Raw genomic sequence first — 504,347 nt, 5'->3', positions numbered from 1 at the left:
TGCACTCTCCATTAAACAGTGTGACCTTGTGCCAGCCTCTGCCTTGTCAGTGCTGAGCATGAGCCAAGGATCTCCTCAGCAGTCTCCAAGGTCATCCCTGTGTGGTGAGCACAGCCTTTGTCTCCTGCAGCCATGCACACCCAGCTTGCCTGCCCTCACCCTCAGCCACTCCTTCCAGTTGCTGTCAACCATGCATTTTGAGTTTTGAGTGCTTTCTCAGAGCAAGAGCATTCTGTTACCATAAAAGATGACACAAGTGGTCTCACTCTGTATCTCTGCAGCATGCTTTGCATCCTGAGGTGAGGACCTGACAGATCCCCTCCCAGAATGCTCTCCTCCTCACCTGCAGTCCAGGTGAGCATGTCAGTGGAAGGTGACAAGTGCTCAGAGGTTATCTTGGCCTGCAGATTTCTGCCTAGAGGGAACCAGACCTGACAAGAAACCTGGGGAGTTTGCAACTGATTGATTGCAATTTTTTATATAAGATCAGATGCCTAAAAATTTTCCTAAGAATGTAAATTTTTCAGTCTAGAGGTGTCATTGGAAATTGTAGAAGTAGCAAGCAGTTTCAGGTCATGTCTGTGTCTCAAATATACAGTTAAATCAGGGATGCTAGATTCCCACAGTCAGCAAGATGTGGATTTTTAGACATATGCTGTTACTTTACAAGCAGCAGACAGGGCATAAGACACCCTTGCCCATTTATGTTATGTCATTTTTCATCAGCATCATCCTCAGGAATCCAGTTCACCAATATATAGATTCAGGTATACATTTCCCTGGAAACACTTTCTTGCCTGGAGCTGATGTGAAAAAGCTCTGGATCACAGTAAGCTGTTCCCTGACTTGCTAGGTGCCTTAGGAGTGAGGAGAGGTGAAGCATTCCTGCAGGATGCTGGGGTATCTGTGATGAGCATCATGAGTAATAAAGGATGTGCAAACACATATGCACAAAGCAAAGCCAAACTTTTCTCCCTTTCCTGCAGAACAGGAAATCGTGAGCAAGAAAGTAATGAAATCAGATGAACCCTTCACTGCAGAAGCAATGAAGTGCTCTGTGGAGGGTAGTCTTGCTGTCATCTATTCTAATGGTTTAGAACAGTCACCTTGTACTTTGGGAACTAAATGATGTATGGAGCTTTTATTTGCCTAGTCCCTGTCTTCTGTCCAACCACTGCCTGTTGCAGACTGGAAATCTGTCAGCTTTCCACTTCTAAGATAATGTATAAACAACCCAAGGTTTATAGACACAGTTGTTTTAGTAAAAGTTCTGTCGCCTCTCTCTACATTGAATAATGATGCATTGGCTTAGAGAAACTCTGAGCTCTGTGGTTTTGTTCCTTCTTTCTCCCTGCAGTGGATATTAATAGTTGAACAGCATGCACAGAGCTCAGCTGAAGTACTGCAAATGAATGTCAATCATTACATGTGATAATGGGAAAAGAATGAGTAAAACCATGCTTGGAAAATAAATATTCCTCATCTTCTCTACTAACACTCAAGTATTTTCACAAAAATTGTTATGGAATGACCCTGAGTATTAATTAGAGGGCAGTACATTTCATCTGAATAAAGGAGAAGTTTCCTTTCATTTTCCATGAAGCTATAATCATAGTCAGCAGCCCAAAATATGAACAAAAGGCAAAACTTTTTCATTAGGTTTCAATATATGAATGCCTACCTGGATTGATAGTATTAGTGTTCCCCTTGTTGACTGTATTTAGCATGCCACTCTGTTGTGCGTATATTTTTAGTAAAATAATTTAAAATATTTTGAAATTAATTTCCATATTTAATTAATTTAATCTTTGATATTAGCACAAAATCCACTGCTAAAGTTTCAAATATTTCAATCAAACATTTAGTAATGGCACATAAATACTAAAAAACCTATAGGTAAAAATCCCATATACAAGCATCTTTTTACAGTTATTACTAAGAAAATGTTCAAAGGGAGGAGGGGAAAAAACTTGAGTGATATTCAAATACACTACCAAGCATCTTCCTTCATTAATCATCCCACTGACTGCAATGGCTGAATGAAGGCAAAGGTTTAGCTCTCTTCTACTGGTATTAAATTGGGATATGCAAGCCATAAATAGTCATCACTTACTGAAGTGCCCAAAAACAGAGTGCTTGAGTTGAACAGCACCTCCTAGGGAGGCAAAGGGGTGCACACCTGGAGAGAAAGAGGAGAGGTTAATACGCAGTCACCTTATTGAAACTTGTGCATACCCAGATCATCTCAGACACTGTGCTGTTTGCTGCTTTCTTCCTTTAGAACAGATACATCAGCTATGGTAACCTGCAAGATGCCTTCCCCTCTGCCTCTGCACAGCAGCCAGTCTTGTTGAAGTCCACTGCTGCCAACAAAAACTCCAATCTAACAGAAAAAAAATAAAAAAGAAAGGAAAAAAAACACCAAGGCTCAGCTAATTCTGTGCAGCATCTGAAAGATTTCTGAAAAAATATTAAAAATATTTACCACAGTGATTAGCCAAAGGGCTGGGTAGATTTGAAATGAGAATTATTGGATGACATTTGCATGCTTTCTGGAAAATAAAGAACAGATTAAGCATTTGTACCAGAGAAGCATTATAGCCTAAGTGGAGCAAATACCATGAAAAACTGCTCATAAATATAAGTGCTGCTATAACAGTTGCTCTTTTATTTTTCTTTTAAGAGGTTATGTAATGCAATACAAAACTTTATTCAGGATGTAAGTTTCTGTCATGCTCATATATGACTTAAACAGAGACACAATTCCTTTCAGGAAAAGCTTGCCAGCAACCAGTGAAGTTCCCTGCATTGAAGCACATGTTATTGCTTTAAAAGGGAAAGCAGAGATCCAGCTTACAAAGAGCATTTCTGATCTGATGACTGTGGTCATCAGAAGGTGATGAGGGAGCATGTTGCTCTGAAAATGAGAATGTCCTCACAATGACTGCCAGTTGGTGAATTGTTCACAGGAATCTTTAACATGGGAGCAGCTGACTGCTGATCATCAGAGTGGGCAAAGGCAAGAGGCTGGGCTTCAGGAGGAGGGGCACATGCCACCAGGTCACCTCAAGGGTACAGCACAGCAGAGGCCATTAGCCATCTCTGCTCTTGTCACAACAGAGACAGAGACCCAGCAGGAATATGTTGTATTTGCAGGGTGCCCCATGGCAGGAAGGAATGATGCATCTGACTCCACGTTCTTAGAAGGCTAATTTATTATTTTATAATCTATATTATATTAAAGAATACTATACTAAACTATACTAAAGAATAGAGAAAGGATACAGACAGAAGGCTAAAAGATAATAATGAAAACTCATTACTATTTCCAGAGCCTCGACACAGCTTGGCCCTGATTGGCCATTAAGTTAAAACAATTCACATGAAACCAATGAAAAAATCACCCATTGGTAAACAATGTCCAAACACATTCCAAAGCAGCAAAACACAGGAGAAGCAAATCAGATAATTATTGTTTTCATTTTTCTTTGCAGCTTCTCAGGTTCCCAGGAGAAGAATCCTGGGCAAAGAGATTTTTCAGAAAATATGACAGTGATAGGTATAAAATGTGATCTTCTCATGCTCCACCATTTCTAGTGATGGTGATGGTGGTAGTGGTGGTGATGGTGGTGGTGGTGGTGGTGGTGGTGGTTTGACTGCTGGCAATGCAACACTCCTCACTTTGTTATTGGCCTCAGAAACCCATGGTAAATGGCTCTGCAAAATCCAGCTCCCATTTATATCAGTCAGGATTTACCTTGGTAAGATTTGGATCCCTGCTGCATTTTCAGTATCAACCTTATTTGGCATAGCAGTGGAAAAATAGCACAGGAACCAGAACAACCATACACAAAGCGAACACAAAAAAATGCGCTTGAAAGAGACTGAGGTGAATTTCCCACCTATTTGAAGTTTCTGTTCTCTTTTTTTTCAGTGATAACTGAAATGTTCAGTTTGATAAAATCTCCAGCATGAAAGTTCCCACACCCTTAGGACTCTTAATAGAGCTGAATAACAAAAGTAAAGAAAAAACTGTAAGCTGTTCTTGTACCTGAAGTGCTTTAAAACCTCAGGAAAATAATTAAAAATGCACACACACAAGAAACCATAGTAAGTAATTTTAAAATCCATATTCTTAAGTGAGCTCCTAGAATCAAGTCATCACAACCTCACCCTGGTAAGGTAACCTGCATCATGTACCCAGCTAAAGCATATCCATCTGACTTGAAGCATGGGCAAAGGAAGCTTCTATCTCCTCACCTGTGACCATGGAGCTGCTGTAACCAAGTCCTTTATAGCTCTAAGTTTTCTACTGCAAATCCAGAGATTTCCAGTATTCAAATTTTTCTTCTGTGCTTTTATGGGGAAAATACTACAAACTGCAAAACACAGCTTTATATCTGGAATACTAGAAAAAGCTCCCAGGATTTAGGAGAGTGAGCAAGCTTAGCTAGGTGAGCAAGTCTAAGACAGGCAGATAAATGAACACAAGAGAAATATGGGTGGAAACACCAGAAAAGAGCAGTGTCTGATTCCCTAAGAGGCTCAAAATCCAAGTGCAATTTGAACAGCAAAACCAGGCATTCTACATATTCATACTTGCAGCATTCTTCATATTCATACTTGCAGATGTGCCAGAAAGTAATGAGGTGTCTGTACAGGACAGCCCTGGGAGGAATCCTGAAGTACTGGCTACAGACACAACCAGACTTTCAAGACCCATTGGCAATGCATTCAGTTGTTAGTAACCCAAGCAATGCTGTTTCCCAGCATTGTAATCAACAGGCTAGTCTTTTATCTCAACATTAAAAATTTCAAAGAAGAAAGAGCTAATCTGTCATTGTAAGATTTCCCTAGTTTTGAGCAGCAAAAAGTCACTTTATTTCTACTGTTCTTAAATAAAACTCAAACTCAACATTGCCAATTTAATTTTGTTAAAATGGTAAATGAGCCCAAGATAGGCTAGTTAATACTTGAATGAAGATCCATATTGCAGCACTGGGTATTGCAGAAGTTGTTTCCAAACTGTAGGCAGGAATCAGAGTACTAAAAATAAATGGAGAGAGGGACTTCTAATTCTCTGGGACTGCTGCAGTGATGGCAAATGGGAATTAAAAAAAGTAATCCTCTTTCTCATTTCAATAGAACTGGAAGTGAGATAATGCATCTGGCCTGTAGATTAATAAGAAATGGGAAAAAAAAAAAGGCTGGTTTCATTTTGGGACTTACAGACAGCTAAATAAATTTCTAAATTAGTTAGTTTACCATAAAATGGATTCTCTCACTTTAGTGAAATGGCACACAGGGGAAGAAATTTATCTGGGAGGAATTCAGTGTAAGCTCTTGAACTCAGTAAAAGCTTCTGAAAAAAAAAAAAAACAGCTGAAACTAACTTATAAATCTACTAATTTAAAATATATTTTAAAAAATTATATATATATATATATATATACCCTTTGTTTCCCAAAAAGTGGAGAGCATACCAGGCCAAACTCATATTGGTAACTGGCCCACATCATGGACTAATATGGTTATGTTAAATTGATTATATTGCCAACTTAAATGAGATGATCCACACAGCCAAGGCCCTGAACCAGTAGCTCAACGAAAAAAAGAGAAAAAAATTATCTGAAAAATTATTTACCCTGAACTAATATAGAGTCATAATACAGATTTTTCTGCTAAGAGTGCTAGTACCCATATACTTTGTATGGTAATTTAAAAAAAAATTGTTTATGATACATCAACCAAATTGTATTTTTGATGAAGTATTAGCCCAGAAAAATCACTGCTGGACCTTGAAGGTCTGTGTGGTGGTTTTGCTCCCAATACATCAGCTCCAGTAATGCAGGTCACATAAGGCTGAATGCTGATGTCAGAGGTCTGGGCAGGAGTGTTGTTTTCCTTTTCAGCCTTGAGTAATACCTGTGCATTTTGATTGCCCTCGATGGATTTGCTCACATCTAGCACTCCTCCAGGAGCTGGGCTGCAGGAAACAATCTGCTGATGAGGTGTGAGCAGGGCTACATTCCAGCTTGCTCACTTTTATTGCCTTGACAAATTGTGCTGCCTGGAGCAAAGCGATAATTACAAACCCATCCTACTTAACCATATTTATTATTATATAGATGAGCTAAAATATGGAACCAAAGCCACTGAATAAGAAGGGGTCATTTTTATACAAGACCTTATTATGACCTAGCCCTACTTAAAACAATAAAAGAGACAGGACAAGCATCATACACTATTAATAAGATTTTCAGACAAGCAGAAGTAACTGGTATATCCTGATGATCTGATTCATGAGATGGACCACTAGGATCTATAAAGTCTAATAAATGTGTGGAACTATAACTTCTCCTCTTTTATCTGTTCACTTTTATTATAAGTGAACATTTCAGGCTGAGCATTTCAGGGTGATTCTGTATTGCAATTCTCAGGTGCTAAAGTCTAAAAATCTTTGGACATATTGTTTACATACATTATATATAAAGCTACAGCACCCAGAAAAAGGCAGTCTTGATTGTTACAAGCACTAATTTAAGTTGGGGCTTTTTTTGGAAAGCACTAATTTAAGTTGGGGCTTTTTTCCAGTTCACTAAATCTCAATAACAAAACAATATTCTGTATAACAGAACAGTGGTTTCCCTGTTATCTTACAAGGTTTTTAATATGTCTGCTTTATTTTTCTGCTTTCCTTCGTGCTGTTTTCAGAGTTCTACATAAACATCAGGGAAATGTAAAATACTGTATCATTCTTAACCTTCAATTTCAGAGGAAGATGGAGATTTCATGTCATGGCCACTATAAAATGATGATTCATTGAAATTCAGTCATATGTATGTTGTAATACTGATTTCTTTTATAGCTTTCTTCAGGCATCTGCTAGAAGATTTATAGCGTGTGCTATACTATTTTCCAGTCCTTCAATGTTCTAATGCTAAAAACTTTCTGACCTTTAAAAAGCCAAATTTGAGGGGCTTATCGACACTTTGTCATTTCAGCTCATCATGTTCCCATACTCATCACTATTCTTCTTCTGGAAATACCTACATGAGTGTGAAAATCATAGTCAAGGTTACTTTACTTCTGAATGTCCTTCACACACACATTTATAACTCTTCCAGAATGTCAGGGAATTTTCTTCTCACTATAGTATTGTTCCTTTCTTCTCCCTCAGGTGTTTCACACATTCATATATCTTGATGTAGGCTGAGAAGTCTGGAGGTGCAGTCTGTCCCTTATTGTACAGAAAGCAAAACCAGAAAGTGCAGATAACGATCTGAAATGTGCACACACCTCTCTCATGGAGCCTTGCTTATAGCTTGCCCTGATTAAACACTGCTACTGCACTCCAATTAATGTGATTGCTGATAGCACAGGTACAGCTTGGAAAAAATATCTGTTGCAGCCAAATGCTTGGTGATTTAACATGAAGTTAAGAAGTGAGCACATCTCAGAAGAAGAAAACAGCACAAATCATATCAGTGTGATGTTCAGGCTAGCCATTCCTCATCTTTAGTATCCCCTGAGCAGCAATCTACAGTAGACAGACAGATGTAGGCAACATCATATCATATTCTCCCTAACAAAATGTTCCATAACAAGGGAAGCTTCCTACAGCTGAATCACAGGGACAGATCTCATTGAGCTATAGATTATATATTACCTGAGATGTCTGATTAGGGCCAGTCATTTAGACATAAATAAACAACGTCTTTTCAGTTTTAGTTACACTTAAGGGCAGCTGCTTTCCTCAGGCTATTTCACTTGATAAGCAGACCCATTAAAATCAAACATATATATGCACACACACACAAGAACTCCTTTCTAGTTATTCTCTGATCTGTCTGATGATATTTGTTTAGTCAATTGATTTCTTTAAAATTGCTATGCTGTAAGTATCACTCATGTTAACTTACATGACTGCTTTAATGTCCATTTATAGTTTATTATTTACAAACTAAGATATAACAAAGCTGGCATCTTTAGTGAGGCTGCATGGTATTTAAGCAGCTGTCCTGCAGTCACTTGAAACTTGATAAACATAAGAAAATTTTGGCTTTTGTAGCTTTGAAGATGTGTTTTGGGGGCAACAGGGAAGCTCCCATACCTCCTGACAGGATGGAGCTCCCTAGCTCCATAAGCTGCTGTGTGAGTGATTTTGCAGCAGCCTTATGGGCATTTTATTACCACAGCAATTTTTTCACTTCACTCAACCTGCTGACTGCAGCATCCTGGCAGAAACAGTCCCAGGTAGCTTAAGGCATCTAAGTCATTCAAGAGCAGTAACACTTCTGTGTGCTATGGAGCAGAGCAGCTCTTGTCCTCATCCTCTGACACAGAACAAAGCTACAGCCAATTACAAAGGCCCCTCTACTCTTGTCCACTTATCTATGGCATCTCCAATGGCCAGGGAGGGGAAGAGAAGGACTGCAGGTCACGGGCACGCATGGTGGGGAAAGCCCAGCACTGAACTGCAGCTAAAACCCTCTATCACCCAGGAATCCTTAGACCACAGAATCACACAGGATATATCACACAGAGTATAGTGCAGCCTCAGAGGCCCAGAGTTTGGGACTCATCAGTGCCTTTTGCTTAAAACGTCATGGCAAAAGTGGCAACTTGCTAGAAGCATAGAGTTCACTCCAGTGCACAGATTTTGGTTTCTCATTTGCTGTTCTTTTCCTTCTAATTCAGTATTTCACATCACCTTACTGCATTAGTACCCAACTACTTCTCTTAATGTTATATAAGTTTGTAAGGCAAATTCTCAGATCATAAGTCATCTGCAACTGTGTTGAATTGTTTCTGTCATCCATTAGCTTTTAAATAATTCATGTCTTTCTCCATTTAGCTATATCCTTTCTCCACTTCATACAGCATCGTTTTCACCTTTTTTGTCTGACTTAGAATAATATAATGCAGGACATTTAAAATAATTTACATTGATTTATTTTCCTCAGCAATATATTCTTTCTGCTTCAACAGGCAGCAGAAGTGCTCCTTTTGTTATTAAAGCAGAACTTGCCATTGGCATTGTTAGGAGCCACTGAAGAAAAAGCTTTCTTTGTCCTTGTTCTTTTTTACTCCTTGCCCTCAACAGTTATATTAAACACTGCAGATAAATATCAGTTCAATGCCTACATGTTTCTGAATAAGCAGAGTGAAAGAGGACAAAAAGACATATTTATCAGCCTCTTTTTGCAGAAGGCAAAAAGGGAATTGTCTTTATTTCAGGAAGAATAAAGATTGTCTCAAAGGTTATCTTTTCCTTTTGTCACAGCTGATACCATGATGAACATGGTGGTTTCTACCCTGGAGAGTCACATATAGCTGATAAACACAGTCAGATGACAAGAAAAAGTACATTTAGTGGCCATTACGGATGTGGGAGATTTCCATGCAATTCCCTGATTACCCACCTGTTTCCTCATCTGTGATCCTGGGAAAATCATCATGCCCTGACCCCCAAGGGGGTTCTAGGACAAAGAAACGCTGTCCTTGCCATGCTGTGGATGTGGCAGCAACTTAACTCTAGGGGCTTGCTTTAGGAATGGGGGTTAAACAGCCCCTATTAAACATCCCAACTTGTCCACAGTGCCTTCCTGCGTAGATGGGGGCTCAGCACCTTGATCCATAAGAGTAGTGAAAGCAAGGCTTAAACCTCCCACTCAGGCAGCTGAGAAGAGAAGCCTGTCTGAAAGACTCCATTTTGGCAGCACTCCTAATACAGTTCTGGGCAGTCATCACAGAGCAAAAACAAACTTAGAGAGTTAAAGCCTCTCATCTTCCTGATGTACACAAAAACCTTTAACCTCTATATTCTTACCCCAGCACATAACTTTGCTAAATACTGTTTCTTCTTGCCAGCTCTGTCCAGTAATTAATTTGCCAATGCATTCCAACTGATATCAAAGTGAAAAATTCTTTTGTCTGAAAACAAGCCATTAAAATGCAGTAGATCTGTAATTTGTTAAGGCAAAATTCTCTTTAATGGCTAGAAGTCTTAAATGTGACCTACAAAGCAAAAGATCCATTTTCCATTCTTTAATGTTTGTGTATAAAGACCATTCAAGATTTTATTTTCCAAAGTAACAGGACTATTTTTTTAATGGATTGTCTCCCTTTTGGATCAGAAATGCTAGACAGTCACTTTGTTCTCAGGCTGCAGTAAACCTTGACATCTTTGAAGTCTGAATAAAGCCTTCCCAGCTCCACTGTTTACTTGCTGGCTGGCTCATCTAGGGACATGCCTGTATATCAAGGTATCAGTTCTTTAGTTAGTAATATCAATTACGATTCCTTTCAGGCAGAATTTGGATAAGAACCCAGAGCCACCACATGGGTAAAAGAGATTCAATTCATTAAAGTTGTAGAGAAGGTGTTGGACCCCTATTAAAGTCAAGCTCATTAAAGTCAGCTGACTGAATGAAAATTTACTGAAATGAGCCCAGGAGCTGCTTTTAAGAGTCACTGTTGTCAACTCTGTCCAAATTCTTCAATGTTCAAAAAGGTGTTATTTTTTGGTTGTGCCTTGGGTACAGTAATCAAACCTAAATAATGATTAGCTATTATTTTCTTGTGTTAGTGGGATTCACTCTATCTTATGCTGATTTCAAAACATGTACCCCTGTTAAATATATTAAATAATATATTAAAATAAATATTCATAAACAGACTGAAAATCATGAACATGTTTATGGTCTCAGTATGTTCTTAGTAAATAAGAATATTCAAAGATGAGACTTACCATCAAATAAATCCAGTCATCCTAACCAGCAAGGCGTGTTTTTATCTTAGTGATTTGTCTTCTATTGGAAATATAGAAATCACAAACATATAGATAAAGAGGGAGCAGTTTATGAAGATAAATCTCCCTAAACTAGGTGCTTCATAATAGCACTAAATACAACTAAAATTGTGAGCTGCATGGTTTTTTTCCAACACATTTGAATTCTCTGTGTACATGACAAATTTGAAGTGGACATTTAGATAACTTAAAGTGTTGGCAGCAAGGAAAATGAAATGTTCCTCCCAGGATTTTTACAGACAGTATAACACGCAGGCCCCAGCAGGAAGCTCAGAGGTGAAAGAGGTCCTCAAGGTCATATGCTGCAGTGAGATAAAGCACTGCTCCTTCTGGTGCTGCAAATGTAATCGCATAAAAGGTCAAACTAAATGTTTCATCCTTCTCATGATTTTTCAAATGACTAAAGACTGAACTTTAGTATTTTAGAATATTGCAAAAACATGAAGGTGCTTTAAATAAATTCTTTTCCCTGATGATGAAGAAAGGCTGGGACTGTACACCCCAAAGTACTACATCAGATTATTTTAAAACAGAAGAAAAAGTTCATTTGTGAGTGAAGACCCAGCTGCCTGCCCAGGAATTAAAAGATTCCACTATCTTAAGCTAATATTTAATGCTGGAGCTGTCAAAAGTTCATCATGTGCTTTGAAGCCAGTTTCAGCATCCAAATCAATCCCACCATTCAAACTACAAACTCCTGTGTCCTCTTGAGATAAAGCAGTCAGAGAAGTGCCTATGCTACTTGAGAGACAGAAGATACCCTTTGGAGAGGTGCTAACACTAATCCAACTCCCTCCTAGTAGGACAGTGCTTTTATATTCTTGATCTCAACCTGTAAATTTACCAAGCCTAGTAACAAGTTGCAATTCAAAGGCTGAGCTGCAAAAATTATATGATTTTCACCATAACATTTATGGAGCATGGAGTTTTATTGTTCTTGGGAGAGCTACTTTTTTTAACAAAAACTGATATATTTCATGAAGAGAGAAAATTGACAAACTCTGCCAGCAATATATAGATATGTTATATCCTTTGGTGGATTTCCTTCAAAAGGAAATCCATATGCCCAAATTAATGCAGTATTGAGAAGCAATTCACCAAGGAAATGGAAACACACCTGTTCCTTTGCATGGAATAACAGTGAGCTTCCTGTGTTGACTGTGTAGCATTAGAATTATGTTAATTACAAAAACTGCCTAATTTCATATGTATTCCTAATAATTTAAGAATTTATTCCTGTAGATTTTCAAAACCTTTCACATAAAATAAATCCTTAAGTTTATCATTCCCAATGTATGTATTTTCCTTTCCTTCACTGTGCTTATACAACTAGTATTTTATTAACCTAAATGTATTTTCTTGTTTTATTCTAAGAAGAAAAACATCAGGTATAAACACTTTTCTCTAAATGAAATTCTTCAGGATTTTAGCTCTGTTATGGTCATTTCTTATCAGGATGTTTACACATCTGATAATTTTTATTCTCTCAACTAAAACCAATGATAGCTGGAAGGTCAACACTAGCAGTTTGCTGGAAGTTCACTTTTTGTTTTTATTATTTAGCAATACATTAAAGCAATGGATCTGAAAATTTACTAACACTACATTAATCAAATAATGTAATTCCAAACGTTTTTTAATTCTTTCAGTTTTTACAAAAACAAACTCAAAGAGAGAACAAACTACATGTTCTGTATCAGTATCTCTCCATTTCATCTAAAGAATATTGGTAAATAGTGCAAAATTTAAAAAAAATATTTGTAATAATTTAGCAAACAGATTTAACACATTGATATCCTACTCGACAATATCCATCATTCCAAATATAGAAAATGCTAAATAAAATCTTTGGAAAAAAAGAAAAGAAAAAGAAAAAAAATGAGAGAAGTAGCTATCAAACCCAAGCTACTATGAAACCATGAGACTGGCAGTGTGTTTTTAGGTTTTAGACAATTGCAGCACCCTGGACTGTAGAAGGCATAAGGGGTGCAAGCCAAGGAGCTTCAACCACCTATGAAAAGCAGTAATCTCTCTGGAAGCCCAGTCTTGAATTTCTTGCCATTATAATAGAAATTTATATCCCCTGTTTTCTGCTTCTCTCACCTCGGGTACTGTCTATTGCTTGTAGAACAGAATCAGCTAAGAATCCAAGGCAAGGGTGGAGGAATGGAAGTCTCCCCCTCTCAGTACATTTACCCACTTTGTAAAGCAGGGAAAAAACTATTCCTTCCTCAGCATTTATCAACACCAAGGTTTGTTTATTTGGCTGTCATTTGAATTAGTTCAAATTATTCAGAAAGTGGTTGTTGTCAGTAAGTACATTTATTTTGCTTTTAAGCTGGTGAATTGATTTTTCTCTGTTTCATCAGCTCCACATTTGCTTCCTGTCCTTCTCCTGTCCCTGAGCATTTCACACAACTATGGTGTGCCAAATTTCTGCATTCTGATCGGGCTCATAGGCTGCCCAAGAAAGTCAGTGGGATCCAAGAAAGCATCAACACAGCAATTAAGTTGTTGTTTTATGGTCTTCAGCACAGGCTGTGTTTCAGTAACAAGCAAAAAAAATGTGCTGCACAGAAGGGGACATATAAAGAACAAGAACAGTAGCAGCAGATGTTTTTGGTTTAGATCACCGTCAATAAAAGGAATCTTTTACTAATGTGTGAGATTACTTTTGTAATTTCAGTATTTACCAAACTTAATGCTATAAAAACAATTTTAAAATAACCTAAAATAATGAAAAATAACTTAAACCATTAAATCAATTGAACAATTTGTTTACAGACAACTACATTTATCATTGCTACACTATATTTCTCAAATTAAATTATTAATACCTCCTGAAAAATCCTTTAGTCCCCTAACTGCTTCTCCAGAAGATGAGGTTGTTCCCAGTTGATATGGTCTGCTTTAGAAGTATAGATGGCTGGGGTGTTGTAACTGAGGATGAGGCAATTGAGTGGTGCTTGTTGGCTCCTTTCGATGTGCAGGTGTCACAAGGCAAAGACATCACAACAGGCAGTAGCCATCCACTGGCTGTCAGCCTTGGCAGAGGCTGTGCACTGACAGCTTGGTTTGCAGCCTTTCCCTGATGGAGCAGGACAGAATTGCTCAGGACAAAGTCAGTGGCAGCTGATGCATTATGAAGGTACACAAAAAGCAGATCTGTTTCTTTTTTGGGCAAATAAACTACATGACATTCCTGGAGAGAAGCAGTGATTTTCCAGTCCTAGCCAAGCCCTGGAGAGACAAGATTTACAGGAACATGGGGGTGCACAAGACAGCAACCCCATGTCAGCAGAGGATACACCCCGCCAAGGTAAGCTATAAACTGTTGCTTTCCATGAGCAAAGCAGCATTTTCTTCAAGAGAGGGAATACAGAAAGATGCCAGTCAAGGCTGCATAACCAAAGTTCTTAGGAACTTTGAAATGCACAATCCATGAGGCACTTTTGACTCTAATCATTCATTTGATCACATTGCTGGAAAGACGCACAAAAACATTTTGCATCTTTTGTCCCTTGCATTGTTGCTATTTCCTGATCCAGTGTTAGGGTCCATTACACTTAAGGATGACCTCAACTTTATGGATGATAATCCTGCATGAACACATCATTTAAAATTATAGATTTAATATAAACCAGTGTCACAAACCAAAATGTTTTTCAATAAAATCTGTTATAAATAAGATGCAATCGAACTCATATGACTTAAAAGATCCTATAGGAGAAAAAAAGTCAGTTAATTTGCAAGAATAACAATATGGAATATGATAGCAATGAGCTGAAAGACAGACATTAGCTTTCAGAAAAAGGTAGCCTTCTCATCAGTATGCGGTCCTGTGTCAGTAAAACAGCATGAGCTTTCTCTCTGAGCTGTGTTAATTCGCTGCGAACAAAAGTTTAGCCTCAACTAATATGCACAGACTTCAAACAGCTAGGTCAGTAGCAAGGCCAGACTTTCCAGCAGGTTTTAAAAATCCAAAGTTTGTGCTATCAAGCTGCAGGGCAGATTCCCAGCAGGACACTTCTCAGACCATAACACCATGAAAAAGAAAACTTCTAGCTTTTTTCTGTTAAATTAAAGGTGAAGGCAGAAAAGGTTTCTAGTCATTTTTCTCTAGTTCTCTGAGTGTCAATGAGTTCAATAAACTTTGAAAAAGACAAGACAGGAAATACATTACAGATCAGATTTTCAGTTGGAGAAGGCAGTATTATCCATTTCAACTAAGTGATTTTTGCTGGTTTACACCAGGATCACATCTGAGTTTGAGCAAAGGTAAAATCCCTTGAGATTCTCTATTAGAATAACCCATGACGCTCTTTCTTCACCACCTAGTCCCATCTGGTTTTCTTCATTTCACTGCAAAGCTAAATTTTAGATTTTAGGTCAGCCATGACTTTAAATCAGTCACTAAGGCAATGCTCTACCCTAAGGCATTACTCTGCTCTCTCTTTGCAGTGGAAGAGGAAGGGTTATTCAAACTTTTTCACTTCTGTTTGCTGAGGAGAGATGTGACATGTTCTTCAATCAAGGTAATAGAGAATATTAGGAGGAACATGGTTGTTTGTTTGAAATAAATGGGTTTAAGTCAACCTTGAGCCCTGGGGACAGTTCCATGTCCTGAGTCAACTGAGCACATAGTTACATGTCCAAATTGAAGATTATTTCTCTCATCAAGGACAAATATATAATTCCATTATATAGCTTATCATTTGAGAAGATGACTCAAACATACTGGAGCTTTCATTTAGACACAGAGGTTTATGTGCAAATAACTTGAAATTATGAATTGAACAGAAAATTTACATCATTTTAAATTCTAAAAAGTTGTGTTCTTTCTGCTACATGGTTCTATGCTCTGAAATAAACATAAAAGCTGCTACATAACTTTCTAAGTTTGAGAACATGTTTAAGATTTTCAATTTCTTTTATTCATGATCAAGTAGGCTTTGGTGTATAAAGTTTCACTTTCAGAGAAAGAAAATTTGATTCATTAAACAGCAGGCAAAGCTTTTCAATTACCCTCTTGAGATTTGTGATAATCACAGGTAAAATATCGAAGTAACTTCTGATAACCATATTTTTTTCTTATAATGGATGAACTAGATTTTTGAAATTTCTATATGTTTCAGTTCAGATATCATCTTTATCAGAATGTGAGATATATATATATGTGAATATATATATGTGAATATATACTTTAATAAGAAAAAGGATTGAGTAAATACACTCTCTCCAGTAGTCCAGATGCTTGTAGTAAAAATCTTCTCCAGTCTGTTTAAAGGAGTTGCAGTTTTACATGGAAAATAAGCATAAATGACAATTTCCTCAAGAAAAGAATGATATTTTCAAGAGGTTTGTACAGTTATAAATAAATTATTAACTTTGGCATGGCACACATTTAGATGGCTATGACATACGCATGGATTCCTCCAGCCTGCTTATCGTTTATCACGGATATACTGCTGAGCTTGGATCTGAGATCCTAGCACTTACTAAACAACAGATAGGAGCTAAAATTCATTTTCACATGTGCAGCTCTCTGGGAAATGCAATCAGGCATTCTGTAGTCAACATGTGACTTTTAAATAATTTAGTTAATTTTATCTGCATTGCATTGTATTTATTATTGCTGTCATGTTTCTGTTAACACAAAAGACACAACCAGCTATTTTGCATAAAAGTTACGCATAATTCTGTCTCTTAGACTGAGTTGTGGTGTTATGAATGAGGATTCAGAAACTGAATCCAATTCATTTAACCAAATCAACTGCTTTCAAAGTTTGCTAAGGATGTGCTACTGAGACAGTATGGGATGTGGCAAAGAAGAAAATAATGTTAAAGTGAAGGAATGCTTCATGACTTAAGTTTTTCAAAACATTTCTTACTTTTTTGGTGAAAACCAAAGGTCAACATAAAATAACATTTATCTTCTTCTGAAGTCATTAAGTACTGAGGGTTTCTTGCAAATATTGACAGAAGCTACATTTTTTCATCTGTTCTGTGGGATTAAAAATAGCATTACTTGGAAGATGTAAAACACTCTCTAAACCCATGATGAAAGTCAATGATGATAAACTCAGTGCTGCAATATTGACCCTTACTCCATAAACAGCCTCACTCTTTCAAATGCTTGTTTGCAAAGTGAGGTACAACTGAGCAAGAATGATGATTTCAGAACCTGTGCTGTTCAGATTGCTCATCAGTACCAATTTGGAGAGTCACTCTCAATTTGAAAATTTAAGTGATTCATTGTCTACCTATGAAGTGTTCGTTTTCATAGCAGTCAACAGCTGAAACTTCTGAACCAAAAGAATTTAAATGAGTAGATTTATGGTATGATTAATAAAAATAAAAAAAAAACCACAGAGAGGGAAAGGTCAATGTCACTCACATTTCTTTCATTCATTTTTTTTCTCAATTATCTTGAAAGAAATATCAGATGTTTAGAATTTCTCTCCAACCTACTGAATACTAGAAAGATAAGCAAAAAAAATGTACAAACACACATGCACTGGAAATCTTTAATTTTGATCTCTATCAGATCTCTGCCTATATAATGATTAGATAATTAGATGATGCTGATAAAATTGAATGTATCTTGTGTGCTTTAAAACACTGGAGAAGAAAGATTCACTTTATTACCAGAGGCATGCTCTGACTTGGGCGAAGGAGAGATAAAGTGACTGTGAATACCATGAAGATATTGTCCAAGAAAAAATGACAAGTGTAAATTACATCTATATGAAATGAACAGAATACATTCCAATCTACAATCTAGACCATCATGCCTTGTGTGAGCAGCAATATGGAAGTCTTCTGCTTTGGGAAGCAGGCAAGTGGATAGTTAGAACAAAACACAGCCTCTAACCAATAAACTAGTCTTAACAGAGTTATATTTGAAAATTTTTGGTTCATTTTGCAGGTTCAATTTGCCTGATAACTACATAGATTTTAGTCACATTATTGGCCTTTCAACCACTAGTTAACACATGGCAACATAACAGAAGAAACTACTGAGATGAGAGATTGGATGCCCATAAAAAGAAATGGCAGGACAGATGTCTGGGTTGTTTTTTTTTAAATTATCATAAGATTTTACTTCATTTTGATAAACAATAATGTCTAAAATCAGCACAGCAGGTCTTCCTAGATCAAACTATACTACAAAAACCAAAAGAAATTCCTAAATAGATCTCTAAGTAATATTATTAATCGTAAATTTTGTCAGAGAGCCTAAGTACAATGATCTGTTCCTGGATCTGAGATCTGACAGCCAGCACTGAATTCGCATCATTTTTAGAGTAGGCACAATCATGGACCTGTGATAAGCTCAAAGAGCAAATCCTGGGGAAAAGACAAGATACAGACAAAATACCAGAGAAGCAGCCACAGAGTATATTTCTTGGTTTGTGTGTTCCTGGAGTGTGTTTTTGTGGTTCCTGGAAGCACTGTTGTGAGGAATATTATTCCAGTAGCATAGTCAGAAAGTCTGTGTGGAAAAAGTGTTGAAGGGGAGAATGACAAAGGAGGAGGATGACCTTGAATGTTATAGCTGGAAGGGAATCTGAGGGAAAGTTATAGCTGCAAGGGAATCCATCTGAGGCCACAGATGGAATGGTTGTACTGAAAAGAGACAAGAATTAAGAGAGATTTTAAAGCAACTGATTAGCTAAAATTCTGGTATGTTCAACTTTCTTCAAACTTACCTTACTGAAGTTAACTGTGTCAAGATAAATTACTTAGATTTAACTTATTGTCTTTCTCAACATCATCATCTTATGGTTTGGACTTGCTTCTCCCTTCATCCTGCCATCAGAGATGGAAACTCATCCCAGCATTGGTTCTTGTCTGTGTCCATTATTATTCAAAGAGAGCAACTGGCTGTTTCAGTGGTTCTTAAAAATGCCTGTTGCAAAACCACATTCTTCCTTCCAGATTATATTTTACTTTATGTGCCAGAAATTGAATGGGACAGGGCACGCAGAGATCAGGGAAAAGTGTTTATCTCACTACTGATATTTTTAGGGCATTTTTCCCTTCTGTCTCAGAGTATGTGTACCTCTTAACCTCCCTAAGGTTACATAAGATGCTGTCAATGAAAATCCAAGCTTTGAAATGAGAATATTAATAAAAATGCAGCAGAATTCTAAGACCCCAGATATATTGTCTGAATATTTGCACGGGGAAATTATCTTGCTCTTTGAACTCTACTATACAAACTTAAGTATAGCTGTTTGATCTTTCCTCCTTTTCTCTTCACAGCCTTTCCGATGCAGACTAGAATTCACATATTACAGAAATATATTGATTATTAATTTAAACATAGCTTATTTAACAAACAAATGCAGATTACATTTTCCAAATCAAATAGGCAAGAAAATTTCAGTCAAATGTTGTAGATACTTAGTTTAATTCCAACCTTCTTCCCAGTACAATGACAATTTAAAATACATATGGTGTTAAAATAGCGACCCATCTTAAGGATAAATCCAGACAAAGGATTAAGAAAACTATTTAAAATGCAACACAAAGAATTTGCAGCAGCTGACAACATTGAATTTTGTTCTGTTTTTCACAATGTCCATAGTAACTATACTTTATTACAGAAAATAGGTGATGCATCATCCTTTTCCTGTAAAAAAAATTAGGCACATTGCTGAGTTAATGGGAAGAACCACTATTTGGGTCTGTTACCACAAGGCATTACAAGATTATGGTGCTAAATTCGTATCTGAAGTCACAGACCTGAAAATAATTAGGAAGAAATCAGAAAACTCACCATTCTCAGTATTTCCTATTGACTTGCACTGGATGCATCAGTTGGTCATTTTCAGTCCCATTCCGGTGTCTTTATCTTTTCTCCTAAACTGTAGGAGATGTCTTCCCACCTAACTCACATTTCTGGATTCTTCCCCAGGAACTGAATTGAAGAAATGCTCTCTGATGTAGACAGGTAAAAGATTTAAGAGAAGAGATAGGAGTGAGGTGTGGAGAGGAGCAGAACTATTTGGCTGCTGCTGACATTTGCTATTTGTTTTAGTACAAAAGTGAAGCCCGAGGAGACAAATATTAATGTTCATATTCTAGCAAATAGTACAGTGAAACATGTTTAAATGGTAGGTAACTAAACCAAAGAGAGGGATTATGAGCAAGGCATAACACTAAGTATAAAATAGAGGAAAATAGGTTTTTTCCACCTATTCCAATTTCTCACTTGAAATGGCCAAGAATTTAACTTGAGATCTAGAGAGAGAAAGGATACATAGTGGCATAAAAGTGCTTGTTGAAAGTCAAAGTTATTTAGAGGTCAAATTCCCAAGCAAAGAGTAAATCAACAGAGTTAAAGAAGAAATTACAACATTTCCATAGAGAGAGAGAGGAAAAGCAAATGAAATGGCTTTACCAGCTTGATAGACACACTAAGTGTGTAGGAAATAGCAAGAAATTCTATTGCAGGGCTTTTTAGTGACTTCAATGGATACCTTCCTGGGGCTTCAGGGACAGAAAAGGGTCAAGATATATTGATTTCTGTTATGCTGAAGGAGCAACTTTAAGTATTTCTTTTTCCTTTAGTTTAAGTAGTAGATGTGACCATATCCCAGAAGGGAGAAAGGAAACTTTTTCTTAAAGTGAAGTCTGAATTGTGCTACAATGATTATCATTAAAACACAGAATATGAATAAAGCCTGTGCTCAAACAATATTTGACAACTAAAATTCTGATTGAATTAGTCAAGGATCTTATTTGAAATGTTCTTCGACAGTAGTGGTTCAGGGCATTGCTGACCAAAGAATAATATTGCTCACCTCTTATAAGCCTCCCAATATTAACATTCACAATGAATGACAACAATAAGATACATATCTGATCAGGTGAACCTTTGCTGTGGCCTCCCTTTCACTCGTAGCTCATTTTGTAAAATTACTGATCTTTTTCTTGTTTGTCAAGATTAAGTAAAAGTTTCCAAAGAAAAACATTTGAAAAATAAATTTTTAGAGGTGCCACTTATAAAAATTCTTGGCAGGATATAATGCCTAGTGTCTGCTCCTCAGATTCTTCTAGAAACTTAGCGAAACACAGGAACAGACACCAGGAATGCTGCTTGCTTTTTTTTCTTTTTTTTTTTTTTAATTCATAGCTGACTTAGAGACTATTATCTTGTGTTTGTGTAAGGAGTTCACATTTTTCCCTTCCTCCACATGTTACTTGAACTAGTGGTAACAATACAGAAACTTTATTTTTTAAAGATGTTAAGAGGATTTCTAATCAATGAATCCTTCTGTTCAAGCTTCTTTTCCTGGCATATTTCAGTTTCAGCCATATTTGAAATCCACCAGAGGACATGTTTATGGAAGATGTACCAGGAGGGAGAGGTTTTGGCTGGGAGTTTCAGGGTTCTTGGTACATAGTCACTTGGCCAGAGCTGTGGAAAAGTAAAGGCACTACAAAGACATTCCTGGACCCCTTTCAAGAAGAGTTGCCATTAGTCATGTTGGACAAGCCGCCGAGGACGCATAGGGTAGGGTTTTGGTCAGACAGTTTGGGATTGTTAATAACTAACAAGCAGTCAGCAAATTCTGGGCCAGTTGCTACATTACTAAGAGGTTTTATGTTGTATTATGTGACCTTCACCACATGCTTTGGTCCCAAGCGCCATGAACTCTCACTCAGTTGCCAAAATCCCAATTCCTCTCTGTGTCACCAGTGGTCTCATTTTGCACACTGACACAGAAAGCCGAAGCGTGGTGCTGTCCAAGGCTGATTTCTCTATCGAGATGTGGCCGGGGGGGCAGGAGCCTCGTGGAGAAAATGGAAAGGCCCAGCAGATGGTGAATTATCCAGGGCTCCTCGCCAGACTTTCTGCAGCAAGCAAAGGCAGTCAGGCATGTGAGCAGGTCATGTAGGCTTTTTGTGTACCAACACAGTAGGATGCCAACACATCCTTTTCTTTGGCCGTTGTGAGATCAGCAGAGACCAAATTTTTCCAACACTCAGAGCCTGAAAGATTCTCAATACCTTTACTTAGAGAAAGAAATCCTTGAATTTTAAGCAGCACCAGTAGAAAAGATCACCTTTGACATGGATTTGCTATATTCACAAACAACATGGCAGAAGACATGTTCCATATAAACCTGAACATTTTAACCAATCTGAGGAGTCACTATCATCCCCAATTAAAAATCAATATATGGTTTTCTTGGCACAGAATTTCCATGTCAAAATTAAATTTAAAGCATGGAATTTATTTTGGAGAAGGACACATAAAGTCAATAATATTATTTTTATTGCTGCTAAATGTGGGACAACTTTCTGGATTGCTATTATCATTGTCTATACTCATAAGGCTTCTACTAAAATAAAAATGTTTTCAAATGAAAAGAGGAAATCGGACAGGTTACTGAAACAAAGGTAAGAAGAATACAATTGCTGAAGAAAAACAGTGTTTGGTTTCTTGACTGAAAGAAAACAAAGACTTCTTTGAGAAGTGGATATGAAACACAAAGGATGAATAACATGGTGTGGCTAATCAAAATAAAGTGCAAACCACAGATGAGGATGAAGAGAAAATTGTCTAGCTGGAAAGCAAATGGGAATGAAGAGAATCTGGAATTGTCAGTTAAGAGTTTTACAAACATAAATGTGCTTAGAAAATGTATGCAAAAATCAGCAAAAATATTCACTCACCCGAATGGTATCAAGAAAGGTTTGTTTAATGAAAAATACTGCTACATAGTAAAATGCTCTAGCTAAAATTGCAAGTGTATATTCTCTTTTCCCATGATTTGGGTAAAACTGAACTTCATTAATTGGAAAAAAAATTCAAACATTATTAAAGTATTGGTAGGATTCTTCAAGAACAAAAAGGATGCCAAAGTTTCAGGTTGTAAAGAGCCCTCAGATAGCAGACAATCACAACATGGAAAGGAAAACTTTGCCAATCAGCCTGCAGTTTAGTCAGGTAAGTCACAATGCAGAACACAACAGTATCCCCTTGACAGAAATCTGCAATATGTTTGAATCTTTTAAGGGCATCTGTTATTAGAAATTGAAATACGCTGCATGGAGAGAAGAATGCATTGATACAATAGAAAGGCAAGAGTTTAAGAAAGGCTTATTTTGCTCTTACTTTTCTCAATTGCTTTTCCTTTTTTTCAGTTGTAAATACTGAAATATTTTGGAAAAGTTATTAGAAAATTAAAATAAAAAATTCCACATTTTAGAGGGATTGAAAATATGCAGTTTTTCCTTGATATTAGTTCCTCACTGTAATTTTTCTGAGTTTGAGTAAGTATTTAGATTTAACAGTGCCTTGTGATACCAAAAGGAATTGCACAAATGCCACAGGAAATGGCGTGGGCTGTGCAAGAGTGCAGATGTTGGCAGCTTTATATAGAAGCTTAAGAGAGGGGAATTATGACAGGCAAACAAAGAAAACAAGGAATATTTTCAAGCAAATTTCAGTAATGCTTAGGGATATTTAAGGCTCTGTAACATACCACCCAATTAGATCATATGCCTGGGATTAGTGTCTTGATGAAAGGTAGATTTAAAGGAATCTGACAGGAGCAGCAGGAGGAAGTTAGCACTGTATGAACTCTGACCTGAAGTGACTTTATGTTAGCATGAAATGTACAGAAGAAAAGATGAGATCAGTGAAGGATGTCAGTGAGTACAATGAGTAATGGCAGGAAACTATGAGAGAAGGACTTACTGGACCAAATCCAAAACTATCTGAAGAATATACTACTTCTGTCAATAGGCCATTTGAAAACAGGAAGAGACACCCAAGCAGAAAGAGATGGAAAAATCCCACATGGAGTACCTTTTATGAAATGTCATTGAATACATTGGAAAATTACAAGTGACCTGACAAAGGAGGAAGGACAGAACAGCCTGAAGTTTTACTATGACTGCTCTAAGTAGGTGATTTGCATAAAATATGACAGTGCTAAGACAGAAGACAGATTACAGGGAAAATGTGAATTTAGACAATAAAATGTGTGGCCTGGCCTCATTAACTGTAAATCATATTTCAGTTGATGCATCTAACTGTCTGGAGAGAACTATAAATTACTACATTAGAAAGTTGGCAGTAATGTGCAGCAAGAGAGGAGCGTTATCTTCACAAGACACAAAGATAGAGAAAATAAAAAATTAAAAAGCATTACCAAATTTTTCAAATACTACTGCTAATGGAATTGGAATATATGTGAGAAGACCAGATGTGGTAATAGGAAAGAAAGGCAGAGATCTTTATCACACTGAAAGTATGAAAAATATTGAATAGTGTCAATCAGCACTGATAAGAATTGCAGAAAACTGGATTGCAGGGGAATGGAAAGCAGAAATGAAACACCAGTCATTTCTGGTGCACTGGGATTTTATCATAAGGAAAACACATTAGTACTATGTAAATTGGAAATCAGCTATACTGTAGAAATAGTTTTTGCAGTTGAGGCCAAAAAAAGTGCCAAATTTATCCTCAAGTCACAGTGTGTGTTAAAGCTTACCCAACTGGCAAATGATATCTAGTACTAAGGGTACAATCCATGTCTTGTCTGCTTCATAAATGCCTATGCTGCTCTGCAGGCAGGTTTTTGTTGTTGATTAAAAGAGAGCACGTACATATAAACACACACACATACACACATCTATTAGGTTCTGGGTTTTAATAGAAGAAAGCAAAGGGTCTGTATTATTTTACAAAATAAACCTTTAAAAATACATTTGAAAAAGCTAATAGAAATTACATAAAATAGTGTAATTTTGCAAGCATTAACTCTCACTAACTGTGACATTCCTTCTCTCTAGGGGAGGGAAAAGGAATGCTTTGTGTAAGCACTTAAATCTCTGTCTATTATTCTCTTATGAACATAAAAAGTGTTGGAGATTCTTTTGGCAAAAGCTGAGCTACTTTTAATGTATGTGATGCTCTGTGAAACAGCAAATTATGACTGAGAGCAGACCCAGTTTTTCAGAGGCACTGAGCTCAGGTTTTAAGAGTACTAGAAATTTTGATTTAGAGAGACCTAAGGAGCTACAGGCTTTTGAAGGAATCTGGGACTAGACTATCTGGGACTGATCCTATAATGAGTCCTACAGAAGTCAGCTCTGGTAAGGACACTAGCAACATATTGAACATGTTGATCTAAGGTATATTCACACTAGCAATTTTATTCATTCAAATATATCAAACCCTCAATCTTTCTATCCTTGCATACATCAGGGATCTGGTTCTGTGTTTTGTCTTTTAGAGCTGGGACTGTTCTACTGGATGAGTCAGAATAACAGGGAATTAGTGCAGGAGGTCATAGATTTCTTCACTAAGCCAAGGAAATTTAGCCTGTTACACATTTTTCTCTATAATTTTCCTCTATAATACTGTTAAATGAAATCACACATGACATCAGAGCTCATACAGGGCACTCCAGACTCTGACTCATTTCTTTCAGCAATTACAGCCAGATGTAAATTAACACCACCAGCTCTTTTAAAGTTTTGGTTATGGTTATTTATAGACTTTTTTTTTAAGTGGAAGAAAGCTGAAAAGTGGGAAAAGAAACAAAACTTAGAAAGAGTAAAATATGCCAAGTGAAGTAAAATAAGAGAAAGGCAGAGAAAGCAGAGATTAACTGGGCTGCAGGCAAGTGCCAGGGCTACTGGACTGAATTCCAGTGAGGCTAAGTTGAACAGGGCATGAAAACTCACTGGATGAACCCAGCCTGAGAAGTCCTTGGATGTGATAGACAACAGTGTGAGATGCTATCAAAAGCTACAGAGAGCACTGTAGAACAGGTCTGAATTTCACAGGCGGTTAAGGAGCAGGCATGTGCCCAACTTCACAGATAACTAGAGAGGAGCACTGGGGACCTCTGTGGGCAGTCAAGTCTTGCAAGGTCAACAGTGTCTACATGACCAGAGAAGAAAGAACACATAAGATTAAGATTACCTAAGGAATGGTAACAGAAATACAATTGTGGGTATCAATATCCCAAAACTGGCACAAATTGGGAGAAAGTAGTTAGAGATGGATTGTTTATCAATTAAAAGATTGGGGCAGAGAATGTAGGTGCTGGAGTGGAAAAAGGAAGGAAGAAACAAAAAATGTGGCAATAATGTGTACAAATTACACAGGCAGCGCTGTCCAAGACTATCTGTCAAGCAGCCCTTTACCTCATCACTACAGACACAGCAGAAAAATAATTCAAACCCACTATTCTGAACAACTGGCAGGATGCAAACATGTCTCTGCAGTCAGGAGGACAGGCTGGGAAGGAAAATGTGTTCCCTGGGCAAAAAGGAGAGTACCAGTATGCATGGTGCAAGCACCTGGCATCACCCTGTGGGTGCCCATCACAAGCCTGGTAGCATCAGCCTCTGCCCCACACTTTCTAGGAATGAGCTTCTGAGAGGCTGCATCTTATACCTGGCTGTTTGCAGTCATGCTGCAAATGTTTAATTGTGTGGTAAAAGTTTGTAATCCTGAGCTGGTAGGTAAAGCAAGGCAAGTGCACGCCAGTCCTGGTGAACATGTGTATCTTCCAGAATGATCTTGAATTATATTCACTCCATTGGCTCCTCTGGGGCACAGTTCTCAGAAGAACAAAGAGAAGAAGGGGTGCCTCAACACAGTAGAACTTTTTGCCTATTTCTTTTGCTTAGCTTTTCTAGTGTCTTTTGCATTATACATGCATCAAGAGGTAATGTGTTTTTTAAAAGTTAAAGATTTTGATTATTGTTGCAATTTAAAGTAAATAAACCTGATCAAATTTAGGTCTGTTCTTTCTCAGTCTAAAACTGCCATTGTGCATTTGCTTACATCTTTCCATTTCCCTACTATAGTCCCAAGAGAAAGGGATTTATTTCTTTTCAGAGAGTTCATCAAAATTGCCAGTCAGGTTTTTCTCTCAAAATTGAGAAATTTTTTTCTTGTTACTTTGATTGCATTTCTTCTTATTTTATTAAAGCAAATTTCTAGCAGCCAGGAAAAAAATACAAATTAAACCTAGGAAAACAATACACTGGCAGTGATTACTCCAATAGTATACCATCTCTTACATTTTCCCATTCCATAAGATTTACACTTTACTTTCATTATCCTGAAATGTTCTGTCACTTCTGTGTTAATACCCATTAAATATCCTAAGACCTCTGTCAGTCCCAGTAGCCATTAATCACTTGTCCAAGCTACTCTATGCCCATGTGGCTCTTCAGCTTCTCTAGGAAGCCAGTCTCTTTGGCTCTCTGGCTCTCATCATGGTAATGGCTTTTCTCAGATCTCCCACCCAATAACATGTACAGAATCACGGTGATCAGTAATGTATGTAGTGTTGCAGAACACAGAATGTTACCAACCTGTTCTCTCGTACAATGCCTTTTCTTATGATAAATAGATCCTCAAATCCTACTATTTATCCAGTGCAGGCAGCAGTGAATGACCTTTAAGTGAGCAAACATCCAAAGAGAATACGTTTCATCACATGTGGACAGAATATTTTTCAACTCTTTGATTGCAAAGATTTTACAAAACACAGGACAGAATCAACTGGTTATAAATCCATTTTTAAGTGAAGTGACAAAACCATCATTAGTTAAACTGGCAAATAGTGTCAGAATTGCAGACATATCTTGGAATCACTTCAGTTAGTCACAGTCTTTTTCTTTCTTATTATGTATTGTTTATGCATTTTATTCAAATGTATGTTCAGAGTCTGTACTGAACACCAACACAAGATTTTGGGAACAAAAGGAAGCTTTTTCGTGCACAGCTTGGTCAAAATATGCTAATCATTATTCTAATAGCTCCTCATTCTCCAGAGTGACATGAAATCTGGCACTTGCTTAGTAATGCTTAGATCTGTTCTAATCTCTGTGGAAGGTGAGCACCTACATGCCACACTTGGCTTGCAAAATTTTAACCACACTTTTGTTGAATAAAAGAATACTTGAAGATTCAAGTGATAATCCAATGGGGAGCCAGCCACAGCCCCTCCACATTCTCTGTGGCAGAGAGGTGATATAATGTGACAGACTCATTTTACACCCACAGCTGATCACTAATGGCTTCTTCAGTCTCAGAATGCCCCAGTCTGGATTTCCTACTGATTCTGTGGAAAGATGGAAATTAAACACAATGCAGAGCAAAGCTAAGAGTCTCAGGTAGAAAAGACAAGGCAACACTCAATCAGGACAGGAGTTTCTTTTATGCTTAAAGCTCCTCTACGTGACCATTTTCCACCCCCCAGATATCACCAGCAGCTATTGAACACAGCTGCTCCAGAGACCTTTTGGGAATTTTAGAGACTGGAAACCCTGTAAGAGACACAGATTTTATTGAGGAAAGATGGTAAAATCGTGTGGTGAACAGACTTGCTGCCTCTTCTAGATTTGGCAGGATATTTAGGGATTTCATCGCAATGAATTTAAATGTTATTAAAAATAAAATACTTGGCAAGATTTTTCTGGCATGTTATCACACCTTTGAAAGCATCAAAACAGAAAGACCAAGAACAGAAGAAAAAATGAACTTCACTGGGTGCATTTCTTTCCTTTAAATTCAGTTTGTAAAGGTATTTTTTTTCTTTCCACATTTATAAAATCTATGCATTTAGAAATTACTTATAGTGCTGTATCCTGCTATAGCATCACCTCTGATGATGCCAGGTTCGTGCAAAAGTAAAAATAAGCACTTTCTGCTTACAGCCACGCTAGAGATTTTCATTTAAAATGTGAACATGAATCAAGTATAGCCTCTAAAAGCAGGAATTATAGTTTAATCTGGTAACCTCTGTCATCCCTGGGGAGACATGTGCACCTCAGAGAAGTTCATTTCATCTGCTGACAGGAGTCCAGGGCAGGCAAGACTTAGGCTTCACTCCCTCTTAATTCTTGGGAGATCCTAGATTTCTGATGTTTTGGAAGACAATCACTGAGTGAGATGAATTCCACGTTTATTCATGAGTGTTAAACACTTAAAAGTTTTACTATCCTCTTTACAACATTAGGGACTGTGATTGACCTTGTGTATGTGTGTGTGCTTGCAGATAGATAGATAGATATGTGAACACACGATCAGAAAGCACTAGACATTTCATTTTACACTGGAACAACTGAGACAGGAAGAGTTTATGGCATTTCATAGAAGATTTAACAACTGATTTCATAGCCAAGACTAGTTCTAATAATTCAGCTTGGTATTTTGGGAACTCTTCATTCCGGGGCTTTGAAACCAGTGGGTACATACAGGGACCATAAAAAATTTAGCTAATTTCTATTAATTTATCTACACAGAAATCAGCAGGATGGTGATTAAAAAGCCTAAGAAGTTATTAAAGGGAATAACAAGGGGACTGCCAAAGTTTTCTTCATTGCTAGCAGCTGTGTAGTATTAAATCTAGCCTAGACATCACTAACGAAACTGCATTTATGCAGCAAAGATCCCTAGCAAGGGTTTTTAGAAAGCACACAAGAAAAAAAATGTTTAGGCATTCCATAGCTGTAATGGACAAGAATTCACAGGAGAAGCTTGTGCTGATCCTTCAAGATAAAAAATTACTGTGATGGGGATGTGCTTCTTTCCTGTGCTGCACTTTTTGGGTTGCATCAAGCAGAAGCCTTTAAACACACTCCTTGCTATGACTTTTGTATACTTCCATTTACAGAGCTAATGCAGAGAGCAAGGAAGCAGTGCAGAAGAATGGAAAATAAGTACATTAACAAGGTTTTCTTCCAAAGTATCAGCACTTTGTAGAAGTACTACTTTGTGGTATGACTTCTAACTAATTATGTGTTTCATAATATACACTTTCAAAAGAGCTGGCTAAGGTCTGCAGAAAGAAGAAGGAAAGCAAAACAAATGGCAAGGAACGAATCAAATCGTAAAGCAAGAATAAAATATTTCCGACCAAGTCAGTTTCAACATTCCAAAGTTTAAACAGAAGTGATGAGGATACGTGCAAGGATACCAACAACACAGAGATAAAATAATGGTTGATGTAGTTTTGATTCAGACTTCACTTGCCCTTTATCTGCAAAAGAACAGATGCTCTAGCTAGTTCCAAATTATGAAACTGTAGCTTCAAAACACATTCTTCTCTCCACTAAGCAGATTTAAAATTTAAATTAGTATCCCTACATTGTATGCAAGTCAGCTACTTTAGTTTCACAGAAATAACAGGTTTTTTATCAAGGCACAGGTCTCAGAAAATATATTTTACTTCAAATTAGTTTTTAGTGACCACTTAAAAGTAAAATAGGTCCTTTACTATCATACTAATGGGGTAATACTTATAAAAAAGCATAGAAACTCACAGTTTTAAAAGAATACACACAGATCACTCTCTAGCTAATTTACCAGAACTTAATACATTTAGTAACTGGTTCCCTGACATGTGTTGACAATCCTGACCTAAATCACATAGTCACTTGCTCTAACAGGTTCTAAATAATATTACCTAATTCAGAAACAAATCACAATGAAAATATTGATTTTTTTTTCAAATTTTAAAAAAAATCTGATATCCAGAAGAGAGGAAACCCAAGAACTACATCATTTATTCTTCAAATTTGAAAGCTTTCTTCTGACAGGATTACAATATTCACTCTGAAAAACCTCATCTTTCAGGTGACACCAAAGTTTTGAACAGAAAGCCATAGGAATTTTGCTGTGTTTCTTTCCTGTGTCATCCATTTAAACAGCAGGAGAGAGAAAAACAGAACCTACTGTAAAATTTTGTCTCTTAATTGCTCACTTAAGTGTGAAACATATCATTCTATATGCATTTATGCAATAAGCATTTCACCTGGTTAGGGGATGACAATTCCTGAGGGAAGTGCTAAAGAATAATGAAAAATACCAGTATTTTTCATAAATATAGTACAGGATTACTTTAAAATATGTAACTATAAGAAGCAGATCTAAAAAGGCATGATACTGCCCAGGTTACATTTGCATAACTTTTCAGTGTATTACACTGAAATTACACATCTTAGGTCTGGCTCCATTTCACATCCACCATGCACTTGTCCCACTATGTCTGCAGGAACATTGTGGTGACAGCAGCTTTACTTGGGGTGACATGAATAAGGGAAAATTGAAAAGTAGATCAATACTAATGCAATCACAGAAAAAAAGAGAAAACCTTAATCTCATATCAAAACGTTGCAGAAGTTGAAGGAGAACTTACTGATACAGACAAGAGAACTAAAGGAATACACATACTAATTACACCATTACCTGTGAAGTGGAGAGGACCAGAAGAAATCTTTCTAGCTGTCAGGCAGAAAGATGAGAAGAGTAGGAGACAAATGGACTAAGCATGATGACTTCTGGAAAGAAAAATAGGAATGGAGGGTATGATGTAACCCTCTGCCAAAGGAGGTTAAAAAACTGATGCGAATGGAATGATGTCCTTGATCAAAGTGAAGTGTAGATCATGGAAGAGGAAATTCAAAGACTGAGAAAATTACTTGATTGGAAAGCACCAGGAAAAGAACAGAATCACCAAACATCAGCTTAACCAAATAGTACTCTCAATTCAAAATACATATATGAGAAGCTAAGATAATTATTATACAATGGCAGAAGGTTCAATTAATTAGAAAAATTAAAAATTTGTTACACTAGAATAGTCTACCATGAGGTTTTGATGTTCTTAGAGAGCACACAAAATACAGGGATGTCATAGCATGTTGCCTTTCTCATTAGAATGGACTTGCATTAGCTCATGGAGAAAAAGGCTTTCTTGGCAGTTAAAAGGAGGTCAGACTATCCTAGTAATTACAGAAACTAGATAATTTCTAACAAAAAGTTCTTGTATCAGAGAAATAAAGTCCAAGAAAATAAGGCAGGTCTGCCAGCAGGGTAGAATAGCATTTTCCAGACAAAAAAAAGACACACATTATTCAATACCTCACCAGAGGGGATTTCTTCACATGTTTTGAAGGAGTCTTTAGATTAAATTTATCTGAGGCCAGAAAAATAGAAATAGCAGGATGAATCAGTTTGAACAGGAGAAAGCTGGGGGAAAGGAAAATTTTTTTTAAACTTTTAAGATCAGTCAAAGCTGAGCTCATAACCCATCTATGTCACAGTCAACTGTTACTCTATTATTTCATTCCTCCATTCCCCTTTTTGGCTCAGCTTTCCCTTTTTCTGTGTATTTCAGTTCATTTTCCTTTTCTGCTAAAAATGACTTGTCACCATGTGATTCAGAAAGAATGTTTTACTGGTACTGATTCAATAAACATCTATAAATTTGGATATTTGTGTCAGATATTTTATTGATATGACAATATGGATTTTTTATGAAGCTCTGAAAGTACTGCCAGCAGAATAAAAATTCTGTGGGATCAAAACATTTTCATGAAATGTAGAGATATAAGTTTTCTAAACCTCATGTACTTTCTTAGCCTTTTTAAGTCTTTCAGTTTATCTTTTGGATGTGCCTGCTCAGTTTGTTCTTCAACATTATCAAAAACATCTGGGATGTTCTAGTTATTTACAGCCAGGATACACAGTGTAGGTATGTCTGAAATGCAGCTATGTCTGAAAGTTGTGGATTTTGTTTTGAATTTGAAAATTTTGACCCAGCATTACTTTGTATCATTACAGTAGAATCAATTTGAATAGACTTCTGAAGCCATCTACAAAAGGAAATACATCAGATGATTAATGGTAATGCTGAAAGTACAGGGGGAAAATGATATGATTATTCGTGTTGTTTTAAGCAGATCATTTATCTTGTATTTTCAGCTGAACAAACTGGAGCTGCTTGGTGATTAGGGCTCTGTAGAAGACCCCAGGAGGGTCTGAAGTGCCAGAAGGACATAAGTATTAAGCATGTTTTTATATTATTGCTACCAGTTTACATAAGGAATTTGGCAACAAGTGAGAATGTGCATTGTTGTTCAATACCAATATAGAAATCTGACTGATTGGTCAACTGTCTGAGAAATTGTTCTGTTTGTATATAATCTAGTGGCAGAAGAGGAAAAAGAGGTAACAGTTCAGTCAACCTAGTAAATATGAATTCATTCAGTCAATTAGGTGTTCTGTAGATGAATGTATGCAAGGCCTGGACAGAAAATATTCTAAGCACATGCTCCTCACCACTTGCAAATCTGTAGAGCAGATTTGAATAAATTTAAGCCTTCAAAACAGTTCTGCTTTTTTTCTGACTAGTGAAGGATTAGCAAAAACAAAGCAAAGGATAATGAAAATAGCTTCCAGTACTTTTTTGTTAATACAGATTAGCAGTAGGCATAACTCTAATGCCTCTCCACTTCTCCTCTGCTCTGGAGCCAAGTACCACTGAAGTGGAGCAGCTTTGCTCTACACACGGATTTTGACAGCTTCATCCCTCTCTGTGCACACAGCAATGCGGAGGCACTGCCTCTCATGTTCACACACCAAAGGAAGGATGTGCATTAGCTTAGAAGATGTGTTGAATCAGAATAGCCCAATGCCCCCTCTTAACTCAGAACTGCTCAGTCCTAGAGCAGACCTTGCAGATCTCTTAGTAATGAGCTAGTTCTAGGCACCTGCAGCTTTACACTGCCAGTCCTTATGAATTAGGCAACAGGAACACTAATCCACATTTGAAGGGTGTTTGAGCACTCACATTCCACTTTCATCCCCAAAGCTCTACAAATCCTTGATACCTGTCTCTGCACAGACTTATTTTACATCAAGGTAACATCTGACACATTTGGCACTCAACTACTGCTCCTCTTCTGTGCCACTGGTGTTTTACCAGCTGTGTGTTTGGTGCATTCAAATGAGGAGACACTCCAGAGTGCTCCTCTGAACCAGTATGTTCAAATCCTTCAAGACTCACATGTACAGATGCTCATGAGGAAACTTCTGTCAGGCCTAAAAACTAGTTCTTAGAATGACAGATTCTGTCAGCCCTACACCTGTGCCCAGAGAAAGACCAGATACAGTTCAGTACTCCTGCCCTGCTCACAGGGAAAAAACCTGCCATAATTCTGGCACCTTGGGAGCAAAGGTTGAGGGAGGTATTGTCTTTCTTTTCTTTCCTGTTTACATGGAACAATACCACCTTCTTGTCCATCTCATTTTCGTTACCCTTAGTCTCCCCTTCTCCAGCTGCCAACTATCAATATTATAATCAGGCCCCCATTAAAAAGAAGCAACAAGATTTATTGCTATAGGAAATCAAGAAAAAAGGCTCACTTAGGATTGGATCTTCAAATAGAGTCTGGAGCATCAACTACAGCATCCTCTCAGATGAGGCCAGGATATTTTTCTTCTAATAGGATGCAGCACAGCTAAAATTTGACCAAAGCCTTCCAGCCAGACCTGAGCAGAGACCTAGGAGATATTGGCACAAACCTATTTCAGAACATGTCCAAAAGAATGTTTATTCCATTTTCTGGCCTCTTCAAGCTTGAGATTTTCTAATCAAAACATTTGCCACCATTTAATTATGACAATATTTATTGCAACTCACAAATTTAGAAAACATGTTTCTTTTCCACAAAATCTCTAGACTTCTTAAACTTCTATCTGAAATTATGTGCTGTTTTTAGTGATCTGAAAGCAGTCCTTTGATTTTCCTGTCTTCTGGGACTATTGAAAATAAAGTTTCTTTTCATAATGAATGTTCTGTAGATTTCAAAGCTACAATAGATTTACATCTGTGCACCTGAAAGCCAAATTTAGCTTTACATTTGTCATTACTTACTGAGTTCATGAGTGGCCCAGCTAATGTGATCCATGATTTATGACACAAAATACTGTTGTACCTAGCCAAATATTCAGAATGCTTTGAAGTTATTGCTGGGCTGAACAAAGGGCAGGAACATTTTATCCAAACCCAGATACCAAAATCAATCTCATTCTCTGCCAAAGGGAAGAAAATAAATGCTTTTTTTTTTTCCTCTTTCCTAATAATGGGTGCTTTTCCATCACCTTCAAGCCTGCAAGTTAGCTGTGGCTATGTGAATGAGTTCCTCTATGAAATAAACTTTTGCATTATTTACCACCCTCCACAATTACCCTTCTGAAAGAGCAGTGCTTGTGGATCAAATCAAAGATTGTTCTCACAATCTGCTCTGTTCAGCTACATTCCTCCATGGCCAGGGTAACTCCTCAGCATGCTTCTCCTTGCCCTGGATGCCCTGGCAGCTTGTAGCAGTGGGAAGTCGTGGAACAAGACATAAATGATCCCAGCAATTTTCGGTGCAGCATTGTCATCCCCCTAGGTACAGCACCCTGGAACAGACTCCATCATCTGAAGGAATGGAAATGGTCCTCTGGGAAATGCTTTAAAAGAAATCTGTGAGGTCTCTCATTCTGCATTTTTGATTCTCTGGAGGGGCAAATATATTATTAATTATTAATAATGAGGAAGATACACTATTACTGAGGCTCTCTGCCTTAATTTGATGTCTTCTTTCTGGTGTGAGTTCATCCCTATTTGTCTCACTCCAGTAACAAAAATTTTAGGAGAATAAATACAAAAGAGGTCAATAATTCTTTGTTCTCTGTTCAGTTCTGTACTGCACTTCCCTCTTGAAAAACAAGGAAGTCTTTACAAAGCTGATTCCATTCCCTGTTGCCACTTTGTGCTTTTAGGGGTCAATGATATGACTGATACAAACTGATACAGATGTTTCAGCAGAAATGTATGAAAATCCCTTCATTCCCATTCTGCTGGATCCTTTTCTGTGCTCTTTTGCATTAGGTGGTGTTTTTTCCTGCCAGTCTGACTGTTTGCTATGCAGAGCAGGGCTACATCTGCAGATTTAGCTTTGAAGTTGTTGTTCTGGGCAGCTAGAAACAATCAGGTTCTCTTGAGGTCCTGATGGCTTATATGTTATTTCAAGAAGTTTTGTGTCATTTTTGCTCCTAAAAAGGATTCGGTTTAAAAAGATGTGTTTGTAGGATGAAGTCACTATTCTTTTTTTTTTTTTATTACAAAGTAGAAAACAAGCCAAGCAACATTTTAAATTTAAAAAAAAAAATTCATTCTTATAAGTTTTTAATTTTTTTTAAATTTATAAGACATAAATTCTGTCAGTTTTCAAAGCTCAAAAAATAATCTTTCATATAAATATTATAAAGGAGCATAAATTACATCTTGTTTTGGCTGAGTACTTAGTATAAAGTACAGATGTTGTAAATCTATTTATTAGGGTGAACTAAACATGACATAAACTGAAAGACTGGATTCATATTATTAAAGTCCAACAAACGAGAATTCTTTCCTACCTCCATTTATGCTGTTTTCTAGGAAGCAGAAAGAAAATCCCTTTTCATACAGTTCTCATTCTTCACTCTCCCAATCTCTTCTTAAAAAGCTTATCAGTGTTTCAGAGAAACCATTGAAAAAAGGAGTCCTTGGAAATCTATGAGGAGATTTATTCCAGGAAAAGATAAGTTGCCTCCGGGTCTAGGCACCGCATTTCCACAGGTTTTAAGAAAACGCACAGGTAGTCTGACCATATCAGTAAACTTCCACATCCCTTAGACAGAACCATCCTTTTAAAGTTTACACTGTTGTTAACTTCTCAAAAGTGGGGAGGTATGTACTTTTTGATTTAGTGTGGTCCTTTTTAAATCTCCCTCTATTTCCCTGCCTTATGAACAATCTCAGGAGGGATGTCTGGTGTGAAGCTGAGGATCTACATACAGAGGACTTGCATAGTTTTTACAGATGACCTTTCATGTGCTCCTCAGTCTGTAGGATTTTATAGGGTTCATTGTTCTGTGCACCTGTAGCTGTCACCACCTCCCCAAATAGTATTCAAGTGAATAATCAAAAACTAGACCCATTATTTTCAGAGGCACTATGGTCTCAAATACTCAGGAGTCTCAGACCTCCATTGTAGTGGAGAAGCAGGTAGACTCAGAACCCTTCAGGGTAATCAGTCAAACAACTGCGAGCCGAGGGTGTTTTAAAGATGAAGGCTGGAAGCAGGACCAAAAGGTTCCTCCTCCTTCTCAGAATTTGACAAGTAGGACTGGAACCTTCTAGAAGAGGTGTGGGGTGCTGGAACAGCACAGTGATGTGAGGTGTGAGGTGCTAGCACTAGAAGGTCAGACAACAGTTGAGGTGGGCAAAGATCCTTCTGGGATAGTGGGGCCTCCTAAAACAGCACCACCTGTTCCATGCTCTACAACCTCCCCTGTTAAGAGGAACAGAAGGGTAGTTGTGATAGCAGACTCCCTTCTAGGGAAATGTAGGGCCTGATATGCAGACAAGACCCAACTCACAAGAAAGTCTGCTGTCTCTAGGGGCTCAGATAAGAGACAATTACTGAAAAACTCTCAGTTTAGTAAGGTCCTCTGATAACTGATCCACTATTGGTTGTTTAAACTGTTTAAACTGAGGCAGCGATTAAATAAAAAAGTCAGAGGGCTATCAAAAGAGAATTCAGGGCTCTGGGACAACTGGAAGAGGGGTCTGGAGCAAAGGTAGTGATTTCCTCACTTCTGGTAAGAAGGAATAATATTGACAGAAATAGGCAGATCCATCAGGTCAGTACATGGCTCCAAGGCTGGTGTTGGCAGAAAAATTTTGCATTTGTTGATCATAGGATGATCTACTCAACACCTGGTCTACTGACACCTGGCAGGATGCACCAATATCAGAGAGGAAAAAGAGCTCTAGCACAGGAACTGGCAGTGCTCATTGGCAGAGCTTTAAACCAGCCTGGAAGGGGGAAGGGGACAAAGCCAGGCTGGCCAGTGATGAGTGATGGGATGGGGTGTCAGTACTTGGGGAAAGGAGCACCAACAGGATCCCTCAATCTGCCTCAGGAGGTGTTGGCTACAATGCACCACACCTGAAATGTGTCCCCACTAAAGCACCCAGCAAGAGGGACAAACAAGGGAATCCAGGCTTTGGCCCAGTCCTGGAGATTCGACATCTCTGGCAGAAGTGAAACCTGGTGGGATGGATCCTGTGCCTGGAGTGCCCTGTTGGATGGTTCCAGGCTCTTCAGGAGGGACAGGCAGGGCAGGAGAGGTGCAGGGATGGCACTCTATGGAATTGAAGGGGCAGAATGTATGGAGCTCACGGCTGTCAATGGCACAGCTGAGAGCCTCTGGGTAAGAATCCAGGGACAAACAAATAATGCAGATGCCATCGTGGGAGTCCACTACAGACCTCCTGGACAGGACAAGGATGAATTATTCTTTGAGGAACTAAGAGACTCTTCCAAGTCAACTGCTCTTGTCTCTATGGGAGACTTCAACTTGCCAGAAATTAACTGGGAACATCACACAGCTGGTACAACCCAGGCTAGAAGATTCTTAAAATCCTGGATGACAACTTTATGGACCAGGTCCTAAGGGAGCCAGCTCAGACAGATGCCCTCCTTGATCTCCTGCTTGTCAAAAGTTTGGATCTCATCCGTGGAGATTGGCAGCTGTCTTGGCCACAGTGACCACAAAGAAATTGAGTTTAAATTGAGTTTAAAATCTTGTTAAGAGGAGGAGAAGTGCCAAAAACTGAACTTTGCATATGAGAGCAGACTTCAGGCTGCTCAGGGAACCAGTAAGCAAGGCCTCCTGGAAAAAAGTTCTTGCAGATGCTGGGGTCCATCAGTGCTGGTCACTTTTTAAACATCGCCTGCTCAGGGCACAGGGGCAGGCAATTCCCAATTGTTAGAAGTCATGCAGAGAAGAGGAGGGGAGACACTTTTCTCTATGGTGACAAGTGACAGAATCCAAGGGAATGGTCTCAAGTTGAGTCTGGGGAGGTTTAGGTTGGTTATAAGGAAAAGGTTTTTCACCCACTGGTGGTTGGGCACTGGAACAGCTTCCCTGGGAAGGGGTCACAGCACCAAGCCAGACAGAATTCAAAAAGTTTTTGGAAAATTCTCTCAGTCACATGATGTGACTCCTAGGCATGGCCCTGTGCAGGGCCAGGAGTTAGGCTCAATCAGGTCCCTTCCAACTCAGCATATTCTGCGTGATTCCGAGAAGGTTTCTGAAGGATTCACTGTAGCTCCACCATGGAAATCAGCACAGATTAGCTATTGGAGCCATTCACCTTAATAAACTATTTACTGCCTGAGAAAATTCTCTTGCCTCCCACCAAAGTGGTTCAGAAGTACATTTCACATGTTTGCAATCTGTCAAAGACACTTTTCGGAGCTTTAAGATGTGAAACACCCACTCCTATCCTACCCCACATTCCTTGTTCTCTAACAGGTCCTTGAAAACAATTGCAAGGATCTAGCAGGTCAACTTCCTTCTCATCCTGAGCTGAAATAACCTCTCCTTATCCTCTGGAGAAATAGGAAATACACACCTCTTCAGAAGACTTCATTTAGTATTTTCACTTGTTACAACTTTTAGAATAACTATCTGTGTGGACCTGCAACAGCCACCTGGTCTTCTAGAGAGAGAAGTTTTAGACACTTTAATTGTATTCATGTACCTTGGGACTTTTTCCCCTTCCCTGGTCAAAAAGAAGTAATTTTTCAGAGACCTCCCCATTTCAGCTCTACTTATAGCCAAGCCAGAATTCAGACAAATCAACACTTGCCTTTAGACGCAGTCCAATCTGGCAATAAAAAAAAATTTTTACTGTGATGCAGAAGCAAGGAAGAACTCTGACATTCCAACCTAAGTACATATACTGCTTTCTTTTTCAAGGAATAAAGACTTTGGTACAAAAGTCCATGAGGCCAAAAGATTTCAGAGGGAGGAGAAGGTTATAGCTTATTATATATTCTACATTATATCTACTATGTGTTCCTGCTTGGCATAGCCCTGACAAAATAAATTCCACTGAAAGATTACTGCACCTAGGAGAATTCACCTAGGCTTGGAACCACAGCAAACTGCTCCAGGGATGCACTTTAAATGTATTAGATTCCTCTTTGCAAAAAGATTATTTTCTTCTTTTATTATTAATTGCAGCATTATGTCCTTTCCCAAAGTGATATTTTTGCCATATGCTGTCCCTCTTTTATATCAATTTTGCTACCTCCTGTGACAGCAGTCAATGTGTCTTGCAGCAAATGTTAAATTTGTTATGCCAGAAGGCATGACAAATATGACACAATGAGTACTTACATGCTACCGAATAACAAAATTATTTTATTTAAAACATTATTTTACACTGTAACTCTTCTTTGCAAAGTGATTTTTTCACAAAATTTGCCAATGTTTTCTCCCACAAGGAACTTTCCTAAATTTTAACCACTCTGTCTTCAAAAGAAGCAGGACTAATTGGAGCAAATCATGAGCTAAACTTTCCTTTTCCTGCACACCACTAGAGCAGCACAAGCTCACTTCTTGTCCTGGCCATCCCCTTCTGCCTCCTTGCTGTTCACTCCCAGAGTGTCCCTGGCATGGCATGGCGCTCACAGAGGAGTGGCAGGGCCTGCAGAACTGTGGAGAGCATGGGCACTGGGGCTTCTCCTCTGGGTCCCAGCTCAGCTATTGCATTATTTAGCTTTAAAGGAAAATTAAAGCCTCCCTCACCCTTCTGAGAAATAAGACATATTTGATTCGAAGGAGGTATTGTGTTGAGAGCAGTGCTCCTGAAGCCTCAGACACCTGTGGATGTCAGGGAGGAGCTTGGCACTTCCCTTCCCAGGACAGCAAAGGGGAGTAGGGCACGGATCCAACCTAGAGCTTCCAGTCACTGACACAGATGTGGAGCTCTGGTGGACACTTGGGCATTGGGGGCACTCACTCAGAGAACTGCAGCTGTTTCCAACCAAAGTACCTTCTGGTGCAAGCACGCGGTAAATCATACCAAGATTATTGTGGAATCAGTAACAAGGAGAAAGGAGATAAATTAGAAGCATGGAAGATTATTTAAGTGTTAGAGATAATTAACTCAGCAGGGCCTGACAAAATGTCCCCCTGTGAGTACTCACAGCAGTAGCCAGAGCAGTCTCAGAAATTTTAGCACTGATTTCTTAATGTGTTTAGAAGACAATGAGATCCCAAAGGATGGTGAGAGGATAAAGAGAAAATCCTTTTCGAAGAGGAAAAAGGTCTATCTAAGAAATTAAATATTATTCAACCTAACTTCTGTACCTCAAAGAATACTGGAATAAATTATAAAGTAATCTATCTGTTTGTTAACACAAGAGGGCAATAAGAATAATTTATTTTCAAAAAAAATGAGCTCAACACAATTTCTTTCTTTGATAAAATTATTGGCTAAGTGGATGAGTAGGAAGCATGAAAATATCTTGTCTTTATTATGGCTTTTGACAGTGACCAACAAGACACCCTCATAATCAAACAGGAGAAATATGTTCTAGATAAAATTGCTGTACAGAAGGTTGAATAAAAAATAGTTCAAAGTCTGTTTTCAACCAAAAGGAGATTAACAGATTCTTAGAGAGATATGTCCTATATCTTAAAGTCTTCAATATTTCCATTAAAGTGAAATATTATACAGAGAATATATGAGGGGAAAAAAAAAGATAACACCAAATAGAAAGCTCTCTGGATAAAAGACATAAAATAAAAAATTATCTTAACAGCTTCAATAAATCATCTGAGAGAAAGAAGCTGATATCTGCTGTGTTACTTATGATGTAAATCACATGAGAAGGAAAAACACTGAATTAGTAAACACAAAATATGGAGTAAAATTTAAAAGATACATCAGGAAAGGAATATAAATATACTGCAAATCACACTGACACTTCAAAAGAACATATCTTTCTAGCCTATACAAAAGGTGTTTATAGCTTAATCATTTTAGTATGTCTGGGACTATATGTCTATTACATATATTGAGCAATGCCTCTCTTGTTAAACATTGCCCATGAACACAGAAAATTCATAGGCAACTTAAAACCATAAAATATTTCAGGCATTCTAGAAAAACTGAAGTAGAGGAGGTGGTTCATCAACAAGCGAAGAAATTCACTGTGGATTCCATTTTCACATCACAAAAATGTTGATGTGATACATTATTTGCTGGGATACATTATTTGCTATGGGACTGGAAAGAAGAAATTGCTACAGATTGAGAAACATCAGTGTTTGGGTATATTTGGAGAAGTTTATAGAATCCTTGAAATTATTTGAATCAGAGATTTTGGATCAAGGAGTATGGCTACCCTCATGTTGGAGATTACTTTGTAACCAAACCTCACTAAAAATTCATGTATGGTGAAGTGAAAAGGTGACATTGGCCACCACTGAGTTGTGTGGAGATCACATCACCACTGAAACTGCTCCACAAACTGATCTTCTCTAGCTCTGTGATTCTCCACCCTTCTATTCCTCACACTGAGACCTTTCTAGTAAAATTCAAAATAATCCAAGAGAAAAGTACTTCTTTACCTTCCTTCTAGAGATGAAGTGTCATGGAAGTTAACACTATTATTCCCAACAGTTCTTCTAGTGGAAAACTCAAATGATTGTTCTGAAAAAAAGAGAGAATTCAAAAAGAGTGAATTTCAATTTTCTCACTTGATTTTAAAGTAATAAGTATATTTAAAAAAAAAAATTGGAAGACGCTAAAAATGTCTTTTTTTATATTTGGAAAATCAGGGACAGTAGTTAAAAGGCAGCAAAGTTAAAGATATCGCTTCATAGGCACCTTGCTGCAGTTAAATAGTTTAAATAATTCTTTGGGATAATCTCCTGAGAGGGAAGATATGTCAAGACAATTTAACAGCACTCCATTGTAATTTGACATATTCCTTATTTTAAAAGCAAGTGTAGATTTAAGGATATATTTCAGGTTCCCTAGCTCCAGTGTAAGCAGAAGTCTTCCTCTGTTGACTTCTTAAATGCATTAAATTCTCTTCTAAACTGAAGGCTCTGCACATCTCTGCAGCCCTCTATAACCCAAAGCCTTTCATCAGGTACACATACCAAAACACTGAAACAGCTGCAACATTTCGATATGTTATAAGAAACTTAATTTCAAAAAGAGATTCAGGTACAGTTAAATTTGTAGTCCTTTAGGACTAGCACCACCAACACAGAAGTCCAAGAAGACCATTTGGCTTTACACCCCTTCTTGTCATAAAGAATGCTGCAAAACAAGGTAGGAAGGGAGGTAGAGGAGGGGAGAGGAAGAAAAAATAATAACTTTCATTTTCATTTATCTGTCCCATAGAGAGACACTAGACTCTATAAAGACTATGAGACAGATGTGTGCCATTCACAGTCAGCTCTCCTATCAGCTCAGAAGATCTGGATGGAATCTGGTCCAGACAGAGGCAAAACATTCCTATCTTTGGGACATTTTTGTGTATATGGTGACCAATGTTCTGGTTTCCTCAAACCAGCAGGAAGATCTTCTGATGAGAGGGACTCTAATGAGATGTAGCCACTGGCATTTACAGGCTGATGTTGCAAGGGAGAAATGATAGTTCTATAGTAAAATATTAAAGACCTTTTTGGGTCCTGACACATGAAGACACATAGGCAAAGGTGGGAAGGTACCTGTTGTAGCACTGGGCAGCTGCACAGAGAGCCTCTGAGCCCAGCTTTGTGCTGTGTCACTCATCTTGCACAGAGAAAAGGTCCCTACAGCCATCCTGGGCTTCACTCTGGAAGAAGCTGGCTGGTTTGACTCCAGAATAGGCTCCAGGAGGGACATCGTGTTTACAGAGATGATCAAGAAATTGGCTTTTAGGTCCACTATCCTATCTGGCAATGCTTAATGTCACACCCAGGATATCAATTGGTGATTTCTGAACAGCCCTAAGTAGAAGAAAATTGGGTTATATACAGAGCAAATAGGAGCAAAACTCAAGACTCAAGACTTACCTGCAACTTTTAATATGTTGCTTCAATACTCATTTAAACAATTAAATGTCACTACCAAAGGCCTTCTTCACAAAAAGGTTCAATGAAAATAGTATTTGAAGGAAGTACTGATGCAGTGTTTTGTTTTTCAAGTGAAATCTAGATGTGCCCAATATGTGGGGCATATCTTAGATTTTACAGTATTTCTTAAGGTCTGAATGATTCTGCTCCTATGAATCAAGACTATTTGAAAGTATTTAAATTAAATCCATTTGCAAATATTTTCTGACAACAAATAGTTTAATATATGTTTCTATACTCCTCAAAGTGCAAGGAAATAAAGCAGGAATAGTAATTATCAAGGAGAAACTTTGACTGTATTATTAAGGGAAAGATGCTAAAGTGCCAAGGTGTGTTAGACACCAAGGTGTGTGTTCTCATTAACACACAGGCCACATCCAGCCAAGTGGCAGTGCATTGGCTTCTCATGAAGGAAAGGGAATAATACTGACACTGAATTTCAAAATAATTCTATTACATCAGCATTAAATACACATGCAAATGATGAAATCAGACAACCATTCAGCATATGGGTGAATTCGTGGTTCCAGGAAGCTTAGATCAGGAGGAGCTTCCAGTTCCCAGACACTGATATTCCCTTAAAAAACAACACAATGGAAACTTTGCAAATACCACTGTGCTAAAAAACAGAAAAAACTTCAGCTATAACCATGTTAGTTGGGCATGTTGGTCACAGCAATATCTATAAATGGAGACATTTCCCAAAGCTTTATTAAATTTTGTATTGGATTGTTAAAACAAAACCCCTTTCCATTTAGGAAACAGGTTACTTTGAATTTACTTTTTTTTCAGAGCACCTCTACCAATAATACTGTCTAGCTCCCTCTTATAGACTTACTCCTGCTCCTTGCCAGCCCCTGGGGAAGAAAGTTTGCATTTATTTAAAGGATCTTCACCAGCCTTCTTTTTAAAAGGCATCTTTGATCAGAAGTCACCCTCGGGTATATATAGAAATTAAGTCCCGGGAGAGCTACAAACCTTTCCGGTATCCTTTCTTGCAGGAAATTGAAAGAAAGAATTCAAAGATCTCTTTGTAGACATTCATCTTTATGCTGTGCAGTAAAGATATGAGTGAGCAGTGAAATAAATCTCTCATAGATTTCCTGTGCTTAAGCTTGTAGAACAAGTATGAAATCAAATGATGAACACTATCTATTTGATTAGTTCCTTTCCTTGCATAACAATTACAGGTGACAGCTTTGAAACTATGTCCTTGGGAAAGGACACAACTTTGACTTTCAGATGGTTGTTATGTAAGGCTGAAAGAGTTATTCAGTAGAAAGTGTCATTCCTTTAGAACTTTGCAGCAATTTAAATCCATTTTAGTTCCAGTAAGCTTACATTTACCAAGTGAAATATCTTACGCAGAAAAGGGAGAGATTCAGGACCAAAGAAAGAATAATGTACAACACAAACCTTATGGTGCGAGAAAATGTACAGAGTCATGACCTGAAGGACAGATAAAAATGACACCTGCTTCACTTTTTCCATGTCCTGATGTCTTCTGCTTTGAATTTGGAACCCAGAGGCATTGAAAGAAAGAGTGCTTTTACAGAGCCAAGGTCTGTGATGCAGCCCAACCCCATACATTTTGCTGACATCCTGCAATTTCACTAATACTTACAGAAGTTTGTTCCCTCATAAGGCAAAAAGTGCTTGCTCTCTCGTATTCAAGTTTTGAAGACATTCAAGCTACATCTTGCCAAATCAGACTTCCCAGAATGAAACATTAAAGGTAATTTCAAACTTTTTTTTGAAAATAGAAAGGTCCATTCTAACTCTCATTTCTCTCTGAGAAGAAGACAAAACTTGTGTCTCCTATTGCAATTATTAACAAAACCTTTGCAGAATCAGTTAACAGACTTGTTAGGTAAGTCTTATTTGGTGTCTGTAGAAATGGAAATCCCCTTCTAGCACACCATAATCCCTAGTCAACCCACATTACTGTTTAGAGCAATGCAGTGTACAAAGTGATAAGACACACTTAAGAAATTGCTCTTTAAGGATGGCCAGCTCCAGCCAAATCAAATGTAGCACATGACATGTATTATATCATCAGAAGGCCTGCATAGAACACTTCTGATCTTTAAATTTCAGATGATCTGAGAAAAAATGTGAGTTACTTGCTCAAGCTGCTTTTTCTTTCCCAAATAGATTTATCAGATATAATAATTACCTGGTTTTAGACAAAATCCATTACATAACTGATTCCCAGTGCTAGATAAATTTTAGGTCCTTTTAAAGATCTGTCCTATTACTTTGTTTTGTATTTTTTGTCAATTACACATTTTCCTGTATTACTTAAATGCTAAGCCCATTGCTGCAATATTCAAGAAATGCCTCCTTTCCAGCAACTTGCTAGGTAAATTTTGCATATATAATTTTATCTGTGGCTTTTACACAGCAATACTTCCCTGCTTCATTTGAGCATGTTTTTGTGCTCAGTTCAGCTTGCAGACTTAATGCATCATCATCTGGCATCCATATGCAAATGCAGATCAGAAACACTTTCAAAACCATTAATATGAAAAAGTAAAAGCTTATGCAGATGTATTAAGAGGCCTACACAGAGTCATTGACCCTGTAAGCCTCAGGACACAACCGTGTGATTTCTTCCCATCTGTGGAGCATTCCCCTGCTACCAGCAAGTTTCTAGGCAGCCTGAAAACCCACAGAGCTACCTACTTCCACCCTTCCCTTTCTTCAAGTGTCAAACTCCCTGACAAGATGTTCCCACAAGATGTTATTGACTGCAAAGTGTCTTCTGAGTAGAAATAAGTGATTTGTAACACTTGGCTGAGAAAGGAAAAAAATAATTTGAAAATTTTAGTGAAATAAATGTGCCTGATCAAACAAACTTGCTTTAGTCATATTCTTTCAAGTTTAACCCTACCTCATACAGACTGTTGTCACCATTGTCTCTTCTTGCACTGAATATAAATCAGGCAAAGGCATTGCTTTCTTTTTAGTATTGCTATATTTTATTATAATGCCACTTCAACAATGTACAGTAGTACATGCAACTGCATGCTCTTTTTATATAAATCAGAGGATTTTTGACCAACTGTAAGGAATTACTCTAATAAAAATGGGCATACAGGTATGCATGTACCAACTTGTGACTTATCCCACTTTAAGTGCAACAAATAAGGAACAGTAAAATATAAAACAGACAACAAAATTTAGATATACAGAAATGCTCCCTTTTGGCATCACCGTGACTTTCTTGTTTGTAATTTATCCAAAATCTGAGAACGGTAACAAGAGTTTATCACTGTGGCGACTATAGGGGCACAATGTAAGTGTTTATTAGCCCTGTGTTCAGTCACTCAGATCTCACCTGCCATGGGAGCTAGAAGATTGTTCTTCAAGGGTTCAGGCCTTCAAGCACAGTCAAGGCTCCTTGGGCAGTCCATAGACCATGTCTGAATGAACAGTGTGCCTGTAACCCTAACACTGGATATTCTCTGTCCAGTACTATCATGACAAAAAGTGTTTGCAGTATTTCAGAATTCTCTGTGCCTCTCTGATGTTCATTGTCAGCACTCTCCTTCCAGTGTCTTTCAACGAGACCATGCCCCAGTCTTCATTTTATATGATCCTCTGAACAATAAAATGAGGATTTTTTTCCTTTGGATTTATAGTCCTTAAGAAGTAATATAAAAATTTAATTGTAATTTTGAACATAGCATGCTCACTTTCAGCCCATCTGTTCTTTCCCCTCCCAGACACAACTGTGGCTCTAGAGCCACACGCTGCCTGAGAACAGGAAAATCCCAATGAGCTTCACTGCTTGCACATGAAGGGCAAGTCTAAGCAGCATAAAACTGTGTCAGGGAGAGATACCAAAGCAAACTTGTAATGGATTAACATGAGTATTGAAAACAGCATTGCCTGCATATCCCCTGTTGTATTATTTATAGCCAACACTGTTGTACTGCTTTCAAGACTCAAGCCAGCATCCGAGAGCTACTATCTGCACATGCAACTGTGCTGAATTACCATGCCCAGCTCAGCTGCCTCGGTGGAGTCTAAAACTAATCCCACAGAGACAGCAACTTGAATGCCAGCTAATTATATGCAAAGATGGAGTTTCTCTGCATCACCCATTTTCACTGATTAATAGTCTGGTCATGAAGCCCTGAGCACTTTCAACTCTCTCTACTTCCACAGTAGCTGCAGAACAGGCAGGCTGCCCAGCATCCTGGTGAGCGGCTCAGCACATCCCCAGTTCTCTGCAGAGACAGTTTGTATGAACTGTGGTTTTCCAGATTTCATCAGCACAACCACAATTTTCTCCATTTTATCCCAATATCAGCATTATCTCATCCTTCAAGAAATTACTGTCCACCCTGTGTGCAGTGGCTTTCAGGCTGTAGAATTAAATAGCAGGGGTTTTGAGATCAGCCATAAGAACTCCAAAGACTTTCTACATCAAGGCAATCTGATTTTTTTTCCAAAACAGAGACAGTCATCTCTTGTAATATTTTTCCTATAATTGTGTTTGCAACAGGAAAAGGCACTGTGCATAATGGTAGTAAGCTCCTTTATTGTCAAAAAAACCCTACAGAACTAATTCTTCATAAATTTGCTGTCAAGACAGTGCCCGAAACCTTAAAACCAGATCACCAGTAACCAAATGAGATTTTCCCCTGAAGCACAGAAAATCTGCTCAGTTCCTTGGTAGATCTGGACACATGTAAAAAGCAACCCAGGATGTGGAATCACTCCAATCTGCTGTTGTCAATATACTATGTAGATATAATATCTGTAGAGTATATTGCTGTGTGTTCACCCAGAAAACACTCTGGCTTTCTGCTTCGTGGTATATTATAAACAAAAACTTAATTATCATACTCTTTTCTCTGGTATCTTTTGGGGCATTTTTTTACTAAGTAGTACCTTCATTAGTGCAGTACATTCTGGGAAAAGCCAGTAAATTAGATGCAAACTTACCAGAACTGAGTTAGGCAATGCTTGTGACAATCTTATTTTCTCAGTTCACTATCTTGTTTTGATTAGCAAGTTTTCAGTGTTCCTGTGGAATACTCTTTCTGGAAGAGCAAGAACAAAAGGTGACTGTGGCTTATTTCAAATGCATTATTTAAAGCTTATAACAATCTGTTAAGGAGAAAAAGCAAAATTAAAAGGGAAAATAGAATCTTTATATTGCAACAAAATTGGTCACAGCATTAAATTTCCTGCTGTATCAACATCTTTACTGTAAATGACTAAGGGTTTATAATTCAGTTGCCACATTTCTTTCTGCCCTAAGACAGCATCCAAGGAAAATGGCTTTTTGATTTATCCGAACATTTAAACAAAAAAACACATTTCATATATGTTTTTCACTCAGCTCACTGTGAAAGACATTGTAAAATAAAAACAACATTAAAAATGGATATACTTAAAGTCTACTCAACAGTTTAATCACACATGCTTTAGTCATTTGTACAAAAATAGAGGAAGTCCATTTTTTTATGTCACTTTGAAATGTAAGGTTTGCAGAAAAAATAGAATTGGTCAGAGATTTTGGTCTGGCTTTGTCACTGCAATATAAGAAAATATTAAGCTATTAGAGAGCATCCAAGGAGGGCCATGAGGCTGGTGAAGGGCCAAGAGGGGAAGCTGTGTGAGGAGTGGCTGAGGTCACTTGGTCTGCTCAGACTGGAGGAGACTGAGGGGAGACCTCATGGCAATCTACAACTTCCTCATGAGGGGAAGAGGAGGGTCAGGCACTGATCTCTTCTCTGTGGTGACCAGTGACAGAACCCAAGGGAATGGCCTGAGGTTGTGTCAGGGGAGGTTTAGGTTGGATATTAGGAAAAGGTTCTTCCCCCAGAGGGTGGCTGAGCACTGGAACAGCTCCCCAGGGAAGTGGTCACAGCACCAAGCCTGATGAAGCCCCCAGAGTTCAGGCACATGATGTGATTCTTGGGGCGTCCTGTGCAGGGCCAGGTTAGATTCAGTGATCTTTGCGGGTCCTTCTAACTCAGCATATTCTGTGATTCTCTGATTTGTCAGAACCATTTTACCGTAGCTGGGAAAATTATCATTAATTGTGAAAGTTAACAGCCAGGTTAGCTATGGGTTAGCAACAGCACATGGCAACTGTGCCAGCAGGTGCTTCACCTGTGCCAGGAGTGGTGCCTCTTGCAGCAGAGCCCATCACTGCCAGGCTGTGTTAAACCCACTTGTAATGTGGCTAGAGACAATCTGGGTTGTGGTGTTCTGAAATTAATTTTTTCATAGTTGCACTGGTTTCCAAAAACAAGGAAAATTCCAACTGTGGAATTCAAAAACTACATTTACACTCATTACCCCTTGCTATTTCAGTTAGGGAATAAAATAGAAATTGAGATTTGCACTTTGATTCAGAGAACAGCTGAATTTTTCACTTTTAGAAGCCAATCACTTTCAGACTGGTTGTTTCAAGATGCATATCCACCCTATGCTGGACAGCATTAAGCAATCCTCCTAAGGTTATTTTCAACCTTTTCATCTTGTCATAATGTACCAAATAAATATGAAAAATACATAATTTTAAACTATTACACTTCATAGAGAGAATAAATTTAAAAGGACCTAATTGAGTTGCATATTTAAATCTTTCTTCCACTGTCACTAAGACCTTCCTTATTCAGAGTCTTCATTTGGATACTAAGACCCAAGGCTAGAGTCAAAACTTTTTATAAAAGCTTAATGTAGCTTTTACACTCATTGATATGCACTCCAGGCAAATATCTCTCTGGTCATAGCCAGGGCCAGCCAAACACAAGGCAAACACTCTCAGCAGTGCTCCTCAGCTGAGTGCCAAAGCTCCACCCCAGCAGCACCCCTCTCACTGGCCTTTCCCCTGGCCCAGGTCCCACAGACACCCTGCACATGGAGCCCATGGAGCTGGGCCTCTGGAATGGCAGCTGGTTTCCCACCCCTGCCTGTGTTTGGGTGAATATTCCATCTGCTATGGAATGGTAAATTCAGGGTGGCAGGGAAATGCATGCATGTGCGGAAGGTATTTTTGCTCTGCTTTTAAGTTATTGTGCTTTGGCTCTGATTGAATCTGGCTGACTTCTCAGAGAAGCTCACCAGAAGAATTTGCTCAGCTCCCCCTGCCTGCCCTGCTGCAGGGACAATAGCTTCCAGGCAGCCACACAAAGCTTTCAAAATAACACAACAATTTTTGCTTTGGCCATCTGTCCATGGATTCAGATTAAAGTGCTTTTAGAGAAAATAATTCTTTGCCTTTTTTTTATTATTATTCATTCCACATTGCCTCTCCTGAGCCAGAGACAACATGATAGGTCAGAATTCTCGTACATCTCCTACAGTTTCAAAACCAAAAATACACTCTCTGTAAGCCATCAAAAAAAAAAGCTTTAATCCTTAAACTAACAGTGTAATTATAAATCCATATCCTACAAAAAATGTTCCCTACTAGCTATCAGTGTCAAAAGTAAATAATTTTCATGGAGAAGCTCTAATGGTAAGCACTTCACTTAAAAACCCTTCACAGCAGACAGCAGGATAACAGTGTTATTCAAACCAAGAAGTGAGAAATGTTTGACTCTTGTGCAATTTCCCCACTAACAAACTGCAAACAAAATTCCACAGGTCTTTCTGCAGGCAGAAATGTGCTATGTGGAGTAGAGGTGTAAGGTTCCAGGCAAGATATTTGAGTGCAAATATATTACAGGCTGCTGAAATGAGCTCTGTCTAGTGCTGTACTATAATAATGCTTCCTGGAACAAAGCTGGGAAAAGTTTCATGAACGAGAAGACCCTTTCTCTTACATTAGGGATTCCACATAAGTTACTGGCATGGTTTTTCTGGGGAGAAGTGCTGCAAGGAATTCATGCCCATTTCGTCACCCTCCACTTCCATAGAGCAAAGGGGGAGCCCTGTGTTGTCCCTGATGAAGACCTGGCAGGCACCAGCCCTGCATGTCTGACTGAACTTTGCCTCATTCTGCAGGGTACACCATTACAAGGAACGGGAGAAGGACTGAAAAAACAATGGAAATTGGCTGGAAAGACTTGGGTTTAAGGGGTAATAGAAAAAATAAATAAATTCAAAAGTAAAGTTGTTTGCAAATGTCTTAAATTTAGTGATGGTCAGTTGTCCAGTCTTGTCACAATGATGCCACCCTCCAGTTATGTCATTTCCAATGCTTATAATCAAACTGTCCTTCCAGTCCACCAGGTTAGGAAGATAGATTGTAATTTCAAAATATTCAAAATTTCAAAATTGTAATTCACAAAATTGTAATTTCCCTGTGGCAGAGGAAAAATTATCTGTGATTCCTATACCCTGAAATAAGCAGGAACCATTTGGTATTCAGTGCTGGAAAAAGTGAGGACCTGTCTGCCTTGGATTAAAACTTTGTTCCTAAACCCTCTTTTATTGTAAGCTTTGGCATCTTTACTACATTCTATTTGAAAGAACTCCTATTATAGGAGACACATGAGAAAAGTAAGTCAAATGTAAATAGAGCACATTGAACAAGCTTAAGGCAATAACAAACAAAAAATATTCTTTAAAAGGCACAAAATGTCACCTATAAAGTAATTTGTTACATTGCCTGAGTCTCACCAGACATATGTATCACATTGTTCCTTCATTAATGTTCTTCAGATGAAGTTGTACAATCAGCAGAAATCCATTAAGGAGACAAAGTACTCCTATGCTGAATAGCTTACTTGCTTTTCTTGCTTTTCTGTAAACTATAGCTTTTTATCTTTCTTTTCTCTCTTCCTAAACAACAATCCAACATGATCAAATTTGGTATCAGTAAAACATATTAAAATCAGAGGACATTTTTAATTTTCTAATTTCTTATTTCTACAAAAAAATGTCATCTCTGCACTAGGGAAATTGAGCTGTCTATATTATTTGCTTGATACCTGGAGTCATGAAATACAGATTATTTCCTGTTATTTAGTCCTTCCTGCCCAAACCTAATGTTATTAAATTCACTGTTATGCTGAGATATGTGTAAAGAACATTTAAAAAAATGCTTAACTGCTTTAATGTGTCTTATGAGTACATAATAAACCTACTCTGACAGGAAGAATATTTTAAAATTTACTAATTTCAAGCTGAGAAAAAAAATTAAAGAGGAGAATGAGTGGAGCAGAGTCATCTGTGCATGCACTATTAATGCACTAATGGAAAATTATATATGTAAAATGAGGTGGGAAATTGCCACTGTGCCTTATGCTGTATTTTCCAGAGGAATTCAACATACACCCCAAAAATGGATACTGAGTAGGGTGACAGACAATATGTAAGAACATACTTGGTTTTTACTAGCTCTTCAAGTTGCATATAATGAAGAAATCAAGAATTGAAATGCATGGCTTGTCACAGCACATTTGTGTTTGCACGCTATGATTCAGTCCTCAGATGCAATTCTTGATTTAAATACAAGCTTCCACCCTCTTCTTCTGAGGGATGCCTTGTTGTGTTCACAGGATTGGAAGCACCCTAAGAATAAATGCTGTGAATATTACTATTATCCAAAGGTTTTCAAGCTTGTATGATTGCTTGCTTTTTTTTTTTCTAATAACCAGAACCACACAACCATTCTGAAACAAAATCAAATCTGACCCACTGGTTTTTTTGGGGGGGGAGAAAAAAAACAAACAACAAGAAGGCACCTTACTAACACCGGACATCGTTTCATTTTTTTAATTTATTTTCTGGCTTTTGTGGCTGGATGAATTCATGTTGTAAAAGAAGGCTTGCAGTAAATTAATAACTAGCTTCCTGGTTGAGAGACCTCGATCTTCTTTTCTCACATGTGGCAAATGTTTCTACTGAAGCTTTTAAATTTAAATACTCAGATTTTGCCCATTTAAGCAGTTTCATCTGGCAACAAAAGAAAATCATGAGCCAGTCCTCCAGTTTCTACCTTGAAGGACACAAGTAAATGCCTCCCATTTAAATACCTTTACTACAAACAAACAGTATTTTCTGCCCATCTTTGTTTGTTTGTTTGTTTTCGAAAGTGATTCGTTTGGTTTTGATTAATTTTTCAACCTATAAAGCAAACCTGACTCTACAATATATGTAGACTTACAGAAGCATAACTGAAACTGAAAATAAAATCTTGCAATGGGAAGTGACACTGTGAATCTTAACTAAGGGCAGAACATGTATTATAAAATTACAGAATGATATGGGTTGGAAGGGGACCCTGAAGATCAACTAGTTCCAACCTACTCTCTCCAGGAACTCTGGAGTCTCACACAACCTGTAGAAGGCACAAAGACTAGAGTTGAGCACCAGGAATAAGAAAAAAAAATCATTTTAAAGCTATGGATGGCTGTGACACCTTATAAACAGCACAGAGGCCAACTCTCTTTCCCCATAGCTTTAAGCCTTAGTTACCTCTGCTTTAAATTACTAAGCAAGTTGCTCTGCCAGCCCATTATATGTAGAAAAACCAAAGTCTCATAGCTTGATTAAGACCAGTGGCTGGAAGACACAGCCAGCTGATTTTATGAGCATGGGGTAGCACAGCCTGTCCACTGGCTTGGGTTTTTCCCTCTCTACATGATCCTTCTTGCTGGTCTCTGTTCTGTGGGCAGGCATTCAAGTCCTGAACACGAGCAGTTGAGCATGTAGCTGATCTGCATCAACCTGAGTACCTGTTTTCCCAGTTCCAGGAAAAATCACCTCTCTAGGAGTAGATGACAACTTTCATGAGAAAAAATAAGTGTTGCAAGAAAAACTAATCTTTGATTTGCATCTGTTAAGATGTTCAAAGTATGTTTCTAAGGCTGGTATTAAAGAAGGAAAAGAGGCATAGTAGCTGAATACAATCATCATGAGCAACATATTCAAATAAGTTGAGATGAAAAACTTCACTTCTTCTTACTTTTTCCTAATGACCATTTTCTGGTGGAGAGAACTCCCATGCAGGTTTCCTCAGCTGCAGAGCAGCAGTGCCTGTTTGGGTAAAGCAGAAGATGGCTCTGAACCACAGTTTTCTGATCCATAACTTTGAAGCCTGTTAATACTTTTCCCACCATCATTCACTTCCATGCTAGCACTCAGCTCTAGCTCATGCAGAGCAGTTTTGAAGTAGAACTCATATGATCCTAATAATCATGAGGCAAATATCACCCACAGGCAGAGGTGGTGAGTGATGCTGTGATGGAAGGGAGAGCATCCTGAGTATTGATCTTCATTTGTTTTTTTCCCCACATTGCTTCTATGTGGAATAAAACTTCTAGTGAAATTCCACTAATGGTTCTTTCCTTTGGTCTCGATTAAATGGTGTGAGCTATTTCTTTGAGAAGCATGAAAGATAAAATTTATTACAGCATATATTTTGATGACATTGTTGGAAGTAAACCTATAGTTTTATATTCAGTTCTGAGGCTTCTGAATAATAAACAAAAAATATTTCCTTAAAATGAAAAATACACAGTCACAAGGGAAAAAAAGAAAGATGATGTTTAGGAAAACAAGTTGTTGGCAGTACAGCTGTTTCACAGCAAACAAAGCAGACCAATATGAGCCACTTTCATCCATCTTTAGTCAATATAAGATTGCACTGAGCATGTTGAGTAAACCTAAAATGCTCTGAGATGGAAAGGAGTTGTTGGTTTCTTCTTTTCTGCAGGCTGAAAGGCTCTGCATTTGGAATCATGCCAGTGTGGAGATGGATATTTTTCTGCCTGAGAAAACTTAATCAAGAAGATTTGTGATTTGGAGATGAAATAAAAAGATGTATCCTGATTTACCAAACTAAAATGAGATAGGAAAAGGATTGCCTACCTTGAAATACTAGTAGTTCAACATTTAAGATGAACTCCATGCTAAGATATGGCAAATGTTTTCAAGAAATAAGAACACAAAAATATTTACAAATATAAAAATCCATTATCTGTTCATCTCTTTTGCTCATGCCTTTTCCACACCGGAAATCTCCACAATCTGAAGATATTACGGATTTGTTTAAAATCATACCTCAAATACCTCCATTGTTCTTGTACAGGCTTGAAGCCAACCTGAGCTTCATCAGCCCTAGGATTCAATGAGAAAATGGTGATTTACATCCCTGGGGGCTCATATTTCTGTCTGGGATTTCTGAGACTGAAATATATGCATAAGAGCTGTACAGTGGCTAGACAGTGAGTTCATCATTGTGCAATGTCTCAGACTTACCATGCACATGCTGAAGCAAAGGTCATCATCACCCTCTGCAGAGCATATGAAATAGGGCTGGTGGGAGCCAGGCACCTAAACCCATTGTTCATGCATGAAAAGCTGGGTGTGGGGATGGCTATGGGTTTGTTTCACTCCTTCCCACCTTAATCCTCAAGGCACATGGGGTTGAGTTCAGCATCACAAATTACCTGGCCTATTCTGACAGATGGGTTTTGAAAAGAGGAGTCGTCAGCATATGTAGCGTCAGTTCATTTTCTTGATCTGCCACAATTGTTGACCTTTCAAAATTAAATCTGGATATTTTTTCCCTTGTGAAAATGTCTTTGTTACCATTTGAACTTCAGACAGACAACATCAGCCTTAGGTATTCCCCAAACCAGGTGAAAAGCATGTTAACCGAGTAGAGACACTCCAATCCTACACCCTCCATCACCTGCTTGAAACTGGAACAGGTCCCTTTTGCTGGATGAAAGACAATGGGGGAATACAAATGAGAAAATTCATTAAACAGCTTCCGATAGCAGTCTCTCAGCACCTTGCACACTAGGATGACGTTATGCATTTCTGTGTAAAATAATCTTTCATGCCCATATTCAACTTATTTCAGTGAGGAACACTTCATTCTGGACCCATCAACAATAGAAAAAAATAATTCCATTTATTGATTAATTCCAGTTTACAAAGAGAACTTATATGTCATCAGAACTCTTTTAGTTTTTAACTTACAGAAATTTACCAAAATATAAGATTATTTTCATAATGTATTGCCTTGGTTAGTAAATCTGGCTTAGGGAACCTCTAAGGGATTTTTGCTTTCCCACTTTTCTTCATTTACTTTGCTTCTCTGTTGACATTTATCACACCCCCACAGATGGACAAACAGAACAGTTTGCAGAGGGCACATAGTAAAGAGGCTCTTTAAATGATCTTGCTTAAAAATAATCCACAGGAAAAAAAAAGGCATCACTTACAAGTTCTCATTTCCAGCTTTCCAGACTTGAAAAGGCACATAAAACACAATCCTTGGCAAAAGAACAATTTTCTCATCAGACATATTTTTGCTGTATACAATGAGATTTCTCCCATCTCCAGGCTATGTCCAGTTCCTTTTATTTTCATCTAGGGCATTATTTTAAAAGGCTGCACACATGTGCATTGCTTTCTTAGGTGCCAGTGAGGACATCCCAGTCTGGAGCACCATCTCTGTCCATACTTCACATACTCAGGATCCTGCACAGGCAACCATGGACATCTATTTATCACATGAACAGGACACCCACAGGCATGACAGGCTCTTACCTTCTCATAATTGGGCATTCCTGTAATTTGCACCACTCCTTATCTGCAGCAGACTCAACCCATAATATCACAGAATTGGCAAGAACAGTATTCCTATGGCCTCATGGTAAATGCAGACCTATACTAACAAAGATTGCACCAGCTGGAATGACCAGCACAATTCCTGATCTGTGAGAAAATAAAACATGTGGGAAAAAAGTAAGGGGAAAATACATATGTATGTATTTACATCAAAGCTTTTCTCAATGGGTCTAGCAGGATTGTTATAACACATAAAGGGCAGTCATTCTTATAGCATTACAGAAATGACAATGATCTTCTATATCACAGATTTTTAAATAATCCACAAAATCAACACACCCTCTGTAACATATTTGACAGGCTGCTCTGCTATAAGCAGGCTCAGTGAAGATATCCCTTTCCCTCACTGCAAACTCGTAACTAGCCATGATATGAAATATTTGATCATTATAGCCATCATTCTTACCCTTTCACTTCTAAAACTAACATTGCCAAATGCAGCAGACTTTTATGTATAGCAGAGAGGACTATGACAGGGAAAGTTAAAGAATTAACTTTCAACCACAAAGTGTTCTTGTTAACCTTTTTCTACAGATGAAGTGGAATTTTTTTGTGAGCAAGTAGATTCAGCAGTGTCGTAACTCATACGAGCCATCGGGTACAATTAGCATTATTGAAGCTTCATCAGACTCTGATAGACTTAATTATGGACTATAGACAGTTTGGACTTGATATGGATCTCAAGATGGACATTCACAAATCAACATAAGCTGTCAAGAAATTTCTTTTCTCAGAGGAATTTTTAGTTGAGACACATTGTGAATTAACATAAAAGTATTTTTAATTCTAGCGAAGAAAAGCTGCATGAAATTCTCAGGCATTATTTATTTTAGTGAAACAACTGTTTAATACAGAAAGCAAACACTTATTATTAGAGGGGCACCAAGATTAAATATACCTGATTAGATCTCAAATCATCAAAAATATGAATTTCTAAAAAATATTTGATTTTCAGTTGTCGCTTCTCAAGCTGATTGTATGGTGTTTCTGTGGGTTTCCATATCAATGCAGAATAAAACCACAGCAATCTTCTTTTTGGGGGAAGTACGTAGACATTTTTGTAACACTGAGTTGAAATTTCTTGTACTTACTATATATAAAAAAGAAAAAAATATTAAGAAAAATAAAATAGAATTAATTTCCTCTTCTTTCATATCAGATTTACGTACTTTCCTTACCTATAAATGTAGTAAATAAACACATCAGACAATGTAAACTGTGAGCTGCAACAGCATAGCTCTTCCCAGGTCTGAGAAGAGATAGCCGCTTTTCCAAGTAGATCAGTTGGAATCAATTTACCCATTAATTGCTTCATTTTCTCTTCCCAATCCTCAGATTGATTTTCTATTCCAGACACTACAAGTTGGCAAAGTCTGCTGGTAGCAAATGCTGTCAATCTCAATTTCCTTATTTATCTCAGTCAGTGAGTCTTGGTAAAAGATAGCATGGTACATAATGAAGGGCTTTTTCTGCAAGAGTTTTCTCCAAATGGATCTCAAGACACGGACATACTCAGTACCTCAAACTCCCATTGTTGCCAGCATATTGGCAGTAGCCATCTCTGAACTACATTTCCAAAATGAAAAAATTCCTGCATGAGGAGAAATGCAACTTACTGGACAGAAACCCAACAGTTCAGGGAACGAGGTGCCACTGTCACATTGTTGTTTCTCAATTCCTTTGTGCTTCAAGGCTTTTTTCTGCCTACTTTTTACATACTAAAGACCTTCTTTTTCAATAAGTTAACAAATGAGAAGTTTGTTTTTCTACTGTACATAGCTCAGCAGGAGTCTGGCAGGCTTCTAATTGGCTCTGTAGCAAAGAACAGAATATGCACAAATGTGCAGTAGATCTTAATTCCATTAAAGAAGAAATAAAAAATACATCTGTCCCTCCACCACCCATTCCACCCTATTCCCCAAGAAGATACACAGAAAATTGCAGTTTTACCATGGCTTGAAGTATATTGTGGTTTTCTGCCTATTCATACTGAAATTTTGAGGGACTTTGCCTTTCATTCTCCTGGAGACACAACAACTTCACATTCTTTATTTCCTACTGAAATTCCCACTCCTCATACATATTTGGTGGTGATGGTTTATGAAGAAAATGGGAATTACTAAAGAAACTTTGCTAAAATCCAGGCCATTTAACAGCCAGTAAAAGCTTTGCCATTGACTTTCAGAAAACCAGCACTTTATCCTAAAGTATTTCTAGACTGAGGTACAGCTTTTACCATATGAGACTTCAGGAAAATTTCCTACAATACAAACCTGTTTAAAGAACTGGGATCCAGGGAACATCAGGCAAGCTTGTGGGTTTAAAGTTGCATGTCTCAATCTACCCAACAAATGCAAAGTTTTCCCAGAATATGTCTTTTTCTTTGGATGATTGTAAGCCTGCTATTTACCAAGTGTACAGTTCATCATTAGTTTGCAAAGGAACTTTTATATCTAGTTGCTTTGACACTCATCATTAACAACAATCCACAGAGGAAACTTATTTTGTACAAAGTATATTCAATTTCTTTTAAAAATTAATTTCCATAAAACTATATTCCTTCATTTTAATGATGAAAAAAATACATCTAGATCTGGCTAAGAATTAGTTTGAAAATAATCTGGGCACCTTATTTTTTAAATTATTTTTTTAAATGTATAAAACATTATCTTTTCCACTGTGACTAATGCTTTGCAAGTCTTTCTTCTAACAGATTCCATGCTTTCATTTGAACATTAACATACAGCATTTTATTTCATCTTCTAAACTGCATTTAGCAGGCTTGATAACTAATAAAACTAATTAAAAGTTTTTCTTAATTTCTCCTCAGTTAAAGCATTTTTCCCTCCAGTACTATTCTTTAGCTAAGTTTCTCATTCAACCATAAGTGGAGGTTTGAAACCCACCTATTCTATCTCCAGGTATATCTCTTAAGAGAGATGGAAAGTCAGAATAAAACCCAATTCAACATATCTCAGTCTTTCTAAAGTCAAGATCTTCTATTCATTGGAGAAGACAATTCAGAACTCATTTGAAAATTGTCATCAAAGACATGATTTGTTTCTTGTAATTACCTATAGCAAGATTTTAAAATGGCTGCTCCCTATGTCAAAAATATGCTAAACTTAACCAAGATGCAGTTCACCGAATCCTGTAAGAAATCCTGCTATGTTAGAAAAGGTTTATCTTTCTCAAGTGCTAGGAGAATGGAAGCAGAGGAGCAGGGAGGAAAACACACCCTGACCCAAGCAACACCAGGCAAGGTCCAGCCCCCCCCGTTCCGTGTGTGGGGTAGCACAGCTCACACCTGTCCCCTCACCTGGGGCTGCATCAGTCCTGGCACAGTGTGGGGATCTGGGCTGCACAGCAAGAACTGTCCTGCCAAGGGCTGTGCAGTGCATGGCAAACATGAGATACTACAGCTGCCTAAAAGAGAGTGTGCTGTCACTGGGCTGGCTAAACTGCAAGGCACTTTAGAAGCATTTAACTGCTGATTTATCATAATCTGTATCAATTTATCTTCTGCTATTGATTGGAAGTTCTGTGGTGAATGAGTGATTCAATAATTTTTATTTTTTTTTCAATTTGGATGGCACTTATCAAAATTGATACAACTTAATAATTCCTTGGCCTGTCATTTTTAAAATTGAGATCTGAAAAATAATAATTTCTTGTATTTAATAATAGCTAATTTCCACATAGCAAGGAAATAATCATCATTCTACTTATTTTAAAAGGCCACAGAAGTTCACAACTAATAATTACATCTATTTCAAGAAAATGTTATGATTTGATGACTAGAAAATATCTAAATATGTAAATGACATTATGTTTTCTATTTAGTATTAATTCTGGCTAATTGTAAGGCTCCGGGGTTTTTTCAGACTACGGCTAAAACTGTTATCAACTTAAGACGTATTCCTAGGCTGAGCAGCTGCAGAAAAAGGCTGTTTATGAAAAAGCTATGAAAATTACTTTCCCTGTCTCCAGCTCCTGAAGAAGTCAAATTCTAAAATGTCCTTCTGATATAATATGCACATAAATGCCAGAAAAGAGGTTATTGCAGTCACTCACAGGCAGAATAGGCTAGTAGTAAATGCATGAATGTTGATATTAATGATTCAATTCCTACTACATTATTATGTCCAGAAACAAAAAGTTCTTTCCTTCCACTAAATTGGGTTATCTGCCTTTGCCTTTTAAAATTATTAACAAAGATCTCCAAGAAGGAGTTTTTTTTATTTGCCACAACAAAAAGAAACCCCAAGCATCTGTTGAAGTGTTCACTAAACACATTACAATAGTCTTTGACAAGTCTACTTTTTAGCTGTTAATGAAAATATTTGTCCATATGAACATTCTTTCCCCACTATGAATAAATGTTACATTAACTATGGAAGAAAAATCAAATCACTTTCTTGAGAACTACCCCAGAAAAACTGTCTATGCACTAAGAAAACTTTCTTAGAATAAAGTAAGCACCCGATTATTCATTGCTTATAACAACTCTCATTGCTTATAACAACTTAAAAATATGCCACAAAATTCCTTAAGAATATTATTATTAACAGAACAAAAGTAGGGACTCTAGTTTATTACCACTTGTCTAGTTTGTGTGTATACCTTGAACTCTGAGCTGTTCAGAAGAGAAATTTCCACAAATAGTGCATCTTTAATGCTGCCAAGGGGAAGTATTAGCAGTAGTAAAATGATATAATTTGTTGTTGAAGTTTTATTTCTTACATCATTTGGTCATTTTGGAGGGGAAAAGCTGATCTCCATGGCCTCCAATGTTGCTGTTAGGTGTTTAATGTGGTTTTCTCCATTTATTTCTTCATCTGCCAGGTAGTGATATAGGATGAGCTAGGGGCAGTTTAAAAATCATCTCTTCTCTTTGTAGGTTTGTCTGGCAGAGCAAACAATACCTAGATTCAGTAAGGTCATATTCAGGATTGAAAAAATCTTGCATAAGAGGGTTGCAGATCCATTAGAAAAGGGTCAAGTGTTGCAGTCCTGCTCCTGGTACACTGTAATGCCACAGAGCAGCATTCCAGGGCCTGGGAGCATCATGTGTGCAGCAGGACACAGGCAGATTGGCTGAATCAGATCACCAGAAGGGCTTCTAGCTTCACATAAGAGAATCAGGTATTCTCTTCGACTGCCTCACCATGTGCAAATCCAGACAGTTCTGTCATCTTAACTCCGATCTGGTTTTAATGGCCTTGGCTGTTTAAGTATCTCTAAAAATGCTGGTCTGGAATTATCGTATTACATAGTCTATATGTGACATTAAAGTCATACCCTTGTTGTTTTTCTGTACTAATTCCATTGTAATCAGGAAGAATTTACTCCTTGAGAAGCACTTGCAAGTAATCATCTGTATTCCTTTATATTTGTTTCCCTTACATTCTTTAATTATAGGACATTGTGACTTGAATAATTATCTTTGTAGCTTAATGCATCCAACAAAGAGAATAAGAAAAAGAACAATTTATAAATAAAGTGAATGCAACACTTTTAAGAAATATTAAGCCATTTGTATCAGACCACCGATAAATATGCCAAGCACAAATATTATTTTTTGGAATAAGTCTAAAATTTCAGTGAAGTAGAATTTTTCTCACTTTCTACCTTCCTTTGTCAGCATACAACCTGCATTTCTGCTTTGAAAAGCAGCCACCTTCAATCAAATAAAAGTCTCATTAAATTTTTCACATTCTCCTTCAGGAAAATGCAGCTATATGGTTTTTCCCATTGTCTGTCTTTAGTGTTGTTTAGCAGAGCCATTGAAGTGATGCTAAAGCAGCAGCACAGGGTGGATGCAGAATGTATTAATAACAAAATAATTGGAATGTCAAAGCTCATGAATTATCCCTTCTCAAATCCAACTGCAATCAGCAGATTATGGGGTTTGTGCCTTGTACAAACTATAAACACTGTAATTCATTATATGCATATCCAATTTTTTTTTTCTCTAGACTTCTTTGCCTCTGAGTGCTAAATTAAGAAATTAATCCTTCAGAGGTCGATGAAAAAGGCCTTATTGCAATTCACAAAATCAAATACTTGGAACAACAAACAGTCTGGGCAGCTCCCCCAGCCCAGTGTACCACCACTCCATCTGTGCTTAGCATGCCATTGCTAGAGAGTTATTCACCAGAGCTTAAAATTCAGACAGTTCTCAGCTATTGCTTCTTTCTCCTGAAAACTCTAACTTCAATACATCAGACAAAAATATTAGCTCTGTAGGAGGAGAATGTGGACATGATTTAAGCTTAAATCCTTTCTTCCTGAGCCAGTCCCTCAGGACTGATCCTTTCTTCCTTTAAACACACAGATTTCTGCTGAACTCTCTTCCATGCCCACATGAAATAACACCTCCACCCTTTTCTTGCGTACACGTAAAAATACCAAACAGTGTTGTGGCAGTACAATAGACAATGACAGATAGACACAAGCCAACATTTCTTTAATTTGTAAATGGGGAAAATAAACTGGGGAGGAGGTGGGCAACAAAATTCTCTTTTACTGTCCACACAATTGCCAATACACAAAATAAAAATTAACCCCCATCTAGTCATTGTACATTTTTGACCTAGCATTCTGAGCTAGGTTTCTTTACCTCCTGACACAAAGAATAGTTCAAGAGTTCAGTTCAGGTGGAAACTCTTCTGGGTGGAAGCAGAGATCAATTTAAAATTTAAAATTTATCACATAGAAAATCTGATGGTCATTGATGAGCTACCCAGAGGGAAAAAAAAAAAACTTTTCAATAGTCCCTAACTCCTTTAGACATTATCCACACTTTGCAAGACTTCTCTTCAGTGACTCTAGGGAAAGCTGAATTCTATCTGGCATGCATCCCATGCACAGCTTTTTAATAAAATTGATGGACAAATATTTTTTTTAACCTGGTGATCCTCTGTGTCATTGATTCCCCTAGGCTGCAGAAATGCCTATGCCAAAAGGCCATAGCCTCTGGGAGTACATAACATGACATGTGCTTAGTTTGTTTCCTTGACTATATCAAAGATGACAGCTTTTTCTGCTCTTTAAAAATGCCAGTTTGCTATATACACATTGCATATATTGTTGCACAGGAAAAGGGCAGCTGTATTGTACAGTACAATTGTACCCTATGGAAGCTCAAATTTGTAGCTGCCATGAACATTAAAAATCAAAAACGCAAAAAAAATCTGCTTTTTTTCAATCTGTGGTTTACCTTCCCCCCTCCACCTTTAAACTTCTAACTAATCAAACTTATAATAAAAAAAAATTTCTTCTTCTTCCCCTCTCAGCTCCACCTGGGCTCTTCCTTTGTTGTGATATTCCCTTGGAGCATCTTACTCTATTGATACTAATCAGCATTTGTCTCAGTCTCTAGTTGAGTTCTGAGCAATTATTCTTCACTAGTGCAGAGTTTTGAAGGTTGATGCCTCATATTTCAAAGGCTGAAAGGTTTTCATGTACTAAAATTGTCTATTTTTTTCTAATTATATCAGTAAAAGGTTTTACATCTCCCCCATGAACCTTCTTTAACCCAGATTGCAAAGAACCACATTCATTTTTTCAGATTTTTAATGGATATTTTACTAAGACCTTTATGTTTTCAAATATCAAATACCTTGCCGAATGTTACAAAACTGATCTCCTACAGCTGTCAGTTAATTTATTTAAATACCAGAGGTAATGCATTTTATATTAAACAATTACTGAGGGAACAAAAGAGAAAGCACTTTTTTTGCTTTATTTCCCTAGCAGCATCCAAGCCTTGCCTGTGGTCCACTCAATTTAGGGACTCCATAATCTCTCTGTAAATTCCACAAGTGAGGGCTGCCTGGTTATTGTCACCACACAATGTCCCTAAGAGGAAGCAAAGCTTGCAGGGGGATAACAGGGTATTCACATAGCTTTGCATAAATATTGTATAATGGCTTCCCTCTAAAAGATTTGTAATGCTCACATTAAAAATAACTGGAGTGCATATCAGATTAGCCTCTCCACACTTCAGAATTATGTGGCTTGGAAGAGTGACAGTGTAACTCCCATTTCATACATTCAGTACCTCACATGGAACTGATTCTTTCAAAAAATAAAACATACCAAACCATGTATTAACAATTAAATTGTTCATCTCTTTATGAATGTAATATCAACTATTTGCTTATAAATAAAACCATATAAATAAGCAGTTTAATACTAAATCTGTATGAGCAATTTGCAGATCTTTGGATTTCTCAGTCAAAAGACACAAGTTCATACTAATCTGGGAATCTTTCTTTTATGCAAACAGCTGGATCAGGCCAAAGAACTCTGCCAAGTTTCATTTCTGTACTTTCCTTTTTATACAGTTTTCATACACTAATGTCTCTGACATGTCATTTTCCCAGCAAATAATATTTCATTCCTAGGAGAAATGGAAAAAGGTAAGAAACATTTGCTTTGTTGCAGGATTCTTGCTCTCAGGAAGGTCTTGCCCAGCTTTGTGCAAAATGGTTTAGCAATGGGACTGACTTTCTTCTGTAAAAACACAGTTCTCATCCTAGGAGTGCTCAGCATTGCTGAAATTTCCCTGACAAACAGGATACACTTTACCTGGTTCACTTCTAACCCGTTTACAGATATTAAACTACTGATCCTGCAAGACATTCAGTGCCTCCAGTTCCCACTAAAATGGAATTCAGTCTTACCACAGAACAACTTACACTGCCATTATTTCCTTCTTTCTACCTTAGAAGTAAATTTTGTGATAAATTAATGCCCCTTAAGGTACAGCTGACTTTGAAAGAGAAAATCATTGTGTAGAAGTTCTCTCTCTGGGAGTGACAGAACTCCTCTGCTCAAATGCAATCAGGACAAAGCCAGACAACCTCAGAAAAAGGGTAGTCCTTGAACTGGAAAGAAAAGATTCTCCATTCTCATATTTTCATCATCAACCTGCAGTTTTCTGGACAGCACTGTCCTCTGTCTCTACCACACTTGCCTCAGCTTGATGACCTCTGCAGAAAAAAGTTCTTCAGATACTGTTTTTCTGAATTTTTACTCTCTAGCCAATGCTAAAACTGGACTTAATCATAACAAAAATATCATTATCTGAAGTTAAACAGAATATTTCTGCTCACGTATTTCTGTAAGCATTGCATTTTAGTTATGTGGAATTTTCCAATCTCATCAGTACAGTGAGATCTTAATTTTCTGGCAGCAACAGCCCTTTTCCTGATGTCATCAGAGTCAAAGAATTTAGGAATTAATAAAGTTCTACAGTCCTTCTCATCAAACCCTTCCTCTACCTCTCATCTTTTACACAGCTATCCTGACTGATCATCAGTCTGCCTAGATTAAACAAACATTAAAGAGACAGGCAAGACTCTGATATTTTCTTATTACCACATTGCAAGATTAAGGTAACCCTAAATTTAAGCATTATACCATCACTGTGACTTCAGCCTAACTTAATATATGATTTTCACCTGTGGCATAACATGCTCCTTGAATCTGGACAGAAATCTCTTTATACTTCTTCAGACAGCAAGGTCTACAGGGCTTCATAACAAGCTCTCAAACAGGTTGATTAACTAAATTGGACTGGGAAATTTACACAACGCTAAGAATACTAATCAGAGAAAAGATATGGCCAGGATTAGGGTAATGCTATGGACAGAATTAGCTGTGGATTTCAGTATATTGCTAAATTCTGCAAGACACAGTGAGTTAATAGGACAGTGTTTGCAGCTGTAAATGCTGGAGGGTAAGACTGCAAATGGTCAAGGGTAGATAGAGCATTTGAGTGAGGGTGAAAATGTAGAGCTCCAGGCATTAAAGAACAGTTATTTTAGGAATTCAGCATTTAGGGCATACTCCTCCAAACCATTAAATGCTAAACAAGCACACTGACACAGGATTTGCTGAACTACAAGACAGTTCACTGCATAAACTGTTTAGAAATTTTCTTGCTGAGCAGAAAAGGAGGAGTTAAAAATTATACTAATCAGCCTGACCCACAAATTCTGTCTGCCTACTATTCTGCTGTAGGAATATATCATGGATCAGATTAGAATTTAGAGAAGTACAAAGAAACTTGCCTATGAGGTAGTGGTCAACTGAAGCTTTGGGTTTCTCTTCAATATCTTTAGGTTCTAAAGTAAAAAAACAACTGTGTCAAAGGAATCTTATAGACACTATCTTATCATCCTCACCATAATCCCCCTGTACTTTCAACTCCTGCCAATTAGCACTGTCTCAAAAAAGCTCCTAGACTGTCGCAGACATCTTTATGTGAAAATCTTTTCTTAGGATTTTCTCTCTTCTGAGAAGCTGAGGCCTCAGAAACAAAATGTAAACAATGGTTATCTGCTGCTGGGGAATGCATCAGGTGTGTCTGTGATTGGGCCATTTTGAATGTTTACAATTAATGGCCAATCACAGACCAGATAGCTTGGACTTTCTGTCCGAGCCAGCTGCCTTTGTTATCATTCTTTTCTATTCTATTCTTAGCTAGCCTTCTGAGAGATGAAACCTTTCCTTCTATTTGTTTTTAGTATAGTTATAATGTAATATATATATATCATAAAACAATAAATCAAGCCTTCTGAACATGGAGTCAACAGTCTTGGCTCTTGCCTCATCCAAGAACTCCTGTGAACACTGTCACACTAGACATAAACTTATAATACCAAAATTAGGGGCTAAAATAATTTAGTTCTATAGATTTGGGCTTCACCAATCAGTTAGCCTTTGGGATCAAATGGTCTCTGTTGTGTGGATGACTGCCCAAATGTCATTTGATTCACACAAAATCACTGATGAAATTTCCCTGATTCATAGACAAGTTACTGCTCAACTCAAAAAATAGAATGCATACAAGAAGTCTTGAAAATCATCTCTCACCTCTCTGTTGGATGCCTCAAGTTGAAGACACACTTGAAATGCTTCTGACACATGCTGTCTTTAAGAAAGTCTTCCGTGTCCCCTGCAAAAGGCAAGACTGTTTCTTTTCTGCCTAATTACAAATTGGTTCAGCTGAGGTCTTTGTCAATTGGCCCTACGCATCTAGATCAGCAACTTCAAAAACTGAGCAGTCAATTCACATAGGAAAATGGAAAAAAGGCTCTCTCGTAGAATCACAAATATCTTGAGCTGGAAGAGATCTACAAGGATCATCAAAGTCCAACTCCTGGCCCAGCATAGGACAGCCCAAAGCATCACACCATGTACCTGCAAGCATTTTATAAACTTCTTGCACTCTAGGTGGCTTGGGGTGTGACCACCTCATGGGGAGCCAACTCCCCTGCCTAACCACCCTCTGGTGATGAATATTTTCCTAATATCCTGTGATACCCCCTGGCACAGCTTCATACTGTCCTCTCGAGTCCAGGGAAGTTTTGCCATAAAGTCTGTTTTATGATCTGTTTTATGCAGACACCTTAATATGATTTGCAGAGGACAAGAATTTATATTATTTGGTTACCAAGAATTCTACTATTTTTTTCTAGGAGCTCTTCCTGATTTTTTTTTCCAAAGTTTCTGCTGTAGCACTTGAGGAACTTGAAGCGCAAGATTTTCAGTTCATATGCAGGAAAACAAAAGCAGAATAAAGGAAATCCATCACTATAATTTACAATACTATAAGGCTAGAAAACCAGAGAATATGAAATAGTTGAACATTCCAGACCACATAAAAATATTCAGTTAAAAATGACAGTTAGATAAATGCCACAACGCCCATGAAAGAGAGACTTCTTTTGCAGCTTCACTGTTGTGTTGTGCCAGGTCTCTTGTGTGTGAATTAATAATCATCAATATTATAAAGTGACCAAAAGCAATTATATAGAGCACTGATTTTGCACTTATTCCTATCTGTGCTTCATTTTCTGTGCATAAGCTGTTTTATTCATGGCAATGGGACAACACATTCATGTGAAGATAATTCTGAAGAAAATTATTTGGAGCATTAGGAACATTGAAATACAAAGAAGCAGAGATCAAAACTGCAGTGCTGTTTGTAGCAGATTTGAAAGACGCTTTCATACAGTTTCTTCTTATTTTTCCTTACATTTCATATTGTCAGTGCAGAAACTTGAAGAAAGCTATATATAGAAGACAGCGAATTAAGTGGACTGGCTTGTGTGTTCATACAGATTTGTGTACGAATAAATTGATAATTTGTGAAGACATAACATAAATTCTATACATGTCCACTTTACAGTCTAATCTAGTCCTTTTTTATAATCACATTTTGTATAATAACATTTTATTAATAAAATTGCTATAGTGTTATCTAGTATCAGAATCACCATGATCCAATCCCAAAGCTTACCAGTCTCTCTGTAATGAAAAAAAAGCATGAAAAATAGGAACTTTTAGGTTCAAAATGTTATTTTCTGAACTTAAACTAGCCATGTCTTCTATTCCATTGGAGGTGGTTCCCTACAGCTTGTAACTTGTTACTCTGTGCAGCTAATTAGTCATTATGGCACTCAGAGGAACTGGATGGTTCCTCGGTTTGCCTATGAAGATTCTGTCCTGCAAATATCCTCCCACCTGACAACACTCACGCCCCGACCTTTACAATGAGGGATTCATGCCAGAAAACAGCCTAAAAACCTCTACAGTATTGTCTGAGATGAGAGTGCTCCAACATTAGTCAACAGGTCTGAAGCTATTTTCTCCTTCTTTCTGTCTCCTAAAGAATGTTGAAGTGTCCTCACCTGCCAAAGGAGCCTGGGAGAGGACATCTGAGTTTGAATCTCCATAGCCTGAAGCACCAATGGATCAGCTGCTCTAAGATGCATAGCTAGAAGAAATACGCAGCTGTAGAAATAACTAATCCTCCCTCCTGTAAGGAAAATTACTCTTTTGGAAGAAAGACTATAGATACCTGTCTTCAAGTGGACATCGGGCTTTTCGATTCAAAGGGGCCAGACGCATCCATACTGCGGAAGAAGAAGGCCTTGCGGCAACATACCTGAAAGCAGTGTTGCCATTTCCTATGGAATGAAGCATAGGAATTCTTCTGCACAGATTTCAGCAGCTTCCCATCCAAACAGGATGATGGATTTGCATCTTCTTCTGAGGTACCTGTGTTCTCCTAAGTGTTGTAACAGAGAGCCTTGGAACAGCATGCAGTTTTTATTCACAGAGCTCTTTCCTAAAGAGTGGATTAAGAGGCTTCAGTCCTCTCACATCCCAGTCTCTGCAGATCCAGTTCATCAGATTTACTGGATCTGGTCCCTATTTCTTTCAGAAACTAAGCACTGTACTCTCACATTTAAATATCTATTTTCTTTAGCATGGAAACAGGCAGACTGCCATGTGCTTGATGAAGCCTGTTAATTTATATAATTTTAAATAAAAATAATTAAACTTACAGAACAATTCATTGCTATTCATTTTCATACTGAAAACAGCCATCAATGCCTTTCCATGAGAAATGAAAGCATCTAATGTTTTTATTATTAGTCTCCAAATACTTAAAAAATCATTTTCATACTTAGTTTTCATCTTTGCTTCATGGAAAATTAGAAATGTAACCCATTTAGATCTTCCATGGTAGCAGATTTATGCAGTAGAATTACTGAGGCAGCATACTCAGATTTCTCCTCTTCTTGTATGCAGAATATTCTGTATGAAAGTAATTAAGACCTGAATGTAAAACCTATGAAATTAATTAAAATATACATGAAACAGGATATGGATCAGTGTTTGCATCTCAGTAAGGATGGTTACCAAGGTGTAACAAAACAGAACTCTTCTGTAAAGTGAAAGGAAGAAATCTTGTGATACAAATAGAAAGAAAAATTTTGTCACATGGTCTATTCTACTAAGATAGAGCATCATTTTGTATACAGTATCAAAATTAAATTAAAGTGCCTATTCTTTTCTATTGCTCATTAGCATTTCAAATTTTCAAAGCCTTCACTTTTTGGGTTTCAGCATTGCTACTGAAGAATAACGTGGCTGCTTATTTCAGCCTTACTCTAATTTTCTTCTGATAGATTTTCAATGCAGCTGTGTTTTCCGCAAGTGAAAGCAAATTACTCCATACATTTCTCATCCTTTCTTCGTGCCACAACATCGATCATACTGAAGGCAATACATTTTCTTAATATTAATTTTGTGAAACCCATTCAGCAAAAATGGCACCAATTCATTCATTTTTTGTGGATCTAAAGGGTCTAAACCAGTAGATAACTTTCTGGTTAGTGCTAAGTAGGTTCTGCATACCAGAAGAGCATCCGAAGCGTCCTAAATAATTTTCAATATTTAAAGTTAATTCTATCCCCTTAAAAATAAATTGGTACTCCTCATGATTGCATCATATCAAATCCAACCTTCATACTGTAATTTCATATTCTAGAGCTAGTTCAATGAAAAAAATCCAAAAAATATTTTCCTTTAGAATTTGCTTTTTTGCTGTAAACAGAGTACTTTTTGGAGAAAAAAATTACTTTGGCCAGGATTTTTTTTTATAGCAATGCCTTAGGTTTTAGCTTTTATATTTTTCAGATTCTGTACTGCTTTAGTGTGTAGTTCTGAGCTTCATATTAAGGGATGGTAAGTTCTCTTCATAGAGTAGCTTGACAAAAATTTCCTTTTCAGGCCCAAGACATGGACTGAAGAGAGAAAAACAAGAATTATGGGACTTCATAAACAAAAGCTATAACTGGACAATTCACTTCAATAAGAAAATGAACCAGTACTTATAAAAGTGAGAGACCTCATGACCAGTCATCCATTTTGTGACTATTTTGGGTCCATCTTGGGTGTAGCCCTGGCTGGGCTCTTGTACTGCCCAAGCTGTATCCATTGAGGCCTTTTAATAAGTACCTACTTTATTCTTTACCTCTGTCTAGCCTCTGTTCTAGGTCAGCCTTCATAAGGCATCAGTAGGGCTGTTGCAAATATGTTTAACTTCCTACAAGCTCACAATCTCAGCTCACTGCAAACCTACTGAGCCAAAGTCCCTGAGCTATGGCAATGGTGCTACTGACATCCTGTCCCTTCTTTCTATTGTCACCCCCAGAGATAAAACCACATTGCACAGCCAACCTCACCAAGATAACTTGGTGACAAGATCAGTTACAATCATTGGAAAAAAAGTATCCACCTCTCAAATGCAGGATCTCTTCAATAAGTGGTCCATTTAGTAATTTTTATAGGCCCAAAATGGTTTTTCATTATTGTCGTTTATTTTAGTTTCTTTACATTTAAGAAATTATAGATTATTGATGAGAAAAAAAAGTTTAGGCAAGAAAAATCTTTTTCCTGTTCTAAAGGAATTCATGTATCTGTGAAGTACAGGACCATATTATCAGGACCATTATTACCACTAAATCTAGTGTTTATAAACTAAATCAAAATCAACATACTCTGCATTAGATTGGGGCTGTGGAGGAAAAGTGGACAACAGTAGCAGAAATTTAGTTCTCTTCTTACTTTCCTTATGATGCTATGGAAGTAATAACAAAAAATATATTTAAATTCCTGTTCATTTTTGACTATCCAGCTAGAGCCCTTCACAGGCAATGTGGAAAACAGTGTACTTTCTCAGCCCTGCTGCTTGACACAGAGTTGTTTTGGCTCACACAGATATCCGACATGAATAGATCAACCTAATTGCATAACGTTTTGGCAAAATTTCTAACCACTTGTTAACTGCCTCATGAAAGGGAATTGGAAAATGTCAGTTAAAGCAGAACTCCCATCCCTGCCATAAACACAGCAGAGTGCAAGGAAAGCTTCATCCCCGTGGCCAAATCCAAGGAAGGAACTTGGAAAGAATTTCTATTAATAGTAAAATTATTGTTCCTTACTACCACTTTTGATTATAAAAATTTCCTGTCCCGAACTTTTTTCAAAAAATTTAGGCAATTTGTATGCAGGGAGTGTTGTACAGCCTTGCTGCTTCTCCCATTTCTGCTCATGAAAGAGTTCCCATTAAATGTTCTGGGAGGAAACTCTTGTAAAAGACAGCATCCTTTCTTATTCAAATCAACAAATAGATGCTAAGACTGAAGAAATAGTGATCAGAAAGATCAGGTGTTTTATTTTCTGAATTTCTTTATGGAATAATTCCACTTTCTAACTGCAATTTCAATTGCACATTCTAATTGCAATTTCTAACAGTAGAATCATGGTGGGGAAGTGTGAAAAAAACCCACTGACTGTGTCAAGAATCCAAGCTGACTGCATTGCACTGTCATCTAAAAATAATGTTATTTGCATTTTTTAATTGTACGAGTTTGCTATAGACATCACAATACTGCCAGAGTCTTGCGAATGGTCAGACTGGGAAGTTTCCTTAACATATGCCTTTCAAATAAAAGCTTTCAAGTTGTATCATTCAAAATACAAAGTGAAGATGAATCAATGGGGGGAAAAATCATAGAAAGATGTCAGAGTACATATTTTAACAATAAGTGTCTTCTTTTAATTCAAATAAATTTAAAAGGTAGAAACATATATACCATTGTTTGAACGATATATTAATTAGGGGTAGAGAATTCCATTAATCTATGCAAAGATAACTATTATCAGTGCTAATTGAACAAGAAAAATTGCAAGCATGAAAAGGAAATTATATTTCCATGCTGTCAGATGAAGTGACAAATGGAGAAGTATTTACAGCACAAAAATATACACTTGCTCTTGTGGCAATGCTGGAAATTGGTTTACAGAAAAAAGGTTGTTAGGATGTTGTTTTGTTGGGGCTTTATTCAGGTAATCTGGGCAAGGGAACCAGATACAGATATTCAAAAATTACCAGGTGAAAGCACGTAAGAGATCATCCATGTTCATCAGTCACCCAGAAGACCTCAGACATAAAGGAAGAAAAAATGACCAACCACCACATTCGAACCTGCTGAATCCAAGAATGCTTCTGCAGTATGAACCTCAAATGCATTTCTCCCTACCAGGGAGACATGCTATATTTTTTCCACTCTCTCCTAGAAGCCCTGTAGGCCTCTGAACTGAAAGCTCATCACAATCACTGATCAAGAATTACAACTATGCAGAGAAAAGCAGATGGAGGGGTTTTACTAGACTAGAGATCCACTAGACCGTATACTCAGCTTAATAAAAATTCACCAAACGTACATTTTCTCTCTTGTTCCGTTATTTAATCAGTTTTTTATCAAAACAGATTAAACAGTTAACATAACCTTCAGACACTGCAATCTCCAAAGAAAAGAAGTCTCTCTTTCTCCAAGCAATGATTAACCAAGCAAAGGCTGTCTCTTTCTCCTGTACCTAATCCTCCATGCAATGCTCCCAAGAGCTGCTGGGATATGACCCATTTTGGCTGACATCTGTTTGTCAGAATAGACCATTTGATGGTTCCCTCGTGCCTTTGCCTGAAGAGATAGCTTTTACTGATAACATTATGTTATACACACCCTTAACACTGCCAGTGAGACATAATTGAGCCCATCACAAAACCACTAAGCATCGATAAGTTTTTCAAAGGCGACTTGCAAGGAAAACACATTGTGCATGGCCAGTTTCACAGAAAATGCACAGTCCTGCATAAACATTCAGGAAAGTGATTACAGAAACATACCAGAAATGTGAACCCAAAAAGACAAAGGTCAGGTACTCTCAGATGACATAACACTGTGAATGTTACTGAAAATGAAGCTTTTTTTCAGCCAACACTTTTCATATTCCTGTAGGGTAATTCATATCTTTGTGATATGTTTCTCTAAACAAAAGGTCGGAAACAACCAAAAATTGGTCGGAGGGAGACCAATTTTTTTAGTGTGCAACAGAAAACCAGGGAAATCAGTTCAAATGTATAGAACCAAACACAAAAAAAACCAAAAAACCACAGCACCTTATAAAGAGAACTTAATAACAAATGCATATTACATCCCCTATGAGACAATAAATTGCTAGTGTGTGTCAAGAACTGCTTTTTACCTATCTCATGAGCAATTTTTTCATTGAAAAATGTATGCTGAGAAAATAAAGTTGAACATTAAAAGGTGAGGTGATACTTCTTTAAGTTCTTTATAGTTTTATGGTTTAGATCTCTTGTTTTGGAAACTTGGAGTAAATCACTTTGTTGTTCTCTCTCTCTTACTGTCATGGTTTGACACTGGCACAATGCCAGTGCCTCCATGAAGATACATTCTCCCTGGTAGCTGCTGTGAGATGTGACCAGGAATAAGCAAAGCAGGCTCCTACTTAGGAAAGAAAAGAACCAGAACTTTATTAACTACTCTACAACTACAAATAAAAAGGAACACACACACAGGGAAAATGAAAACTTCACAAGTGCATTTCCTCCTCCCCCCACCAAATTTCCAACACAATACATTTGGTTCCTCAAATCACCAACTCTCGGTCCAGCACCACCTTTTAGACAATCAATCCTCAGTTCATCAAGAGGAGAGGAGTCCTTCTTGTACCATGGGCTTCCCCTGGAAACACAGCTGAAGCCTCGTGTGTTTCTGTGTCACTCGTGGCACCGCCCGGAGTGCATCTGCCGTTGTGACTTCTTCCTTTTCATGTCCAGTGCTCTCACCACTGAACACGGACCAGAGCTGCTTCTAGGGTTGTCTTTTTTAAGGATGCTCTGTCCCGTTCCAAAAAAGGCACAGTCTCTCCTTTGGGACACCTGTCCCCACAATCTCTCCTTTGGGACACCTGTCCCCCCCATATTTTCACCCCCTGGGACCGAGGGGCATCAACACTGAGCAGTCTCTGTATCACAAACAATCTCTCCTTTGGGACACCTGTCCCCCCCCATATTTTTTCACCCCCTGGGGCCGAGGGGCATCAACACTGAACCCTCTTGGTTCTGAGGCCATTGCCTCCCCCTAGAATGCAGTCTCTGTATCACAAGGAACATGGTTCTGTCCATGGTTATACAAAAAGAGTCCAGCAAAAGCCACTCCATCATCTCTTCCCACTAGGATTCTTCTCTATTCTTCTACTATCTCTCACTCGCCCAGACCTCTCTCACACTAGCCCATTTCTTCCTCATCTTCCACTCTATCTTCTAGAAAAGGTCAATGTTCTGTAAAGTTCTCATTCTCCAAAAAGGGGTTAAAAGCTCCGACAAGCGGCCGGCTGAACCCCCCCCTCTTCTCCGTCCCAGCCGTGCTGCTGGCGCAGGCCCATCAAGCTTCAAGGTTACAGTCCCAGGCAGCGGCTCTTTCTCTCTCTCTCTCTCTGTGTCTCTCAGGGGGGGCTGCCCAATGGCTCCCGGTCTCTCTCTCTTCCACCCTTCCACCCCCGGGCTCAGGCCTACCTCTCTCGGCCACATGGCTTTCCCCTCCCCCTGCCCAGCCAGCAGCTGGGCCGGGGGAGAGACCCGAACTCTTTCCCGCCGGAAACCCAAGAGGACCCTCCCAGGGGAGAGCTCTGCTTTTAACCCCGTGTTCTCAGAGGCGTGTCCATGTCTCAATGGTCAGGTTAAATGCCAATATTAAAGTCTGAATATCCATTGGCCAAAAACACAGCATCCCAAAAAACACATTTCCTGTCAAACCACCACACTTACTAATATGTGGAAGGCAGATTTATCCTCTGCACCTATTTTGAACTCTCCTAATTCCTTCAACAGTATTTTTTCATATCTTCTTTTTCTTCCATGAAGTCATTAGTCTTATAGTAAGATATATATGGACATTTTTTTAAAGTTCCAGAAGAATCTTCAGTAAAAATTCCTAGGACACTAAAATATTTTATTTGAATTATTACTCAATTCAGGGATGTCTCTGCATAAACAAACACTGCAACTAAAATATTTGCATTTTTCCCAAAGAAAAATAAGTCCTCATAAGTCTTCTGCTATATTCATCAAGGCTCTAGAAACTGTTTTAAATAAGTGTTCCTACAGCTGAAAAGTAATAAAAACAAAAAGGTCAAAAACTCCAATTTACAGAATGGACTCTATAGCAAAAATCTGTATTTACATTTATTTAGTATTTTATTTCTTATCCTTAGACAAGGATCCAAGTTGTTTTGAGTTGAAATTTTCACTTAAAATCAGTGTTACATTGAAGTTATCAGCTCCTGGGGAATTCCAGTCAAAGAAAAAACTCACAAGGATCATGTAATTTTTTTGAACCAAAGTCTGCTTCATGTTGCATGTACATTTGGGACCCAACAAACACAAAGTGCCACCAGTGTCATCTAGAATCTGAGCGTTATATCCTGAGAGGCAAGTTTCCTTTAAAATATTACTAGGGAAGTTTTCTACTGGGACAATTTCTTTCTTTCATTTGTACGGGAAAAAAAATACCAAAGCCAACATAAAGTGGCAGCAGATAATTAGAAAACTCCTAGATTCCTTTCATGTTCTTGATAGAACTTTTATCTGTCACACATGAACATTTTCAAGGAGACAGAGGAAATAGAACACAATTCTGTTCAGTAGTGGGATATAGACAATAGTAAAATATAATAATATAAAAGCTCACTGTAAAGATGGCATCTTTTTCCTATTTATTAAAGTTTGAACAAAAAAAAAATTCAATTATATGATAATTTCAACTCTCTCTAGAAAAAAAATTAGTGTCTTAACAGTCACATGATGACTTTTCCTGAATCTGCCTGAAAGATTATTCACATGAAAATGTACTTGAAATCCTATTTTCATAAGATCATCAGACAGTTCAAGCTGGAAGGGACCTCTGAAGGTCTCAAGTCTGACCTCCTCCTCAAAAGAGGATGAGCTACAAGGTCAGACCAGGTTGTTCAGCAGTTGCCTCCACAAACTGTGACTTCCTCCCAAGTCTCTCTCCCCAGCAGATCATTGAAGTCATAAGGTAACTTTATTTTGAGCATTTTCCATTTGGGAAAAAGAACAAGAAACTCCTGTGGCAATCCAGCTATGGGGAAATCATAGGATTTTGGACACAACAAGGGGTTCTGAGTCCCTGGAATTCAGGAATCCACTCCACTGTATATGGGAACGTGCAAAACAAGATTAAGGAAGAGTACACAGCTCACCAAGGTGAGCCTCATTTGTCCACAAGGCAGCAGAGAATCTTGAATAGAGAAAGCTTTTCTCCATTCAAGGGTCCTCATTCTTTCTCTCTGTCCTCTTATATGGAAGCTCCTTCCTGGCTCCTTAATGTTTCATGCATGCTCTAATGACAGGGGTGGACAGATACTCCTTTTGTTTATCATTCCCTGTAGGGTACCTGCAGGCAAAAGTGTTCTTCCCATAGATAACTTTTCCAAGATGTCTAATTCTTCCTCTATTGTGCAACAAATGCTGATGTCCCACTTCAGTTTCTGTCACAGGAATCAAAACTGTACCATCAGTCTCAAGACTTCTGGAGCATTGCAGTCAAAATATCAGGTTAGGACACCATTCCTGATGAAAAAAATTCTGCCTCTGGTATATCCATGAAAAGTACCTTATCATCATTTGGCCCATTAAATCAGTTTATTATTTTACAGGAGCCATTTATTCCTAATAGCAATACCTCATCACTGATACTATTATCTGCTTCAGGAACACAGTAGGGCTTGGTTTTTAGACTTGATTGCTCAATGTGGCTTGAAGGAAAATCTCTCCACATTTTTAATTTGATTGAACTACTCTTTATCTTTCAGAAGATGTCTGAAAATGAAATACACTATGTCTGCTCACAGCTGCTTGTGCTATTATCTTGTACTTACATTATCTACTTGGTTATTTTTTCTTCTTTCAGATTGAAGTTTTAATTTTTATAGACTGGGATCCTGAACTTTAGTAGCTTAATAAATCAATAAGAAAGGAAGTCATGAAAGGAAGCTAAAGACTGCTCAGAGAATGAAAGGAAACACAAGAATAACTTTCCTTACAGATGGCCTTTGAAGTGAATGAGCAGTTGAGATTGTCCCTGCTCAGAGGTGCCATAACACAAAAATATAGTGAGTGAAAACAAGCAGGAAGGGTCATACTGTGCCCTCAGATGCATACAGAGGACCCCCATTGACTCCAATCATAGCCAGATGCCAAAATCATATGGCAGAACTTAACCCCAAGCAACCTTTTCAAGCAGCAGACCAAGCTGTGGTTTCACATACACACCATTTCCAAGAGTGAGAGTTTGCAAATGCTTTTTGTTTTTCACTTGCTTTCCAGCCGTGTTTTTCTTCATCAGGGAGCTCTTCCTGGCTCCCTTACAGGCTGCATTAACAGGCTGTTTGTCACTGCTCAGTCCTCTATCGTACACACCACCCGCCCACAGAAATTGCATAAAAATATTTTTTATAATATAAAAAAAACCTCCCATACTGCTGAAATACCTGTCATGCCTTTCATAGATGTGTCAAAAGTAAGCAGGGTCAACATTAAAAAAAAAAAAAAACTATGCAGGTGTCACATAGCACATGAAAGTGATTTAAGTTGGTGAAATTCTTCTCACGACTAATTGTGACTGGTTTGGATTGTGTGATTTGGACATGAACAGAAATTCCTACAAGTACAGAGAGTCCATTTTTCTAAAGAGAGCTCAGATTCTTTTTTTTAAGTGAAATTATTTTCTGGTAAAATGTTTCTCATTTTTAGCCATACTACACATGCCTGAAAAACAAAAATCTTTCTACTCAAGACACTTTTTTTGCAAACATATTACCCTAAAATTCTTGAACATCCTCCCTGAAACTTTAAGGTGATTAAACCTGACAGTCTGTCCTGTGCCAAAACAACACAGAAAAAGGGTACAGATTGCTAAGTGAATAAAATGGTGTGCTGTGCAGGGTGCATGTTAAAGTATCCAGCCAGTTCATCTTGGTGCATAGAACTTACATTTCTAAAACCAAATTTATGTAGTTACCGACACTCCTTAAGAATACCGTGTACCATCATAGCAGTATGGCTGCAATATGGGTGAAATATTTAAGCTCAGCCCATGTGTGTTTGGCAGGGGGTTGTGGATGGGCTCTTGCTGTGCATGCCAAGCCACAGCAGGATTACAGGTGTCCCATGAAAGCAGGGAAAGGCAACCTCTGGTCACACCAGGCATATGCCTGGGACAGTCTCAGTGGCTGTGGGACACTTAAGCAAGATCTGCAGTGACAGCCGTAAGAGTCAAGCCAGACCCATGACAGGTAAAGTTTTAATAGGTTTTGGATTCCTATAAACAGAATAATTTCAAGATAACCAGCAGCAGGAGCAGGTGTGAGCCAATTAGTATTCTCCAGGTGCATCGATCACCTTACTGATGAGTTTCTCAAAAAAGTTAATAAATGTATTCATTTTCCCCCAAATTGTTACACTCGCAACAAATTATGCATGTTTTTTACAGCACTTTATGTGCAACTTTCCCATCTGTCTCAGTTGCTACTGACAGTGCACGTGTTTCTCTTTGTGCCTCATCTCACACCGAAACTAAGTTTAGGAGCTGGAAATCACTGAGTATGCAGATGGTGTGCAGTCCATGGCACCAGCAAACAGATGTGCGAGCTAAGAACTCAGGATTTTGTCATAATTCATTATCTGAAGATAGACTGATATTGCACAGCTTTATTGCTTTTATTGCAATATTTAAAGTAGTTAGCACCTCCCCATATTTTCTTTATTTAATAGCAAGCAAAAATAATTGTTGTATCGTAAAACTTTTTGTGCCCATAACAGAAATTATCCACTTCAAAATATTATTAAATATTTCACATGTAAATTCACCATTTGTTCATAGGAATAAATTCAGATGAGCCCCATAATCTTGTACATTTAGCTAATGAATTTATATTTAATATTTTTGAACACAAAACCAAACCCAGATAAACCAAGAAATCCAGTAGAAAAGTTTTGTCCTGTAAAGGTATAAAAAAGACTCCTGTTGTCATGCTTTCTATATTTTTTGCTGTTTAATAAGGTCTCTTTAAGCAGGGAGTAACAAGTAAAAAATGAGAGTTTACCTTAATCACAGAAGACAAATTTGATCAAACAAGGTAATTTGCCAATAATTCCTATTGAATTGTTTACAGACTTACACACTGTTTAAGATGTTGTATGTATGGCAAAAAAAAAAATATTATCTTTCTCAAATCTCAGATTACATGACTGTATCTTAATTTTACTCTTATCTTGCTCAGAACCGAAGTGACTTACTGTGAATCTTCCTTCTATAGAATTTTTTGGAAGAAACGAATACCATGTATTTTTAATCTTCAAGCTGGCATTTCATAAAACTCTGGAATTATAAAAATTCATCTTGTTTCTGCAATTGTACATTGTATTCAAGTAATATTTATTCCTATTAATCAGGCTGTCTTGATAGACTTCTATAGTGCTGATATAGCAGGGATTCTCCTCCCTCCACACAAAAATATAATTAAATCAGCAGCTCTTTGCAAAGTTTTGTTTTATCCCTTCCATCAATTCTTTTTAAACAAATGGATACTGTCATTGTGATTTACACCCATTGTAGCTCACAGTAATACTATATTTACTGTGTAACCACCTAAGAGTTTCATTATGCCATGCTAACAGTACGGGCAGTTTGAGTCAAGACATTCTGGACATTTCCAGGAGTTTGTAGAGCCCACAGTCTGTGCTCTTGACAGTGGGTTTGTTTTCTTGTTTGTTGGGTTTTTTGGAGTTTTTTGGGGGTTTTTTTGGTTTGGTTTGGGGTGTGGGTTTTTTTTTTTTTTGGGCGGTGGGGGGGGGGGTGTTGGTTTTTCAATATACTTGTGTTTTGAGGTGAGAAGCCAAAACCAAAAGCCAGGAAAGCCAGGAACTGATGTTTCTATAGATTCCCAGAAAAAATCTGGTACTAGACAAGGGATGCTCCAAACCCTGTCCTATCCAGCAGGACGTGGCTGAGCTCTGACTCCTCTTGGGAGCTCAGAAACCCAGCCCAGGGCTGGCTCAGGAAGTCACCATTACTTCTACTAGAATACCACTTACACTTTTCCCCTCGCCAAAGCCCTGAGGTGACACAGTTGTGGGACAAGCAAATTGTAAGAGGGACAAAAACTGTGATATGAGGGCCATGGCTCAGGCTGCAGACCAGACCTCCTGCCCTTGCCTCCTGGCACCATGTCTGCAGGATGCCTGGCTTGCCATGGTCCTCTTCTCCACCCCAGCTCACACCTCACTACCTAGGCTGCTCCCAAAGAAGCCCAGTTGCAGTTATTGCAAGAAATATTAAGGAGCTAATGTTGCCAGGTGCAACATGATCAGAGCTATTTTTTGCAGAGTTTGGTAGACAGAGGATTACCTAAACAATGGAGACAACTTTTTGGTTATTCCACCTTGAGCCAAGTACTGATCTTGGCCTGTGCTCTTCCTAACAGGACAGGAGGCAAACAGAAATCCAAAAGGGACATCAAAGATTCCCAGCTGTAGCCCTTACATAAACACCCATGAGACCCCAGCACCCTGCAGACTGCACTCCAGGACCTGAGGTGCATGGGGCACATGAAATTCAAAATCAACTGATAACTGTGATGGTCAAAAGTTATTTTCTCTGACCATAAGAGCCTTTGAAACAGAGACTTATTTTCAAGTAAAAAGAAACAAAACACGCAAAGAAAAATCTTTTTTAATTTATTCCTGCTCCTATCTCTTCTCTCCTGATCTGCCTTTTGCTTCCTTGCTGAATAACTGAGGTTTACTTATCTTGAGCACTTCTGCAATTGTGGTGCCTCGAACTCACCTCAATTCCTTCAGTTTAAATTGCAGACTTAAAATTGCACTACAAAGGGCATGGGAAGGTTTTTAACTCCTACAGTTTTTAAACACATATAATTCATATAAAGGAGCATTGAATGCTCTTTCAACTCTAGTTTTAAAAATAATCACAAAATTAGGTGCTTTATCTTTTTGGAGGCTTCCAAATATTTTGAAAATTTTCTGGAAAACTATAGTCCTAGAAAACAAAAGTTTTTCAAGTTATAAAAATAATTTCTAAATATTCAAATGGAATTTTCATGTAAATATTTTTCTTATTTTTAGAACAATAGATAACTTCGGTTTACCTGATGACATAGAAGTTTCATGTCCTGTCTTCCTTGATTTTAGGCTCCCACTCAGATCCAGGAGTGACTTTTCCAGACCATTTACAGCTTCTGCCTTCTCCTAAGACTTTTCAATCCACATCACCTAATTGATATGAATACAGGTGTTTTATTCCTGGTGATTGCTGCTGGCTGACACTAAACTTCAGATGTTTTTCAAAAGAGGACAGATACTTGGAGCAGGAACTACGGCTGAATTTAGCCATTTAAATGTGGTCATTTTGAAAGAATTTGTTTTTTCAGTGTTCGGTGACTACTAAAATAGGTCTAAAGCCATAATGTAAACTTATGCATTTAGAATCTGAATGGAAAACGGCAATTTCCCCCACAGAAATATGCACCAAACATTTTAGTCCATTATACTATAATTGAAGAAAAAAAATCAAACATTTTAACTTTTTTAGAGTGTGTTCTCACCTAATTATCTTTAAAAATCTGGCTGCTAGTAGTAAGTAAGGAGAAAGAATCCAGATTAAATTCCATATATTTATTTTTCAATGTTCAGACAGGAAAAATATCTGCAGCTTGCTCCAATTTAGGAGAAAGTTATTTTGTGAAATGTATCATTTTAGCAAATGGAAGTCACTTTCTCACTTCCATATTTTCTCAGCATATGAAAAGCTGAAATCAAGAAGTGTTCTCCCACTCTTGTATTTATTTGCATAAATACAAGAATGTATCCAGATTTTTCTGAATTCACTAACTTTTAAAATATTTAGGTGAGTTTTTAAAGAACACAGGATCATACTCCCTTTCTTCCGCTGAGAGAAGTTTATTCATAGGAGGAAAAAAACTCTGATCAGAACAGAGATTTCTAACAGTGTTCAAAAGCTCCTACCCAGTTTTTATTCACAGAATGGAGTCTGAAGGAGACAATATTTTTCTGTTTGACACCATATATTCTGCAATTCAGATCTACATTACAGCAGTATTTTTAGACTCCGAAGTCATATAGGCATTATGAGTAAATCATTCCTGTTGAAAGGTCAGGGAGAACAGACTTTAAATTAAAGAAAACAGTCACACCTTACACATGCCCAGAACCTCCTTCATTTTACATATTATCAGGGATAGATTCAATACCTTCATAAAGAGGCTGTACACACAAAAAAAAAAACCCAAACCCATAAAATGCCTAGAAAATATTTTTGTTGTCACTGAACATTAAATTTCTTACAAATACATTTGTAGAAAACTTTTTTAGTAACTATCAAGTAGAAGTCATTTCAATTCTTAACTCTTTTGGATACAATACATAAATCTGGGCAGTCTGAGCAATTTGTCACACTGTACTGCTAACAACATCCCCAGCTGAGCAATTGTTTGGAAATGGGGCCTCATTCAACCATTTCTCAGTCCCCAGGGTTTAGTAAGGGTGAAGGTATAATGAGTTTAATAAGAGACTGTGCATTAGAAAATCAATAATTCCATGGCAATCTAAAATAAAAGGCATTGATTCGTTTGGAGATGCAAAAGAAAGGCCCAGTTTTCTATGAATGATAGAAAAAAATTGTCTCAAAAGCCCATCGACCTATGAGACAAAATATTCATGTACTTGACTGAGAAACTCTATTGGAGGGCTAGAAAAAGTACAGTTAAATTCACATTTACAGACTGTGCAATTGTATTTTCTGGCATTAACTGGAATAAGAAGCAAAATTACTGGAATACAGGAAATTAGTTGAAGCAAAAAAAAGCACTGCTGACCTCAGGCTCTGTTTAGAATCAGATGTTATGATCTTAGAAATGTCTGGAAAGAAATCAACATTGGTTTTAAAATTCTTGAGGGTTGCATTGTTTTTTGTCTCCTGTATAATCCTGAGTACTCTAAAGAAGTTAAGCAAGGCAACATTTCAGCCTCATTTCTTTTCTGTTCTGTCACTTTTTGCTGTCTTGGTAAAAATCAGAAACACTGGTGCACAGAGAAGGAAAAGGAAAGAGGAGTTTTTTCAGATATGGTCCCAGGAGAAATCACAATACCAGACTCACTTGGTGGGGATTTTCAGGGGGATTTGCTATGCTCTTCTAATCTGTATTTATTTAATTATGACAAAGAATAAGTCGCATTTATACCCTGTGTCTTGAGAGATTGGAATTACCCCAGCCTGAAAAGGCAAGATTCAATTTTCTGTGTCTGTGTTTCTCCACCTGGTAAATTGACTGGTTTGCTCCAGATATTAGTTGGGCTATAAATCAATAAGCAAGCAGTGTGGACAATCAGACACATGGATGAAAGTGCAAACTGGAACCCTAATTTAACATGACAGTACAGACTGAAATATAATCTGTTCTGGAGTGGAGTTTCTTAACAACAAGCCTAGTCCCATGACTAACCCAATGGATTCCTACAATGAGTCTATCCATAAAGTGGCACTATGAATTGTTTTTACCAGTGAAGCTTTAAGCCTGCTGATACAATTTGTTAATCTGTAGTTTCTCTACTATCCCATTAAATTTTCTGGTTTTGTTGCAAATAAAGGCCTGTCACCCTTTGCTCACATTACCTATGGAAACAGCCAGATGAAACAATGTCCAGCTTCAGTTTTTTACTTTATGGCATTGACTTGAATTCCCAGCTATAAAAATGGAACATAAAGTAGTGTGATAAGCAAAAAAATGTAGTTGAAGAAATTTTCTTTTCCTTAGAGCAAGGATCAGATTAACCTTTATAAAGCCATGAAATGTAGAAATACACAGAAATTTTTGAGTTATTCAAGTTTCTTAGGTGAGACAATACCTGGTGTTGACAGTAAATTATCACCTCCAGGGGAAGCATGGATCATTACTGTGGGGCAGTGGCTGATGAGGAATGCCCGAGATAGGCTGTGAGAAGATCATAAGCACAGTTAGGACTGTGGAGTTCTCCACTTGCCCACTATAAATTACCAGCTTCAGGCTGCTGTCAGCATCCATTATCGCACAGCAGATTTCCAGAACACCTTGCATACAACTCTAACAAGAACTTCCAAACTTTGAGGGAAATCTCAGATCCAGGACTTCAGTTTATTTCCCTAATTCAAGGTAATTCTACAATATTTCCTTTTCAGTACTAGCAATCAGCAATTTTGATAACTCAGACCCTGATTTAATACATTGATAGACCCAAATGAAAACATTTATAATGTGTGTTAATACCACAATAATACATTGTGGAAAAAAAGGAAAAAAAGCTGCCTGTTTGCATACCGTCAGTCTTATCAACACCACACAAGACCTCTCTTGTTCCAGGTTGTGCCTCTTGTGTGAAAGGCCAAACAAGAGATTGGACACATGAAAATTTTGTTAAAGCACACTCCTCCAAGAGCCTTTGAAGACACAGTGCTCTCCATAGTAGTGGTTAGGGAAATGCTGTCTTGAAAATACCAAATCTGGGATCTGTCACGGACATGAAAGTTGCAGGCAGGAATCTAGTTCCACACCACTGATTTTTATACTACAGAAGCAAAAATCCTCTCAGGCTATACTTACCTTTGTTAAGGATGAAGTACTCATAGAAATAATTCTTTATCTATTTTTTTTTTTACTTACTCTCTGATCCAATTTTGATGTTGTCATACAAGAGAAAAAAGCATTTCTTTCTACTTCCAAGTTCCAGTTGTTGGTCTGAAAATTTTCTCTGCTTCTGAGAGTTGTGGCAATTAAAGCCTGCCAGTGTAGGTATCACAGAGCTCATCTGTAAGAAAAGTCCCTGCAAAGGCATCAGATGCTCCTGTTCTTGTGCTAGGGAGGATCTGTCCTGTGCACTCAGCAGGCAAGTAGATACCTGAAAAAGTGACAACCACCTACAAAACCTACTCCACTGAAGTAGCAAGTAAAAACATTTTCATTACAAGGCTATTTCTTCTTTCCTGATATCTCATAAATATTCATATTTACTTATTCAAATTTTAATTTGATCACACTGCTCATTTCCTTCATCTGGGTGCATCAAATGATTACCAAATCATATCTCTGTTACAAAGGGTCTCATACCCAGCAATCTGGAGTACAAAGCTGTAGTTTTCTTTATTCCTAACTCTCATCATTTTAAAACCCTTTTCCCTTGGTTTAGAAAATCTTACAAGTCACTCAATACAATACATTTTACCTAATTTTACCCAAAACATTACCATGTTTTAGAATAAATTAATATAGAGCTTTAAAATGCTTCTTAGATTCTTGTGCTTGTTGTGTAACAGATTTCAATGTTCGTTTACCAAAATTATTACATGTAATTTATGTTTGCCATAGCTTAATATTCAAGCAAGCTTCAAAAAAGCAGAATTTAAAAAACCAAACCATGTTCAGTAGTACACAGATCAGTCTTGGGGATGGATAAAAGATGTTATAGAAAATGAAAGGTGCCCCTAACACCAACAACATGCTACTTCTAGCATTCTACCTCACTCTTTTGCCTGCTGCAAGCTTGGGTTAGTCTTTGGAAGATATGATTCCTACCACTTTAAGGCAAAAAACAAAATAATTACTTTTAACTATTCCAGTTTAAGATATGCCTTTCTTTTCTTTTTAAATATCAAATATTGTCTGCTCGGCACTTTTTAAAATTGGATATGGCATACTGATGCCTCTGGTTTCCTTTGTCACTGGTCCTGAACAAAAAATGAAAACTCAGCTATTTCCAAAGCAGAGTCATTTTATAGGTTCTGTAAGTTCCCAAAAGTAAAGTGATGACTGGTTCACTTGTAAGATTGCCAATGGGATGGGCTACAGTTCATCTACAGAGGAAACGTCATATGCCATAATTCATGATAATACTCATTCTAGATGAGGTGGAGCAGCCAGGTAAGGAAGAACAAATGTCAGGTCCTTGGAGGCAGCAGGCAGCTTCTCCTCTGGTGTTCATTGTAACAGGGTGTCCTCACAGCAGAGTGGCTCCTTCTGCAACAGTGACAACATGCATGAAAATTAAAACCACTGAGGTTGTATGTTTCATGTCTACTGTATTTACCCTCTATGAAGCTATGAGCTACACATACTTTGTATAATTACATTAGAAAGCACTGAAGTAGCTATGTACAGCTAAGTTTTCCAAGTATTTGTATAACTGGACTTGTAAAACACTATATGGCATAATGACCATCAGTCCAGAAGTATCTTTACTCTGTTCCTGGTCAAAATGTGAATATTTGCCCCATGTTTCTACAGCAATATATGTACTCATTTTTCCCTTTCTAAAAGTTTCCTCAGTACTGGCAAATCTGTTCCCTTTCTGCAAGTTTCTGTGTTGAAGTACAGAGTCTTCCCAGTTCTTCAATACCTGTTGTTGTAATCCTGCTACAGAAAATACAGACTGCAACATTCTCCTAAAAATATCCTTCCCTGAACTGACTCTTGGTCAAGGCATGTCTACTCAGGCCTTGAAAATACATCTACTCTACTGTTTTCTTAGATGTTTTGCTAAAACACAATCCAATAAATCAAACCTAATTAATATCTGACATTTGAGAAATTACTTTGATGAAATTTTCTGTATGGCAGACTTTTGACTTACTTTTTTTTTTCCCTAGAGCACTTTGAAAGTGTTTGCAAAAGCATTCTGATAACCTGATACTGTTAGCTCATAAGCAATAGCTGGGGTGTGCTTTGCCTAATTTCTCCTTAGGAGTATTTGAAACTCTTCAGGAACAGAATGAGAATCTTTATCTGAAATAATCTGTTCAGGTAACTCATAAACAGCAAAAGGCTATGTCTCAGCTCACCTCTGCAGCTGAAGTACTTAAGTGGATTGTGCTTGGCCACCCCAAACTCAATTAGGCAATCTCAGGTGAGGACAAACAGGTTCTAATCTATTTGGTGTCTCCTAAATAATTCATTCGGGTATGGTGTTCAAGTATGGTCAAGATATCTCTGTAAATACAGGCAATTCACTATGGTCAATATACTGGGGAAAAAAATTAAATGGATATTATTGTTTGTTTGCAAAGTACAAAGTACTCTAACTCAACCAGCATCCCAATGTATTTAAATTCATATAACTACAGTGAAGAATCTCTTTTGCCACTCAATATGATAATGAGAACAAAGTATAATGGGCTCTTTTAAGACACTATTTAAATCTAAGGTACAATCTGTACAACTGTCATATCTGCCTCAGATGGAGAAAGGCTCTCTTAAAGTGCAATAAATAGTCCAATCTCCATGTTTGAAGCAGTGTTTTTTTCCTCAGCCTTACTGCATTGAACAGACCACTTTGTTATCACATTCAAACTGACACTCATTAAGGAGCATAAAAACCTAAAGTTCTTAAATAAACATTTAACTTTCACAATTTGTAAATTATTATCTCTTCTATACTGACAGATAGTCTTTCTTCCTGTATAATGAAAGGTAAATAAAACTTTTTCAAAATGTGAGAAGAGGGCTCTTATTTCAAATCAAATAGCGTGGCTTGTTCCTTAGTTGACCAGTTGTCTGCTCTCAGGCACTCATGATGATTAAGCACAACACTTTCTCACTTTCTCCACAGAAACCAACTCAACAGGGAAAGGAGCTCTTGGGATTTATTAAAGACGGCTAGTGTGTCTCACTTTTCTGTCAGTACTGTTATTAAATAAAATCAAACTTTTACCTATAAAGTTTTTGCTAAATCTGCATAGTGAAATTCACCCAGTATCTGAAGAAAATTTCAATCTCTTCATGGCATAAATGTCACTTTTTCAACTAGAATTCCGGGAAGGACTTTCACTTGCTACCGTCTTTTAAAACATATGTATAAAATACTACTGCACATCCTGAACTTGTGCTTCATATTCTTACCATTCTCATTAAATTGAAAATCTTCCAGGCTTTTATATGTCCTTTCCACTGTTGCTATTTTTGTTCTTTTTTAATAAGAAGAAACCTTTCACTACTTCATTTTCCCAGGCCATTTGTTTTTGCATGTCCTTGTCACCAAGTGTCTGAACATTTTCTAACTTACAAAAAATAGGCTCACACTTTTTCAAGTTACTTGTACTTTAGCTGCTACAAAACCCCCACAACCCTCTAGGCTAACTTTTACTCACTGATTTTGTTGTCATGGAAGGGGTAAGGACAGCACATGAGAACAGTAGGCTTCAGAGTCACCCTTTCACTCCTCTGGTTGCCCTCTGGTTCCTGGTTTGGCTGGGAAGCGAACTGCCCACCTCTCCTCTGCCAGGGTAGCACAGGCTTGGGAGCTCTACACCTTCATCCAGGAATCAGCATTCCCAAGGAGTTTGGAAAATTGCACTCCTACATGTTCCAGGAGATTGGTGGAGGTAGAATGTTTACTCCTTTGGTGTTTGGTTGATAAGAAACAGATGGAATTTATTTCTAGAGCCATGTTTAGGGTTTTAGACACACTGGACATAGTTTTTGCCTAAGTCAACACATCAGTCCAATATGTCAGACTTGCTCATCAAAACAAAATTATTTTACACTGTAAAATCAAGGAAACAGGATTCACTATGTTAGATGTACCCCTTTAAGTAGCATAAAGTGGATAGATGGGGAAATCCAGACCAACTGGCAGGGCATCCTTGTGCAGACACAGCCTGATGCACTTCAGAAGGCCTGCTCTAGCTGGAACACCAAGATCTGAGTTCTGTGGCACCAAGCCTTACAACTGAACTGGTGCTCCCCAGTGTCAATAATCCCATTTCTCTGGATTATTTTTTCATTCCCTCATGGGAAACTATTTCCACCCACGTCACAGAGTCTTCTTCAGCTGTGAACATAGGCAACTTGACACTCTTGGATAACAAAAAAAAAAAAAGTCTACAGCAGAAGAATCAGAAACCTGTACAGTAATTGCTCTTTAGCAGTGGGAATACCACAGGAGTTTATAAAACATATGGGTTGTGGCTGAACTGTGACATATTGGCATTCTTGTCCTCAGCCACAAGTCCTGCCTTATCAAAGATTTTTGTTGCTTGTCCATTTACATTTAGCAGGTAGGCCAATACCTTCGCTACTTAAAGTTTTAATAAAGTCCCCCCCTGATTGTTTGAGGGTTTTTTTTAAAAGAGAAATGGTGTTCCACAGAAGGCTGAGCCTTTAAAGAAACCAGGTCTCCACACCCATGATTTGATCAGAGGGAACAAAGCTGAGAGGAATACTGGCAGTAACAGCTGAGGGGAAATGCACCAAGAAAGTTCTTATCACCGGGTATGTCACTCACAAAGTGATAATGAAGCAAGATATGAATCATTCTATATTTTGTAATGCAGGTGATGCTAAAGACAATCTTGTTACCTGGATTTGGTGACTGAAAAGGGCAACTTTGCCCATTATATACATCTCAATACTTGTTGCTAGTTACTGCCAACCAAATTTTCCTTCACTCATCCTTAGAGCCAGAGAGTGAAGCTACTTGTAGCATGACTGCAAACTTGGTACTGCCACAGGTTAGTAATAAATTGGGTTTATAATGTGCCTTGTGCTTGTAACTTTCCTACTATTTGAATTCACAAGAATGATCTCTACTTGATAGTACAACCTTTGGCATTCTGAGGCCTAATACATAAAAGTGCTCTATTTCTGTGTATGTCATGGGCATTAGACCACAACACTTTCTTTGGCAACAGAAACACAATTTTTTGATGCCACAAAGCACTCTTTTTGAGTAGTCACTCTTCTCCTACCATCGTAAAGACCTGTATTTGAGGTAGCATGCAGGGAGAAATTATTCAAGAAGAGGTGGCAGGATTCTGGCTGAGGGCGTGTACCCTGCCTGGGGCTCACTAGCTGTGCATCACACACCCACAATTCGCACAGGTGCTGGAAGCTATGATATAACAAGGGCTGCCAAGACATGGCATTATTGTAAGCAAACGCAACTTTCAAATATGCTCCTAAAGGCTGGACTTTATACTTACACCTTTCCTGTTCTTCACAATAATGTTCCAGGTGTTTGTATAAATGACAGTTAATCATTGGTTTTTCCACTTCTCCAAGTCAAAATTGAGCCCATGCCAAAATTTTCCCTGAAGTTGTCTCCCTAATTTGAGCACACTTTCAGGAAATCCCTCATGTCTGTCACGTTCTGAGATGCTTGTGTGAGGTGGTTACCACTTTTCATTTCTGCTCCTTTATAAAATCTCAAGCAGAAATTCATCAGCCTGGGACACAGTTTACATATCATGACCCCAGTAAGTCATTGAGTACTCTGCCACAACAAGAAAACAGCACCAGAGGAATCTAGGAAATTCTGCTGGAATAAACCAGAGAGCTTTAATAACAACATGTATGCCTAAGCTTGATACTAATATGTTAAGCTTTTTTTCAGCATACCCATTACAAGGTATATATGAATTCTTGTAGACACAAACAACAATCTTGCTCAGGTTCCTTTGTCACACATGCAGTGAAGGTCACCACACAGCTCAATAGACTCTGATAGCAGGGCTAAATTTTCAGTAGCGTGTGGGTTCTAGTATTGTAACATTTTACCATGGCTGCAGTTTAAGCCACTTTATTTTTTTTTCCCTCTAAACCTAATATAACTACTTAAACAAATATTTCCCTGGTTCTGATTTTAAAAAATTAAATGTTACTACTTAGTTTTGCTGGAAGCAATTATCCTTGAATTTTAAAAGCAAACATTTTTATATTTTCATCTTAGACCACTAGTGAGATGCAAAGATTTTTTGTACTAGAAATTAACCAGGTAATGACTATTCATAATTATACTGCTGATTTCAAGGGAGAGAGTTGTGGCAGTCATATAAAGATTAATTTTAATGGTTTTGTTGAAACTGATAAAGAAGGACTGGAGTTTAAAAATTTAATGGCCTAATGAACCATAAGCTGTTAATGAATAGAGGGAAACATAATTTAGCATTCATATGAAGTGTTTCTCTTTATTAATTAATTTGGTTTCCCATTTATATGAGACATAATTTGATAAAATCAGAGTATCTTTTTATTAACTGGAAAGAAAAATTATTTTGTTAATTATAAATCATGTTTCATGACACAAACTATTTTAACTAAGTAAAATGTGTATATGTGTGCACATGTGTACACAAGGTTAAGTATAGATGATGCTGTAATTTAATGTAATGTGATATTTTGCAAATGGAGGCAAGCCAATGAAATATTACATCCCAAATTTATTGTTGGGTCAGCAATATTAAAGGTATTTGGTGAACCGTATTGATTACTCTACAATTAAGCTGATTTGAAATGAAAATTATATTAAAAACAACATTTAGAGCTTTTCTGTGGGATGATACCACAGAACCTGTCATTCATTTCATTTTCACTCATGTCCAAGACTGCTGAAAAATATTGCATTTTTTTTGAAACTGAAGTTTATATTAAAAATAAACATGATCTCTGTTCTTGTTTTTCTCCGTGTTGAAAATGTAACTACAAAACCAGCGATTGTTAAAAAATTGGGGATTTAACAAAGCTTCAGAGTTAAACCTACTAGATTATCTTTCTGAAGGGAAGGGAAGTAGTTGTTGATGTTTCTAAGGTTGCAGGCTTTATTAAATTCTGTAAAGAATTTTACCACTTAACATGGGATTATCTTTTTTGTCAAATAGATAATACCAAGAAAATGGTCTGGAAATTGGTAGTTATGACATCTCTTAGGCTATGCCTGTGTTAGCAAATTATACACAGCCAGAATTTTATCTCTGGCACCAAGACCAGCCAAAGCAGAATAGCTTTGGAGATCTGTGTTTCCAAGTTTCCATCCTACAGATGACTGTCCTCTTCCAAACCATCTTTCAGGACCACAGCAACCAAACGTGAGACCACAGTAACAGCTCATTAGTACAGACAACAGAATCCAGAGTCTTGCCTGCTGCTGTTTAATTTATCAATATATAACATTACATCCTGGAATCAGAACTGTAAGGTTTCTTATTATATGTAATTTTCTGTTATTTCAACTCTCTTCCTTTTGATAATAATAGAGCCAAGCTATTCTAGACAAGCTGCTGAGATATACCTCCTCAGATAAAGTCAGAAAGAATGCTATATGCTACAGAGACTATGTACAATCAGCTCAGGAAATACTGTTGGAAATAATGAACAATAGATCCTAATAACAGAATACTACACATCCTGTTTTCTATAAAATGCCCAGCTGTCATTGCTTTATGCTGTACCATATTCAATAAAAAAAATTCTATTACTACCAGGCTACAATTACTATAAACTAATTAAATTCCCATTTCAAATTGTCTGTGGAATGATAATCCAACATCTTAAATAAAGATGCTGAAATGGAATAGCATAGATAAACATTATACATCTGTCTTTTTCCTTTTTCAAGTCTTTTATTCATATTTCATAGGATAATGCTGTAGCAGATAGGATTACTTCCAATTCAATACATTAAGAAATCAGCTTAGCTATTATTTACACTGCAATATTTCCTATATGCCTTAACATTGTTTATTTGTGACAGCTTTAGGAAGTGCAAAAAAGAAAAAAATGCAACATTTTCTCACATATAAATAATCAGCATACAACCTGAATTATGATAGCTAAAACTCTTCTCTATAAGCATCCTATCCCATTCCAGATTTTTAGAGACCATCTTACAAAGTGAGAGACACTAAAAACACTCAGAATATTGTTCAAAAGAGATGGATGGTTAAAAAATCAAACAGACCAAGAGCTGCCAAGAGTGAATAATGGGGAGAAACAGAGGCTTTCTCTGAACTAAAAGAAAGTGAGACTTGGAAGGAGACAGAAATCATATAGATAGATTAGTAGCTTATCATATGATTTCTCAGTCAGTCTTTGGTTCTAATCAAGCAATATTTTGCTTTTAAGAGGCTATGTGTCACTGGCAGCATTTGAAGAGCAAAAGCATCAAGAAGGATATTTACCTTTTCATTTTGTTGGTCTGTTTGCTCACTTGTTTGTCTTAAGACAGACATATACCAGCTTTTGAGGGATAAGTACCCCCTTGTTTTCTGGAGCCCAGAGTGAATCCTTCTCTGACAATTCAGAGTTTACAGACGTCATGATGTCCAGAAGAGGACAAAATGTCATCTTCATTCAGCAAATCATCATCCAGCCTTCATCCATCTCAGAACAAACTGGGCCAACGTGCTCCCAGCGGCACCATCTCACAGACTCAGGAAGGTAAGTTTCAGAGGGACCCTTAGAGGGCTCAGTTGGAGGCAAATTACAGAAGTTCATTCTTTATGAAAACTGAAACACTGACACAGACTCACTTCCTGATTCTGGGCATTGACATTAAGCTGGAGTAACTTCCAAAGACCAATGAGTTCAGGTATAGGACAGCTTCAGAGTCCAGATCTGTTGTGGTTTGTTTTGCGTTTGTTCTGTTCACCCCCATTGTTCATGTTAAAAGGTCCTGCCCTAACCCAGTTAACTGCCAATCCCCTGACCCCTCCCCAGTTTCTATGGTTATCACATGTATCTTTTTGTTCTCCACCCCTGGTTGCCTGCCTGTCACTCGGCACCCCTGCTCCTTTTCCAGAAGCTTCTGGCCAGGGTGTTGGGTGATTGGCTCAGGGGCTGGGCCCCTCCCCTAGTTGTACATGATTCGTTTTACTGTTATGTCAATCCCCAATGTATCTTTCCCTTCCCTCTCCTGATTTGTTACCCCTCACCCCTCCCATCTCCTTTAAAAACCGAGGTTTTCCTCACTTCGGGGCTCTCAGCTCTCTCCTCCCAGCCCTCATTCCCTGGTTCCATTGGGAGTGTTTGGTCCCTCGGGACCCAATAAACCCGATCATACTAAGAGACTGAGTGACGCCTCTTCTTCCTGCGGCTCGGAGTTCAGCGGCCAAAGTCCAGAGGGCAGTTTAGTGCCTTAGGCGCAATACCCGGCTTCCTGTTGGGGAAGCGCCCCTTCGGCTGGAGGCGGGCTGGTCATCCTAGCCTGGGCGTGTTTTCCACCGGCCACACCGCTCCACAGATCCTGCTGGGCTGGAGTACTTACTTTTGTTTCACCTCACACTGACGTGTAGGTTTTTGGTTTGTCTGCTGAAAGGGTCAAAAGCGCACAAGGACCTAAGGCTTGCTGAGGCAACCATGGGGGAGGAACTGCATCTTGGACAGATCTGTGAGAGGGAGAAACCTACAAAACAAAAAAAAAGGGTAATGGATTTTTTTTTCCAACTAAAATCTCATAATATATGGACTGTGATACATTGGAAATATTACTAGAAAATGAGTACTAATGTAGCAGTAGCTCATAATACTCACAGAATCACAAAATAAACTGAGTTGGAAGAAACCCCACAATCACCATCAAGTCCAACTCCCAGCCCTGCACAGAACCATCCCCAAGACTCACACCATGTGCCTGACAGCATTGTCCAAACACTTCTTTAACAGTCTCAGGCTTGGTGCTGTGACTCCTTCCCTGGAAAGCTGTTCCAGTGCTCAACCACCCTCTGGGGGAAGATCTTTTTCCAGATACCCAACCTAAACCTCCCCTGACGCAACTTCCTGCTCTCTGAAAGTTCCCTCCAGCAGAGGAACTGGAGTACGCTTGTATTTAGTACACAGAAACATCTGCCTCTAGACTACCAACCTTGAAAATGAAATTATAATGTAAATGTTAATAAGTTGCCTATAGCTCATGAAGAGCCATTAGAGGCTGCATTCTGAGTTATATCATGCCACCTTTCTTTTAACAGGTTTTGGTTTTTGTTTTTTATTTTGGTTTTTTTTTTTTTTGCCAGCTCATCTAGAATCATTTTAAAGGTATGGAACTTTATGTGCCAGTAGATCAATTTTTCCAGAAAAAAATAGAGCTGGAAACTATTTGCAGTCATGCAGTAATTGTACTGCACACTATGTCTTCTAGTATTTTATGGTTGTGTACAGTATTTTGTAGAATATTATAATACATCCTCTGATGAAAATTAATCAGTTTATTCTACATGTCCCTAAACACAGATACAATGTTCATCACTTGTTCTCTTGACACGCAATAAAATTAACAGAGCACCTACACTGAGGCAAATAGTGTACACACATTTCTCAAAATCTGCAAGAAAGTAATAAATAAAAGTTATGTACCATTTATGGGGAACAGTTTTAATGAGGAAAGCATTTCATTTTGGTAAAATACATTTTATGTAAATTATGTAGTACTGGAGATTTGGTAATTTCGGTACATTATCTGTCTCCATCAGTATTATTTTGTGGGTTTTTTTGTAAGCCAGAACCCCAAGATTGAGGTTTGGAGTCTGCAATACTGGTGGAAGAGGGATGCAAAATCATTCTAATGTTAAAGGTTATTTTCTAAATGAAGATAAATATAAGGATTCAATCATCCTTACACTATTTTGAAATATCATGGGGGACCCTAATCCAAAATAAAGTCTTCCTTGCTGAGGAGTAAAATGGAGATGTGAGTGTGCAAGACGAAAGGTAAAATAAAGCCTCTGTGGTGATCTGAACCCCACCTCTGGGCTTTGTGAAAACAACTACAGGCAGAAAGTACATATCTGGGTCCAGCTGTTAAATGAAACATAAATTGCAGTAAGCCAGAAACCATACATTCGGCACATATCTCAAAAAGCAAAAAAGATCCTTCCCTTCTTTGGCCAAAACAATTTCAATAATTATTCTAACTGCAGCTAAGCAGTACTGTAGCAAGCACTTTGAGAAGCCATTAACACTTCCTAGTAACATTTAAAACCAAAATAAACATCAGTAACACCTTTCTTGAGCAAAAATTAACTAGCACAGGAAAGAATAATTAGTTGAAAGATGTTCCACTGACTTACGTTGTTCTTTTCTATCCCACTGCAGTAAAGTATTCTCCACTCTCCTCTATTTATACACTCTAGCAAAGTTTGCCACAACTTTACAGGTAGTCAGATGTATTCAGTGTTAGAGATTACATTACATTAACCACGCAGTAGAGCAGCTATTACAGTCGCTATTGCTGCAGCCCACAGAGTCAGGGCACTCTGGTTGTCTTGCTCTGGCAGAGTTGCCAATAGATGATGACTTTTTTGATGGCAACCACTGCAGGAAGGACCCATTACCCCTGTATATATTCCAGATCTCATGCAGACCAATTGTTGCTTCTGCAGTGGAAACCAGCTGCCATTGAGAATACCACGTCTGTTTCAAAAATGTTGCCATAGCAGTGCTCTCCCATAAGGATGAGTAAACTCCTCTCACCAACTTGAACCGTGCAGGAATAGAGGGACACTTATCCACCCAGGACACACAGAGTTACTGTGCTGTGAGAAATAGCATAGTGTGAGCACACCTTGCAGGGTGCTGGGTTTGCTGAGGAACCTACATACAGCCAAGTTCTGAAGTACCCACACAGCTTTTAGTGCCCCAAATAGCAAGTTCAGACCTAACTCGAGTATCTCAGCACTGTTCACTGCTACATTTTTTAATCTGGTTTCACAAAACATCCGTCGGTGTATGAGTGGTGACACAGGAATAATTTCACTAGTAATGAAAAGGCTTGCAAATCTTGTGGTTGTGCTAAATATAGATAAATATGCTCAGTGTCTTCTTTTTCTGAAAACAATTGTGTTTGTTGTTAGGCTGGCAGACACACAAGCCAGAAACCATCACCCCAGGGATTGAGATTGAAAACAAAACAGCACAGATTGCTCAGACAGACTCATAACTTCAGAAGTATGCAAAGAAGGCCTCGCCTTCATTTTGGACTCACTAATCAGAAATAGAAATAATGATATAAATTGCTCAATGTTGGTGAAGTTGTTTCTTTTTGTATGACATCTAGAAGAATAAAGTTAAGGAATCTTCCTAAATCTTTATGCAAATTTGTGCAAAATCAGTTTAGTTTAGATTTGCATGGAAATTCAAGCAAGTTTTACAAATGTAAATTTGGCTTCCACTGAATCACTCATTTTTCAGGTGTCAATTTCAGGCTATGAGAGGATGACAGTTCTGGTCTACCAGCAAGAGGACTCTCTCTCAAATTACCTTCTCTCAGAAAGTCTACTGAAAAAAAAAAAAATAAGTGATTTTATATAAAATATGAGGATTTGAATTCATTTTTTGCTGAGAATCTCAGTAAGTGTCTTCTGTCTTTAGGAAAAGGCATTGCTCTTTTCCTCCAAGGTACACCTGCTCTTTCTGTTTAGTTACCAGTTTCATTATGACTTGTAAGAAAGCATCCTTAATCTTGTCTCAGGGTTGGTCTCTCTGTGTTAAAGTTTTCCAGACCTGAGGACAATCACAGTGAATTTCTTTGACTGAATCTGAAATATTTGTGGCTTCACTGCTTTACGTTATCATTCACCCTTGGTAGGGATTATCTGTTTAAGCTTGCTTCACTGCTTCAGGGATCATTAAATTTAGAAGCTCAGATTACCTTTGATTCAGCTGGTATTTGATTGACACAGGGAATACACATTTACTTTTCCAGGTCTTTTCCTGATTGGTGCTTCCATGTTCTTTGTTCTGCCTCCATATACTGTCTCTATCTTCCACTTGCTCTTTTTAAGAATGTCAATAGAGTGACAAGATGAATGTCAATTATCTAGCAGATGTGAAGCACACACATCAGTTTATGGTTTAGTGAAGGATGATGTTAGTTCAGGATGTGATATGGCCACTAATCAAGTCATGAGTAATAAATTTTGGAGAACATAAAACCACATAAATTATTAAAGCAGCAAAGATGTCTGCAGATGACACTTTCAGAGCATCAGCTCAAGTAGTGCAGCTTATTTCAAAACTATAGAAGATTTGTGACTTTGTAAGTCTAGAAAGAGGCAATGGGAGTGTTTCTTTATAATATGTGATGTTTGGGCAAGGACATTTCTCTGCTTACTTTCTCCTTAAACGGAATTCAAACAGGTGTACAGGCTGTGGAATGTGGTGCAGATTTCCTGCCTGGGTAGTACCATTAAATAAGATCAAACTTTAGCAATCATGCATCATATACTGCCACAGTGATTTAGCTTTGCTCTTACAGCACTCCACCACACGACTGTGATACTTTGCTGTGCACCTTTACTTTCATTTATTAGTTGAAGTGGTGAATGTTTAGGCTCTTATTTATGCACAAAACTGCATAAGTGATCCTGGGCAAAATAATGAATGAGACTTCTCCCTCACCACATATACTGCATTCCTGGGAGAATTCTTCAATATGTAGAGCCCTTCAAACTCTCAGGAGGATCAGAGTCTATTTATTTTAAGAGAGAGCAGTCTCAGAGGGCAAATTGTAAGCTGTGAAGATTAACAAGGAGTTTTTCAACGGCATAAAGGGAAGTCAGATGCCTAACTTACATTAAGAGTCAACAGGAGTTGAGCATTTAATCCCATTAGTGTGTTGGAAAAGCTGCTTCTGAAAAGAAACTTTTATGGTCTCATTGAATTTCCAAGGAGTAGACTGAAAATTCCTGAGTAGACTTGAGTTTCAAGTTCCCTGCATAACTGAACCACAGTCAAAGGGAGGGGAACATTCAAGCTTTACAGCAGCTGCGATAAAATATTGAATATCTTGAAGTATTTTCACTTGCCAGCTATCCTCCCCTAATATACTAAACACCCCAGTATGTGATGGTTAACCTCTCTTTTGTACAGCAATTAATCCTAGTGATATTGCCCTCTGACTTACCAGCTGTTTTCCTTCTTTGATCATTGCCTTTTAATGAGAAAAATATTTTTCTTTCAGCTCTTTGGTCTTCTCTCACTAGTTTACCTTCAGTAGAATGCCTGAAAATTATCTTTCCGTATCACTTAGGTGCACTCCTTATTTTTTGAATCTGTATTGCCCCACAGCCCTCCATAAGAAGGCTATCATGCACACCACAAAGGGCTGCCATTCATTTTGTACATACACCCAGACAAGCTCTTCCCATTATTCACAAAGCTTTCACAGTATTTGCTGTGATATTTACTGGTTTAATCCAGTTTTATTATGGTTTAATCCACATGAGCTCATAGACTTCTTATTTTTTATATAGTTATTGTTACTTAGAGTTCTAAACATAGAGGATACCATTTTTCTGTCTTCTGCCTCATGTCCCTCAGGGTAAAGAATAAAAGTACGACTTTCTCTGACAGCATCTGCTTGGAAGCCAAAGCTGGAAATAGATTGCATAGAGATTAATCATCTAAATTTTTCATTTCAAGGAGAGGGAAAGAGTACATACCTTCATGACCTACTTTTTTGTGTGACTACAATTGATTTTCTCTAGTGTAATAAAGAAAAAGGCTTCGGGATTCTGAGACATGAGCTTTGGTTGAATCCTGCACTTTGGTGGAGTGAGGCACACAGAGCCAAGGGTAGTGCTCAGCTGAAGCATGCTGCTGCAGTTGCTGGAAGGTCCAGGAGCAGTCTCTGGGCAGCAGAGCATTCCCTTTAAGGCCAATCAGTCTATCAGGTTTCATACACTCACCACCAGAGACATTTGTCAACGAAAAGCAGCAGGGAGAAAATTATAGATCCTGGAGCTGGAAACCTCCCCATAGACTCAGCAAATGGAACAATTCAAGACTAAGGTGTGTGGCTGCAAAAGCAATGTCCCAGAACTTATCACCATATTTTCCACTCCACTGCCTCTCTACTGTGTGTTTCATTGATGGAACACCGATGGCTGTTGCACGGCTTGCAGGCTGACACACAGTGCTTGACCTCCCTGTGCAAGCTGGTACAGAACCTCTCTTTTGTTGGTAACTATGTCAATGAAGGATTACAGGCATCAGCACTCACAGGAAAAGAGGGTGGGGAGTAGAAAGAAGCCTGAGAAAGGGCCAACCCAGACACACAGATACACTTTACACAGACCTTAAGCACTGTTTCACCCCTGGGAGCTACTGAAAATTCATCAGTGTTTTCCATACTGTCCTCAAAATACCATCAGTAAGAACAAACATTTAAAGTCCTCATATTTTAATATGAAAAATCAGAAGCACATTTTTTAAAAAATAGAAAATTTACTGTTCTTATTTTCTCCTCCTTATTTTCCTCACTTCTTTATGATGAAAAGAAGAAAGAATAAAACGGGTATGTTTTCCAAATACTCTGCCTTTTTCCTGTTTTTCTATCTCTCCTGAATAAGAAAACATAGACTGATGAGACTGTTTCCTCCACGACTCACCATTTAATGGTTTTCCCTCTCTTCCTTCTTCTTCTGTGAAAAAAAAAAAAACCAAAAAAACCCCCACACCTAGAACATAAGAGTTTTTGTATCATTTTAGAAAAGTTCTTGATTACATTTTAAAGTTTGCATTCTATATTTTCCTACACTAAATACTGTGTCTAAGGCTTATCTAGATGAAAATCAGCCACTTGAATACAAAAACCTAGTGTAATCTAAAATTTCTGCAACAAAAAATGCAAACTAATGATAAAAACAGCAGTTCACAATCAGGTGAAGTTTTTTTTAATCGATCATGTCGAATAGGAAAGAATCTTAAGGAAATGTAAAGATTAAAACATAGTACTATATAGAAATTTAAATTATAAATATGATATAGATTTCAAATACATAGAAAAACATAACATTGTATAATATAAAATTTGCATTTAGTAACTTGGAAAGTGCGTCAGAAACTGGTTGTGGTGAGGAAATAACTCAGAACAGATCTGGAAATCATAGAAATACACTTAAAAATTCCCATGAGTAGATACATTAAAATAAATACATGCTCTGGTATGGCTGTTGAGAGGACCTTAATCTTATACATGAAATAACGTCAGTGAGAAATGTGGGAAAGGTCAATGCTACATCAGAAATGTGAGTGACAGTGTTGTTTGTAAGATCTATTTGCAAGGAAGATGTAACTACAGAAAATACTCAAGCAGTTTGAGAGTGCCTAAGTGAAGGCATCACATTGCAATACAACAGCAGGCATGCACGAGATGGGAGCAAATCTACAGTTAATGTAAACTGTGATGGCTCCATTGCCTTTTTCTCTGGCAGCTGGCACAACTGCAGGACAAGTGCTCAATCCCCCAGGGGCACCTGGGGGGAGCTCAGAAAGCAGGAACAGGAATGAATGCTCAGGGCACAGTGGGGCTGAATTAAACGGAAATTAAAAGAACTGAGTGTGTGTAGCTTGGCTAAGCACAGGATTAAAGGACAAGGGAAGGGGCTCTTGCTATGGGTTGTGAGTCATCCTTTAGTACAATACATGAAAATACACATATCATTCATTACATGAATGCAAAAACGGGAAATTCAGACTGAATGTCAGACAAATATCCTTCCTGAAACTATGTTCTATAAGACTAAAATAGTTTCCAAGCAAATTTGGAAGATTCTTCGAATTAGGCTGGATAAATCACTTAGAAAATACAGAGAAATAAGCTGTTTTACCAGGAACATAGACTGGACTTTTTTAAAAGATCTTTTGTCACTTTTCGTTTTATTTCTACAGAAATAAAATTATAATGTGAATAATAGATATTGGTCTAAAAATATTGATGTTAAAAATAAATACTTCCTTTTGAGAGAGATTAATCCAAATAATGCAAAAGAAATTTTAAATAGAAAATTTTAAAAATATATAATGTGAAAATATACATGGAATTTAAGTCTCAAGTCAAAACCAGTGACTCCCTTCAATGCTATCTATCCTTCTGGCCCACACAGCTCCATGGGCCTGACTAATGTTTGTAATGTTTGTAAAGTTCAGAAGAAGAGCAGCCCTATTGATATGAAGACAAAGAGGCATGAGAAGAGACCATAAAATTTGAATTTATAGGCTGTAAAAAAGCAGTCTGAGGAGATTTAATTTTGGTATATAAAATCTTAAACAGTATTGTTAATGTCAAACACACTTACTCTTTTTTTTCCGGGAGACAGATAAGAGGACAAGGGGCATAATTGCAAAGTAAAGAAAAACAAATTTGAAACAGATGTCGTAAGTCCCATTTTTCTTTACACAGGGCCACAAGTGTATGCAGAATAGCTTATGAGTCAGAGGCTGAAGCTTAAACACTGGAGGATCATTCAAGAAACAATTAGGGCAAAGAGTATCCTGAGGGGATTAGAGTATTAAAAAAAATGAGCCTTAATAGACTGAATAGACTCCACTTAGTCCCTGAAATTTATTATGTTCATAAACCCCAAAACAAATATAGTAACAGAAAGATAAAAGCTAAAAGTAGCCTACTCACTTAATAATATATTCTTCTTTCTCTGTATTAGGCTATGTTTCTGGTCTTCACATTTGCTGTTGAATATTAAACACAGAATTGGATTAGGGATATTTCAAGACATTCAGAATCTGCTTCAGGCAAAATTAACAAGAGCATTGCCTCTGAAATTTGGTACAGCTGTTACTAATAAAAGAACTAGTACCAGCTGAAACAGCTGGAGATGATAAGTGAAAATAGAATTAAGGCTCAGTAATGCAGTTTTGTACTCTGGAGGGAATTCTGGACAAAATCTGCGTGTGGCCTCAGATCTGATGGCCTTGTTCTGTACAGGACCCCAGTGACATAGCATCAGCACCCCAGCACTCTGCAGATGGCCACACAAGTTCTGGCAGCTGGGAGGTTCATGTGTTTGGCTGAAAGACCATACACATGTTCAGCAAGAGGCAAAGATGAAAGCCTGAATATTAAACTTGTTGCAGAAGCACAGTCTGCTCTTGCTGCCCACCCTTTCCCTTTCCACCTGGGACACCATGATATCTGTCCTCTTCCTATTAAAACAGAATCCCCCCTTCCTCACATGTTCTGTCTCGACTGGTTTTGTGTGTGGTCACTCCTCCCTGCACTTTGCAATGCACAAGCATTGAGAAGCATAATGTCACACAGCTTTAAAGTCTCTGTGCAGGTGGCCACTTTGCACTACAAACTCCTACAGCACTTTTCACTAAAGAATTCAGGACTAGTGTGCAACAGAAATGAGGAATCTGCAGTGAAAAGCAATATTCTATGTGCTACAGACATTTCCTGGGCTCTCAGAGAGATTGGAAAACAGGTACACCACCTCCAGCTGCCTCAGAGGCAGAAAGAAAGAGAACAAAGGAGCACACATTGCCCTGGGCTGTCTAATCTGATATCCTGCTCTAACAATGCTTCACCACCTGCTTTGGAGGAAAATACAAGACAAACATAGAATGACATAGCCTTGACAGGAAATTTCTTTCTGACCCCAGGCTAGTAATGGTTGCCTGTTCCTTGCTATTCTGAGAGAATTTTAGAATACTCTGCTATGCAAATGTAGCTCATGACTAATGAAGGGAGTATGCCTTGCCCCAGAGCTCAGATTAGAGCTTTGCTCAGGAGCAAGGTACTAGGTAGCTTCCTTAGAGAAGGAAAATCTGCATGAGAAACAAAAAGGAGTTGAGAAGTGTGTGTAACAGAGTACCAGGCTGCTCTTGGATTTGAAAAAAATACAGTCATTGTCTCTGGGCCCTTCTAGTGCTCAGAAATTAGGCTGAGGTGACTGAGAAAATACTAAGGACAGAAGACCTAATCCACTAGAAATAAAACTAAATACTGATTTTTTACATTTCTTTAAAGTCTACAAGATCTAGCCTTCTATCTGCTTTGGGCAGCTGAGGTAAATTTGGTCATTTAATAGGTAGACTGCATTATATATGCTCCCAGGCCTGGCCCTGTCACAGAGAAGACAAGAACTTTTAGAAGGGTTCTTTTGGAATTTGAATAAATATTGTAATTCTGCAACAGCAAACCAACTGAAGTCTTATGAGCTGTTTATGAATGGGTGCTGGACCAATCTTTGATATTTTTCTTTTCCTGACGAATTAAATAAGCAAGCCTAAGATCCTAACATTATTAATAGGATTATGATTCCATCTAGCAAGCCTACCTGTAAACAGTGAGAGAAGTAGGTAAGAAGGTGGTCCCCACATCAGTTACCTTCCTGTTATCATCCTCCTCTCTCCAAGAACTGTTCTGCATTAAGGCTTCAGACTTGGGCAAGATCAGGGCACTTCACAGCTGCGTCTGAGATGACTACGTCTGCTCCTCCCTAGATATATCCCTGAGGTCTCCACTATTGGATTTTTTTGTTTTCATAATTGCTGTCTGCCTCTGGGTTGGAAGAAGAGGGGGAGTTTAGGTCCTTTCCTCCAAAAAATCCACAATACCACGTACAGGTGTGGCAGCAGGAGATGCCAGCCAGCACAGAGATAAAAAAAAAAAAGGAAAAAAAGCTTCATTGGGAGGATGTTCAGGGGTAGAAGCACCATGAAAGATCAGGAAGGATGAGGAGGAGATAAGGTTCTCTGAAATATATTAATGAAGAAAAGTCCATAGTTCTGGAGAGAAAAGAGTAGCAAAAGTTTGAAAGCAACTTATAGAAGAATTGTGGTGGTGAAATGCAGTGGAAATTAGACTTAAATTTTGAGAGAGAAATGATAATATCTTGGGGCTCTGTCTGCATTAGGAGGTGCTGAAGGTTTTATAATCTAAAGAGTGGGACGTAACATAGATCATCTTCCTCCTTAAGCACTTTTTCCCAGAAATCTATTCAATAGTAGGGCAATAGCTCCTCTAGGAACCTTCAGTAGCCTGTCTGGTGTTATACAGAGCTTCTCCTCCTTAGGACCCCTGCCCAGTACTCCCATCTCAGTCTCGTCCTGCTTTGCTATTTAATATATATATTTTATTCTCGCAGCAAGTGCAGGTGTTGATAATGCAGTGGAATGTGCTATTGTCTTCATTCCATGACTATGTGTCATGTTTTTACACAGAGTATGGCAGTTGTTGAGCAAGGATTGCATATCTATCGTGATTGGGAGATTTATTGCAAGTACATTCAAATCATAAAGAAGTCAATTGACAAGTGGTACTTGAGCTAAGAAAACCAAAGCTTCCTTCTGTAGCAACCATGGAGGGAGACAAGAATGATGCATCTAAAAATTACCTATTCAATAGCAGATTTCCACTGAGCCATACCTGGCTCTGTGCAGTCAAAAGTCTTGACTCCAACCCACAGCTCTACACCCAGATCTGCTCTAAAGATCCAGCAGCAAGTGTCTTATACACACAGGGCAGAAGGGATTTCATCATCTTCGCTTTTCTTTGGTTCTGTCCCTTCTTTCCACATCCACACCCTCAGTGAATGCAGCATCCTCCCTGCCCCACAATTCTGAGTGTATGCTGCCCAACCAGGCACCTTCCTCCCTCAATTTTTTCCTTCAGTATTTATTCATTGATTCACACAGGGCTGTGTAGACTTACACCATTATGGATATGGTTTCTCTTCCTTTTACACACAGCAATTAATTTGCAGTATTTCTCCTTGTGTTCATGTATAATAGAGTTCTGATATTTCTAGTTTTTCTATTTAACTGGTTTCTTTCTTGGGACACTACTCCTTTTCCATAGCACAACAAAGGTTCTGAAGGAAAAAGAGTGTCATAACCACTCCCTCTCTGCCTTTCTTACCCCTTTTCTTTGTCCTCAGCCATGCACACTATTTCCAGTGCCCTACTCCTAGGTTTGATAAAAAGCATCTTTCTTCAAACTTACACATTACAGCAAACACCTCAAAATGACGGAACAGAGCCCAAGAGTTAGTGCTAGCTAAAGCACAGCAATTCCACATTTCCAGACTGACAGCACTGTTTCTGCTTAGAGGAAAGCATTTGTCAACACTTCATTTCATAACCACACACACAGGTCACATAGCTTATAATAAACTAAAGAATTGCATAGCTTTTCTACATGCAACAGAATCAAGATGTCAGGAATAATTTATACTCTTCTCTTTTTGTACCCCTGACCAGACATAAATAAATATCAGACATCCTGTACAGCCTTCTTCCTATTAAATACTGTTTATTAACATCTGTTAAAATTAATAGGTTTTTTATCCTCTCACCATTAATCATTTTTAAATGTGCTGTGTTTGTTGTTAGTGCAGTATGGCAGGCAGTACAGACCCTTCCCCTCTTGCTTTAATCTTTAGCAAATTACATTACAGTGGCATCCTTTGGGACTGCAGAGTTTTCAATACATCAGCATTTCCTTTTACCAATATCTATTTTCATCCTTAAAATTACACTCTGCAATGTCTTGACACTCTGCATGAAATGTTAGGTCATGCATTTGATTCTGAAAAATTTAAATGTGTCCATTCTTGACTTACAGAGCAGGCATTAAAAAAGAAAAAAAAGAAAAAAGAAAAAAAAAAAAAAAAGAAAAAAACCCACAGCCTATTGCAGTGTAAGATTTAAGCCCTGCAGAATTCTATGTAACTACATCTGTGCAAGCATGTCTGGTGGAAGAATTAAGGCCTGCGTTTCAAACAATATCACTGAAATCAACAGACACTTCATAATAGAGACTTCAATCATTAGGAATTCCAAAAGAAGTCAGGTGAACGTTTGCAGTTTTCCAGCATAAACCCACAATGATGTGTACATTCATCACAATTGCAAATCATATTCCCATGCATGACTGCTCCCCAGAATCTTTCTCAGGTCATAGCTCCAGCTGTAGCTTGAGAGGTCAGTGAGGATCTATCCTCCAAGGTCAACACTGACCAAAGCTGTGCTGAGTGTGTGGGTGCACTGCAAAGAGCAGCCTCGCAAGACTGAGCTTTTCCAAAGCTAAAAAATTAATACTGTCTACAGGCAGCATTAAAACATGTAAATATTTTATAACATGTTACTGTGCAATTCCACGTACTTCTCACACAAGGGGCCCATGCCGAGCAGCAGTGATCTGAGGTTACAGAGCAATATGGATACAATTCCATATTACTTGAGGAACAGTTTACAACTGAGTAATTAAAGGCCATATTGCAATGCATATGCTCCCCCGAGTGAAGCAAATGCTGTTGACAGTGCTCATGTCTACAAACAGAAGGAGATTGAGGAGAGGCAGAAGGGTTTTTTTTTTTCAGTCTTGGAACATGCCCAGAAGCTATCATGTTTACTCTTGTGCTTGCAGAAACTTTTAGGGACATGCTATTGCCTGCAGCTCCAAATATGCAGCCACAATGGATGATTTCTTCACTGCTCTTGGGTGAGGGAAAAAGGAAATAAAGGATATAAACACATGATATAGTTGCTGGCCTGGAGAGCCCTTCAGTTCCCTTCAGATTCTACAGAAACTGAGGATACTCTATACATCACAGTCACAGGAGTTCAGGGAAAAAACCCTCAGATTCTTGGGCATAAGAATAAGGACCAATAAAGTTGGCTAATACAAAAGGAGTAAAAACACCAGAAAACCCTGAACAAACATATTCTCATTACAATCCCAAATGACTTTTTTCTACTTCTTTCTACAAGCTATCCAACTACCAGGAGCTAGGGGATCACAGCCACTTACAGAGGTGACTTGGCCAGCACAGTGACAAACAAAGCTTTTACTAGTGACTTCAGTGCCACCTAAAGTTTTTTCTTTTACTGATTCTGACTTTTTTCACATCTCATTCCCACTTTTCACTGACTTGACTCTGTTTTGACAGCAAACTAATATTTCTTTTAAGACAAACTATGTAACACAAGCAAGGCCAGAGACAGAATGAATGTGCTTTGGATCAGCAACTAAGGTTCATCATTCCCCACTACATTATAAGAAAGTGAAACATGACAAATAAAAGGTGACTATATTTTTTATACCATATAAATCTATAGTAACCCAATTAACTTTACTGTAATTATTTTTTCATTGATGTTGAGCAGATACTCCAGAGATGAGAAACAGTGTGAAAATCCATCTCAGAGGGGTTTGAGAAGACTTTTGCTGAGAAGCCAAGGGTTTGTCAGCCAAGATTCAGAGACAACCAGAAGAAATATATAATAAAAGGGGCATTTACAGCACCAGTAATTAATTTTAAGGAAAACCACAAGGAGGGGGAAAAATTGTGTCAGAACTTGTTATGTCCTTCTAAAATTTAACATTTAGTACCCAGTTTCCCTCAGGGCTAAAAGCACTTTTATGTCAACTGCTGGAGAGGCAGGAGCTGCCATAGTGTCACTCTAACCCTGCCAAGTACCTCTTCCTTCATCTCCAGCTGGTGAGGGAAGACACTCATGCTGCTTTCAGGTGAAAAGGGACCATGGGGTCTGTGTGTGGCCACTGGTCAGTCACACTGCCCATCTGTCAGACCCCACCCGTTTCATCTCCCACCCACAGCTTTTGAAATGTTGGGCAATTCCAGCTGCTTTTGACAGAAGGTTTGAAGTCCTAGCCATTTGGGAAAAGGGAATTACATCTCCCAAGTAGTGTGACATCAGCTTTCCAAGGCAGAGAAAGGGTGGCTTCAAACACCAACATCTCAATGCCTCTGGTCTCCTCCATCTGATACAAGAGCCACCAAGCAGGAACTGGCAGGTTTAATAAGTCTGAGGACACACTGCCTTCCCACCAACATTTCATCTGGGATTGTGATTCATACAGCCCTACAAGGCAGATGCTTGTTTTCGTTCTTAATGGAAAAATCCCAGCAGCAATCAGAAAAAATGGGACACACACTCATCTAATTATAACAGGAAAATAAAGACTTTTTATGCCATTCTAAAGGAATCTGTAAATCACTGCCAACACACCTGTCACAAAAATTCATTCTATATGGAATATTAATCCCAATATTATTGGGTGGGAGGTGCCTGGCCTCGTCTGACCCTCGCTGCTGGGCCAAAGGCGGCAGCTGTGGTGTTTCACCTCAGAGATACCTTTGGCCAGCTGGATGCTGCAGCTGGGCACTCGGAAAAAATCCAGGCATAGTAGAAACTCAGCTTACCTCTGGTGGAAAAGGTTCAGGCGACGATGAAGAGAAAAAGGAGAGGATTCTGCCGTAGAGTTTTATTCCAGGATGACAGACCTCTGAATCTTGTAACAGCGCCCAACAGAATCCAGACCGCATGGTCCCGTCTGGTTTTAAGCCCGGGGACAGAGGGAGGGGAAAGCAGAGGTTGGCACACCTGGAGGGTTGGGATAGGTGAAACAGGAAATGGCATCACACTGCAACAATTCTACTTTAAGAGTATGCTTTCTATTCCATTATCATGGCACATCTAGAAAGATTTATACTAAGTTGAATTCAGCTTAAAAAAATTAGGTCTGGATGGAGTAACTTTGCTGCAGATTTTATTATCTCACAAATTTACCTTCTTTGAGAGCAGAATACATAAATTAGAGGTGCGAGTGTAGAATATCTGCCCATGTCCAGAAATCTCTATCATCTGGCAAGCAATTAAGTTAATAAATATAAAAGCAATTTTAAAAAACAAATTCATATGAACTGCTGCAAATAAGATTTGAAGGATACATTTCCAGTCTCATAGAATCAGCCATTGGAACACATCTACTTGGGGAAATTGATTGACATAATAAATTAACAGAATAATGTATTCTTCTTTGCCTTAACTATTTTAGTTTACCAACTTCAGGTGGATATGGTTCCAGATTAAACTGACTTTATTAAACAATAGCTTTATTAAAAATAAAATACTATTGATCCATCAGTCATTTCATCAAATGGAAAGGCTTTGTGAGATCACTCGCTTAAATAAAATGAAACAAACTGCTTCTTCAGCTCAAAGCACAGAGGATTTGTCCCACATAATGCCATACCTACCACTGCTGCATGTGCAAGCCACTGAGACAGGCAGAGATGGGCTCTGAGTTACACAGTGCATAACCACTGATGACACAGCAAATGTCTAAAGTCTAGATTTCCTTTTAATACAAATCAGTTTCTGGAAATTTGCCTTTTGTAGCAATCCTTGAAAGTCTAACCTGAAAGAAAAGAATCACTGGGGATTCAAAGAACAGATAGCTGCCATCAGTTGTAGCAAGATGAGTGTAATAGAAGTCAAATTTTTACATACTCCAAGGGGACTCTCTGCCATTTACCTTCTGTGTCAAATATTTATCCAATATCTGTGTCTTTTGGTATTCTGGGAAGGTGGTCCATAATAAGCAGGAACTAGTTACAGGGGAATGTGAGCAAAACTGTTAGCAAACCTACACAGAAATGCTAGGGCTGGACCTTACTGTGAAGAGGGCCTGGACGTAATCCATGCTGGTTTAGGCATTTACCTGCAGGGGGTCTGTTAGAGATCTAGCACATCTGGACACCACAGGAACACGGAGATGATTCGGCTCATATAAAAGTTAAATTACTTTTCAAATTTAGGTGTCACAGTTCGACTTTTTGACTGTGTTTCAATTCATCCATTGAAAGTAGGGTGAAAGTAGCCTGCATTAAAACTTTGTTTTCCTTTACATCACCAAATTACATGAGCAATCCCTACACCTCTCACCCAGAAATGCAACTATGCTCACATGACAGTGGCTACACTCCCACCTCCCTAAGGATGAAAGTGTCTCCCTAATAAATTTTACACACTTAATGATGCAAATCAAAAATCCTACAAATCTGCATGTAATTTGCATTTCCTAAGTGTAAATTACATCTAAGCTACTTCAGGGAGTAGGTCACAGACTTCCATCTTGTTTCATGCATTAAAAATGTTTGTGACATAACTTTAAAAGCAATTTTTCAAAAGTCACTTATTCTGAACATTATTTTAACACTGCTCTCTAAAGCATTCTGAAAAATGAAGGCTGTCTGCTGCTGTATTGCAGTTTTCCCCTCCCAAGAGAAGTAGTTTCCTGCCATGTATTTTTCTGTTCCAAACCTGTCTATTAGACTGGACAGGAGTTTAATAATAACTAATTACTCATGTTATGCTTAGTATTTCCATGCAGCAAAGCCCAAATACTGTATGCAGGACAACCTCCATCTGTTTTGCAGCCTTCTGAATCCCTCCATGAGCACAAATTTGAAATAGCTATCCTTTTACAGAGACATTCTCTAGAATATTGGGGGGAAAGAAATCAGTTCTGTGTATACTGCATGTTATGATTACACATGCATACATAGATTTATCTTTGTAGTCCACATATTTCTATATAATTTTACTATAATTTATGTGTTCAAAAAGCAGATAACTGGTAGAGTACAATGGTCAAAAGGTCTCACTAAGAAACTGCAGCACAGGTCTAAGACCTGGTCTGAATTCCTGCTAAGAACTGTCTTCAAGGAAGCAAGTGTGTGCTGGCTTGCTGAGCTAAGGAATCAAAGTGGCCAGACACCATGCCAACTATTTCTTTACACATTATGAGAAATAAGCACACCTTAAGCCCATTAACTTGATAGTCTTGATCTGATGTTGTCAGTAAGGAATTTTATGAAAGCTTGAAAGGTGGTACAAGACAGAAACATTCAGTGAGTACTTTGTGTAATTCCTGAAGGTTTCTATTATATTTCTGGAAAGTACTGTTGGCACATTTATATTCAGTGCCATACAAATTTGCCAAAGGACATCTCTCCACAGAATTATTTTCTTCACTTTTAGTACACACACTTGCCCAGCCCAGCTTTTCTGGGTTTTCACTTCCCTTTCCCCAGTATCGTTTCCCATGCTCTTAGAAACCTCTGATGCTCCAATTCCTTCCTTGGAGCAAGGCATGTCTGATTCAAAGCCAGGATGAGGAATTTGGCATTTGATGTCAGGCATCTTCCTTCTGCATTCAGCTGGAATTCTTTGTTTCTTTCTCTAGTCACAGGATCTAAAATCAACTCCACTGGGGAAATCAACAGACAAGCATGATAGCCTAAAAGTAATTTTATTTGCTTTTGAGTATTTTATAGAAGGCAACCTCAAATTTTATAGAACCATTCAATTTTCATGTCTCTCTCATGGCAGAAATAGGGAATACAGCAATATTATTCTTCACTCCAGTGTGTTTCCTATCTAATAAGTCTCTACTCATTTCCCAATACTTTTTCAGACATCAGAAGGTCTGAAGTAGCTAGTGAGGTAGAAAACATAATGGCTTTCTGCATGGAGGATATCCTGCCTGCTCATTAACTCTACAGAAAAGTGACTCAAAAAATTGCTCCACCACAGCTGCACTACAGCTTCAATTAGATTGGACATCAGGAAAAATTTCTTCATGGAAAGGGCTGTCAATCATTGAAACAGGCTGCCAGGGAAGTGGTTGAGTCACCACCCCTGCATTTAGGAACATGGCTTAGTGATGGACTTGGCAGTCCTGGTTTATCAGTTGGACTCTATAATCTAAGAGGCCTCTTCCAATTTAAACTCTGTGATTATAAGTGTACCTTATTATGCAGTCTTGAGATTTGTATTAAAAGCAAAGGATTTAATCCGAGTCATTACACAATTACTTCCCTGCCCAAGAGACAAATTGGTATTGGTTTCTGTTTGTTTGTAAAGCATTACAGTGATAGCTGCCAAGTCATTAAAACTCCACGGGCTTCAATCATAATTTTGAAGATAATTTCTTTGTTTACATTTTGTTGTCCCACAGGTGATTAGCAATTTTACTAGAAGGTTACTTAGTTATTCTACTGCAAGGTTCTGGATGAACTTAGGTGTGATTAGAAATTCCTTTGTACCCAACAGCAGCACTTGGAAGCGTTGCTTTTATGCAAGGTTATGGCAGCATCCAAGCTTTGGCACTAATCCTGACTGTGCCTCTGCACCCTCTTGCCATGTACTCCTATTTGCAAAGTTTCATCAGGCTTCATTCACTGACCATAAAACAAAATGCTGAGCCACTGACTGCCATCTCAGCTCAATAACTGATTTCTGGGGAGTAAATTCAAAAGATCTGCAGCTTCACATAGCGCTTTGAAGCCACCATTAACATATAAAATGTAACTAAACAGCATACAGAAAATTAAAAATTAATATAGAATTGTTTCTTTGTGCTTTATTGTTAAATCAGAGCCGAGAGATTAAAAACCTAGTCTAAATCCACTGGTGTGCCTAGAATTACTGATTCCTGAAGCTTTTGTACAATCACCACTTTATATTCTGTCCATACTCCGGATGAATAAATGTGTTTAGTGTCCTAAACTAAGCTAAAATTTGGTTTGTATAGGCACACAAGAACATTTTTTCTCATCTAAACTATTATTCATCTTAAAAATCAAGTCAGAGCCCTGTTACACTCCGAAGTGAGAAAACTTGGACTGAAAATCTCAGGGGAGAAGGAATTGGATTTTATACTTCTAGCTAGTTGGAAATAGTCCAAAAGCAGATATATAGAAAGGCAAATATAATGATGAGAAGTCAGCCAAGTTCTTGCATAAGTTAAAAAAGAAGAGAACTTACTTTTGAGATGAAAGCCTTTTTTTCATGTTCAGTATAGGTATGTTTGAGATATTTTAACCTGAAATTCAGTATGCAAAGGGGCTTCATCAACATACACTTAAAGCACTATCACATGGACATATTTGTGATCCTTTGAACTAATACTTATGGGTTTTTCTTCTCATATCTGTACATAGAAGATGAAAAAATCTGAATGTATCTCAGATGCAATGTTAGGCATAAAAGTGTGTACGACTCTTGTACTGAAAGTTACCTCTTTAATAATCCTAAAATGTTAATTAGAAATTGAGCAAGCAAGAATAAAAATTATTCATGGGTTATAAGGTTCTAAATAACTTTAGAATGCTTTCATCTCACCATGGATACATAAAATCTTAATACATACACATCCCTAATATCTCCTACAAACAGGAGATACCTTGCCTGACCCACATTTTCACAGACAAATTCATGAAAAACTGTCAATTCAACTTTAAAAAGTAATTTTAAAAAGTGGTTTGAATAGAAGTAAACTAATTAGGACAATATTTACTTGGGATAAAATTTTGTGACAAATATTCCACCAAGGCACATTACAAAATTATTTTAAAAATAAACAATAAATCTTCTATTTTTTAATTTAACAAGACCACTTATGATCTTCAGTCTTACATGCTCAATAGAATCTAGATTTTATTATTCTGCAGCAAAACATTTTGCCTAAAGTGCCCCCCTATACCTTTTACTTCTTTCCAACAAATAACCAACAAATCCAGGTTTAGATTTCCTATGATGTGCATACCCCTGGTTCCTGATGAACTAGGTTAGACTGGGGAGGGTTTCTGTCACAGCAATGACAACGTATTTACATGAAACCTTCCAGGCAGAAAAATGCCATTCCTGACAAAGAATCTAGGAGTCACCTCAATTATTATTGCACTGTAGTCATATCAGCAGAAAACAATCTTTCCATCTTTTTCTGAGAGAAGTGTTTTATTTTGAAGGGGATAATAAAAACATTTACTCTGAGATAAATCCATCCAATATTTTAGATTGAACCACTTAATGAAATTTTACTGAAGAGCAGAAAGGAACCCTATCTTGAAGCAATTTCATTTAAAAGGACTTATATTAAATTTTAAAAAGCCCAGATCTAGAGGTCCCCCTGTAGTTCTCAATACAAAATGTTTAAAATTGCAGTGGAGATAAGCCTGTTTAAACACAGGTAAACAAAAATCCCAGTCAGAATGGTTTTAGCCAAAAATTAAATAAAACAGACAAGATCATCATCTGGTGGAAAACTTCATTGCTTTTAGCTAATTTTTTATTTAATTATACAAGCAATCTCCTCTCTGTTTTGTCTGTCCTTTTTCTACAGGAAAAGCATGAATTGAATTTTAATCTACCTGAATTTTGCTTCAGAAAATCATTTCAATGTCAACTCTCACAGAAAAGGTAGGCATAGGTCTGGCATGGAGTTGAGAACTGCAAAGTTTAGCAGCATATTGCCTAGCAGTAACTTAATGCTAAAATTCACAGTCCTATGTACAATCAATGAGTAGAGAAGAAAATCACCTCAGTTGAATCTTTTTAAAAGTGTGAAATAGTCCAAGTTATCTAACAGAGAAACACTTTACTAAGGCACAGGTCCTCATGCCATCTATATCTTATGAGGCATCATCTCTGTAAAATGAGCTTTAGTGAGGCACCTGAACCTGCTTCAGATTTACAGGGAAACTGCTCCTGTGAATGGTGGTCCTGTAACCCTCCTTCTGTTCCTCCTCTCCTCTCCCTTCTTCCAATTCTGACAATTTTACTGTTCCCCAGTGATCAGCTGAAATCAGGAAAATACTCATTTTATTAGTATAGGTTATTTATCTGCCAAATTCTGATAAATGAATCAACGATTTGACAAACTCCAGAAGCAATGCAAGGTACAGTTTGGAGGGTGGGCAGCAGAGAGGGCAGGTGAGGGAATGAGAAGCAGAATGATCCCTTTTATTTCACCAGATTATTAGATCAGTTCTGCCTGGCTCCCCATTTTTTAAACTTCTGGAAGAAACCTTCATTTGATCAAGATTCTCAAGTCCAGAGAGCAGGTGAAAATGGTTGTTTAACTAGTTGTATTAGATGTTTTTACTAGTGATTTTGTGTGTGTTATTCAGTCAGCTCTAGAATTAGGCAGCTGATTGGTGAGATCCAGAGGACTGCAATTTTTGGACTTCACTTCTTTAATCTTAAGAACAAAACTTGATCTCATAGTCTGTAAAACCAATAATGAAAATATCAGAATTTTTATTTAATCTAATTGTGTTTCTGAAGCCTTTAGCCAGCCACCTCTCTAAAACCACAGTGTCTCAGTGATCTGGGATGCTGGATCCCTCCAGACAGTCTGCTGCAACCAATCCCCTGCAAGCAGAGCACCTTGGCTCCAGCTCTGTGAGACTGATCCTTCAAACAGCACAGCACTAGAGACTCTTCCACATAATCCAAGAAAGGGTAATAAAACAGACAATACCAGTGTAATGAGAAAGAGATGGGGATCTAGAGAGAGAACAATTGCAGATCTCCTTCTGACAGATTTCTAAATGTGAAAGAGAGCCCTGCAGAGAAGGCAAGAAACAAGTTAGGATGTTGATACAAGAAGTATCAGGACCAAATTCTCCTAATATCCACCATTTATATTGAGTAATTTACTGGCTGAGAATGGAACAGAATTGACAACAAGTCAAGTGTGATCCTGTGTTTCTTAGGACATGTTTGATTTAGTCTGTTGCTTTACAAAGGGAAAAAACACTACCCCGAAGTATCACATAGTCTTGGTATGAACACTTAGCACATATAAACTCTCTAAATAACATTTATATGATTCCAATAACTCCCACTGCCCACCTGCTCTATTGGGAGTCCTTCCTCACCATTATCTTCTCTGGGGAGATTAATCTAGTGCTGTTTCCTGCGTGGTGGTGAGCTGGTACAAGAATCTCAGCACCTATGTACAGGATATATCTTAAGCAAATGCTGAAATAACCATTGGGAAAATGCCCTGAGGGTCCCCATTTCAGCTCCAGAGCCTGACAGCAGGACATAATGCAAGTTAGCACCAATGAGGATACTGTCTATCCCCAACATTCTTAACCTGAGACATTTTTTATTGCTGCATTCTCATAAACTTCCTCATTAAAAACTGGAACACAATTTTGAAAGAAAATATGATAAAACTGTAGAGAAAAACCCACCTGGATTGTAGGCCTGAGCAGCTGCATGAACCATCTGTGCATACCATATGTTTAGTGTTTGATTTCGGGTGAATTAACAGGGCTTGGAGGTAGACTGAATAGCTACAGTAAAGAAACTGCTTTCCTTCACACTTTCTTTAAATCTCCTTTTTATTTTCCTGTGATGTAATTTTTGAGTTGTCTACTGGTAGCAATCAGTGCAGATGATTTATCCAGTCCCAAAGCTGAGTAGATCAAACACTGACTCTTCAACTCCTGTTTCAGACAATTGATGAGTTAGTTTATTTTTGAGACAACCCATTTAGTCCAATGTTTTAGTGCTCTCCCTTACACATTAAAATTAAAAAAAAAAAATTAAGCTCAGAAGAATTTGTTGATAAAATCAACTGCAGTCCATCTTGGCCTCAAACCATGCTTAACTTTACCTGTTGTGAAAGAGTCTCAAGCAAGTTTTCATGGTGCTGCAGCTCTGCTTTCAGGTTCCAGAATGTAAGCTCATGTTCACTCAAGGCTTTGGAAGCCACATGTCAAAGTTGGCTCAAATTTCATATGAATGCAGATCAAAAGCTTCAAGGACTCGAAAACACATTTTAAAAACAACTTTATGGATCCAATGGAATTTTAGTTTGCATGTGGAGATTTGTGTAAATCCCAAGCGATTCAGAAATGCCAGAGTATGAACTTATGTGAACAGAAGCCAATAAATTAGCTGTTAGCTTTGGATTCTCTCTCACACCAAATATCAAACATGTTTTTTTATTTCCACCAGACAGAACTGCAGCTTGTTAGCAACATCCTGAGACCGAGAGATTTTAAAGGGCCATAGCAGAAACTGCTGCATTTCTTATTCTGCCTGCAACCTAACAGCATATTATGAGCATCTCCAGAAAATATATAATTAAAATTATGTAATTAGTACTAATAATCCAGCTAAACAGAAGCTAAAATCTAGTATCTACAGTAAATGCAGAATCAACAATAGTTCGAGTTCATGGAACATCCATAAAATGCACAAAAATTTAAATCGTTTGAATTCTTGCTTAATTACTTAATATAAACCCAAATCAATTAAATTCAATATTATGAGGATAGACTAGAGAGACTAGTGTTTAGCAATCATCTTTCTAAGATGTTGTTAACAAGCTACAGCTGTGGCTTTTGGACACAAAAGAAGAGAAGAGCAGAAAAGAACAGAAAAGAAATAGAAGATCTGAAAAATAAAGCTATTAGGTGCACAATAAAGAGACTAAAAGGTGGTGTATACAGGCATCTAGTGAGAAAGTATTATGAAAAGTTTTAGAGTGTCAATGCCAAAAGTCTTCCTATTAGAAATTTTATTAGAAGTAGGTTTCAGCCACATAGGAATGTGTTCAGGGATAAGTATGTGTTAATTCTACTCATGTAAGCAATTTTCTGTGGATGAGAGTGAATCCAGTCTATAATATCTATGTTCAAAACCTCTTTACTAAATCTTAAGATTTCTTGCTCTTTGTGGCATGATCTTTGGAAATCTCACAACAAAGAGTTTCAAAGATTTTCACCATCCTGAAAAGCAGAAATAGTAAAGTACCAGCTGGTTATACTTGACCTCAATAACATAAAAAAATGAAACTTGGAAAATTACTATAGTTTCTAGTTCCTTTTAAAGTAGACAAACAGGGTTAATACACGCATTTGTATATGAAGATTTGATGTTACACTTTAGTTATTCTATAACAAATGAGAGCTTTTGCTCAGAAGTATTGTTTTTGTTGTTATCATCCCTCACTGACAGAATTTACTTAAATTACTTTATTAATTCAAAAAGAAAATTTAACTTCACAGCAGTGTGACTTCAAGAAATACAAATTTTTTTTTTAAATGTTCTGCTGGTGAAAAAAACTCTAAATTGGCATCAATATTATTCTATCATTCCATTCTAGTTGATTGGATGGTTGTTTAAATCCAAAGTTCTCAAACAGATGCCATCACACTTCACATAGTCCTAAGGGGAGAGTGCTAGATCCGGATTACAAAAACATCTATTTCAACACCACAACTTGGCCTGCATGTCAAAGAGTGATACTTTTCAACAACCTTTTGAAGCCACATCTCTCTTTCAAATGAAAATATTAATTTTCTTAGCCAGTTCAGCTCAGTAATACCAAACAGACTCATTATCTTCTGTTACTCAACCGTTACCTTGTCCTCTCCTTATATTTCACTGAAGTTTGCCATGAGGACAAAGAACACAGTCTTCCATCCCTCATCTCTGTTTTTTGATCCTAAAACTCCTTAAACATCCTCTCTCTGGATGTCTGCACACATATTTAATGTCAAGACCAATGCATTTCTCATTATCACATTAGATTCAACAAGTCAACAAGCAGCTGCAGTTGATGGCTGCTACTGAGCTGACCTGTTTCACAGCTCAGGACTTGGCACTGCTTTTGTCACATGGGCTCTCAGCATGGTAATGGCTGATTGCCATGTTTAGAAGGCTCAGTTTGTTCTTTCACATGTATTTGGGACTCCAGCCAAGACCTTGAAAGATAAAATCCTAAAAAGAGTTAGGCAACCATTTCCATTTGCAAGGGCCTAAACAAATCCTTTAAAATCAAATATATTTTGTTGGTTATTAGATACAGATGTGGATATAGCCACCTTACCTTTTAAGAACCTTAAGTTCAAAGTCCTGGCTAGCTTCATGGTTTACAGAACTGCCATACAGTCTTCCAGCCACACAATTAGACACTGTAGCTGTGTCCTGCACAAGCCAGACACCACGCCAGACACATCTACCATCCTGAACACAGCAGGTACAAGTGTTCTTTTCCTGGCAGGAGTGGGTTGGGGAAATACTTAAGAACAGAGAACCAGAGATATGCCTGCCTAAGTGTCTGTGCCCAAACATACAACAACTTCACACTCAACAGACGCTTCCCCATCTGCTGAAGCTGCAACTTTGTGCAGACCAGCAAGCCTGTAGGGCTGAGCAGCAGGTAACTTCATTATCTAACCTGGTTTGATTCAGATGAAATCTCCCTATTTAAGCCCCTTTGAGAAGTGATCTAGCTGGTATTTCCAGCACACCTCCTCCATCAAGTGGAGTGTCCTCTGCTTTCCTTTAAAATGCCACAGAGAGGGACACTCCATTTGTTGCTTTCGTAAAAACTCCCATTTGCTCCTGTGCTCATCTTTGACAATGGGGAAGCAAGTTTTCAATAAGCTTCTCTGCCTGAAGAGATAAGGCAGAGGGTTTTCTTTACCAGGAAAACACTCAAACTGTCAATTCTAAGCATTTATGAATGGGAACATAGATCCTATTGTGGATTAACTAAAATTTTACAGAATTGGAGACAAAAGAAGCAATGGCAAATGTTTGACTTTGTAACCGAGTTTATCGCATTTAACCCAGACTAGCACACCTGTGTGAGTGGTCATAGCTTCTACTGCTACAGTTTAACAGGCAACCATTTCATGTATGAATCACTCAGGAGAGAGAGTGACAAGAGTACAGGACAATCCTAACAGCGAGGCCCAGGAGTAAATCATGCTTCTCATGCACTCCTTTCTCTAAGACAGCTTGTCAGCAAACTAGATATGTTCATGGCTATTGCCCAGCCGTGAGGTCTTGTGGCACAGAACACATCTACATCTCTAAACATTCCTAACTTCCAAAATGAGATGGCCACATGCAAACTGACAGCTGGAAAAGGTTCCTGGTCTGCACTTGCTCCCAAATTAAGTAGGAGAACTGTTTGGGAAAACAGGAGGTCAAAGCCACACAGTTACCCATTTAGGGCATTTAAGAGTAAATACTGACTTTCCAACACCTGGCAGCATTTCCTGGAACTGTTTAATCCACTTGTGCAAAAAGATTAGCTTGATTCCTTTTTGCCAGCAGCATAGTTTCCACACAAGAGGGAGACCCTATGCCTCTGTCCCCCATAGCCTGGCCAGTGTAGACCTGTCTGCAGGGAGATTTGTGGGTCAAAGCCACCCTGGATGCAAGAGGGGACAGAACTGGACTCTCCTGAGTGCTCTAGACCCAAAGCTCTTGGGCAAAGCCAACTTGCCTTCATCAAGCCTGGTTTTAACAGGATGGCGTGGCCTGTGTTATGCCAGGAAATGAACTGGATGGCTCCAGAGGTCCTTTCCAACCTAGATTACTACTCCATGATGCAATGATACAGCTGCATTTTCACAGAGTTAATAATCTATAAGTGAATGTTATGTGTGCTTAAACAGAAGTCCTATAGCAGCCTCTCCAATTAAAGACACTGCATCTCTCTCACACACACGTCAGAAATCATCCTTCACAAGAGCATTTGGTGAATGACCTAGAATGAATTCCAGGAATTAAGAAACCTGGCACAACCTGTGTCATGGGGCAAATGCAGATGCACAGGGGTGGGGTCAAAAGAGGATATCCACTGCATGTCCATTCCCACAAACTCAGATGATCACTGCAGAGATTTTTCTGAGACTACTCCATATTAAACTGAACTCCACAAAATTTCCTGTGGATCAAAATTTCTGAAACACTTCATAAAATCAGGTTTTCTTAAGCTTGGAGAAGGATGAAATAGAAACCTACTTGCAGTCATTTACAACATGAAAGAGTGTTACAGAGAAGACACATAGAATTCCACTGTGGTGCACAGCCAAAGGACAAGAGGCAATGCTCAGAAGATGCAACAAGGGAAATGCTGATTACATATTGGAAAATATTCATTTACATGGGAACGGCTAAGCCTCTGGAATAGGATGATCAGACAGGCCATGGAACTGCCATCCCTGGAGATTTTCAAACCACCACTGGATTGGCCCTGAGCATCCTGATCTGGATTTAAAATTAGTCATGCCACTTTGAGGCATGACTGAACTTCAAGTCCATGAGGAGATTCTTACAACAAAAATCATACTGTTATTCTATGGCATTTCTTAAACAGGCACTGAAAAAAGGTCAGTAAGACTTGGCTACATTTGGACAACAAATTGTGTTGCAATAAGTTCACTTCTTGATCATCCACATGTTGCATTTTCTGAACTTTTTTACATTAATCCAAACCCTTCTAGGAATTAAATCTTACCACTGAATTAAAATCAAGAAGGTAACTTGGCTTCTCCTTACAAGAACATTCATTATTTATTGACTCATAAAAAAGCAGTACTTCTGTTTCAAAACCAGAATTCATTAGTGACAGAAAATACAGACACTCAGGTTTAAGAAAAACATACACAATCAGATTTATTCTTGTCAGCTCAAGCTACCATTTAATAAATTGTTACTTAATAGCCTTTTTTCTGTTATTATCTGCAATTTAATCAAGTAAATTACTATTCTGGGGAAATCTGTAAATTCAAGTCCAATGATGGAAGCATTATCAGAGCAATATCTCAGTTAATGAAACAACTTAGAATAATTTAACATGAAATTGGACATTAGTTTCACATTCAAGAATATGAACAAGAAACCTGTTGATTGGTTAGTGTTGTAAACCTGTGCCTCAGCCACTTATGAACTTGTTTCTCATGCCATCTCAGACTTTTTTAGCTTGGTCAAAAAATTTTTATGTCATGTCATTTTTCACTTAATTTTTTTCCAGCTTGCTCACATTTGTTACTTGTTTTCTCATATTTGACTACATATTTTTTGTCTCTCTATTTTCTAGATTGATTGTTTCATATTTTATTTTTACCTTTCTGCTTTTTATTCCAGATGCTCTTCATTTCTCACACTTACCTAGCACATCCCTCTTTTTTCTGCTGAGGAAACTATCTACTACAATAGGAAAGTATAAAAAATGAAACTTCTTTTCTAATTAGTTGGACAGAAATTTTCTCATTTTCCTGAGAAAGCAAAACTTTGAGGATTACTTCTCCAAGAATAATATATTTCTTCTTGACAAGAGATAGCTCAATGCTTTTTACATACCAGACACGTTACAACAATGTGAGAATAGTTTCCATAGGATTCAGTGTTATCAAAATCTGATAACATTCAGTGAGACACCTACATAACTTTTTTCCTGAACATTTCATTTTGAAACGTGGCAGAGAGATTAAAAGAATGTGCTGTTTATGAGAGATGGAATGCATAAAAAAATTTACTATCAGACCCATCTAAAATGTAGTCAGTTTTCACTATATTTTCCTTTACCAAAGCTTTGGCATTAGTCTTTAATATTCTGCTTATCACAGATATTCTCTATTGCACTGATTCAGATATTGTATATGGCCATTAATTTTTGTGGACTTCATCACATATGCTTTGACAGTAGACCACAATTAAATTCTCATTGGTTCATTAAATTGTTGCAGTCAGCAGTGTCTGCCAAGCTTAATGAAGCTAATATGAATATCTCAAGTGATGCCACAGTTAAGGGAACATTCTAAATAAAAATGCTCACATCTACCACTCTTCAGAAATCAGTTATCATATTGCTGTCTACAGGCTGAGTTTGTTTTGCAGACCCTGTGAGAAATCAGTGTTACTGATTCTAAGGTTAATGGCCCATGGGTATAAACAACCAAAGCCTTACTTTTTGCTTCCCAGATGTTTAAATGCCAATTTTACAAACATAGCTATATTTCTGGAAAAATCTCTTCGAGAAAATATCCTTTCAGTGGCAGTATTTTTTAAAAGGCTGTACACCACTCTGGACAACCAACCCTGGCATTTTAGCTGCCTGTTCAGCCTCACCTAAAACATGAGAAGTGTTCCCACTACTTGGATTGATTAAAGTCATAGTTTGTGCAATATAACACAAAAGTATGTAACAGGATGGGAATTCAACATGGAAGTAAAATGTGTGAGGTAGAACAAGACTTCTGCCCCCAAATGTAAATGTATTCAACGCAACTGTCTGGCATTCATTCACTTCCAAACCTGTAGGCCAGACTCCATTTCAACCTGAAACAACATTTGGATCGAAATTCATTGCAAGGGAAGACCCTAAGAAATCTAAACCAAATCAGCTAAAACATACCCCAGAAATATTCATTACTTTCCACTGACCACTTGGAAGAAACATTTCTATCTAGACATCAATACTTAGGCAAGACTGATTCCATTTGGAACATTCAAACACTTACTATAATTCAAGTTTTACACTTTTCCCCCAATGTTGCTTTAAACACTCCTCTTTTTATTGGCAGAATTTTGGCTGAAAGTGACTAAATTAGTCAGTGAGAGGAATATTTCTGATACTTCTTATCCATAGATTAATAATTAATTCTCTGCTTTTAGAAATAGAGAAAAAAAGTAAGAGAAAGGCTTCTGTCTTCAGTAAGGAAAGATGAACTATAAATTAAAACCTGCAGATTCCTTTAAAGTTCTACAGCACAAAATTAAGATATTGGAATACAAATGTATTCCAAGAAGCAGGGAAAAAATCTTGCTGTGATTTTGATAATATACAGACATATCTTCTCAATCTGCAGTCTGACAGATGATTTTCATTTTGGTTAAATTTTTTACAAGGTAAGAACAGTTGCTCCATTTTCACTTATGCATGTTTCAATCACCATACCTACTCTAATCAGCTAAGATATTCCAGTTGTAATATAAACTGTAAAAATTATACATGTGCTAGAGATACATTATTCAAAATAATATTCCACAACTGCATTACTTCAGGTATGACTAGGGCTTTGTTTGTATGAAATATTACTTCTGCCTACACTGGAAAAGATATTTACCATAACTTCAGACAGAATTTTCATAAAAATTCATACAAATATATCCTTAGCTGTTTAAATATCAAGTGGTTTATGTCCTTAGAGGTACCTTACAGAGAAATGAACCTAAAAGACTGATTAAAGCACAAAACACTTGATATGAATCACTTCAAAGACTGCTCCAGTTCACTCATTTAATGACACTTGTAAAACAAATTGTGACTCCAGCATGATTTGGCTGCTAGGAATAATAGGAAAAAGAATTCTTGAATGCTTTAAAGATAGGAACAAAATTACAAGACTAATAATATTTTCATTAATTGGGAGAGATACACTGAACTAATTATACAAATTATGTGCAAATTATGTGCATTTTACACAAATTTTTTATCTAAACAATTGTTACTCTCCAGGGTTGTACCGGACTCACTATAAGCAAAGAATTAAGATCACAGAGACTCTTTTCCACTCTTTTGATTGCATAAATCACATATATTTGGAAAAAAATAAACAAACAAAATGTGAAAAAAATTATTTTACTTTGTGGTTTGGAAAATAAATCTGTGAAATATATCCCAGACAATCTCTTTTCCACAGCAGCATTTTGGAAAAAAAGATTAATTTCAGATGAAGGTTGCAATTTTTTTAGGATTCCCTGTATATGTCAGCAACACATTGTTCAATAATATAGGGTTATTTGATAAAAATTTTCTGTTACCCATAGCAAGTGCCAATGTATTAATTTGTTTTTTTGACTACATGGAAAATGACACTTCAGCTATTTTATACTTAGAGTCAGGATTGTCCATACATATTTCTTGGAATACAGAGTCCAGTAGAAAGCAACACATGAAACAAAACTAGAAATACAGAGCATGGCATTTTATGATGGGAATCTGGATTGCATCATTGGCCATCACTATCCCCTGTAAAACTCATAAGCCTTTCAAGCTATGGATGTGAAATGTTACCACACCAAGTCAATGACCCCTGCTCAGAGGCTCCCTTCTGACTACTTACCATCCATTCTTCTGTTGTTGTTCTACTTCTAGAGTCCCATATTGTTGTTATGAGATCGCTAAAGTCCCATACTGCCTTGGTGTATTCTCATGGCTGCAGATCTTCACAGCACGGACTCCTTTTTCTGCATGTTGTTCTCTCTCAGGTCAGGGCTCCTCCCAGGCTCTCCCTGACTGGCTAACCCACCCCCTTTTATCCCAGTTATCTTCATTGGTCACAGCTGCAGCCCAGTTAAGGACATCACAGCTGCAGCCCATCAAGGACAACCAGGACCTCCCGGGGCAAAGCCTATACACAGATATTCAAGTACAATACATTTTCTCTACTATATTTCCCCCTTTTCTTTTACTTACTGAACCAGGTTTTACATACAATACTTCAAGTACAATACACACATATTTCCCCCATGACTCAAAGGCCATGTACAACACACATAGCTCCTTGCCCAAAGGCCATGCTCCTTCACAGCTCCTTGTCCCAAAGGCCATGTTCTCTTGCAGTTCTTGCCTGTCTTATCTTCTACCAACTATCACCACAGCTCTTGGCTGCCACAGCTCTTGGCTGTCTTATCGTCTACCAACTATCACATCGGGGGTCACCAATTGTTGTTGTTCTACTTCTAGAGTCCCATATTGTTGTTATGAGATCGCTAAAGTCCCATACTGCCTTGGTGTATTCTCATGGCTGCAGATCTTCACAGCACAGACTCCTTTTTCTGCATGTTGTTCTCTCTCAGTTCAGGGCTCCTCCAAGGCTCTCCCTGACTGGCTAACCCACCCCCTTTTATCCCAGGTATCTTCATTGGTCACAGCTGCAGCCCAATTAAGGGCATCACAGCTGCAGCCCATCAAGGGCAACCGGGACCTCCTGGGCAAAGCCTCTATACAGATATTCAAGTACAGATATTCAAGTACAATACATTTCCTCTACCGTATACTTCCACTCTCCATTGCATCTAATCACTAAAAAAAGATAAATTCCCCAAATATGCAAGGACAATAACAAGAAAGCAGAAAGAACCCGGCAGGCCATTCATTTTCAGGTAAAGTTAGAACTGAACACTTTTGTGTTCTACAAACTGAACTGTTTGTAGGACACTCTGCCCTACAAACCTTACTATATGTCAGGTGATTGAGTCCCTACAAGAAAACCTGAAAAAGAGAAGAAAACTCTTTTGCCTTATCCATCTTTTGCATGTAAATAGGATGTGGAGATCTGCTTGCTCTCATTACAGTCTCTCAGGATTAGTGGTCTCTACAGAGAATCTCAATACTCAAAGACTGCAACATTTATGAACAAGGAAAATAGAGAATCCTTTTGTTTTGGAAGAATCTTTGAAGAATCAGACTGGTGCCAGCTTTATTCAGGTAGGATCCTTCATCTGAAATATTCATTTTGAATTTGGGATTTTTAGAAAAAATATATAGTAACCAAAATCATTTGCATTGCAACCTGTTTCAGAAAGCACTTCACTGCAGAAGACAAAACTCTTCTGAAATGTTGATTGCCCAGACCAATTTTTCAAGATTGAACTGTATTCCAAAACCTGATATAGTTAACCAAGAAGGTCAAATAGCCTGTTAGGTAGCAATCCAACCCTTTCCTCATAATCTGACTTGTCCCACCCATTTGGGCTGGGATGGCAGGAGAAAACTTTGCTTACAGCTACAATGTGTACATGCTGACTCAGAGGGGAAACGCACATGGCTTAAATCAGCTTTGTTCTCCTCTGATACCTCTGATACCAGGCCATCTGGCTACCAGCTGTCCTCTGGTGAAAAATGGAGTGCACTGAATTTTTGCTGCAGGGCTTTTCACACATTTCTCTGCCTTGTCAGCAAACTTGTTCTAATGTGAGAGATTTGGCCACTCACTTTACTCTGTTCACTTTCTTTCTTGCCCATGTATATACACACACAAAGATGCTAACATTCAGGAGAGACCATTGCAGGAAAGTTACAAAAGAGGTATCAGCATTTTTCACCTATTGCACTGTGTGCTACCCATCATCACTGTGTCTAATTATCTTGTACTCTGTATCTAAGGTATCCCAGTGACTTTGTGCGCTATTCAACATTTTTGTTGTTTCCATTGTCAAAATGCTGTTAAGGGTATCCTTGTATGTGTTTCTTTGTGTTGTTGTTTGTTTTTTTTTTTACTTGCCATATTTTCTTTTCTTTTGTTTGAGTGGATTTCTGATAAAAAGAACTGCTGGTGCTTAATAGATTGAGAGCATCAATCTCATCATGTTAGAGAGAAGACCATTATGTGGCCACATAATGGGAAAAGTAGGATGCTTAATTCACCTATTCTGTTCTAAAATTTGTTTTAATAGCTTTCTTTTTTTTTTTTTTTCCCAGCAGAGAAGAATTTGATTCAGGTACTTGTAGACCTTGTCCTTATTTCTTGATCATGACAGTTAGGACAGTTAAAAAATCATACTGGTAAAGATCCTTTAAAATAACCAAGATTTGTTGCAGTGATAGCTCTGAGGAGTGAACCAGGACACTAAAGAGCCACCAGGAGTCCAGCAATCACTATGGGAACTGGAGTATGGGGTAGCCTAAGCCATATTGTGTACCAGCAGGAAGAGCATTATGCAGTAATCCCAACTGGAGCTGACAAATGGCTCCCTGTGACGAATGTGCTCATTCAGTACTTGCTGTGGATAGCTCTTTGCTTGAAAAGAAGGGTTGTTTCTTGAGAAGCTGGAGGTGAGAAAAGGCAATTTTAAACACTGTCATTTCCTGGTAGTCCCAGCTTAGCAAGGAGGCCGGCAAGATGCTATGCACTTTGATAAATGGGAGCTTCAGAGGACAAGAAACAAGGTCACAGGTAGATTTCCAGTGCCTTCTCTCTCCATTTTAGTTCAGTTGAGTTGAAGCAGTCACTGTTCAGCCAAAAGATGATTTCTTAGAGCTTAGACACATACTTCCTTTTCAAAGTAACTTTTTAGCTGCCTCACTACTGAGCATGCAAATAGCCAAAAGTTGACAGCATTTGTGGATGTTAAATTCATTGTAATTCATCCATTTGTAAACAAACCAATGGACTTTCTGTGATAGGATATCCCTGCAAAATATTTTCAATGGTATTACCAGCCTCCAGCCTGGGGCACAGCCTCCGACTGCCAGCACCCTCCACCCAGGGGAAGCCCATTGAAACATTTAACAATATGAAATTTAACAAAGCAGTTTTAAAAACACATAAGAGAGGTTCAGCATCACAAACTCAAAGGTTTTGTCTCCAACCCTGCCTGTAAGGAGGACACATGCACACCAGAAAAACACAGACCCAATAGGTTTATATTAGGAAGCAAATATTTTAGTAAAAAAATCTCCAGGGAAGGCATACAAGGTGACCCATCCTTGTCACAAGTCAAGTCCACAGGTTTGCCCACAAATCACACACAGCTGTGGCATGCCTGTGATTTCAGGTCAGGAAAATGCCACAGAAGAAAAAAGCAGCACTTTAATATGGTGCTCACAGTGGTGCTGTGTCAGCCACTTCAAACCAGTGAAGCCATGAAAAGAAGGCAGAGGCACTAGAGATGGAGACTTTCTCCTTTTATTGAAAAACACTCCATCTCAAAAGTATGTTGTTTCAAAGGGATTCCTAGAAAAGGGCTCTGTGAAGCAAAGAAACACTGGACATAAGACACGTTAGGAGAAAAAATTACTTGAAGTTTCAGTGTAAGTCAGTTTACCTCTAGCACCAGAAAAGGTTTTCTCTGCCTTTTGATACCTTTCTGGCTTTCAGATCAGCAATCCAACCCTACCACTACCAAACATCACTCATGCAGTTCATGCTGGGGTCATTCACAGCCCTCTTGCTGCTACCAGCACTAGCAGCAGACTGCTACTAAGCATGTAGAGCCAGATCCACCGGTGGATGCTGGCTGCTTTGTACCACTCCAGTGATGCAAAGCAGCTGTAAAGCAGGTTTAACAGGCCTGTTAAAAAAGCTTTGTTATTGCTTTGTGTTGCTGATACAGTGCAAGGCTGCCAGAGCAGCCCAAGGAATCTTATTCTCTGCTTTCTTTTTGCAAAAAAGTGGAAGTATTAATCCTGACTTTGAATCCTGTGGAAATATTTAATAAAGTCGACTGGGAGGATCTTATACATTGACAGCTTTAAGCTTGAGTCCACTAACTCTCCTCTAGATAAACCATTCCTGCCAGTCTTCCTCAAAAGACTGCATTGTTCCTTTTTAGTGGCCATTGAACTTTTTGCCATAATATAATTCATATATATCAACAACTTAAAAATTAAAATCTGTCCTCATTGATCACAATAATTTTTAATTTTATGATGACATAGAAAACACAAAACCTTCCAGGCTTCCTACATCATGACACATGGTCTTTTCAAGCAAGACGATGGTACATAAAATTATTAATGTGTACATCAATAATATTGCATACCCAGAATACACATATAGTTACACACTAACTCCAAAGGAAGAATATATTGTGACAATGAAATTTAACTGTTTTTGTTACAGACCAAGGAGAAAGACTTCAGACCTCTTATTAGACTCATAGTGAAGTAAACTCCTGCTCTATGAATGTATAAATAGTACAAAGATAATAGACCTGAGGCATCACAGGCACCTGGATGTGGCAATAGCCATACTGGTTTTGGTTTGCTCTCAGCCACAGAAAACTGTAGCTCAGTGGGACACCTTGGCTCAATCAGATGTTCTGGACTCTAAACCAAGGTCTGAAAAGAGTCCTTTATCCAGAGCCCTGTTAAGATGGATGAGGTGCAGATTTAAATACTGAAGGCTGTGTATCATCATCATTTATCTATACAGTCTTACATGCCTCTGTTACATAAACCCCTGTCAGATCCCACTAGAGAGCAAAATCTCCTTTCATTGCAAAGTTGTATTTGCATAATTATTAACATTCTCCTTCACCCCTTTCAAGTTTTAGCCATTCATTTTCAGCTTGACAGAAAAACTACTAGATAAAGCTATAAGGCATATTTTGTGGAAGAATGAATAGTCTACAATACACCTGTTAAATGTGCTGTTATCAAAAGAAAAAGAAGATTTTGTCCTTCTGAAATTAAAATTCCATTATTATTCAATGTCACTCAGAACAATAATGTCAAAACTGTCCTAGAAAGCCCCAATCTGGCCATCAATTAAAAATATATATCTTTATTAATTACCTATAACATCTGCATATAGAACATTAGATCCTCCCATTTCAAGATTAAAACCCAGACACTCCTGAACCCCTAGGAAACTGATATTAAGAATTAAATTATGAGAGGCACAGCTTTTCCTGTACTGCTTCTCCCATCTCTGACTGGAATAACAGAATTTGCTCTAGCCTCTTAAAATTAGATTTTCTTATGGAGAGACTGAAATGCCTCAAAATACATTTCAAAATAACCTGGAAAACATCTAAGAAAATAAGTTCATTTTGCAAAAAACCTCCCTTATTATTCCTTTCCATTTTCTGTTCTCCTCAACTTGGTCTGTTCAGAATAAGAAGATCCACATTCATAAAATGTACTTGAGAATCTAATTTCTGTGTGTCCATCTTGCCCTGAAATCAATTGGAAATCTATGGGAATTAGGTGTCTTGTCTCATTTCTGACTGTGGACTTGTGTTTGAGAAATAATAGAACATTTGGGCACAGAACTTTGAGAAAGAACAGAACAGTGAACAAGGATGGAAAAGCTGGTAAGGAACAACATTAGGTGGCACAACTAAGGGTGAATGCAGATGGTGCTAAGCACACCAAACAGCACAGCTCTCCAGCACAGTGAGGAAAAAGAGCGAAGATTCTGGTCATCTTTCTTACCTGTCATCAGCCATTCAGATTCCCACAATTATAGTTGATTTTTTCTTTTTCTTCTTCCTTCTCCAGTAAAGTTCTGTCGTTTAGAGACAGTTATTCAGTACCTCATCCATTGTGCTTCAACAGGATTCTGAATAGAACTTGAGTCAGTATGTTTTAAAAGTTTTCTATAACTGAGTTTGGCCTTTGCTGCTGCCAAAAGAAGGGTTGCACTGGGTATAAGAGTTATGGGAAATACTGAAAGGGGCTATACAAATAATTTTGTCATTTTGCTTAATTTTGTAGTTCTGTTTAAACCCTGTAACTTCTTAAGTATAAATTTAATATTTTTGCTTAGCTGTTCAAGTACTACTCTGCCACAGGAAACTGCTTGAGGACATAGAAAACAAGGGGCTGTGAAGTTGAGGGAACACTACATAACCAGGATCCACTTATGAAACCCCATAGCCCTCCAGAACACTAAATCAAGGAAGACCCGGAGGAACTGCTTAGATAAGAGGGAGATGGGACAGTGCCTACCTGAAGAGGAATGCCAGGGCCCCATAACAATAAAGACCCCTTAAATCAGCAGATGGGAGCTGTGCACACATTAAGAGCCACAACACAGAAACAGCCCTCAAAAGGAGCTGTGGTTGCAGACAATGGACAGTACTGAGTGGACAGGACTTGGAGGGGGAATTCACAGAGTCTCATAATGTAAAGGATATATAAACTAATGAGAAAACTGTTGAGATGGACACACCATGGAGGTACACTCCTCCATAGCCCCAGCATCGTAATAAAGGAATACTTTCTTAATAGAAATGTTGAATGCTGTTAAATTGATTTCTTTGACTCAACACTCAGGCAAGATACTTTGGGTAACCCCTAGAAGCACATGAAGTAAAGCAATTTAGGGGAAGCATCTTGGGCTCAATCATGGCTTTGGGAAAACAGCATAAAAGGATGCATATAGTCCCAGGAGGCACTGACCAAGTTTAGGACTAATAGGGTTCAACTCAGACACTCAGGCATAGGCATTTAAGAGCCATGAGATATACTCTGGAATACCCCTGGCAGATACGACAATGCCTGTGCCATACCTGTGTCCTTGCAATTTGACTGTTGGGGGCATCAGTTTTCTAGAAGCTCTCAATGAGACCCTTATTAAAAATCCTTCTTCTTATCCCAAAGAAAAAGCTAGTCATTATTTGTATATTTGCTGATTGTAAAGGAACTCCAGTGGGAATGTTTCAGGTGTAGCTGTCCATGTTGTAGATATTTAGCATTATCATATATGAAGTCCATCTCTGATATCTAACAAAGAGCGAGCAACAAATGATGTGTTTTCCAAAAACAGGATAGCCACTACTTATTCTGTTTCATATGGATTACCTGGTGTCTGAATTGTCTCTGCAGTTTTCTTTCATTTAGGATATTGCAAGGCCTCTGTTTTCAGCATGACTTTATTAAAAATGATGTTTCTTTGGAGCACTTTCCCTTTTGTTTCATTGGATGGGTATTTGTCAACAAACTTATCCAGAAGATTTGGAAAGCTATGCACACACATGCAGTGTGTTATTACAACTTCCCCTTCCTCCCCTAGAAGATCACACTAAAGGTCTTTTAAATTAAAAGTCTGAAAAAATAACAAATATTAGAAAACCAGTAAAATAGAAGTCACCCTTTTATGGCAGCCTCCAAACATACAAACAATGCCTCCTCTTTAACAAGCTGTCTTTTATTTCATTTATTTTAAAGGAAATGAAGAATTAAGCAGCGAACTGAAGCAGACCCCATTCTTCTCCACACTCCAGAAGAATTGACAATACCAATAATTCATGTAAAGTGTGCTGTAATAAACTGACATCTGCAAGGAGTTCATAATTCTTTTATGTTGTTTCCTTTCATGAAGCATCTTTCTTTTCCTTGGACTAACTACCCCCCTGCCATTGTTAAATGAAAATCAGGCAGCACAGAGTACCCTGAAGCATTCTACCCTGAAACTGAAGACAAGCTGGAAGATGCAAAGAGTAGAGAACCTGAATTTTTCTCCTCAGTTGGCAGCTGCTTTTTGCTCCTTTAGGCTCATCTTTGTGAAATATTACCAAGACATATCACTAATGTCAATCTTTCACTGACCAGTACATGAATATAATTCTCTTCAGTAACTCAGGAGTAATATCTGGATCCCATAGAGCAGACATAGAGGAAATCTGTGCTGGGCAGATGTTTAATTATCAAGCAGGATATTAAAATCCTGGTATCAATGTTGTCAACATTTCAATAACAAGTATAGTTCCAAGAATCATTGCTGCTTGGAATGCATCTTTAATCACTTCTAATGTAATAATATCTCTTCAGCAAGGCCTGTTAATATTGGTTAAGTCAGCAGCCATATTAATCAGCCATACAGATGGAAAATTTCTGCCTGAAAACAGCAGCTGAACTGATTATAAGTTCTTGCCAAGTTTACGCAGGAGAACTACCTGCATTCTGAATTCTAGCTTAAATTGCTTCTGATTCTAAAACCAAAAAAGGAAATAAAATTTCTTGCAAAACTGCTGAATATGCTGCACCTGGGGAATCTTGTGGCAAGCCTCCACTTTGCAGCCTGGTTTGCACACAGAAGGGCTTCTGCAGTTTAATTCAACTTAAGGCAAAGTAGCATCCCAAGAAACCAAAAACAAAGTCATGGATCAGCTTCCCCAAACTGCTCTGGGTTCAGTCACACTCAATGAGATTAAGATCACACATCTCTGGTGCAAACACAGCAAAGCCAGCCCTCCTGGCCCACTTCAGCTGATGGAGAACAAGTTAATGCTCATTAGACTCCAGGCTGACATTCTTCTCATCCTAAGGAAGACTTTCAAAATAGGTCAGAAAAACCTCATCCCACAACTCTGTTTTATGCATTGACTATAAATAGACCCTTCCAGTGATCAACTCAGCTGATTACATTTGCGTGGCCAATTCTTAGGACAGAGCTTCTCTATTTGCAGTTATAGATAAGACAGAGGATTTAAGAGAGACTTGTGCCCCACTGCACTGGCAGCTGGAGGTCAGGTGGGAAACCCCAGTGTATGTGAACTGTGTATAAGCACCTGAATCAAGTACTAAAATGAAGTAGAATGAATCTTATTTCTTCTTTCTTTCTGGGAAAGGACAGAGACCAAAGTCTCAATGTCTACTAACCACTCTGTTTTGTAGCAATTCATGGAATGGAATCATAGAATCATAAAATCACTTAGGTTGGATATGACCTTTAAGATCTTCAAGTCCAACCATTAACTCAGTGCTGCCAAGCTCACTGCTAAACCATGTCCCTGTCACATCTACATGTCTTGTAAATAGCCCTAGGGATGGCGATTCAACCATTTCCCTGGGCAGATTGTTCCAATGCTGAATAACCCTTCTGAAGAAGAAATTTTTACTAATATCCTATCTGCCATGAGCAGACAGTTTTTCCAGGAGACGCTGCAGGAAACAGTATAAAAGGCTTTACTAAAGTCCAGTTAGACACATCCACAGCATTTCCTTCATCCACCAACCAGAGTCACCTTGTCATAGGAGACCTTGTCAGGTCAGTCAAGCAGGACTTGCTTTTCACAGACCCATGCTGTCTGGGCCTGATCCCCTCGTTGTCCTGCCAAGTGCTGGCACTTAGGATGATTTGCTCCAGGAGCCTCCCTAGCACCAAGACCAGACTGACAAGCCTGTAGTTCCCTAAAACATCCTTCCAGCCCTTGTAGCTGGGCATCACATTTTTTTGCCTCCTGTCAACAGGAACCTTCCTGCTTAGCCAGAGCAGCTGGTAGATGATAGAAAGGGGCTTAGTGAGCATTTCCACCAGCTCCCTTAGAACCCTTGGGTGGATCCCATCCAGCTCCATGGAGTTACATATGTAACAGTAACAACAGAGTATGGCAACACTCCTCCCCTAAATCTCAGGGAATGCCCCACGCAAATTTTGCATGCAGGACCTAGATGTTTACCTCCCCTGTCCCTGCCCTCACAAAGACTGATGGGATGATGGTGTAAGACAACCTAATGGCTGTGCCCAACAGTTTTATAACTGCTGCTGTTTGTGGTTTTTGTAAAGTACAGGTGCCATGCCATGTGCAGTAAAGCAGTTTAAGTGACATCTTCAAAGTTATCTAACTGAAATATTTTCAGTGAGAGAAGAAAATAAAATCTATTTTCTCTATATTTTCACTATTCATAACAGTGTACAGCAGGATTGGGCGAGACAAAGCAGGAAAACCAGCACTGTTAGGAGAGACATCTATACCTAGTAGGCTTGTAAAGTGCTTTGAATTCAACAGAAGCTTGAAGCTATTGCATGGGATAAAGACAAGTTGCTTTTCTACCAGGAGCCCCTTAGAAAAATACTACCTTCACTTTCCAGCTGGCATATTTAATTTCCCATGTAAGAATATGACCCAAAAGGTCAAGGTGTCTCATCTCCAAGGGAGATTCATGAAATAGCTGGTAAAGAGTTAACTCAGATCCTAGAAACATTTTAGACACAATACATTATGTCGGGGTAATCTGAAAAAAACTATTCATTGAATAAAATTATTATATTAAGACACCAAATGGATGCTTTTACTCACATGACTTTTGTCTTTCCATTAATTTATAGAATTCTCTATTAGTCAGATAGCCTTATTCCAACAAGAAAAGAATGTAGAGATAAATAGCACCTTACAAGTGAAGATCAGCTGGTTAATCAAGAAGTTACTACTTGTGTCACTGATTGTCCATCAAGTACTCTGCTTTGTTATCAGCTCCATCTCCTTTTTACCAAAAGGCAGAGGATGAAGAAGTCACTATGCCTATCAATCATTTCACAAGTATGTTCAGTAAGCTTCAGCTTTGATCTTGTCAATAAAAATACATATTAAATATCATCTCAAAGACACATCATCACATCATATAAGGTAGCAAACAAAAATTCATTCAGGTGCTTAAAGGTCCTGGGTGAATTTTTACTAACATGTTTGCTTTGGATCATGATCTAGATAAAATTCATTATACATCTGTTTTATTTTACATTGAGCTGGCAAAGTTAACCGTTCAGAGAGCAGCTTTTAAAAAATATTTTTAAAAAACACTTACAGTTCCACTGCAGATAGTCTGTTATTAAAAAAAAATCCACATCTCTTCATCTTTCTATTAACAGGGAACTTTGCATCCCTCCTAGTTTATTGGCCATATATTCAGAAAAAATATCATCAGTGAAGAAAATGTTCTATTTCTCCTAGATCCCAATTCTGCAACGGCCTTGGGCAATAATTTTCCTTTAGTCTTATATTGTCCATTGTAAAAGAAGACCATTGCCATCTACCTCAGAAGAGCATACCCATGTACCTCATAAAGATGTTGTATTGACTGACTGATAGCTACAAAGCACAAAGAACATATTAAAATGCTAAGCATTATTATTATACCTGACCATCACACAGTACTCCATAAATTATCCAATTGCCTGAAAATAAAGTCATTATTATTATTTTATCATGTTAAGCTAGTGTGGCAGCTATGACACTTTCAAAAGCCATCTTCATTTACTATCAAAGACAGAATGAGGCAGGAGCTATGGAAACAGCTGACAAGAAAAGGTCTCTTCTGTTCTCAGAATATTGATAGTTTAGCCATAAGCTGAAAATGCTGGCTAGCAGAATAAATAAATTAGCACAGAATTTGGAGTTTATTCTTTCTTAATGCTCTCTACATTAGATTATGCCTATTTCTGAAGTTCTTGGAACTTAGGTAAATTCTGTCTCCCTAGAGTGAGTGGCAGCATGAAATCTCAAAGGTTGTGCTATCGCCTATCCTTGTTTACCCTACAGACTCTATTACCTACTGCTGTCTCTAAAAATGCATTTCTATTATAATAGTTCCAAGATCTTACTAAAGCATGCTGCCCTTCCAGAGCTACTGAAAATTACTTTGACATCACACAATTTATATTCAGGACAGTATTCCCCCCCTGCTTCCCACAACACCTCCCAAAAGCCACATTCTGCTGCAGAAGGGTTCAGAGGTTTTTGTGATTCATATACTCTGCCTCATGTCAGCCTTCCACACTGCACAGGATTCAAGGCTGTACTTTTAGAGCAGTCTGTAAATTTTTCACTGCCCCTTATAATTGTTCAAATATCCAGCTGCTGCCTGAGCTCCAAAGCCAGCAAAACGTTATGTTGCACAAACTTCATCTGATATGACTAAAATTGCTTCTACTGATAGTGGGACAAGGCCAGATTCCCCTCCTTTACATAAAGAGAATATCAAAGTGATGAATTGAACAAAAATGACATGTTTTGAGTTTGCAAAAACTGCTCATTCTTTTTTTCTCCATTTGAAAAATCCTGGCTGACAGAATTAAGTCTTCAAAGCTCATTCAGTTTCTTTTTTTTTTTTTTTACTGCCTGCTTCTCATCAAAGCTGCAAAATAAAAGAATGAATCAGCAGTGTGTGTCCAATTAAGTCATGTTTACAAATAATTTCTCATTATCTGCTTAGAAATAATGATGATTTATGGTCATTCTGAGATGTACTTTAAGTTTGGAATTTCATATTTCAGACATAAAATCTACTACGGAGTCCTGGTGCTTTTATTAAATTGTAGTCCCTCTCAGAGAGAGAACCTCACTCAGACCTCTCAAGGGACTTTGTATATGTCAATTTAATTTTAAAATCCTTTAAAAATATTTAAATGTATGCATTTCCAAGCTTTTGTGGCCATAGTATATCTTAACCAGAAAAAAAAAAGCATACATTAATGATTCATGAGACACTTACTTGCTGGGATGACAGAGAGGAGACAGAGAACCACCCAAAGCTTTAAAAAAATCTTACCCTTCTGCATCTCAGGACAGAACATAGACAAAACCTGAATTACACCATACGCTGAGTATGTCAGGTTTAAAATTAAGACAGCGAGCCTTCATCATCACCAAAGACATTTTAGGTATGTGCCCATTTGCTGAGCAGAAGGGGGAGGGAAACACCTCCCAGCACTGCTGTGATGGGAAAGTTGGGACTTCTCCCACAGAGTGCCCAAGCATGTACAATGGGCCAAGGACCCAGGAATTCATACAGCTAATTCACAGCTGAACAACTGCTCAGTGGGTTGCTCTGATATACCAGGACTGTATGAAATTAGGAAATGTTGTTACTTCATGCAGTCTTGAATAGAAAGAAGCTTCCTGACACAGAAAAGACATAAGCAAACGTTGTAATAGGACTAATAGTGGATTTACAGGAGTGAAAAGACCTATTGAATATACACACACAAAAGCATAATTTAATGTGTAAAGTGTCTGTCTCTTGATGAATAGGTTGGAAATTCAATTGTAAAAAACATGCAAATGGCCATAAGATTTTTAAAGGGATAAAGTCTGAAAATAGTCTGGTTTTCATTCTAATAGAGTTACCATGATAGTTTTCCCATAAAGTCAAAGCTCCTTTATTGCTAATTGGGTTTGCCTGCAGAAAGCTTAGGCATTCAAACACTGCTTCCTTTCCTTTTATAATGTCTTGTTTCATAAAGTAGTCATTCTCATTCATGAGCTCTTCTTTGATGAAGAAAATATATTTAGATTCCCGTGGGGGAAAAATAAAATACTGAAGGTAATGACTCTATTATTGTAATCAGTTTATGCCCATAGGTTAGGAACAAGGAAGGGAGAGAATTGTCATCAGAGAGAGAGGAAATTCCCTACATGTTTTTCAGTGCCTATAGCCAGAGCTGGCTCTATAATTTGCATTTTCATATCTGCATGGGAAATCACAACACATGCAACCCAACATTATAATTTTCTTGTGTTCTCATGAGTGCTGGCCCAAGCAGAAGAGGTGTAAAGGCTTGTTTCTAAATATAGATGTTGAAAGCCACAAGAACTAACATGAAATGATACATTAATTATTTTTAAATATGTGTATCTAATGTTATCCCATTAATATTGTAGGGTTATGTAAAATAAGATACAAATATTTACTGATGGTACAGAATGTTTTTCTGCTGCATGGCTAGTTAGCTTAAAATACCTTATGTACATTCACCCAGCAAAACATCCCTTTTTTATCTTAAGAATCTTAGGAAAGTTTCTTCAAACAGCAGGCTGCTTGGCTTATAAAGTAGGAATAAGTTCAAAACATTGCCAGAAGAATTTAAGTTCTAATAGTTATGTTTCTACTTTCACACAAAAATTTGACTTCAAAAAAAATTTGACTTCAAAATTCCTAGTGATATCATAGCATGTGAATCAGCACCTATGCTTTGTTTCAAACCTCATCTACATTGGACAAATGTACCTTGACAGCAACATGGCATCTGCAGTGAAACACCACAGCAGAGTTTCTTGTATGCCTATATGTGATGGAATTAAACTGGTGTTAGTAAGGTAGGACATTTAGCTTTTACTACTGTTTCTGTCACAGTTCTTTACCAAAAAAAAAAAAAAAAAAAAAGGAAAAAAACCCAAAACCAACCCACACCAATATTTTTTAATTTTTTTTTAAAAACTGTGCTACATTCTGAGAAACAGCAGTGAAAACAATAACAATGCTACAGTTTCATTGAAGAAAGATTCCCTAGTCCGAAATTTTTCTACTAGTAAGTTCTGACACGGCTTTTTCTCTTTCCTGGCTAACCTCTGCTACTGAGCATCAGCTTGCATTCATCAGCTGTGCAAGGACCTCGGACAGAGAATTGATGAAGGTTAAAATTAACTCATTTTGTTTGGGGGTTTCCTGTGGTCATGCTGTGGATTTGCTGGATTTGGTTCACCGTATGGCTGTTTTGAGATGTATGGCTCTACAGACACTTCTGCCAGGACAAGGAGGGTATGGGGCTGAACAAATGAGCTGATTTCAGGTAAAACAGTGGTTCCATTTCAGGTAAACAACCCACAAAACTGCAGTTATCTTTGCTTTCCACTTTGTCCTACAAATCCAAAATTACGTTCCAAACAGCAAAGTGCCACTTAGCTTTTAATTTATCTGTTATAATGGTGAGTGTTAGATGTACACATACACACACACGTATAAAGCTGAGAGCTTCTAAATAGCAACTAAAGCAGCATCTTTACCTTAAGACTTATTTACAAGTGAAAATGTCAAGTCCCAACTTCTACTAGTTGATACAAAAGGAAGAAGCTTCTCTGACTTGTATACCAACTCTCAGTAGGAACAAGAACCTAAGGGAAGTAAAAGGGTAAAAATTTAATCCCATAATGTTCCTCCAGGAGACAATCATGTAATAACCACTTGATAATTTTAAAAGGGAGCTAGAAGATATTAGTCACTGAGGAATTTTTTTTGCATCCTTGACATGTACTGCCAAGAGAAGCTACTCAGTCAACAGTAAACTATTAATAAATTATAAACTTTCTTCCCATTGTCAGTATTTCTTCAAGGAGGAACTTGACATAAATCACTTCTAAGATGTATTAAGACACTCCTGATTTAAGGTACCCAAGCATATTCTGGCATTGCCTTTTACTTCTTGGCATTACCTTAGGTTTCATTTTGGACAGCTTCTTTATTATATGTAGGACAGAAATTATGGATTCATGAACCTCAATATATAAAACAGAGGGTTTTTTAATGCCAGTTGTAGACACTGTATTTGACATCTGATGCATAGTGCTACTGGTAAGGTATTGGTCAGAATGGAGAGAGGTAAATGTATCATTCATTTCAGCAAAATGAAGCACTGAGTATTTGGAATCAATAACTGGAAGAAATATCTACAGGCCATAATATGCTTTTTAGTTCTGGGCCTGAAAATCAGTCACCACCTCTGACACTTGTTTGGCAGTGTTCTGGTTTGCAGCCAGGACAGAATTAATGTTTTGGTAGCAGCTCTGGGGGGTGAGCCTGAAGCCCCTGAGGCATGTCTGGGCTGTTTGTCCATACCACCAGGGGCAGCAGAAAAGCACTCTCACTTCAGAGAAGATGGGAGTGGTTTGCGGTCAGGAAAAAGCAATTGGCGTGGGGGGTCCATTCACCATTGCTGGATGTCTCAGCATGCACCAGGTCAGGTCAGCCAGAGAGCATTTTTTGCATGTAAATCACCCTCTTTTAGTACACTTCTGTTATTGCTGCTGTTACTGTCTGGGTTTGTGTCTCATTGCTGTTTCTAGAAATAGTTTTTATCTCAATCCATCTTTTTAAACCTTTTTTTTGCCTCCAATTCTCAGTCCCATCCTGAGGCAAGAGAGGGGAGAGAGCAAGGAATATCTGGTTTGGGAGAGTCTTAGGAAAAAGGGGTAGGGATGGGGGGAACTAAATTGCAGATTGCTGTTCCTAAACCACAACAGGCAACAGTGATATTTTCAGTCAGGAAAGCAAGAGGTGAACTACAAGCTTTGTGGTGAAACCTCAAAACACCTGTCACATCCTCACTGAATTCTCCCTCACAGAGTTACAGAATGAATTCCCTTAAATTATTTGACAGGCCGTGTTTGAAGATCTGGCAAAAGAAGGAAAAAACATCACTAGCATTTCTCATCTGTACAAGAGAGATACATGTTCTGTTGTCCTGTTTTTCTCCTTCTGCCTGTCACTTCTCTCACAGCTTTAAGCTGGGGCTGACCGAGCAGATCACTCGTCTGCTCAGGAAGAGCTTTTCAAAGCACAGATGTACAGATGTAAAAAAAAAAAAAAAAACAAAAACAAACAGGAGAAATAATCACTAAAATCTTCGGGAAAAAAATGTGCAAGTTTTTGTGTATACAAACTTCTCATAGCATAACTTGTAACACCATCAGAGATAACTATTTAAGCAAAACTCAGAAAAATCTCTAAGAATTATTTGTACCTTAAGAAAATATGCCAACAAGCTCCCTTGAGAAGCAGCAGCAATTCCAGTGTAATAAGGACCTTAACAGCCCAACTCTCTACAAGAAAGAGGTGGTCTGTGCCACAACCTGGACCCTACCTAGCATTTCATAATTGTATACCAACAAAATTGGTGACCTCTCCATTGAAAGTAATAAATTATTATGGAAATAAAAAATAATTTGAATTCTTAAAAAGAAAATAATGACACCAACACAAACTCATTCAGGACACAAGGAACAATACTCCTCCAGTTCTAAAATGTATTTTAAGAGCATGTGCAAAATTTCAATGACCTGGTTTTATGCATGGCAGAGTATTGCTCTGTGCAGGGGCCTTTGAACAAACCAGCCACAGAAGGTGGCTCTTTACTGAGTCACCATTCATAGTTCCTAGAGCATGGACAGGCAGTGGAGAAATACTCTTAATTTGAGGAATGACAACATGTCTGTAAAACTGTCTGGCTTAAAAGCTTCACCCAGGCTTTCTGGGATAAAACTTGGGATTTTTTTCGTGAGAGGATAAACAGCTATTATATATAGACCATCTTGTGTTCATTAGCTAATGCCCAGCTGTGAGATGTGCTGAACTTCAGCATTAAACAGTCATTAGTGGAACGTAATTTGATGCTTTACAAACATTCAGTAAATACAGTAATGTTTATCAGAAATCTGTCACTAAAATTTAGGAAATAGCATTTTCCCATGTTTTCGGAGGTCAGAAATAACTTGTACAATATGCCATGACAGAGATGATCAATCTGGCTGAAACTAGCTGTCTTGTCAAATGTAGGTTAACAAACAGCAACAACAAAAATCAGAAATAAAACCAACTAGAGGTAAAAGATGAAGCAGGGAAATTGGTTCAATGATAGACACTTCCTCTTCACAGACAATAAATCAAGTCTTCATCGAAGTACTTGGCTGTGGTCTCGATCATAATATGTAAATACTGTACAACATTTAAGATTATTTTTCTAATGTTAACACATTTCCTGTGGGATTGGACCCTGCAGCAAAACACTTTTATTCCAGGCTTACACAGGAGGTAACTGGCATTTAAAAGATTATGACATGCTAAATAGCTTTATTTAGGTGCCCAGTCTTCTTGCTTTCAGTAATACATTTTTGCATTTTAATCATAGTGTCTCCATAACATCTTGTCAATGACCTAGCTATAAACAAAATTAAAAACATGGAATTAAACTTAAGCTCTCATACCTCCTGCTCTCTTCTTTATTATATTCACAAAACACAATAGAAGAATCCAGCAGTTCTATAGTCAGAACTCATTAGACAAACTGTTGTCTGTGGAGGGAGACGAGTATAGAAGCAGTTTTGGAACACTTACTAGTAAAATTATATAGGAATAAATAGTTATTATGGCTGTAAAAAAGAATGCAGAGAAAAAAATGTTTAAAATTGGATTCCAGCAATATTCAAGTTAAGGAGCCAGGGACATAACTAAGGAATTTAACGAACCACAAGCAACTACTTTTGAAAATTTAAGGCTGTGGCAATTCCTTGTAAGTAATTGTAGTACCTACATTCAAAGCTTGGAAAAGGGCATTCATGGCCACCAACCACCTAGTGACTACGCGAAAATAAAGGAGAAAAGCCTGCACGGTGCTACACCAAAAGTAGGGAGGAAGAGGCCTATTCCCAAGGTCTGGAGCCAGTCTTTGGTTCTACTAAGAAAGGTGACACCACACAGCCACATCTAGACTTCCACACTGGCCTGGGTTTGAGCCATCCCAAATGCTTCAATCATCATCAGGGAGCTATGAGGAGCAGGTTTCCTACAGAGGCCCAAGAGGAGCAAAAGTCAAGTCTTGGTAGTGCCTGATGGAGGAGATGTTGCCCAGACTCTTATTTCCATGGCAGTCATGGACCCCAGCTAGCCCTGCAGAAGTGGATTGTCCCCCTTTCACTGCCTCTGCTGAAGCTTTCTTAATCCTTGCACACAATTTAGACAACGAGAGAAACAAAGAAGAAATGGATTAAATTCAAAGAACTAAAATAATTTGCAACTGGTATATGAATGAATAAATTTTTAAGAAAATAATGAATTTGGCAACTGTGGAAGAGATTCAAGCTATGCTCATGCAGAAAGTGTCCATATACAGGCAAAGGAACTGCTTTACCACGTCCATAATACAGGTAGGTAAAATGAAGAAATCAAATATTTAGGGAACATCAGTCAGGGATGCCTCTGACAGTCAGATGTCAACAGTTTGGAAAGAAACATCCTCATTTTTGACCTGGAGCAATCCAACTGAGGTGAGAAATGTGCCTGAATATATGAAAGGCAGCAGGGAAGCATCAGTTACTCAACCTTGCATTGTCTGCAGCTGAACTGAGCCCCCACTGCTTTGAGGCAAGTATTAATCATCTACTGACACAATGGTATTACAACAATAAAACAGTCAGATTTTTAACAGTATTGAGTGTCTTTTTCTTCCACAGAAAAATAAAGTCCCACAGATAACACAAAATTGCAAATTCCTACTCTATACATGTAAATGTGTTAATAGCTTATTTTCTTATATTAATTCCATTCATTTCAGCTCAGACACAGTGAAGGTCTCCTTAAACACCTATTCTTGCAAAGCTTCATCCCCATGTCTTGTGTACTGAAAAATTTCAGATGTCTCTAAATAGAAGACAGTTATGAAGTTGGCACTGCTGGAGTAACAAAGCCTATGTTAGTCCAAGTCCAGACAGCAATAGAAAGTAATTTTAATGGAATCACATTAAATAAATTTACTGCCTTTATCTCTACACTTGAGTTTTGTTTTTTAATATTAAAAAAGTATAAAAAATATTACTTCACTGTGGATGAAATGTGGAACAGATCAAGTAATAAAGATGCAGAATATGCCACTGCAAGGAGAGGCTTGGGGAGGAAAATGCTGCCACTGCATGAGTAGTTGTCTCTACAGCAAATTAATTTGTCTTAAGAGCACAATGAAACTTCTGCTGCTATAGCATCTCTTACTGCAGCTCTTCTTTGACTGTGCCTCCTGCACTGGCTTTCTTTGTGCAGTCATATCTAGCATTTTGTACACACTTTTAACTCTATGAACTCCTAAGACTCTACCATATGCACCACCACTGTAATTATCACTGTTCACAGAGCACATCCGAAATTTTGAGTACTAGGACACCTTTAAGCACGACAACAATATGGTCCCAATATGTGTAAATTTCATGTCTTGAATTATGATAATTGAATGGCTCATCTCATCTGATCCAGTAAAAAGAATTAGTGAAACACATCTTTATTCCCCAGTTGTCTCTGCTATTGATCCATACTGGAAATCAAATTTTGTAAACCATTTCTTTTGTTAAGCCCTTTTGATTTTATGTAGAAATGTGAGGTTTCATTCTAATTAAATATAGAGCACAATTTTTCTTACAACACAATTAAAATAGCCCTTTATGCCCATAACAAGAGAGTTACCATTCTGTGTCCTGCAGCTAATTGCGATCATTCAGAAACACAAACTATGAAGAATCTTGAGTGGTGCACACCTGCCCCCTTGTGCCAGTTTTACATGACTGCCTTTTCTCTTGCTAATCAACTACAGTTCACCGAGCCCTGAAGGGCTGTATTAAAACCTCACATGCAGTTATTTTGCTCCTCATCTTCTTTTTCAGTGTATGACCAAAAAAAAAAAAAGAGATATTGCTTTATATCTCCATCTCAGGTATTGGACGTTTTTCTTCTAAAAATGTAGAGAGATTTAGAAAAATGGGAATAGGTTCATAGCTATCAATCATATGTATCTCAGTAGGATTGCAGCAAATTACTGTGGCCAGTGGTAGTTCCTGAATGTCTTCACTGCACCACGCAAAGAGACCTTTGCTCTCATCAGCAGAAAATTGAGAAAATTGCCCAGACAAAAAAAGAAACATGAGAAGCTTGTTCTGCCCTGCAACAAGAAAGTAAGTAAACTATGAAGGCTGGTTTTCATGACAAAAACCTGGAAAATGGTTGGTCAAGGGAGGCATTAAATGCTTTTGAGCATAATTTGATTTGAAGAAAATCCCAAATTCAGGAATGTTTCTTCTGTTCCTCTAGGCTTTGTAGGTGGACTGGAGAATGTGAAAAATATTCATCACAAGCACTCATATATCCACCTATGAGAAATAGTGCTTGAATATCAACGGCTCCTTCCTACGGGCCATGTGCAGGAGTAAGTGGCAGGACTCAGCTCCCAGCAAATGCAATCCATCACAGCCCTGGCACCTCTGGGGTACCTCTGGCTCAGCAGCTCCTCCTCCCTCCCCTGGGTCTGTATTCCCTCCTGGCACACTGGCAACACTGCCTCCATTGCTGCACTCCCACCTCCAAAGTAACATGTTCCTGTCTCCCTCCTGCCACAGCTATGGTTGAGACAAAATATGCATTAAACTAGAAGGAACAACAAAAGGAGAGCTCAGAAATCTGTGGGTATTGAGTCCATGCTGAATGGCAGGGCTGAACTGCACATTTTGCAGAAGGTGCCCTCACCAGAGTGACTTGCCCTGAAAAGGTTTGGACTTGAGACCTGCTTATGCAATAGAGGTGAGGTAACACCAGCACATCAGTGGTAAAATGTTACTTCCTCAGAGCTTTGTGAGGAGTACTAAGCCCTTAACAAAGGTTAAAAATTAGGATTCGGCCCTCACTTTTTCCAGGCATCCCATTTCTGCTTGACGATTTCCTATCTGTTCAAGGCCAACATGAGCATTCCCATTCCACACAACATCATGTAAATATGACCCATGATGTATCATATGTACTGAGTCTAAGCTACATTCTATATATCATCCCTTCAAATTTTCTTGACAGCAGGTAGAAAATGCTGAAGCCAAAACAAGGTCTTAAATATCTCCAAGCTGAAGCCCCTCACCAAGGATAGCGCAGGCACTCATCAATGCCCGCTCATGTTAACAGCCCTGAACTTTTGCTGAGAGGGTGTATCTCAGATACTACCATAAAAAATCAAAAAGAGATGATCTTTCAGAGCATGACTGATTTAGTCATCCAGTAACTCGAGTCCTCATCCAGAATTTGTTTGTTCTCACCACCAAAGCAATTCTGAATAAGTATCTTGCCCAAGAACTCAGAACTGATATCCATTTCACTGATGATGTCCCATTTCACATAGCTTAATTAAATAGTCCTTAAACTAAAGAGATGGATTAAAAGTCAGCATAGCTCTAGCCTAGTTGTTTGATACTTGGTTTAAGTGCAAACAAGATCTTATAATCCCAAATTCAGTAAGCATTTCACTATTTACATTAAATTTACATTAAATTCATTAAAGAATGATGACTGATTTCATAGAGCACACTGGAGTGTTAAAATGTTCAGTGAAATTTCCAACATCACTCTTTAATCAGACTCAGATTTCAGCTGTAATTTGAAAAAACCCACTTGTATCTCATTTTCCTGGTTCTGAACCTAAATATATTATAAAATCTGCCTCTTCAACCTTGTTTTTGCCCTAGCTGAACCCCATAGACAAGAAATAGAGCAGATAAAGTTACCAGAGTCTGGACTAAGAAACAAGGTCCCTTTATTCTGATATGATCCATGGTTTCACACCATTTCTGAAGCTATATAAAGCTGTTTCATCCTGTACAGAACCCTTCACTGCATATTTGTACAGAATTTAAATGAAAAAAAGCTTTTTAAATACATTAAAGCACAGACTAAGTAATCTTGTTCCACCTACCTTCTTTAGCTGTGAAGTTCTGATCCAGTTGTAGAATCTCTATGATGGTGATCATTGCATGTTGCAATAATATGCAAAAAAATCTCTTCTTCTTTAACTCCCTCAAAAAGTGATTCAATTAACTTTAAAACATATGGTCTCTAAAGCAGCAGTACTTAGAGAAGGAAAAACTAGGGGGGCACAAGAGTGTGTGTGCTTCATGGATCAACTTGTAGGAGAAGAAATTTGATTGTGACCAGCACCCATGTCCTTGTTTGGACTCATTTTACAGTAGTTCAGATTACAGTTCTGGCCTTCTTGTAGGAGGCTGAGTAAGTCCTGTCCATATTCTTGATCTCTGAGAAAGTGCTGGGAAAAAAAAAGGCTTAAAATAAGAAAACATGCATCTGTAGAATGGCAGAAAGCTCTCAAATTAGAGGACCTAACATGTCTTTCTGGCTTAGTCATCATACCATAAGCTGAAATAAAAACAATACCAACAAAACCACAAGCAACAACAGGACAGATCAGCATTTAAAACCAACCTGTCCAAACAGCTGCAGTTGTGTTAACTTTATAGCATTTTCCAATAAACCAAGTTGCAAAGTTATAATTTTACTAATCTCACACAACACTGGTACTGTAGTGATGGCTACTATTTTCAAAGGAGTGACAAGTTGAGAAAGATCTCAGAGGAGTCTTTGCTAGATGCTTGTGCTAATATTGAGATTTTTGCTGTTGCCATTGTAGCACAATTCCTCCCTCTCATAATAACCACAGATGTGCAACAGAGCATCATGGCCAGTGACATTTGAACAGGGAGTATGTCATTTGTGCAATATGTTTCTTTAGGGTGAAATAAAGAGCCTTGGAATGAAGGATATTTTGCAGGTGTTACTTAGCATAGCAATGAAAAAAATCATAGAAACAGAAAGTCACTTGAAGTACTCCAATGTTTGTGGTCTTTTTCCCATCTCACAAAGGTAACTGCCACAGGGACTGCAATGCTGAATACAGAGCAGAGCAAAACCATTTTAGTGGGATTTAGGGGGTGAAAGAAAATGCAAGAGAGCACAGTTAATATTTTGGTAACTTTAAGATTTGAAAGCATAAGTGCAAAAAATTGTCTTCCAAGGCATTACATCACCCTTGAATCTATTCTTCCATTGATGATTAATTTCTCTAATAGCATGCTAGTCATGCTGTAAGGGGCAGATCTTTCTCACTATTTTTAATAAATTTAGAAAAAGGGAAAATAGTGGTTAGAAATGTAAGCATGCTGAACATCATGCTCCACCAAACAAATGCCTATCTCCACCTTGCATGTGGTTTGCCAAAACTTTCTGATTAACTTTATTTCCATATTGATCAAGGAATTGTTTAAGCTGCACAGCTAACTAGTTAACCATGAATAATTGTCATTTAATTCTTGTATTTGTTTTGAACTGCTGGAGTAGAAATGAAAATGACAGTCTCTTGAATAGCTAGGTCACTCATATAAACGCATAAACCTGTTTCTCAGTTAAACCACTTGCCAGCAAGACCTGATCTGCCACTTATCCCATTTAACTTGAGATATCCACACTGTATAATAGCTGCAGTCATCAAGGGCTGCCTAAACAGTCCCTTAGAGCATAATTCATCTAATGCATTTTAGATGCATGTTTCCTAATGTCGGTACAAGCTACAAAATTGGAGGATGTCAATGTCATCTTGAGTCAGAGGAGCTGTAAATCAGAAAAAGTGTTTATTTTATAATGACATATTTATTTATAGAAAGGCTGTGGTTTGGTACAGATAGTCACATCTCACAGAGATCCTATCTGATGAATACAAAACAAGCAGTGCTAGGAACTGAAAGGTTCTGGTGAGCAGGATAGTGCCTATCCAACACAGCTTCCACACTGAGCAACAGACTGCATTGACAGGGTATGAGCCCTTCACTCTAACACTGAGGGAGACAGAATGACTTCTGAATCAAGAGTCATTGATTCAAAATCAGGGATAACATAAAAACATGCTAATCCTTTGAAGAAGAGAATGAAGAAGAACTGATTTAGGTATTGATAAGACAGCAAAAAATGCAATCTCTCTCTTTCCTGAAATCAGCAGCTTATTTAAGAAGCAGCCACAGGTGCCCTACAGGGCACAGTCAAGAGGACTCTTCAGAGAGAACTGCTCACTGCTGAGCCAGCAGAAATGTAACACTGCTTGGGGTTAAATAGGCACAGGTTAATATTCTTTGAGTTCTACTCAAAGGTCTTGACAGGAGAACAGGTAGGTGAGCCACACTGAAGTTCCAAATCTGAATGCAGAAACTGTGAAGGCCAGAGAGTGGTCTGAAGGCCTGCCTGGAGGGGCCCCAAGCCCATCTGGTTCGATGACAGAGATGTCAGAGGATGGCCTTTTGCCTCCTCTTCCTTGACTGAAGGAAGAGGAGGCAAAAGCCAAAGAAGGACAGTGAAGCCAGTGTACAGCTGCAGGGGGAGGGAGAATTTAATGGGGAGATAACACCAGCATTTTCCAAGCAATTTAAAGTCTTGTCAGTGCCTTGAGAATCCCATTAAAAATATCTCCTTTGGGTCCTGGAAAAGGTGCTGTATAAGCAACACAGGCTGTAAGCATGTCAAGAGAAGAAAGATGGAGGAGGAGGAAAACCACAGAAAAATTACAGCTTGAATCAAAGAACAATCACAAAACCTGAGAGTTGTTTGTGAAAACATTGAAAATGAATATTTATGCATCAAGCAATATTTTAAGATACAGATGTTAATACCTGCAGATCTCTTTTTGTAGACACAAGCGGTCAAAGCCACAAGCCAGCAAGAGAATAGGCCTCTCCATATGTAGACTTTATCAACAGCAGGCAACTGAGAAAGAAACCAAACCTAAAATATGTAAAATCAAGGACTTCTTAGGATCTTTTCAGGATGTAGTGCATAAATATAATCTCCAGTTTCTGCTGTCATTATTAAGCACAATGACCAGCAAGTAGCATCTCGTGCAGTATCAAATCTGTGGAACAGGTGAGCTCTGTGGCACATCATCTCATTCTGGTACTAAACACAGTTCAGAGTTAGGAGCTTGCTGCAGTGCCATGGGGCTTAGTCTTCCGACTGCACACAAAGGATTTCCTTACTGCTGGGCACAAAAATATGTAGGTCAAACCCATTGACACTTTGTTTCCTCTGTACTGTGATCTCATTTTCTCAAAGGATAAATATGTCTTTATTGCCATATGCCAATTGGTGGGCTGCTCTTGGGATTCCAACTAATTGCTCAAAAACTGGAGGATGTATCTGCGTACTACCCTAGAGTATTTCTCATACTACAGCACAGACACACACACAGACAGGCCAAGCATATCCACAGGCCACTGCTCAGCTTGCAGGTTAGTTGTTCAGATGGTGCCCTCAGTCACATGGTTGACTTGTATTAACCTCTGCAGCAAAATCTGAATAAGAAATCTATGACTTCACTTCAGCCATGTCTTTCACCCATTTCATACTACTTCTTTCCTTATGCCAATATTACTGTTTTCAAGGTTGTGCAATAAACAGAATCACCGAAAGAATGATGATAAAATAAATCATTTGAAAGAAAAAAAAATCTGTCTCATTTGGTGATATCAATTTAATGTGTCCCACAGGTAGCTTCATGGGAAGATGAGAGGTAGTCACAGCAAAACAGTATTGGAAACATGGTTGGGCTTGTTGGTGTGAGTAGGAGAAGGGAGAGAAGGTGGTGGTCATGCACTGGGCTGCTATTCCCTCAGTACAGAGAACGCCATGGTACATTAGCTTCTTCTTGCTAATTAACACACCAAAGAAAATCAAAAGCCCAGTTCTGAGACAGAGGCAACCTAAAAGCATTGATAGCTACAAACTCTTGAATTGTCCAATGCACAAACCCATGGAGGGTTTCCATGAGAATTTCATGTGCCAGTATACAGCTACTTTTGATAATTATATTCTATGGGACTACTAAGACAGGAAAGTACTTCAGTACCTCCAGCAAATTATGGAGGATTTTTCAAATAAAACACATTCCAAGTGCTTAAAGTCCATTTTGGCAGCTCTTAAATCTTGATCTTTTTGAAAAACTGCTGTTTGCTACAGTATACATAGAGATTGGATATTTCTATACTGGCAGCATTTCAATATATAAAAGCACTACAGAACATGGAATCACAACTCTGTAACCAATTAAATTTCATATGAAATGCTAACACATTTCTTAAGTAGAAATTAGTGTGGTAGCAACTGCATGTCACTTACCTAGGAGGAACTAATCAGCTCCATTTGTGGCTGCCATTTGTCCTCATACATTGTTAACAGCCTTCTTCAAACCAACACTTGACAAGAATATAAAAATTCTAATGCAGTCCACAGTAGCATACACTTAACACTCAAATAAATAAAACATGTCCCTAAGCATAATAATCTTCTTCAACTACAGGCAAAGGAGTTCCAAAATACTTCTGGAATTTATTTTAACTTAAACTTTCTTACAATGTTTTAAAAATAATTTACTTGTGTAAATTAATAAAGACGGCATTTGTTTATAAAATTGTCTTAAAGAAGCCAGCAATGCAATCTTTTTTATTAGTGCTGCACTGAGAGCACACCTAACCAAATTCCCATTCAAAGACAAGCAAACCAGTATCAGTGAAAACAGTGGATCTCCTTCAATTGCTCTATTTGCTTATTTAAACAAACCAAGGGTCATGGAATGAAACTTCGTGTTCTGTTGAAGGGTTACAAATGCAAACTGAAAAAGGCAAACCTTTTAAGGAGGGGGCATGTCTGAAATAAAACAGTGGTTTAGGAAACTGTTTTCTGGGGTCAAGCTTGACAAATAATGCTAAATATTCTACTTAAGACTGAAAATTCAAAGCTTCCTTAGTTAAAGCAATATCCCTCTTTGAGAGCTTATACTAATGAGTATGGTAGCTTTATGGAGTGTTGTTTATGAATATAATACATACATAGTGCTGGGTTTAATATTTTATTTGAATGAAGTTTAATGTTATGCAAAATAAATTGTTATGTTACATCCACTGTGACATCAACTAAAATGTGAACTAGGTTGCATAGGTTAGTACTTTGGGCAGCATGATGTTGCTCTAGTCCACCAAAGCTTAAATATTCACAGTGTAGAGGAAGAAACAGGAATTAAAGCATTTCTACTAAAATATATTTTAATAGCTGGTGTTAACTTTCTGCATAACAAAAGCCAAATTAAGATGATACATCATATGATCCAAGAGTAAGTTTATCTGTCCTTTGAAAAAACAATTGTTACCTTCATAACTGTATACCCTCAAATACAGTACAGTTTTGCAAAACAACTAAAACTTTACACACTTTAAAGCAAACATAAGCCAAACTGCACAGCGGTTCATTTTTGCTTTTTATATCACACTGCAAAAACCAACAGCTGAGAGATTTTCCACATCATGCTAATCAATGTCAATACAGTCATTGCTGTCTTCCAATGGTCTAGCATTTTCTAATAGTAATATTAAATACACAATTGAAATGCTACAGTATAGCTTATTTTCCCCCCTAAAATAATAATAATTAAACAAATGTCAACAACAACTGGATTACAACTGAAGTACAATATGCAAATTCTATTTATCAGACACAAGAAGCATATGAAATTCCTTTGAATATACTGTTGTAGTGCAGGCAGTTTAGGAAATAGAGCTTTCAGGTTTTCTTTCCAAAGGAGAGATGGGGTTCCTATGGCATAAAGCTGGAGAAAATCACTAAAGCATTGCAAAATGGTTTAATCTTCTACAGCTCACTAGTACTTTGCATTTGCCAGCACATCAGTTTGGAGGACTTCTTTCAACAGCATCTTTTGTCTGTGTCAGTATATTATTTAAACATTTACTAACTAAAGCATATTCTATATTTTAAATGGAATATTAATTAACTTAATAAAAATCTATGATTTTATACCCTGTACCACCTTCTGCCAAAGACCTCTGTATTTGCAATTTTTTTTCATTGTACAAGATGACATGCAGTCACTGTACAATAAAAACTAGAATTATTACCTTTCCCAGGTATTGAAGACCTTCCACATCCCCAAGAAACACTCAGCAGGGACACATTTGTCAAAAACATAATCCATGGGAGGTTATTCTCTGTCAAATCCCAGTCTGCTGAAGTAGTTTATTGTATGTCAAATGTAATCAAGAAAACCCTGTTTCATCAAGACTAAATGCTAATGTTCCATAATGAAAAATTACAACTGCAGTACCTGTATGTAGCTTTGTTTAAAAAATGAAGATAGCCAAGCAAGAAAGAGTAATGAAAAGCAAGGCACCCATTTGTTCTTGTATGTATGCATGAATATGCCCTATGTTGTGTTCTACATTTATACTTGTGTTAGCAAGAATTAAAGCATTCTTTACAGAATTTGTTATTTCTATAATGGGAACATGTGGACATCCAACCTGAACTTTGGAACAGCTTGAGAAATTCAAGTCCTTAAAAGCCCTTTCCTTTCCCCAGAAAAATGTTGACTACAGGAAGAAAGAACAGTGAGGGGATCATGCTGTGCTAAAAATGAATATAAACTTTAAAGGTGACAAGACAGCATGTAGCATCTTTTCACCCCTATATCACACTGCATGTAACAGTCTCCAACATATGCTTTGAAAAACATGTGCTGGCTAAATTTAGTTCATGACTTACTCTCTTTGCCTTACAAATTTTAGTTCTTATAAAAAAAAATATATAATTGCATTCTGATAATTTTGGGCCTTTGATTGCATTGCTCAGAACAAAGCTGCAAAATCACACTAAAGTTTGTTTTATATCAAAAAGCAGGAACCATTCCATAGAAATATTAACTTCTAAGCATATATGATAAAAAAAGTTGACTACAAGAATAAGTAACTTAAACCAGATCTTAATAATTCTGCTGACATACCATTCTCAAGAGAAATACAATTCACATACTGTTTTGTTTTCTTGACCTTTTATTTTTTGCAAATTGCTTTAGCTGCTCTGCCAGGCTAATGATTATTCAAAATTCATAAAGGAAATTTTATCTCTATTGTTCAGCATAAAATAGCTCTCTAATGTCACCAAATGTTCATCTTCTGATTTACTTCGATATATAAAGTATTCAACACTGCAAGCTGTCTCCCCATTTAGGAAGAATGACTGTGTATTTATAGGTGGAGACTCTCTGTTTCATAAGTCACTAAAAATTGCAACTTGATGCCATATAGATATTCTCTATATTTCTTTTTTATTCATATTTGGTTAGCAAACTGACACCCTGTTTTTATTGTTGTCAGCATTGCACAGCTAATAGAGCAGCACAGCAGCAAGTGACAGCCAGCTGTGCCTCAGGCATCATCTGAAAAATCTGCCAGCCAGCAGAAGATGGAATTCCTCTCCTCGCTGTTGATGGCCAGTGATGAAAACCAGCACAGAAGCAAAACTGCTTGTTTCAGAGCTTCTAGCTCAGCATACCACATCAGATTTAAAAACACCATTTGACTTGCTGATTTCATGTGGGTGTAACCAGTAATGCACAAGGGTCTGCTGCAAGAGCAGTTCCTTATGTAAAACCTGCAAGAACTTTAAATCACAGCAGTCAACTATATGAATTACATATTTACAGTCAAGGAATTCTACTTTTAAAACACATTTCTTGAAGTTGGATACTCCTGGGCATCTTTAGCCTTGAAATTAGGCTGCTGACAAGAAAGCACAGGTAATTCCACAGTCACAGACATTTTTACATTTCTTTTTTAATGCAGTCATTCCATTCTGCTTGGCAGCTGGTATCATCCCTGTGTTAGCAAGACCCAAAATAAAATTGCATAAGCTTACCAATTCTTTGGAAATTGTATGCAAAAACTGTATGCAAAAATAGAATTTACAGGGATTTGCATTGACAACTTTCAGTTGACATAACAAATCCATACTGCCTTCCTTAATTAATTCTTTAATAGTTAATGCAGGGTTTCCTGCTATGTGAGATGAGAAGTACAAAATTGTCTAAAAGTTCTATATATAATTCCACTTTAAAAATTTTAGAAATTAAAGAAAGCCAGTGCAGACTCAATATTCTGAGGGCTACTCCAAAGTTAACCTCCTTAGCACATGGCTGAACTCCACAAATTATTTTATCAGAAAAACATTTTCTTCCTTACACATTTCTGCATTCACATAAATAATTTCTCACATGAATCTTTAACTCTTTTGTCCTTCCTTCCACGATTTCTCCCTGTGAGGGAATGCAGCACCCAGTCAAAGCAAAAACAAGTTGCCTGTGACCCAAGCCTGCTGACAAAATCCCTCATAGTGATCGACTGTGTCACCAGCTGTTAGATCCTCTCCCAGCTTCACAGACTGAGACCCAGATCTCTGAGTTCTGGCTCTAAGTTAAGAGACACCAAATAGCACATGTGAAGGTTTGTCAGCAGAATATTCTTACTGTTTTCCACAGATGGCTAAACTGAAACATGATGGCATAGGGCATGTTGGATTTTGCTTAGTTAGCTTTCCCTTCAATGTCAGTTATGAGAAAGATTAAGTCACTAAAAGAGAACATAATTCTTCTCCATCATTAATCATTTGGCAAGCGTACAACCCACTGTTGGATCACCAGGAATTTGGGAGCAAACGGAAGCAACAGGCAATTGATCTGAAATGCACTACAAGAACCAGAGCTCTCCTCCACTGCTCGATGGAGGCACAAGTGTTTTGCAGCAGGGGAGGGACATCAGCTCATCAGCAAAGCAGCCATAAAGCGAGTTACCTGTGGTGAGAAGGGGACGTGACTGCAGGCTCTGGGGACTGCACGTGGGTGTTTATTTACAGCACTACAGGCAAAGGTCAAGGAGCTAACATGGAGTACTGGTTGTACGTTGCCCTAATGAAAGTTTCTATTTAAATGTTAAGTATTATTACAAGGAAACAGAAGAGCTGACAGGTTTTCTACTTTAGATAGTCTTTGCAAGGGATCTCCTGCGGAAAAGATACTGAAGAACCATGAATCTAGACCTGGATTTAATTGATGGATTATGATGGAAGCAAAGCTAATAGATCACTTGGAAATAAGAAAAAAATGGGTAATCCAAGAATAAATGTGGATATGCAAGAGTCAGGAAATTTTTGTTGTCAAAATGGACATATTTACTGTAAGGCTGCTGGGCAGTAGGGAGTTTTATTGGATTTTTTTTACTGGCATGTTACTTGTCTTTATTTCAAATGACTGAATTATCTACTCAACATATTAATTTTTATTAGGAAGCTAACTGCTTAAACATTAAATATTTCCCTAATAATTTGTAGATGTGTTCAAACTCAGTGTGTTAACCTCCTGTGACTTCAGAGTGCCATAAGTGAATCAATTTTATGGTTATAACATCTTTGAGGTGTAAGGAAAAGGCATTACCTCTTTACAGTTAATTGACCAAAGTTTTTATAGGACTGGCAGCATCAGGCTTCCATATATGTTTTGTCACTTTGAGAGAGCACTATTATAAGCAATGCTGTTTTCAAAGCTCTGAGCTTCTTGTGGATTATTTATCATTTCTTTAAAGGACTCTAAAATGGATTCTGAGTGAGAATGCAAACTGTTATAGCAGTGATAAAGTAATGATCATGAACTCTTAAAAGATTCTTCTGATTTTTTTTTTCTAAAAGGTTAGATTTTAAGTAAATCATAATAAAGCTCAAAGGACAAGAGACAAAAATTAGTTAACAAACTCAATATAATTTGCTGGAAGCATTCCTGTTTTCCCAGTTCTCTGAACAGTACCATACATCCAGCCATCATCAATTGGTTGCACATTGATGATATAATCACCATCCCTGAAGGAAACTTCATCTTCATCTTGAGCACTGTAGTCATACATAGCTCTGTATGTTCTCTGTTGAAGGAAAGAAAACAAGACTGTAAAGCCTCAAGTCTAAACCTGAGATTCCCTGATTCCTTCTCTTTGCACAAAGAAGAAAAGAGAAGGAAAAAAAGGATAGAGAGAAATCACAAGTTACCTGTCAAAAATGAAACAGTATCCCCTTCTACATCCTGTCAAATATACAGTGAATACAGGCCCTTGTTTTGAGCAGCAAGATAATTATTTTTTAAACTCATATTGTCCTATGGCTTCAAACAAACAGATTTCAAGCCACCCACTGCATACTGAAATATTCTAACTGTTGTTTCACTAATTCACTAGTAACAGTTCATTACATCCAGCGAGGCTAGCTCTGCTTCTGCTCCCTATTTGCATGATTCACAAATAGCTTCTCCTGTGCCTTCACTACTAGAAGAAACACAGTCTTCATCCAGGCCATTAACTTTTCCATCTCACTGAATGTCCTTCATTTCATTAGGATTTTACTCAAATTAAGAATTACGAATGCATTATTATCTTAAAGAAAGACAAAATTTTTTAAATTTTATAAAAATAATTTTTATTAATACTTATATTTTCATATTCAGACAAAATTTAGCACATAAAGTCCCATCATTAGCTAAGAGAAATTTCTCCACAACCCTGCCCACTATGAGACAAGCTTTCAGCCTCTTCCTCTATTTTTCTAAATAGAGTATTTGTTTTCACTCATAACCAATAAAATGCCATCATTTACTGGAATTCAAAGTGAATTTTCAAACTCAGGAAGAACAGTGCCCCCTTGTATCTGAACAGCAGAATAAAACTGCCTCATTTTAAAATTCCCAGTTCCCAAGGGTACTTTCTTTTCCTTATCCTGCCTCTTAACACAAGTCAAAAGCAGTTCAAGCATCACCGATAATATCCAATTTCCCTTCCGGTAATTTTTGCTAGCTTACCATATGTAGCTGAATTTTTCTGGTACAATAACTTAGAGCAAAAAAAAGGCAAAACAGTCAGTGTGTGAGTTCATACCTAGTACTATTGTTTGAGCCTCTTAAAAGACAGCAAACTTCTCTGCTCAAGAAAACAGCTCTGAATTAGTTTTAGTTCATATCATATATATGGGGGCTTGAGTGTTTTAATAAAACTATTTTTTAAAGAGGTGGAGATTACTCCACATGGAGTGACCAAGCCATTTGTCAAATGCTGGAAATGTGGAATTATTTAATCCAGACTATAGGGCAACTGATCATTACTGTTCCCATGCTAGAAACTTCTAGTCTCACTATCATTGGTAGTGCAAATTAAACAGGGCAGAGAAATCAGCTCCTGTTGAAACACTGGAGACCATTGGAGTCCACCTTTCCTGACAAGTCTACCCTGCATTTGAGCCCTGTGCTACATTCTTGTCTTCTGCCATGCCTTGTAGTTTGGCTGACCTACAGGCTGTGACCAAGAGCAGTTTTCAACCAGAGGTATTTGCTTTCCTAGTGGTTCCTTAATGTCTTTCAAGTATGCATGGAACTCAATTTAAAAAAGGATAATTTTTAACGCACTACATGACAGTAAATAATTTCTTGGCTCCTATCATCACCAAAATCCCTTAAATATTCATAAAGTAGACAACTAGCCATCAATAGGCTCTCTGCCTTTCAGAATCTTATTTTTTCCAACTATTTCTACTGATCTCACTGCTGAGCCTTGAAACTAACTCTAAAAAAGCAACGAAAAATATGCTATTACAACAAACTCAGCAGCAGTTAGCCTTTTAAACAATTTATTTCAGAAGATGGTCCATTTAAAAAAATGGTAGCAAGTCTATATCTGGTATAAGGCAGTAAATGGATTTTGCCTAGAGCCATGCTTATAGGTCTCCCTTAAATGGGAAAAGACTGGTGAAGAGGTTAAATGTTTTAAGAAGCTAACATAAAATTGGAAAAATAGAGAGGTTTTGCTCACTCAGAAGGATGCTCACTCTTCCTTAGAGCTCCAAGGCAAAGGACATACCACTGCTGTCTCCTAAAAGGCAGCTTGACTACATCACCATGATGCACAGTTGTGAAGACAAGCCCGCAATTCCAAACTTTAGAAGAATTTATTAGGGCCCGAAATGCTGCTGAGAAACCTAAATTTATGGCCTTAACACCTAATTAGGCGCTAAATGGCTGTCAGGAGAAATCTCCATAATAATCCTGTTAGCATTTAATGCCTAATTATCACTGCAGAGTGTAGTCTGGGCTCTATAATCGAGAATTACAATGCCTAAAGGACTCAAAGCAGGGATTTTAAAATGCATTTCAGTGAATTATTCCTCAGTATTCCTCAGTCAGGAGTGAGTTTAGCGGGTACCAAGTTACAAGAGGGTGTAAGTTTGGAGTTCCTTAAAAGAGTCAAAACTCAGTTATCTCCCACCTCCTCAAAGGTCTGTCTCAGTCCCACTGCTTAGACAGACCAGTAAGTGTTGCCCATATAAAGAACTGAAATCAAGCTAATATATTCTCAGTTCCCTAGCCTGTTCTGGGCTGACAGGTGTGTATTTCCACTTCACCCCAATTCATACCTGTTCTATGGATGGCTCCTTGCAAGGAGCAGTAACTGCTGCAGCATCCTTCACATACAGCAGCCATCAAGGAAAGCCAACTTGAAGCATAGGTTTTGTTTTCCTACCACTCTTGGATATCAGTGTGTGAACACCCTGTTATTTTCCAAATAGGAAGATAAGTCTTCAGGGCTTTCTGTTATAAAGCACTTTGTACCCTGAGCAACAATTTAATTCACCCCATTATGCAAAACTTCTCACAGAAAGAAAGGACAAGTTAAGAATCAGAAAATAATGCAATTTATTTGGGGAAAAAAAACCCATCCAAAGATTGTGTTAGGATCATGCCTAATACAAAACCGAGCTCAAAATTAAATAAACAAGATTTTTAAAATTTAGAAATTAGAAAAATTCTGTTTCTTAATACAGGAGACCAGTGATCATGATTATAAAATGAACGTATGCATTTTGGGGCCAGATTTGATAACAATACAACAATTCAGTTGAAAGGAGTAAATGTACTAGAGCAGCTAACTCTGCAATCATCTCCACCCTGATATAACCCATGGGATCTTAATCACTTCTGCCCTAGAAATGTGCTGGCAAAACTCAGGCACTGATGAATGACTTTATCACCTTCACTGCTTTTAGCTAAGCCTCAAAAGCTGCTCAGGCTTTGAGGTCCCTATTCTAGGATTCCTTTCCTCCAGTCACCTTCCCCTGGCACTTTCTTCTCATCTTTCCTCCCTCAGTCATTTGCCAGACAACACTGCACCTCTGGCAGTACTGCTCCAAGCCCAGAACTGAACAGGCAGCTGAAAGCAACACACCTAAAAATCGTGTAGGTTTATCAGATGTCCTGCAGCATGTCCCCACCTCATTTTAAAAGCACTCCATGACTGTCATCACCCTTCAGTCTGCTACATTTAAACACATCCCCAGCCAGGGGCTCCCCCCAGGCACACTCTGAGACCACTCTGTGTTGTCCCAATAGCTGAGTGCAGCATTTGCAATGCACCTGGATAAGCTGCACAGGCTAATAAAAATATTTTGGTCTTAAGATGGAGCCTGGCAGATTTCTAACTGCATCTGAGATGCCTCTTTGGGAGCAAAATCATTACCCCGGGGTGGTAAGATCACACTCTGTCTTCCTCACCAGACTGGCAAGTTAGCAGTCAGCACCAGGCCAGCAGTCTTTGATTTCCTCTCTCTGGAAATGCTTGGGATTTATTTTCTAAAGGGAAATCTACTCAGTCTTTAACAACAGCAAAATGAGCTTAAATCATGGTGTTTGCTGTTTTCATTTTTTTCCCATGACAAAATATTATCACTTACATGGATGCCAAGTGAAAACAGTTTCACAACAGGGAAAATAAATCTGTTGAAATAAGTCAATCTTACTCTTAAAATCCTTTAACATCACTTCCTTCCTTTCCCTATTACCTTCACATTCCTAATTCTGGAAGCAGAGGCAAATGATGATTCTCAAGATGACTGAAATGACACTGTTTTGACAGCCTGTCAGGTAAGTCACAGGGACACAGAGGTATTAGGAAATAGTGGTCATCTCTCTGCCCACAAAGCTGCAAAGGCTGGTAAGTGCATTCTGAGATTTGCAGGCATCTCCATTTTCTGTCTGCTGGATTTGAGGGCTTTTGCTTTGCTCCCCAATGAGTAGCAAATCTGCTGGCAAAGCCCAGGCTGCCAGGTTGCCCACTTTTTGGATTTTGTCTCTTTTCGAAATCAACCAACTCCCAAAGTGCCTTGTAATATCCTTGGAAATTAATGGCTGATTCCACTATCAGCTGTCTCACAGCTGTCATGCAGGTGTCCAAAGAGTTTTTCAGGTTATTGACTCACTCAATGATGGAGGTATCTGGATCCCAGACTTTCCAGCAAGTTAGCCCCCTCAGCCCCAGACAGCTGAGAATCTGACAAGCCTGAAACTACTCACACCACACAGAAAGTCGTGACCTTTACAATATAAAATGTCATGGAGTTTCAGTTTTACAAAAAAACACAAGTTTCATCTAATCTTGAAAACAGGTTTTTTTTCAGCTCAGCAATCTCTAAGTTTGGTTCATAATTAAATATTTATTCATCTCTAAAAAAGGTGACAGAGGTATTCAAAATAGTTTAAAATTCAAAAAGACAATATTTTAAGGTAAAAGGTGGCTGGATCTCTAGGCAGCTAGGAAATCTCTAGGCAGTGATATGATTTAAAAAATATGATAACCATTAAAACTGAAATTTTTATATAGGGAGTTTAAAAAAAAAGAAGCTTCATTTCCTAAAAATCCCAGCTGAATACCATTCAGCTCTCCCTCCATGACCAGTTACTTTGTGAAGTGAAATATTCACTCCAGCTTTACATTCCCATCCACCACAGTTGAGAACTTCATGAAACAGACATGGTTTCATGATAAAGCTTTTTCTTGGCTGCTGATCAGCGTAACTCAATTTGGATCTTACACGAGTCACTGCACGAGTGCTGTGTACAATTAGAAAGGGCACAGCAATCTGGAGTCTGAGCTAGCTCTACACAAGCAGAAGTAATACAGGTAGGCACCAAGCCTGCTAGCACAAAATCAACAAGTCAAAAAAAGTGAAACTGATTTAAACCAACAGGGTGATCTTAAGAGATCACTGCGTTTCATCCAGTGCTAAGAGCAAGAATTCATTGCAGAGCATAACATCAAAATTCAGCCTGTGAAACACTGTCCAAGCATCTACTGTTTGTTTTAAGCAGGCAAGTAGGTAAAGAATTCTGTTATTTCTCTGCTCTCCGAATATCATACCTTTTTTTAAATGTATTCTGATATAGTTCTTACCACTGCCCATAGTCACTTGAATCTTTTTTATACATGAGGACTACCAGTTACATTTATGATTAAGACAGTCAAATAGGTCAACTATAGAACTCTGGGGGTTCAATTCTGTCATATTTAAGAGATCTCACAATAGCTGATGATGGTGCTTATCAAACAAAATTCTCCTTTAAATTCAATACTCACCAGACTTGCTGAATGAGGCTGTGAATGCATGGACCTCATGGATGACATACTGGTCTGGTGCATGTATCCATATCCTTGAGTCTGGCTTTGTTGATATGCCCCAGGGAGAACAGGGGCTGTATTAAAAAAAATACGCACACATTAATTAGTATTTTAAAACAGCCCTTAACTAACATTTTGTAGAAATGGTAGACTATTTTCACTGTTAACAGCATTAATTCCTCCATACAAAACAGTTCAGAATTATTTCCATAAAGAACATAAGGCTTTTTAAAGGTTGATTTACACAGAAATGTAGCCAAAGCTATAGCAATACATCCACAAACACCATCATGGTTAGTTGGAAGGAAAAGTTTAATGTACTATTAGAAGTTTAATAATTTAAAGGTTTACGAAAGTTTAAGACACCACTAACTCAGTTTTGGTACTGACATAGATGAGGCACTAAATATATGTCCCATAAGCTGCCACTTTAGGGAATGAATGATGAAAAAAAGCTAATACAGTTTTGAAATGGTTCACCAGAAATTCACTGTAATTAATTCTTAACTCATTGCAAACTCATTCTTATTCATTAGGCTATGAACAAAGAATGATTTTGATTCACAGGAAGAGGCAGAAATTTTAAGTGAGCGCACAGTTGAGTTTTTTAGTTTATTCTCATTCAATCAACATCCTTAGTCCAACACAGAGAGATCCATGCTACTTATATATTTCCAAGTCCACATTATTCAGTATTTTCCTCTTACCACATAATTGTTCAATTTCTTTAATACATATTTTATTCAAATTTTACCAATTCTGTATGTTAATCAATAATATATTAACTTCTATTGTACCAAGAACTGCTGAAATCATGAATACAACCAACAGGGATCCTTAACTCTATTGCTTACTAGAAAAGCATTCATAAACTTCCCACATCTGCCCAAATATCAGTGGCAACTCACTGAAATAAAATGTGTCAAAAACATGGTTGATCAAAAAACTGTGAGAAATAAGCCCAGCATAAGTGACTATTTTCCTAGCAAGGCCAAAAAGTATTTTAAAAGCAAAATTAAAAATACTGAAGTGGTTTTCAAAATAGAAAGATTAAAGTTTAGTTACCACATATTTTGTGCACATTTTACAAGACTCAGGCTCTCAGAGAATAAAGATTTCTGACTTGTGTGGAGGTTATTAGCCCATCTCCCCTGTTATTTGCCAGAATTTTACTAGTTCAATGGGAAATTCGTTTGGCTACACTGAAAAACAAATGCATTTCTGCTGATACTTTTCAAGTGGTCTATTTAGCTGATAGTCTATCTGTCTCCTCTTCCAAAAGCTGTCTTTTGGTTAAAGGAGATGGAGCTTATGCAGCACATGATTAAAAATCTTCAAACATGGAGTCATTCAGCAGCCCAGCACTTCCTGGGATAGATCTCTTGAGCTTATTGGAAAGTAAGAACCACTTCTGCAGCAGCCATCACACATAGATTCAAAAAGCAGCAAATTTAACATAAGATTTAATGGGGTTCACAATGTATGAAAGGATCCAGAACTTGTAAAATGAAAAAATACATGGGAAAAGCAGGAAAACCCAATAAAAATATATATTTATTATAAGTATTCATATTTGCACTAGTATTACTCCATAATTCTCTTCTTCTTCAGTTGTCAGGACAAGAAATGCATGTGAAAAGGCGATTACTGAGAAAATTTTTGCTCAACTGTTTCAGAATGAAAAGTCAACCTGTGCTTTCAGCAAGTTGTTTTACCAATCCTGCTTCCTGCTAACAAAATTATTGATTTCAACAAAAGTTCTTCTTAAAACTTCCATTTAGTTTCAGTTAGCATATTCAAATGCACTAAGTGTGTAATTACAATTTGGGATGTTACACTTTGTTCAACTGTACTTGTAAAGATAACTAACACTATACATTAACTAGGGTTTTTCTGATTTAGAAAACATGCTTCTAACTATTGTAATGAATAGATTGTTTTGTTAAATGAGGGAAATTAAAGTGATATGCAGTCAGATGCAACACTGGAACACGATGAATAATGGATGTTTTAGAAGGGCCAAGTTCATTCTAATGACATATAAGTAGGAAGACATTTTCAAGCAGTTCAATCATCAGAGAATTACCACTCATTAACATGTTCACAGAATTATCATGCATTAAGTGAATAGCCCTAAGTAGTTCATCAAATAATTTATGTTTCAATGTTGTTACAAGCTATTTCCACATGAGCAGATGTGGCCCTTCGTGAGAAAATAGAGAAAAACATAATTTAATCAAAGGTTCTGTGATCAAGCTGGAATGAATACATTTTGTCTAATTCACCACCAGCATGAACTGTAGGCCAGTTTGTCAAAGCCAATGGAGTCTCATCTCCTCACACCAGCAGCAAATTACTTTTATTGCTTGAACTTTTTAACTTAGCAACAGGAGTACCTTCAGCCAACACTGGCCACTGATCAGCCAGCAGCAAGCCTGCCCCTCAAAAACAAAGGGCTGGTAGCTCTTCCCTGGTCCCTGGCAGGGTCAGAGACCCTGAGAGTCCCTTTCTTCTTCCCAAGAGAAGCAGAGGCTGGTAGGAACCTTTTGTTCTTGATTCTTTCCCCCCAAAAGAGATCTTTCTTGTTTCCTATCAATCATCCTTTGTCAGCGTTAAGGCAGCAAGCGTACTGATGGTCAGCTTCATTGTAACCTCCAAGTCAAGGGGCTTATTTTGGGGAGGATAAACCACAGCTCCTGCCTCTGTGACAACTGCCAGCTGCAGGTCTGAAATGTGCTTTCCTCTTTAGCAATCAGTCTCTCACAAGCTGAGAGAATTCTGTCAAACTGACTCAACAAATCTGTTTGATACTTTACCTGCAATGATGGAAAACATAAACCACAAAAATAAAGCAGTTCTCCCAAAGCATGAGAACTTTTGGGAAGTGATAGAAATTGCAGTATTATAAAAAGATGTTATACAAACAAAAAAAAAAGATTAGCTTTGCTAATTATCTTTTAGTCATTTATTTAGGTATCATATATGTGAGCATAAATATCAGCACATATTAGTGTTGAAGACACTTGAATAATTCCATGTGGACTGGGGTTTTTTCCATTAAAAGAATACTATAGTATTCTGCAAAAAACTTTGAAAACAATTATTATTTTCTAACAACTTTTAACAAAAAATACTGAAGAAACTTTCAGAGGATGGTCTATTTGGAAGACTATTTGGGAATCATATAAATAAACAATAGTGAAGAGACAATGTCTGAGCTGGTGACATACAGATAATTCAAGGTGAGATTAAATGACGCAGAAAAAGAGGGTTGTTTTTTTTTTCATCATCATCACACATAGTTAACTGCAATCTTTTGGCTCAGTCTGAAGTATAAAGTTCTACAACATCATTGATTGCAGCAGCAGCAAAAGCAATGGTTTTAGCTAACCTAAGGGAACAATAAAATACAGTGGTGGAACGTGAAATTCATTTAACTGAAGCCAGATTTATTGATGATGGAGCTGAGGGCTGACCATTGCTCCCAGAAGTACAGGTGGATTTTTTTTTTTTTGTTGCATTAAGACTTTACCAGATGCATTCTGATTTATCAAAACTTACTTTTTTTTTTTCTTGTCCCACTTACCAAGCAAGCCAGATATTCACTTTAAATTATCTACTTAAATAAATTTATCATATATCTCTTACTATATCTTTACAGGCTTCCCCAGAGAAAAGAGCAAGAAAAATGAATGAACATTATATAAGACAAACAGAGAGGAAGCCTCCAAGAAAAAGAAGCAGCTGAAAGAATGATAGCAAGTATCAACTCGCTGCCGCAGACAACGGGGTCTGCAGAGTGTGTACTGATCAGGAAATGCTTTGAAAGAACTGGGAAAGAAAAAGGTCCAACTGTAGAAACAGGAAAGGAATCCTTAAGAGAGAGTTGTATAACTATGAGCTTAAAAAGAAATGTTATGCTATAAAGAAAACTCAGTTAAAAGTTTGGTTCTGAGACACATTTTATCAATACCATACTTAAACTCTCTTCCCTTCTTTGGTACAGCAGATCCTTGACGATCCACAGTAAAACAATATATCCTCAGTGGTCACTACTGTGCTTTTGCCATTTACTGCAAAACATGCCAGTTACTGAACCACATGTAAAATAACCACTCCATTGACTCTCACACACATCATACACTTAAGGATTTAATGGAATCCTTCCTATTCTGATTATTATCAGAATTCACAGTTTCACTCCTAAGACTTCAGACAACTCACAAAGAATATTGCAACATACTGTAATCAAAACATGAGAGAACACAAAGTAAAAATAAAGATTTGGATTACTATGTGCTTAATTCTAGTGTCTGCCATACATCAGGTAAAAAGCTGTAGGCTTTCTGAGCACCACAAAAGAGCCAGAATACAGCATCATCATACATCTCTGGGTTACTGCTATCACAATGAGCTCACCCAGAACAGATCAAACTGCTTATCAGAATTATACTCATCCACATATATGGAAATCCTTCCCTTTTTTTTTGCCTTGCTACTGCTGTATTTTCCACAGGTTGCTACATTTGGCACTGGCTTCAGAGACTTTCTTTAGAAAGCCTTCCCCACAGCTTTCAGTTCCTTCTTTCTTTTGCTCTTCCCTTAGAAATCCTCAGCTATGTCCCAGGCATCAGAAGACACATCAGAGTGATGCAATCACACGTGGGGAGATGTAGGTCTACAGGACATTTCTGGGGACTCAGGTCACTCCATGTGCTGTCCATGTGCACAGGTCACTGTGCCTGAACTGCACAGCCCTTTGACACTTCCCAGTGTAATACCTGGCCAAGGAAATACAATCTTAGGAAATACAGGAAACAGAACTGTTACTGCTCTCTTAAAGCTGGTGGATAATAACAACTTACAAATTTCAAAGCCTTCCCCAGAAAGTGTTAAAGAGGTTTCTTTGATTACAAATTCTGGCTAGATAATTTTTTTGTTTTCTATCAATTTCCCCAGATGTTGGCTGCTGCACACCATCACTGAAATATTTAAAGTGAATGTTTTTCTCAAAGAAGCCTCTATAAATAATATCATCTGTCCTCATTTAAAATCAGGCCCAAATTTTCAGATTGGTTGAGTTTTTTCAGGCCTTGTCCTGTCAATTTTTATTTTGGGTTGCAGATTTAATACACCTCTTTGAGCAACCACAAACCCTCTAATTTCTCCTCTTTATTTCCCATGCTCTTGAGATGAGTTCAGCCCAGCATTGCATTAATCAAATAAGCAACTTGAGAAACAGTTTTAAGGAGAGATTTGAAGGAAGTTAACACATTAATTCTGCAGAAGTTCACATCCTGCCCAAGCATAAACAGCAGCATAAATGGAACATAATTGCTGCCAGCCAAGAATTTAGTAAGAGATTTAAAGAAGGCCCATATCAGAGGCCAATCAGAAACAAGAATCTTGACACTTTGGCAACAAGTAAGTAAGGTTAGATGTGATGAGGGTACAATGTTAAAGAGGCATAAAAGGCAGAAAAGTAACTTGACTGTTATGATAGCTGAGCTTCTAGCAGACTTTTAAAGACGATGTGCTGAACAGCACTCTCTGCTGAAGTTAAGAGTTTTGAATGAATTTGGCAGGAGACATGAGGGGAGTCACGACTCTCAAGGAGGTTACAGGCAGTCCACCCCTGGTGCCCACTGCCCATCTGAGGCTGGTTCCCCATGAGCTCACTGAGACACTAACTTCTGCTGCCCCTTCCTTCCTCTCAGCTAGGTTGCTCTTCTTCTGTCTTGGTGAGCTCAGTCAGGGATCAGATCAAATATAAAGCAAGGACAGAGGCAGGACCAAGTACCCAAGGCCACAGACAGCAGAAAGCAATGAACAGCTAGATCAGCTCAGCTGTTGCAAGGTATGTCTCCCTAAGCACCTCTCTTTTGTGCAAGCTGCCTCTGAATTAAAACCACAAAGGAGCTGAGCCTCTTACAGATGCTTCCCTCCAGATGTCCCAGCACCCAGCTCCAAACAAAGCACCCCATATAATGCAGGTGCTCCTATGTGCTCACATGTGGCAGACACTGCTCAGCTACTTGCAAATTACTTGCATCTTACATCTCCATAATACTTGGAAAAAGTCATAGTGGAAGTTTAGAAAATATTAAGCCTAATGCAGCCAGCAAGAGCTGTTTACTTGACAGTAAAAACAGGTGTCAGAGAACTTAAAATACTTCAATGAGTGTGCAAGGATTGCCCAGGGAGGTTGATATGAGGTACAGAACTCTGCAGCAGCCACATGGTACTGAGCAAGGAGATGGTCTCTAAAGAATACAGTAAAAAAGCAGAAGTAGAGAAAACAAACAGAAGAGTACAGGAATGTTAGACAGATACAACATTAGGTAAACCTCAGTAATAATTTCACAGTGCAGAACTTATTGCCAAGAATGCTCCTGTCCCCAAATAGGAGGAAAACTTAAAAATAATCCCAAAGGTTCATGTAAAAAGAAATGTTAAAAATTGGGTAAAGAAACTTTTTTTTTTGCCAATCATATAAAAATATCTATAATTTTCAGTCATTACAGTTTATGTGGCTCTTCAAAATTAAATATATTTTAACACAAAGCTGTATTCCTTGTTTTAAAAATGTCAAGCTTCAACCTTAAAAATCTTAAATTGAAAAATGTGGTTCTTTTGGCATTGAGACATTAGTCACATGTAACCTTTCCTATATAAGTTTCCTTCTAAACTACTATCTTCTGATGAACATTGAAAAATTCCCTGCTTATCTATTACAGAGTTGGTCTTTTTTTCTAATTAGAAATAATAGCACAGCACAGTCAAATTTACTGGGAATAGATCAGACTGTGTAAGCAATATAAAAAGCACTAACCTGAAGACTGAAGATGATGAGACCTGATGCAGAAAAATGCTGTTTTTAGAACAGTAGAGAACATCATAGTAAGGCATCTTGGCATTTTTTCTTGTAAAAGTAACTTTCTCTTCATTTCTTTTGTTTTTTTTCCCCTCTTTTCCTTGCCCTTTACTGGTCAGTTAGCTTGCTTTCATGGATGTCTGAGCTACCAGGCTGGTTGCTCTCAGTGGTTCTGTCAGGAGCAGCAGTTTGTCTGCATGCTATCCATTACAGGAGTCAGTAATAGTTAGTAAATTGGAATATCAAAGCCAGATATAATTAGGTTGTCGAAATAACAACCTCAAAGTATGGCCTAATTCAGAGAGGGTGTTAATAAATACCTGCCATGCTCACTGACCTCATTAGAATTGAAGGTCTGAACTACTTGGATTCAGTGGCAAATTCAGAATGTTACAGCTTAGGAAGTTTCCATAACCTAAATTCTAAAGTTATAAGAAATAAACTGTGCAATCTTCAAATACTTTAAAAAAAGATGAAGAGGAGGCCAACAAAATTACTGATCTTGTGTTTAAAATATCATTAATTATTCATCATGCAAAAATCAAAACGTCTCTACTCTCATGACTACTTACTGACATACTACAGTTTATCAAATAATGTATTTTAAACTAAACTTCATTAGTGTCATGATTAGACAAAGATTGTTTAAAGAATCATTATTTCAGAACACCATTTTATCAGCTAGCAATAATTAAGAGTAACTATATTCTATGCACCATGTAAGCTGAAGCAGATTATTATGGGAAATGCAGAATCATGCAATTATAACTCTGGAGAACAATTTCAACATTAGAAATTAAAATTTGATTTAGAATGAAACTGAAACAGAAGATCTCACAAAGTTGTTGAGCATATGTCAGAGAAAATGAAGACATTTTGAAAGGAACAACAAAAAAATGTCTAGTGTGCTCACGTGACACTGGAATCCTGTGTTTTATTTGAGGTTCCCTTTTAGGCAGGGACTATCTCATATTTCAGTCCAAAGTTCTTGATTTGTATGAACAAGCAATATCACTAATAATAGTTATGTTGGTCTTTGTTTTATAAGTCCATCATAAATCCAATAGGAGATGAAGAGGGAATTTGAGAAATACTAGCTAGGACATTGGAAGAACAGACAGAAACTGTCTCTCTAGTACATCATGGTCTATGTGTCTGGTGATTCAGACCTTCCCAATTCTTCACATTTTGAGGAATGATGGATCCATCAATTCCATTATATTCTTTTTCATGGTAAATTATTTTCCAAGTTGCATTCTGGCCTCTCTGAGGGATCTAAATCTCTGTATTTCAAAAGTCAGTCTCTCATGGACTATTTTTTCCTTTAAAAAAAAAGGAGTATGGCTTTCATTCCTCTTCACAGTAACTGCAAAATAACAATATATTTTTTAAAAGCCCAGGCTAGCACAGTCTCCAGAAGCGTTGTCTGCAAGCAATTACCAAATATCACAGTCTAGAGAAAAATGAAAGGAACCCAGGATGTCCTATTTTCTACAGTCAACATTAAAAGAAAGAGGACAGTCAACAGAACATCCATCCTCATCATAAAAAGACAATTACACAGGGAATATTTTTGCCAGAAAGAGACTGTGGATACTGCTTAGAGCACCATTTTTATTGAGGTACAGGAATTGGAGGATACCGAGTAATAGCTCAAAAGCTTTTGTGATCATTAACATATTACTGTCACAGTAAAGCAACACAGAGTTGTAAAGTATTAACTACACATAATTTAGTGCTCTGGCAGCAGGGCAGGAGAAGAAGCCAAATCTCAAACAAGCCACAGAGTCTCTGTCTGTGTCTGACTCTGGATCAGTGAGGTGGTAAGTGGCCTGCAAAAAGCAAAAGCCAGCCCTGTTCTGGCAGAGCAGACAATTTTGATGTTCTGAAAATGGCATCAGCTTCCCCAGACTGCTTTTGGAATAGCCATTAAGGACTGCAAGACCATAAAAACTCAAAAGAATTGATTTGATAAATGTAATTCTATAGTAGCCCCTTCAAACAATTTTTTTTTCAAATAAAAGTAAAGGTGTTTATTATAAAATAGGGTGTTAAATGATCTCCCAGAAAATTCAGTAAAATATTTCTAAGCATTTTCAGCCTTTAAAAATATAGGAAAAGGCTGTTTGTAGTGTTTATTCATATTCATGTTTTTGTCAATTTTGCTAAAAAACAGCACAAAATGAAAGTGAACACAATATAAAATTACAATTTAGAATGAATTATATTAATTATTATCTTCTTCCAACCTCTTTGAATAGTTGTTTTGGGGATTTTAAAAGTTGCATGAATTCTATATCTGACTACTTGGAACTTTAGGGCCAGCTACAACCATCTACTTCACTTAAAATTAACTTCACCTAAAATACAAACCATTTATCCCTCTTCCAGATTCCGCTGACAAATTTTTACTACAGCAGAGTAGTAAAAGAGAAAAATTACTTAATTTCTCTACAGTAAAAGAGAAAATTACTTAAACTATTTGGCTTCTAACCCTAAAACTAAAGTTCTATGTGTTCCTAGTTTTGAATCTAAAAATATAATTTTAGGGTTATTGTGATGAACACAGAATATAAAAAATTTGGTTTGATATTCAACCGCAAAATCTTTTCTAGATGTTTAATTCACTCATTTGCCTCAAAAAAGCAAATGAAATATATTAAATACTCTGTTGTAACTTGAGAAAAAAAGAATTGCTAATAGGGTATAGATTTTATAGATTACATTTTGTCATAGGAATTTTTCTAGCAGTTCAAATATAAAAGATCATTTTTTCAGACACCACTACAAATATTAGTTTGACATTTTCTTCAGTGGTAGCTGTACAGTCCAAAGAGTTCAGCCTGTGTGTCTATTAGCAGCTGCTATGCCACAACCCTGGTACACAGCCCCCATTTGCCCACTGCTTCTGTGTTGGGGCACAACCACATCACAGGGCATCCTGCTTGGAACGTGAACAGCAGCCAGGATTCAGTGTCACAAACAAACCTTAGTGCCACCTGACTTTTTGCTCAACATTCAACCTAAGCTGCAGCATGTCTCAGCCGAGACAACAATCTGCCTTTTCCCTCTCCACACACCAAACCACATTATTTTATTTATGAAGGCACAAAATGTCTTAAAGCCAGCCCAAGGCATCCTCAGTCCTAGTGGGGCCATGGTGTACCACAGGAAGCTGCAATTCCCACTTAAATTGTGAATAGGCACAGCTTTGCTCTAGGCTTCCTCACAAAAGGAAAGATTTAGTAAAATGAAGGTTAACATGTGACTTTACCCACATGCCTTCAACTATAATTCAAATTCTCTTACATTTACTGAACAGCTACTGCTGCCCTTGTGCATTAGAGAGAGAAGCCTGCAAGTTCTTCTCACAGAAGCTGTGCCTTGATTTCTGTGCATAGATTTATTTGCACAGTGGGTATAATCAATCTGAACAATGGTGGAAGCATAGCATTAACCAAGATATGTATGTCACTGGACACAATTTTACTAATTACATTTATTGTCTACTGGATATAACATTCTCTGAAGTGTATCAAAAGCTGCTCTAGGGAACCACACTGAACAACTGAAACTACTCCTTGCCAAGGGAGCCATTAACACTTGCAAGTGTTGAGTCACTTGGAAACTTCCTTTCCACTTTCTGCTCACCAACTGTTTAATGGAAAAGGGAACATCAAATTCAGACAGCTGGCAGAACAAACAGAAGGATCCCCTGAACTGCTGCTATACTACAGAAATTAAAACTGGGATCTCTTCTGGATTCCCCTCCACCTGGATCTGTGGGGATTGTCTTTTGATGCTGCCAGATGCCAAGAGTGTGGGAGAGAAGCATGGGAATTAAAGATAAGCATAAGGAATCTAAGCAAAAATATTTTGGAAGCATGAAATGTAAAGCTCTCCCTGGAACATTAACTCATCCTCAGTGAACACATACTGAATGAAAATGTGCTTTCAGATGAATCAATTACTTCTATCTTAATGTATTACAACCAGCATAAAATACTTAATTTTATTCCCAGCTCTCTAAACTGGACCTTAACCAAAATTTAACTAAGCAATCACTGGAATTACTCTATGAATTTTCAAGCTTTATGTTAAAAAAATCAGGTTTTACAGATACCTAATACCTCTTTGTGGTGGAAAAGAATGAAATATAATTTTCTAGACTAATTTCTCTCATGTTCTGCATTAATGAAGCACTTAGCAGAGGACACTATAGTCCAATAGTCCAGACTAGGACAGAAAACTGATAATGCACAAGATAGCACATAAATGTAGTCCCAATGCCTTTCTGGATTCCTATACTTACATGGCTTAAAAGGCTTAAATGGATTATTCAGAGATAAAATTATATATTAAGCAGAAATCCCCTTATCATGTAAACACACAGAAATTAGCACATTTGTAGGGAACATACTCAACCTGTTTCTAACTGAAATCTAAATTCTTACAACTAACTTTGTCTTTACTTTTCCTTCTTACCTCAACTCTAGAGGTGAGAAGGTTTTTAACACAAATAAGCCTCCCACTGTTTTCAAGAACTCCTCTTACTGTAATGACATTATTTTAAATCAGGGAAAAAATGCCCTTTGAACATTAAGAGTCACTGCAAAACAAGAGGCAGAAGCTGAAACAGCAAAACACACCTCCTTCAAAATAAAGATGCAATTCTCAGAAGGGAGAGAGCTCTGTCTTGCTGCCTGAAAAACTATGTCGTTTTGGGGTACAATGTGGTTACAGCAAACCTTTATAAGGGAAACAATATCATTTCTGTAAAAATATATTTGAGCATGGAAGACCAGGGTTTACTGGTTCTGAAGAGAAAGCTCTCTAACAAAGAAAACTCTTCATGCTAAAAAATTTGTAGCACCAGAGAGATTACAAATATATACATGCACTTGTGTCTGTAGGACACAGAGGAGAACTATTTGGTTAAGTTCAAAAATATCACAAAAGTTTGTGGGTAATTTTTTTATTATTTGACTGCAGGCATTTGTAGTACACTACACATTTAAGAACAGAAAATCACCTGATTACCAAGATGGAGAAAGAGTTTTACCAAAATGCTGTTGAATGGAAGAAGACTATTTTTTTCCCACATGTTGACTTTCAGGTTGGCAAACCTGCTGTGGGCTGATTAAAGAAGGAAAACCAAAGTACATCTAGTCTGAAATACAAAAAAGTCAGAAACAGATGTAAGAGTCTGGTGGCTAAGGGAAGTGTCAGTGTGACCCCCACTAAGAGGTACCAAGAGTAGACAGAGAGCACCATTCTGATGTGTTCAGCCTTCTGTGGCAGGGCAGCTGGCTGACACACTTGAAAGGTGACAAGAAACCCACAAATGCCTACAGTTCTTCCCATGAACTGTACAATTCCTCTCCCTCTGAATGCCATGTTTGATTACTGGACTCTGGGGAATACTATGGAAACAGAGTTCAGCTACCTAGCAAAAAAGAACAATTCTGCCCTGACAGAGAAGAAAAAATAACTGCTGTGTCATTCTGCTTGACCTCCCCAGAATGGCAGAGCTTAGCAACTGAATATGAATATGAAGAGTGAAGGATTCCTGCCCTGTACTCCTGACACCTGGACATGGAAGACAGATCTCTCTATCCCAACATAAAGAGCAGTCAGGTATTATTCCTTCCTTTTTTCTTCAACTTGTCTTTTACTAATGTTGCTTTTTCCCAACCTCAAAACCCAAGGGTTTTTTACAAAAATTCATGGGAAGGACAGATCAAGGAAGGGAACAAAATCTGGTTTTCTTTTCTCTTCCTCGTTCAGCTCTTGGGACAGGAGAAGAGTTATGAACACTATCCCAGTGCAAGGAGACTCCTTGGCTTCAAACTGGGAAACATCTGCAATTCCAATGTGTGAAATACAGAGGGATTTTCTTTATTTTATCCGAGTAGTTTGTAGTCTTCTGACCAGACTAACCAGGAGCAGAAGCAGCAGCAAAGCTCCTTGTTTTAGGATTTTCTGTGGTATATAGGTGTGGGTGTCAAAGCCTCAGGCAAATCCTATGAACAATCATTTTACATACAGAGTTACACATATTGGTGTGTGCTAGGGGAAGAGAAGGAGACATCCTTGAAATTAATGTTTAACATGTCAGTGTTGGGCTGAGGAATAAAAGGCCTCTCCTCGAGCTGGTACACAGAACAAGGCTGCTGCCAGTGACACACAACAATATCTAAGGTCTGTGTCTGTGTTTGCTCTTTGCAGGGCTGTGCTCACACTGCAGCTCAAACAGAAATTCTACAACGAGCTCCTGCCCCAGCGAGGAAAGGAGGAAGATAACCCCTGGAGTCTGAAGGAAGGGAGGGGAGCAGACTCAGCTGTTCTGGACCATTTCTTCTTCAGAAGGTTCATATCACACCATGAGGACATGCCACTGGGGAGAGAGATTAAAGGACTTACTGTTTCTCATTGATTAAAACTTCCACTCCAAGCTAGATAAAGACTTCAAAACTTTAGGAAAGAGACTGCAGCACTGTGTTTTATTCAGTCTTCATAGACTTTGGAATCATATTGACAGCAATGCCCATTTGCTGTATTTATTCCTCAGAGGTTGTTTGTACCAATTGTTTCTGTGTTGTTTTTCTGTTATGTAATATCAATCAAGTATCTAAGAAAAAAATCAGTTTTCTCATAGCAATCTACTGGTTACTTTTAAGGCTGATAACAAAATAAGTGGAATTTCATTGAAATCTGTGTATTTCATTGTCAGTGTGAGTAAAAGAAGATAACTAACCAGGCAAAGACAGAGACTTGAGTGTTGCTGGCAGACTGTTTTCATTAAAATAAAGACAGGAAGACCTTTAAACTCATATCAAGGGTCCTTTATGCTAATTCTCACTACTTGTGTGGTAGCAGTAGGTGAACTGAGTCTGAAGAACTTGGGCTGAAGGAGTGAAAATAGCTCACATGCAGCCAACCAGTAACATGCTGGCTCCAGCCAAATGTATGAAATTTCAGCAATCATATTTAAAACACAACAAAAGGCCCTTGAAAATTCTGTTTTAATATTCACTAAGATTTCCTACATTACATGTGTTTTTGGGAGTACTGCAAAACTGATTTCCCCCTCCTACAGACTGATTTCTATGTATCTTTTAAGATAACATGGTGATGACGCAGAAAATAACCAAGAAACTATTTTTCTTCCCCACCAGAGTAACAAGGTATCCATAACTGAAAATGAACTGGTACTCATCTCTTATTTTTCTCCATCTACAGACTACACACAATTTAAAACAAAAATAAACTGTCACTTATACTGAAAAAGTCCAAACCTATGGTAAGGAAAGAATTTATGCATCCTGTCAATATGCTGATACCCACCTAAACAAAGGTGTGCACACAAACTAGACATTAAGAGGAAGCCAAAGGGGAAAAAAAAAAAAAGAAAAAGGTCAAATGCAAAAGAGGAGGAAACCAGCCCTGAAGGTTTCAACTAGAAACTTTCCAAAACAGTGCCAGATTGGCAGAGATGTTGAGCCATATTATTGAACCAAATCATTCTTTCCTGGAGCCTGAATGCAAGCTAACAGGGCAGAACTTTACTCAAAGTGAAGGAAGGGGAGCAAGAGAGTGAGTGTGGAAAGAATTGGGAGAAAACCACTGCAAAAGGCTGCATGGAAAATCAGGGCAGACAGAAAAGACTTTATAAAAAATCTAAATAAAACCCAAAACACAACAGCTGAGATATTTTTCAGACAGAATGCTGTCAAGAGAGACCTAAACTTCAGAAACTTCAGAACTTAGCTGCTTTTTCCTAGTGTTTTGTAGAGAAAAAACTGCCTGGTCTGTCTTTATAAGCAAAAATAAATCTGACATCCATATATCTCAACCACTCTTTCTGAAGGAAAAAATCTGAAAAACCCTTCCAAAAGTAAAGGATTCCGTGCCTGAGAAGTTGCAACATCACTGTTCAAAGCAGAACTAAAGGAGAAAAATCACTAGTTTCTATTCCTTTTTAGCCAAGATGAAAATAATTACTCCCTACCAGTGAGAATTTTACAAAAATGTGGCACCCAGCGTTTCAGTGAAGACCTACAGGATGGTAGATGCAGATACAACGATAATCTTTGTTAGGCAATAAATAATTACAAAGTATTTAGGCAGACTGGGAAGCTCTCGTGCAATGCCCTCTGTTCAGTGTGGCAAAAGTCCTCAAAGATACCATGAAGTACTAAAGTCAACCCCGAAAAACAATCACAGAAAGAGGCTGTAAAAAAAGACACAAAAAGTTGAAAAGTAATTTCAAAAAGATTATTAATATCAAAGCCCATGAACTGCATCAGCTTGCTGAAAAGTGTTAACAATTGTTTCCCATTCAATTTTACCTGTATTACTCTAAAATACTCTAACAGGGAATTTTCTGAACTTACATCATGCAAAAATCTGCTGATTTTGTAGAGAAGGACTCATGGTTCAGCTCAACATCATAATCTAAAATAACAGTCAAGGAACAAAACAGAAAGAGGTAATTCTAATGAACAATGTTAGTAGCTTCCCTGTGATGTTATTACTGAAATTCCCCAAGAGAAGAGAGAGGTATTTAGATCTGAATAAGCCTTTAATATCTGGTATTAAGTCAGAGACCCAGCTAAGGGCTGGGAAGAGGTAGTTAAGGAACAATTCCATCAGCCGTGGCAGGCGAAGATTTGAATTATGCCTCAAATATCAGTAAAGGTATCTAAAATAAAGTAGCAATTGAACAATGTAGGAATATGTGAAATATGATGAGACAAGGCCAAAGACACTCAGAGATTGTAAAATTGGTTACACATCTCTAACTGTCTTTCAATTGGCATGCCATCAGATAAAACAATGGCCAATGAGAAACCCTGCTGATCTAAGAGTACAAACTCCACCAGGAACAGCCATGGCATCTCACCAAAATAGACTTGGTTCTCATTTATGGTATAAGAGACATTGTATAAGGGCAATGGGCAATCTTGTCTTGTGGCTATGTGCAAAATGACCTTTCACATGGGATGAAAAAGATTGGCATTTTTAGCCAAAAATGCTATCTTTTGCTAGCTCTCTCTAAGGGTGTTCACAGAAATGGCTTTTTCCTGTAAATAACTAGGATTATGTTCAGTTAGTTAGCTGTGGCACTTATTTCTTCCCTGCAATGGGAGCTGTCTACAGGTGCTCAAATCCTGGCTAGTCAGCTAGGGTTAAAATGGAAAACAACCTCTTGCTAAAATACGTTGATCTTGGGAATGATCTATTCAAGACATCACCACAACAATAGATTCAAATAGAGCCACAAAAAGCAAGCTTACTAGTGCCAGAACTACCACAAAAACAAAGCCCATTTCCCATTCTCAAGTCGTAAAAAATATCTGTTGAAAATCAAATCAAATCAAGCTGACAAAGCAATGTTGAAATGGTTTGGAATACTTCCAAAGAAAAGATCAGAACAGCTATAGACAAACAGTGTGCACTAGACTGTGAAAGCCACTTTGCACCATCACAGGAAGAGAAAAAAACAACATAAATGTGCAATATTGTTATCATCTATTAAAAGAGTTGAGAATATAGTTAAAATACCAAACATGATAGTCAGATATGATACAAGGCAGTACATTTCTGTCAAAGATATGTATTTCTATCTTTGTTCAGAGTTAGCACAGCAGTCTGAACACCTTCTCCCTCACCCATTCTTAATCAGAGCTGCTTGTATGTATTTACACAGCACTCATAAAAAGGTAGACTCCGTAAGCACCAACCAACACAGTAACATATTACTCCAGTGAATGGGAGAACATAAACAAGTGCAGTCTACAATTAAGATGCCTTAAAATCTTCTAAAAGCATGGGTAATTTAATATTGTGTAAGCAACTAATTGGTTTCTTACAAGGAAAAAAAAAAAAAGCAACCCTTTGAATAACCTTTCCAAAGCATCATTTTTTCACAACTGAGAAGCAGAAATCACTACTTTTGAAAAATATCTATTTAGAATGCAATGACTCAGAATATTTTCACTTCATCAGTCAAGTCTAGTACATACTGTAACACCACTAGGATGACTAGACCCTTATGCATAATTTTCCTAAATTTTCTTCTAATCAACAGCATCAAACAAGTATGCAATGTGGGTTTGTACCTGAGAATGAAGGTTTGTCAAAGTATTCTAATATTAATCCTTGTTAAACCATAAGAGACTACATAAACTTCCCAGCTGAATGAAAAAACCAGAACCACAAAATCCTGCATAATTGAATACATGAAAAAGTACTTTAGTCACTAAAATACTATGATATACTTGATTTACCCACTGAAAAGCCCAAGGTAAATATGTTTTTTAGGTTAAAGGTGTATTTCATTCAGTCACATTGTGTCATTCAAGAGAAAAAATAAAAACAGATTCATGTACATTTTGCAAAAACACAACACAATTTCTTTAAAGCACTGTAAATAGGAGTTAAGAGGGCTTTGGAGCCAACAGCAAAACTGTGAAAGAGAATCCACAATAGAACTATATGGCACACAGAAACTGTGAAGTCTTGCTTTGCTTTCTCTGTCAATCAGGCAATAGTTTACAAAACTTCTACTTGTGACTGCACAAGGATAAGGAGTTAATACAGGCCTGTGAAGTCTCAACACACTGCAACGGTGTTGTTAGTGAAAAAAGGTGGGAATAAAGGGTACCTCCTTCATCAGATGGCCTTGTTATCTCACTGCAGTAAGAAAAGGTAGGGTTCGTGTCAGAGCCATCTGACTTATAATCTCCCAGACTGGTGGAATGTAAATACTGCTTACTGTAACGGCTTGCTCTTTCTACAAAGGTAGAAAGAAATAAAGAATATCACAGTAAATAGATGATGGAAGTGCAAAGACAAGCAACAAGATAAACCCCACCAGTGCTAACATTGCTATTTATACCCTGATGGCATTAAAATTAGAGAAAAGTAAATTCTTTGCAATTTTGTTTCCATTTTGAGCATCGTTAGTTCCAAAGCTTGTTTTAAAATCTAATGCAACTAAGCTTGTTCTTTGCTTTAAAAGAATAGCAGAAATGGAAGGTGGTATTGAGATACCAGAAAGGGAAAGGGATAAAGATAAAGAATACAAAAATTTTCAGTGGAAAATCAAATTATTCCTTTATCCCAGCATGCATACAAGTGCATGTGGAAATACAGCTGTATGTTGTTCCAAAGAATATTTAAAGAACCAAAGTAGCAAAGGAAATGCATGTGAAAAATTACACATTCAAAATAAACACTTCTATGCAGGAAAAGAATCAATAAACTTGTAAAACCAAAACCCACTCCCCATTATTACATTACTTTCTCTCCTTTTCCATGTATCCTAAAATTATTAACATCTTTGACTTCAAAAAATAGAACAAAGCATAATGTCATGTGCCATATAGGCAAAATGTGCATGGAAAAGAAATCAGTTTTGTAAATAGGTCACTTTCTAGAACTCTGACATTTTATAAGGTCCAACTATTTGAAAATTCTACTTATAGCAAGGACAAAGTAGGTCAATGCTTTTTAAATGGCTACTTGTAAGTGGCATGAATAACTCGTTAAGATAAGATTTATTTCAAGATTTCTTTTCTGCACATGCGATTACAGCTGAAGTTCCTATAAAATACTGCTTTTAAACTACAACAGTTATAAATATATATACAATATGCTTATAAAACATGTGGCTGGCATATTGACCTGAAAATTTACAGTATCAACTTAATTTCACAAACATGAAAAGCTGAACTGGGGAAAAGTCAGGATATAAGCAATACCAGAAAGCATATGCAGACTCCTAGACTGAATATTGTCCTCCAGAGGATCAATGTCGAAGATGGAGCCAGGATCTGTGCGCCAAACTTTAAGATCTTTTTCCAAAGCACAGAAAGTATAAGACAGACAAACAACAAAGGAAGTAAAAGCATGAAAGGAATGAGATTTAACAATCAATAATCAATTTCCTTCATCTAGAAATTAACCAAAATACCTAGATATTCACCTGAAGAGATCAGAAAGCCTAATTTTCTGCTTAAAAGAATTTAGTGCATTAATTTTAAGCACTGACATTACTTGAAAGAGACTCTTGCTCCCAATTTTTTTACATTTTCTAAACATGACCATAGTATGTTCTTAAGTCTAAATAAATGGGAATCAGTTAATTATCCCATATTAGAGCTCTCTTCCAGTAGCAGAACCAAAATCATCAGAGCTGTAAGATTATTTCCCCAGTTCACCAGCAGCACCCTTATGTGTGGAGATGCTGCAGTGTATGCCCCTATTGCTGACAGCTGGCAGTATACAGCTCCACAGCTGACAGAGACACTACAGAGTCTCCTTTGCATACAGCAGAGATCATGTCAGCATAAGAAGAATCAGGGCCATAGCTCGTCCAAAATAAATTTCTACTGATTGCTTAATTCATGTAAACTCAAAAGTATCTATCTTTCTTAATTAATATCAAAAAAATTAACTAAGGCGACAAATTCAGCTGTAGAAATCTGCATTGTATACATCTACCATGGGAAAAAATTATGTCCACTCTTGAACTTAACAAGTAATTCCCTGTGCCAGTGTGTGCCCAGGTGGCCAAGGCAGCCAATGGCATCCTGGCCTGGATCAGCACCACAGTGGCCAGCAGGACCAGGGCAGAGATCATCCCCCTGTTCTCGGCACTGGCAAGGCCACACCTCAAATCCTGGGTTCAGTTTTGGGTGCCTCAGTTCAGGAAGGGTATTGATATGGTGGGGAGAGTCCAGGGAAGGGCAATGGAGCTGGGGAAGGGTCTGGAGCACAAATCTGATGAGGAGAAGCAGAGGTAGCTGGGGGTGTTTAGCCTCGAGAAAAGGAGGCTTAGGTTGACCTTGTCATTTTCTACATCTGCCTGAAAGAGGTTGCAGTGATGTGGGAATAGGTCTCTCCTCCCATGTAACAAGTGATAGGATGTGAGAAAATGGCCCCAAGTGTGCCAGGGGAGGCTTATATATTGGATATTAGGAAAAGGTTCTTCACTGAAAGGGTTGTCAAGCACTGGAAGAGGCTGCCCAGGGAAGTGCCTGAGTTACCATCCCTGGAGATATTTAAAAGGTGTGTTGACATGATACTTGAGGACATGGTTTTGTGGTGGGCTGACAGTCCTGGGTTAATGGTTGCATTTGATGGTCCTAATGGTCTTGGCCAATCTAAATGATTCTACGATATCTGATATGTCAAAAATTTATAAATCTTTTAATTTCTTCAAACCAGTTTCGACTAAAACCTTGATGTAAAATATAATCAGTCAAAGCACAAATCTACCGGATCACATATTTTTACTATAGTTTCTTCTTGGGCAGATCTGGCTTCAAGATTTACTCCATATACTGGAAGTAGGAAAAAAAAAACTGTCTTCCCAGCTTTGTTCTTTTGCCGGTTTGAGAGATACCAAGCTAAGTAACGGGTTGTAGGTAAAGTATGACTGTGAGGACCCCAAATATTACATGTTTCAAATGATTAATAGCCTAGATGCAATGGAAAGAACAGACAGAGCTAGCAAAATAAATCCCATGGCTTTAGAATACATTCAATGTATGTACACTACACATTATCTACCACAACTCCCAGAAGGTGAGGTGTAGTGCTAACTCCTTCCTGCCAAGATAAATTAAAGCTAACTCAAAGTCTTTTGATAAACAATGTGTTATTTCTAATAGAGATAAATTATGCACATAAATTATGCTAATAGGCTTGTAGCATACACTAAGGAGCAAATTGCAAACCGAACATAAAGCACTGACAGGCATGAGAAGGGGTAGGGGAATTGGTGAACACCCAACTTGTCCTATTTGATCATGCCTTGGCAAGTGAAAATATAAGTATGGCTTCATGGCAGCACCAGTGCAAGAGTCATTGATTTGTATTGATTTTATCCATCTCTATAGTCTGAAATAAATACATGGAATCAGAATCTTGGCAATCTATAACACAAAACAGTTTTCATTCCCTGGTAGCTTTTGCCAAGGTAAAATATCCTTATATTCATGTGAGAATTGTGGTTTCTCTTTAGTAATAGATCCAAAGCTCACCAACATCAATTTATCTTGATGGGTTGAGAATGGTTTAGTAGGGTTAAAACTAGTGTCTATTTGCCAGAGCAGTGTCATTAATTTTAGTAACCAGGCATTTGAAAGAGTAGCTCTAGTTTCACCCATAACACATTAAAAATCAACCAGAGGGATTCTGACACAGTTTTCCTAACTGGCTGAACAATTTACAGCTACGAATAATACTCACGAGAGTCCTAAGTACATTTTTCAGTTTGCAAATTTTTTTTTTTGAGTTGCCAAGGACATTTCACAATCAGGGAGCTCACTGCTTCTTTCTAAACAAGTAGATATTATAATTGCAATTTTATTCCAAAAAAGCTCTAGCTGAAATAGTCACAGTCTTTTTCCTTTACATAGTTGTACAATTTTTGCTGTTTGGCAGGCATGGGAAATTAAGAATTTCTTTATGTTTTGATACAGGAGTATTTTTAGATGATAAATAATTATATATATTTCAGTTCTTACAGCTCATGAATCTGTCTCAGGGATGTCCTTCATTCCAATCTGCTAGTTCTAGCAAGACTTCAGCTGCTGAACATGGGATTGCACACATGGTTCTTATACAGGGCTACAGCACACATGCAATGCAGCAGAGAGCAGGAGGCTTGTAGCATACACTAAAGAGCAAATTGCAAACTGAATGTTACACTGCAATTTCACAGAAGCCTTTTTCTTTTTCTTTGACTGCACCACAACTAAGAAAGTGAGTAGTGATGGAAGATCATCAGCACCTGCCCCAGACAGAGCTCTCTTAACACACACTTTTGGGAAACCCCTTCTCATATACTGTAGCTACAGACGCAAAAAGGATAGCAAAAAAAAAGGAAAGAAATAAATTTCCTTATGTGGGGGAGACTTATTTGCAGACTTTAAGGAACAGACTGAGAAAGCATCTGCCAGGAATAACATAGTTAACCTTGCTGTAGGCAAGAGGATGGCCTATGTGACCAACAAGTTAGTCCATTTCACCTGCAATTTCTCTGGTTTTGAGATGTAAACTTAAAGTCAGCCTCCCTGTTATCACTATATATGAAGAATTTTAGAGTGCTATCTCAGTATGGCTTTTTTTGTACACAGATCCTCTGGGGATCATGGCTACAAAGCACAGAAAAAACATTAATGGGACACACAAAAAACAAAAGGAAATGAGAAGGAAAAAAATATTACCACTTCCTTTGCCGTAGCAGACTTGCTGAGTTTTCAGCAATTTCAAATATCCACTTTGATTTTTAAACAGAGCTCATTATGGTTATGCCAAATAATAACTTTATGCAATACCTTGACTTTACATATGAATCTAATCTGCATTCTACCCCTTGAACACCCATCCTTATCTTGGGCCATCTTTCAGAACATCACTTCTCAACACTGGTAGTTGACTTACGAGAGATCTAATGAGTTACTGATGAATTACAGCTTGAGATATTTTAAAAGCTGTGTGAAATTGTGAAACACGAGGTAAATAGATATATGCAGTTCTGAAGAAATTACTGACTGACAGAAAGGAAAATTTAAACTGGCCTGCAAAATTTAAACATTGATAGCTTGCAGAATCAGTTTTAATAATCTTTCTTTTGTGTAAAATTGTAAAACCTTGACCTACCTTTTAGAGTCAAAATTCAAATTTAAAGTAATAGTAACAACTATCCATATATTTTTTTTAAGTCACAGATCAAATGACTATATGGTCATTTGATCTCTATGAACTATCTCCCATTCATTCCCATTATGACTTCTCTAGAAGCTGACATGGAACCTGCAGTTCAACCATAAGTTTCATGGTGAGAAAAGAGAGAAAATGGAATCTGGAGAGCACAAACAGGGCTTCTCTCTTCCCCAACGTGCCTTCAATAACAACAGTATTTATCAGCTTACCAACAATTATTCCAGGTCTTCTATCCATTTCAACAATATGTGGATGCACACCCTTGTATGCTGCATCACTCACAATTTGGGTGTTTTTTCGTACACGCTCTGTTATAGGATCATCTACCACAGGGGTGAAGCCTCTGCCCTTTGTCTTCTCAAAATCTTCATGATATTTTACCTAGGAAAACAAGGAGAATTACATTTTTCCCCAGGTTGCAACTGACAGCAAATGGTTATTCTGTGCAGGAATACATATATGTCTGGTTTATGAGGCACTTATATACTTTGACTTTTCACCATAAGAGAATTGTTATACACATGAGATAGGCTGGATGGCCAGCCAAGTATCTTCTATCACCTTAACTAGTTTTTATGATATTTTATTATCAATTTTGCATTTCTTGTCCACTGATACTGAATTAGGCACTAGCTTAAGCAGCAAAGCATCATTTTACTATCACACAGGACACAAAACAGCGCTGCCCTCAGGAGGTCATGCACCTCAGGGTGCATTCCCTTCTTCTCAAAGACAGGATAGCTGTCTACTGATGCAGACGAATACATCTGTCAGTAAAAAAATTCCAGCAGTAGTAGTTCTAATGAACTCAAGCATTTTCATTCACTGATAATTTTGACTACTTGCACAGTATCACAGAAAATGTATATTTTGCCCTTTTGTTTTATCATATGTCAGCTGGCTTTAAAAATAGGTTTTTAGAAAGAACAACAGTTATTCTAAACTGCCTGCTTTAAAAGAAAATATTAGAAAAAAGGACATTAGAGTAGAAAGTGTTACAGCACCAAGTGTTGGAACAAAACCTCAGTATTAGTAAGAGTTATAAAGGTAGTACTGCTGATTATGCATATTTACATTATAAATAACTTAATCATCAATTCATTAAATTGGCAAACATTCTCACACAAGCTGATGCACACAAAACAACTCATTCCAAGAACCAAAGTCACGCAGAAACCAGGAACATGCACAGGCACAAGGTGAAGTGTGTCACCTAATCCAGTGAAATTGTGATGCTCAAATGATGTGTGTACATTTTTAAAGGAAAAAAAAACAAAAGAACTGACATTTAACTGTTAGAAAACTGTTTATTAGTATTTTGAAAATGTTCATTACACTCCTATGCAGTTAGCAAACACTCCCTCTACAGGCGTAAGAAGAAAATATTCCTTCCATACCTGAGGAGAGAGTTTCATTAGTTACCTATATTAATGGAAGGCAAAATCCAGTGGAAGTCAAGTGCCATTCCTTAGAAGGCTCTAGTCACAGGAAGAAAGTACCCTACCATTGAGATGTTGTTTTGTGTTTCTTTGACATGCCTTAGCTCAGGTGTGTCTAGAAGCACACTACGTCTACCTTTCATCTGCCTCTGATCACTGCTGTACTTGACCTGCAAAACAGCAACAACAGCACAGGTGAATTTCTTTGCTTACAGTAGGAAGGATGGTGAGAATCACACCATGCAATAGTACCTTTCCAAACCACAATGCCCAACAGTTCTCTTCTTTTACTCACATGCCAGTAAATTATTTCACAGTGAGGATACAGATGAGCTTGTATATTAGTAAGGCCAAAAGGCACATTTATCCCATCAATCACTTACTAAAAATAAAGTATTTATTTAAAAGCTGAAATTTGTGACTGTTTGAATGACATAAGGGAAATAATTCATTTATCAACTGAAAAATAAGATAAACACTAAAAAAACACCATTGTGACTTAGAACATCCTTTAAAACTGATGATAAGCTACCTGCTTATTACCGAGACAGAAACAGAGTCTGTGGGATTGGGATAACCTGAGAAGCCCAGGGAATTCAATCCTTACAAGAGGATTAATCCTTTGGAAAGCTTATAACTCCCATTCAATAGCTAGTCTTTACTAGCAGCACAAAGCAACATGTCTGGGAAGAATCTGAATATTTTGTTTCCTACACAAATGTCTGGGCTCTGGGTTTTGTGCATTAGGAAGTACTGAATCTCTTACATCACATTTCTCCTGATTACCTTATTTTGTGGCATTTTACAGACTAGTAAATATATAAGGTTCATTATCTGTTAAAAATAAGAAAAAAAAAAACACTCAAAATCCCAAAACAGTGAAAGTAGCTGATCCTACTTATTGGTTTGGGAGTGAGTACTCTTACAGTTTTTTCTGTCTTGTTGAGTTCCTCTACCAATGGCCTCTCTTAGCTCTACATTGTACCGTGACCTGTGCACTGTGTTAGTTAATATTCTAGATTTACCTATGTATTCACACTCCAAGTATTACTTCTTAAATGAGTCATGCAAACCTATTTCAACATGTGTTTGTGATGAGAAAAACCATGTATTGAAACTGTCAACCCTCCTTAAGATTATATATTGGCTAAGAAAGCACACCCATGAAAATATGTATCTTGGTGTCTGTTTTTCATTGGTAAGCTTGAAGTATTGTGTGAGAAACAAAAATATATAGTACTGCATATTCTTCAAAGCCTTCTTAATTAAACAGTAAATTGTCTTAGAAAATATATTCAGCGACATATGCTTTTGAATATAAGGCATTTTCTGGACAGAATAATTACAGTCAACATGGGCTGATTTTTATCTTTCTCATTAACATAGAGGAGTTTTTATCCCTGTAAGTCTTGAGAAACAAAGTGAATGAGTCACTTGGAGAAACACATTTAATTTTCACAAATTAAAAAAATTATTGAAAGACTAGAACTGTCATGAGATTTTCCTCTTATTTTCAACTACACACCTCAAAAATAATTGACTTTGGTAAATATTCATGAGCATTTTAAGAACATGATTAAGATATATGCAGTTACAATGTCAGATTCCGTTCCTTTGTCCTTAGACATATTCCCTGACAAATTCAACCTACTTTTCACTCCCACACTCAGTTCTCAAGTGTTCATTACTTGCAATTCTCTTCTGCCACAGTGATTCTGCATGAAACCTTTTCTATTTACCATCTGCAGTGACTTTGCCATGAATGTTGTTTCAATGTTGAGCACAGACTGCAACATAACTGGTCTTATCCTTTACTCCATTGGGCTTTTTGCATGTCTTCCTTGTTCCTTAATAGAATTGTCTCCTGCTTCTTAGACTACTTTAGTAGCAATTACATTTTATTATCATAAAAGCCAAGAAATAGATATTATCTCACTCTTTAGTATTTAGCAATGGGACCTATTTAGAACTACTCAGCTCTAACAGAGGTGGCACGTCACAGAATGGAACGGACACTTCCATGTTTTGAATGGCAAAAAAAAAAGACATCTGCACTGAGGTTAAATTCTCATTTCCTCTTTTTCTTTACTGCAAAGAATTACTGACCTCTAGTGACTCTCTCCTTGAAAAATACTGACACCAACACAACCACTTACTTTTTTGCAAACGTATTCCCTGAATATGTTTGTTGTACATATATGCAGTCCATGTCCTCAAAGAATAAAACCAGTATCTCATCAGTGAATGATGTAGTTGGCTTTCTTTGACATAGCAAATGTAAAAGGAAAAGCATATCCATGCTTATATTTCTACAGCAACTGAAAAATCTGAATGACAAAAAGATTCAAACAACTTGCCGAGCTGATATTATCTTGATTCTTCCTGACTCTCTCCATCTCAGGAGTGACACTCACAGCAGTAGCTTTGCCAGGCTGCTCTCTGTAGTGAATCTATTATTTAACAGAATAAAATATATATTCATACTATTTCAGGTATAGCAATATATTCTTGTTTTATATAAAAATGCATGACTTCAAAGGTCATCCAGGAAACAACAGAAAAGCTAAAATGCATCTGAAGTTTATTACAGTTTATAAAACTTGATTTTTGAAAGATAACCTTGAATTTTTTTAATGTACAAGCTGTTTATTAATGCATTTCTGTGGATATATACCCACATATGCACACAATATCTGGCATTTACCAGACTGGTCCTTTGCTCTACAGAGAAATAACTCATATTTGGAATGGGGTTAAGCCACATGTAATGCAGTAAAGGCAAGCAGAGCATATGAAAAACTGAATTTCAGAAAGGTCCACTGTAAATACATATTTGTCAAGACACAGAAATTCCATAAGTTCTCCATCAATGTTCTAAATTCTATATATTACATATTCAAAGGTGATTAAACACAGAGGGTGCAGTACATCAGACAACTGCCAATTGAATCCAGCCTAATTTCGCTATGCATTTATTTAAATGTACTGTAGGAATATTCCCTTCATCACTCTGCAATCAAACACACTGCATTAATTGCATTAAATGCACACCCAAGGCTGGATCAGGATCTAAAGCAGATCAGGACAGGATGTGGCATTGACAGACGAAGCAAAGTAATGTTAACTGTAGCCCCACATGCTGGGAAGTCAGATATGGTAAATATTTAGTAACAGATTCTGGCAACAAATTCATACCAATTCATGTATTTTTCTGCAAAATAAATGGTTCCATACAAAATCAAGCTCTTGGGTTTAACTGATAAGGTTAACTGGGCAGATACATTATACTCATAATTCTGCAGTGCATTGTGGCAGTAAGGCAGCTACTGCTTAAGCAATTTTCTTCCAGGACAACACAATTTTGGTCTGTCCACATCAATGTATTCCAATTGAAAAATTAATGTCTTACTAAAACTATGGTAAGCTTTTAAATGGATTAGACTCGCAAATTAACACTTATAAAGGTAAAATGACTATTCAAGAATTGATGTTTCTAGAAATGGCTGAAGTTAACAAATCTTCACTCAAAGCTATTCCAGTGATTTGAAAAGAATTTAAACTTTCCAGTGAAATTTTCACAACACAAAAATTGATGAAGAGTAAACAGTAGTAGTGTGAGTAGAAGTAGTATACAGACTTGTATACTTGTATACTTGTATACAGGCTTGAAAAAGGGAAAGCAGTTTTTGAACAGAATACATTCTAGGAAGGCTAGATATATCAACAGGAATCCAGAAGCTGAGTTAGAGGGACAGAATTCTTGAAAATTATGACTCAAAACTATTTTGGTGAATGCAGCAGAAAGCACCCAGGGAAACACTGACGCTATTTGTGGACCCATGACCCACAGCTGCTGATGGCAGCTCTCAGTGAGGAAGGAGAGTGCCTGGTCTCTCATGGACTCATCAAGAGGGTGCAACTTCATCAGTGCAGGAAGGCAGTAGCATGCTCCAGTCCTTGCCTTCTTCTCTGCACCCCTGCAAATGGTTATCTCAGCCATTAAATACTAAATTCTGATGGGAAGGTTACTGAGGAACCAGAAGGAGAAAGGTAAGTGAGCTGAAGTTGGAGCACAACTGTAGCTAATTTCTCACAAAGCAAAGAAAAATAAAACCGGAAACAGGTATTTTGTTCAAAAAAAAAAGAAGGGTCAAGATTTTCAGCAAATATCCAAGGAAGAGAATAACATCTCAAAGCATTGCAGCCATTTCTTTAATAGAATACGTGATGGTTCACCGGCCATTTCCCAAACCAAGCAAAGCCTTCTCACAATTTTTTCCTAAGAGAAGATTTTCAAGTAATTCCATTACAATACATTCATTTCCCCCAGACTAAAGAGAAGGCATCATTTCAGAATACAGAACTTCGTATTCATCTTCCACACCCAAAAATTACACAAAGTATTAAAGGATAGCAACTTCCCATGCTGACATTCTCTTGATTCCTCTTGACTCTTTCCATCTCAGGGGTGACACTCATGGGTGTAGCTTTGCAGAGCTGTTCTTTGTATTGAACCTAGCAAACATGTCAGAAGATATTACAACAGAGATTTCCAAGTAATGGAAATACATAAGTGTGCTAGACATCACTACAGAGCACATTGCATTTGGATGGAAAGTACCATTCCTTAATAATCAATCCCATCTTCCCACACAATACTTAGTACTCACCCTCTGGCAGTTCTTCTATTTCAAACACAGACAATTGTTATTTCAACAGGAATACTTCACTCTCATTCTTATGAATCAAAGTGCAAAGCTGAGGAATTATCATTATTATTATAATTATGACAATCAATTATTACCATTAATTGATTAAATGGGTCTTTTTGGACAAACAGAAAGCAGCACAAACACCACAGACACAAACACATTTAATACAGCAGAGAGAATTGTGCAAGAAATGAAAACGGGGCACACATTACTGATATTCTTCTGGTTTTCCTTAACTCTCCTTAGTTCAGGTGGATCAGAAATTGTTGTTGCACGCCGAATTTCCTCCTTGTATTTAATCTGCACAGTAGATATTACAAAAATATTATCAATTTGAAGAAGAGAGAGATAGGCACTAAAATACATCTATCACTTTATACTCTCACCCTTACACATACTGCACTACTAACACCTACTAACACCATTGGCCTGAAAAGCAACAGTTGTACTTAATTTCTAAAACAGTCTGCTAAGGGTCTCTGATGTATCTCGTTTGATGCAATGCAGCAGAGAGTGCTTAAAACAATTCTAGTGTACTAAAACTCTTACAATGGGAATATACATCACATGGGATTGTGGCTATTTTCACGATAATTGGGGTGCTGCATACACTATTTGGAGATCTACACCCCTTTGAAAATGACTTGGTCTTACTATTTACTTCCTATGGTGTCTACCAGTCCATTTCAGAAACCAAGCCTTTTAGGTGCTCCTAAAAGGGTGGATGGCTTCAGAGTCTCATTGAATTTCTTTAAAAACACATGGGATGCACAGTTGAGGATGTAGTTGTCTGGATTGTTGAAGTCTTTGCAGGTGCTGTCAGATATTTACTGTTTTTTTCCTAACATTTAATTTTCAAGTCTCTTCTCAAGACATGTTACTTCTGGAGAACGTCCAATTTCATAGCACAGACAAAACAACTTGTTTTCCTCTAAGCTCATACTTGGAAGCTGCTTTGACTGAAATTTATAAATAAATAAAACCAAACCAGCCCAAAGTACAGACCAGGAATGGAAAATCACAGTCCAGACAGTTTAGGACTGGCAAAAACACCATAGCAGTAGAAAAAAGGGTCTTTTAATAGAGAGTATTAGGTAAGTTTAAGAATTGGCAGTGCTACTCATCCTAAAAATGCTGCAAAATGTCTGTTACTTGAATTTTAATAAGACCCCAGCTTTGTGGTATTGACTGACATACCACAGGGGTTTCCTCACAGATTTCACACTAACAAAAACACAAATAGATTCTCCCAAAACACTTCTTCTTCCCAGTGCTGTGTCCAACCTTGCCTGCCCCACAATATAAATAAGTTTTTTAAAAGTCCTTCGTTATTTGTAGCTTCTCCTCTGAATTCAGCTACAGCCCATGGGTCTGTGGCTTGTTTTGAAAGTTCTGTGAGATCTTGGCTTCTTCCAAACCAATGACCACAATAGGTGAGACAAGCTCAACCTCCTTGGCTGTCACCACCTTGTATTTTAGGCTTTGAAAACACCATTCTTATGTTTTCCTCCTACATATGTAGTCTGGAAGAATCTGATCACTTTCAGAACATGATTCAATGGACTTTTTTGTGTGGTTGGTTGTACTGTGTTATTTTGGTGACCTGGTGTTACTTCTAGTGCAAATGTGCTTCACATTCCACATACTAGTTTTGTTTAGCCCAGGAAATAGTTTTAAGGCTGTCCCAAGTTCTTCTGGCTAAATTCAAAAATACGTGTAAAACATTTAAATCTAATGGATTCAGAATTGGTGTAATTTACCCTCCCTTTGGGACTCCTGTAAATTACACAATACAATTTCCCTCTTACTGCACAATATAATTTCCTTCTAACTGACATGTAATTTGAAACATTCTTGTACATTGCCTTTAAATTTGGCATGCTATACCTCTAATAAATATTATACAAGACTAAAGTAATTCTAAGTACACTACATGTAATAAAATATCTTTTGTAAAACATTAACTCCACACAAAGACTAGCAAGGTAAAGGCCATGCTATTTACATAGTACCACTACACCACTAATGCATTTTGTACTTCCCTTGGTAGGTTTTTCCTCAAATGTGTTTACTAGCATACTGATCAACCTTTCATTTTTCCCTCTTCACCACTATTTAGGGTTTCTAAAACAGCAAGAACAGTGTATGCTATTTTTCCATTTCACTTTGAAATGTATTGTGAAAAAACACCACAGTAAGACTTCTCCTTTCTGTGTGACTACTCTTGAAATAAATGTCTGTGGTAATTGGAAATTTAAAAGCAAAATAACAACAAAAAAACTAAACAAAGAAACAAAAAAAACCCTCACCGTCAAATCAAGAAAATCAACAGCTCCCCAACCAGCAGGTTTCAACTATTCAATATACAACTATTTCAGGATTTAGGACACATGATAGCTTGCATTGTGACTCAAAATGACAAGATGAATAGTGATGGATAGAGTAGAAAAAGAATTTTAAGGAAAATAAGAGCTTTTCAAAATTTTTTGGAAATTCTCTACTGACCTTACTTTGGTGGGAAATTAGCTTTTTGACACCATTCAATAAACAATGAAATTCTATGAGAATAAGTGTCCAGAGACCCTAATTCATATTTTAACTAATACTTAAACACAACATAGTATCATGTCTGTACATTATTTCTGAACTTTACTTAAAAAAAAAATCTAATAATTATAAAAGTCATGTCACAAACATAAAAATTGCCCCAGAGGAGTCCCCACCAAATATAAAAAGGAAATGAACAACACATTTACAAGGGTTTTGCTGCTTGGCAGTCACTTTCCAGGTTTTTTCCAAGTTTAGCAGAACACGATGTATTATTTGAAGAAAACATTCATTTTGATATTTTATTTTAATCTACCTATTAAAGTGCCAAAGACATTGGGCATCCTTAGATAAACAAAATCAGTTCAGAACTAATCTCATCAGATCCACAGATCATCTTGTGACCAGCATGTAAAGACCCAACCCTCCACCTTTTCACACAGGTGAAGCCTGGACACAGTTTTTCTCATCTTGAAGTACAAACTCTATCAAGTCCTATGCAATACATGCACTCTCTAACAGGATATGACAGATTTTCTCTTTTGTCACACGGTATTTTTCTAACCTGCAAACACAACTGCTGTTCAGTCTGTCATATGGGGAAATGCATCTCATATTTCTCATTCCTAAGAGTAAGAAGTTTTCCTATCAACAAACCTTGAACAAAACACTTTCCTCAAATGTTTAGTTAAAATATTTTCTTATTTTTCTTAATGTTTCAATTAGACTCTCTACCTTTGGACACAGAAGTACCACAGTAGAGGGGAGTTCTAGCTGTGCTAGAGTAGAGCTCTATATACAAAATCCAGTGGACAACTATTTGAATGAGATGTGTGATATGAAAATGAAGAACTTTTTAGTAAGCAAAATGGTAAAAAAAAAAATTGCTCACCTTTTACTCACATAAGAATAATTTATGATAATAGTACTTACCGAACTAATATTCTGTTGATTCTTCTTTACTCTTTCAATCTCTGGAGTATCTTTTACAGCTGTGCCAGCTCCTACTTCCTTCTTATAAAACACCTTCATTTCCCCAAAAGAAAAGATAATTATGAGACTGTTAGCAATGCAAATGCTAGTTCTCATAAAAGGGCTGGGCAATTTTCCAAGTTGCAAATTGGTCTGACTATAAATCTTGCTAAGAAAGTAAATACTTTAATTTTTCATAAATAGGACTAATTGTCAATAACTATGATAACATTGTTTTCAGCTGTAACCCAGCTAATATATTCTTATCCTTTAAACTGATATCAGTATTTTTAAGTATTTGACATATTTAAATTTGGAAAAAAATATTAGAATTTATATAATAATGTATAAAGTTTTACAAATGTAACTTTATGCTTGAGTAATTTCATTCATTTCAATGTTATTGAAGGTGCCTGTACATGCAGGATTTGATTTGGTTTCTTTAGTCTTCAGATCTTAAAATACTGTGAGAAGTGAACAGACATTACTATTGTTTCTAAGTTAACAAACTAGAAAATTGAAATATTCATGGAGAAATAACCATAACAAACCAGAGCTACAATCCAAGTCATGCAATTTTTGACTCCTAGCTTCAAGCCAGAAAGCTGAGGACTGCATCTAAAACCAAAACTCACTTCTTAAAAGATACACATGCTGTTTATATGATTTTATTTCAATTGTTTCAGTAAAGGATAAACACAAAGCACATCAGTAGAATCGATCATTTGAAGTTACTGAAAGAGACAGTAAATAACTGCTCCACAAGTTCCAAGAATGGTTACAATTTAAATAACCATGGAGCACCAGTTCATGCTGCAAAACTAAAGAAGTTTTACTGGATTTTCAGTATTTGGTGTCACTGCTGTTGCCACTCTAGTAAGTATTTCCAGTCCATTAGTGTAAAAAACAAGTCTGATCCTGGGGTTAATAAAATTAATCTTTATCATTTAGTATTTCTGCCTTTCTTATATCAAGATTTATTTAAGTTTTCCTATCAACAAACCTTGAACAATAAAAATATAATTTTTGATTAATTCCTCCAGCTTCCTTGAAGTTCTCCATAGCCTGGGGTGAATACTACTGCCAAATAGTCTAGAAAAAAGTCAATATCTGCAACTAATATTTTAAATATTCAGAAAACCTTTAACAATCTAGAATTTTGTTTTACCATGACAGAGACAGTTTATGAGTAAGAACTTGAAAATTCTTCTGAATCATATCAGTTAGAAAGATTTATATTGTGGACTGGACTACAATATACTTTTCTCCTCTACCAAGGAAGGATTGGTAAAATATGTTGGAGACAGGAATTTTTCTATGAAAGAAATGACTGTGAAGTAAATATCCTTTTATAAATCATCTGCCAAATGAGCTAGTGAGCTAAAAGCAGTAACGATCTTATCTGCAGAGCTAGTTGTTATTTTTTGTCCCTTAAGGCAGAAAAATACTTGAGACAAAATCCAAATATCATAAGATTATTAGGGGTCATTGTATTTTTTATCTGTTTGGGCTGCTTCCAGCTGTATCTTCACTCAGTAATAATTTGCCTTTATCATCTAAACTGCACAGAAGGATGAAAGATTAAAACAGAGAAAGAAGAAAAAAGGTAGTTCAGTCACTGCAGTAAACTGCTTTCCTACATTTGGAAGACCCAGCTCACAAAGAGGAACAGGACAATCTCAAAAGAAAGCAAATACAAATCACCTCAAAGACAAAACCTTTTACTTCTTATTATCTAGAACCCTAACAAAGAGGATCATTGTCAGCCTTGGCACTAAAAGCTCAGACTGGCCTCCAGGGCTGCAAGGGGTTCAGATGCATCAGAGCCTTGTCAAGGCTGAACCAAGTGGTGATACCTATCTGAAATTAATCAAGCCTGGTACCTAAATGTTAGTGAGTCCACACTGCCAGAGCCACTGACCTACTTGGGGACTTCATCAAAAGCTATCAAAGGCTGGAGCAGGGAGGAAAGCAGATCACAGGGGCTGGCTTGGATGCCTCTGTTCCAGGGAGTTTTAGCCTGATAGAACACCAGTGACATGAGAAATGGGGATAACCACATCACCCTATGCTGCAGGGCACCGTTCCAGGAGCCAACAGGTGACAGCAAGAAAAAATGGGCCAGTGGGCCTGTCAAGAGCTTCTTCTAGAAAGATGCAGCTTTCAGCTGTCCTCATTCAAAGGAAGAAAAATGGCAGGTGATGGCTGGAGATGATCACAGCCTGGGGCAGGCTCAGAGAGGAATCTCCTCTGGTCTCCCCACAGGTTCTTACTCCCCTGCAGAAGCCTCAGCTGTCCATGGGAGCTGCAGGAAAACACCTCCGGGAGAAACTGAGTTTACTCAGTTACTTCTGAGAGCTGGGGAAGCTGAGGATATCTCTAAGTTAACATGTGTCAGATAATACTAAAAATATTTAAGTATCTTAAAGTTCTTTCTCTCAAATCATTGGCTTTATTAGTACTACATAGTCTGCCATAAAAACCAGCCACTGATTGGCCTTTTGTTCTGGAGGCCAGATCTACTCCTCTGTTATATTACAAGCAAAGGCAGAATTACAAACAGCAGCATTAATGGGCCCAAAAGGGAAGTGAAACTTAATACATCCCAAAATGGGCAATTTCAGAAATCTAAGCTCATAATTTATATTTAGGGATAAACTGAAACTTAAATCTAGCATAAAATTTAAAAAATATACCCAGTGTAAAATAAAATCATTATATTTTTCTTTTTTTTGAAATTTGATCTGTTCTAATTTTATACCCCAACCTTGATGCTCAGTACATGTGATAGGAAACAGATGAAAAATCTTATATGTGTAGTAAGAAGCCTAAGATATTTTTTTCCCCTTTTAAATAAAGTACTTCCTGGGGCTTGATGGAAAACGAAAAAAAGATTTTTATTTAAAAATAACTGTGGCTTGGCAAGGTGGCATAAGAGGTTTAGAAATTCAAAATAACAGTGTTGCACCTAGAAAAGCTGGATATTATTTTTACTGAAAGAAATGAGTGATACAGTTTTGCCAGGAAAATTATGGAAATGGTTCAAAGGACACCTACTCATAAGTTCCCTATTTTGCTCTGTGGCACAAGAGAGCCTATTGAAACTAAAAAATATCTGAAAAGTTACAAGCAAAGCAAGAAGCACTATTACTCACTGAACTGATGTTTTTCTGAGTACTTCGTATCCTCTCCATCTCAGGAGTGTCTGGGACAGCAGAATAGTTGCAGAGCATCTTCTCTGCTTCATCTTTGTACATTTTCTGGAAAAATAATTTTTACATGTCTATGTTTTTTGGGCTGAAGATAAACAAACTGCACAAAAGATGCTCCTATTGCTGATAAGCCTCCTCATCCCTGTCCAGTATTTACTTAAACCTGTCTTCTCCATTATACTCTGTACCACTGTCTGCCACCACACTAAAGCATATATAATATACCTATATATAATATATCCTCATACATAACATACCTTCATACATAATGTATCCTCATACATATCTTCCCCTCACTGTCAGGATATAGGTAATGTAACATTAGGTAATTTGGTAATGTGAAAAGAACTACAGGCAGATGTAAATAATTAAATTCAATTTACATGCTGTAACAGGCCAAAATACAAATAAGAATCAGGCAGTTAAGACATTTCACTACACGTAAATTAATTTAGTATGGCAATGAAAACCTCTACAGAGCAAGAGAAGAAGTATTTTGAGCAGAGTTTTTCTAGCAGTCATTGTTGCACAGAATTAAAACATTCCGCTTTTGACTATGTCAACCTGGCTTGCTACTTCTGAAGCTTTTTTGACCCACCGTATTTCTGGAATATATGGACCAACTTACATCCCTTTCCCTATCATTTCAGTCCCCAGATCCCTTTTATTCTTTCTGAATAAAAAATTATCCTATCCTTTCTGAAGAAAAAATAAAGGGGAAAAAACCACATAACTAATACTACAACTGTCTGTACATGCTGTCTTCAAAGCTATTCTCATAGTACTGGTCACACTATAAAAATTAATTCTTCAATTTATTCAATTTAATATTTTTATTTTGCACTGCTTGCTTTTTTAGTTTAAGAATGTTCAAGAGGATTTAATGTTTTTAACATCTCATTGTGTTTTACTTTCAAAGTAATTTTAAAGCAATTAATTCTGTACTCACCTGGCTGACAATTTCAGAAGCTTTTTTGGCTCGTTGTATATCAAGGGTATCAGTACCCACTTCCATTCCCTTTCCTTTAATTTCATTCTCCAAATCTTTCTTGTATTCTTTCTGAAAAGAACAGCATTGGAAATATTCACAGCTGACAGCCAAATTCTTAAATTTTTTCCCAATTTAATCTGTGCAATTTCACCGACCAGCATTCATAAACCACCAAATAACTGATGATTCAACAGTACTAGTTTTGTAGAACCTATCCATGCAATGCCTACACTGTAGTTGCTGATGGGTTAAAAAACTCTTTAAACAGGCTGCTCACTTCAAATATAATGTAGCCTGCCACATCTACCTGTCTCTGCAGTTTTGGCAGCCACAGTCAGACTCATGTGAGAATTTCTCCATCTGCTGGGCCTTGCAAGACTGAGGTCATAATGCTTTAGCATCCCTCTAACTCTGTTTATCAGTTGGCCCTACCTAAATAAGCAGCTATTTAGACCTAAGAGCAGCAGGGCCCACAGTGACCAAGCACACCCCAGGCCAGGCACGGCTCATGAGGAGCAAGCCCAACCTGCAAAAGGTGATAGGAAAGTCTAAGTTCTGGGAAGTCTTAACTTCCCCCCTTACACTGATTATGCAACTATTCAACTCTTTGCAGCTCAATGGATTAGCTAGTTAGAGAAATCTGTGTTTTCAGGACTGCCTAGATTGGCCACCATCTGGAATTCTCACCCACAATGATTTGCTGCATTCTGTCAAATGGAAAGCTCACCCCAGGAGTGGTACTGACCATACTTGCAATTTCAGAAGCTTTCTTGGCTCGTCTTATCTCAGGTGTATCTGGACCAACATCCATGCCTTTCCCTTTAATTTCAGTTTCCAAGTCTTTCTTGTACTGCCTCTGTGAAGACAGAATTTATATATGATAGTCACAAAATTCAGAGAGTTACAAGTAGATTTTTTTCCACAAGATACTCAAATTTAGGATTTACAGTCAATCAAAACTTGCAAGAGTCACAGTTCTCAAGACTCTTGGTGAGCTGTTGTCAGAAAAAACACATAAAAAACTACAGGAGGAAAACTTTTAGAAGATTTTCAATGAATGTACAAATTTCTATCAATGAATTTTTAATGTGGCAGAGGGTGGGGGGAAATCAGCCCATGCATCTTGCTACAGTTTTCTTCTAAAGTAAAGGGGAAGCTCTGCAGAACATGGTGCCAGTCTAATTGAAACACATTTTACTTTTAAGAAAATATTTTATTTATGACAAGACTACATGTTAGAAATTTAATACCATACAGAACTGCTTCCAGTGAACTTCCAGATCAGGAAGTTGTAATTTATTCATTTAATAGGTCCTTCCTGAACCATAGCCATTAGGCAAGTGGCAGTCCTCATCCATGATTGCTGCTTTTTCCTCACGACATAAATTATAAATAACCAATAAACTGAAAACAAAATTAATACTTCAGCTTAGCCAAGCAAGGATATGCTCCTTGTTCATCAGCAAATTATATTAAAAAGTAATATGGAAATATTGTATACAACAGTTGTAGACATTTTTTATAAAAAAATATTCTCAGCCAGTACTATTTCTATTTTCAGTATTGTAGTAATAGTAATTCTTTTTTCTGTTCTAGATCATTTCTACCTGTGGAAAATTCTTCTTTTTCAAAGTAAATACATATAATATATACAATTTTTAAATGCCTCTTACTTTTCTGTTTGTTAATTACTTTTAGCTTGTACATGAGTTAGAAAAAAAGAAATATGTGTTTGTTCTCAATACAACGGTTTGATCACTTACAAGAACATGAGCAAAAAGACTTTCAGTCTTCTATCTCTGTTCCACTGATGTAGAAATAAATGTGATAAAACAGCCCTCTACTTCACAAACCATGTTTTTTTGCAAGAATTGTAAATTAACCTGTAAGAATACATCATCCCTCAATTCCTCTCTGCTAAAGGTAGGATGGCAGATGTTTCCTCTAAGCTTTTTATTGTGTAAAACACCAAGGAAAAAATAACCTGAGGAGTTACAGCTATATATTCCTGCATTTCTTTACAGTGGTCGAATTTGCCCTATCCATGGCATTCCCTCTGGTTTTTATGGACAAATGTGTGTGTACATGTGTATATATATATATATATAATATGTATATAAATATAAAAATATCTTTTCTGTGTACATGTGTGTGTGAATAAACATATATATATATATATAATTCTGAAATTATTCTCCCCAGGCATAACATGAAGCATGAGCTTTGCCTTCCCTCTTCTCTCCCTACAACCTCTCCTTGGATGTCTGGATGACCACCCGAACTCATGCACTGGGAAAGCCTCAGTAGAACCCAGCTCTAAATGCTGGATCTACTGACCCCACTAATAATTTCCAATGCCCTTTTACTTGCCTGAAAATCTGAATTATCTGTCCTGTGTAGTTTTTCATCCAGAGCTTTACTATATTTTTCAAGCAAAACAGAAATAGTCTTAGTTTCAATACTTACATATTTCATTGTAGATTATGTTAAGAAAAAAAAAGGAATCTTTTGAGTTTTACACAAAGTGAATCTTCTGTGATATTAATAACCTTGACTAGGATAACATACCTCATTTAGTATCTGAGCTGCATTTTTCACTCTAATCAAATCTGGTGTATCTTCAAACACTGTCATTCCTTTCCCTTTCATCCCTTCTTCCAAATCTTTTCGATACTCTTTCTAAGGATTAAAAAGAGAGAGAGAGAGAGAGAGAGAGAGAGAGATTTCACCACTTCTTATTTTGTGTGAGATCTTGAAAAGAAATGCCACTTATTAAACATCTGAAGAGTCTCTTTGAAATTTCTATGAAATATGAATTAGCTGAAGTAAAGATTTCAGACTTAAAATAGAATTGGAAATTGTGAAATGAAAAGGAACAATGCTAAAAAAGTAAAAAGATTTCAATGTTGTCATCTATTTTTTGTGCTCTTGAAAACCAGCTGTGTCTTATATAGCACTAGCACACTGTTTAGGGGCCTTGTCTGTCTCTGGACAGATATTTTCACTGCAGTAGCATTTTCTTTCTGCAGACCAGCAGTGCTACGGTTTTTACCTCAGTTCCATTAATGGCATCCCAATCAGGATGGATTCCCTAAACACCATACTAGGACCTGTTAAAACAACCACTTGATAAATTTAAATGTAGAAGCAATATTCCTACCATATCACTTCTGTGCCTCCTAGACCCTGCACTGGTATGACCTATCAACATTCAGCAACTGCAGCCTCCAGAGTACTCAAATATTCAGTATGAAATTCAAAGCACACTAGAACCTGCCCACAGACATTTGGTTCTTTTTGCTCTTTCCAGCTCCTAGAGAGCTGATGTAAGCCTATTGAAGTTCAAGATCTTTACGTTTTGTAAGGATTTTTAATTATTCTTCACATCTCCAGATAAGGGTTAGGCTTTCTTGAAGAACATTGCACAAAATATTTATCAGAATGATTTACATAGACATGAATTAATACTCCTAATTACATATTAAGTTTCATAAGCAGCAGTGAGCACCTTGATCTCCCTATAAGCTCTTTATTTAAATAAAAAGAAACCAGATATTTTTAAAGATGCTTCTCTTGATCATCAGAACCATGTCCCGCAACAAGCAGGAAAAAATTTCTTCTAATTTAGAACTATTAAACTCTGAACTATTTAATTCAGTTATCTCTTCTGAAGTTGTAAATGTGGTCTCAGAGAAGAAAGTTTGTATTGTTATAAAATGTGAAATATTTTGCAGAATTCTCTACAGTGGGAAGTCAACAGAATAAGCTGGAACACAGCTGACATTTGGGTAAAAAAAAAAGTGATGGAACAATTAATTCATTTTTAACTCCAGGTTTTTCTTGTTTCATGCAGTACCTATTCAAACTTGATTATGAATCGTTATGGAAAAACACTGACCAACATCCTTGACTATGAAGAAATACATAATTTTTCTGAATCGTGAAAGATTATAATTAATTTTACCTAGGTAATCTTTGGGTTTGGAATACGTTCCTTGGATGTGGATATAAAATCCTCAGAAATTCATGCAGTTATGCATTAATGGAAATACCATTTTCATTTTCTCATTTCCTTCCCCTTTGACTTACAGGCATGGTTTACTCCCTGAATAAGAAGGCATAAAACTTGAGGAGGCCAGAATTAGAGAACATCTTAATGTATTTAGCACCAAGGAGAGGAGCTACATCAAAATGTCAGAGATGAACATATAGAGCACAAGATACAACTGTGCGTACAGTACCCACTTCTTTGGGCATTTGGTGAGCAGCAAGATGAACTGAATGAGATGACAGCATGATTTGCATTTTTCCCTAGTGAGAAGGCATGTATGAGATGTACCACAGAATGACATTGCACAAAACAGACCTACCTTGAGACTTGCCTACCTGACAGTCAGACTTATCAGAATAAATTATTTATTAGAGGATGAATTTTAAAGGAATATCTTAAAAGAATTTTTTTCTTTAACCATATGAAACCTAGCATGGACTGGAATAAGTTGTATAAAGAACAAGGAAAGGAACAAAGTTCAAGGGTTTTTAATTCTAATGTGCCTTATTTGTTTTGGCAAAAAAAATCTATTCTTAATATCATAAATACAAAGTATTGTTGGCTTCCAGATTCAAAGGCAGAACATCTACTAGCACTGCTCTTCCAGCATTTCTAGCTCTTCTAAATTTGGTCAAACAATACTCTAAACCTAACATGAAATCAGTTTTAAATAATAATATAAAAATACTAAAAGTAGAAGGATTCTCAGTGATGGAAAAAAAATATTTCACTTTTAGTGACATATACAACTGAAGAACATTTCACAAATCTGAAGGAAACAGTAGGCATACAGAAAACACGTACCTTCTAATAATGGACTAAAACAGTTATGCAATATCACAGCTCTATTATGGAATTTTGGTCTTCTTCATTTTTTATCCTTAGCATGTATGATAGACAATTATTTTAATAAAGTTAGTTATAATTGACTCTATGCAGTTCAAGGCATTTGTATAACCACAACTGTCTACCATTAATGTGAAATAATTACTCAAAGGGAAAAACTGCCATCTGGACACCAATGGAAATCCTTCCTTCCACCCCTTTATCTATCTGAAAAGAGAAGGGATAGTATGGTTCAGGTGTGCTGAGCTTTATAATTTCCTTACTACAGGACTATTCAGAATACAAAATGATGTGAAGGAATTTTTACTTGGGAAGTGACTTGTATGTAGCTGCCAAGAAAATTTCAAATTATTCAGCACTCAGCAGCTTGTATTGATGCTTCTTATTGCTCATTTACAACTTAACAACTGAAAAAAAAAATCCTTTACCTCTTTCAAAAGATTAGTGACTTGTTTTATATGCAGGAACTCTGGGGTCTTGTCTAAATCCAGTGAAGGTCTTCCCTTGATCCCTTCTTCAAAGTCTCTGCGGTACGTTTTCTATCGTAGCAAAACCAACAATTAGTGGTACATACATATACAATTCCAAGCACATTTCAGGAGAGATATTGTAAACAGACCCAGAAATGAGCCCTGCCATAAATTATATTTCACACTAATAAGCAACTCATTATGCATTTCATTATCTCATTTATTTATACAAACAGATACAATCTAGACAAAAATATGTGTACAGTATGTCCAAAGAGAATGTTGAACCTGATCTATGAAAAAAAACATTTTCTTGGTAGGGAAAAGAGAAGACAAATGGCACACGAGGTAATGGTTTAAAACTCATTAAAGTTTCTACCAAGAGGCTGAGATCATCTGTTTTCCATGACACAGCAAAACTAATGGAATCAAACTGCAGCATGGGGACACGGGTGCATCCATCTCACTCAGGATGGATGGTAATGCACTGGACTAGATTGTCTGGGAAGTCACAAAATCTCCATCATTTGAAGTTTTTTTTTTAAAAGTTAGAAAAACATGGCCTGATATAAGACAGCCAGTGCTGTTCTGGAGCCTGGGAACAGTCCCTCTTCCTTGATGAGTTTCCCAGGCTGGAAAGGCAGGAGGATGTTTCAGCTAAATCATGGGGTTGGACTGGATTTTGTGGCTTCACTTGCTCCCACATGAGAACCATCCCTCCCTAAAGATGGAATTCAAGTGAAAATTTTAAAATTTTAATAACTTTTAAAATCTATTCTTAATACTCAAATATTCTTAATAGATCTAGATGATCTATTGAGCTTCTTCTCAATTAAATGATGTGTATGTATTGTTAGTACCAATGGCCTTTTGAGAAAAAAGCAAATTCACAAGAACTGAACTACAGAACAGCAGAGAACTCCCTGTATAACTCTACCATACCCACAATTTACTCTCTGCTTCGTACATTTTCCTAACCTGAGTACAAGATATCTGTTAATTTGTCTGTTGATCAAAATTTCACTTGTTCAAAAAGTACATTTTTACTTACCTCACTTTGCATCTTTTGAGCCTCCTTTGAAACTTGATACATTGGTGTATCCACAAACTCCAGCATTGATCTGCCTTTAGATTTTTCATAATTTTCTTTGTACTTGACCTAGTAAAATTAAAATAAAGTCTGTTAGCAGCTGAGAGAATATGAGACCTGATTGCTTCCCTTGGCAAGAAACAAATTCTGTCTAAGTCATCCTCCTTAGACGTTTTGATTTGGAAGACTTTTCCCAAACCTAACCTGTTGGTCAGTTAGATAAGGTAATATGTTTTGGAGTCATTTATTCCTTTTCTACACAATTCAGACCTAGAAATTGTGAACTTTGAAGACAACAGGAATAAGGAGCATCAAGTACAATCCTTAAACCAATTGCATGGGTTTGACCAAATGACCTATGTCTGAACACTTGGCAACTTTTTAATGGGATCCCCTGCTGTTTCCATAAAACAACACATTTACTGTAACAGCAACAAAATCTGTTTCACAGCCAGGCCCCACAGGTCTTAGTTCCAGGCTCAGAAGTACCACTTTCAAATGCACTTTTGTTTATACCTGTGGGAAGGAGAAGGGAAGGAAAACTACTGCTTTGGTAGGGCCCTGTCCTGCAGCAACACTCCCCTCACATCTACCAGGGACTATGACCTTAGAGCTGGCAGCAAAATCCCAGTGAAGGACACAGGGTTAAGACACCAACTTATTCCTTTATGCTAACTCACAAAGGAAATACACTTTGTTTGGAAACCTGGAGAACCCTTCTGAACTCATTCATTCACACTCTTTTGATTAAGACTGGCAAACACATTACTTATCTCCATCAGTCAGTGTGGGGCATGATGGAATAGTCTACACAAGCCTTAAAGGAAAGCAAACAGGTACAAATCAAAATATTACTTTTTTAGTGAGTAATGTAATTTTAATTTCTATATCTCTTCAAAAATAGCAATGTCTGAATTTCTCTTTCTCTGTCAGGCTTCTGCATTAAGACTGGGTCCTGCAAAAACACTCTCCTCTCTCCTCATGGGGTGCTTCTGATTGAATATGCACTGTACAACACTGAAATCTATTATGTGGCTTTGTGCATGATTCAACCACTGTTAAAACGCTGCATTTCTTTCTTTGCAAGATGTGTTCATTTGTGGTTGTGTACACCTGACTTTGAAGTACTGCATTTTTTTTGAAATGGATTTGTTCTGCAGTGTCTGGGCTGAAATTATAGAAACAATTGCTTTGCTTAAATGATTTCTTCTATTCATTCTGAAACAAAAAAATTCAAAAAATGTTTTCATAGGCAAAATCCAGAAGGTTTTGAAATTTAAATACTATTTAAAATAACTGTGAAAGAAAAAACATAGAAGAAAGAAACTATACCTACAAACTGGGGAGTTTTATCAAATGTGAATTTAAAATATTGTGATGAAATTTTAAAAAAAAAGATATGATAAAAAATAGCTTTTGTACATTCCTAGAGAAAATATTTTTCCTGCTAATCTAAAAGTCAGATGTTTTTATGTTCCATAGAAAATAAACATTGTTATTTATATTTGAAGTGCAAAGGAACACATATGATGGTCTGGGTTTGCCTCCTAGTGGAAAGAACTATAAATGTCACACAACAAAATCACCTTAGTAGTGGGAACAAATTAAAATTACCTCCATCTACAGACACTGATCTCATACTTTTACTCCATTCCTCAGCTAATGGGAGAAAATTTTTAAGAAATTCTATAAAATCAACTTAGCTAAGCTCACAATGTTTTCCTACATTAAGCTAAACTACAAGCACCAGATTCAGTCTCTGAAGTTCTATTTATTCACCCTGTTCATTAAAATGAAATACATCTAAGTTCCCCCCTTTTTAGCCTGTATTTCATAAGTATCTCAAAGTCTCCACAATAGGAACAGATTTAAAATGTGAAAAACATTAAACTAGCTGTTCTACATATATCAAAGTGTCAAATTTTGTGTCTCCATAGTTCATACCAGAATTACATATATATCTGTCATGGTTTAACCACAGCCAGCCACACAACTGCTCACACACTTTTACTCCCATGGGATGGGGTAGAGAATCAGAAGGGTAAAAGTGTGAAAATTTGTGGTTTGAGATAAGAACAGTTAAATAATTTAAATAAAATAAGCTATAATAATAATAATAAACAGTAATAAAAGGGAAAAAAAAGAGGAAGAAAAAAAACTCAAGGAAAAAAAAACAAAATATGTAAATGAAAAAAAGTTCACTCACCACCAACCTATCAATGCTCGGCCTGCCCCTGAGAAGGAACCCCTAGCCAGCTTTCCCCCAGTTTATATACTGAGAACAACACTGTATGGTGTGGAATATCCCTTTGGCCAGTTTGGGTCAGCTCTCCTGGCTGACCCTGTCTCCTCTCCCAGCTTCTCATGCACCACCAGCCACCTCAATGCCAGGGCTGCATAAGAAGCTGAAAAGTTCTTGACTTAGTGCAAGCACTGCTCAGCAACAGCTGAACCACCAGTGTGTTATCAACATTGATGCCATCCTAAATCCAAAACACAGCACTGCACCAGCTACTAGGAAGAAAATTAACTCCATCCCAAGTGAAACCAGGAAATACTGTATGAAGGGAGAATTCTACCTTGTAATTTTCTTCCTCAACACAATAATAAAACCAGGATGAGTTTGACCTGTTCAAATCAGTTTATTTATGTCCAAAGATGCCCATCAAGCTTTCCTCTTAACTGTTGGCATTTATTCCCATGGAAGTTGACTTGTGTAACACCCTTGCCTCGAAATTACAGTGTAAGTGCTTCATAAAGTGTACAAACTTCTACACTTCAGGTCAATAAGCAAAACCATTCATTCAATCGACAATATTAGTTTATGAGTTTAATTAACCATATAGGTTTTAATGGAGAAAGGTATACTGCAGGGAAACAGAAAAATCAGGCAATTAGCAACCAGCTCTGTGTTTCAGAAGGGGAAAGAAAAAAAAAAAGAAAAAAAACCAGTCTTTGGAAATCATTTAACACAGAGAAGTCAGTTAGACTGTTTTTTACAATGGTGGCAGATTACAAAACAGATTTGGTACGAGCTGTGGAGAGCCGAGGAGAACACAAGGAATGTACTAGAGAAAGGCAGAAGAATAAACTGTGTTTAAATAAAAGTAATGACATGGGGAGGTCAAATCCGAGAAGGACTGTAAAAATGGAGAGCTCAGGGATTGGCAAAGCATTTGGTACAACTCTTCTTGTACCAAATAAAAATACCCACCAGGATATGGACAATGCAAAAATCATAGGTTTAGTATTTACAGAGCTGCCAGACAAGCACATGGACATTATGAATCAACCCCTCCAGGACAAAAGAAAGAAATACATTCTGCAAGACATGATCTGCCTTAAGGGAAAGTCCAGAAATTTAGAGCTAAGATGATAAACTGATGAAGTCCATTCTTAGGGACGAACTAAGATGGACTCATTTAATCAACAAAAGGACTGCCAATCTTACCATACGCTAGAAGGAAACTAGATTTGGGCCAAAAAGTGCATGAAGAATTCAGGAAGAAAAGACTCCAACTCATTTATTACTCATACAAAAGGGGATAGTCAGTGCTACCTTCACAGAGAAAGACAGACAAAAAAAAGCTTCAATTCTCAAAAAAAAACCAACACAAAAATCAAATATAGATGGATTGTTTTGATTATTTTAGACATAAGCAGGCACTGACTCAAAAGATGACCCAGCGTGCTCCTACTCATGAGAGTTGTCTATGAAACACTCAACTCCTGCCGACCATAGAGCAACCTTCCTTCCTTCCTTCCCAACACCATCCACTCATACCTCTCTGCAGTAGTTCTGCTGGCCTGCTGTGCTTTCTGGAGTAAAGATGACAAATGCAGCTGCCCAGCTAACAGACATGCAGCATAGGTGCTCTTGGAGTGGGAAAGAACCTTCATCATGGCACAGGAGCCAAGAGTTTCCTAGCTCTTCCTCCTACTTCAACCCCCACCACGATCATATAGCAGACCACCAGCCCCATCAAGGGCCATGTCTTTCTACGTGGCAGAATGGAGCATGTGCCTATTTATCTGACCCAGTGCAGGAAGAGTCAGAAAGAGTCAGACAGTTAAGAGGAGAAAAAAGCTTAGCCAGAGAAGCCCAAAAGTAAGCTAAGACTCCAGAGGCCATTCATGAAAAATGTCCAAATATGAAACTAGCACAATGGTCACTTCTGTTCAGAGACTTGCAGATGAAAGCAAGATCTTAGACAAAATGAGATTTGCAAGGAAAGAAGAATCTTAGGTCTTAGAACAAAGAGGAAAACAGTCAATGTTTCAGATATATGAAAAGAACCACTCAACATCTGAAGTCTGTGTGATTCTTCCACAGTATATATTATCTGTTCTAATTGAAATATGTCTTCATAAAAACCTGTTTTTCTTCACTACACCTCTCATCTACTACAGTTACAACACTATTTCCCACTACATTTGAGATCAAAAATGAGTCTCCTACCATGACTATACATAGCACATTCCTTACTAGATTTATTTTTCAGGTCATTCTTAAAAAGGCAACTTACATCACTCTGTGTTTTGCTGATATTTAAAGCATGGTTTAAATGCAGCAGGTTTGGTAGATCAGATGCTGGATCATGTAGGCTTTCCAAATCTTTCTTGTAGTTCACCTGGAAAGAAAATTCAGGTCATGCAAACTGAAGATTAATAAAATAATTCACAGTTCTTTATTACAGTATGACCATTCAGAAAGACAAAACATTAAGTGCTTGCCTGAACAATCTCTCCCAGCCACTAGATGGTGGTCATCTACTATTATTTCAAAGAAAAGGAAAGACCAATATAGGACTCATTCTGCCGAGTAAGTACTTAGGAACTACTCAAACTTTTCCTCCAAACAAGGACACTTTCAACAAAATCACACTTTGTATCACTTTTCATGCTAGAATTAATTTTCTTCTTTTTTCCTCTCCCCTCCCTTCCCACCCCCTACTTAAATCAAGAGTATCTTCCTCAAGACTTTGGGTCTATTCATTTTAAACACCTTTAATTCTTATTCTTTTTCCCTAGCTTCAGGAATCACACCATCCAATTTAGAAGTTTGATATACAGCAGCTAAAGGGAAGTGCTCCTGGATATTTTATCCAATATAGATTGCTTGCAGAAAATATAAGCAATATGGTGACCTAAGGCAAAAGATAATTATTTAATGAAGCAGCAGAAAGTAACCTCCCATCAGCCTACAGTAGGACTTTCCATTCTTCTGAGAATGGAAAACCTGTAGACCTGAAGACCTGTATGCCCAACTTTACAGGAAGAAAAGCTACCTTACCTATCTTGGATGAGAAATCTTTTCAGCTAATACCTTTAGTCATTTCCCCACATGTATCATGTTCCTCACTTCAATTTGCCCATTTCTTATAATAATAACTGCTTCAACTGATTTTTTTTACCACACATTTAGATTTTAGAAATAATTACATCATCTTCTGTAGGCTTCCCAGAGCCAGTCTTTACTGTTCCCATTGCATAGTACCCCTCACACTTCAGAAATGCTGGACTACAGAATGAAGGCTTCTCTTTTGGCTGTCTGGGATCACAGCCTCAACGAAGAGATGGCGTTTTTAGCATTAAACATACTTTTAAATATATCATCCCAAGAGCATTATCACTCAATATAGATGTTTTCTCCAGTCTGCCTCCAGCAGCAGCCACCCATTGCTGAAGCTAGTGACTGCTGTATTTTGTAATACCATTGAGAAGATCAACCAGAAGAATGAAGTCTAAAAGACAGACATCCAAATCTGAACTGCTCATGTAACCTCCTTCTATAACCATTGGAGAGATGACAGTACTTTGCTCCTCTAAAGACAGGCACTTCTAACAGGTGAGAAGAATTGACCTCTAGACATGTTTATTTCTTTCCTGAATAAAAAGGGACCAAGTACAAGGCAATTAGCTCAGAGTAAGAGGTCGCATCTTTTGACACACAAAATTAAGCGAGACAAATCTCATCTAAAATGGTTATGAAAAACTCTTCAGGCCCTCAGTCAGAAGCAGAGGAAGAAATTGGTAACATGCTGTACCTGCTACACACTGTATAGCAGACATTGTAACTCAGAGGAATTCATAGGACGAAAAAAATAAATTCTACCTGTGAACAAATGTTTGATTATTCAGGATGTAAATGCACATAAAATACAAAGCAAATTAACTTACATCACTTGCCAAGGAGGATGCAATCTGTGCTTGCTTGAAGGAAGCACTGTCAAGAGGATTGTAATGGTGACTCTTCATTTCCTTACTGAACTTCTCTTTGTATTTTACCTTTCACAAGAACAAATATGTCTAATGTTAAAATGTAGCACTTAAAGAAGGCAGAGAATTCAGACTACAAAGAAGCTTATTAAATGCAATTACTTTATTTATAAATCTTTAAACAAAGTTTAAAGAAACTTAGTTTACCCACACCTGTGACAGTCTTGTGTTGGTTTCAAATTAAGTTTTATATATCTGATGTTTACTAAAATTTTAAGATTGTCATATGTGATTACTGGCGCTGAGGGATGTATAAAAAGAAAACAGAAACAAGACCATAGGACTCACATGAGTAATCAAATAAAACAGAACTCTTTGACTAGCAATAGTCAAATTGACTAGCAGTAGTCAAATAAAGAATCAGTTGATTCATAATGAACACCAAAATTGTCGTTTTAATCAAATAAAAAATTCTAAGGTGAATAAATTCTAACATTTGTAAAACAAATCACTTGTAAATTTTTCAACTGCTTGAAAGTGGGAAGTCAGAATCAAACTTCCACCACCAGGCCCACATGTCACTCCCACTATGTTAGACTGCCACGAGTACTGCCAGTCTATTTTTAATTCTGCCAGAAATTTCCCAGAGGACACTGAGGAATCCCTCTGTAGTACAGTCCTTTCTTGGGGATAATGCCCACCTCATTACAGTGCTGGAAAGCATAATTAAATGACTGCCTGCCATCACCTTCATCATCTTTTTCTTCTCACTCAAAGAAAAAGGGGGAATGACAATACTTGTAAGAGGAAATAAGCAATACAGAAATATGGAGACAGTGGCAGTAAAGGTAAATAAGTCACAAAAATTCCATAAAACATGCTGAAAAACTGCATTCAGAGTCTGAAAATATGAAATTGAACAAATCACTATCTCCCTTCTTTGCTTCCTTTGTGAGCGATCATCAAACATCTGGAGACTCTGCACACATGTCTGCTTCTTTCCAACAGCTGGGCATAACGGAGGAGAATAAAGTTCAGTCTGAATTATGCTGCTTTCATGAATTTTAGGCAGACACCTGATATCTGAGCCTATGCAACATCCATTATAATTTACCACGCTCTGCACTAAATAAATACATGGATTCTTCCCTACTCCTTTTTTCTCTATTCCCACATGAATGTCTGATAAAGTGGTTAAGCCACCTCAAACAATCTTCAATTTTTTTTCTCAGCCTTAGTTGTGGGAAGAGGGTTTTTTTCCCTTTTCAGTTCTTCCTTGCCTCAAAAGACCCTCAACATGATTCAGCTTATGCAACCTCATTAATGAAATAGTGGACATTGTGGGTAAAGATAATCAGGATAACAAGAAACCAAAACTAAGTTACACAAACAGGAACCAGCCACATATGTTCAAGCACTATATTACTATTCCAGCACCTAGTTAATTTTTAGAAGTAAGGAAATTCTAAAACATTGTTACTTTTAAAGAGAAACTTTATCTGAACACATTATGAACTTCATAATCTTTCACACTAACAGAAGAAGAGAGTATCTATTGCCTTCTGGTATATTCATCTGGTTTATATTGTTTGATATTTGCCTTGGCATTGGATCAAGTGCAAAAGCATATATCTGAATACAAAGACAAAGGCAAATCCATGCTCTGTATGAGCAGTGAAGGAATAAATCAGAGTGCTTTTCTCTCTTAAAAGGTGTATCCAAAATTCGCCTTCTAATGAAAATCAGGCAGTGCTGTAATACGCCATTCAAAAAGCCAGAGATCAAGACAGCTGGGTGAGCAAAACTGTCTTTTACTCCTCTAGCCACATCACAACAACACCAAGCGTAAGACTTTAAACATCCAGCTACTACAGGCTGCCTTCTCCTGGCCAATAAATGCCACAAACAGTGCACACAGACCAAATGCACAACATGGTATTGAAATTCCTGTTAGGTGGGAAAGCATTGGTGCCAAAGGGACCTCTCCTCACAACTGGCTTGCCATCTTCCATCTTCATTTCATGCCATTAAAAATTTTGGCATCATTTCATTAAAAATTTTTTAGCAGTACATTTCAAGCTAGAGGTTCTAGTAGCAGACCCTCTTCAGAGTCACTTCAGATCACACTGCTGCCACTGAAGGACAGAGGGGGGACCAGTGAACCCAGTCGTCACAGGGCCCCATATCCTGATGTCCAGGAGGGTTTCAAAACTAAAGGAACCCCCCAGCCAAGGTGAGTGTAAATGTTCTGGTTGCAGTAGGGCTGTCTTACAGCCCCAGGCCCAGCTGCCTGCCCTGGCTGCTCAGCTCATTGCCTTTGCTCCCCTCCCCATCACACGGGTCACTCTGGGCAAAGTGGAGCACAGCAGTAAGATCAGACAACCCTGGCAGTGTCTCCAGAGCACTTCAGCAGCCATTAAACTGACCTGCCATAGGGGATTTGTTGCATTGACAGCTATGTAGATGTACACTTTCTCTTTTATTACCATTTTTCTGGTTCTTTCTCCCTTTTCAAAGGAAGCGTGGGGTGGGAGAGAGTGAAGAAAGAAGAGCAAGCCCATGGATGAGTCATGGTGAAGGAAACCACGCAGAATTCATCATCCTTTTGAACAGGGTAAATGCAGTTTAAAGAGAGGAAACATGCCTGAGAGAAAGAGTTCTGAATAAAAACAAGGAAGAAAAATACCTCATATGATTTCTAAACCATCTGAAAGGGGGAGGTCTTTGCAAGGCTATAATATGGTGGAAGAGCAAACAAGTGGGAGTAGAATTGACAGTTTGTTAGTGGACACTTACCTACAAATTTCATCATTAACCAAAAGCTTTACTTTAATGAGGGCTTAAAAGGACAGTTACTTGTTTACCATCCTCATTAAAGTCTTAAGTTTGTTTATTTTTTTTTAGAGATTATATGGTGGGGGTTAATTTAAAAGAAATGCGTGGAGGTTGCTCTCTAAAGACTCTTTAAGAAAGAGCAGACTCTGCAGGCTTTTATCACAACAACATCCCTGAAAAACCAAACTGGAATTAAATAAGGCCTGGATAAACAAACTTCTCATCAGCCTTGCCCAAAACCTATAAAAGTCAGAATTGCAGCTGGACAGAGCAGTGTCTTTTGAAGCTTAGCAGCAACATTCCTAAATCAAATCTGTAGTTCAAAGCTGTTCACACAGGGAGTGTTCAGTTTCAGAAGTGGATGACATCACCCACTGTTCAGATTTACAAAGAAACTACAAAAATTGAATCATTCAACCACTAGGATCCCATGATGAAGCAGACACTTGCAGCTAAAGCATTTCCTCATGACCATATGAAACCATCTTTAAAAAAGGAAAAAACCTGTCAGAGCACATATATATTGAAGGAAATGTAGCATAAACAAAGAACAAAATTGAAACATTCATTGCTAAAAGCACGAGCAGAGTTTAAAGCAAAGAAAGACTGAGAAAATCCTAGGCTCTTCGGGTTGTTACTGAAAAATCTCAGAGAAGGTGCATTTTGAAAAACATTCTACCCCTAACAGTTTTATCCTTAAAACAATAAGCACCAGATTCAGCAACAAATATGAATATCCAAAATTATTTATCTTAAAACCAGTTACTAAACACCATAAGAGGAATACTTCATATCAGCATCTCTTTGAAAAAGCTAATAAAACACATTAAAAACATAAAGAGGGCAGGAACAAGAGCTTGTTTTAATTAAAAAATAGAAAAAAATAGCCCAAATTATACAATGCACACTTGGCAAATTGACAAGCTCCATGTTTTCACAAGGGCTAACACAGTTTCTGTTTTAAATTTCATTTAAAATCAACAGAAAAGAGTTACCACATGCTGTGGGTAAATATACTAGTTCTGGGAGCTATTATTTTTGCTGCTGTTGTTGTCAAAAGCTTTGTTAAATAAAAAATAAAAAGGAAAGAAAGGAGAGAGAGAGAAAACAGTGATTTCTGTAGAGTCTTGAGTGCCAGTCAAACATTAACACTATTTTCTCCGCTTTGTTTGCTTTCCTGCTTGCCTTGATTGCTTTCTCCCTTCGTTACACCCACACTGCCTGACCTCTTCTTGCTCCTGTTCTCTATACTCCCTAAATTACCTACCCATATGCACCACATTAAAACATGTTATCATCTTCTCTTCCCATTACATCCATCAGAATTGTCAACTTTGCAAATTTACTGTGAGGGTCAAATAACTAATATTTCTCTGCATGTCGCAGCTTATAGATTCATGCAATTAAGGGAGATTATCAACTTTCAACACAAAAAGTTTATGATCTTCCCATTTTCTGAGAAACAAATGGAAACTCTAAAAGCCAGAAAGTCTGGAGACAATAAAGAGATCATTAACTTTACTCTTTTTAAATCTTGTAAGCGTTACAAGCCTGTTTCATGATCCTTGCATGAAGAGGACTGAAATGACTGACCCGTATTTAGATCTCTTTCTCTCCTCTAGCACAGGTGCATTCCTCATTCTGCCCCACCACCCAGCTCTTTGGACACAGGGGTCATCTTCATTTTTCTGTGGTCTTGATTTATGATTAGCGTGTCGAAGTGTTATAATTATTCAAATAATAAATAAGAACATTAGACAATTCGTGGCCACTGCCTTCCCTTCAGAGGACATGGGGGAATTGCTGAGTGCACCTCCCTGCTGCTGAGAGCTGCCCAGCATTTGCACCCTCCACCCTCCAGCGTCAGGCTGAGGTGCTGCCCCCTCTTCTGAAAGCACAGTCCCCATCACACACATTGCAAAGCAGCCACAGCAGCTTAGACTGAGGAGAGGACAATGCAAGAAAGGATCCCAAAACTTGGATCCAGGGCCAGTGACTACAGAGTTCGGACCACCAAGGTTTAATAAGAATCTTCTTTACAAATAAACCAAATATAAGAAAGATTTTGTCACCTTCTCCTTTCCTGTCACACCTTCTGCACTATTTGGACTCTCTAAAGAAGTTAAAATTGCACAGTGAATGCTGCCTTCCACAGAAGATGTCAAGTAGAACTGCTGCCATCCCAGTTCCTGGCAGTGAAGAGGCCCTATTATAAAGCATTTGCAGATGCAGCTTGCATTGTCCAAGATAAAAAGCACATCTAATAAAAACGAGATAAAGAGTGCATTGATGAAGCCTTCCACGTAGCTGGCTCAGCAGCCTGCAGGATCTCATGATCCAGCTGTTATTTTTCACTTGTGATTGTTGGCCACAATCTCACGGGTACCAGGCTTGGGAAGATGGAGAGGGCTATTGGAAAGGGTTACAGCCTGGTCTCATTGGCAAAAACAGGCAGCTGCAAGCTCAAAGGAGTGAGCTGCAAGGACAGGAGTGTGTAGGCAGCCATTGAGTAGATATAAAGGACATTACACACTAAATTTGGATATGGACCCTTTTAAAAACCATTGAACATGTTTGCTAAATGACAGTCCCATTTCCTGTATGTGATACTCAGGTCTGAGCAGCATCACAGTGGCTCTTGCTAGAAAGTACAGGCTGACTTCCAAGCCTGCACAATGCTAAACACAAAATAATCTCTTAGCAGACTTGCCCATCAGCAGAGAAATGAGAATATGATCCACTATAAAATAGAAGACAGAAATCTATTTGAAAAACACAAACTCATTTTGATTCTGGGCACATCACCAACAAAGCAATAAAAAATATTTATTTCCTTCTTTTTCTCCTTGAGTAATGCTTCAAAGTTTATAATGGTGTGAATGCAGCAGGTATCTAAGGATAACAGCAAAAGGAGCTCTACCTCCTGCAGACACTGCACTGTTTTTCAGCTTATTCTCTATGACACATTATCCTCATTTTATGCTAGTTCTAGGGAAGACATTTAGTATCTGGCCAAATCACAGGTATTTTTTACATATCACTGATATTGAGTCTGTCCTAGAATATACACTATTTACACTTGAGAGGTTTTTTGGCTCTGAGAAGGCTGACACAGCCTTCTTCAATCAAAGGGCACTATCCTCCTCTTACAGGAGGACAGTTCCTGGGTTTTCAAAAGCTCCAAGGGTAGCTGGACAGGATTACTAGCAAGGATTATGCAAGGCACTGTTAAAGAACTACTTCAGACAAAAAAAAAGGAGGTGGGGAAGAAAAAAAATCCAAAAAACAGATCAGCAGTGAAAAATCTTTCTCACAATGTCAGGATGATCTGTAGTAGAGATCTTACGTGTACATCTTATGAGTAGAAAACTACTAAGAGGAAGAGGGAATATTTCTATTTCAGATTTCTTTTTAGTTAAGGACTTTTTTTTGAGGTTAATATATAACAGTAGTACATAAAAGGTTCAGTTTCAGGGGGAAGGAAGGCGGGTGGTTTACATGTCAGGCCAAATTCAGATCCCATTACTCACATTAGCAAGCAGCTACACAAAAGACCTCAGTTACTTCAGTGGGATTAATCACAGGGTAAGGTTCCACTCAAACTGAATGAGGAGCAAAATTTGCCTCTAAATTACATACAGTTAATATTTTAGAAATCCTAGAAAATCTGTATAAATATACACCATCTCCATAAGAGACAAGTTATAGTCAAAGTTCATCGTATTTTTGCTTCAAAATGTGTATTTTGTTTCCTAAGAATCCAAAATTTACCAGTCACTGCAATGCTAAATGAAAAGTTTGAGAACATAATCTTCAAGGCCATTAGAGATAATCACCTGAAAATCTAAGTATTTCTCTGCATTACTAGGAATGAGATATTTGGATTAAATCATTGTAAAATTATGGAGAATCTTACTTGGCTTAAAAGTTTTGAAACTCCTTTAGCATGTTCAAAATCAGGTCTTCCAAGCACAGCAGACTCCTTATTCAGCTCTCCCCTTCCTTTCTTGTACTTTGCCTTAAAAATAAAAAAAAAAGGGGGGGGAGGGGGATATGAATCACGAATAAATTGTTTGGGTTTGTTTTATCAAGAGAAATGATAAAATTTCTACTACCTTTTAAGCATTAAAGCTAGTAGAAAAAGTCTCACATAGTGGTCTGAGTTGACTACTGTTCTAATCAGCTCTGAGTAAAGGCCTTCTCAGGGTTCAGCTCCTTAACAATATAATATTTATTAATTGTAAAACACAATGTGCAGCATTCACAGAATTCAATTTTAACCAAATGCACAGCTTAAGCCAGAGAAATACTGTCCTCCCGATCAAGGCAGAATGAGTCACAGTGGCTCAGCATTTCTTATGACAGGGTCTACAGTTAACCCAAGATGATTTGCAGCAGCTGAAAGTAGTCTTGAAATAAAACTAGTCTGAGGGGCAACTTTTTTGAACTGTGAGGTCAAATTCCGCTCTCAGTTTTTGCACTGCGGTCTCGCTGGATGTCAGTGAGACTGTGCTGGTGTCACAGAGCTGAATTAGTCCCGCAAGGTTAATGTTACCTGATCTCTCCAGCTGAACTGCCTGCCATGCAAACTGCTGCAATTTTTCCCCACAATGTATCGGAAAGAAACACAGATGAATCAACAATGGGTGCTTTGCAATGCCACAACCTAAATTACCCATTGCCTAAAACAGGCTTCTTGCATTACTCAAGCACTGTGAATCAGCAAGGACACATTGTAAGAATAGACTGGAAGAAATAAAAGTTCCAAAGCCACTCTAATTCTAAGAGCATTTGAACAGCAATTAGTAAATTTGAATGCTGTAGAACACTTAGTAGAAGTTCTTGGTTTTCAAAAAATCTTGAATATTGAAAGGTGAATTTCAATCTCTTAAATCTGTCTCTCCAAATGTGTCTAGTCAGTCTCACATTTAATTAACTACTTAAAAACTTGACTCAGGGCTTTAAGTATATATATTGTTTGCCTTGTCTACAATAGAATACTCAACTGCATCACACACTGCTGCTTCTTAAACTGCTCCTTCACCTGTCTGTTAGCCGAGGTCACAGTGGAAGGGCAAAGAATTTGAGAGGGGAGTTCAGGGAGGAGAGCCCCTATGAAAGAAGCAGCATCCGAACAGCTCTTGGAAGGACAGCAGGGAATTACATTTTCCTGTCACTGCTGGATGAGATGGCAAAAGGAAGGGGTATCCTGGGATGCCAGTTTCTCTCATACCAAGGCAAAAAAAGGTTTGGGATGTCTTCTGAAGGGCAGTATAGCATACAAGCACATGACTTATCTCGAGAATGATTATCACAAATAAAGATGAAACAAAACCAACTTTAACAATTTTCATGTTGTCCTTACATCAATTACCAATAATTTCAAAGATCATACTGTCAACATCTAAAAAGGAGAAACCCATAGCTTTCTAGCCTGCCAGGCAAGACTGGTTTGTTTTGGTTATGTTTGGTTTCATTTAATCGAATCTCCCTAGCAGATTTGGGGGTGCACATTTTCTGTTCAAAACATTTGAGAATTCCAGTAGCATTCTAAAAAAATCTGATCAAAATTGGGGAAAAAAAATTACATGTCTAAAAAATAGAAAGAGAGTAAAAGGAGAACATACATCACTTATTATCTTTGTTATCTCAGTTGCCTTCATTATGTCTGGTCTGTTCAGCACTTCAGTGTACCTATGAGTATCTTGCACATCCTTCTTATAAGATACCTGTCAAAGAAAATACAGTTTTGTTTAAAATAAACAATAAAGTTTGAAGTCTACATATAAGCTTTGAATGACTGGTCAAATCAGACATCAAACTAAAGAGAACTCCACCTAATTTATTCCAATAGAGTTCTGCTTGACAGGGATTGTAAGGTAAGACCACACACAAGGCAAAACGGTAAGGAAGAAATTCAGAAGTATAAAATACAATTTGAAAAAGAAAACTGGCTTTGCTTAGAAGCACAGTGGAAAATTAAAAGCATTGCAAAGACACAAATATTAGGTTTTACCATAAAATTTTACAGGACTTTTAAGAGTATACGAGTTTTTTTACTATGTTGTACCCATTTTTAATCTAAATTAGCTCCTCCTCTGATACTGAGTACTGCAGTTTAGCAGATTGCAGCTACAGTGAAGAGAAACTGTAATTCTGTCATAGGGAGTTTCTTTGTCAGTACTAGACAGCCATGTAGCTCGTATGGAATTCAATGATACAACTCCACCTCAGCATCCCCACAACACCACTTACTTGCTCCTTTGCACAATCATGGGAACAAGAAGGCTGAGAGTTCCAGCATGTTGAGCACACAACTGACTCTTTCTGTTTGTGCAAAGCCACTACCATAATGAATGGGCTCAGAAACCTTTGGCCAGAAGGCTCAACCACAGATAGGAGAGTCCAAACATTCTCCATTTAGCAAAGCGATCACGGGAGCAGCATAGACCTCAGGGACATTATAGAGCTCCATAAGGTATCCTGCTTTTCCCTCCTCAAGGTTTGTCAACTTTTTCCTGCTCTAGCACATGTGCCAATCTAAGCCAATTTCCAAGGGCTGTCTTACTGAATTATTCTTAATGACATTCTGTCCCTGGTATTCTAAAGTGTCTGACAAATTGAAGTTTCAGGCAGAAGTTGGAGAACATAAAATAAAGTTTAGAGGAAATAGGAAGTAAAAGAATATTTCATCCTTTACTGAGAAATCTTTTAGATTTTCTTTTGTTGCTTCACAAAGTTAATCAACCTCTCAAGATAGTATTTCACCAGCAAGAAAGTTCTCAGCTTGAAGTTTCTTATTATAACCTCTGCTCCTACTTCCAATGCAAAGTTTCACTCTGGGTACAATACAACAAACTCATAAACTGCAGTAGTCAGTGACAAATATACTTCATAGAAATGGTATTGCAAAAAGAAAAGGAAAAAAATTCACTTTTCGGCAAATATTTTACATGCAACAGGAAAGTAATTTTGCATCCATATGGCTTCAGCTAAGCAGACAAGCTAAACAGGCTTCACTGTTGGCTGCCTGCCCACAAATAGATCTTATAATTTTTAATCTGCCGTGACACACAAGTGTAATCACTAATAAAAGAAACAAATAAATAGGTTTGATCATTCAGCCCAAATTATCACATACATACAAAATAAAAGTTTATTCTTCCAGCTGGTGTAAACCACTGGAACTTTTGTTTTAGTTATGTTTATATTTTCTCTAATTTTTAAGAAACTAGTAGAGAGGAGCATTTGCAATTCAGGACTTTACATGAATTTAGTTAATTATATGCTGTTCATCCTAATGACCACATGAGGTGAGGTGAAAACCACAAAGGCAGCAGAAACAGGTTTCTGAATAGCACCCTATGATCCATGTAAATTGCAAATTAAGGGCCAGCATATGTGCTCAAAATAGAAATTAGGAATGCAGTGAATTTAACATCAGAGAATCAAGAACAGTGGTGATAAAGTTGAGGAAATGTGGTCACTTATTGCTCCCAAATGACATGATCATATAGTACATGAAATAATGGATTGTGGTTAATTTCGGGGAAAGGAAGGGGGGGGGGGAGAAATAAGACAGTGACAGTCCTTTATATTTCACCATTTCCAATTATATTAGATGCAAGGCCAATTGCTATATCTTTCCCTGAGTGAATTATTATTCTTCCTGCACCTAAACCAGTATACCTATTACTTATGTCTGAGGGAAAGTCATCTAGCATTTTACAAATGTCTGCAATATATATTTGCTCCATTCTGCAGCTTGTCATACTCCAGTGAGAATAAAAATGTTATGCAGCAGAACAGTAGTTTGTCAGAGGTAGGCCAAAGAAAGAAAAAATATGTTTCCCATTTCCTGAATAACCTCAATCCCTGGATGCTGACCCTCTCCCATTGGGACACTCTGCTGGCCTCTATTACACAGCTGCTATTCTGTTCCATCTAGTGATTTTTTTTTAATAGTGCTATGTTAGAACAGTAAAACCAGAGCTATTCTGAGAGAGAGGGGAACAGATGTAGACAGGGCAAAGCAACCAGCTTGGTGTGTGCACCCATGGGCCTCAGAAGATGGAAAGTGAAGAAGCCCATGAGGGGGGAAAAACAACAAAAAGAAAAGAAACTCCCAGAGAAGGAGCCATCTTTTGTCCTGAGCTGGTTCAGCCAAGAGGCTCATGCCCTGACCGGAATTTCCAGGCATTACACAATGTCCTTACTCAATCTTCACTTCAAAGGGTCACTCAGGCTTTACCAAAAAATCAGCAAAGGCTCAAGAATTGCTCCACTTCACGAGGACCACAGTATACAAAAAAATTGTTCCAGCTGACTCTTGCATAGGAAAAGTAATTGAGATAACAATTTTAGAGCAGCAGTGAAAGACCAAATGGAGAGTTACGGCCAACCAGTGGGAAATGCAAGCAAGGAAGAAGGAGCAACTAAGAAGGAAAAAAAAATGTACCATCTTGAGTTTTGAAGTTGAAAACAGTAAATTACAGATACTAACTAAATTTAAAGTGGGTTTCAACCCAGTTTGAAATTACAATAAAAAGTGGTTACATTGTTGAATATTATTGTGCAGCAATAATTTGAACAAAATCATTTCTCATCTTTAATCCCAAATGTGATTACATACACACATACTCAAATGTGAATTGCAACTGGTTTTTGCAAAGCATGGAGAATATTCAGGGCCTGCTCATAATTACTAGACTGATTTTAATAGCTCTTATAAAATGCATAAGGTCCACTACTGAGGATAAACATGCTGATCTAGTTACTCCAGCAGGGTCTGCAAGATGCTTCACCTTACATGAATACCAGTGAAATGCACTTCAGTGCCATAAAGTAAACAGATTTCTGACAATGCTGCAAAACTTCTCAGACTGTCAATCAACAAACAGAAACTTTTACATAGTGAGCCAAGCAAACCTGGGTTTAAGAGATTCAAACCTTTCTTGAAATCTTTTATCTTCTCATTTATTCCAACACCAAACTCGTCCAAACAATACATAATAAATTACTCAAATATGCACAAGCAGCTATGAACACATTTTGCCTTCTTAAGGATTCAGCAAGAAATTGGGCACACCTGTCTGCACAAGAATTTGTCTCTTACTGTTTGTCCCTGATTAGCATTTTCTAAGAGCTGTTAAGGCCACTAACTAATGGCCTGTCAGCTGTGTCTCTGCCCTCTTTCCTCTCATCTACACTTTAGGGTCCATCAACACTAAGAAAATGACTAGCTGGTGACAATCATCATTGGCAACAGCTCTTCCAATTCCTGCTCAAATGATGTTGAAAACTGTTTTCCGGCTTGTGTAAAAGAGACAAACACATTTCTGGCCCATTACAGATTGATGCAGTCATCCTTTCCAGTAATGGGCCTTAAAATTGATTGGTCCCAATTACACCAGGAGTAAACATCATTTTCAGCACCAGTTGGAAGTGGTCCAGGGGGACCTGCTGTTGACAACCACTGTCAGCAGAAAGTTTGTCAGTGAATGGTGATTTTTCTAACACAGATACTGAACAGAGAGACAGAAGAAGCCTGAATTTACCATGATCTGCCCCAAAACAAACATTAACATTTGGGTATGTTACTGATGGTTTTTAAGCACATCCACTTTAAGATCTGCTGATTTGGTTTTATCAGAAAGAATGTACTTTTTTGGGTGTGTGGACTGTGACTGCACTATACCCTGAAAATGAAAAACAACTTACTCCTAAGACAATATAGACATCTTAAATATTCAAATTTAGATGGTGAGTGAAACATAAAAATTATCATTACTGATCTCATGTAGAGTGGAAAGTGTATATATACACATCAGAAGTTTGCCCAGCTGTCAACTAATATTTCTAAAAAAGCACTCTTTGTAGATAAGCAGAAGAGAAAAGATGTGCAAAAAATCAGATGTGCAAACTGCCTTTTAAATGTCCATAGATGAGTGTACTGCAGTTTCCTTATTTGTAAAATCAGAAGATCACATCCTTATTTCATACCATTAGTGTTGTGAGGAGAATCAGTCATTTTAACAAGGCAGAACATTTAAACTGCTGTACAAATATTAACATTGTTTTCCTATTCAAAATGCCCAGTGATAGACCAGGTCATGGAACAGATAAAATCATGATGCACAGCTTTGAGTACCTTCATCAAATGCTGTGTGCAGCTTCCACAGGGACCCAACACAGCAAATGGTTTCTTTGCTTTAGAAATGTAGTTGTCATGTCATTTCACCATTCAACTACATCCTTCCATTCACATGGTACTCAGATACACATAAAGCAAAAATGTGACATGACACTGTTTTAAGACCAGCACTTAGTTTTGGTCCCAAGTTTGGAAACTTCCAGATGTGTTAACTGATCAGCTCAGCACAAAGTAGGCTGATGGTCCCTACTTCACTTTTCTGAAAATGACTTTGTGTGCCAAAGTCACATCATTAACATTAACATTCACTTCACAAAACACAAACACAATTTATAGAGAAAAGTACTCTGGTTTGGATAAACATGCTTGGCTTCAAGCATTATGTAGTATTTCAATTCTTTTTAAAGTATATTTCCTGTCATTAGAAAAGTTACTCGTGTTCATTTGAGAGCAATTTTCTTCAGACTAAGTATGAAAAAGAGAAAAATTATTTTATTAGACATTATCACATTGTTCAGGAGTTTTTACAGTATTTCCCTGTTACCCAGTTTCTGCCCAAACATATTAATGATGCCTATAAACATGCCCAGCATGATAATGATATTCAAAGTGGTGTGAAGGCCTACAGCACTTGACAGTTTCAAAATGTCAGCACAAATGCATGGTGAGCTGAATACAGTTTTAATTTTTAAAGGAAATTGGACATTTCACAGAGTTGAGTATAAATGTCAGCTTTATTTAAAGGCTGAGTAAATAGTCTTAAACACATCCTAATCCTCTTAGATGCAAACCCTCCATGTAAAGGTTGAATTGAGTTGGCAGAGCATTGTAGGTAAACATGCATTCTGCTCCCACAGGTAAACTGCGCCGAATGGTGGATAAAAGAGCTTTGTCCTTCTACCTGCCCAGTAGTTTCCCTTCTTTTTCTCTGCACTTTCAAAGCTGTGATTACACAGATACCCTGAAATAGTTTGGAAAGACAAATGCTCCATATTTGGGATGCTCACTGTTCCATGTTCTGACTCTGAGATGAAAACTCACGTGGTTCTTAATTAAACCTGTACTTACAAAAGAAGAAATCCTCAGCTATTCACCATGATGCCCAAATATTACCCACAAGAGATGTGTGCTTCTGCTGAGCAATAACCAGATTTACATAACTTGCTCCCTTATGTGTGATAGACATTTGTCCATTGCACTGCAGCTACTCATGAGCAACCAGAAAGAATCTGTTCTTAAACACATTAACTGGTTAGAGTTTTCTGTTGCATTTGGATGACTTATTTGATTTTTTGAAGTTTGCTCAGGCTGAAAATAATTTCCCTCATATTTTTTCATTATTTCTAACATGCTGTTAAAAGTTCTCATTTATCAAAACATCCTTCCCTCCCATATCTTCCTTCATTTCCTTTTCTTTTTTTTTTGCTTGTTTTAAGGGTGAAAGATGAAACAACTGCATTTCATTTATCCTCACATCTGTAACCTGCTCTCCTTAATTCTATTAGCAGGTGATATACAGCTGTAGAAGGGGAATAGGTTTTGCACTAGCATACTAACCCTCAAAGTATGATGAATTTGCTACAGGAACTTGTCTCATATTCCTCCTAGTCCCTTCTCTGAGAGGGATTCACATCTCTCTTTCCAGCATTATTTCCTTTCCTAGCAGTTCACCATCATTCCTACTGCTAGGTAAATAAAAAACCTCTTGCTTCTGGGGAAAGGCATTCACATTCCCAGCTCTAGGCTCTGTCAGCATGACACCCTGATGCTTCCAACAGCAGAAATGGACAGTGTTTGACAGGAAGAGGGAATTCTGTAATCAAGGCAGGTTGCAAATTACTGCTGGGAATTCCATTGCAGGTATTTCCCAGCAGAAGAAAAAATTATTCTTCAAACATAATGCTTCCCTGAAGTTTTCCAGCAGCCTTTTAATCAGCAGCCAGCTGTCAAGATTCTGCACACAGACATACATCTTAGCGCTGACATTTAGTTTTCAGCCCACATAACCTTAGAGTGTTTGTTGCACTGTAAGTAGGAGAAGATGGGGTAAATATAAGATAATTTAAAATGAACACCAAAGCTATGTTTTCTACATTGTTAGCAGCAAACAAATATCCCATTTATCTAACAAAAAAGTGTTGTAAAATGACATGCCTGCCTCAATTGATTTGGTTACCTAAACAAGAATGGAACTGGATCATAACTTTTAAGGTTACACATCAGCTCTTCTTACAAGCTTTGTGTACCACTTAAAATGGCACCACTATTTTAACCAATCTTCTCCTAAAATTTGTTTTTTTCACAAGTTTTTACAAAACTTAAAACTAACATAAATTTTTCTTCAAAGTTGGGTTTGTATCATTCAAGACTAATCAGGGCAGCATTTCTGCCCCAAGCAATGATGCATTGAGCTAGTATTTGCTAGCTTGACCATGAAATCAAATGTGGCCTGATTGTAATAAGAAATATAAATACCATTATTTGATATTGTGAAAACCTTCAGAACTTCAGGAAGCTAACAAGCAGCTGAAAAAAATAGCAATCAACTTTCAAAATACTGCTAAGTACTCCTATTTATTTGTAAGTTATCTAAATAAAACTACAAGAATAAATACTTTGGTCAAATGGTATAAACCAGAGCAGGCATCAAACTGAACACTACAGCTCAAATTCTTTAAAAAAAATCATTTACTAGTCTATTAAATTCTTTGGAAAATTCACTCGATACATATTCAGAAGATAGGAACAAACTTATTCATATGCATAAAAGAGTGCAAGAGCAGGGCAGAAACAGCTCACTTGCCTCCTCTACACAGCACCCCTGAAGAACTACTCAAGTACCGGCAGATGAAGACACTGAAAAAACACTGGTGTACATTTAAACAAAGAACTTTATGCACTTCTAAAGTAGTGAGTTCAGAAAACCTGTGCCTGCAATTTTATTTCAAAGTGATAGCACTTAGTTATTATTGATAAACAGTAACTATCCTTTTCCACTGCACTCAGAATAAAATTCACATACTGTTACTCATATCACATATTATACACACACCATGTCCTAAATGACTTCAGAGCAAATAATTTATGAAAAATAGCAACTAAGGAAATATGGAAATGTTCCATGCCCATTTCACTTCAGTAAGCTGTAACAGATGTATCTACCCAAAACAAGCACACTCATTTCAGATGGGAGAGTACTTACATCACTCTGGTGTTTACTGACTTCCATGGCATGTTTAACATCTGGAGGCTCCCTCATACGCGCATAGTCTGAAAATCCTTTCTCAGCATCATGTTTTTGTTTATAGAGAACCTGAAAAGAGCAACATTATACTTTTGTGACCTGAGAAGAGCAGGTATAATAACATGAGCTAGGTTAAACCTAGTGGCGTAGTCTACCTGTATTCAGGAAGAAACTTAATAAATAATTTAACCCCTTCATGGGTCCAGAACACTGAAATGAGAGCAGCTTCCACCCAAAACAGAGACATGTGAGGCATAGTCAGCAGTGAGATTTCTCTGCATACGTTATTGAAACAGATGCATGAATAGACAGGGGAAAGAAATAGTAATACACAAACAGAAAATTAAGCTTAACAAGGTGAGAAGACAGCCCAAGGAAAACATAATCAAAAGCCACCTTGTTTTTTTAAACACACTTGAAGCAATCAGCTATATAATTATTCTCCATTTTCAGAGAAAAAAATATTTTATGCAGTTGTCATAAACAAACAGTTTTACTGTTTATTATAAACCCATTGCCCACAGTTCTATTTCTTCCACTGTTGGGAAGCAACCAGCACAATATGCATTTTGACTTAGCCCCAGGTTCACAAAGAAAAATAATATTTACATTCAATTGTCATCATAGTAAATGAAAATGGAATTGAATTGTGAATTTATAAACACCTTTACTTTTATAATAGGAAGGGAACTCACTGTTGGGCATTCATCCATCTTTCACTGTACTGTGTTATACTTGCACACACACTCTCACACACTACAACTGCCTGAAAAGCTGATCTTACACTTATCCTTGTCAGAAGCTCTTAGACTTATATTAAGGAAAATTCACCAGGTTTCGATGCCTAAAAAGTAGCAAGCATTAAGAAAATTCATTCTCTAATAGCTCTCATGAGCGAGCATTAAAATAATCCATAAGAAAACAGCAAGTATTAAATAAGATGGAAAGCTGATTAGGAGGAGGAGGATTGACACAAAAACCCATGGTAGCAATAAAAGAATACTGTGAAAGTTTTGAGACGGAAACTCTCAACTACAGAGATTCAGACTCTTTCAGGACAGGACACTGGAATTGTGAGAAAATGCTGTATCTGGTTTTGTTTAAAGCAAGATTTCATCTGAGTTACAGAGTATTGTGCCCAAAGCAGTATGTTAGTATCTGCCCTGACTATCTCAGATTACAAAATGATATACAGGCTGAGACATTAAGACAAGAAGGGGGGAAGGGTATTTTGTCACTGCTACTATGTGAACAAAAGTATCAAATCAGGAACCTTAAAATGTGCCACCTCCTTATCCAATCTAACACAATCAGCCCTCTGCAGGAACAAGCACAACTGACAGTGAAACAAAAAGTCTGTAACTTGCCTACACTGGTCACATCTTGCAAATGGAAAAGCACATAATCTTTAACACAACTGAAGCTCCACTAACAAATGATTCCCCACAAAAGCGGAATTACTATACAAATATATGCCACAAAAACTCTTTTGCTATTTCTCCTTGCTTACACTGTCACTTTCAAGATGTCCCCCACTTAATTATGGGGACAGAACAGCCATTATGAACAGAAGACCCATACGGTTACTTCCAAAATCTACTAATTTACAGATATTTTATTACATTGCCATTTTGCTGGTTCAACAGCTCTATTTTTCCCTTGGTGAATGGGCTATGTAACCAAGTTATGAAAACACAGTAACACATCAACTCTCAGCATGAGAAATTTAGCAGAAATTACGAGTATCTGCTGTCTTGGGAAAGGATGACCATTTCTTTAGCTTAATGTAGCAATATTTCACTTGCTTTGGCATCTGTTCTTCCTATCTTTTCCCACTATTTTCATTAACTCACAGAAGTAGTCTTGTTGCAGTCCTAGGCTAGGAGGGGTTCAATGGCTGTCTAGTTTAGTTTGGGACAGTTTAGTGCAGAACTATTCCCAGATTTGTAAATTGCTTCCAAGTAAGCATGAAAAAATATTTATCATTATTTCATCAATACTCTTAATAACATTATTTTATAGGTTAGTATGCATACATTTATTTCTAAACTCATGCTGATTTTCAAGTTTTAGCTAGACTGAACTTCCTTAATCAAATCTACATATGAAACTACTCTACACAGAGATCAAGCATCATAGGTCACTGACATAACCTTTACCCTTTAGTGGTGCCATTTATTAACTTGAGAAATACAAGGCAATTATTTAAGTAGGTATGACTTCAGATTGAATCAATTTGTAAGTACTCATTTTTTATTTTTCTTCTCTCTTTTACACCAATGTGTCAATAGGAAGCTGCATTAAGGAAGGGTTTGTGTTCCTTTAACCCAGCTCTGACTGGCCCCCTGTTTTGGCATACATTAAACACTATTACATTTTTATTTTTATTTCCATTTATAGTCAGTCAGATGTGCTCTGAACTTAAAATCCACAAAGTAGGATTTCATAAAAGGAAATGCTGAAGAACACCAAAAACATCACTTTAATCTCCATATAGAGAATTAGATTATCCAATGTAATTGTGTAAAACAGAACTACAGAAGTCCAGAAGACTAATACTGCCACCATAAAAGAGAGGAAATATTGAATATGACATTTCCTACCATAAAAAAACCCTTAAAAATTACATAAAACAATTTGATAATGTGTAATATGATTGGAAATTATGCAATAAACAACAAAATTTTTATTGTAGTACAAAAAACCCCTCTGAAACTTCTTCTGGAAGTTGAAAACGTTGCTTAAGATTCTCTTGGCTCATCACCTTTATAAAGAAACAGGAAATACTGTTCAATATTGACTCTTTGAGATATTGCCCTGTACAAAGTAGAAAATTAAACTGCCTTCAGTTTGCTTAAGATTATCCCTTTTAGATAAGAAGAAAAACACTGCAATCACTTCTTATGGCAAAAATGAAGTGATGAAAAAAGTGATGAAGTGCTTATTTTTTTTCACCATTGTTTCCCCCAAGCAATTTTAAATACCTTTATCATTGTTTGTGACACCTTATTAAGAAAAATATTGTTTTACATAAGCAAGTATACAGCATACTGATCTTCAGACAAGAAAAAGATTTAGCACAGAGCTAGCAATGATCACAAATTTTTCTTCAGCAATATTTTCCATAGGAATATTGCAATTTCTCCAAAATTTTCCATTTCCTTTCAGAAAAATCAAAATGAAGGCTCCCTACCTAGACTGCTCGCATCAAATTTATTTTCTCACTGTGAAAAGCAGGGAAATTGATGAGAGCTTTGTAGGCTGGTAAGGAGAGTGAAGTTATTCAGTGATGACAGGGGCTTCCTCCTCTTTTTAGCTTTCCCTGGGGACAGCTATGATAAAAGTGAGAGAGGGGGGAAATCTGGCTGCTCACTCTCAAGAAAGGCATTTAGAAGGCCACAGTCAAATTTTCTGTGAGGAGGAAAAATTAAAATTTAAATTAAAAAAGCCACCCAAGTATGTGGGACTGTGATTTTTTTTTCATTTCCTGAAACATTTTTCCCATAAACAGCATTGGGATATATGTCATTCTCTATAGGTATTTATTTCCTTCCTCATGCCAGTTGTACAAAAAACACAAAAGAGTAAACATGGGTTTCATGCAAAAGCCAGCAGGAAGTCTTGTTTCAGGCGTTCCTGAGTATCTTGAAGACAGAATTGAGTATGATTCAATACAGCCAGTATGGGGAAGAGGCTCCACAGGAAGAGAACCACATGTGTCAGGGTGCTATTCTCTCCATTACAGCAAGATCCTTATGTCAGTGCTGACACTGCATGGCAGGACCCCTGAAGGAGGAGATCCTGGCTCTGCTAAGGTCACTGACAATTGCCACAAGAGTTAAACAATGCCAACATGGTCAATGGTGCTGTGGCAGCCTGTTGGCTCTGGAGAGGACAGTGGAGGGCAGCTGTAGGGGGGGTATAACTCCTTAAGAAAAACAGGATATTTCCCCTAGTTTCCTCCAAGTTCCTAAATCATGTGTATGATTTGAAACTGTGTGTCAAATTACTAAACTGGGCTGGATATAGGTAGGCTGAAGACAGGGCTGCTGGGCAGCAGCAGCACCATTTCAGGAGCAAACTTTGCATCAGGGGAGAGCCCAGGGGACGCACCTGTGTAAGAAGATCCTCTGCCAGAGGCACCCAGCCTGTGCCAGCAGCCAGCTCTGGGGAAGGTCAGGGGCTCTCTTTCTTCCCCACCATGACCCTCTACTCCCAATGCACCTGCTTGGCATGTGAGGCTGTGGATCCTGCCAAGAACACGGCACCACAGAGCAAGGAGAGTCCTGCTTGATCTGCCCACAAAAGCATTCCAGTCCAGCATTGCATCCAAGAAGCATGAAAAGGGAGTCAAAGGTGTAAATTTGTTCTAGTGTGGGTAGGGAGGACACACACTCATATTTTCCACCTCTCGGTAAATCAGAACTATTTTTAAATCAGTTTACTACAACTCAGAAACAGACTGCAATTCTGTGTTTGCACAGCCTTTTTGGAGCAGAGCTGGAGCAAAAGGCAGCTGGTGCTGTTCTCTCTCCTTCCTATGGAATATCTATAGCCTCCTCCTGAAGTGATGACCTGTAAATTCACAGTCCCAGCTAGACAGATGCAGCAGAAACCCCCTCTGCCATATCCTGACCCAGATGAAATCTGAAATCCTTGTATTAGCTACTTAGGTACTGCAATGATAGGCACAATATGGATTAGATTTGAATACTGTGGAGAAGACTTTTCACTAGAAAATCCCCTGAGAGCTCTCTCAAAGTAGCATTAAATTCAGGTCCATTGCAGCAGTAAACCACAAGTTGGAAAAATGTGTCAGCGTATCTTTAAGTTTTATGGTATATTATGATTTATAATGCATCTACTCCTAAGGGGATAGTATGAATTTTGTGGGAAAAAATTCTGCTTAAATATAACTCAGCCTATATGCATATTTTTTTTCTCTAGAACTGCTGGATGATTGAAGAAAGCCTTCAAAAACTACCAAATAAAAATGTCAGTCTTTTCCTTAAAAGGGTTTTTTTGTGAATCAATGGATTCATTTTTAGTTTCAGTTATTTATCTTTTCTGCCACATCACCAATGTTAATTAATCTCATTTGGGTAAACAAATGTAGAATGTAATAATTTGGAATGAATTTGGGAGTAAATCTGTGGCAAAATAGTTAACTAACGTTTTATAAGTCAAGCTAATGTCTTAAAAATGTTATACAAGTTTAATTCCCTTTTTTTTTTTTACTATAATTCCTCTAATCACTCACTTTACAATGAAATGTCACATTAATGTCATTTCAGCTACTGTGGTGCTTTAACTTGTGTATATATGTTCCTTTTCAAATTCTGAAAACTAAAATATGTGTTATTGTATTTGCTTAATATAGCCTTGATTAACATAATGTTTTATGTCAAAACATTTTTCCACAAGCTGTCCTGAAATTTTAGTCCATTCTTTTTTTATTAATATTTTCCTTTGTCTGAAAAAGTGTCACTGCATTACAAGAATGCATATTGAGATACAATCAATATTATGGATTTAGAAGGGTGTTCCCTTCATGCACTGGCTGTTTTAAACCATATGTAGTTGAAATCTTTAAGAGAGGAGAAAGCAAAAACAAGAAAACCATGGAAATGCTTGGTGGACAGAAAGCCATGACCATCTATTCGATGTAATTCTCATGAGTAACAATGAAAATCTGGAGTCTCGTTCATATTACACGTGCTTAACATTCATAATTCCACTGAGGTCAGTGGAAGTGAAGGGTCACCTGCCTACTCTTAGGGTATTATATTTTTAAGTCCTTGAAGGCAACTGAACCAGAATTTACTATTTTGCTGGTTGTTCACAAGCTTTATACCATATTCAATATACTTGATTTCATATTTTAATTGTATAAAATTTGTTGTAAGTAGTAGTATGCAGATCATCAGAAATACATTTGCTGCTACCACTAAGTGCCTTTAGAAGTCATTAAAGCAGTTTTCTTTTCTCTTGCCTTCAGCATCAAATATTTTATATTACATTTAATATATGTTAATACAACACCCAACAGGGAAAAGTTATATAAGAGTCACCCATTCTATAAGGACCATGCAATGTCACTAATTTCAATAATTCCTTATTGTATTCACTGATTTCACTGCATCAATGAATGCACTACCAACTTTTAAATGCATATTTAATAAACGCAAGTAAAATTGTCAACATTTTAAAAATGTGCAGTTTTTGAATTTAAGAAGTTATGGTGATAAACTCTGGATGATAAGCTCACCCAAATAAATCAAGCAGACAATCAAGTGTCCTTTCAAGTATTTTGTTTAAAGTGTACTTATTCTGACACACAGTTAATCAAAAAATCATTTTTGCAATTCTAAAGTTGTACCTTGCTCTGAAGGTGCATTAATTCTTTCGCAAATACACTGTCAATTGTGGCTGGCATCTGCTGATAGAGAGGGTTGGAAAGGTCTTTCTTAGCAGCTCCTTTATATTTCACCTAGAGGGCAGAAAAAGGCGACATAAAATGCAAAAATGAAGATACAGTAAACATACTACTTATTTTTTTCTAGTAAGTAAAATGGCAGAGAACAGAAATGGAAAAATTTCATTAACTGTCACTAACTTTCTAGCAAAAACATCTTTAATAATACTTTATAGGGATATGCCTAATTCACAAAGCAATGCAAAATATCTCCTGATTAAATTCAATAATTTTAATGGAAATACAAAATAAAATAAGCAAGGCAGTTTGTTCTATCCTTTCTCAGATCATTTTCAAATCCAAAAATTACTTTTCTTCTTTCTCTTTTACAGAGTCCTGAACAATGGGAGCAAATGGGAGGCGAACCATAAATATTTTACCAACTAATAAGTAGCAGCAACTAAATGTAGCTAGAAAGGGGAGGAATACTGAAGTTTGCCTGTCATCATTTCTGTTTCATCTGTTCATATTACAGTCTCATTTTTAAATTACATTTTATTTATCTTGTGTTTCCTCCAGTATTCAGTATTGGCAGTTCCTCACAAAGGGGTTTTGCAAGAGGTACCAGAACAATAGCTAAAAATGTGTGAGGCTTTTGCTTCAGTTCTAAGTCTTCCAAGTTCACAAAACAGTAATGGCAACACTGCTGTGAAAGTAATCATAAATACGAAAAATATTTTCAATTACACTAATGTCACTTATTTACTGTGAAATATACAGTCCTTCACTAAAGGCTAATTCCCCAAATGCATTATATGCATACATATCAATAATTTGCTGTATTATTTGTTGCTGTTCCCCAAAACAGAGGGCTCTTTTTCACTGCTGTTAAAATGTCAGTGTCCAAGATTTGCAAATACAGGTGATGGGACACTAGAGGTCAGTAATTTACAAGATAAACCATCCATCACCTCACTGGCTTCAGGTAATGCTGCAATAAGCATGCAGCATGTCCAAAAGTGTGGTAATATCAAACCTACAGGGTTTAAAATTTTAGAATATTTTTATATCTCTAAATCTTTGATTAATAATTAGCAGCAGATTCGCTGGAATCAGACAGATTAGATAAATACTCTCTATATACTGTATTTCTGTAGACTACAATAGTCTGTCTCTTATAAAGTGCAATTACATCAGATTTACTTCCCTTGGGACATGCCACTCCTTCTCAGACAACAGGAAGATAAATACAAGAACAGAATTTAATTGAAGTATTCATACTAAAAGCCACATAGCAAACTGATGTATATCAGAAAGAGGATTTTGAATTTATGTAACCTCAGACAGTGATACTTGGACTTTTTTATTGTAATCATAAAAGTGGCACAAAAAATGAGGGACCAAAATTTTAATTTTTTGAAGGGCCATAGGGACAGAAAAATTACTCAGAACCAGCGATTCCTAAATAAAGCTGCTGTCTCTCAGGTGAAACTTCTGCTGCTGTTCTTACCTGTGGAAAATAACCAGAGATGCAATCCTACAGCACCTCATACCCGGGACATGAAGAGCTGGCAGTAAATGCTGCTCTGACACTTTGGAAGCTATTGATCTTTCTTTTCTTTCTTTCAGGCTGCGTATGTGTGCACATGTCACAGGTATGCAGAGATAGATAGAGAGATAGATAGATAGACAGATAGATAGATAGACAGACAGACAGACAGACAGATATGCAAGTGCTCAGGCAACCCACAGATGGCACTGACCTGATGTCTGCCCCAGCCCTCTTGCTGAAGGAGGACAGGGATGATAACATGGAAACATTTTCCTTGTCTCCTGTCTGATATCAGGCTGTGAAATCTCCACAGCAGGGAAATTTTGCACAGGTGTAATTTGCAAACCTCATTACTGCAGAAAATGTAACATTCTTTTCCTATTCCTCAGTTTATCCACACATAAAATGGGATAGCTAGGACTTGCTCAGAACCATTAATAAAGTATCTTCAAATCCCAAAATAAAAATGTCATGTAATTCCAAATTATTATTATTATTCACATTGCAGTATACACTAATTACAGCCTTTGAATTCACTTCAGCTTTAAACAGAATTATTATTTGAAATAAGCCATCCTTCCCCTGCTAAAAATCACAGTACTCAACTGAAAGAGTTTTTAGGAAGGATTAGAAGCCAAGAAAATTTTTCAGTCTTTTAGATCTTACCTCAGAAATAAAAGCACCAAGGCTTTTCACATGTTTTAGCTGCGGGGTGTCAGGTACAAATATGCACTTCCCTTTAGATTTTTTAAACTCTTCTTTATAGTGTACCTACAAAGAGAAAAAAAAAAGAAGTTTAATTGCTCTTAAAAACACACACACAGAAAAGCAAACATTGGTTATTTTAATTTTTTTATTATTAGTAGTATTTCTATTTTATTTTATTCACGGATTCTGTGCTGGGCAGCTTGCAAATACCTCCGGCTGGTTCAAATTAAACCATAAAGGGAAGCTACGAGTTCTCACGCACATTACCAGGGCTATGTAAAAGTCACAGAACTCTTTAATAATATAGATGAAAAAGACAGGACTTTTCTCTACATCTAGAGCACATTTTCATGACAGTTGTAGATGTTTTAGTGTCTCTAAAGAAAGAAGAATCGAATAATTGATCTCCTTGATCCTTGATCTCAAAGATAAAAATTGTTTAACTTCTAACACAGACGTAGCAAGCACAGATTCTGTATAACATCATCAAATGCCCCTTTATGAATCCAAGACTCACATGAATAAATTCAGGAGGCCACTGCTAAACTATTGCCTACAAAGCACCCAACACTCATAACATTCAAGTAATTACAGAATTTCTCTAAGACCAAACAAATTTTAAATTGAGGCATTTTTTAAAATGTGTATGCACATAGGAAACCATGAAAAAAAGCCACCAGAATACTATGACAGATTTGGTAACAAAAAAAAAAAAAAAAGAAAAAAAAAAAAGAAAAAACCCGACTTTTTTTTCAGCAGCCAATCTTTTTCTACAATGGGGCAAACAGTATGGGCAGGTATAATAATCACATAAGCATTGCTAAAGTCAGAGTTATTGTTTGTATTAGTGAGACTGCAAGAAGGATAAAATCTATGGACATGGTTAACATGTAGGAACACTCATTATATACAAACTGCATGAAGAAAGATGGTGAATTATGATGAGATGGACTAAGTAAGTTTTAACGACGACGCTTTACATGGATAGCCTTAGATGTTTTCAGTGACATTTCTTTCTTTGTACAGAGAATTGTTTAGATCAATGCAAATTGAATTATTTAGTACTAAGCTTTCATGGTTATTATCTGCTACCATTTCTCTAACCTCATTTTCACATTCTGCCTAACAGCAGCTCGAATTTATGCACTCTAGACTTGCTGACAAGCACTGACAGAAGCAATATGATCTGCATCTGAGCATTACAGAAATATGCAGCCTTAATATCCTCTTTCTCTGAATCCTTAATGGATATCACAAGTTCTAGTGTATGCTCCTCTACAGGGACTTGGAAAACTTATGAGAAGGATGGCAGCTTACAGATTCAGCTCCTGTGCTGTCTAAAGCAAAGTTTGTGTTTACTGAAAAATGGATTAGATAATGCCAAATTTATCTCAAATTCATGACTACTTTATCCTCACACAAGAAACAATTTTGCTTGATATTGAGCTCATTCAGATTTGAACTACTGAAAGAATCTGCTCATCACTTCCAAATCACATCGTCTGCTTTTGTGGATTACAATCTATTCTCAAAGAAAACCTTTTGGTGAACAATGGGTAACATTACTGTGTCATGACTATACCCACAAAGCCAATGGTTCATGCAACCTGTGTGTGACATACACACAAGTAATCACAGAGCAACACACAAAAAAAGACATTTTTATGATAAGTATGAGCAGGCACTTACTGCCCAAACAGCACACATGCACTGGAAGTTTACAGAGCTGACTGTCTACTGGGTGAATCTGATGGCATTCCCAGTAGAAATTCCTGTAAAGCTGTGATTCTGACAGAGGAGACAGAGTCTTGCTGCTCACAACTTAGATAAATCATCCACAGACATCTGAAAGCTGACTGTAATTATATCCATTTTAATTGCAGAGCAATAATTACATTCAAGAATCAAACACAAAAGCTTCCTAGGTATCTCTTAATTGGGGGGAATGACAGAGCATGACTAGAAGAAACAAAGCTGTTCTGCTATAGAAGTCATGCTTTCAAAAGAACTGAAAGCAGTAAATGACTAATGCCACCTCCTTAATCCTTTATTATTCACATTTGTTATAGTAACCCATAGAAGCAACAAAATGCATACAGACTCAAATACACAATTTAGAGAGAACATATAACAAAATGTTTGGTCAAATTCTGATCCAACAAACTCCATTCTGCTACAGTATTGTCCACATTGCTTGGAATCCGAAAGATGGAAGATGAAACGGGACAAGTATAATGAAGTCATGACACCTGCAGTTATAAAACATATTTAGTGTAAATGATGCAAGGAAGATGTTCAAGAGCTTGCCTATGATCGAACATAACCAATGAATGGAATGAACAGGCAGAGAAGCTAATATTCCTCTTCAAAGTCAGTAATTAAAAATCCAGATGTCTTAAATATTGAATAGGAAATTTTGCCTACAAGTGGCTTACCCCTCACCACAAAATACACTGTTTACGTTGAGCAGATCGGGTAAGCCTTCTGAAAAAAACAAATAGGAAGAATTTGCAAATGATGGCCTGGAGCCACTGCTCCTTCAATATACTTCTGAAGTTCAATAGCTCACTAAAGGCTCAATTTTTCATAGTTCTCTCCAGATCCTTTTCTTCTCCCTGACTCATCATAAAACCAACTCTGACCGCAGCACAACTATCCAGTAAAGTGGATTAAAATTCCTAGACAACCACCAAAACATTAAGTTTCAAGCTGCATTTTTTTCTTAATGGATTTTAAATGGGAAGATCAACTTTATAAAACAAGGGCATGCAACTTTTAAGCCGAAGCTTCCTGGTTCACCAAGAAAATTCATCTCACTCACGGCCTGTTCCACCACCCTTTTTCAGGGGAAAACACAGAAGGGAGAGTGTGGGCTAAAGGAAAGACTCCAATGGTAACAGCATAATCCAAGCAGCCACCATTCCTTTTATTCAGGGACACGTGTTCATCTAACTAATTTAATATGAATATACTCAAAAGCTATTTTTAATAATCTTAACATCAATGGTGTAACCATGTCAACAGTCATCCTGCCAAGATCCACTGTAGAACTGTCATATCTAAAATACCCATTTTTGTTTAGAAAAACAACAAAAATGTCTGAACCTTCTTATCTAGCTTTTATGCTGGAACAAAAGGAAACTTCCTTCCACTAAGTATTCACTTTCCAAACCTACATTTCTGAACTTATAATCTCTTATAAGACTAAGGACTGTGCCAGACCACAGATTCATCTAATACAGAATCCTTTCTCTGTGGCCATAGGAACCTAGAGTAAAAGAGATAGGCATACAGTATTGCTCTTAAAGTACATAGCATTTTAGTAATCTCCAGCAATTTCAAACTCAAGGTCCTCTTGAGTTAGAGGCTGTGACTAGTATTGGTGAGTCCAGGTGAACAGCTGCACCCAGAATTAGGCAGTCAAAATCCTGCTACTTTGGCACACTGTTTCCACTATTGGCTCTAGGTCTTTTTGGACTTTGCTTTATAAAAGAGACATCCTAAAGCTAAGTTGGACTCTGTGCAAGGACAGATAAATAGCAAGCAGTCCTATTTGTTTGCTTTAGAGGAAAAGAAGTGCTGGTACCACTCATTACCCCAATTCAGCAGAATCTTCAGAAGGCAGTGTCTGCCATTCTACCAAAAAGGATTATAATAGTTTGGTCAATTACCTTCCATAATTGTTCCCATCTCTGCTTATAACAGTACTGACAACATCCCAACACATAATAAAAACAAAAAAGATATGAAAATACACTACAAGCAAATGGACGAGCTCGATTTCAATGTGGAAGAGAAAAGGCCTGGAGAGGAAGGCAATTCATATAAATCAAACACACATGACAGTTTTGAAAACATCTGTGGAATAAAATTTCATAATAGAGGGAGATTAAATGGAATGACTGTAGAGAGAAACAATCCAGGGGGTATCACAGCCACAGAACAAACATCTGCCAACCTCAAATGAAACTGGGGATTTTCTCAAGAACGGGAGCACATAAACACTTCACAGCTTCCCCTACGTACAGCTCAAGACTGGCAATTACAGATTCACCAAGGACTGCCAGGGTAACACTTTTTCAAAACCATATTGCCAAATTAAAGTCAGCCTGCAAAGAATGCAGGGTGAGCATAATACAGCCCCAGTATCTCTGGCATGTGCACTCCTGGCTCTGCATTCTGATGGAGGAGATGTGCTGACAGCTCCACCATCAGAAAAGGACAATCACCTAGTCTTGTGGCCTGCAAGGACACAGGCTGCTCCCCCAAGGTCATCTAACGGGCCAAACAGAAAGTGCCATAAAACCACTGCACAAATTAAATGTACCAATGTACACCAATCATAAATCCACACAAATAGTAGTATGCGGAAAGGTTCATGCTAAAAAGGATAAGGAATATATTCAAAGTTCTGAATGTCAGCAAGTCAAAAAATTGAAGGTAAGAATGCAAACTCCTTGCAATTTATTGGTCTCCACAATGAAATCTGCAGGGTGAGGAATTTATACCCAGGTACAAAGGACTTCACTGGTCATAAGAAATTCCATTATAGCAAAAAATTCTGGGAAACAAAATTCATATTCTATGCATATTCCATTCAAGCCAATGAAGAAAAACTTACTGATTTCATCAGAGGCTGAATAAAGCCCCAAAGCTGGATGTTATTTTTACACAAAGAGCCTCTTTTTTGAAATTAGATTGGTCTGGACCATTATATATTGTTGTTGCTTTGAAAGCATTAATAACACTTCGCCATTATGCCTGACATATCTCAAGGAAAATCTAACACACTTGCAGGCTAAATGCATCACAAGTTTTCAGCAAAAGCCCACATCCCTGAACCATTATAAGCAGGAGAAGCCTGGCTTGACTTAGCTATTTGCCTTAGCTCTCAAGTCCCTGCAGAAAATCCAAGAATATACAGCCACTCCATATCCATTAATTAAGAGCCACAGCCAACATTACTCCTAATGGATACATAGCCAAGTAATAATTCCTTTTCAGTTAAAGATAGATTTCTTCAGCATTTTTCAAGGAGTGTTTTTCTTTAAGAACAGTGACCATGTTTAGAAAGAAGCTGCATGGATGCAAATGTATATTGGGTCATATAAGTGCTTCAGGTCCATTTTCATTTTTGCCTTTACAAGAGTTGACAGGCACTTAACGCACCATATACCCTTTTTTCCCAAAGAAAGCATGTATATATCAGTAAAAGTATTAATAAATCTCTACTGCTTCCTAAAGCAGATTGAGTTTACAAAGGGCTCATCTTGGTAGTTTCTCTTAAGGATCTATCCAGTTTTCAGCACTCTTTCTGTGAAAACTGAAGTAGGTGGTGTATGGACAACAGGAAAGAGGAAATTTTGACCTTGTCAAGTCACACTCTCAAGTCAGCACTGTAAGGTTTTTCACATCCCAGATACTGGTCTCCTGCGTTAACTATTCTTTTCTGATACACAACCCCTAAAAATTTATACCTAAAATGTAGATTCTGTATGTTCTATTCCCATTAAATTAACACCTAAATATAGTATTACAACATGAGCCAGACACCATTTTTCGGTTTCTTTAGAACATTTATTGAGGTAAGTCACTATCTCCTCAGAAAGGTCTCCTCTCCTGCCACAGCTTTCTCACAGGAGAAATGTCATTCTTTACACCCATGCACCCATGAAGGGACAAAGTTACTTTTTTTGACACACTCTCAGAAACAAAAAGAAATTTCCATCAAGGTAAATCTGATCCTCTTCCATTGAAGCAATCAGATCTACTCCAATTTAAAATGTCTGGGACCTGGTTTATGATGTTTATATAACAGATCTACAGTTTTAAAAATCTATAGCAACTAATCAAAAATTAGTGAGCTAAATATTTTTAAAATATATTCTAGCATTTGAGTCGATTTGTCCTATAAGCATAGTCAATAACAATATGCAGAGCAGTTTTGGACATCTATCAGCACAAACAAAAGATAACATTAAAAATTTATCTTTTATTTTTAACTTCCCTCCTTACAGCTATGTATAGTGGAACCTAGTTTTGTTCAAACCAATTAAACTGCATAAAATTAGGCTACAACCAGAAAAAATACCACATTTTCCTGATGAAAGCAGCCAAGGTGTTCTCCTGGCAGACACCATCTCCCTGAGACCCACATTTTGAAACACTCCTTTCTAGGGCCTGTGCTTCATACCATCCAAGTGCTCTGAAAAGCTCATTCTTTTGATAATTTACAGTACTAGAATAATCTGTGCTTTTTTATTATTTTATGGGCTTTTATTATTTGAGCCTTGGATGGGCACACACTACACTGTACATATTTGAGAAAATATCTATCATAAATATAAATGCATTTGAAAGAAGAAATGCAAATATGAGAGTGCAAATAGTCACCATCACTTACATCACTTATTAATTCACTGCATTTTCGGGCCAGTTCCATATTTCTGTCCTCAATAACAGGCTTGAGGAAGATCTGAAAGAGAAAGGTAATCATTACAGGTTTATTGTCCTAAAGAGGAAAAATAGAAGGAAATAAGTACTTTGCAAAAGTATTGGGTTAAACTCACCTTTTCTTCTTCTTCCCAATCCTCATTTTCATCCTCCCTGAGATCCTGAATGGCAGACACTCGCATTTTAATACTTTGTGGGAAACAATGAAAACTCTTAAAAGGTTCAGTGCTGCAGGAAACAGCTCAGACCCTCCAGCATGCCTGGAATCAATGCTCCATTTGTGTCCTCCACTGCACTTAACCCTGCCACGGCTCCTTCCTTATTTAGGCAGCACTTGACAGTCTTTATCTGAACAATTCAGAGTGAGTGAACTGAAAGGCATTGCAGATGGCCTTGCTGGCTATCACTCATAGCAGAGCTAATGCTTTCTTACTGATAAAATATAATTAAATGACCTATCCCCAGCAACTATTTTTAAAATTACTACAAACACCATTAAAATACTGTGATGCAGGTAATTTGTAACATAAGTAATTCAGTAAAATTAACAGGATTAAAAGGGGAACATTGACTCTTAACTTTATGAGAAAAATGCCCAATTGTAAGATTCAAGGCATCAGTGACTCTAAAATCAGTTATGACAAAACTTTATTTTACTGTCCCAATAATAAGGCTTCTTGTTTAGCACACTATTCTCATCTTCCAGTACATGTAACTGCCAGTATATTTTTTCAGAATTACTTCTTTGCCACAAAGCTTACAGAAGTCTTAAATGCTTTCCATAATCATGTCAGCTGCAGGTTAAACCTGTGCATACATAGATACAGACAAGTCTGCATTACAAGTATACACAGCTATGTATTCACACAAACATGTATTTTCCTTCACTGTTACAAACTGTAACAGTTCTGTAGTCTAAAAACCAACCTTTTTCAGTATGAAGTCACTGACTCCAGCTTGAATGAAACCGAAAGATATCCTGATGTTCATGGGTGCAGTGTCAGTGTTTACTTCTGTAAGACAAGCAAGAAGGTATTACAAGACCAGTTGGAGAAACCAGCATTTTAGTATCATTTTACTTTTTAAACTGAAGCTTGTATATTTCTCATTTTGTAGAGGTCATGATTTTGAAGTTCATCAAGCAAAGTCATTCACCACTACATGGCTTTGCAATCAGGCAAAGATACAAGGAATGTGTGCTCCTAAAAACAACTCTTTAAAGAATTTTAAGTACATGTGCCCACACACAATGTCCAGAGTTTTGTTTTTATTTTAAAACACACATTTCCTTAGAAAAATAAACATTTCAAAGATGAGAAAAAATACAGCATTTGATTTAGTTGAGGTCTAAAAATTTGAAAAATTAAGAACAAAGGCAGGAACTGCTTTCAGCCTAAAGCGAGAGAGAGAACTCTTTATACATGAATAGTACAGAAAGCTTCAAGACTTTCCATTCCACTCTCAAATATAAGTTCCTAAATTTCAGGTTTGAACTTTCAGCATTGCTAAAGTTCCAATTAAAATCTAGAAGTCTAGTTTGCATAGGTAAGAATTACCTGGGATATATGCTGACTGCTTTTGGAGTCCAGGATGCTTCATCCTGGTGGAAACAAATGGTTTAGTCTTATGAGTATTCACAGTAACAGGTCTTTTTTAAAGATTATGGCTACAGCAAATATATTTCTAAACAACAGACTCATGCATGATTTTAAGGACCACACAGTAAGGAGACAGAGTACCTACAAAAGCATCAGACAGAAATGCAGCACTAAAGCTTCACTTTGGGATTTTTGTGATAGTATTGCCAATACTATATGCTTTCTGTGCAGTTAATTTCCTTTTTCTTACTACAATTACCATTTTTTTTAAGTGGAGACATTGAAAAATATTTAAGAGCATACAGAAAACTATTAGTTGCTGCAAAGCTTATGAACATAGGGAAATCTTTTGCTATTTTTTGCACTGGAAAGAAAATATGGTCAAGTACAATAAAGCTGTTCATGTTTTGGGGCAAAAGGGAAGTGTTTGGCTTTTTAACATGCTTTTTTAGCACTATATCTGGTGGGTTTTCAGGAGCTGGACAGAAAAACTTATATATTAATTCTGGTTTTCCTGCAATAGCTTCTGAATAATCAAAATCTGCAAGACAGCTTTTGGTCAGCCGTGAAGTGATTGGGCAGTTGGACTACGCCGTCACTGCAAGTCCCTTCCAACAGAACTATTCTATTCCATTCCATTCTTTTTTATCCTACCTGTAGCAGCTTTGATACAATTCATTTTCTCTCATTTTTGCATGATCAAGGTCAGGCAGAACCAAGCATTCAAATACCCTGTGCACCATGTAACTTCCAAAATACAAGCATGAGACAGCTTCTATAACTCATCAACTTATATTAAAGAAAAACATAGCACTATGCTCAAAGGGAGTAAGGGAAAAAATCACAACTAACCATATACAAGTTATTTAAAATTCAACTTTTCACATAACCAATGCAGCAAGATACTATATGACACAGAAACCTGTCCCACTTTTTTTTGTTCTCCTCAAAACACTGAATACCATCAGAAAACGTTTGCTGTGCAATAACGCAGGCCTGCAAATTTAATTCATCAAGATATAATTCAGGGAAGAATTTGTTAGGACCATTTAAGAGTGGCATAGTTTAGAAGTGCACTGTGATTCACTGAGCAGCCTGCAAGTCATGAAGAATTATAGAAAGGCTTGGGGGGGAAGGGACTTTAAAGATAATCCAGTTCCAACCCCGCTGCCATGGGCAAAGGTGCCACCCACTACATCAGACTGCTCAGGGCCCCGTCCAACCTGGCCTTGTTGAAGTGGACAGGCATGAGAAAGAAGATTTAGCTACTTCTATAGGAAGCAATAAATAATCTAGAATCTGCAGGAATGTTTGGCATTGCAAATGTGCATGTACATTTCCAGTATTTCTAAAATTACTATAAAAACACTAAATCTAATCTGAATAAAGACCCAGTTAAAATGCTGAGCTTTTACATCCCCAAAACAATTATGAACTATGTTGTAGTAAAGATTACTTTTCACCTACAAAATTTGCAATGTTACCAAAACCTTCAAACTGACACTTCTGAATAATTTTCCGCTATATATAATGTAATGATCCATAATCTTTTGCTCTGGCATGAAACAGCACAGATTAGGCAAAATCCAATTGCACAGAATTTTAAGAAAACACTGTAATGGAGTGCTAAGCTGTGCATCCACAATACTTATATGCACACAGGGCATGGCAAAATTAGAATTTCTTATTGCTTTACATATACCTTAAAGTATGTACAAATGGGTTCTTCAGGGATGCACCCAACAGGAACTGATTCAAATTTTGTAAGAAAATGCTGCTTAGCTCCACATTTCTACTTCCACACTCCTGCAAGGACCTTTCACATCTTAGTTCAAATCTAGTCTATACTGTTTACAGAAGCCCTGTACCTGCAATACACAACCTTTGCTTATGCTATGAAAGGAGACATTTTGGTCTCCCAGCACTTAAAGCCATCATTCCATGTGTCAGTGTACTATTTCTTGTCACAGAACATCACTCAAGTACTTGATGTAAACATATATCTGCTGAGGAGGCAGAAGAGGAAGAAACACGGAGTGTAAATGAGCCCAAATCCCCCTGAATGTGAGTTGGCCCAGAATGGGAATAGCTCAGGTGCTCAGCTGGGCAGATTTCCCACTTTGATCACACATAGCTGAGTCCACATCTGGCCAGAGCCCCACCATCTCCCTGTCCCTTTATCAGTCTTTTAAGAAATGCATTTGGGAATTGTTAGCCCAGAAAGTTAAAAGGCTTCATCTCATTTTGGCCCTGATACACATAAGTTAGCAGTGATGATCAGCTGTGTCCCTGAACAAACAATACCTCTGGAATTCTTGGGCATAACCCCTAAAAGCCTTCTGATATACTCAATATCTATATGTACTGCTGGGCTGAAAGGACTAGTCTACCACGTCACAGAACAGCAGAACCCATATTTGCCCTGGTAAAGATACCAGAAACCTCATAAAGGCAAACTTATTTAATGCACAGTTCCTCATGGGGTGCTTGAACATAGGCTGCAAACTAAGGACCAAGTTTTTTCAGCTGAAAATCTGCACAGCAAGCATTACACTGAGATGCATGCATATTATACATACATGAATATACTCCTTTCAATTCTGGACTGAAAACCTAAAAAAAACTAGAGGTAAAGGTAGTACTTTAGCTATCCTGTTTCCAGTCAGTTAAAAATCAACCCACAGACATCCCTGAAATTAAAATGTTATTTTCTGTTCTTACTGGACACACACAGACATCACCAAAATAACTACAATTAATTCAACACAACACAGACGGTGGTGTCTTTTCAAAAAGCACACAAGGCATTTTTAAGTGCTGAGAATCAATCACTTCTCTTTTCTAGAAATACTCAGACTGGAAGTTCCTAGCAGCCTTGGATAAGGAAGTTCATAGTTAGGCTATCAGCACCACAATCAAAAACAGAAAAATGCAAGGAATCTCAGCCTGCCAGTTTTAACCTCCCTGTACATGAAATACCAATTCACATTAACTAGAGAAATTCAAGAGATTACTCTATTTAGAGAAAAAACTTACCCACGAGTTTGTATTTGTCAGATCATTAACACTGCACTCATCATCAGCACTTCAGAACCTGCAAATACCTCATGGCTCTAAGCTAGGATTTTCATTCAATAAAAGTTATTTTATTCAATGTTTTGGTAAAGCAGAGAGCGGCAATGATATTTTTAAGGACAAATACAAATGAGATGTTAGAATTCTGATTTCTGAATCCCAGAAAACATAATGAATTTTCAATGTCTAATAGATACCGAAACAGACATTTTTTGTAAATTCACACTCTCAGACATTGTCTAGCCTAACTGGATTTTGATGGCAGAGCATTTCAGATGTCTGTATGGTACTCAACTATAACAATAACCAATCTAATCTAGATACCAGAAGCCACGTAACCTGAGTTAATAAACTCTTTCCCACACAACTCATTATCCTGAGAAATTAACTAATTCAGAAGGGAGAGTATGTATCAGGGCACAGGATTACGACATATAGATGTAGCCTTACCTGTGATGAGGAACAATACATTAAAATAAACCAAAATAAGCCATTAAAATTACCCCAAGTCCTCCACTTCATTTTTCTACCAATATTTGTAATTGCTTACTATGTTTACACAATACTTTTTAAGCCTAGAAACAGTATTTTCTAGGTGGGATACAAAGTTCTATCTATCTATATTTTCCTAGTTTTTCATTTGTCAAGAAATTAAATTCTCAACAATGAAGGAATCTGATATTTCCACTCCCTCACTATTTTCATTTTAACCAGAAGCCTGAAAATCTATCCCTCCTACAGGTCCTTTTGCAAGCTGATGGATCAGGAGCTGAGATGCCGCATTTGGCTGCACTGCAACTGTTTAATCCACTCCACCCAACTGCTGTGGCATTTCCCTTTCTTGTCATAAAGCCTCTGTCCCCTTACTCAAGTGTTCACCAAGGTGCAGCAGTCCACCAGAGCTGACAGCATTGGGGCATAGCAGATGAGCTCTTCAGCACTCCCAACTCTTACCAGTGCATTACAGCAATGAATAGTCAGGATATTTTTTCCCATTACCTACAGAATGCAGAGTCCCAAAGCTCACATGTGCTGAATGCACCCACAGCTGCTGCCCTGTAACCAGTGGGAAGCAATACACACCCCAGCTTTCTTCCCTCTGCTCTGCAACTTGTGACTCAGATTTCCTAAGGCTGTTCTACAGAAGATGGCTACAAAACAAACTCATCAGCTGACTGGGTTACTGTGTGAGGTGTCCATAAAAGTAAAATCACATTCAGCAGAAGAGGGAGTTACAGCTTTTCTCTTAATGCAGAAAAGTTTGGATAAAAGATCAAAGTTCTCCGTTCACAAAATTTCCATTTAATCCAAAACTAAATCCTTTGAAAGAAAGATACAGGAATATATAAAGTTTGTAAATTCTATTTTTCTACAAATCCCAGCTAAAATAATTCATGATTGTATTTCCATTTTGCCTCAATAAATCCTAAAAAGCTCAGTATATCTCCTCCTATGACTATACATTCATATACAGCTGACTGTAATCTGGAATAATAGAAAATATGCATTTATCTTATGTACAGGTTCTTAGTTCTTAGTCATATAGATTGGCATGTTTACTTGCCAGGATTTTTTCTTGTGGCACTACACTGAATTCAACTGCTTGAACTGACAGAATCTCCTGGAACAGGAAGTGAAAAGTACACATTTCCTATAAATTTAATTTTCAACCTATAACCCTCACTTACTGAAGGTTATGAACGCATTTTTCTAGAAACTAAGGCCACAGTGTTACTTGTATTTCAGTTTTTTCTTCTTCATATTTCTGTACTTGTATTTTACTAGTCCTGATACTGTAACTCTCTGAACAGAATACCAACATAGTAAGATATATCTTTAAAAAATCTTTACAACTTTACTATTCTTGAACACTCCATCTTACTGTGATTCTTAGATAAGTTAAATTTGCATCAAATTGCTACAGACAGCTTACTTTAGCACAAAAACTTAATTCTTCATTGACGGTTATTTAAAATAATAGCCTTAAAATTTCAGAAGAGTGTTCAGAAAACTCCCCAAAAGATGAAACCAGACAGGCCAGGATGAGAAAATAAATTTCATGAATACTTTTGAGGTAAAGGAAGTCACTTGTTCAATGATGAAAAATATATTTAAGTAACTCCATTTTTTAAAAAATAAAAGTAATTTCAAGTCATAAATAGTCATAAAATATGCAGAAGCTATATTTTGAAGTAACTCCAAACACAAAAAGACAGAACAAACCTTTACTTATGCAAAAGATACAACACTTTTATTGCGCTTAAAATTACTGATTCCTAAATCTCATTGGGGGGGGGGGGGGAGAATTTACCTTTTTTTTCCTACATTGTCAATTGTGCCCATCATAAGATTTTAACAAGAACACAAGTTACATATACTTTGTGTCCAGGAGCACTTAAATCTGGATTTTCCAGTCAAGCTTCTCTTTCAGCCTGCTGTTGCATGCATGATAGGTTAAGATAATGATACACAAGAGGTATATTATGAATTTAGCACTGTGTTCAAAAACAAAGCACATAATATATAAAATCCACATGCAGAAAAGATCTACAGCTTTCAAGACAGAGTTTATAATGACTAATGGATAGCTGGTGAAAGAAACTGGTGTCAAAATAGTCTCCTTGAATAGAGGGAATATTAATTTTTAAGTGCTTATAGTAGGCTACAATGGATTAGGAAATAAAACTGTTAATAACCCTGTATTGAAAAGAACCTTTTAACAGAGAACCCTGTACTATGGGGTCGCTGGACCGCCTAATCCTGTAATTGTGTTCATGGCTGTAATTGAGGAGAGCAACTCACAAGTTCCTAAGCATTGACTACAATGTTGGTGAAAATACACTAAAAATACAATAGCTGGCAATTGTAAGTCACAGGAATGTTAGATCCTTATGTACAGTCTGTTTAACAATGATACACACAATTTCCATGACAACAGTGAGAAGATGATAAAAACACCTTCCATCATTCCCTGAGAAGTACTTTTCTGATTATATCACTTATGAAGTGGCAAGTACCTAATTTAGAAATGTCAACTTGCATTTAAGTAACATATTTTTAAATTCAAAGAAATGCAGATCATAATTTTAAAGGATTTCATTAAATATCTGAACCACATTAAAATTATTTATTATCTGATTTTTTAGTCTTTTATAACAAGTTACATCAAACTTATCTTTTACTTTAGTTATGGTCTATAGTTTAACTGCAAAATTTCAGCTTAAAAAATTTTTTACCCCTGGGGAAATCTCTTTTGTTTGAATCAAGTAAAAGCTGATTTAGCACTTTCCAAAGTGCTAGATTTAGCAGAAGAATGTCTTATTTTTAAATTGGCTTAATTTTGCTCCCCCATTCACAAAAAAAAAAAAAAAAAAAAAAAAAAAAGAAAGAAAAATCACATAAAGCAATTATGTTTTATCAGTTACTTAATTTGCTTTCACATTAGAGCATTATCTTACTTCTAGTCTGAATTGTTTTCTTCAAACCAGTAGTAGACATAAAACTGGAATTTATTGCCTCAGCTACTTTTTAGTCACTCCTGTGACCTGGCTACTCTTGAACCAAGCAATTCCAATGACAACAGTGGAACCTAAACTTGGGAGTTATCTCAACACAGGTACTTCTAGGTGAACATACTTCTTAATCTATTAAGAACATTCCTAATAATTATTAAAATGTCAGTTCTCATATTTTACTGTAGCAAAAATAGTTCCTATAAATAAATAATGAAAATATAACCCTAAGATGCTCTTCATATAACACAGTATATCTAAGTTACCACTTAAAAAAGCACACTGAACTACAATTCTTCAAATCAAAGAAGGCTAATGACAGCACTATGTGAAACTCCTCAGTAAGCACCTCCTGAGAGGAGAAAAGCAAAAGAAATTATATAGCAATGTTTTGTACACTACAAATTATCCAGAAATACCATCTTTGGATTTGATCGCTTGTTGCTGTAAATAACATTAAAGAGCAAAAAATACTTTTAACTCATACAGCTTCCTGTGGATAAGATTTAAAGAATTTTATAAATAGAGGGATAAAGCTTTTGATTGAATATACAGACACAGAGCAAGCCAAGTTCTTTCCTTACCCTCAGGCATTTGAAGACTAGGCTGGAGTCAGGCCTAAGTAAGAAGAGCCATGGATAAGTAAGCCTGACCAAAAAACCTGCTCCTGATCATGCTGCTGATTCATGGCCAATTGACAATCATGGTATGAACAGAGAAATGAGAGGTGCAGCAGACTTGATCTGGGGAGCCAACTTCTAAAGTCTCCTCTGAACATCTGGAATTTTGTGAAGAGGATAAAGAGCTAATGGAATGGGCTGCGCTTTGCTATACCTGAAGATACATGATGATTCCATCATTCTGTTTTACAAGGTGGAGAACAGGGAGCCATGAAGCAAAGCAGCATTTCCACAGTAAGAAGGAAAGCCTGCAATCAGTCAAGATTTCTTGACTCCCAGCCCTACAGTTTTAATGCTGATACCAAAGAGCTTCTCAACAGGATTTTTCCTGGCTCTTTTTCAGTGACATTTCTGTGAAGTCATTTCCAGCATAAATTAACTCTTAACTTAAAATACTCTACTCACAGTGTTGAAGACTGGGGGATTTTTCTAGAACATCTTGCTATTTGTTAAATAAAATCTAGTGCTAATATAGCCTAAAAAATAAGAAAGGAGAAAGTGGGAGGAGATCAGAACACAGAGCTGTTCTTTAATTTAGGACCTTAAACTCAATTACAATTAGTAAGTGATTGGGTTAATGTGCAGAATAGAGTTAGAATAAGAGTGCAGTTACTTGTTATGCAAATTAATTTCAACGTCTGTTCAGTTATCAGGAGTAAATATTCTGCACAAAAAAAGCAAGATAACCTTGCTGAAATTTTGCATATAGAAAGAGAGAGAAAATACCATGTCCTTTCCTGGTCATCTGATGTCTAAATTAAAGTTATATGAAGACTTTTTTATGTTGAATTCAAAATAATAGGTGATATTAAAAAGTTATTTTCAGGTCTAGTTGGGTACATTTCCATTTAAATTTTTGTAAATATTTATTCATTTTTTTACATACAAAAACCCTCACCAGAGAATTAAATTATGTCAGGGCCTAAGGCCTAGCTTTGAAGAGCTTTTAGTCTTTTTATCTCCTTGAGGATCTCATGGGAAGTCTAAGCCTGCTTTCAGCACAAAAACCTCCAAAGCCTGAGGCTGCCTCTGGAAGAATTATATTTGCCTTAAGGTCTGTGGTAAATGTATTTTGGCAGCTTTACTCTACAGCTAAAGAAATTTCTCAATCTCATCAGAAAAGTGTAGGCAATAATGATAATCTGTAATACAAAACTGCAAACCCCGGGGGCAGCGAGTGCCTAATCTTACATCCACGGACGCTTTTCTACAGCCCCAGAAGTAACGACACATTTCACTCACTTCCAACAATTTTAAACCATCTCTTTGCTAGAGGAAGATGCAGCTATAATATGCTCTATGTAGACATTCAAAATATGTCAGACTCAGCTTCTGCAAGCTTATATTTAAATCCTAGGACATTAACATCCAGTAGTGCACAGTACTTGACTAATGCTACCCACAGGGATTTTTTAAGATGTCAGAAATTTTTACAGCTAAAAATCAAGCTGAGGTCCAAAACGAGTGTCAGGGCACAAGTCATGCTAATCTCATGTTGGTTGTAAAGCTAATAACGAGTTTAATCTCATTGTTTCACCATCATTAAACATACCAACAGCCTTTGAAGCAGCAGACAGAACTGAGACAGCCAGCCCGTAGTGTGTGACAACCACAGGAGACCCTTCTCTGGCCCATGAACTCTCTGTTCTCATCTACAACACCAGGGTACAGCTTCAGCAAAATGCTCTTCAGTATCAGGACTTTTACAATGATGACTAGTGGGCCAGACCCAGCAGCTTTTCTCAACATTATTTGGTAATATCATCATGATACCGAGGTAGATGGAGATAAGATATATCAGACTAGCCGTATTTAAAGTCTAATGACGAGATTAAAATCTGAAAAGTGTATGCTAAATGCTCATGAACTTGGATAGATAACTTTTTTTAAAATACCAGTTTCTGTTTTTGAAATTAAAGTTTTGTATTGTTAAGTCACTTTCAAAAAGGCCAATAAATTGTCAGACATGAAATTATTAAAGATCTTAAAACAGAGAATAAATAATTACCATTTTGTCCAGACCAAGCCTAGAGAAGTGACACTCCAATTTCTGGGAATCAAATTTTAAAAAGCTTAGAGTCACTTCAAGGACAGAATTCCCTTATCTTAGAAAGTTTTTAAAAATCCTTAAACAAGAAAACATATATAAGAAAACCAAAGAAAACACCTAAGTATTTTAAGTCTTTACTTATGTATAATGATCCTGAATGATACATTCTCTGTTTCATCTTGAGACAAACAAAATATTAAGATTAAATTTTACAAACTTCAATTAGATTTTCCTCTGAGGTCCTGCTTCTACCTGCATCTTAACTGCAAAATCATTATCTTTGTCCCAGCTTAACTTAAAAGATGTACAGATACAAGCTAGGCAAGCAGATAGATTTTGTTCACGTGTAGAAATCTAAGTGAACTTGTGTATTGTCCCACTTAATCACTTTTGTTACATAAAAGTCAATCAGTCTTTGCTACTTTGCTTTCAGTGGAAAAGCATTGAACTTCCATTGTTACATCTGGTGTAAAGTGATTTTCAGACAATGTAGGAGTATGGACATTCCTCATGGATTTTCTGTCCATTAAATTATAATTCGTTCTGCTGGAGAGTCAAATTAATGATACTTTTATTCACTAGCCATTCCTTGTATTCTAGCCACAAAAGAAAAGAGTGTTTAAAAATAAACATGCTCTATGTTCTATAAAAAACCAACAACAACAATTTTCTTCCAGTGTAGACAGTCATTATCTTTCCATCAATAAGGACAACACAACTAATCCCTAAGGGTCCAGTTCTACCAAACCAGAATTACATTTAACAGCAAATACATGAGAAATTCTCTGCCATACACAATTCTCATGTGGGAAAATGGCAGAATCCATAAATAGTAGAAAATATTACAGGGTCTCAGCACTCACTGGATAACTATTCCCAAGCAACGTAAAACAGCATAATTGGCATCTCTTTTTCTAGACCTGTATTTTAGTAAAAAGTATGAATATTTACTTGTACAATGCAATAGCATTGCTAAAATTGCAGTTTAGCCCATACTTTTTACTCAGTTTAACACCACCTGACTTCTTTTAAAGACTATGCTGAATTGAAGTTTACTACTTTCAATAATTCATTACAAAATAATCTTATGCATGAAAAACAGATCTCTTTATTAACATGTCCATTTCATGCAAGCCCTGACACAGCTCACTCACAGATACAATTGCTTATATGTATTGATTACCAATGCAATCATTATAGGTGTTCTAGAGTTAAAAACGGGTTTGCTTGGAGCTGGGAAGAGCTTGGAAAACAGGCTAAAGTTAGCAGAACTTTAAAATCAATTTGGTATAAATAGAGTATCAGATCATTAAGCAAATTTTGATCTAGAACTAAAATCCAGGTTTCCTTATTGTACAAGACGTGCCATCCACAGTATAGTTTAGTTTATCGCACTCTGAGTTGCAGATTGCACTCTGCCAAAAAAACTAATTCCATTGGTATGGAAAAAATATATTCATATATTCTCTATCCATGGAAACAAATAATTTGGAATGGAACAATTGTCCTCTATAAGCTAATATATACTGAAATATGCCTTATTTGTCTTGATTCAAAGCTAAACTGAAGATGACAAAAGGTTTTCACACATTTGCTCATTATGAAACAAAAAATATCATGTTTGAGTCAAATTATGCCAAATATTGTCTGCCAGTATTTAAGATTCATAAAGATGCAGAAATCTCTTCTACATCACCCACTGGAAAAATCAAAGACAGTGAATATCCTGGTTTTAATCAGACATCTCTGTGGTTTTCCACTCAGTTTCTTAGTTCCCCATCAGCTCGTTTCAGGACATCTAGACATCCTGATCTTTCATTTAATAAATAGAAAACAAAGTATTTTGTACTTTTAAATAAATAAGAAGGTTTTTTTCAAAACATATCAGTCACAGAGACTTTGTTCTGCATTTTTCTAGGCAGTCCAGTGCAGTATCTGTTCAGAATGATGGACTGTGTTTGGAATCAATAGAAAAATTCAGTGAGAATTGACATTAGTAAAGTTCTCTTGTTCTGAGTGAGTATTAATGACTTCTGCTTAGTCTTTCATTAAAAATTAATACAGAATCCTATTCTATTGGAAAAAATGCTCCACTTGGAGAGACAAATTCTTGTTATTGCTGAATTTGAAGCTGGCAACAGCTACAACAATGCACATTTTTAAAGCACACCCTTATCTTCTGGATATGTCTTTTAAATGGAAAGCTTAAATCTCATGCCTTCCATGCCTCAGCTTGTGATTTTGAAAAAGTCTCTTTTCATCTCTACTCCTAAACTCAATTAGAAAAATACAAAATAAACACATTTAAAGATAATAATGATAGGTAGTGGCAAAAAAATAATGCATTAAAAGAAAGAATTCAGATACAAAAACCTAGAAAACAAAATATTTTGTAACCAGGGGCAGTCCTCAGCTCAGTCATACAAATTTTTGTCATTTCAGACACAATATCACAGAAATTTAAGTTAAATATAATTTTTTACCATATTGTTATATTTCTTTTCACTGATTTTTTTTTTTTTAATTTCCAAATTCAAATGCAATGACAGACTTTTCCTTTCAGGTGAAATAGCTTGTTAAATGATGTGTTCATATAAGGCAATGTATTTTGTGTATAGATGTTAATTCCTTTCAGTACTCTATCTGCCTTAGCTCCATATTTTTTCCAGATACAAAAACATTTTTGTGGGGAAGTGGGAAAAAGGATGTTTATTTTTCCTACAGATAGCTGTAGCCACATGATTTCCTCCATACCACTGTGGCTTCTCATTCTTTTTTCCAACATCTATTCACCAGCGGCGCTTGGCTGCACAAAGTCCCCACTATCATTTCAAATTTATGGAAGAAACAAACAGAAGAAAAAGCTGGCAGCACAGAACATTCATTCTTCTTCCAAAATCTAAAGCTGAACACATTTGTGAAAATAAGGCACTGTTGGATACTTTCAATAGCATGTTCTTGTATTTGTATGGTGCAGTTAAAAATGTTTTTTACTTAAATCTTACAGCCAGATTTCATTTACTGAGAACTGCTGCCACAGTGTGTGCTTTGCACAGGACGTGGTACCAAAGCAGTTCAAGATGTCAGAGTGACTGCTATGCTTGCTCTGCCTCTGCCCTCCCATCCTGCCTCCGATCTCTGGATACACTAATCTACATTAAGTTCCTCCTGGCCAGAACAAATGAACCTCAAGATTCACTAAGCAGATTCGTACTAAGCAGACCATAGCTGATGGTTCTGCTCTACCAGCCCATTCTCGGACATTTCTGCAGCTCCACGCAACATTCTGAGACAGGTTTGATAAAACCACCCACACAGAAAACACAGTGTATCCCATGACACTGCAAATCAGAGCTGGCCTGACACATCACAACAGGGGCATCAGCAGCATGCTGCCTGCACTAGTGTGGGCTTCTATGGCAAGGAGATGAAGAGGGTGAAGGGGAAGAATGTTCAGCTCTCACAAAACTACCAAGATGAAGACAACCACAGTGAAAACTGCAAAATACTGTTCCAGTGCTCCCACAGCCTAACCTTGTGTTGGTTCCTGCATTATTCACATTCCGCTCCTGCTGCTATCCCTCTTCCAGAGGTGCCACATGTGCCAGTTGCCTTAAAGCTCTGCTGCAGCACACTCCCTCTGGGCATGTGAGAGTTTACACTTCAAGCTTAACAATTTCTTTATATACCAAATATTCTTCAGTGCAAAGCCAACCAGGGTAGTTTAATTCTACTGTTTTCTGGTCAATGGCCTTTTTCAGATTGGCCCTACCAAGCAGATGCTGGCACACAGTAAGACAACTTCTCCTACAATGAATGTGTATGGCCATGACCAGAGCAGCCTACTTTACAAAAAACATACTGTGTGAAGCTCAAGTGAATTCACACTTTTCTACATCATAAGAGCCAACAGTACTAAGATAGATATGAACATTCATTTTTGAATGAAATCTGCAAATAATTGTAAATATACAAAAAACAGATGTGTTCGATCTGGAGATCGCAGTTTGTCACCCCTCAGATAAGAGCTCTACTTCTAGAACCAAATAAAAACCCTTTCACAAAAGCAGTGCAAAAAGAAAATACACTTCTCCAGAAAATTTAGACATCGTGTAGAATTTGAGAAGGTCTAGGTCAACTTTCACATCAGTTCATATAAAATGTTAAAATCAATAAGAATAAAGAAAATGCAGTCCTCTGGTAAGGAGTCAGAGGAACATTTATGGGTCCAAGCAGGAAGTTTATGGCAGATACTTTTGATGAACCAAGATGAGCTTGGTGGAAGCTGGAATGAACTTCATGTTTCAGATTTACAACTGAAGATCAGTCCTGGCTACACAATCACGAGGTGGAAAGACAAAAGCTGGACACTGACAGTACAGCAAATACAGTAGTTAGCTTATTAACAATATTAAAATATTATACATGAAAACATCTGAATGTGATTTAGAACTATATCACCACACATATGGTCTTTACTGAGGATGCCAAGACAAACTGAAATTTGGCATTTCCTACCTAACCTTACAAATGTGTGTCATATGTCAGTGTATTCACAGTAACATTTTCTCTACTATTTTGTATGTAATTTTCTAGTTTATCTTCCCAAAAGCTAAGAAAGCAGGAATTCCTGTACTGGCACGCACATGGCTTCCACCCAGGTTGCAAGTACTGTGACTTCATTCAAGATCTATTAGTAAATCACATGAAATCTCGGAGAGAATAAAAGTAAACCCTTCTATCACTGGGTAGAAAAAGAAAGACTGACACTGAGATTTAGGGGTATTTCATTTATCACACTGTACTTATAAACAGAAAAAACCCCAAAAGGTACCTTCTCCTGTTAACAACATGCTTGTTCTCAATTTAAATCAAGAGAAAAATATTGTGTTACTGGACATATTTGGTGCTTCCTGGGTATATCCTACTATAATGCACAAATGCAGCACTAGAATAGAAACAGACCAGAATAAGTTTAATCTAATTCTAACCCAAGAGCTCTTTTATTTCTTGCTCCAGCTCTCTTTCTCTACTTCATCTCTGAATCTTCCATTAACTACTCTCTTTTTTCTTTTTGTCCATTAAAAAAAATCAAGTGTAAAAGTTATGAATCAAGAATGTCACCAGACCACCAGAGTGTCTGTGGATATGGTTAATCTTCATACTTGGACACTCCTGTTTCTCTAATGATGTTTACATCTTAACTGATATCATGTATCGGGCTGAATTGTAAACTGTGCTTCTAGATTTTACTGGAGCATAGAGGAGTGGTCCTGATCTGTCATTAGGTCTCCACCGTGCTGGGTTCTAAGAGCTGCCAAAACTTCCTTCCCCCAAAAAGCTTCTATTCTAAATACAAGCTGATGTCAAAGTTTATCAAATCCTGAACTCCGCCACTTTTCTATTCTCAGCTCTGTATTTGTTTTGCACAATTTGGATTCTTCTAAGAATAAAGATGAAAGTGTAATAATTCATTTACATGTTTATAGTTTTCCTTGTCATAGGACGCCTACTCCTCTTAGATGCGAACAGCAGTTTCGGTTTCATACAGGATTTTTCCCTTATCTAGGAAGATTATGAGTTGTCTAAGGTCACAGAAAAGTCCATGGGACACGCAAAAATATCTGAGTCCTTGAGACATGGGACTACACATCCTCTTGCCCGGTTGTATCTTTTCTGACCAACATTATATTAAATTCTGTTACAGCTCTGCTCAGAATATCTCAGAGCATGAAGTCCACCTGTATGTCTTCCATTACCTACCTTTTTGAGATCCCTTTTTTGTCCTTACTCTGCTATGAATTTGAAACAAATTTTTCCCACTTACTATCCTTTTACACTTCTAAATTTTTGTAAAGTCTATGAAAAGGGAAAAAAAAAAAACCAAATAGAAAAATCCCAGTGGAACAAATCTGACTGTGGGCTGACTACCTTTTCAGCATTTCAGTGGTGTCCTCAAAAAAAAAAACACAAGGCAAAAAAAGGATACTCTTGACATACCAACATCAGAATAAATCTCACATCTCTGCTGACATTTTTTAAAACATTTTTCCATACAAGCAGGGGCATATGAAACCAATTCCAATTCCTTCCTTCCTAATTTTACACTACATTTTTTCCCCCATGAAGTATATATAAAACTCATTCTCCCAACTCAAACAGAGGAATGTCACGAAAGTCAAAATTTAAAATTAGTATCTGTAAACTGCAGGTCTCAAAAGCACTGTTTAATTTCAGAAAGAATTATATCAGCAGTTCTGGAACACGCACAAGTAGGAGGTGCAGTTTATTAATATTCCACAGAACTGACTATACATAAGTAGCACACATTGCCCAAAAAGCAACTGAGTCCTTCCCCTTCATAATGGAACCTGCTTTAAGCTTTCTCTGAGAAAAACAAATCAGAACCGTGTACAATATTCACTACTGCACACTGATACCAGAACTCTGTATTGATCACTGTAATTTCTTTAAGCTATAATGCAAGCTTACATTCCCCTCTAGGCATCTCTCTAAGGCAGCAGAGCCATTGGTAATGACATTTTCCACAGAAATGCCAACTGATGCCAAAATGACACTGAGTAAGTCACTGCCCAACTCAGCTGAAAGGTCAATACTGTGAAAGATGTTCCATTTCATTCGTAGCTCAAAAGACTAGGAAAACATGGTCAACACAAACACTATCAAAAAAGCAAAGAAAAAATATATTTTGAGGGCTTCATGTTTGAATTGGTATAGATGCACCTCAAAGTAATTGCTTTTCTTGCACTGTGCTCTTAAAAGTTCCGAAAGACTCTACAAGAGCAATAGGAACTGCTTTAAATGTAGACTCAGGTAACAGACACAATAGACATTGTAAAGATGCACTAATAAAACTAAAGAAATACTGACATGGGGGCTGTTCTACTAAGTACTGAAACTTCAGCTGGAAATGTAAATTATATCACTACATTTTCTCAGTCTTCTGTCAATGTAACCAACTGGAGAGAAAAATACTATGGCTCCTTAAAACTGAAGAAACAGAGCACCAGAAGCCTCAGGGCCCCAGACAAAGCTGTGTGAAACTGGAGTTATGACTGAAAGTTTGTATCAATAACTTAGGAGTTAACTGATTTTTTCACCAGTCCTAGAAAAGACAAGGTTTGATTTCCCACTGTCTTTTATTGCTCAGACATACAAATCCCTGCCAGCTGTGACACTGGTTCTCCAAAGGTCTCTACACCATCCCCACACCTTTGCATCTACCCCAGCCTTTCCTATATCCCATCCACAACATAAGCAACTATAGACAACTATAGGGCTGTGCCAGATCCACTTTTCTCAGGCTGATCAGACAAAAAAAAAATTCTACTTATCCTGAAATAAATTATAAACACAAAATATTCAGAGTTGCAGTTAAAATTAAAAAGAAAGCAGTCCTAAAATAACGAATTTTCAGCCAAGAAACCACTGTAATATTTACTTTTAGCCTCTGAAAACTCATAAATTTCATGCAGTAACTCCTACATCACAGCATATAGCACAAACATATAGATACATTTTTCTGTAATTACATCTGAAATTAAAAAGCCTTAATCTTTCTTTATTTTGTTATCATTTAATAAATTTTGACCTGGCAATGACACAGGCCACAGCATTGCTAGACAGAATACTAGGGCTGAGGAATTTATATTCATTCTGTCTATTTCAATTACTACAGAGCTTTTCCTTGGGGGAAGAACAAGAGAAATTTACTTCTTGTGGCATGGTCCTCCTATTTTCCAGCAACCTCAATCTATTTCCATTCATTTTCCAGTATTTACTTTGCAAAAAAAGAAAATTCATAAAGAGGAAACTGAACTTATGGCTCTAATTCTGCTTGGAATTCTGTGTAACAAGTTTTCACATCCCTAGGGATTTCCATACTGTCAGTAGAGCAGTCTACATATATATTTTTATATAGAAGTATATGCATCAGCAAAGATCAAATTACCTTTAATTACCACTTAACTGCAATCATATCAACACGTATGGAGCAAGAGTACAGCCCAAGCATCTTTAGAGTAACTTAAGACATGTAACTAATTAGCTCTGTCTTAAGAAAGTGACAAAATATAATTTTCTCATAAGAATCATTAGACTTTTGTTTTCATATTTTCCAGGGTTATTTAATGCAGTCTCGACAGCTACAGTCCTGCAATCAGCTCAGTGCAGGTCAGGATCTGGCTTTATTCAAAGTACTAACCACTTCACAGCACAGGCAAAATCATGCACCCCTATGAACTTCCTCACAGGAGCAATGCTTAATACTGTGATCAAAAATGTACACGATAGGAGATGATAAATACAAACTACCTATATAATTTGAAGGAAAAAATACATGTCTCTAAGTCGTATTCACTAGAAATTGTCTTTATTATTTTGAACAACCCAGAGATTGCCCCATGCAGAAGGAACAGACCTGATTTAAACCTCACATGAGACTCATATTCTACTTATTTAAATAACTAACAGTATATACATGATTCACAAAATAATGACTTGCATTTTGCAACAGCTATGCAGAAAACAGCCTGAGTGCCAACCAGGAGGGACTTCAGAGTCATCTTCTGACTGTGCAGAAAATAAAAGCCCAGTGTCCATTTCTGATCCCAGCTCACAAGAAACAAATTACCCCACTCACTACCATGTGGAATTAACCAATTTTTAATTATCTTTATGAGAGAATGTTTTACATTATGGACAAAATGCAATGGATGTCTCAATGTTCACCACTGATTCTATAAAAACATTGTCTTTATTGCTTTCAAAGGGAAAATTTATATCCCTATGAGCAATTAAATTAGTAACAGAGGGTCAACACTGGCATCTATTGTCATTGCAACAGTCATAAACACAATGAGCATCTCAGCAGACTCTTAAACCACTTCCTCTCTCTCTACTTGGAGTAAATTTTAATTGCACAAATTCAATACTTATGCGTCAATTTATTTTGAATGCTAATCTTTTGAAAATCAGAGCTAGTACTACAAAAATTGCATTTGATGAAAAAGTAATTTGCATGAAAAATGCCAAAAGGCATATATGAAATGGTATTTCATATACCAAAACAAAATTACAAAGCCTCTTTGAATGAATTGCATCCATTATCTATATAAAACCAGACTATAATAGAACAATTTTTCTCTGTAGCAAAAGGCACTTAAATTGCAGCATAACTTGCATTTAAGAAGTTTAATACAGTTTCAAAATTATCTCATACATTGACTTTGAACTGACCAATTAAGCATTAAAATTTTTCTCATGTTTTTTATTATAACTGGCACCAAAACCAAGTGCAAAAAGGAACTATATTAATATAGTCTTTGACAAATATTTTTTTACATTTTCACTTTTACCAATTAAAATATGGAAAAACATTTGGACTCTCTGTCTGCTGTCTTATATCTCCTTTATTTTCACCATTCACTACCAGGGGGGAAAAAAGAGGGATACTTTTGCCTAAATTTTATCTTTTCCTTATAACTCAAGTTTCAAAAACTGAGGTAGAAAAATGGAAGTGGTTTCCGCAAGTAGAATGGAGAATCCGTGTCCACTCCAATACAAGTGAATAAAGGCTGATGTGACTGATGTGACACAAGGTAACATTTTAGCATCTTTAACCTTCCCTTTTAGTCATTAAGCAAACCACAAATATTTGTCTTTTTTTTTCTTAACATAACCAACTTGGAATTGTTTTGAAAATGAACTTACACCCTTAAAGCCCTTTGAAATCATTAATGACTTCGCTACAGAGGTGAATTTTCCCCTGAGTGCCCTAGCTCTGCTCTCCCATATCCCAGTCTCTCTTGTCCGAAGATGGAAATCACACACCTGTATAGCTCTATACACCCTGCAGCCATGAGAAGCAGTTTCACTGATGTGCTGATCATCTCCCTTACAAAGCAGGGGCTTGGATGCCATAAAGCCTTTTGATGTTGCAGAAATGTCCAAAACTGAAAGTCTGCTACTTCAAAGTTCTCCTGGTGTACTGGAAAACTCCAGCTTCATGCTGGAGGCAGATTTTTACCTACATGAAAAGGCAGAAGACAGGCCACTAGAAAATTCTTATGGATTCACAGCCCTTACAAGCAGCATCCACTTTTAGCCTATATACAGACCAATGACAAAAGGACCAGACCATATTTCAGGAGAATTTGATGAATACCCCACACGAAGAGACACATTTCTTTCTTTCAGCATTAATTCTGTGCACAGTGATGCATCAAAACTTTGGAACACTTTCAATCAAAATTATCAGGCACTAACTTATAACAATTTTGTAAGACAAAGGAATCAAGGGTGAACATGAAGGGTGGAGGAGCACTAAACTCTCTGATGTGCCTCTTGGGCAGCATCTTACAGGAAGCCACTAGACCACCTTCTTCAACCTCACCTTTCATGAAATTGTCTCCAGATACACAAATTTTACTAGTTTAAACCAAAGTAAAACCCAATTTAATTAGATCAGCTAAACATTTTGCAGGGGGATCAGATCTTAAATAACTTCCAGCAGTATAAGTACTTTTACTACCCATCTCCATTGACTTCCTACCTCCTCATAGACATTAAACATATGAGTCAAGATTCACAATTCTCTTAAATCAATTCAGAACTTCATTGTCACTTAAAAGAGAATCCTGTCCTCTCCCAGTCTTCCCACACAACTCACAGGTGTTCACTTCCTGCATAGAGGGGTAGGAACATCCCTGTCACTGTCACAGCAGACAGCAGTAGGATCTCTTCAAACAGAAACATAACGTTAGATCAGCCCAAGACAAATGTCACACCACAGCCTGAAATGCATCCTTATGGTCAGCCATCAATCCTGTGCACATAATCAACCCTGAAGAGCAGTAAGTGTTCCACTCCTATAAATTTTGCCACACCTAACTCCTGGAATGTGTAGGTAAGTCTATATTGAATCTACCTGCTCTGCAACATGTTGACCAGTTTTTTTACCATGAATCCACAAATTGATGTAAAATATCAAATTTTGCCAATAGAAATATAACCATTACTTAGCCTTATAAGTTCATACAGATATGAACATTTTCTGACAATCCTCATGGTTAATCATGCATGGTTAATCATGGCTAATTATCTTTTCTCTTGAAAACGTTCCCTTTAATTCAAACTTAAGCTCCTATTCCAGATAGTAGATCTTAGTTCTGCTTTCTTCAACACATACAGTATCTTTCTCCAAACAAACATCCTCTCTCTTCACAAAATATTTCAAAACCATGAAATCCTTTCAATATTTTATTCAACAACAACAACAACAAAAAAGTATTAGCCTAAGGACTAAAATATTGCCTCAGATCAATCCTTCACCATGTCTCCAAACCTTCTCTCCTTTGTTGAGCTTTTTAAATGTATCCATCAGAACTGAAGCTGCTGCTTCTACAGAGGAATATTAATACTAATAGACAAACAATGACATCTATAGGTTCATACCTGCAAGGACTGTGAACTCTTCCGGTCCCTGTAAGAGCAGCTGATACCCACCCTGTGTATCATTTTACTATTTTCTCTACTGAAGTAGTTATATCCAAACTCACATTCAAGTATCACATTGCTGGGTTTCCTATTTGTTTGTTGAGGTAAATTGATAGCTCTTCTAACCTAAATGCTGAAATACTTAAAAGTTTATTAAAAAGTAGAAGTAACAGTTAATGGGAAAAGAAAGACTTATTTCACAGTAATCTGCCTGCTTTGCTTATGTAAGAAAGATAAAATAATAAAACAACTATATAAGAATATATCATAGAAATATCAAGATGGTTTAAATCTGTTTATTTACAACTCCTTTGATTTGTTTATTACTTATCTTAGAGAAGATGAACAGGAAGGCAATATTCATTTATCTATGGAGTCATGCCTGTAATAAGGGAACAATTTCAGGACAAAAGAAGATTACCCAGGACCTAAAGATACAATAATGAATTTCAGGTATTTATATATCCTCAAAGTAGTTCTGCAATGTTTACCACTCCTTATAGAAGAATATAAATTATAAGCAGCATATTATAATCAAATGCATTCATTTCATGAATGCTGCTTAATAAAAAATAAGAATTTTCTCATTTGTAATACAAAACAATCAAATTCCAGCTCAGCTGCTCAGTGGTCAGAATACAATGTCTGAGAACATGTTACAAGTCAATCACAAAGTCAAAAGGGAAACTATGGGCAAAAATATAGATTAACCAATGACAGTAAGGACACAGTGATTATTCTGAACAGTAGTTTAACTTTTTACCAGATTCTGCAGCTGCCCCATTTCTCCTGGGTTATTTGAGAACGTCCAAAGAAACAGCACTTGGACATCACAGACACAGCTCTCCTGTGCAAGCCCTTCATATGTCACTTAACTTCTACACTGACAATTCTTTATGTGCTGAAAGACCCAACAGTAGTGGATGTAGGAAGACCTTATAAACAGCATATATTTCTCCTATTGTCTGTGATCCTGCAGTCAGCAGAGATTACAAACCAATGAAATAAAGCACAGGCAAAGGCGAGAGTAAGTTGGACAGTTTAAAGACAAGATGCTCTAATAAAACAATTACAATCCTTCCTATTTACATAAGGATCAGGTTTGAGCTGGGATAGTTAGCTTTCCTCTTAGTAGCTAGTACATACAGTGCTGTGCTTTGGATTCAGTGTGAGAATAATGTTGCTAACACACTGATGTTTTGGTTCTTGCTAAGTAGTGCCACCCTAAGTCAAGGATTTTTCAGTGTCTCATGCCCTGGCAGGAAGGAGGAGACAAAAACCTGGCAGGGAGTGCAGCTGGGACAGCTGACCCAAACTGGCCAAAGGGATATTCTACACCACAGAACATCTTTTTTGGTGTATAAACTGAGAGAAATTGGCTGGGAGGGAGTGACTGATGGTCAGCTGGGTATCAGTCAGCAGGTGGTAAGCAATTATATTGAGCATCACTCATTTTTCTTAGCATTTATTTCTCTCTTTTTCTTAATTTCCTTTTTATTATTATTGATGGTGTTGCATTCCTGTAGTTTTGTTATTGTCACTCTTGCTACTATTATTAGTATCTTTATTTGGTTTATTATTATTCTTTACTCTGTTTTAGGTATTAAACTATTCTTATCTCAACCCTTAAGTTTTACTTTTCTCCTCATTCTGATTTTCCTTTCTCTCCCACTGGTGAGGGCTGCAGGGAGTGAGTGGCTACATGGTAGAGAGTCACAAACTGGAGTTAAAAAGTGAAAACAAAGAGAGAGGAGTAAGTTTGACTTCCTACATGCAAGCCACCATGAGCACACACAGAGAAGACATACATAAAAACTTTGAAAGATGTCAAGAAAATCCAACAAAAACACTGTAGAAATTAGACTGAATACCATGATGATTGTATTCAGCCTTGATGATGGTATTCCAGCCTTCAGCAGTTGTAAGCCTCTCTTCCTCATACAGATGTTCACTTTGTCTGCAGCTTCCTTGCATCTCTCTGCATAGCACAAGATGGCATTTTGTACTCCAAAGCCCTTCATTGAATTAAGTACATTAAAAAAATTCAGTCTCAGGATGGTAAGACGTTTGGCACAGAATAAGATACAGTCACACTGCAAAAAAGGTGAAAAGGTCTCAAGTCCTTTCAAATATCTGTGGGAAAGAACTTCTCTAGGTCCCACACCCAATTAGCCTGATGCTGAAAGGAGCAGGACATTTATAAGTGTTCTCTATGGCAGCTAACAGCATTGATCTAGGCCATGTCTCCTCTAAATAAAAATAGCAACTGCACACAGTTTATTTAAATCCACAGTCAGGAAACCTTGTCATATCTCTGTCAGGACTGCTGTCAAGTCCCAGCTTTATTGATATCTTTTCCTTGTGCAAATATCTCTATGCAGTACTAAAACCATTTCTTTCTCACAGATGAATGAATAGCTGTGGCTCCAACAGCTTAGTATTATTTTACAATCCCCAGGATCATTTCTGTTGTCCTCCCTTGAACTCCACTCATCTGTTTCAAATCCACCTTGCCATGGGGGACACTATACTCGGGTATCCGCCCTGATTTCTGTGCAGCCTCTGCTGAGAGTATTGTGCTCCTTCTACCCAGGGGTGTCCTCACAGAACCTCCAAGGATATCACCTTATCTGCCCCACTGCTACAGTGACAGAAGCAACTAGAATGACTAAAAGCATCCCCCTTGGAGATTGCCCTTTGATAACACTACACCTCGACATCTGCCAGTCAGCCATCTGCCACATGCCTCACTGACCACAAACCCTCCTTAAACAGTATTGTGGTCCAGCTTCAGATATCTCACAGAAGTGGGATGGACACCTCTTTCTGCTTCATTCCAAAAATACTGTAACTTTTTATATGTTGTTGTAACTTTAGAAAGCCTAAATCCCAAATGTGAAATAAGAGTTTACTTATTTCGAATACAAATTCAACATGTAAAAACACTTCAAAAAATTGGAAAGGATTGGATTAGAAACCACATTTCTTTGACTTGAAATAAGAATGTTGGCAGAAGTTATCTTGGTTATAGCTAAAAACTACATTTTAAAATGATCCTTTATTTTAAAGGCTTTATTATTTTTAACTCTGTCAGCCATTTATAATGGACTTTCTCACCTTTTTGTATCCTTTGTATTTAGATAGTAACTTATATTCAGCATTAATTTCTTTCCATCTATTACATAAATGTTTTAAATTTTATATTTTTATTAAAATACTTTATATAAATGTTTCATCACTGCTTCTAGAAAAAGACAGAATTTAAGAGTCTCTAGTACTGGCTTAGACCAAAGGTCCATCTGGCCTAGTGTTCTTTATCCAAGATTGGCCACAAGCACTAGCTGGAAGCAGTAGGGACAGGGAAAATATACGTGATATTTCCCCTACATACACATTCCTTGACTCCAGTTGTTTTCAGTCTGGTGTATTTCCTCAACCTGGTTTGGGTTTTTCTCATTCTGCAGCACAGTTTTTTCTCAGGGCTTGCCTTATTCTTGAACTAATCTAGATTTTTTGCACTCATATAAGACTTCTAGCACAAAAATATGTCATTTAATACTTTCCACAAGGAAGCACCTCTTTCTTCTTGGTTTGCTTGCCTTCTGATGAGCTTCACTTGTTACTTCCTAGTTCTTGCATGAGAAGACAGAGAAAGCAGTCACTCCCTGACTTGTACTCCCAATGATAATTGTGTAGAGCTTTCTACAACACCTTTCTGAATTCTAAAACCCTTTTTGTCTAGGCTGAAGACTCCTGTACCAGAACTCATTCATTCTTCCAATTGGATTTAATCATCCTTGGTGATTTTCCAGAATTTTTGTTTTCTTTTGAACATACCAGAACCAAAAACATTATTCCAAGTCTGCGTGAAAAAGGGACTGCCACAGATGTATAATCAAGGTTTCTTTTCTTCCATTTTCCCTTTTTTTCCCCTATTTATTCCTAATGCATAATGGTTTTTTTTACTGTTACCAAGCGTTGAGAATTTGTCTTCAGAGAAGTAGCTTATGAGAGGTAAAGGTCAGTGCAGAGGCCATTATTTTATGGATATAAGTTGTACATACATATTTATCTGAACTTACAATCACATTTTCACTTATAATTTTTGTTGTTGTTACTCACATTCTATTCTTGCCCTACCTTGAATAACTTGCCACAAAACTGTGTCATTCTTTGTTTATCTCCTTTATCAGATCCTTCATGACTATCACTTCTGAACCAAGACTGATTCTGTTTTGTGTCATGTTGCATTTCATTGCAATGTGGTTACAGTTGTGCTACATTTAAGTTAATTGCTTTAAGGTTAGCAAATAGGGGCTTTTAATAGTCCAAATAAACACACTACTGCCCGGAGTCATGGTCTGCTCAAACATACCTACTTCAATCAGATCATAGCCATAATAACTGCCAATTTTTACATTGCCAGTTAATTCTTCTCCTCTATCAGAGTAAAAATTGATATCAAGTCTCCCATCATATTGACTAAGGGACTAGTTTAATAAGTTGCCATCTGTTAAATTTATAAATTCTCCTCAGAGTGGTTGAAGTTGGCAATTAAAATCTGCTTCCCAATAGTTATATAGCTTTCAATTATCCAAAAAGTTTCTTAATAAACATTTATTTCATTCTTTAGACTATTTCTTAGTATTCAATTTTTTAGTATTGGCCATCAAAAATTTAGCAGCAAAATGCTATTCTGGCAAGCTCTTAAACAATAACACTTTTGAAAATATAAGATAGTTTACACCTCTTTCATCCAGGACAAGCCTACCTTGAATGATCTCATTTCCTTTAAGAAGGAAACAGAGTGAAAGTGCCAGAAGGAAGCTGGCAGATAGTTACTGTAGAATACTGATGAATGATACTTTGTTCATGCATTCTTTCTGCACAGCCTTACATCCAGTTTAATGACCTGAACAGCTTAATAACAGATATTTCTGTGTGCAGATGTTGATGCGAGGGTCTAAAATAGACACAAATGGACAACAACACTGCTTTTTTAAAAGGCACCATAGATTTTTTTCACTACTCAGAGAGATTTCACACTATCAACGTTTCTATTCTTAAAACACATTTTCAAAGAAAAGTTTACTTGCAGACATATCCTCTCAGTTCTGTAAAGTGAATTTTTCCCATGTTCTTTTGCTCTTCTCATACGTAAACCCTGTTTGAAGATTTCAATATTAAAAAGCCTTGAGGAAATGATATTATGATTTAGGGGTTTTTAATTGCTTTTTCAAGACAGCACAGCTTGTCACCACATTGACTTTTAGCACTTTTATCAATAGAATTCGTTTTTTTTTATTAAGGCTACTTTTTAATGCTGTCAAGCAGGTTCTCACAAAGAAGTGGACTTGGAAATTATCATCACTATTATCATAATTTCCATAAGAGAATTACAGCAAAATATGCTGAATTATTGTACTGGATTGAGGCAGAAAGTCCAGCAAAGGAAAAAAAACTAAATATAAATAAAAATAATAATAATAAAAAATTAATGTTTTTAAAAAGAGTTTTTAAAATTCCTTGATTTCCTTTATTCTAATTTAAGAGGATTTCTAACCAAAACTAAAGATGCATGAAGGGGAAGCGTGGAAAGTATCTGTGTAGGAAAGCACAGACAAAGCAGAGATGTTAGCAAAACCCTCTACAAGAACAAGACTCAGGATACCAAAAAGAAATTTAGTTTGAAAGACAAAGGAGTCTTTATGGACCACCATTTCAATAAGCAATGATTCTTTCCACTTCTAGATATAAAATCAAACGTAACCAAGGACACACACAACAAAAAAAGAAAAGGAAATTAGGCAAAAATACAGATTATTCCTAGCCACGTGACAGCAGGCTCCTTTTAAAAGAACTATCATTAAACAAAAGGGAAAAGGGCAAATTTTTTTAAATGAGCTACTCACTTAAGAGAGCACAGTAAACAAATTAGAATTTAAAAAATGCTGACTGTCTATGGGGACAAGGGTTATCAAAGTTAACTGTTGATAAGAAAGACTAAATAGCTCTTAGTACTTTAGTATTTTAGTAAACAGTGTTGTTATCAAACAATGCAAAAAGCATACTTGAAAATTCCTCTTAATACATAGCAAAGCATTACTTTATTCACCTCCAGAGTTCAGGGTCCACTGTTTTCATTCAGAAAGCTATTAGCTACAGGAGACTGCAAATTGCCAAGGTCATTTGGAGCAATAATTCTAACACAAACAAACTTTGCTTGGCAATTAAGAATATGTCTGCTTCTAGACAAGTGAGGGTTGCATGACTGCATTTGAATAAATAAGCCATGCTTTCTTTCATCTGGTTTGATAGCATACATCTGCTCTAATAGCATACAAATGCAACAGTCCTTATGTATCAGTGCAAAAATGCTCCTGAAAAATCTAAAAACATTAAAAATATTCTAGATTTTTTAGGGAAATTGTCATAGTTCCCACCTAGAGCACCAAGCCTATGCACACAGGCTTAGACTGCTACTAGTCTGATGAAGCAGAATCCTAGCATGGCCCTAAAAATGGTTTGTAAAATGAACACAGAAAAGGAAGCAATGCAGATCCAGTGTTGCAGTGAAGAACATGAGACAAAATAAAACCTACAAGAGTAGCAGGACATCCCCTCACTTTCAGGCTTACACACAAGTTAAAGGATTTCCCTTTATTTAACAATTCACTGGCAAGGCATTTGGAGGTGGCCACACAGATCTACCAAGGCGTTTGGCCTCCTGTACCCTGATAACAAAACGTCTTTGGAACAAGTACACAGATTAATTGTTCCAGTAAACCAAGATGAGAATGCACTTGTGCCTCTACATTTCCTGGCACTTTCGTAATCAAAATACCAAGCTAATATGAGATTAATCCTACCCCAAGAAACACATTCCACCCCCTGTGAGATGTTACCAGAGAGTCTCAGGAGAATGCCACCAACCACTGAGCTGGCAGAGGACAGTCCCAGGTTAAAAAGGAAGGCAGGACAGCAAGAGGCGCACCAGAACACCTCACTGGCAAATTGGGCCAGAGATGACTAACTCAGCTCTCTCCTGGAAGTTACACCTCTTGCCTCCAGAGAAGAAATCCCTCCACAACCCATTCATGACTTGGATAGAGTTGAGTTGGCAAAAAGGAACTTTGCTGTGAGGTCAAACTAGTTGTGACTGTCTAGATTTCTTTTCTTATGCTGGGCATCAGGAGAATGAGAGCTTCAGTTTTCTTGGTGGAGTTGGAGAAAGACAAAGGGAAGGAGGGAGAAGACTCCAGTCTGTAAAATAGCCAAATACTTGATCTCAGCAGTAAAAGATACACAAGACTTTGAGCTATGGTCCTTCACATATTAAACCTGGACCCTCTTTGGTTTTCATGTACAAACATAGCATTTAAAGTTACAGTTGATGTTTCAAATTCAAGTGTCTTCCACCTATCCATTCTCTTTCTAAATGCACATCAATTTAACTGTATCCAGAAGGACTGAAAGTGATCAGCACATCACTTTCCTCTAAAATTATAAACTTTCATGCAATTTCCAAAATTCTGTATAAAATTGGCATAACACATTATGTACACAGATGCATGACCCATGTTCAAGTTTTCCAAACAGGAACTCAGAACTGAATTCTGCTTTAGCTCTATGAAACTTTGTATTAATTATCCTGATTTCTCTCTCTCTCTCCCTCTCTCTTCTTTCTGCTTCTTTCAACTTATGAAAAATAGGTATGCAAAGTGAGAATCTTCCAATGGCAGAGACACATAGGCAACACAGAGAGACAGCAACCTACATGTGAAACAAGTGCCTCACACAACCATCTATCACACACTCTGAGCACAGAAACAGGGTTGTCCTCACTTCTGTTAAGAATAACTTTGAAAGGTTCCACACTGCAGCAAAAGCATTTGCAAAATTTCAGCATCTTTCAAACAAAACGTATCCAGGAAACTCTTACTGCAACAGATCGAACCCTAGAGCTACATTCACATCTATAGTGAATAAGAAGACTTTTAACAAGGTCTTTAAACTTTACTGTTTCAGATACACCAAGAAAGGAAATACAATTATCTGTACTTTACAAAAAGTTGTATGAAACAAGCAGGCAAGGAATATCTCAAGCCTGTCACCATATATGATAGGTCACCATATGATCCTTTTATCTCAAAAACATGTTTAATAATATTTTCCCAAGCAACGTACTGCAACTCCTTGTGATAAAAGTTTTCCATTGTTATTTTCTATATTCACTAAAATTTCCAACATATCTGCTATTATGCAGATTTCTATGTGACAAACTGAAAGAACCTAAGAATGACTATGCACTCTGAAATCATAAATATCATTATATGGACTGTCAATAATCTATCAAATTGGGCATGGCATCCACAGAGAAGGAGTACAAAAAAAATAAGGTTTATGTATTAAGTTAGAAAATATGTTGATTGATCCAAGAATCACAAATTCAGATAGGTAGATCAGCTCATCGCAAAAATAATTTAACAAGCTGTGTTAACAGAATGGTGCTTAAAGATAGCAAGAGGAAATACCTTAAGGGTCTGACCATGATTAATTTTGTTAAGTAATTTTATTAATGAGGTACGGCTGTAAAAAAGATTCTCTATGTAAAACTAATCAGGTTTGAGGTCTGGAGCAATCAGAGGGAATTAAATATTACTTAATGCAAAAATATGCTCTTCAGAGAATTTCTACTGCAAGTTACAGGTTTGATAGTTGGAAAAAGACGTACTTGCATATCCAAATTAATCACACAATAATTGCAGGCCACCAAAACAGCCATGAAGAAAACCAAATATCATCCCGAAATTAATCACGAAAGGTATATTTTAAATCTCACAGTAGCATGAAAAACACTCTCAGCCTCTGTACTCAAAAAAAGTGAGTTCCCATCAGAACAGGCAAAGTCAAGACTTTGTGGAATAGTGAAACTTAGGCAAGGGCACATGAAAAACTACTCACTTGTTCAGCTTCACATAACAAAAGTCTGAGAATGACACCTCTCTCAATACATAACAGAGGCAGAAGTGCTATGCAAACAAAACCACAATGGTTGCCCTGCCATAAAGAACTATTTTGTGAAAACTGGATGAAGCTTCTTACCTGCAGCAGGTGAAATTAAGGAATTGTCTTCAAAAAGAGTAGGCTAAACCTATAATTAGATTAATACAGAGTTTGACATGGGTTTTGAGAACTCTCCATGATATGCCTTTCCTAAAGAGAAGACTAGAGCTGATGACTCAAGACACTCCTTCTTGTACTGTTTCCTGTGCTCCCAAATTACCACTTAGAACATTTACACACACAAGTAACAACAACCAGCAGCCACACCATTCAGCTATTCTACCATTTACTTTATAACTTGAAAGAGTTTTCTAAAGGCCCTCAGCATAATTATTCCCATTTTATTGTAAAGGAAACAGAACTGAAGTAGCTTGACACAGGCAACAAAGAATACCATCAGAAAGATCAGGAATAAAGAGCAGACTTCCCAAACCCAGTTGTAGTAAGATGTATTGCCCTGTCTTCATACAAATCAGTGATGGTTGATCCATACATTCAATCATGTCTAAGAGAACTTGTCTGACAAACAAGAAACACCTCAGGTAACACCTAGATAAACACTTAGAGCAAAAACATCTGAAGGCTTTCAAGATCAGGCTCAAAACATGCATTACAAGATTTCTGAGAGCAAATACAGAGATGACAGCTAAGGACCTGCTTCAGTGGCCCTTACAATGCAATGTTCTTAAGTGCAGTGAACAAAAGTGCTCATACAGTAGGAAATACTTCCTGAGACACCTCTCCTCTGTCCAGCCACTTCTTTAAAACCAGTAAGAAACAGCCTGAGAAAATGGCTCCATTTCTGTGCAGTACATATCTGAGAACAAAAACCAAATACTGAGCAGGATACACAGGTGAACAAAAGCCAGATCCATGGGATACAGCCAGCTTTATTAGTTTAACAGAGAAGGACTGTACGCCTCACCTCTCAACCCTCACATTTTATTTAGTGTTATGTTAGAAAAGGTCATGTTGCAAAATATAAACAAATTGCCCACATGGAGCAGATTCCCTAGGATTCTCCAAGTTCCTCATGCTGTTCTGAACCACAGGAATATCTTTTCTGACAGACACAGGCCTACCAGATAACTCCTAAGTCTCATTTATACCTGTGGGATATACTCAATTCCCAAGTCTCATTTATACATCTGGCATATATTTATACACTGCCCCAAAAGCAACAGAAACCAGCTAAATTTCTGGCTACCCTCCCCTCCCTCCTGTATCTCTCTCTCACACACACACAGAGTGGGCTTATTTTCTGCAGACTCAGCCACGAAACACCATAGCAAAATTCAGTTCCAACATCAGACAGATGCAGGATGGCATCCCCAAAACTTCAGAGCCGGCATACCAGATGTGATAGCTCTCACAGATATCTCAGTTATCTACTGCCAACATTTTGAGGCTTTATCAACTGCAGCCTGGATCACTGCTTATGCACCAAGCTTCCCTGTCAGGGGTCTCTGACCAGGCTAATTTTGCAGATGGCAATAACCACCTAATCAATCCATGTCTTTCTAAGTCCTAATGGAGCACCTGCACATCCAGGCATGAATCTTCCTCTTGACATCCTCCACAAACATAAATTACAAGTTTAGTGCATGCACCAGACAAGTCTCAATGACCCCTTGACAGGGCAAACAGAGGTCATGCAACAATCTGATTTTCAGCGCCCACTATTTCCAGCCTTCCTCTTTCTGAATTTTAAAGCTTGGAGCTGCAGTTAGCATCACACTCGGGTCTCAAGGGAACACAACTTCCAAGTGATGTCTCATTTCCAAGCCTGATAACATTAGCAATGTTTCCATTAGAAAGTTCTGCAGTGTAACAGGAGCAGATCTCTAGGATTAAATGGTTCTAAGGACATAAAATATTTTACAAGAGGGGGAAGAAGCTACAGCCTAGCTCTACTCTGGTCAAATGGACTGGATACGCTTTGGTGGTTGGAGCACATCACTCAGTTTATGAATCCACTTTGTATGCTTCAAGAGGGTTCTGTATTGCCAAGGCAAGTGTGGAAACATGATAAGGAGATTCACTTGAAAACCAGTAAAAAATGCTAGTGGGGTCAAAGCCATGTTAGTCATGACTAATACCTTGTCTGCCAACTGCCATGCCATGCAAAAACACTTGCATGTATGTAAGGAATATCCATCACATCTTAGTTACCTTTGCATCTCAGCCAAGTCTTCAAAAATTCACCATTCAAGGCTCAGAAATGTTCTCTGGATTGTAACAGAGAGCCTGTGAAGACAATCAGATGTCATGAATGAAGCCCATCAATATCAAAGGAGGTCTAGGGTCAGGTGCATAATTATTAATCCTTTTTAACTTTGTACATTCAAGCCAGTTATGGCTAACCAAGGACACAATGGGTTGGTCACAACTTGGTAGGACAGAGCCACAGCTGTGACTAGAAACTAACTGCACAAGGTACTAAGCTCACTAAACCCATTGGTTTCACCGATGACACCATCACAGTTCTGTCACTGCTCAGTAATGCATGCCAAGGCAAGTACTTGTGGAACAGCCTCCCCTTACTAAGATCATTTCAGTTTCCTGCTATCAGCACACCAGAGCCTTACCAAACCTGTCACTGCATTTGGATAACAACAGTTAATATTTCCTGATTAATTTAACTTTCACAAGCTTGTCTAATCTTTCTTTTAATGTATTTTATACTTCTAGTCTTCCCTAGCTGGGATATTAATGAGCTTCACATTTTTATTATATACCACAGACTTGCTTTTCTTTTAAGTATAGTACCTGACTGCTACATTTCCTGCTCCTAGTTCTTGCCTCATAAGAAACTGTACAGAATCACATTCATTTCTGCAGTTACAGTCTACCTGTAACTTAATAGACTTTTTCTGCTTAATGGGGTTTTTTCATACCAAAAGTTCAACCCTCATTTGTGTCTTCCGAGCATTTTTCCACTAATTTTCAATATAGGCTGATCATCTAATCTCCAATCCCACAATAAAGTCAGCTTTCTACAACTTTTGCCATAACTTCATTGATAATTCTGCTTAATTTTCCATTACCACCAAGCTTTTTGAGCCTTTCATCCACTCAATTTCTGTTGAAAAGGACCCTGACTGCTAACTCAATTCAAGACAGCATGTCAGCTATCATCTGAGCCAGAAACACACACTGTGCAGAAAGGAACACTAAACAAAAGGCAATGCCAAGCAAGTGACCTCATTCCATGCCTGCTACCCTTGCCCTGGTCACGTCTACAGCTTGCTGGCACAGGCAAATAAAACCCTTGGCCCTTCCTCTTGTTCTTACAACACGGCAGCCAAGGGCAACCCAGCCCACACCAGAGCAAGTATCTCTGCTGAGCAGGCAAGAAACCATGAGAGATGGGATTGAGGCACCTCCACAGATCATTTGAATCCTTCACTTTGCATTAGTGGTACCTGAGGGAACGGCGCAACTGAGTGCCTTCAGCTCTGCAACAAAATGGTTGCTAATCTCACTTAAGATCAAAGGTGACCAAGTACCTTTGTCCCACTTAATGATAAGAGGAGGGAGGAGGACCCTGCTCAGTATTGGCACACTGAGGTACAACCTGGAGACATCCAGACCTTGCCCCAGTACAGACTCTGGGTCTTGCCACGGGTTCCTCATAAGACAATCCTCCAGTGCTCCCTCAAAGACCATCTCTGCTGTGCCAAAACCCACACCAGCCACACTATCGTCCTTAGCTACTCAGCCACTCACTATTGTGGAAGCTGGGAACAGCTCTTCTGTTATGCCAAACCCTATAAAAATCAGCTAACCTTGGCAACAGAAGTCACACACTCTCAAGTGTATTTCTCCTCGTAAGGCTAGAAAAGGACTAGACTGGCCAAACTGGGTATGGGTTCACTTTACACCACTATTCCCCAGTAAAGAAAAAAGGAAGGTAGGACCCAGCAGGGAGAAATTCAGAAAAGACTTGAAGTTCAAAAAAGCCACCTCTGAAATTATATTTTCTTCAGACTAGATTTTCCCAAAGTCCACTAGGGACTGACATTCAGACACCCTCCATTTTCTGCTTGTGTTGGCTTACTTAGTGATATATTCAGCATCTCCCCCTTTATACACTGTCCTTTGTGGGGACTGAACCAGGTCACCACTCACCAGCTCAGGGAAGACAGGAGAGAAAGAAACTCAAGGCAGATCTAGAGAGGGGGTGGCAGGGAAGAAACATCCTTCAGTTTTCCATTTAAATAATGTGGTTTCTAATAGTAAGACTGCGTTGGTGTGAGAGAAAGAGCCTTCCAAAAAAAGTACACAAATATCTCTTTAACTGAATCATTATTTAAATAATTACAAGAGGAGAAAGGGTTAGAAAGCAATCTTGTGTCACTCTAATTTACTGCTTGGAGAAGTAAAATTTTCTTGTGTTAGGATGGTTGGATGGTTAAAAAGTTCGATCATTGGGGTTATACATATTACAGTGCTGCCTATGTCACAACAAATATATCTACTGACAGCCTAGAGGAAATCACAAAATCACATAAATTTGTCCTAACATGCAAAAAACAAAACAACAACAACCAAAAAAAAAAAAAGTGCCACAGAGGACCAGATAAGATACTCCTGTTTTCAAGGTCAATGAAGCCTGTGAGCATCATGGGGGTGAGACATTAAAATCTCCAGGGATCAAGATTAAAGATGGTATTAGAAGAAGCAGAATATTTTGTTCTTCAGCAGGAGGTTTAATGCCTAAGATGGTGCCCTAGCAACTGATGCAAAGCACAGAAGCATTAGGTAAGATGGAACCGAAAGGTAAAATGATAAGCAGGTAATGAACAATGAAATAAAACAAGGAAATAAGATATTATATTTTCCTTGCAAGCATTTAACTACCCAAAGATCTCTGGAGGTGCCAATTCCTACTTCTCAACTTTTTGGCTAATTAATTTTTTCCCATTTTAAAAGCCTCATTTTAATTAGCTCCCAAGTTGAGCTACCATGAAGAGGTTTTATTTTCATTCTCTTTTTTCTATATGTAAAAAAGACTGACTTCAAAAGTGTGTACTCATTAAAAATAATTAGTGATTTAGATACCACTAAAATATATTCAAGGATACCAGAAAAATAAGTTGGGGTTTTGTCATAAATCAGTTGCTTAGTATCACAACAGGAAAAAAAAGAGCCATATATTTAAACATAAAAAACCTTCCAAGTAGATTCAATCTTGAAGTCACTAGAGTTTAAAGACAGACTCACGTCCTTTAGTCAGACAATGGACAGGTGCTTACAACACTTAACACAAAACACTTCATAGTTGTCTTCATTACAGCTTGGAATTTTTCATTCCATAAAATACTGCTCAAAGAGGCATATGCAATACAGTCAACACCACAAAATGTGGAAATGGCATACCTGACAATTTATTCCTCACATTTACATAGCTGTTTTAACCTTCAATCTGAATTTTCAGAGTTATAAGTACAGACATAAACCTTTAGATCAATATGTATCTGCAACACATTCATCTGTCAACAAGCTGGCAATTAGTGTGGATTAAAAATGAAGTCCATGAAATGTTATGTTACATATTTGAAGATTATGCAGTAGTTTTTTTTAATTACTGATGCCCTTCATATAAGCCTTGCCTTGCAATATGAATGTTATCACAAATAGAAAATTAAATCAGCGAGACAGAAATTTCTATCTTTTTCTTTTGTATTCCCTAACTAGATTATTCTATTTTATTATTATTTTAACCCAGGAAAAGCTCAAGAAGTATTTTTCTAGGCTGGATTGAACATTTCGCTCATCAAGGAATAGAGCAGTCTTATTGAATTGAAGTGTATATAATGTAAAGCAACCCATCAAAGCAAATACAGGTTTAACCAAATACATGTACAACTTAAAATTTACCAATGCCAGCAACATAAATGAATGCAATGCCTTTGATTCTGGAGTGCAATGACACTGTTCTAGTTTACACAAACACATGATTTAACTATTTCTCTGTAATGCTGAGCTTTCTGGCTGTTTCCAAAAGAGAGGCATGATAGGACATCCCTATCAAAATATTTAGGTTATCACTTGATTCAATTCTACTTAAAGTCTACAGTTTTGCAACCAATTTACATTTAGCATTCATTCCTCATGCATGAGTTGACCCACTTACATATGCAGTAAATCCATGCCTTTGGGGATTTTTCTGGACGGCTTGCTTTATTTCCACCACAAAACTCATTTTATTTTGTCAATACAGTGAGCAAGGTTACAGTTATCCTGTCAAATTTATTTATTTAAATTAGAATCAGAAAGACTATACTACTCCCTGTGGAACTCCATGGAAAACTTTTTGAAACTTTGAGGCTACATAGTTCTGCTATCAACTGATTTCATATGAAAGCACTAATACAAAAAAAAGGCAATAGTTAAAATAATTTCTTCTGTAAACTTATAAAATAGACTTCTGAAACCCTAGAAAAATATAAGAAACCACAATAATAAGCATCACATTATACTTGCCTAAGAAAAAGACAGAAAAAAGATTTCTTTCTAAGCAACCCTATAGAATAAAGCCAGATGGAATAAGATCATTAAGAAGCAGCTATGTAGGCGTCACATCTGCTTGCTTTGACTATCAGAGATCCACTTAACCTAAAATATTTCCCCCTGCATCTCTGAGGATTCACATTTGAGAAGCTTCATTTGAGGTTGCTTACCATCCTCACAGTGGGGCTGCTGAAAGGGAACCTTCCCCAGGCAGAAATTGTCCCAAGGTCACATGCCATTCAAGTCCAAATAGACTTGTGTGCAACAGAAAGGAATTTCCATTTTACACAACTTGCTAGTGTGTTTCTTTCACACATTAGTAGCTTACCAGAACCTCAGTACAGATTTGCAGATAGTGTTTCAGTGGACTTACCCAAAGGCCTCTCTGAATTTACACACCTAACACTCTTGTGGGCAGTATGACATACAATATACAGCACACTAACAGCATTATAAATCCTTATTGCTAATGCTAACAATTTTTCCAAATGCAGTTATGCCTTGGGCAGGGGTTAGTTTTCCAGCTTCTCAAAGTTTCTGCTGTTTCTAGAGAAGAGTTGTGCACTTTTCCACCTGTGTTTCAGAAGAAGCAGCTTTATAACAACATCACTGATAGACTCTAATGCTTCTGCTGCTCTGGATGGAGAAGTTGACCTTTAGCAGGTGAGCAATGTCTCCTCATTAGGGATATCTGTTTTACTACCCCCATAGAATATGGTCTATAACTGAATTATACATTGCTGAAAACTGAACATCTGCCTGCTCAGCAGAAATTTAACCATCGTTTAAGTCATCTAAATTATTCAGTTCCACCTGTACTGACAGTTTTGTACAGAATTACTGTAATGACTATCTGACATTCCAAAAACTATCCTTCGAGTTGGCATTCTGGAGTCTAAAAATACAGTTTCCTCCTACATGTTGGGAGCTATTGTTATGTAAATCACAAGTATTGAGAAAGAGAGACCAGAAAAGAGAATGTGAAAAAGTTATGGGAACAGAAAGAGAAGTCGATGAATCACGAACACACTGCTCTGGATTCTCAGCAATCTTTTCCTCCCCAACAAACAACTGTAAAATTCCCTAGCAAAGGCTGTGCCTCCCTCTACATCTAATAGGAGCCTACACAGAAGATAATGGTTTACTCTAGGTGCTACTTACTGTATTAGCATGAATAACGTCTGTGCTTGAGTTCTTCATTTAAATAAGGACCACATATCCATATCTTCCATACTGGAGAATTCCAATACTTCCTTATTTCTTGGACAACTCTGAAAACAATGTAAATAAATACAGTTAAAGAAGTGAGAAAGAAGCTTTGATGAAAACTCCACAAAGAAGTTACAGGTTGTTTCTACAATATTTTATGGTGTGTGGAGTATCAAAACATACAATAAATAAATAGTAAATGAAAAAATATTAGAAAGCTGAATACTTGGTGACTACTGTCCTACACAGGGATCATAGCAAAAAGAAGTAATGAAGCCCAACAAAGCAGCATGCCACTAAATATCTTCAGAATTTTTCCTGAAAGTGGAGGTAAAGAATTCATTTGCATAGGAACTAATTTAACACTGTCTCTAATTTTGCGTATTTTGATAATGATCAGTAAAGAAAGATTTTTCATTTTAAAGTAGAATACACCTTGAAATTTCAAAACAATTCTCAAAACTTTCTATTTTCTCATTTAGCATGAGTTCTATCTAAAATATTACTTACATTTCCTTAGGTTTATCATTTCTTAAGAATGTGTTCAGTCATTTTTAAAATTTCTGAAAGCTTACAAAGTATAAAACCTATGTAAAAATCTGCAAAAAATACTCATGGTTATTGAAAATTAAGGTAATTCTTTTGCTCAGTAATTTCTAAAGCATTTATTAGGACTTTACACTTTAAGGCAGAATGATTTCTGAAAATAAGAAATCAAACTCCAACACAGAACTATCAGAAAGTCAAAGGACCTGAGGCTTTTCAGAATTTCCATTTCTATGAATCTACACAAAACAAGCTTAGAAGATCAATCCACAGAAAGAACAAAGTTGGACTCCATGCATGTATGTTCACTGCACAGGAGCACAGCAGGAACTCCACCTTCTTGCAGAGATACACTCATGTTAGCAATAGGAATGACACATTCAACCTTCTTGTTTCCAGACAGAAAAATGCTGTTCAACTCAAATGATAGATGCTTAATAAGTTATATGAGTTATATGCAGATATTTGAAGTGCAGCTGTGTGGAATTAAGTCTACAACATACCAAATAATAAATACCTCTTGGAGTTGCAGTTCATGTTAAACTGTCAGAAGTACCAAGGTCAGCAGAAGGCCATCAGTAGCAGGCTGCATCTGGCTGAGCACACCTGCCACAGACATGCAGCGCCAGGGCACTGCTCAACAAGTGCTATCCCATCTGTGTTAGTCAACACAATTGTCACACATAAATAAATACTTATTTTCCCAATGAAACAATAGCAAGATAAAAATCATGCTTAGGAATATAAGGGCTCAGGAATAAAATATTAATTACTTCAGAAGCAGTAAAACCCCCTATAGCAGCATAAGCTCTTTTGCATACAATTTTAAATGCTTACCCAGTCTCTCTATTGATGTGCCAGGGCTGGTTTTGTGAAATGCAGACATTGATGCTGCTGTTAATTTCTGTTGTTCCCTATTCTTCTCCTTCACTTGAATTCAATGGAGGGAAAAAAGCACTTAGAGACAAGTATCTGCAGGCTTTGTGCTGTGAATCCTACAAGTGGAGCTCCGGGCCATGTTGTTAACATCTTCTGCCAATTTTCTCTACAATCTGTTTTGGCAATTTAAGAGATCATTTTATGTTTGAGCAAGTAAACAGACTGAACAACTCTGCCAATAGCTTCCAAATAGGGAGCCATGGCTCAGTGTATGTCAGGGACAGTTTCTAATTTGAGACGTGCAGATGTGCACAACAGTAGCAATGTGGTTTGTGTCCTCCTTTAGTTGCAACTGAAGATGTATTTTTATCACATCTGAGGTAGTGCCCAATTTCCTTATCATTTGTGTCTTTGTCCAGATAACAGGTGTTCAGTTGATTCAAATTAAGGGGGAATTCCTGTCCTTCTCTGCATCCCCTGAAGCTGTATAAATTTAACTGCACATAGAATGCAACCCTTGATAATTAAAAGCCTCACACCATGCACCATATTTCATTAAAGACATTTAAGGAAAATTAATACACAGCTTTTCTCATTAGAACCCACATACAAAACTTTCAAGAATGCTACAAGATTTTCATGCACTCTTTGCATCCAATAAGGGTTTCACTAACTTCAGTGAGGAGTTCAGCTCCTGATACTTGGGAAGCCACTCCCTCACCCATAGAGGGATGATTCAGTGACCTTCCCTTCATTAAATCTACCAGCTTTCCTAAGTTCTTCACCAAAATAGGATGCCTTGGAAATGTGCTTTTTCAAGCTGATTTAATCTGTTTTCTTATTTTTGTACTGTTTTCACTTCAGATACAACCCAAACCCACTGGAAAATTAGTCACATGCAAAAATGCACATGAAGTCAACTGCATGACTTCATTTTGTTGTGTCTCCAGGAGAAGGAGGGCACAAATGTGTGGCGCTTCTTGCTCTTATGTGATTCAAGTCCATAACAGCATTAATGCCAAAGTGAGGAATGCTATTACATGGGCTCTTAATGCAATGAGCACAAGCACTGTGAAAGCTTCCATGCATCCTTCCAGCTATACAACCAAGCCAGCAACCCCTACTATCCAAGCACTGGCCTTTATCTTAATGAAAGCTTCTCACTCCATCAATTTGTATGGACACCTGTTTTCTTTTATACTTTGCAGACATTTACCAGAAACATATTTAAGAAAGAGCAACATATTTCACATAGGATAAAACATGCTTCAAGTCATATATCGAGACATAAAAGTGCAGTGGCAGTAAGCTGCAGCTCATTGCTGCAGACTGCTGAAAGTGTTCCATTTCCCCAAAGAAAATAGTACTAGATTGAGTTTCTACTCCCTCATTTAGCCCTGCGTCACGATAGACCCACATTTTTTGCAATCATCTTTATTTATTCTGTTCCTTTTGCCACCTTAATCTCTTCCTTGCAAAACCAGTTTGCAGCTAGCTTAACTGCAAAATCACCTACAAAAATACATGTGGCAGGGGCTTTTTTCATTTTGAGAATATTGGCATTCATTCTGAAAATCTTCTCAAAGATCAAAATGGACAAAAAACACTACAAGGGCCTTTGACAAAGTGTACACATTTGTCTGTGAGAATAACATGTATTTTTTGTGTATTGACGAATATGCCAAAATATGTTGCATATCTGCAGAATTTGGTTCTTAATGCTAAAAAGACATGAGATTAAATTTCATTCCTGTCTAAGAAGCATCACTCTGGTCCTGATACCTCCATAAGAGCCATAAAATAAAGTCCACAGGTTTGGTCTAAATCTTCAGAGGAAGGATCGCTGGTGGCAAAATAACAACCAAAATTCAACCCCTTTATCTACCCACACTCCCTTCCACTACCCCCATGATTTTTTTTCCTCACAAAGTTTATATTCATAGCACAAGAGATTCTTTAAAAAGTCAGAAGACTGTGCTAACATCTATATGCTGTCAAACTTCATATCAGGACAAAAAAGAGACTCTTTTAAAAATATTTATGCTACTTAACTTTATTATTATAAATTTATTTTGTTATTTTTTTCTCATCAAGGATATCTACACAATTAACTGTTCTCACTTACCCCTTCAATGAAGTAGTTACAATTTTGGTTCAAATAGGCTCTTTGAGGAGTTTCTAGTACTTCAAGGTGAAATCAAAACTAAACTGAAAATTAAATAGATATATTAATATCCTTCCATTTTTCTGTTTAAAAAAATTAAAATCATTTTAGAATTATTAAAGTGCTTACCTTTCAGTGTCTTGAAATCTTGATTAGCTCATTAGTCCATGATGTATACTGCTTATCTGACAAATACAGAAACTACTCTCTGTGGAAGGCATTTCTATAATACAGGAGCTTTCTAATTAAATTGAAGTTGTCGCCTATGCAGAATTATCTTTCTAGGATATAATGCTATAAATTAATTATTTCATTGTAAACAGAAATTAAATGCAACTTCTTTTATCATGCACCTTTTAAAATTCCATTTTACCCTTCAAGACTAATTATTTCTAATAGGGTCCCTGACTTGGAATCGCTATCAGCTACATACATAAAGTAAACAACTCTCCACTGAATAAATCAAACCTATATTGTTAAGAATAGCATGTTTAGAAACGAAGAGAAAGTAGTCATACAGGCAATGACCAAGGGTAAAAACCTGAAATAAAACCACTTTTCCCATTTTAAAAAGCTATTTCTGGATCTGAAAAGGCAGGTAAGTATCTTTGGTTCGGGAACCAGATAGTATCACAAATCCTGGAACAAGATATTCCATTAGAACAGAAACTCCCTTGATCCACTCAAAAGCAGAGATGGGAAGAAAGCTCTTTCCCATGTCACAAAACTACTTGTTTTTATTATCTCCTTTTCCCACAACAGAAAACACAATGTGCTTTTGAGAGAGATAAGAGCACGCAAATGAGCTGTGTCCTACTATTCTGTAGTCTGGTATTGAGGGTACTGGGATTGGGAGGTCTGAATGAATTTCTTGGCAGGCCAATATCCCAAACTGAGCACCACAAGCCTGCTGCAGGACACTCCTCTCAGTCCCTCCTTAGAGAGCAGACCTGTGCGAGGGATTAAGTATTCACCAGAACCTCACTCGTTTCATCTCCTTGATGCCTTCCAGAGCTACCCCAGAGAAAGGAACCACTCTTGCTTGAGGAAGTTATGTAGGTCGTGAGAGGGCCTAATTTAACTTCCCGGTCTGAATAAAAAATGCAGCTGATTAAAACCAGGGAGTCACTGAAGTTTCCCAGGTCCCAAATGGAAGTCTTAATGGCCATGCTTTTTTTGCCACTCCAAAGAATATATTTTTCTCTCTTACAAGCCAGTAATTTCAGTTAGTCCCAGTATGAACATGAGATGAGCTTTTGTTCTCATCTTGTCTACACACAGGAGCAGTTGCACAGCTCTTAAATTAACTGTCGTCTCCATTGGCCAAGGCTCCAGGAAATGAGCCCAAATTTTTCACCTCAAAGACTGGCTCTGGACATCAAAATCTTAACTAGTGAATGCTTTGGCAAGAATGGTAAACCTCCACTGCTGTGAAAAATAAGTATTTTTCAATTACTTTTTTCTTCAATAATATCCCAACCTGAAAAAAAGTTTTTTCTTTTAAGTAAATAAATCCCTTTTTTTTTTCTGATCATACTTACATTGGGTGTCTCTGATGCCTTGCTGTTATTTTATTACTACAAAGAACGATTCAAAAATATTTTCACAAAATAATCTATAGGGACAAGTTCTTGCAGCAAAAGAATGATCAGAAGAGAAGTCAAGACAAGTGAATAGTACTGATTCTGCATCTTTCCTAGTTCATACTAGTTCTTACCTATTTCATACATATCAGAACTTGCACTATGTATCACTCAATATTCCATCATGCAATAAATTAAACATGCTACAAGAGAATGAAATAAAAATAAATAACTTTCTTGGCAAAAATATAAGTCAGGAATTTCCCATTTTTAAAAAACCTACTCCTGTAAGCTAATGAAATATGTTGTTTTGCTATTTGCCATTTCTTTGTCATCTTGCAGAGCATTGTCTTCCACATCTTTTCTTTTAAAACTCAGCATCAAAATTTTATCTGCTTCTAGAAAATTCCCTCGTTTGTTTTGCTAATTTTGACAGCCCCTGCTAAAAAAGAGACAAAACTTTTTAATTTACATAATCTATATCCTTTATATAAATAAAAAGTAAATTTAAAAGTTCCAAAAGTATCCTTACTTGATGACCCATCTATTAAAAAAGCAAGAAGTGTCAAATCATTTTAATAAAGAAAATACTTTGAGCATACTAGCTGAAAGTTGGAGAGGTGAACACACATTGCCAATGTGCTGTACAAGTCCATGGTATACAGTTACACACATTTCAGAATCTGACATACACAAATCAATCACCAAAATCAGACTGTTCACTCACACAGACTTCATCAAAACCACCAACACACACACCTTTTCTTAGACACACTATTTCTCCATCTACAATCACTTTAGGTTGCAGACACATACATTACTGATTTGTTCCTGAGTCCTTTTCAGTCTTTGTAACTCGGGCGTATCGGTCACAATACTGAACCCTCTTCCTTTGCTTTCTTCAAAGTCTCTTTTGTATTTTACCTACAGAATAGAAAATACAGAAGAACAGGGTTGTTTTCATTTTCCACAATGTGCCCCTAGCAATTCAGCATTTATTTTTAGTGTAAATAAAGCACTTGTGAAAGGCTTTCTGCCTTTAAAGGAGAAGCCTGCCTTTATCCCCTAACAGAGATAGACAGCAACTGGGCAAAATTTCCCAGTGCCCAAGCTAATGCCTCCTGCAGGGGTGCCATGGGCTCACTTCTAAGAATACTGCAACTGTGGAAATATTCTCTATGGTCATTTCATTCTCAAACCAGTTACCACAAAACTATAGCACTTACTCTTACATAAAGAAAAATGCCTACAATTAAATCTGGAGGTCCTCTAATTCTTCTAAACTTCATATTTCATCCTCCAGTCATGATTATTCTACCAGTCACTTTCCCAGCTGAAACATAAATTACACATTAAAAAAAATACTGCATGAAAAGAGTATTTAGAATATCATGAAGTCAAACCTTTGTAAGTTATGGAATGGCTGCCTATACAAGTTTAATTTGTCCCTCTTGCACATATGCATTTGGAGATTGTCTTTAATCAGGTATGCATATATTATCCTATGACAAGGCCCCCTGCTTTACTGTGTACACATCAGAGATGGTTCCATAAGTGGTTGTGTCCTTTTTTTGGACCAGACTACTCAAATCCTACCATCAAGGTAGGAATATTAGTTTCCTCAGAAGCTTTTATATAGCTCTCATCACAGCCATTAATCAATCTTCATATTGCAGCCTGGAAAGTGGGAATGGCAATATCCACACTACTAGGAAAACCTGCAAACTGTGGTAAAATAAGCTTAATTTCCAAAAGCATACAGGGGTCTCAGGGTGTTCGCTCTCCGATTCCTAACAGTTGAATATGTTTAAATTATAGGCTTGGGTTACCTCTACAGATACCCAGTATTTCTCCAAATCAGTCTTGGGGTACCCAATTTCAACATAAAGAAACAAGATGAAATCTTCAAAATCTTAAGCCACTCTTGAGCAACAGACAAAACTCTGCATCAATGACAGAGTCAGGAGACACATCTCCACAGATGGATTCAGCTACCTTACCCATAACAACTTCCTTTTACTTCCTATACCCCCTGCTTTACTGACTACACACATCTAGATTTTGCAATACTGTGCTACTGCACAGACAAAGCAGCATTCCCCTTCACACATCTGATAACTAGAAAACACCCAGCACATGCACCAAATTCAAGGTTAGACTTAATTCACAAGCAAGCACCTAATGTTACGACGGCAATGCACAGGAAGAAATACCTCTAAATCACAGAAGTTAAGTTTGACAAGGCTATAGAATATAGCTTGTCCTTCCCATCCTAAACCTCAATCAGTATGTTAATAACTTTTGCTTTTTCTTTAATATAGCTCGCATATAAGCCCATCAAACAAATCCTCGATACACAGCAGCAAATTACCATATCAACAATTTTTTTCTGTGTTCCAGATGTAGAGCTGGCTGTAGATTTCACACAAGTATAATATTTTCATGCCACCCTGTGACAAAGGAAACAGAACCTTCCACTCAAGCTTTTGAGCAAACCACGGGCTGATTGGCCCATGCCTTTATGTTCATCTCCCCCAGGTTCAACCCCTATGCACCTTTCCTTCCATTTGACCACAATATTCCAGGGCTCACTTTGTCTCATTTTGATTTTCTAAACTAGTCTGGTCCATCTCTTCACAGCTTCTTGTTAAATCCCTGTACCCAAGGCACTCCAATATCCATTGCCAATTACCTCTCTTCCACCAAATGGCTCTCCATGTTCACACTGACTCTCAGGCCTCTTTAAACATACTGGGTGGATGCTATTCCAGGAAAGAAGATCTTAGGAGTATCTCTGAACTTTCTATATTTGGGGTCATACAAAACTTTATCCACATTGGACAGACTTCCATGGCCAAGGACACATGACTAGCATAGAAGACTCTTCCATCTCTGCAAGCTTCAACTCCTCAGCCCTAAATGCTAAGACAACTGAGCTGTTCAACCACTCAGTTGAACCAACTGCTCAAAACAAGCCAACACCTGTCAATAATTCCAAGGGAATGGTCTCAGCCTTGGAAACTGATGAAGATTTTGCACAAAAAAATCAAATTTGGCCTAAAGCAGGCAGCGGACATGGTAATGTTCAGCCTTACTGCTTGAGGTTTACCAGAATTATGAGCCAGTGAACACATCTTAGAAATGGGTTCAGCCGTGCCAAAAAGAGACATTACCTATTGTTAGAAAGAGCATTTCCTGTTATTAGTTCCAAATGTACTAGCCATTAACTTCAAATGACCTTTATTCATCTTACAAAGGAACAGAAGAGGAGAGGGAGGAAACTAGATAGTTTTAACTTAATATTATTTTAATCCCTCAGTTAGATAAAAAGGGCTCCTACTGTCTATTAATAAATCACTTCACGGGAATAAGGTTAACTACAGTTCCCAGAGCAACTACTTTGAAACCATTAAAAAAGTAAATTATTTAAAATATTAGTAGAGTTAATATATGCATTACTGGATTTTGCTACCTAACTTCAAAATATAAGTTTGAGTTATAAAAATCACCAAGTCATGTTTCATGAAGAACCAAGCTCCGTGAAATGTGGTCCACTAAAACTCCTAGTTAGTTTAAGTTCAAAAGAAAAAATAGCTCAGTCTCTAGAAAATGTTAAATAATAAAAATGTCATCAGTCATTTAGAACTGAGAAGAATATTCTGTATAGGAGCTGCAAACAGCACTACAACAAATTATTTAACTGTACACCATGGCTGCCTGGGATGGAGTTAACTTTCTTCATAATAGCCATTATAGTGCTGTGCTTTGTCTTTGTACCCAGAACAGTGCTGGTAACATACCAGTGTTTTGATTATTGCTGAGCAGTGCTTGCACAGCATCATCCCTAACACCACCTCTGTGGGTTGGGGGTGCATGAGGGGCTGGGAGGTGACACAGCCAGGACAGATGATCCAAACTGACCAGTGGGATTCTCCATATTTTAAAACATCATGTGCAACCAAAGGAAAAGGGGAGAGGGGACATGAGTGATTAAGGCAACCACTATGTGTACCACTTCCAGGAACTGGATGGATAATGGCTGCTGATGGCAAGTGGAGAATAAATCTTTCTTCTTCTTTGTTTCTGAGTGCAGTCCTTGCATTTTTCCCCAAAACCTTGACACATAAGGGGTTTGGGTTTTTTTTTTATTTTCTCCCTCTGTCCGCTGAGGAGAGGGGGTGAGAGAGTGACTTGGTGGGCACCTGGCAGCCAGCCAAGGTCAACCCATCACAAACTGAAACCCTCAAAATTTAGTTTTTAAATGGAAATGTGTCATCCCTAGTGACTGAATCATAAATGCAGTCATTTCCTACAAAGATGATTTTTAGTAACTCCTCACCAAAATCCCAGCCAGTGGCTCATAATGCTTCTCACTGGCTCCAAAATGCAGTCCCACAGATGCAGAGCACTCTCAGTGGCGTCTGCCCTGAAAAACTGATCTTCTGAGAGGCAATGTGTGGCAAAACATTAGAAATTAAACTGCAATAAATCACCATAAATGAAAAAGTTTTAAGTTTTCATGAGAAGGAATTCTGCACAGACCCACAGTGAAAGGACTAAGTGATCCAACAGATCTTTCACAAATCAAACTTCTCAGATTTGTGACATTAGCAAGAGAACTTTGAGACACCCAAAGACAGGAATGTATAAATCTGCTCATGAGGTCAGCATGAAGCAGGACATGAAGCATGACCAGAGGGTCCATCTTACTGTGAAGGACAGAGGGTCCATCTTACTCTACATAAAATATTAGGCTGAAGAAAATGCTGCTCATGGTTTTTTGCTGGTACACTTGGCAGGAAAGCCACCTATTAGGGCAACAAGATTCATTTTGTCTGGGAAAAATACTCTGAAAATATAAATGGAGCATAAAAGATTGATTGTACTCTTGAGGCTTTTGGCACTTATCCGTAGTCCAGCCTCATTTACAATACCAAAAGCACATATCAGTTGAACAAACAACAGAGGAGTCCAAAAACACCAAATAAAAAATATCAGAGAAAGAATTCAACATGGTGGATTATCATTCTTTTCTCATCACTGGAAAGCTGTGAATAATGCTGACCTCAGAAACACTATTACTTCATCTCCACCTCAAAAAGATCCTCAGCCACTACGGAGCACATATTAATTCCCCAAAAGCTATGGCAATATGAATGCTAGTTTCCTGTACAGTTCCTTCTTCACCTTCCTGTACAGACCAGGTCATTGTGAAATTCAGTCTCCTTCCTCATCTGATACACAGCATAGCCCCACAGATTGTAGCATCATCATGTCTCATGTCCAGCAAGGAAGGAATAAGCAGGTAGAATGAGAGGATGGGACCCCTCACACCCTCATTTGCCCTGAGAGGAACATTCATAGACTTACAGTCTTTACTATACCTGAATATTTATGAATTTGTTTCAGTATGCTGTGTTTGAGGCTTGCCCAGAGCCATCTGCTCCTCCTGTGCCCAGCACACACAACTACTTCCCAAAGGTCACCATCTGCTAATACGCTGGTTTTTACAGACTGGCAAGAAATCCTCTCCCACAGTACAGGTCCTAGAGGCACATCTTGGCAAAGATGCCTTTGTTTGGCTCTGCCTCTTCCATAGACCACATAGACTGTTGGGTTTGCCTCAATTTATCTTACTTCTTACAAAATTAATGGCAAGACAGAGACAAAATTTAGTCTGTAAATTAGGTTTTTTATGAACATGACTAAAACAAATGCTTACAGATTAATCAAATGTGAAGTAACAACTCTAGACAAATTCAGTAAGACTTCTTTTTATTTGACTAATCCTTTTTAGGGAGGATCCCAGACACTGTCCTATCTGACAAAGCCAGGCTTCAGTCTTCATGGTGTAGTTTGGCTTCTAACACTGCCCACAGCTCTACATCTCAATAATCTTCTGCTCATATTAGAGGTACATTACATCCCATCTAATACCCAACAATGGTACCCAATGAGCTGAAGCATTGCTTCTCCTAATAGCAGTAAAACATGATCTTCCCACTGTCACTCAATTAGAACTATTATCCACAGTAAATCTAAATAGGAATACAGGAATTGAGAAAGGCATATAAGGCAGACCAAACTGTCCTGAAAATTTCTATATGAACTGGAAGCTGTAGGTTGGGCATTCCTTAGGGAAATCAAGGAGCCATGGACTCCTTAGAGGCCACTGATGACTGAGTTTTACTGTAACTGGGGACTGCAGTGTTACAGATTTCATCACTTTTGTCAGATAAAGCAAAATAAAAATTCCCCAAGGCTGAAGTTGGCAATTTTTTTCAAATGGTCCTTAGAATGCACAAAGTCATATTTTAGATTTTTTCCCCCTTTTATTGCGAAGAAAAAATGCCATTTTCACAATTCATAGCTGCAGCATTCATCATAATAGTTGAAACTGAGAGAGGGAAGTTTCTCATTCAAAAGTAATGTAAAACTGAAAGCATCAATACTCCAACACAACAAAAAGCCTTTGCAGTTACAGGAGTAAAAATTTCAAGTGCCATAGCTATCATTAAATATTCTGTCTTTCTACATACCTCATTCAAACATTGGGCAAGTCTGTCTGTGCCACCCTGTGAAGTACAGCCTCAGCAAGTCTCCAACCATCTGCAAATCTTTGCACTGTAATTTCCTGAAGGTCTCAGCAGTTTTAGCAGGGAGCTACTGCTAAATAACAAAAATCTTGGAATCCACGTCAGAAGAGTTAAAATGTTGGATGGGGGCAAATTAAAATATATAAATAGTAGCTCTGGAGAGAATGTCTCTACAATGTGGTCTCTTGATACTGAGGATGATGCAAGTGGCTCAGAGAAAACGCATGGGCAAAAGCATTCCATACCCCAGGATGTGCAGTGACAGGAATTGGAGGCAGTGAGAGATCAGAAATTTCAGAATAATAAAAAGATGGGAGTCCTCCATTTGGATGCATGACAACAGCATGTGAACAGTAGGTGGGATCCAAGTAAAATTATGACAGAAGAGAGTGCAATCTGAAACTGTTTCAACAGGCTTACATCCAAACAAGTCAACTAGGCTCCACTCCATCAAAAATCACTTCCACTGAAACTACATAGGTGCTTCTGCCCAAAAAATTATTTTTATGCCACTAAGTATGCTCTAAAGTACTTTGCACTTTGTTTTGCTGTTGGAAAACTGAAAGTCAGTGAGATTCTACTCTTTTCTATTAAAAAGTAACATTAATGTTTCCCAAAGGCTGCAAGCTGCACATGCAGAGAAGATGACACAAAGAACAGGCCAGTCTCAAAACAAGTTGATTTTCCTCCATGTCCACGAGTGATTATCATCTGTCTAACTTGTGCAACAAATTTTACATCTGCATTTTAGAAGCAGTAAACAAATTCTGTGCAGAACTGCAGCTGAGGAGATATGAGATTGCAGCCTTCATGACAGAGACATAGCGTCAGATCTTTCCACTCCCTATCACTTGGTAAATGCTGTGTTTGAACTACTTTATCTCCAAGGAACAGAAGTCTGGGGAGGTGAAGGATTTCTTACTCTACCACAACAGAAGCAGATCTGACTTTACCATATCTCATCTCCAGGCAGAAAATGAATGATATATATAATCCAAATGTATCTTGATAAATTACCACAAATTTTAATAATACCCTCAAAAGCAAAACCACTGATAGCAAACTCCTCCAAACAGAATGATAATTATCCAGCATAGCAGGAGGGTGGGAAAGAAACACATTTAAATGTCTCACGTATAGATTTGCTAAATCCTGGAATATTGCTTTTATCTCCAGGGTCTGAACTAAACATATAGGCCCTGTCTTGCTGTTTTCATCACTGGGAAAGAGAATGGCCAGGCAACCATCAGGACAACTATAAAGTCATGAGCTGTGTACTCTAAAGGAAGTATGCTGTAAATCACAAGCATGTGAGCTGCTATATGCCTACACTCCACAGAGGAGAGAAAATACGTAGCTGCTGGTTGGCTAAGGCACCAAGACTGAGCTAGCAAGTCCTGCTGAGAGGCAGGATGTGCTACCTCGGGCTCAGCGCCATGCAAACCACGGTCATGGAGACTATAGTTGGCTCACAATACTAGCAGAGCTCAGAGGCATCTGGCCACTGGGTACCAAAAAGATATTAACACACAAATGCACATCCACACAAAAGACAGGCAGCTATTCTGGGGGGGATTAAAAAAAAAGAAGCAGCATACACACCCTTCCCTGAAAAGCCCCAGCAAATAAAATCTTACAAAACCTAGTTAATAAGTATTCCAAATAACACGATGGTCATATTCACCCAAGGGAGAATATTCACACAAAGCATCAAGCCAAAAACTGAACTATAAAATACAGTAAAATACATGTAAAGAAGATTAGCCACAGAAGGGGATCTAAACAACATTGACCTCAGAAAATTGTAATGCAGACCAAGGGCACAAGTTGTAGTCATATTCTACAGAAGATAATCAAAACAAACACTAATGGGCAACAGAAACTAGCACATGACATGTGAAAAAAAGAACCTGTAAAACTTTAACGAACAACTGCCAAAAAAATCAGGGACTGTTCACTGCTGTAGCAGAAGAAAGAAGCTGAAATGAGTCCAACTGAGAGACATCAGAATGCAGCCCAGAACAAAGTGCGGAGGAAAGGGAACTGAAAAATCTAGATTTGAGCAATGCAGATGTGCAGGCACATAGGAGTCACAGGAAATAATGAGACACAGTGCAATTACACCCTCTGGCCTCTGGTAACAGCAAGCTTGGGATCTCTCTGTCACTCAGACACCATGTAGCTGGCACCTTATACACTGCTCATGTTAGTAAATATCCTCTTGTCTCATTCAGCTACAGCTCCTCTTGTTTATTTGATAAAGAGATGGTAAGGACACACCATCTCTTATTCCACAGACTTAACAGATCATTAATAGATCATTTGACTTTAGGTGCTCTTATGGAACCTCCTTACAACTGTTTGTTGTGCCAATTATGGCTTATTTCTTGAAAATTGATATATCAAATGGGCGCCTGCAGTGCAACGATAGTGACAAAATCAATGCACATTGCACACAACTTGGGGTCCCTTGGCTATATTAGTTATGGATGTCTCATGCAGTCAGTTCCTCTGTCCCTGGACAACCAAGGCCAGAGGAGAGGACTACCTATCACTTCCTCTTAACTGTAAGCAAATCCTGAAATCCTTATATTTTGTCTGCCTTCCAAGTTATCTTTTTTCCACTCAGTAATGAAGATAAAGCCAAAGCTATTGAAGGCACCATGAAAAAAGGGAAAAAAAAAAACCAAAAAGAAAGTCCATAAAATTGGCTTCCAGTTAATACATACTGCTTGGCACCCAGAGATTAGTCTTAGTTAAAAATCTAGGTAGAATTTGACTGTAAACCCCATTTTTTTCAAGACTAAATTCTGACTAAATTCTCTCTTTTGTTCTTCATCTTAAAGCAAGAAGAAAACGAAGGTGAGCATAAAATAATACATGTAAGAAAGGTAATTTCATGCCAGAAAATACATAGTGGGCAGTTCAGCCTTTTATGTTTAGATTTTCATTCATTTTCAACTCTGAATGCCACATATGTCTTAATAAATTTCAGCTGCAGAAGGAACAGACATAGAAAATACTTCATCCCAACTAAAATTCCAAAACTATCATAAGACAAATGTTTGTACAGATGACTTGACTGAATCCCTAAAAATGTTAATCTTTGGAGAAGTCCATCAGCTGAATCTCTTTGAGGGAACAATTTCTTATACATTTCAGTATGTAGGAACCACCTATAAATGCAATCGAATATTTACATCAGCAGCCTCTCAAATAACATAACAACAAGTAGAGTGAAACTGTTAGACAGACAGGAAACCCATACAATTTCCAAATTATTGCCACATTAACTGATATCAGAAGATGCCAAAGCTCACCAGTAAAATCAGAGTCACAACCTGGTTCTTTCTTTTTTACCAAATGCCAATGCTCAAATCACCTGAATACACAATTTCCAATACCTCCAAATCATTTGCCTCCTAGAAAATGCTTGCACTGGTAAATCTCATTTAAACCTCATTTGCAAAGATGATACTGATGCACCACTCCAGAGTCCCTGGCTCAAGTTCATACTTCCCCATGCTCATTGGGAATTGGACACCAGTCCTGCCAGAAGTCACTGGAATGGAGACACAGGTTATCCTCAGCTCCTAACACTAAAGGACCCAAGGGATACATGTGAAAAGACTTTAGCCACATACTCAAGGTGAAAGCCCCCTAGAGAGAACAAGGTAACCTGGGGCTAGTTTTGAGGTGTTGACAGTAAAGGGGAAATTGGGCACTCCATTTATCAGTTACCTAAGTAAAATGGGCAATAGAAATGCATCCAGTTCCCTCATTCCACCCACCTCTCCTCCAACCGAAATCATTTGCAGCTCAGACTCTCACTTTAGCATCCTTAAATTGAGATCAATCAATTAAATCACCCTCCAAGCCCGGCCTTCAATTTTAGGATCTTCTTTTGGTGCCTCAGCTGAAGCTTTTTACAGGTATTAGGAAAATTCTAACTACATTCAGTTTATCCTTTAATACCATTACCCCAGGGAATTCTTCAGATGGTGATACCTGGCCAGAAACAGTGGGCTTGTTGGACAAAAGGCAGATGTCACTACACACAATCTCCTCAACCAACTCACTTTTACAGTAAGTGGACAGAAAAGACATTTTTAGAGAACTCAGCTCATCCTGAAGATACTTTAAAAAAATTTTAAACCCTGTATTTAAAACATCTTAAAAATACCTTAAAATGTAAAAACACAAGTTAAAACTATCTAAAATAGCTTTAGGTAGCTTGAGACCATATCTAAAGATACCTTAAAGCTGATACATAAAACCAGGTGAAATGAACCCTATCCAGAGCTCCAACACTCCCCATTGTATTGTCTGTACTTTTCCTGTGATGCTGTGTTCTCATGAGCTACTTCAAAATAAATTCATGACCAGTTTCCTAAATATTCAGAATTCTAGAGCTGCACAGAGATGCCAATACTGAGTTTGGTGTGGGATCAGTTTTCAGACACAGAAACTATCAGCTGCATACAGCAGTGGTTTTTAAATTGGGAGCTGAATCACCAGATTTTTTCAAACTGTGCCTGTAGAGCAATATGTAAAACTCAACTAAAAGAGTGGTTATTTATGATGTGCAAAGGAACGAGAAGGGCAAGTTACCCTTTAAATACATCCATTATTCATTCCTACTGAATACACATGACTTCTGCTTCAAACAGCGAGGGACATGTTGTGAGAGATGCCCTTCTAATAAAAACAAGGCAGGAATGTTAGTACCAGAAGGTTCCCTGCAGGCTAAAAAGTGACAGTTGGCTGGGCTAGGATCAGAGCAAAAAGTGGGGTGTAGCAGCAGGGCCTGCTTACATAGAAAAAAAAATAAGTGTAAAGAAAAGAAAGAATCCACGAATTCAAGGAATTACTTCAGAAATTAACTGGAAAGTGTTGAGCGGGGAAGGGGAAAAAAAAGAGGAACACAATTGCTTCAGAAAAGGAAGACCAGGCATCCCAAAGGAGCAGATAGGGGCTGTACTTTCCATTTCTTAGCAGAAATGTTAGCTAGTAATAACGAGCAAGCAGTAGGGGAGGGAGGGAAGAGGAGAACAGTTGCAAATCACCCCAGCTGTAAAAACTGCTCCCTTTGTTAAATGGCCCTTAGTGAGTGGAGAGAAGGTGAGAATTTAAAGAAGGGTCTTTGTTATTTAAATACTATCCCGGCTTCTTTTTCAAAACTTCCTTAGAAATGTGTAATGAAAGCAACTATTTTTCAGTTCCAAGACATAGGCTTGGGATTGTTTTTTTGTTTTTTTTTATTTACTGACCAGGGAAAACTAGGAAAGAGGTCATTCTTCTTATAAAAGAGACAAATTACAGTCCTATATCTGATACATCCTACCTTCTGATTGCTTTTAAAGTTTTGAAAACATTACACAGATGAGCTCTATCACTACTGTAAAGTCCTCTACTTGTGAAACAGAGACTGATTCTGTAAACTTTTCCATAACTTTCAATGCTGTTTATTTTTCTTTTTCGCCTCCAGTAAGAAGGAACTTATCCCTCCCAGTACAACATAATATTTTTATTTTAGGGGAGGGAGGGAGACTAATGACAGAGACTGGCTGACACTAGTGATACAAACTATGTGACATTTGTATGCAAGGAAATAGACTAACACATTACGTCAAAAAAAAAAAAAAAAACTTCCAAAATATGCTAATTTTACATGGTTTGCATAATTTTTACAGATTTCTTTATCTAGAAGGAAAAAGTGTCAGCCTACATTCAGCCAGCATGCTATATCCTCTTTTTAATATCTCTGGAAACATCATATCCAATAGGTAAGATGCAACAGAAATTTTGTTCTGCCCTGTCCAATTCACCTGTGCAGGGAGGTATATTCCACAGAAACAAATACAGCTTCTGAGAGTAGCAATAGAGCCAGCCTGCACGAATCAAACAAGCTGAATAAAAGATGCATTTAAATTTAATGTTCACCAATTGCAGAGAATTTCATCCAATGCCTACAGTACCCTGATGTGCTGGCATAATAAGAAAGAAACACAACTTGTGGCAATTGCACCATGTGCTTTCCAACACAATTATTTGAATTGCAGAGATTAGAAAAAAGCTTCCCAGATTTCAAACAGTGATTGTCTTTTTCCTTGAAAACATTTAGTATTTTCTGCTGTGGGGAAAAGTAGCAGTAAGTTTGATCTTTAGGCGTCCTGTCAACTACAATTCACAGACTTTGAGAAATGGTAAATATTGCAAAATTAGTTCTAGTATAATACCGAAAAGAAGCTCAAAGAAAAACACTGTCTCTTCAAAGTGGAAAAACCAGGAGAAGCTACGTCCTTGTCACTCCATACATCTACCTCTGTAAAGCACTTTCAAATCATTATGTCTTGCTGCTTGAACAGACCATATAGGAGTAACTCTGGGCAGACACTTCAAGGACATCCTTTCCACCACAATATTGGTTTTACATTTTTTTATTGTCACAAAGCTTAAATACACATTATAGTTCCTGCCTGATGGAAGGATATAAAGGAGTATTTTCCATTTTCCAAAACATGAGAAATATTGAAGGGAGGCCACTCTGATGTATTTTCTGTGGGAGGACTACTGCTGAACTGGTCTGTGTGTGCTGTAATGGGACTATGTCCAACCCATTGTAGCCAGCAGGAACATGGACTTCTCAAAACCCAGTTTCAGCTGCAGTTATTGTTTGGAGGGGTGTGCTCTGCATGATGGCTTGCAGCCATCTAGGGACACCATGTTAGCAGGGAAGCAGCCACTGGTGAAGCCAGAGATGGTCAAAACCTGCCAAAGGAAGGATGTCTGTCTTTTCTGACACATGTAGAACATCCTGGAAACAGGCACACAATACAAAAGGAAAGTGAGCAAAGAAATAGAGAAACCACATACTCAGCACAAGACAGAAGGCACTGAAAAGAAAGTTCAGTGCTGCCACAACCACTATGAAATAACAGCAAGAAGAAAGGAATTGTAAGAAATTTGTAGATGCAGGTACATTGTACATACATCATTAGTGACAGCTATTTGTTACACTGCTGAATACCAAACCTATTATTGCTTTCATTTCCCCATCTGTTTACAGCCTTCTCCTGAGTCTTACAGATGGAGTATAAGTTCTTTTCAGGCAGATACAGTATTTTTGTGTTGAATTTGTACAGCTCCTAGCAAAACACTCTAGGACTACAGCCATTAAATACTGCAGTAATTTGGGTATTTCTGAGAGCTGACATAGTGGCAGCTGCTCTCTCTGCCAGAATTCAACCAGGGTGTTCAGATGGACACACCTATACTTACTGAGCACCCAGGAGTTCATGTCAGTATTATTCAAGGTGTTTGGGGCCTACAGACCAGCAGGGTCCAGAAAATCAGCTACAAAAGCAGAGGAAAGAACAACACGCAGAGGACAGGCAGCAGTTAAGTGAGGAGTTACACTCCACTCCCTGACCCAGACCTGTGTGGGTGCATTAAATATGGTGCATTAAATGCTTGTCTCAGAGATGCATCAATGCTGACACAGGCATTGCCTAGCCCAGACTTTTGAATAGTGTGAGGAGCACACGTTCCACCACGCACATGGCACGGCTCACACCGGCATGGGGAGCAGAGCGTGGATGAGACTTCCTACCACAGAAATAGCATTTTTGATTAGCTTAGTCTAACTTCTGCCACTCTGAGCAAACTGTGCACTGTGTGTGCACTACTGTATCCTCATGTCAGTCCCAGCTCACACTGTCATGCCCCTGATAGCAGCATCAGTTCAGATTTGGTGCTCAGATCAACAAGGTATCAGATGGCTGCACATCCAAAATGCCATGCTCTTCAAGGTGGGTCTTCCCTTGTTTGCTACACATTAATAATAACCCAAGAGGTGGGGAGAAGCACTCCTGGCAGATTCACCCTGGTGGATTCTGCTTGCAATGGGAACTCCTTGTCCCATCCTGGCAGCGCTGGTGGCTGCAGAGGTGATGGAGCAAGCAGCGATCAGGGGCAGCCCTTCAGCTTCAGCCCCAGTGGAGCAAGGTCTGCAAACCACGTGTGAGAGTCAGCAGTGTGAAGCTCCAGTGGGAGACCCAAGTGCTACCATGGAAAGAGAGCATGAGATGGAATCACTGGTGAAAGAGAAGAACAGAAGGGAAGAGAATTTCATTGATAAATTTAAGAGGATTTGGGATCTTTTTCTGACTGCATGAAAGAATTCTTGGGACCCTCAAAAAATCCTGGATCTGTCTCAGTAATTTTTGAAAGAAAAATGGAGGGGAAAATATATTTGGCATTGCAAGAATACCAGGTGGCTTCACTGTTTGGCAACCATCTGGTCTCAGTTTTCTCTTTGTTAGTAGCACCAGCAACAAATGAGACAGAAATAGAAAATGTTAACTTTTAAAATATACACAATTAGACAAATAATAGTTACCATCAAGCAAAGGGAATCCAGCAAATGGATAGCAGTGTGAAACACATGGCAAACCATTTAAAAGAAAAAAAAATTAAGGCACAGCCACCCTGAATTAGAACTAAATTGCAGTTAATTTAATGCTTGTAATATTGCACAAGAATTATTATATTTTTGCTAATAGTTCCTCATCATCCTCCTCTCCAGTTCCTCCACACACCATATAGTAGAAGAGCTGCAGAAGCAGCCAGAAGTGTTCAGATTACAAAGGCAACTCAGCATAGAAGAAAAAAACTACGAATGAGGGAAACAGCAGCAGTGGCAGAGCTGTAGGTGACTACAAAGGAGCAATCCAAAGGTCCACATTTCTTTATTTGTCAATTAACATTAAACTTAAAAGAAACTATAGCTGAATTTCACACTGAACTTTTTTGTCAAAGATAGTGTTAAGTGCTCAAAGAATTTAAAACTTCTCTGGAGTGTCATTTCTTTAAGATGGTGGTTATTGACCCAAATGAAGATCAGTTATTTAAACTATGAAGCATATGCAAGGCTAATTTTTCAGATGGAAGGAGAGGAAAAACTATCTATCTTCAGGTTGATTTGCCTCCATGTGAAACTTCTTGTTTGCTCACATGCAGTAGGCAACTACACTACACTGCTTTTGCACATTACTAATGTACTACATTTGCAGGAAGACTTTTGGCACAAAGCTTTTGCTATGTTATTTTAGAACTGAAAAAAAACACCATGTAGAAACAGAAAAATAACAACTATAGCAAACAAATCTAATTTGAAAATTAAAGAAGAAAGGCAGTTCAGTAACCAAAGACCTCCTGGCCTCTGCCACTTGACTTCATGGTCTTATTCCAGCTGTCAGAGAAAACAATAGATGAAAACACAGTGAGAAGATTGAATATTCTAAAAAAATGCAACAAGGTCCTATAAATGCCAACACATACAATGTAATCATTCCCATCAAAGAATAGCATCCATTTATCATAGTATATGTGCAGAAACTTGTTATCACCATCATATTGTGCACTAAGATTAAAACAACTCTGCCACGAGAAAACTCTTGACAAGTATCTTGATTTTTTAAGTATTTCTTTTTATTTACTTCTCCTAATTTTTAACAGCACTGTATTGGGAAACGTGCCTTGCCCATTTCCACCTGCCAGGCAAATTTCTGACAAATACTTTATCCTCTGAAATTTTCATTATGAGTAGATGCCAAATGAAGCTTTTATCGGTTCAACCTAATAAGAGGAGTCCTGCTGAACACACAGTGGGCACAGAGTGAGAAAGAAGCCCCAGTAAAGATCAGGAACCCTGAAAATACAGAGATGTGGCCACTGGGCTGAATCCCCACAGCATCCATGGGGATTCCAGTTCAAATCTGCTACTGAGGACTCGGCACTGGCATCTTTTACCAAAAGCACTAGAGTGTTAATTAGAGGACCTCAATACCCTATATAATCTATTCAAATCATGACAAAAATAACTACACTGTGGAAACATGGGTTAACAGAAGATCAAGTACCCTGTATCTTCTCAGCTGCCCAACACTTTGCTAAGTGAGTAAAAAATTCAAAATTACACCACAGAAAATACGTGACTAAGTGATGACACATACAGCACAGAAAAAGAACTGAGAATTTCCTGAGAAAACATCATCTCCTTTTCTATTACTCTTTAACAGTCAATATAAAAGAAATTCCAGTTTTAAGGGAAAAATTTAGACACATATTTCTGTTGCCATAACTGTTACTAAATACTTCAAGACTTTAAACTAAAGGCCCTATCTAAATTGTATTTTGGCAAGGATTTATACACTGTCATTTTGATAACATGGAAATAATTGATAAATATCAAAGGTGGATTATTTTATAAAAATTCCCTATTATGAACACTTAATATCTTAGAATTTCTTGCTTCTGTTCTCTTTGATATGATAACTATTACAAGACTATATGTACAAAAATTCTTTACAAACTGTTCTGAAACAAGAGATATGTCATTCTCTCAAAACTATTCAAGCTTGACATTATTTTAAATGCTGAGAGTAGTACGTAAAGAAATTAGGCTGAATTTCAGAAATAAAAATGTTTGAGTTATCACAAATATATTTGTTACGAAGATGCAGAGTGTTACTACTGTGTTTTGGCTCAGGAAAGCCATTCTCAACTAGCTGAGTATTCCTATTTTTAAATGTCAGTGAGTATTTATATCACAGTTCATCATACTCATCTACAACAGTCTCTGTCTCTTTAAGAGTAAAATGTATGAATTTAGTTTTTTTAGATTTATCTATAAATCAACATAAAGCTGGCAATTTTTACTAGGAAGGCAGGAAATCAGCTCAGCAAATATGGTAAACTGTTCGTAATTTCTGTCATTAAGTGTAATATATAGTAGTGACTGTCCACATAAACTCTTGCAGATGTCATAAACCAGGCTGAGCAACCAGCCTGGTAGTACAACAGTTTTCTGTAACATTTCCCACGTTTAAATCTTACATTAAGACACAAACAGATTCAAGAAACTGTACCAGCTGGTGGAAGGAAAACACAAACAGATCATGTTCTGTTTTTATTTGAAAAGGGAAGGTGGGGATCAAGCATCTGTACTTTAGAATTCTCCAAGTCCTTGCCTACTAATTAAATTCAGACACTGACCAGTGACACATTTCAGTTTGACCTCAGCCACCTAATGTTCTGAAAAGAATGTACAGGCAAAAAGGTCAAACAAATTCCAACTTACTTTTAACTATAGCCTCAAATCCTCTGTGAACTCCACACCACATCTTGCTTCTTTAAAAGTCATAAAAAGCTTCAGCAGAGCCCAGAGAAACACCATCTTTCCCATGAATCTTTTTATGATTCCTTCAGCTCAACCAAAGCAATTCCGTGACTCCAGTAATTACATACACATCTTACAACCAAGAAAGACTCAGTAAGCAAAACAGGACACTATTCTTTCCCCTCAAAAAAAAGGCAAAAATTACCCAAGCACAGTATATATTATCAACTCCAAAGTGATATACAGCCCTTAAAGTTAGCTTTATTGAGAGTTCCATAACTAAATACACATAAATCTGGCTTTTAGGTCAACCCGTTTCTTTTACCATAGTGCGATGGAAGTGCCAGGTGCAATTCTAGCTGATTCAGCTGGAATTTCTGCCAGGAATTCAAGGGAGTATACACAGCTACAGATGCTCAACCACATTTTGAATGAATGCAGTGTATGCTTTTCACGTGCTTAAGCTGCTCTGCCAGCCAGTGCAATGGAGACGGTGCCACAAGCCCAAACTCACACTTCCTGCTTCAAAGCAAATACTGCCAGATGTGCTACCTCCATCCATACTGGGATGCACAGGAACTCTAGATGAGGCTGAGAAAGGCTTCTCAGACCCCTGCCGAGCCATCAGTCACATTATTAGCTGACCCTCAATGTGGAGAAAGCAGAAGGCAAGAGCAGAGTTTGTTCCTGGACACCTTTTAGTAACACCTTCAGAAATAACATCTCTTGATTATTTTTAATTTGCTGAAAACAATATAGACACATGGTAAAAGTCATGCTTAAGGATGATAACAATTCTTGTAATTCACTTATCCAATTCTATGTCCAAAATGTACAGGTTACAAATGCACATGCAACACTTGATCTGCCCTTATCAGGTGGCAGAAAGCACTCTTCACAGCATTAACTAATTACAACTATAAATTATATTCACCACCCAAAACCTAACTGCAAAGAGTTCAAATAAGCCAGAAACACTATGATTATTTTTAATACACATTAAGCCACAGACCCTTGAGAAAAACTGAGTGAATAACACAAGGTGGATTTAGCTCCATTGTAGCTATTTCTCCAGTTCCTATCACATTAGCATACAATTATCACACAATAATTAGCAACAACAGAAAACATCTTCTAAAAAAGTCTGTTTGCCATAATTTTTCAAGGCCCATTTTCACAATGTCTAAAAGTTTAAAGTTTTTTCTTCTTAACCTCTTCTTTTTCTTGTGCTCTCTTACTTTTTTCCTCTTTTTCATCTCCCCTCCCCCCCTAACCCATCACCAGAGATGGAGCCTTTTTCTTTACGCTCATAATCAATCCTCCCAAGCTGGATTCCACTGCATCTTGACATAACAATCAATTACTTTCCACAACCAAGGGTTTCCAGAGAAAAAAAGAGTCCAACATAAAGCTTTCCTTATTTGTTTTACAAAAGCAAACATGAACCTTTGAACAAAATTTTAAGGATGAAATGGCTATGGGTTTGATAGATAACTATGTCATTTGAGTACATGCAAAATTCTTTTTAGAAGAGATCAGAGAAAAAGTTAAAAGACTGAAAAGGGTGATAAAGGGGAAACATAAAATGAAGGCCAGATCATTAATAGAAGACTATAGAAATAAAAGGAAACTAAGTGAAAGAAAAATGAACAAAGGGCAAAACAAAAAAATTTAATGCAAAATAAACAACAGATATACTATGTTCAGAACCCTCTCAGTATCATTCTCATTTATGAGTACAACTTCCCTCATCTAATTCACAACCGAGGCTTTTATTCAGTAAGTCAACTCCCCCAAGACTGTAGAATAAAGAAAATGGGATAATAATAGGGGTAATATTGTGATAGCAAATGTTTAAAAGAAGAAAGGAAGATCCAAACCCCATGGATTCACCCGTTCTTAGGAAAATTCAAGCACTAATATGAAGATTCCTGGCAAAATTACTATCTGTATACTGCCTGATACCAGCAAGCTAAATCTGAAATCCCAAATGAGTGTATTTATAATGCTGAACAAGAAGACAGTGTTCTCTTTTCTTCCTACTTGTCAGCAAAAAGCTATCAATATGTTACTTCATAACTGCAAAACATTTTCTCACACGCTTATTTTGTTATATCCTGAAACACAGGAGGTCAGTACTGCACTATTGTAACAGTTTTCCAACATCAGCTGCCATAGAATTGAAGAAAAAGTTTTCTTATTTTCAAACATATGGTCTGATATATTTCCCGGGAGGGAAGAAGGCAACAGTTAACCCTCTTCCTTGTTCTTTATTTCTATTTTGCGACTAAACAATTTTTTTAACAGTTGCTTTAATCTGGGGGATTTATTTTTTCCTTTTATTCCTTTCTGAAAGACTTCATCGTGACCCTTGCAGTTTTTAAGTGTCCCTGTACAATTATTGTGCTCTATCTGCATAATTCAGATATTTTAATCCAGTATTTTTTTGATGAAGGACAGAACCTGATCTATTTTTCTGCTTCAGTTTGTATTTTAAAGTAAGACAAATGTTTACAGCAGATATTGTTTGTGGAAACATACGATTATCATGTAATTACTTTGCCACAGCTTTTGCTTTTAGTTTCTCCTATTAATCCATGTAAAGCTACACTTTAACAAATGGGCTACAATAAATGCTCATCATATTTTGAAGGAAAAAAACAACACCAGGGAATTTTTCCTCATGACACTCTCTGTGAACTCCAGTGAACTCCTCCTCCCACTCCTGACAGTATTTGTATGATGGTTTTTGTTGCATTCTCAATCTGTGCCCTTTGAACAGTGTTATCTTGAACTGCAATCCAAAAATCAATATGTATCTATCAATATCAGGAATATAATTTTATTTCTCGATTTTGTTGACTCTTTCAAAAATTAAAAAATAAATATTTTTAAAGCATCATTTGAGCAATTTCCCTTCAAAGAAATAAAAAACAGCTAAAAAAATTTACATAAGCAGTAACAGAAAAAATATACACCTACAACATAAGCCCTAGGAGAGCTTGCATCCTATTTAAGTTTCAAAATCAGACTATTTTATGAGGCAGAAACACCCTAGAAATTTCACTGCTGTTTAAGCACCAATATATTTCAACCCAAAATGTCCTTGTCCCTGAGGAATATCTGCTAAATACAAGAATCACTTGGCTACAGGAATTAGTCAGCAACACAAACAGCACTTTCATTGCTAGATGCTTATTGAATATTATTATTCAAGTGTATAAAGATAAGAAATTTTTTCTCATTTTAGAGATCACAGAAATAGGAAAAGGGAAGAAACTAAACACCCCAGTTACCAGAACAGATTTGATTTATATCACTGCTTACTGAATTGTATTTGTCTTTCAGTTTTAGGAACTCCACTAGTTTTAAAATCCCATTAAATCTAAACAATGGTATCTTATGTATTTATAACACTTCAGCTGTGTTCAGAAAACTATTTTTTAAAACTATCACCAAACCAACAGTCTGCATTTAATGAAAATCATTGCAAAGAAGGCTGGAGATCATCTCATCCAATCTTCTGTTGAAAGCCTGGATTTAGATCAGGTTATTGGGGGCCCTGTCAAGCCAAATCTTGAGGTTTTCCAGCAAGGGAGATTTCACTACTTCTCTGGGCAACTTATTTCAAGGGTTAGTTGTTTGCATGGTGATGATGTTTTTTTCTTACCTCCAGGACAGAATTTCTCCTGAAGCAGCTATTCCCATTGCCTCTTCTCCTACCACCATGCAACCTTGGAAAGAGAAAACCTCCACTTTGTCTGCGCCATCTTTGGACATGGGAAGATTGTGATTAATTTTCCCCTTAGCCTTCTCCCCCTGAGGCTGAGAAAGCCAGTTTTGTCAGCCATAGCTCAGACATCAAGTTCTCCCTCCCTTTTAACATCTTCATGGCTCTACTGTGGCTGGCTGGGATGTAATTCATTTCCTTCATTGCAGCTTGTGTTGTCCTGTGTTTTAGGTATGTGACCAAAATAATGCTCATAACACATTAATGTCCTAGCTGTTGTTCAACAGCAGTTTCACAGCTTGAATATTTCTCAATCTGCACCCTCAATGAATAGACTAAGGGTGTGAAACAGTTTGGGAAGGGACAGAAACAGGCAGTCATGCCAAAATACTCCTTTTAAGATGTCACCTTTCCCCCCCCCCAACACCCAAGCACGTAATACTCAATTTTATGAAGAGAATTACACTGACTTTTACATTCTAGTTATCTTACTACTGTTTCTTACTTCTAATTACTCAAATGCAGGGGTCAATTTGTATCAAAACTACAGAATAAGACAATTAAAAGGGAGTTCTTTGTGGAACTCATTTGGATTTTTTTTTATTTTTGAATTACAACTTAGGGCAGAACATGGTTTTCAAAAAGCTATTACATGACTTAGAAGACTTGGTCTCAAAAGGCAATTTAATATTTTGAATCCCTAGGACTGATTTAAATATTAAGTTCTTCCATTTGTGATGAAAATAAATTGGGCTTAGGCACTTGGGGGAACTAACTCTTGGTTTGGAAGTCAGAATGTAAAGGAGCTGGAATAAAAGAAAATCTTATCTTATGTTTCATTCCTCATAACTTCAAAGGTTACCAAACACCATTTTTATTTCCGTAGAAGTTCATTCACCAACAAAAAGGGCAGCTGGTAGAATTGATAGAATGCAACCAAAGAAACACAATCTTTATTCATTTCCCACTTTCTATTTTCCTAAATCTGCATCACATAAAATTAAAACCTTGATGCATTTGGCTCCTGCAGCTTACAGGCAGCTCCCTATAACTAAAGAAGTAAAAGGCAGCCTAGGCTAAAAAGCAGGTCATCTTAATAGACTGTCATAATCTTGCCATTAGGTCATAAACAGCAGATTTGGCTGCTCTACATACAGTGTTTCACCTTCCTATCCATAAGCTGGAGCTCTGGAAAGTTACAGGCATCCAAGCTTTCATCAGTTCGTGTTACTGTGACTGGAGAGATTCCAGTAAAAGAAATTCAGATACCACCTTGGACCAGATGGAGAGAGGCCCTGGAAAGATGCAGAGCTATTACAAAGGATGACTGCAAAGCTAAAGTTCCAAAGGAAACATTTTAGCTTTGTAAATAAATTTTACTAATTTCAGAAATGGAAGCTTCCCAAAGACAGGTGAGAGCACAGCTAGGAAGAAGTGCTCCTGTTTGTGATTTGCTGCTGTTATCTTAAAAAGTAACAGAACACAATGAAAAGATGGTTCCTGAAACTAGGGAACAGACGTATAACAAATTTTATTGCAAGGTGTTCTCAATTGTTTCCCACCAAATCTCAGATCAGGTACATAAACATGATGAAAAACTACAGCTGAATGTGAGATTGACATTATTTGGAGTTCAGATGAGGAAGACTGAGATGGTAGAGGAATCTCAAAATGTGCCAAAACAGCGCTCTGCATCATAATGATCAGGTTTGTAAGTGGCACCTAACTATTTGGCAACAGCCACAAGTTATTTAGCATATGGTCACCAGGGGTTTTAGGATTTTATTGGGATCTGGACAGTGATCATGCCAAAAGCAATGGGTGATTTAGTATAAGGGATGTGGGCAAGAAGGCAGCCTGCTTTTCTAAGAAAAAACCGGATATCCAGGGAACATGGGGTTAACTCCAGCACTATAAATGGGATTGGAAAAAGAGCCTTCTGAAAGAAAGATCAGGACAGGGATTGCAATGGAGCCACACAAGGGAATCATCAGCAAAACAACTTTCATGGAGGAAAAGAAAAAAAAAATAAATAAAACAGGGGCATTTTGAAAACACAGCAGTTAGATCTTTCACTTGCACTGGATTTTCCGAAGGGCTGATTTTTCCAGCTTTTTGGCCCCTTGCAAGAGCTCAAAAGGATCAAAGTAAGATGTTGTGCTGACTCTGGCAGCCATGGTGACAATTGCAGCTGCTTTGAAAGAGGAGAAACTTAAATTGTGTCAGTAAGGAGATCTCCAAAGGTCTCCTTGAACTCTATTAGAAAGCAGGGGAATGGTGTTCATGACACATCAGGTGACTTTAGACCTCAGTGTAGTAATCTATACACAGTTAACAAAGAGCAAACTTCAGCATAAGAATGATTCTCTTCTCAATTTAACTCCCCTGTTCTCATATTAACTTCCCCTGCATGTACAGGTGAGCTCTTGGCAGTGTAATATTAATGTGGCACTACTGCATTGGGTTCAGCATGTGTTACTCTACAGTTTGTAAAAAGTGCTTGTTTTCATTTGCACTAATTCACAAAATTCAGTAATTGGCAATAGGTTGTTTCTAACAGTAGTGCAAATTAGCAAGGTTCCACTTAATTTTCTCTAATTACTGGACTGAAAAGGATGATCGTGTACATTGAGAGATAATTAGCTAAGTGGGTATTAACCGGGGGTTTTGTGTGTGAAAATCTCCAATCATTCAACTAGACACTGACTAAGTCATTTCCTTTTGAGATAGATGTTCCAAATGAACCCCATTAGCTCCCCAAAGCTGCATGGTAACAGCTGGAAATCAGCACAGGCAACACTCAAAGAAAAATGGGCTTGAACAGGAGCAGCTATTCCCTTCTGAATTGGACTGCCTCAGACTAATTGAGAACAACTTCACTGGGCTGACAGAGCCTGTAGTTCCAACATGATAAAAATGATGTTTACACTCCCCAGGGGTACTGAGTAGAAGTCTGCCTTCTTGCATAGGAAACATTAGCAATTGCATCAGTTGTGAAAAACAGCTGCCTGAGCACCCCCTCCCCGCCCAAAAAGACTCACAGAGGCTGTTAGCTCTGAACAGTAAGAACAGCCACACAGTCAAATAGAAAACATGCACAAATGACCAGCACTGGACTAAGCAGCATACGAGCAGGCAATGCTATGGTAACAGAAATCAGATTTAATTGAAAGCAAGCTAAGAAAGAAATAGGGCAATAACCTCTGCCTTTCAATAGCATACATTCCTACTGTAATTGAAATATACACAAAGCAAACACCCCTAAGACATAATATGCTTCAGTAATTTATTTCCAAATCAGGGTCAGGACAGCAGCTAATATTTGTTTCATTTCTGCTGCAAGAACATGTGCCTCAAAGAAAAAAACCTGGTAAGTAAGAGAAGATAGGATATAAAGCAATTGTAAGTCACGTGTTTGCTCTGATCTGCCCTTTCAAATAAAATATCAAGCAGGAAATACATTTCCCCAGTCCTTCCTTTCCTCTCCTAGGTGAAATATCTTTCTATTCCCTTAGACAGACAACATCTCATCACTGCTGTTGTAGCTCATTACCAAGGCAGTAACAACAGGCAGCTCCTCTACCATTTCCACAGCAAACATGAATCAGCCTGGTGAGCACAATGAACCTCGGCCATCAATTCAGTACAGAAAAAGAGTTTGCAGATGAATAATTTACTGCTGTCATCTCAAAGATTACAAAAAGGAAACGGTCTATTTATTTGTAAGGCAACATTATTGATAAATGTCCAGTTTAACCCTGGGATTATATTTGCCAACTTTTTTCCCCTCATAGTGAGGAAATTCCAGTATAAAACTGCATTTAATTAGGTTTTCCTTACAATATTAGTATTTTTAATTTAATAGCAAACTGTCAAAACAAAGGCTATTTACTTGACCTCTTCGGCGCTGAATTTCTGAGAGACTTGTAATAGCATAAGCATACAACTGAAAAAAATAATCTCCAGTAAATCAAATATCCAATAAATGAAGAAGTTCCTAGCTGATATTTTGATTTTAGCCACTTAACTATGATTCCAAGAGAAGGTTTTTGCAGTCAATTTATTGACAGACCCAATGTCTGCATTGCTCCATCCAGCCTCAGAGAGAGATCCAAGACACTGAAGCGTTGTTGTTTAAGTCACTCTGCAATACGAAATACTCAGCTGAATAAATTCACTTAGCTGAGGACCCACAGCAGCAGCTACATTGCATCTAGCTCCCAAGCAGCTACAGATGACTACACGAGACAGAGCAAGTTCCTGACAGTATAAAGCTGTGACTTTATACTGCCAGCTTGTTTCAGCAAAATTATACTATCCTGTGATTTCAGTAAAATTCCAAGCAATTCCCATCATCAGTTGGATTCCATCAAACCCAAAGTTTTGGAGCAAAGAGAAATTAATGAAAAATTAAAACCATGTTACTTTAAAACTAAATATGAGTTTCCTTCAGCATATATTAGAAACAAAGCTGACTATTATTGAAACACACCATTCTAGCCAAAAATCTTCTCTGTTTTAATTACATTAAAGGCAACATTTATAAAATAACATTAAAAATAACTCAGTGGACTAGTATCTTTCAAGCTTATATGATTTACACAGTCAAAAAACATTTTCTAGGAATAAGCTAATAGTTTTTATTTATTTTATATTGTAAGGATTAAAAGTTAAGAAAACTAACTTTCAGTTTATAAGGTTGATTATTTGCCAGTGAAGAAGTCCCCAAAGTACATGAACTCTTAAGTAGTAAAACACAATTTTCTTGCAAGAAGACAGAAATAATGAATCAGAAACACTTAGTCCAAGAATTTATGCTTGCAATAAAGCACTAAACAAGTAAAAATAAATAGAAATGCCTGTTAAAACCATTGTAAAACATCCACTCCTCAACTCATTTGCAGCAGGCCAGGACTTCCTTCAGAAAAGCGTTCAGGTTGCATATCTCTGCTCATCCTATGCTTTGATTTAAAATAAATCCTTCAATACCTATGGTCCACCAGGAAGTTTCTTTCCATTATTTCTGAACAAAAGAAAGCAGCAGAGGTAAAACATTAAACAAAAGAGCTTTTGCTGAGCCCTGTCACCATGCTTCTCAGAACAAGAAGGTTCTATATGGTGCTATAAAATAAGATGATCAGCATAATTTTCCACAGCTTGCTGGTTCAGGACAGCAGATGAGCTTTTCACTAGACTTCTAATGTGTCCCATCTCTTTTCAGTCTTTTTTTTTTCCTTACATTTGACGCCAGTCTCCTGAAAAGCTAAGGTTGGTCTAGTTAACATTCAGTACTCAAACACTGCCTTCTATGTAACCAGGCATCAGATTCTACCCTACTTTACCATTCTTTATCTGAGACAGCCATGACATTTTATACAGCACTAAACAGTAGGCAGAAACAGGCACTTTTAGGGGCACTGTTCATACAACCTTTTAGATATTCTGATCCAGATAATTTTACACCCCAGGCGGCTGAATAATACTACCCTATGGCCTTGGCATCTACAAAAAACAGAGGGGAATTTAAAGTTTTCACCCACTAAGCTCTACCATCAAAACACATATTTGTAACTATAACTTGTTCGGAGCACAGGGGTGATGGCTCCCTGGAGTCCTGCCCTCCACATCCCCATCCCTCAGCTGCTCACACACTGAGCCCTGCCACCTCTGCTGCTGTGCACTGCTGACAGCCTTCCAGGGCAGCAGCTCCATTTTTCATTGGGATCACTCATTTCAAAATATTCCAGCTCCTGCACGCTCAATTCACATCTTGTCACAAGAATTTGTCAGGTTAGATTGCAAAGCAGAACTAACACAAGCAAAGGCCAAAAGCAAGAGCTGGGCTTTAGGCTGTAAAATAGGATGAGAGATTGGAAAAGATGGAACTAAACTGAAAGAGCTAAATTTAAAAGGATGGAAAAGTAAGAGAAGCTTCTGTTGCAGAAGCTGACAGAGAAAACAGCAGTATCAAAAAACTCCAGTGTTCAGTTTAGTCCAAGAGGAGTGACCACGGGCTCAGGCTGGTGGCAAAGGCCACCATGCTCACAAGCCATAGTACTTACAATGTAAGGATACACATGCCCATGATGCACCAGAAAGCCACAACTCAAGTCAAATACAACATTATTTGATTTTTTTTTATTCTCCTCTTATACAGATCAAAGCATTTTCCTTTGATCAGAACAAGCAACATAACCTATTTCCCATTTATCTCAAATGGTGCTGCACCGTGTGCCCACCCTGGCTCTGTGCTGGGTGTTTGCATTCCAGCTTTATCACCCAGGCACTGGAGCATCCTGTCCTCAACACACATCCCTCTTACTCCCTTCTTAACAGGAGTGAGCAGCCTGGACCTTTCTTCTGACCATGTTTACACATTTAAGTTCATATCAACAATTATATGACTGATAAATATACTACACTATGAAAAATGTATCCTACACTGGAAAAATATATGTGTAGCTTCATTCACATATACATTTCCCAAAGCTTTAAAGCAATTCAACTATATTTCCTGAAAAAAATTTAAAACAAGAAATTTATGCTTCATTTTACTCAGTAAAATTATTTTAAGTAGAATTCAATATTTTTAATTCACCAGATATTAGAAAATAACATATTAAATGTGGATATATTTATATAGAAGTGCTTACATTTTAAACTAACCCCAACTGTAAGTACAAAATAAATTTTTGTCATTGCTAGCAGTAAGTGACAAATTTTTTGGCCTCTTTTCCCTTCTTTTTTTTTTATTAAAACATCCTATGCATTTCATCCCTCAGAATTTTGAGTCTAGTAAACTACAGGAAAAAAAATAAACCTTTGCTACAAGGAGTTTCTAACATCAAATCCTTGCCCCCTCCCCCTGAAATGTTTCCACCAAATACCTTCAAAGTTCTAACATTTGGTGCAATTAAAGCATTTAGTATTTTCTTCCACTTGCTTTATTTTGAGCTAGGTTAAACATTATACTAATCCTGCTCTTTTTCCTTTCTCCTTTTTTCCTGACCCTTTCACTTGAAAGCCCATCAACATAATCTCCTGCAAGCATAGCACTACCTGACAAACTATCACCCCGAATAGACCTCAATCCATCCTGCAAGGCAGCAGTTACAAGAAATCATTGAACTCTGAATGGTCCCTGCACCATCTGAGAATAAATCAGGAGGACAATATATTTCTTGGATCTAAAACAGCCCCATCAATAAGTAACCCAAGCATCAGGAAAATGACCAACTAAAATGCTGACGAACGCTCGTGGCCTTTTATTGGGGTCAAGGGGTAGGACTGCCCAGGATCCCTCCTGCCTTTCTTCTTCATCCAAATACTCTGAAAGGCCTAATACTATGCAATTTTAGATTCATGTGTTGTTTTAGCATTGTACCATCAGGCAAGCCAAGGCAAATTTCTCCTTTCTCCTTCTCACAGTCACACTCAGTATATTACAAATCCACCAAGGCCACAGAGCTCAGGCCACAGACGGGTCAGAAATTATGAAGAACTGAAAAACAGAGAGAGACAGGCAGAGAGAAATATCCTCAAAGCGTCAAAGTGCAAAGAGTATCTTTTGCTGGAGCAGACAAAGGCCATCTGCAGCTATTCAAATGTCCCAGAATATTACATTTTTACATTTTGTTGGGAAATATGGGGAATGACAAAGAAATTGTTTATTCGGTTTTTAATTTCTCTGTTAAGGCTAAAGCTCTTTTCATAGCTTCATTTGCTTAAAGCTTCTGCTTTGTAAGACTTCTAATTAGGAGAACGTGACACTCTCACCAGGCTTGGATTTCTCCTATTAAGCAGCTTTGCTGGTCATTTTGTAAAGGCCACCTCCAGAACAAATGCTGACCGAAAACAGAATTAATAATGGATTTAAAGGATACTACTCAGTAGCCAATGCACACAATGGGGAACAGCTGTTTTACACAAAGTAAAAATAAGCATCTGGATTGACTTCTTTGTTATACTCAAAAAAAAAGATAAAGAAATCCAGCCACTCTCAACTTTAGCAGTTACAAATAACTGCTAAACAAAGTGCATACTTAAAAAAGCTCTGCAAAAGCAGACTTAAATCACAGCTAATCACGCAGGAGAAGCGTATAGGTAAATCCGTATTCTCCTTTTTTCTCAATATAGATCTAAAGAGTGGATGCACTCTAATGAAAAAAATAACTGCATCAAATAAGAATAAACATAATCATGGTCATGGAAATTCTCTAATTCTACACTCCCATCACATACAAATATGTAACAAGTTTATTGGATAAATATTCAGCTAGTGGACAAACTAACAATGTATTTGAGGCAATTTCCAGAGGTATGCTAGTAAAGGATTTACTCTCTCAATCTACTGGTAAACTTAAATATATGTTAAAACTTTCAATTTGCTTTCTCCTTTGAAAGGGAATTAAGGATATCTGCCAAACCATGCAACACTGTGAGCCATGATCCCTCTCCAGAATCTCTCAAACTACAAAACTGACACAGAATCATGGAATCATTAAGGCTGGTTAAGATCACTAAGATTATCGAGTGCCTTAGGTTGCAAACACAAGATATGGCCAGGGGTGTGTATTCTATTGCCATCTGTTGGAGGTGGGGCAGTTACCTTCTATTAATTGGGCCACCTGTTAAAGCCAGGTGGGGCAGTTTTCTTTATCTCTTCCATGACCCAGCCTCCCTCTGAGGAGATATCTTCTGTTAATGGGCCACTGCATCTCAGGGCATGACTGATAAATTTACATCATCCCATTGTGAGATGCTCCACCCAAGGGGAGGAGCCAAGCATTCCTACCTGGATATAGTCTGAGCTTTGGAACACCATGGACAGCCTTTCCCACTGGATTCCCAGAGAAGCAGCTTTCTTTTCCACTGGATTCCCAGAGAAAGACCAGGCCCATCTACACCACCACTGGATCTTCAGAGGAAAACTATACCCTTCTACAGGATCACTACTTCCACAGAACCACATCTGTCACTGCAGGAAAACTGCAGCCACTATTTAATGGGACTGGTACTAATAGCCTGACCAACAGGGTGTCAGGTCATATTCTGACTCTATCAGTGTTGTTTTGTATTACTGCTTTTTTTTTTTCCTAATAAAGACCTTTCCTAATAAAGACCTTTTAATCCTACTCCTACTTTGCCTGAGAGCCCCTTAATTTCAAAATGATAATAACTTGGAGGGAGGGTTTTTACATTTTCCATTTCAAGAGAGACTCCTGCCTTCCATAGCAGACACCTGTCTTTTCAAACCAAGACATCGAGTCCAATCTTTGATAAAACACCACGAAGCCAACTAGACCAAAGCACAAAGTGCCACATCCAGTTATTTCTTGAACACTTCCAGGGATGGTGATTCCACCACTTCCCTTGGCAGCCCATTCCAATGCTTAACCACCCTTTCAGCAAAGAAATTCTTCATGACATGTTGAGCTTGTAGCATCAGCACAAAAAAAAAACCCTCTGATCTCTAAAGAGTGAAAGTGGCCCAACTTTGTAGAAAATTAACTGAAGTAAGAGACCAAATTCAAGACATTTTCAGAGAACCAATAAAATTAGGTTGTTTATCATACTCTTTCAGCATTTAAGGCCATAAGACTAAGGACAAGAAAAAAATTAGAGGAAAAATTAACATTGCCTCTATAAATTCTCTGTACAGAACCTCTGAAGTTTCTTAAGATATTAGCACATATGAACACAAAAATTGGTCTCCTTACAACAAGATGGCTAACTAGCTTCATTCCTTGGTAAGAAACAGGTCAGTACTTCTGAAAAGATATGAGCTTAAAATAAGGAACTAAGTGGAAATCATTTCATTGGATTGGAAATCCAATGCTTTGATGTACAATTCAGTCTTATAATCTCACACTGGAAAAAAGTTGGGTTGTTGCTCTGGATGAAAGTGTATTAACAAAAATAATCATATGCCACTTTCAAACTATTAAATATGCCAGCCACTACAATTTGATGGGGGGTGGAAGAAAAGATAATTCATCCCAGCCATTACACAAATGGAAGTGTAAGGCAAAGACTAATAACTTTCTGGAGGAAGACATTAGCAACATCAAGAAAGTAAAACAAGTTCTCCTAATACAGTACACTGACTAAATCCATATTCCTGAAAATTTCATTTTTGATATCCCAGAGTGCGTAAGTAAAGGCATGCTTCTTAGCTGTCTTTCCTTTTAATGATGAAATGAACAATACTCCACACAAATCAGACCAGTCACCTACTGAAATAAGTTTCCTCTTGCTGATCACAAGTACTGCCAGTTTTTGTAAAAAAACAGCAGTGTCAGCAACAGGAAGCAGGACTACATAGACCCCCCTTTGAGTCAATGTGGCAGCCTAAATATGCAGATCTGAAACCTAGAAAGGAAAGAAAGAATGATGTGATCTCATTTTCTGGCTTTGGCAGACTTTCTCAGTACAAACACTCTGCTAAGCAGGACAGGGGACAAGGGGACAAACGCAGTACTGACAGCCTTGATACCGGACGCTGCTGGGTGTGTTCCACAGCTATTCCCAAGGCACAACCTGGCACAGCTCAGTGTCTGCCTCAGAGGAGGGAACACTCCTGAAGGGCAGCAAGGACATACCTGCACCAGTTTTGCTCCTCTTGACCTGACCAGTCACTGCACACAACCCAGAGGACACTGACCCCACAAACTCCCGATTACAATCACATTTCACGCATACTCAGTTTCATGCTTCTCAAATGCCACTCTGATGGGCTTCTTAGACACCATCTTAAAGACTATGAAATGGGGAAAAAAAAAAAAAAAAAACATTTATTATAGGGGAAGAAGCCATGCACAGTGTGGACATGAACCAGTACACTCTATTCATCTTTGGGATCAGGAATTCCTTCCTGATACTCTTGTATTCTACAGTACAGGTATGTCCTCAGCATCTGATTGCAATCCCTGGATGCCCCATTTATTATGACAATTGTTCTGTTCTCAGTCTTTATTTTAAATACTTTAAAACTGAACACATTTTTCCTTCATGTGAGTTGAAATTCTGTGCAGTAATCCAACAAAAACATAACTAAAAAGAATCACAGCATCCAATTACCTGCAACACAGCTGCAAGCAATGGAACTTAAAAATCTAGTTCCAAAAATAAAAACCAGAAAGAACCTCAAGAGAATCTGTAGAGAAACTTGACATGAAAAAGAACATACACATTTTCCATTCCTCCTCATCTAGACCAAAAAGGACACTTTTTTAAGATTTTAATATTTTTTTAATATTTAAATAGTAGAAATTCTGATATCTCAATTTATTTGCTCCTCTAAATGTTGTATTAGTTATAGTAGTGCTGATGCAGTTAAGAATTCCACAACTCAATTCACAAGTAACAGCTATGAATCCTGTGGCTATCTTTTGTTCCCTTTCTATTACTTCTGACTGTACAAGTAAAAGTAGTGGGAATCTTTTTTTGATTTTACTGATCCTAAGATCTTCTGTTAAGGATGTCCTACTTGGCCATTGATTCAATATCATAAGAAAGTCTACAAAAATGAGTTTGCCCACAATTATTATCAATAAATCATGACCACTCTGCCCTCATCCTACCACAAAAATTACTATTTTTTTGTACTATATTACTGTCTATTTCATGGACATGGATTACCCCTTCACTTTTTACAGTTAAATGTTATGTACATCTGAAATGCTCATGTGAAAAAAATTTAATATGGGCTTGTTTTTTTTTTTGCATTAGCATATATTAGAAAAATTAATCTAATTATATTAAAATATTTTGCTTCTTCTGAGTCTTAGCAGTGGAAGATGCAATTTTTCTCCTGTGACTGTGTACTTTATAGATTTCCTAACCTTTTAGCTAGCAGGAAGTTTGTGCTGCTTGCTTCCAAGACTCTGCATTGCGCAGATACTATTGCGCTTCCTTAAATGCAGTTCTGTTCTGGTTTTCTCTTATTAAATTACACAAGATTTTCACATCACTGTGTTTAATAACAACAGGCAAGCACTAATGCAAAAAAAAAAAATAAAGTCACACTTTTACTTTTGTATCATCAAATCAACAGTGAAAAGCTGATAGGTTACCATTTTCTATAGATGCTCACGTGCAAGTCTGTCTAAAGTTTCTTCTGAATGTTGGGCAAGTATTTATCTTTGCTTTGTAATGTGCTCCTTACATTGTTATCTTTGCACATCTTTTTTCAGAGAAATGAGTAAGTACAAAAAGAGTAGTCTGAAGCACTTGTTTTGCTAAGGTACTCAAAATAACAGATAGACAGATACACATGATAACATAGGTTTAGAAAAAAGAAAAAGAATTTACTGCTTTTATCTACACAAGCTTAACTTACTTGTTATCAAGGTGTGATGTGACCCAAAAACAAAACAGGGGAAAGAACAGCCAATATCATAAGAAAAATCATTATTTTTATAAACAAGTAAAACAAAACAAACAAACAAACAAAAACCCTATTACGTAAACTCCTTTACACAATTAATACTACTTCCTACACTGATCAGTACATTACCGCTGGAAGTCAGTATAAAATTCTGTATAATAATATAGGCTAATTATATTAGATTAATTTTTTAAATGAGGATATGCAGTCAGTACCAGGAATCAGATTTAATACTTCAGTATTAACAACTTAAAGCTAAGGCAAACAACTCTTCTGCTTCAGAAAGTAGCCCATACCCATATCTTATGTCCCGATAGAAGATTTTTATTTTCAGATATGAAATCAAAGAATTTAAAGGTGCTACAAATGTGTCAATAATGCAAAAATGTATTCCACAGAGAAACTCCCCCTCTGCTGTACAACCTGTTTATCTATCACTACTACACCCTGTTTGGTGTCTTTGCCTCATGTTCTGGTGTCTCCCAACCACAGAGTTACAACATGCTTATCTCCCCATGCTGGTTCAGCATCTGTGACAGCAAAGAGCAGCAGACAGGAGAAGAGAGGAGTGGAAGCAGTACAGTCATATTCTGAATCTTCCAGCCTAAGTAAATGCAAGGGGGAAAAAACCAACCAAACAATAAAAACAATGAAACCTTAACAGTGTAGATACATGGTGTCACAGGAACAGGAGCCAGTCCATTGCAGACAGGATGCAGACAAAATCCCTCACATACTTGGCAAGATAAAAATCAGAAGAGGTGACAACCATTTTCCCAGAAAAGTGAAATTCATTCTGCCTCCTGCTCTCCTCTGGAGCTTTGTATTATTCACATAAAGAATGATTTTCATGCCTTTGATTCACACAGATAAAAAAAGCCATTTAAATAATCTTCAGAGGGAAAGTAGGAACAAACCAGTATTAGTAGGTGAGCATGATTTACAAAATACTACTGTGAAGGAGGGAGCAGGGCAGAGCTTTCTGCAGGCAGTTTGGGTTTATTTTATTGCATCAACCCAATCAACATCTCCAGGCCTTGTCACTCACAAATAACAGCAAGATGATGGCTGAGAAGCCTGCACTCTCCTGGATCTGTCATCCCTCTCCTCATACACATATGGTGGACTGGGTTCAGATCCTCAGATAACCAGAGGAATATATAAATAATCAGCTCCTGATGGCCATCTGGAAAAGTCCCATATTTAAAATATGTTCCAGGATCTTCTTACAAAATCACCCATAAAGGTATAAGAAAGTCTCTCTGCTTGCCATATCATACTGCTTCCTCGTTTTCTGAGGAAAACCATATTCCTTCCTCCTTTTCTGAAAGAGCATATTTTTACCTCTGTCTCTAGCTCCAAAATCTGCTTTCTCCATGACTTCTCCAATGAGCTCACTCAGGGTACCCCAGGAAATCCATCCAATGTCTGCTTTAGTAATCCATACAGCAGTCCATTCTCCTATGGCATTCACTGTGGCAGTTCATTCCAAAGACTTCATAAAAGAGGTGCATATAAACTAAAAAGGCTTTTTTAACAAATCAAGCTAATAAAAATAATCTGCCTGGAAGTTTGCTAACGTTTTTGAAACAGAGAAGAAAGAGAAAAAGGCAAGAAGATGAGATAAATGGTTGAGAGGAACCTGAGGAAGGACAGGGCAGAGACAAATCACTGAATATGAAGAGTTCATATTTAGTGAGAAGAAAAACTGCAAGTATGTTTCTTCCTAAAGAAACACAGATACTCTTTCAATTATCCAAGTTCCTATAAGGGAAATACAATAAATCCTCAAGAAGCACTTGGAGTTTCCAAGGACAGCAGCCTCAGGGTGCATCACCAGGACAAGAAGAAAGCAGGACAAGACCCATGATTTTGTATCAAATTCCCTATGAGTTACTGGAAAGTACATTTCCTCAGAAAATGCTGGAGTAGAACACACCTTAAACATCAGCCCTCTCTTTGATCTGACACTTTGATATTTTTCCTGCCAAGAACTGCTGCAGATGATCTCTGTTTCTTTTTGCAAGTTCAATGGGAGTGGCAGCTTTTGATGTACACAGCATTGTCACAGATGAGGACTAAAGGCCATGGAGCAATTTACACTGTTATAAAGTTAGAGAGATCAGTAGTAAGGTACATGAAGGAAATTCCCAAGTAAACAAAGCTGAGATGCCCATATCAGTAACTTATGTAGTTGAGTTTATTTAAGAGAAGCATGTGGAAAGTATCCATTGCATACTATGGAGCAAGAGAATGCACTAATTCACCAAAAAGACAGGGATTTTTCATCAGAGAGGCATAAAGAAAAATCTTGTTTGAGACATTGGATCTCTGTCTCTACTCTTTACTTAGAGGATGAAAGACCTCCAAACTCATTTTTCTCCTGTCAGAAGGCATACTGGAGTTCTCCAGAATGGAAAACAAACACAGCCTCTCCAAAATGCATTTTTATCTCCTTCCAACTACAGAGCTGAATGAAAGCCCATGGCAGCAAAATCCTAAAGGGGGGAAAAGCTCTGATATTATATAAAATAGAGGAACAGAATTCTCTGAAAAGTTTTAAATGCTGTCCTTTGACTTCTTAACAATGTAATTTTTCAACTGTTCCAAAGAGCTATCCATTTTCTATTGACTCCACCAGAAAACAGTATTTTGTTTTGTTAGTTTTGTTCTTGTCGTGTTATGTCAACATGACACCCTGGCACCTAATGCTGACCTTAATGGATTCTTGACCAAGGACCCAGCACTGCAACTTAAAACACTGTCAATTGCTGCTCAAATGAAAATAAAAACAACAGATTTACAAAAACATGTATTTTAGCTTACACAATATTTAATGGTGTTTCCTTTACCAATTTGTCATGTTTTGCTGAGCAAAATAGAGAGTAGTTCTAAAGCTACAGATTTTGAAAAAATACTTGGGAGTCCTGCAGTTAAACACAGGGTTGTGCCTCTTCAGAACTAAAAGCATTAAAGAAGTTTACTTAGAAACAGCTATTACTTTAGAAAAGCAATTCTCCTTATTCAGTAGTCAACATAAGTTTTACATTGCCTAACAAGGAATTTGCTCAGTCCCAAATTGTCAAATGCATTGGCAGGAGGCTCAAGCAGCTCTGATGAATACTGGAAGGGAGTAATAATGTGGTGCTATTCAGCCAAGTTTGGTTTCATATGAAAGGCTTTTCTTGAACCATGCACTCATTTTTTTCTACTGCACAGGACTGAAATAGAATGAGACCTGAACAATGCCAAATTATATCCCATGTATTTTCTTTTGGGTGGGAGTCTTAACTTTTCCTGAAAAGACAGGATAGGGCTGATTGAGGATAGCAGTTCCTCTCAAGGCAGGTCCTTATACTCTTCAAAGTATTACAGAAAGTATTCAGAATTTACAGTCATATTTTAGGACAAGATCTAAATTGGATAAGGAAAAGTACCTGGAATCTTTATGCCAGCACTGAAATGATTCACAGGTTAGGCTACTTAGCACAGTCTAGATGTAAATCAACAGCCAGGAAGCAAATGATGATCAAAACCATTATGGCTTTCCTCCAAGTAGGCAATTTTTTGCTCTTATAATTCAGATCTGCAAGTCTTCTGCTGAGTAGTAATATTGCAAAAAAGGCACACTGAAAAAATTAAGGGTTTCTGTCCATTTCTAAGTTTTGAGTAAATTCTTATCTAACATTTTATTACAGTCCATTGTGAACAGTTGCAGCAATTTTATTCATAGGCAAACTCCAAGTCTCTTGCTAATACTGCTTACCCAGCATCCTAGAATGCTAAGTTCTCAGTTTCAAAATAAAGAATAAAAAAAAAAGTTTCTTTATGCTTCCATAGTGCTACAGAGGCATGTTTGAAACAAGTTAGGGAAAACCACTTCTCCTATATCCTCTGTAAAATGCAGTAACATTTTATTATTCTACTAAATCCCAACATTTTCTGTCAAACCCCTAAAAAACAGTGGGCTGAGAACTTATATTCTTTTTGAAAGACCTGTAAAAAGTACTGGGTTTAAGTTCCTCTTAGTGACACAACAGTAACTCTGGTACATAGAACCACTGAATTACAATAAAATTAACCAGACTCTAATCTGAAATCCACTCAAGTCAAGAAGAGACAGAGTGCACAAATTGTCCTCTTTCTAGATGGCAGAACTTCAGCATGACGTTATTTCTCTATGTTTTATAATCAATAACCATAATGGCAAAAAGTAAAGAACTTTTAAGATTGTACACCATGCTAAATATGTCCTACTTTTCTATTTAGCACTCCTTCAATTTTACCCACCAACCTATAAAGACCTTCCAAAAAAGAAAGGTCTTGTTGTCTACTATCTGGGTTTTGCTACAGTTTTTTATGACAATGACAATGATAGCTATGAATTTATAACGAGAGATCACAACTAAAATACCGTAGATTAAAAAACAACAGAATTTTCATAAAATAAAATGCAATCAAATATTATCAACTATCTTACACAGGACAACTGCCAGCATTACATAATTTAAAATAGTATAAACTGACACTGGAGAGTGGGGGAGAGGAGGGCTTTTCAGATATACATGAATTAATATCAATCATAACTTTATATTATGGTGGATAGCCAGCAACTAGCTTACAGACTGCCTCATAAATTAATTGACAGAGGCCATAAGAGATCAGTAAACTCTTCAAGATTATTCAGTCACTTCATTTTTGATAAATATTAAAGGCTTCTAAATATCTGCTAAATATCTGCTAATGACAAATTCATTGTTTGTTAATCTCACATTATTTTAAGTTTAATGCAAGCTAACAACGGTAATTTGTCAAAGGAAAATGAACCCTTTGAGTTAAGCTGTATCACTTCTAACATTAAAAACTATTTAGATGCTTCATGTACTGATGAAAATGAAGGATTCCAGTGATGTCAATGGACTTACAATTGCATGGTAATTAGTATAAGCAAGAACAAAAATAAAACCTTGAGTTTTGCGGTATTATACCAACTGACAAATTTTTTATAATTACACTGCAGTGCTATTATGTATGTACACAGAAATACTACTACTACTTTGAAAAACTATAAAGAAGAAGACTGACCATCTAATATTAACAAGACAAAAGAATTTTTTATTTACCTGACTTTGCAATTCACTTTGTTGCTTCAGGCGAAGATTTTCTGGTGTATCAGCCACTGTAGTGAAGGACTGCTTTGGGTAATGTCTAGAAGAAAAAGAAGTACAAAGCCAAACAATAAATATTTGCACATGCTAGAAAGCCAAATGCATCCCAGGACTCTTTCCTACAGTGTTACAGAATCCTTTCAAAGTTTGCTATGAATTAAAAGTACTTTACAATATTGTGTCAGACGTGCCTTACAGAAACAACATAAAGGAGTTCCTGCAATGAGTCTAAATCCCACCCATTCATCCTGCCCACTGACTTCAGAGATCAATCAGCAAAAAATTTGCTTTCAATAGAGTGATCAAAACTATGTTTAACTGCATTGTCTTGGTATAGCCATGTGCTGGACAAAGACTAAACTAAAAGCCCTTAAAATGAAATTGTTTTACAGAAACCAATGCTACATAAGAGAGCACAGCTGGAGTACCACAGGGTCTTTAATCCTTTAGTGTAGGAACCAGAATGACCAAGGCAGGTACTTTCTGGGGAGGGGAAAGTCAAGTGCTTTAACAGTAAATACGTCAATACAGTACTTTAATATCCAGTACCAAAGGCTGTGGTGTCTCAGAACTGCAATGCATCAGGCATCTCTCTTTCCATTTGAAATTTTACACCTTTACAATATGTTCCTACTATTTGCTTTGGCATTTTATGGTAACATGCTCTATGGGAGCCTGCTTCAGCAGCAAGGTTGGACTAGAGGGCCTTTGGTGATCTCTCCCAGTTCTAATCATTTTGTGATTCTGTGAACTGTAGCAGTCAAAGCCTCCTCATTTACAGAACTACTATTTATTAATTTTCATGGATTTATCCTGTAATTTTGCAGTCAAACAAGAAGTTCTCTAATAGGAAAGGCCACAAAAAGAAGCAAATAACAAAATGAAACAGCACATCCCAAAATAATATTATGAGCCAGAAACACTGTGAGGAAACTAATTCTTACTAATTACTTTCCATCATCTTCAGTCTGAAACTAAAATGTTCACGTTACTATCATGTGAGGCACTCACATCTTCAGTTACCATTCACAGCTTCCCATGTCTGCCAGCTCCCCCATTTGTGCCTCCAACATTTCAGAGTACAAAACAACAGGCACAGTGTTACAAACACAATAACAACTGCCATACAAGTTCCACAGAGTAAGCAGTAAGTGTCTGAAGTTTAATACTGCGTATCAGAGGATATACAGTATTAAATATTTCCATGTTCAAACTCCAGGCCATCTCTAGAGTGTTCTTTCAGCAGCTAGCTGTATGTTGTTCTATGATTCCATCATAAAATTTCTGTTCTGTCTAAACATGATACATATTTTCTTTCCAAATTGTATTTTGTAAGTAAGTTTTCTCTATACAAGTTCTATTTCCATGAAGTGTATGGTTTCAGTAAAAAAATATATATATCTGAAAAAATGAAACAAGCATAAAAATTAAGAAGGATTTCTGCTTTTATCCAAAAGCTGAATGTTTCCCCCTCAGAAATGCAAAATCAATAATTGATGAAAAATGCCGCCTTGACTTCATACAGTTGACTGCTCCAGGCCTGATTCCTTCATCAGATGACATCTTGCATTGCCAGACTTCTACAGCACAGCACAATTGAGTAGACTCCTGCACCAAGAGGCTGTGGAACATCACTTCATTTAGGGTGTCATTACACAGGGAAAACAGGGGAGAAATACAGAACAACCTAGGGATTTCAGGCTCTCAAGGGCTAATAACTGTATAGAAAGAGCAAAAAATTAAGCACCTTGATGAAAGCAAGCTTTTCCTCACAGAAATGTAAGAACTATCCAAGACTGGGTACTAGCAGATGGACAAACATGCTGCTCTAAGTTTATGTCAGCCACTTGTCTCAGAGAGCTCATGTCACTGAAAACTAGAAAGCAAAATTTCTAGGCATGACACCCTTCAGAATATTCATTTGGAGTTACAGCCAAGTCCTCCCAAAGTCCCACCCAAGATGGAGCTCTGGCCAGAGAGAGCACTGAGTTCTGCATCTGCTGCCGCCCCTTCCCTCCTTTTCAAACCAGGGGCTCCCCCACCACCACCCTCAGAGCCAGCCTAGGGCAAAACAGCTCAGCCCCAGCTCCAGCAACACACAGGCAGGAGAACCAGGCTCTGCACGAGGCAGATGGTGCCAGCATTGTGTAATACCTTGGGACAAGGAAGATATTTCCAGAAGGGCTTCTCTTTTTTTTTCTTTATTTCATTTTTTCTATCTCACACTTCATTCTTCTGTATAGAGGCAAAAAAAACAAATGCCAGACTGGCCACAAGGAGGGTCATAAGCCCTTTTTGGAAAGCAGCAATGAGCAGATGGGGAAGGCAACAAGCCACCTCACAGCCAGGGCTTGCTGATGCCCAAGGAAGATTGTAGCAATGGTGTACAATTCACATCTCAGTGCATAGCAGCCCTTCCACATAGCAGCCATGAGATATCCATGGATAGCTCCTGTAGATGACAAAATCCCTATCCCTAAAAAAATATAATCTGCCATACATGCAATTAAAATATTACATTATGCACATGCTGAATGCTGAGAGCATAAACTTTCATTGCACTGCTTTACACCATGGTTACATATCACGATTCTGGTAGTATAATCACAGTAATCACATGTATTCATCCTTTTTAACATGGAGAACACAGAGTGCAGCCAGCTCAGACAGGGTTTTTGGGTTTTTGGCCTGGTCCCCTTGGGAATTGCGTGGACAACACTGAGGCAAGTGTGTGAGCCACAGCCCCCAGGGAGCCTGTTAGCAACAGCAGCAGAGAACTGCAAACCCAGGCTCCCAAATTAAACATCTCTATTCTGGAGATAAAAACATACACCCTGTCCCTACCATTCACCAGCTCTTACTTCTGATCATTTGCAAAAAAAATGCTTTCTTCCAAAACTAGTATTCAGAAGCTCAGGGATATTTCAACATTCCAAGCAAACCACTTCAGAACCAATGCATCTAAGATCACTATTTATTTCAGAAGCACTAGCTCCATACTTCAAGTAAAAAAGGTATGCTCAGTCTAGAAGAAGCAGTGCTTTAAAATGCTTGAAAATACTATGTAAACTGATTTTATCAATGAAAAGCATTTACACTTGACTATGGAAGAAAACAATACACATGACAAGTGAACAAAACTGCTGAAATTTAAATTGGTCTTTAAACTGATCATCTAAACCATTTATCAAAATGTAAACCATTTATCAAAATGTATTACAGAGGTTAAAATGAGAATCATTTAGCAAAATTAAATTAGCAGTGCATTCTACTATGGGTTGTCATTTTAACCACAGCTGATTTATGAAACCACTCACATGGTATTTCAAACCAGAAAGACATGGGTTTAGCTACATCCCTTCTAATTTATGGAAATTCTTGCCTCAAATGCATTAAAAAGACTAGTGTTAAATTTAAATCCTATCTTCAGCTTTCCGCATTTGTTTTAAGCTTACTGATACCATGTCTTCAGGATAATTACCAGTATTTAAAATATTAAATTATGTGAAAACTATCAAAGATACATTGTACCATTGGTTACTTTTGTCTGAAATAGAAGGCTGAAACACAAGTGTTAAAATTCAATAATCTGCTTCTTTAACTACCAGTTTAAGGCTATACCACACTTCATTAAAATGTTCTGAATAAGTATAAGTAACTGGATGGCAACAGCCTTTAATTCCAAAGGCTGACAGTGGTCCCTGGTAATCCGTTGCTCAGCTTCCCTTTTGTCCAAGATGATGTCTGAGAAAGAGCCAGGAATTGGTTAAGGAGGTTGATCTCATGTCAGCTATTTAATAGCAATGTCCAAAGGATTTTTTTTGTTTGTTTTAAGTCTTTGTTAGTTGCCTAAGTCTACTTAGCAATATGTCTTACCACACTAATGCTATTAGGATTAATCCTGTATAAAGATCTAGACAAGAAGTTCCAGAACAAATCAGGATACACAGTAGAGTGTCTCTGCTGCAGGTTACTGTACTGCCTGCCTCAGCTGCACAGCTTGATGAATAAAGCACACCACAATTCAGTCTCTAGCTGCTTATGAGGAAACTCCTTCACTTTTGATATTTGAAAACAGGATCAGTAAATCCTCTGAGAGCTCAGGAAAGCACCTGAAAGTTACCTAGCTTTTCCAATGACTAAACACAGAAATTTTCCTGAATACTTTTTTCGTTGTAAAGTTTTCATCAGCTTTTCCATGCTCTCAACAAAAGGAAAGAAAAATATTCTGAGAGAGAATGGGATGAAGATTCAGCTTTGTCTCTTCTGTAAAAGGTCAGATTCAAAGATTGAGATAAATTCAAGCATCTACTGGAATTACCTTCCTCATACCTCACTCTGACTTAACCAACATTTACAAATGATTAAGAGATTTGTGTGTGTCTTTTCTAACTGTAAATTAATTAACTGTTACTGTTCAGTTACAGAATTCTAACCATGTCAGAGTTACTAGATTTCTATGGAGTTATGTCTCCCCTAAAATATCCGTTCTGTATTTGCCTACAACATTAAATTTGTGATATTTCTTAACCAGAGAACAGGTAGAAAATATAGAAACCAAAATTAATCTCCTAAGCAGAAGGTCAGCTCCATCATATCTTTTCATAATACCAGTTGCCATCACAGGCTATCACATTAGGCTATCTGTTCTCTCCTAAGTTTCGTCTGAAATAACTGTTCTTCTAATTTAAGCAAACTCTAAAAGAGAAGGAGGTTTAAAAAAAAATATTTTCACTTGCAGTAAGGCAGATTTGAACAAAATAAACCTGTAAGACAACATAACAAAATTAAACCAATCTTAAAAGAATTATAGAAAACTATAAAAATTAGCCATGCTTTTAAAACTAGCACTTCAGTACAACGTATGCAAAAATCGAAAATTGAAAGTAAACAGTGAATAATAATCTAGCAGCCTGGATGGAACCCAAGCTCACAAATGATGAACAGGTAGGGAAGCTCCATCTCAGACCTGCAAGGGCCCAATCTGGTAAATGCAATCTGAGCCCATGTCAACAAATCATGTCAAAAACAGAGAGGAGAAACACAGGTCTCCAATTAAGTCTCACACAGAAGACACAGGACAAAACAATTTTTCCAGGATAAAGGTAACAAGGTATTAAATTGTGCTTGGCTAGGGAGTGTTTAAACTGGCAGATCGAAGAGACATAGGACTGCTTTAACCTCCTTACCTTGAAACTGTGTCATTCACAGAAGGACATGTAAGATGCAAAACAGCAGAGAAAGAACCAGCAGGAGGGAGATCTTGCCCACAGCTGACTACTTGATTTGAAATTCGTGCTCAGTTGCACTTGCAGCTCAGAAGCTCCAGGAGGGATTTCTCTGGGTTTTCTCTTTTGTTTTGAGCTTTCTGTGCAAGATCACTTATTTGCATGCAATTATAAAGGCTTTTGTAGTAGGAATAATGTAGCTAGTGGATAATACAGCTTTGGTATGGCAGCACTTGGGCAATGAAGTGAACAAGAGTTACATCGCAATTCTCCAGAAATTATCCAAAGATTACATTCTCTTTGGCTACCTGAATCTACCCCTCTGTATGAAGAACTCTGGCTGCAATTAGTTTGCTTTGGAAAACATTTTTCAATCTTTGCCTCTGTTCTGCAAGAAACTTTTCAAATATTTAATTTCTGTATCTGTACTTCTTCCTTGAAGTAAAGGAGAAAGTTCCTCCCATATGCTAGCTAAATGCAAGTTCCTTTTTTATGAGAAAAATCCCCTAGAGGAATGAGCTTCTATTGATTTGCAGGAGAGTTAGCAAGCAATAAGATCCATTAAAAAAAAGTAAGGATATTCCACTTGCTTGTTGGGGTAAGCAATAACATCTCTGCTCCTGGAGTGAGTGAAAGTCCACATATCCCAAAAATCCAGGCACATGTTGCACACCATGCACTGTGCTACCAGACTGGCACTTCATACACAACTACAGAGACCCATACCTGGAGCTGCCTTCAAAATCTAAAGCTAGGGACCACGTTAAATATTTTGACTCTATCTGACCCCAAGACTCAGGTTAGTACCTTACTGTTCTCTGCTGGAGGCTGAAAAAATTAACTACTTACTGAAAACAAGAAGGCAAGAAATGTTTACATTTTAGATAAAACAGTTTAAGAAATGGGTAGCCAACTCTAATTCCAAATTTCATGATTCTCACCATTTGAAATTTCACTCATAAATTCTACTGTACCAAACTAGTGGAGCAGTTACCTCTGCAAATCATGTCATACATTGAGGAACCCCAAAGAACAGAGAACTGGACTGCACAGTCATCTTTTAATCACTGGCAGAAGAGACAGCTATGGAAAACAGGTCTAGACAGAAGATCTGGAACCTCAGTAGCTTATTTTAGAATTTAAAAGTCCAGTTAATTTTTGAAAACAGTAAAATCTTGTCCACTTCAAACTTTCTTACAGCACATATCCAAAAGCATTGCCATTACTCATGTGGCCAGTATTGGCTAAGTTCTAGAGAAAAAGCATAGAGGTCACAACATTAAATTACTTTGTACTTACAATACCAAGATCACCAGGAAACCTATTCCAAATACATTTTCAGATACGTGGGTTGTCTGAATTTGCAGTGCTCCCATATGAATATTTTAAGTAGCTCCCCTGAAAACTGCTTAGAGCCAGCTTGGTGAAGAAGGCCAAGTGCCTCTAGGCCAACACCAGCAGTGTCACACAGGCAGCTGTGCCCATGCTCTAACCACCAAGGAGTGCTGTCTTCCTGCTTCCTCCCAACAGCTCTCTCAGAATTAAAAAATACCCCAGCTCTCAGGTGATCTTAGCTTTTCCCCCATTTCTTACATTTTTCTTTTCTCTCTCTTTTGCAATTTGATATTTATTATACATAGAAAGATATATTTTTAAGGAGACAGGCAAGTCTTGCTTCTTGAGAAATTCAGGTCAAACCATTTAAATTTTAAAGATTTGAAAAAATACAGCAGGAGGAGGACACAGTTCATATCTTATCATATAATACTAAGAATTGTTATCATACAGATCTCAGCCGAGTAGCATCCAGATTCAGCAAAAAGATCAAAAAGAGTAAAATCCAATCATCATGTACTTCAAAAGTAGAACTGCTAGAATTTTCAGTGGAGCCAGGCACTCATCCTTTCAATAATTTACCTATTCCTCAGCTATGGGATTCCAGTGCCTGGGGAAAGAAAATTAGCCAGTAGCAGACTAAGAACTACAGCATAGCCTGGAGCTGTGCAGAAATCTATTGGCAGTACAGTAGCAGGCATTGACAACAGATCAAAAAGTGAGATCCACTGCTGGAGAAGGATACACAAAAGATGCACAGAAAATTCAGAGAAGCTTGAAAGGAGGAGGCAACTGTGGCAAAACAAAACAATAAACAAAAATTTGGCTGCAACAGCAAAATCTGCCAAAGACACACATACATATTAACATTTGTCACTGCTAGACTGCTGCCAGGATATCACCCAGTGAGCTCACCCAGAGCTCACCCAGGCTTATACATCACCTAGACACAGAAACATTAAGAAAACATTCACAGAACATTAAGAAAACTTCATAATCACCAGTAGCACAAAAAAAGGCTGATTATTCAATATTTCCATCGTATTTTCCAGATACTGTGCCTATTATTTCTTTCAAAATATCAAGAAGGACAAAAGAACATAAATACGAGCAGGAACAACACAGACTGAGGCTGAGTTTCTCACAAATTTCATCTGTCAATTCACAGCAGCTGATCTAGCAGAGTAAAGAAACACACAGTATGACCCATACCCCATCAACATTTTGCTGTCCTCTTTTAAGGATGCCTGAAAGAGGTATAATTCATGCATACAGCAATGGCAAATTTTCTTACAGAATTCCTAAATTTTCTTATTATTTATTCCATGTTCAATATATCAGTATCTCAAGCAGTACGACACTAAATTATACAAGTGTAATTGCTCCTCAGCAATTGGTAGCACCCTCTATGGGAATTTAAATATGACAACTAAATGGATATCTAAATGCATGGTTTTCAGATACAAAGACAAACCACAAACAAAAAGAAGTAAAACTTGCATCCATCCTAATAATGCTTTCTTCTCTGCCAGCTTCTCAAGTGTAAGAACTACAACACAAGGGAGAAGTTTTATTCTAAAAACTTCAATGCCAAAAATTCCATGACAATAACATCAGAAATCAAGAACAAGTGATTATCTATTGCTCACTGCTTGTATTAAGCCTCCCTCTTCCAAGGGAGTATTGACTGAAAGAATGAATATTTGCTACTAAAAATTGAAATTCTTATTCATGTGGTGCCTAGAGAGGCTACCTGGAACAGAGGCTAGACAGTGTTAAAGGAATAAAGCAGGTATTTATTAAAAAGGCCTTCAAAGGATACACCTTGGGCAGTACAGGAGCCTGGCTGGGGCTCCATCCAAGATGGACCCCAAGTCATGAGTTTTCACACTTTTATAGGTTTTGGTCTATTTACATACCGGGGTTCATTGTCCAATTACAGCTACAGGTTATGAAGTCCCGTCCTGCCAGACTGCTCTCCTCAATTGTACTCAAAAGTACAATTGTTTGTACTTTTTGGGCCTGAAGCTGCAGTGGTGTCCTTGGTTCTCTGACTGGAAAAGGATTGTTTTGTTTAACTAAACTGTGGAGAAAACTTGCTAACACTTCAAATGAAGTTCAGAATTATATCCTAATGCAGAACAGAATCTGAAAAATATGAAAGCTAAAACTTAAAGCGTCACATGCATTCATTCAAAACATGTTAGGCCATATCATGCTGGATCACAGCTGAAAGGAAACTGGAGTCCAGCTGTTGTGCTCTCCTAAAACTGAAGGTATAAGCCAAAACCTGGGAAACTAAATATGGAATAGTTCCTAGCTTCCATATTTTCTACTTCTTAACCCTTCTATGTAAGTTTTCTAGTTTTTAAACCTTATGCTTTTCTTCATTTCTTCAGCAAACCTACAGAGCCAAGCTTCATGGGACAATTCATTGGTGCCTCTGAATTCCAAAGCTGTCATTCAAGACACTGCAAATACAGTTAAAAATGCCTCTTTAACTGTAAACTGTGTTTAAGCATTTGTCCTCTAAAATGGCGCCATCATCAGCAACCCCAAGCTAGAGTCAAAAAAAGTAACAGAGTTATGTTTACACATGTGTTAGGGAAAAAAAAAAGGAAAAGCTGCTTTTTTGTCAAGTGAAAATTTTACTAGTTGCTTATTTACATGTTTTAAATTCTAAGCAGCTATGTTAATTGTGCAGCTTTATAAAATGTCTCTCCTTTAATGTATCCATCTCTATAGAATTAGTATGAATAGAAAAAAATTTCATTCATAAAAGATTATATGCTATTACAGTGTAAAATAATTTCATATTACAGCACATTTGCCTATACAAAATTATTAAATTATTATACAGCTTTTGTTCACAAATAAAGACTACTCTCAGTAGAGCTGCTTTGGCTTGTTCTGCTGAAAGGATACAAGGGTGCAAAAGCAAACACTGTAATTTTTAATGTAAATCCTTGGCAAAAGTCAATGTATTACCAATTTTATTTAACACTGTTCTATACAACACATCACATACTGTTCTATACACCTCACAACGTAGCATAGGATGTCATATTTCACAGAAGATCTGGTTTGCAAACTCCAAATTCTAAAGCCTGTGTAACTCAATCAAATCATAGATTCCTTTTTATGTGTTTATCATGAAATGCAACAACCATGTCTCACATTTTCACTAATACCCTGCAAGCACCTACAGAATTTCTGCATATATTATGCTCTCAGCTCCTCATGGACCGTTAATTATTTTAACTAGAACCAGGTGCAGTTGCCATTGCTAATTAAATGCTCCACCAGTACTGTTACAAATACTGTCCCCTCTCCTCTTTGCTTTCTCTCTTTTCTCCCTGCTTGAAACAATACTCCCATGTATCTTCCTGTTAAAGTACTGGGGTTTCTGTCACAGCCCTTAGTATTTTCAATTAAAGACTTAGGCAAATGAATGAGCTTTATGTAATTCATAGAGCATGGGCTTTCCCATCATTCTTGGGCACAGACCCTAAATTCCACCCAAATACTGTTCCAGAGACTGAAGCAACTGCACTGCATGTCATCCAAATGGTTTCCACAAGTTTCCACAGAGAAAGTTATTCAAACCATAGAATCATAAAATCATGGAAAGGCCTGGGCTGAAAGAGACCATAAAGATCATCTAGTCCAACCCCAGTAATACAGTCAGGGATGCCACTTTTTAGATCAGGTTACCCAAGGCCACAACCTGCCCTTGAACACTTCCAGGGACAGGGCATCCATTTTGCTTCTTTGCAAACAAGCAGAACTTGGTAACATCTCCTGAGCTTTTCATTCTTTTAGGCTGAAGATCTGCCTCCCAACAACTTCAGGTCAAAAGGCAAAGAAATGTTTTCCATCTCCCCACTTGAACAGAAGAGAGCAGCTGATGGATGACTGCTGATAGCCTAACAAATTAATTCTTTAGGATGTAAAACAGGCACAAACAAAATCGCATATAAGAGGAATGCAAGCAATTCCTAAGCCACTTTACAGAAATGCCCTGCCCAAAGCATAAACCAAGTACTTTAACTACAGCAAAATGCAGAGAAAAAGCTATTTCCATGAGGTATGTAAAAACTCAGCATGTCAGAGCAGATACATTATCACACTGCCAGATCAAATGCAAAAAGGTGAATTATGGGATAGATGGAGAAGAAAGGAAGTCACTGAACTAATAGTGAAAAGACGTGTGATATGTGTAACATGAAAGGACAAGCTCATGCTTCAGATCACACAGCTTAGTCATTAAATAGCATTTACACCACAGGAACACAGAAGACCTGGGAAGGTATTCGTAACCACAAAAAAAAAAGAAAGTGAAATATCTTCTCCCTTTTCTTTTTATTCCTAAATGCTGCAGGCCACAGATCTGTCAGATGTCACTGTCTGAGCCCCTTCTACACCTATTACTACATTTCTGCAAACCCATCAGCCAGATCCTCCATGGCCAGAGCCCTCAGAGGGCAACTGAATCCCTTCAGAATAAAACTGAATATGTGCCTTTGAGTAACAGATAAAGAAAGATGACAGGAAATGCAAAGCAAACTATCTGTAGCTGCTACGTTGAAGTTCACAATTGCAGGAAATGTGTTCACAACTGCAGCTTGCACATGAATACCTAAAACTGGTCTTATGGTTCAAAAACTATTATTTATCCTGTCAGTGCATGATCAGTACCACGCCTTTGCTAGCATAACAGACAGTAAAATCATTAAACTATCATCTTTAAAAAGTCAATAAATCAAGGTTTCAAGACCACAGAGATTCCTTTAAACTCATGGGCTTTATTTCAGCTGGTAAATTTTGACAAAAAAAACCCTTTTTGTCAAAAAAATGCTATTTCACTACAGCGCTAGTGACTTTGTTGCCAAATTTTGTTACAATTACATACAGATTATTACTAATAAATTCTTTCACAAATGCAAAAATAAAATAATTATTTTATAAAAATGAATGAAGAAGACATCAATTAGTTATTTCATTATTTATAAGTAACTTTAATTCAATTTCCACAGAATCACGAAGCTTTCCATTGGGAGTTAGATTATTTTTGTTTCCTACAGATCAACTAATAATCAATGCATGCAATGATCCAGTCAACCCTGGCTGTTCATAGAAATGAAAAGTATATTTCCACTAATTTCTTGCAACTCAGTGAGGATGAAGCCTGGGTGCTCTGAAGTAGTTCAGTGACCAACATTCCTTGAGTGCCAGGCAAGTCACATGAAATCACTGATAAAGCACATTGCTTCCTGTACAGGCCTATTGAAATTTACACTAAAAAGATATTTTAGTTTACAAAAACTAAATTTTCTGAATAGTTCAGAAAAAAAACTCAGTATTTTAAAGCTGAACAAGCCATAAGCCTTTTGTCAAAACTGAACTATGCTGCAAATGTCCCTTGGATATGTAATTATATTTCCTTGCCTGTACTGAGATTACTCCTGGGAGCTTCATATGGATATTTACACTGTGGTGGAAGTATACTACCAGACAGGAGCATAGATTTCCTACCATAAATAGCTTTCAACACAAGAACAAATGCACAAAATATCAACACTTTCAATATTCAAACTAGAGCTTTTCCAAATGCTTAAAGCAACTCTTAAGTATCTGCTTAAAACTGCAAAAACTCAGAACAGATTTAAATCTTAAAACACATTGCTCAAGTCTGCAAAAGAGCTCAGTTTTGCCAGGCTCCTTCATCTGTCTGTCCTCCTGCACCAGCATATGTGAGCCTCTGACTGACAGAGCTCTGTCTGCCTTTTTACAAATATCCAAGGTGTTGAGCATTGTCACTTCTACTCTACTCAGGAGTAGGAGACCTCACTTGAGAATGCTAAGGCACCTGTGGAGCACTGCACTGGTCGACAAAAGCAAAGAAAGACCACAGCCCAAGTTTTCTAAGCATGTTATTCGAGTGAAAAGTAAAATATCTGAAGGATAGTTGCCCACACTGAAGACTCAATGAATATCCCCAGTTTCACTGAAATCCAGATGGTGAAAGGCTATGGTGGAGTCCAAAATAAGTACCTGAAAAAAGAAATTCACAAGACAAGAAATTCCTTGGAGTAAAAAGATATGGGGAGGGGAAGGAAGTTTGAGGTCATACTGAATTAACATGGTTTTGTCAAAGTTCTTAAAAATACACAAGTTGTGCATCGCTCACTAGTGAAAAACTAAATGTTCCATTTTGATGAAAAGTTGGATATATTACAAAGAATAGGTATTGGGATTACTGTCAGCAGAGCTGCTTAATTTCTGCTTTAATAAGTAATAAAATGGAACAACAGAACATAGCTATTTTTTCTGTTCAGAATTTAAAATACATACCTTCCCCATGCAAATACTTTTATGTCTTTTAAGCTCCTCTTTTTTTTCTCCAAGTCTTTTAATATGCCCATTAATGTCCTCTTGTGTCTTTTAAGGTTCTTGAATTTTTAATAAATTAGGCTGATACTTGGAGCTCAATCTCTGGGAGTTTCTGGCTCAGTCTCTATCCTCATGGCTCCCTATCAGTTATAAAAAATTGATGAGGTCCTGCCCTGAAAATCCAGTTGATCCAGAAGCCTAAAAGCACAGAGCTTTTAGGAGCTAGAGCTGTGGCAAAAGACATTTCTTCAGGTTGCCAGCAATGGTTCCAGGCATTTAGACTTTTACATCTGTGCTAGCAAATTAAAAACATCTAGCAACACTTGATGGTAGTGAGGCTGGCTGCCAGAGAGCAGCCCACATACTACTGCTCAACTCTCCCACTGTCCAAAACAAGGTTACCACATCCAAACTGCCTGAGCAGAGCAGAAGTTGGCTTGTGTGTGAACAGAGCCATACCTAGGAACTGGCTGGAAGAAAGGACAAGCACAGGCTAAAGTTACTGTGCCTGTCAGCATTTCAGCAATTCAACCATGAGTTTCATACATATCTCTAATTTGCTAATACAGATGAAACAAAGGAGTCTGAGTTGGAGTTCCTGAGCTCCCATCCTCTGTGCTCTCCAGGAAGAGACTTCAACAACTTCTGCTCCACCATTTTAACAATGTGCATTTTTCTGTGTGGCCTTTTCAAACCTTCTTGCATCTTTGTTTCTAAATCACAGAATCACAGAAGAGTTGAGGCTAGAAGTGACCTCTAAAAATTTTCAAAGCACAGACAACTAGAGCAGGTTGCTTGTGACCATGCCCAGTCCCCTCCTGAGTATCTCCAAACAGACCCACTCTGGGCAACCTGTGTCACTGGAAAGTCAACCTCAAGTTCATCTGTGTGGCCCTTTGCTTCACTCCAGTATGTCTCTGTACTCCTCTCCAGATCCTCACCAGGGCTGAACAGAGGTAAACAATCACTTCCCTTAACTTGCCCTACTTGACCCTATTTTTCTAGTAGTGGATTAAATAAGAAAGAAATAGACACATACATTTAATATTTAAACACTCAATTTCTGTTATGGTTATTAGTTTCTTGTCACTAATAGTAGTGACATTATTTACGTTAATGGTAAATTGCCTGCTACTGAGAACTCTCATACATAGATCAGGTAGCTTTTTTCTCCCCAAAGCCAACAAGTGCTAAGTAAGGTAAATAAGGAAAGGACATCAGCAAATGTTCATAATCAAAGTAAAACCAGCAGCAGGATGAAGGCACTGCAGCTGGCCAGGGAAACAAGACTCACTGTCTCAGGCCATTTCACTTCTTTTCCCTTTCTTTTGTTACTGACCTCGTCTCAAATCTCTACCCCTAAAACTGCTATCAGTTCCTAGCTGAAAGTGTTGGGAAGGAAGCAACAAATGAACAAGTAATCTCACATGCCAGAATGGGGCTCTGTTTCCAACAATAATTCTTGCACAAAGGGCCATCAGTGTACAGCTCTCTCTGCGTGGTGCCAAATACAATGACAGCCTTGCATGTGTCCCACCAGAGGTGACTCCACCACCAGCCTGACAACAGTTGGAGCCTGAAAGAGACACACCACGGTGACATACTGACTGCTACTAGAGAAGGCTCCACCATCTGCCTCCTGCTACTTGCATGACGACAATGCAAGCTGCAGTTTAAAACACCCTTGTTATGCTAGATAGCCTTAAGCCTCTCTCTGTTCATGCCCTGCGTGGGCAACGTAGCTTCCCTTTACACAGGAGGATGCCTGGGCTGCATCAACAGGAACACAGCTAGCAGAACAAGAGAAGCACTCAACCCCTTCTCTCTAGCACTCATCAGACCACATCTACAATCCTGCATCCAGCACTGGGCTAGCAATACCAGAAAAATCAATAAACCAGAGTGAGATCATTGAGGGCTACCAAGTTGGTCAGTTGGCTGAAGACTTGCCCCATGAGTACAGGCTAAGGAGTCATGGCTTGTTCAGACTAGGGAAGAGGCTTTGAAGCAACCTCCCAACACGTGCAAGGAGTTGGAAAATAAAGACAGATAGAAAGAGAAAAATTCTGCTAAGAGTATCAAATATAGGGAGCCAGGCTTTTTACAGTGATGCCTTGTGAGAACACAATAGACAATGAGCATAAATTGAAAAAAGAGGGGTTCAGGCTTGATATAAGAAGAAACTTCGACCACAAGGACAGTCAATTAGTGGAAAAGATTACTTAAAGAAGTTATACAGGCTCCATTGCTGGATGTTTTCAAGATTTGAATGGTCACAGCTGACTCTTTTCTGAGCAGGACCTTCTGAGGTTCCTTCAGTCTGAACTATCATATGATCCTAAGATAGAAGCCCCTCACATGTCTAAGGCTCTGTAGAGACATCTTTGAACTGGTGGGCTCTTACACTGAGAATAGTGGGGTCCATGCCCAGCAGAACTTTAGATAGCTGGTAAAATCTGAGTCTTAGTTCCTTCTTGAACTATATGAAGATAGTGCACCTGCTTGCACTGTACCTCAGCACACTAGAAAAGGAAATAGGCATCGGAACAGGAAATGTACTGCACCAGTGTAGCAGCCCTTGGCTGGGTTTTCCCTGAGTTTCATTAAAGTCAAAGACAGACACGCAACAACCAGGCTGAGCTGGGTGCAGAAGTAAGGAGATGCCAACACCTCAGCTGTCTTGACATGAGATAAGCAGTGATAATTTATCTAGGTATGTATCTATACATGAATCACATGTATAAGCATGTGCTTCAAACCTCATGGATGAAGTAAAGTTAAACAGAATAGATTTGGTATAATGAAAAACAAGTTCAGTAAATATGCTACAGAGTACTCCTGCATCATGCTCCAGCTCAGTAGCCCTCAGCAGGAATCTTGTCAGAGCACAGAAACAGGCCACTAAAAACCTGGACTGAGCACAAAACATGACATATAGGAAAAATTTACAACATCCTTTATAAGGTAATGGCCATTTTTTCTGTTTTCCCAGGCCATAGTAACTAAATATTCTCACATGTCACTGCTACCCTTATTCTGAATAACCTACCTCATCCTTGTTTATAGCACATTCCTCCAACTGCTGTGTTAAACACATGCACACACATCTACTACAAAATACTCCACTGAGACCCCCATCAGTCCAAAAGCACTCCAGCCACAATTGCCTTTGAAGGAAGCAAAGGTTATCCAGGCTAAGCAGCAGCTGCTCTTGATGCACACAAGCAGCAGGGGCTGTCACAGGAACAGAAAGATAGCAAACAATTGGGTCAGCAGATGAAAGTGGACTGTCTGCTGGATGTGACCCAACACAGCTCCAAGCAGCTCTGAGAAACACTTCAATGGGAACCTAGCATAGCTTCCCATCCACGCCTTTCTGTCCTGCTAACAGGACTTGGCTTAAGGTTGGGAAGGCCTGATAAGGCTTTTCACTGCTGTCCCACTTGTAGATTATGGTCTCAGAAAAAACCTCATTATTCCAAAGTCTAACAGCCTAAAACATCAGATATTTGTACAGCACCTTATTTATTCTCTGAAAGAGACCCAAGGTGCAAGCAAAAGGCAAAGTATTAGAAATATGCAATAATTCAAAGACTAAGAGGGTGCCCAGATAAAACAATTAGTCCTTCAATTGAAAAACTTCTTCAGTTATACTCTGCTTTGAATATGGATCACTCTTAAGATTAAGAGGTAATTTTTGTAACTTTTTATTTCTTGACTTCTGCTAAAACAAAAACAAATTGATGCAGCAGAAATTTTTAAAACCCAACCAATTTCAAACGTTACACATGTATATGCAGCCAGAACAGCAAATGCAACATTATCTCCTGTCTTTGGTCAATTTTGTAACTTTAGGTTCCACCAATTACTTTTCTATTTCTTTTTCCAGCAAGTCTGAGAACATGAACCCAGTTAATAGAAGCAACCCAGAGATACACACTCTTGCCAAATGTGACCTAATCCATATTAGCCTTAGGTACAGGGTTTGAGTTAAAGCAGATTTGTGCTTTCCATTTTCTCTCATTTGAGTTGATCAGCTCAATTTGATCTTCTGTTTTTAAAAAGACAGGTTTCACTGAGATTAGAAAACTAACCTTTCCCTGAGAGGCAGAACCATCTGAATTGAGGGCACACAAGGAAATATTGATGGGGAAAAGGCAGCACTGTGACAAAGTACTCAGTTGTATCTCAGGAAAAAAAGAGGGAGAGGCTGAAGAAAAGGAGAGTCTCAAAAATGTTTCATAACAGGGGGAAGTGGAAGAGAGTAGCTGGAGAATAAGGCATAAACTATTTTATTTCCTGCCATTATGTTATTAGCTGGCAGTGACAGAAAGAGAGGGAAAATGGGTCAATCATGCTAGACAAACAAAAACTCTACATTGCTATCGCTGTCCCAAAGAAAAGAGGACAGGATGGTCTTTTAGAAACGTAGCATGAAATGCACTCAAAGTACAAGCAGGTCTCTTATGCTTTGTACCATACATTCTGCCCTGAAATGTCAAGAGATCTGAACATGAACATCTATCTCTGTCATTAGGAAAGAGAATACAATTACAGATCAATGGGAGCCACTCCCTGATTTATGAATCTCATATCCCTCCTAATTCTTCTCATAAACATCATGAATCCATATGGTGTCCAAGTGTTACATTCTGTATTTGATTTAGGTTAAATATATTTAAAACAAACAGAACCAGACCCAAGATGTTTCTGTGCAATTCAAGAGCTACTCACTGACTCCTTCTTAGTCGAGCCTCAGGAATGCAGAGTGTCCTTTATAATTCAAGTGCATTAAACCAGATGTAAAGAACTTCCCATTTAGAAGATAACATAGAAACAAAAGGCTTTTTATTAAAACATTCTCAAAAAAATCATGTGTGGAATTGCAAACCTGCTCTATCTGCACTTTTTAGTGATGTATACCCTAAGCAAGCACTGGTCCCTGCTCTGTAAAGGCTTTGCTACCATTTAAAACTGGCTTTTTTTTAACCACAGCTCAGAGTTCTGGGTAAAGAGCCTGATGTCTGCAAGTAGACAATAGTAAACCTGCAAATGCCAGCAGCAGGAAAGGCAACTTTACCAATAGCACACAGTGTCACTATAGAAATCTGTAAAAAAAAAAGTGGAGAAAAAAAAAAAGCAGGGAAGGGCAGCCAGGCCAACAAATTAAAATACAGACACACACACACACACAGAGTTTCATATATATGAAGTGACTGAGGCAAAAAGATAGAAAAGAGAAAATTAGTGAGGGAAAAAGGCAGATGAAATTGAAAAGTAATGGTTTATTGCAGTTTGGGGAAAATGACTCAGCATTCTACAATCTACAGTCTACTCTGGCCTACAATCCAGAGCCTGCAAATTTTTTCAATCTTTAGATATCGATTAGGTTAGAAACCACAAATACAGGAACTGCATAGCAGGGTAAATTGCTCCCTCACAACTGCATCAGTCAGATTTGCAAGGAAGGAAACATGGAGGAGGGCACAATCATCTTCAACAAACAGCAGTGCCGAAGCAGTCGCTAGAAGAAAGAGTGTCATTGTCAGCACGACTGTTGGCTGAGCACAAAAAGAACGAGAAAAGTGTAATAAGAAAAATTGTCACAAGCTGACCTTCAGACAATAACACAATATGAGTCAGAATATGGACTATGGCTATTGACTAGTAATTTACTGGACAGGAAATTAATATGCAGTGGGGGTTTTGTTTGGTTGGGGGGTGGGGTGGGTGGCGGTTGTGTTTTTACTTTCAGATAAACTATTATCCTCTCTAAGAGGTGTGAAGCCAATTGCAAATACAGTGATGTTCTGCCCCCACAGTAAATAGTAGGTATCAGTTTGTTGCTGAGCTGAAGCTGGGGCTCTCTGCTCTCCAGAGAATGCATCACATGATGGGTTTGCTGCCCATAATGGGTACAGTCTACTGCCCAGACATCACTATATGCAAAAAATCACTAACACTTTTTAAGGTCAATGAAAAGAAACAACTCACATGGTTGTAGCCAACAGCCAACAACTATGCAAAATTTTGCTGACAGATCTCCAACACTGATATCTAAACCAATCACCAATAGCTGTGTTTGAATTAGGACCATCTTAAAGCATATGCACTGCTTATGCTTTCTTCAGTAAAAGCTTAATGGGCTTTGCTGATGGGATCTGTGATAAATCGATCCACTCAAGGGACCATCTGCAGCCTCCAGTCAAAAAGACAGTGTCCTGGCCAGCCTGAAGTTGGCATGCTGCCTACTGCTATGTGAACCATGGCAAAATTACAGATGGGGCATAAACTAAAATGAACAAACCTGAACACATTACACAAACACCTCAGTAAAAATGTACAGCTCTGTCTGTGTTAGTAAAATGTTGCCAGTGCATATTTTGGTTTTGGAGACAGTCTCCATCTGTAACACAGCCTCGAGAATGTATGCTCCACCCAGAAACATCTCAGATATCAAAAACTTCTCACTGATTTCATATCAAATTTGGCAAAGGCATAACAACATAGAAGTGTTGAGGAAATTAAGGTTAACACAGAATTTGGTTCACCCAAAGATGTTCCTCATCTTCAAAGTACACGGCTATGTGAGAATTCTTTATACAATAAATATTTATGTTTTGTTTCCCTCTTTGTGATCTCTAACGAAAAATCGGACACGTCACATTTCAGCTGAACAATTTTCTAGCAACAGTTTTACTTGGGCTATATAACCCTTCTTCCAAGAGTTTTCAAGGCCCAAGTGCACCTCCTGACCAGTAGGTCATTAATGGTACAGTAAGTTGTGTCAGTGTACCAAAACAGGAGTAGATAGGTCAGTGGTAAGGTGACAAAAATCAGACTTTCCTCCAAAAAAGGAACTGACTGTAATCAGTTTGTCACAATCAGCATGGAATTTAAATTAGCAATCTCATTGCAGTAACCAACAGGGCAACCTCTACACATCAAGGGAGAAAGACAGGCACCTCAAAATGGTGACCCATTGCATTCTCAAAGAGCTGAGATATTACTCTGTATAAAAGGTAGATCCATCAGGAAAAAAAAGCCAGAATCTGTCACCACTCCCTCCATGGAATCTTTTGGAAGGCAGTGGCTCACACCAGTCAATGGATACCACTCAGCTTTTTGAGAACTTCCCAGCAGATAGCACTATTTATTGAGAATACTATTTAATACCAAAACACTGCAAAGTACTATTCAGTTTCTTTGTCCACTGTCATCAGGCCACCATTTATCCTATCCAGTCTCTCTGCACATACCTTTTCCCTCTTTGAAACCCAGAATTGAGAGCAGACATTTAGTTAATGAGATAATCTTCATAACCATTGAGAGCAGAGTAAATAAATATACTGCAGAAAGAAACCTAAAATTATTCTCACCCTGAGTTTCACTAAATGGCTGGAGACAATGAAAAGTATAGTTGAGAAAGAACAGACCAGCATTTCCACATGCATAAAAAATTATTGAAGTGCAGCAGATAGAGGAGTTTCCCCCAGCCTCAGCCTACTCAAGATCCCTCTATTCTAGGCACTAATGATATTTATATTTCACTTGTGAAAAGTATACTAAATACTAAAAAATATTTATGTCTCCAGTTCACTCAGTAATTTTTGTTCAAGTGTGATAGTGAACTTGAGAGCATTGCTGTTAAATGGAAATTTAAAAAAATACATCAAGAAGTGAGAATTTTCTTTTTATAGGTGTTGACAGTCTAGCTGCAGAGTAATAACACACAGTAAGAGGAAATATTAATGTTATTAGGAGTGATGATATTTTAAAATTGACTAATCTTGATTACATAAAATGCTAATGCGTTCTACAAACTTTTCACAACAAAGATGCCTCAAATCAAGAAGGCCCAAAAAGGCACTAAATGGAGCACACCTTCCCAGAAAAAACTATTAGGCAACTACAAAAAGGCACTGGATTTCGATTAATGGGGTTTAGTGCAACAATTACCTCAGAGTTCATGTATTATTAACACAAATACTTGCAAGGTGGTATAAAACTGAGTTTGTTAGCTCCGATTTCTACAGCAGGGAGAAAACACAAACAAGGTTCTTGCTGCAACAAACTATTCCCGACCTTCAGCACAAACAGGGGAAGGAGTTCAGGTCGATAGCAATCGGTACGAGCAGGCCTGGGAAGCCCAACAGTTCCTGAACCTGAATGCAATATTAATGAGTCCTGACACTCCTTCCTAAGAAATAATCACTGGATCTTATCACCTATGCTTGCTTTTTAGCAAAGAATGCTGCTGCACAGTATTATTTGGGCTTCAAATTGAACACAATACAGCACACATTGCCTGATTTGGAAAAATCTATACCACTTTCTACACTTGGGAAAATTACAGTCTTTATCACAAGAAAGCAAAAGCCTAGGTGACATGTAACATATTTTTTCCTCTCTTGTATGAAAGAACTCTCTGTAATAAATAGAAGTCTCTATTTATTCAGATGCTTTTTTATAAATCAAAATACTAATCAATGTTTTATCTTTTATCACATTTCCGGGAAAAGTTTTCTAAATTTTTATTTTTATACCAAACATAAGTGACTATAAAGCTATTCTTAAAAAACTGAGAACTCCAATGAAACTTTTCAGGGCAATGGTTGCTTCCTATACAGAAAAGTAGAGAGGCCTTATCTGCATTTCATGCAGTATCATATAGTTTTTTGAACCACTTCAGTTAATTTCCATGTGCTTTTCTCTGATAAACCCTTTTTCTGTTGATGGCAAGTCTGACAAAATAGAAACGGGGACAGAACAATTTCTCTTACATTCCTAGAGCCAGATCACAGAAAAATAAACCAATTTTTCTTAATAATATTTTACTCTTATTCCAATATGCAGAATAGCCATGCAGTCTCAGCTCCTGAGGTATTGAAAAGTCCTACTGTAACATGCTTGAAATTCACTGAAATTACTTGAAACTAACTGAAATTCATCTATTTGTAGGTTCATGGTACCTGCACAAACACCACACACTTTATTATAAATCTTTCACACTGACAAAATTTCTCTTTTAGCATCAGATTGTTTGATGGTCACTAGAATTTCAATTTCATTTTTATGGCTTAAGTTTTGAATTTTTTAATTGGTTTCTCCAGTTGAAAATGCATGACTATATCCATAGAATTTCTCTAGTTCTTTCTATTTTTCACACCCTCTGTGAAGTTGTCCATCATGTTCTACTGTGGAAGAGCTCTTGGGAGTATTTTTCTAATCTGTTTTTGAGAACATCTTATGAGACTGCCATCTAGAATAGCAGAACATTTTCCTAAAGATTTTGAATGACAATCATCAACAAGCAATCAAATCATCCTTGATGCTGCCAACTTCTGGTCACCTAGAGTTTGTGACATCTGATTTTGCTTTTTTTTTTTCACCACCTAGGCTGTGGGGATTTTTTCCTTACCCTCTAATCACACTACTGAAGTTCTATCCAGGATTTTCTCCCCAGGCAGTGGCCACTTCCCCGTGGCAAATTCAATCTCGTGTCAATCTCCATCTCTGGCCCTTTTTCCTCCCTCTCTCTACACAATTTACACAAGAAAATTTCCATTCTGCCCAAAGCTTCCAGTTGTGACTTTGCTGCCATGATCTAATCTGTCAGGGAGTGGTCAGAGGGCCCTAAACCAAAGAAGTCTTTTGAAGGACAAGGGGGAAAAAACACTATTCTGCTACTAACAGCACAGTAAGAATTCAATATTTAAAAAGAAGAAAATATAAATCTTCTGCTCAATAAATTACAGCATATGACCTATTTTTTATGCTTTTCATACCAGGCTATCTCCATGCTTTGGAAGGGGAAGAAGCTGACAGCAGAAAAAGAGCAGCTGGCATTAAATCTGTACCTACAAGTCATTATTTGGACCCAAGCTAATGGGAAGGGGAAAGGGGAAAGGGGAAAGGGAGATTTCTCCTTTCATGTCAGATTATCTGTAGTGCAGTAAAATATAAAATACATGTTTGAAAATTTAAAAGCTGCAAAGGAGAGAGATCATTAAAAATACTGTCTAGACAGTCTTTTTAATTCTTAGAAAAGCAGAATTTCTTTTCAAAAGGATTATAGTGTAAATCTGACTTTGATAAGAACAATAACTTATGATGCCCCAAATCATTACTGCCTCTAAACTCAAAAACTGCAGCAGTAAAAGCTGTCCATGAGAATCATCAATACAAACACTCAGTGCCTCAAACAGCAAGGATAAACTTCACTACAATGTAATGCTCTAAAATGCAATAGATAATAAATATGGCATTAAATCCTGGCATCAGTTTAACTCTTCCAAGCACTTCATGAAAATGCCCAATTTTATTTTCCTGCTCTGCTATTCTAAGTGCTGGACAAGTATTACATTGGTGTTTGTGGAGAAGATCATCCACTAAATACAACTATGCAAGGAACTAGATATTTTTTAGTTGTTCCTTTCAGAACTGCCATAACAGCCCCTTGGAAGAGCAAAAGGTAGAAACTGGACAGCTCCAGAATGTTATACCTTTGGAATGGGTCACCAGCTTACTTGCTCCCTGAGTTTCTTCCCAAGTTCCATCAAAGCATAACAGTACTTTCTCTAATAGAAACTCTTTTATACTGTGTCCATCTTACAATGTCATGCCATGAAAATGTCATTTTCCCATTTTTGCTATCATTAGTTTAAAACCAAAAAGCTTGTCATTACAATTTAAACTTTCCATAGGCTCAAACTACTCTGAGAATTTAATACAGTATCTAGACATATACAAAATTTCAAAAATTTTAATTAAAAAAAAATCAGTATTCTGGTTTCATCTGTATGTCCACTCTCAGTAATTTTAATAAATTTCATCAGGCTTCCCAGTTAACAAAAGACAAAACTGCATTTTGCCATCAAAAGCAAGTATTATGCATAACTTTAGTTGTTTGTTTTTTTTTTTTAATAAAGAAAAATTTAGGTAGGCTTTTATTCAAATCTTATTAGCTAGTATTATTTTTGTATAGGAAACAACAGTGCCTGGGCAGCTGATAGGATCCTGGCCTTAGGAATGCAGTTCTTGAAACTCACTGTAGTGCACTGTATTAAAGGCAAATTCTGATACCAGAGACTAGGGCAGAAAACCAAATTATGCTTTCAGGATTTTAAGACTGAAGCTTTCTACATCCTGAACATATGCACTCTGAGAACTTATGTTAAACAAAATCATCTCCAAGATTACTGTAGTTCCAAAAGATCTGAGCACTTCTGGGGTTTCTCACACCAATGGTGTGACTCCATATCACATTTCTAGGAATCTTCTGCCCTTGCAAGAAGAATTCTGGTTTCACTGTGTCTAAAATCTGCAGCACAACAGTTGTGCAGCACAAGGACACTCCCCTTACTCCACAAAAAAATATTTCATTATTATGAAATGTACCACCCAAGTGGATTTCATTGGTCCTGTTCTTTCAAAATACACATCAATCTCCCAGGCAGCATTGTAAATAGTTTCCAAGTAAAAGTAAATAGTTTCCAAGTAAAAGTACTAACAGGCAGCTTCCACCTTAAGAAACTGGAAAAACTCCATGTTGCACACGCAATGCACTTTTACCAACACTTTTCACAAATACTTCAAAAGCTCTGTGCAGAGAGGAGGAGATTTGAAATTCATTTCCAGAAAATATTATATCAGTTCTGGCCCTTTCTTAAATTTAACTGCCAATGCTAACTCTGTACCCTTTTTATAAAGCACTAAAAATTAACTTTCACAACTCACTAACACCTGAGATATTTATCAAAACAAAAACCTGTACATCTTTATCCTCTTTTGCTACTGTTTTAAGTTATGCATTATATCAGTATTATTCTAACATATCTGCAGTAACCAAGTCTCTTTATAATACATATTAACTTCACTTTTTCTTAAGCTTGATTCACCAAATTAGATAAATGAATGCAGCACATTCAAGAATAATCAATTTAAATTGAAAATTTTGTTCTAGCTTAACTAAATAATAACAAAACTTAATAAAAGTAACTCAATATTGGAACAATAGTAGAGGGTACTCTAGTTCAGAGATATCTACCAACTCCATCACCACTACCTCTCTTACAATATCTAAAAAATAATATAAAAAATATTTAGTAATCCCTCTAAACTTGAATTACACATTATGCAATAGCTGAAGCTTCAAACTACCAAGAAAAGACAACAGGTTGTATGATTTAATATTTCATCCAACAAGAGATCATCCCATATTTAGACAGGAAATGTTCCACTTCTTCCAAGTTTCCTCCCCTCATTCTGCAGTTAAAATGAGTTTCCCCTCAGCATCCACCAGATATATTATCACAGATTTCAATCACAATTTATATTTCTCATGCAAAAATTATTTGCATTACCTGCACACACAAATATTATGTCAAAGGGCTAACAAACATCTCCCATTCCACCATACCCTTCTCTGCAAAGGGATCCTCTACTCTGTAGGAGGATCAGCACTAAGCTACCCAGAAGAGTGCTGCAGCAATGGCTGAAATATTTATTTGTACTATATTTCTCATATTCCCATACAAACTTTAGTAAAAAATTTTCAACTATTTTATCAATCAATTTTATCAAAATGTTATCAATCCACTGGTAACCTCAATGCAACTATCCTTTCTGGATTACCTCTTTAGTCACATATCCATTTATCTTGCACTTACTGGCCATAACAGCTGCCCCATAATAACCTTAAGTGTACAGAGGGACCCTGTTGCTGTAGAGGCAACAGAAATTTGTGGGCACTGCAATGAAAATGCACTACCAGACCTAAATTTAGAGAAGTCAGGCAAAGCTTCACCATCTCAGCCCTTTGTAACACACCAGACTGTTACTGAACCAAACCTGCTCAGTAATTAAGCCTCTCTGATTCAGCCACCTCACATTAACTTTCTTTGGTGAACAGCCTTTTCTAACTCCAAAACTTAAAAGCCAAAACCAAAGCTAATGATTAACATGCTGATTAAATGAATGCTTAACACCATCAAGTTACAGTGTGCTGCAATGTTTTTTCTTTTCTTTCAACAACTGTATCAAGAATATTTATTCTTCCGTTGAATAACATCCACTAAGCACTTCATCAAACAAAGCCAACAACATTACAGCCCATTAATTTTTCACTTTGGTCTAACGCCAAAACCAGTTAAAATACCTCACTATCTTTCATCCTGCAAATAATCACGTTAATATGCATCTCCCTTCCCCCAGCCCAAGCAGTACCACATACATACTTTGCACTGCTCCTTGGTAAAATCTGCTACAAAAAACACACCATCACTCTCCCCAAAAAGAGAACAGATTTTAAAAAGAAACTCCCTTGAAATCTCAGAAATGAGGTCACAGCATCTCCTATTATAGTCGGAATTTTACCAAGGCCTTCATCAGCAACTAAGGAAAAGAACACACAGATATTTCAGAAGACAGTTTTGAGATGAAGTTTTTTAATGTAAAAGTCAAAACCAAAGGAAAATTTTCAATGAAAAAAGTTTAATAGAAAAGCAGCATTGAAATGTGACCAAAAACAAGTACAGGACAGCTGACATTTGGGGTTCTGAAGATACAACTTTGGAAGTTAAAAATGAATGCAGATATCCTGAAGAGAGGTAGTGAATTCAAGACTTTGCTTTATTGTAGGCTTTTATCCAGGTAAGCTTTTACCTGTTCTCTTCCTCTTCTCCTTATGTGCCTTTCTGGGAAACTCACACAAATTATTAGCTTGACTTAACTCTTGCAACAAATCTGGTTGAAACTAAAAAAAAAAAAAAAACCAAACTTGAAAGCTGCTGACGAATGACCAGATATGCAGTATGTGCTCAGCACAAGGAGGAAAGCAGACTGGTGCCACATTTGCCTGAACAAAGGGAAAGCAACAGTATAACTAAAAAGTCAAAAAAACATCAGTCATCTTACCATAAACAGCATTCTCACATGACAACATTCTATTTATTTGCAATCCAGACTAATCTCAAAATCAGTCCTTTAAATTAGCTGACTTATTTCCTAGTGCACCCCAAAGTGTTTTGGAAAAAAAAAAAAAAGGCAATCTCCTCAATGCCCAACACCAAAGTCTTTAGTACATGATTTAAAGTTTTGCTAAAGACTTCTGTGAACCAGTTTTAAAGATTTATTTTCAGATTCTCTATAATCCCTTAAATTCAGGAGCTGTTTTCACATGAAACAAAAAGCTTTTTATCATTCACAATGAAACGTGGAACAATATAACATAAAGGTGGAGTGCTATAGGAAGGGCTCAGACCCTCACCATTTGTTACAAGCCAAAAATTGCAGTTTTCCTAAAATCATGCCTGCACAAGTCTCTGCAATTTACAGAAAAGTCCTTCACCATAACTGTCAGTATTCTGCTTTCTGCACAAACACATCTGATGAGGAGTTCTCCTAAGCAGGTCTTGTTGCTGGTTTCAGAGGACAGCTCAAGGAGGAAATTAAAATCACTACATTTACTATTATGCCAATGGAAAATAAATAGAGCTATAACTTTCTATTTTAGATGTCTTTCAGCACCTACAAAGAAAACTAGATTTTAAAATATCTTCTTTATAAATAGAAATATTTTATACACACATATATTTATGACAGTTTTAGCACAACTCGAACAGATCAAAGAAATTCTGGAAGAACTTGCCAAACAGTCAAGAATGTCTTTTATATTCAAATGGTGGTTTCATCTATACATCTTGCTGGTGAGATGTAACAGGCTTAAATGGAAATTATGGTAAACTGTTCACTTTGGTGCTCAAAAAACAGACCTAACAGACTATAGCTTTTGGTGTTCCTTTTTCTTATAATCCAAACACTCTCCTCTTTCATAGCTGGATATTAATTTTTTTTTTTCCCAGACAGTTAATATACTAACTATTCTTTCCCTAGGAGTTGCTCTGGAGGGGAAAGAAATTATTTTTGTAGCTTTCTGACAAGATAGTTGATTGTTGTGGCATGTTTACTCCCAACATGAACTCCAAAATGTCATATTGTACCTCATTCAGCCTTGCTTGTTTAAAACTGTGCCAACACAACAACTTGCATGCTTTCAGCAAACAGTTGTATTTCTCATGGCATCACTGTATGTGCTCAGACAACAATATTTTGCTTTCAAGATATTAACATGATTCAGTTCTGCTTTGATTAATACATGCTTGATTACATGTGAAGAAATTATATTAAGTTGACAGGACTTGTAGATTTAGAGACACATTGTTCTGTTTATGTATTTTTACACTTTAAAATAAAATTTCTCAACCCTATTGCAAGATATACTCTAAGTAACAAAAAAAGTTTCAAGCCATTTCTGAAAATACACAAATTTATTTATCTAAATTTAAATCTGTGGGGGAGGGGGAAACTGTAAATCTCACTTCTGCAATGATGTCCTCAAGTGTTTTTTGTTCTGTAAGATGCAAAAAGCACCCCTGAGCATATGTGGAAAGCAGTCTTGCCCAGCATACATGCAGAGAGGCAACCAAGAACAGGGAGACAAAAATCACTCCCCCTGTCTACTTCCTATGGTCTAAAAACTAATTACACTTTTTCGTGACATTCTTTCTGAATATCATTGATTAAAGCACAAAACCAAAGAATGTTAAATTTGCCACTATGGAAATTAGTCAGACATGACTGATTTTCCATTATCTAGGTTTGAAGGTCTGTCAATGATACAGCAAACTCACCACAGGTATTTTTAGTACTTTTAAAACACATCCTCAAAGCAAAAAAATGAAAATATCCTGAATTATTTCACTGTTGCTGTAAATATAAAGAATTATGTTTCCTCTCTGAACTCGCCATGTAAAATACGTAAATAATTCAATATTTAAGGTTTTTTGGGTTTGCATAGCTGAGATAAGCAGCTGTGACTTTTTCTCAAGGGAAGGGCGGTTCCTTCCCAGCAAAACAATCCAGGTCATCTGTCACTATAATGGCATCAACTCCATGAAGCAGTAATTCATTTTTAAAGACTTATTTATTTAAATTCACTGTACTCTACTTGAACACTCTAGAAAAAAAATCAGGATTTATTTTTGTGAAAGGCAGATTATACAACTCTCTCACATCTCTAGTTCTGGCTCTGACCCTTCCAGCTAGACTTATATTTCAGTGACATGCCAGCAGTTGATAGCAATATCAAAGAATTCAGCAATTTTGGGATCCTGAAATAATTCAGTGATGAATCAGACTTTTTCTTTCATTCTGCTATTCCTTTTTTTCCTATTAGAGCCTTTCCCTTCTGCCTTTTCCCTGCAGCTTTCATTCCCAGCACAAAGAGCTGTGCCTGAGCAGCCCAGCACCAATGTGCATCAGCCCATGGCAGTCTGTCCTCCTGCCCAGCCACCCTCTGGCTCCAGCCCTCCCTGCTGCAGGATCTCTGCCACTTAGAAGACAGTGATCCTTCTTCAGGCTGCAAAAGACATGAAATGCAGCTCTGAGGATCATCTTCAAGGCAGCACTCAATTGCAACCAGAGTGCCACTGATTTCAAACATGGTTTTGTTGCTGCTGCTGCTTCCCAAATTTCAGCACCTAGACTGTGCAATTCTATTTGCATCTCTGAAAGGAGCAGCCAGAAACACCAACAATTGTCAATTACTGCAATAACATGCCACTGGTTTTATGTGAATATGGTTTGGCCACTAGGATATAGAGACTCAAAATCTTTCCTGCATCTATTTAGCTCTTATCTGACAGCAGAGTTCAGAGATAGGGTAGGTGTTAAGTCACTGGTTATCAGTCATGAGTCACTCTGCTTGCACACAGAGCAAATATGCCTTAATGTAAGCAGTTAAGGGACTGTTCAGCTCTAGTTACAGCCCATGTAAAAAAGAGAGAAGAAAAGGACAGAAGGTCCTGCTTAGGAAGAGACCTGCTTAGGAGAACTAATTATGTCATCCAACTTGAATCATACACAGCATGGTGCAATGCTCAGGGAAGGGCTAAAATTGCTTTATCTCCCTTCATGAGCAAAACCATGCCTAGTGCATCTAGCTGAAATATGGATGGCTTATGGGCTTTGACCAGATATTACCTCTGACTTTATTTCATAAAATTCCTAGCAACATGATTTTCCTTTTGCAATATTACTGCGTAACTCTATGGCATACATTTAATTCTACAAAAATTATCTAATAGCCTATTCTTTTCCACTAACCCTGCTCCAGTGTAACTATAGCTGTCTACCACATTTATTTTACCTAGTTCCACTGCAAGGTTAATTACCTTGGGCAGATCTTTGTGCTAACACAGCAGTATTGCTTTTAGTACTTGAACAAGCTTGTTTAGGGCCTCTTGAGTGCCCTCTCTGCACCGTGCCTCAGGGACATATTCTGAGAGCTGAATTCTTACAAGCACCTTGAAGTTGTGCACCAGCTTCCCAGATGAGAACTGGATGTCTATATTCATCTTCTAGGCACTTTTATAACACTTGCTCTCAGCTTTGTTTTACACAAAATAATGATAGTAGTTCTTACTTCAGTAGGATGTAAAATCCTTAAACAGCTGATGAGGAATTAGAGTGAGGAAACCTCTGAAAAAGATCAGGCACAGCTACTGAATCCCAGAAGCAACTATAAACTGGGACCAAGTTCTCACACCCCTAAGTCCATATGAGTAATACAGGGTTGGTGCTGGAAAAGAATATAAAGGAAGCCAGATGTTGGATTTAACAAGTTATTAAACAATAACAATGGATTGTTTTAAAAACAATCCATTCAAAATAGTTTAACATAAAAAGAGAACTTTAACTGAGGAAGTACCATATCATACAGTGCTGGAAACTAGGAATACATGACAAAAATCTCCAGAGTCCTTGTCATATTCAGGCATTCTTTCCTCAGTCTTTCCTAGGGCTACTGTGCCAAATAGGATATGCACTACATGGAGTCTGCTTGACCCCACACAGCTGTTGCTATGATCTTTACTCAACATTTTAGTATAGGCTACCAGGGAAAGAGGAATGCCAGGTAACAGCACAGCCCCCTCTTTACCCCCTGCAAGAATGTAATGCTCAACTTTTACAGCAGAACTTGGTGAAATACAGAACCTGACAAACAGGGGTTTGGAGGCATTCTTCCCATTTATAACTATATCCATGTGGAAAGGATACACAATATGAATAGTCTTTCTAAGGTGACAGATAAACAAAAGAAAATACAGCTGGGACCTACATGCAGTCTCTATTTTATTAACAGACAGCCAAGAGAACTGGTGTTGTAGAATACCTCAGCCCTGGATACAGGTTCCATGTCGTATTTAGTTTCTATAATTTTTTTATGTAACAAAAGAGATATTTCACAAAGTATTTCCCATAGACATCCTTAATTTTGAGTTTAGCTCACTTAACCAACTCCTTTGGCACACAGCAATTTGAACCCTGTTCAGATTCCTTTCCAGAAAAAGCACAATAGGTAATCTTCCATCAGCCAGAGAGAAGCATTAATCTTTCACTGTTATGCAAAGCCAAATAGGGAAACAATTGTTTTCCCTAGTATGAGACAAAGTAATATTGCACACAATACATATGGGGCAGAGTCCCAGCTGGTTTGAGTTTGCTTGTTTACAATAACAGCAGTAGAACAGTGTCAATTGAGACACACACAACATGCCACCAAGAGTTTCCAGCAGAGGCTGCATGAAGAAACACCAGCAGTGCTTTTCTCTCCCCCGCCTTACAATTTTAAATCAACAAATCAAAGCAATTATTTGCAACTCTAAAGCCAGCTACAATTTGCACCTTTTGCAAAATGATGTCTCTCTTGAGTTGTGTAATTTCCTTCTAACTCCCACTACCACTACAATTTTGCCTTCTGAAGCTTGTGAATGGAGCTCTTAAAGAAATGACAACTTCAATCAGTGGTTCAGCTTCTTTTAACCATCAAAATTCAACATTTCCTTTTTATTAACTGATGAAATTAGACGTGTGGCTGCTCAAAGCAAACAGAATAGTCTCCAAAAACATGGGTTTTTGGAATGGGAGTGTATCTAATTCCTAAAAGCAGAAAATAAGTCTGTGAACAAAATATTATTATTGTTGTTGTTGTTATTATTACTGCTAAACAAAATCTCTCAACAGCTATTTCAGGGCTCACTCCTTGAAGATGCAAAGTACAACGAAGAGCCAAATGATGGGGTATAATTCTGGCCCCCTTATCAGCAATATGTGAGAGAGAGGAAATGGATCAAAAAGACTCTGATCCAGACAGCAGCTTAGAAAAGAGGGCTGAAATACTTAAAACAGCCACAAACAAAACACAACTCTAGCTCTAATAAAGTCAATTCCAAAAGCCCTGTGCCATGACAAAAGAACAGCAAGCACAGAACAGGTGATAGAGAGGCTAATTTCCACATTTAGACAGTCATTTTGGTTGTCATTATGAACATGTACAAGGATCGTAAGGATCCATTACTCACAGAAGAACGACATACCAGGGTCCAAGCATCAATATTAATGGCATAGCTGTTCAATAAATAATATTTCTCCTTTGGAAATTTAACTACATTTAACCACCCTACTCAAAGATACTCTGTGTAATGTTTCCACAGCCTCCAATTAATAGCATGCTAGGGCACATGCCAGAGATTTACACCTGCCTATGAAAGTCACTAACAATAACCCAGTGTAAGATACTGACAACAGAAACCAAAGATATAGAAGTGGACATTGACCTGTAGTGAAACAGAATTGACACAATAGACTGAAAATCATCCCCACCTTAATTTAGACAAACAATTTTCTATTTTCACTTGACAGTAAAACAAATTAAAATTTCTGATAACTGCATGGTATATATATTTAGTACAATCAATTGTACTATTACAAGTGTTAATGTCTCATCTTTATAAACAAAATTATTTATAGCTTGCTTTGTATTACAAAGAATATACTAACTAGATATATTTTAAAACAACATGTTACAAGTCAATTTAAATTACTAACATAGTTTAATGTATTTCACAGAAGTGTTCACTTTCTAATGCATACTGCTGCTGTCCCAAGCTTGTCATAAATAAGCAGCAACATTTATTTCATCAACTACACATTAAATGGGCTGTAAGGAGTGAATATCAATTCAGTGTTTGGCCTTCTCATCTTTTTGTAAGGCAACATTTGTATCTTATGCACTTTAAAATCAGCAACAGCAAGATAGGTTTCACCTCTCTCAAAACTTTGATTTTAATTGCTTTCCAGGCAAAGCAGTGATCTGAAGTCTAACAACTGCAGTTGCTGCTGGTCTGGTTATTTAGCAGTAAAAATTAAGCATCCCATATTAGTGTCCTACTGCAAGAAAAATAAAGTCCTGCTTACAGCAATTAAGGAGACTCATCAGCATTCCAAATAAATCATCAAATTCTTTAAACAAGTCAGAGAAAGAGAGTTACACAGTGCTCTACTATTCATTAATGACATTGTTTGATGATACTAATGATACAAATGCCACAATACTGGCTTCAGTTTGATAGATCTAAGAGAGTCAGTGACTGATTTGTCCATCATCTTGTCCATCAAGGAAAGATTTGCTAATCAATCAGCTTGAAACCAATCTGGTTTGACATTTGTCTGAGTCACTACAGACAAATCTGCACTCCTTACACCCAGGAAAGGTTTCATAATCATTTCCATGAGCCTCTTTCAGAACAGCCAACATCTCTGGCTGAACAGGGCAGTTAACTTCAAGGCAGACTTCCAGCTTCACTTCCAGCTTAGGAAGCTTAAAACAATGCTGTCTGGCTCCTCCTAACTATCCTAACAGACCTTCATGATGTTACTATTTAAAAGTCCAGGGTATAGAAAATGTCATGGCCAGCCTGCTAGCTGGGAATTACTTGGAAGCTACAAATTCCAAGTCCCATCTTTTGTCCCTCTGGGTATAGCTCTGCCACCCAAGCCCAGAAGAGACAATTGCAAACAATTCCATCCTCCATTGCTCAGGAGCTCCACAGCAGCAAATCCCACCAGGCAGCAGTTCAGCCAGGCTCAGACCTCTTTGCTCCAGAGAAGCAGCACACAATCAACCAAGTCAGAATTGAGCCACTGGATCATTGAACATATTTCAGTGTTTGCATCTACTTTTGTCATTCCTTTGACAAAACACACGGTACAGATGCTGAGCATCAGTATTTTGTCATTAAGCTTAAGAGGTGTCCTGTCAAAAAATTATTTGCACAGCTCTCAAACTAGCACTCTCAAACTAGTAACAGAGAAGAGTTAGAAAGTGGACTGAATTCTAAACACTCCAGCTAAAGGAAGTACTTACTTTTCTTTAGCCTAAATTCCAAATTCGCACATGGAGGTTTTTTCATGCCACATGCCAACAAAATTCTCAATGCTGAAAAGATAAAAGGAGTTCTGTCTTGAAAAGTCTTGTTGTGTGAAGAAAGATAATGAACTAGCATCTCTTTCTCTCACATAGAAGGACACTGAAGAGTAATTTTGGTTTGTTTTCCTTCCAGTTCTCTAAATAGTCATCTCCCTCTTAAAGAGGGAGAAGACTCTTTTTCTTTGGTAGGATGTTAATCCCAGTGGAATTATTTAGAAGATGTCATGACAGACAGCAAAGGTCTGATCTGTTACTAATATCAAGGGTAGCTGAACACATATGGACAATATAGGAAATTATGAAGGACCATCCCTACAAGACCAAAGTAACAGCAGAGCAAAAGATTTAAGAGCAAACAAGAGCCAAACTGCAGATATTTCCTCCAGTGCCATACGGAACTTGCACAGAGTACTAAACATTTACACTAATGAAAAGCAGAGATACACAAAGAGAAAAGCAGCACAGTCTGATTAATGAGAAAAGACACTAATCATCATCAGACTACCACTTAAACACTACCTTTCCAAGATGAATGTAAATTCATGCATTACAAATACACTTGAATGTTTAGAAAGTTGATAAGAGAAATGTCTTCAATTAAACAAACAGGAAAGACATAAGAATTTATAGTATGTAACAAATTCAGAACACTGAAAATGCAGTTTATGAATACTGTTCCAATAGTAGGCCTTACATTTTACAAGTAATTGTCAACACTTAAACACAAAAGCAAACCAACAGAAAACACAAACCTCATTGATTTTCTTGCAAAACTATCTATAGTTACCCTAAATCATTCCCATGCCCCCAACAACAGATACTGCAATTCATCAAAACTGTAATAAGACTGTTAGAAGGACAGTAACACAGCATTTTTTAAAAATCAGAAACCTAGGGAAGCTGTGAGTATGGAAAAAAAATCCCACACTTCTCTCATTACTGTATAAACACTTTTCTGACAATGTTACATCTTGGTAGCAGTCCTGAGAGATCCATCCAATACAGAATTGTAATCAAAAAGGAAGAGTGAATGTGTGGAGCTGCATTAATCCTTTTCTTTGTCACATACTGATGCTATTAATTTACAATTAGTTCTTAGATTAGAAACTTAGGATTTTATTTCAGAAAAACCATTGGGAATTAGAAGAAACTGCAGATGGAATTAATTGGATTTGGAGGAGGAAAAAGAAGGATTCTGTCTATCTCGACAGCTCAAAGCAGTGCCATCACCTCAGTGTTTTCCACACAATTGCTAGTAAGGTATGTGTGTCTGATCAAGCCATGCCACAGTAAGAAAAGGCAGGGTAATTAGAGCCCATGATCTGCCTAAGTGCTAGTCCTTTATAGTCACTGTACTTCACCATAGCTACTCTTGAGACTGTTTGGAAAATTCTGTCCATCTGCTCACTCCACACAGAATCTCCTAACGTGGACACAATTCAGAAAGATCCAGAAGCAATATGGTAGTTCAAAAACCTGGTCAGCAGGTGGTGGAGTGTCCAACACATGCATTGAAAAAAAGCTACTCCCTGCTAACACAGCACGTGCTTTCTGCAAGTAGGAAATAATTGAGAGGCACATGGAAATGAATAGCAGGAAGGCCAAAATGATCCCAATAAGATCAGGTTACTTTCATTTGCAACTGCTTTGACTAAAGCATCTTCACATGTACTGAAGTTATCTGGACCACTTGAAATCGGGGCAGTAACTACAAGCCACGTACTCAGCTGAAATTAAAAATAATTTGATTAGGCCAAAAGTCTGGTTTCTTAATCAGCTTAGATCAATGCATGAACCTAACACCATGTTACCATTGAAACTATCACCACCACTTCTGCCCCACCACCCTGCTGGGCAATCCCCACGCCCCACTCATTTCACCACTGACAATCATGTTGCCTACAAGCAGCACTACTAATCCCAGAAAGAGGTGAAAATGATGGAAGCAGAAGAAGGGAGGACAGGACTGAGGCTTTCAATGGCAATGCAGTCTGGGATCAACTTAAACTGACCACACGGCAACACCCAAACTAATGTCAGGATTACAAATAATCTGCTCAAGGATTCCAGAACAATATACAGCTGAAAATTCCAACTTCCTACAGCAAAAACTCTTAAAATATATGTAAGCATAGGAATTTTTATAAACTTAATAAGATTTATGAAAAACAAGACAGCTAATGTCTAAATAGTCTAAAGATACAGATACTGTTGGGGAACTGATGTGAACAGATGCTTGTGGTCTGTGGTGTTTTGACATTCACAAATGCTAATGTTGTCTGGATAGCCCATTATTATAGCTCAATTTCCTCACAATTAAATGAGGAAAAACAGATTCTACTTAGTTAAACAACAAAAGTTTTTGTTATTTACCTTTTAAACAACAGTAGGGCAAATGAGAAGGCTGCTAGAACAGAACTTGCAAATATGAGTTTCCCTCACTCAAATATAAAAAATGGGAAAATCAGTCTCCAGAAAATGTTTGTCTTCTCAGAACAGAGAAATAAAAGAGGGGGCAACAAAGACAGCAGAATGGGAATTTCAAAATTTCCGGCATTGTGAAACAGACAAAAATGGCTACTTGTGACTACGAAGAAAGTGTAATTTGATAACTACAAAAAGAATGTTTAAAAAATGATATTAAAAGGCTTCACACAATTTAGCCATCTTTTATGTTCTTTTTAGAATAATTCTAAAGCATTTACTACAAAAAAATCATATAGAATTGTTTTACTAGTTATATCTATGAAACAAGAAATCAGTAATATTAGTTTACTACAGGTATCCAAGATCCACAATGTCAATCTCATTCAATATTGTATAAAAATGCAACAATTATTCCATATTTGTGTGCTTACAAGTAAAAAATAAATAGTAACTAAACTGCTTTTAAAACAGAAAAAAGAATTTGTTAGGTTTACAGCTTGTGTGTCTTATGAGTAAAGTTATTTTCATTCCAAATCTAATAACTTTCTTCACTAAAACTGATGTCTGCAAAAATTGTTTTTTCACTTCAGTAAGACTCAATTTTAAAAATATAACTTCTGAGCAAACTGAATGTAAATATTTTTATTTTAAGAAACACTACCTTACATTCTCAAGCTGTAATTTTCTTTGACACAAAGCATTATTAGACAGAGTCTTGCCTTAACTGCTGCATCACTAAGTACTCTGGAGAGGTTTCATTTAATCTTTCTCTCTTCAGAGACACCTGACTTTTCATGAAGTATTTCAACAGTCATTGAGTTAGAGATCAACACAGGCAGAATGAGTCTATGTTTTAGACTTTTATTTGGGAGGTAGGAAAAAACAAGAAAGAAAAAAAACACACAGTGTTTAAGTATGGCATCCCAGATGTTCCCTTACTGGTACCTAGACTGCACAGTGAAATATGGTAGCTCAGCTTGCTTTGGAAAACAGATACCTGGGTTCCACAATCCTTGTCAGGATTGGAAATTGGCAAGATGCTCTGTCCAGCATCTACCTTTCATGATTATTTTCATTCTCTGACAGATAAAACTTGCAGATCTAATTCCTGGGAGTGAAGTACAGGTGGACCTTTATTAGAAATTGCATCAAATCTTTTTCTTATTTAAAATTCTATGGGCATGTCTGTGCAGGGAAAATTGTGAATGCTGAGCCAAATTGAATTCAAGTGTGAGTTCAAAATGCATTAGTTAAAACATATTAAAACCCCATGTGGACAGTTTAGTTCATAATAAAGTGGCCTAGATTAAGCTGATTTAATTAATATGTTACAAATTTACACCCTTGTTAATTAACCTTCACTTTTCTGAGCAGGCCCGTACAGTCACTCTGCAAAGGGCTGTGAAACACAGGCCTCGTGAGCTCTCCTGTGTTGGGCACTGGGTTTGTGCCAGCCAGAACCAGTCTGAGGGGACAGAGCCGCGCTGGCACTTGGAGCACATAGCTGACAACAAGGGAGCTGCAAGGAGGAGGGAACCAGGAGTTTTCAGCTCAATGTGCAAGTCTTAACAAGCTGGGACAAGACTCACAGGAAGAAATCTGCAGTAGAATAACTGGTGTGATATGGTGCTAGACATGGGAACAATTGTCAAGAACATGGAAAGCTATATTACCTGAACGTTCAGGCAAACTAATGTAAACAAGTATTGCTTTTATCTTACTCACATTTTATACAAGATTGCAGTTTATCGTGCTCTTTTCTGCAATGTTTTTTTTTTTCTTATTTCTATTTTAATGTGCACAGGACCAAGGAATTCAATTCAGGAACCACAACCAAACCAAGAATAACACTGCAATTAAAACTGGAATGTACATGCCAGTTCTAAGCCACAATAATCCTATTTTCTATTCCTAGGTTTTTAAAAGCACTGGTACTACTCATACCAAGCAGGTAAAAGGACACTGAGACAATATGCCCACAAAAACTTATTTAATTTCTTATTTACTTATTACTTCACAGCAGCATCTGTAGTACGGCAACATTAGTATCTTAAAAATGATTGCAAGTGTAAAGACAAAGTGAGCTAAACTGGAGCTAAGTGTTAAGATGGTTGGTGGTAAGACTGGGATCTTTCTGTCCTCGCTTTGCACAACTGCGAGCAGCTCCGATCTGCAGTGACACTAATTCACTGCTCTGACAGTTGTCCTATGGCCTGTGTGAAAGAGTTGGTAGTTTCTGTTCCTACTGGGCAGGTATCCAAGCTGTAAAGCTACTGTTCACTTGTCACTAATTGATACCCTTGGTAGTCCATTAAGGAAACTATGGAATGAATAAGCACCTCTCACTGGTAAAAATATGCTCAGGATATGGTAAAAAGATTGTGGCGCACTGGCAAAAGAGCATGAGAAAGGCTCCACTGCTCCTCGTGCTCCATCCATTCAGAAGATAAATAGAGGGCTTCATTCTTCAGATCTGTCACTTTGGCATCTTTCATCGCAATAAATTAGCATTTAGGGAAAAGCTACAGGAAAATGAATTCTTCTTGCTGGTGACAAAACCCAATTCTCACACATAAACATAACAAAGGACAATCACTTCATAAAATATTCTCTGGAAAATAATGTATTATTCATACACTGAATCATGCAAAATTTCTCTGACCTTTTGTGCTTGCCTTTTTCTGGATGTCATCAACTGTTTTATAACTTTCTCGGATTTTTCATTCTTTCAAACTCATCCAAATTAAGAAGTGATTTTGATCTTGTGTTTTAAATCATCATTAAAATGTTCTACTAGAAATCTGAGAAAGAAGCAACACTTATCTTTATCCAGTCTCTCCCAGTGTCTATTAATGCAAGACTTACTGATTGTTAAACAATCCTCTAGTTTCACTTTTGGCTTCTTTTGCATAATGTGTTGTTAAATTACATTAACTTAATGAATAAGCGTTTCAGTAGAGATACTTCATTTCCTTTGTAACCATTTCAAACAAGACAGCATTCTAATTTACAGCATCTAACAGTCTCAAAAATTAATGCTCAATGCTAAACAGCTGGAAGCAGTAATACTAAAACTGTGCCAAACATACAGAGACAACTCAAGCATTTAAACTGCAGCCATTACAGTTTACTCTATGGTGGCACATTCCTAAGAGAAAATCATGCCATCTCACCACCACTATCACTGAATACTCATGCAGACCAACATTTGCCCTAAAAGGAACATGCATGCTTTCCATCAGTTTTGTGCATATTTTTTGTTAATTGTGTAATGATAGAATTTTGCATCTTTTTCCATGGGAAAATGCAGCAGCCAGTCTGGCCCATGTGTCTAGTCACTATGCCAAGGCTGTAACATTATCCCATGCTTGAGAAACCTTGTACTCCTCTAACATCAGCTGAAAATTAAAGTAGCTGGAAAATGGTCAAATGCAGCTCAGTGAAATAACACAACTGCAATTTTTCATTGATACCCACAGCCAGCATCAAGCCATTAATTGTGCAGTCACCATAAATCACAGCTATGCAGCAAGCAACATTTAACATAAGTTTTCCAACAATACAGCTGACTACAATTACACAGAATAATTTCTAAAGACTGACAGAAATAAGTTCTGAGTCTAGCAGACAAAAAGTTGTGAGATTTCAAAGTCATAAGCATTCAAAGTGAATTAAAGAAAAGACGTCATCTATTTTTACAAGGGAAAAAATGAAACAAAAGGAACTCAGTTTTTGTTGCAATAAGGGTGGCTTAGAAACTTTTGCAAATGCTCTGCCCCTACTGAAATAATACACCCTATTGTCCCAGCTGCTGAGCACCCAGCAGTAAAGCAACACCCAGCAGGAGCAACAGCTTTTCAGCTTTTCTCATAGCAGGGCAGCTATAGACAGACCCACATTTTCTAAACCTTTACCATTCAAGGCAGCTCAGCAATAGCCAAGACTTTCCAAGAACTTCCATTGCATATACACAGTGTCTAACCTTACAATGCAAACATCACATTCAAAAATGGGGGTAACTGTACTCTAGTCTGCATCTCTTTGCTTTGTCTTCTCCCCAGGGTGTAGTAGTTTTAATCTAGGACTAAGAAGAAATAATAAAACACTATTGCATGTTTAAAGTCAACTGAAAATCACTATCAAATGAGAACACTAAAAACCAAACAGAATTTTCCAACACTGCAGATAGTCATCTATAATTGATATGGAAAAAATTAGTTTCTACCATCTTTAAAAGAGCTGATGTTACCTTGGAGTACAATACAAAACTGCAAATCACAAGACTTATAATGTCTTAGCTTATTTGAGTTGCTGCTGGAAAATCCTGACTACCTAGTAGCAATTTCCTTCTGGGTGTGTACTTTTTTCCATGTATTACAAAGATAAATAAGTAGGCCCTACATTTTACAGAGTCTCACACAAAGAATTAATTCTGTAGGACTTTATCTTAGTAAATCTGTTTTCCACGATTCCATAGTTCTGAAATACTGGCACAGTATTTCAATTCTTTCACGATGGACAGCTCAGTGAGCCACAGAAACAATGCCAATCTGCATCTACGGGGACATCTGAAGCAAATCTATGTACAGTGACATCTGAAGCTCCAGCTCAGCCCTTGCTTGAGCATGACATGGTGAAGGAACAGATCAGGCATACCCTGTGTAGGACTGTGAACATAATACTACTACAGAGTGTGGGAGGCAAGCTATTTCACTGCAAGGAGAATCTGACAGTGGAAAATTCCATTCCCTGTACACTTTAAAGGTAAACTTGGATCTTACACATGAAAGGCATTCAAAGCTGGAAAACAAATTCAGCTTGTATACATGTACCAATAGAAACTAAAGTTAAATCTTATCCTTGATTTTGCCTTAGGAATTAGTAAACCCCTCCATAATTCTCCAATGTACATGTTTTACAGCCACAGCACACACACAGAACACTGGCTAGGTAAAAATACATGTGTTTAATGTGTGTTTGACAAAAAAGTGTATGTCAACACAGCTTACTGCAGATCAAAACAACTATTCTCACACATGTTGCAGCCTGACTCCACTTCCACCTGACTTCCACCTGTTTTTCCCCTTGCCACTCTTTTAAATCCACCTGTAGCTTCACCTGTCTTGACCTCTGATACACACATCCTGCTTCTGCATGTTTTAATGTCTACAAAGGATGTGTGGATGACCCTTCCCATTTTCATTAGTTCCATTAACTTCAAGCTTCATAAACAGTTGAATTTTGTGATCCTCCTCAGGCTTTATTCTAACCTTTCTTGATGTCCTTGGTCTAGAAGTAGCCTTCCCCCATAATCTCTGCTCTAGTCTCCCCAAACTCTGAGCAGATACGCTACTTTTCAGTAGGAATTACTGTTTGAAACAAACACAAGTATTCAACCAGATTAAACTTCTTATAATCTCACATCCACATCTAGTGACAGCCATTCAAAAAGAAGTTATTCTGAAGCTCTTCCTTTCTTGATACAGTCTGGAAGTCAAATACTGTTTCATATATCACACAAAGACATCTCAGAGCTCAACAGTAAAATTACTGGACTTTATGTGATTCAGGAAAATTCAAAGCTCAAGGAAGGGGACTGGATGAAAACTTAGTGTTTGCTGCTATTAGCAGCAAGCTGGACAGAAAATTCTACTTATTTAAAAAATTCTAAACAAAATAAAATCCATAGAATTTATATGCAAGGTGCATAGTGCAGTAGTCATTCTATTAGATTAAGAACGTGCTAATGAAATACTAAAAAAAGGCTTTGGCAAACACTAAAATCAAATCTCAAAATTTATTAAATTTGCTAAATCCTTGTCACTATCTTCTCTTTGTAGAACACCCACAGTGTGCCACTACAATTCCAAAAAAAACTCAATCCCTGATACAGTTGTTTATAATCTATATAGACAACACAAGAAGAAGCAGTAATGAAGGTCAAAGCAGTTGGAAGAGAGACTAAAGCAGGAATGTTGTAGTCAAGGTTAAGAGTTACCTTTTGCTTACTTTCCGTATTTTCTGACTCATTTTACTTCTTAAAGTAAACCTTAATGAAGATGCAACAGAAAAAGAGGGTTTAAAAGTCCTTTTGAAAGTGTGTTCATAAAGGAAGGATTTGAATGAGAATGGAATCAAGACTATAAAGACAAGGGTGGAATTGGAGGGAAAGTAAAAGGAATTAATAGTTATATACCATCCAGTAGGCAAAGTCAAAACCAGAGACAAAATAGGGCAGCTCCTGGTGACATTTAGAGAGGTTGGAGCGAGGAAAGAGTTGCGGAAATGGACATGTAGGTAAATAAAAGGTGCCAAACAAACCACCAAAGCCAAGACAACAGCTGTAAAAGAAATAGAGACAAGGGGGATGCTACTGGAGATGCAATAAGTGAAATGCAGTAGGAAATTGTATCAAGCTGGGGGAGAAAGAAGAGATATGGAAGTTACACACCACTGTTTTTGCTTACATGGGACAGAAGATGAAGAGAGTGGCCCTCAAGGAAATGCAGAAGGACAAGAGCCTGGAGCAAAGAGTGGACAAGTTGGGCCATGTTTATATTTTGTTAGCAGAATGCCATTGGAAAAGTCTAAGATAAGGAGGGAAGATCATCTATTAAACCCTTATACACACCCATCACATACAGTCCCAAAACAAAACGAGGTTACCCAGGGATGTTGCCAAGTCAGACAAGAAGAGGCCTGATGGAATTCTCTTTCCCCACATCATAAATAAAACAGCCTGTAAGGCACTAGAGGATGCCACAAAAGCTGGCAAAACCCATGCCCAAACCTGGGGCAGGGGGAAATAAAAAAAAAAAGGCGGGGTGTGGGGGAGAGAAGAAAAGCAAACTTTGCAAAGACTGAAGAAGAAAAGAATTTTCCATAAATGTGACTAATGATTCTCATGTCATCAAAAATACCCAGGTATATCAAATGTAAAAGGTCTCCTACAATGTGGCCAGGTAAAAACTCTTGTTACCAAGTCTAAAGTACAATTTCCAGGCAGTAAAGGAGACCCAAGAAGAGACTGTCAGAGAACTAGCAATAACATCAAGGATAATAGAGTAGACAGAATTTTCAAGGAGCACAGAAGCATAAGGGAGAAGGAAAGGGCAATTGTGGCTGCCAAGGAAACTAGAGAGAAAGGCAATGTTGCCAACTCTCCACTTCATCAAATAAAAAAATTTCTGATGATAAATGAAATTCTTAACTTATCTGTGTCTATACAAAAAAGAGGAGAAAGCACGTCTAGTGATACAAACTAATTCATTGCTATCTTAAATTCAGAGAAATAACTCTCTGTAAAGTTAAGACATAATAACTTGAACAGAACTCTAATTTTTCTAATTCTCTCCTAATAAGGGCTACTAAGTCATTTTACTGTGAACACTAATGCAGCATAGTTACTGCATAATTGTATTTAGCTGTTTCTGAATTCATTCTGAAAAGAAGTGAATGAAAGAAAAGCAATACAGAAATTCAATCATCACAGTTGTATCATCTTATTTCAATATCATTTCACTTTGGTAATATTTTATTGCCAAATATCCATTGAAGATGAAGACCTTCCTCTTCTAGCACCTTCAGTTCTGAATATCTGCTGTAATCGCATCCGCTCCCTCCTGCATCCTGTGGTTTTCCTTCTCCAATTTTACTCTCTTATTTTTCCTTGGATCCTTGCTCACTCAGAGCCTTGACACCCTTCCTTTATTTCTCATTCCTCCTCCGCAGTTTCTTTGCTTTCATTCTGCCTGCTGCCCTCTTTTCCAGCTATCTGTACACTGTAAGAAATATTTAAATAGAAGATCTCACTTTGAAAACTCGTCTCCCCTGGCAGCCTCCCCGGGCTGGGGCGTTGCTAAGCAGCTCTTTAGCATCCAGTGCGAGGGAAGGCACCGGGGCTCAGCTCTGCTCCAGCTGCTCCCGCAGCGCCCTGGTTGGCAGGCAAGGAGGGGCCTGAATCCCTCCTCACAGGAAGATCAAAGTCCTGCTCCTTCCTGGAGGTGCGTGGGAGGACAGAGGCAGGAGTACGTTGTATTTTTTAAAATAAAAAAGTAAATAGGCTCTCCCAACCACGCCCCTTCTACAGTATTCCCATCACCAGAGGATGAGTGATAGTTTTCAGCTTGAGAACTTCAAGAAATTTTTTTTAATATCAGAGAGAAATATCTTTGAAAGCAAAACTAACAACCACTCACAACCAGCTCACCAAACCAGGCATCCTCTCTGCTGCTTTCCAGCAGCATCTGACCTTCTCCCAGATCTGTTTAAACCCAAGCACAAGGAGGGCCTGTGCAATTTGGACACTTGGTGCACCGTTGATACCGTGCCTGCTGGGTAAAGCAACATCATCACAACCAGCCTAAGTATGCTCAAAATTGCTGGACATGCACAGGTAAACAGCAGGGCACAGTCCTGCTACAAGATCTCCACTGTGGTAGCAACAAGTGGTGTTACTATCACAGTACCATCCAGACACAATTTCTAGGTCCTCTCTAAGTTCTTCTCAAGTGTAACTGGTTACCTGGTTATTAAGACCTACATGGTCTAAGAGCCATACCCCAGATCCCATACTCCTTTTGAAACTGACTTGATGGCTTGTTGTACTAATAACCATAAATACCAGGTACCAACCTGGTACCAACCCCAGAACAGCAAATAGCCATTTTAGAAAAGAAATAGGAGGATGAACATTGATATGGCAGTGCCTTATCCCTGAGTGGCCTACTCCCCCACTTCATCTCCCAGACCCAGATCATATTCAGTGTGTCATTACTGTCCTTTGGATTTAGGTGGGTGAGATGGGAATACTCAAGTCCTGAGGCAGACAAGCAGAAACTACTGGTCTGGGAAGCCACCATGGCAGGATGCACAACTCTGGATTTCAAGCAGCTCAACCCCTCAGACCAGACAACAGCTATGGATGGAGCTCACGCCTTCATCCTGGCAGCCTCTGCACGCTGAGTCACTCGAATATACACCACAAAGAATTACTGAACTTATTCTCTAACATAAAAAAGAGACAGGAAAAGTACCTAATGCCAATGTTTCTTTCAAGTACAAACCTACAGTAAAAGATGAGAGGTGAAGCCAGAAATGAAGGCCTGATATCCCTGTTTCTGTTTTGCTCCAAGAGTGGCTAACCAGTCAGCTGCTGGCAGACCACACACATGGAGAAAACTTGACAGCATCTTTTACTTTGTCACTAAACTAAATGGAAAGAGATGCTGTGTTTAACAGAAGAGGAAAAAACATTGTAAATTACACCTAATATACTTTCAGCAGAGAAAATTCAAAGAGAATTAAGATGATGAGAAAGTTTTCATGACAGTTGCAGGAGTTTATTGGATTTAGTGAAGATTTGCTAAGGGAAGTCTTTTTGACAATGAATAATCTTTTCTTGACTTTTGCATAATTATCAGTAAGATATAGGATTGATCTATCTAACACATAAGGAAGAGCATCAGAGAGTATGTGCACATTTGTCCTGTGTATTGGGCTAAACAGAGTAAAGATGAAAATATGTGTAATGGCACTGGCATTATATTACATTAATACTTAATACTCATATATGCATGTAAACTGATCTACAAAGTAAATCCAGAAGTTGCTTGAATGACATCAAAATACTCTTGTACATTTTGCTGATCAACCTATGCTCCTTGTCACAAAACAGACACATGCTGAGCAAGTTACAAGACTGGAAGAGGTTGAAAAGAACACTGAAGGTATTATAATTGCTGTTATATTTGTAGTCATGAAAGTTGAAAGAATTAAAAAATATTTGCTCACTTCATTTCCCAATTTTTCATGCATACTTTGCTGAATGTGGATATCCAGGAATACAGGCAGAGTTCTCTTCCTCAGAAACAGGGGCTCTGCTAAAAGCATCTTGACATTTCGTCTTATACAGACAGTCTGATCCCTAATTACTCAGTATATGAAGTGAATTGCAATTCTCATCAGAAGACTGCGGAAACATTTAATCCTGCCAGCTTTTTAGGCTGTTTCTCTCAGGGAATTTGGGAGGATGTCTGGAGGGATTTAACCTTTTTCAATACTAAACAGGAAGGTGATACAGGGCCAAATACATCCTTTAATTTCAGGTGCTTTCACTGCATCTTTTACAAATCATGCAATTGTGCAATAAAGCTGCCCTCACAATGTTCCAATAATTCTTCAATGAATGTACATTTTAAACAGAAAATACAGGCACCTAATAACTGAAGCAATGCTTCATGGTACCTTGAAATAAACCTATACACATTCAAGTTCATACCCTTTATTTTTTTTTTATTTGGAATAGTATCCTACCATATAATTTCAAAACATGTTTGAAAAAACAAATAGAACACAAATCAGTTCTTATGTAGAGCTTCTCATGAGCATAGCAAGTCAGTCTCCTCACTTAAGAGAATAAAAGAGTACTCAGGTGCAAAGAAAGAAATTGTTCTGTGATCCAGCAGAACCAAGAAGACCTGCACAGAAATTAGGTCCCCTCAGATCCCAGAAATTCTCTAGCTGGACAGGACCACCACCTTGGGCAGCATGGCTCTTCTTAATGCACTCTGACTCTACCATGACCACAGCCTGCTGCCCTACTGGCACCACCCCCTAGAGAGGATTACAACTTGTGGCATCAGCTGCACTATGAAAGCAAATTAATATGACAGAAGCATTCACATAATCAGCTCCCTACAGACAGTAAACAACCTGTTCTTTGGAGATGTCTGTTTGAGCCACCTGACATGCATTCCTCCTTTTAGATACCTTCCCAGAAGTTTTCAGTATAATTTTTTCCATTCGCTCATTTTTTTCTATACAACAGTTGGGAAGAGAATCTCTGGAAGTGACAAGAGAAGACAGGCTAAATGCAAGTCATCAGTATAATATATAATCCTGTTGTTAAAATGTAAATGTCACTATGAAAAAAAACAAACTAGGAAGAATTTGTGGAGAGCAGCAGCAAGTATAAGAGTTTCCTTAAGTGGTAAAAAGGACTAGAGGAATTTAGGGATTTTTCAGTCTGAAAAGAAAGTCTGATATGAGTTATGGGAATAGCATTACAATCTATATAAAACATTACAAAAAAGCAGAGCTAGCAATTGCTCTCAACATCCACTAGGAAAGAAGAAAAATATTCAAGATAAAGCTACAGAAAATAAGATGAATTTCAGAAAAAATAAGAATTATAAGGACATAACATAACAAGGACTCTAAGCAAACTAAATTTTAAGAACAGATTAGAAAAACATATTGTCAGCATAATTTAGGGAAACACAGTCCTACTGCAGTGCAAGATAGGCTAAAATGATGCAAAGTTGGTTTCCAGTCTTTAGCTCTTCCATGCACTTCACTAAGACAAATGCGTGCATTAGCTATTTCTTTATAAAAAGACACACAGAACTATGGGAATAATTACATTGATTTATCATTTAATTTTTATTAGTGCCTTCATTAATATTAATTTATTTCCACTTAGGGTAGAAAAAATGACTCTTCTCTACCACTAGGTATCATTACCTTATTTCCTTACTGGTCTGTGCCGAGTTCAACTTCTTAGCACAGACCTGCATTGGGTACATACCTGGTCACTCATGCCAGGGAGCTGAAATAGCCCCAGGCACTTTGCTAGGTGCACCACTTCCTTGTGTGCCAATTACTGAAATAACTGGTGTCCTACCCAGCCTACTATAAGCCAGATAAAGCAAGGACAAGTCTTTGGTGTCTTTTTGCTTGTAAGAAATAATGAAAATGCTTGTAAAAACAGTAAGTAAGTTGCATTTCCACAGAATTTCCCTTACCCAGCTCAGCCATAACTTTCCAACTCTCACAGCCTGGGCTTTTCCCCCCACTGCCATTTAGAGTCCCTCCAGCAGGCATTAGGAAAGGACTCCACGGGTATTGGGCCTGCTCACTCTCATCATTACCTAAGGGAACACCCAAACATGAAGGGCACCTTTTATTTTTCAACAAATAGGATTTTATCATCAGTAAAGAAACTTGGGGTTAAGGAGGTGCACTCTTCTAGTTTTATACATTACTATATTAATTGACAAAATGAAAATTAACACTAAATGCTAGTCATACCAATATGACATGCACTATCTGACCAGATTCACTATTTTTCCATGTATTTTATTTACAAAGAATATAATTATGGAACTGATATATTTCCACCAAAAATCTAATCAATATTCAAAGCAAACTAACAAATGTCCACAAATTCTAATTTTTCATTACACTGGAAATGTTCTATGAAAAAAGAAAATGCTAATGTATGTATAGTCTGAAGTACACATCTTATATAAGGTATTATAAAGACAGAACAAGAAGCGTATTCATAACTTCCCTTTCATTTCACAGATAATGTCAGACTAATATTTATGAGATTATGGGTACATTTATAACTAGGCCAGAAATTTAATATTAAATGTCTATCTTATGCAAAATTTCACTCCACAACTAAATTAGAAGGGAAAGAATCCCTCAAAAAGAACAAGTAACAATAAATCAAATGGAATATTTTCCCATTAATTAAAATATCTGACTATGTAACAGTTTAAGTATGAAATGCCTAAAGAACAATCTTTTAAAATAGGGAATTTTATCTTCTTTCAAAGAAAACATTTCTGTGGCTTCTCTCACTGCATCAGATTACAGATTACTGGGCTCACCAGCCTCAAGGTTTTTTCAGAAGTTTGTTAATCAACAACTTGGTGAGTTGTTAATCAAACTTTGTTGAGTGACAACAAAAATAGTCAGACAACAGCCATACACGGGCCAACTGTGGATTTCTTTTTCTCTGTGAAGTACAGTTCTATGTTATTAGTTAGTAATAAACACATAACATCAACCACCAAACCAAACAGAACTGTGACAGTGTTTCTTTCTTAGTAAAGACAAGTTGTACTGATATAGAAGGAAATCTAAAGGTAATGCAGAAGGACCTGCATTTCTAAAATATTAGTAAAGGTTTTTTCCTACCTCAAAATATTCATTGTTCACTTTTGTTAATCAAACAGGGAAAAAATATCATAAGGATAACAGCTATTTGAATCTTGCTCTTTTAAATGTTCTAAGTGCACATTATCCAGCAGGCCCAAGCAAACACCAAAAAGCAACAGCAGAAAGCAGCCTCCATGTTTCAACACAACTGGGAAGTAAACACTTAAAAGACTGAACAAGGTGGGTACTCGCTTGGTGGAAACTTCATTACCAAGTGAGTGATTATATGGCCAGAAAGGCAGCATGATGCTTTGCTGTGGGCAGAAATTCACCTGGAGAAAAAAGGGAGAATTCTGGTCCTTGTACAGGCAGAGTGGCACAATATGGTCCCTTTTCTACCTACAGCAGGTCAAGCCTCTGCCAGGCCACGGCCACAGCTTTGTGCTATGAGAGGTGCAGTCAGCAGAACTGGCTGGTGCTGCAGCCCTGACTAACGAGCACCCTCATGCCAACCAAGAGCCTGGTACATCAAAAAGGCTCATCACTCACCAGCAGAGCATTCTGAAAGTACTGCTTGCATTGCCTACAGAATTATCAGCAACAGCAGCAAAATTTTTCCTTGAGCTTAGAAGCTAACAGAAAAAGACAGATTTTTATAGAATTCATTACTTAATAGAATTCATAGTATTTGTACATGTTAAAAAGGACAGATCAATATTCTATAAATTTAAGAATTACTAGGTATAGAGTAATTCTAACATATACACATAGGTTAGAATTCCTAACAGAGATCTCCTGTCTAAGAATTTGTATGTTTTCCATTTTAATAAAAGACCAACAAAGCACACAGGAGAGTATAAAACAAATAGAGAGCCTGGAGAAAAGAGATAAATTGCTGACTTGGATTGAGGAAATTAATTTTTTTTTTGTTTAATGAAGGACTATAGAAAGGGTTTCCAAACACTGAATACCAATTAATCAAATCACTCTGAAAGGACAAAAATAAACTCGGTGAAAAAAGGAAAAATAAACCAGCACTCCATCACATCCTAAATAGAAGAGTATGGCCCTTTTTTGCTGTGTGGCTGCAGGGGTGCCCCAAGTGACTGAAATCCTGTGTCTTGGAAAAAAAAGGTCACTGCTCACTGGACAGCCTACCATACAGTATCATCATGTACTTCTGGATGTCATAACAGCTTTTACCTCACTCTCCTCTGCATGTAGTCTCAGAGACCAAGCCAATTCCATGTAACTTTCTTTTAAGAAATGCATTTAGAAATATATTTTCCAAATAGCACAGATTCTTAATGCTGAGTTACTCTATATTTCTCATTAAGATTTAAAAAGGCATATGACTAAATTCAGACATTTTGCAATATTTTTAATTGTCTGTGAAACCTTTTTTCCTCAGGCTATATGACATATTTTTTTTAAATGTCAGTCTAACATGTAGCTCAAAATTCATAAATCTGAGTTGAATAAGCCCTGCACTGTCAGTTTTAAGAGTGCTGATAACAAATCAAATCTCCATAAATTCATCAATACAAAATAAATTGTTTGAATTTGCCTAATTTTCCTCATAACCATGCCTGAGGAATTCACAACTGTCTTTGGTTATTAGACCAAGACAATACTGACATAAATTTCAGATCTATCATACAATCACTGAACAGTCCAGGTTGGAAGGGACTTCAAAAGACCATCCAGATCAGCCTTACATGGGACAGCCATCCCAGGTGAGATTACCCAGCCTCCTATCCAACTGCATTTTCAAAACTTCCAGTGATGAATACTCTGCTACATCCCTGAAGAGGATGTTCTTACTGTAATAAATTCTATCTCATGTCAGGATAAACATTCTCCCAATGCAACCTGTACCCTTGTCTTCTTCATGCAGTTCCTTGCAAAGGGAGAGCCTCCTGCCTCTTTGTAGCTGCCCCGTAAGTACTGGAACACTGCAGTGAGGCCCTCATTGAGTCTTCTCCAGGAAGAAAATACCTAATGCCTTCAATCTGTCCTCAAAGGGCAGTTTCTGCTGCCCTTTGATCATCTTTGTGGCCCTCTTTTGGACCTTCTCCTGTCTGTCCTTATCTTTATTGAATTGTGGGGACCAGCTGTGAATCCATCCTTCAAGTGCAACCTGGAGATGCAGAAAACAATCACCAAAAACAGAACAATGAGTATTTTCTTTCTAAAACCATGAGATAAATATTTTGAGATACAAAATGTTGGATCTTTTTGTAGTTGGCTTTTTTTTGGTTATACATTTATGGTGCAGGTTCGAATAACACAAGAATGTGAAGGCAATGGTGCAGAGATGCAGTGTGCAGTGAGGTGACAGGCAGAGCCCAGAAATAGGCTTAAAAATGGAACAGAACAACTGAAATCTTTTCTCTCACACAAATCCTATGAAACACCAAAGGACTGGAAACCTGAGTTGGTATGAGCCCCAGAAAATTAAGATACTTGGTTCTGACAGCTGTCCAGGGACAGCCATTGTGAACTGGTTCTCTCACAGAAAATTCACTTCATCAGAGATAAGCCTCCGTATCTGAGCCAACTCATGCAGATTAAGTTAACCTAATTAATGATGAATAAAGTCTGTTTCATCTGTCATAAAATGAGTCAGATGAACTGAAATCTTAAAGCATTTATTTCTCCACCAACTACAAAAACAGGACTATTACAATGATTTTGGCTTACGTACATCGGTGTGGGATATGTCAAAGGTAGGCAAGATGAATGCCACCCACAGTTTTTCAGTCAAGAGATATAATAGCAAAACAACTATAAAAGGTTACAAGCATTTGAAAGCAGGAAGTGAAACATTTAACTGAGCTGAGGCCTGTGAATGGCACTTTCAAAATAATAATAATTATCTCTGCATTCCAGCGTTACATAGAGAAGAAACCTGAAGAAATTAGATGTATTTTGCCTTTGTGAATTTTCTCAGCCTCATAGGAACCTCATGAATAACTTCATTTCACAAGGAAACACGCAAATACAAGTAGGCAGAAAGGCAAAACTATTATTATTTCATTCCAATATGTTTTGCCCTGCACAAAACCTCCTGTTATCTGGCCTCACAGTTTTTTAAATGTTTTTGAGTTTTATATTCTAAAGCACAAGAGACTAAATTCAGGTCTCATCATACAAGACTTTCAGTTTGGTTTATATATAAATTCGTTAAATTAATTTGCATTTTTTCCTGGGGTTGGGTCTGTGATTAAAGTAGGCTCTAGGATTTTAATAACACTCCATCTGTCCCAGAGGTCCTTGTTTAATTTTTGCTTTCACAGGCATTTTAAACAATTAGCTAGTGTTAAAAACTTCTCAATTTCTAAATTCTTCTGTAATATATTGCAGAGGAGGTAAACAGAAATCTTGAGCCCTGTTTGCAAAGAAACGAGAGACCTTAAACATTTCAGGAAACCTTAAAATACAGTAATTTTAAGTACTTGAAGACATGCAACACTCAACAGCCAACACTTCTCTAGATACTTCCTTCAGCTGTCAAGAAAGATGTTTTACAAGCCTCATGATGCTTAATCTCTAACACACTTCTCTCTCCCAGGAATGTGAGTGTAACACTATGCATATGAGCCTCTCTTACACACACACAGCTATTGATTTATTCCTGATATCAATGCAAGTCTGAGAAAATAGTTGCCATGGTGGAACTGCAGTCCAGTGGAGTTACCTGCTAAATCTCAGGATTTCAGATTCACCTAAAAATGCTGTAAAACAGCATTATCCAAAGCTACCACGAAACCTGGCACAAAGGTGTGAGTGGGGTGAGTTACATAAAACACCAGGCCCTACAAAGACACTTATTGTAAGATACATAGTGAAAACAGGAGCTATTAGAAATGTACACACAGCTGGAATACACACCCATATTGTGCACTTGCTTTCCTTTCAACATCTATAATTACAAGGATATTGTAGATATCATAAATCAACAAATCCATTTTCCACAGCATGTTACTAAGCAACTGTAACCAAGACCTTGAGTAAATAAGATTAAAATTCCAAGGTAACAGTACCCAAATACAACCTCACATTGCCCAGCCAAAGAGAGTAAAATGTGTTCATATTAAAGGAAGAATGACTGCTTAGTTTTATGTTTGTTCAAATAGTTTAGATACACAGAAAATGTAAATCTATTTTATATCAGTTGTAGGCATTTCTAACATACAATGAACCCTGCAAAGATCTAACAATCATAGTGTATTTTTCAGACAAAATCACTAAAAAATTTTTCAAAATAATTTCATTATTCATCATATGCAATTCATTCTGCCATTTAACAGTATCCAAACTATACAAAAATATACTACTCTAAATAATCTATTAATAGTCATTACTACAACTTTTAAGAGAAGATATCATACTCACATACACAGTGTGAAAGAAGAATACTGTAATGCAATGATTAAATTTTTTTGTCGCACTTCCAATACGGAAAAAAACTACTTTTTTCCAGTCAGAAATACAGAAGTATAAGCACCTTTCTAATGACTGGCTGCACTTGGCAGGCATGTCTCCATCACTCCAGCACTCAGACATTCTATGGGCTTATCAAGGAACACGAGGAAGCTCCAATTCCAACAGAGTGGACCAGAATACTCTCTAAGCAAAAGAGATTGTTGTTAGCATGTAAAATTTTCCTGCCACTGTCAGTCCTGCCTTCCCATAGAGTTTCAAAGTTCAAGTTACATGAACCTCATAACAAATGTGACTAAATGTTTTAAAACCCAACTAAAACTTAAACATAGAATCACAGAATGTTTTGGGTTGGAAGGAACCTTATAGATCATATAATTGCAACCTCCACCCACCACAGAAAGGAAGGCCACCCACCAGATCAGGCTGCTGACCCAGTGGGCCATCCAGCCTGGCCTTGAACACTTCCAAGGAGGGGGAATCCACATCTTCTCTGGACAACTTGTTCCAGTGCCTCACCACCATAAATAAAGAATCTCACCCTAACACCTGATCTAAATATCTCCTATAAAACCATTCCCTTGTTGTTCTCTCTCCATGTATCCATTTAAAAATAATTTTCACTTTTATTTGTAAATCCCTTTGAAGTACTGGAAGGCCCCAATGAGGTCACCCCAGAGCCTTCTCTTCTCCTGGCTGAATGACCCCAAGTCTCTCAGCCTGACATCATAGGAGAAGTGCTCCACCCCTCTGATCATCTTCATAGTCTGCTCTGGACTAGTTCCAACAGGTCCATGTCCTTCTTGTCCTGGGGACCCCAGAGCTGGATGCAGCACTCCAGGTGGGGTGGAGAGAGGAAGAATCAACTCTCTTGACCTGCTGGTCACTGCAGTTCTGATGCAGCCCAGGACACAGTTGGCCTGGAGGCTCAGAGCCTTGAGTGATATGGGAGGTCTGGCTGCCAGCAAAGACTGAGGCAAAGTCATTGACTACCTCAGCCTTCTCCAAATCCATTGTGAGTTCTCCCTTCTCATTTTTCAGGAGGGGTGTACTGTCCTTGCCCTTTCTTGTCTGACTTACAGAATCCCCTCTTACTATTCTTCACATCCCTTGCTAAGCCCAGTTCCTTCCGTGCCTTGGCTTTCCAGAGCCCATCCCTTCACAGTCAAACCACACCTCTATATTCTCCACAAGTCACCTGATCTTCTTTCATGAGCTTTGCATTCCCTCCTTACTCCTCAGTGAGAGGAGCAGATCCTTGCTCAGCCATGCCAGTTTCCAGCCTGATTTCCTATACACTGAGATGGAGAACTCTTGTGCTCTAAGCAAAGTGGCCTTAAAGAGTTGCCAGCTCTGGTCAGTTCCTTTGCCCCTAAGTACAACTTTCCAGGGGATCTCATTCACCAACTCCTTCAACAACTGGAAGTTCACTTTTCCAAAATTCAGGATCATGACTTTGCTCCTTGAGATCCCAGACTCATCAGGGTATGGTCGCTACAGTCCAGGCTGTGTTAGCCCAATCTTAAGAGACAAACATTGTTATTTTAGTATTACCTCACAAGCCATCCCTAGAACAAGAGATCAGCTGCAATGGAGACAGAATCTTCCTGGAGATACTTTGTTCCTTGTTCAGCCCAGTTTTCAGGAATTCAGAAATACTACAAGCCCTTTTGGCTCCAAGCACATGTTCCACTTAATTAACATTGCCTCATTTTACACATATATGCATCTTCGCAAAGAGTTTTTTCTTTAAACCTAAAAAAAAAGTGCACTGCATATACACACCACCTGCTGGGGAGAAGATGAGAGAACAAACATGTGACAGATATTAATCATGATGCTTAATGCACTCCTGGCAGGCTCTCTGCTACCAGAGCAAAGAGAATCATTTAACAAACTATGTGGATGGAGCAGAAAGGAAAACTTGCCTGCTTTATTCACTCATGGCTTTTAAGTTCTTCTGCATCTTTTAAACATTTAAAGAACATATAATATGTGTAGAGCTCTTTCTCTTGTAAATTCTCCTGCAGTGACAGCTTTGTCCATACCCCAGCCTTGCTGGAATGGCACATTCCTCTACTTCCCCATTCATCTTTCACCAAGAGTGCACTTTAATTTACCACTGCTCTGTGCCAGTGGTACCACACAGTAAGTACTTCTCTCCCCATTGCTCTACATACTTCTTGTCCTAGAGAAATGGTTATGAGTCTTTTATGACTTATATTTTATGTCAGTCAAAATATAAACTAACAACATCATCCACTATACTAATGTGTGCATCTTCTTGTAAAGTCAACAAAAGCTGCTCTGCTTACAACACAATTGAAATCAAACCACAAGATATGCCATTGAGCACATCTCTCCTGCTAGGAGAAGGGTGACAAATTGAACATTCGAAAATGTACAAAAGGCTGTATTTCTTAATTCCACCCTTTGAGAAAAAAGAATGTAGAGTAGTTAGTGGCCTACTTCAATTAATTTTTTCAATTACTTTTCAGAGACTTTGTCTACACTTCTGTTTTCCAGTAATGTTTAGGAGTTACAATGTTTAGGAGATACAAGCAACAGTTCTAAGATGACTAGTTGCACTCACATTCAAAAATTGCCTTTAATGTTTAAAAGGTCCCCTTAAATACTGCGTCTGAAAAAACTACCACCATATGGTAAAAGCTACCATTCACATGGCATTTTTTGAGTATTTAATTCTTTCAAATCTCCTTCAATAGTCTACACTTATGGCAAGGCTGTTTCAGTTACTTGTCTTCACTTTTACTAGTCAGTCCTCGAAAGGATGTTCCAGGACATGAAGAATTCCAGCCCCCCTCAGAGACATGTATTGTTTCACAACACACTGGCCCATCAGCTTTACATAACTGACATCCCCTGGGTAAAAAAGTATTCAACTACAACAATAACAGGCACTCCACAAACAAACTATATAATGGATGATAGTACTCTTCAAGTATTTCACTTTTAAAATGACAGCAGAAATGACATTCTGATTCTGCAGGATCTTTTCCTTTCAAGTGTTCAGTGCATTCCTATTTTAAGGTGTGACTTTCTGGGGGTAACTACAAATAACCATTCTCCCAAGTTACATTGGGACAGAAAAAAATCTGTTACTGTTAAATTGTCTCATTGACCTAAACTGCCAAAATAAAAATTGCAAGCAATATATATATATACTGAAATTACCAATGTAGCTCTTTCCAGAATAACCACATTTCAACTAATATGCAATAAAGATGGGGGAACAACACAATTTATTGATTTTTGCTTTGCACTTACAGTTGCAACTTTTCAGATCCAGATTTTTTTTTAATTGGTTCATGTGAAGGCAGGCATGCATACAGTTGGGAGGAAAAGTAAAAGAATCATTTTAACTTTAACTTTGACAGTTCCTATGCAATTATGTTGCATAGGAATATGTAAAACCAGTAAAGACATTACTGGTCGTGTTACTGTGATAACAAAACATCAAGGACATAAATCTAAAATAACCACAACTGTAAGAGTCTACACTAAAACTATCAATAAACTAGTCAAAGCAGTATCCTTTGTTGTTGTTCTTGTTGTATATAAGGGATATAGATGTTTCTGGTAACATAATAAAATTTTTAAATAATCTCTATGTTGGGTAATGAAAAATAACTGTGTAAATAAGAGTTCCTCTTTTCTTAAAGGTTTCTCTCAAAAACACTTAGCAAAAAAATTAATCATCCACACCCAGCCTAACAAGCTTAAATTTTCCATTTAATATATTGTATATGCAGCATTATTTTGCATAAGATACATAATATGTCATTGCCTTTTGGGCAGTAAGAGAGACTCCTGCTGCTGACCCAAATGAGGCTTGAAACAGCAGCAGTAGCATGGTCATGAAAGTTAAGCATTTAATCAGTATAAAAAATTGAATGCTGCTCTTTCAAGTCTCAGCTCCACAAAGACAGGAGTCATCCTGAAAGCTCTTTAACACAGGAATAAGTACACAGCTTGACCAGATTGTATTCAGACTTTAGAATGTCTATCCAAACTTCCTGAAACAACTAGTGGAGAAAATAATTATTTATAAATAGGGCTACATTTTTCAAGTTTTACAAAAATATCCACAGGTACTGAAGCAGCTTGGTAGCCTATAGAATCAAATCTCTTTGTAGATCTCTTACATTTCAAGACAAATTTCAAAAATAAATATTTAGTTATGCTAAATTGCTCATAATTAATAAATGCAAAACATCAACAGCACCAATCTAAATTATCACTGCTCAGAATATCCACCTTCATCTCAGTGGAAAAAGAAAAGAGTATTTACAATCTACCCTTGCTGAATTAGACTACCAAAAAAACTAAGCACACACTATTTTCATTTTCACATGACTCTCACTGCACTTCATAGCTTGCCCTCAAGATTTTCATCTTTCTAGGAGCAATATTTGGTAGTCTAGCTCAGTGTACAGAAATATTTTTCAGGAGGTATAAAACTGAAAAACTATATTTTTTCCCCAATTGTCACGATATTTCTTATTAATTTCTAACTTCACAACAATCACTTCACTGCATGCTCCTCAAACCCAGATGAAGTCATCAGTGCCTGCACTGGCAATAAACCTAATCAACATTTCATATAACAGTACCTCCTATTCTGAATATCCATTTATCATTAAAATAATGGTAGAATTAAAGGAACTCAGATTGACCAAATATTCTGCAAGAACTGAGACCTGACTGTGTCAAGCATGGCATGGAGCAGACTGACCATTAACTCAATCCAAGCTCATCTACTTGGTCTTCCTTTTTATCCTTCCAGCTTCTTTCCTTCTTGTTAATATGGATTTCTAACACAACTATAACAGAAGCAACAAAGCAGTATCAATAGTGAGGTATCTGGAAATGTCTGTTTAATCTCCATTTTAATCTTCAAATCAAAATAATCCAAAAGCTCATGACAGGATTCGTGATGATAGCAGCCCATTCCTAATCAAACACTCAAAAGTGCAAATATCTCAGAAAGTTTGCTATTGCTAAACTGAAAAGTTCAGCCAACATTTTTATAAATTATTTCTCTTTCCCATCTATCCTTGTTCTCTCTGGATGCACCCTCTTCTTTTCCCCTAGTCTAAGTAGACATCACCATTAAATGAGCTAAATTCTGGGGAAATTACTAGAGGTGTCATATTTCAGACAATATTACTCTTCTAAATATATATATTGATACATTGTTATTTCCAGACTTTCTCCATTACTCCTAACACTTTCAAGCTAATGAGACAGTGTTTGAACAATATGCTAATAACTGTTCTAACAAGCTTCATCTCTTTTTTCATCACCTGACAAATTCCTACCAACTACTTCAAAATATACTACTACTTCAGACCTTCCTCTGTTACAGCATAATTGTAGCTCCAAGCCCTCTAAGAAGCTTTGCTTTTCAACCTATTTCCAGGCAGTTTCTTTAAAACATGTATTGGCACCTCCCTTACAGCAGCAACACACCAAGCATGCTGCCAGTTCTAACAATATTAATCATCTCCTGATCAAACACTTATTGAGCACTTCTGCTGCTAGAAATCCTCACACCGGTCCTTTTTCTTTTGCATGACTGAGCAAATCCAGTCAGAAATGTCTTCCCTTCTGCATCTGCAGATACACACAACCAATACCATGCAACATAACACCCTACTGTGTTGAATGTGTGCCATTCTACACTGTTCAGCAGAAATAGTCCATGCTTTCTTATTCAGTCAATTTATTTCCTCTTGCCACTTTTCCCCTCCACAAACTTAGCCACTTGCATTTTAATTAAGTCTGAACTCAGCATCTTTTTTTCTTTAAAATTTTTCCCTAAGTATTTCTATATACAGTTTTCTTGTGTTAAAAGGAATTGCATTACAAGTATTGGATTCTTCCAGAGTAAAACTGGAACAGAACAAAACAAAAACAGCTTTTACCACTTAGTTTGCCAGGTTTAAAAAGAATACCTGAGGTATAACTAAATTAAAATGCAGCACAACTTTATTTTTAAATCTGTGAAACTGGCATTATACCAATACACCTGCATGAAAAAAACCTACTATTTAGAGAGAAAGAACATGATGGACTACCTCCACACATTTTCTCTCCTAAGAGGAAAAAAAACAGTGTGAATTTTTGAAACTGTGAAGCATGAAAGGAAATTTGTCCAGTATCCATATAGTTCTAAATTTTTAGAAATCCTCTTTAAAGAGTAACTATGCACTTCCCAGAAAAGCCTTTGCAATATATGCTTAAATGACAACTGGTCAAATTACAATTAGTTTTTCATTTTTAAACTGCTGTAGTCTCAAGTGTGACACTGATGACACATTTTTGTGCCCTGCTCCTACTAAGATGTGATGGGATCAGTTACCACCACACAAGTGCTGCACAACCAAGAACAGAAGTTTTTGGAGAAGGAAAACAGGAGACATGGGGAGGAGGAAATACAAGAGACTAAAAACTCTGCACTACTTATCAGCCAGACTTTTGCCTGTAATACAAATGAAAATTAGAGAGGCAACATGAAGAGAAAGCAAGGGAAAACAGCTTGGCCAACTCTGATGTAACATCTACTCCAACATCAGAAGACAGAGGGAGGCAGAGAGAGAAGAAATTGATTGATCTGCAAATTAAGCAGAATTAATTGCAGGGTTTTTGTTTTCCAAAAAGTTGCAATATGAGATGGCATAACTGAAGGCAGCATGAACTGGCTGGTGTCATTTATAACAAGAGACCAGTTATTCAACAAATACTTTGCCCACCTCCTCTTAGGGAAAACTTTTTCCTTGTGAGTCCTGCCTACTGTCTCCTTTTCAAGGGACTTCAACACCACACAGCCAAACACTGCCTTCACTGTAACTTCTACAATCCCTAAATTTAGCAAGTTTCTATAAGCACACCACAATATTCAAAATTATTAAAATAAAAGTACTTGACTACTCAGCCAAGATAGTTTATTGTCTGGATAATTACAGTAAGCTTTCACTGACATTGTATGTAAACAGCAACACATGCTGCTTGACACTGAGCTGACTGACATGATGCTGTCTTTCTCAACTGGCAATCACCAGCTCTAAAAAATTCAAAATTGTATGAAAGATTGCAACATACTTATTTTTCTTCAAGCTTTATAAAGTAGAGAGAGCATTTCAGGACAGCAGGTTTATTTGCTACCACCAGCAACATTAGCAGAGCAGCACAGAACTTCAAATTCAGCCAAGTGAAAACACTTAAATTCTTTGGCAAATATGATGGGAATTTCTATGGTTTAGAACATTTAAAACCACAAACAGTTAAACCACAAAGCTGTTATTAAACCATGCCATCAAGACTTCACAGGCTTGTTACAACTGGTTCCAAAACTTAAGCCATGCAATGAAAAGAAGCAAATTATGTGGAATCACAAAATTTAACCTATGGTTCTTGTTCTGTTGCCTTAGTATTTTAATAAATATAATGAAATTAACTTCATCGACCTTTAAGACTGAGTACAGAAAGCAACAGCAAGAAAACTGAAGACTATCTTAACCATCAACAGTTGCTAAAAGACTAGCAAGCAAAGGAAAACCCTCTTACTGAAAAGAAAAACCCTCTTACTGTCTCAATCACAATCCCCTGAGAATATATTTTATGACTGAAAGTGCTGAGGATCTGCATAAGTTCTTCCTTGGAGAAATTATCTGCTATCTACAATGACCAATATTATAGATATTAAAAACACACTTGAGTCAAGACATCAACAGGTAACAGGTCAGGATTCCACACCGCAAAGTTATCTATGCTTAGTGCAGTCTTCAGTCGAATAAAATTAAAGAAAATTAAATGTATTATATTCATCTGCCTATTTTCTATTTACTTGTCCCATCAACACCGTAAGTAATACAAAATTGTGATTGTGCTTTGAAGCAACAACAGGGGCAACAACAATATTTTACCTACAGGTAGAATATTAAAATGTGAATTCCAAACACAGACCCTATACTCACATCAGGAACTGGCTCAATGACAGAACTGGCTCATGACAGAACTGGCTCAATGAAATCTGAGAATTCACCTGCTCTGAGAGAAAAGGTAACAATTCATCTCCCTTGGGGTTGTTCTTCTACTCCCCTAGGACCAGCAGGGAAGCAGGTTTGGCTGCACTAAGCTGTAGGTCACCATGGTGCTCTCCACAGTTTTCCATGATGAAAGCCAAGGGACCTGCTGGAGCTGACAGTCCTCTCCCTGCACGCCCACCATGCAATTAATAGATGCAGATCTTGACCAAACGTGAAATCAGGACATGGCCAATTAAACATGTTGAAACAGAACCCAAGAAATGGGTTTGTATCCCATTAATCAGATGCAGTCATAGCAATAAAAAACAGCCCAACCCTTCCCAAGATCTGAGTGTCTGTGATGATTATTCTTTAGTAATTACTTTGCAACTAACCACCATCTGCCTTATGCACATTATTCAGCAACTCTGACAGTGTTCTTATGTGTCTTCTTGGAACAGTTTAAATATATGCATCAAACACCTTTAAGAGACTTAAATATCTTTTGCCTAAGAAGCTCCTTCAACTGCTCTAGCAAATAGACTCAGCTTTACTTTACATTATTGGATGCCACCAATAGTAATTTGGACAGAATGCTGAATTACACAGAACTGAGCAGCAGGAATGTATGTTTCTTCTAACTATAGTTGTCCCTTATATTTAAGCAGAGTCTACAAAAATATCCATGATTATGCTATTTCACAATTTTACTTTTTCTCACACAGAACTCAATGCTTGATCTAGCACCCCATGAATAGGTAGAGAAGATGAAGTAATTCTCTTATTGATCACTGCTCCCCACAGAAGGGAAGGCTGCATCAGACCATGGTGGTACATATTACTCCCAGTATCCTTCTAGGCCCTCAGGTAGCAATCTGGGTGATGAAATAAAGATTATACTTATTAAATTTGCGATCTGCTTCCAGGCTTTCTGGTGGGAGGGTTGACAGGTTGATAGGAGGGGGCTGTAAGCACATTAGAGAACAAAATTAGAATATAAAATGAACTTGACAAATTGGAGAAGCAGCCTAGGGAAAAAAAGCCCAATGAGAACCAAGTGGAAGATTCTGTGTTTAGCCAAGAACAATTAACTGCTCAGATAATGGATAATAACCACTGCTGAGGTTGCAATTCTGCATAAAAACATAGCCCACAAGAATCCAAATATAATTTAACAATAGTTCAGGTTTTACAACAGAAAAAATTAAAAGGAAAGACTGTACTGGGATTTAAGAGAAAAATTATGTACAAGTACTCTTATTGTTGTACCAGCTCTGGTAATGTCCCACTGGGCACTGAAATGACATATATACACTTTGGAAAGAATTAAAGGTAAAGAAACAATAATTAATATAAAATACAATCCATCAGGATGAGGATAGAGTTCGAGCTGTTTTGTTTAAAGAAGAGATTGCGGAGGAGGTACAAATGTTTTTAAATACTGGACTTCATACTCGAACAATGCTGAACAAGAAGTAATAGATTTTAAAGATATAAGCGTAATTGGCTCTGAGCTGAGACCCTTCCCAGCTGTCTTTCTACCAATTCTGTTATTTCCATTACCCATTTAATAATTCATTTTAACAGGAAAGTCTTCAATACACAAAGCTAATAAAGTGATGAAGTGCAATCCTTGCTTTCTAGGAAGGTTTGCAAGGGAGTTTATGGGTTGTTCCTTTTCCAAACAAGATGAAGAATTTGAAAAGCCTGTTTATTCTGTGCACTCTCTTTACTGCAACTCTTAGAAGTTGCCCCATCAGATTTCAGGCTTATTCTCTCTGCTTCCTACATAAATTTCTTTCTTCCTGACATATTTAAATTGAGAAATAACGACCTGCTGAAATCAATACTGAAAACTAAGATAATGCTAGCTATTTTTAGTAAGAATAATATCATCACACTCCTTGTCATCATCTTGAAATCTTCTCACTGGTAGAGAAAAAAAAATAAAAAGCACTCATGTTTCACAGCTAAAATCAAAGTTCTAAACATAAGTTTGCCTTTCAAGATGATGGATTCCACTTAATGACCACATTCATCCACTGATTAAAAGGAACTGCTTCTATTTTCCAGACCATGTGACTCTCCAGAAAGTTCTACCATGTTCTTATCATTTCCAAGCTGATATAAAATCACTTTTACATTTTGTTACCTCTCCCCTAGAATATCCTAAAATGTACTGCACTTGCACATTAAAGCTGTAGTACTTCTAACAATATCACAATATTTCAAATGTATTTGAATATCTATTTCCTACTGGCACCAGTTACAAAGAAATTAAATCTAGGAGAAAAAATAAGTGATTATAAGTTTTTCTTCATGTCAACAATCCACACTAAGACTGATGACAGTTGATTTAAATTTTAAGTTATGTAACCATTCCATATGGTGGCTGTCATATATAAAAACTTGAATGAAACTACCCTGTGTGCAGGCAATTAGCAAAATTTTAGATACTAAGTATTTCAGAAAAATTTATTGCAATAGTGAGGTTGTTTTGGCAAGAGGGTATATCAGATTTATGGAACTTGAAGCTACTATTTTTGCAGAAATTAAAAAGTACATCTCTGTTGGATGTGTTCACACACACAGGAAAGTCTGTCTGCATCAGCAGGCAAAGCTAATGCAGAGAGCATATTCCAAAAATATGCATTTTAGCTTCTACATTTTGCATAAAAAGTAGTCTTGTGTTTTGGTCTAGTGAATCTGTCAAAAGGAGAATTTATATGAACATCCGTAAGAATAAGTTACCATAAAATCATCCTACATGATTCAATCATTTAACAAGCTTGAGAACACAAATGGTAAGTTGCCAAAATGCCATTCCTTTCCTTGCATCATGTTGGTTATTTGTAGATGGGAAGGGTCAGCTCTGAGTTTGCAAAAGACAGTAATATCAACTTTTCTTCTTGACATTTCCATGTATATTAAACAAGTATTTAATAACTTGTTTAAGTATTTAATATCTATCTGCAGATATTAAGGTACGATAGGGATTCAGATCTGCATCAAAGAATGGCTCATTCACCTGCCTCAGTCAATGCATAGCACCTGGCTGAACTGCAAAATTGTCTGAGCTCTTTGTTTCATCAACATTATTTCACAAATCAGGCAGCAATCCACAATCATGGCATATCTAAATCAGACTTCAAAGAAAAGGCAACATTTAAGTCATTAAGGCAAACCCCACAGTGTCCATGTGCATCTATTTACAAGCCTCAAGATGTTGTACATGAGGCCTTTCAGATGAAATGTTAATGCAAGTGAAGTGAGAAACACAATACTGTAAGTTATTATACAGCGCTGTACCACTCAGAGGTCCCAGCTGAGATAAAAGCACCATACCATAAGCACTACACAAACAAGCAGAAGTAACTATCTTGACTCAAACAGCTCACAAATTATGTAAATAATAAAAAAGAGAGGGAAGAGTGAACAAAGTTGTTCAACCTTTTCTCTACAAGTGAGAGAACTGAAAGGTTTAAAGGAGACAAATAGTAAAAATTCCATGATCCAAAGATGATCTTTTCAAAGCCATACTGTACACATACACACAGAGATGAAGTTTTCCCTTTAACCTTGCTGTAAAATCTTACATAGATCTACAACTTACAGAAGCTATGTCCGTAGCCCAGTCATTACTTTCGGTATCAGTGTCTCTTTATCACAAGGAAGGTACACAATCATTTAGATGCAAATGTGGCAAAATGTCCAACAAAAAACTTGCCTTTAAAAAATGCAGGATCCTGCATTTACAAATATTTCTGCCCTTTTCTAATGGTCACTGAATTAAAGTACTTTGCAATATATTCCTTTGTGGTTTGCTAGTTCCTGTTATTATGTCTGACCTGACTCTCTCCACCAAAAATATAGTTTGAACAATCACAGGTGAGCATTCTGCTAAATTAACACAAAACCAATTATGTTTTACAATTAAATATTTTCTTATCTTTACCAGTAAAGTAACAAAATTCATTCATTTCAGCCCCTGAATAAACAAAAGAATGGACGATTTTAAGACCGAAGGTCAAAATATATTCAATAAACTTATCTGACCTGTGAATTATCAAAGCACATACAGATATTATTAAAGATACATGCTTTCCAACTTGTCCTTATGAAAAACTAACTATGGTTTCCAAACCTGTTGAACAACTTCATGGTATTCCTCTCCCATTCAGATTAGTGCATACTTCTTCACTTTTATCTACAAATAGCTCTTATCAATGGATGGCCTCAATAAACAGTTTAGTAGTAATTACTGTTTGTCAAGTGTTTGTAGGTGTTTGTATGAGTAAATTTACATTCTTTTCTTTGCAGATTTTATGATCAAGCAGCATTTAACATAAAAACGGATTTGCTTCTGACTAATAAAAACAGAATAAGACACATCATAATTTGAAATACTGTAATGGTGTCCGCCTTGCATATTAGTTACCTTTGAGATGCAAAGAATATCTCAAAATTTAAATCAGATGTATTTTAAAAACACAGTTTTGCAAAAACATCTTAGCTGTCCTTTGAAAAATATTAAGGTTTGTCGAAACCACAAAGCAGACCTTAGTCTTCCCTTCATGGTTCCACAGAACACTTGAAATTATTTACATTATATGATTAAAGTTTCTCATTTAAAAAAGGGGGGGGCATAAAACCGCACCAAACATTAGTTTACTAAAAGTTAAGACCAAAATGCACATTGTTGATATTACACATTATATTTTCTCTCTTTTAATGGAAAAAAATCCCCCATTCTTTAAATAGTTTTACATTGCTACTTGCTATTTCATACATTAGGTTTGAGAGACATTTCAAAAGTAAAGATTATTTTTTCAAGGCTCACTCTTACAAAGCTCATTAAAGCAACTGCCAGGAAGAATAGCACCTAAATGGTACATAACAGATCCATCCATTATCCTTACTCCCCCTCATCCATCAACAGAAGGACATGCACAAACCATAACTGCATATATGAAAAACTCTCCTGCAACAGAAGTTAAATGTGCACAGCTTGGAAACCCCCATGTATCAGCATGGAGGAGATTTTATAAACAAACAGTCTTATTAAGTACAAGTAAGTATCTGATTAGATGAGAAAGATTGAGCAACCAAAGTATCATCACTGAAATTCAACCACCAAAATGTAGGTAAAAGGCACCTATCAGAGTTGTAATTACTGTAAAGGATGTAAGCCTGTACTTGAGCTCAGACAGTACCACATGCAGGGTCCCATCCAGGGCCAACACTCTGGGTTAGTCTCAGCTTGCAGCATCCCACCTGCTGGAGCAGGACTCCCTTCCTGCACGGCTCTCCCAGCCCGTGGCACTGGCAGCAGACCACACTCTGTTAGCAGAGGTCTAATGTCACCCTCTATACTGTGTGGAGCACTGGAGGAAAGCTAGGAAGTTACATATGTAACTCCATATGTTCCTAAAGCAATCCAAGTACAACTGTGCACACTGAAACAGGTGTTTCAAGTTTTGGCAGCACAGCAGATTTATAGCATAATTTGTATTTTAGACACTGACTGGATTCAATTTTAGCCTGAAAGAAATGACTGTAGGCTGTTAAACTTTTCTGTCATGGCCAGCCATGGACTGTCTACCTCAACATCAAACAAATATTTTAAGTCAAGTATAGGAGAATATTTCTAAAGAAAAATAAAACATGTCCATAGCTTCAAAACTCTGTCTCTTAAAACATGTTTTAAAGACATAAAGGTGAAAATAACAACAACATCCAAGTTACATATAAGATCACATTTGAGCCCAAAATCTTAAGAGCTATCCTTCTAAAACAGCATATTATAATGGTTTCTAAAGATTAAAACACAGTGAAATGCAGTTAGCAAATTTTAGAAGCATGGTACAAATAACAATAAGCAACTTTTTCTCTCAGTTTATCAAATGCTCTTCTGCAGTATTTGCAAACTAAATATCAAAGCACACTTCAAAATCCACACAACAATAAAATCTAAAAGTTGAACGCAACACGAATATACTATAGTATAATCAAACCAAAATTAATCCATGTTCTTAATCAAAATCTAAGAGAATAGCAAAATAGCATGAAGCAGTAGAAGCAAGAGTTTTGTAAATTCCTAGCTTAGAAATATGAGATATGTGGAAAAACTAACAGTTTTAAAAACAGGCTGTCATGATTTCTAACAGGGTATTGTCTCTGGTAAACTACACAACCGAGAAGCACTTTGTTTTCTTATTACAAAATGCTGATCAGGTCCATAACCCTGAATAGAGAGCTGCATAATGGACAACTGTAATCCAGCACTGCCAATAATGAATGTAGCAGGAGTCAGCACTAGATCCAACACTTTCTGGGAGAAAAAAAACCCTGTATCCTCAGATCTGATATGAAAACACTGCCTAAACACATCATAATCAAATAGTTTAATCTTTTATCACACCAATGCAAGTAGAATACCCCATCTGAAAAGATACTGAACTGCTCTAGACTGCACTGCTCTTTCTAGATTAAGTTTTTACAGCACAACAATACCTATTTGACAATATCCACAGCCAGGTTTTCTTTTCATGCGCATTTCTGCAAGACTTGACATTTACAATACTTACGCATTGCAATAAGGTTTCTTTTCATATCCTTTGTAGTTATTCATGTTCAGAGCCATTTTGCAAACTTCACAGTGGAAACATCCTTTATGCCAGTACTGTAAATAAATGTAAAGTAGAATTACTTATGGTACTGATATTTTGAAAGCAGTGTTAGGGTACTGTAAACATAAAAACACAATTACTTGTCAATATTTTGGCCATGCATTATAGGTCTCTCAACTAAATCAAAATAACTACTTTCACATGAAACCAAAGGTACTTCTGAAACACTGTCAGAAATGTAAATTCTCTGCTAAGGTGAATGCCAAGACCCCTGCATGCTGACCTTGCCAGGATAATTTTAAAGATAACTAAAGCAGGAGTTTGACGTTTTCCCTGTTCAAAAAAAAAAAAAAAAAAACAAACAAACAAAAAAACCCATGCCGCTTGCTAAGAATGCAATACTACGCGAGTGCAATCACTAACTAATGTGACGGCTGGCTTTTAGGTACGCCGCACAGACACTAAATTTAGCACATAATACGGCATTTTCCTCCTGTGGCTTCTCCTGCCTCGCCTTGCCTTTCCGGGGACAGTAATTTGGCGCATCTCTCACAGCCTCGCTGTTGTTATTTACGGACCGACCGCGCTGGGCTGGAACCGGTGCTACCGGGGCCACCCCCGCGGGACGGGGCTGCCGCCGCCCGCTGCCCGCGCCGAGCCGCCCATGGCGCCAGGGGCACCCGAAACCCCCCAGCTCGGGGCGGCACGGACAACTACACCCGGGAAAGGGCCGCCTACAACTTCATCCCTCGGGGAGCCGGGGGGGCCGCGGGAGCCGGGCACCGTCATTCCCGGGCGGGCACCGCAGGGCGCCCCGGCCGCTGCGGGCCCCGCTCGCCCCGCGGCAGCGGTGACACGGCGGCTGCCCCCGCCGGCGGTGACAGCGCGGGGGCCGGCGCAGCGGCGGCCCTCGAAACGCTGCATTTGCCACCTGCCGGCTCGCCCCGATGCCCCGCCGGCTCGGCCCTGCCCTGTCCGCCCCGCCGGAGCCGCGGGGAGCGAGACGGGCACGCCCGGGAGGCGCCGTCGCTGCCCTCCCCCGCGCCCCAGCACCTTGTCCAGGCAGTTGACTTTCTCGGTGGGATAGACCACTTTGCCACAGCGGGCGCACTGGGGGTTCATTTTGCGGTTCCTCTGGGGCGGCGGCTCCGGCGGGCGGCGGCGGCCGAGGTTGCGGTGCGGCGGGCTGCGCTGGACGGGGCTGCGGGAGGCCGATCTATCATCCCCTGCCCTGCCGGGGACGCCGGGGGTCCTCAGCGGCTGCGGGCGGGCGAGGAGGTCATCGGCGGCGGCTGTGGAGGAAGCGGCGCTCCAGCTGACTGCGGCTCGGCAGCATGTGCGAGTGGGCGGGCGGGGAGCCGGCGCTGCCGCCCCCGCCGCTCGCCGCCCGCCCCCGCCGCCTCCCCCGTGTGCCTGCGCGCTCGGCTCGCCGCGCCGCGGGCTCCGTGACTCACGCCGAGCCCCGCGCTGCAGCCGCAAGCCAAGCCAAGCCCACCGGCGCGGCCCGCAGCGAGGGGAGGGCAGAAGGGGAGGGCGAGCCCCGCGCCGCAGCCGCCCCGAGCGGGGCGAGATGGCTGCGGGGGGGGACCCGCTACGCCTCTGGGCGCACCTGCCCGGGACTCGCCGGGGCGGGGCCGGCCCCTGCGAAGGGGAGGGAGAGGGAGATGGACATGAGCATGGAGATGGAGAGCGAGATGGAGATGGAGAGCGAGAGCAGCGACGGCGCTGCCGGGGCCGCGGGGAGCTCCCCGAAGTGAGGCCCGAGGCCTGGCCGTGCGCCCGTGGGCACCTGCCGGCCGCGGCCTCCCTCAGCCCCGCAGCCTCCAGCGGGTGCGGAACGCCCGTGCGCTCCCCCAGCCCTGCGGCCCGATGGGTTCTCGGGAGCGGCGTTGCAGCCTGGCCGGGGCTGGGTCTCGCCGGGTCTCACCAGCGATCCCGAGGGACAGCCGAATCGCTGCCGGAATGGCAAATGACGCTCCTCGGAGCAGGCTTTGGGCAGTCATTTCTGACTTGCTCTGCAGCACTGTGGAGCGGTACAGATAGAATTCATGCGGGTTTTCTTCGCTGAGGACTTCTTCAACTATCTGGAATATAAACCACGCTGTGAAAAGCACTTAAGCCAATGCAGCGCAGCCTTTTCTGAGGCTTTCTTTCAGTAGTGCAACACTCTGTGTGGCTCACAGCAAGGACAAATTCTGCACATACTTGGGTGTTATTAAGTAATCAGAATGCAGTCAGCTAAACTGGAATAGTTGGCTATAATTCTGCCTTAGCAACCCAACTTTTATTCACTGGCTGTTTAAAGGCACAGGGAGAAACAGTAATTTCGTTGAAATTAATAATATATGTGATTAAATGAGAAACACCTAATCAGGCTTTAAATATTACATGATGGAAGTTGTAAAGCTGCCTCTGCCTCATCTAGCCTGAAACATCTGGCACCCGGTGAAACTCAATGTTGAGATGCTGGCTGCGCTGCAAGCAACAGGAAAGCAGATTTGCAGGTAGTCCTGTAAATGTTTGTTGCCTCCTGTGGCTATCTCCTGCAGTAGCAAATAGACAATGTGCTGACCAGCCCCGTTTCTGTTCCTGTGATCTACATGCTGGTCCTTTTCACAGCCAGTGCTAGCAACCTGCAGTTCTCAAAAATCCTGAAGCAGATCTTTTTCTTCTTGTTGTTGTTAACCAAATTACCTTTGATATGGAATTTAAGATCTGTCTCCTCACTGTTCCTCATTGACAATAGCATGATAATTTTTCACAAATACTGCGAGGCCAAGTTGGCCTCAGTCTAAGATTTCCCAGACAGAAATAGGTGCACAAACACCCTGCAGTGGCAGTGCAGTGATTCTCATCCTTTGCTACCTCTGTGCTGTACAGATTACCTTACACTCTCTCTTGGGCAGTCTGACTGGCTGTGAACAATGGCTTTTATTCAGGAACTCTGAACGCTAGGCGTCTGAGTATGCTGATAAAGGAAACTCGAATACATGGTTACTCAGTGCTTTCTGTGGGAACTGTTGTTTGGGGATCTAAAATCCCATCTGAGTTGAATTAGGCCCAACACATAGGTAAGCAATCTCCATTCTGCAAAGCCTGCACAGTATGGAGGAGCAGCAAGTCTGTACTGGGGACTGGGATGGAGACTGATTTAAATTAATCTCAAATAGAAAGCAACAAATATATATATTTACTTCTAAGAAAAAATCTTCTTAGATGACTTAATTCTTCCCTAGCTTAGATTCTACGAATTGTATGTGAAAAGACTTCATAGCCCATTGGAAATATCTAGAGGCATACAGTTTATGAGAGGCATCAGCACATATGGAATCTTTGAGATAGAGGCTTCATTCCTGGAAGTTCCAGGTTATTAACATCCCAGTTAGAGCCTTCTCATGCAGACAAAAATCATTTGGATATTACTCTCACTCTCAATGTTACAGTGAAATCCCACACCTTACTCTTGAAGGACAAACTTCTATTAACCAAAATATCAACACTAAAATGGAATTGTAACATCAATAAAATACCTGCAGTTGGATCTGAATTGAGTGTTTCAACAGTATGAAAACATTCCAATATTTCTCATTGTTTCAGGATCCTTTTATTAACTTTTTTTAGTTTTGTTCAGAAAGGGGTGAAATTAGTGTCTGAATCACGGTCTTCGTTTCCACAGTATGCGTCTCTTTCCTCATCATCAGAACTTTTTTCTGCTCCTACTGTAGTAGGAGCAGAAAAATGGGTTCTTTTGCTCCATACAAACCAGTAAGAAAGAAAAAATCTGCTTCATCCGTGATAGTGAGAAAGCAGGAAATGTTACTCATCGATAGACTTTCCTTTTTCTGGGTAGGTAATGGTGCAATAGTAAAGTCCAGCAAAGCAAAATACAACAGCCCTGCTATGCCACTGACTACGGGTGTAAACCAAAGGCTGTGAAGCACAGAGGGACAAAGACCTTGCACTCTAAAGAGCTGCTGCTGCCAGCAGGAAGCCTGTGGTAGGTGGTGGAAGGAAGCAGGAAGCCTCTAGGCAGGTTCAGGCATTGATTCCCAGCTGGTATCTGTTGCCAAGTTGTCAGTGGCATCCCAAGATTTCAGGCTATTTTACTTCTCTCATCTGGTGCATTTCAGGGCTGTTATCTAGCCTAGATAAGTGTGTGTTTACAAATTACCAACACTTGCAAATAGATGCTTTTTCAGCATGCCTACAGTGGCCAAGTGCAAAATACCTTCTAGGGCAGCTGTGTTATAGAATTAGAAATATTATGACTAGGTAAAATGGTGATTACAAAAGTTCCTATTTCTATGGCATAATGCCCTCATCAATTGCATTTTCTATTTGTTGGTTTGAGAGGAAGGTTTTCAGTGTTCCAATTAGTTTGTTTGGTCGATAAACATACCCATGTGTGCTGCAGAAAAACACCTAAATCATTGTAGTGAGAGGTATTTTCACATGTTGATACTGAATTTTACCTGAGATGGGAAGGCTTCAAAAACCTGTTAAACTAGAAAGTTACCCTGTGTTATTGGAGGTGACTTGGCAACATCTTGAAAGAGACAACTCATAGAGGCTTGTAGGTATCTGAGGTTTCTCTCTAGTTCTTCTAAAAGCTTTCTTGGAGCTTCCTCACCTTTCTTTCCCACAAAATAGATTCCTTATAATACATCTCCCACAGCTGGAGTCTAGATTTGTTGGAGCAATCAAGTGAGCTTAAAGCGTGAAAACAAAGCCTTCTGTCTTGCAAGTCACCATGCATTTCATAAGCCATACATAAAAGCTCAGAGAAAGTGTTTACTTTGTTTGATGATCACATGAAGACATGGTCTTTTCACCCATTCACCCAAATTTCTACAAACTGAGTCTCCTCATGAAGTTATGGTTGTATAAAACCCTATTGAACAAAATAGGAGTTCATGTAAATATAGTGATGTATGTTCTTTCCATGGCAAAGAATGTGACTTTCTTTTCATTGAGAAACATATTTTTCAATTTACATTTTTGGGGAAAAAATAAAGCTGTTAACATTAACATTTGATGCCCCCCATACAGTGTTATCATTCAGTCATTTTTCTGGAATAAATTTGCCAATATGTACGTAGACCCCGCTGGACTGTTTTAAAAATAGTGTTTGGTGTATTTCACTGATTTTTCATAGTTGGTCTGTTTTTTAAACATGTATAAAAGGTGGCATAACTGGCAAATGAAGATAATGTACTAAAATACTATCTTATTGTTGTAATAAGCTGTTGTAACATTTGGGTACTAGTTCTAGCAGATAATAGGCGTTGTGTCATGTTTAAGTGGAAGGATGATCTCACAGATCTCCCTGCATGGAGAATTGCAGATGAAGTCTCTAAGCAGTACTGCAGTACAGATAAATAATACTGGGAGAGGTTTTGTGAAATTCTGTGGCTGTCCTACGTTATGTAGGAAGGGAAAACATTAAACCAAAACATTCGTTGGCTCAGGAATTGGCAGTCAAATTTTTGTCCTTTTCTGTTTGAGCTTAGGTTTAGCCACTTAGAAGAAGAAACTGCATGGTTACGTTTCAAATAGAAACAATGTAACTTTAATGTGACCTTGTTTAGAGCTGCTCAGGGTGCTGTTAGAGAAACGCGCTTTTAAATTGTCTGCTGTGAAAGGGTAATTTATGCTTTCCCATGCAAGGACTGGTGGAAGTCTGTTTTCGACTTCAGCCATAGAAAAGCTTCCTACCAAAACCAAAACAAACCCAACAATGGTTAGACTTTGTTATTTTGTGCAATATGATCCAAAATTCACTCTGCAGTGGAATCTCAATGTGCATTTTCAGAATTACTCAGTCCTTAGCTGCTCAGATTAATCTAATAGGGCAATGAAATACTGGAACAAAAGTGGTCTTTCAATCAGCAACAGTCTTTTCTGTTCTCAGGCTCTTCTTGCTTCACTCAAAAATCATGCAAACTGAATGCTGCATCCCACGGCAGCTGTATGCTTAACAAATATATAAAAACATGATAATGACAAGTCAGTGTGATTTATAGGATCATGGAATGTGTGGAAGGGACTCATCAGATGATCAAATTCAACTCCTGGCCCTGTGCAGGACACCCCAAGGATCCCACCATGTGCCTGAGAGCATTGGCCAAACACTTCAGCTCAAATAGGTTTGGTGTTGTCACCACTTCCCTGGGAAGCCTGTTTCAGTGCTCAACCACCCTCTGGATGGACTACAGAATTGCCTGGAAGAAGGGGCTCTTATTCTCTTAGTGATAATGTTGCAGTGGAAATTTCTATTCTTTTATGTATGGGGGCAAGATTTTGCCTTATCAGTTGGAAGTTTCAGGATTCCTGAATTATAATTTTACTTCATGTTATGAAAAAAACTTAGTAAAAATGGGCCAGTTACTTGAATTATGCTGAGCAGAAAGTTGTTACTTAGCTCGTTTGGTTTTTTTGACCTTAGAGAATAGCTGATTTATGGGCAAAAAGTAAATTGAGGACTTCATTCAGGTGCAAGTCTTGTTACCTTTGGTCATATGTATGTGTTTTTAAAAAGCATCTGGCATTAATTAAACATATAGTCCCTGTCATTCAGGTGCACAAAGCAGGTGGAGTTCTGTGGACAGTACACAAGGTGTTTTGAGAATTTGGCAGTGCATGCTTGAGTGTCAGCTGCTCTGGCAGGCATACCCAGAGAGGGAGGCACGTCAACACACAGAGAAAGCTGTCACCATCCATCCAATACCCTGTGGGTTGTGTCTTCAGTGACTTGGGAATGTAGAAACAGTCAGCCTGACCCTTCAGGCTGTTCAGGGTTCAGTAATGTATTCTAACATCAGAGGCTGGGGTGCTGCACACCCTTCACATTAAACCTGCATGTCCCAGAGTGCTCCTCACTGCCAGGGCTGGGCTGGTCCCAGTGCCTCAGGGCAGCCATTCAGTCCATCATTCCACTTAACAGATCCAAAACAGTGCTTGCATAGAGAGCAGTCTGAAATCTGGAAGCCTCCAAATCAAATTTCCACATTCAGTGACAGAGCTTAAAATATATATACATTATTAGAATTTTTTTTAATTTTTATAATCCCCTCCTCTTTGTTACAGTCACTGTATTTTTTCAACCCAGTTACAGCTCAGAGGATTTTCTAGACACATAAATAAATATCTTTGTTTTATGTATATTGCATTGAATGTGTTAAGAATTTTTTTATCAGCTCTGTTGTTATGTCCCTTCCTAGTCAGAAAAACATAATGCTACCATGTTTTGCAAGAATAAAAACAAATTTTTTAAAAATAAGAATTAGGGGGGATTTAAAGTCTACATATTTTGCTTGATAAATTAACTATTTGTCATCAAGTAATTTGTACAGGAATGGAAAGCTATCATAAGAGCTCGTGGAGAAGCTGAAGAAATTGTCTTCTGTCAGCCCTATATTCTGTGCCAAGAATTAAAACTAGTTGCTTTATCTCAATTCAAAGAGATTTTCAAAAACTTTATCACTACAGACAACAAATCCAAAACAGGCAAAAGTCTCTATGTTTAACTAAGGCTAAGGAAGGACAGAATGTTAATTATTCATTCTGTTTTAATAGCTATTACTATTACTAAAGCTACTTGGTTTTGCTTATGAAGATTAAACAGAACGAAAATGTTATTAATTGCGGATATTGTTCATTGCTCTATGTTTAGCCTGAGAATAAAACCGGAATTTAGAGATAGAGTTAGGGTCCTAAACAATTTTAAAACCTAATGAGAGGGTTCTGGTAGCTTTGAATAAAAGAAAACAATGCCATCATTCATACTCTTGTCTATGCAACCACTTTCCCATTATTTCCAAAAATAGTAGTTGAGTAGCTTCCTGCCTAAATAAACAGTTCACGTAGATAGAACTTGGGCTGCAAAGCTTTTTAAAATAAGGTTTCCTTTATTTGAAGCTGAACAACATAGTGAAATACAGGAAGGGTTGGGCTGTGATTGGACTGGATTCTTTAAGTTAATGTTTTAGAAGGTTACATGACCAGCTCAGAATAACTAAATGCACTCACTCTGTGCATGGCCTGGAAGGGTCACAGAGAACACGCTCCCACCGCTGCCAGGAGAAATAGCCTCTTGTAATAAAGATACATAATCATTAACAAGCTTAGCTCTGGCCTTCAGAGGAATCTGAGTTTCCAGCCCTTCTAGAAAGATTTTTAAATTCTGCCTTCCCAGTGCAGACCTGACAAATCTCACACATCAAGAGGGAGCCTCACACGTTTAGCTCCCAAACTCCCTCCCCTGCAGCTCGCCCTGTTTCACACTCATTTGCAGCCCTGTGCCACGGCTGCTGTCCCATTCTGCCAGGCACAGCTGGGTGGCCCCGGCAGCAGCCAGCCAAACAGTCCCAGCTTTTGGGGGTATCGGGAAACCATCAGCAAAGAGGAGCAGGATGCACCATGCAGCATGGCTGCATTTCTGAAAAGAACAATGGATTCCAGGAGAATTCCTGGAAATACTGGCAAAATCCCTTTTGAGAAAGTAAGAAGTAAAATCTCCTCATAGCTCAATGTAAGCATTTTTCCATATGTGTTAATGTTTTAAGTTTTCTGTTTTGAACACAGTGACTACAAGTTCTAAGGCTATTAAATAATGTATTACAAACTTTTAAAATTATAATCTATAAATAAACAAATTTTAAAAATACAAATCAGACACACTACAGGTTTAGGTCAGGAGGACAATGAGTGGTGATATTCTTCTCCCAGCAATAACTTGGCTTCTGTAGCACCATTCCTGGTGCTGGGCTTGCAGAATATGCTAATAGAGTAAGAGAAAAGATGGATTCACCTTCCTGAACATACCTGGACGTAAACTGCTAAAAGCACAACAATAGTACCTTTAGGAAAGCCCATCTCATTTTGAGCTCAGATCAGACATTTTGAAGATGTGACTAAATTTTTCCTTATACCTGAATTTTTATAAACAGATCTTCAAATGATAGAAAGAATGGGAACAGACAGCCAAGACAGAGACCCAGACTTCACCCTCACCACTCTATGGCTCTCTGTGACCCGAAGGGCACCTTTTGTGGCTTGGTGCTCTGCTGCTTTCACTGAAAAGCCATGAAAAATAACTTGGAAGCAAAGTGTCCTCTCTCCAACATCTTTTGGGTTGTACTTTCATAGGCTTCTTTACTGGGCACAGAACAAGTTCTTATTTTAAACATCTTCCTAAACACAGAACTATCATATGGGGTTATATAAGCCTGAAATAGGGAACTACACAATTTATTTCTGTTGTTTGTTTTAAATTAAGTAAAACTTCAGTAGAAAATTAATAATCCATGGAAGGTTTTCAAATATCTTGACTGTTTTAACTGATATGGTTGTGCAATGACTAGAAATTGTTGTGCATATTTTATTAAATATATTTCATCTTTTTAATCTGAACCTATTATTTTTATTTCTTTCCTCTTTGCATGACACAACATAGGAAATAGCAGACCCAATGTTACTGTCACAGAAAAGATGCATGTGCCGTTCTTTCCTTCATATGTTTGCACTTGCTCATTAATAAAAAGTTAGAAGACAAGAAAAAAAACTAATTGTTCAGCCAATTGTTCATCTGAGTAGTCTAATCTTAAGGAAGGCTCTCAAAAATGTTACATTTTGGAGGAGAGCTTTTTTAGATATGATACAAAGGCACACACAAAACAAAGAGGAACTTTGAAAAGGGACAACGTAACTTCTTTTCCTTCTACCTCTAGAATTGCAGCTAGCGCATTAACTTCAGACTCAAAAAGTAAATGGAGAGCAGCATTTGACATAAATTAAATATTCTAACATGTAATTGAGTATTTTCAGTGTAAAGTTCTCATTTTTCCCTGACAGCTTTCTATGAATTATCTTAAATGTTATCTCAGGAAATGCAATTATTATATGGAGCATTAAGCAGAGCACAAATATTGGTACACTGCAGAGACACCAGTTAATTTTCTTTTGACTACTGAAGCATGAAAAAAGGAAAACAGCATAGCTAAATTGTTCTAAAGTTACATAGTGGCAAGCAGCAAGTGATTTCCTGTGTGAAGGATACAGTTTTGGAACATGGTCCAGGGGGATTTATTGTGAAGTTAAACTGTATGGAATATTTCATTCATTTGATTCACCTTATAAAAGTCCTGTGGTGGATTCTGCTGTATCCACCCCTTCCCTGCTGTAAACTGCAGACCAAGTAGTCAACCTAAACCAGGCTGGCTTGCTTGCAGAGTACATGTCACATTATCATAAGAGTGACATACTTGGTCCATCAAGGGAAGGGGGGAAAACTCAAGATCTTTTTTTGAGAGCCTCTGCTGGTGTGACTGTCAGGCAGCCAGAGCACCCTGCTCCTTCAGCAGTGATTGTCTGAGGCAGCATGTCATATCTCCTGCCTCAGAGCAGAGAACTCTCTTATGAAGGATTAGCACCACAGCCCTGAAGTTACCAGCCCAGTCTAAGAGAACTTCCCAAATTAACCAGTGTGCGTAGAGCACCTGGTGTCCCTGAGCTGCTGGGGTTTGATCATGTTGAAACCAACTGAAACATTTTACTAGCACCTGTGTGTGCTAGATTAGAGTTTAAATACAATAGATTATTTAATTTTCACAAAGGAGGGGTTTCAGCATGAACAGAAAACTGTGTAGTTGGTTACGTGCACCATACACCACCTTTAAATGCCATGAGCTCCTTTCACACACCAGTTGATGCAAGTGGACAGGAAGCTACTGAGATGGAGTTTTGCATAAGTATTATCTTTCTCTTCATCACAGTTAACTCTGATGAAAGAGAGGCCAGAGGGGCTGGTGCAGAAGGTGAAGCTCAAGGGCAGACTGGGCTGCAGTGGCCATGAAGTGATCGAGATCCTTGGGGCAGCAGGGAGGGCTCACAGCAAGCTCGCTACTTGGGTCTTCAGGAGAGCTGACTTTGGCCTCCTCAGGAATCTGCTTGATAAAGTACCATGGGATATAAAGACCTGGAGAGAAGAAGATCCCAAAAAAGTTCATTGATATTCAAAGATCACCTTCTCCAAGCTCAGGAGCAATGCATCGTGACAAAAAGGAAGTTCAGAAAAAACGTCAGGATCTCCTGGACAAACTCAAACACAAAAAAAGAAGAGGGTGAAAGCAGGGGCAGGTAGCCCAGGAGGAGTACAGATAGATTGTCCAAACAGCCAAAGATCAGGTTAGGAAAGCTAAAGCCCTGATAGAACTAAACCTGGCCAAGGACATCAAGGCCAACAAGAAAGTCTTCTATAGGTACACTGGTGATAAAAGGAAAACTAGGGAAAATGTGGACCCTCTCTGAAAGGAAACGAGAGTCTTGGTAACAGAGGACATGGGGAAGACTGAGGTATTCAACAACATTTTTGTCTCAGTCTTCACTAGCAAGTGCTCCAGCCACACTACCTGTGTCACAGAGGGGAAAGGCAGGGATTGTAGACCAAGTTTGAGACTGTGTAAGGAACTTGAGGATGCACAAGCTCCCAGTCTCTGTGGGACCTGATGAGATTCATCTAGGGTCCTGAGGCAACTGGTGAAGGAATTGGCTAAGCCACTATCCATTATATGTGAGATGTCATCATAGTCTGGTCAAGTTCCCACTGACTGGAAAAGAGGAAACATAACCCTCATTTTTAAAAGCAGGAAAAAAAAAGAAAACTCAGGGAACTACAGGTCAGTTAATTTCACCAGTTTGTGGAAAGATGATGGAACAGATTTTCCTAGAAGTTGTGTTAAAGCACATGGAAAATAAGGAGATGATTCATGATAGCTGACATGACTTGACTAAGAACAAATTATACCTGACCAATCTGGTGACCTTCTGTGATGGGATTACAGTGTTGGTGAATGAGGGAAGAGTTATTGACACCTGGAACTGTGCAAAGCACTTGGCACTGTCCTACATTATATCCTTCTCTCTAAACTGGAGAGATGTATTTGACAGATGGACACTCAGTAGATAATGCTGTGCTAACTCAAAGAGTTGAGGTCAATGCCTCGATGTCCAGTGGAGACCAGTGACAGCTGGTGCTCCTCAGGGGGTGGCATTGGGACCAGCACTGTTTGACATCTTTGCTGGTGGCATGGACAGTGCAGTGCCCTTGACAAACTCTAGGGAAGGGATGACATCCAGAGAGACCTTGACAAGCTTAAGAGGTGAGCCTGTGCCAGCCTCATGAAATTCAACAAGGCCAGGTGTAAGATCCTGCAACTGAGTTAGAGCATTCCCAAGCAGAAGTACAGCCTGAGTAGAGACTGGATTGAGAGCAGCCCTGAGGAGAACTTGGGAGTGTTGGTGGATAAAAAGCTTGATATGACCCAGCAGCATGTGCTTGCAGCCCAGAAAGACAATATTAAGCTGCATCAAAAGAAGTGTGAGCAACAAGTCAAGGGAGGTGACTCTCCCCCACTGCTCTGGGCTTGTGAGACCCCACCTGGAGAGCTGCATCCAGCTGTGAGGCACCCAACATAAGAGAGATATGAACCATAGAGCAAGTCCAGAGGAGGCCATGAAGATGATCAGAGAGATGGAGCACCTCTCCTATGAGGCGGTCTGAGAGATGGGGCTGTTCAGCCTGGAGAAGAAAAGGCTGTGGGGGGTTGGTGAGAATTTTCTAGTGCCTAAAGGGAGCCTGCAGGGAAGCTGGAGAGGGACTTTTTACAGTGGCATGTAGTGATAGGACAAGGGGAATGCCTTTAGACTGAAACAGGGTAGCTTTAGATGAGATGCTAGTAAGAAACTCTTTGCTATGAGGGTGGTGAGGCACTGGAACAGGTTGCCCAGAGAAGCTGTGGATTCCTCATCCCTGAAAGTGTTCAAGGCCAGGATGGGTGGGGCTCAGAGCAACCTGGTGTAGTGGAAAGTGTCCCTGCCTATGGAACTTGATGATCTTTATGGCTCACTGCAGTCCAAACCATTCTAGGATTCTATGATTCTGTTATTTCTGGGGACCATTTTGAATACTATTGTACTGATTTACTTTAGAAGAACTTTAGAACTGTATATCCCTAAGATCCTAATAAATAGATGTTGCCCACTCCAAGTCAGCTTTCAAAGAGGGTCTTAGTAAAAAAAAAATATTCATGATTGCAGAAAACTTAATAGTGCAACACCTTGAAATTGTACTATGGGAACGCTTTTAAACAAAACACAGACAATAGTAAACTTCCCCAATTTGATGTTATCAAATTACTTGAAGAGGAAAATGACAACACAACAGTTACACTTTTTGGAGTAAAAAATGCATGCCCCTCCAATTATCATTCAGAAAGGTTGTCTCAATCCATGTACTTAGGACCACAACACCTGCTGTGTCTGGCTCTCCAAAAGTTAAGCAAAAGCCACATTTTGTAGACTTTTCTGGATTGGCACTTGGCAGGTTTCCTTTGCTCAGCATGTATTCCAGTTGGGGTAAATATTGAGGTCAATATATAAATATCATGATGGATAACTGCTACAGCTACAGTGCATCTACTCTCCGTAAATCCAGTTAAATAAGGCAGGATTGCGCTGCAGATCAAAAGTTATGTGCTATGAGAAAACTTTCCTCATAAGTAAAACTGAAATTGCACCTGTGTATCTACACTGGTGAGGCTGCAGGGCCAACCCTAGCATCACAATCATCTTGACACCAAATCAGTCATTTAGTCCATAAAGTATTTTTAGCTCATGTCTTTGTGCTCCCTTTTGTAACTTCTGAGTGCCTCTGCAGTGGGAGGGTGACTGGCATGATGGATCCAGCATATTACTTATTATTCTGCAGTCCTACTCAGTAAGAGATCACAACCCTATTTTTAGAAGAAAATATAAAAACACAATCCAACTGCAAGCATAATGGAAAGAAAAATCAGGGAATCCATATTTGGAAATTTGTTATAATTAATTTGTTTTCAGTTCAAATATGTTCATCTTACTAGGCATAATTTTTCTAACACAGCACTCTGCAAAGTTCTTTATGGTCCTGGAAAGGAAAATAATATTGCAAAATCTTTAAGGGAAGAATACAGGTGCATGTGAGTTATGGTTGTACTATTAAGCCACTCAAATAATGATAGCTCAGAAAACCCACAAGCTGTCAGATTTTAAAATTACACCAAAATTTGTCAAGTGTATCCTCATAATTACATGTAATAACTGTCATGTGAAATTTCTTCTATTCTTTTTGCTATTCCTACAAACTAACCTGCAAACTGTTCCAAATGTAAGTCAAAACCTTCTGCTAGCCTACTGAACTGCTTGAAATACAAATCAGATATTTACTTTGAGCAACTTAATCCCAAAAATGATAATAATATTCAAAGGTAATTTACAGAGCTAAAATATACATCTATGATGTTATTAGAGAATAACAGAAAGTTCCAGCCTATAAATATGTATGAAACTAAAACATATTTGTTTCATACAAATTCACAAAATAACAAGAACTAATTATAATGAAATCTCCACTGATATCCAGCCCTCATGAGTACAGCAGATTAAGAAATGTGTAAGCCTGGCAAGCTTGGGCTACCTTATGTGGAACTGACTGTTCTTAAAGCACTGAAAACAGATTTTTTTTTTCCCTCTCCTGTCAATAGTGATTTCTTGGATCAAGGCAGAAAAGGTCATAAACTTCTTAAGGTTTTTATTAATTAATTAAATCCAGGTTAGTTGTTAAGAAGAATGTGTACAAGTGGGGACAATAAAACCCTGGCATAAACTGTCATGATGGAGTTGCTGTCTTTGCCAGGAATTACAAATTTTTAGCCAGTGCTGAAGACAGCACACCTCAGACATGAGTCTGAGTAGGGTTCCTTCCAACCTACATTGTTTTCAAACTGTATCAAGAAAAATACAGGTAGCACTGATCCTGCCTTAAGACAAGAACCTGGGGCTGGTCCATCTTTTGAATTATGTTCCAGCCCGGTGCTTTGGCTGGGTGGCTCCTCATGTCAACTATGTCAGCCTTCCATGGGAGGGATTTTCCTTGGCATTTCACCTGCCTCTCTGCTGGAAGTGAGCCAGGGTGAGCCTGGGCCATCCCAGGGGAGAGCAAAGAGCCCCAACAGCAGGACAAGAGTCTGAGGACACAGGAAAGGAAAACTGGGCTGAAGCAGGATCCTGCCTTGCAAAACTTATCTTTAATGATGAGCAATTCTGATATTGGAAAAAGGGACTTCTGAAGAAAAAATGGTCTACATTGGAATGAAGAATGTGAATATCCCTTATTTAATGAAATTGCTACATTATTGTCTTCTCTTTAGAAGACTTCACCTAATTGCATAAGATTACATCAGTATTTGGCTCTACTATTTATAAAGGGCAAGTAAAATCCAACCTAAATACTAGAAGAGCCTAAACCCAACTGGTCTGCAAACAAGATGTGTAGAGGTTCAGCTAGATAGCTTCACAATTTTCCAAGTCACTGAAGCAGTGAAGATATCAGTTTTTTGAGGAGAGGACTAGCAGGCTGCTGGGTTTTTTTTATTCCTGTATTTTGTTGGGGTTTTTTAGTTGTGTGGAGGCAGTAGCAAAGTTACTTAGGTGCTCTTAAAGGTATATTTACGCTTCTGGAAGCTTTAGCAAGCATAATGAGACTTTTAAAATGTGTGTCTTCCTGGAAAAAAATGAAAATGTTTTATTCAGAGAGTGAAAATATTTTAAATGTTGTTTTTTCCATTATAACTATAATGATTTATGTTTACAGTACTCCAGCATCTTCCAAGGTTCACTGAAGGTAATGAATGACTACTCATAATTTAGGATTTCACATGGCTTTGTTCTTTGCACTATCTAGCTTTGAAAATTGCAGGTTTACTAATGCCCAATATTGCAATTTTAGTGACAGATTGGAACACTCCTACTTAACATCTCAAGGATGGTTAATATTTTTGATTGCTTTTTAACAGAAAGAATTTACCCAAAGGAAATGCTGGTAGAAGAGAACATTAATTGAGCATCCGCTCTAGATTAGGAGAAATGGTAGTAATAGTATTACTCTGCATTGAAGGTCCATAATGGAGCTTGAATGAATTTATTTACCTGCATAAGATGTCCTGAATAAACTGGGAAAGACACATAAATTGAAGTACACTAAATATTTGCTGATCAGAAAATGTGTGGCCGTTAGATTTCACTTATGGTTTGATTTTACTGTGATATATAAAGCTCTTCTCCTTAATAAATTTAAAAATTCATGAAAATAAAGTAAAAGTGAGGGAGGAAATTTTTTCTTCTTTTCTTTTGTCTGCTGGATAAAGGAACTCACTTCATCAGTCCACAGAGATTGGGACAATTTATATAATATGCAAATGCCTTCCTCTAAAATGCAGTAAACACTACAGACCAGTGTAGACAAATTAGGGAGAGAGTAAAAAAACTGCTGATCCTATCCTTTTATTGAACTAGATTTGTTCTAAGAAAGTAATAATACAAAATTTGGAAAAGGACTTTTTCACAAAAAAATATCATAGTGGATGCAGAAACAACTTTTTATGGCAAGAATTTGAACTGATCATCCTAGCTGATCAATTGATTTGCAACCTAGCTAATATATATTTTTGAGGGGTGCAAAATGGCCATGGAACATGGTCCAAATAGAATGCTGGATTGACTGCTCAAAGACTGACTCAGAGTGTGATATATCAGCTTCCACTGTCATGGTCTCTCATACTTATTGGAAGTATTTGAAAAAACAATGAGCTTTAAATGCCTCATAGAACCTGTCTGTAAATAATTGTTTAAAACCTTTATCTCCTGAATAAATCTGTAAGAAAATGGCTATCCATTTCTTAGTGGTTTTTGACAGGAGGAGATCTATCTATCTATCAGCTAAAAAATACTATTGTTTTTAAGGGTTCTGTAATACTGAATGCTTCCACATAGACTGGATCAGCCATGTGCCTAGAGGAGCTGTCACATACTGCACAGAAGCCATATCACAGAATTATCAACTCTTAAACTGTGAAGGAGACTCTTCCTTCACAGTCTGTTGAAGTTGACTACAAGGGGTGGTTAAGCAGCAAGAATCATAATTTGAGTCTGTATGTCAAGTTGATAGTAAATTTCAAAAATTCATTAAATCTCAGTAATCCTTAGGGGAAGCTGTAAGGATGATGAAAAAGGAGTAGGAATTTGTAGCAGAATAAGGTCTGTTCTGAGTAACTGTGTCTCAGCAAACAGGATGGAAGGAGAACAGCCAAAGGATAGCCAAAGAATCGAAAGGAAGATGAAATCAAGAGTCTAAGAAGGCTGACAAAAACCTGGGGTAGTGCTTAGATAGCCATCTGGCTGAAGACACTTGGATGTTTTTGTTCATGTGCATCTGCAATCCTTCTGTATTTTCTCTGTAAGTGAAATTTAGGTTAGAGGGAAGACAGCACATGCTTACATAATAGTGCCCATGCTGAATCTCCATGTAAATAAATGTGTGCCATTGTACATTTTCTAAAGAGTGAAATATAAGCACGATTTCCAAGGGGAGGCTGTAAAGACCTTAGCCCCTGCCACTGACTCCTTTTCACCTACCCCGCTGCAACACTGCTGGTTCCCATAGCGCTGAACAGTCCTGCAGCTGCTCCCTAACACTTCCATGGCCAAAGGGAAGCTACACTGCTGTGCTGCAGCCAGGGGAATGTGCATGTTTGTGTTTTCTTTCCTCTCCTGACTGTTAGGATCTCTTTCTTGTGGGCCAATACAAATGCAGTGCCCCAACACCAGGGCTGAGATCACCCTGAACACTAGAGCACATCCTTTCACTAGGAGCTGCATGTGTGCTCAGCAAGGAGTGGGATTGAGAGGGTTAGTGCTAGTTTCAGAGTACTGGACTGAAAGTAATGCAAATGCTTCATTTTTGGTAGCAGCTGCAGGCTTTCAGAATGTCACTGCTAATGCTTTTTCAAAAACCATATAATTACAGGCACCCAGGCAGTGGTACAATGCCTAAATCCTGCCCAGTCCTAACAAATCAGCAACACATGGTCTTAAAAGTTGAGTAAATCTTTCTCATTAGTCAGCATATGGAGAGGCAGGGGTATTCATCAAGGCTTGATAAGATACTGTACTGAACATAAACACTAATACAACAAGCCATAAACCCTTTTTTAAAGAAGGCTTTAAATAAATATCTTATCCCCAGACTGAAAGCCTAAAGTATATCTTACTCTGGTCTTATAAATTATGGAGAGCAATCATAAATACAAATAGCACAACAAAAGTCTGCTCCTCAGCTCAGTAGCTGGCAAGGTTTGCCCTTTGCTGATCACAGATGTTCAGGGCTCATGGCTGTACCCAGCTGCTTGGTCAGGGTGGATCACCTGCTCCAAAAGGAGATTCTGGAGAGATCCCAGTTCTGCCCCAGAGATGGCAGGGCCACAGAGAGTGCTCTGCATGGGCCTCTCGGTTTGGCTGAGGAATCCCAGAATCCAGATTACTTGAAGACAAACATGAATACCAATGTAAGAACATGTCAGAGGAGTTCATGGAGAGCTGTCTGCCTTTTTTGGTTTGTGTTATGATAATGTTATTTTGGTTTTTGTGGGGGGCATTCATTTTTTACAGTGTTTGCCTTCTGCAGCAACTGCTATCAGTGCTGAAACCATTTCCCAGCAAGTGGCTGAGCTGCCGATGGGAAGTAGAGATTAAGATTTTTTTTCCTTTACTTATGTGCACACAAACTTTTGCTTTTTTCTTGCACTAGTACAGTGTCTTATCTCACCCAATAGTTGTTTTCCATCTGATTTTCCTCTCCCATGTCCCACTGGGAAGTGTAGTGATAGAGGTGCTTGGTGGGCACCTGGTGTCCAGGTCAGCCAATACACAAAAATGCTGAGATACAGGATCCATTTCTCACTTGCACACATTGGTAACATTACCATCACTGATAGAAAAAGAAAATAATAATAGTATAAAAGTCCAGAAAGGAACAGGAAGACATTTCTTTGAAATTTACTTATAAAAGGAACCAGTTTTAAACTGAATCAATAGAAAATGAGATTAGGAATTTTAAGGATTTATTGCAAAATTGAATAGTCTATGCCATAATAAATAATGCATCTAATGAGGAAAAAAGGATGCACCCCCATCCCCCAAGAGATTTCTTTTTTTCATCAGTGTTACTCTAAATTGCTCTGACTGTGCAAAATAGCTGTGAGTGAAGTCTCGCTGAAGCAAGCAAATCATTGTGTGGCACACTTTAAAAATGCTAAGGACTAAATGTCCCTTTAGAATTTAAAGCAGGTGTTCGTACAGAGAAGCACAATATAGCAGAAAGTGGTGATCCAATTCCAAATCAGCAGCCCTGCTTCCACATTCCTCCCACACATCCTACCCAAAACTGGGACACGAGGGGAAGCCAGCGTTGGCCACCACTGCATCCAGAGGACTGTGTTCTTCACAGGACTCCTAAAATGCCTCCTGGCCCTGCCCTCATCGCAGGGAAGTCGCCTTCCTGTCTGATGCAGGATGCCAGCAGGAGGCTGTCACAAAGGGACTGGCAATACTGTGTGTGCCACCTCCTTTCACTGGGCATTTGATTGGGTCACAACAGTTCATTTGTCACTCACAGGATAATAGAGATCAAATTTATAAGAAGGACAGCACCTCTGCAACACAAGATAATTGTTTATGGATAGTCCATAGCTGGGGAATACCAGTAATATAGTTGAAATTAAAGGTAATGTTTTTATTTCTTAAGGAGAAAACCCCTTTTGAAGTAACATGCCAGTGTCTTCTTTATTAAAACTCCAGACACTGCAATCCAGAGATGACAAGATGGCAATAATTTCCATTTGATTTCATATTAAATTTGTAATTAATTTCTAGTCCTCTACACTGAATATTTGTGTTATGGAGATATCAAAAATAGAAAGTAAAAATCAGCAATTTTTTGTATTTCCGGTGTATTAATCTCATGCTCTGATTCATGACTTTGGAATACTAAAAATTCTACAATAATTCTTAGGAATAATAACTATATGAATTGCATAAATATAATAGAAAAATTTTAAATCAAGTATAAAGCAGTCTTTCTTATTCTGAATTTATTTCAAACTTCCATTCTAGGTTTTCATATTTCCACAGAACCTGCTTCTTTTCCATGATTTATGTTTTTGGATTCTAAACAAGGCTATCCTTGCAGCAGACAGTAACTGCAGGGGAAATACTGCACAGCACAGGGATCTGGAAGTCCATGCCTTGTGTTATACACTGCATGATACATTCTTTTCTTTGACAGATTTGTAATTAATCATCAAAATGAAGGTGACAAAACTAAGTGTTATGCTGCCATCACCCAGAGTTTCTTACAAAGTGTGAGTTCAACCTCACACATTATCCCAGTTTAGCTTCAATATAAAATTTTCAGCTTCAGGACCTCATAGATAACAAGATTAGCACATATTAATCCCTTAATCCTTTCTCTAATTGTTATGAAATCTAGAGTCATCAACAACTTCAGTCAATCCTGACCAGCTTTTTAGTCAGATATCAGGTTTTATCATCTATGCCTGCATTTGTAGGCATCAACACTGCAAAGTGTGATAAAGCCCAGGTGAATATTACTATGAATATTATATGAGTACAGTGCATGCATCAGTATAAATCTTTTTTCTGAAACAGTTTACTATGAGAAGAAATTACTTCATTTGAGAAGAATCAAGGAAAAAATATTCCAAACTTACTATGCTTTATAATAAGGTTTTCTGCTTACATGCATTTTTAATGGGTTTCCTTTTGGTGTTGTTTCTGATGTTGTTTCAATAGCCTTCTAAGCCCCAGAGCTTGATTTTGTAACTCTGGCTGGTTTACTACTGATTTGTCAATTGCTAGATAAGCCAAAAGTAGTTAACAGCTTTTATCCTTGAATAAAATGTATCCACAATTTAAATGGCCAAGGACAAAACTTATTCTAGATTTGGAGATCCTACAACTGGAAGTGTAATTTAAGTTTTCGGAGGAGGAAAATAAATACTTTCAATGTTGATGCTTCTTTTCCTCTGGAGGGTAAAAATAACCTGGAAAATTACTGTGAGTTCCATAAAGAAGAAAATTATTAAGATAAACTAAAATTCTTAAATGTTACACAGTGTTACACTGAAAATTTAATGCACATTTAGAAAAAAGGTCCAGCACTGTCAATCATGGCATGAGAACTAAAGATGTTGGAGTTATAGAGAGAAACCATTTTCAGAATGTGTGCTTGATTTTTAGGTTGCAGGGAAGAAACTTCTCAGGCTCTGTACTGAGCAGGGGTGAGGATTGAGCAGGGCAGTGCAGGGGTAACCTGGGTGCCCATCACAACACACAGCAGCTGTACCTGGGCAGCTCCTTCAGAGAGGAAAGGCAAAGCCAGGAAAAGCTCTGAGGGGATGGCTTAGGACAGTTCATTTTGCTACCCCAGTAGGGTTCAGAGGTAGCTCTCACATCTCTGCATGGTATTGGCAGGTACCCTGCACGCAGATGTTTAGGCACAGCATCAGCTGATCAGCTCAGGCTCAGAAAAGAGGAAGGATGTTCTGTTTGCTGCTCTAGAGAGTCAGAAAGAAGCTGGGGGTAATGAAAGTAGGAGGCTTGGAGGTGTGAACCCGTGTGATGGGCACTTCTTGGGACCTATCTCAGGTCTGTAGTGTGCCTTCAGATTCCCCCCCTAGCAGTGTGGATAAGTGGTATGGTGCCAAGCACTGAGTTTGGTTTTAATAAACTCTTCAGCTTACTCTTCTTTCAAAATGTCATTTTGAGTGCCAACATGCATTAGAATGCATTTTTTAATCCAGGTCACAGTGATGGAGTAAATTCCTACTTAATTATTAAGGAAGATGATGACCTTCATTATAGGTTATAATAAATTATTATAACACAAGGACCAGGTAAGAAACAACCAGGACTTACAAGAAATTAGTCATCTGGTATTGTGTAGATGGGAAGAGACAAGACAGACCTCGAAGTCAAAACCCCCTGGATATTTCTGGACCTGTTATGAAATGTGACATTAAATTTTGTGAGAATCAACTCTAGGTTTTTTGGATATTGACCTATCTTGTGATAAACATGTGCGTCTGTGGCCTTAACATATGAAAGATAAGTAATCGTCCATTTTTGCAGTGTCTAATTGCTTACAAGGAAAACACAGTGATAATTCAAACACAAATATATTGTCTGAAACAATTGTGTTACAAAAAAAAATTAAGCCAGTAACTCCTTTACAAATTTGGAGTATTTACAGAATACCCAATAAACAGTGGTTCCTGAGATGGGTTTCTAGACCATGTCTTACCATAAGTGACCTGTGAAGATAAGAGTTCTGACTTGTTTGCAAGAGCCGGTGCAGAATTCAATTTATATTTTTAAAAAATCAGGTAGCAGACTGGTTTTAAGGGATGTTTGTAGATCAGGGGCACACAATACATAAATGCTATCAAAATTATTTTATGAGTTTCTGTTTGCCCGTTATCACTTTTCTTAAAAAATAGAAAAGAGGGAAAACACCTTTGTCACCAGCAGTCCTAACCAAGTCTTAACCTGTACCAGCATTAGCTGAGGCCTGTCTGCCAGTTCTGGAGATTTACTCCTGCCAGGACTACTAGAGCAGTGATATCTTCTGCCATCATGGGAGTTCTACACCAACTTGACGATTTAAATTTTTGGTTACTGTCAGATATCTTTTTATGTTTAGTATATTTTACTGTAAAGCAACATATCTACCTGTCTCTGAAGTCACTAGAAACCCTTAATGTGTCTTCAATCTGTATGAGATCAGACTCAGAAAGGAATATTTTCAAACATCCATATACAAATTCAGATTTTCAATTTGTAAATGTTTCATAAAAGAACAAGCTTTTGACCATGATAGGCTTTAGCAGTTTAAATAATTTCTTCACTGCAGTAGAGTAAATGCAGGCTTAGCCCATTGAATCTGTCAACAACCATGAATCAGTCAACAGCCATGAGTCAATAGATACAAATGCCAAAATACTTTGAAAAATAATAATGTTGTCTTTTCAATTTTGGATGTTAATAAAACCTTCTCCTAAATCTGTATTCTTTATGGAGATGCACCTGCTGATTGGAAATCAGTGAACAGTCCAAGACCCAGTGATGTCTGATCTTCCAGAGATGTGTGTGCTGCCTCAGCAGATCAACATAGCTATGACCTCTCTGCAGTGCTTCCAGTTCTCCTTCAAACTCAGTAAATGTCCCATGTCCATTAATTTTGTATTTTTCTCTTGTCTGTAAAATCCCTGCTCACCAAGAGGCAGCTCACACAGTGTCTGAGGCACATCCACGCTGACTGGCCAGACAGTGCCTGTGCTGATGAGCTACCTGGCAAACCACACTGAAAATGCAGCTCTCGAGTTCCCACTGCAGTCCTTGCCAGAGGCAGGACAGTCAGAAACACTCTGGGGTTTGCCCACATGCTGATTTTCAAGGCTTCATGATTTCCTGTCAGAACTGATGGAATTTAGCCAGGTTATGAAACTACTGGAAGGAAACCATAGAAATAGTGATGGATGGACAGACTGACAGTGCACTTCCACAAGTCTCACTTCCTTGGGAAACCAAGGTAAATAGGAACAGATTCAAAACCTACAGTTATAGGCACTGTCAGCCTACATGTGTGTATCATTACTGCTCCCTGCCTCCACTCATCTCTCTGACTGATGCTCATATAATGAGGAAGGCATTTGATATTTTTATCCTTTATCTTTTAATTAGTAGAGCATATTTCTTTCCACTGATCCACCCAGTGCCAGCAATTAAAACAGAGTTACTTGTTTCCTCAAGACCTTTCTTACACTACTCACATTTCTTTGTGCCTCACAAACATATAATCTCCATCACAAGAGAAGAACATTACAGGTTTGATGGCACAAATGGGTAAAATGAGCTGAATGTCTGTAGTTACAACCTGATTTAGAGATGAGATTTCAAGTGAATGCCTCCTGAACTGCAAGCCAGTGTTTTGCTCTACAGCACACTGCCTGTCTGCCAAAGCTACCACGCAGCAGCCTCTACCCCAGCACAGCCTCTGCCACTGGGTCTGGATGCACACACCTTATCTGGATGAGTCCAAGGAGCTTGGCCATGCTCCCCCTCCCTGCTTCCAGAGAGACCATCTGTTCTTCTCAGTGCCTCTTTGCTTCATGCTTGCACAGATTCAGTCCAAGACAAGATTTTCCATCTTACCCTATTGTTTTTTTGATATGCTGCCATTATTTTGTTCACTGTGCAACTAAAAAAAAAATCATCATTTCCTTCCTGTCAGGCTTAATCTCTCAATCAAATCTAAATGGAAAGACAATGTGCTTATATAATCACAGGACTTTCTCCCTCTCGAACTTCTAAGGGCTTCTACAAACCAAAACAATTCATAAATATTTTTTAAATGGAGAATTAGGCAACCTAAATAGAGGGAGAGCTGTTCTTAGACCAGTAATCATATCAAAGGAGATTTAATTTGATTTCTTGGAAAGATTTCACCTGCAGCCACCATCTGACTAACCGAGACAAAGTTGAAGAGTTTCCCCAGTAAATCCTATTAATCCTATTGAGTAGCATGGGATGATTTGAGGACATTTTCTCCTCCTCTTTGCAGCGTTCCTGAAGGCTGACTGCATCACACAGAACTCATAATCTGATGGCTCCTTTCTGATGCTGGAACTGCTACAGGGCATGGCTGCCTGGCTGTTGAAAATTATCACACACTGATGTGATATCAGGAAGGTTTACTTTCATAAACCTGATTTCTTCTTTTCCTCCACTGAATACTTTTTCAAAGACTAGAGGGGGAGGAAATTCAGTCTTTAAAATCTTAGCTCTCATTCTACAGTTATAGCTTTTTACCTTAAAATTCTCTTGAGGAATTTTTTTTTCTCTTATTTTCATTTTTCATGTAATAATCAACCAGTTTTAACAATTATTTTGTAGTATTTTTTATTGATTTATATTAATAAAATTTATAAATCCTCTTTTACATTACTGAGAGTTAAAGGCTGCTGTGGGATGTGCTATGGAGGTTGGCACTTCCCCTTGTGTAGGGCAGGAGAGTCCTTTCAGCACAGCCTGCTTTCCTCTGGCTCCACCTCAGCAGTGCATTCAATATTGCTGTGAACTCCAGGGCCAGAGTCCTGCAGGACTCCCATCACATTTACCCTAGGTTAATTTCTGTGCCTTCAGAGAGTTCTTTGTTTTCTGCATTGCACAAGAGCAGAATCATTCCTCTGGTCTCCCAGGAGTGTTTTTCGTTGCCTTTCCTCCAGCCATGTGCTATTGTGAACTCCAGCAATTGTTTGCTGCCTTATTTTATGGATAAATATCCATGGCTCAAACAATCTTCCAGTATCTTGCAGAAAGAAATGTGTCAAACTAACCTGGGAGGCCTCACAGACACTGCAAGAAACCTAAGAGAACTAATACTCAGTGTGACAAAATGCTTGTCAAATCTAGTATTCTCTCTACTTTTTATTCTTCCTTAGAATTAGAGAAAAAAATATATGCAATGATCTAATACCTGAATTCTGGAATTTGTCCTTTGGGGGTGCCTGTCTAGTGGAGATACCTATCCATGGCTCATAAACAGTAACTCCTTTTCTTCCTAGCTTGCTTCTGTTCTGCTATGAATTTACAGAGAATCAGCATGTTTTTATGTAACCATGCTCCTGAAATTGCCTGTTAATTGTCAATGTAAATCTCCTTTCATTCACTTACTGCAGATGATTTTTTCATCCCTTCCACAGACAGGCACACTGGTAAGATGTGTGTGTGTGTTTACATGAACTTGTATTTGATTTTAGCCTTCTATTTTTAGGATAGTAGCAACTCCCCTACAAGAAAAGCAAAGTCTTGCTTCAGTCTGGGATAAAAGGCAACCTACAAGGCACCACTCAAGTGAATTGCTTTTTCTCATAATTCTGCATTTTAAATAAAGGAGCAGTCTAGAGGCCTTGCAGTAATGGAAGGTTTCCCCAGCTTACATAATAGCTCACTCAGACAGACAGTCCTTCAGAGGCTGCTACTGCAATTCAGACAGAACAAGTCCAGTCAAAAACACCATCCAGAGTAGTAAACTAACAGGCCCTGCATCCTGTGTCCAAAGCAGCCCCCAACCACCCTTTTATTTTTTTCCCCTAAGGATGCTCCTAACTGTAAAGCAAAATCAGAGCACAAAGGGAAAGAAACAGAACTGACTTTGTCTTATTAACATGGCATGCATGTGGCTGGCATTTGCAGAAACCTGCTATGAGCAACTCTAAACTCTACAAATAAGTGTCACTATGGAAACTAATCAAATGAGCAGAAGTATGAGAGAGACCGCCCCAGGAAAATGTCTGCAAGGGATAAATATTACTATAAACAAATTCTTTAACTTAAAGGGCCCCACTGAAAAGGCTGAAGGAGCTGGTCAGGTGTCTCAGGATTCTGGATTGAATCCCTGACTTTTTCTCACTGGGTCAGTGGCATCCAGGAGCATTGTGAGTCTGCAAAGGGAAAACAGAGCCTGCTTCATTCCTGTGCACCCTGGAGCTCTTGGCTCAGAGGAAAACCTTGCTTATATCCTCCAGGAGGATGGCTTCTTGGCAGAGTGATTCATCCCTGACAGCTCATGAGGATCAGGATAAATAGCTGGGGAAAGCGGCAACTCAAATTCAAATCAGAATTAAACATTTTGAACATGCAAAGCTTTCTACACTGAAGCAAAAAATATGTTTTATTTCAAATAAGTACAAAAGTTACAGTACTTTAATTTTGCAGAATACCTCAGCTACTTCTCTAAAGCAAATACCACATAATATCTTTTCTGCAGTAAAAAAAGGAACTGTGTGTGCACACCTTACATGTAATATTTCTAAAATAATGCATTAAAAAAATTGTAGTAGTTCAAAAGCAAATAGAAACATTCATAGCACCTATTAGCCCGGGGCATATGCCTTTATATTCAAATATATTCCATGCTATATTGTACTTTGTTACAACATTGCACTGCATTATAAACAGTGAACCTTTTGAAGGAAAGAAACCAAGCCCAGAGTTTGTGTGGAAGCTTGAGAATGTGCCTATCCAGGTTCAGGGCTAAAGCAGAAAGGTAAACATGCAGTCTCCTGACTTTGATCAAGCAGCACCTTCAGGCAGCTATGGCCTACTACTCCTCAGATCACAGCAGTGGTCTTTAAAGCAGAACATCCAGTAAGTTTTGGAAGAGAATAAAAGGACAGTCATGAGTCTGGCTGAGTCTGATCAAAGTCAACATCAGCTGATTAAGATTTAAAAAATCAGATAAAATGTAATTTTGTTGAACACTAGCAATACCTACTTCTCTGTGTTGACCTTTCAATAACAAATGGAATTACAAATGTGTTCCAAACTATCCACATTTACTACTTATTTAAGATGGGTTTGCCTGTAAGTCACCCAGAGGAGATGTGTTACTGAATTTTTGGCTCTTGGAATCAGTGGAACAGATCGTGACATGCAGAAATAATCACTGGAGATGTTTTCCTGTCAGTGCTGGGCCAGCTCTGGGAAATGCACAGACTGCAGCTTTGAGAGGTTTACAAGCTATCTCATTTCCAGCAGAATGATGTGGAGGGAAGTACATGTGAATTTTAAAAATATATTTAATCAGAGAGGTGATTAAAATGATAGAGGGACTAATTTGCAGACATTTTTTATGAATAAAAAAAGGCTTCTCATTGGGCATTGGTCATTGGCAGATCACTCTTTTGTAGCTTGGCTGTCCCAGTCTTTTGGTAAATATGGTGCACAGCACTGAGAGCCTGTGCAAGCCTTTTTAAGCTGCTGTCTTTACTGTCAAAAGCAAATATCTTGATGCCTGCTTGAAGCAAGTATGACTAATTCAGGACTCCAGCTATTGGGAGAGAGAAACTGCAAGAGCATTAAAGTTAAAAGATCTGGTGTTCTTTCACACATATATTTAGTTATGATATGTATTCCCTTTTAAGTGAAATAAATATTTCTTTTTCACTTTGTTCCACCCAATATCAAGTAGAAGTAGAGGTCAGGAAGAAAGCTTTCCTTTAAAATGCTCTAATCCTGCTGTTAGTCATAGGATCATAGAATCATAGAATGGCCTGGGTTGGAAAGGACCTTAAAGACCATCTAGTTCCAACTGCCTTGCCTTGGGCATGGACACCTTCCACTAGACCAGGCTGCTCAAAGCCCCATTCAACCTGTCCTTGAACACTTCCAGGGCTGGGATAGCCACAACTTCCCTGAGCAACCTGGTCCAGTGCCTCAACCACCTCACAGTAAAGAATTTCTTACTAATTTCTAATCTAAATCTACTCTCTTTTTAGCACAGCTTCAGCTACCTCTTCTGTGTTGAAGATCTGGTTCCCCTGGACATAAAACAAACAAAAAAAAAAGCTTAAATCTCCATTCCCCTTAGTCTTTCTCCATCTTTGTTGTAAGCTTCCTTTAGGTACAAAAAGGCATCAATAAGATCACCCCAAAACCTTCTCTTTTCCAGGCTGAGCACTCCCAACTCCCTCAGCCCTCCCTCACAGTCGGTGTAGTCTATCAGCAGTTTGCTCTGAAGCTGTTGCAGGGAGTGCTGGAGGTGGAAGAGCAGTGAGGGGTTATCCATGCCCCAGGCATTGCTGTTCTCTGAAGGATGGAGAGCAATGGGGCTGCTCCAGACACAGCTTTTCCTGTAACCCAGACGTTCTCCCATGCCTTGAAGGAGCACTGTGAGGAGGGAGCAGACATGAGCTGACTCACACAGCGTGCAAGGGACACAGGGTCTCCCTACAAGATCATCCTCACAACTAAATGTCCTCTTTTGACTCACAAGAGAGAATTGTGCTGTGCTGGAAAAAGTAGCCACACTGTACAGGAAAACTGAACAGATTTGTCTAGCCAAGACAGATAATTTTTAAAAATAGAGTTTCAAAAACTAGAAAAATCATCCATGTACAGTTCTTTGGGATTTTACCAGTTCCTCTCTTTTTTTCACTAACACAGATAATGGAAGTATCGGTTCACTATGAAGGCCCACCCTACCCAAGCTCTGACTTCTTGGTGTTGAATATAACTGAAGAGAAGAGTTTTCTGCTCTTTATGGAAGCACTGAATGCATTTGCATATCCAGTAGTGTGCATATTATTTTTAAAGTGAAAGATTATATCAATGGTAAATGTAGGTGGAAAGTAGAATAAAGTATCAACTGCTTGATGGAGACAGCACTTTTGAAGGCAGCTTGTGTAACAGAGCTCTGCAATTTTTTTAAGGCTCTTGCTCTCTTCAACTCCCATATAGCAGGAAAATCACTTTAGATAACTCAGGGAGAGGGGGAAAAAAAGTGTAAAACCAGGCTACTGTGGATTGTCACACAAATAAGGTATGTCACAGACTGCAAGGTGCATCTGAGAACCTGAACTCTGCTGCTGGGAAAAGGGAGAAACCTCTCTTTCCTTGGTGGGCACAGCTGGAAAAGAGAAAACTTTTCTTTCCTCGGATAGCAGGGATGGGGAAGAGGAGCGTTCCTCCCCTCAGAGAGCAGAACCAGGAGTGTTCCTCTCCTCAGAGAACAGAACCAGGAGTGTTCCTCTCCTCAGAGAGCAGAACCAGGCACGTTCCTTTCCTCAGAGAGCAGAACCAGGCGCGTTCCTCTCCTCAGAGAGCAGAACCAGGAGTGTTCCTCTCCTCAGAGAGCAGAACCAAGAGTGCTCCTCTCCTCAGAGAACAGAACCAGGCGCGTTCCTCTCCTCAGAGAGCAGAACCAAGAGTGTTCCCCTCCTCGGAGAGCAGAACCAAGAGTGTTCCCCTCCTCGGAGAGCAGAACCAGGCGCGTTCCTCTCCTCAGAGAGCAGAACCAAGAGTGTTCCCCTCCTCGGAGAGCAGAACCAAGAGTGTTCCCCTCCTCGGAGAGCAGAACCAGGCGCGTTCCTCTCCTCAGAGAGCAGAACCAAGAGTGTTCCCCTCCTCAGAGAGCAGAACCAGGAGTGTTCCTCTCCTCAGAGAGCAGAACCGGGCGCGCTCCCCCCGGCCGCGCGGAGCGGGTTGCGCTGCACGGCGGCGCCATCTGCTGGGGGCTGTGGGCGTTGCAGTTCCCCGGGCCGGTGTCACCGTGGGCCGGTTTTACCCGCTGTCCCCTCGGGCCGGTTTTACCCGCTGTCCCCTCGGGCCGGTGGCACTCGCTGTCCCCTCGGCCGGTTTTACCCGCTGTCCCCTCGGGCCGGTGGCACCCGCTGTCCCCCGGGCCGGTTTTACCCGCTGTCACCACTGGCACGACCTGCTGCTGCTGCAGACCTGCGATGTCACAGCAATAAGGACAAATATTGCTAGAGCATTCCTCTGCTTTGTGCCCGAGTTCATACAGATGCCGCGCTGGATCACAGGACAATAGAATGGTGGAACAGTTTGGATGGGAAGAGACCTTAAATATCACCCAGTTCCAACCCCCCTGCCATGGGCAGGGACATCTTCCACTATACCAGGTCACTCAAAGTTCCACCCTTTCAGGAACACTTTCAGGGATGAGGAATCCACAGCTTCTCTGGGCAACCTGTTCCAGTGCCTCACCACCCCCACAGTATAGAATTTCTCCCTAATATCTCATTTAAACCTACCTTGTTTCAGTCTAAAGCCATTCCCCTTGTCCTATCACTTCATGCCACTGTAAAAAGTCCTTCTCCAGCTCTCTTGCAGGCTCCCCTTAGGTACTAGAAAATGCTCACCAACTCCCCACAGCCTTTTCTTCTCCAGGCTGAACAATCCCAATTGTTTTAGTCTTTCCTCATAGCAGAGATACTCCAGCCCTCTAATCAACTTGGTGTCCCTCCTCTGAACGTTTTATATCAGTTTGCAAGTCAGAGTTAAATAGGTCTGAGTTTGTCAAAAATGCAGTTTTCTGCTGTTAACCTATTTAATTAGAGGGCAGTGTTTCCATGTGTGTCTCTCATTGACTCTCTGTAGAGCTGCAGAATTACAGGATACTACATTGACAGTAGATTATTAGAGATGTTATAACACATCTTACTAAAGCAAGCTAACAATGAGGGGGAAGAGTCTGAAGTAGAATTCTACTGTTTGAAGTTCTCTTTTGTTAACATTGAGGTTTTATTACTCCTTTTTCTACTTCTTCTTGTAGTCACAAGCTTTTCTTCTCAATCATTATTTCAGAAATTTTCAGAGATAGAAAACTGAGATTGTCATGAGGCCTTTGATTCCAAGAATTTTGCATATCTGAAAAATATCATCAATCTTGAAATTTCCTGATAATACTTCTAGTAAAATAGAAAACTGTTAAAGTTAAGAAAAAAAGACTAGAGAGTTGTGGAGAATATCTTGCTCTATGCATTCAGTCCAAAGGAGTGAAAAAACAAATTCTCACCATCAAAAACAGAAATATTACTGGACCCCCTTTTTTTCTTTCCTTTTTTTTCTTTCTTTTCCTCTTATCTACACAATCTGTGCTAGAGGCAACAGAGATTTTAAGACAACTCATCTGTACCTAAGCTTGTAGGTTCTCTTTAGGCTTTGAGCCAACTGTTTGAAGATTTTAGATGAACAACCTCATGACTTAACATATCAGTGCTGTTGCTATTTCACTCATGCAATCACATGCCTTTCACTTAGCTCTTTTCTCATACTGATCTAGAAATCAATCCCAAGCATTCATGAAAAGTATACGCTTCTTGATGGTTTTATGCTTTTTTTCATTGAAGCTATTAAAAAGATAACTTATGCAGGATGCCTTACACTGTACTGGCTAGAGGCAATTTTTGGAGAGTTTTAGGACTCAGTAGAATTTTTAGTCTTTTAGCCTGTGTGTTAAGCCTCATAAATGTACATATTTCTTCTACCTCAGAACATTTTTCAATAACCCTTGAAACACAATTGTTCCTTAAATGCATTTGCTATAATGTTCTCAATCAATTCTCAATCAACCCATAAAAGTTAATGTAAGGACAGCACTTACTGCAGTGAAGCACAGCTCAGTGCTGAAACTGAGCTCCAGATCAGTCTGATGATGAACCCGAGGATGAAATAAAGGAGCAAAGGTTTCCAAACATCACTGTAGAATAAACAAATGAAACCAGTACTTCACTGTCCTGCAGAAATGAAGAGAGGTAGGAGTCACTACCTGCCTTCCCAAAGTTTCAAAGCCATATACTGAGACAGCTGCACATGTTTTCCAAAGCTTCCAGGTCTTGCATGTTCTTATGTAAAATCAAATGTGTAACTTGCCTGTCCCTTGGGCTGTCTCACTTGTCCCTTAGGCCACTCTGTCCTACGATGGCCCCCTGTCACCTGTGCAGGGACTGTCAGCTCTCCAGGGCTCAGGCTGCCCCACAGCTCATTTCTTGCCCATCTATTCCAAACACTAAGCTCCACCACCTGCTGAACAGCCACAAGACTCAGCTGAGCACTCGACCCTCAGGCTCCTTTCTGGAGCTGACAAGACAGCACTGACAGGTGCCCCAGCTGTATTTTGTGTGATCCCATCCACCCAAAGGTTTGGAACACTCCAAATGATGAACTGGCCTCAATAGTGACCCTGGTTTCCCCTTACAAGTATTTGATTATGTCCATTATGCTGTATCACGTGTTAGTTATTATCTTTTATTGTATGCCCATCATACATTTCTCAATTGCTTAATTACTTTATCCAGACACTAAGTGCATAATCACATTCCAGTCATTAGCATTGCACGTGCAGTTGATGCCTAAGCCCTGTTACTGTGGGGGCTGTACCTGGATGTCTCCCAAGCCACATATTTTTTTTCTATGTCCTGGCCACATCTGACCATCAGTAGCTCATGCAGAGCTGTCTGATTCTGTCAGGCCTTCACTGCTTTGTGAAACATTGATTTGCAAAACACCATAGCTTCCATACTATAATTACTATTTCTCTAATTCAGAAGGAAGATAACCTATACCATATACATATTTACTTAAGATAATTGTCCTTTCATTTATTTAAATACAGCAGGAGTACTTACTTCTCAGCAATGCCTCCTTTGGGCTCATTTGGGGTTTTTTATCTAAAACAGGAATGATCAAGAGGATAGGAACCTCTTACATGGAAATGGCAAAAATTTCCAAAGTTTTACAAAGAGAATAAAAAAGAGAGAATGTAAAAAGATGTAGATTCAGAAGAGCAGAGCAGAGATGGGATTTCTGAAAGGAACATTCGATGGGACGATGAGATACTGCAAAGCAAAAAATACATTCCTAATAAACAATGCCTATAATTAAGCTGCAACTTGCTGCAACAGGAGGTTAATGGAGGAAGAGCATTATGAAATTCTGTCAGGAGTACTTAAAGCACTTTCTGTTCAGATTCAGATTTCTCGCATGAGAAAATGGACTTACTGCCTAGCAAGTGCTCTAACCACAGGGATACCACAGAAATGTCCCTTTTTACTGGCCCTGTGGACCTCTGGTGTGTATTTGTGGCTCTGATTAACTTACAGTGGTGGACAAACAAGCAAACACAGCACCTATGGAGGTGGATAGAAAGAACTGGAAATAGTGTTGTATGAATCAAGACTTGCACTTGAACTGATGTCCTATGGTCAGCTTATCTCAGAAAAGACGAAGGAGCTGCAGAATGGCTTCAGAGATAGATGGCAAAGGAAGAGAAGCACAGGAAAAGCTTTCAGAGATTGGGACAATTCACCTGAGAGGGAACATGAGAGAAATGAAAAATACACAGAGGAAACAAGCATAATTCTTTTAGTACAAGAGCAAGGAGACAGCAACAAACATGGATTTGATGAAAGAAAACACTTTTTTACTCAAAAGAATGTCATATATTACCAGTTTGTGGAATTAATTCACAAGGTAAATTGCTCAGGAGGAACTGAAAAAAAAATTGCTTAGGAGTAATGCGTGAATGCAGTAGGAATAATTCACAAACTAGGAGGAAAAATTTTTTTTAAAAGAATGAAGCTATAAACCCTTGTTCTTCAGGGAATTAGACTGATGAGGTTCAGGAAACTGAAAGGTAACTGTGCAGCCTCTAGTTTTTTCTCTAAAGCTGGCCTTGATGTATGACATTAAATTGGGCCAGATGAGGCTTTAATGTAGCTGCCAAAGGCATGAACTAAATATTAGGAGCATATTTACCTTGGGAAAAGGAAATGGAAGTAGAGAAGAGGAAAGAAAGTGAAAGTAGACAGAATACAAAAACAGCAATAAATGAAAGAATATAAAGAAAAACAAATAATAAAACTGACAACAAATTAACTTCAGCTTCACACTGGCAAGCATGTCATGACTACTAAAATGAGAGACACAAGGATACATATGGCAGGCTCAAACTTTTGTATTGTGATTTGCTTCTTCACAGAAACAAATCATTAATAGTCAGTTTTGGAAGCTACTAATACATATTGAAGCACACTAAAAACCACTTGTAGATAATGTATATGTACACAAAAACATTTCCACATTTTGCCATGGCCCAGCTCATCCCTTGTAGTGATTCACTACAATGTAAGAAAATATTGTAGCTTTTCTGTAATGGAAATCTCACCATTAAGCAAGAAAATTAAAGAAAAAGTTTCCCCAGTCAGGATTTTAAGTGGATAAATGGAGATTTTAAAAAGGAATCTGGATTCTGATCACTCACAGGGAAAAAAGCATCTCACCATAAATACAAATGAAAGAACCAGGTGTCAAGATATCATAAACAAATGGGAGCCATCTGCTTCATCAAAGAAAAATTTCATACCCTGCAAGTCTACAAAAGATAAACACTGGGTGATAAGAGAAAAATTTTGTTTTTTCAAGGTCTCTAAAGTAGGAACTGCACTGCGTAGTGGTAGGGCTTGTGCCAACCAGATAAGGCGAAGATGAATCCAGCCAGAGCTGCTGGCTCTTCCCAACTTGTGACCTTCAAATAGAGTATGTTACAGAGGGAACAAGAGTCAGCCATAACTGAGGGATCCCTGGGGTGCTCAATCCCGGCACTCCTTTCCCAGGAGTACCCCAGCCAGAGTGCATGGGAATGCTCCCTGGAGTGAGGGACGTCTGTTCGTGCAATTTGGGCTGGGAAAGGCAGCAGGAATGGGAAAAGCAGGCCTGGAAACATCTAACACAGAACAGTAAAAAAGGAGAGGAGTCATGCTGAGAGAGGAGGCTGCTGCTGGCAGATGGGCCTGGTCCAGCCACAGCAGGGCAAGGTGGATGGGCAGTGGGGCAGGACATCAGCACAGAGCATGGCTGAGCTGCTGGCTGGTGAAGGAGGGCAGAATAAGAAGAGAAGGCGACACCATGTGTATGTGAGGCTGTAGAGGTGAAGTTGGTCATAATTTAAGGAGGCACTTTACTTCAGAAAGGAATTTGGAAAGGTTGAGAAATCTGTATAACATCTTAATAATCATTAGACTTCTTTGTCTCGTTAATTCATCTCCTCGCACTCGGTCAGGTCATGCCCACAGTGAGGATGTCTGTCCCACAGTTAGGATGTCTGTCCCACAGTTGGGATGTCTGTTCTCCAGCTAATTGAGCATGGTCAGCTACATGCCAGACTGCCCAGTGCATGGTGGGTATTTCTGTGCTATAAATAGAATGAAAACCCAGAGGTAAATATGGAAAATACCACTAACTGCATTAAAGGGAGAGGATGTCAGGTGTATTAGATTAATTCCCTATAACTATACAAAGGATTAGAAAGAAGTTGGTCAGTGCAGTTCCTCGACAAGTGATTGAATGCAGGGCCAGACAAAGCTAACAGTGCTTATATTTAACTAACTAATGCTTACTTACTAATGCGACATCGTGTGCACTGTAGGTGACCCCAAGCAATTTAATCAGAATTTAAGCTCTCTTTTAAGGATAAAAGGGAAAATCCAGACCTCACAGTTGCGAAAATGGCTCCCTGAATGTGAACTACTGTAGTTATATCAAAGATCTGCTTGGTTCTACTGTCACCTAGCAATGAAAAGTACAAAGAAACAAAAAAAAATTATCGTCTTGCTTGTTTCTATAATTTTCTACATGAATTTCCACACTCATTGTCATTCCACTGTTGCCAGCTGGGCAGACACATGACATTATACTGAGAGGATGTTCTATTTGTCGGGGATGTCAAATGAAACAGACAGTTCAAACATGCCATAAGGACAAGATCATGAACTCTCTTAATAGTGCTCTAGCAAACAGACCATACAAACACTGGGTAAGGAGTCACTACACAGTGATCAACTGAAAGATGGTGTTCACAGCTCCCCAGTAAGAACAGGAAATAGCACCATAAATATTTTCTTCAGCTGTGCACTGAAGAGAGAAACATTTTCTCTAGCCATGAGTGAGATTTTTGGAAGATAAACAGGGCACTGGAAAAAAAAAAAAGGGAAAAAGGAAGAGAACTTTAAAAAGTAAATTAATCTGCCTAAACACAAGGCCATTTCAATTGGTTTGCATTTCCAGGACTATGATGTGAAGCTGTAATGTATATCAAAGGCCTTTTATGAGATTCATGTGCTTCTGGGATGCAGCAGTACACTAGGGAAGAATTCCTACTGCATCCAAAATTAAACCACCACCTATGTTTAAGTAACTGAATTTGTCCTCAGAATAGATTACATATGGGATTAGATGTGGGTAATTCAGTCCTGCACAGCAGTGTTCTAATTCAGGAATACCCTTTTGAAGCAGAAGGTACTTGCTCTCCCAGGGGGGAACTCACCTGTGTTTCTGCAAAGGTATTACAATATTAATCTCTCTTCTGTGCATGTGCAATATAACACCATAAAGCTCTTACAGTCAAGGGTCTTTCAAAGGATTAGAAACATTCTGTATTTTTCCATCCAAGGTATATTTCTTTGTATTTACCAACACTGAAGTTAATTTATCATCTTTTTGTTGTTTCTCTAGTTGGTTTAAATCTTAGGCAACTTCCCTTACAGGTTTTTTTCATAGCAGTTAATCTACATAATTTTGTCTTCAAAGTCCTCTCTCTCCCTTTGTTTCTCTTCTTTCCAGATTACAAACAAATACATGAAACAGCAGATGAGTTTGCATGGCATCTAAAAGCATCCTGCTGTTAATTTTGCCATGATGGGAGTTGATTTTTCACTGCTTTCATTGGTTGCTGTGAACTGGCCAACATAACTGTTGGATGCATTATGAAATACAGGAAATCCTGATGTAAAAAAGTTCACACAAGTAACCTAATAATGCCACAATATGGATTCTGAACATTTGTATTTCCATTTGAGGCACAGCTGGACTTCATGAGCCATTCTTGGTACCACCCAGTCCCACAGGAAAGATTCAGAAAAGCAGGTAGGGAGCAGAGCTGGCTTGGTCTGCACCCAGCTCTCTCTCTGCTCACCCAGGGCCAGTGAAGCAGGAGCTGCAGGTTCCCCAGGCACCCCAGCACAGCTGCCAGTGCTCCATGCCTTGACCTCAGTGCAGCTGCTCAGACCATGGGGGACTCCCAGCCCAATCTTCTTCCTCACCTGCTTTCCTTCTTGAAAAAGGACAGTGTAACCTTACTGAATTTATTTCTGCCCTGCCCTCCTACACCCTTCAGCCAAAATGCAGTCCTCCAGCTGACTTTCCTCAGACCCTGGGATTACGGACAGGAGTTAAAAGTTTATTTTAGTAGTGTTTTTCAGGAGTTGTCCTTTGTTTCCCCCTTCATTATGTCCCAGCATGGCTCACCAGGAGGTGCCTGCAGGGACAGCAGGGGGTTACTGCTGAAGTTGAAACAATTCCATTGAGGTCTTCAATTCCATTTCCATTCAATCACCACAGCTGACTAACCCAATACCAAAACTTCATATGCATATTTCTTAATGCCAAAAGCATCAGACCATTGCTCTGTCTGGCAACTAGTTACTTTATTTAGGTTTAATTCACTAGCAGTTGGAAAGTTGGCAGCGATCTCACCATGACTGGTTCCAAGGGGTGATTTGAATACAGGAAAGCACTAAGGAATATAAGAGCCTAAATTTTACTTTTGTAAAATAACCACTCAAGTTAGACTCATAAAAATTTTCTATAGGCAACGTAATTTTTTTGGAAGTATAAATCATCAAGTTAATATAATGCTAACTGAAACATTAAATTATTATATTTGTCTCTCATTTCATATGTACATCAAGCTAATTAATTCTACAAGGGGTAATACTTTCACTCATTATCTTAGGATGACTATCAACTTGTAACGAGTTTTTAAATGGTGTCAGCTGAATTTGAAAATATGACTACATTACACTGTGACACATGAATTTTTTGTGTACTACTGCACTGATCTCCAGGCATGATACAAGTACAAACAGAAGGGGGAAAGGATTGTTTTGTTTCAATTTAATTCAAATTGCTACATAACCTCACAGAGGGATTTAAAATTGTTCCTTTTTTCCAAGCTTAAAGCCAAACATTTAATGTATAATCTTGTACTGCATTATGAAGCAGACCACATGTAGAATCCTATTCATGTGTTTGGTTGCTTAATGTTTCACAGGCACTGAGGGACAGAATTAACACATCTGCACTTTCAGACTACTGAGAAAAATGTGCAGTTTCACTGAATACTCAGATAGTTTGAATGTCTGATTCAAAATAATAAGTAGAAGACAAACAGGTGAAGAGTAAAATAACACTAGAAAACATGAAACAAAAAATGTGTTTAGTCCACAAAGAGGTATTATTTATTGAGTGATTGGTATTGGAAATCTCTTACTGTGGCAAAAAAAAAATAACTTTCTATGGTATCAGTAATTTTACACAGTAGATAGTATAATTCTGTGAAGAAAAAAGTTTGAGCTTGTTGTACACATATGTATATGCTTCAGTCTTAAAATTCATTGACTGCACTAAGCTCCTGCAAGCAACAAATACCAACACTAGAAAAAAAACCTTTCATTTGTAATTGTAAGGAATTCCTAGATTAAAAAGCTGATGGTGTTGTGAAAATTTACTGTCTGAAATAATATAGTCATACTGTCACTACAGACAGTTGGTCAAATCCTGCTGATTCCAGACCCTGCCACTGAACAGAGGTCTCAAATCAAAGTGCAAATTTCACCCAGAATCTTTTAAACACCCACTCTGACAGAGTGGCAAGTGGGAGTTTGTGCTTGCTGTTTTGTCTGTCCTGCTTTGCTTTGCAGGTTCAGAAGTCATGTTGATATTACAAAAGGACTGTAAATCTCCTCTTAAAATCTGATTGACATTGCTGGAATGAGGAATTTCTTCTGACTGGTGAGAGGTAATTGGGTATATTCCAGTAGTTTGCATTCAGATGGAAGGAAAAGAGATTAGGTAGATTAACCTCCATCATCTGGGAGATGACATTTCTTGCTGTGTTTGAAGTATTTTGTGAAGGAAAGATGGCACTGATTTTGAAGTTTATATTAATCAAATCTCTTTGATTTTGTTTGATGCAGCAGCTGCAGTGACACACCCTCACTCTTTTAAAGTCTTGATCTGCAAGGGCCAGGATTTAGAAGAGACCAGCTACAGCTCAGAAGTGTCACCTTCAGCCTCCAGGGGGAAGGAAAGCGCTTGTCTAATTTCTCCTCTTATCTTCTTAAATTTGCTTTAGAATTGGAAGCAAAGATGGGTGATTATATCCTGATACAAAGCTCTGACTGAGAGTAGGTTTCTGCACCAAAGCAAAGTTAAAAATTAACAGAAGATGGTTACATGGCAAAAATGGTATTCTTTTTCATTCTTTTTCTTTCTTTCTTTCTTTCTTTCTTTCTTTCTTTCTTTCTTTCTTTCTTTCTTTCTTTCTTTCTTTCTTTCTTTCTTTCTTTCTTTCTTTCTTTCTTTCTTTCTTTCTTTCTTTCTTTCTTTCTTTCTTTCTTTCTTTCTTTCTTTTTTTTCTTTCTTTCCTAGATGCAATCTCCTGTTAGCAAGGTCTTCCTGACCTGGATTTGCAACATTGAAATTTTACAAGTAAAGTGACCACAGTTACACAAATTTATTTTATTATTTCAGTCTATCATTTTGAAGTGATATTGGGCTAAAAACCCTGCAACATTTCCAGGTGTTTCATCTCCTTCAGTCATACAGATACTTTGGCCTGTGTTTGCTTTTGAGTTTGTGAGTAGTTCTGAGGTGAAATGAGAGCTCTGAGGGTCTGAATTAGAGAGCATCAGCCTCTGTGTGGACATCACCAAAGGTTAACCATGACAACCAAGAAAAAGTGACACATCTTGATACTACAAAAAGGGCAAAAATTTCTTCTCTTCAACGAGGTACGCAAACTATTTTCATTTGTATGAAAAACCTCTTCCAATAGCTGGATTCACTGGAAACCCTTTCTGAGCACCCTGTTAAGAGGTACAAGCTGATCTGACCACTATAACATTACCTAGAGAGGAAGAATGCTGAAGACACTTCTGATCCCCACAGTCCCAGCCCTGCCTGCTGGGCAGGGTGCACAGTAGTGCAGCTTTCACCCCACCATGCCCAAAGCAGCTGTTTGTGCCTGTCAGCCACCATCCTTTCCCAAATGCAGAGCCAGAGGCTGCTTCCAGCTGGGGCCCTTCCCAAGCATGGCCCACATGTCACATCCCAGCTGGACTGCTGCCTTGGTTTGGGGGAAATCTCCAGGATGGACAAGGCAGGTCCTGGTAGCACACCTTCCAGCCACACCAGAGACAGCAGTGGTGGCTCTCCATGTTTGTTACAACCCTTACCTTTAGGACTGTTACAGGGGGATCAGGGGTCTGATCTGAGTGAAGCCTGGAATTCAGCCAGCCCTGGGGAGATAACTCTGAGTGAATCTTGTGTCTTCATTTTAGTTTCTTAAAAAAAAAAATGAAAGCCCAGAAAAGGATAAGTTTTGACCTGTTGTTATTTGCTTTGGCAGTGACTACAAGGGACTACCAGCTACCTGCTGACAGGCTTTGACTGTATTTAATTGCTGAAAATCAGCCTGTGAGTGACTTGAAGTGATAGGCAAGTGTTTAATTAAACTATTCAGATCAGTAACTTTTCCAGTGACAGCAAACCAAGCAAACCAAATATTAATTGAATCTGAACCACTAATGAAGCAACTTATCAAAATGTATTTAATCCTAATTTTAACTGTTCTATTCCCAAATAATTACTTAATATCTTAAAAGGTGCTGAGTTTTTTCTGCCTCTCTTCTGAGAAGCCACCACCCCAAGGAAATCTTCTACTTCCACTTATTTCACTCCTCATCCACAAGTCAATGACAATATGCCACACAAGACACCAAATATTAACTGAAAGGAGTAATATTACTATAAATGGCTAGAAGGCACTCCTAGTACAAATTTCAAGTTTTGTTTAACTGTCATGTCACAGCCAAACGTTGGGAGAAATCCTGCAAGTTTGGGACTCCAATTCAGCACTCATAAGGCTGCTCTCTGATTGAAACAATTTTTCAGAAGAGATTCTGGTTGCAGACATAGGTACTTGGATCTACTTTTGAGGCAAATGTAAATATTACTCATGTTTTCATTTCACTAAAACATTGAAGCTTAGGTACCATATTTTAGCAGTGATTAGTATCTATCATGTCAGAATATATCTTAGTCTTTTTTGTATGGTGTCACCAGAAGGGATTTTTGACTTAGGTATTATTTAACACCATTTTCAAGAAGAATGAGGTTGCCTAAAGCAGAAACTCTGCATCAGACACAGATGAACATGGTCCAAACTCCTATGAAATTTACTTGGGAATTAACAATTGCAGCTGGATCCCAGCTCAGTCCTGAGTTTTAACAGGACTGCAGCAGTTTTCCAGCCAGCTGTAAAGAGAAATTGCTTTTCTGAAGCATCTTTTAACAGAGCTCTGGCTCCTTTACCTCCTCTAACTGAAATACTGCCAAAACCTGAATTCTCTCCACTCCTTTCATTTACACCATTCCTCCCTCTGGCAAATGAAGAAGTAGGAAAGGATTAGTAAAACATCTTCAGCAACACGAAAGAGCAGGCAGCATTTCCCCTCATAAAAACCCAGTCCAGAGGATGATACAGCATCTTTTTGACACGTGATAAAGTTTTATAACTGTACTAACTCAGGCTATTACTACTGCATGCTGGAACATTTCAGCATATCTGGGACAAGCCAGATACCTTTGCACTGTCCCCAGTATCACATGCAGCCCCTGAGCAGCCCCTGGGAGACCAGCCCTGCTCCACAGCTCTGCCCCACAGCTCTGCCAGATGTGGCACAGTACAGGCAGCATCCAGAGCCCACTTACAGGGTGAAAGACAAGCAGGAAATATTGATGAAGATGGCAGTAGGCACACAGGTCTACTGAAATTTGACAGCTTTACTATTTTTCTGTCACTTAAGCTTTTGGCCTAAGCTCAAAAGAGAAGGCAAAAGAAGCAGCTGCAATAAGAAAAATAGTCACAGGAGTTACCAGGACCAGATCAGGCTTGCCTGAGTAAACACAGGCCATTAAAAACAGGCTAAGGATTAAATCTAGGCTCTCCAAAACCAAAGTGGTACACTGAGTACATATACCACTTTCCATTGAATAATAGAATCATTCTGGTGGGAAAGACTTCTGAGATCAAGTCCAACCATTAATCCAACACTGCCATATTCATCACTAAACCATGTCTCTAAGTGCCACATCTACACTTCTTAACAAGTGTTTTAAATCCCTCCAAGGACGGTGATTTAATCACTCTCTGGGCAGGCAATTCCAGGAATGGACAGCCCTTCCAGTGAACAAATTTTTTCCAAATATCCAGTCTAAACATCCCCTGGAAAAACTTTAGGCCACTTCCTCTTGTCCCATTATTTGTACTCAGAAAAAGAAGCTGACTGCTACCTGGCTACAATCTCCTTTGGGATAGTTGTAGAGAGCAATAAGGTCCTCCCTGATCTTCCTGTTCTCCAGGCTAAACAATTCCATCTCCCTCAGCTGCCCCTCATCAGACTGTGCTCCAGAGCCTTCCCCAGCTCCATTGCCCTTCTCTGGACTCTCTCCAGTACCTCAATGTCCTTTTTGTAGTGAGGGGCCCAGAACTGAACCCAGGGTTTGAGGTGTGGCCTCACCACTGCCCCGGTCCTGCTGGCCACATCATTCTTGATGCAATATGTACTTATTGACAGTAATGCAGCTTTACATTGGCAATTAGATGTAAAAGGTGGGCTCTGCCCTGCAGCTGGTTCCTCCAGCTCTGAGCTCTGCTGCAGCACTGCTCTCTGCCCATAGGTGCAGTGAGACCCCCCCAGCTGGACCCCCATGCCTGGGCCAGGTTTAGCCCTCACTGACTGTGTGCATGTCACCTGTTGCTGTGCCTGACCGCTTTACTTCTACAAGTGTTCTCATACATTTTTAAGAACTTCTGTCTTAAGGTTATTCTCTTTTCACTGTATTATACTAATTATGTATATCTTCCATGTGATATTCATTTAAAACTAATTTGCCTTATTTGCTGTACTCTATTGTTAATTCTCCTGGTAAAGTTCTCTCAAAATCAGTCCTTTGGAACACTTTGAGGTTTTTCTCCTGGAACTCATTCTGCAAACTTTTTTGATTAGCAGTTCATAATGGGGACCAACAGTAGGAAGGTATGGAAAGAATAAAGGAGAATTACAGGATAAGCTGATCGTTCTGCCTGAGTGAAGGTGGTCTTGGCACTTTCTATTACAAGATTCTGTTTTCACTTGAACTTCCAGGCTAAAATTTTCATTCAGAGTGTTTGCCTCCACTTGACTTACTTGAAAACTTTGGGGAAAAGAGCTCAGCCATATTCAAAGACAAAAATGAAGGAGAAAACAGATCCAAAAATCTGGATCTGCTTTGGAAGAGCCTTTGTAGTTCTGGGTAGAGAATTAGAAACTTGTGCAGGCAGTTATCTAAGTGTCCTGGCTTTGTCTCTTGATATTCTGGGAAGAGGCAGAAGCAAGGAAAACACTGGAACTGTGTACCTCAAAATAAAAACCTGTAGCTCATAATTTGTTAGAAATAATAACTAAATTCTGTATTTGCAGTAAAGACTGGTTTTGAGAATGGGGACAAGACAGCTCTGCTTCAGGGGGGAGATAAGAGACCTTGGGGCCTGGCAGTGACAGAGTGCAGGGACTCACACAGGGAGCAGGGTGATGGGGCTGGGGTGAGGAGCTGGGCAGGAGCAGCAGTCCCAGGCTGGGCTATGGCCCACAGGCAGCTCTGGCCAGCTCAGCAGGATGCCTGGGATAAAGAGCCCTAGAGAGGACTTTGGGGCAGGAGCCTGGCAGTGAAGTGGAATAAGTGTGAAATAGGTGTGAGACAACAGGCTGAAGAAAGCAAAGCCCAAGAAAAGGGCTCCAGGGAACTGCAGGGCAGTATGGGCTGCCATTCCCACTCCTGCAGTTCTGGAAGCCCTGGCACAGGAGGACAGCCCCAGTGCAAGGAAGATGAGCCCTGCTGCAGAGAGCAGTTCTTCTGTTACACGCAGCAGCAGCGATCCGGGCGCTCAATCTGCAGCCTTCGACCGCACTGGTGAGCTGCAAGGAGAGAGAACCAGGGCTGTGGTTAAGACAGTTGAGCTTTGCCTTTAAATTCCAGCCCTCCCTGTGCCACAGGCTCCTTCAGAGATCGCCTAAAGCCCAGGGTTCACACACTGACACCAACCCTAAGTTCCTCTTTCCTGCCAAACTGAACCCACGCCCTGGGCTGGGGAGCTTGCGGGGGTCCTGGACTCTCCCATCTTCAGCCAAAGTCAATCAGAGTTGGCCTCTTAATATGAAAATGTGTCTGTTCTCTGGATTCTCTGAAAAATCGGATCCTGGAATCTCATAAAGGTTCCCATAGTTTTTATAATAATGTTCCTGAGCTGCAGCTCCCCAGCACTGAGGCATTTATAATAACAGTAAATTCAGACAATTGTGTGGTATGAAGACAAATCATTTTTATAAAACACTGACTCTGTGATACAGTGTCTTAGCAAAGACCTGAACACTATTTTTTTATTCAGATGTCTTTGAATGAACTAATTTATATACTAATTTATATAAAGAGTGAGTGATGAGAAATTGAAGTATATCTTAAGTCTTCATTCTGTGAGTAAAAGCTCTTCCTTCTGCTGGGAAACAGATTAGGCTTTTAGATTTTAAAAAATTATGATACAGAAGAGGGGCACTGAATCAATGTCCTCTGTTATTCCGCTACATCTCCTTATCACTTTAAATCTTTTCTGAAGCAGAAGGCTGTTTTCCTAGGAAGTGTTAAATTCCAGAGCAATTGCATATAAAACCAACAAACAGGTGTTATTAGTATACAGTTCATTTCAGAGAGATTATCATTGGTTACATTGAATAAACACATGCACGTCAAATACTAGAAACCAAAACTAGACATATACTAGACACTGCAGACTGTGTGAAAATAAATTGTAAAATTGCAACATTTTGTATTGGTAGACCTTTTCTCTTGCCTTGCCTTGCCTTGCCTTGCCTTGCCTTGCCTTGCCTTGCCTTGCCTTGCCTTCCCGTTAGGTATCTACCCTAAATTGCAAGAGTTAAATTAATCATTTCCATTTCCATACTTCACTGCTTAGAGAAGCACCTACAAAACACAGCATCATTCACCTAAACGTACAAGAATCTTTATTCTCAAACGGATATGCATTACATGCTGGAGCACACAGCTAAGATGAAAAAATCCTCTAAAATTTAAAAAAAAAAAAGAACCCTGTCAACAAACAACTAATTTTTACTTCTTCACTGTTAGCAGGGCCAGTCTTTGGATTAGCACTGACTCGTCTTCAGTTGCTGGAAAAGCCAGATGTAGTTCAAAGAAATCTTTCAAAGTGGTGGAGGCGCTGGCGCCTGGCCAGCCCGGCCTCCAGCCCGTATCAATCAGCCCGGGAGTCTCCAGCCCCATCCTCCGTGTGCCCGGTGCTCCAGGCAGGCGGCAGGCACAGAGCGGGATCAGCGCTCCAAGCGGGACCGGCCCGGCAGAGCTCAGAACGGGACCGGCCCAGCAGGCTCAGAGCGGGACCGGCCCGCAGAGCTCAGAGCGGGACCGGCCCTGTAGGCAGAGCTCAGAACGGGACCGGCCCTGTAGGCAGAGCTCAGAGCGGGACCGGCCCGGCAGAGCTCAGAACGGGACCGGCCCAGCAGGCTCAGAGCGGGACCGGCCCGGCAGAGCTCAGAGCGGGACCGGCCCTGTAGGCAGAGCTCAGAACGGGACCGGCCCTGTAGGCAGAGCTCAGAACGGGACCGGCCCGGCAGGCAGAGCTCAGAGCGGGACCGGCCCGGGAGAGCTCAGAACGGGACTGGCCCGGGAGAGCTCAGAACGGGACCGGCCCGGGAGAGCTCAGAACGGGACTGGCCCGGGAGAGCTCAGAACGGGACCGGCCCTGTAGGCAGAGCTCAGAACGGGACTGGCCCGGGAGAGCTCAGAACGGGACCGGCCCTGTAGGCAGAGCTCAGAACGGGACCGGCCCGGGAGAGCTCAGAACGGGACCGGCCCGGGAGAGCTCAGAACGGGACTGGCCCGGGAGAGCTCAGAACGGGACCGGCCCAGCAGACTCAGAGCGGGACCGGCCCAGCAGGTTCAGAGCGGGACCGGCCCTGTAGGCAGAGCTCAGAGCGGGACCGGCCCGGCAGGCAGCGCTCGGGGCCGGGCGTGCGGGGCTCCTCCGCCTCCGTGCCCGGCCCGGCCGAGCCGGGGCTGGCGGCGGCTGCAGAACGCGGGGGCGTGCGGAACGTGGTTTCATGGAGTTTCAAAACTTTAAATCTTAACACTATTCCTTACACCTGGTGGGTTTTAAATCAGAAAGAAAGGAAAAAAAAAAAAAAAAGGGGGGGGGTGGGGAGAAAGGAAAGGGGGGAAAAAAAGATTTATTGTATTAATATGTTCTGGTATTGGGCTGTCCTTGAAAGTCAGAGAAATGGTTGCCTATGGATAATGCACTGGATTTAACCCCTGAGATCCAGCTTTTAATACTCACTTTGCTACAGAGGGCCATGGTCAATCAGCCCTGTGAGTGTTGACCAGCAGTAAGACAACTTATTTACAGCAGTAAGGCATTCATTGGGGTCAAGTGAGATTGTCAGTTAGTAATACACAGCTTTATGTTATGTATACATAAGTACATATATAAATCAGACATATCTGGCCCAGTCTTTGCATGCATTTCCCAATATTCTATCCTGTTTTAAGTGATCTAATTCCTTCGAAATGGAAAAACTTTACCTCCCCATCCAGAGGAGCCGTGAATCTTAATTAAACCACACATGAAAGTGGAGAAGCTTGTACAATACCCCTACAAAGTATTCAATGTTTACTGTCCTCATTTAAAAAAAATTGAATAGGGATCTTGAATAAAATTCTGCTTAATTAAAGTCACTGCAGGTTTTCCCCTTTGATTTCAGTAAAATCAGATTTTCAAATGTTATAGTTTCCCAATTTAAAATTCAAATAACAGCATAAAATGCCCCATTGGACTAGGTTATATGACCATTGCATTTCCTCTTTCTGTAAATACTAATAAACTTACTCCACAGGCTGTTGGTGGCAATTGCTACAGTTTTCTCCTGCCAAGACTTACACAGAGTGAAAGTACTCCCAGGATTTGGCAAAAGAAGCATTTGGTACAAGTCCAGGTTATCGCCGCATAGAGAAATCCTGAAGACTTTATTCAGTTCTTATGTGGTCCTTTGGTAAAATTACATCACTAAACATTCAATGGAAGCAATGGAGGTGGGAGGCTTATTTATTTTTATAAAGTTAATATGCTTCCTTCTTACTGTTCATACTCTTTTGACAGCTCTCAAAGCAAAGATAGCACATGAAATTATTCCATAGGAACAAACAGGGTTTCTTGCTCCTCTTGCAACACACTGGTTGTTAATAGTTTAGATCATTGCAGGCCAAATCTAACAAATTAGCAGTGCCTGAAAAATGAAGTATTATATTTCCAGTATTAGTCATTTTCTCTGATTGATCTTCTACTACTACAACAGAGCAGCCTTATGTAGGAAGCAGAGCAGACATTTGTCAGTAGCCCAATCACAGTGACTAAAAACCTTACATAAAAAAGAAATTAATGTTCATTTTTGCATTTCCTGCAGAATTATGTGTCATTTTCAATTAAGTTTCAAGTCAAGCCTGTTTGGAGACAGCCTTCATATGAATTCACCCTAGCAGAAAACAACCTTGTTTTTAGCAAAAAACATGTGAACAATTTCGCCAGTCATACTGTGTTCATAAAAGTGTTAATCAGGCTTTGAAGTTGGTTCTATTATAAAGCACAATAGTATGAGAAGCAAACACTCAGCTGAGACAAGGTACTTGGGTTTTTTATCCCTTCTCTTCTTCCCACAAATATCTTTTTCAGGGTGGACTCTGTACATCCATTCTCCCAAAACAAGATTTCCTGTCACACAGCTGTGTTCACTAGACCCATCAAAGGAGTTAATAGATTATTAATAGCAGTTAAAGGTTATTACTTGCAATACCCTATCCCAGAAAGAAATCCCAGAAAGAAATCCCAGAAGGAATTTGAATCCCCTTTGGATGCATTTCATATAAATATCTTGAAGAACTGCAGTTATGCTTTATTCTGCACCACCCACCAGACCACTCCTTTCCTAGAGAGACTTCTAAAACAATAGCAAGCTTGCTTTTCTGTGCTTAGTGATAAATCTGGGAAGTAAGAATGTGCTGTGCATATTGAACAGATCCTTAAGGCATACAAAAGACTTATATTCAATCCAGCTCTTAAATATTCAAGAGTCACTCTAGATTTTCAGGAAATATGAGTAAAGAATACAGACAGCAGGAAAAATCAGGTTTAACCCTTTCCCGAATGGTGTTTTTCCACTAACATCCTCACTGCTTTACAAGTTCTGCACATCTGCACTGCCACAGACTTGCAGTCCACAGGGTTCTGTGCTTGGGAAGAGCCCCATTCCTGCAAGAGCCCTTGCAAAATCCATGCCAATAGTCATTCATCATTTGCATTCATCACCTTAATTAAATACCTATTTGGATGCATGTTCATTGATTCACATAGTGTTACATTTTGCTGTGAAGCTGGGTCTTGGAAAAATCCTTCAGCAGTGTTTTTTTCTTGAGTCTGAATTTGTTTCAGGATAGGGCTCAACATGGAAGTTCAGAAATACAGATACAGTTCTTATGAAGCCCTAATAATTCATCCCACTTTCTCACAGCACACACATGTCTCTGGAGTGCTGTGTTAGACACTGATACCAACCCATTGCTTCAGGTAAAACAAAAAATCTCATTTCAAAAAAAATAAACCAGAGGACTAAGCAGCCAAAATTACTTAAGAATATACTCCCGGGTAAAACAGTTCATATGTTTCTATGAATCATTGGCTGTATTTCTTTTTAATGTACAGAAATTTGTTCCCCTACAGAGATTCTATTCCTAGAGCTGTTTTATTGTAAGAATTCAACTTATAACAAAAGTAAATGCATATCCTTTCTCACATATTCATTTGATTTTCCCCAGATGAGGCTTTTAAACATACTATAGTCAACAAAAGCTCAAGTTCTTAGATATTTACTTGTTTCCACATTACATGGTAACATGATTGAAATGTAAAAGTCCAGAAAACCTTCTGCTTTGTCTCTGAAGTCTCTTAACCTTTACTTGATATTGGTTTGTAGCACAAGGCATGAAATGAAGATGGGAAATAGTGCATCCTTATGCTACTGTTAACCTGAAAGAATAATTACTAAGTTAATACCAAAGGTGATCCTAGTTTAAACCTGTGCAAAACCTGATCCTAATTTAAACCTGTGATATTTTAAATCACTACACAGTGTGGTGAGATCAGAGATGTTTACCTATTGCTTACTGTGAAGTAATAAATGATGAGTCGATGAACTAATTATTCTAATGCCATTGGCACAAAACACTGGAGCATAGCTATGTGCTAAGGGTGGACAAATTCTTTGCTTCAAAAGGCTTTATTTAGTTCTTGAACTACTTCTACATTCAAGCTTTTATCATTAACTTTCAGTATTCCAGGGAATTCTGCCAATGACCAATTCGGGTTTGTTAAACTACAATCCTCACTTGTATACAAGTAAAATAAAAGTCATAGAAGCTTTTAGTTTGTTTTTTGCAGCATCCTGCAGAAACCCAATGTGAATGGTGATAAGCAATGCAAGTGATATTAATTCAGAGTTTCCCCTTTAAAAAAGGAAGCGGGTCAAAGGATATACCCTCTAGGGTATGCGCTGGGATTACACACCTGTGATTAATCTAACAAACTGCTGGAGATGTGATTGTTTCTTCATAGAACTGCAGCTGAAACAACAGTTCTTTGGCAGTAAAATAAATGTAACCCCTTGTGGTGCCCCTAGACATACAAGATAATTACAACAAAGTACCTTCATAGGAAGTTAGGACACTCCTGCTGCATCATTAAAATAAACGGACCTGCGATAACTGATGCAGCCTTGGAAGTGCCACAGAGGGGCATGGTACTCAAGAGATGAAAGAGATCTGCTCTCCTCCTGGAACGTGCATGTGACTTCCATTAACTGTAGTGGAAGCTGAGATTTCCAGTCCAAATCTAGCAAGAATAAGAGACGGGTTTTATCCCTGTGAAGTCAATTGCAGCTTTTCCATGGAGCTCAGTGGGGAAAGATTTCTAAAGTAAAACTTAATTATCCCAAGGCTTTTCAAGGCCACTCTTACACCTCGCAGTGGAGCCTGGTGCAGAGAGATTTAAGCTTGCTTCAACCCAGCTAGCTCCAGGAGCTGTAGAGCTGCATTTCCCAGGCAATTATCCAGGACAGACATTGCAGAAGAGGCAGCCCTTGTCACACAAACACCCTCCTGCTCAGCCAGGACTCCTGCCCAAACCCACACAGCCTGTGCTGGACCACAGCGCTGGACCAGCGGTGGCCAGAGGACACCCAGCCCCTAGATCCACTCCCCAGGGGATTTCCCAACATTAGATACAGTCAAAACACCATAAAGGAGAAACACTACTATAATTATGATATTATATCAATTAAAGAATGTTAGTGTGTATTAATACCAAATAAACATGAGGTTAAAGTTTTCACAGCTTGGGTGATGACTTGCAGGCCAAAGTCAGTGAAAGGAAGAAAGGGTTCCCAATTACTTAGTGTGTCCAACACCAATCCCACTTCAACATACATGCAACATATCCATTTTCATTACAAACATTGCAACAACAGTGTTTCAAAAGCTTTCTTCAGGTAGTAACTTCAAAGTTCCTGCACAATCAAACACCTCTACAATTCAGAGTGCAGTTGTTATAGATATTCAATTGTTTATTTCAGCAAATTTTCATAGCTATACTTCATAGTAATGCTCAAATTTCTCGACTTCCTCAGCACACCTACTCAGTTACTCATAGACTAATCACTCTGATGAAGAGCTTTCTAAAGCCTTGTCTTTAAGGCTTGCTTCTCACCCAGATACTTTACATCAACATGTACACAACTCTATACCCAAAACATTGCAAAGTTGCAAGGAGCTGCAACAGGCTGCATTGCAACCATGCTGGAGTACCAGATACTCACATATGACACTCAGCATCGTTAGGAGAGCTAATTTATGTTATGTTTATGATCATTTATTAAGTGGGAAATAAAATATGTTGAGGCTGCTTTCCTTCATTATTATTTTCTGGACTGGTAAGCCCAGGAGTGTCCATTTATTTGATTGCTACCTCTTCAACCTTTTCAGCTGAGTAGAGTGCAGATAATGCTGTAAATCTAAAGGAAAGGTCTAGCCTTCAGAGTAGACCATTTTTTTCTCTGGAAACAGGAAAAGGTAATGTAGCATTATATATGTGAAAGTTGTCTTCACCACTTCAAGAATGAAAAATGTGATTTTTATTTTTTTAAAAAGGTAAAACTGTAGAGACATAAATTCTGCATAGGTAAATGTTTATGTAGGAAAGTTTACCATGTTACAGAATCCTGTTCTAAAACAACTAGGGCAGTATGACTCTTTAATGTAACTTCTGGCACAGTAAATTTGTCAGTATAAATGGGGCTCTGAGCTGAGCAAACACACCAAGTTGTCTGTCTTGTGCCAATGGAAAAAGGGCCTAATAGCCAGGTTAGGAGGAAACAAGTGCCAGGTTCCAACTTACTTAGAAACACAATGAGAGCATGTGGGCTTAGCTTCTCAGGCAAGAGTAAAGGGACGTTCCAGGAATGTCTCCCCTCTCCAGTCCCACTAACTGATTGTTCCTCTTGGCTAAGGGCAGATTCAATTCAACCTGACGTGACTCAAATGTTGGGGATAAGAAGCAAAAGGTAGATAAAAGAGGAGCTTTGCTCCTAGATGTTCTTCTACTCCACCCCTAAAAAAATACATGTTGCCTAAATATTGCCCTACCGCAAAATTGGCAAAGAAAACCCAGAATTTGAGACTGGTTAGAAAGTTAATAGCTGAAGAAAATCTTATCATGAGATTCAATCTTTTTTCAATGCATATTACATTCATAAACAAAATAAACACTAAAAATTTAGAAGTCTCCTAAAAGAATAAAGTAACTGAAAATAATTTTTAAAATCCCAATGTCATCAAGAACTGCTGCTTTATATGAGATTTTAAATAATATAAATGAAAACAACACTTTTTCATTATGAAGTCTAGTGTTGGACTGCAAATTCTGAGTTTACAGATGAGCTTGAAGAAAGATAATTTTACTTTTTCATGCCAGTAATTAATTTCTCATACATCTCTATTTTTCTTTCAATTTGATAGTTATTCCTGTCATGATCCTCATATTGATATTCAATACAATCATTCCTAGCAAAACTGACTACACATGATTATCATATTATCTCAGTGAATTCTTCTTTTGAAATAAATGCCAATTAACCTAAGGTAACATGATGCATAAATGAAATAACTGCATCTTAATAATCTTCATAAAAAATAATTCCCATGTAACATCATTTTTTAAATTCAGCAAATTCCCTGTTTACAGTAATTATCTTTAAACATTTTTATTTACTAATGTGCAAGAATGCATCCATATGAAAGTTGATGCCTTTTATTTTGATCACATCAATCAAAGCTTTCTTCACCATTTCTGTCTGAAGACTTGCTGCCCAGTTGCCAGACTGTGTGAAATACCCTTCCTCGCCAGGCTGTACAGATTAACAGGACCCTACAAGCTGTATTTAATAGCTGTGCTTTCTGTAAATACCTTACAGATGTTTTAAGCTAGAGACTATCTTCTGTGTTTCTGAGTCTTCATCCTTCCACAGATTTATTTCTAAGTGTCTTCATAATTCAAAGTTCATATCAGAAAAATGATGATGAGCTTCTCTGCAGCTCTCTGGTCTTCAGCCCAGATCAAGCACAGTCTGAGCTGCCCTCCAGAAGTCCCTCCTTTTATGAGTGCCCATTTCTTGTTTTGTAAAAAAAGTAAGAGTTTTTGAAGCAGATCTTCACTTCTGGTACCTCATATCAGTTCTCAGGACTGGCCTCTGTTTTTAGCAAACATCACATATCTGGGGCTGGGACACAAGTATCCAGACCAGGCTCTCACCTTCCCTGACTGGAGAACCTCAGGTAACTTGTATTTATTTCCCTACCCAAACACCAAGAAAGTCTCTTCTTTGTATATCTAGTCCTCTGCAAGGAGTAGGGTTTTGACCAATGTCACATCCATTCACTAGGATATTTTAGCCCTTTGTTTGGGAGTCTCCCTGATTGCTGTTCTGTAGCAAGGAGTATTTGGGTTAACTTAATTGAACTTGGACTGAAATTGTTAATTTCAGTCAATCTGTTACTCCCTTCAATAATTTCACTGTGCATTAAAAAGCTCAACATAAAAGTTTTTTCAAGATGAACAAAACTTGAGATATGGGGTAGAAAATCTTTGGTAAAAACTGGAGATTGCTTCATAAAGATAGTTCCCTCAAATCTGGAGTCACCATCTAGTTCAAGTCTCCAGCCAGAACAGATAGACCAGAAACCAAAGCAAGGCAGAGAATAACAGGTTCAGTCTGCAGTGCCTCCCTGGCCCAAGTAAAGTGAGTTTTGCAGTGAGATTTTGTTACCAAAAAGTTGATGTCACTTGTTTTTTATTTTACTGCTCTGGGAAGACATTCAGGAGTAAGACCACTGAAGGATGGAAAACTCCTGTGTCTTGCCATGTAAGGCACTGTGGCAGCCTATGGGGTCACAATGCTGCTACCAAATGTGATAAGATGGACTCTCTGGAATATTGGCATTGCCTGCCATCTCTTCCTCACAAAATGATTGCTCAGATAGGTCCATGCTTTTCTCATCAAACTCTGTCCTGCTTGGGAATGGCAGCACCCTGCAAGGCTGCCCATAGGCCAACACCTTCCAAAGCTGGGACGCACTGTCACCCTCCTCTGCTGTCAGAAACATGGTTTCTAATCACACACATGAGCTCTCAGGGATTTGAGATGTTCTCCATGCATGAGAATTCTGGTTGGAAGTATAGAGATGAATCTACAGTATTTCTACAGGGCAACTGTATAATATGGCTTTGTTTTATAAACTCCCTTTGGCAGGTTTTCAGTTTCAGAATAAGACAAAAAAATCTACTCTGAAACCCTCCTTCCCCATCCCCTTATTAAGAAACCTCTTTCAAAGTAAGAAGTTTGTTTATTATTCAAAAAAATATTTTACCATGGCTAAAGCCATTTCCCCTTACTGGATGGAAAATTCTGGCTGAAGTTTTCCAAACTAATACAGCACAAGCCAGGTTCATGCTAAGGGAAATTTCAGTCTAAGCAGATAACAGATGGTAGAGTTATAAACAACTGAGAACCAAGTCTTTTAGTAAAGACCTTAATAAGAGGTCGTGCTAACATGTCTGCTCATAAAACTTAACTTTTACGTGGCATATTCTTATTTCAAAGTGGACATATGAATAGTTATCATAAAATTGTGTACTTTCATAACTTTATGGTTTTCATCGCCTATTTTAATAGCTCTGAGATAGTCCATGCTATACTTTCATATGGTATGAGCTTATGAAAATAGTGATAGAATCTCATACTATAAATCATTTGCAAAGGAAAGGAATAATATTGGGGAGGGGGGGGGGTTCTAAGAAAAGAGTTATAGAAATGCATATTCATTTAGGTTATTTAAGTATATATAAATATTTACATTGGCCTTTCGTATTAAAATGTTTAAGCATTATTTAAAACATAAAAATACAATGATAGGGGGAAATCCAGAGACCACTTTTCAGGGAAGCTCTGCCAAGGGCATACTGTGGCTATGGAGGACCGGAGAAGTGAGGGCAACAGTCCCCAGCAGAGAAATTACACATGCACATGGCAGCCCCACAATTACCTGTGAGTATGAGCTGCAGCTGTGGTGCCAGCCACAGCACCCACTTGCCTTGCAAATACCAGAAAGGTCAATAGGTGCTGGACAATAACCTGAGGTGATTGCAGCCACCCCAATCTCTGTGGCAAGGCCAACCCCTCTGCTAGTGACAAGGAGATTATTCACAGTAAGTGATCGAGATCCTGCCATGAAAAGGGCAAAGGACTGAGAAGGGAGAAGCTTCCAAAGCCCTGAAATGTATTTTTCTAAAAAAGATAGGATTTTGTTTAACTTTTCTGAATTGTGGCTTATTGCCCACCAAACAAAATGTTAACAAGATAAACTTGTTATTTAAATTACTAGTACTTCCAGGATACTTAGAAATATATATTCTTTTCATCTATCCTGATGATTAAAAATGCCTTTGGGATCATGCCTAGAATAATGTTTCACAGTATGGAGGCCAATAAAGAGTCTTTTTGCTAAAAACTTGGATCAGATACACTGTTACTGTTCCCACCTCTTAATCAATTAAAAATATATATCGTAACAGCATATGCCTTGTAAGAAGGAAAACACAGTAGTTATTCTCCTCTCTGAGAACACAAATAACTGCTATAACTGCTACTCAGTTTAATGGGACATATATATTTACACCAAATGAAAAATATCTTCCAGAATATGAAGGATTTGTATGGATCTGTAAATTATTACATGGTTAGGTGCAGGTTGGCTTTCTGCCATGCTAGACTCAATGCACCCAGTTTTGCCTTGCCTTGGAAGCTGAACATTCCCAGGCCTGGCCAGCATTTCATGTGGAGACCATCTGGGCATTCAGTGTGCCATGAGCACAAGCCAAGGAGTCACAAGGTTGTGCATATTAGGCCATAGATGCTGGATGAGTGGAAAGATTTCATTCAGCTCCCTCAATACTGCTGAACCAATGAATGAGAATTTCACCATTGCTCTCCTGCCCCTCCCTCCCTTCCTCCAGTAAGGCAAAATTGATTTTGATGGGAGGAATAATGGAAGCATCCAAAGGGAAGGATACAATGTAAGAAATATCTATAAATGCAGCATTAAATTTGAAAGAAAGTGAAGAAAATTGTAATAATATAAGTGGGGTTTGACCACTCAAAGTCAAGTGAAAACTGTCAGATGAAACAGATGAAATCTGTTTGCAGAAATCTGATTTTTTTTTTTTAATTCACTCACCCAAGTCTAACAGGAGGTATTTTCTTTAACAAAGTAAACAAAAATTCCTATGGCTGAACACACTAAATCTGTGTGCTTGTATGCACTGTGACTGGTACCAAACCAAACAGAAAGCAACTTTGAATTTGCAAGCACATATATGTGTAAGTTGGACCTCACAGCCATATTGTAAATTACAGGGATGCTTTTGACAGTCAAAACATTTAACATTATGCTTCTAATTGAGAGGTATAGCTAATGCCTGAGGCTATTGCACAAAGCACTGAAGAAATCTAAAAACCAGTGAGCTTTAGCAGGAGGGCAGAAGGAAGGAACTTCATCAAGTCCATTTCTTTGAGGTTTGACCATAAGAAACAAGACATTCTCAAAGCATCAAGAACATTGGCAACAGCCAAGACATGGTCCTGGGGAGTCAGATTTTTTGATCACTTGATTTTTTTTCTTTTGCATTTCTATCTCTTCTTCTCTTCTTCCTACCAAGAACTGAAGAGCATTTAAAATGTTAGTTCAATAAAATTGTAGAATGAATATTAGTACTAACATAGAAAACATTTTATTACTTTATGATGCCTAGAGTTTGTTTCACTTATACTTGAGAAACTTCCATGTAAATGTTATTTTAAGGAAAAAAATTGAAAATTTTAATGTCATGAGTGTAAGCATGATAAAAAACTAAAATAAGAGAACTTGGTAAGAACAGATATTTTGTAAATAAAACAAGCCATCAGTGTCAAATTGCTAGGCATCATCGTGCTAATTCTTCTTCCCTGAGCTGCCAGCACCTATGAAAATATTCTAGTATACATCTACCCAGAAATGGAAGGAGAAAAACTGCCTGAACTACTGATACACCACTGGAATCAAAGGTCTCAATTCTCCTTCCACCATTACACCATAACTCCTTGGTTACAGCTATGCAAAGTGAACACGTGGCTGACTAAACCAGAATAGCAGCATTTGACAACAATTTACAGGGGTGTAAAATTTCTGTGCCGTGTTCTAGGCAACAAAGAACCACAGGAACTGCAATCCGTTATCTGAAACTTCACTATCTGCAAACGCAGACAGGTACAAGCAAATCCCTCACTGCAAGCAGCAACGGGCTCGCTGTCATTAATCACTACAAGGAGGCTATTGAAGACAGACTCTGGGATGGATTTCAGTGGCAGCCTGCAACTTTATTAGCTTAACATTTCCAAGCATTTAAGTGGATTCAGTGTAGGAGTTAAGGGACTCCCACCATACAAATTATAATTCATGGTTGACTGTCCTCAGCCTACCTATGGAAACCAGTCTCAGACATCTGACATCTTCTCACCTTAAAGAGAAAGATAGGAGCATGGAGGGGGGAATCAGCTTGCAGGGGCTGGGCTCTGGGTCTCCTTTTTCAGCAGACTACCAGCAAAACCTCACCTCTTTGCTTTGCTGGAAGCTCATAGTATAAACTCTCATCCATACTAGATAGCAGCTTCAACTTTCCAAGTAATACACTAAATATAACAAAGGTATAAAATGTACTTAATATTTATAACCTATTCCTATGCCATATTTATTGACATAATGACATATGAGTGCAAAAACAGACAAATAAGACATAAAAATTCCTCTCCTTCCTCAATTTTAACCTAATGGAAAATATGTTATTCTGACATCAAAAGAGGCAGCCTATTAAATCTGCAGACTCCTGAAAGCACAGTTCCTAGGTTATAACTAGAGGTCAAGAATGAAGATACAGTTTAAATTAATTAGAGTTCCCAACTGCAGCACACATCATATCACACAACCTCAGGAAGAACCATCTAGCCTCCAAAACCATGTTCTTCTAATGGTGGGACACCTTTTAATTTCTACGTAAGATTTATTCATTGGCAGTCTGTACCCCACTTGACCCAACACCCTCTGTTATCTTAAATAGCTCTTCTTCCTCTGGCATTTGTCTCCAAACCCCTCATAGATGTTAACTGTGTCTGTGACAGAGGGAAAGCCAGGTTCTATCATCTCCTGACCCAGCCAGTGGGAGAAAAAGCCAATGTAAAAAGGAGGGAAAACTCTTCTTCTGCCCTGTCCTGCCTGCAATAAGCTGTTCACCAAGGCTCTGACCACAGTTCTCATTTCTTCACTAGACAAAATCACAGTGTAACATGTTTATTAGGCATGAAACAGAAATAATCCCTATCCAGGAATTAACAGAATTTGACAGTAAATAGATCTTGTTGAAAACACTTGAAGTGATGGCTAAGGCAAAGAGCTTTGGAAAGCTGAATTGCAATGGAAAAAGGGAAGAACAGTATTTTGGGAGCCAGGAGTTGTGCAGAATATATTGTAAAGCTTTTGTGACTTAGACACACCTTCCACTTCCCTGCTATTGATCAGCAGATTGAATACATGCATTTCAACATGATGACGTGGTCTGGAGTAATGCAGGCTCTCAAAAGAGCCATGGACCCAGAATATCCAGGAGGTCAGCAGTGGGTGCAGTGGACAATGAACACTGCACTCCACTAATGTACAGGTTGCATTTCTTCTCACACAAAAAAGACAAAAACGTAATCTCTGAGTCACAAGAAGAAAGATGAGTCACCCAAACTAAAAAGAAAACTAATCTTAAAGTTATGTCATATGGATTTGGACCATTGGCTGAAGACCATATCTGAGGGCCCAAATGCCTGCACCACCAGCATCCCCCTCTGTGCAGCAGGGAAAGCTGGAGCTGAAGGGCCAGAAACAAAAAAAACAGGGCTATAAACTCAGTGAAGGTTTGTCTTGGCATTTGTTTTTTACAGATTTACAGATGTTACTAATGTTCTGTTTAAAATATCCACCCAGCTGCTCTTCATCACCTTCAGACAGTTTAGCACACACCGGTGCCCTTCCCTCCGAGACAGCCAGCAGCAAACAGGGGGTGGCCCTGCCAGGTGACACAGAATGGCCAGAGATAGGCAGCACAGCCAGCCCCCCTGGGCTCTGCTGGGCACAGAGAGGGGCTGGCAGGAGCAGCCTTGGCCCACAAAAACCTCACAGAGGAGAGCCCCTAATGCTGAGGGGTCTGCACCACCCCTGGCACAGGAGGACAGGGGCCCAGGGCAGTGTCTGCAGCAGGTCACAGCCAGCTGGGTGCTTGGCACAAGGGAGGTGACCACTTCTGCACTATGGGAACAAGGAACCCAGCTCAGCCCAGCAAGGATCCTGCTACAACAAGAGACTACTGGAAAGGGGCAGAGCTGGCTGGAACAGCCAGGAGAACAGCCCAGATCCTGGTTTGCTGACACCCAGCAGGGAGAAGCAGCCACCCTGCCCAAGCTGAGCCCCTGTGCTTTCTCTTAGGAAGAGAAACCAGCCTGGAGTCCCATGTCTTGGCATAAGCAAATGGCCTGCTCGCAGAGGAGCCAGGGCTTAGCGCTGTGTGGGCCGGATGTTCTTGTGTCCCTTCCCCATCATCCCTGGGGACAAGGTTTCAGGAGGTGACACTGAGCCCCCCACTGGAAGGGCTCCATTTTGCCTCCCCCTCTGCAGCAGGAGGCTCTCGGGATCAGCCCCTCATACCCGGTCTCTGCTTTTGTCTCTCCCTTACCACAAGGGGTGGTAGGAAAGGAGAGTGGCTTATTTGGAACTTAATTTCCTGCTGGTGTCAAATCACCACAGCAGAGCAGGCTGCAAATCTTTGACCATTTTGCAAGTCTTCAGTAGTTTAGTACCCTGGCAATTGCTGACTTACTGCAGCCACAGATCCTGGTCCAGGTTACTGCTGGAGAATTAGAAGTGTAAAAGCAGAAATGCAGTTGCTTTAGAGAGATTTGTTGTTAATTCTCTGCCAGAGGAGGGCTCCTTTGTCAAACTTTTATACACTTGGAGAAATAGTGGCTAGCGGAGCAATTACCCCATTACAGAGGGCAATCGACCAGCTCTGACCTACAGTGGACAAAATAAACTTTTTCCCACTGGGTCCCAGGCCAGGTTGTGCCCACAGGCCATGCTTGGCAGGCACTAAGCACTTTGCACTGTCCGGAGGCAAAGCTGCTGGTAGACAAGAGCCACTGCCAGAAGAGCCACTTCTGGTAGGATCCATGCAAAGAGCTCTGCATGCTCCTTTGGATTTGGGGACATCAATAGCCAGCATACCACAGTGATGGCTCAGACATCTGAAATTACTCCAACTCTTGGATACACTGGTGTGCTGGCAGAAAGAATGAATTATACAAATGAAAACAATAGCTATTGCTGAGTACCCAGTGCTGGCAACAGTGGAAATAGAGCTCTTTCTGAACATGATGCTATCTGGGTTCCTGTACAAGAACGAGATTGCTGTTCAGCACTAGAATGTTACAGGCTGAAGCAAGGCATGAGCTGTGTGCAGGAGCCATCACTAAGGCTGTGCAGGAGGTGCAGCTAGCAAATAATCAGATGTGGAGACAGCCTCTCAAAACCTCTGACAGCAGCAGAGGAGGAAGGTGTTGAGGCAGCCTGACCAGTACAGCCAGAGATTGACTCTAGAGAAGCCTTGGTGCAGGGTAGTGAAAGGAAGCAGTTAGCACAGCTGCAGGAACACCGACAGAGCACCCTCAGGGAATAAAGGGGAGTTTGCCAAGGTATGAGCAAGTGCAACATCAGATTGCTGCTAAACTAAGCAGAGTTCCTGGCAGGCAATCTCCAGTTTTAATTCCCTGAATACCAGGTGACAGTGAAGCAAAGTAATGTTCTCAAGCTTAGTTTAGCTGGACAACATGCCTAGTCCTAGGACACCCCTACCTGCACACCCTCAAAAGCCCAAAAGGGACATAAAAACATGCATTGACTCCATGAGATATAATGCACAAGCAAGACAAATGGATAAAGTATTTGAGGAGCAAGACATTTCAACAGTTTTAATTTGTATAATCTCAGGTAAGGAGGGAATCAAAGGACCAAGAAAATATACTGCATCTTTGGATCACTTCAGTCCTTCTGAACCTGGAACAAATCAGGCACAATTTAGGATCTAAACTGAATGGAAGGATCTAAAGAGTTTTTTTAAATTAAAGAACAAAGGAGGTTCAGTTCAAGGTATTGTTTCTGAGTACTAAAAAAGCCATCATGTATTTCATAAGACACATCAAGAATGGCAAAGATCTGTAAGCTTTTAAAGACTTAAACCTCAAGAAACAAAGAGTAGCCTGTAAGGAGCTGTATCCTGAGCATAACATCAGTGAAGAACAACTAAGAGTTTCAGAGCATCACCAGAAAGAGGACAAAACAAAGAAAGAAAGTAGCAAAACCACAGGCTTCTGCACAGAAGACACCACATCTACAAAACCTTTGAACACATTATCAAAACCAACAGCACCATCTTGTTATTTAAGAAAAAAAAAAATTAGCCTGTGGAAGGCTAAAAAAAGGAAGAAGAAAAGCTGATGAGTAAAACAAATGAACAGTTCTGAGAAATGTTTTGTTCGGGATTTCAAAACCACCCCTCAATTTTCAGGAGTTTGCAATGCCCTAAAATCTCCTGGTGACATCCAAAACTGGTGGGGCTGGTAGGTGTTCTTTGATGAGTTTCACACAGATTAAATGAGCGTTGCTACAGAACTGAAGAGTTCAATTGTTGCGGAAGTCCTCAAATCCTCTCATTTACATTTACTCAATAAGGAATTCAGTGTACACAGGCTCACTACAGCCTGTAGCAACCCTTTATCAAGCACAGTCTAGTGAGACATCCATGGAGCTGGATTCACAAACTAGCCAGATAAACATTCTCAGCTCAAGAGAAAACAAAAGGAAAACGTGACTGCTGTTTGCAGGGCACAAGTGTGCACAGGCTCCCTCCGGTTTCCCTGCACTGGACAAGACTGACCTGAGGATCCTATTTACTTCTTATGTACAACAATGTCTATCAAAAGAGACCCCAGTTCAAATATAGTACAAGAGAGTAACCACCTGGAGTTCATAGAGATTAATTTCAAGGACTTAAAAATCTGGAAATCACCTTTTTCTTGTGTATGACTTGTCTGAAAATAGGTGACAGCAGAGCTGCTGAAGCATGAAAAGGAATTTGAGACTGTTACAGACATGTTGATGAAATCCATGTTGCTGTGCTTCAGCCCATGATGCTGCATCTTTGGAGATGCAATGTGAAAGTAGGAACTTCACCACACTTCTTTCTTTTTGGTGAAAAGTATAACTTGTGTTTCTGACACAATTAAAAGCTATTCAGCTTGGATGTGTTTAATTTATATATTTGCAGGCAATAATTGAGCAGGAATACACAGAATTCCTATTTTTTTAATTTTAGAAAAAATCTGACAAGGATGTATAATAAGAAGATCTGGGGAGTAATTTGTCTCTGTAACTTAATTTGTGCAAGTTTCAGCCAAGGACGTTTATCATTTGCTTTCTGCCTCCTCCAGGAAACAGACAGGGGAAAGCAGAGCAATAAGTAACGCCTTGCAGAGCACGCCATCGGTTAGGCAGGAAAGGCATCCTTCCTTCCTCTTTAGGGCAACATAAACTGCTCCATTTCAGCTAGCATTTTTTTTGTTTTGCTGAATACTGATCTCCTTGCTATAACATGAAGATAAGGACCAAGACCAATCAAAAATGACAAGACAGCAACAAACAAAAGACAAGGAAGAGAGACAACAGCTCTGAGAGATCCAGTACTTTTTACTGACATCTATTTTTGTTCGGGTCACAGGACACTCCGTTTCAACAGCATTAAAACTTGATTTTAAAAGTCACATTTTGCTCAAGAAAAGAAATCCATTTTTACTTTGTAATATGCACACCCATCGCTGCTAAACAATTTTTCAGTTATTATTAATTTTCAGAAGAAAAGAGTTTAAGCAGAACTTAAACAAGAAACCTGTAAAAGCAGTTTGAGTGCCCAAAAGTTGCATCATAACGGTTACACAGAAAGGGGACAAAGAGGGAAGATAGCACAGGAAACATCACTCTGGCATTTCCTAATTCCTGAGCACTTGACTTTACAACCCCCATTTATTTTTGTATGTAATTTGCTAATGGAAATTTCCTTCATGGAAAGGATAGGCAACATCCCACAACCCCTCTCTTCCCAACCCACCTGGCCCAAAAACATGGAATGCTCTGGGGTGCTGTCCCAGCCTGTCCAGAGACCTCAGCTCCATGGCATTCTCTAAGGCTGGGAAGAACAGGGACGACAATCAGGTCAAATCCTCAGGGGAATGGAGCACAAAAGCCCAAGCACACACAAGCTGTAACTGCCCTGAGGATCATGGCTCGACTAAACTCCCACACATTTTCCCAGGAGCAGCCAGAAATCTCTTTCCAGATACTGTTGTTCTCCCAAATACTGGATTGTGACACTGCTACAGAAAAAACATCAGCTTTTTGTCTAAAGTTTGGAATTTTTTTTCTTTTGCTTGCTTCTTAACATGAGCCAAACAAATTTCTTTCTCTTCTTTTTAGAAAAATCTGAAGTCTTTTAGCTGAAGTTTTCCATCACAAATTCTGCCTCAGGCTTAATATTTCTTTGGAAAGTTTCAGTCCCAGTTGTTAAAGTTTGGCTGAGGTATAAGCATGGCCACATAATGGAAAGATTCAGAAAGCTTAAGTTATAGGCAATAAGACTAACTCAGCCACTAAAACATGTATAAACACTCATATATCTGGCAAACTTTCTCAATTATGGAAGATGCATAGCTAATGACTGAATTTCCAAATAAATACATGATGTCCAAAACTTACTCATGGGAGTAGCTTCTTTAGCATTACTCATGTCTATGCAGTGTCAGCATATCTAAGTCAAAAGAAATTATTTTTTTAAAGCAAGGCTAACTCTTGGGGGAAAAAAGAATTGTTGTGCCTATTTGTTTGCTTAATATATTTAGGTTATTTGATAAAGTGCACAAATGTGGCAAAACATCTTGGCATACTGCATTTCATTTTGCAAGGGGAGTGCATTTCTCTCATTTTTTTCACTGTTCTGCATATATAAATGATACAGTTGATAGAATAATAAGGTATAAATAAATGTATGATCTGCTTCTGGGTCCGCTGTTACAACCAACAATGAGACATCAATTCACAGGACTCCCCAGCCACAGGCTGAAGCTGAACTTCCAGTTTGTTCCTGCCTGTGCTGGCTGTACCCAGCACCCATCACCCTTCCAGTGACAATTTAAGCCCCACTGGAAACCAGCAGTTTTTCCTCACATGACATCAAGATACATGCATGGATTTTTTGCTCTTCCCTTGTTTAAAAGAAACCTCTATTGACACTTCCACAATATTCCTTCACATACCTTAATCCTCCTTCCTTATCTGGGATAATTCCCAGGCAAGATGGAATACAAAGTCAGGACAAGTGGAAGGACAAATTATCAGAAGGAATTGCATCTAAGAACCTCTGGGATAAAATCACGTGGCTTTGCACATGGCTCCACAGTTACTTAAATAAGCCTTATCTGCTACACTGGTGGTGGAACAGTCCTACTGTGAAACAACAGTATTTCAGTTTTATGTGCTTATCATCCTTGTTGTTCTCAAATTGACCTAGACAGGTAAGTATTACAGCTCAACTTGTAGATGGATTTTCATGCAGATCCCACTGTGATCAAGTACAGTCAGTTTGATTTTCAACAACCCTGCCAGATGAAAACTTACAGCCCGCCTTGAAACAAAGATGAATGGGACTATCTTTGATGTTGCAAGCCCAGTAGGAGGGAAAGTAGATAAAAGGTGTTTATATGCCATCTTCTGCCATTAAAATAATGCACAATGCAAAGCCAAAGTAAGCACTTCAGTTTTAGTAAAATCAGCACTAGCCTGCAGAAATCTGTCAGGAAAAAGGAGACCTCTTGCAAAGAGCACATAGAAACAATCTTCCCTATTTGCTTCTCTAAAAAGAAGAATCGGTCTAGTGGTAGATTTTCACATGTAGACACACACAACAATAATGAAATCGGTCCTTTATCAATGGTAACAATTTTAAAATGAGGATGGAGCCCACAAGCAGCAAACACCTTGTCAATTGTCCCTTGGAATTTATACAATTAAAGTACTGGTAAACTAATTAAGTGGTCACCTCAGTATTTGTGCTGCCAAACACTTTGCTTTATAAGATGCTTTAAGGGAATTTATAAGACCTTTAACTTGCTTGCAAAAGATTTTGGAATTTTAACAAAAGGAAAGACTCAGAACCAGAAAAAAAAAACTTTTCTCAGTCTCATAACTTTATGTTATGATTTGGCCAAGACACAAAGCTACAAACATTCACATCAGTCATATTCTCAACAAAAATGGTGGCGACACACCAAAAATAACTCCACATTTCGACCAAAGGCCAGGCCAAGAGACTCCTATGGGAGCAGCTGGAGCACACCCTGCGCCGGGGGTGAAGGGAACCGGGAGGGTGGCAGGGGGACAGGGGGTGCCCAGCCCAGCCGGACACCAGGACGCCCTTGTCCCCACCCCAGAGAACGCCGCGGTCCGGGCTGGGACGGCGCGGTCAGCCCTGGAGCTCAGGCTGTGGCGCCCGGCTAAAGGTTCGGGTTTCAGATCCTGCTAACGAGGAATGCTGCTGCTGCCGTGGCTGGGAATTCCTCTTGAGGGGGGTGGAGAGAGAGAGAGAGGGAGATTGCTTTTACCTTTAGAAAACCCAGCCTACAATGAAAGGTACCGAAGAGTCAGGATGCTGGAATACAACTGCTTGCGTGGTTTTCATTTAGCTGTTTATGTGCGCACCCTGTAAGACAGTCTTTAATTGCGCAATCACGAATAGGATTTGTTGGGTCGTTGGGTTGTTTTTTTTCTTTTTCCACAAGGCTTGATTCGGTAGTCATTAAACACCTAAAGCATTAATCAGGTTTGTGTAATGAATTAGGTTATTATTTCCCTGATAATAAATATTATCAGGGAAATATTTCTCTCATGAGACTCCGCGTTAGATATAGCTCTGGGTAGATAACTCCCAGTTTTCTGTCATCCTTAGCTTCCCAAAAGGAGTTTTCTGAACTCGTGGTGAATCCCACAACCTGGTACTGCTGGTTCATTCGTTGCATTCAGGACACTGGGTGCGTGGAAGGAGCGAAGGGTGGGTTTGGGGAGGACCCGCAGAAAAGCGAGAGAGGGAAAGCGGGTGGGGGGCAGCTGACCTGAGCCAGCTCCTGCCGGAAACCCCAAAAACTGCCCGCAAGCATCTTCGGGAGCCCGGGCTGCTCGGGGACAGGCGGGGACGGGACGCGAAGCTCCCGCACGTGTGTTTCAAGCCCGCGGGTCGAACCGACGGCGCGGTCCCCGCAGGAGTCGCCTCTGAGCCGCCGCAGCCTCTCCGACCTTCGAACCCGGTGTTCGCGGTTCCAGCCCGCTTTTCCACGGGAAAGGAGCCGAGCCGCCGCTCCCGGGGCTCCCACCCGTGGGCGGCTCCGCCCTCGGGAAACGCAGCCGTAAGGACACGGTGTTCCTGAGAGAGACGGGAGAAAGCCGGGGCTCGGCTACCCCGGGGCAGGGGCAGTCGCTGCCGCTCCCGGTGTCGCCCCGCGAGGGGCTGGGCAGGGCCGGGAGAGCCGGGGATGGAGCGGGCACGGCGGGCGGGCTCGTAAGGAGCCTGCTCTGGAGAAGGATCGAGTATGGGGGCGTCCTGATGGGATAACCTCTGTTCCCGAAGGATAGCCACAGAACAGTGTCCTGCCCTCTTTGTGCCCGCGTACCGCGGGGGTCTCGGCATCCCTCCGGAGCATCCCTCCGGCATGCCGGGCTCCCTCGCAGCCCGGGGAGACTCCTGCCTGCCCGAGAAACTCCCAAATCTCTTGTAGGCCCTTCCCTTAAGGCATGGTTCATTAATACACAAAGTAACACCAAACAAAGCTTTTTCGTCGGACCAAACAGTCGACACAGCCAGTGGGCTTCCCCTTCGCACCCCTCTCGGCTTAGAAAAAGGCCGCGGCTCCTTCCCCTGCACCCACCCCCTCGGAAGAGGTTGGGAGGCGGGTGGCTTAACCCTTCCCTGCCTTCTCCACCCCTGGAAACTTTAATGAAATACCAGGGCCGCTAATCACCCAGCTTAGTTATACCACCGAATGAGGAAAGTAAATTGTCCACTCATCGGGGAAGGGTTTTATACTAAGACACAAATGAAAAAATCTTGCTCTGAATTTGTTGTGTTGATCTGTATTTATTGGTAACTTGACTGCCTAAACAAGAGTATATAAATGCACATCGTTAATACCTGAGAGGTCTCATAGTATAACAGGACTCACATGTTGCATGCTTCTAACTACTATTATTTAAAGGATCCTACAAAAAGACATTTGGAAAATCAACCACATTTTCCCAGTACCACTTACTTTTGTCCTGGGAACTTAAGGAAAAATTCAGTGGCAGCTACACCAGTTAAAACGAAAGAATAACTGGGTAAGTGTAGAGTTGTCCCTCTTTGCAGCTAATGGAGTTAGACATTCATATAAACAGCTGTGAATCTTACTGTGGGATGTTTTATGGGGCAAAACCAAAAAGGATTACAAGACGGCAGGGGAAAAAACCTGTCCCGTGTAAACCAGTCGAGATGCACTTTTTCCCCCCTGTAGTGCTCATCTGAAAATCAGTATGTTTCATTTCTTAAAAAATGAGATGTCACTTGCTGTGAGCCCAACATGTGAGGTCCAGGGTGGCATTTCAAAACAGAAGATGTGATCTGTGTATTTGCCAGGTCCTGGCACTCAAATTTCACAAGGTAATTTTCTTTTCAGTACAAAGTGCATCAATTTGTTTCCCTCTCTGTAAAATACCTAGGGTACCTGGAGCTAAGGTTTTTTAAAAGTCTAATTGATATTTAGATTGACCAAGAGCAGTCTGGAGATATTTTCATTAACATTTTTTGTTTGACTAGGCTGAAAAAGGGTTAAAAGTAACTATAGTCTCACAGTCAACAGAAAGCTATTGAAATGTTTGATTATCCCTGCAGCAAAGGAAAGAGGATAGTAATACAACAGCAACCTCTCTTGGGGTAAAGTCAAGATTTAATAACCTAGGACCAAAGCAATTGTTCAAATCAAGCAAAAGGAAGCTCAAAATATTTTCGAGTACAATCTATTTCATTGTGTTTATTTTGATCAAGATGCCTTCAGATAAATAGTCCTCTTCCACAGAAGGCAATAGAAATGTCACCATTTACTCCAGGGAGATCAGGATTGATGCCTGGACATCATGTGGGAACATTAATTTAATATTCCACAAAACAGCGCAGTTAAAGAGTCAATATTTGCTGTCCATTCTTCCCCTGTTTTCCCAGATTTTTTTTATTATTACTGTTTAATCAAATGACTGTCCTAGAATTCAGTGATGGAAAAGATCCAGCAGATCGAGCAATCATCCTTCCTTTGAGAGTACTGTTTCTTTCTGTGTTTTTTACTGATGTCTCATAAGCATAATTTTTAAATGTCCCAGGTGATAAGGGCTCCTTAAAGAGCCTTGCTGCATGTTGTAATGCACCTCTGACTATGATCAAATCCTGCTGTTTCTTGCTATGCAGGAAGTCTTTCCAAATTAGTCTAACACCAAGGCCAAGCACTGTGACTAATAGGCATAACTGCACTGTTCATGCTATCTGTAGGGCAGGTTCAGCAGGGAAAATATCAGCACCAAGAATGTGCTTGTTATTCCACAAATAAGGGGCAAACTCTTCAAGAGAAAAAGAAAAAAAAATTTAAAAGGAAAAAAATTTGTTTAAAGAAATTAAAAAAAAAAAAAGACAAGGGCATGAATTTGAGACTTTAAACCTGAATGTAACTAATAATGCAAAGAAGCTTTACTCCAGAGGTACTTTGTCAGTAACTCCAGATACACTGAAGGAAAATAAAAAATCAACAGCAGCTTCAGGGGAAGGTACCCATGTTCCTTCCTTCACATGCTTCTTGACCTGTCACTGAGTTGGGACTAAGCAGAAGAAGCTGTGACCCTCAGTGTTAAAATATATGAATCTATAAAAATACATTTTGTTCAAGATTGGCCATTAGATTTCACCCAAAATCTTGTGTCTGACAAAAGCATAATTTCCAGGAAGGCTTAAAACCTTCAATAACAGTGAATTAGCCATTTCTCTGGGCAGCATTCTACAAATGTGTGCTTTCCTCACGTGTGAATTTGTCTTGCTCCAGTTTCTAGCTATTTGTTTAGACTATTCCTTTCCCCAGTAGGTTAAAGAGAGGTTCGATACTTCATATTTTCCACCTCTTGTGGATATTTCCTGTTGTAACCCAGTCCCCTAAGAAATTATATGCTCCAAGAGCATCTTATACAACATTTTTGGTTCTCAAACCATAAGGCTGGAAGGGGACAGTTTCTTTTCCATGTTCTTCAGAATTTCAATATCCCTTGAAAAATGAAAGTGCAACAGGACATCATTATTCTGCCTGGATGTAAAATTGAGAGAATGGCTTGTATGGGAAAAATAGGAGTAAAAGTATAAACTGAGCAGCTGTGAGAGAAAGATCCCAAAAGTCTGTTGACTGAAGATGAAGTTTTATTTTGTTGGATCTCACACAGAATTTGTTGTTACCTCATTGAATATATATTGCTGTAAAGCTTTCTCGTTTTCTTCCCAATCTGACTTTCAAGATGTAAAGAAAATAAAATATTCTTAAAGAGCAAAGAAAATTTCCGAAGTCCCTTTGCAAGAAAGTCAGGAGTGTCCTGTCTTTTAGTGAGACACAAAAGAAACCTACTGCAGACCCTCTTGTGGATAGTGAGTGGGAGACTGCAGCCTGTAGACCAGCCTGCCCTGGGCAGCTGTGGTCAAAGCTGTGCCCTGAGAATTTCCAAGGGACAGAGAGGTCCCCAGAACTAGAGGGGCCTCCAGGAGTTCCTTGAGATCCTGGTGACTCTGAATTAACCTGTGGGAGCTGTGGGTTAACCTACTCAGCAGCACCCAAGTGATCGTAGCTCCATAGGTGGATCTTTGGAAGGGGAATTGCACCTGAAAAATTAATGTAAACCTCCTTCCCAGTTTAAACCAGACATTGGTTGCCAGCGTGTGGTTCTTATTCAGATTTCACTGCTGGGAAACTATTAATCTCTACAGTCATGTCCATTTACTGTGACACTTGTTTTAGCCCCGGACAAAGAATGTGTTTGATAAAATGAGGGCAATATCTTTTTCGTTTATAGAGGCAATTAGCTACACACTCTCTGTTGTCAGAGCGACACAGCATCAATCACGGGCAGAGATCGGTTTCTTTAAAAGTTAAATTTCCTGCTGTTGGCCCTGCCAGTGTGTTAGTCACATGCATTATGTTTACTTTGGGGAGGAAAATGTGTTTCATTCTGTCAAGGGGAACAAAATGCTTTGGACGAGGGCTTCTTTGTCAAGGGAAGACAGAATATGCTGATGTCCTAGATAAAAAGGGGAGATAAGGTACCTGATTTGCTGCTGCCGCTTTAATCGCGGTTATTATGGCTTATTGTGACACAGTTCGCTGAAGTCCATGGGGTTGTTGCTTTCTCATGGTACATCATACCCCTTCAGGATAAGATGTACCATGCACCCGCTGCAAGATTAGATTGATCAATAACTCGCCGTGTACTATTTCTGATCAGTTGTGTGAAGCACAGGGTGAAATGCTGCCTTCCCCCTCCAGCATTTGGTTGTCTGGGGTAATTTCGCGGAGTGCAGAATTTTGCCTCCAGCTTTACCCTTCATTAAAGCCTACCAGCAAGCCAAACACCTAAATGCTAAATTCTGGGGATCTTCTCTGGCCAAGCGAGCCCCGGCGCTAATTTCTTGGCTAGCCCGCGGAAACTTCAAGCGCAAAACCAAAAACTCAGGCGGCGAAGCGTGGAGGACCTGGCAGTCCCTTCCTCGCCGTGTTCCAGAGCTCGGCTGGGCTATCGCGCTCCGAGGGGCCAGCGGGGCACATCGAGCAGCGCCAGCCGCCAGCCTCAGCTCCTCTGCGCGGGCAGCGGGGAGGGAAGAGGCTGCAGGAAACTGATTTGATTCTGAAAACATTTCACTGCTATTCCGGCCGGCTCGGTGCAGGCTCGGTGTCTCCAGCCTCCGTGAGGACGCGGACGCCGTGCGGTGGAGCCACCCCGCCGCTACCGCCGGGCGCGGAGCTCACAAATCATCGCTTAAAAACACGAGAGGGAAACCTCGTCGTGCTTAATGGCCTGTGTGGAGTAGCTCTAGTGCAGATTTGTCTTCATTAGTTGCCATCACCACCAGCCCCCCAAAAAACCCATCCAGGTCTGGAAACGTCAGTAATTCAGCCCTGAATTTTCAGCAGAACGATCGCGCTCTCACGCAACCGAGAGGCATCTCCCGGCACCGCCCCTGCCGTTTAGGCTTCATTTCGGACGGTAAAAGAGGTTCGGATGGGGGTCCCCGGAGAGGTTCGCCGGGGTCCCCCGTCCCCCGCGGAGCTGCCAGGCTCGGCCGGCCCCGCCGCGGGCACCGCGCTCCGCACGATGCGGCCCTCGGGGGCTCAGCGCCGACGCTCCTCTGGGAGGACCCTCCGCGCTGTCACCGCGCCTTCTCGCTAACCTCAAGAGCCAGAACAAAATCATTGTTCGGTGAGGCTCGTGGATGGGGAGGGGTCCACAGAGAAGCATGCCGGTGCCTCCATTCCCCGCTGCTCCGGGGGTGGCGAGACGGAGATGCAGGGTCTTTGTGGGAAGCTGCAAAACACCGTGTAAAGGGAGAAAAAGGAAGAATTGACACCCAAGATTTTTTTTTTTTAATTTTCTTTCTAAATTAAGTTTATTTGGTTTGCTCTAAGGACGAGTGTCTTAGGGCATGGAGAGGATGCTCCACGGCAACGGCTTGCCGCGAACGTCCCGTCCGGCGTCCCACTCAGCTCCACTCCATTGCCTCCCACGCAATGGAGCTGCCACCCTGCCCGAGTGCACGAGGGGAGCACGGAGCCTTGGGAGAGCATCTCCCCTGGCAGCCGAGGAATCCTTAGCTAAAACTGCTCGGGGTTGGCAGGATCTCTGAACGTCTCACCGGCAGGGCAGGACCACTTGAATGGGCGCTACTTCTCTTTTCCCTCTTTCCCTTTTTTTTTTTTTTTTTTCTCCGGCCCCCACTCGGGGCCAGTGCTCACAGGCGCATGGGGCACCCAAGCAGCTGCCGGTCCCGTGGGATGATGCGTGGGCAGCGAAGCCCGTCAGTACCCCGGGAGGAGCGGGGTGCTCCCCGCCAGCAAAGTAAAGCACGAAGCGCCGGGGGCCGTGGCGACCGAGGGTCGGCCCGTTAGCAGCGCCGCGGCCGTCGGGGTGACCGGTTTGGCCCGGGTAGATCCACCCGTACCTCCTTGGAGGATGCCCCGACACCACTGCCCACGGCAGACCCGCTCAGCGCGGTACGGGCCGCGTGTCCGGCGCGGAAAATCACGGCCTCGGGAGGACTGCGCGCTTTACTGACAGCGCCGCAAACACAGCGGTGCCTTTACGGGAGCGGGGCCACGGACTGACACGGCGGCAGCACGGAGGCTGTTTCGGGATGCGGCCCGGGGCAGTCCCGTCGGGCGGGCTGGGGCTCCGGGCAGGGGCTCCGCCGCCGCCGCCGTTCCACCTTAAGAGCCCCTGGCCCTTTAAGGGGCGGTGCCGCCGCCGAGGCCCCGCCGCGCCGCCGTGGCCCTGCAGGGGGCGCTGCCGGCCCGCGTTTGGCGGGGCCGCGGCCCGGGCTCGGCGGGGCGGCTCATCCCGGCTCATCCCGGCCCTTCCCGGCCCTTCCCGGCCCTTCCCGGCCCATCCCGGCCCATCCCGGCCCCGCGGCCCAGCCCGCCCGGCACCCCCGGCCGCCCCTCGTCGCCGCCTTTGTTCTCTCTGCGGCCGGGGACGCTGCGCTGCACCGGGAGCTCCCGCGGGGCCCCCGCGCAGGTGCGGGGCCGGCACCGCCGCCGTCTCCCGGCCGAGCACAACGCGCCCGCTGCCCGCAGCCCCGGTCTGTCCCCGCCGTGCCCGGGGATGCGCGGGCGGACGGGAGCACCCCGGGTTTCCCTTCTCCCGGCCGATCTGCCGCGACACGCGGGGCTTGGCCGGGCCCGGGTTTGCGGCTCCGTGGGGCCTCCCGGGCGCTCCGTCCGCCTCCTTCCTCCGGGGAGCACCGAAGGAGGACACGGGAGAAGCGGGGAGGCTCCCCCAGCCCCAGCTCGGCGTTGCACGTTACCGGCGCCCTGCCTTTGTTCGGACCCCCCGACCCGTTCAATTGCCTCTCCCTCGTAATTCGAAATACAATTAGAATGATTTTTGCCTAGGAGCCTAAATAAATTAAAATAATCGTAATTTTAATGCAACGAGACGCCTATTTTTTTCCCAAGAATAGTGAGAATAAATCAGTCATTAATTAAAGCCAAGATGCCTCTGTATAAAGAAGATATCTGGATGTGTGGAGGCTGCGAGTCACTGGCCGTATTAGCAAATGTATAATTGAACATTTAGATAATCATTGGGTTTGCTTGTGTGTCTGTGTTTTAACCTGAAAACACTACATTCATTTGGCGGGATTGCCAGGGTCCTAATTATTTGTATTTCTGGTCGGCGAACAAATAAATAAATCCGTCCTGTTGTGCAGAGCAATACCTCCTCGACAATCCACAACTTTGATAATTGCTCGAAAATTTGATAATAGGGCAGCCTCCCCTTGCAGCCACATTGAGAGTGGCATTGGTTGACTGTCTCATCCTGTACCGCAACTCAGTGAGCATTTATTTTCCCAAAGATAGGAAGGAGCCCACACAGCTCTTAGGCACGCTGGCCCTGTGCTGGACCCGGGGACTGTGTTTTCGGTGTCGGGACACGGAGATATCCGTGGGTTTGAAGATGGCCAAATTGTGATGGCCACCGACTCGTGCTGCTCCGCCGGGAAAGGTCGGTCAGCGGCTCTCAGAGACTTTGCCCTACTTTGCCACATATCCTGCCTACTTTTCCTTTTTCTCCCAATTTTGCGAGACTTTGCTCAGAAACAGTTGGTCTTCCTTCCGAACAGACTCCCATATCCTGACTCTCCATATCCAGACCCCTCTCCTGACTCTTCAGGCTGATTTGAACACATTTTTGCTTACCCTTTTACTTGTCCCCTTTTTTCTCTCAGCCTTACGGTGCTTTTCCTGAGAATTTTGGATATAAAACGCGTAACAAAGGAGAATGGAATAATATCTAATTAGTTATTCATACCAATCTGTCAGATATCCTTCTTATTAAGTTATTCCTGCACACCAAGCACCCATTCCCACCCCGGCTCGCCGCAAGATCTGCAGGTCCTAAAAATACCTATTTTCTCGTAATCGGTGTTCCGTCAGTGGCCAGACTTTTAGTCTGTAAGGATAATTTTCTCTTCTTAAATGCTACCTAAAAATCTTTACGCTATTTCTTACTCTATTTGGGGGCTTTGAGCAATTAAAGGGGCATAAAGGAGTAATTTCTTCCCTCTCTCTTGATTTTTTTCCTTAGAATTGGTATTTTCCCACTATAATTTAGAATGAAATGGGATTTTTAAAAGATCCAGAGTTCTAATCTCGGTTGATGTTTTGGTGTATTCACGGTAATGAGTCCTATTCCCTCGGGTCATGAAGCCCCCAAATGTCAATCAACCAAACTGATTCAGAAATGCCATTGTTCGACTCCTACGTCACTCGCCTTCCTCTCATTTTACCTAACAATACCGGAGTTCTCTGATCACTCATTCGGAATATGGGCATTATCTGTGGAAAATGCACAAAGTGTCTTGATCTTTGGCTGGCAGATACTGCTGGAGGGTTTCCGCCGAGCAGACGGTGCGTGTTTATACTTCTGCACCCTGGACTTTATTACAGCTCGGAGGAGCCAATGAATATCCTGAAAGCAAACCGTGCCATAAATCCGTCAAAAATTAATTTGTCTGAGGAGATGTTACATTTCTATTTCCGCGCCCAGAGCCGGCCCCGGCACGGGCTGCGGCCCCGCTCCGCGCTCCGCGCAGTCCCCGCCGGAGCGGGCTCCGTGTCCCCCCCGAGGGGCCGGGCGTGCCGCCGCGCCGGACACGCGTGGGAGCTGCCCCCAGCCCTCCGCACCCAGCACAGAGCTCACGGACATCGGGAAGGGGATCTGGGGTCGCGTGTCCCCGTGGGAAACGCCATCCTCCCTCAGATGGGGGTGAAACAACCTTCCCCAGAGCAGGGCGTGGAAATGCCCCATTTCGGACGCTTCCGCAGAGCGTGGGGACATCCCCCAGCCACCTCCCGCCAGCCCCCGGCGCTCCCCGCTGCCGGCAGAGCCGAGGTCCCTCCTAGGAGCGGAGCCGACGGCGTTGCTTTAGGGGATCTCCCAGCTCCCGATCCCAACCGTGTGTCCTCGGCAGGCGAGGGAGGACGCGGAGGGCGGCGAGAGCTGCCCGGAGCCTCGCAGCGAGCCCACGGAGGAGAATTAGTGCTATCCCTCACCCAGCCCGAGCACGGGCTCGCCGCTGGCCGCAAGGCGTGAACGTCGTCTTCATTTAAAATTAGTGGCATAAGCTCCCCAGCCCCCAGCCTCAGCATTTAAAGTGCCTTTTGTCTCTTCATTTCACTTAAGCAAGGTTTTTGTTGCCGGTTGCCAAGTTCTATTAATGCAGAATTTAATCGGGAAGCGCTTTTCCCCGGTCCCAGCAAGACGGGAACAGCAGATTCTGAGGCCTGAAATGGCACAAAACAGATCCCTCGGTGATAACTGCTGATACCCTACAATTTTATGTCGTCTTTAGTAAAAACCACTTATGTGGCAGCAACTTTTTTGGCTCTCAAAGGAAAAACTGGCCCTTTATGTTTTTTCTCTCGAGCACGCAGCAATCACGCCCGACACTGGAATACGAAACCGAAAAGGTTTTCTCTAAAGAGAAGGCCCTTAATTATTAGATTCCGTGTACAACTAATCCAAAGGCACACTTAAAAGGAAATTTAATAGCTCCAGTTTCTATTTCACTCTGACTCGCATGTGTCCTCTGGCTGGATGCTCCCAACCCGCCTCTCCCAGCGCGGAGCCTGAGGACTTCCCTCTCCATTTTGTTCGGGATCTGTTGGTTTTTCTCAATATCCCCTTCTCCCTGTAGTGGGAATAAATGGAAAGCCTTCCTCGGGATTAAACCCTTAGATTTTCCCCTTTGCTAACCAGTAAAGAGGGAGAGAGGGCAGAGAGGAAATGAAATTGTTATGGAGATTACAGTGTATGTCACTGGCTCTTTGGCCAGTCCTAGGGTTTTGTCGCTGAACGGTTAAGTGCAAACTTGTATTTCCCTTCACAAGAATGGACAATTTTTCTCGCTTGTTTGCAGTTTTCCAAAGTTCTACACACAAATCAGTGAACCTTAAGAGACCCTTTCACTCTTTTATTGTGAATATTTGTCAGTGCTCCGGGGCAGTGATTGCAGTGACAGGTGAATCCAGGGGCCCAGCGATGGCGTCCCAACTTCATAGGTTTGGAAATGTAAAAGACTACCGGCCCTTTCACTCGGGACGTGGCAGTCAACAGGTTCGCATTTTCTGGGATGTAATTCCTGCTCCCCGCAGCCGAACGGCAGCGGAGCAAACCCGAGCCCGCGGCCGCTGCCCTGCCAAGCCTCAGGCGCAGCTATGGCAAAGAGCCTTGCGCCGGGCGGCCACCCCGGCCGCATCCCACTGGAACAGGGGGAAGGAGGCGGCCTGGAGGGTGTGGAAGGACCCCCGCCTGGCACCCCCGCATGGCGCCCGGCCACCTTCTCTCCCAAGTCCAGTGCTCAGGCGGGCTCCCGCGGGCTCTCGCTCCTCCTTTGACCCCTCTTTAATTTTCATTCCGCCTTTTAATTATTAATTAAAGCCGAGAAGGGCTGTGGCTGGGGAGGGGGAAGGCATGCAGGAAAGAAAGGCAAGAGCGGGCTGGGGGCAGCCCTGGGAGCGGACGGTGGTTGGAGCGCAGCTTTGTGTGCCGCCCTAATTGGCCTGGCCACAGAGGGGCTGCGGCGGGGCCGCCCGGACCCGCTCCCCTCCCGCCGCCCGCCCCATCCGCGCCCGTCCCGGGCTCCCGGCTGCGGGACCCCCTCGCCGTGCCCCGCCGGGCGCCCCGGTGCGCAGCCCTGCCGCGGGTGGCAGCCGCTGCCGGGGGCCGCTCCTGCCCCGCGCACCGGAGCCGGGCTTGATATTTAATCCATCTCTCTTCGGACAAAGACCCATCTTTTTACCATGGAGAAACGCCACTGAGATGCGGCTAACCTCTAGGGTTATATCCCAAACCGCGACCTAAGAGCTTGAAAGATGCTTGGCCGGCCCTCTTCTAACCTGAACAAAAAGGATCTGGGGGAAAATAAAATAGCTGTTTTCTTTCTTTCTTTCTCCCCCCCCCTTTTTTTTTTTTTCTTTCTTTCTTTTTTTTTTTTTTTTTTTCCTCACAACAAAGAATTCCTAATCATTTCATCTTGGGGGTGGATTTTTATTTCCGTGTCTACTCAGGGTATTGAAATCGATCGCTGCAATATTTAATATATTACTGTCTTAGAGTCCTCTCTCTCTGTAAGGCTAGGTTTATTTCTTGTCTGACTACGTCCCCTCCTATAATAGCACATTCTGTACATCTGTCTGCGGTGTAAAATAATCGTAGTCTTCATTAAATACACAGTCATTAAAGGCTGCGGTCAGTTTTCTAATTATGTGGAAAAGCAAACGCCGGGTAAATAAAGCTATATTAACAGAATAATCTCCCAATAAATTCACAGGCACTTGAACAACAAACTCAACAAATATCTGAAGGTAAAACTACAACATTGGAACTAACTATTTTTTAATTATGTGAGGTTTATATAATGTACCCTTCATTTTTTGTTTAACTTTCCTGTAGTGACCTGTCCCATAACCTTGTAATCCACTGTGGGATATTTCTTTGTGGCCTCTTTCCTTTTGTTATGCCCCCACAGGTTTCCAGCTTAGATGCCTTTTTTTTTTTTTCTCTTGGTAAATGCGTCTTTAAAAAATATTTGACCTGTTTGACTTAGAGACGTGCATAGACATCTGTGGATTGGGTTAGGCTTATAGTTTCTACGTGATTTCATGATCTTTGTAAAGCAACACCTGAAAAGTAAAAATAATAGTCCTTCGACGTTTGGGAAAATTAGCAGTGTTTGTAAATGTCAATGACTCTCGCGTATGAGTTTTCTTTTTTTCAGTTCACATAAATACATAGTTTAATGATCTCTTTGAGACCACATCCTCATTTATAGCATATGTCCCAGCACAACCAAACTTTTGTCACCCCAGTTTGCTATGACTGGATGTCATTGGACTGCCCTTGGGAAAACCAGGGAGTTCGCCAAAGGATCTGCAGCACCTTGATAGAAAGTGTGGAATAGGGAGCGGGCTCGGGAACTTTGCTTTTCCCGCTTCCCTGAGAGGGAGAGAGGCTCCTAGAAAATGCTGTCATCACAGCCGGAGCTCGGGGGGACTAGGCTCCAGCCCTTTATCAGGGACCAGCTCTCCTCGCCGGGAATCAGCGAGTTGTTTTTTCAGGCTGAGCTTTGCAGGTATTGGCGAGCGAAGTCGTTGCAAAACAAAGATAAACAAGGAGCAAGGGAGCTGCTGCTTCTCCATGTCCGTGAGGGGAGACACAGCGAGTCCCGATGAATTCGGTGATGCCTGCGAGGAAATCCTGAGCACCTTAGCGGACAGAGCCAGTTAGTCTCATTGGAAAACTCCTTTTCTTTCAGCACGCAAGCCTTCCTCTTCAGAAACCTGGGGCTGGTGGGAACAAAAATGTTAATCGCTATCATACCTATGCAAAGCTATTAGCGCTATTGATTCTTAACTTTCTGAGCGAAGACAAATTCACCATATGTCGATGTGTAAACACTTTAAAATAAAATTAAAACCAGTTCTGTGCAATTGTCACTGTGCATGATTCTAATACAAACTATCAGATGTTTATGCAGTTCGTCTTTCTTAATGATCAGACGCCATCGGCGTTGATAAACCAAACACAAGCAGTAAATTCTGCGTGGAGGGCGGCTCCGGCTCGCAGGTTTTGTGAAGACGGAGCAGCTCGCACGAAGCCGCAGCAAAATCATCCTGTACTTTTGTGCCGGCCTTGGGGCTGGGAGTCGCTGAACTCTCAGTTACCCTCTGGAGCTTTTTCCTAGACCCGATGTCATCCGTCTCCTGCGGAAAACGGGAGGAACAAATGCAGCAGCACGGCAGGAGCTGGCAGAGGAGCAGGGCTCCGGGCTGGAGCATTCCCGGGAAGCCTCGCCGCATCTGTGCGCGGGTGTTTACAGAGGGGAGGGAGAGAGGGAGGCAGAAAGGCCTCGGGAAAGGCAGGAGACTCTTTTAAGTCCGCTGATGAGGAATTGCTGCCGGGTATACTCCTCTTTGCCCCACGAGCAATGCAAACACGTATATAAAGATTCCCAACTTTCATGTGTGTTTTAAGAAGTTCACCTACTTTCATGCCTGTCCCAGAAGCCCGGCTTTCCGGGACGGAACAAACACCGCCAAGTACTCTGCGTGGAGGGCAAGAGATATATCAGCGATTATCTGGAGAGCCTTTCTATTTATCGGCCTCTACGCAGCTAGATAGGGAAATCCGAATGTTCACGGACTTGATGAATGGCAGGGCTTGTGTAGAATGGCTATGCTTTACAGGCCCCTTTACGGGAGAAGGATACAGAAATCATAATGGAATTAATGAGATTTTATTAGCAAAAATTTGTAAACCCCAGGTAACCATTTACAAACTTACTCTGAAATGTGAGAGAGACTGCGAGATCACAGCCGGGGAGATCTGACATTATTTTATATGGCATATTAAACGCCGTTCGCTCTTTTCTTCTACTACATCATTTAGCACGAACATCTTTTTCCCTCAGGCGAACTTTGCCAGATTTTGACGGGGACGATTTTGTCATAGAAATCCTGAAAAATCCTAAAAATCCTTCTTCTGGTTATAATGTACTACTTCAAACATCCCCAACAGACATAGTAAAGTTTTTCAAACGGCCTGGAAAACTGTACAAGGAATAGCACGCTATTGCTATTTACCCTTACCAAAACGTCATGTCCACGAAAATGGAAATGAGATTTTCCAAAAGGGAACAAACCGTTGTTGTTGTTGTTGTTTAGGTTTCCTTTTTTTGGTTTGGTGAGTTGGGTTTTTTTTTTTTTAATTGAATAATGTTTTTTTTCCCCATGCACTTTACTAGATAATAATTCTACGTTTGTGATTATCCCGGGCAGTTTACCCTTGAATCTCGGAAAGACAAAAGCATCGCGGGTAAATATAAAACATATGTTCGCACAGGTTATGTGGCAGCTTTAACACTCGCAGTCCCATTCACACGCATCTCCACAAATGCACAAAGACCCCAGAAATCCCAGCAAAAGCGTTGCTCCCGGGGCAGCCAGGCGAGAGGTGCTCCAGGAGAACAGGGTTTTTTGCTCCGGGAGCAGCACCAATCTACAACAAACACCCGGGAGGTCGGGGAGGGTGTGTCCGGCACAGAGCCGTGCCTCGGCCTCGGAGAGGGGCTGGTGGTTGGCCCTGCCGCTGCGCCGGGCGCTGCCGGTGCGGTGTCCCCGCGCTTCACCGTCACCAGCTGCTTTTCCAAGGCTGTTTGTTTGTTAGTTTATTTATTTTTTTCCCCAGGAAGGTAGAGAAAGGGGAATGACAAGATGAAATATAATACAGAGATGTGAAGTGACCCGAGCGGCAGCTGAAGACGAGGTCTTAGCTGGGACGTGTTTCCCAGCTAAACTCTCCGCTGCTCTTCGGGGAAAACCAAACGCAGGTTGATGGAAACATCCTGTTTTGAGGGAAATGGACTGTACAGCCCTATCTAGCAGCTCCGACACTACTAATCAGCCTGGAAAAGCGCTGCGAGCACAAGTCTCAGGGAAGAGGGAGCCGCGCATCTGACACGATTGCAATTCAATCCCGATCCTGAAAGGCAGTTTAGAAAATCGCTGAGCTCTGAGCGGCAGAGCCGGGCTGCGCAGGCCCCTCCGCGGCTCAGCCCGCCGGGAGACCCGCTCCTTCCTCTGCCTGCAGCAGGGGCAGAGCCCCGAGCCGCAGAGGGGAAGGCAACAGATGTGGGCTGTACAGAAATCCGTAGAACAAGTGCTCTAAACCCAGGGGGATTTCTCCTAATAGCGAAATCAGAGAGGGAGAGATTTCAGGAAAGAGAATAGCCCAATATAAGTTTCTAGAGTAGAATTTACATTTCATCGTGATTTGTATGTTACAATATGCAGACACGTGCACGCGGGAGGGGTTTAGGTGCCAGCGGCGGGGAGTCCCCGCGTCCCGGTCCTTCTGACGGTCGAGAGCATCGGAGTGCCTCTACCCGCGGCCGGGAAGGGGGGCCACGGTGCGGAGTTTGGGGAAGTTCATTGCGATACCCCTATTGCCATCCCCTCCCCCGCCCCTCCGGAACGAGGGAGAAGGGACAGGAGGTGCTGGCTCCTGTTTATTTGTCTAAGGGGAACGGCGGCGTGGGAGGCCGAGGGCCGCCTCGGAGCCCCCCTCGCCATGCGGACGTGCCGTTCGGCGGGCAGGGACACTCGGCCTGCGGGCCGGGGCGATACGGGGCACGGGCACCCGGGGCAGCGCGGCCGCGAACAAAGGCCGGGAGCGGCTCCTGCACGTGTGCGCTGCCGCGGCGGGGCCGGCGGCCTCGGCCGTGCGCTGGGAGGGTCCGGCCGCGCCGCTGCTCTGCGGACTGTCGGGCACGGAGAAGGGCTCGCTCCGGGCCGGGGTCCCGGCGCGTCCGTCGCCGAAGGACGAGGCTGCAGCAGGGTCTGCCTGCGGGACGTCCATGTCCGGCCCTACCGCCCAAAGGTCACCGCGGCTGGTCCGGCTTCTCGCTACGGGCCACATTAGCGGAGCGGCCATTTACTGCCCCGGGATTGCAGCGCGGCCCGGGTTAGCCCATAAAGCCATTCACACTCAACAATGGGGATTTTCTCAACAATTAACAAGAAACAACATAATAAATCCATTTACAAAGCCCTCGCTATTTACTATAAATTAGCCACTCTTTAAGAGACCGGTGCGTAATTTCACACGCTTTACAGCCCCGGCTACATTTTAGACGCAAGAGCAAACAGCCCTGTTGGACCTTCTGCGCTGACCCCGCTCCCCGTCCCCTCCCGGGCCGACTCCGCGGGGGCGGACGGCGAACGGCCGAGCCCGGAGCCCCGGGCCTCCCCCGGCCGCTTCCTGGCCCGGAGCCCGGCATCTGCCCCGAGGGCCCCGCGGAACCACCACGGGCTTGCCCCCTGGCTCGCCCCCAGCGCGGAGCGGGCAGGGCGGGAGGCGGCGGGGCCGCGCCACGGGAGAGCCCGGGAAGATGGACGCCCCGGCGGATGAGCCGGAGGGGGAGCTGGGTGGGAGCCACGGCCCCGCTTTGGAGAGCGGGAACCCCCGGGGACGGCCGCGCCGCCCCCGCCGCCCGCGGGAGCCGCTCCGGGAGCGGGGGAGCCGGGCCAGGGACCCTGGCCGGGAGCGAGGGAGCCGGCCCGTGGAGCTGGGCCGGGCAGCCGAGGAGGCTCCGCCGCGCTGGGCAAGATGGCGGCCCGAGGAGCGCTATGCCCCGGGCCCGCCGCGTTTGGGCAGCCCCGCCGCTCGGGGGCCCCGGCTACGCTCCCGCATTTTTTTGACCTCCCTCCTCTCTCTCTCTTTTTTTTTTTTTTCTCTCTCCTTTTTTTTTTTTTTTTTTTTTGTGATTTCCAGGCGGCGGGAGTGCGGTGCGGGAGTGGGGCCGGCGGCGCTCCCGCCGTACTCCCCCCTGTTTACAAACACAGCTGTTGCCGTGTATTTGCAATGCTAGGGGTAAAGCCACCAGCAGCGAGGAGCAAACGAGAGATGGTGCGGGAGAGGGGTCCTCGGCATCTGGAAAGGACAGGGCGCCTTGTTTTTGAAACTGTCAATTCCCTCAACCCCTATTGTGAGCGCCTCATGCAAAACATCTCGGGCCTTTTAAAGCGGGGGCTTGTGAGGCCGCCTAGGAGAGAAAGGGAGAGGGGGAGAGAGAGGGGCCTAGGGCACGGGAAATAATTATATCAGCGCAGTGAAAAAATGCAACGTGTAAGGCCTAAACCCGGCTCGCTGTCCCTTGCCGAAAGGTTTTTGGTCAGGCCGGAGCTGTTAGACCGCAGCTTGCAGGGCCAGGTACCGAGGGAATGGGTAATGTCTGCCAGCGTGACTTGGGGAAGGTAGATCCCAAAGCCTCCCTCCTGATTTTGCTAGCCAGGGCTTTTCATTTTCAGGCGCTCGCCCTCCTTTTGTGCTTCCAAGCTGACCAAATAGATCCCAGGATGAACCATTACATATTCTTCCCAGCAATCCTCTTAACCATAAAAACCACAATTAACAAGGTTATCCGTGTTTCATGTTCTCTAACATACTGCATATGTAGAATATTTTCCTCCAGATTACCACCGTGTGTCAAAAATGCCACTTTTTTTACCCTTTTCTGTCTCAACCACTCGCACGTGTGAACAGTGACAAACACAAACATGGTAACATTGCTCTCATTTCTGCAGAAACTTTAATTTATTGGCAACTAAATCTGTTAGAGTAAAAGGGATCAGAGACCATGTAAAAAATCACCATATGAATTGATTAAACAGCAAACTTCATACAACAGCTACCACTATTTTGCATTATTGCTAGTAGTGGCTTTTTAAATAAACAACCAGTAAAGAGATTATCCCACTGTAGTCAAGTAAGTGTAGCTTATAGAACAATCACTTCTTAAAGTAAATTGCTGTAAACGGCAAGTTACATCTTTTAAGGCAATATACCTCATTGCTGAAGGCATTACACGTGTTCCCTTTTTAATGTTCTAGAGAATTAAACAGAGTCCAAAACTTTCTTTTGTCTTCCATCTGGCAGCAGAAATATTCACAATAAATTTCCCAGTGAACTCTATTTGTGGCAAATACCTACAGAGTATAGTCCTTACAGCACATGCACTTCCTCAATTGCTTTTTCCTCTAGAAAATTCTGATGATTTTTGTGTACACCAGGAATTGGAAAATAGTGGCAATTACTAACACATTGTAAGTTTTATCTCATGTAAACATCACAACAAAATGGTAGCCTGTCTCCCTTGGAAAATCTTGGGGTTTCCTCATTATTAGAACTTACCTTTATGGGAGAAATTTGGTTATTTTTATGTAATTCAATGATAAGACTTTACATGTTTAAGGCTGAATTGATAATGAACTCTGATCGCAATAATAATTACAATGTCGTCAGAAACAATTACCAAACTACCAGAATTGAACAGAATACCATCCCCCTCCCCCCCTTTTTTTTTTTCTCCTGGTGAGTTATTGTACCTGGCTAATTTCTCCAACGGTAGTAAAACCACGAATGTCCCTGCTAGTGACTTGTACTAAACTGAGGTGTGCACGTGTGAAAATTATGTGGCTGTTTAACTCCTTGCCGTTTGCTGCTGCCTGGATGGAGGGGAGCCCAGCGGAGCAGCCTGCCGGGGATGCCCGGGGGTGCCTGGAGCTCCCGGGCCGCTGGCAAGGCTGGGCGCCATATTTCACGTCCTCAACTCTGCAGAGCCTATTTGGTATAAATTTATGCTTATACCTCCCCCTCCAACCCCCAGCCCCCCACCCCGGATTATTTCAGAACCTGAAAAGGCACCTCTATAATTTACAATTCCTGGCCAAATCAGCATATCTCTAATTGGAAGTAAACAGGTCAGGGGACAGAGTTACTTTGAAAGTGATATGTTGTTTAACTGACAAGGCGAAATTTTAGGTTTCAAGTTTGCATATTGCACTTTTGCGTCTTTTGGCTCTTTTTTTTTCCTTTTTTTTTTTCCTTTTTTTTTTTCTTTCTTTTTTTTTTTTTTTTCTTTTTTTGGTCAAGGGAAGACCTTTGTCAGGCAGACACGGTTTCTAACAGAGTGGGGGGGCTTTCCTGAGCAGTACATTTTGTACGTACTTACAGTTCTCTGGAAATAAGGCTGTAATCTGTGCAGCTCTAAACACACGAATGTAAACATTCATCTCAGAACAACTCCAGTAAGCATATTTTTCATGACCATCGTAATTTCAGCAGAGCGGTTAAGTATGCAATGCACCTTTTGCAATTGGCAGCTTAAAGTGATGTGTGTGCATGTGTGTGTGCGTGTGCATGCAGGGGGGAAGGGTAACTCCACTGAAAGGCAATTGTTTACTCTTTCTAAATATATTTGGCTGCAGGTATTCTTAGACTAGGCCTTTTACAATGAGGGGAAAACTTCGGTGTGGATATAGTAAACAGAGCTGAAATCAGTTAGTGACTGCTTGGAATATTTGGAGACACGAGGGGTTGGGACAGGGCATCACAAAAGGCAGGAATTAAAAAACTGAAACCCAGGCAGTGGATTGCCAGCAGAAATGTTGACTTTGAGTCACACAGTAAACATTACATTGTTGCTTTGTTTTCCTTTTTTGATTTGCGATAAATTATTCTCCCGGGATTGATCGATGAGTGGAATCCTTAAAATTTAATTTGTGAATGATCTAGTATAAATAAAATGCTAATCCAAAGAAAGAAACCAGCAATTATTCATCCTAAACTCTGCTGATTCAGCAACTCAATTATTATTGCCTTTCTCAAGCTGCAAACTTTTCAGGCTGTTTTCAGAGTTGCTGTATCCGTCCTTCCCCCACAAGAGATACCTTCCCCCGTCCTCAGCTCTGCCTCCACCTCGGCCTCCACTTTTTTTTTTTTCCTCCTTCCCTTTCTTTTGCAGAGGTTGGGGGGGGGGGAGGGAGGGAGTGAAACAGTTAACCTCTTGAAACGTATTTCCTCCAAATAAAAACAGTGAACTTACAAATGGAGAGGAAACCACGGATAACTCTGCAATAATTCAAAGTGTTTGGAATCAGGATTTTTTTAAAACAGTGTTTTTAATTGAAAATAAAGCTAAAGCATGCTTTTCAACAGTGCAAATTTCCATAATTTTGATTTACTGCTTCCATCATCACAATATATTATACCAGCATGTCTTACCGAGGGCTAGACTCTAGAAGTCTGCCTGTTTGACTATTTTGATATTAAGTGCAAATATAGATAATTGCCTCTGATTGTCACGTGCAGTAAAAATGTTTCTGCTACATAGAGAGGATGGCATGGCAAAAAAACCCACAACAGCAAATTTCAAGAGATGAGGATAGAACCGGGAAGTGTAACATGGTTGAATTGCCTGAGTTTTGTTGCCAAAAAGCTATGAACAACATGGTCTTCTCATTTTGTGTAATCTTTCCACTTACGGCCTCTCATTTCACTTTCTGTGTTGTATTTACTGCTTTGCTATTTCCTCCAGCCAGCATGAGGGGTTGGACCATAAATTGTACTGCTGGCCAGGCAAATATTTTAGTTGCTTTGCAAGTTTGTAAGGGGCATGTTCAGACCACAACTTAAGTATGACATTAGTGGATAACAGTAACCTTATTTAAGACCTCTGGGTGAAACAAAAAGGCTTCCCAATTGCAAAGAGTGGCTGTACAAGTAAAAAGACACCCTTTTACCAAAAATAGAATTCCACATTTATTTACTGGTTTCAAATGAGGCAGCTTTTCCCAGCACTGGGGTCGCAGGCGGACCCCAGTCTTTTCCAAACCGGAGAAGAAGGAGTAAGTGCAACTGCCCTTCAAAAAAGACACCCCTGCACCCGAAAACAAAGCTCCCAAAAAGTATACTGCTGCCACATTGAATTATAGTGAACCCTTACTGTGCAACCATGTAACTTAACAAAGTTTAACTGAATTAACAGTTAGACTTCCATTTTCAAAATCTAGTGCATAAATTTAATGGCTCATTCTAATATTTATTATTCAACCTTTTGACATTTATTTGCAGCAGTTGAATTGAGGTACTGGTGCATTATTAGCATTTAAACAGTAAAGTGTTCCAGCTCTACCATAATAACTGAGTTTAACTTGAGTCTTTAGCCTGAAGTACTCTGTGGAATGTAACATAATAAAAAAACCCCAAAAAACAAAAACAAAAACACAAAAACAATTCAACAGAACAAACAAACAAACAAAAAGGCCCAAACCAACAACAACCAAAAAAAAAAAAACCCCACCAAGATGCCAAAATAAGGAAAAAACCCCCCACTGTTGTAATGGTAAATAAAATAGTTATCCAGATTCTGTCTTCACAATGTGATAAAACAGGATTCCAATAGTGTATAGCATTAATGGGTTTGTACAAACCATGCTGCAGAGTTTAAAAAAAAAAAGGTAAGAAAGTTAAAGGTGGTTCAAGAAAATATTTTCCAAACTACTTTATTAATTAAATTTCCTGAATTTGTGGCTAGGTGGAAGAGGTATTGCAGAACCGCCCAGCTGCCATTTCCATACAGGATGGGCCTTGTGAGGTGGTTGGGAATCCTTAGTGGTGTTTAAGGAATAAGCTGGCAACAAATCCCCATCATTGCCAATAATTAGTGATGGTGGACAGGGAAAATTTGCCATGAAATTAAATGGCCTTTTCACTGCTGATGCTACATTGCTGGCTACCCTTTTGCGTCTATTGTTAACTGTAAAATCATCCAGTGTTCCTTCATGTGTCTCAATTTTACCTGTAGGACGTGGGCTTCGAGCTGATTTCAAATTTGGTTTGACTGGAGGAGTCTGCAGTACAGGTCGCTTTCCCAAAACCAGTGTCCTGTAATTTTTTCTCACCCTTGCTCCAAATTTATACTCCCCATCCTCAGGTTTTGGAGTACCTAAAGTGCATGAGAGGACCTGACTCTGAGTCAGTGGGTTTAAGGAAGTGGTTTCTTTCTCAGTGCATGCAGAATCTTCCTTGGCTGTCAATAAAGCGTCCTGGTTATTAGTCTCAGTCACACCGTAAAACTCATCCTTAGTATCATTGCACTCACACTTTAGCTTATGTGTTGTAAGATCAGGCTCATACTCGTCGTTCGCACTGCTGTCCTCTATTTTGATTTTAATGCTGTGCAGGAATGGCAATGCCTTATTGCCTGTATCAGTGCACTGGAGCTCAGCTGCTGCTGCTGCCCCTGGAGAAGCAGCATCCTCCGCAGGATCAGTTTGTAAAGAGGGCAAATCCGTGGCAAATTCAATACAATGAGGGATTTTGGAATCTTTCTCTGAATTTGCTGCCGCTGATGAAGAATCATTATTTAAGAACCTAGCAGCTATTGTATTGTTATCTGCACGGTGTGTAGTAGTTGCTTGAAGGCATTTCCTTGCCTCTCTGAGTATTCTTTGTTGTGGAAATGCATTGTTTGTCTTTGGGCTAGGTGAAGAGGCCCCCTTTGCAACACAGTTAATTGTTAGGTCAGTACTCTTGGCATTATTGGAAAATTCAGAGTGTGGGAATGTGAGTTCGGATACCCTATCATCTCTTATCTCCGCGAAGCAGCTCCCCAGGCCGCCGGAGCAGCGCAGCGCCGGGGCGGCGGGAGCCCAGCCGGGGCAGCCCCACTCCTCCGGCAGCTCCGGCTTGACTCCGCCGGGAGCGCCGCGGAGGGCGGGCAGCCCGCCGGGCTCCGCCGGGGCCGGGGGCCGGGAGGCGGCGGCGGCCGCCAGATGGTACAAGAAGTTGGCGTGGACCACGCCGGGCGGGCTGCAAAAGCTGGTGCGCCTGAAGCGGATGCTCTGCACCGAAACCTGGCTGGAGACCGAGCTGGAGTCGGAGTCCGAGGTGCTGTCCTCCTCCTCCTCCTCTTCCTCCTCCTCTTCCTCCTCCTCCTCCTCCTCCGAGCTGCCCTCGCTAGAGTCCGAGGCGCCGCTGCCCTCCTCGTCCTCCTCCTCCTCCTCGTCCTCCTCCTCCGAGCTGCCCTCGCTGGAGCTGGAGAGGCTGGAGCCGCAGTCCGAGTCGTGGGCGGCGCGGCCCGAGCAGCAGCTGGACTCCGAGTCGCTGCTGCCGCTCTCGGGGAAGGCGGGCGGCCCGAAGCCGCGGGGCAGCGGCAGCGGCAGCCGCGGGGCGCCACGGGGCCGGCAGGGCCGGGGCAGGGCCAGGGGCCGGCGGGCGCCGCCGGGGGGGCCCAGCGTGACGGCGGCGGCGGCCGCCCCGTGGCGGCGGCGGCGGCAGCGGGCGGGCAGGGGCGGGGGACCGGCGGTCGGGAGCCGGGGCCGCGCCGCGGCGGCGAGCGGGCGACGGGAGCGCAGGGGCACGCAGCCGCCCGCCGCCGGCGCCGTTTCATAGTTTACGGGGGATTTGCAAGGCGCCCGAGCAATTTCTGGGTAGCTGTGGCCAGTGTATTTACTAAAAATGTGAGGTAGATGAGCGGCCGGTAGCAAGGCTGTGTCCCCCGGGCGCAGAGCTTTCCTCCGGACGGGCAGCAGCGGCCGAGGAGAGTCGCTCAGACCCAGCCAAAGTTTGTTCTCCTTCCAGAAGCCGGAGAAGGGGTCGGGGGGAGCGAGCTCCGGCCGGAGATCGGTGGCAGACAGCGCCCGGCTTAGTTTCCTTCGTTTCGTTTTAAGAACCCGTTCGGTTTTGCAGGATGTGTATAGGGCTTCCACGTCCTCTCTGGAGATCAGGGTGCATTTGGCAGCGTGGAAAGCGATGGAGTTGATGGCTTTGAGTTTCCTCAACTCCTCCAAGTCGCAGTGATGTTTTTTTACTTTTAAATGATCCATTCGCTTGTGCACGGTAGTTCGCGGGATGTTTTTGAGCAGGTCTGTAAAAACCTGGGAGAGTGCAAACATTTGCTTTCCTTTAATGATGAGGTAGCCGAGCCTCACGCCATCCACCTCTTCAAAACCCGACTTCAGGTCTCCCATTTCGTGAATTAAATTATTCCCAGCATTTGCAGAGAGAGAGACAGATGAAAAAAAAAAAAAAAAAAAAAGAAAAAGCCACACACACACAATCCTCAGCCAGATGCTGTATTTGTCTCAAGGCATCCTGCTAATAAAATATAACAAAGGCTGTTATTCCTGGTGAATGAAGTGCCAAACTTTAGACAAAATTTAAAAAAATAAATTAAAAAATACTGTGAGACTACAATCAATATATAATCTTAAAAATCAGGTTTGCCAAAGTGTTTCTCTAAGTTGTTGCTGAAGATCAGTACCTGTTCCCTTTCATTCCCTGCTTTTCCATTGGAAACTATGATAATGGAATGTGAAGGGAGGAAGAGAAAAGAAATGCAGCTGCTATTCCCGCCGCTGCTTTAGCTACAAATAAAATGACAGAGTGAAGTGAGCTCGTCCGGAGACACCTTCATCAATTAATTCCCCTAAAGCCAACGCTGATTGGACACTCCTGACAGGTGATGCAATAAAAATTGATATTCCACCCCTTCCCCCAAAAAATCTCCCACTAATTAGCATACCCTTATACTGCCACCTCCCCTCCCAAAGTAAATAATACAGTTAGTATATAAATCTTTCTATTAAACAATCCGAGCTCAAACACACTCAGCCCTCTCAGACTTCCACGTCGCTAGCTTCGGAGGAAGGATTTGTATGCTTTTTCCCCCTATCGTTCCGTATATTTTCAGCCTGTTTTGGACAAACGTTGCTCTTTTGTGCATGCCGTGAATTTAAAGGACATAAGTCTGATCGTAGCGATGGAAAATCCTTCGGTAACGTAGCCGCTTTAAACTAGCGTTTTATTCTGCATTGTGTGGAAAATGAAGCTTAGCGAAAACGTGCAGAACAGCTTGGTATTTCCCCTTCTGAGGCTCCAAAGTTAAATGTTCGGTTGTTAACGAGAGGGAGTACTTACATTTTCGAGTTTCTCTTGATTTTCCTCTTCTGCTTAATTAGCTTTTTATAGCCGGGTACTAAGGTTATTTTTGCTGTCTGAATATCACGGGTTCCCGCACCGTGATACTATAACACTTTTAACTGAAATTCTGCCAGTAATATTGCAGGAGGGGGGAGGAGGACGTGAGCTCACGTCAGACCCATAACAAAGCATAGATAAGCCAGAAATGTATACACTTTTCACGATTAACCGTGCTGGATCACGAGCTGGAATGTCCTATAGTCCCAGAGCCCACGTCAGGATTCCTGCGTGCTGATTGCTTCCAGCAGAGAAAGGAGAATGTAAAATATCCAAGGTGTTTCCAGGAGCCTTTACGTAATAACAAAAAAAGTGCTGGAACACACAATGTACGATATTACATCGGGCTAGGATGCTTCTGGCTCGCAGTTTGCATATTCCGCTCGGAGTAGCCCTGCCGAAGATTTTTGATGCTCCATTTATAGCAGCCCCTTAAAATCAATTTGAAGAAGCAGCATGAAGGTTTAACCTCTTCTTAGGAACGTTAAATTATTCGAGTGTCAAGAACGAGGATCTCGCAAATGTTGCGATAGCTGCATGCCTCTCCCTTGTCACGTTAAAGTGATGCTTGCGGTTTGCACGTTAGGCGCTGCGAAAAAAAAAATCACCAATCTCTGCCGTGCATCCAGTGTTCCGCTGGATACAAACACCAGCACTTTTATGTATCACTGCACATCCAGAATTAGACACATCCGCGAGATTAATGAGACATCTCATACTGCTGTGACTTGGCCAAAAAATCGACGGAGGAAAAAAAAAAAAATCTTCAATCGCAAACGTCAATATCCACTCCGCGTGTTGGCAATATGGTGCGTGGAGTTCGTGTTACCCCGTCAGGTACAGCTAAAAGAAAGCGCATAATCACTCTGTGAAAACGCCGTTTTGCATGACAAGGCGAAATGCAGGCAAGCCCCCAATTTCCCAGGAATTCGAGAGAGAAGTGGGAATTTGGAGAAGTGCATCCGGGAATGGAGGAAGTCTATTCAAGGGAGCCTCCAACTCGGAGGGCTGAGATTTGAAAAGTCAGCCCTGGACTACTGTTGCTCTCAGCGCAGATGTAATCGCCGCTGTTCAACTTAATCCATGTGTGTGCGAACCGCGATGCCTACTTCTTCCCTCTGAAACCTAGGGATAGTATTCCCATTCGAGAAAGCAGAGCTACAGTAAATTACATTTTGTCCCTCGAATTAGAAAAGGATCATTGAGTGGATCTCGTGATATTTCAGCCTTTAAACGTAACCGAGAGGCAGCAGTGAACAATGCCTCGGCACAGCTCAGACCATCCGCGGAGTTCTCCTTCTCTCTCCTCGCATCTGGATCTCCCAGCCTCGCCGTTCTCCTGCTCGCTCGTGTGAGAGGCAAAAAAAGCAAAGTTTCGAAAGAAAACAGCTGCTGGCGCTAAAGAGAAATCATCGTGGTCTTTCTAGAGCTAGAGACAATAAGGTCGTTTAAAAATTCCTCCTGATGTACTTATATGCTGCGAACACCCCCACCCCCTCCCTACTGCTCTCCTCCCCCTGCTTTAAGGTTAAGGCTATGGAGTCAACAGTAAAGGAACAGTAAACTCCGAGAAAGCTGCTCAGACGACGTTACCCAAAAGCTCGGTGGGCTGAAAAGTCCTTTATTTGTCAGGTAGTTCAGCTGGGTCAGATTCCCGTGCAAATCCACGCGTGCACTCGCACGGAGGGAGCCACGGGCATCCAGACCCGCACCCACGCGCTGCCGGTGATAGCCTGGCAGTGGGATTCGGCAACTGTTTAAAAAATGTCCCTTTTAAAATTTATTTTTTATTTTTATTTTTATTTTTTTTTTAATTCCGGTGCTACCAAACGTTTAAAACTAGTGACGGCTTTTCAGCAAACCTCGGGTTCCTGAAAGGTGCGGCCATGAGCACCGGGGTCGAGGCAGCGCCAGATGTCGGCAGGGAGAAACCCACGAGAAGTCTTGGGAAATGTCAGGCGCCCAACCTACACATCCTAAATGTATACTTACACACACTTTCGGTTGCATATCTTTCTCCGCATCTCACACAAGAGAGCTTTGTTTCTTTACTTCTCCATCATTTGGTTTGGCTCTTTTTGTGTGTGTATGTGTGTGTGTGTGTGTGTGTGTGTGCGCGCTTTCCCTTGGCCATCGGCACACGTTGTGTATCCGGGGTCGCCTTGAAGCAGGCTGGGGGAGATCCTGATAAACAGCCGTCAGAGGCCCCTTGCACACGCACACGCACATTAAAGGCAGAGGACTTGAAAATGGATTTGCACGCACACAGGGGATTGCGATCAATAGCCACCAACATTTATGGCTTAGATTGTTAATGTGAAGGCTGGTCAAAAGAATGAAAATGAAAAATAAAAGGTGTCTGGTGTCAATTACATGAAAAGTTATGCCATAATTTACTTATTGGGATGTATGCCTGCCTGTTTGTGTGTCCATGTGCATGTGTGTGCAGACCCAGATGTATATGTAGCTATGTCTCAAAAGCAAGGGAATTTCTTTGTTAATTTTGTGGACTGTGTCACCCTCACTGGTGATCAAAGATGAACACGATTAAAGGAATGGATGTTTGTCTCACATTTCTTAAGATAAGGACGCCAGAGATGCCCAGTTTTGCCAAATACATACACATGCAACTACAGAGAGTTGTGTGTATGGGCGCATACACACACAGAGGCGATCAATCAAATGTGCTCCTTTTCACGTTGAGTAGCGTGCAATTTGCAATCTACACTCTACAGCCAGTAGTATTTCAGTCTTAAAACTGTCTGGCTGAAGGATAAACCTCATTAGGAAAGAAAGAGCAAAATAATATTCATAATACTTTGCTGTAGACCTATTCCCATTTGTTGAAAATCATATACTTTTATTTTTGTAAACTTGTGTTAAAATATATATGCTCAAAGGGAACTGCTTAGCCATGTCATTCCAGAAAGAAAACGTGTGTAACATTTAAAATACTCCTTTTACGTGATGTTTTGATTTATTTTCATAGTATGATTATGTTTAAATACCAGTGCAATTTAGCCTGACCTCTTCCTTCTGCAAGGTAGTAATGCACACACCATTTACAGTCTTTTAAACGTTTCATTGGGAAATGCAACAGCAATGTCCACCACCGGTTGTACTAATGGGGAGAACTCTGAAAATCTTCAGGAAAACCTAAGGGTCATGTGCGTTTTCACAATAGGATTGCCACATTATTAGAGTATTATTATTATTTATTATTATTTGCTAATGCTGGACTATGTCTTCAGGTATTGACAAGTATTAAATAAACCTTTTGCTTTCATGATGCTGTGCGGAAATACATATGTCACATGAGAACTTGATTTCTAACACTACACCCTGCTTCTAGTTACTGTTGGGCATATTTTGCTCGAGGAGGACACAGATAGAAAGCAGCTAGAGGCTATCACAAAGAGTCCAGTAATGTAAATATAATAGGGTCAAGGAATAGTATAATAGGATCCTTCTGCTATTTTAAAGTCAGTGAAATGTGACTGCAGTAACTAAAATTTGCCCTAAATTCTAGTCAGACAACATATCAGAATGTATAACTATATCTCCTAAATGTGCAGGACAAAGAAACACCAGCCATCAGTCTGGGAAAAAAAAATCATAATCTGGCTAACACTCTTATACCTCAAAGTTTCAGGGTTGTTTTTTCTTTTTTCCATTTTTTCTTCTTTCTCTCTCTCTCTCTCTCTTTTTTTTTCTTTTTCTTTTTTTTTTAACAGAGATGCAATGTAGAATTCTATTAAGTGCTTTTTAAGTTTGTGGGGTTTTGTTTTATTTTTTTCATGGGAGCTGGAGTGTTTCTTGCACACTAGAATTTTGTGCAATTTATAATCACTACGGGCTAAGACTATTTCTTGAATTTAATACCCATGGTAATTTTAAAATACTTTTTAGCAGGAGTTTCTGGACACATACTACATGCCATGTTGTTTACTGACCCATAATCAAAATGCAGTGACCTTCTACCCTTTTTTTGCCCCTTGACCCATGCTGAATTCAATGCAGCCTTTATAAATTTGCAAATCCTTGGACGTAAAGGGGATTTGGTGAGGCTTTGTTCTGAAAGGATCCTAAAAGTTTGCATTTTTAATTAGACAAAGGTAAAGCAACAAACATTGGGAAACAAGATCCTCTCTTGCACATAGGTGATCACTCTTAATTTCTACGGTGGGAAACCACATCTTAAAAATCGTACCCTGCAAACTGAAAAGCAGTCGCAAACGAAGGAGATCAGGAGGTTATGAATTGCACCAAATTAGCAATGTGGTACAAATCACTTTCATGACGTAAGGGATAGCCAGGCCACAATCTTCCGGCGCTCCTCATCTCCAAGGACCGTGTGGATCCTGGTGACCCGGGGAGAGGGGCGAGCCAGCGATTTGATCTGGAGCTACAGGCGCATTCCCTTATCTCCTTTGCTATCAGTCAGTTTAAAGGACACCGTAATTATGATGGTGATAAAACAATGCCCGCTTATGTGTGCTGAATAAATAAAGAATGTTTACAGCCCCAGAATGTTTCAATTCCAATTAAACGCTATCAAAGAAAAGCCCCTTTTGCTCCCTCCCCCCTCCTTCTCTCTCCCCCACGACTCCCTATTTACCTTGTTGGTTGTAATATGGCCCTATGAAATAAACCGGCCTTCCAGTTTGCCATTAAGGCCACATCGGGAGGAGGGGGAGGAAGAGGAGGAGAGGGGGTGTGAGACAACAACATGTGCTCCAGGTCCCACAATTACTTTGGGTCGCCTGCATCCTCACTCTTTCTTAAAATTTATTTTGCTATTATTTGTTTATTTTTCAATTGGCAAAGGCGTGATGATGCAGGGGGAAAAGGCACTTAAAGATCCTGCTCCAACCACCGGCCGAGGGAGTTGGGCTAAATTAATCCAGCGCCCTTGGGCACTGGAGGAGGGGGCTGTCCCCCTCACCCCTGGCTGCCACCCCACCGGGGCCTCAGGGAGCGGGGTCTCCCCACCGCTCCTCTTCCCTCTGCAGCAGGGAGCCTTGGAAACGGGAGCCTGGAAATGCTTCCCACTCACTAAGACACAAGGATCATTTCAAATATTCATTGTATCAGCAAATCTTGTCGTAATCAGATTAAAGCAAGGTTTGGGGAGGAACTGCCCGTGTTTCTGGGTGCAAAATGCCGACTGGACTACAAAGAGAGCAGAAAATGGGTTCCTCTCCCCCCCGCCTTGGTTGCATGGGGAGAAAAAAGAAAAACAGTAATTTTTGCAAAAAAGGGACACTTAAAAAAATTGCAATTTTCCCCATTCCTCCCCGGGTAGCATATTCCTCTCAGAGGTTGTTTTCCTTTTAACTTTAGGCTTAGCATTTCTATATGATGCTCTTATTTACTTGTTTTAAACTACAGAGACTATTCCCGCTGTGGAATACACTGAGGTAGATTTTCTTGATGCCAATTTGCTTTTAGCTTATCTCAGCCGAGGCAACAGCTTTTCTACATTCAAGCTTTAAAATGTATATTTCATTGAGTTGTCTGGGGCGAGGTGTTTATATCCATTTTGTGGAAGTGAGTGAGGAACTGAGTGCATTTTCAGGTCTGCCCGATAGATGCAGGCCCTTTTCCTTTTTAAAGTTTAGACTTCCAATACCCTCAATTCTACTGGCAGAATTAGGATGGACTTGGAGGGTCCTAAACGTGACCATTCACTAAGGCGGGGGGCTTGTAACAACGTGCTCGGCAACTTAATCTTACACTAAAAAGAGCGGAGTGTAAAAGAATGGAATACAAACTCTCCCGACATTTGTAGTCGCTTCCAAAGTGGACCGTGCATTTTAAAGCTGATGGGAACGTGTGTGTTTTGGAGCAAAAAGGAGAGAAGGTAAGTGTTTATTCCCTTGTATCCGCCAGTTCGGGTAGAAACAATGAAAGAACAAAGGGAACCACTTCTCCGTGTGAACATTTCCCATTTTCCTCCTCCGTTTGAGCCTCACTGTGAGGGGCTGGCGAGGGGACTCGCTCCAGCTTTACCTTTGGCGGCGGGTCGGGGGTGCGGGGCACGGGGAGAAAGTTGCGGGGCGGTTCAAGTCACCCCCCGTTGGTGGCCGGAGCCCACCGCGAGCAGGAGCTGCAGGTTTCATGGCTCTGCACTCACCGGACAGTCCCCGCGAGCCGCGGCCGGCGGGAGAGGGATCGGGGCCGGGACCTTTGTGTGCGGGGTCTGCCCGGCCCCGCGCTGCCGGCAACGACGGAGCTCCCCGGTGACTGCCGAGGCGGCGGGAGAGGAAGCGGAGGTTAGGAGCCGAGGTAGGAGGGGGTGCGGAGGGAGAAAACCCCCCTGGAATTATCTGCAAATCCCATAAATCGCGTGGAAGAGCGGTGGGGGAGGGGCGGGGGGCGAACAAATACCGCGCGCGCGGGGCCTCGCGCAGACCGTTACAAGGGGCGGCGGCGACGGCCCGGGACACACGGGCGCGCACGGACACACGCGGGCGGACACGCTCGGTGTTTACAGCCGCGGAGAGCGGCACAACGCCGACTCGCCGAGCGGGACCAGCCCGGCCCGCCCGCCATTGGCGCGGGGGCTCTCGGCCGCTGACCTTTCACCCCCCCACCCCCGCCCGCCGCTTCCTTTGCTGCCCCGACCACCTTCCTACCCATAATCCCCCGCGCCGGCCGCGCTCGTGCCGCGCTCGAGCCTCCCGCCGCTGCTCCCCCTCCCCCCGCTCCGTTCCCCCCGGCATTCCGGGAAAACCCGGGAGCGGCGGCGCCTCCCTCGGGAAGCGCCGGGGCGGGATCGGGGTGTCCCTGTGGCGGCGGCGGTAACGGCCGGGTGGGGGCGGGGCAGAGGCGGGCTCGGCCGCGTTTGAACGGGAGCGCCGGCGGAGCCCCGCGCACTGTAGCGCGGTGCCGGAGCAGGGACCGGCCGGGAATCCTGTCACCTGCGGGGCGGGATCGCTGGCCACGGGTTGTGCGGGGAGCTCCCTCGGCCGAGGGCTGCACGGGGCAGAAAGGGGGGGGGTCTGAGATCCCTTCCTGCCCGCGTGCTGGGGGAGCCGGGGCGCTGGGAAGAGGATTTGCCTGTTGAATTTCATCGCTGGTAGACGTTAATCTCGTGTTTTAAAGTACCTTGTCAGTGGCTTTAAGGAAATCAAACGTGACATTAATCAAATCACACAAATGTAAACATTTATAAGTTAAATCCTAATATTATGCAATTATTTAAATCGAGCCGTGGTTTTTCCTCAGTGTCATGTTGTAGCTCCCACTCTCTTCCTCACAAGCTTTGAGTTTTCTGCTGGATCCCGGTGTCTTGGTGTCCGCTCCATGGAGTTCTGAGCGTGGGGATGGGAATGCGCTGGGCTGCAGGTGGCAAAGGACTGTAGCTTAAATATTGCCTGGTCACTTAACCAGGCCCATCAGGGTTACAAAGAAGGACGCTTTTGTGAATTTGAGGACAAAATCCTCAAATAATACCTTGCATTGGTGCAGTTGAGGTTTTTTTTTTTTTCTGCCATGTGGGTATGTGAAGCAGGTGATCCCGTGGACAAGCTCGACAAGGATGCCTGGGTGGCTGCGATGGGGCAGAGGTTCCTTTGCTGCCTCAGTGGGATTTTTAGGCGAGGTGACATGTGAAAGACCCACTACATTGCGATGAGGGAACAAGGGACAGTGGGCAGGCGGGCTTCGACGGCAGGCACAGCACGAAGGCAAGTTAGGGGAAAGGCGAAGATGGCAGGCAGGATACGCTGGGAAGCGGCCGGCGCCGCGGGCAGTTGGCCTCTCCCCGTCTTCGCCCTTCGTCCCGGCCCTTCCCGTTCGCCTCTCCCGGCGGGGAAGAGGGGATTTGGGGGTCAGGGAGGAGAACAATGCTGAGCCGCCCTTTGTGCGCAGCACCGTCCCCTGAAGGGAGGGAGCGCGCAGTGCAGCGGGGCCGCGGCGCCTCTGTAGTGCTGCCGCTCTCCTGCGGGCAGTGCTCGCGGCATGCGGGGCAGGAGCCCGGGGCAGCGGGATCAGGGCTCCCATAGGCCGCCCGCCCGACCCCGGGATAGGCTCAGGAGCGGGGCTGGCGCCGCGCCAGCCGGGTAGCCCCGCTCGCCGTGCGGGGGCGGGAGAGCTCGGGGGCGAGCGAGTGGCTGCGAGAGTAAACTCGTGGGTGCCCTCGGCGGCGCGGCGCGGGCACGGGGGATTCCAAGGGTGAGCGGGGGTCTCCCGTCAGCGGGGCGGGCTCCGGGCAGGCCGCCCTAGGGACCGGAGCGGCGCGCGAGCCCGCAGGAAGCGGCGGCGGGGCCGGAGGAAGCGCGGCCGGGGCTCCCCCTGCTCCCGGCGCTCCCCATTGTTCCCCCGCCGCCTCTTTTCGCGCCGCTTTCCGCCGGCGGGGAGGAGGGAGAGCCCCGGGCCCCGCACGCTGTGTGTGCTCGCCGGCAGCGGCGTGGGGGGACCCGCCGCGAAATCGGGTTCATGAGTAGAGAGGAGCCTTTAGAAGTGCCATCCGCTGAGGGAGCTCCGTGAGGCTGTAGCTCACGTGTTCCTTGAAAGGTAAAAACCCCCCAACTCCCGCAGCGGAATTGTACATAAAGTAACATCTGTTTCTGGGTGGATTTTAGAGCAGGACTTGTTAAAGAAATTGGGAAAAACTGCTCCGACCCACTGGATTTGGATTAATAAATGAAGCCAAAGAGAAATTTGGAAGGAACTATGCTTAAGTCAGTCTATAAAAACGAAGATATTAATCTTATCCTGTTTTTCATATAAGCACCATGATGGATTCCCCCCCCCCCCCAAGTGATTGTTTTATGTTGGTTTGAGATTTTAAAATATTTGGTTTATAGGAAAAGTGATTGTTGCATTTTTTCTCCCTGAAAATAATTAGAAATTAAATTTTTTTCAGTACACAATTTCAAACGGAACTTTCTAATGTATTTCCATAGGGGAAAAATTAACTAGCTTGATGTTCAAGAAAATTTCCAACAAGTGCCCTTATTCATCTAAGAAAAAAAACCCCAAAACCGTATTTTGCACATTATTTCTGGAAGATAAAATTAAAACCTGTAGGGACTCATATTTGTGATGACTAAAGAGTTTCTAGAGAACTGGTTATTTTAAGAAAATCCTTCCTAGGAGAATTTTGATTGTTTTTAGCAAGTTATTGCCGAGTGCTTGTGAATTTATTTTAAAATATTAGAAGTGGTGCCTAGAGTTTAAAAAAAAATTGAATATATATGCCAAAAAAATTAACATTTGTCATAGATGGTGATCAGTAAAAAAAAGAAATTAAAGGCTGATGTTTATGTATATCACCTAGTAGAAAATAATTCTGAAGTGACTTTTCTTCCCCCATGCACACTTGGGAAGTTGCATGCTTGCAGTCATTGTTCAAGATAATACCGTTTGGGACTTTTCTTTCACTCTTGGAAAACTTGCAGGCTTTTGTTGGACTCCTCCAAATAAAAACTCAGTTCAGTTTAGATGGTTAAAAGCATGCATATTATTCAAAAGCTGAAGATGCAATAATATATAGAAAACACTACCCTGGTAATATTTAAAGGCATTAGCTGAAGATCGAGGAAAGAAAGATTTTTGTTTTGTTTTACTTGTCCTGCTTGAGTATTCCGGAGATGCATTTGCTCTTGATTGCTGCTTGGGAATTTTCAGAGGGTTACTGCAAATTTAGAAGGTATCATTCAAAAGGACATTTAATACTCTTGTATTTGCTAAATCTTTATTTGAAAACTATCTCATTGAAATGGAAGATTAAAAAAAAATGGGAAGAGATCTTTTGTTGCCATTCTTCATTACTCCTTACTTTGTATTTTTGTGGAATGTGTTGTTGGCATATTTGATATATGATTTTTTTTTGTACAGAGGAGCATTGTTGTTACTTTTAATTGGGAAGTACCATGTTATAGAAATTACCCACATTCCCGACTCTGAAGTACCGTAGTAGGATTGACAAAAAATGATCCGAGGCTTGTGCGCTTAATTCAGCAGGAATGTTAAGCTTCCCATATACACCCTATGTGGTCAAGTTAGACTTTCGCTCTTAAACAGCTTTTAATGGTCAAAGTTGTACCTGGAGGAAATGTATCCATGTATATCTATATGGAATTGAAATGAGATGGTAACAAGCAGTGGGAATGCATCTCACTGATCGAAAGACCTTTTCTTTTTTTTTATTGCATTTGGCAACCTCTTTCTTTCAGAGACACAATACAATTAATTAACATATTCTGGGGCGTGTTTTTGAGATTGGGAAGTGGTGGCCCCTTGTTGAGAAGAAAACACTTTAAATAAAAAAGTAACATTGTCTTGTCCAAATGGTAGTGGGAAAAGCAGAGTAGTATTGCTTATCCAGCCCACGGATGCGGTTGATTTACTCCAATTTGCTTTAGCATATAACAAACCAGCTTTTCCTTTCCCACGCTTATATTAGATATATGTGTTTTGTTTATACAAACCCATCTAAAATAGCTCTGAATTTAAGAGATTTGATGGGAAATTCAGCATGTTGTTTCTCATATGTAATATATAGTATAGATACTGTTCCTGAATTGAAATGAAATAAATGTGACCTGTGACACAACACAGTATCACAATGCCGATCGTAACACAACAAACATGAAAAGAAGGCTATTAATTTATATGGAATGTTAATTTAGCAAATCGTGCATAGAAATATGCCAATAGAAGTAATCCGAGGCTTGGTCTTGGAGTGATGCTATGTAAATGTATTTAATATAAATCCAATGAATTAATACATACCTCATAAAAATCCAAACTTTGAAACGAAGGATTCTTCTTTGAAGAAAAGCCCTGTGTTACATTTAAATTGCATATAATCTACATTCCAGAGTTTACTAACCCAGCTTCTCAGGGCTTAATATGGTATTAATATTCAATATGGTTTGCTAGAAGTTTATTTCAGGTTCTTTTGTATCATACTGTAATTATCATTGCTTTGACTTAACTCATATAAAAATGTGGTTAGCATTTAAATGCTTTTTTAATGCAGAGAATTATAAATTAACTGTCACATTTAACTTCTTTAACTTCTATCACTTAGGGAATGTTAAATCTTTAAAAGGAAATAATCACTGCACTTAAAAACATCCTGTGCTAGGTTTCCTTTATTTAGAATTTTGGTTTGAGATTGTTCATTCAAAGAAAATCCCTTGTTTCATGTTTACTGTAAACCTCAGTCTGAAAATTAACATTTAAATGCCAACACTAGTAACAGAAGCAGTACTTGAAAACCACCAATTTTATCCGTTGCTGCTAGCTAAGTGGAATTCACCAAACTCTCGAAAGGTGGTAATACAATTAAAAGCAAGAAAATGAATGCAATAGTTGGTGGAATTATTTTCCCCTTTTTTGTAGTCAAAATAGTTACAAAATTTGTAAATATGTTCGCATAAAAGAAAATGGCACAACATAAGAAGAGGCATGGTGTCCAGGAGATGCACTGACATGACCTCCAATGTTGCTACCTGTACTTGCATGGCATGTAAATATACAGAGCATTGCAAATTCTTCATCACCAAGTGACTGCATGTTAAATGTTGAGACGTCTAAATTATTGAGTACATTGCATTTGGATAGGTGTTAAATACAGATTTTAGCAGTGTATTAAAGAAGAAGAAAAGGAAAACTTTATTCTTTCTCAATACAATTTAAGAGTAAGCATGTAAAGATACATTTACTTTATTAATGTGGGTTCTGTTGACATGCTATATCCTTCCTAACTGAACAAAGATAGAAAGAATTTGTTGGATCTAAAGCAGACTGCCGTTTAAAATGCACTGTGTGCAAGGGTCAACATGTAAGAGTTGTATTTTATTTTGTGCAAAGTGACCATTTCACTGCTGCCTTCCCAGAAATGAAGCCAATACCCACGATTAGAAGGTATTTCAGTGAATGCTGTTAATGATTTAAAACCACATAAACAAAAGGCAGACAAGCATCAATGTATTTTAAATGGATAATCAAGAGATAGATCATTCTACCTATTGAACATCACTAAGCTACTGCAATTTTCTGTTTTCAGTTGCATCTGTTTAGCTGCAGTATGTATCTTTTTGCACATAGGTAAAGATCACAGCTTTCTCAATAAAGACCCAGTCTGAAAATGGAGTAAAAATTACTGTGAGAAGTTTGCTTTCTGGAAGGAAGTGAGTTTTCCTGCTCTACAGCTCCAAGTCCCAGGATAAATTTATGCTTTCTAATATAGTATGCATTTTATATCAAGTTTATGCTTTTTCTGTTATTTTTGGAAGATTCTTCTGATGATTATATTCAACTGATAATGTGGCTTTGTAAATTAAAGACTTTCTTGTTCAATGCTTTGTTTTATTCACTAAAATTACAATATGATTTTGCACATTTTAGGGAAAGAAGGTGACATGTCAACTAAACATTCAAAAATCTTAGTTTTACTGTTGCAACTGATTATTTTGTAGTAAAAATTTGTGAGTACGTCTTTATTTTTGTTTATAGAACTGAAGTGCTATTCACTCATATATGCTAATGTTTTCTTGAATGCCTTAAACTTTTAAAAACAATTTGCAATTGGAGACTGTAATTTTCTTTTACTTACACATTCATTCTGTTTGTGAAAGTAAGAAAAATTGAAACACTAAATCTTCTTATAAGTTTCTTATATTCTAACTTGTTTAGCTTCTAGATTTTGTAGGTTCCTTTAAGCGAATTGGATTTTCTCCTTGCATTTAGATTAACAATAAAATTATTCACTCTTATTCACTGAATTATATTTTCCTCTAATTATTTTAATCTCTTATATATCACTATAAGAAGGACAGGCTTCCTTTTTTAGAAAAAGAAAATTGGCCTTCTGTGTCATGTCAGTGCTTATTAAATACTACAATCATAACAACATATATGCTACAAGATTTTATGTTCTGATTCCATAGCTGTTATAGGCTTAGTGTTTGCAGTATTTATTTAGTGGTAATGCATTTCTTTTCCTATTTTGCATTTCAAAGGTCTTCTCTAAATGATTGTTTTACAGAACTATCAAGAGGTTATCTAAATTTTTCAATCAAATATTACACAATACCATAAAGTGGTAGTCATGGAGTTTCTTCCAGTCCATGTACACTCTTTCTATAGAAAGAATTAAATAGAAATCTGTAAGAAGACAACAAATGTTTCATTAAATAACTGAATGTATTAGGCTTGACTGAATTTTAACCAAAGCAAAATTTCGGGATGTTCAATACTGGACTGGTGTGTTACATGGTGTAAGATTAGAATATTTTTACTTGAAAACTATACAGTAGGTTCTTCACGAATATACTGTTGTTGCTATGATGCAGCTTTAATCAAGTTGTTGCAAAGTAATTAGTTTTTTCTTTGGTGATGCTTCTTTATAAAACTAAAGATTGAGCTTTAAAATAGCTAACATAAAAAAAGACGCTTGGGAATTGATTGTACTAGTTGCTTTTCAGACAAGAAATTGCAGGAAGACCTCAAAAAAAAAAGTGGTGAGAAAAATTTACAATTGTTTGTTACAATGCACATTTTACTAAATGTATAAATTCATCCAACAAAATACATTTGATATATTTTCATTTAAAAATTATATTTATCTGTCAGGGAAATAAAGGACAGATTTGCTGCTGTACTGTGACTTTTTTTTTTCCTTTTTTTGGTTAGGGTTAGCAGAATCATTGAGAATGCTTTTTAAATTAGATGTCATTTTCTTGACAAGAATGAAGAAGGGCTGTGACACTGTATCTATCAGCTTCAAATAATTTGCATTTTTTTAAAACACCAGGATATATTAATTGCTTTATTTTCTTACAAAGTAATTGCTTGCACCTGAAATTTTCAGGGTATTTTTATGAGCTTTTAAAGTAATAAAAATAGTGTTTTAAGTATGTTTAATAACAAATAGTTTTATGTTCAAATTTGTATTCTTCAGTGTTGATAGGACATTTGGTGCAGGGTGGTTTTTTTTTTTTTGAGAGCGGTCTTTGATTTTACACAACTGAACCATACTACATTCCAGTCTCCTCCCCCTCCATTTTTTCACGTATCTTAAAAATTTCTAAACTCTTATGGCTATTTGGAGCATATATTTACGGAGAAATGCTTAGGATGCGCCTGAAATGGCTGCAATAATCTCACGTTTGGTTGGGCCTTGCATGTAGGAAACTACCTCCATGATTCTTTTTTGCCTGCCTGCCATTCTTCCTCTATCAAAATAATTTCACTTAAAACTTGAAGGAGAGAAAAGAGCTTGACCTAAGATATCCTGAATACAAACTGCAGACTCGGATGTCTGCAGGGGGTAGAGTTGTGCACATCCCACCTCTCCCTTCCATGCAGCAGTTTGTTAACTAATAAAACATCTGCACTTGTGTACAGGACTATGACAATGTATAAAATAGAATCTGCATACGTGTGGGTCTAGGTAGTGCTGTGTCCAGGAATGTACATAATTCAGTAGTGATTTGTACAGATACCAGCTCAGCTGCCCTTGCAAAATCATCGTGAAAAATACAGCCCACACACAAATTCTGCTTCTCTGCCTTTTAGCATGATAATGAAGATGAATCAATGATATCTTCCTTGCCCAAGACAAAATAAAATAAACAAACAAACAAATAAAGAAATGCTAGGCCGGGGGCAAGTGAGTGACCAGGATTTTGCAAGGCTGCATTTAATTTCTTTATGCTCCTAACAATCACCACAATTAGTTCCTTCTGCTACAGGCATACCTGCTTACAATGGAGAATTGAATAGCCTGAGATTTTCCTCTCTGCTGACCACCTCAGCTCACTCCCCTCAGGTTTTTTTTCTTTTGCCTCCCCCCCCCCTTTGATTTAGAGAGACAACAGAATTACAGAGTTGTTTTATTAAAAAAAAACCAATCGCCCAACTTCGAGAAAGACCTCTGAGTAAAAGTAGAGAGCAGCTGTGTCGAAGAACATGTTTGTTTTTGTGTGTCTGCAGCCTCCCTGGTTTCTCTATTTGTCACATCTCCCGTTCAGCATCACTTTCGCTGCCGTGGCAGGGATAGCCAGGCAGCGCTGCATCCGCGCCATGAGTTTTGAGGGAAGAGGAAAGAGCGGGATTAATAATGCATTAGCTTTGCAGCCCCATCGCAGGGAAAATAAACAAAATAGTAAAAGTTGCGGTGAGGGCAGGCAAGTGGCGTAATAGCGAGAACGCATTAGTCCTGCAGGCACACCGAGGGGATATAAACAGGATAATAAAAGTTGGGAGCGGGAATGCATTAGTCCTGCAGTCACATCAGGGGGAAAATAAACAAGATAGTAAAAATGATTTCGGGGGGGTGGGGAGGGGGCGGGCACGGGGCGCGTCCTGCGGCCTTGGCGCGGGGGCCCCGCGGAGCGGCGGCGCGGGTGGGAGCGGGGCGCATGTCCGCATGTCCGCCGCCTCCCCGCCCCCGCGGCCGAGGGGCGGGCGGGGGGCAGCGCGCAGCGCGTGCGGCGCTGGCGGGGGCGGGGAGGCCGGGCGGGACGCGGCGCCGCGCGGGCTGTCCCGCGGCCCCGGCGCGCGGGGGGGCCCCGCCATGTCCCGCGCGGGGGACGGGCCGTGGCCGCGCGCCGAGGTGGGTGCGCGCGCGGGCCGTCAGGTGCGCG

The 504,347-nt window shown here is 38.9% G+C and overlaps 3 protein-coding genes across 8 annotated transcripts; all 3 read right to left on the bottom strand.

Moving 5' to 3' along the window:
* Positions 1-154,401: 154,401 nt before the first annotated feature.
* LOC136558113 (LIM zinc-binding domain-containing Nebulette) lies at positions 154,402-398,978 on the bottom strand. Of its 2 annotated transcripts, XM_066552426.1 has the most exons (8): positions 398,707-398,978; positions 397,612-397,706; positions 328,821-328,905; positions 290,618-290,725; positions 187,707-187,878; positions 183,525-183,617; positions 164,841-164,956; positions 154,402-159,317 (listed from the first exon to the last, which is right to left on the bottom strand). In XM_066552426.1, exons 1-8 carry the CDS (start codon positions 398,773-398,775, stop codon positions 159,141-159,143), a joined length of 915 nt encoding a protein of 304 aa, XP_066408523.1. In that variant the 5' UTR covers positions 398,776-398,978; the 3' UTR covers positions 154,402-159,140. The 2 variants fall into 2 exon arrangements, with proteins under 2 accessions (XP_066408523.1, XP_066408516.1); XM_066552419.1 differs by lacking the exon at positions 183,525-183,617.
* On the bottom strand, positions 193,135-289,901 carry LOC136558088 (nebulette-like). 5 transcript variants are annotated; one of them, XM_066552408.1, is made up of 25 exons: positions 288,180-288,316; positions 286,013-286,227; positions 284,582-284,691; positions 279,077-279,151; positions 269,710-269,853; positions 246,963-247,006; positions 246,334-246,419; positions 245,523-245,567; positions 245,357-245,428; positions 238,912-239,016; positions 236,658-236,768; positions 230,237-230,347; positions 222,509-222,610; positions 220,798-220,899; positions 214,008-214,115; positions 212,354-212,458; positions 207,789-207,896; positions 206,696-206,806; positions 203,939-204,049; positions 202,116-202,226; positions 201,329-201,439; positions 200,323-200,427; positions 197,129-197,221; positions 193,856-193,948; positions 193,135-193,451 (listed from the first exon to the last, which is right to left on the bottom strand). In XM_066552408.1, exons 6-25 carry the CDS (start codon positions 247,003-247,005, stop codon positions 193,308-193,310), a joined length of 1,977 nt encoding a protein of 658 aa, XP_066408505.1. In that variant the 5' UTR covers position 247,006; positions 269,710-269,853; positions 279,077-279,151; positions 284,582-284,691; positions 286,013-286,227; positions 288,180-288,316; the 3' UTR covers positions 193,135-193,307. The 5 variants fall into 5 exon arrangements, with proteins under 5 accessions (XP_066408505.1, XP_066408487.1, XP_066408496.1 ...); XM_066552390.1 differs by lacking the exons at positions 269,710-269,853; positions 279,077-279,151 and adding an exon at positions 288,348-289,901 and having other exon boundaries at positions 288,180-288,262; XM_066552399.1 differs by lacking the exon at positions 269,710-269,853.
* Positions 398,979-485,245: 86,267 nt separating the features above from the next.
* SKIDA1 (SKI/DACH domain containing 1) lies at positions 485,246-487,734 on the bottom strand. Its single transcript, XM_066561731.1, has one exon. The coding sequence runs from the start codon at positions 487,728-487,730 to the stop codon at positions 485,265-485,267; it is 2,466 nt and encodes an 821-aa protein (XP_066417828.1). The 5' UTR covers positions 487,731-487,734; the 3' UTR covers positions 485,246-485,264.
* Positions 487,735-504,347: the final 16,613 nt, after the last annotated feature.

This window comes from Molothrus aeneus, chromosome 1 (genome assembly GCF_037042795.1).
Source record: "Molothrus aeneus isolate 106 chromosome 1, BPBGC_Maene_1.0, whole genome shotgun sequence".
NCBI lineage: Eukaryota > Metazoa > Chordata > Aves > Passeriformes > Icteridae > Molothrus > Molothrus aeneus.
The sequence above is the reverse complement of the archived record's forward strand: the minus strand, read 5'-3'. Positions and strand labels throughout refer to the sequence as shown.

Bases quoted from the DNA above. Each gene is read 5' to 3' on its own strand.
- LOC136558088 (XM_066552390.1), bottom strand. The intron at 206,807-207,788 runs GTAAGTAAAAAT...TTGCTACGATAG, and splicing joins CTCAAAAGATGCAAAGTGAG to AAAACGTACCGCAGAGACTT. The intron at 197,222-200,322 runs GTGAGTAATAGT...GGGGAAATGAAG, and splicing joins CTCAGAAAAACATCAGTTCA to GTGTTTTATAAGAAGGAAGT.
- LOC136558113 (XM_066552426.1), bottom strand. From the start codon at position 398,775: ATGAACCCCCAGTGCGCCCGCTGTGGCAAAGTGGTCTATCCCACCGAG. The intron at 328,906-397,611 runs GTAAGTATTGTA...TTTTTCTTCTAG, and splicing joins AAGAAACCTTATTGCAATGC to ACATTACCCAAAGCAGTCCT. The intron at 183,618-187,706 runs GTAAGCTGATAA...CTTTGGAAAAAG, and splicing joins AAGACCTGGAATAATTGTTG to ATCTTAAAGTTTGGCGCACA.
- SKIDA1 (XM_066561731.1), bottom strand. From the start codon at position 487,730: ATGGGAGACCTGAAGTCGGGTTTTGAAGAGGTGGATGGCGTGAGGCTC.